The sequence below is a fragment of the Ooceraea biroi genome, chromosome 7 (assembly GCF_003672135.1).
Source record: "Ooceraea biroi isolate clonal line C1 chromosome 7, Obir_v5.4, whole genome shotgun sequence".
Classification (NCBI taxonomy): domain Eukaryota; kingdom Metazoa; phylum Arthropoda; class Insecta; order Hymenoptera; family Formicidae; genus Ooceraea; species Ooceraea biroi.
This window is the reverse complement of record NC_039512.1, coordinates 8,144,936-8,706,349: the sequence shown is the minus strand read 5'-3', so window position 1 is coordinate 8,706,349 and position 561,414 is coordinate 8,144,936. Positions and strand designations below refer to the sequence as shown.

Below are 561,414 nucleotides of genomic sequence, written 5' to 3'. Positions count from 1 at the left end.
GAATTTATGAACGGAAGTAATTATTTTATTGACAAGCGAATTGATATATAATTTTGTCAAATTTAATCTTACTATAAACGATTGAAACATACTCAGATATTACTCGCTTTAATCGGTCTTCACTCCGAAAGAGTAATCGCGCAGTTTCATCCTTATATATCGGAGTTTCGATACGATCCCGAATATCATCCATTGAAAAATCCTGGTTGCGCATCCCAATGGCTCCGACGCGAATTTTACGAAGAGCGGTTCGAAGACAAAGTTCGTCGACGTTCCTCGTATGAGGAACAAATTGATCAGGATCATCCGTGGATTGAAATCAGGGCAGTTCTGGGTCATTGTACGAAAAAACGGAAAGAAGTGTAAGCAAATGCACATACAAAGTTCGCTTTAGAATCCCTAAAATAAGAGAAATGAAATAACCTACAATCTGTAATAGATAGTAATTAATATTTAAAAATTCTTTTTGTCATTATTTCTAGTGGAAAAATATTTCATCAGCCACTAATACAAAATTGCAAAAGAAAAGTGATTATTAGCATGAAGATTAATAATGTTGGAAAGGTATATTGTTAAATAATATATATATATATATGTATATTATTTTACATAAACTATTCGTAAAAACAATAATTTACAAATCTTTTAAATATAAATATAAATTCTTAATATAAATAAGTCATAATTTCTTATTTTTCTATAATTTTTCATAAATTGTAGAACGTTATTATTATATAAGATATAAACGCAAACATTATATGATATAGACAAATACGCAAGAAGAATTCGTAGTAGTAGATCATGCACTAGATCCAGTAGGGATGCGTAAAATATGGCTACGTAATCCGTTCGTCATAAAAGTTCGCCAGGAACCTCTTTTGCATTTGTACGGACTGAGATTTCAAGGCGTAAGTATGTGTATATTAATTTTTATCAATAAATTCGCAATTATATTAATTAATTGATTAATAACAACTAACAGCGAATTTAGAAAATAGATAATAATGAAATGAGATCTTAACAACACAGCATATAATTATCTGCAAATATTATATAAATTAATTATCAATCAAATTATCAATTAAATAATTATCAATTAATAAATAAGTATCAGCAATTTATTGATCAAGGTCGACAAAATAGCTCCCATTAATGCAATCTGGATTATCTATATTTGATATAGAAAATTTTATTAACTGTTGATAAACCCACATTGTTTTAAATGTACACGCATTCTTGTAATAGAAGCGTAAAAAACGTGTTTTTTACATATATATTATTTGTTTTAAACAAGATTGTTAATGCGGAAGCAAGAGAAGAGGTCATTAATAATCATCGAACAAACTTTACTGGATGTAATGATGGTGTAGACAATCCAACTTGTGGCAAAATGTTAATCAATGGCGAGCTAATACCGTTTAGTCAAGTAAGACTTATAATAAAATAGAAAAGAAATAACTACTCAAATATACAGTTATATTGGAAATCACATATATTCGAAAGTATATATAAATTTATAATTTATAAAAGAGTAGCCATACATGCATTTTAAAAGATTCTTTTATGTATTATATGCATTAAGAAAATCTTAATTGTTACGTTAAAAAATTATTCTTCAAACATCAAATTACGATATATTTTTTTACAAAAAATATAAACATGATCTCGAAATTCCATTGTCATATGTCAGCGTGCTTGGACTTTGTCCGAACCACGACGAATCATTTAATTAAAGTTTACGCAAGTTATATCTGCAGTAAGAGCCGTTTGTAACAGGATAATGTTTCACTTTCAGGGTTTCTGTTGTTCCTGCGAGGATGTAGTGGCTCAGCGCGCCGGAAGTTTCGATTCGATCGTCACCAAGTCAAACCATTATCAACAGAACGACAGTGCAGACGGGGCTCGCAACAGGTCTGAGTCGAGCACGAATTTATTTGACAATTCGAAGGCACAGCGCCAAATCGTGGCGAACAAGGAATACAGTCGTGCTGGGCTGGAGAACGGCGGTGCGCGAGGACGAGTAACGAGCCACAATATTTCCGTCGTTACTGGCTCACTTGACGAGCGGGCGTCGCCTTTTCGGAAGCATCAAGAAAAGGAACAGCTTAGAAATAATTCAATCCGTCAACCGAATCGACTGTCTCAAGGACTCCAAAGAGTAGAGAACCGAAGCAACATGCAGACACCATCGTCTATGCTGAAGAGCGTGATCTTCGATCCGATGCCAAGTAAGGGAAAAATCGAGGCTTTTATCGATACTGTGTACGAGCAAGCTATGAAGGAAAGATCTATGAAGCAATCCGTGAAGCAACAGGATAATGAGAGGAATGAGAATTTATTGGACAATTGTGACCGCGCTGGAAATTTTAGTGATCCAAAGATTAAATCTGAAGAATCAAACTCGCGAATTAATGATCGGTATTCGATCGATGGATCAGTTTCAGATTATTCTCAACATGCAAACGTGAAGTTAATTAATGCAAAAGGCGATTATAACATCAGCAAATCGGAATCTCGAATGTCCAGTCCGCAATACGTTGGTCGTTGGAGCGACGATCGATATTTGATTCACGGGTCAGTCACGGATAATCCGCAAAATGCAACCACGAAATTAATAAAGTTAAAAAGTGAAGAGAATTTTAGAAAAGTAAGCGGTAAGCAGGATAATCGCAAGTTTCTTGAGCCAGAAAAGTGCGACAGATCGGAAAACTTTTTGGAACGTGGAAATGACGAGAAAAAACCCAAAGACCGATCTTATGGCGCAATTCGATTGGGAGGTACCTTTGATTATACATCGACGTCTCTCGCAACATACTCGTCGCGAATTCCAGAAGGGAATCTTTTTTCGAGGCGAACGCAGAAGAATGCACTTCCGAACGGTGGTAACGTGTTACTTGATAACAGCAGTTTAGCTACAACCGTTGAATTTTTCGCTTCGTTTGGAATTCCATTTAGAAGCAGTGTTAATGAAAATATTAATTATGCCGCAACGCCGGCGATAGAATTGAATGGTTTCGCGAAGGATATGTTCGCGCTGTTATCGAACATCGTGATATCCGAAACGCACTCGTCGATGGAAAGTAAGGACCGAGAATTTCGAATGCCGGAGAGCATCTCGAGTAACGTTAACGCGTCGAGAAATGCATCGAGCGAATGGAGGAACTTAAGCGCAGCAGCGATTCGAAACGATAATGCGAGAGGCGAGGAAAGAAAAGCGGAAAATGCTAATGTATTGATGCGAATCTCGACCACTCCTGCTTTTACAAGATTACGAAATCTTCCTTCTCCCGCTGGAATTTCAAAGCTGGAAGAATTATCCGTACCCACCGCCGCCGCTCGTCCCGGGGATAAATCATCGACGAGAATCCTCGAATCGAGAACTTGCAGTTCGTTACTGGCGAACGAGATACAGGGATCTTCTGACGACTTTGGCAATTTATACGAGAGACAAGAATCACGCAGAATTTATAACTCGCCTGAGCAAATGCCGAAAGACGTGAACTTGAAAAACAGTTACAAATTCTGGAAGCCCCATCAGAAGTTGCGAAAGTTGAAGGACACGACAAAGTTCTACAAAGACAAGAATATCGCAGAGAACTTTAAACGTTTCGGGAAGTCTTCATCAAACCGCGAATTGATATCGAAACGTGCATTGTCGGACTTTAAACGCGACAGATTTCAGAATGGACTATCGAAACGCGAGAAACGCTTTCAAAGACGTCTTCGAAGGCACCTTCGAACCGGAAAGAAAATTTTTAATTCTACTCAAAGAGATGAATTAAATAACGAAGATTCGCATCGCAAAACTCAAGGTTTTATAAATTACCATGTTCGATCTCAGGTGGCACATCCCAAATGCAAAATATCGGAAAATAAAAGGAACGGAAATTCGACGAAACAAGTGATATTGGAGCCTGGGCAGTCTTATAGAAAAGTCCAGTCCGAGGAGAACGATAATCCATTCATTTTTGGCAACGAGGGCGGTAAAGAGAGCAACATCGATAAGCGGATCGAGGACAGATTCGTGCAAATAAGCAATGTCTTGAAAGAAGACTCTCCTGAAACAAGAATTATTCATACTCCGGAAAGTTTCCAAGCAGTTGCGAAGAAGAAAAATGAACAGACTGACATCCCTAAAATTCGCGATGGACTAAACGACGATTCGTTTTTGCAAGGAGCAGACAAATTCAACGAATCATCGGTTACTCGAGACGATGAAGTAACACGCGAGTATTCTGCGGAGTTAATTGATACACAGCGATCGGCCATGGACGATGACTTTCTCACAGAGTCTACGATGACGAGCGACGAAGTGATCACAGTCTCGACAACAATTACATGGAGAAACAACTATGGAGAATTCGCCTTTCATGAACTGGAGGGAAGGCTATCCGACACCATTATCGGTCCTTTCCTGTCATCGCCGATCATGAGAAAGCCTGGACACCGTGACTTGAAGAAGATAAACTCTACTAAATCGATAAATCCAATTTATCAAACTGTCCACACAAAGAAGCGGACGGGATTCCTCACGCAGGAACTTCTGTCGACGACTACACGTGGCGGAAACACTAATGACTATTCCGAAATCACCGGCGGTCCACTTGGAGCATTATCCAGCAGCTGGACGAGTTCCAAGCAGGCGACAACGTCTCCCGGAGTGCTGAACAATCGAAGCGAGAGCGAGCGAGACGAAGCGGAGAACGCGAAATTCCTGGAGTTTAATAACAACTCTTTGCGGATGATTGCTGGCAATTCCGCGCAGCCTCGAGCTCCACCGATCGCGCCGGGACTCTCATTACGTGGCTCGGTTACTGAACCGAGAGCTTCGCCGAGAAACGAGGAAGGAGAACCAGCTCGTTATATCGAGGATCCACTTGCGGAAAATTTGAGAGATGTCCAGGCGAGGAAGTCTTCGATGGGGTCCCAAGAGAAGGACGAGATTGCCAAGCTGGTGGATCGGATCGTGAGGCAGTACGCGGCGTACACGCCTATCATGCCAGGCATGCCGACCTTCGATGAGATCACGGAACCGGAAACGTTGCCGCCCGAAGCGGAGACAACTGCCACCCAGCTCATGAGTATCACGACTCTGGCGACCACCACCAGAATCACGGATAAGGTCTTCCGGCCATCGATACGTCCCCTGGTAACAACGCCACTTCCGGGAGAGATACACGACGAGATACGAGATGAGACCACCTTTATCGAGGAAACAGAGAGAGAGGCGACAACGGCGAATCGAAAGACGACTACTGCTAAATGGACATTTCAAGCTGGAAGATCCGAGGCGAAATCCGCATTGTCGGGAAAAGCGCAGAGAGTTTACAACAAAACTGAAAAGAGCGGAAAACCAAAGCAAAAGATTACCTGTCGCATTACCAATTCGAGCACGAAGCTTTCGGATGCTGAAGGGGAGACCGAGGTTCATCCTTGGTATCGCACAACGGAAATGCAACAGATAATCGCAGCGAACAGATCTAAGCCTGCCCGGAAGACCAAAGAGAAAAAGAGAAAACAGCACTATGAATCAAAGATAGAATATTTCGGAGACTCTACTTCCTCGGATTGGTCTTCGTCGACAATAGCTTCTTCCAGCGTCATGAATGAAGCTGCACAGACGAGAAGCAAGAGAGCAGACTTCATCCGCGAATCGGGCGATCGTAGCTCTTCGGTCTTCTGCGATTACGAAGGAGGAGATGAAGAGGATCGGCGAAGTGGAAGAACGGCTACGAATAAAAGCGAAGAATCTCCGGATATGGTGAAGCCGAATGGATTACGTCCCGAAATTGAAAAAAGATTAGCTGGCGAATTGGATTATCCGGCGATCCGGGAATCCTCTCGACGTAGCTGCGAAAGCGAGGAACGGACACAAGAGCATAATGTTGCTCTTGAAAATATTGTAGCACGCGATGTCGGACTTCGTACCGTTAACGACGACCAGCGGGAGAACGAGCAAGACACGCAAGGAAGCCTAAAGAATTTTACCTCTTTGAACCTACATTACGCGAAAGATGACGCTATTAGTAAATTGAACGAGGACCTCTCTCCAGCAAATCGTCGTAAAGTCATCTCAGCATTTATCGATATTCCGTCTCGAGACCTAGCGTTGCGGAAGGATCTCTCCGGATCGATGTACGAAAGGATAGAAATAGATCGGAGAATGGAGGCAGATGTGAAGAAGCACGCCTTCGGCGAGCGAGTGGCGGCCGAGATCGACAAGATCGTGGCGATGCGGAAAATCGCGGTGAACTTATCGGGGAACGCAAGAACCGCAAGCGCGAATGCGGATAATTCAACATATCGTCCTGCGGAACCGCGAGAAGAGCCGGCGACGAGCAGGATATTGCTAGATTGCGTAAAAAGTCCCGTGGACCAAGACAAAGGTCGTAAAGTGGAGACTGTCATTCGCGGTGCGAAATTGATGACTGCGAACGATTTCGACGTCGCGGCTAAAAGTGTCGACGAAACGATCTCGCCGTTGTTCGTCGCCGCAAAACAGCCAGGACGCAAGGACGCAAAGAAGATTAATGAAAATCCCATGGACGTTCCAGTGCATCGTGTTTCCAGTGGAAAGAAATACTTTCGACGTCCTCGAGGCAACGTGCGCGACATCATCCGCAGAATAATCGGTAAACTCTACCGAGGGAAGTCATCATCGGCTTCGGTCGAGACGGGTATCGGTAAAAGTATCGTGAGAAGTGAGAAAGGCGTCGACCGATCGCCGCTGGATTGGCATCGATCGGGTAGGCGGTTATTGTCGAGCGGAGAATCCAGCTATGTCGAGGACGCCAATGATGAATATTACGAAGATGATGAAAGCGAGAACAACTCGGTGAGCGATAATAAAGCCATTGCCAGGAGCGAGAACTTATCGGGCTCTACGAATCAACCTGGCCTTTATGAGAATCGAGATCGGCGGAAATTGGCGGTCAAGACGCAGCGATTGGTAGGCGAAAACATCGATGCTGTAGGAACTATGATGCCGCAGGAACAAATAATCGCGGTTCGCGATACTGAGATGATCCCCAATGACGTACAGGCGGTTAGCGAAGGAACAATTTCAAGGTTACTAATATATGGAATATATTAGTAGTAATATGGATATAACTTTTATCAAAATACTTATATTATAAACTTTTTAATAATTGTTTGATATTATTTAATTCTAAAATTATTAGAAAGCAATGTATTAATTATAAATTTCTTTAATTAAAAAATTAAATTAGTTTAAATAGTACAAATTTAATAAAGACAAAATATATATTATTATACAGGGTGAGGCACCTAAAACAGGCCACCTGAATATCTCGGCTGTTATTGGTGATAGAAAAAAATGTGTCAGACCAAACTTATATGGTTTCGAGGGACACATAATTTGTTCTAAATAGTGTTTTATTAGGTGGACGCGTAGAGGTAATATGAAGGTCAACTTCGTTTTTTTAAATAATATGATGTTTTTTTACGTAAAATCTAGTAGAGCGTTTGAAGATGCGCACATTGATCTACGGGTCAAAATCATTCAAGGTCACTGAAGGCCAACTGCAAGGGAAAATAATTTACTTTAGGCAATAGCCTAGAGTTCTCTGCTATTAAAAATACTGTAAACTCAGAAATGAAAAAGTTCTAGTCCTTAGAAATTTTTTCTTTTTCCACGAAGTTCCGAGTTGTTGTTATCATTATTTCTTATATTGCCTAGAGTTAGAACTCTAGACGTTAGAAATGTTTTCTTTTCCGAGAAGTTCTGAGTTGATGATATCATTATTTTTTATATTGCTTAGAGTTCTCTGCTATTGAAAATACCGTAAACTCAGAAATGAAAAAGTTCTAGCACTTAGAAATTTTAGCCTTCAGCGACCTTAAATGATTTTGACCCGTAGATCAATGTGCGCATCTTCAAACGCTCTACTAGATGGTACGTAAAAAAACATATCATACCATTTAAAAAAACGACGTTGACCTTCATATGACCTCTACGCGTCCACCTAATAAAAAACTATTTAGAACAAATTATGTGTCCCTCGAAACCATGCAAGTTTGGTCTGACACATTTTTTTCTATCACCAATAACATCCGAGATATTCAGGTGGCCTGTTTTAGGTGCCTCACCCTGTGTTATATATATGTTATATACATTTACATATACACTTACTAATTTACATGTGTGTTATCACTTATTACAATAGTAATTATAGAAATGACGAAAAGAAAATTATGAACAAGGACTCTGAGAGAAGATTACATGATATTGATCCTGTTCTCGAGTCGATTAATACGGCAAGATTTAACAATGATAATATATTAGAAACTTCTGCCGAAGAAGAAAAATCTGCTGCCGGAAGTGCTGCCAATAATAATATCTCAGTACAGAAGAAAAGTTTTGATGGCCCCGATAATGGTTTAAGAATTTCTCAAACTTATGAAGAAGTTGACGAAGAGCCACTTTCGTTTCGCGAGGAAATAAACGAAGATAATTTAAAAGATGAATCTTTTTACGAAGCTCAATCCACCACAGCATACAATACGAGAGGGCTTACGAACTATTCTATTGATCAAGATATGTTGAGCACTGCACCAATATTTCGCAACGTTGATTCTTCTCAAACTTCCACAACGTCAAAAAACGAAGGAAGCATAAAAATTTCGCTCAGTGGAAGGATTCAAGTGAACGGTGGTTCCAATCAAACGCCAATGCTCATAAGTTTTGACGCCATTCCCGAGGAGGCTTCGGTACCTCGATCTTCAGTCTCTGCAGACTATCCAAACGTCATGGTGGTGGTCGAAACAACCGTCATCAATCTCCCTCTTAATGATTCAAATGTGGAATCCACGTTTAATCTCTCAACCATGAGCGACCGTGTACATGACGAAACGAGTGATTCATTAGGCGCGATATGGGATGAAAGCCGAGAGGTAAGCGAGGAGGTCGGCAAGGCAAATGCGAATGGGGTCGCGATAAAGTCTCGCGAAAAGTTTTTCGATTTGGCGCGAAGAAACGAGGAGATGAAACGGAAGACGGCGAAAGAAGTTTCCCCTCGAATCGAGAAGAGATTGGACAGGGATAACATGAACTCGAGAACGGCTAAGCAGATCTTTTTAACGGACTACTCGAGACCGCTGATCGCACCAAGTGGTAGGATGGACAAGGTGAGTGCTGGAAGAACGATTTCCGAGCGAACCGATGATCCCGAAATGCCAGGAAGACAAATGAAGTTTTCGCAGAATTCGCAGAAAGATGAATTAAATTTTTCTTCATCTGCGAATTCGGTGCGTTTCCCAGACATTCTGGGGTCTGTCCTGGTTAACAATGGCAGTCTAAAACATCAAGTAATTAAAGGATCTCACTGTCGAATCGGCGCTCCTTCGATCGCAGCGAATCAGTCCGACTCAAAGACCGATCGATCGAATAAAACTACTCTTCACATTATACCGCTGGTCAAAATCGAAAAGCCGAGCACTGGTCTTGTGACGGATGAGAGTAATGAGGCAAAGTGCTGTCCTGAGGACTCACGAAATGCTTTTGGTGGGTGCTACAGAATGCCGACGACCATACAGAAACTTCCTGAGACGACCAAGCTGATTTCGCACGAGTCGGGAACTACAAGCAATTATCGCACGAGCGATCCTCTTACAGCTTTTCAGCCTGGAGACCGCGATACGACTGAAAGAGACTGGAATACGAAAACTATGAAATCCTCGCCATCCACGAAATTGAAAGACACTTTCACAACGAATAAGACGCTGCCTTCCGAGGCACCATGTAAGTGCAATGATAAATCGGTCAATGCGATTCGCGTGAGAAACATGATGGCCATTGTGAGGTTTATGATGAAGCTGCTGAGGATCACGGAAGATGAAGAGCCTTCTTGCCATAGTGCTCAGGTCGGAGAGACGATGATTCGCGTAAACGATATTGTTGTTAACACCTCGAGTGGCGATAATGTTGGAAAACAGAGAAGCACTACCGATAAAATGACGATAACGTCGGAGAGGGTGAAGCAGGATCTCACGACCATTGAGCGGCGGTCGACAATCACGGAAAGAATCCATGAGGAATCGTTGCCTTTAGATGACAGTACTTTTGAGTCCTTTACTGAAGCACCGGCTCATTCAGCGACGTCCACCTTGCCGATCTCCTCCAGCGAGGTGTTCAAGGACGAGAAGTTATTCACGTTCTTTAAAACTTCTACAGAAAGAGAAGTTTACGCCTCCACTTTATCGAGCACGACTTCCTCACCAACGCCGAAGTCCTTTCTATTTTACGAGCCTGAACGAAAGTCGTTTCACGAAGACGCGTCTCGGAAAAATGTAAGCGTCGAACTAACGGGTGTGAAACAAAATTCAAATGTTTCCTTTAACGATTCAAAGAAGGATTCGGAGATACGGAAATTTCCATTGGACAGTAGCCAAAGAAATTCGTCTTCGTCGACGCAGAATCAGAATCGAAGTTCCGTCGATCGCCTTCGCGCTGGTAAACAAGAAATTGCTTTCACGACAAATTCGAAGAAGGATAACATTGAGCCAGGATCTTCCGCGGGATATTTGGCGAGGAACAAAAGCAGCGGATTTCGTTGGTCGAAATTGGCCGATGTTGCTAGCAACGATTCCATCAGACCGATGTTTTCGCGTGATACCGCTGTCTCGCGAGATGTTTTATTAGACGGAATCGGTGCCATAAGAGGAGACACATCCAACCGCGTGAAGTCGAAGGAGGCTAGGAAGGCGAAGGTATCAGATCGGCGTGTCAAGAGGACGAAATTGCTTAACAGTTCCGCGAGAAGGGGTTCTTCGGAAGATTGGATCGCGAGACGCCGGGCAGCCACGCGGCAACTGCCAGTCGATAAGAAACGCCGGGAATCTCGTGAAGTACCAGGCGGAACTGCAGCGCTGGAAAAAGTCGTATTTCGACGTGTCCGCGACAAGATTAACCGTCCTCCTGACCCAAATCTCGGCATCGGTGCGGATGATTCGTTTAAGATCGACGTACATGCCGGAAGTAATCCTGCGGCAAAACGTTTGACGGATAATACTTTATCCAACGTCAGCAGAGGATTAAGCTCGTCAGAAAGAGCAGACTCCCTCGAGGAAACAAGCGCGATTCGACATTCGCCAATTTTTTCTCTTGCTGATAATGTTCGCATTTCTAGAAGCGGCAAAGGAATCATGAACAAACCTATGAGGTATGCCATAGAACTAAATTAAATTCTAATTGTAAGAGAGTATTTAAAATATCTATTTACTTTAATTTGGTTAAATTTAATTATATTTAAAATATTTATTTTTTACTTTTTTAATCTTTTAATTCATACATTTTATGTATTATACAATAGAAGTTTTAGGGGAAGCTAGTTTTTTGAACAAATATTCAGTTGAGAAAAAGCTTTTACGTTTCACGATAGAATATTCTATGTCATTAGTTTTATTATTTTCATATAAAGAAATTTCATAATCTTACGTTATCTCTTAGCGTTGCAAACAAGAAACGAGATGTCAAGCATCGAGAAGTCGGTCATCGAGATTTCCGGAAAGGCAGTCGCGTATTTAAGAAGCGGCAAAAGGATGTGAATCCAACGCAGAAGAAGATAAAGTGGCGGAAGAGAAAGAAGAAAAAGATGAAAGGTGGTCAACGAGCGAAGGATATCTTACAGAGAGGAAACCAGCGGCACTTCAAGAGACGCTTACTAATGATGCTTCTTGAACCCGACTTGGAATATGACGTCGATGACTGGACGGGACGTTACATCGCTGAGGATGTTCGGGAGTCTGTGAAAGGAAACGCGAAAGGGCGCGAAGACGGAAGTCGAATAGTCGCCGAATCGAAAGTCGACTCCAACAGGGCACAAATCCGGGGTGGCCAGGATTGCACGGATCGCAGACACCCACCGAATGTCGATATGGTCAAATATCTGGAGTCCGCGCATTGTTTGCGCTTTAGTGATTTATGGTAGGTCATCATAAATTTAAGGAGATCTCTCGTGGTTGAACGTAAATCCGTGACATGCCGAATGTTACATTTACTCTGCCGAAAACACAGAAAACTCAACTTTGGGCGTTTACCAATCCGCTGAACTAAAGTTAATAAATTTATAATTGATAAAGCAAATTGTAATAAAAGTGGAATGTAATATACTGGAAAAAATACATGTATACATTTTTACATAGAAACTATAAAATTAATTGCATTTTTTGCAGAATTTGCATCAATTCATTGATTGAAATAACGTTCTAACGAATAATAGACAATTTTTGCATTGTTTATTATAATATGTATCAATAACATTGTTTGAATCAATCGTTTATTTAAATCAATAGCTTATTTAAAAAAGACAGGCAATTATACAATGGAGTGGCATGGAGACCACAGACAATACTTTAATAAAATAGTAAAATGGATTTAGATTCTGTAGTTTCTGTTTTACGCTCGATGTTATAAACGATAACGATTGTAGATTCTGGGCACAATGAAAGCAAATATGAGTGCTTTGTTTCTCGCCCTCAATGGTTTCTGTAGTTGATTGACATGTTGCAAAATTAATTAACAGATAAAAATAGATACATAAGGTACGCCGATTTATGTTTGACAAAATATCAAAATGTTTCAAAATTTCCTGTACTCGATCAAATGAACTTTCACAATCTTTTCATCAGTTATTTATCAATTATAAGTTCCTTATCGCTTTAAAACATTCTTTGTTAAAAATTTTTAAGAAAAAAATTCCTTAGGTATTCCGTGTATCAATTGGAAAACCCCATCGTCGAGCACACGGTGCATCTTCAGGTTTACGAAAAACGCGTTTTAGCTAATGGATCGACCTACTGGGCGAGTCTCACCGGAGACTCCGTAGTCAGGTGAGAGTCTCGCGGTTAACATGCATCCGAGTATTCGTAACGGCCTGATAAACTTCACGCTAGACAGGTCGTTTATGCCATTAGATTGGGCACGTTCAACAGGCACCACAGAGACAGCAAAGGTACGATCACTTTCGCCTACAAGGAAGTGAAAACGCCAGGACGGGAAGAGGAAGAGAGGGAAGCCCCTAATTTGGACGTCGCTCGCGATCGTCTTTTGGTACCATCGTCGGTGACATCAAAAGGTTCCGGGTATCCTGCCGAAGGTATCGATCCCCGAGTATTTCAACCGTCTCTCTTAAAATTGTGATCAGCGAGATACAAGCTTTTAATTAACAAATTAGGAAGCTGTACATGCAAAACGGAGCAAATAATTATTTATGTGATACCCAAAGAGATATTCAATGATTCAGTCTTATTTATGATAAAGAACAAATTTATGTATTTGCAGATTCCTAAGATTTAGAATATGTGAAAAAAACTGCAACACAGAAATTCAAAAATTCAAAATTGTTTCTTGTTCGAAATTTAATTGGATAAATTTAATTGGATCCGAAGAAAAATGTCAAACAAGTTACATGAAATTAAATTACGTACTGTTTTATCTTTTACTTCTCGTAAAACTTTATATAATATAAAAATTTTAAAAATATCTGATATTAAAAGACGATTCGCGATTATCTGTAATCTCAGTAATCTAATCTCGCTAATGCATTACTCGCTAATGATTTACGAATATGTTTCCAAGCCGAGAGCTTGCATAATAAATCTAATGGAAGACGATTTAATAAAATGACGTTATCTCGCGTTTCAATGTAGGCGAATCGGAGGAGTATCTCGTGGTACCGGCGAGTAGCATCAACGTGAATGGAAACGAATGCGACAAAGCGGGCGTGGGATTCGCAGCATTCGCGAGGCAACCGGACCGGTGCGGACGTGTCAGGGGAACCTGTTTGAAAAATCAGCCCCTGGCCTACCGTAAGCACGACATGGTACGTATGGCAGGTGCAATAAATGAAACAACACTGGAAATAGCCTGTCCTCGCGTGGCCACGGGCATCGCGCTGCTTCATGTATAAACGAAGTTGCCTCTTTCGAACACGATGAGCACACTACGCGAAAGAGATTACTTCTTGCGATTTTCTCTTGAATGTTTCGAGCAAGTACGAGCATCCTTTTGTTACACGCGTTGACAAGTTGACACTCATTGTCAGTGTATGTTATGTTTTACACAAAGTTTTACAAAAAGATCTGCATTATCAACACATGCACTATCGAAACGTGATCATATCCATACATTTCCCACACTGAGGAAAATATTTTGATTGTACCAACAACACGTATATGATAGAATTTGATTAAATTAAACAGAATTTTTAGTTATCACGATAGGACGGACTGAATATTTTATAATTAGAACGTTTGATAGAGTGTACTATAATCTGATAATTTCTAAAGGAATTCTGAGTCGTCCATTTTCCAACAGACAGACTGGTTGAACCTACCAGATTTCTAATTAATCCAACCAGATTTTTTTTCAGTGCGATCTTGTCTTTTTGTCCATTAACGCATTCTTCTACAGCACATTCCTTTTTCCGCGTGCGGATTTTTGTTTCTTTCAAAGAAACATGTGCGAAAAATGCATACCGCGCGAAAAAACCGCATGCGGAACGCACGCGGAAAACGCATGAGAGACGCTTTAAGTGCGCTGGCTCGCTCTGTGTCATATGATTCATCACGCACGAATTTAATACTTACACCCAGTAAAATGCTGGGAGAGGAGATTTGTTCCGGCGACGGGAACTGACAGTCGCATACAAATTGTTCGTCGGCAGAGGGACAGCGCGCGGATTTTTGCACGTCGACTCTGCGATACGCGAGACGAGGAATTCGTACCGTTTCGTTTGGCAAAATAACGTGTTTGTTTCGCGTTCATAAATGCCCGCAGCGATAGCTTGACATCGTGCCCGCTGTTACATTACGAATTATTGCACTGCGGAACCAGCGTTTCCTTTTTAAATCAAGTAAATGCGGGATGATTTTATTCTATTGCGCGTCCAACAGTTTTAACGCATAAATGCGAATCTTCAAGATTTTTCGAAATTTAAATTTTAGTCAAAGAATTTAATTCCCTTTCGAATATATTCATTTGAAGGAGAACTAATACTTCAAATCAACTAAATGGTTTAAAAAAAGCTTATAAATATAATTACTCACTAATTAAATCTGCATGCATAAAAATTGCGCTTTCAGCAGAGTTTCGATTTTATTTCGGTATTAACAATTGCGAAAGTGTTTGGCGATTTCTTTGTCGAGGAAGAGCGAGATCTAGAACAAGTGATTAGGTCTCGCTGGCGCACTATTTAGGCGTGTGCGCGAACTGCAACATGTCATCGCGAGGTTTATCAGCGAACACAAATGTATGCCGGAAACCACTTCTCTATCCCTGCGAACATTTCCGTGTGTCGGCTGTCGAAGGTCGGGTCGCTGTTCGATCTAGTGTCACGTGTTGACAGGAAGCTCGCGCGGCCGGGCGACCTGGTTGCTACTTCTTGAGCAATTTCGCATCCGTGCCGAGCGAGCCCATCAAGTACAGCGCGAACGGAAGCGGAAGCCGCGAGTTCCTTGCTCTGGAGTACCATTCGCCGCACGTGTCTGCGATCGACATCGAAGTCAGGGCGGGTTACAATGCCGCGCTTGCAGAAGGGTGAGTCTCGACAACGATACCTATCTACGTATCTGGCGGCAAAGCTGAAATTACCTCTATTAGTTGGTTCGCTTACACTTTGCGCGTTAATCGCTCAAATTACTCCAAACTACTTAAAGTTGGCTATTAGCAATTTGTCTGTAAAAGCACCCTTTTCGACATTCTGATCATTGCATAGAAAATGTACCACCATTAAGACAGTAATTTTGATTACTTAAACATGTTGAGATTAGAACGAAATATATGTAATGGTGAAATTAAGTAAATAAGTAGAGATTATAAATTTTATTCTGTTAACCTCTTTTTATCTTGTCTTTGTTTAAAAGATTAAAAATTTTAGATCCTCAGGTTGCATCAGTAAAGTGCATGTGAATAACACGATACCCGATCACACTGTAATGAGGGTCGTGCTGATCAATACAGGACTGACTTTAGCATCTTATCGATTAGAAATTGTAAACTGTCCCAATGGCCTTCCAGAATCTTGGGTGAATGCTACATTTCCTGAAAAAATAATTCAACCTCGACAGAAACAAGCAGTAAGCTTGGATCTCTACGGCGAATTATCTATAAACGAATTTTACTGTTCTGGTAAATTTAATAACTAAATCAATAAATTATATACATATACATAATATAAATAAATCAATAGAAAATTTTGATCAGTTTAGAAACTTATCTTTAAATAATGTTTAGTATTGATCTCCTTTCTTGTTGCAAAAATTTTCTTTATAATTCTGACAGATAATGAAATAATTTATTTGGTTTCGTGTGAATGATCGAATTATCAAATACTGCATGAATGTTGTCATCATAATATGCGAAATATACGCACAGGATTATGCGTGTACGAGCAAAAGTTGTGTGGATGCGTTTGCAGTGCGATTGCTGAACCACCTCGGAGAACCGGTGGCCACCAGGAAGATAAAGATACGAAAAATGGATCGTTGCTCCTGCGTTTTGCATTGCTTATGCGTATGCGTAGGCGATGTACATGGCAGGACTTGCCAACCGATGTTGCCTGAGCTTTATCACGACACTGGATGTCGCGGTTTTTTTCCAACAGCCTCTCATGACATTTTTTCACACATAACCGTAGATGTGCTGCTCTTCATCGCGTTGCTAATATTGCTCCTAATTTTTATGGGTTAGTAATCGACATAATCATCCTCATCAATGACTTAATCGTTCTAATATTTAGATTCATCACTGTTAATATTTGATGAATTAACACCTTGTACTTACGATAGTGTCATAAATATGGAAATACGTTTCTTCTAGGTTTTCTTAAATGGTTGATTGGCCTGTACATACCAGTGGTGAGCCGTTGGGGTTTAGATTTTTTGCTAGGAAACAGGAGAATGTCGGAGTACTACGAGCGAGAGTTAAAATACAAGTGCGTGGTGACGGATGAGGACGGTGCACCGGTGCATCCGGATACGCAGAAGAGGACTGTCAGGATATGTAGCAGGTGAGAACGCAGTAAGTAAATATGCACGCGTGAGACAACACGGTAGAACGACGAGTGTGTTCTTCAGGAAAGTGGAATTCTTCTTGAACGCGATATTCTTCCTGATTTTTCCGCTCGCGGTTTGCTGCTATCGTCTCAAGAAGTCCTTCCGACCAGCCCGAAAACGTTGTTGCTCGGCTGAATCTAAAGTAAAAGGACCTTTTTCCAATTTTTATATGTATTTATGGGTGGGTTTTCTGATACAAAGAATCTCCTCTTTTTTCTTATGTAATATTGCCTGTCGCCTAGATTAGTTTGACGAGCACTTGCACCGAGCGTCCGAGAACAATCTGCGTGAGCATTTATGGTCAAGATAGCCAAGGATCGAAGATGGAAGCTGAAGACACTAAGTACGTTATGGACGAGCTAAAGAAATCTGAAGAATCGTTACGCAGTCATAGTAGAAATAAAGTAAGTGGCAGTAATAAAAAAGCAGATAACAGTAATAAAGACGAGGAATAATGTAGATGATAAATCTCGGTGATAAAGTTTTTAAATAAGTTAAAGCTTTTGTATGTTAGAAATAATGTAGCAAACGTAGTTTCTAGCACAACTTTTCTTCGCAAAGAAAATACCCGAGATATCTCGCTCTGAAAAATATTTGAACGTTTGGAACAGTACAAAACAAGTATACGTATTGTACAAATATTTTATTATTCTACTCTGTTATTCGACTATTTTATTCTACTATTCTGCTTATCACTACTATAATATTTTACTATTCCACGTTTTATTAAATTGACATTGAAAAAGCATAAGATTTGCCAATGATAATTAATACTTGTTAAAACATCGGGCATTACATTGATCTATTTAATATTGCAATTAATTGTTAATCCATAATAATATTATAAATTCTTTTTCGTGTCCGAAGTATGAATTTTACGTAAAAATAATAGCATTATCTGGAATTAAGGAGAATCTATCATACATAGGAATCCAATTTATCGTCACGTTCTGAGACTAAAACGTATGTGTATACGTAGAGAGAGCGGAGAGATTAGAATGCAGAGAGATTAGAGTCTCGGATACGTGTAAAATATAGGAAGAACGTAAACGCGAAAACGCGTCCGCGCGAGCGTACGAACGGCACAGTACGTGATTCTAAAATGGCGAATGGAGAACGACGATTGGCCCGATAAAAGCGATATATCATTCGTATACGCGTAATCCACCATTCATCATGAATGCGACAATAAAATAGATGTTACTTGTCGCAAACTGTCGTTGAAATTTTGAGGAAACTAAAAGCACTTCTACTGTGCTCATTTTTAGTATTTTTTTTCATTCTTGAATGCGAGCAGGTATTTTTGGAACTACTATTCTTTGCAAGCGTTCCGCGTTATTTATCGAGATGGACGGAGACACGACACGAATGATACCGTTGTTATTCTTTCAGAGAAACCGCTGCACAAAAAGATACCGTTCGCGCAATTAACATTGCTCGGAGGCACGGAATGAGCTTGACGTAATGGCCACGAGAAGAGTTTTAAGAATCACCTTTGGAGATCCAACAACATCCAACATGTGTTTAAGATATCTTTGTAGTTGCCGCTAATAACGATGTTGTAATGTACGGAATATTATAGTTAATAAATGTAATGAAATGATTATTCATTTATTTTATAATATCAAACGTGACTTGTTTAATTAATATAAAATTTACTTTCAGAAAATGAACTGAAATTTAATATTATGGTAATATTTTTCTGATTATATACATTACCGTAATTATTATGACGTACATTGTATAGCGACTCGTCAGCTTTTAATTTCGCACGTATCAACTAACTGCTCTTTATAATGAAAAATACAATTCAGTGTAGCCGTGGGGTGGCAGAGCGAGGAGGAGAGGGTGGGTACGAGGAGAGAGTTATGCGCAATGCGGTTGTGCCGCGAGACTCGGAGAATTTGTGACCGCTTCCGGCGGATATCTACGGCGCGGGTGGGTGTATCCCGGGTCTAACCCATTTTTTCGTTGAGTACTATTTATGTACACCATCTGGATGTAAATATTCATGCGGAACCCCCTGCGCATTTACCATGCATTGCGCTCCTAGCCACGGCGAATCGAAATAAATGTCCGTCTCGCGGACTGAAATTTCAGCCGCGAGATGCGCGCTCGCCGAACGATTCTTCATTCTTCGATCGGACCAACCGATTTCTTCCAGTGTTTTATTCGCCTTTTCTATAGTTCTGTACATCGAAATTGCGTTATTGTAACTCACGTTTGCCTGCCTTTGAGATTGACTTTGTCGACTCTTAACCCATGCCTTAACACATGACCTCGTCTCGAAGACTTGCACAAACGGACGTAACAGTGCAATGATTTCACAAAGATAATAAAAATTGCTTTGAATATTAGAGAATACTATATCAAACATTAGATAACAGAAAAAGCTTTATCAAATATGAAAAATAAAAATTATACATATATTCTACGCACATTATACTTTGCCCATTCAATTTTTAATAATCAAAGAAGCAGTCCGAAAATGGATATCTGTGAAAGTGGAGATACGCCATTCGTAGGGAATAATTGCACTTTAGATTGCGGTGAGTGGTGTCTCGCACTGTAGGCTTAATTTATAGTATTCACTTAACGCGTTGACAGTCGTACGTGACGGACACCAGACATCGTCGATCCGCGGACGACAGTTGGCTCGCTTCCCGGCCAGGATTTCATATAAAATCTCGTGTGCTCTTCATACAGCACAACCACGGCACAAAGCGTATGCAAATGTACACACCTGCGCCCCTTCGGCCGACTTCCGCGTGTCTGTGTATGGCGGCGCGGAGAGAGGCTGCTCTTTCGCCATTGTAATTCGGTAGCCTTCGGGCTCTCTGGATCGGTCGTACTCCACTGACCGCACGAGAACGGTAAACGGATGGATACGGGCGAAATGGAACAATGGCGATGCTGGGCTAACGTCGACGATTCGCCGCGAGAAGAATGCACCGTCTAGCTCTAGGCTTTCGCGATCAGGTTCGCGCGTCGCACGCGCAAATCGCACGCGGAATCGCACGCTTCGAAACCGGACAACCAGCGAGCCCGAGATGAATTTTACTGAAAGATCTTATCGCGCTTGAATAATGTTGACTCCGCCACATTTGCGCTACCCAGAAAATTAATGATTGATTTCATGAAGTTTTCATTTCATGGAATTAGATTAATGCACTTGCAAGAGTAGCGAAGAATTAACGATGTACTTCCGGTGAGCGAACGTTCAAGGTTACTCACGAGATAACGCGACTTTTCCTCGTGACTACCGCTGTCACGGAAAAAGTACCAGGCACGTACCAAATATTTATACCGACGATTACGCGAGGGAAGCCCCGAGGGTGAGAGAACAACTTTGGTTCGAAGGAAGCAATGGCGGCGGCGGGTGGCGGCGGCGGGTGGCGGCTGCAACTCCGCGCTTCTCGAGCCGGAAATAAATAAACCGACTTTCTTCCCACCGAGGATATCTCGATGCTTCGTAGCTGCAAGGAAGCTGAGGATGTTGATATTTCGTAGCTCGCAAGAATCCTCCCTATACTGTGGTAGGAAACCCCTGAGGCATGGCTGCTGGGGTGCACTTAGTGCACTGTGCTATATCAATTTTTGTGTCATTTGATAAGAAGCAAAGAAGGCCAATCTTTTCAGTCGCGAATCGTTGGTAGCGAGTACGTTTTGCAATAAAAATCGCGGTATTGCGAAACACGCGGTGTGCTTTGCTTCTTCAATCATTTCATCATTCGCTTCATCATTCATCAGTCACTTTACCATTTGTTTTCGCGATACTTGGGTATGAATCAAATCTCCCTCCCCTGTCAGGACTACGTTTTGCAACATTGTGACGCGATAAGATCGTGCGTCGCCGCATCTTACGTTACGCCACGAAGATCGTAAATAATTCCGCCGCGAGCGCGAGCGGGGATTCACGCTTCGAGGATAAAATTTCTCCGATTTATTTGATATTTAACACGCGGCTTTAACGCGGCTCTCGATCGCCGGCGTCTACGCGCGATCGCCGCGTAGTCCGCGCGATAAACTGAAATTAAACAAAACCGCACAAACCGGTTCGATTCGCGATGCAGCGATGCAACAGCCGCGCGCACATCTGCCGCTGAACGAATGCGCCGCATCTGAGAGTGCACAAATGGTGATTACGAGAACAAAGGGGTGAACACTCGTGAATATATCCTTCGCAGTGCGCCACCCCGGTGCGCGCCGATCTCATTCTTTCCTCCCTCCCGCCCTCCGCCCTCTCTCACAATTCGCGGTCTTTTGTCTTCCCTTCGTTGACTCTCCGTGCTTTTTGCTCTTTGCCTCTCGTCTATAATTCCTCCCATTTTTAGCACTCTTCTCGTTTTTAGCTGGTGAATTTCGACGTCAATGGCTTATTGTGAGCCTAATGAAAGGCGTGTTCAAAATAGCCGTGCGATGACGTCGTATAATGTCCGGATAATGAATGTTCCTGCGATTGGAATGAGATTTTCAGGTCGTATGAAATAATTTCGCTCGAAAACACACGCAAATAGAGGCCAGCTGAGTTAATATCTATAAAATTTGCTCGGCGTGGTTTCAGAATTTAAATATTATATGTTTAATCATGGTATACTTCATTTATAACGGAAATGTGATGAAAAAGTGTTAATTTATTGATGAATTTTGCGAAATTACATAAAAATTGGACGGTGACGTGCAATGATATTTTTTGGAAATGGTTTTTCTCTCTGTTTCTCTTTTTTCCCTATAAAAGCAAACGGTTTTACATTTTCATAAAATTTGATTAAATTCTATTAAACTTTTTTAATTTTATCAATGTTAATATTAAAAGTCTGGGGTTGTTAATCACTACCACGGAGTTACAGAATAATTTTCCCGGTCTCCGTAGCGTGGCGTACACGATTATACCGTAAACTCAAGCGCAATTTCGCCGTTCCGCGGCGTTTCGCGTGCCGGTAAGTGCGAAACAGCCTTGAAACGGCGGCGCATTGTTAGTCGTTCGTGTACGCCGAATTTCGAAACGACCGACTGCGAAACTGCGGCGAAAGTCTGGCGATTTGGCGAGTCGGTCCACGTTGCATCCGCTCGCAATTCGGTATAGCTCGACGGCGCTGCTGCACACAAATCTCCACCGCCGAAAACGGCCGCGTTCTCGCAAGTTATTTATCGGGGCATCGTAGATTATCGCCTATCGCCGGGGCCATTGTGTCCGGCGAAGGAATTTGCCGTATTATTATTATTGACTCGGGTTTATCGTCCGACCAGTGGTCCGATCTGGTTTCCCCTCCGGCTCGTGACTCGGTAACATAATTTCGAGCACATAAAGTCGTTAGCTAATTTGCATGGACCGCTTTTACGAGAGCGGAGGAGCTCCGCGGAGCAGAGTGTCCGTGTCAAAAGATCGGACGTCAAATGTTTTTTAGGGCAAGGAAATTGTCCGTAGGTATTGCTTAATTCGATTTTGCATTTATTTGGTGGAGGACAGCTGCTGCTTACCGATTCATTAATTCTACGGAAATTTGTCGCGTTGAAGGAAGTTCCTTCTTGCTCTACTTCCTGCGATTTCTTCTCGATTTAAATTCCAGTCGGTTGCCGTGTGACGGTCACTGTCGGTAGTGGCGTTGATCTGCAATTCTATTTTTGCGAATCCGCAATCAGTCGTAGCGGAAAGCATTTTAGAGCAGAAAATATCGTCATTCACACGCTCATCAGCGGCAAAATAAAGCCGGCATTCACGAAGCGGCCGGCGATTAGCCGCGTGTTTTTACGTCGTCGATCCCCGCGACGACTGAGTTACCTATTTTCGTTATCGCGCAGTTGCTCTAATCTTCATTACTTTCTGTATAATGAATCGAGTGTACGGCCGGTTTCCCATAATCCGTTACGTAATGCTCGTGATCCCGATGACGACGGCGAGGAGAATTATTCAAGCATATCAAGGCGCTCCACCGAGGATGATGTCGCGCTACCGCGACTTCTTCTGCAGCTCGTAAAGATATGGGCCGCAATTTCCTTCATTTTGCATGGCTCAATAAATTGCGATTTGCGTTTCATCCAGCTTTCTTCGAGTGTAAAGAGCACGATGGTCTACGCGCGGCACATTTAAACCATCGTTTCGTGAGGAGATAGACGATAAGAAATAGCCGCCGCTTTCCCGTCACTCGCTTTAGATTAGCCATAAAGCGATCGTTTAGATATTCCGTAACCTGATCGTACGCGGATTATCGCGCGAAGTATTAATTTAGATTCGCTGTCCTAAATTCTACATCAACGCAAGGTTCTCTTTCGCAGTCAGCGTTTTCTATATACGACGAATATATAATTATAGAAATTATGCTTAAAAATTATTCAATTTTTTATTTATCTTGATGCGAAGGTGTTTTACAACATACAATATACGATATATATTATAGAATATTTTTCGTCTAATTACTTCTTGCTCCAATTGTAATTGTCGACTAATTTGCCGAAAATAGTACGCGTGAATTTTTCAAGCCGCTCCCATAAGATCCCATAAGTCGTCTTTTCAATGTTATCTCGTCGATGTTGATACCGAAAGACACGGGGCATGAAATACTAGCCTTCGGCGTGCAGTCGTGTAAAGGGACCCCTTTCGACCGAAAAGATTTGAGTGCGTCAAAACCGGTTTGAGTAAAATACACATCACCGGCATGATCTTCTCTATAATTTACAGCGAAATTATAAATTTATCTAGGCACGCATTACGTGTCTTCGCTGGACAATCGCTGAAATATCACTGGGAGAAACAACAAAAGAGACCGATTAGCTGTCTTCGCGGTTGTTGCGTGATTATTGCTTTGTCGCAATTATCTCAGACCTTTTCATTGTTACGAGAATATAATCACCACCTTAATCAATTTTACGAGTCATTAAAGCAATTAGCTATCGTTTTATTTTTATTTCAATCTCAGCGGCGAAGATGCGAAATTAATGTCATTAAGACGTTTTAACGGATGTTAAACCATTAATACATTCGCATTAGCAATCTGAAAGAATACATTTGGTCAATATGCAGCCTTCTATAAAATGTTTTATTAGGTAGAATTTTCAGCGTCGTGCGTTCTTTACGTGATTCAAGCGCGATGTTTCATTAATCACGCATTTGAGAGTTCTCTGTCCGACTGGTTTCGTGATTCGCACAATGCGTATGTGCGTGTGTAGGCAGGTGATACATTTACAACTATGCATACGACGTGCAATGAACCGGTTAACTCACTACGAATTACGCATACAGATACGACGTAAATAATACCGTGCGCGAATCTCGGCATTAACGCGTCTGAAACAACAAGGCCGCTATCATGAATTAAATCAAGCACAGTCCACCTGGAGAGACGGAATGGTCGCAACGACCTACCTGGTGTCCTCGAACCCACAAACTTAATTTTAAGTAACAGACGCTTCGCTGAATTTGGGTCTCGTCCTCGAGAGGTGTCATCATCTCTTTTATAAGCTTTCAGTATTTAACATTATACGTCTTCACGATAAAGATAAAAAATAAAATTATAAAATTCTAGAGAAATGAAATCAAAGTTTGCTCAATCTAAAAGAACAGCAAAATATTTTTTTATTGCGTATAAAGATCGATATCTTTAATAAGATTTTTAAATTGTCAAGATTCGTTACGCGGTGAAGCAATATTGCATCTCCAAAAATAGCAAGCAGAACTTTAAAGGGCTGCAAGATCAAATAAGCAAGCGGTACGATGGTAAGTCGTAATGTTGGCGCCCAGCGGAAACTCATGAGAGCCAAAAGTCCTCAGCAGTACGACATATCCGGCAGCAACGCAGGACGGTTTTGTAGTCAGCATCAGGGGAATGAAGGAACATCATCGAGCGGAAGTATCCCTCGCTTCGGTATCCATATAATACGGTGTCATCGTGCTCCGTGATATGGCGACCCTTAACCCTCCCTACCTGCTAAATGATATTCCATTTTTGCGTACCTGCGTAAGGTACCCCTGCTGCCACAGTTAAACTCCCGCATCCCTCGATAAGGATGCAAGACAATTACATATGAATGTACGTATACTATGAATACAAGTTTGGATGTGCGCCCTCAATAATAATAATGATATATATTTTGATTATGATATTGACTTTGATGGCATTATTCGATTATTAATCTGATTATTTTATACTATAATCTAATAATCTAATAATTCGACTAATACGTAATATCAGGTATCAATAATATTTTAATGTTGTTAATAATAAAATTATACTGATAACATATATTAATACTATTGATAATGTGATATAGATAATATTCTAAGTATTATAATTACAATTAAACAAAAAAAATAAGCCTTTGCTTTACAAATTACAAAAGTCCTTTCTATGTAATTTGTCATGCACAAAAATGAAGAATTGTATTTGATCTTAATTAAAAATTCTTAATAAAAAAATCTTCGCGTCCACTTCTGGCTTACAATTCAGTTGATGTTGCAAATGCTTCGGAACACTTTGTATCCTTTCCTTTCTTTCAAATAAAAACAAGAAATAAAGGGTGTTTCGAAGTATTTTTTCATAATTTGTCGTCTTTGCGACATGTCGATAATGTTATAGTTATAATTTTTTCAGTATCTAAATGACGCTTTCGCGTCGGAGTTCGGCAGTCACTCCTGGATCCCCTTAATGAGGGAGATCATCGTATTTATACATGTGCGTGTGCATCCCATCGCGATCCATCAGTGGTAGTGTAGGGTAACACAGGCATACCGTGCGCGAGAACAGGTACGTGCCCATGCGGGTATGCAGCCGGGGCACTCGGGAAAAACCAGCCCTGCCGCATTCCCCTGTGACTACCTGAGAACTTTGCGTTTCGTTTCACGCTCCTCGAGAGGCACCGCTTCTCTCTCGTGAATCGAGAATTCGAGCTTGGCTCTCGATCTGCGCGATACACACCTGTTGATACCCGGCGATTTCTTCATCCGCTCTCGAAAGCGATCTCGCGTATCGCCGATTTTCGGCGTCTCACGCCGGTAATTGACACAGTGAGTTAGATCGAAGCGAAGTAAACGAGGTGTAAAAAATTAAATTACACGAAAACGTTATATTAAAGAACAAATCTCCCTATTCAGTTGCAGTCAGTTGATATCCCAATCTTGTTGGGCCTTCTTTCTCGTTGAACTCTTTGCGATTTTATCTTTTGCTAACATAAATATGCTTAGTATCTTAACTTTAAATATTATTTTTTTCAGATATCTCTTTTGTGACAAAGTAACTATTTTAATATGATTTTTAAGAGTATGAAAAGCACAATCGATGATTCATTGTTTAATCAGAGATTACATTATACTTTCTTATATGTGTGGTACTCTTTCATTAAGTGCGCGCGTGTGTGCGTGGGTGAATACATGTGCATTTGCTTGTGTTCTTTGTAAAAACAATCAAGTTAGCTCAAGGTGCTCGTACATAATTTTGGTTTTCTCTTCCGTCGTCGTGCATATCTTTCATGTGTAATACAAGTCACGAACTGCAAATTTACGCAGCAGCATAGAAAAGGGGTAGAGTTCGCGTGTAATAAATCAACGCTGCGATAAACGTGGTGGATTCTTCTATTTCTCGCTGTTAGAATAGCTAATCGTGAAGATTAAATACTCTCTTACATGTAAAAGTGGACATAAATGTTTTGATAATATTTCTAGTTAAGATTTAACGATTGAGTTGCAAAACTATAGATTATATTATATTTTGTACATATTTTATTAACATTTTATAAACACATTCTATCCTTATACATAATTTTGTAAATTACCTCGAAAATAATATTTCGTAAAACATTCATTTAATACACAATGCACGCATGTTTGAATATTATTTATTTATATTTTCGCAGTTTCATTAAATTTCAATATCAGGATTAACAAAATCAGTTCAAATAGTTTTCCTTAGTTATGTATTATGTACGAATGAGACGTGCGACGAGATGAATGATGATCTCTTGGCGAACCCTTCGTTGTGCCGTCCCTGGTCGTTGTCCCTCGATCACGATCTCGATCCATGCCGGTCAGTCTTGCCGCGCCAGCGCGATCGAAAGGATCGATGCTGTACGGTTCGCGCGCGTCGATGCTCCGATTCGAAAAGTCAAACATTGTGTGTGCATGGTGATTTTCAATCGTGTTAACCAGGACCGATGGTGAAACAGACTCGCTAGTGACGCGTATCTCCATTTGTGCAATTACTTGTCGGATGTGTCGCATGGATCCGTTGTGATCTCTGTCGTAGGTTCGTAGGTTAGGTTTGCCTAAGCAAATCCACGATCACTATCACGCGGTGAAACTCGCTTTGTCTAGCCTAAAACCCACCAGACCCCCTTATAATATTTGCCCCTGAGGCAAATTATGAGTGATTCGTGAGATTTTTCCGCCTTCTTGCTCATTCAGCCGCGTGCCAAGAATCCGTCAAACGGATCGGCGCTTACGCTCTTTCTTTTCGCGCGATGAAAACTACTTGGCTGTTTTCCTCTTGGAGCAAAGTATATACAAGCTCCGTTCTCCGTGTCATTAATTCGAGATTAAATTAATGAGAGCCGATTAAGGGCTTCCTTCTTCTCACGAGATCAGGGCTCGCATTACTTGGAACGATGGCTTATTACGCTCGATTTAGATTCCAATTGACCGCGTAACTCGCGCGTACCTACACGACACCCCATTAAATGTATCGTTCGGGATTCTTCTGAATCACCATCACGAACTGAATAGACTCAAAGACGAAATTTGCTAATTACGCGAGCTGAGTCATACGAATATCTCATTAGTGACTTACTTAAGTAGCTCTTTTCGTTCGTCTCTACATAAAATTTCTTAGAAAACACTAGCGATCTTGAACTTATATCATTCTAGAATCCATCATGTATTGATTGACCTTTATAAAAAATAAAAATGCGATTTTTTGGAATGATTATTTCATAATTAATTGCAGTCACCGGGAGGAATCGAGAGAATTCTGGACATTTTACGACGCTTCTGGCTCCTCGGCTCTTTTTCTCTTTAATTCCATACGATACAGCGAGGAAGAGACGAAACGTGAGTTGAATGGCGCGCAGCGCTTTTTATTCATCGTCTGTTAATATGTTAATTCAATTTATCTCGCGGCACGCAACGCGCCTCATTTGTCTCTGTCCATTGCTTGATGCTTGCACATCCGTGTTCATTTCCCTCACGGTTCCTCGGCTCTTTCGCATTATTTTTCCACCGCGGTTTTTCGCGGAATTGCAGCTCCGCGTATACATCAGCGCGGCTGTCGTGCTTTTCCGACTTTTCCTGACGTTCTCAGGCTCCGTGTGATAATTGTTATCTCTTAGACCACGAGCTCAAAAAAATGTTGGCTTTTAAAATCTGGTAAATATTTAGAATCTCACGGGCCATCTTGTGAGTTTATACAATGGATAATACATGTTCGGATTCGAATATAATCTACCATCACGCTTCGTTAGGACGCTAGATTGGACTGTCAGAATAATTCTGTATTATCCTTCCAAACTATAATTCATGATTCGCGAATATTAAAGCGAGGAGGCTCGCGCCCTCCTGCCAGTTTCTTAAGGATATTCTCTCCTCGAGCTGTCGTAATCCTCGGGTTATTAGCGTAAGCTGAGATTCCTCGCAAATTACGTCGAAATCCTCGTCTCGAAGTTTAAACAGCTCACGTCGCTTTGCTCGTGCACGCGGCAGCCAGTTTTAAAATTAGTTACAAAATCACGGAAATTGAAAAAATTGAGAGTGAGATGATAAAAATGACCAAAAAAAAACTGAACTTTCAGAGTATTCAATATACTCCAACATTTCAGAAATCCACGTTTGACGCAACGATCGCTCTTGTGATTCGCAGTAATGATGGCGTGCCTCTTAAAATTGTGTCGAGGAGGCACGATGGATAACGCGCTCTATTGTGGTAACAGCGCGTAATCTTGCGTGATAGCGGTGGTGCGAGATAGCGCGAGGTTCTCTTTGAAGCACTACACAAGGGGCTGCAATTACCTCCTCGCGGTCCGCGACGTCGCTGCCAGTTCGCTTCGCGTGGATCACGGATGAAAGGATGCGATTAGCGTTACGGGACTGTGAAATTCGCGGTGTGCCAAACGCAACGTGATCGACGATAATTCCGCAAATGCGCGCTTCTTACGCGGCTTTGGAAGACCGCAAAAATAAAGCCCGCCGATCGGTTCGTCGCCGTGTACGAGAAATCATTAGCAGAACACGATCATCGACTGATCGCCGGGAAAACGCGATCAGTGCGCGATCTGGTTCCACGATAACGGCACTTGGCTGTCCGCGATATACGACTTTGCAAAAAAATCTCGGCGGAAACGCGTAATAACGCCTGTTCTGATTGGAAACGATGCCACTGCGGTTCGCGGAAGCTGAGGAGCAGCAAGAACGTTATTGCCGAGAAACGGGATTGAATTAGGTGGTTGAGCGCAATAGGTATTTTGAAAAACGTGTCCAAGAAGAACATCTTGGATTAATAATGGAACAAGCAGAGATATCCGCACGGACGGATACGATAGTTGTTCCGCAACTGGGAAAGGTCTATTGTATTCGCGATATATCTTGCGTGAAGAGTTTTTGCAAGTTCCCATTTTTCAATAAAAGCAGTTGCCAAGTTCGTCGCAATTACCGCGTGGACTCGCGCTGCGAATTTCTGCCGGCCAATTCGGTTCGCAGCACGATGTTGCGCGTCTCCTGCGGTGAATTTCGTGGCACTCAGAACGACAGTTTCTGTAGCTGCGGAGTAATAGTTTCGCAGCTCGCCACAGTTACGGATTGTTTCTACCTCGGAAACTTCGCGGAGCGGCGCGCCGCGTTTCGATAATTTGCCACGATAATGTCCGCTGACGGAGCTCGCTGTAAGATCGAAACCTAGTTCGATCAATTCGTTATGACCGATCGACCAATCATAGCGGTAAATCTCTTGTTTGGTGAAGGAAGCTGATCGCGCGATTATAAAAACTTGTTGCGTAATATAGTTGCAATTATATGGGATTGCCAAGATTTCCTTCAAGAAATCCTTTAAGAAATCTAGAGAAGTTGAAGATAAGGGAGAAAGTTACCGTAACGTCTGATTGGAAATACATCGATTTACGTTACTGTGTGTGTACATACACTGAAAAAAATCTGGTTGCATTAATTAGAAATCTGATAGGCTCAGTCAGTCTGTCTATTGAAAAATGGACGAATTAGAATTCTCTTAGGAATTACCAGATTATAGTACAGTCTATCAAACGTTCTATTATAGTTATAAAATATCCAGTTCTATGATAATTAGAAATTCTGCTTGCTTTAACCAAAATGCATACTATCATATAATAGAAACTTTTAATGAGTCATCGATTCTGTACACACACATACACGTCGTAGGAATTCTTTAATTAACGTAAAGTTGCAGCAAGAGAGTTATCGTTTTATAATATCGATTTAATTAGGATAGATCCTCTGAGGGCAATGATGACACTTATAGATAGTAGGTATAAGACTGATGTATTTACAAAGAGTTCCGACTTAACACAATTAACAAAAGAAAAAAAAAGAATGAAATTGAACAAACAGAAAACTCGCTTTCGGTTTCTACATCGATTCGTCCGCGATTTCGACTTATCGATCCGATCTCGCAAATCTGACACTATTACCTACTCCGGCCAAAACAATTAACTCCGCACTTGTTTGTGCTCTTGACATATTTATATCATTATTTTTTTATATAGTATTTTTCATTTCATCGTTCCTTAAGCCTTTGCAGTTTGTATTCGTCAAAAACCTCTCAATTTCCACGCGATGAGGACGACGAACCCACGAGCGTTTCGCGCAACATTGCGCGTGCACATAGCGACCGAGGGGTTGCCTTCCGCGAAAGTCCCTTTTCGTGAATTGGTCTTTTTCGCCCGCAAATCCACCGTGCAATCTCGAGGGGCAGTAATCTGCGGTGTTCGGGGAAACGGGCTGAAAACCGCGACCGCGAGAACCACCGCGCCGAAGGACGCCGGCCGAGGAGTTTATCCTTCGCGTGGCGAATCGCGTTACACTTGCTGGACCGAGCGGATGAAACGAGGATGAGGAGGGCCTTAGGGGGACCTTAGGGGGGCCTCGGCGAACATTACACATGCAACGGAGCGCACTGCGGCTCCTCAGGCGATTTCGCAAGACGCGATTCCGCCTCTCGGACTCGGCGCGGCTCGCAGCTTCGAGAGGAAACTCAAGAAGTCCACCGCGTGCGTCACGGGAATTCGTTCGTAGTGCAGCGAGCATTAATGCAGCTCGGTATGCAGTCGTCGGGCCGAGACCGTGGCACGGGGTCGACGAAAGGGAGGGGGATCGAGGTACAGCCGATGCAATCGGCCCCCGTCGGTGTCGTGCAGCATTGACTGCAGGGAGATGTTTCTCGGTTAATGCCGGCCGTCTGATACGGAATTGCACCACGTCGACTGCGCTGCGTGGCCTGGAATTGTCCGGATAACGCAGCTGCGGTCGATTATCAAGGATAACGGCGGCGGCTTCCCTCGACGCACAGAGGGACGTACGCGTGTATTTGCGACGAGTGAATGAATAAATGAAACGTGGATGTGAATTTTTTATGTGCACAACACGGACGCTGCTGGATTTCGAGTTATCTCGCACGCATTAAAAGTTTCCCTTTTAATATATGTTTTTTGTTATATTTGTTTGCCACATAAACATGTGATGGTGATTCTAGTTTTGAATAATGTATCCACATGTAATTTTTCTACTGCTGTTTCGCAGTATTCTATTTTTCACGGGAACCCTACCGAGTTAGGATCAAATCGAAGGGAAAATTCCATTTGCTCTATTTGGAGAAAACCGCATAGCTGTATTTGCTTCTCGGAATACGACGATATGTATTTGGATATTTATTCGGCGTTCTGGATGTACTGAACGACTTCGATCTTGGGGTGCAACGTATACATGACCCACACCGAGTTGCATTAACTTTAGGGATTGAATCGGTTTCGCGGTTGCGTTGAGCGTCGGAACTGCGGAGAAGATCTGAGGAGGAGGGCGTTTAATCGTTCTATCGAGGAAACTGTGATGGTGTGAGAGGTGTTTATTTCAGTGATCGAAGCTTGACGCAAGCGATGATGTAACGATGAAGTAACGGGTCTTTTTTTCTCTAATAGTGTCACTCTGTGCCTGAGATTACTTCACTGATTTGGATAGTTCTTATTTAATCCCATATGAGATTAAAAAACAAATAATGATAATTCATCTTTTTACAGCTGATATTACAAATAACGTATAAATAAATATACGATACATGTGTAATAACAAATTAAGATGTAAAAATATATAATGCAGTAGTGTAATTCCTCGTGAGTAGCATACAAGTATTCTGTATTATTTTAACACAGAAATAATTATTATTTCAAGGATAATGTCACATGTTACAATCTAATGTTAGTTTTATCAGTTAGTGATAAGTTCACATGTACCTATGTCATCACAATGTCGCGTATCATGTGCTCGTGCAAATATGAAAGTGCTAGCATGCTTTCGCTTTAACGCAATAAAGATAAAAGTGAAAATTTCGTAAATCCTTCGAAAGATAATAGGATAAACGTTACATTATGCAACGAACGTGTGCGTGCATGTACTCGCATAAACGAGAGCACGCGTACGCGGCGATAAAAAACATATCACTCGCGCTGGGCGATTCATGCTTCACTATTATTAGCTTGAATGAGTCTCACAATACGAATCTGACGCACTCGCTTATACTCTACTAGTACGTTCGTTATCTGCGTGTGAATGCACTTGCTGCCGATCGTCCGTTAGTTTTGAAAAGAGAGGAAGAAAGAGAGAAAAAGAAAGAGAGGACGGTGGAGAAGAAGAGCGACTCGTAACGAGTGTATCCGGTTCCAAACAGAGATCAAAGTCACTCGCGCATTCTTCCGATGCGAGAAGCCGAACGTCATCTCGTTCTTGCGTTTAATGCCTTGCTTTTTAGCCTTTGGCACGTCGATGTGTCTTGTCGATGCACTTACGGTTGATCGAGTCTCAACATCTTATTAGGATTTTATCGACTCTGCACGATTTTATCACAAATAAATAAACTTGCTAGAATAAATGTGAACGATTTATGCTTATTTATCAACGAATAAAGGTGATAAATAATAAATTAAATTCATAATATATATTTTAAATTTATAATATATATAATATATATTTTATTATAAATAATATAGATAGAATACTAATAGATAATAATATAATATAGATAGAATACTAATAATTTAAATGAAACCTTTCTTTTCTTTCTTTTGCTTGTCGCTTAAAAATGCGAGCAAGAAACGTGTCGATAGCATTATAAAGTCCACTTTCACACATGATAGTAATGAGCGAACGTAAATGAGTCGCATAAGAAAAGAGCAAAGCGGCACTTAGCTTTGCGGTGACAACGTGTCTCAAGCGGCTCGTGACATCTGTTTGTTCGCGTGGTTTGTTGCTTAAAAAGAGTAAGTCTCTCCCGGCAGATTTCGTGTGTCGAGAATAAAAGAAAAAATCGAGTAGACGAAAAGAGAAAGGCGGAGAGTGCGATGAGGACGAAAGAAACCGAGAAGAGGCCTGGGCTCCGCATGTGAGGTCTAGAACGAAGAGACCCACACGGCGAAAGTTACGACGAACAAAAAGGTTGCGAAGTACTTTGTGTTGCCATTCTGTGAGGAACAGCTTTATCAAAACTCAGATTGTAACAAACAATAATAATCTCACTGCCAGTTGTAATGAAAATTATTTCATGCTTTTACATATTTTTATGATATTGTTTAATCTTCAAATAAATGTCTTTAAATCAGAAACTAAAGTTTTAAAAATTGAAATGAGAATTTTTGGATTAAATTTTACAAATGCATAAACACTAAGATTCCAAGTTAAATATATATGAACGGTTGCTATTATAATATAATATAATAATAAAGATCCGTGCAAGAATCGAAATTATTAATTGAATTACAAGATTGTGCATTGTTTATATAAGCGGAAATAACAAACCCTCCGAAAGACTTTAAAACGCCTACGGTCTCCCATCTGTAGCTGCGTTCGGGTTACCCACCCTGAAGACATCTTTGTCAAAGACGTGAATAGCCCACCGGTTTAGAAGAAAGGTAGAGGCAAGGGTATTGTGAAAGAGGGCTGAATATTTTCAGAGGCCATTCGCCGAAAGGTACCGCCTATCTAGAAGAATGGGTAGTAAAGAGCAGCGTATGTGCAGCGGACAAAATCGATACATCATTTTCGAAGTTTAAAAGACGGATATATGAAAGATGGCGATCCGCTATTTTCAATCAACTTAAGATCATTTAACGTTGCGGCGACCCATTACTTTGAACTCTTCGTGATTCTCAGCAAATTCCTAATCTTATGGAAAATTAACGATACATAAGGATTGTTTCAACACAATTTCGTCTTGAAACTTCCACACTTGGATCATATATATTTTATATTTTCACACTTTTCATACTGTAATATTTTCACACTTGGACCCTATATATTTTATTATACTCCATTTCTGAAACAGAAATATCACAAGTAGACCTTCAATCAGCTTCAATAAAGTCCATTTCTGCATTCGAGCTAAAAATAGACGGTGCTCCAAGCTGGAGAACTCATTGTCTATCTTTAGACAGCATGGAAAAATCTGGGAGCGTTGTCAGCCCGCAGCACGATGATTTATTCCGTTGCCCGGAGCGGGCTCGCATTATTTAATTCGGAAATAATATCGTGCGTAATCGTGACGCGCGCGCGACGTTAAAATTGTCCGCCTCGAGCGATGTGAAACGTGCGCGTATGCATAATGCTTAATAACACGTACATGATGGACGGACCTAATGTACGGCGATCTGAATTACGAGCGATAGCGGGATATGCGATCGGAAATACCGCAAGTACGACGAAATGATAAACGAACGACGGCAAAGTCAAGTCCAAGGCGAAGGTCCCCGGCGTGCTTTAAGAGTTCCGGCCTGACCGCACCGCTATATCGACCAGATAATACGTGGCCATTAATCTTCCTAAAGGATTGGTGCTCACCTACATATCGCCAGATAATGTTACTCCTCGACGGCGCTTAATCACGTACGCACACACGCTTGCGCGATCCTCGATAAGATTACTCCCGTGTGTGGTACGAGACGTTTTATTACAGCGCTACCGCAGGAAACAACCATATCTTCCGGTCTCCGCACGAGAGGTATTCTGCCGGCTGAACAAAGTAATTGACAAAGTACCCGCGTTTACGATTGAATACTCTGAAAGCTGATTTCCGCGCGTGCAAGTGCTCCCCTTTGTGTTGAGATGATCACTGATTTTTTTTAATAATTGGAGTTTTTGCAAGTTTATTTAGATATCAAATACGTTCTCTCGCCAAATAAAGAAAATTTGGTTAGGATATTATTAAGTATTTTAACTAAATTAATAATAATGATGAAATTTTCAGTGAGCGATGTTCGAGCGCGTTGTAACTTTATTATTATATTTAAAATAAAATTTGTTACTTAGTAATTATTTAAATTTGTTTGGAAATTTATTTCCAGTGAATGCAGTATGTGCCAATACATATTTGACGTAATAAACTATGCGGTTAGACTGAAATAATTTGACACGCCTGAATAAATAATTTTTTATTCTATTTTAATTTTCATTTTGTGTTGTTCCAGAATAAATATCGTAAAAATTCCCATTTTAGCTACAACGCAGCTTTTTTATTAATGAAAAAATCTATAGTTTCGTATTTGCTTTAATTTTTTATCCTACCTTTGTCTTTAGAAAAAAAGAACAAAAATCATTAAAAGCAGGATTTTTAATTTCTTTGATAGTATTAATTGTTCATATTTTGTACAGTATTTTTTTCTGTAATATCTTTTATTATGTTTATCCTTGCTTTTCGCAATGTGTAATTTTAAGGTATTCATATTATTAGTAGTACCAAAATTAGGACAAGTTTGAATCAAGAGTGCCGACACGAATAATCCGGATGATCCAAAGTCAAGCTAACCGGCCACAGCAAGCTGGGAAGAGATCAAAGATCTCGCCACCCGATTAATTGAAAGGTTAAAAGCTTTAAACGGCGTGCAGAATTTCACGCTTGGCTAACGAGTGAGTTCCTGACGAACGTATCCACTTCTTTCCGCGATTGCCGGATGATAACCGTCTCTCGTTATTACGTAACTGTGCCATGGTCGTGCTATAAACCCACACGATCATTTTTGCATTCCACTATCATCTCTCTGAGATTCCCGCGTGCCGCGATTCGTCCGGGAATGTCGATCGATGAATTATGTATATATGCGCGGCGCCGATTTGCCGCTGACATCCTGCAATTCTCAGTTGAATGTATTGTTCTTTGCGGAGGCGTTCCGCGAGAGAGATTTTTTTGAGATTGACAGCATTTTTACATGAACGCAGTTATGCTGAACTTATATCGCAAAGCAGTTTTATTTATTAATCAGTTATTTAACACGTTCAGGCGTAATTTCAAACTGACTTTCTGTTCACGCCAACTGAATTATTGATATACATCGTAATACGTTCGTATAATTTCCATATAATTTTAATAAATAAAAATATTTAAGTTGTGTTTACATGTACTCTGTCTGTCTGTTATGCTTTTCTTATTACTAAACAGTCATGCAAATCTAAATATTTGCGTCTTATAATATTATTCACGTATTTTAACATATTTATTGGATGTCAGTCACTGTCAGTGACTGTCATAGCGGTAGATGTGTTAAATTACTTGAATAAAGAATTAAAACTTTCCAAGTGGATGCGCGAGCAAAAAGAATGATTCATTTTAAAACATGTTAGAAGAGAAGAGTGGTTGTGATCTCTCCCGCCTTGTGCATCGTAATTTTAATCACCGCACACGTTGCGGCGGCTGCATCGCACGAGAGCGAATGTCAAGAGATCGTTAATGAAACGATATCATGGGCTCAATCGTGACGAGTACCTATAGACGATAAATCGCGATAATCGCCGCAAATCGCAGTCATCTCCGTGGATAGTGTTAGTGCGTGCGTAGAGGATTCGGGTCAGTGCATCTGCGGAAACACCTGAATTTTGCAGTACCGTTAATTACGCTAACCAACACACACTTATGCCTCGCATTCCTGGAATGCATCCGGCAAACATTTCCATCGAGATTAATATTCCGCAGCGCGATAGCCCAATCTTTATCTTCATTTACATATTACACAACGGCATGATCAAAATTTTTTAATGTAAGTTTAATGTAAGTTTTTAATGTAAGCTTAACGTTGTTCGAGTCTACCCGCCGGCTGATATGTTTTTTCATTACGCTGTCTGCATTTTTATCTTTTCACTTTGGTGAATTCTGTTCGCCGCATATTCGCGAGATGAAGTTTACCGTAAATTTGCTTTTGACATGTAATTTTCTCGCGTAAATTAAATTTGATAACATTATTGAGAGATCAAATTGCGTAATTATTTTCCGCTGCACGCGAAAGATAGCATCAGTCAGATGAAAACAAATTAATTAAATTTCGTCAAATGTACGAAGACATCTCTTGCTGTTCTTAAAGTGACTTGATCGGTGTCTCCCACGTCACAATGATTCAACGTTACGTTACGAAGTACGTGGGTTACGCGTTATCTGCGATCTAAAAGTAGAATTCCAACCCGGGGGGCTCGAAAGCGTGTGCTCTCGTGGGAATCATTAGAGGACCAGAAGAGCTCGTACTGCAGCTCGAAGCCGCTCGCGACAGTTTAATTCAATTTACGCCGCTCGCGCGCTCGCTCTTATTGCCTCGCGTGGATTGCAACTACCCTCCCCACGGGGGATGACGATGCTCGCGACCCTTGTCGACGATTCTCGTTTAATATTTATTTTGCGCACTTGCCGATTCCAATGCACTGTTGAATTATATCGCAGCGCTGATAATTATCGCAGAATACGGATCGCAATTAAACAGGAGGTAAAATCCAGCTTCTATTGCATATTCGATTACCCCTTCCATTCTTCTACGTATCGTTTTATGAATATTTATCGTTGAATTGTCCTTTATTTTCATCGGGTGATACATCGTCGCCAAAAATCGATTGTTTGCCGGAAATATGTAATTTGCATTGATCCGATTGGTGTTTCCGATAAATAGTACGGTTTTTCGCATTTTCATTTAAACTCGTTCCATTAATCGCGCTTTGTTTAATTTGCATTCGAGGTTTGCGCCGCTACGCATTTAATGGCATCTCATCCGCTGATATAGATTTTCGAAACGTGTACGAGTCTTGTTAATTACTCCAATTTACATTAACGGAGCGCGCATTATCACCATTTCATTCGAGAGAGAAGCGAGTGGTGGATGGTTGATGTGAAAACACTGATATATACGCAAAGAATGTTGGATATTTGCAATCATTAATGTTCCAAGGAAAATTTATGTAAAGCAATGAAATGAAAATATGCAAAGGAATAAAATATAATGCTTTGTTTCTTTGTCAAGATGAGTTTTTTTATGTAACTTAATAATTTTATGTAAAATTATTTTGAAAAATTGTGCAATTTTCATTATTTAGGAATATTTCTCAGATCCATTAACGACATTTTCTTTAGAATCCTTGATACATTAAAAACTTGGAAGTATGCTTTATGAAAAAATAATGTTCCGCATTATCGTTTACAGGCATATTAAATTCCGTTAGTCTCTTGGGTTTCTTGGTAATTCCACGCACGATCTCCCAAGCGAGCATATTATAATATTTAATGTCTCCGAGCTCAGGAACCGAATTAATTCAAGCCGGATATCGGTTAGCTACCGGAAATTCCACGAACGACAGAACGTGCTGCGACGTCGGACAAGCGGTAGCAGCGGATCGGCACAACCGTTACGGAAACGTGCCTTCTGCCATTTATCGCCGATCGACGAGATTTCCAGAACGTGGTCGAGTTAGAAATGGCAGATTTTGCCCAAGGAATTTCAACTTTAAATTAAACACTATCTTGTATGAGGCACGTCCGTGTAGCTTCCGCAGCCTAGACGTAACAACTTCTCGTTTGTGCTAAAGCGTGCCTCAGGCTTTTACGATTTTCTATAAATTACGCACACCTTGCAATTTGCTGGCATCTCAATTACACCAATTGGATGAATTGCATCTTTAAACATTCTTCTCGAAATATTTTCATTTCAGAATCTCGTGTTACCGGCGTTCCTCCTGTGCTCGATAGGACGCGATTAAGATGCCGTTTTGCGACGGAAGATGAACGATGAAATAGTTTCAAAACCCGGCAGCGATATTCCCTTCGCCGACGAGGATGCGCCCAGCACGGATGGCGCTTCTCGTTTGGCCGCTTCATGGATCACGTCGAGAGGTTTGACGAACGTCGAGCGGGAGGACACGTGCTCGCGGAACGTGCGGAGCTTTACGACCTTCCGTGCTTCCGGCCTGCCGGCGAAACGGGAATTGCCGACGCCTGTCGACAACAAGATGCTCAATCATTGCCGGGAATCGCTTCAACAGCGTTACGCGCGACAATCGTCCGTTCAGAAGGAAGGCAAGCACGAGGAGACCGAGAGCGCCCTGCAGCGTTACGAAAACGCAGTGCTGAAGTACCAGAAACCGAAGCTGCGTCCCAAACGACAAGTCAGCCGCGAGCGTCAGCAACAGAATTACTCGAGCAGTGACGAAAGCGTCGCGAGGAATAAATCAAAGAGCACTAGCTCCATCGATACGCAGTCAGTAAACAATATTCTGGACGAGTACGAGGATCTGGACTACCGCAGATCATCGGATCTTAGTGATATCGGCAGCATCAGCGTGACCAACTTCGAGGCGACGATGATGGATCAACAAAGACGACAGCAGCAGCAGCAACAGGGGAGATTTCGAACGTCCGGCACGAAGCTTCAGGTCAAATCGATCCCAATGAAGGAGAAGATTCAGCCAGTGCTGAAGGTAAACCAGCAAACTCAGGTGAGGCAACGTTCGCGCGACAGGCAGAAGGACTCCAGTAAAGGACATCAGCATGTCGCGTCCGAGGAAACGCGTCTCACTTCGCCGATGACGACGGACGTGATCGAGAACAGTCGCTCGAAAATGCCCGAAGTGTTGTTGCGCAAAGGAGAGGTTCAGAAAAGGGTGGATGAATGGCTGAATCAGGCACACAGTCACAATTTCCCGGTGCCTCGTGAGAAGCCGCTGACGAGGTCCAACAGCAGCGCCGACCAGAAGAGCCAGCGAAGGTATCGTCAGGATTCGAGATCCAGGTCGAACGACGAGGCGAGGAACAGATTAAACGGTGGAACCTCGTCGAGCTATGACGATCTGACTCGGGTGGATAGCAGGCTGGAGCGCAACAGACCGGAGAAGGTGAACGTCGGCGTGAACACTAGCAGAGGCACTTACAAGGAATACCTCGCGGTGAAGAGCAGGGCTAAGCAGCAGGATTATGGCTTCAGCGCTCAGTCGTATGTCTCTACCTCGAGATTCGGCGACTCCGGTCCAGTTTCCAGGATCCCCCAGAGAGGACCTCTCGGTTCGAGTTTCCGATCCAGGCGTGCTGAAGCGAATCCCGAAGAGAAAAGCATGGCTGAGGACAGAGTTACGAATTTAACAAAGGCAAGAGGTGAGTCCGATTACGGTAGAGCCGCTGTTAGCAGCTTGAAGATGACCGAAGGATCCATCGCGACGGTAACGATGCTGGCGACGTCAACGACGATGACGATGACAACGATGGCGACGACTGCGACATCAATTATCCCTTGTAGAAGACCATCGCTGAAACGTTCTGGAAACAACGATCAGAATTGCTCGCCAGCGGCGCGTTTGCTCGTTAAGGAGGAGACGGATCCGCGCCCGCCGCGCGCGGCGGGCCCCTCGAAGGGCCCGTTGTCGGCCGGCAGCCTTGGTGTCCAAGGCGAGCCGATCTCACCAAATAAGGACGGAGAAAGTAGGCGGCCGGCTGCTGCGGCAAGCGGACCGATGCCGCGGCCTGCTGCCGCCGCCATCGCCGATAAAGCGGTCGAGGTGGCCTGTAAATCGACGGAAGTATCGACGAGGTGCGCCGCCAACCATCCTCGAGACAGATTGTCGAAGACCGCCTCGGCGGAGTCCGATCGAGTCGCGCTTGAGTCGCCGCGACGCCGATCTCAAGTTTCAAGCGACGTTGGGCGAAGGGAGCCCAGAGCGATCGATCAGTCGCGGCAAGAGCAATCAAACTACGGTTTGGCGGTCGGTGCACGCGTACGGGCTCTTCAAGGTCAGGTAGAGTCGCGCAGTGCAAGGTCCAAGTCTCATCAGATCGTCGGGGCACTGATGGAGACCAAGAAGCCGCCGGTTTTGCCACGCAAGGATCTCGGTGTATCTCCCTCACGGGATTCCGTTTCGCAGGATCGACCAAAGGTGCCGACCGCCACCCCTACATCCAGTTTCAAACCGCACAATCGAACTTGCACAGCGACGAGCGTCTTACAACAGCAGCTACACGAGCAGAACGCTGCAAGATCTAGGATCGCGGTCTGCGAGGTCGTTCCGTCCAGCAGGAGCACGCGTTACGCTTCGTCTGATCACGTGGAGAGGATTTACGAGCGCAGTCTGCAGCCGCAGGTGATCCACGCGGACGATCTTGAGTCGATTCTGCGAGCTCCCTTACAGGTGTCGCCTTATGGCGAAAAAATCGGCATTTCTAGATCCGATCGGGAGTCGCCCATCAAAGAACAGCCAATGACGCTCGAGGACGAGCAGGTTGATAGGATCGCTGAGTCGCGGCACGAGCATCTCGAGACTATCGAGGAGGACGATCGGAAGAGCGAGAGCTCAATCTGCAGATATCCGGAGATCGGATTGAAGCAGTGCCTGAAGGTGCAGCAGAGTTTGCCGAACGGCAGATCAAAAGAATCGGAGGATAAGAGGAAGGACAGTTCACCGATCTACGCTAAGTGGGATCAGCAGCAGCAGATCATCGTCAATGAGCCCGCGAGGACCTTCGCCACTTTCCAATCGATGTCACCTTGTCAGAGCAACGTTAAGGCAAACATTCGGTCTCGATCTCCAGAGACGAAGGTATCCACAGTTCACGAAGAGGTCACGCAAGATCCAAACAAGCCGACGATAATCCTCGAGGACTTCAACTACGAGAACGCGTCTCGAGGGGATCCGGATCAATTGATGATTCACTCGCGGGAGAATAGCAATCTGTCGACTGCCACAATTCCGTTGGATGAATTAGAAAGTCAGAGAAGCTCAAGATTCAAGACTGAGGAAGATCCTTCTCGGAGCAGACTTCAGTTCGGTGGGAAAGCTCAAGATCGTGTGGTCGAGGAAACGGTTAAGGACACCGACGAACGTGGTGCAGTGATCAATGAAGTTCTCGTCAAGAACCTGCAATTCGAGCAGGATCTGCCGGAAACCCCGAGTGAACAAACGAGATCGGATCGTGTGGTTCAACAGGTGAATTTTCGTAATATCTTGTGTGATGATTACGAGAACGAGAAGTTGAAAAGCAGGAAGATGTATACGAAGGAGGAAATGGATCATCAGAGACTGGTGGACATGTTGAAGAAGAGAGATTTTAAGACGCTGAAGATGGTGAGTGATAAAGATATTACATTTAATATTACATTGCATTTCTTATAGTTTATTATAGTAGTAGAGAAATTTTCTCTATAAAGAGCGAGAGGGTTTTTTAAGCAAAATTTCTGTAAAAAAATATTTACAGAAATGTTATTTTATGACACATAATTTGTTAAAACTAATTTTATTCAACGTATATGTTAGTGCTAATAAGCGAATATTGATTTAATATCCTCTGAAAGGATTGATGGAATTTTACAATTTTATTAAATTAATTTCAATGATATCTTTTACGATTTGTTCAAGTAGCAAAAAATTAATCGTACGATTGGCACATATTTATCAGCATTAATTTACATCAGTAATTTGATCGAAGAAAGCGATTTTCAATTCAATTCTGGCAAATCGACAATATACAGTTTCGGTCTCGTATCGATTGTTTTCCCGCCGCAACTACCTCGTTTTCATCACGATAAAATTCACCGACAAGATATGCTTGACAGTAAGCCAATAATTACACTCGCATTCTGCCACACGGTAGTCCACGCGACGAATCCGCAGCTCTTTTGGTAATTACACACCGCGGGTATAATCGAGGTTGTTCGTTTCACTCAGCTCTTTATTCCTATCAGGTAATAAATACACTAAATTGCCGTTACACAACGCCCAAATGTTGTTCACGTTTCACCGCGTTGTCAATGAAGTCAGAGTTATTTATGTGCAAATTTTAACTTTCCGAATCCTATTAATATAACAAGTGCAGTTAATCGGACTAATTATGATAATGGAATAATGAGATAGATGAGATGTAATATTAGACAATTCAAAAATAAATTATTTCATAAGTATTTAAAATAGCAACCAGTTATTTAGTAGCTATCTTATTTATTATTTTATTATATCTTTAAAAATTGATATGAGACAGAAAATGAGACATACATATGTGTATGTATACCTATATAGGTTCCACATATCATATATACATATAATATTATTTATGTATATATGTCAAGCTGTGTATGTTAAAACATATTATAGGAGATTCCATCGTTGATGGAATCGGTCTAAGCACCTTACGTATGAAATGTCACGGCGGAGTAAGCGGTAATCATATGTCTTTTAGTAGCGTTAGTTGTCATGAAAGAGGACTGTCACGTAATGTAATTATCAAGTTTCCGCGTCGCGGTCGCCATAAACATGATGTAATGGGGTTTGCGCGCGTGTCTCGGTATATATCAAATTTTACCCAGGGGAGTAATATTTCATTCCCGACGGAATGCAAGGTGCGAAAGGAAAACTCGCAGGGTCCGACTTGAAATGGGAATGTGGGAAAGGTATCTCTCTGACCTTCGTTGCTGATGGTCGATGCTTTAATATCGGTGCTGACGGTGCGTCAGTCCATTACGATATGCACATTGAATCGGACGACATTTTTACAATAACCAGAAAATTTTTTAAATAAAACAAGGTTTTAATATAAGTTTTACTATAATTAGAGATCTTTTAAGTCTATAATGTGTAATATCACAAAACATAGAATATATAATAATATAATGTAAAATAAAATTTTAGTTAAATCGCTTGCAGAAAAGAATCTTGAAATTTTAAAAAATTGCAACAACACATTTTTCTACCTCGAGTGTATCAATAGAAATTTGACACAAATGCCACCCTTGTTTGACGAGCATTGCTGCATGGCGAAAAGCTGCAAACATTCGACGACACGCACGCAGCGTGTACGCGCATCTCAAATGGAGCGGCTCGTAAACTGACGAAGGGTAAAAGCAAGCGGTAAAAGCGCTCGCGCAGCACGTAGGACAAAGATTTAAAGAACTAACGCAAGCGAGCCGAGAGCTGAGGAATCATACATATCCTGACGAAGGCTAGTCTGGACGTTGCTCGTGACTGCTCTTGAAAATGCACGAAGGTGAGGATCTCTCAACTCATCGTAAGAAGTAAGGGGTGACCGTGGTGGACGGAGGGTAAGAGCACGGAGAACCGAGAGAGCAAGGGAGAGAGATGCACGATTTATGATTCGACCCAGCTGGGAACCGAACATAAGGTATGCGGTTCATAGTACGCTTTAACGCGCAAGAAAGACGCAATAAATTGTTCCACGCGTGCAAGTACATACTCTCGAGAGCCGGGGGTAAATGCGCGAGACTCGCCCTTAACGAGATTCACTGGTGTTCTTCCTTTCCCTGCGACGTTACCTTCAAGGACTCATCTTCTCTCACCTTCGCCTGCGCTCAGCACAAATATGCGGACTCGCATAGTTTGACGCGCTTTTTTGTCACTATGACGCGAATAAACAAATTAGAAAAAAATGATAAATGCAATTATATTTATTCGCTATTGTGAACTTATCAAAAAAGTAAGAGTAAATTGAAATTTTATCAAATATTTAATTTTTCTCTCGATAATCTTCGTTTCAAGATTTTCACACACTCCTTCTGTTTTTGCTAATAAGTTAAAAATAAAATGAGATAAAAGGTTTGTGTGATTTGAAAATAATTAACTGGGACGTCAGCGTCCTTTAACGCCGCCGTTACTTTTTCTCGTTGAATATCGCGATGCACAAATTCTGAACGTGACACGCAAGATAAGTGGTGCAATTCCTGCAACCGTCGTTATGTGCGACGGAACGTATCGCCGTGGCGCATGCATCAACGATTTATCGTTCGCTCTCTCGAAAGTTCATCGTGCCCGCGAAAAGCGCGTTTTCGCGAACTGCCTGGATTGGCCGTAAAGGAGGCATTCGTTCTCAAGCTTTAATGGGACAGATTAATGCAACGGTTTTCCTCGATTTGAAGCGAATGCAGATGGACCCTTTCGCTCTCCCTCGAGCCTCGATTAAGTCCAAGCGCGCTGTCAACCGCAGTCTCTCGATATATAAAGCACTTGGAGATTCCTTCTGTCGCCGCTTCGAAAATCTATATTGGGTTTCCAGCTATAGATTTTGCAATTCTCGCGATGACTTTTCGATATTTCTCAATAGGAATTGAAAAACAATGTATTTGGAATAAACTTGTATTATTTAATCGAATAATGTTACGTGTAGATATTGCGACCATGTGTCGCACTTTTATTATTTATTTATTAATATTATTGAAAGATGTTTTGCAAGATATCTTCTTGCATTGGTTAATACTTTTTAATGGGAAAGCTTCTGATAGAATTTCACAGAGAGACTTTTCTTATTTCATTTTTCTTTCGCGACAAGGATCGAACGAACAAAGCCATAATGTCAAGGGAAAGATTTAAGGCTTTTCATAAGCAGGCCATCACAAAACCATTATAAGACTAGTAAATTCCTCCGGTGTGACATAATGGCTATCATCAAAATCATAAAGAAATAAGAGCCAATTTCAACTTTCAAGTATTCATTGTTATGGACAGAATTTTTATGCAACGAAGAATTGCAGTTTTCCATAGTTTTTGTTAATATTGAATTTTACATCTATGTAATAATAACAAAATAATATTTAACGAATATTATGTTGCTCGCAGAATTGTACAATCATTTATTACCTCGCGGCAAATGTTACTAGAAATGAATTATCACAAATAAGTTAACGTATAAATGATATAGTTTTATGAAACGCTTTATCATTTGAAATAAATAGATAAATACATCATCCACATAATAATCCAGTTATAAGAAAGTGGGTCATCACGATGCGTTGCATTATTTATCGTAATTCTTAATTACAACGCGGCAAAGAATTCCCAAGCAAAGCACAGGAGGAAATTTCATTTCAAAGAGCGTATCCTTTTTATTAAAGGAGGACCCATGATTAATGGCAATTAGTTTCTGTCGGATATTTGCTGACGATCGATGGGATTGATGTGATGCATCGCGTGAAACGCGGTAGTTCGTCGGAATTGCGCGTTTTGCGGGGGATGCAATGGCGATTCTAAGCACCGAAACGACGCACGTCATATTCGCTTCTGAATTGCAACGAGCAGCCCAGGCTCGTAAATTTCCACGATGGAGGAGGCTGGACGAGGACGCGACTGGACCAACTTTTAGATTGACGGTATTCTCGTGCATACTTACATAGCGTACCGCTCTGTGAAGCGACGCACAAACTCCGGCAAACATGCGGGGTGAGCTGACACGAATGTGTACGCTAGAGATTTCGCGAGAGACCGCGAGTCTCCCGTTGTATCGCTCGCAAATTTAAAGATGCAATTTACGTTTGTGTTACGATACGATAGAAATAAAGATATAAATATTTTTACATCTGAAATGAGGTATCGTTTACACATGGGATATTATTATTTATATCCGGATCCAGGCGCAGAAAAAGGAATGGAATAGTATAAAATGCGGGTTTAATGAGGGCAAAGTCTGAAAATTACGTGGCAGAGCACGTTTTCTTTTCTCGACTGAGTCGTTCATCTGTCTCATTTAACGTGCTGTTTGTTCCTCGCATGTATATCCATCAGCTGTATACCAAATTATAGTGCCAGCAATGCGTAGTAAATAGGAGCGGAGAATTAGAAAAACGTGCCTCTGCATATCGTGTAAATTACATTAATTTCGATCGTAGCGCAGAAGAGAGACAGAAATAAAAGATAAAATGTCGTGTCGGATGTTTCGTCTTATCAAAAGTGAAACAGCTGGTAAGCAGGACGATGATTCGCTCATTCAACACTTTCGTCGCGAATGAATGGGACGCGTACGTGAAAAACGTGTGTATGAAACGTCCATACATGTATAAATCTCATCACACTCGGTAGGGAAACATTGAGCAGACTCATTTGTTGATTCACCGCATGCATACTCATCGCAGCTTCACATATTGCGAACGCATAACCAGATCGATGCACATGCGTGCTGCCTGCATTAAGCAGGCCACTATGAATGCGAGAATGGCACACACGCGTTTGTAATATCAAGTGGACTATTGATCACTTGTGGGATTCGAGCAAAAGTGCTGCAATTCAAGTCGCACGCCACAAAATGACGCTGCTCAAATACACACGTCAAATAGGATTTCTTTTATATGTTTTAATGGATTTATGCGAAGGGAACTTTCTCATATGCAAATGAAATAATCGTGCGCGCGCGTGTATGATGAAATACGACTTCTCTATAATGTGAAATAAGATGTGTAAGCGCGATAAAAGTATTTCTGCTTTCGACTTCTTGTTTATTGTCTTATATCTTGTTCATAATCGATTTACGAGCTATTTTACATATAAAAAATTATATTTAATATTATTTTCTTGTACAGAAAAGAAAAAAAATTTAATTTAGTCTAAAATTCTTTCTTCCTTTTTACGCGAGTATTAACATTATCAAAGATATTTAGTGTTTTAGAATCGACGCATTTTCATATCCGATATTATTACGTAATTAAATACCAGCTTAATTCCATTAAATGGAAATACGTACAGTTGTCACTCGTCATTTGTAGCGATATTCGAAGGGCTAATTAAACCTCTTCAATTACAATTTCACCGTTTCTCCGAGTTTCATTGAATACAAAATCCGCCTGAATAATAAGCGGATTAATCGCGTGGGCGTACATGTGTGTGGTTGCAAATTTTCGCGGGGAGAAAGGGCCTTCGTATTCAACAACGGCTCGTTTAAGCGCGTGGTATTTCACAGGGATACGAAGAAACGCAATGTAGGCTAATGCAACGGCGAATGCAATCGAGGACACTGGAACACGAACGTGCGTGAATGCGTACGTGCATACCGACGCAACGTGCGTGCGGATGATCCTCGTGCAAATACTCGCGCGGACTGCAACTGCATGTGACTCTGTGCATGTGGCACATGTGCTAACCAGATGATGCGCCGCGGGATGCGGGATAATTGTCACGCGAGACTGCGACATATTATACGGACGTATCAGTACCATTGATACGCCCGATCAGTTACAGCATAATTGGTAACGAGATGTATTTCGTCACAAAGTACATTCAGCGGAAATGCTTAAGATAAAGTAAAGATTGCGATTTATAAAAAGTGAAGATAAGAAGATAAGAAAAAGCATACGAAAAAGGAGATAAAATATTCTAAGATATACGGATATAAGATTTTTATAAATATTCTGCTGCTGATGATAGCTGATCAAATATAATAATGTAAAATCTATATTTTCGATTTTTCTAATTTTTTATTAAGAAAAGTTATAAAACGTTTTCTTAAACTATGCTTCTTCTAAATGAATATTAAGATAAATTTTTTGTTATTTTATTTAACACATTTATAAGATTTTTCAAGTAGAACAATAATTAAATATAATTGATAGTTAAAGTTTCATTCAACGTTGAACACGAAGACAATTTTCGGTGAAACTGCTTACACTTCCGTTACTCGATTATTCTCTCAGTTCACGACAGCAACAACGACCGGATGGCAGCGATGCAGTCGGCGATAGTGCAGATATAAACGCGGCTCATTAGTATTCTAAGGTCAAGTACTGATCGCGTCGCTCAGGCATGGAAGAATTCTCGACTACGCGGAGATATTGCTGCAGCTAGAACGAACAGGTGTGTGAAGTTTACGAGCGCTACTGCAAAAGAAAGGAAGGGAAAGAGCTCGTACATTTACCGTATTATGCTCTTGCTTGACAACTCCCTGTCTTCGATGTCTCTTAATTTCTTTGAAGATTATGAGTCTTTTTTATTTCTCCAAATGATGTTGATCCTTCAATTGTAAATGTTCGACAATGAAACGTGATATCGATTTACAAAGGAAAATAATGTCATTGTGAAGATTGCTTGGAAAATGCACTAAACGTATTAGACACAGTCAGTGCTCTTCGATAATGCTCCATTATCATTTGAAATCGAATTGCACAAGTTAGTATTGATTATCATATCACCACGAGAATTGGATCCATTCTATTTTAATTTTAATTGCAACCGGAGGATTAACTGGAAATAATACAGTACACTTGAGGAATTAACAATGAGCCAGCCACAGTGCTCGGTAGACTTTAGAATTTCAAGTTTGATTGTCTCGATCGACAAAGGCGAGCGAAAGGGATCCCCACGCGCGCTTTTTAATCGTCGATAATACAACGAAGAATTCCGTTGGCGTTTCTCGCTTCAATGGCCCTGTGCAGGGTGAAGAAGAACGGGACTCGCGTCTCTCAGCTGAGGGTCCTTCAGGCAACGAGCGCCACGCTATTTAGAAATCTACTCGAACGCACAAAGGGATGTCATCTCTCCTCCGGTGGAGGTGGCGATGCTGTGCCCGAGTGCTCTCTCGTGCCACGCACAGCACACGCGTCGCGACTCATACGCGCACGACGATAGCTCGCCCGTCGATTGTCAACTTTCAATGGTGCAGGTCGAATAACACCGGCGAACTTTGCAACACGCGATACGGGATGAACCGAGGACGAAAAAGGGCGGAAAGTGGGAGACCGCGCGTATTGTTCGAAAATGTGTCACTCGCGATGCGTTCTTCTCGTTTAGCATTCATACCGAAACAATTGGTCGATCATTTGGACTATTAATTTTTAATCAAGCAGTTCAATAGCAATTTAATCAGGCGGTCCGTATTTTTATAAATTTATTTATTTATACCTGTAATATCATTTATGGCTTTTTTCTCAGAATTTGTTTAATATTAGTAAATTCATTAAAACATTTTGTTCTTGTTGTTTTAAAATGCAGAAGAAAGCCAGCGAATCACAATTTTGTGATGCATCTCTATGTGAATATCGCAGTTATTCACATAAAAAATTAAAACGTATTTTCAAGTACTTTACCGTGTTTTATATTCATTACGTACATGTATATAACTAAATTTAAATTTTATCTAAAAAAATATTTACATAATATATTACTTATACACGTACAAGGTACCTGTATTTCATTTTAATGAGACTAAGAAGAGAATTACTGTTTTATCTCATGTTAAAAGACTTCAAAAATCATGCGCTGAAACACAAGAAGTATCTCCACTTAACGAGCGTTGAGTTGGTGTACTTCACCGGTTTCTTTGACCGAAGGTTGATTTACGTTAGACGCTAGGTCAAAGAGCAGTTGAGTGCTTTAACATTAGACCGGGGATGCTGCGAACAGTGCAACCGTCTTTGTACATCATGCTGCTTCTGCTGTTGCTACTGCTGCTGAGTGCGACTGTTGGAAACGCAAAAGTTTTCGTATCGTATTGTTGCAGGTAGCGATAAGCAACGAGCGCATTTGTAGTACGTTTTCTTAAAAATACGAAGAAGTCAACTTTAGCGGATAACGACGAATGATTCTTATCGATAAATGTATCTTCAAACAAGTCTGTGCCATAATTGTCTGATAATCTAAAGAAATACCAAGTGCATCATCTTCAGGACTTTAATACATAAGTTAACTGCACTTCGTTCTGTTTTTAATAAAATTTATTAAATGTTAATATTGTCTGCATCTCTCTTAAAAACTTTTAAAAAATTTTAGATATTTATATTATTACTTTAGATTATACTTTGTTTCGTGTTCTCTATATTGCAAGTTTATCAAATTTATATAACGTTGATTATGTAAATTTACAAAGTACGCGAAGTACATATAAAAATTCAAGTTAAACAAATTACCAAACAGCTGTTCACGTTAATTCCTTAGAGAAACACATGTTACTTTAGTTATTGCAACATCAGTTTCAGCAAATAATGAATTTTAATAAAAAAAATAATTAGCTTTAATACTCAATCTTGATGAAAAGACAGCACACAGATGCCAAACTATACTTTCATGAGACACTCTCCTACGCGCTGGAAAGTTAATTCCTATTTGCGCCTAATAAAGCGCGACATCGGCAAACTTCCGATGCATGGGGCATTGCGCGCATCAATGCGCAATTATTAAGACCTCGCTCGATCCCGAAGCTGCCGCTTGTTACGCAAGCTTCTCGCGTTCCCAAGCGACGTATCGATTTCTGCCAGACGTGGAGAACCTGACCTACGAGTTTACGCATGTACGGGCCGCCCGCAACGCGGAATATCTCGGGTATAAATTGCTCGATCACCGATAGATCCAAGCAGCACGAACATGAAAGTACAAACGGCCATCGTCGGCCTGTATCAGTTCCGAATAGTTTATTATCCTCATAAACCACATGCACCAGGCTACGCCGACGTTCGCGAACAATTCGAGCGTGTATTTCGCCGCGAGCACTGATGCACTCGTTCTTGCAAGCTGCATTGAGAAAAAGAGAAAAAGAGGAGACGGATGGGGTCCGATCGTAAAAGAAAAAACCTTCATCTCCCTTCCGAAGCGATATTTTGCGCTCGCGGGATGAGAGAAATACGATAATCACAATGTTAAACATTAATGCGATTGTTTTATTTAATTAATGTTGTTGTTAGATAGAAACTCTTCTAAAATATTTGGAGCTGAACATACCTATCGTGTGTTGTTTCGTGTATTGTATGCACTTGGAATGTTGCGTGTGCATATATGTTAGAAATTAATGTTGTTCCGTTCTGGCGTTATTACAGATAACTAAGATAGAAAATAGTTATTGCTTCTGATTAGGAGCTAAATAGAAACAAATTTAATATATTAATTGAAGCTTGAGACGAATTTATGTAACAGAAAAAGCGCATATTTGTAATAATATTAATTTAACGAGGTATTGATTTTATTTTAATTCTATCTTGAGGAATTGTTGCCCTTACGTATCGCTGGAAGCGCCTAATGTGATATATCCTGCATACTTTAAAGCACACGCTCATCTGACGCACAATGTTACGCCATTTTACGATTTCATCGCGCCGCTGTCTCGGATTTTCGCGATATCGGCGCTGTGAAAGCTCCCAGCGAGGCGGATCGGCGTTTTCCGGGTAGCCGGGTCGGCGGTTGAAGGGCCAATTCAAGGGAGGATATTATGTAGCCTGAGGGGGATGCTGGGTGGTGACGTCCCGTTGACGTTCCCGGCGGCGGAGGGATGATAGGAAGGTGGCTCGCACAGAGAGAGGAGCACGAAGGTGAAGAGGTGCGAGGATATTGCATTCTGCTTGGTAACTTCTGCAGCGCGGTATCTCGCTTCCTCTATCCTCAAACATGTCTTTCTCACCCTCTCCCATTCTGTCTATCTCTTACACCGCCTGTGATCTTCTGTCAGCGTTCTCTTCGTAGAAGTTAGCAAAGGGTCTAGCGGATTTACATACACGTGCTCCCACGTGGATCCATGTGGTCGGATAGTGTTTACGCTTGAAATAAAGCCTGAGACTCGCTCTCTCTTTCTCTTGCTCTTTCTCTGTCGTACATACATAAGAGCGCTATAACACGTCTCTAAAGAGCTAATGCAACTGTCTATCGGGAGCGATTGTTGATGAATGGCAATGATAATGACGAGAAATGTCAGAGACTGCTTAATGCAGAGAGTGAAGATGAAAGACAAGTTACTGAAAGTGACCATGCTAAAGTAAGATTCATCAAGATCGCTTCCAAATTCAATTTACTAGTGTGGATTAGTATTTACATATTTGACGGCCTTTATCTACGATATAAGTGCAAATAATTTAAGAGCTAATTATATTAAATATAATTATATTAAATATAATTATTCTCACTTAAATAACTTTTTTCTTTTTTTTGTTAGTTTTTCTTTTTTCTTTTCGAATATATATATTTGATCTTTCCAAATTATTTAATGATAATTTCGTACTCACGCGCGGATTTTAAATCACACTTATATTAATTTATGAATGTTTAAATATTAATATTTTTAATATTTTATAAACCAAAGTTATAACTTTCATATTTACATATCTCTTTGCCGCAATCACAAGGTATAATAATAAAACACCCCACACATGGATTCACATGGAAAGATATTTTCGCGATGAAACATGCGACCACTGTGATATCTCATCATCAGACCTTATACGTCCTTTGATCTTCAATCCATGAGCCGCGGTTTAGCATAGATCTGCGTTACGTTCTATACGTAATAAGCCGCGGATTTGTGTGCAGCATCCGTGTTTATGAACGCCATAAGGCCAAGCCTTGATTATTTGTCGCGTGTCTGTACTAAATATGTGAATTACTACACGTCTCTGATATATGCACATAAGATATTACAGATATGCGTTGTGCATGTTGAAAATTATATAGGATCTATCGTACCTACATAGCTTTTACATGCATGCATATTCCTCGCCTTTAATGACTATTCATGCGTAAGTCCGTGTGAGTAGAATGTTAATTATCCAAATTGCTAATTAACCGAATTGCCACAGTCAGAGGAATTTGAGTTCTACTCACGCGAGTTTCTCTCTAGTTTATCTCTGTTGCATTTCTTCAAATGCCCTTTACTTATTGTCTCGATCGGTGTTGTAATCTCAGACCTCGTGAGATCACGAGCTATCTACTTGCAAATCTCGAAAAGTTCGCAAGCTTTATTATTCGCTTGATATACAGCTGCTCGTCTCCCTCTCGACATCAGCTTCCCCGTCTTCCGAGTTTCTTTACGATCGCCTTATTGTTAGCGAACCAACCGGGTTTACCTGAACTCGCGGTAATCCCGAGTTCCGTATATACGCTCTACATAATCCCAGGATTGGCCATCCTCTTTGCATCTTGAGCGGCAGAGATCACGCATATGGATATTCTTTACGGCTTTATTCACGAATTTTCAGCGCATCAATTCGGGATATAAAATTACATCACGATTGCAAGTATAATGAAATCAATCATGCAGAAATCAATCGGTGCGGTTGGACATTTGTACCAGGATCGCGAGAAAGATACAAGATAAAACTGCAAATCCGAAAAGTCGGAAAACGCTTTCGAAGGACAAGCGAGCGCTCCTTCGTCACGAGATCCTGAAACGGGAAGTGTCTCGCGAGAATCGATTCGCAATTCGACCGACAGTTTCAGGAGGACCGCAATAGTGGTCCCTTCCACGAGAGTGCCGAGGGTCCCAAGTTCCTGAATAAAGTTCCGAAGGTATCCCGAGGAACGCCTTTATCCATCTATATGTAGTCGTCTCGCGGTAGTCGATACGATACGATGGTCGAGATTCCTCGTGAGACGAAGAGAAGCAACAGCAGCAGCGGCAGCATGATAAGAAGCAGACGGAATAAAGAGGGATAAAAAGTATCGAAAGAAGATGTGGAGATCTCGTGGAATGTCGGGCTGGATGTTCGTCCCCCTCCGACTCTTTCTCTTCCTCCTCTCCTCCATTTTGTTCCTCTCTCTGCTCCTCCCTTCCTCCTCCCGAGCGATCCTGCGGTTTTCCGATCTCTTTGTAGCCTCGATCCTCTCTCGACAGAGAGGAGGAGAATAGGACGGCGAGATGGACGACGTGGAAAAGAGCGAGACAGCGGCGGAGAGTATCTCTTGAAACCAGTTCGATCTATAACATTGCCTTTGCATCGGACGTACGAAAAACGAGAACGAATGCTCTGCAGCTAGTCCATCGGCCATGAGTTATAGGCGGAGCGAAACGCGGGATTTGAAACAACTGGCCGGCTTTATTGTGGCACGTAGTGCTCCAAGTCGGAGAAAACCGAGCAAAACTCGTACGCTGGAGTAAGTTAACGAAACGGTTGAGTAAGCGTGAGCCGATTGTTTGCAGGCTCTAACAGGATCGATCATGTACTTGTACTTGTATCGAATGCATCTTGCTTCAGTAGAATTTTAAAAATTTCAAGCTTAATTATATACAAATTTGTACGCTTATTCAAAAAAGATGTGTGAAAGAAACACTCTTCATGATGTGAGTTATTCTTTGGTAATTTTGAAACTGTATATTGATCGACTTCAATCCGCCACATGCGAATGTTGCGAGCGTGGCAATAATACTTGATGCGTTTCATTTGCAGAAGCAATAGCTTTGATACTTATTGCTTGATCTTATCGCAGATTACGAAGCCACGTTATGTTACGTTCAAAGCCAGTTGCGAGCGTTCTTCATCCTCTTTCGCTATTTCATCTTTTTTTACATTCAAATTGACCAGAACTGATTTATCGAGCTCTATTTTATTTATCGAGTTCCATTTTTCCACATTGTAGGTATGAGAAATGCATATTCATGATGTAATATTTTGCAAAAGTTTAACAGAAAATATAGATGTTATCTCGCTCGGATATGAAAATTTTTCGTAAACAATGTGCATCTAGTTCAGTAATATTAAAATATGTTTATATTAACATACAAGTTACACAATAATGATTAGCACCTTCATTTATTGCAACTCACATTGTTTCTAATGTTTTTCCACCTGGACTCTCTTGCGTGATGATAAAGATAAACTAAATTAGAAAGTGGCAAATTTCGTTTGTGTCTCAGTATTGAACGGCAAATTTGAATGCTACGTGATCGATTTTCCGTGACATGCATCGGTTTCTGATGGCGGACGAAAATTTTTCGAAGTCGCTGGAGCTATTCGGTAGTTGGAGCTGAAAGCGTTCTTTCCGGACTTTCATGTATTCTTCACGAAAATTGGTTCGTGTCGCGAAAGTATTTCTTTCCTTCAAATTTCCTCTTAGAGCCTTTCAAAGAAATTTTAATGCAATATATAATTGTTAAAATCTTACATTCGGTTATTTGGTACATTCGATTCTTTATCTTGATTTATTTCGATCTATATGTAATAAGAAAATCGATAAGCAGAGAGTAGGATGAATAAAACGCAACGAGATGAGAGAACACAATACAATAAGAAGGACACGAAATTATCATTTCCTACGGAAAAAGTATATCGCAAACATAGCTTGTCATTAGGCGGCAAAAGTATCTAAGGGGTGCAAATTCGCCACTCTCATTTCGAGCGAGACACACAAGAGCGCACTTTACGGCAGGCGGTAAAAATCTTTTTACACGCGCGGCACCAGCCAATTTGGGCCCGCGAGAGTTGGGAGCAGCTTGCAAGCACCACCAGAATCCGTTTTCCGACTTTCTGTACGTAATCCGAAGAAAAGTTTCTTTCCACCGCGAAAGAACCCGGTGCCCGTTTCGCAAGTTTGAGATTACGCGCGTGTACAGGACGTCCCAGAGCCAGAAAGCGAGTCCGCTCGCGTTTGTTGACGAGTTTCTTGATCAATTCCGAGTCGATCTCTCTTGCAGAGCCCTATACCGCGTTTCCAGCGCGGAAAAACTCGTTCCGACTTTTCCGTTCTGCGTTATCGTTCTGCGTCGCGGACGATATCCGTTCGCACGTTTCACCAACTAACAACGGCGAGTGCGTGCGTGCGTGCACTCTCGTGACGTACCCGCACATACCCGCCCGTCTTTCGTATAAAATGCTAATCCAATCCGCCGAGTACTTCCACGCAATTTACCGGTTTCCGTCCCATTTCTCTTAGACGGTAATGTCCACCATCTGTCCCGATTTCAGTTCGTTTCACTCATGAAAAAATCATTTCGTCGATTTACAGTCGCAGAGGAAAGTCGAGCGACTTGAAACGTCATCGATTAATATATACATGTTGATACAAAAAGGATACCAAATGCGTACGAGAAATTTCAGCCAAGAGAGAAATTTCCAAAAGAGAAACATGTAGTAAATTAATGAACAAACTAGTTTTAATAAAAAAATAATTAATGATAATGAAAAACAATTTGGAGACGCAATCGGTCGACGTTTGACGTATCTCTCGAGAAAACATGTAACAGATAATTTTGCAATTACACGTTTCTTTCTCGCACATTCAATATTGCTCGTGACCGCTAGGTCAGTCACGAACGATGATGATGAAGGCGTTTCCATTTAATTTGCATCACGCTTTAAATGACACGGCGGGCTTTTCACGAGACTGATCCTCTTGATCAATGGATCGGAAAGGAGCTCGAGGCTGCCTTAATCACCATGTTTCTACCTGCGGAAAGAGCGAGGATTCTTTCGAGATCATCTCACGAAGAGACCTCCTCAGAGGACACGCGAGCGCGTTAATAATCTCGTTAACGCCCCGGCTGACGAACTCACCGCTTCCGAGAGCACTTGATGGTCAGGTAGCTCCTCTCTCCTTCTCGCTCTGTCTTGTGCTCGAAAGTGCGATCATTCGTCGGTAGGAGCTTGACTCGAGATTAACGCGTGATATCAATCGCTTGTCGGCCGACAGCGAAATTGATGGCGAACATGAGAAAGTTCAGTGGTCTTTGATGTTTTACGGGAATCGAGAGTAAACGCAGCAACACAACTCTAATTATTCTTATAGGAATTGTTTTATTATCCTTTTGCTACATAAAATTAACAGTGCACAAAGTAAAGAATATACGCGAAGCTGCGAATTATCCACAATTCAGAAATGAAAGAATAAAATTTTCTTTCCTTGACTTCTTTAATTAAATATCATACAATATTTGGTTTACGTAATTAAAAATGTTCCTTTTTATCGCCTTTGTCAAGACTGTATAAAGAGAGATACAATAGTATCTTGTATTTGTATGTATCTGTATTCCTAGCCAGTTCCACTGCGCTTTTCCTTACTTTTCCAATTCTTCCACATGACATCATCCTAACGTCTACGGGACTTCCGTCGTCATAGCTTTCTTGCGCGACGCGCATTTAAATATATACCGGAACTTTTCGAGACAGTTTTCGCACGTCTCTTAGAAAAAGAAAGAAGAAAGAGTACACATTTGTCGTGTAACAGAGGATGTTGCTGTAAGTAACAAACGCTTCGCGCAAAATCGCGTTAGATGCGATAAATCGCAACTGCTACAACATATCCTTTTATCTTATCCTATAAACAACCGATAAAGACATTTATGTAGAAGTTGAAAATTGCAGTGGGACTTTTTATTCGGTGTTTTAATTGTTAATGGAAAAATTAAATGTCTTTCTTCTGAATTTATTTTATTTTTATAATACTTTAAGAGAAATCTACCGTACTTATTGATCAATAAATAGATATATGAACTTTTAAGATAATATTGATACAGTTACAAGTTATACCGAAAAACGGGAGTAGTTGTGGTAGATACGTTTGTTGTGCCAATTTAGCGGGTCGGTTTCCTCGCTGCTGTGCTCAACCACTTGTCGGTGTATTACACGAGCATACAGCTGCGACGAGCGGCAAAGTACACGCTGCAGCAGTCCTGACCCACATAGCACTCGAGGCGGCCCTTTAAGGGAAAATGCAAACAACACGGGGCAGCAGTCTTCTGCCGTGCACGACTCGCGTTCAGTGGACATAAAATCATGAAAAAAAAGAAAAACCACCGTGCTCAGCATCTCGAGTATCTCACGATACTTAGCCCGTGTGCAAAGTTTTGCGAAGAACTTCTGCCGTAACTTCTTTCGAAGACTCCGCTCGCTCCGACTGGACGATACAGAGTTGTTCGAAGAAATTAAAATGGCTGATATTAGAGTCGTGTTGCATCGCGAAGAAATATATCAAAGCCCAAATGGAAATTCTCTGTATTCCATCGTGATTCAAGCAAAATATCATGAAAAGTACATGTTTTACATTAATCCCTCGAAAAAATACTTGGTGTGATATTAAAATAAATAAAAGGGCAAAACATAGAATGATTGCATTCTTTGAGATCATGCTCGATGAGCCGTGTCGTATTTTCCAATTCAAAATTTTTCATGCAAAATAACTTTCTACGAGTTCGCTCGAGTCGATGCGCAGCGTGACCGATATAACAGAAAATATTGTATCGTGTCTTGTGTCTTCGATTCTATCCTCGCTGGTACAATATTCAAAGTTTCTTCGCGGAAAATTTCATTTTCTGGTGTACGGTAAGCTTACTTTTTGCATTCAGATCGATGAATAAGAAGACCATCCTGAAATATCGATCTATTTATAAAACTTGAGGCATGACAAGTTGAATGTTTCTTGTTAAACTGTAGAATATTAAAAATAAAAAATTAAGAGATTTTTTATCTTTATACTTATGTAGATTGATAAAAGTTTAAAAATGTTTAGTTTCCATAGATACAGAGTGAAACATATGTATATTTTCACGTAACAGTAACAGTTGTGTTTAATATGTAAACCGGGGATACCATGTAACAAGATATTATGAAAGTAATAAAGAATGCATTTGTGAGAACACATAAATGTAATGCATCACACGCGCAAAATGTAATCTTAAGGTGCAAACATCTGTTGTACGCCTCGTGATTACACCACGTGCTCCGCGGAAATATCGTGTATGGAAAAATCTATATCGAGATTCGTGAAGAGCAAGACTTGGTCTAGCAGTTCCTACAAAATGGAACTTTCAAACAAAAGTTTAATCGGCTAGGTCGAAATCGGAAACGAAAGAAAATTAGTTTCGCATACATAGAATTATATTATGAAATAAATCTTAATTTAACTCAGAGATAAATGCAGAATCATTTTGTGAGTTTGATGAAGTTCAATTTTGTTCATGTAAAAGAGCCAATACAAATTATCAATTATACGGATTTTTTCTTTCGAAATACATTATATCAAAATTCTGCTTACTAAAACAGAATTTTACGAACTGCGATAAACCTGTGAAATATTTTGGTAATGAATAATGTATCGAGAACAACAGATCAGAGAAGTGATGATCACGAAGAGGCAGTTTAAAGAGTACTAGCAATCTCCCAAAGTGGTGCTCGCCTCTTGAGTATTGCACGAGTGTGCAGGTGCACGCCTGGGTGCACACTTGTTCCGCTGAGGTTTATTAGAACACGAATTTTACCCCGAAAGAGTCGCGAGACAGATAAGAGATAAGTTCGCTAAGTGCGCTTTAATACGATAAAAATCGCGGTAGCTGGAACAGTCTTCGTGCAAGTTCCAAATTATATACGTTTTATTAATTATACGAACGTTACAAATCGAAATTCACATTTTGATTAATCCTAAAAGAAGCACTTATGCGCTATTGTAAAAGGTTTCGTGTTAATGCATATTGCGTGCGTGTTGAAAACTATAATTCCAGTCCTATCTCTCAATCTTTCTGTTCTACAATATTTCTCCGTCGTAGATTGAATCTCATAAATCTTGTTATAGCTGGTTTAAATTCCACATTTTTACATTATTCCCGACGACGTTGTATGCATAGAATTTCGTCGCAAAATCCTTCCGATCTTTGGTCGTAGTTTCATAAGGGGGGGCAAAGTACGAGAACAAAGAACACCGGGGGAGTAGAGGAGACGCCTTATCTCGCTACAGCATATAACGGGTTAATTAGTATTTATCGCGAGTACGCTCGTGCGGATCGACCAACAGCAGAAGCGAATGCGAAAGAGTTAGATCTCTCCCCCGAGTGAAATCAGGGGTGAATTTTATCGTCCAAGTTTCCGGTCACGAAGCTAACTTCTACCTATAACACTCTATCCGGCATATTTTTTACGAGACCGTCCCGTTTCGAACAGAATTCGAATGGAATCGAATGGCGAATCTTCCGAAAGTTTCACACCATTAAGAAGGTAAGAAGAGCATTCGAAAAAATCTCAGGAAAGATTTTTACCATCTCTTCCACGATACTTTAGTTAACATAACGTTTAATTATGCATGTCACTTTTAAGTGACTTTGAACTTGGCAATTTAGATTCTTCTCAATATATTGACGGCCTTGAAAAACAAAACCGATGAAAAACTTGTAGCTGTTTTTGATCGGTCCTAAAAGAAGAAGCGAGCTAGAGCCTGCATAAAAGGAAAGGAATTTCGAGTTATAGGGAGCGTGAGATGAAATATGCGAAGCGCATGATGCCAACGTGGTCTCGTAAAGGGAACTGGTTTGCCTGTGGAAATTAGAAAAGTTGCTTCTCGTCGGTGAAAGTGGCGGATAGACAGATGTTCGCTACAACACGTACTTTCTGCGGATACACACAAATTCATGATATTGCCACTCGTCGCTTTCCGTTATTTACAATGCTTCTGTTTGGCACTACGATTCAATAGTCTCTTTGTGAAATTTGTTTGTATCACTGCACTACAGTTTGAAAATCTAATAATTGGTCGATGTTATACGAATTTCCGCAAGCACGCAAAGGAACATTAAAAGATCACAATCAAATACATTTATAAATTATAATCATTTAGTACATATACACACACAAATTTCTTTTGAATATTTCTTTTTAATTTGTGCAAGAATATTCTCATGTTGACACGAAGAGATATGCTATATATTATATAGAGAATTAGATATCAATTTTGATGATAGATTTTATCATGAAACATTTTATACATTTTACACATATTAATAACTATATTATGTTAATACATTAATAAAACATTTTATACATTAATAAAACATTTTTAATAAAATAAAATTAAAAAAACAAATATTAATAAAATATTATATACAGGGTGAGGCACCTAAAACAGGCCACCTGAATATCTCGGCTGTTATTGGTGATAGAAAAAAATGTGTCAGACCAAACTTCTATGGTTTCGAGGGACACATAATTTGTTCTAAATAGTGTTTTATTAGGTGGACGCGTAGAGGTCATATAAAGGTCAACTTCGTTTTCTTAAATGGTATGATATGTTGTTTTACGTACCATCTAGTAGAGGGTTTGAAGATGCGCACATTGATATACGGGTCAAAATCATTTAAGGTCACTGAAGGCCAACTGCAAGGGAAAATAATTTACTTTAGGCAATAGCCTAGAGTTCTCTGCTATTAAAAATACTGTAACCTCAGAAATGAAAAAGTTCTAGCCCTTAGAAATTTTTTCTTTTTCCGCGAAGTTCTGAGTTGTTGATATCTATATTTTTTATATTGCCTAGAGTTCTCTGCTATTGAAAATACCGTAAACTCAGAAATGAAAAAGTTCTAGCACTTAGAAATTTTAGCCTTCAGTGACCTTGAATGATTTTGACCCGTAGATTAATGTGCGCATCTTCAAACGCTCTACTAGATGGTACGTAAAAAAACATCATACCATTTAAAAAAACGAAGTTGACCTTCATATGACCTCTACGCGTTCACCTAATAAAAAACTATTTAGAACAAATTATGTGTCCCTCGAAACCATGCAAGTTTGGTCTGACACATTTTTTCTATCACCAATAACATCCGAGATATTCAGGTGGCCTATTTTAGGTGCCTCACCCTGTATATAAATAAAATGATTTAGTTAATAATTTGATAGTATTTATAAGCTACCAAGGTATCGCCAATTCAGATACTTGCTTTGATGATATCTACACTCTATTTAATTAACACAATCTTCTCTCTTCTTGTATTATATTCAGCAATTTAATCTCTGTATTCCTATGCGATTTTGCTGCGAGAAATTACATGAAACTGAAAGAGAGGACTGGACCACGATTGTTCATCTTGGAGGCTAGACGCGTCGCTTCCTTGATGAAGCTAAAGTGATTCCTGGGAACAAATGTCATTCGCTACTCTCTACCTCGAGGATCCCATCCGTATCCTTCGGATATCAGTGACGTAACTAATGTCCTGAGGAACGTCACAGAGAAAAAAGTCTCTTAAGTTTTATTCTAGATTTTATTCTAGAATTTTGATTATCTTACTTTTTATTTTCTGTCGTAATTTTGATAATACAACAGTAAAAAGTCAGGTTGGAGATTATAAATATAATAAAAAAATTAAATATTGAGAAATTGAATGACACTTTTAAGTACGAAAAAAAGTTATTAAAAACGAATGAATCTTTTTCTCTATACAAAAGTACCTTGCGTATTTTTTGTTCTAGATGAAAAATGCATTACCAAAATTACATTTATTAATTCATATTACATTTCTAGATGAAAACAAAGAAAAAACTTAAAAAAATAACATTTTATATATCAAATCAAAATATTCATCAAAAATATACATTTTATGAATATTATCATCCAACTATTATAGGAAATATAAAAATATTTTCTATCTATACATTTTCTTCTTCGTAGAATAAACAAATGTAGTACTGCAGATTTGAGATTCACTTTTCCTCTCATTCTGTTTTACAATCTGGAACACCCGACACTGAAAGGGAAAGTCTTTTTGCGACGTGAAATCTGCAGTGCTCAGTCTCATGACACTGCTCGAAAATATTTTATCAAGAAAATAAAGGTCGGCCGGCACAAAGGTAATGCCTCGAGAGCGGTTTCTTCGCGACGCAAATTCATCAACGCCATTTTGCCCGTCGCATCGTGGCGAACAGGCTGTCCATCCTGGATGGCAGCAACCCCCCCGCTTTCCTTCCCACTTTCGCCCAGGGGAGCTTCGAGAGTCCTTTAATCTTCGAGCTCGGTGAAATATCCGCGATGGTGCTTAGAAGGTCGTTCGGTGTATCCTTCACACCGCCGAGACAAGTGAGTTAGCTTAAGCTTAACAGCCCGCTACTCCCTTTACTCTCCGACTCACCCTTACGCGCTTCGTCGTGTTGCGGAAACGAGAGGGATGCGGCTACTGCAAACAATAGCCGGCCATTAATCTTCATATTGCGTCATAAAACGTGAAATAAAAGCACTGAGATGAGCGCGACTAGTAAGTGTTCTCATTTTCTCTTACTTTGCTCGAAAACGATGTGCTGAGGACCTTCTTTTCGTTAATGCTCAATTTTGAGCCTAATTTGTAAGATTTAGTGATATAAAATGTATTTAACGTGTAAAGAAAATTCATTAAGTACGAAAAAAATTATTAAAAATGAATGAATCTTTTTCTCTACACAAGAGTTTCTGTACCTTGCATATTTTTTATTCTAGATGAAAAATTCATCATCAAAAAATTTCGAGATGAAAACAAAGAAAAAACTTTAAAAAATAACATTTCATATAAAATCAAAATATAAGAAAATTCATTATTCAATTATTCAATGCATTGAGTAGCCAATAATTATAAATATAAATATGAAAATTTCCTGAGTAAGACGAAATCGCTGCATCTGATCTTTTATTAAATTTTAATTAACATATGTTGTTACACGTCTTTGTACTTTGCTTTAAAAAATGTTAATGATAAACGACAGCGTTATGATTTTAACAAGGTTGTACAGAGAAGTCGTTTACGAGAGTGTTATCTACAAAATGGATTCCGCTGTCGTGTATAGTTGAGCTTGTAATTTAACTTTGTGCATGAGTAAGCTTAGAAGAACAGGTCGCATAAAACAACAACATGACGCAGTCTTACATAAGCGGATAAATGTTCCATTAAATTGCTATGAACTGATAGTAATATTTATTTGAAAAAGGGGGGAAAAACTCTTTATTCGCTGCGAATGCCTTCGAATCGACAAAAAGTATGAGTAAAGGATCGGACATGATTTCAGATGATATCATGTATGTGGCAGATAATCGGCCGAGGTCCTCCGTAGGAACGTCAGAATGTTCGTGAACTGATAAAAGTAAGATAAACGACGACAGGACATTTTTACGATGAGGGGAAACGGCAAAATTGTGCCTATATCTCACGACGATTTGCGACGCCGTTTGCGCTTGTTATTGCGTCTATAAGGCATTCCAAAATTATCTTACGCATCAGTTTTTCTCCATCTAGTCCCCTTTTTATAACTGCTGGAAATTTTATGTGTCGGAAATATTTGAGAATTTTAAGAATATGGATATACTTTTTGATTATTCAAATATTTTTAAATGTAATTATTTAATCAACAAATATTAAGATAATTATTTATTTATATATATGTTTAATTAAAAAGTACTTTAAATATGAAGAATTTCTCATTTGTTACATCATAATTCAACAGTTCCAACAGAGCGTGTGCATTCCTTCGAGATCCGAGATGGATCCCTCGCGTGATATCTGTATTTCTCTGTATCTCTCCGCTGTGCGCAATTTGCGTTGTTCATTCATGGAGAAACCCGACACAGTTTCCGTTGTGATTCGCGGGTGTGTCACGAAACTGCAAAAGATATCAAACGGGCGAGGTAAGGATCATCCGCAATAGCTTCTCGCGGAACGACATTGCCGCATTCGCGGATGCGAGGAAGCGTAGAGTGGAAGTTCCTCGCACTAGTTGCATTTCCTGCGCGTCGCCGTTGTCCTGCCCGCGTGGCGAACCAATTCGGAAATTGGAACGTGAATTTGAACGTGCGGAGAATTTATGACCGAGCATCTGGCGTCAGCTTAATAAAGCTTCCGCGGCGATGGTTTCGCGCTGACTTAATTAGCTCCTGCGCGCGGCATCCTTCTCATCCTGGGTTCTCGTATCGCGAGGCGCAACAATGGCGCTATTTATACCTTGGTCATTCTCGAGTCACGTCCTGACTCCTTCTGTTCCTTTCTCTTTTTCTCCTCTGACTTCCTAATTAAAAGCGCGACCACGAACTTGGTCAGACATGGTCTTGGAAATGGCGGAATCAAAAAACGCGTGTAAGAGCGCAAAAAAGTATCTCTTTATAATATTGACCTGAGCTGTTCTTATGCTTTACCTGCAAATTATTTGTTAATATCTCTTTAAATATGATAAATTCTTTTAATGAAAAATTACGGTACATAAAACATTTCGGTTAATTAGCATATTTCGAATCAGCCGCGACACTTTTGTTTTTCACGTGTAATTCGAATTACCCAAGATTCTTAAATTACATTAGCTTTTAGTTGCGTCGCGTGCAATTACTGCGAGCTTGTATGCATACCGATAAATACAGGCGCAATTGCAACGTAGTCTAACGATGATTATAACGCAATAGCGGTGTTTGTCGTGCGCACAGTATCGCGCGAGAGTTCAGCTACCTGTATGTTAAGCTTCGCGTTGCATCGCAAGCACGTGCGCGTGGAAATTTGTCGAAGCTCCTTTTCACAACGTGAGTTTCCGCGTCGTAACGAGCTTACGAGCTAAACCGCGACATTCCGATGTGACACGCCCGCGGTAAATAAAAATGTGATTTCCGTCGCGAAGTGTCAGTAACTTGATTATCGTGTCGGATACATCGGCGGATATTGAAGTGATATTGAAGTGAAGCAGAGGCGAAATCAATTTTTGACGTAAAATCACACTAAAGTTACTATATATTTAAATTATTTCACATGTATTGTGATAAATTATGAGTTCTAAAATAGCAATTGGAAATTTTATAAATAATCACTATAACAAAATAGCATAAATCATAAATCTTTTGAAATAAAATAAAATAAATGCATGCTTTTCAAAAATTTTTTGCCTCTGATTTTTCTCATCCATCACAATTAATGCGTCGATTTTCGCAGTGCAGTTTGACTTGCTTTTATATTACATTTTCATGGAATTTCAGCCCATGATTAACGTTTCCCTTAGCGAAATTTAGCCTTCGGATTACGCTCGACGGGAACCACGAGCCATTTTTTCGTCAGTCGTTTTCAACTTCAAAGGTAACCTTGTAGCAATTTGATCTCGGCCTGTGCTTCTAATTAGCGTGGAGAAAAACGTGAGCAGAGTGCTGACGGAAGCTCCGTATGAATTGCGTCTGCTTGTGTGTTCGCGAGCAACTGTTGTGCAACTTTATTAATCGCCAGCACGAACATTTCGTCGATTTTCCAGACATTCCGTGAAAAAAGGCGAAACAACCGCGAGTTGCCTGAGCTTTCTGCAGAAACATGAAATTTTAAATGTTCTTTAAATTTGCGAGATAGTTCAATTATATGATTCTTCTTGATTGATAAAAAAGTATTAAAGTTTTTTTGTTACATTAATATGCAGAATTACGCGGTTGGAGTAAAATGATAAAATGTCGATTTATTTCATGAATTATTGAAGCATTTTCAAATTCTTTTCTTCAATTTCGTTCTGTACGAGACAGTACTTGATGAATATCTCAGTTTAAAAGAAGTCAGTTAATTTCTTGTACGATTACTCTGAGAGAATCTAATATAGAATGTCAATTTAATTTATACCGAGGAAAAGAGTCAAGTCTATGATTAAGAATTGAACGGTATCGTTCGGTTGCGTTTCTCCGCCTTTTCATTTGAGTCGTTCGCTTTGCGTGCCAATATTACAATAATTATATAGAGTAATTGAACTAAAGTACATTCTCGAGCGTATCGTATTGATGGAACATTAATGCAATCTGCAAAATAATATGCTGTGTCGATTGCAGAGCACACTCGTGAGCAAAACATCCTGCGATATTTGGAGTTTTCTAATAATTTTACATATCAATTATTTCATGGTTAAACACAGTGGATATGAGATACAAATATTATACAATATATAATATGATAGTAGAGATATATAATACATACGTAATAATGATCTCTGTTATTATGTATAAAATATTTTACACATAATGTACATGTATTTTATACATAATAATAGAGATGATTTATAATTCATATACTTTTTTTCAAATATCAGTTGAATGCATCAATAAATATTTAAAAAAGATTTATCAACTAGATGTAAATAGACTGTATGTCAATGTTTATTAACAGTGAGATGAATGTTTGGAAAGCTATTGGCTATAACGAGCTACCTAAAATTTTGGAATTTACGAAGGACCTGGTTCCATTTCTATGTGAAATGCAATGCAATTAAAATAATCAATATCCATAATGTATACTATTAGTGTCATTCGTGCGAATGTAATATTAACCATCGTCAGGCGTTCGCTGTTTATGCGAAACATTATTCAATAATACAGGACAAAATGACGATTACTTTATAAACGACTAACTTGAAAATTTAACCATTTGTCAAACGGTAAAAAAATATGTAATATGTATCTCGAAAATTATATTTTAAAACTACATCTTTTTTATCAAATATTTTTTATAATACTACTTTTTATGATACTAAAAGCGATTTAAATCCGTCATTTATACAGTGTTTTTATTATTATTTGTCAGAAGAATTTTTGTTTTTAAAATCAGTTTAATGTATTAAACAAAATATGGTTTATATAACCGCCATAAGACTTTAATATTACAATTTAGCTTGAGTGAAATCTGCCTGACAAGGTATATAAACACCGCGGAACTGAATACTGGGGAATGTTATCCATGCTTGTTGATGTAATACTTTTCCGTTATATTTCATACACAATATATTCAAAGTGTTTCGTCCACGAAACATGACTAACAAGTTGCGCGAAGAATCAAACGCGTACAATTACTACTAAAACAAGAACTAATAATGGTTCATCATTTGCCTGCTATTCGAGGTTTTGTTAGAGGGAAAAACGAAATTTTCTGCATCGGCATTTCGGATGACTATGTCGCGCTTCTTTGTGTACCACGAAGAGGTAATATCCGGTAGAAGTGTTGGCTTTCTTCACGTTGATATTGAAAACTCAAAAATTGTGCTTTGTCAGATCAATCCATTTTCTGTCCATTTTTCGCTGTATGTCTCATTTTAAATCCGTCATTTCAACGACACGTCACGATTTTCATGTATTGTATTGTAAGAGTTTCGAAGAAGAGAAAATAAATATAATTAAGTAATATATTAAAATGAAAAATATATATATGATATAAAAAAATAGCAGGAATAAAGTTATCTAATTGTACAATGGCAGTCGACGTGTTAAACTTTTTATCAGCTTGTGCACTCGTTCTCTTCGCGCGGTGCGCGATGCATGTCAGCGTTACAACGTCGCCATGCGTGCGAACGACAGACTATGGAAGTTGCACGCGGTTATACATCTCGCGAGATCGTAATGTGCGTCATACCAGCGACTTGTTATGCGATGCACATGATAGATACATGGGATCACGCGACTGCGTTCACCGATGCACATGCGAGGATCGTGAAACCGCGTATATGACTGAAGAGACCCAAAAGTGCGTGAATTAATCAGCAACTCGTGACAAGCGCAATTGTTTGGTTATTGTTTGGAATCGTTTAATTAAAATTGCCTCTAAATGTTTTCATTAAGTTTTATCTGAAGTTCTCTTTGCAATAAGCGGTTTCAGCGTGTCATTTAAGTTCGAGCCAAATTGAATAAAAAAAATTAAATTATATCAATATGATTGTGATTTATCATTATTATTTATTATTATTATATATAACAAGTTATTAATCTGTGACATGCAAGTGAATAATGTTGGAAATAGAGATTTTAATCAGCTTAAATCATAAATAAAAATTGCAACATTTGTTGTCATCAGAAAAAATATTGTAACTTACTTCACTTGGTTTACAATATTTTTTCGTGCAGTTTATCGTTATTACTTTTTTTATTAAGACAAAATAACAAAGAGTACAATAATCATTTTTGCTACGCTTTTCCGATATATTCCCTGTATTCCCGCTTTTTCCAGAATTTCTCCAACAATAGCATAAACGAACGAACGGATCGCTTTATGCCATGCATCCAGAACAGTTGGAATATGCGTACTGCGGTACCATTGTTACGCAAAAAGTTAATTTGTCGAGTATCGTGTGTAATCGCGCCGTGCCGAAACCGTCCGTTTTTTCGAGGAGCCGTCGTTACATCGCGTGCACGTTACGTTTTGTGTGCGCTTTATTAAACTTGGCATCCGCGAGATCTTCGTTTCCGGATTCGCGGTATCTCACGTTACGACGCCGTCCGCGTCAGATTTTTAATTCCCACGAGGAATTTTGCCTTTCTTTCGCCACCCGTTCGCAATCATCGGACGACTGCGCTTTTTCGCGGATTTTCACGAAATAACGAAACGCGCGGCCGATTGCCTTTTTGAGTTACGTCGAGGTTTCCGCTAGCAACGACGGATTGGTTTTCCAACGAAAAATGGTACGCTGTATTTAAAAAAGAGAGCTGGCATTTTCATTCCGCGGTACCCCATAGTACCCATCAATCCGCACATATATTCCAGTTGCATTTTTTTTATTCTCACGCGAATCTCACACAGCTGGAAAGCTGACAATTTTTTACTATATTATTAATTTAATTTATTAATTTAATGTATCCTGATTACATATATTCACATATAAAATATTTTTTTACTATTGTCGAACTTTTTCAAATTTATAAAATGTTATTGCATTCAGTATGCGATTGATTTGATAGTCAGCATGAGAGAAAACTTTGCTATTTTATTTTATTATTTTAATTATTCCTCGCTGTTTTTTTGCCGAACTCAGAGACTCATGTGGTTGACGAACGATTTGAGTAAATATTATGAGTAAACATATGCGATTTACATATTATTTTGTGCAGTGTGATGATTCATCATTCGATGTATCACATCTCCATACGCTTCAAATAATGCTTAGTGATCCGAACGTCATGCGGTATCTGCCATGCGACGCATTATACTTTAACATCGAATTTGATTTTTATCTTCTCCTATCCACCGACGATTCGTAGCAAAAATAATTTAATCAGTCATTATCAGCGGTGGAGATATACATAAAAAAATATATTTGTTACATACTGATTATAAATTTAACATTCTGTTTATGTGACGTGTTATAACAGCTCTGAAGACGATGGAAAAAATATCTTGATAGTGCTTACTTACAATTACTTAATTTCTAGATCCTAGATCTTAATATCTTCTATTTTCAGAAGATTAGAAGATTAGATTCAGAGGATATTAAAAGATCATATCTTAATCTTATAGTTATTAATTTGATAGATATTGCAATTAAAAGTATTATTTAATTATTATTTTTGCAATAAAATTCAACCGCAATGCTAGTAATAGGATAGTAGTTTGTCGATAAATGTCTACCGATCCGAGGATTTCCCATTCTGCTTTATTTTCCGTATGCAGTTAATAATGTGTCTGGGTGCACTTTGCTCATGCCAGTGCATTCTTGTTTTCGCGCGAGTCCATTCGTCCAGAGACGCGACGTGACGCGCTGTGCCGGTGAAAATTTCGCCAAGGGGAGAGGCGACGCGGGAATAAACCTCTTGCATTTCCCATGGGAGATTCCACGGAGTGGCTGCAACGACGACGACGATGATGCCGAAGTCTAGACACCGTCAGACACCGACGTCAAATCGCGAATATCGAAGCAACGACAACAATAATCCGCTGCCTACTTCTTCGTTCACTGTCCTCTGGGATATTCCAGAAGTGATTGCTGGTTTTCGCGGGATAGGAAGCAAAAACCAACGGCTCTCACCATGATCCCCCGTGGGCTCATTGGCTGATACCAATAAAGGCGCAGCAAATCCTAACAAAAGACAGAAATAATTGAAGGCGAAGGAATGTTTTAATCTTGACTTTCTTGAAGATGTTTCATCGCAATTTCAAAATTGTACTGCTTTTTATGATAGTGTATAATTGTCGCGATAAATGTCGATACATTAAGTATTATTTATATGATGCTTAATAGGTATTAATAAAAATGTTTAAAAGTCACGAGTGTTACAGACGCGAATTATAGAAAACTAAAATATTGAAATACTGAATATATTGAATTCCGTTCATGCCTTCAGAAAACTGCGATTCTCCTTCGAAGAATATTTTCTTCATTACAATTGTAAAATTACCTTCAATTAAAAATGACAAATAAATCCTCATTTAAGAGGTCGAGAACTTTGCACAGCAAAATGAAGATGCGCTTGAGCAGCTGAACCTAAAATTTACCACTAATTTCCCGAGCTGAACTTTCTTCCTCCTCAACAATAAGGAGATCCAACCTTTAGTTTTCGCTAGCAATTCCAGGAGGATTCATGCGAAAGAGTTAATTGCTCATTAACGCGAGTTTCTCGCTGAAGAACAAAAATTTTATATGATTCATCGCGCATGCCGTCATCCGCGCTGATGGGAGGATGAAAACTATTCCAGCGCGCGAAAAGTAAGCTCTCAACCGGGTATCGTTGGAAAAGCGCTCGTGGGTGTCATAAAAGTGGAGGGTCCCAGGATCCTTCTTGCGAGTGGATGGAGAATACGGGACACTCCATTGTTGTTGCGATGATCGCTATTTACACCGCATACAGGCGCGGTCGATTGTACTTTGGATTGATTTGCTGTCCCGTTCGATCGAATGGAAAATATTCAGCTTGTGCATGGTACATTGCGTTCATCGTCCGCTACAATAAACCGCCTGATGAAAAATTACACGTTATTTTGACATTATCGCGCTTATCCGTCTACATTGCACACACAGTTTTGCAACGATACGTTTCGCTTATCGCATGATTACTGGCTGGTCATAATGAAAAATATCGAGAGTTTTTATTAGCCCGATGATAAGTAAAGTTGTGGGAAAATGATTAATTTAACAGATACGGTGATCACTAAACGAGATTAAAAATCGGAAGAGTATTGTGTATCAAAAATATTTTCGTGAGCAAATTTACATATGCAAATGAAGTAAGTACAAAAGAACATAAAGCTTTATCAGATCATAACTTATTATTTGAGAAGAATAATGGGAGAAATATTATACTTTCTCAACTTTTACGTTGAACGAAAAAGAGTTCTCTTTTGCTCTTTTTGAAGCGAATGAAGTGCGTTTTTAATTTTTAATTACAATTAGGCGAGGAAGTGCCATCGACGCGAATTTAAAAAGAGTTATTCCGGCTTTTAATAAATTAGCTGCGTGAGAGGATGAACATCGAAGGATCACACCGGAGAAGAAGCAAATGCAATACTCGTTAGAAATCGCATAGTTAGCACGTATGCTTCGCTCTAATATTTTCGCGTAATTCGCGAGAACTTTTCTCGTTCTCCAGTAAACTTGATCATAAATCTTTACGATCTCGTTCACGTGGAAGTTTTTTATTTTACTGCCGGCGGAGATAATCCGTGTATAATGACGGTCGTACGATGGAGGAGAATGAGCGGTCTTCCAGCACTGTTCATTTTAACCCTTAGGCGTACAACACATTGCTCCCGATACGCGTATCTTTCAAGATACGGTATTCAATGATTTTTTATAAATCGTTTTACATACACGCATATATTATTAATCTCTCCCATACTCTTTGAATGTTTAAGCAAAAGATAAATATTCATATAATTTTGATGTAAAATCTGTTATATTCTCTATTAATATATATTTTATATCTGTTTCCTCAATTTTTTCATTTATTTTGTACTTTTATATTAAATGATATACTATGCGTTAAATAATATGACTGATTATTATTTAATTTTCGTTGTTAACATACAACTTTATACTACAAGAATTGAGACAAATTTACGAGCGCTAAAATGCTGTTATTTTGACGCAAATCGGAACTTCGGTTCTCAGAGAGGACTATCGATAACCAGCGAAACTGGGACACGAGAAATGTCGTCAGGGAAGGAAGTAGCCCACGCTCGAACAAGTTCGTCTTCCATTGTCGTTTTTGTCGAATTCGACGATCACGCGAATTTCATCCCCCGGGTATTACCAAGTTTGCTCGATGGTCGCGCGGAATTTCGAGGCGTCTCGAAGCAGCAGGCCGAAACTCGAAACAATAAGCGCGCAGTTGCTTCCTACCCGTCGCGTTCTTACCGAGTTCTCCATTATAGAATGCAGCGCCTGTGCGTATGCACCCGCATATGCACTCGCGCATTAAGACACGTGAGTTACCGTTTATACCGGAAAAGTTGGAGGTACATTTCCATTGCGTGCGGGAACGTGACCCACACTCATTTCCATTTGACGCTGATGCTGAAGGAAATCTTCTTACGCAACAAATGGGACGCGCGATTAGACTAAATTAGATCGCATTTTGCCCGTTAAAAAGAAAGAAGGAGTAAAATTGCAATACCCAGCGCAATCTTCCCGAGAGGACGGCAATAAGTTAGGGAAGGGTCCGTTAAATTGTTCGTAACAATTTTGCCGCGCAGGCGGGACGAGTATTAAGGCAAATAAATTTCTACATTCTACAATCAGCGAGTCTCGCGCTCGCCTCACGATGGCCTGCGGGATCCGCAAAAACATACGTTACATCCGTCCGTCCGTCACGTCCGGTGTACCGTCGTCAGCAGATTGCGAGCGGATGTCGCGGCGCCGTAAGAAATCACGTACTCGCGCGGATGAGATAAATAACAGGTGCATCCCGTATGATGTACCTGCCGGCAATATACGTTAATTATCCGGACGCGATACATTTACGCAGGTATGCGGCGTATCTGCGTAAGTAGCGTATCCTGCATCCTGCCGCCGTCTAGTACTCTCTCTGTTCTCCTGCGGACACTGGAAAACTCATCGGAAATTATTGCAAATCTTAATTACACTTAAATATATATCTAAGCTTCAGCATTTATGGCGTAAAGCACATTGCATTATCTTATTTTTAATTTACTGCTTTATTGATATCTCTATAATCTGCATAACTCCAATTGCGAAATACATCCAATCTATCCTGTGTTATAAGTTTGGTACCTAAATTATTCTGTATTATATTTGTTGAAGCTATCTTTATTATTCAGTTTAAATACAACAATTGGAAATTAATAATTTTTCTATTATGATGATTATTACGGTAAGCTATTAAACGGCAGAATTACGAAACAATTTACCTTGCGAGGGATGGAGAAAAGAAGAGGGTATTGCCAATTCGAAGGTTTGCGTTAAGTAACGAAGCATTCCGAATAGATTCAGGTGAACACCCGATGATACCCTTTTGTCTTTCTCTTTTCTTCCTCTGCGCTGTGGAGATCTCGCGAGCTGGCCGCCACGTTTCGCCCATTTATCGTGAACTATCAGATTGTACCCTTTTCTCTCGTAGACTCTCGTGCCCCGCAATAGCGGATTTGATTTGCATCGGCCGACGCTCGATAAGGCACGTTGCATCGCGCGGATTGCTGGGATCGAACGTCGTTTCGATCTTCAAATTTATTTCGAAAGAAATTAGAGAATAGTCTGTTTTCTCCCTTATAAATGATTCCCGACTCATTAATTTTGACAGTTTTGACAGTTTGAGATTAACGAGCGTGCAAATGAGTGTAGAAAAAGCAGTGTAACAATTTCTGAATATTTTGCAAATTGTTAGCGCATAATTTCTGCCCATTTCTGAGCTGCAAGTTCTCGCGCGCGATTTTGCCGAGCAGAGATATATATTTAATGAAATTCGCATTTCACTCGTAATATGTCGCCCGCGCGTACTCAGCAATTTTCTTGCGAGGGAAACGGGACGAAAGATACATTTAATTAGGGTAGATTGTAACGGAAAGAACACGGGGACCGACGAAGTTGGCGAAAGGAAAATTGGACGGGTCTTTAACGAGAAACCGTGTATTCCCCTCCCGGACGATATCGTCCTCATCACCTAACACCTCTTCGTGGTATCCAATTCAGCAACTTCCGCTTGTCCGCTTTAGAAAGATGGCATATGTTTTCGGTGAACACTTTGTTTTATTTTGCATTTGAAGTTTTAGCCAAATGCAATTACAAATTAATTAACCTACATTATTACGGCTTGAAATACTTCAATTGACATAAAATAAAAATAATGTTTGCTAAATTATAAATACATCGGAATAAATTGAAGCGATTGTATTGAATAGTTTGATTAATATTATTATAGTTATGAATAATAATTACATTGAAGTTAAATGATATTAAATTGAATTACAGATCTATCTTCTTTTTATTTTGTTCAAAAGTATTATTATTTTGTTAGAGATTGAATCATATTTGGTAATTAATTATTCGATAGTGTACATGTATATAATATTTACAGTTATGATATGCAAAATGAAGTACTTGCCGGAAGGCAAGTTGAGTGATTTAAACGTCAATGATGATTAATCAGGCACTTTGCGATAACGGGCAATCTTCGATGAACAGGTTAATGGAGCGGAAACGGTGTGGATATGGAAAAAGAAGAACAAGAAAGTAAAAAGGTGTTTGAATTCTACCAAGCATTTTGTTAGCTGAATAGAAGTGCTTCGAACGTCGATAATTATCGGACAGAATGATGAATTTAGCTGAACGATAGAACTAGATTAATAGAGTAGCTGATTTGCATTATACTGATTTGCAACTGACGTTGCATATAATATAGTATAAAGAAAAAGCGAATAATTTTTGACGAAAAAATATTCGAACGTTTCCACAGGAAGAATTTTGATGTGAAAATATTATGTTCGTGTGAAGAGTATTGCGAGTTTTAATACCTGACGAACGTAGAATTAAAAAGATATTCTAAAAATTATGAAAATGCAATGCGTGAGAATTTTGCTGTTTTGTTATTAGCAAGTTTCCATTAACGCGCCCACCAGCGAGTGTTTGGAATTTATTCCCTTTGCAGCATCAATCATCCTGTCATTTCGCATAAACCGTGTCTGCACTTAGCACACGGTATTGGTTGAACCACGAGAAACACGGCCGGGAAGAAATGCATTTGTAATACTTAATGTCGTTTCTACTCGCGAGTAGGAACGGTCGGTTCTCGTCAGTCGCGCGGTTTCCCCTCCGCTAACTTTCAAGTAAATTGGAATGAAACCGGCAAAAGAATGTTTCCGAATGATTTACACGAGAAAGAGAAGCACCAAGATATCCATACGTAATTACAGAAACAATCGCCAGAGGAATGTCAGATAATTACGCGAATCGTGCTTGACGTCCTTGGTAGATTTTCCGGCGATTTTCGTTGCTTTTTACATCCGCCGGGTTAAAACCGGCAGGGAATGTAATTGGCGATTCAATTACGCGGCGGCAAACTGATGGAAGTTACGACACGATGTCGGACGATAGTCAGCCGAGCAAGATTAATGTTTGTAGACTGTTCCACAGAATCGGTCGCATCGCACGATAACTCACTTGAGTCGATAGTCGAAATCCAGCCACGCGTAGGGACGAGACTCGATCAAAGACATCCGTCGTGTTGCGCTGCGACGGAAGTGACGACGACCGATCGAGTTGCAATTCGGTCGTTGGCTGATGCATGCACGTATGTCGCTCGAGTCTAATCCACCAGGGATCAAATGGGAGATCCAGCGAAGTCGAAAATCAATAACTGATCTGCCAGCGGCCATGTGTCTGAACTGCCAAATGACCTGTTCTATGTAATGCATTGGGGCAGGAATGCAACGATGATAAGCCCGCAATGGCTTTAATCCTTTGAACGAAAACAATTCGCATGGAATGGCAAACTAATCAAGTTTACTTTGACCTTTGAATTTTAAATAAAACATCAAGTAATCGTATTTTTGATACGTAGAATTTATTTTACATCTACATACCAAAAAGAAAGAAAATTATAAAATTAATCATATATATGTATGTTTACGGTTAAAAGTGCTTCGATTTTTCTTCTTCGACGCATTTTTCGTTAAGAAGGAGTTACGATCTGAATATTCATTTAAGTCTTCAAGCAGATATTCGTCGCACTTTATAAGTAACATAATATTCTTTTCCCTCAGTACATACTGAAGGACAAGATCTTTTGCTTACCAGCTCCTGTTATTTATTTGCACAATGCAATATTTTAATATGCGACTCAAAGGAATGTTTATATGTCCCTATATTCTATTCTTAGAATATGCTGTAAGTAGAAACGGATATGGCAGGAAATAGGCGCATTATCCGTGTATCGAGGACTCCGTGGTAAACCGATGCACTCGGAGCGCGTACAGGTTTACCGCCTTGCAATTCGTGGAACTCGATCGGTGATTCAGAATATCCCTGTCCCGCTGCGTACGGATCGTCATGAATCTCAGCTTACGTTGTCGCATCGACCTTAATACATGACGCTGCAGTAATGGCAAGTGGGTCCCTTTATTATGACGGGTGTAAAAATAAATATCTAAATGCGAGACGTGCACACGATATGCACTGAAACTGCTCCGATTTGCTCCGATATTCTGTGCAGATGATGCTGCGTGGCTACTTCGTCTCAAAGTCAGTGTTCCGATTTCGTTGATTCAACTGGACCAATCACAGTTAACATATATTCAAGGTATTAATTATAAAACGGATTTCATGCCGATTTTTGGTTTTATAAAAAAAACTGGTGGTTTTTTGGAATTGTAACGAAGTTGATAAAATCACGCGTTTATTATTCACGAAACTCGGTGTTTTATTTACGATTTATTTAAATCAAACATTACTTCGATATATAAAAATTGTAAATTAAAGTTGAAATTAAATTTTCATAATCCCGATACGACTTCATCTAAATTCATAAATAGGGATCGGTAGCAGATGGCTCAAAGGGGAGTGCAGGGTGAAATTGGATATTTTGCAGCTTCTTCTCGTATAACTCGACTATCAGATAATCGATCGGAATGATTTACGGGTTGTTGCGCGGTATCGTCCTCCCGTTCGTCCAGCACGCACCTCGTCGCGACGCGGCGCGTCGTCTGGGACTCTGGGGTGGTTGTCTGGGACGCTTGCGTCGCGCTCGCGTCGCGTTGCTCCCCGTATACGCCGGCGTTGCTCCGGGCAACCGATGGGGATGAATCTACGCGACGCCCGGCGTCGAGTCTCCTCGTAGCGAGCGGGCGGGGCTGTTATATTCTCTCAGTGCGCTCCACGACGCCGAACTGACCACGTACAACGCGACGTCGACCCCACGACCCCTCTCTCTCTTTCTCTCTTTCTCTTTCTTCCTCTTTCTTTTTCTCTCTTTCTCTCTTTCATTCTGTTTCTCCGTTTTTTCTTCGGAGATCAAACGCGCGATCGAAATCCATCGCGCGAGTTTCATCCTATTCCGTAGTACTCGCGAGGATCGTTTCAGGATCGAAAGAACTTCGCCGTGAGTTAACAAGTGCCGATAATAAGGAAAAAACTCGCGGCAGTGTCGTGTCGGGGTGAAACGGCGTCGAGGTAACGAGACCGGTTAATTGGCGAACGTGTAGCAGCGCTCGAGGGCGAAAGCATCCCTGAAAAGTGTCGCGGCAGGAGGATTAAAGGGTGGGAAAATGCGACGATCGAGTGGATAAGTCGGAGATCGAAATTGGTGGTTTTACAAGACGTGTCAGCTTGCAAATTAGTTTGAAATATTAAAACGCTTGTCGCAACTGGAATTCATAAGCATAATTATTGTGTCAATTGTTATGGATATTTCTCACAATATATTGAAAGTATTTCCGAATATTCCAGTAAATAAGTTCGTAAAATCAAATATCTAATTTTATACAGTTGATAGATAATGATTATCGTGAAGATTAAGAAAACTAGAGGATCGAAGAAATATTTCTGACGATTAAGTCGAAATATCATGCATGAATAAATAAATAACAAATGTCTTGGATTGGAAATCAGAGAATCCGGATATTCCTAATTCCTGAAGATAAATCATTAACAAATTGAAAAAAAAGTTTAATTGATTTTAATAATAGCAAACGATCATTTGATCAATGATGCGTATTAAAAGCCTCATAAATTTTGTAATAATATCAAAAGAGAGATCAACAAGTCGGAGATAAACGATTAATTATCGTTAAGTAATAATTGTCATAGATTATTCCGCAAGTGATCAAGCAGTTAAACGAGACTTTGCGGAATAATTTTCCGATGATGAGCGTTTTCCTTGTTGAGCGTTATAGAACTCTCACCGAAGACTGCGTGATTCTCCGAAGGGTAAAGTTAGTCGCGTAACGATGTGAAGAAAGTTTGTGATTGGCCGGCGATGTTTAGAGGAAATTAATTGCGAATTAAAGACTCTAGCGGCGCGTTAAGTTGGAAGCGATCAATATTTTATGAATCGCTGGCTAATTTAATAAAAAGTTAAAAAAGAAAGTTCAAAGTTCATAAGAATCGGTTTAAAACTCTCCATTTTATTAATTTTGATCAAATTATAGAATTAGACATGTTAAAAACATTTTTTTGGAAATCATGAATCGAAAGAGTTTTTTGAGAGTACTTTGATGTGAATAACATTACATTGCATTTTGAAATATCGTCGAGAAAATTAATGATACAAAAAATTAACTAATTACGTACATTTTTAATCCATATATATATATAATCGTTATACAAGACAGAATCGTGTAATGCGACTTTGTACCACTTGTCGCTTTAACAGTGATCATGGCTGAACATTGTTCACGTCCGACCTAAACTAACTAGATATCCTTCGAGAGTGGAAGTTATCCCATTAATGATGCACCACGGAGTTTGCGATTCAATTCCATTTGTGATTCATAGTATGATTGTCATATAACAGAGGCTATCAATTAAAGATTAACATACGTTGGTTTTTGTTAATTCATTGAAAAACAAGAGAAAAGTGTTTATATGTTGTGTAGTTATATTGTTAAATAAAATAAAATATAGTTAGAAGCCTTTTTCAAGAATTTCGTCACAATTTAACCAGATTTTAAACAGATTACACCCTCATTATCACATATATTGAATAACAGAAGAAAACGTTATTATCAGATTTTACAAGACTTTAAAAAGAGATTTTTGTAACACGCATTTGTGCGAGAAAAATGTAACACAATCATAATATCAAAGTAAAATTTTATTGTGTGAAGCTACCAATTTCGTAATTTGATAAAATTATTCATTGAAATATTCAATAAAAAATTAACTTGACAGTTTAATTCTCAAATTGGTGTTTAACTTAAGATTTTGGAATAATCATTATATAGCTTCATTAATCGCATCGAAAAAAATTAGAACAAAAATTATAATCGTGAGCGTTTTCGTGCTTGAAATTCCTGTGGAAAGTGATCATTGCACGTGTTTGTCTTATCGTTGTCAAGAGGAAGGAGATACTTGGATCAAATACTACAACTGCGACCGTAAGTTGGATAAATGATCATTTTGTATCACAAATTGTTGCGGACTTTTCAACGATCAAGACTCCTTCAATGAATCGCCTCATATCGTCTTTTCCTGATTTTTCTATCCTGTAAAGTATCCAATCCTTTTTGATGATTACTTTGTTAATATACTTACGAAAGATATCTTTAACATGATTAAGCCGTAGTTTTTGAAAGTTTAGTAACTCCACGGGACAAAGAAGATGGTTTGCCGTGGATAAATGAACTTTTCCCGAGTAATGAGTTTTCGTATTACTATACATTCGTTCAAAAAAAGTTGATAGGGTAAAATTATGCATTGCGAATATTACAAGCGATGTAACGATACGATTTTTAGCTGACTTTGCAACGTAGCATGTACAATATTTTGAAAGTAACAGAATTCTAAATTCATTCAGGAAGATAGAAATTGTAAAGTCATCGCATTATTTACGGGTTATGATTCTTCAATCTTGCAAATTCTGCTCTTTATCCTCGCATCCAGTGACTCTGATTTTGTGATAACAAACACGGTAGTTATCGCGACTATGTGCACAAAGGCGATATCGCTAAACGCAAATACGTATAAGGTGAAGGTACAAACGAAATTTTAATATGGGTAGGCATACGCGGTTGTTACGACTGCACAATCGAGCGTGGTGGTCGGTGGGTACGAGACGAAATTCGATTAAAAGGTCAAGTAACGAGTTAATTGCACGCGATTAACCGCGCGTTAAACTACCCCGCGGTGGCGCGGGTTCTCGGACCCGCTAAAAGCGCTATACGTACGTGCGCATTATTTGCTTATTGGGTGCAACCATTCAGTGTTGTCTGATCACTGACCGCCGAATTCACTGAAATTACTTTCTTCGCTCTTTGCTCGTATCATCGTATCAACAGTCATCTTTATCTAGACTTTCAAATGACGAATTAAACAAAAATTACTTAGATTCTTCAATAATCTTATAAAACTTACAACGTTTTTAAAGAGAAACTTTTGTTTAATATTGTATTACATGGTTGACATGTATCTTAAAATAATTTTTTAAACCAAAATTCGAAATAAAAATTAAATAAAATCTCTTGTTAATCGACACAACTGGCCAATTCTTTATTAGATACGCAACGTTTCGACCTTAGTTCAGGTCCTTATCAAGCGCAACATACAGTTATTTCCTAAAAATTAACAATTGACTTAAACATGGTGTTTAACACTCCCGAGGGATTCTTCAAGTCTGTGACTAGAGAGCATGGGCATAGGATCACTCTACTGCTGAAATCTTGGATTGTATTATTTCTTCTTAAAATGTATATTTTTAATTTCAACTGTTAATTTTTAGGAAATAACTGTATGTTGCGCTTGATAAGGACCTGAACTAAGGTCGAAACGTTGCGTATCTAATAAAGAACTGGCCAGTTGTGTCGATTAACAAGAGATTTTATTTAATACTGTTCCTGGCGGATCTAACAATTATTTAGAATAAAAATTAAAATTTATTTTAAAACAATTAGAAAATAATTTTATCTTTTTACATAGTTTTTCATCTTTGATTATTTTTAACAATTATTGATATTTTTATAATAAAAAGAGCACATATTTCTTAGTTATTTTAACGATTTTTCTTAGTTATTTTAACGTTTGAGGGGCATGTAAAGAGAAGAAAAAGAATGTATGTGTCCAGGATTTCTATTCTAGGAGGAGACAACCCATGCCCATTGGAATTTTCATTTTGACGTAAACTTCAGCGACTTCAACATCGTACTTTGAATTATTCTAGTTATTCCGATCGCGATCGCCAAGGGGGATTTCTTAGCCTATACGTGCTTGATGTGGCGTCGTGACGGCGACGTCGATCGAGAATACAGAACAGGATCAATTTTAGATAGAGGATGCTACACGGCAGAGCTAAGAGAAGGATACTCGCTTTTTTCGAAGCTTTCACAAAAAAACAGAGGTGTAACATTAAATACGTGTGATTCGTTTTTACATCTATTCTTTTACATTTAGATCATAATAGCTTATACATAACTATTAGCAAGTTAATAATTATTGTGCAAATATTACTTACTAGTATACTATATATATATATATATATATATATATATATATATAAATGTTAATATTATACAGGGTGTCCCGGGTTTTAACCGACAAACTGCGGGAGCATATTCTACTAGTGGAAATAAGAAAAAATTCTTATACCGAGTTTGCTTAGAAATGCTTTATTACAAAGTTATAAACCAATATTGAAAAGAAATATCAGATAAGTAACAACGGAACATAGTTTAGAATTTGGAAGGTCGAAGATGTTTATGTTACGTGTATTCACATGTATTCATGTTCACTATGTTGAAACGATTCAGTATGATTGTTACTTTCACAACAGTAGCTGTTAGATTTCAATCGTCGTGTCAACTAGCAATTACTATCAGAATGCCAAAAGTGTTTTCAAATGAGGAATACACCGATATTCATTTCGTGTACGGATTCTGTGACGGAAATGCACGAGCTGCCGTACGAGAGTATCAACGTAGATTTCCTAACAGGAGAGTACCAGATAGATTTAAAGCAACGAATTACTAATTCAGTTACTGAGATGCAACAAAATTTTCAGGAATGTCGTACTGTAACAAATTCTGTACTACGTCGATGTCTAGCTTGTATCGATGTGCAAGGACAACATTTTGAAATGCGTCACTAAATCATTGCGTACATAATTTTTATTTTTGTGAAAAAATCCGTTGTTACTTATCTCATATTTCTTTTCAATTTTGGTTTATAACTTTGTAATAAAGCATTTCTAAGCAAACTCGATACAAGAATTTTTTCTTATTTCCACTAGTAGAATATGCTCCCGCAGTTTGTCGGTTAAAACCCAGGACACCCTGTATATAATGCCACAATTGATGCATTTTATTCCAGCAAAACTGGCTGCAAAACAGAGTTTATCTATTCTTGTATGTATATTTATATAAATCAGAGAAGGAAAGAATGTGAAAAATAACTTGATAAATATTAACGATTCTGTAACGATCTCTACATTAAACAAATATTGTATTTCGCGCGAGATAGTGTTTCTTGTTAATGGACTTTATTTCATCAGAGCAAACTTTTTGCAAAGTTTATTGTTGACAAGTTTCATGCTTATCATGCAAGGATAAATACGTAACGCGGTGCCATCACTTACAGTTCGCCGTAAATCTCGATGTATGCTCGATGAAGCGAGCGAGTGTACTTTCTCTCGGATAAACAACGGACGATGTCGTTATTCGAGGAGTGACGAAATTGCAATTTCCGCGTTCTTCCGTCGCGCGTGTTATGTGCGTGCGCGAAGTGGCGAGGCTGTTTGAGATAGGGGTAAGAATGGGATAGTGTAGGGGATGCTCATAGGATGCAGAGACGCGATGGTCCGTAAGCTGCAGATAAGAGGCGAAGCAAAACTTTGCCTGGCTGGAGATACAGGAGAGATGCTTTTTTCACTGTCTGGGAACGATAGGGAATACACGCCGGAAGAATAGCGAAGCACAACAGCCGAAAGAATAGCAGGCCGGGATAAGTAAGAAAGCCGAAAAATGCAACGCGTTGAATGCAAAAGCGAAGGCTCTGCCGTAGAGCGAGATGAGTTTATTTATACAGCGACTCCGAAAGAAATTTACGTTGTACTAATTATCAAAGTTCTGAATATAACATTAATATACGAGTATTAGTATTTTAGAAATGATCTACTGGATGCATTTATTATTCTCATGAATACTAACAGATGCTAAATGTTAACGTTAATGTAAAATAATATTATACATATTAATATAGTTTAAATTATAATATAATATAATGTATAATAATTAAATTTTAGTGCATAATAATTAAATTTCATTACGTACATCGAAATCAATTAGGACATAATAAATTGTTTAGTATATTAATAATTAAAATAATACACAGCTGTTCAATAAATCTGAGCTTTGCTTATATGTTATTTATGAATTATTTAGGAATTATGATATTTATAATAATTCAGCAGAGTTGCTATGCTTAAGAAATTAGTGATGGATGATTTTACTGATGCATGATATTACGTATCCGTGATATAGCATTTACATTTATGTTACCTCATAAGTTTATCGCGTTACTCGAAGTAACATTTTCGCTCGATATAGCGAAGCAACAATTATTATGCAGTACCATTAATCATACTGCTCGTTAGACCAAATTAATGACTCTTACGAGATAGTAGAATCTAAATTGATGAAGACCACGATGTAGCGCAATGTGAAGCTCCGTCCGAAAAGGAAGATAGATTGTACTATTTAACATTCGTACAATCTTCAATTTCTCAACGGAGGAAACGAAAACGCAAGCGCTCATTATCTCGAATTAAAAACGCTACTTTTCTATGATAAAATAAATAAAAAATAATTCTCGCAAAAGTATAGGCCCCTCGCTAATTAATGAGCATTACCTAATGAAATTTGTTTTGAAAGTCATTTTTAATTTATACATATGAATACGCTGAACGAGCGTGGCACATGGAAAAATATAGAGACATATTCACGTATGTAGATCGGCGCACAGTCGTTGAATTAAACGTACTTTGTAGGCGAATGGCGGTACGTTTTGCTTGACGATAATAACAACTTAACGGAGTAGTCTCATAATCTTCCGGCGGGCGCTTTCGACACGGAAGATTCACCCTCGTCGTTCGTAACGATTAGCGTTGTCGTTTTGCTGGACGTTTACAATCGACGGTAAGCTCGGACGTGGATTTACCGTCGTACACGAATGCGCGCGAGAACATGCACGCAAGTACAAAGAGCTGGCTTTTGAAATTAGATCATCGAGTCGAGGTGAGTGGCGGCGGCAGGGAATCCGAATCTTCGAATCGGCTTAACGTTGAATCCTTGAATAAGCTGGTGCGCTCTCTGAAGGCTTGTTAAGCCGGTCGTTTAGTCCGTATACGGACTCTCTAGCGGCGAGTGGTACATTCGTTAAAAGCGCCATACCGTACTTTGCGGATTACAACGTACTTTTTGGACCGGAACGTTACCGGGGTAGCAGCCGCAATTTTGGGAACGAGATGCAAAGCCGGATCTGTTTTGCGTAACATTTTGCCTTTACTCGCGAGATAGTTGGAACAACTAATTGCGGACTTAAAACTCGTGTGAATTATTACTTTATTAAGTACCTCCGATGATTTAACGGTGTCCATGACTATATATAATTGTTTGTAAAAATAGTATGGGATTGTATTATACTTGTCTTGTTTATTTAACGTAAGATCCTGCGAATTCCTATGGTCAATTTAAATAGAATAAATAATTACAATTTGATTCATAATATACATTATTCAGATATTAACTAAAGAGAGAGTTGTTTCGCAAACGTTCAATTTTGTTCTCGCGACAACGCTAACAATTACTTAAAAGATCGCGATGCCATCCAATATAACTTCCTCTCTCCTTCTTAAAATTCCAACAGAATTTTAATTAAAGTCCAATCAATTATTCGGTCGACCGCTAAGTCGGACTATAAGTTCCACTTGCAGTTCGCGGTCGAGGGTACTCTAGTACTTTAATCTTTTGCGGACGTAAGGTGCAAAAAACTAACGGAACATCTGAGTCGCGAAATCAACGCGAGAACTACTTGCGTCACAGCACAAAATCGTGAATCTACCACTTCAAGTTCGTTGTGCGTTGTCGCAATTTCTCTCGTGGCTTCTCGTAACTTTTGGATTCCGCAAGTGATAACAAAAAGCACCGACCGACTTTTCCAGCGTTTCTCGCACGCTTCCTCAGGTCGCGATTGATGGGAAACGATGGCGGGTGCAGGAACGTTTCTCCGGAATTCTTATATGCACTATCTTCACCCTCATATCCGTCGTCGTTTTTTCGCTCGTCAGTCGACGATCTTCAACGGCGCTCGATGAACGGACGGAGACTCCTGATCACTTCTTGCGCCGATCCACGTCCGGTTGTTTACTTTACCCGTCAGTTTTCGATAGGATATCGGTTGAATGTCCATCACTGAACAAAAAAGGTAGATTCCATCATCCGACGCTTTACGGAATATATATACATATTTATGCGTCTCTTAAACAGTAATGGTGCGAATTTGTTAAAAAGTAGCGAGTTTTTCGAAAAAATATCTTCTTGCACTATTTATGCTAAAAGCATTCGTAAGACCTAGTCCCACAGGGAACAAGGGATATTTGAGATAATATCACCAGTAGAATGAACGTAGCTAAATAATTATAAGATTCTGAAAACAAACTAAAAGCATGACTATAGTAAAGCAAGATAATAATTGTGAAATAAAACGTGCAGAGATTAAATATGATTTTCATTGATATAAAAATTTTGAGATTTTCGGAAACTTTATTTATATCACTTTTACTTATTTAATTTTTTTGACATTCGATATATTTAGCTTCTAATGAGTTTATTTATCGTTTAAAATATTCATAAATGTTCGTTAAAAAATATTTGGTTTGTTAACGCGTTTTCCTCAGGTGCCGAATTTAGATTGTTGTCTGTCTAAATTAGGAAAACTGGAGATCGAGCAACAGACAGAAATAAACGACGGGAAGCAGACGCAAGCCAGGCACGTCGGTAAATATTGACTGAAGCTCTTCTTCGGGGGTGGCCGAATTAACAATTCCATTAGAATCACTCGGAAAAGATTCGATATATATAGATAGTATTCCCTGTTAGCAGAGATACATGTCACGCACGTGACTCTACCAAATATTCTTACTCAAACGCATACATGTATGAACATTTTTTAAATCTATTCTATTTTTTGTTTAATAATTATTTTATCTATTTGTTTTAATAATTACGAGAAATATGAATATAGCATGATGTACATAATTATGTACAATTATGTTGTAATTTAATAGTAGCAGTATTAATGCCAATAGATATCTAATTATTGAATAATTATAGTAGCGGTTTGGAGAATTTATTAAGATTCTCATGCAAATGCGATTAAAAAACGAATGTAACGCACATTGCCCTTTATGTAGCATTCGCACAATTTTATTGGATTATCCGTTGAATGCTTATGATGGCTTACGTATTTAATATTGCTTGCGGGTCACGTTTCCGATGGACGACAGTAATTTCGCGATAGCAATAGTAACATCTATTAATACTCACCGATTAATTACTCGTACCCATGTGTATCAGAGAAACCTTATCCACGCTACTGTAACCGACATCACACGATCGTAAACACTGTAAACGAGGTAATTGAATTAAGCCAACACGAAATGTACTCCTAATATTTACGGTTACCTGGTCGTATCGCATATCCGCATCTCGAATCTATGCTTGTGTACTCCAAGTAAGTGCGATTCACGTGATTACAGTATATCGTGGACTATTTGCACGTTACTGATTATTTTAGAAAAGATGTAATTTTAACGGACTTTTAAACTTTCCCCTCTTGTGCTAAAAGCTCTTGATGCTTCGCATTTGTTCAGACTTCTCATTTGTGCTACATACATTAAGATTAATTATACATGAATTCTCGACAATTGGTTGCGTTCGAAGGGATATCAAATTTATTAAAAATCATAACAATGTCAAAATCGTAATGTCGGTATATTGTGCTGACAATCGCATAAACGTCACAAGAACCGCGACAGAGATTTGTTTTTGAAGCCGGCTTGTAGTTCCGCACGATCCACGGATTCGTCACGCGGTTTTCAATAATTTCATCGTGCTACCGATCAATATCGTTGCTATGCGAGATTGCGCTTGGACGGTGACAGAGTTAATTACGTTCTTTCGGCGCAACGATCGCTGCACACTGCAGATTGTACGTTTTGGAGCAATCGAAAACACCGGAATACAGATTCGGACATTTGTTGTTCTTATTTTGCGAAATCGCGTAGATCCGCATTTGATTTAACTTGACCGGCAAACGTAAATATGGTTTCGGACACCTGGGAATGTTCAAACAATTTCTATCCGAGCAGCTTACTATACTTGAACGTTACGGATTGGAATGTTCGGATATTATTACTTGAAATACAAAAGCATTATATATGTATATATATATATTTTATTGAATATTTTGTACTCATATCTATTTTATATATATTTTATATATATGCTGGGATAAGAGAATTTAATTTTTATAATCAATTTCTTAATAAATTTAAAGTCAAATTTTATGAAGAGTTATTACCTCTTGCAGTTGCTTTTATAATACTTTCAATATCTTAATAATTAGTTTAGCATTAAATTTACAAGTGATCTGTAAGCCGAGTTAATTAAAAATACATGAATCAATGATTTTTTTATCGATAGATATTATTTTATGAATTATGCAGGGAATAATCGTGAAGGCGAGGTAAAATACGAAGCGCAACTCATATATTCCAGACTTATACTAGGGTAATAAAATTAGCTTGTGCGCACGATATTTTCATCAATTTTCATTAACGGTATTATTCAGTAAAGTACAGTTATAATCAAAAATATCCAAGAAAAATATAATGTTCTTGCCGTGTAGTATGTAATATATCTTTTTAAACTCTTTTATTTAGAATATTGGTAGAATTTGCGAAAATAAATGAATTAAACAAAAACTTTAATGACGTAAATTTGCTTGAAATTTGTAATGTTATATGATGCATATCATCAAGATAAATTTAAATTACCGTATACAAATAATACCTGAGAATTTGAATAAAAAAATACATATATTAGAAAATTGCTCTCGAAATATCTTTATTTCTAAACTTTTTCGCACATGACTATATTCCTTGCAAAATTCGAATATAAAGCGCAAATTGGAGCAAACACCTTGGATAATATTCCCTGCGATAATTTGCAATTTTCCGTGAACCGCAAACGGTATCGACGCACCCTCTCTCGCGGATAGCACGCAGCGGCTTTGAAATTGGTTAATCTCCAGCGGTCGCGCCGCGATTGGGTCCGAATCGTGTCGAGGCCCTTCCTTTGCCCCGCCTGTTAAATAATCGAGCAATCTCGGGACGCGAGATTGCTCATCTCGCGCGCGGTCACCTGCACCGCACGAATTCCGCCGCGGCACAACGGACGCTCACAAAACGCAAAATGCACTTCAATTCCGCAACATCAAACAAGGAAAATACCTGAGACAAAGGATCGCCGAAAATCCGAAAAATGACGTTCTCCGCGATCAAGCAATTTTAAATTTTAATAAATTTTCACCGGTTCGTGAAACGCTAATGCACTGAAATTGCTTCCGGCGCACATAACCGACAATTCCGTTCGTGCTTTCGATCTCTACGCCATCCTTTTACTCTTTTTTTCTGGAATAAGCGGCGTATCATTTTTATCTCCCAACGCTTTTGGGCGAACACACCACGGATCTGTCACATCCGCGCTAATTCGGATCCCGAGCACGAATCCAGGTTAATGATTTTTATCACGAGCTTACCCGACTCCATTTCCGCGGGTGCGGAATTTCGCGTATTTCTATTTTTTTTGTTCCACACACTGCACGCGTGCGGATTTTCGCGGCGACGTCGAAATGCGAGATCGAACATTTCGGCCAGGCGTGGACTGTAATTGTCGCTTGTCGGTCGTTAAACGCGCTTGAACTTTTAACGACAACCGGGCCGCCATAAAGCCACGCGTGTAGTGTGAAAAAGGAAATAGGTTTAACTCCCAGATATCGATTACGACTTATAGCGAGAATAAAAGAATAATTATCTCGTACTCTGCTTTAACGTATAGCAAAATATCTGTGTGCATCTGAATTTCAATTTTCTCACATTAAGAAGTTAAAATTATTTGTAATATTTGTATTTAAAGAAATTTCTATTCAAAGAAATTATAATCAATTTTTAGTTTTTGTCACTAAATTAAGATCGGGATACATTGTCTTGTACGACGTATTCGAAAACAATGTTTTACAAAATGTATTATTATAAATTACCGAAATTATGTTACATGGTTACAATTTTGGAAGAAAAACCAATACGGCTTTTTCAAATTCGGAGTTTTACTGGATTTTATATAATCACGAGAAAATTACAGAAACGGACGAGACCTCTCATGTAACGATGAAATCGAGTAATCTCGAAATGCAGCGCAGAAATGAATATATCGCGCGTGACTGCTCGTGAAACGTGATTATCGTTTGCCAATAGCGAAATGCTTCGACCGAACAGCTGCCAGAACATTTGACACGAGTGCCACCGAAATCGTTACTGTCAGAGCACTCAGCGTTTCGACTTTCCGGCATTTTTCAATAATATACGCTCTCGACCGCGTGTAGATTGGACACGCACACTATATACTTTCAACATGCGATATACTTTTACAACTGATAGTTCGTACAGCTTAATAGAAGCTATCCTTAGCAACTTTTATACGCCTACGTAGAGGCGGATTTAGCGATTAAGGATTTTGAGCGTACATTCTTGATAAAGGCAGTCATAATTGCGAGAGAGTAATTATATAGAAAAAGAATGTTAAAGGTCAACATCTTTCAGAATTTCATTAATTGATGTGACAATAAGACGTTAGCAAAATAAAAGCATTGTTACGCAGATATATTAAAAAAATAAGCACTCACGCAATTTAAAACTGTTCCTTTTTACGAAATCGGAGTTTGGCTAAAAGTAGACATCGAAAGGCAAGCTAATATCGGGAGGAAATTGCTGTTAAAACAGGCGAGTTGCTATTTTGATGAGATGGAATTTAAATCGTCAAAGTTCACCCCGTAGACGATGGCGAGCGGAATCTTCTCACGTCGTTTTTTTCCCTGCGCGTGTTCCTCTCATTTCCACCCTGTCTCCTGGATATCGATTTCTCTTCGCGGCGCGGACGCCGCCTTTTCTTTCGTCACGGAGATCTATAACTATCGAGACTTCTCTGCGTGTCCGCCGGACAGGAATCTCGGAGACGGAGAAATTCAATTAGGAACGAGATTAGCCCGCGTGGAAAAGTTTGCCATGGATTTCCTATTTTCCCGAAAGGCGATTTCCAGCCGACCAATCGCGGCGACCGGCCGCCCGATCTGAAGGCCTGATCGCGACCGATTTTCCGGGTCGGCGGCGTTCCTGGTTTTCAATATGATCTCACGAAGGCGATTAACGAGCGGCGGAACTTTGAGCAAAAGGATAAACTTTCTCGCCGGTCGCGCGAGAGTTTGCGAGGGTTCCTTATTCACTCTCGGCATTCTGGTACTCGATGTGCCGACAGTCTGCGAGAGAGCGCACAGTCGACGAAAAACTAGGTTTACGAGTCGCACTAGAAATACGTCCGGCAAGTATCCATCGATCTCGTGAAACATTCGGAAAAACACTCGACAAAAAAGCGACGAAAGTGGTTTTATTCGGGGGACGTTGCGAGCTGCACCATTCCTGTGTTGCTCAGAAACGCGGGACGCTTTACGTCCGAGTTAAATATCGAACCCAATTTGTTTTTAACTAAACACTAGATATCTCAGCGTCAGCGAATATTCTGTATGGGTTTTATTTTTATTAAAAATTTAGTTAATACTTCAAATCTCTTTCACATCTTTTTCCGCTGGAGGAGGAGTCTGTGTGTAAGTTAGCAAAAATATTGAGAGAGAGAGAGAGAGAGAGAGAGAGCGCTTTGACATTTCCCTCCCTGCAGTTTCACTGTGTACTTTCAAAATAAGAGCGTAATGCAGCAAAATAAGTATGAGTTAACTGGATCGAAACATAAATAAAAGATGATTTACATAGCAAAGCCGTAATTAATATAGCGGACCGGAGCTAAATATAAAGTAAACTGGGATATATATATTTCATCTCCAATCTCTATTGATGCTGATAATTAACAATCTGTAATAAGTATACAGCTTCTTGCACGCGTATGATACGATCACGCTATTGCACGCTTCGTTGCTGACGTGCGGATGTATGTCCATCTCTTCTTCGATATCGAGGTTGACGCATATAAAGAGCACGAACGGAAGCTAGAAGAAGTGGAAGTGCTGTCAGATGTCGCACATTATGCGTGTTTGCCACTCGAAGCCGAGCATCTCTCAGGCATCCTTTTCCTGAAGGCTAAACATCTCGTCAAATAATCTCCAGCCTTGACAAGATTAAACTTTCAGCTGGATCGAGATCCAGCAGTCGATTATTAATCGATCGTATTTTTACTAAATTCCGCAATTTTTAAATCAAATGTTTATTTTTATGTTATAACATTTGATTACCACAAAAAGCTTAAAAAGTCAATCATTATGTGATTGTAATTTATATGGATGCATTTAATATTGCTTGTTTGAAAAGTCACTTTGGCGAGCGATGGCAGTCGATGGAAATAAAAAGCGCGTTCCAGCTGACAGACTGGTTGCACGTCACGCCGAAACTTGCGATTCGAATTTAAAGAGACGCGGCTGGCGACGCAGCGATGGGACACGATTTCGTTGGCATAATCGACTGGGCGATCCCCAACAAATCCGATTGCCGGGTTTTACGACTGTGCTTGTAGTGCTTTAGATATCTCGCTGCCACGTTTTCGCAACAAACTGATGCAAAAAAATACATCTATATCAATCAATGCGGGAAACATGTTTTCGATTAAACTCGGATGTCATGTATTGCACATATGTGTTAAAAACAAAGATAAAAATTTTAACATTCGGTGATTTTTACATTCGGCTGTAATAGCGCCCGAATCGTCTCTTCTGCGTGACAGATATCAAAGAGAAATGATGTACGCGTTGCGTCGCCTCTCCATTTCTTCGGGGTATATTGCACGAGATTTCTTTAAGCCTCCGCGATTCACTTCGAAATTCACGAGATCGGCCAGCGCCTCAGGTGCGCCGAGGGATGGATACGCCCTTTCCCCCGTGCCTCCTTCCGCCAGCGGTCTATTTTATATCCTTCTGCGTGAACGGCGGTGAACTTTTACTCCCCTCGAAAGCAACGAAAGCAACGAAGTTCAGTGCGCTTTTTAGACATCAGTGCCGGTTTGTTAGTCCGACGAGTTATTGCAGCGCTGTGTGAGTTAAGGGAAGGTACCTATATCGCAACTCTCCCCTTGTTTAATGACGTGGTATTAAACGATTGGCGTAATTAAACATCTCGTGGCTGCATCGACATATGCGTCGAATTTTATTTCGCCACGCAAGATTGTGCCACTGACTATGACGTAAAACTGTTTCTTTCGTGGCTGGATAAATAAAAGATAATATTAAAAGGAATTAATTTGTCGCGAATTAATATGCCATGTAAATTCTGTAATTACTTGTAAATCTGCAGACTTGCTTATGAATGTAATTTCTACTTGAGAATGAAAATTCCAAGTTTTAATGAACACTTAAGAAGACCGTTGCAAACTCCTGTTGGTAATCAGAATTAGAGAGCACGTTGTGGATTTTCTCCGAACATGACTTCCGCTCGCAGGAACACCGTGACAATTGCGAAATTAATTTTCCCGGCGAAATTATCACTGGTTTTGATGCTGCGTCATCGTTGGTTTTGTCAGTAACCATATAGAAAAGGAAAAATTTCGAACTGCGCGCAAAGTGTAGTATTATTGTTGAGTTGTAAATAAAGTCCCTTCGGTCTGCGTTTGATTTAAATATTTGTTGGTTTCTATTAATCTATTTATATTAATTTCTCATTTTCCGGATGTTTGGAAAAATATTTCAGCTCGTGAGAAAATGCTTACCGAGATGTATGCGCATTTGTGAAGCATACCTTGCTTTGCTGCATTAAAGCGCAGTGTCGTCAAAAAAAGAAGAATTTTCCGGTGCTCGTATGACAATCGCAAAGAATGATGTATTATGCTGAGTTATTGTGGCGCTCGCTCGTAATCCTGTAATTCTAGTTTGCAAATATAAAACCTCACCTAATATCGCACAAAAGACACACGCGCATTTAATTAAATATTAATTTACATTTTTCATAATATTATAATTTATCGTCGCAATGTAGAATTTTCTGAGAGAAATTATTTTTAATGTAATTTGAACAATATGTGGGACGGACAATTACTGGCCAAATTAAGAATTATTGATATTTAATAAATGTCTTATATAGTGATAATCGACCGACCAGTAGATTCAAATTTCCAACGCGCTCAATGTAAAACGATGTTATATTATACTTTTTCATAAAATCAAGCAGCGCGTATAACACTTGGCGTCTTTTGTTTTAAAAAAATAAGTTTTGTATGGAAAAGTATTGAGAGAAAGCTCAGTCCAGGCAAGAAGCGTGATAGCTTCCTTCCAACAGAGTGCTAAATGCACTTTGCAATTATCGTTTCTCACGGTGTCGTGTAAGCGGACCGGTGTCGGATTAACAGAGCGGAAAAATTCGTGTTTCGCGGTTTCGCAGCATCGTTGCAAGGAAATCGCGAACGCGACAATGATCAGGAAATATTCATAGGGGAGAGGGGGCGCAGAGGCGAGACTTTGCGGTGCATCATTTTGCTAACCAGCACGTCGTCGAGCGGGAATCTCGGCGTCGCCCATTTGCATTGCAAAAATCCGTGGACGGACAGTTCGTTACATCGAACGCATTTGCAAATGATCCGAGAGTCGCGCAAGTAATCCGAGACGGAGTCTCTCCTCGGTTTTCGCTGGTTCCTGCCGAGTGGATTAACGTATCATTGTCCCGCGGCGACGAGGAAACGCCGTGAAGGGGTAATTCGCAACTACATGGGGGCGAGGGTTATACGTATGGCTACGGGCTTCTGCAGGCGATCGGGGGAGTTCGCAGCTTCTTGTCCGGCGGGAGACGGAGCGAGGAACTCGTTCATAATCGAGCGAGTTAGCGGCGCCGAAGTTTTCGATGGAATTTCAGTATCCCGTTAATGGCTCTTCTTCCTCTGAGACACCCTCGGGCCGTCCCTTGTTGACACGACGACAGTGAAGTGATTTCGCAGATCGTTATCACGACGAATTTATGGTTGCCGCCATGTCGCGCGTTCAGGCATGCGGCAGGGAGTGTCGCACGAATATTGTTTGCGGAAATTAACGGTGGTCTCGATTACAGGGGTGTGAAGCGAAATAACTTCATGATTGACCATCACTCAAAAAATTAATCGCTAAAATGTCTGTTAGGAATTTGAATGAAACTGTTATAATTATATATATATATATATATATATATATATATATATATATATTATGGTAGGCATACACATATAGACAGATATGTTTGTCTCCAACAAAAAGACTTACAAAAGTCGCGTTACCACAATAATATGAGATTGGAGACAAACACATCTTATGTGTGCTATCTATATATGTTAGAAGAGATCATTGGTCTGACAACAGATCGCCGAACCGTTACTGAGTCAATAATAGCAGTGTAAATAAATTCGCGAGAACGGTCAACTTCGATATTTCTCGATTTCTATAATATCATATGTCATTATTTCCATCCTAAATTCGACAATATATTAATGATATATATATGACGTTAAATATACCTAAAGATGTATTTTAGATTGATTCTTATTTATTGAATTTTATTTATTTAATTTATTTATTGCATTTATTAATTTATTGAATTTATTGGATCTTATTGCCTCAATACTTATTACTAAAAAACATATTAGAAATAATTAGATTTACTTTCTCAGTCAACATTGTCAAAGGAAAAGATATCTTTGCAGGGATATATTATAATATATGTCTGAAATGTGTTCACCATTTTTAAATCTAGCCACGTATTCGCAGTACAGGATTTCCTCATATAATCCCGCACAGTAGCACGATTCCGAAATAGATTTTTCCTACGGCTTTTTACGGCTCCATTATCTGTTGCTGGAAATTGGATGTCGGCATCGAACGCGAATCGAATCCCGGGGATCGGTTAAGAGCTTCGCGATCGACGAACTCCGGTAATCTCGCGCGCTGCGCTGCGATTTTTCTTCTTCATCGCGCATTCATTCTGCATCGGCTATTAATCCTAATCGACTATTCGCTTCACGTGAATATCAACTATTCGTCCTCGCGCTTCCCGATAGACAAATGCGGAAAATTACTTACGAACGAGGAAAACTCCCGGAAAAGCCGAGCCATGGGTCGGCGAGTATTTAATTTGCTTTCGATTCCGTCATTGGCCGCGATTGCACAGGTTCGCAATAAAACGTTCATTCACGACAAAGAGGATGGCGCGTATTGGATAAAGAGGAGAGCTCGAGAGAGGTGAGAAGGTGGATTTGATATCATGTCGCCGTTTAATTTGGAGGCCGCAACGTAGAGCGATCGGGATCAAAAGGAATCGAGTTACAATGAAACCGGCAACGAGAGAACAATCGAAGCTGTAAATATACGAAGGTGATTCTCTCGTAGGATCAGCCGTCGCGTCGGGAGTATCGACTTTGGAATGTAGAGGATTTGCGTCGGATATTCTTAAATCGCTTCTGAGTGCATCGGAGCGGCGGAAGACAAGTATCGCTGGCATCAGAATCGACTTTAGCAAATCGTATAAAAATTTAAAGTCCAAGGTTTCAAAGCCTCAATTTCAGTAAAAATTTATAAAATATGTACTACAATTTAACAACTCTGTGAGAGACAAAACATACTTTTCTTGACGGGGTGGTGCCACATTTTTCCCAAAGGTCAACTGAGTTGCGAATTATTCTGAATTTATTTTTATTTATTATTATTTATTTTACCATTAATATATTTTATTAGTGGAAAATGAAACGTAGGCAACCGGAGCATTAATGGAAACGTTTAATTTCCTAGTAACTATAGTTTCAGACGTCAGCATATATTTATATGTATAATACATACACACATGCATGAGTATGCCGTTGTGTCGAATAATAGAATGGTTTCTCGATGTTATCGCGGCAAGACGCGCTGCACCGAATTTACGAGATATCCCACGGTGGTGAAAATGCTAAAGCAACAGTTATCCGCCCCCGAGAGCTACCCTCCGGCGATGTTGGTATGTATATATGTATGTATCGAGCAGCGTATATAACAGAGTGTGGGAGATCTGGATTATACTAAGCTGCGATTGCCCTTGCGGCGACCCCATAAAAATACGAGTAGCTTTTCGAACGATTGCTCGGAACCGCGAAAAATGATGAGCTCCCGGGATACCCCCCGCGTCATCCACCCCTTTCTCACAGAGTCTGGGATTGCTCGCGATTTGACACGTCGCGCTCGGAATTTACAGTTTTCGCCAGGGGATGATCCGCGTGGGTATTTTCAAAAGCATCGAAGCGCACAGAGAAATATATTCGCGTTCACGTATCTATTATACATTTTTGCAAATGCGCTTCCATTCAAAAAAAGCGCGCTACATATTTATTATATATTTATCGGAAAACACTACCTTTCGCGGATTATCGGCTCTCTCTCTCTCTCCCTCACCGATTGATCGTTTTCGCTTCTTCTACGTTTGCGACAGCTCCACTCGAAAGAGATCTAAAAACAACTGAAACGGAAATAGCCGCGCGTGAAGAGCGTGGATAGCGCGAAAAAGGTGTCCGCGCAGCAGCTCGTATCCGGTATTGTGCGACACGAACGAGTGGCAATCTCTCTGGGAGCCGCCGGTCGTGTATCATGCTGTAACAGCGGCGTTTCATCGCTCGCAGTTTCGCGCCGGTCTAATTCTCGCTGCATGTCGTTTCGGGGGATGAACGCGCGCGCGGGCGCACCGGGTCGAATTGGGACACGCTCTCCGCGGAGAGCGACCGATTAAAATTAGCGGGGAAGCAGACACGGCGGGTGTTCGATGGAGTTTCCGCTCGCGACAAATGATTCACTAAGGAGATGGGGCCGTCTCACCCCGCGGTTTCCCCCCTCTGATGCTTGGGATAGTGTACTCCATCTAATCTAACTCGAGTACGTTCCCGCCATTACTCAGCGAGTTCGTCCAGGTAAACGCTCGCTTCTCTGGAGATTGGACGACGAACGGAGCATCTATCCGATGTATCCGCGTCATTATATCATCTGCCGTGCACATATGAACGTGCGCGTTTCTATACACTGCTCTGCGTTTCTATACGCGCGGTCCGTAAGTTATTTAATGGCCCATCATTGAAGCAATTGGTAACATAATTGCAAATAATTAATGACTGTTTGTATACGCGTTTGCATACCCGCTGAGAGGTATCACGCACTTCATGTGATCGATAGGCCGGAACGATATAATTCCCTCTCGTGAATGAGTGTGTATTAAGACAACGGTATAGCCTTCGTTATTTCATTTGATGCACTATTCATTTGGGACACTATTTGTGCAATATGCGATTCAACAATGACCTAGTGCGTGCTGCTTGTTTAACAAATGCATTTTTCGCAGTTCGTTATCTCGCAGGAAAAAGATCGCGTGCCATTTTCGCGGTCGCAAATTTTCATATAAAGCACGTTTACAAAACACTCAGCACGAAAAAGCTCGCCGCCACGTTAATGCTTTTCAATTTGCAGCTTTGGAATGCAACGGTATGGAATGTTGCTACATACGGATGTCAAACGAAACGGCTCTCAATTAGAGATGAAATTCGTTAACGACGCGCACGTGCGTGTTAATACACACGTTAATTGTTAACGATGGCCGGTGCATCGCTCCCTATCAGAATAGCAATACGAGCTGGCTAAATTTATCAGCTTTGATCAAATTGCTCGCGCGCGCGCGCGCGCGCGTTGGTTATTCATCCTCGCCGATATTCGTTGATCTCGATGCTCCGTTCTTGCGATAAACGGATTAATAAATATCACTATGCAATATTTGTCGATTATTTTATTTGTTCGAAAAATCGTTCTGTGATGACTAATCGTTTAATAATTCGATATCGTTGAGAGAAATAAAAATTGATTATTTCACTTCTCTCAACTATATCACTGGAAAATCTTGCGGCGTTTATTTGAATATCGCAATTCGATCGTATCATCAATTGATGATATAAATTATTAGGAATTTAGTTACTGTGTTGAACGTCGATACAAGTTAACAAGCCCCTTTGTATTCTATCTAAAAACTACATGGCACACCCATTTGATTTTATCGTAGCGAATTAAAAGTCCTCGAATGGACGCGAAACTAGAATGAAAAGAATCGCAAAAAGAACGGCGGATTTCAAGGATGAGGTAACAGAAGGAATAGAAGCGACGCTCGATTTTCTATCGACCAATACAGGATCCTCCTCGCATGAGTTCTCACCCCCCGCGAGCTATCCCCTGGGGTTCGTGTGGAAACGGGCCGGAAACGAGATTTCTACATCCTGACTTAGATAGGAAAACAGTTCGTTTTCTCATTCGAAATCCATAGAGTGAGCAAATGCGCGTGTGTGCACCAATACGGCAATCTTGTGATTTCCTCGGAACATCTGCCATTTCGCACGAGGGTGCGAAAAATTACAATTTCCTAACCGAAAGAGTTGCCGGGAGACGCTATTTCCCAAACTTTGCACGAGTCAATTAAAGGGATTATTTTGCCGATAAAATATTCAATAAAAGTTAGGTGGGATCTTTAAGTGATAATTTAAGTCGTCTGTATCAAAGTTGCTTCTGACAATTTCGACATTTTCATCCTTTACATCTTTTGCGGGAATTTAATAAGAACGTATCACAACGTTTCTAATCTTATGTTGTATAATATAGATTTTTACAAAGACATCTTGTGTAACTTAATCCCGTAAATTCACGCTATAAACGCTAAATTTATAATATAAAAGCTTTGAAAGTCCTTTTAAAAGCATGACTTTGTTACACCGATACTATTATGGACTGATCCACTTTTTTATCTAGTCACTCAACAACGTTACAATGCTCTTCTTGTTATGTTACAATTCCCATTTTCGCTTTATAGACCTATTTGTGAGTGACAAAGTGAACGCCAGAGAAAGATGCGAATCAATAAAAGCTATTTACAGATCAAACAACAGCTTTTCAGTAAAGCCATATCCTTTCAAGCGCTTTTGATGTCATTCGTAACTCCCGTATAACTTTTTTGTTGTAGATGGCTTTAAGAAAAAAGACGGCACGGAAATTGCAATATACACTTTAATGACTAAAGACTAAAGGCATATTTTTAATAACTGAAAATTAAAGACAGCGATATTTGCATCTTGTACATTTCGTAAAGAAATTAAAGTCCACAATTGATATTGATGTTTACTAACGCTATTGCAAAACAGTGACACCAATTTTTTAATTTTAATAAATTCCTCGGTATCTGTTCGTATCACTATTGAGTTATCGCTTTTCAATTTAGTGTTCGAGACTCGCGCCCTGGTGATATTTATGGCATCCTTTTCTCCGAGGGAGGAAGGGGAGGAAGGGCATGAAGAATTCACGCCCGGAACGTTACGCTACGTGCAATGCGTTTCTCCGTCAAATTAAAGTAACATTGGCGTTGCCGACGACGGCCGCAGATGCAGCAGTCGCCGCAACGCAGCTCGATTTCCTCCGTCCGAACAACAACTGTCATTATTCAATGTCGACTGTCATGGGGAACCGTTTATAATGCGCCAAGGGAGGGAAGCGGGGCCGTCTCGGACAACTCGTTAGTATCGGTTATCGACATTAACAACGGGAGTGCGCCACGACGCTCGCGGCTCCGTCGGCTTCGCTTAACGCCGTTTCGAATCTCCGTAGGGCAATAATGTCACGCATTACGGTCCCCGTTAATATCCTGAGGGAATGCCCGCGTGAAAGCGCTCGAGTGTTACGTAAAGCGATAATCTTCTCGGGGGATCTTGACCGGAGGAGAGCGCGTTGGTCTCTCTCTTGTGAATAATCAGATCGATAATTAAGTAAAGATTGATTCAGTGCACGATCCCGCCTGGTCGATCTTTATTTACTTTCGATATAAATTATCCGAGATAAACACGTGCGATGCATGAAATCTGGATGATGACATTAAACATGGGTCAATTAAAAGTAACTTGTTGTAAATTTTGAAATATTTTCAGGCGGAGCGGCACGGAATTAACATCTGGAAATTTGATGCAATCGTTGCTGAAATATGAAGTAAGCTTGATTGAGTCGCATTGAAATGGAGTATCTGGCTTACATAATATTGACTCGAGCTCGACTTTAGTTAGGAACGGGAAGTTATAATAACGCAAACGTATTTTAACATGAAGCTTTCGCGGCAAACACTAAAGATACATAAAATGTATTTTTACATCGTATCAATTTAAGCGGAAGCATATGCGCGATTGACGTACTCGAAAATGGATAATATTTATTGGCAGAGTACTCTTTCGATTTATAAATCTCTTCTCCGGAAATTTACATTATCCTCTTCGCCGATGAAACAATTAGGAGATTTAAATACAAGGTTGTTAATTATTATAAAATGCATTTTAATAATCGTCCAAGTACCGCGGGAAGCTAATTAATTTCATGAAACTATGGAGGGGGGATTAATTTACGCCCGCAATATGATAATGCGAGAAACATGTGTGAATACGAAATTCGCGATTATTCCAACGAACGAAAAATTGTAGGGATATTTCGTGTGCCGACGATAATTCGGGAGCTAGTACTCGGCAATTTATAATGCCCTCTTCCTCTCTCTCTCCCCCTCTCTTCCACGTTGGCCTGCAGTAACCGCTAACGATTACTAATTTCGTGGTCAAGTCAATTAGGATTTTAAATGAGGAAGAACCACGAGGTTATTTTTCCAGTACCTCGTTTTGGTCTGTTCGCCTAATGGTCATCTAATGCTTGCCATACATTTTCTTTATTTTAGCTTTTTTAGGAATTTTTAGCTTACCTATATCAAGAAATTTTTACTTCCGACTTTTATCTGTTTCTATGTTACGAAGAGAGATAAATGACATAAATTGTAATGCAATATTATACATATAATAAATACAAGATATGTATCTATATAAACATATAGTAACGAATAGCATAAATATGAATAAATTGATTACTTTATTATGTTACTCTTGAGCATTATTTAACACACACAGAATCACTAGTTCCTTTTATTGATTATAAAATAACTGATTTTATATAATTAAATGCACGCAATCGATTGTGTGCACATCTATAATTCGTCCATCAAATTTTAAATTTGCTAAATTATTTATAATTTATTTTTTACAAAATAGTCGAAGCGAAATCCATTGTATATTCAAGCATTCCTCATTAATTTATCGCTCTATCGATGGCTCGGAAATTCTACACTTCCCGTAGAACGAAAGGAATGCGAGAGGGAGAAGTCTCTCGCTGTATGTGTCTAAATCCTCGCCAGCATTAGTGTCCTTCGTCGTTTTCCTTTTTCTGGTATTGCCGATCTAATCCTAATGGAGCAGTAGCTTGCTCAACGTGATCACGTTCAACGGATCTTCCTGGAAGCGGGGAGGTTTATAAATTTTCCGAGTCCTCTCTTCGCAATCACACGTCTCTGCTTCCTCTCCAACCAATCTCGCTCTCAGTTTCATTCCCGTGTTGCTGCAGCCGGAATTACTACAGCATAGCAATAGTAAAACATAATGTAGGGAAACATATCTCTTTCTTTTAACATAAAAAAAGAAAGATAATAGTAGAGAGATGTGCGAATATGATGAGATATTAAATATTAAATTAGAACCTAGTAAAGAAATATTAAAATCGATATTAAATTAAAATCTAAGGGATATTATTGTTTTAATTATATCGAAGCGAATATCTAAACACTTCCGTATCGCAACTTAAGAAGAGCTCATTTACAGAGCGTCTATGAGAGACTACGTGATTTTAAAGTGAAGCGCTACAGATCCGCCTGCAGGCGATCACGTCTCTCGGATGAGAGGCAGATTAAACAAAAGAAATTTTCCAGAAGCGTGATAATGCTCTGCCGTTGGTGGAAATCAATATTATCGGAAAAAAAGTTTCCTCTCGACGTTGAGCAAACTGCAAACTACGCCGCCGCGCAAACTCTGGATCATATTTATCCAAGGTGAGTCGTGTACGAGCGGCATGATTGCATTAAAAAGTACACGCATTTGCTAGAATAACATTCCTGTACGTGAGCGATATCTCCGCGCGTTGTCTCATTACTCGATTCCACTCCCGTCTGGTCTTCATTTCCCCCTCTTTTTTTAAGGCGAATTTACATTTGCAGAGCTGCAAATGTAAATTGCGATTCTAATTAGCAATTACAATCGACGGTAATCCGGGCTATATAGCTATGCTAATTTCGTTAATTTTGTGTACACTTATAAGGAAAAAAATACGGTGGGGAATTATTTATGTAGAAGAGACAACTCGTTTTATGCGAGAATACTCGAGAATTACATACGAGGTGATTCATTCCCTTGGTTTCATGCTTACTATTATAATCGTATCTTCTTCCAGGAATGCCGCATTGTTTCCTCTAAATATAGCTAAATAATCATATTTTTGAATATATCATAGCTTTCATATACAATATGTATAATAATTTTGAAACCTTAGTCACTAGAGTGCATTATTAATTAAAGAGGATATTAGTTACTAACGTGATTCCGCGATTGTGAGACTTCCCTCGCGTTGAACGTTCCCGGCGCGTCTCGTGCTTCCCCTAGTATCGAGAGTGCTGACTATTGCAATTGATGGTAACTGCAGCTTGGGAATTGCAGCGATAACAGTTGCCGCATAGTGACTGGGACGTAACTTGTTCCTTCTGAGTTGGAATCGCGTCGGCATTATCTTTTTCATGAAACACGGGAAACGCCTTCTCTTTACTTCAATTTTATTTGTGATATTATCGCTTCTTCAAGCATTCAGTGAAATTAATCAATGAATAACAAAATTGTGAACGAATATTTCGGCTCCAATTTAAATCTGGAACTTGAATAAAATTGGAATAATCTGTGAAATACTTTTTGGATTTATTACTGAAATATTAATATCGCGGAAGATCTTGGTTATTTATTTTCCATGCAAATGTAAACTACAAAGAATCTTCATAATAGAAGATATAAAATAATTAAATAAATTTCAATAAACACATGGACAAACTGTACATTACAAAACGAATAAAATTTATATATCATCCCGATGTTTTATAGGGCTTTCAATTTTTGACATTGATTGAATTTCGAATCTTCGGTAAATAACAAAGCCCGTATAAAAATAGGACCTGATGCAACGAGCAAAAAACATACATTAATAAAACAAACAAAACGAATATGTCATCGGTGATATTGGCGGAGCGCCGTGCAGAACGAGCTCAATTCCGAGCAAGTCGCAGCTGGCCGGCGCGGATTACACGCGGCGGTTGTAACGCGGTGGCATTGCGCTCTGGGTAACGAGGAATCACGAGAGTACAATAAAACCCGCGCCACAACCAAACGGAAAGAAAGGAAGGAAACTCGCGAGCGCAAAAACTAAGCTAAATTAACCAGCTGCGGGCGATTCGTTTTCAATTACGTATACAGGTGCGTGAGTGGACGAAGGGGATGGGTGGACGATGAGGGTGGAGATCCCAGTCGGGGAGGTTTTATGGTTGTGGAAGGCGGGCAAGCAGCAGACTGAAAGTTATGGTTTTCGCCTTGCCTTTGGCGAAGCGCTCGTGCTTTTCCACATCGCGCTATCGGAACTCCTGGAGCGACTCGTAAAGCACACGCTACTCCGTTCCGGATACGCCAGGATGGCCGGAAAACTGGTAACGAGATCGCCTTGCGTGCCATTTATCGCCGCGCAGATAAGCGAACGCCAACCGATTTTCCTCTCCGCGTGATCACGTTTCTCGAGCGAGTATGATCGTTCAAATACACGTAAGTGTACGACGTGGGATCAGCTTTTGGAACACCTGATCACATAGTTATCTTTAGAGTGAAACGTTAAAGTATAATAAAAATTCATTACAAGAATTTTTCAAGTTTTCTTGAAAGAATAAACTGGTTGCAAGTGTTCCTATTATTTGATATTGTTTAACGATTTACAATTAAACAAGCCGAGCTGTTGGATTTTACGTTTGGCGTTTGGGTATTGCCGTGGCGAGTTCCGTTATTGCGGGGTGCTTCTGCAGCAACGTTTACCCGATGGTCCCAGAGTACTCACAATTATACAAATTTGCGTAATTCGGCGTAATCGTCGCGCCTTTTGCGCGGCCGGAAAATTTAACGATCGCGCACGTGCGCGATGCTCGCAATTTCGGCGCGCTGCGTATTCCCGAGGTGTCGCGCGCCGTTGTTATTTCCGGTTGCACGGTAACGACGGATACGTACAATTAAAGCGATTTAAAGGGATTCAATTGCTTCCATTTTGCACCTGCCGTGCCGCAATGCGGACGCGGGGCGTCGTAGATAGCGTATCGCCGGCGCGCCGAATAAATTGAAACAACTGTTTTCCCAGCGGCGAGCTAAACGTCGGCCAAATTAAAGAGCGTGTTACAGCAAACGCGGGCACACACGGCGGCGCACAGCCAACCGGAAAACGACGACGCCGAGTTTACACGCTTTTATCGCTGCATTTTTCCCGGCGCGTTTTCATTATTCACTGTCGACGCGGCGACCGTTTGATCGATGCGAGCCCACGAAATTCAGCAAATAACGTTAGCGAACAATATTGAACATAGTGCCAGGATAGACGCAGCTCATTGAAGCGAAAGAGATGATACAGAGTGTTTTGCATCATGTTGGAGTTACTTGTAATATTAAAACGAACTAAGTAACCGACGTAACTTGTAGTGCAAAATCACTTTACGTTACTATCTAAGGTGCCATTTATTTGACCATTAATTTGTAAACACGTGATACATGCAATTTGAAATTGTATCACGTGCGTTCTATGAATGGTGAATTCTCATTAAGCTCCCCACAGTTCCGATCTATCTTCCAACGTAAACGTTACTGATGGACACAATTTAGTTTCGCTCCCGGTTGCACCGAGCGTAAACCTTTGCTACCTAGGAATCATTCCCAGGAGTTGAAGCAGGAAAACCTCATGAATAGACAAGACCGATCGTTACTCGCGCAGTAGCGAAAGCGTCATCGTGTCAGACGTTCGTCTCGTTCTACGATGCTTGCAAAATAAGCGCATCGCAGCGTGGATGACGCGAGTGTCACACCACCGTTCCCCGGGACAGAATTTCCCGTCTTGGCGTTAAACACTATTCCCATTCATCGCGCTGTCGTGAGGAGGCATCGGGGATTTACACTTGACAAGCTATAAAAACGTGGCAACGGACGGCTCGTGGGAGACGAGAAGACGTGAGCAGGATATTCAACCGTATTTTTCACGGTGCCACGACCGCGACAACTTTCCATCGGCCCTAATGCGGAAACAAATGTCCTCTTCGTTCGCGTCGTCGCCACCAAAAAGAAACTTACGGCCCTGGCGTCGCCAGATGCCTCAAGCTAGATCTCTCTAGATAAGTTTGCAGAAAATCCCCCGACTCCTTTTTTTCTGGAAATCTACCTGAAAATGTGACTTTTGAGATGTACTTAAGTATAAGATATCTTAAAATGATATCTGAAAAATTAATATTGTGTGTGTATATATCTTCCCATATTTTACATAGAAGTACCTATATTAATTCTTTATCATTTATTAGATATTAAATTATTCTGATCTTATTAAAGAATAATTTTAATTATTTCATTAAAATTTTATTAAAAGAACGTGTTTGAAAAAAAAACTATGAAATGTTACAATAATTGTCTATGATAATTCTGATACTGATAATATTTTTAGAAATTCTTAAAAAATAATATTTAATTCCTTCATTAACAAGATTTGTATTTCTCCAGACGAATTGTTTAATTTGATCTCTTTTCATTATAAGATGTCTAATAGAACAGCTCTTGATAATTGAAAAAATAATATACCGGTTGAAGTGCAAAGGCTCGTTCGAGTCCACAGAGCGCAAGATTCCCCAAGACACGGCATTTTTCCTTCTCCTGAGATATTATGCATGGCAGAAGCATGAGCAGTGGGACTTAAATTACGCGATTCTACTCTATGTGGACCATTCCACGAAATTCTATGGAAATTACTTTTACAAACTATTGTGCCGTGCCTTTCGTTTCAATCGATTCCTCGCCGTGATTCTGTTACCAATTGTATCTCGATAAGCATTTTTCAAACAAGGATAAATTGCGTTAATTTGACTTGAAAGATTTTGCCTTCCCGAATAGAAAATTTAAATAAATTGTGCTTTAAAAAAGCATATAAACTTTTTATATCATAAATATATTCGTTTAAACATAGCTTTTACATATACCGAATTTATTTATAACTAAAGAGGTTTATATTAACATTATTATATTTATATTTTGGATTTTCATTTATAATAATGCCGTTTTAAATAAAATTAATAAAAATTAATAATTATTATTATTTTGAAAGTATTATTAGCGGTGCAACTACAAAAGAATATGTTGTATATTGCAATTTTTCACGGAATTGTTTTTAATTCATATTGTTGCGAACAAAGAAAAGCAGAAAAATAACTCGGCTTTGTGAGTGTTAATATATTATCGTTTTCACCTGTAAAGACTCTCAGGTTTATCACACCGCGTGTTTGCTAAATAATGAGATACAATTAACATGACTGGACAACTTTGCGCTCGTAATAATTTTAATGGTCCCATCGGCGTGTTGCATTACGCAATTACCTAATTATAAATTGGATTCGCATGCGACAGGGTACAATTATTTTATGTCGGAGTTACACGAGCACTGGCGCTATGTGAATGAAATGCGTGTTATTAAGCTGTCAGAGATGAACGATAAATAAAATCCTCGTGATGTTCGTTGCGAGCCCTCGCGCGTCGATCATAAACGGATCGCGCATGACGTTTTTCTTTTTTAATCATGGATGAGCCGCCTGTCCGTGGCACAAGTACATCGATCATGTTTCGCAGACAATTAATGACCGACACGGAACAAAAAGAATGGGTCAAATAAATCCACCAAAATCGAAAACGCGGTGCATCGCTGATATTGACTGCGAAGACGAAAAGCGCTGCCGATCACAAGTTACTGCATATCGTAATTTCGTTGAGAATATTTATCTCACACCTCACACTGACCGTTCTGCATATGTTTTTTATCCCGAGTTTTTTATCTTTGGCCTCATTCTATTTTTTAAGTCATTCGCTATTGTTTATAGATATATTTCGTCGTTACTACCGTTTATTAATAATTTATTAACATTTATGTCTAGTTTCACTTTCTCTTAGTTCTGTTCTTAGAGAAAAGAGTTTGCTTGCTTTCTTGAAGGACCTCTTTATTATATCAATTAATGTTAAATTATATAAATATAAATTAATAGAGATAAATATGTAAAAGATTGTGTTAGCTCTAAATACATGAATATTTACAAGGTTATTACGATCTCAAATCTCAGTCTGAAAGAACAATGGTTAGATTCTTCGTTATTTTATATTCTTATTGAAAAATTTACTTGATTGATCTTCGTTTACGTTCAATATGTAACAACTCATCGATATCTTATTTCTACAACATTCTTCTATGAAGCATGTTTGAATCACCATCAGTAATTACTGGAGTGGGCCATGGAACAATCAATGCGATGTCAAGATTACTCGCACAGAGCACTGCACGTTTACTTACCCCTTGGTTCGCAATTACGCGAAATCGCGATGCAGCTTCGGCGAACACTTCCGCTTCCGTTAAGTGCCATTTTTTCCGCCGGTCGTCCGGCTTTTACGAGCGTCGGCCATTTCGAGAGTCTAGACATCGGTTTTACGACGTCGAAATAATGCAACGTCGTGCGATCTATGGTGCGCGCGTACGTGGGCGGTGCGCTCGAGAGTACACGTGAAAGTCGGCGGATCCGCGAGTGCGCGCGGCCCTTCCTCTTCGTCTGAATGTTCGTATCCGCTTTTCCGCCGCCATCGCGCAGCGCGAGGGGCCGCCGTATTCATGGAGACATTAAATGGAAATCATGGTTTTACGCGTGAGCCAACTATGAGGTACATACACGGCGGCCGAGTCATCCGATACGCCATTTTGCTTATAACCGCGACCATTTTATAAATATTTAATGGCGGCCATACTTCACCGTATTCTTTACCGCGACGTGCCCCTCCGCCTCCCTCCCGCCAACTGTCTTTATAAATTTGACATTCTCTTTTTTACGCTCGCACACTGTCCTTCTCTTTTTCTCCCTCGCTCTTGTCACCCCCTGCATCGCTCGGAGATAATTCTTTCCGACGCTACTATATTTTATAATGTGTTTTATGGATACTATTGTAACCATATGGTATTCTACATTGAAAGATTGCAAAACCTTTAAGAGCGGCACACACTCATTTCGAATTGTTTGTATCTTTCCATAAAAACATAATAAGAATAGTATATTTTACTTATAAAAAGGGAAAATTGCTTTTACCTAAATTTGAAACAAAAAGATAGTTTCTTTATAATTGTATTATAAAGATTTTATTATAAAGAATCATTATATTCATGCGCATTTACGAAGAATGTAATTTACTTTTATTAATTACGATAAATAAGTGTTTAAACGACCAATGCTATAACGTAGTTCTCGAGACACCGTTGCAATTCGCGCGCATTAATGATAGCACTTTGATCTCTCCTTTTTTAATTTGATCGATGTATGCCAATCGCGGAGGATAATAGAATAATAGAATTCCATCACGCAAACGCGGTCATTTACGTTACGAGTGCGAGCACGCCGAAATTCCGCGGTGTTACCCTGAAATTTCATATCGGTAATATACGAAATGGCATATGCATCGCGGTTCTGCAATATTAAATTCCGTGTTTATTCTGTCGCTTTGTCGCGTTATCATGAATTGTAATGATGGATCATGTCGCGACCACTCAAAGAGATGAATACTTCTTTCTTGTCCTTTCGGCACATTCGCACGTCGTCGTATCCGTTTGCTTTGTCGAGCATTACGTTCTAACTTCCTTAGACTGCGCTCGCTTATTTATGCATCCATCTTTTTACAGGCACGTCGCGTATCGCGTCATACAGAATCATCCTAGTCGTTGGAGTATTTCATAAATATTTAGTGATTCTTATTTTCTTGTTCTCTCTCTTGGACGGTGCGACTACTTGAATACTTTTCTCTAGCTATTTCTTCTTTTATTAATTCTGGAAGTCGCGATCGCCCGCACGGAATTCGAAACCATTTTTATGAGAATATAGGAGCTTTCGTTTACTCGATCCAAGTCCCACACACACTCTTCATGTGAAGCTATAAAGATATATATATATATATCTTTATAGCTTCACATGAAGAGTGTGTGTTTTTTTTCACGTAAAGTATGTATTTCTATTTATATTTCCATATATATGGAAATATAAATAGAAATACATACTTTACGTGAAAAAATTTCAATACGAAATAGAGACTTGTCTTTACTCTAGTTAATTTTTTAATATATTTTTAAAGAATGTAGAATATATTACTGGTCTTTGACGCATGCTGGCGTGGATCATTATTCGTTGCCGCATTCTCGCGAGAGATCCCCGTTTCCCGTTACGTTCTCAAATATCAAAATCGTGAACCGAGAAGCGCAGTCGTGACAGAGACGCGAAAGAAAATTCACCGAGAGACTCCCGTTGCCGCGGCGGTCGTTCTCGTTGAGAGGAAGTTTTACGTCCGCTGAGAGTTTTCACAGGTAAACTCTTTAAAGAAGAGCACCTCACGCACAAGATAAAAAGTTACATTATAAGCGCAGTCTTTGCGCATATTCGATGCTTACGTGAATACGTCTCCAAAATTTGCATAAAACATTTCATCATGTGGCCATAGATATTGTCACGTTCTTATCACTGCTTGTGCGAGCTAAAATTATGAGAATTTTTAAATACGTATATAATAAAGATCTCCCCCATTTTTTTCAGTCAATGAATGAGTTATGAACTAATATAAACTTTCGTGATTAACGTGCATATGCAAATTTGTACTTCGATGATTATTATTTCCGCGTCTAGTGCGCTGGGAATTTCGGGAAAACGTACAGTGTTTGATTTAGAGAGCTAGATTAGCACGTTTAAAGAGTAAACAGAATACTAATTTGTTTGCGCAAATATTATGCCTCTACTACTGGAATATTCCTGAAGTAAAGTGAGAACGTTATGATTAGCTTATCGTTAATTGGTAAAATTATATTAAAGGGAAAAGATATGTAACATGAAGTAACTAATACACTTTCCACTTGGCATTCTGAGCATAATTCAGGAACGTGATATTACGTCGTGATGAGACAGCGCGATTTCTTTATAGATCAGCGTAATCTTATAATAAAATTTCAAGAATCAGACTGCGAGATACTTCTTGACTGTGTGAGCCGGACAATCGAGTACTCCACGAATTTTGTGACATTTTTCCGTGAGTTCTCGCGAGCCAGACAGGCAAACCAGACGCTTGTCAAGTGCTGCGGGGAGGAGAAGGGATGCACCAGGAACCCGGATCGCCATCGCCATATGTTTCTGCCGGCGTTTCGTCGACGTATCGCTCGTAAATCTCCGTCGGGGACAGCCGACACGAGCGGGACAGATCGGTCCCGGCGAAAAGGGTCCCGACTATCGTGATAAATCATCAGGTACCCCGGCCCAGGTCAATTACAAAGCCGCGTCGGTAAATAACGAATTACGCGGCTTTCAATTTGCCTGTACGGTATAATGGCCACCGCCGAATTCCCGCCATCGAAAGCCTCGCGGAAAACGTTCCCGCAATCGATCCGCGTCAGTATTTGCGCTCGGATCGATCGGACTTTGTTCCGGCTTTCGCGTTCTCGTTGGTCTTCATTAACGTCGCGTTGCGCAGGGCACGCCCTGACAAATAAATAAAAAAGAAGTGCGGAATGCTATGATAGGCGGAATTCACACAGCGACCGAATTTCGATCGTTCATCTCCGCTTTCTCTAATCTGCTGCGATAATTAATCGATACTCTTACATGGCTTAAATGGCTAGCTCTTTGAATAATTTATTACATAAAGTTATGTGGTAACTTGATAGAGTGGGGTATTGGTATTATACTTCTATTTCATTGCGCTTAATTAAATTAAGTATATTGCCAAAGTTTTATTTTTTTATGTTATATTAATACATAAAGTTAATTACGTCACGTTATAAAATCGAACTCGCTAACTGATCGCAAAAGTATTATGAAAAAAATATATCTTTGTGAGTTTGTTATATTTGTAAGTGTATTATATTATTACTAAATGCAGAAAAACTTGATAGAGTATTGATTTGAATAAACAACCCATTATTGTTTCAAATTTATTGAGATTAATAACAAAGATATGACTGAAGCTCAGTGAGCAGTATTACTCACAAATTGTGACTACTCAATATACATATAACTGCTTGCAAACATTATACGTTAACAATTCCTTTTTTTAATGGATGTTTGCCATTTTGTTATTGTGAATCATTATCGAACACGGTGATCAGAAATTTTATTAAAAACATGTATATAATACGTATACATACATATGCATATATCACGTGAAAAATATCGTGAACATTAAAACTGTTTTAGTATTGAGATTATATTGCAAGAGCGAGGAGAGTACTAAAACGCATGGTCGCATTTGCGTGGCACGTAGAAAGCCAAATGAAATATGCCCGTAATTGGTGCGCCGGATGCAGTTATGAGGAAACTGAGGTGATGAGTTTGCATGTTTCGCAAACTGCACGCGGCGAGCTTAGGGGAAGGAAAATATCGACATCGTGCCACGTGTTTATACGAAAATTCTACATCACCGAGATTTCGAATTGTATAATATCTCCTCTCTCGTACAAATATCTCGTTACGCGGCTTCCACGGTGCATCATCCCCGCGATCTTCCGCATCCCTTCACTGAGAATCCTGAGAAAAGTCCGCAACGATGACGTTAAATTACTTTGTCTGCCTGCTACAACAGCGAAACAAAACTTTCAGTGCACCTGAGTTTTCTCCGCAAATTGTTCGCCTTCAAGCCAAGAAGAATACACACTGGAGCGTAGCGCCGACCGTCACCACTCATCGATCATTGAACCCAGCGATTTAGCAATCAAACCAACGTTTGCAGACGCACAAAAAAGGCGGGAGGGATGAAAGGCCGGCCTTGAAGAGGTCGCTGGGCCTGCCAGGCCTGCCGGAAGAAGCAGACGGGAGAAACCGACCACCGGGAGGGTCGTCATCCCCTCCTGAAAAAAGGGGTTGAGGCCTGGCACCAGGTCAAAAGCCCGGTCACAATAGGTTGCCTGCAAAGCTTTGGTTCCAGGGGGTCGGAGGCGGAGGAGGAGGGTGGTGGCATCGGAGGTAGCAGTGGGGGAGGCGGCACGAGTATGTGCTGCGTCCTTCAGGGTGCCGAGAGAGTGTTCCCCTCCGCCGGGAACGGGGGGAAACACGGGACCGGGGCGGGGGGCGGCAAGGTCATCGGCGGCACCCCCGTGAACGCCCAGGATCTACCCCTCGAGTCGCTCTGGGCGGCCGGTCTGGACGAGGGGATGGGATTCCCGCAGAGGTGCTCCTACGCGAATCAGCACAGCACCCTCGCCGCGACCTCCGCCACCGCGAACCATGCGTCCCCCGCGAATCATGACGAGCTCTGGAGAGAGAGGAACCTTACCCATAGGTAATCATTCGTAAAATTGATGAAACGTTTCAGAAATTTCCTGACATTTTTTAACATGATGAAAGAAAGACAGAGCTTGTAGTGAAAGTAAAGCTTTGTAACTTTATATGAGAATTTTAATGAGCTCACTTTCTGTGAGCTTTCACGAGCTGATGGAATTTTTGTTTTAAGTTTTGTACGACTTTTATTGTGCGTTGTGAAAGAAAAAATTTGAATAATACTTGTAATTCTTATAATTCTTAACTACTTATAATTCTGAGATGATATGAGTCTTCCAATTTTTGAAATGTTTGAATCAATTTTGTGGCTGACCATATTTGCTGTATTAAAAATCTCTCCGAGTCGCGCGTGTTGTCAAACTTTCATCACCACGATGTTTAACTTCTCGAGTGTTGCTGACAGGAAATCCCTAGAAATTTTCAATCTCGAAGAAACTTTACGAAACTTCAGAAGCGTTCAGTGTCACAAGCATTCAGCTAATCTTCGAGATGCACAGACTTTTTATATTTCTTGATCCTTCTCATGGTTTAATTATTTTATGAGAATATCCAAAAAATTATGTTATACCTTATTACGCTTTACTGATCATTATATATTGAATTTGATAATAGCATAGATCACGATTAAATTTCTCTTCCGCTTTGTACCAATTACTTTGCACTTACTCTTTTTAACAGAATTTTAATTTCCGATTTAATTATAAACTGAGATTAAACTTTCTTTGAGAAAAAATCTCTACTTTCTTGAAAAAAACTTTGCTTCTGATGAAATTCTCTTATTTCTTCTCAAACTGCAATAAGCACAAAATCGAGCACACTATTATAATCGATCTTGAAAATGTAAACCTCCCCGTATCGGTGGTGAAAATACACGGCGACTATAAAAAGGGTTCCCTCGCGCAGAACGCCTACGACCTCCACGGGGATCGATTCCTCGATCACGGACGAGATATGGACATCGGCGAGCGAGGTGCGGCGTTTCTGCCGCACCTCGACCACCTCGACCGGCATCGGCTCGTCCTTGAACCTCCACGAGAACAATCGCTCGCTGGAGTCACGCGACGGCGACTTTTACTCCACGGACATCGAGGACTCCAAGGACACGTCCTACCGGAGATTCTATCCGACTACGCCGACCACTTCCGGCCTGGGCTCCTCCTCGGATCGGCAATCCGTGGAGACGCAGTGTGGCTCGAGGGATCTACCGGACCATCTATGGGCGGCCGCGATGGAGGACGGTTTCTCGCGCTTCAATGCCATGAAATCGCTGCAGACGATCACGCGACAACCCCGGCCAAATCACGATTGGGTGAAGACCGAGCGGATCTCCAGGTTCACCAAGCACCGTACCATCAGCCAGTCGCCGCAACACGAGCAAGAGATCTGGACGTCTAAGCTGAACGAGAGCGCCGTGGTCTCCGGTTATGCCACGCAGAGAAATCTCGGCCCGCACAAGTGCCATCATCAGGCTCGCAGGAGTTTCTCCACGTCGATCGTCGCGGATCTCGCCATCACGCCAGACGGATCCCAGCAGAGCCTCGGCAGCGCCGAATTCCTGGTGAGTCTCGATGTTGTCTCGGTGTCGTGTCTTGATCTGTGATAAAATTTCTTGATGTTGTTATTACAAGAAATATGTCATTAGATTTTTAAGTATTGGCAAGAGTCGGTTTTAAGCGTTCATGAAACCAAATACGTACGATGTCACATTTTATTACGCTTTAAGTGAGCCGAATTTTATGCCTTTTTGTTGGGCTTGAAGATATACGATGCTCTCGGAATGATCATAGCTTTTCTCGAACGAATTGAGAGAGCGTTGAAATGTGTTCTTAGTATTAACGTACGAAAGTCGACTCTCTCTCATTAAGTTTGCTTATTATAGTTATTAATGCTGCATTTGCGTTACGACACGCTGGTCCAACTATGGATTTAACAGTGCTCGGAGTTTGCGCACCGGGTACTTTTTTTCATAAGGGTGGCTTCACGTTTTGCCGTATGGGCGATCTTTCCAGGCCGCGTTTGGGTTCGTAAAAATGCGCTACCGCGAAAGGGCAAAATTACAAACTGCCGTTGCCGTTCCTTGCTGGCACGCGGTTTGTAACCGTTGATTATTGTAATAGCCACGGGCGCCAGACAAACGTCCTCGACCGAAGCAAATCGGGTGGCTCTTAACCCTTCCTCCTTGCTTCCACTTCACGGAAAGGGTCTTAACCCACTGACTTATCGCACCATGCTCTTTGGATTACCTCGCGGCGAAGTCGCGAAACCGCGTCGCGGAGCTTATTCGTCATTTATTTTTTGCCGCAACGAAGGCTTTGACGTGGAATTCTGAGACCGTAAACTGAATTTACTGCTGCATCGCGGTAGCACGCGGTATGTCTGTGTACATTTTAAGGCGGATTACCAATTTTTCTCTCGGTCTCTTCCTTCTCCAGCAATCCTTCATGATAATTGAATATACATCTCGACGTGAGGGCGAGAAACGCATATTTAAAATTGGTGAGCATGCGGAAAGAAACATGTTATTCTACTTTTCAATGAATAAAAATTAAGTAGTTTCTCACTTTTTTGAAAAATCATACAGCTGTTATAAAATAAATTTTAGTTTTTACTTTTTTCTTCGTATTACAAAATTTTCTTGAATTTTAATATAATATCTTGAAAAAAGATATTTGAAGAAAGCTGCATTTTTCGTGTAATTTAACTATAATTTAATGAACTCGAATTTTTCAATAAAATTTTTCAATTATACCATATCGATATATCGATAGTGTTAAGTTATTCATTTAAATACAAAAATAGCAGATATTAGGTTATCGGCGTTTTTCTAAATTGAATAAATAAAATCCACATGCGCGCCAAATATAAACGAAGCACGAAAACGTTATGTCCACACGTGTGGCGAGGAACAAAGTTGACAGAAACTATTAAAAGAGCGCGCATTTAGCAGAAAGCTGAACGTGTGCGTTGAATTTTCTGAGATCGGCACTGGACGATAAAAGTTTTAGGATGGGCTTTTCACGGGCACGCATATACGTCAAAAATTTTACGGACAATATCTTTTGTATACTTAATACAAGCTGACGCAAAAATAACACGACTGTAACTAAGTTAACTGTATCGCTAAATATTTTATGCATCATGAATCTTTGAGATTTTAGAGGTATGTAATTTCCTGTGTAATTTTAAAGGACGTTTTATATTTAGATGATAATTCATTGCATTGCTTAATCGATTTTATAAAGAATAATTGCAGTAAAGAAGATTGACATTTTATATAGAGTCTGTTTTATAATATTTAATTATATAAATCAGTTGTTTATTGAATTCTGAAAATAATAAACATTTGAAAATAGAAAAGGCTCGATAATATACTTTTAACATTGGTAGAGTTAAAACATTAACCATAAAATTAGATTAAACTGTTTATATTTAATAGAAAAGACTCACAATTAACATTTAACTGCAATTTTGCATTATAAACTTTAACTGTTATGTTATGAATATTTCTGTTTACATATAGTTAATTACAATGTGAACGACACTTTTGAAGCAATGACAAGGCAATTTCATTATGTATATGCATCCGTTGAAAATTAAATTTCCTCTAATCAGGCGTGTACACATTATGCACGTGCCTATTTCATTGTGCATTCACCCGACATGTTTACTTGTATGCATTATGTATACGCTGTCTAAATAATGAGAATAGACTCGCATAATTGCATCCATATAATCCGATATTGTAACGCGTGAGATTAAGCTCGCGGCTAGATAGAAGTGAAATCGAGCTCGAAATTGAAAGTTTGGAAGCCAATAAATTAATCTATATAATTTTAATCTATTTAATTTTTGCTATATTATCTGTGAAAAAAATAATCAAATTAAATTTTTGAAAACTTTTTTGTGAGTAATATGAAAGGAGATAATGGGAGATGCATGTAATATTCGTCGTTAATAACGATACAATATATGCAGTAATCTTTCCATCGTGAAAGCAGTAATTATAAGGAAATAATATCCGTCAACGTCGATACGTTACAAATAAAATAACGATACGCTGTGAATAAAGCTCAAGTATTTCGTGGCTCAGTGAGGCACACAGCGACGTAAAACGACGATATTTATGTCGCTCATTTCGTCGTGCGGAAATAACTATTGTTTCACGCGGCGCATCACATGCGACAAAGCGACGAGACGGATGTTCATCCCGCACGATGAACGAAAGAAGACCTCTCTGGATGTTTGTCCTCGCGTATCTACGTCGCTCGCAGCAACGACCTGCGCTGAAATCTGCCTGAAAAAACGATGCACGACAGCGGGGGCATAAAAGCGCCATTACATTCGGGATATTAGAGTCGGATATTGCGGTTCATCTTTTTTTGACGCAGCCCGCGATCCTTCTTAAAATGAAGCAGTTTTATCGCCCGCGATTCACGTGACCCACGGTCGTTTGCCCCTTCGCTGGATAATTCCGCACGTCGGGACGCATCATTAATTTTCTTGCTTCAGAAGGTAACGGCGCGCTAACTTGCCGCACGTAATTGATTTGCGTAACGGAATTTGTTATAGCTAACTTTGGCAGACTGAAGTTTTGCATTTCAGAAAATAACATAACACGCGCACAAGACGAGGCAAGAGGAAGAGAAAGAAATGAGCTCTTTTCAAGAAAAACATCATTTGCTTCTTCTAAATACGAAGCTGAGATAACAATAAAATAGAATAATTGTTATTGCAATTACTTATCGTCCATAAGAGATAAATTAAGTAGAGATCGGATAAACAACATGCAAATGTGCGTAAAGGAAATCTCTCGAGGAATAAGTTGAGACGCGTGCATACCGCGTTTAGAACTATATTTTGTTAACAGGCCTCTCTTTCGCGCGCAAGGAATCTCTTTCTGTCTCGGCATTCTTTGAGTCACTCTGCTTAATTAGTCGTTTCCCTTCTGTGTGTCATCTTGGAACTTTGCATCCCGCGAATAAACGCAAAGCGAAGTCGGCTCGTGTATATTTACACACAGGATGCCGCGTGCACGCTCTCCACGTGTAATTCTTGGCAAGAAAGACCAAGCAGAAGGATCCAATTAAAGTCAACGTGCATATTCCCCTTTTCCTCCTTCTCCAATACTGCAACCGCTAACTTCTTTCACTTAGACGATTTTACCTTTTTTCTCTTTTTTCCGGAAAAGCTCCGCGACGACCGTCTTCGAGCGGCACCTTTCGACGCATAATTAATATGGTCGACGATTACGGCGTTACGACGAACCGTAAAATGTTCAAAAAGTTATTCTTTATACCTATTACATGGATACTTTGATTATGGCACGCAGGTAAATTGCAAATATAAAGTATTAAAAATTTTTAAATTAATTTAAGTTCATAGTACGTTCAAGTTTGTAAATGTTCTTTCGCGATTAAGTTACTCGTTAGAAAGTTTGACCTCTTTTCTCGGAATATTTCGAAAGACACCTGTCACATTTATTACAACTTTTTAACATTTGTGGTCATAATATGTTTTATAAATATAATATTATAAAAGTGATATGAAAGAGTTAATTAAAAAAGATAGTTTTAAAAAACTTTATAGTTGATAGTTTTAGTTTGTCATTTTGCATTGTGTCGAATTCTCTCTCAGTTATGCGTCTTGCCGGCACTCAGAGATATGCGGAAGATTCAAAGCTCGCAATGTAATTTGCGATACGCGGAGCGCTCGGTTCGTCGTCGTGTAAATCGCACGCGTTTCTCCCTTGGTGCTCGAGCGCAGGCACAAGGCGATCCAATTAAACTCCACCGTGTTCGAGTCGACGGGGATGATCCCTTAATCGGCGATATACATGTGTCAAGCGCAAAGAGCACGGAGTGTCGCTTGACGAAACGGCATAAATCGATTCGTGCCAGCGACACGAAAGTCGAGAAATGTCGTGATAGCTCGCTCGTTTGCAAAGCGACTTTGATGAGGTCCGCACGTAATTATCCGTCGATTAATGGGCTACATGCTGGCAGGATCAACCATCAGCGAGGATTTACTTCCGTAGTTATGCCCGCTACTTCGATAGCTTAATGACGAGTATACATATATACGTGTGACGTGATCCGTTATCTTGGCCGCGACTTTTCATCTTTCTCGGATAAAACCGGAATTTCGGTTTGACAAAGCGGTATTATCGACACCAGTGCTTCTCCAAGAGACTCTTTTCTTCTCAGATGAGAAAGAAAATTCACAAATGAGGAATATAAATCTCGACTAGCGATTGGGTAGTAAATTAATGAAGTATATTTATTCCGCAAATCGTAAAGAGAGAAAAACGGCGCACTTTCCGTTTATTCTTCGCGTGGAATATTTTACAAAGAAAATGATTTATCGTTCTCAATATTATTGGAACGGCGAACATATAGTTCATCGATACTCATCGTGAAAGCTATCGTATTTCACATCTGCAAATCTCTGTAAAATTCTTGGAAAAATGGTCGAAGAGTAACGTTAATCTCTCTTATTTATTCCGTTTGATAAATCTGACTCATTATATTTTCAGATTTCCTGAGCTGCTCGGTAAATTGCGAAATGCAAAAACGCAAAAAGCGCACTAAGCTCCTTTTTACGAATTGCTTGTTTACGTTAAAAATTTTCTTTTTGCATTCGGAAAATTTGATTATTTTTGAAAGCTTTAAAAAATAACTAATCTATAATCTTTTCAAAAATGATTTACGTTGTGAAAATGGTTTGCGTTGTGAGTAAACTGTGCAAAGATTAACTACAATTTACAATTTACAGGAGAACGAGATCACCACACACGTTTTTTATGTCAGTAGTGCACAATATTGCGAGTATCGGTTACATGTAAATTGGGGTCGCATGGATTTATCAAACAAACCTGTAATACGTTGATTCAAAATTTATATCTACCGAAATGTATATATGTTTATGAAAACAAAAAGAGAGAAAGAGTAGTTTTTTGCGATGAGATATATGGTTCACCTGTCATTGGAAAAATTGCATCGATCGGAGCTCAGCGCGATCGGAGCGCGTCGTTTCGGAACGTATTTCTAAGCTTCGCCAAAAGCGAGAGAAGAAATCTATCGAAAAACTTGCGAAATTTCTTCGCGTCGATATCGCGGCGACGATAAATCGCTTTCGTCGCGTTTTATCGGCGGACAAGTTGGAGTGTGCACGTTTTAGCACGCGCACGCGCGCGACCCAATTCTTTGCCACACGACGGTTCGTCTCTCATTCCGACGATCCCGATAAATTTCCAAGTGGATCGATCCTCCCGAAGGAGAGATCTTGGTGACGAAACTGCTCGATCGCTCGCGCCAACGAATGACCTAATTAAGTTCATCGTTAATGCACACCGCGCGCAACCGTACGCGCGCGCCGCTATTCCTGCTGGAACGCGTTTGATTAAAATCCATTTATCACTGAAATCGCGTTCCACTTCTGGCTTTTGTAACAGCGGAAACGCGCGACCGCTCCCGCCACCACAGACGACGGTGACGGCGACCACGACAGATTTTCCTGTAGCTTCCTTCGTCCCTTCCACCCTTTATCCTTTTGCCTTTATCCGACCTAACGTCCAACCCTTCCTGTTCCTCCGTTCGTTTCTTCCCTGTTGTTTTACTACTCGCCAAGCGCAAAGCGACGATAAAGCGTGAATTAATAATCGCCCTGTCTCCTTCTTCCGATCTTCGTCTTGTTTTCTTCCGCCGCTGCATTATGCAGCATCTGCCGACATTACGTTGCATAATGGAGTGCGCGAGCTGTGGCCGTTTGTGTACAACCGTCGACGTCGTCGCCGTCGTCATTCCCGTCGTCGTTGTCGTCGTCGTTCTCTCCGCGGTTCTTTTTTAAGACCAGCGAATCTGCCGCGAATGAGAACAAATGACTCTTCTCTCGCTCTAGAAGTCCACGCTTCCTGATAGAGTCATTAAGTGCACGCGGGAACACAGTGGTTTCCACGGCACTCAGTCATTTCCAGTTTCTCGTCGCATTTTTTCTATCGAGCTAAAAGGGTGGTATTTTCTACAATTTGTCAAAGCGAAAAATAGTTGAAAATAGACCTGGTGTTTCCGCAACAGGAAAGATCCGCAATGTATTAGTCGCACGAATGTTTTAGTAGAATAACAAGGTGAATTCTTAAAAGCGCTTTTTGTTAGAGAAATATGCAATTCCGAGATGCTGTTTTACTTGAGGATGCTTTTTCCTTTGCGAGATAATTTTTAAACGTGTTCGCGCGAGCATTTTCATCAAAGCATGAAATAAGGTTTTCTGAAAGAAGTACGTTGAAAGAAGTGCATCACACTAAAAGCACATGTGCTATGTACATAGTACAAGATAGACGAGATACCACCTTTGAGCCTTGTCCGTTAATCGATGCTAATGTTGCAAGAAGGATCATTAAAGCCAAATTAATACACACTGACGCGATATGTTTGTGAAGTGATGCGAAAATACCACTTTTCCTCGGACGCTTCACGTGAGATAACCATCTACCTTTGAATAGCGATATTATATAAGCGCTTAATTTTAGAAAGACAGCTTCAAGACTTGTACATGAAATTTCCTGACAAAAAACCGCGATAAATTTATTTCGAAAATTAAACAAATTAAATTAATTTAAATAATTATTTTAAATTTAATTAGTAAACTGTCTATTAGATTTAACATAAGTTTCTTTAAATTTTCTTTCATTAAATTATATATTATATCATTTGATTGAAAAAAAGGAAAATTACTAAAAAAACCGGGAAACTTACATTACAACCGATCCAGGGAACTTAACTTACTAATTACATGTATATATTAAAAGAAAGAGACACGACTTTTCACACAGTGCAAAAATGTTCAAGCGGGATTATATAAATTGAGATTAAAATTTATGGTCGATTCTGTATAAGTCGAAGATTCGCGAATGAAATGCTTATCGTACACCGGTGGTGGTGAAAAGCGACTGGTCACGAGAATTTACTTTCGTTAGTCGCGTTTTCCCGCCGGAAGACTGCCGGCGCGATAGAATAAGGAAAACGAGCTGCAGACAGCTAGGAGGAAGTGCAGCCGGATTCTAGACTCTTGATTACTTGACGAGCGAGCGGCTCGAATCGATAATCGACCCATTGCCGCCGCAATCCCCGCTAGCTAAAATGATATTGTTCCCGTGAGAAATCCGTTTTTCCGTGGCCGCAGGGCGAGCGGCCGCGTGTGGATCGCAAACTCCTGCAGAAACTCTCTTCTCGTCGAGAAAAAGAAAAGAACGAATTGACGATACGTGACCGCACTCGTTGCAGCATTACGTGTTTATCTTTAGAATTGTATTTTTTCTTTTTTTAACTTCTTCTAACGTTTCTTTCAAATCATTCTATTTTTTCCAATATTGGAACTCGCAATAGTTTTTTTCTGCATAATCACACGTTGCCACGTTCGTCCGTACAATGCCATCGAGATGTGTAAAGGATGCTTTACGGCTCCTTAGGAAAAGATATAAAAACTACATATAGACTTTTATTGTGACAATTTTATTGCAACATCACTGCTCTGGATGTTATCGATTATGTTTAAAATGAGTGACTGAGTGTTCTTGACCTAAAATTTATAATGAAAGCGGAATAAAAGATAATAATATAAAATATTATAAAATAATATAAAATATTAATTAAGACATTTATGCGACGACGTACATCAATGTATATCGAAGCGCATGCAATTATTATTGTCATTAACTCTTTTTTGTGGTTTTTGTATTATAGTCGAGCGACCTCGCTTTAAAAATACGAAAGATATTATTCTGGTTTCAAATCCGATTAATAGAACTCCAGCATTCACATACGCACGCAAATGCCGCTTTTTATTCCCTCTCGTGTCAACCAGAATATTAAAATAGACAGAAAAAACATTATTTTATCGTCGTCCCAATCATAAAAAATTTTTTAATTTGAAATAACCGTGACATGCAATTGTTCTATTTAAAATTGCAAAGAATGTCGAGATGATTTTCTCACTTATTTTTTAAAATTATTTTTCTAACAAAAGCGTAATCGTGTGTGTAAAGTGGTGATTACCAAACACACCCATGTTCGAGATATTCATGTTCGGATACGTATGCAGCGCCGCGCGACGATGTGTCCTCTGATTTATTACTTGGAGCATGTTCGAGATAAAGCGAGTTATACGTTACATTAATTACTAGTTCCTTCGATCAGTTGTTCTCAGAACCACCTGTTGTGTAGAAGCACTGATCGTGTATGGCCGCCGACAGTGCATGCATGCTCTGCTGAGTGCATCGATAACGACGATAACGCGTTGTCTGTTACTCGAGACCGCTTCCGGTCGATTAATAGACGACTTGTTAACAGGGTTGGCGAACAAACTTTACCATATGTTAACGTTATAATTCATTATTTGCAATAATGTAACTGTGTAACACGTAAGCACTCTCCAAACTGAGTTAAGCGAAACAATTCGACGACCATAATAACGCTTTATCGAGAAATCAATGCAGAAACATGACAAAATAAATTTTAAGATTTAGTTTAATATTATTAAATAGCTTTTTCTCTTTTTACAAGCGGATAATGAATAAAGCAAAAAAAATGCTATTGCTCTGACGCATTGCGGCGGTGCCAATATATAACGGCGGCGCCTCGGGTGATTTAATCTCGCGCTCTGTTTTTCATTAATTTATCAGTCCATGGCCCCCCCTGGCATGTGCGAAGCGACGGATTTAATACGGCTTTCATTTCTCGGCGGACGAATAAATTCGCGGATTATTGGGAAGTATGATCGCACACGCTGTCAGAGAGCCTCGGGCTTCCTGTGTCCGGAATTCCGTCGGATCAAAGTACGATAGCTGACAACAGGGATGAAAACGTTGATTGACATCGGCCAGTTGAGCGAGCGCGCAGCATCCCTCGCGCCCTGTCATGGATCTGATAAAGGGTGCATGCGCGCGTGCTCGCGTTAGATCAATCGAGTGGCCGCTGCCCGGCACGAAATTGATCTCGCTTAATTGCAAGTGCGATCGAGAACGTGAATTACGTTGCGCCATTTGTTTCGTTTTTTCTTCCATTTTCTCTTTTTCCGAAAAGTCAATTCAATAATCACCGACGCTGCGCACGATAATCCTTTTATATGTCAAAAATAAATCGGGATCACTAATGTCGTTAATGCGATGATTGTATAATTATTAATAGTCATTAATTATTGTCATCTATATTAATTGCGTGTACACGATTATTTATTCAAGCTACTAATTAATTTACCGAACATGAATATATTTGACGTTGGATAAATTGGAAATTTGTTATCACTAATAAAATTTGATTAGAATAATTTAATTTGTAATACTATATATAGATACAGCTATAGGATAATAATATTATAATACTAATGGATACTACTAGTTGTTATAACAATAATAAATAATTCTATATGATAGATTATATTTTTGCAAATATTATGCATTTAAAGAACTGCCTCGAATGAGGTTTCTGTTCCAATATTTTGTATTGATCATAAGCATCTACAACTACAATAAGAACTATTTTATTTTGTTGAATATGTTATAAAATATGGCACTACATTATTGCATTGCCTACATACCAATCGGTAAAGTATGCAATGGACACTTTCTGACAATATCGCAGCTTTGTGCATTCATTGCCGTGCCGTGGCGCACAATAATAACGATTCTCATAATAATAATAATATTTCGACTTCATAATAAACATTAATGCGATTTAGTCGTCCTCATGTTTCTGCATCTCTAAAGCTTTACTATAGCGAGAAAATTGTAGGTACATATAAATAATAATTATAACGACAATAATGGCAACGAACTGAAAATTGATGGTACTTTGTAGCTAATATATAATAATAATAATAATAATAACAAATAATTAATAATGTACGCTATACGTGTATGATGAGGAGATATTCAGATTTAATGTATATATAAGCAGATTTTCGAGGGTTGCACATTTTCCAGATTTCCCACGAAACAAAATGCAAATGCCATTTCTACGAGAAGCAAGAAAGGGGACTGTTATTATTTCAATTTTCAGCTTCCGCTTTTCGAATGAGCTTCCACATTTGCGCGCATTATGCATCATGTAATTCGCAAGCGTTTCCATTTCTGTCATCTTGCTGTAAGGATGCATGCCGTCGCTACGAATTAATGATTATAAGACAACTGGGCTTGAATGTATAATATATATTATGTCCTAGAAAAAATTTTAGTAATTCTAGTAATTCTACTGACGACTTTTCATGGAAATAAAACTGAAAAGCGCGAGCGACGCATTAATATTATAATTTTATAAAATAGTTGATAGATCACGATATTTATTTGGTATATGCACGTAACGATTATCAATGTAATTTTATAATGCGCTCATATAAGAAATTACATTAACTAAATCATAATAAATAATAATACATTTTTGTCTGAAACAATGATATAAGAAGTGACAAGAATGCAATAAAGCCATCATGAAACTCTCACATTATTACAATGTAACGTAAGTTTACAGAAAGACTGATGCCGTGTGCATACGATTGCTTAGAGATTGCTGAATTAACCCTCTTTTCAAATTCCTCCGACATTCATTTCGACTCAACTTTATCTCGAATCCGCTTGGAGTCATAATGACATCGTACAAACTCGGAAGAGCGATTTCCGAATTCATGAAACTAAATTCCGAGTAATCATCATCCAAGCGATCCTTCATGCGGAACGCTCTCGTCAAGAAAACAGGAATATATATTTAAACATATAATTATAAGGAACATATAATTTAAAATATTTATATATTCTTTCTGTCACGACGATATGAAGTTTTACATGAAAGATCGCTTCGACTCTTTATTTCGATTTATTTATTCTGAATTTGATTTCACAAATTTGAACAACATTTTTATACCTTATCATACACTTTATAAAAATTAAAGAAATATAGTTTTTTGACGTATGTCCGACAAATCTTATTTAACTCAAAAAGTTACGACGTAGAAAACGAGACGTGCGATTTGGAAAAAAGAAAGAAGTTTTTCGTATGCGAAACACATTCGTTGCACACCAGGTCGTGTGAATGCTCGCGCGTCGCTAGGATATTCCTCATTTGCTTCTGCAACGAGTTCTTTTCTGTTACACCCGCTCGTAAAACCGCCCGGCGCGGGCGGGTGGTCCAGCTCGGTTACAACTCGAAAAATTGGGTCTCTCTACTGACGTCAACGACGGACGGCAAACGAGAAAAACGCAGACGGGCGATCGACAACGAAGCGCACGATCCGGCGATCGAGAAGGGATGCTGACCTGCGGACTCAGCGGGAACACGTGCACTTGCTTGTAAATTTAGGGTGCGGAATCGAATTACTTCCCTCGGAAGCGTTTCGGGACGAGCAAGCGCGCGCGTTGCAGAAAGTGACCCTCGGAATAATTGGGAGTTAATAGCAGTGGAACACGCAACACGGGAGAAAGAGAGAAGGCAATGCAGCTTTCAGCAACTCCGTTTTAATCGTATTATAAAAGTGATTTTTGTTTTGCAACTGAAACTGAAAAATAAATACTTGTGCAATTTCAATGTAACTAACGGGTCGCACACATTCAGTGGAATTAGATTGAAAATATGATTTCAAAGTTTATTTTAATAAACACAAAAATAAAAAAGAAAACAATTAAAGAATTAAAGCTATGGAATAAAAAATAATTAATTTTAATCGCTTCCTTTATTCGATTTAAACTTTAGCGACGTAAAAATATCACATGTATGAATCATATGAATGCGTTTTGCGATTAAGACATACAGATTATTATTCTGGTCTTTAATATCATTGATGATCGATAAAGATATTCGGATATTAGTTACTGCTATTGCAACTGGTTGTATTTCGACATAGTAGCTGCTTTAAACGTTTGCGAGGTATTACGCAAGCGAGCTTTCTATCTAATAGAGGATAAAGACATAACCGACACAAGCGCTGAAACCGGTTCAGCCCTTTATTGTGTCGGCCACCGTACAATTTCAGCTGCACGCAGTCAAACAACAGTGTAATGTAACGATACGCGATAGTAGTTCTGCCTCTCTCTCTCTCTCTCTCTCTCTGCCTCTTTCACAATCTCCACGCGATTCTAATTAACGTAAGAACTAAATGAAATAGGAAAATTAAATGTTATTATTGCAACATAATATGGCAAGCTTTTTTAAATAAAAAAAAGAATGTTAACTTAATCTAAATTATATGGCAGAACCTAAAACGTATTTGTCAATGCATATATTTCAATTACTCAAATTAAAAATAGTAATACAATATTTATTGTAATCATGTTTCGGATTCTCTTCAATTAAAGAATGTTACTTAAAGATATTCAGTGTACATCGGAATCTCGATACTTTGCGAAAAGGGTTTATTTTGCTCCTGATTATGTTACTAAGAACGGTAATCCTATCTTCCTCAGAGTGTATGACAATCAAGGATCTCGAATTATCGCTAGTGTTACAATGGTTGCTTGTCAAGATCGATTCTAGTTTAGTTTCCTATATATATATACGTTTCTTAGATCACGTACGACGCGATATGATGCTCTTGTAATTTGCGCTTATTGCTGCGCACGCTAAAAAAGAAAATAATTAAACCGGCCTTGCCGGTGGTCGGAAATATTAGCTGCGCTATTCGGAGCACAGTTTCCGGTGAACTCGTTTATTTATTCTGTTAATTTATTCACGATGATCTCGTTATTTGATATTACGTTAAATATCGCACGTACCACGGAATATCGAGTATCTCACTGGCCGCTATCAAACTTCCCGTTAACTGATTGTGGGATTTTATTTGTGAATTTTAATTTGCCACGCCACGCGTCTATTTTGCGCACTACGCGGAATTGTGATCGTTTAAATCTGGTATTCCATTAGCTCTCTTCCATTCGCCGGTGTATTTGGTTTATCGTGTGTCGAGATTGTGATACCTTTTCCAAGCTCGTTGAAACGTTAATTTTAAATATCACGTTTGCGTCGAAGCGGAGCGAAGCGGGATTATATTTATACCGTGATTTGCGTCAGTGGCATTAGTTCAACTGTTAGAACTACGCGAGTATGGGCACGAGTATATGCGTATATGCATCGCAATGTTTATGCTAGCCGTTGAAGTAAAGAATTCAATATCGCTGGATATTTTCCATGGAAGAGATATTCACGCAAGCGGACTAGTTGCCAGAACATGGAATGTTTCGCAAAACTGAAAAATTACGCAGATTTGCATGTGGCTTTTCGTTAATTGGCTATCGATAATCGATTATAAGCACGAAAAAGCGCAGCGATATTTACGCTGGTTTATTTGTGTCTCATGTGAAACAAAGTTTGAACGGCCGCGTTCATATTTATTTTTCATGATAATATCAACAGCTACTATTAATTCCTGTCGATTTTACGTGGGTAGCCTTTCATTTCCTTCTTCGCGGATCGGAGCAGGAAAGTTTCAGCCAGAAAAAACGCTGTTCGATGAAAAATTCGAGTTTGTGCTGCGGCTGATGCATAGGAAATGTCCGCGGATCCGGACAATGTGGAAAAAACAAGAGAGGATCGAGTCGGCGACCGTCGACCGAATGCGGCTCGAGCGAGATATTTTTTCATTTTTTAATTTCGCCGACATTCCTACCATCCCATTTTCAGAATAACAAGCCCAGCTTTTGTCGTACCGATGGCGACATAGCTCGCGGAAGTATCGCTTATCGCTTCGTGATAAAAGAATATTGCGGCACGCGACTAAAAAGAATAATGTAGCTATTTTCGAGCCAAACTTGCGTGACCGCAATAGGTGCTCCATTTTCGAAAAGACTCTACTATACGTTTCCCATTAAAACTTTGTTCCATTTCAAAGAGTTGGAAGCGCCATCACTTCTGTCTTAATGACGGTGCTCTTGTATCGCGCTTATAATTTGCAATACGTCAAGAAAGAAAATATTGCATCGTAAATCGATCTTAATCCATCAATGTAGTGTCATATGCAACTGCTATATAAATTTAGAGGTCTGTAAAATTTTGAACTTTAAATTGAACAATGTATAATCGAATATAAATTACACGCGTGAATATAAATTGATAAATATATACATTTTTGACTGCTAAAATATGTATTATTTTGTCTGTAGTTACAATTAAAATTTTCAAAATTTTAGAATTTATGTAAATTTTCTTTACATTATTCATTGTTATTTTTTATTTTAAAACTCTTTTCTAGAACATGTTAAGAGAAAATTACATTATGTAAAATAAAGTGTAAATTCTCCTTCAAGACAGCAGCTTATGTTAGATTGGAGATTCTGCTGCTTGGAGATTCTCCAAGCAAAATACGCTTAATCGTAACACTTTGCTATTCAAGGCAGCGAATCATTCTACAAACAATGTTTACAGCAACTATCGATGATATTCTGCAAGAAACTCTCAAAAAGAAAGTAATCAAGTAGTCATGATAGAATTTATACAAAACAATATTTTGTGTGGATTTCACATAGCATTAATATATAACGAAATTTTATGAATTATTGAATTAAAAAAGAATATTTCAAGTAGTATAGAATTTCATCATGAACATTTATAGCAGTTCTAATCATTTTTTTCCGTGTAATCTAGCATTCAATTTTTTCAAAATAAAGTTTTCTTTTAAAAACAGGAGAGCTGAGAGCATCAGAATCGAGGAATATCTTTTGCGGAAGAGTACGTCACCATCCAAAGATTCGCATCTGCATTTACATCATCAGCATATCAGAATATTACACAGCTGAGAACAGACACTTTATACATATTTATCCTTGAAGAAAATATCATTTTCTTCTGCAGAATGATCCCATTCATCACCGAGTGGCGCGTCTCGTGGTGAGCGAGAAACAACGTATGCTCACAATGTAGTTAGTAATTTTCTGACGGTAAGCGTTCCGCGGAGGCTCCGCATGGTGCAGCTTCAGCGTTTGCTATGGCAATAGATCTACGCCGAATTTCCGAAATAGAAGCATCCTCGACGAGTTTGGTCTACGTCGAAGAGAGGCAACTGAATACACAGGCTGCGGGTCGTTTGCTCTCCGTGCTCGGTCTCGAGTTACCGGTACCGGTTGGTCGCGAAAAAGACATCCGTCGCCTCCGCCAATCCCAGGCCTCACCCCGAGTACAAAGAGACGCTAAGGGAGGTAAATGCCTTACGTCCGTGCGTGTTAAGATAAATTTACCCGTTGCCTTCGAAGATGCTCGAAGGGGGAAACGCCGGCTCGTTGCATGCTTCTTTACGTGCCCAATACCGAAATAGCGGAGTGTCTTTCATTTCGCGCCTTGCCGGATACGCCGCGGCGTGCTAATGGAATGCGTAAGCGGCGCATTCGTATGCAAGCACCGTTATTATCCCGCCATTCGTTATTATCATTGCACACGCATGAACCATTGTACACAGTATTTTTTTCATGCCTTTCGCATTCACGCTCGATACTGCACTTTGGTGATTGTAGCGCAGTGGCGCTCTCGAAAATGCGGAACTTCGATTTGGATCAGAAGAAGAAGCACAATAATGAGAGCGCGAAACGTAATAACGCGGATATAACAATAATTAATTGACAAAAAATACGCATGTAAGTAATAGTAAAAATAGCACGTTTTTAAATAATTGTCAAAGCACGTAACGTTACTACTAAGAATTATTTGTTTGACATTTTAATTTACAGAAATAATGTACACCTAATTATCTCGTAATAATAAAATAATGTACACACGTGATTATACATAACTGTTTGAACGAAATCTTACAATTAAGCGCTTTCTCCACGTTGAAAATAGTTCACCGCATCATATATGTTCGACACTTCCGTGATCGAGGGATGCGATCTCAGTTATGCGGCTAGTTATGTGCCGTTTAAGTACATTCTAACTGTCGGTTAAATACAACGTATGTAATTTTATAGCCGAGTTATCGTGTGCAGCGCCAAGTTGCTACGCTAAACGATTGCTCGAACCGTAAACCCTTTTTCGTATGATTGCGGAAGTATGGCGTAACGATTTGTCGTAACCCCGATTCGGTGCATCGTGCGTTGAACCTCGACGCGCCTATCTTCTGCGTGAATTGGGCGTTTCCACGATGAAGATGCTGGAACGTGCGTTTGAAGATAATTACGACCATTAACTGAAGATTATAACTTACTTTATATTATAATTTGTCAAAATGCCATCTTGTTAATTAATTTTCTACACATCTTACACACGTTATCGCCTTAATAATCGACAAACATTTTCGGTGATTTCTGTATTCTGTCTACCCAAATGAAACATAGATTCTTCAATATTCTTTCATTATCAAAGCACATTGTAAAGTTGCCTTTTTCACAAATATTGAAATATTGAATATCGAAATATTTTTCTATAAATGAACATGAATATGATCTTTTCTGCTGGAAAAATTCATGCAAATATGAATTCTCGATAGAATGTGCTCCTGTCATTTATAAAACATGATCTCCCGTACATTTTTTCCGATATCAAACTGTAATATATATCGACAATATATATTACAAACCATTACGACTAATGGATGAAATCGCCAAGCGTGTCATCGGGAGAGTGAAAAATGTACAAAACATAATTGCGAGATAATATCATCACGAGTGGACAAGAGAATTCTTTTCCTTTGCTCTTGATACAACTATCGTTTTTTCGTTCTTTTAATGCAGACAAGCAAAGTGAGGCTGAGAGAGTGGAGCGGCTGTCGCCGTTCTCCGGCGGAGTGGCACGCGGTGTAGCACACTCCAACCGACGACGACGACGGCCGCGGTCACGAGGCGCAACATTGGGGAAGGTCAGTGAGAAGGAAGGCGCGCGTAGGTAGACGCCACGCCGCGCCGCGTCGCGTTCACCCAGGCGCTCGCCGAGCGAAACGCGCGCGCCGCGTGCAGTGTCCGCGCGCTCTTTAATGCGAGTGCTCCTACATGCGCAAATCATTCTGTCAGGGAGATAATCGTCCCTTGTTCCGTTTCGTTCCCTCTTCTCATCCCGTAATTTCGCCGTAATTTCGGAGGGTGTTTACACCCCCGAAAAACAGTCGGCGCGAGTGCGGTGATTCGCGAACAAGTGCGGCGTGTTAATGTGTAATTTAATAACGGTACTGAAGATGAAGAGGGAAAATTAAGAATGTACGGCCAGCGAGCAGCGGTCAGTTTGTATCCCGATGAGTTTTACGGTGATACTATGTCGTAATCGCATGTTGAATAGGTCGCGATAACTTGTTCCGTTGGCGAAACGCGCGTTCCGTAGAATTCTGAATTAATCAGTGAGCGATCGCTGCGCAGTGAGCTATTGCGCTAGCACGTTCGGTGACTTTAATGCCTACTCGCCTGCATACGGCTAATCCTTAACTGCTTATGTCGCGAGAAGTAAGTGGAAACAGCAACTCCATGTTTCTCTTTTTGATGTACAAAGTGCATCAAAATGTGTGATGCACATAAAAGCAATGTTTTGTTTTACATTTTGCCAAATGCGTCTTTTCAATGTCTGCGTTAAACATCTTTAAACATCCGATTCTGACTTTTAAGTCACAAATTGAAATAAAATCCTGAGATTAAACGCACAACGATTCCTCTGTACGTTTGCGTTTCTGAAGTTTCCCTCAAAAGTTATCGTCATCTCGATATTCATGTTAACAACGGATTAACCCTGCTCGTCGAGAGACACTCCGCGTAATATGGCTCTCGTGAAACATTCCAGTCGGATAATCCCATTATTCACCGTCATTTCCGCTCGTTTCTCGATCGACGTATCGACTCGATTTCGTCCGAGTGCTGCATTTCAGTCGGTCGTCCGTATCGCCAGAATACGTCGCGTAAATTTCGCCGGAACAATGTCGAACGCCGGCCGTTGTCGCGAATGATTCATTGATGTGTCATCGTCTTGATTCGCGACGTACGTGTGTACAATGATAGCGTGTATTGAGCGCACGAACCCGTTTCTTTCAGTGCATCGCACAACGAGAGTCTGCAACGCGGTGCACGTAGCCATGCAACACGTGCAACGAGTGCGTATTTTATCTGCAAATAGATTGCTATTGTACAACGAGAAAAATCAATTTGCTCAATCGGATTTTCGATATGAATTTCGATATGATACAAATAACAATCGAATCAAATCAAATCTAGCTGGATCTTGCTCTAGATACTGCTAGATACGATCTTATTGACATTAAGATTGAACATTCTGAAATATCCTGTATATTCATGGAAACAAGAGAAGAAATAATTCGTTGTTTTTGACTCGTATCGATAAAGATCTGAAATTACAATTTGTGGGTTTCTTAATAACAATGCACTTTCTTGTAATATTCACAAAATCATCTAGCGATTTGTTAATGTCTACTATTAATTTGACAATTAAAGAAATTATATGGATGAAGATACTCAAAGAATTAATATTTCCATAAAAAAGAAAATAGAATAATTATAAAGAAGAATTTTTCAAATGCAAGCTGTGAGGAAATTTGAAAAATATCATTGCCAGTTACATATTTTTGGGAGAGCAATGGCGATTACGTGTTCCTGATATATCGTTCGGAGTTGCACGAGTGATAAATTGCAATTACGTTAGGGGCATGTAACGATGGTGCACGCGATACGTTGAACTCGGTCGCAATTGACCCGCGGTCGTCATGCGAGCACCGGTCGCTGAAAATTCGCATGCTTTTAGTTAATATGCAATTCATAATTAAATTATCGATCAACGTTGTGCGTGCGCTTCGCTCGATCATTTACACGATACGCGGTCGCTCGGGCGCGCGTTATGCGCGCAATACGACATTCTGGGCGCCGCGCCGCAGCATTCGAGTGCAACGCAATATTCCTGTTTAATCAGGCATTTTGCTATCGCGGATTATGCGCGTAGAGCGCGCGTATTTGTGGACCAATCAACGTTTCGTTGATTGAGACTGCTGCATTCTTGCAGATCGATTTCCATAATCGTTGCGAATTCTATGTTCTAATAACGTAATTATATACGAGCCAATCTGTATGAATTACGTATCTTGAGCGACTATTAAAGTTGCAGCTACTCTTCCTGAACTGTTAATTGCTGATGGCTCGAATAAATTACTGACTATTAGAGAAAAGAGACTTCTCTTGATCGCTACTAATTTGTAACGATCAAGAAAAGTTTTTCTCAGTTTTGCGAACACAATTGTTTTAGTTCCTTTTTCCTTTGCTACGTGTCGCATATGCGTGATGTTACGCCTTGTTACACACGAACTTTACATCGCCTTTACGTTAAACCCGACGTGCTTTCGCCAGATCTCAGGCGAAACATCGTAATTTTCACGTGAAAGCTTTCGAATCCTGTTTAGATTTCGTCGTGATGACCAAGTACTCACACATATGCCTGGCTATTTAATTTGCGCCTACATGTACGGGATCCTGTTACGTGAGTGGCCCTCGACACTTGCATCGTTAGCCGAGATTTTCGTGCGTGTAAAGCTCGGCCGCAACAAACATGGAAACCCTCGGAAAGCCGGTATTGCACAAAAGAGAAAATTAGTGGCGCCGTTTAATTTTCCGCGGGGCTACACTGCGCGTAAGGTCTCTCTACAAGAGCAAAGTGAAATAATCTCGTGACTCACGGCGGTAAATCATTAGCAAAGGGTCGCTGCCTTATCATTTTACCTTACCAAGATAAAATCATTTATGTGAAATTAGATATTTTTTAACAAAATTAAATAGATAATTGAATCTTTCGACCTTTTTTGCGATTGACCAATTGAATCTTTTGGCGATATTTCCGAAGAATAAAGAACGAAAATATGCGTTTCGCTTGGTAATCGTATTCGGAGAGAAGTATTCTCGTTAAAGATATCTTCGAACTTGAAAAGTTTCTGAGCTGGGAATCTTTCTCTTCAGAAACTTCAGCGACTTTGAATTTCTACGCGTTTGGATTCATTGGATCGCCAGTGGTCCAATTCTCCCGTTTCTCGTGTAGCTCTTTTAGACTTCGGTAATTACCGTTCAGCCGAGTATCCGCGTTTTACGGATATTTGAGCAGTAACCGCTCCGTTCTCGTCGAACGAAAGGCTTCACGGTGGGATCGCGCGGAAATTGCGACCCAAGAATCGGAACGAGTCGATCGGTATCCAGACGAGAGAGTGCGTGCAGCCGAATGCGTGATCGTGCGATCTTAAATGATGCGTACGGAGTCAATTAGTCGTGTGGCTTCCTTTATTTAATCAAATCGATAACCACAACCGCACGACGGAAATCACGATCCAAAACGTCGCAAGATACCTTCATGCTTAACTTTTTAAGAATTTAATTCGTTACTGTTGATTATTTCTTGATAAGTCACAATTATCTCATGGCTGAATCTGATCTCACTTTTTGTAAATTTCTTTTAAATTTTGATACGATTAGCGCTGAAACACTAAAATTGAGAAATTGCCAAAAAGTGAAGCTGCTCAGCTTTGACTTTTGAGAGGATTATATATTAATAAATTTTTAAGTAATTTGAATTTTGACACATAAAAGAAAGAATTAATCTTTAAAAATTATTTGTGCAGATAATTTATTAATCAGTATATTTTTTAAATATGGAGTTTTGTGTAAAAGATAACTGCAAAGTTCTCATTTAAATTTTATCTCATAATACTCGCTATCTGGATTTGCCGCTTTGCGAAGAATGAATTAATGTGAATCTCAAAAGTTTGAACAAAAGTTCAGATTTTCAGGAGCATTAAATGGACACAAAGACTGAAATAAATGACGCATTCGCCTAGTTTACCCTTATCAGGCAACGAGGAGGGAGGGGGGGTTAACCGGCGAAGCGCATCCCGTTATCGGTGCGCGAATTAACCCGCTGCACCAGGTGCGAGAATGCATAATTTTCGCGTCTGGAAATTTGCCTCACCGCTACCGCTTTGTCGTCGCAATTATCGCGACGCTTATTACGCGCAGTCGTTCGTCACGGCAGTTATTATTTGGCAAGATAACGAGCTCGTTAATAACGTCATTCCATTCGGCGAGTAGCCGGGTTGCTGCAGTTAGCGGATAATAGCGGTGCGCAAACGCAGGTGTGATCTCGCCGAGAGTCACGGGAAGCTGCGAGCGAGCTTACGCGCAACGAATACGAGCGCTTTCGAGCGGAATCTTGCCGCGTCGTGGAACTCCGCGTAAGAGAGTTTCCAGGACGCTTTCAACTTGCACATAATTTTGTGTCCAACTTAGCTTCTCGTTAGCTCGCCGTTGTACGAGAACGCGCTCGCGAGCGTACGTTGATTATTCGGCGACGTTTTGCAGGACCACCAGGCTTGGTTGGCGTCGTGGTCCGCTACTCCGTTGCATCCGCTTTAATAATGGCGCGACGTCGGCTGCTCCGCTGAGTTATAATATAATGCTGCATTACGATCTGAAAATCCGCCCCGCGCTCTTCGAGGGTTCCCTGCTCCCTTTCTCACGCCGCTCGCTCTTTATGAATTCCATATAGTGGCTAGGTATTAAAAATTATCTTATACGCGGAAAGTGATTCTGGCGCCGGTATACTTGCCATTAACGTACTCGCTTAATAAATTTGACAATAGAATATTTGATGAAAGGTCCGGGTAGCGACTTTCGCAACAGCGTTCGATGAAACTCCCTTTGACGCGATTTTTGTGGAACCATTGTTCCGCTCGCGTATCAACCTTTATTAAATTCTCTCTATTATTTCGAAATAACTGAAATAATTGAAATAACAAAGGAATGGGGCATCACGAAAAACGTATCGGCGAACGCACAATTATCTCGTAGTACCTCGTAACACTGAGCTCCTGTGTTTCGCAATACTTCTGCCGGCATTCACATAAGCGAAATTCCTATGAGTGCGCGCTGCAACATCGGAACTCGCATACGTTGACCATGCATTTAATTGTGCTATTAAGCTTTATACTACGTAGAGAGTCCTGCTACTGCCCCTTTCACTCCGCTGCATATTCCAGTCAGCAAGAGGATTATTTCGTACATGTAAAATATGTAAATCATTGATCTGACACGTTTTTTATTTCATTCATGATCTCACGACGTGATACGATTGAGTTATTTGAAGAATTTTTCCGAGTAATAAAATTGTTGTTCACAGTTTCTCTAGCTCTCTTATTCATATTTTCTTCAATGGCTGCTATTAAGACATTGATTATTGTTAATTTGATTATAACCAAATTATACGTAGTAGAACAAGTCTTCAAAAATTTGAATACTCAAATAATTTGCTATTACTATTTGCAAATATTGATTTAAAGAAATACGCATTACTCGAATATAAATTAGCTTTAAAGAAACAGTTTTAATACAGTTTCGATTTTCTTTTTTGAAATCGATTATATACGTTTCAATTCTTCTTTTCTCATGAGAACTTCTTAACATTTTTTGGCAATTTTATTTGAACAGAAATGCGGAAGCAACATATATATATAATCTCGATCATAGGAAATGCCGGAAAGTTGTTACACGTGAATTCGACCAAGATTATCCGCGAAAGCCGAGATGCAGCTCTGTTTTACGACTCGCTATGAACACGCGGTGCAAGTATGTTTCATAGCACCGACTATTTCTGAAATTACTGTTCTGTCATAACGTGCGCTCCCATAAAATGTGATTGCTATTGTCAAAACTTTGTTACGTTGAAAGGGTCATTCAAAAATCTTAAAAAAATTTTGTTGACGTATTAAAGTAGACGTATTATTGTTAGAGAATTATCTTGAAAATAAACCATAAATAAAAGCAGTAATTTAATAATCGATCAATTTAAAAATCGATTTAAAGATTTTGCCTGTCTGAGAATTCTCTTCTTTCTTGAGAGAAAGTTTCTTTGAAATATCTCTTTTCAATGCAGAAATACATGGCAACTTAGTTTTATCGAGATGTTTGATGTGTGATAACAACTGCTTATCGGAGCACGGCATTCGCGACGGAATGCGTAACGAGCAGTGAATGGTCGAAACTATTTGACATGAAGTCAACATGCTTCGAGGTTTACGTCAGCGATACTTGAACACCGTCGAGTTTTCCACATTGTATCGCATGCTATTCCCAGCAATCGCAGAATAACTTGCGATCGTCTTAGCTGAGGCTTTATTGTCGCATTAATATCATGCTTAAATTAAATATTGTGCAATATCTGGGATGAATTATTCTGAATTCGACTAATTTAGTAAGTTTTATTAGAAGCACGAGATATAGAGATATAGGTCATTGTTTCCGAATAGAAATTGTGGCAAATAGATATCATAAACGTTAACAACAGTCACAGGTATGTGGACGGACGATTAATATTAATTTTAATATTTTTGTTTATTGAAATACCAGCTTCTGTCTATAATTTATTTATTTTGTGTAACATGTTGCGACTTTCTGTGAGCAATTAGTAAAATAAGAATCAAAGGACATTGCCAATCGCTGATTCTCATAACTTTTAGAAGATGTTAGAGTGGTGTTACTGGTAAAGCAGACTTCCGAGGTATCCTTCTTATTGGCGCCTTGCCTTGCCACGAGCGCGAGAAATTCCGGGTACGTCTTGGCATCGCGTGACTACGTGAAAATCATTACACTTGGCCGTACTGGCCGCAATTAACAGCCACCGTGGAGACCTGGAAAATTGGCCGGGTCGTCGTTATATATCTTCGCTTCTTCGTCATTAGGTCGACTCGACGCGAAATGATAGTTAACCGTTAGAGCGCGTTTTATCATTGCCCGTTCACCCTTTCGTGATTTCTCGATAACATTTCGCCTTGCGCGACTAGAGCAGTGATTTTTAAAGATTGTAATTTGTCGAGCAACTAAAACTGCCATTAACATAAATAACGAAAGACCGTGAAGCGAGTCGCCTTAGAGCTTCTTGTTAGTATATGATACATGTACATGCACATATAAAATATTGCAAACATTGCGACAATCGTGAAATTTATAAATACACTCATGAAATACGTGCTGCGAAATTTTTATATTCATTTCTCTTGCAATGTGTCCGCGAAATTTGTTCTGCAATATCTTCGCGCAGTTTGTTCCACCTCCAAAAATTGTTCTGCAATAATTCTTTCGCAAAGATTATTTTTGCGGATTTAATGTAACTAAACTTGTATCTTTCGCATGATTGTCAATTTTATGATGTATAATTATGCTTAGTTCTTTCGTTGAAAGTTAATCTAGCATTGTTAATAATAAAATAGCAATGCTATTTTATTTTACAAATATCGGAATTAAATATAATCAGTTTATGGTAAGATTCCTTCGAATTCATTGTAGTCTATCGATAAAATCAGTCGTTTAAAATCTCTGGAATTTCGCACAGCTTTGATTCATCGTAACATTTTTCTTATCATGAAAAGAAGGAAAGCAAATACAAGGAAGAAAAGAGGAAAAAAGAGCAGATTCGAGGATACATTTCCTGGATAATATGATCTGAATATCACAAATAAAAAATTAAAGGAGAAAGAAAAAATAAGGCAATAATTAAGGATATGAAACGGAAATGTACAGATGAAAAGATGATAAAAAATTCCTAAAAAGAAAATTTTAAATAAAGGTAAGAATATTTCAGATTGCGCTCGAGGGAAAGAAGGAAAAAGGCAGTAAAAATGAATCTGGAGAGAAAAATAGGAATTAAAAAACGAAAGAACGAAAGAAATGAAACTATTTCTTCATTTAAATCTGTATTATATAACTTTTTTAACCGTTGGAATGAGGTACTATATCTGCATATTAAAATTAATATTTACTGTAATAATAATAAAAGTGTTGTTACATAAAATAAAATATTTTATCAAAAAATAAGGACTGCATCATAATCAATATTAAAAACATTGATGAATTAGTAATAAAATATAACATAAAATAAAGAATAAAAAACCAGAAATAATCTGTGAGCTAAATTTATTAAACTTTTATTCGCTCAAAGACTTTTGAGTTTTCCATGTTTCAAGAACGGAGCACGGTATCGTCATTAATGATATCATCATTAATGATAACGTGTTCCGTAAATCGCGAAGCGTATCGCTGCGTGCGCGTTCTCCTTCCATATCCACGCACGGTGCCGCTCGATTATTAGTGTGAGATATAAGTGCGTCAGACTTTGCCGTAAACGCATCCACGCCCGTTTACCTACTCCGAGAGTAATTAAGGCAGCGTCCCGCCGAGCGATTATAGGACCAATTAATTTGTTGAGCGTCGCGCGATTCGCTACAATATGTTCCGTGCTCGTTTGAACGTGTCTGCCATTTCGCAGGCGGTTCAACGATGGCGTGCAAGCTTTTGTGCTGCACTCGTATATTTACGATCCGAGCTCACGCGACGATACGCACGCTTTCGGAAACGCGCATACTCCGCAACTTACTGCAACTTGCTGCATCCGCGGCTGATATCGGCGATGCTCCGCGCGATTAGAGAGAACGGCGGAATTTAACGATCTTATCGGCACCGTTCCGACAGCGTACACCATCGTAAATATGCCGCTTTAACGCGTGCGCACCGCTTATTCTCATACAACGGATAATTAACCACGCTATTTATCGAATGCCCGATCGGTGTTAATATCGCGGAAATATGCTTGGCGATTGCGACATAAATTATGGTAAAAAATGCATTATATAAATAGCATCTACAAATTTGAATTTTAGCTCTGTAAATCTCATTGTATTATCGAAAAGAGGACTTAGAAAGATTTGATTTTAGGTATAAACAAAATGAATGGAAATGTGAATAATTTGAAAAAATTTATAATTGGCGAAAGATGAAACAAAAATATCCGAATCTCTAAAATTCCAAAATTTGAGATCTATGTATATTTTTATCTGTATTATTGTATTCTATTGAACATTATATTTATAAAAACATGCATGCTTTATGCTCCTCAAGAAGCTCAATCAAACTGCAAGCAATCATCAGCAAAAAGAAAGAGATGAGGTACATCTGGCCAAAACGATTGCGTCAGAGATTTGTCTTAAACGATAGAGTCCTATAGGATACCGGAGGGATCCTGAAGAAAAGTTCTCGATATAACTTTTTCCTACGGCAGCTGGTAGGAAGCGCCTGGAAAGTTTTCGCGAAATGTTTGTCTTTGAGCGAAGTTGTCGTTTGTTCTGCGATATCTACGCTGTGTAGCGGAACGTAACTTCACCGTGAGAGAAATCCGCTGATTTCATTTTTCCAGGAGCGCACATACAGCCGTATTTTATCAACACCTCGTCTATCTCCGCTCACACTCGCCGGATCAATTTTCTCCCTCTTATTTCCATTATATTAAGAATTGATTACTTTCCTAATGGAATAATGTTGTTGCAGACGGAACTGTAGAACGTTAAAGTTAACGTGGGATTCGTTCAACATCGAGGCTTCGTAACGTAACGCGGGCGGGTTTGAGATAAATCGCGAGCGCGCGACAAAATAACGGCCACGGCAGCATCTTAAGTAGGAATCTCCGGAAATTTCCATGGCGGACCGGACGGAGTTAGTTCGGGCATTATTTATCCCCGCTCGCACTTCATTGTTACCTCAATTTCGCGCGAAAAAGAAAATTATTACACTCCGGGCGCGATAAACTCGCGCACGCCCGGGAAGAGAGAAATTTTCCTTTCTTATTGAGGCGCCAGTAATTTCCTTGTCTAGCGCGTCTCGCGCTACCGTCCGTTTTCAGGCACCGCGCACATTGTTTCTCATCTCTGTGTGCGATAACGTTATTAGGTCAGTGACAATGACGACCCGACGGTGGAGTCTCTTCGTCTGTTCCTCCACCGTGAAAGAAACGTCGCGCGGAAACGTTGCCCCGAAGGGCGCGAGAATCCGTCCGCAATTCCGCACGGCAGCCAGAATTTCTGGGCCGGAATAAGCGGATTGCGGAAACATTGCGTTACGTACGAGCTTGGACTTCGAAATTCTTAGCTACATCGCGTTTCGTCCCGTCGCGCTTCCTTCCACTCCGTCCGGATGTGGTCTCCGCAAATCCAGCTTGATTTTTCTATCGCGAATAAATCTTGCTTTGTATCTTGTAAATGCAGTAAAGCTATAGCTCGATCAGAATGCGAAATTATGAGAAAATGATTGCGTCACGTTGATTCAATTCAGGACTTAACAACCTGAAGTGCATACATGATCACGTCCGTTGCGATCTTGCACGCACAATCTGCGCGATGACACGAAAAAACGCACGTAGAGTTAATTAGCATCATAGGAAAGGAGTAACTGCAAAAAATGGATTAAAAAATTTGTCCATGAAAATCTCTTTATATTATGTCTTTGCATCTGTCTCTTCCGACTTCAGTAATTTGCATGTTTCAGAATTTAAAAATCACATAAACTGAGTAATTAAGCCAATTAAATAGCATAGTACGTATACAAGCACGTGATAAAATGTATAGACGTGAAATGAAGTCGTAATAATAAAGCAGCTGTAATAATATCGAAGAATCTCCGACGAATGATTAATAATTTAACTTTGTGTAATCTCAGCCGTGTAATAATCTGGGATAACGAAGCCACTCACCATGAGATTATTCCTCCTCAACGAATTATTCCGAACTGTCGAATTGTTTCTCACCGGCGATTCCGCGAAGAAATTTCACTGTTAATTAGAAAACTTTTTCATGTTATCTGGCAGAGAAGGCAAGGTAATTTGTTTTAATTCCCTATTAAGCTCCTGTTCGTGTTTCGTCGCGATGTCCTTAGGTTAAAGCGCCTGTCTTTCGCCGTACGGAAAGAAAATTCAGGTTTTCGTACTGCAACGGATCCGGCAGTTCGCGACGTCTTTACGAAGTTTACAAGAGACGCGCCGTAACGCATCCTATTACATCTTGCCGTGCGCTCACGCGGCCTTAAAGATGCGCGCGTGCGATACAAAGTAACGACACAACGGCGATGACACCGTCGGCGGAAGATTGATGCCATAAAATGCTCTAAAGTATAACGGTTTATGTATGTCAAGATGTTACGGAAAGAAGAACGCGCTTCGGGCACGCGCGAATATGCAACTCCGCCGCGAAGCAACTGCAGACTTTCTGTTCGCGAGATGAACGTTACTCGCTTCTTCATTTTCCCGATGGAATTACAGATCCTCCTCAATTTTGACTCTTCATATGTCTTCTAATAACTTCCCGCGAGTTTTCTCGGGAACTTCAAGTTCTTCAGTCTATGGTTTCTCAAGCTACTAAAGCGATCGATTGTCGATGAATCCTCGAAATGTTTCCTTTAACACTTTAATCACAATATCGTACTCTTTATCTATCTTAATTTGTTATCTGTAGCTTTCAAACGTTTGAATTTTGATTTATATAAATGACACGCGAAAGTGACATGTGAAATTGCGAAGAAGCCAGTTAACGGCAGTATTTTATATATTCAGACTAAATATACATATACATCTATCATAGCTAAAACTTGGTAGATGTACCAAGTATTGCATCAATAGATGTATCAAGAACTTGGTAGATGCAGTATTTGAGAAGGCAAGTGCCCCTTATCGGTTTTAGCAAACGATCTAAGCAGAGATATAACTTTCGCGAATCACGCTTTGACTTACGTGTTCAATTATAGTGACGCGACGTGCAACGCAGTAACGGTCTCTAATTAATAGCATCAACAATGTTCGTAATATTAATCATCCCGGTGAAATTCGTTAGCTCACTGATAATTACCAAGATCGTGATTATCGAGTTGGCACTATTCGCCAAACAAGAATTTATCTGCTCCGTGCTTCCTGATTAATATAATAATTCTGTTTCTTGTTGGGATTAGCGGTCGCTGGCTTGAATCGTTGTAATTTCCTGGATAATATTCACCGGATATTTACAATATAAGTATAATCGATAATCGTACATTGTGACGCGCGTTTATTTTGCAGAAAACATTTTGACTTTCCGATTTCAAAGTAAAATTTGTTAGTGCTTTGTTTTCTATAGGAAATGTCGCATTAAGGATCTCGGATATTTTTCAAACCTGCAAAAAGTTTGTCGATCATTTTTTCCTTTTCTTTTTTTATTGTGCAGATATTTGATATTTATCTTGGATTTATACTGTATCTCATAATACCTTTTAAAATCTCTAAAAATCAATCTTATTCAAATTGCTTCTTCTGTAGCTGCTTATATCGGCGCCGCTAGGGATAGACCGAATTTCCGGGTTGAACTAACTAGATCGTTCAAGCACGTTTTCGTAAAGCGGTGGGTACGAAGGGGATCCTTCTCGAGACACGGCAGTCTCAAGTTAATTAGGATTGTCTCAAAGGATGTAAAGGGAGTCGAACGAATTTGTAATTTTCCGGATTACCTTGTACCGATGTCTTTAATTGCGTCCGTTACGCACGCAATTCTAGTCCTTCGATATGCACTCTCACGCGATTTCTGGCGAATAGAAAAAGGTGTTGAAAGAATGAATTTAAACTTCTTGCCTTCTGCAACGTATATATGCTCTAATAATTAGCAGTTAAGTAAAGAATATTACATAAATATAATTGGAATTACATAAATATAATTAGAATCAAATTTGTTGAACCCCAATTTATCTAATGTATTAATCGAGATACCAGATAATAATAAGAAACCAAGATAAAAATAGATCTGCTGAATAATGATTCTCCTGAAACAATTATTGGATTCGTGATTTCTTCAGCAAAGGTTGTTAGACGTACTGATGTGTGTGAAGTAAATTAGGATCGTTATAAAAACGGGTAAAACTAGTCCGCGTAACGTGCATTACATCCGTAATCTTCCAGAAAATCTTCGTTCTTCCACACCTTGTTCTCCGTTGTTAGCGGAGTATTGCGCTCCCGTGGGTCCGAACTTTATGAGCTCGCCCTTGTCTTCTCCCGACAACGCTATCACGGATAGAAAGCCCCCGAAATTGGATTATCCTTTATATCGTGTGCCGTCGCTGCAGCGCCGTCGATGAGGAAAAGCCGAAGCGCACGCGTAATTCGATGCCTCATTTCTGCAGGCCGTGTCTTTGAAATAAAGACACGTATAAATTCAAATATAATAATTGGAAGCCAGAATAGAATTTGCATAAAAAGAATGATGAAAAGATAGAAAGATGCATAGAAAGATTTCGTGTTAAAATTGATATTGAAACATGTTGAATGAATTTGTAAAAGTACGAAAGTCTAAGTAATAATATAAGCATCAGTCGTAAAAGAAATTATTATAAAATAAAAATTTGGTAAAAATTAATTACTTACGATTGCATAATCAAAAATATACGCTAATCAATTTCATGAAATATAGAGATCGATGATCGCATTTTATGTTAATAATCATGCATAATGCAATTTGTTAGTACTTGGAATAGAAAAATGCAACAGAAAAATTTAAAGAAAAAATTTCACAAATAAACTATTTTGTGAAATTGAATTTAACACATTAAATACTATACTGCAACTAAAGAAAGATCCAGTTTTTATAACAATTTTATAACAAGCTTGCGATTATCTAAAAATAATTGTAATATATAAAGAGTAAAATATTATCACACTAATGTTTTTACAGAACAGCTTAACTGAATTTTTTGCCATGATAAAAATATACGTATTATGTGCATAATATAGATTATTATATAATATGCATACACATAATAAATTTTAGCTAGGAATTACTAAAATAAACAATGTTTTTAAATAAAAAACAGCTCATTAGAAAGAATATAGATAGAGTTCTTTATATCTTTATTTATAATATTATAATAATAAAACTGCGAAACAATGTTGTTATATAATTATGTATTATAAGTTATGCTACAGACAGAGAGTACAAAGTATAGAAATCAAAGTAAGAAGCATCGATAAGTGGCGACATTCGCTTTAATACCGGAGATTGCACGCCGACGAGTTAGTTGTGCTCTCGACCTCGTTTATGTAAATTCCAACCTTTCGAAGGCCTCGCCTTGTCTTCCCGAAATGACGTTCACGTTCCCGGATATTTTTAAACGTTTCTCGAACGTCGAACTACGAACTACCCACAGCTCGACGTCGCTCTCCAGTCGTTCGCGGATCATCGCGCGATTTTTCACGACGCTCCCGCGAAACAGGGTAGTAAATTATATTGTAAACCTCCAGAGAGAAAAACGGCTGCGAATTTTTCATCGGGTTTTTTTTTGCGACTTTTTTGTTCGTCGATCGATTTGGATGCTGCCAGATATAGCGCCAGAATAGAGCCAGAGCCATGTAAAGAAAAATTTGCTTCGATGGGCTTGTGCATTTTTAAAACTGTTGTAGTGTGATACACGTTTCAATATTTATAGAGGAGAATAATTATGAATCAATCCAAATTAATGAATAGTTTCAAGTTTACGTTTTGCTTTGTACATGGAGAACAAAATTAAAAAATCCATGCAGTATAAAAACATTATTTTACATACATTTAAATACGTATTGTTTAGAAATATTTAATCGTTTCATAATACATTTTTAGAAATTTGTGTCTACATGGAACACTGATATCGACCATCTCGGATCATACTACCTTGACTGCGCGTAAAGATGCTTATTAAAACGCGTTTCATGCTGGGTCTTAAAATGCCATTCACATTAGGTGTTTAAGGTAGAAAAGCGAGCGAAAGATGGCCGGTAAATACCGAGTCGTGAACGAAGCGGAAAGTGGTCCCGTCGTTCTATACACGAAATGATGTCAAACAGCACCGCAGCCTCGAGACGTCTTTTTCGATCGCCCCAATTTTGCGATCGTGTAACACTCCTCTCGATTGCATCGTTTCGCTGCGAGGGATACATTCTTGTCAGCTTTATCGAATTCCTTTCATCCGGCATTTGCTAAATCCTTTTCTGTGCTCGATATGATATTTTATTTCTCGATATTGTATTTCTTGATATTTTATTATTTGGCACAGCATGCCATTCACGTACATAATAATTCATAAAAATAACGATACGTCCGAAAATAAAAAAAAATGATTTAAATAATTTGTGAAATGTATATTATTTTAAAACTTTTTGTATACTTTATTACCAACGAAAAACTTATAAAATCAGTGTTTCCATGCTTGTTTTCCTTTTTCCACCGTTTTGAAGCATTTTATAAAATTTTTTAAATATCCTGTTAATTTTGTGAATAATGAGTCTATTAATAGTAACATGGTTCGAGGAATACAAGGTTTTATTAAAAATTTTAATATTACTACTACGAGAATACTTATTATAATAGAATTTAAGACAAATTTTTGTTACATAATGCATAAAATTAACAGAGATATTATGGATGATAAAATCATTTATTCAATTTTTTTATAGATTAAATAGCTAAATTTTATCCTACATAAATTCATGTAACTAGTTAAAATATAAACGTCCACAAAAATGTGAAAAACTTCGGGTGTGCGCGCAATAAAGATTTTCTAATTAGTCCTACGATCTCTCTCCCTATAATTGATACGACGGAATTCGCCTGTGATTGGGAAATGTCATTAGTCGCAGCGCGTTGAACTCCTCGGTCGAACCAACTGGTCCCGAGATACCGCGCTAATTTGAGAAAATGGTGAACATTAATAACAGAGCAACCGTAAGGTGAGGGAGGCTGTGCGTCCGCGTGTGCGTGTGTGTGCGTGCGCGCGATGCCGCAGCACAAATTCCACTGTGGCGCTTGCAGCAAAGATCGCTTGCCCGATCTTAGCAGTGACATGTGTCGACTACTGTCTTACCGCAGTCTGAATGGTCTCGTGAGGAACCACCGGCCAGACGGAGACGAGCACCGGAACTGGCGGTACGATGAAGAGAAGAGATCGTCGCTGACGGCGGACGAGGTCAAGGTAGGGAAGGGTCCGCGGCTGCGTCCGATGGCCACCGGGGCCATTAAGTTATCGATTCTTACGGTGATACACTTGATGCTTCGTGCGCTCGATTGCACCATCGATTAATCGTTCTACCTATCTTCCTTCGGTACACGGAAAAAAGTAATTGGACGATAAATGTCGCAGAGATATTCAATTGCTAGGTGCTGCAGTGGGATTTTATGTATCCCAAAGCATTTCGGTGTTGAAAATTGCTTTTGCGGGAAAATGAAATACGAACTACAAACGAACTAGTAATAGAAGATAGGTGTATTAATTAGAGAGATAAAACATCAATACGAAATACAAAATTCTTAATTAATGTAAGAATTACTTTTACACATAAGAAAACTTCCAAGATTTAATTATTGTTAAATTATTATTTTATTATTGTTTAATTGTTTAATAAATTCTTCGTATCTAAGTAATTTAAGACATACATTACATTTAAGAAGACACAAAGCATATCAAAGGGTCGAAATATTGGTTTTTCGAGTTAAATAATGTATTCGTACATAAATCCTCCTTTGCGCGACTTGCATGATTTATACTCGACGTAGCGCGTCTCTATCGTGCAGTAATAACAAGAAAGTTCGCCTGAGCTTAAAAATTGAGCATTATCCTAAGTGCATTGCTGTGTTTGCCCCCTTTAACCGACGCGTATCGCGTCGCGTTGAAATTTATCCTAAGAAAACAGACTTCTTGCGTCTCAAGGTAGCACGAATATTATATTTCATGCGAAAAATCTCTGACGAACTATCTGAGAGATTAGGATTTATAATAAAGAGAATAATATTAAATAATAAGGAATGAAATTTTAATTCAGTTTTCTGTGTTTCCTTCTTATTCCCAAAGAGAGTAAAAATCACTTAAAAAGTGCTTCTTAAAAGTTTGTTGAAAACTCCTCTTTCGTTATGCAATTACTGAGGAAAAATTCGATATCGATAGAATAATCAATCTTATTCAGATAGTATATAGTGTTACATAAAGTGCTATCTGAAATGAAACGACGTGTACGCCATAACGAAGCGTTTTATTCCGATTACGAGCGCGGACCGCGTAACTCGATGAAACGGTTTGTCGGAGCATGCGAGAGCGAGCCTGGGGTTGAATTCGGTCGAATCGGTTTTCCTCCCCTGATTCATCGTCCCCGGTCCTACGTCCGTTCCCTCGCCACCTTCTTTTTCGTTTGTTCGTTCGTTCGTTCGTTCGAAACGATGTTTCGCCGACATCACTCGATTTCCATCATGTTGAACATTGAAGTATTACGCATCTCTCGCGTGAAGCGCGCACGAAACCCGCGTTCCATTTGTTACCCCAAGAAACAGCGTAACAACGCTGACGGCACTGTTCACCATTTTCTTTCACACAAAATCCGCGTTTGTGTTCTTTATATCGTGGTGAATACTTGAGACATATCCGTGTTTCATGAAATTCCGGAGAATTTGCGTTACTGTGTGCCACTTGCTCGAAAATATTTACCGTTGTTATAGGCAAGTTACATTTTGCATTTTTGAAACATTGTATTTGATAGTAGAATAAAACATTATTTTTAAATCCACTCTACTTACAAGTTGTACTTACAGCGAAGCATCGTAAATCGTTCCGTTTCTGTCGTAAACTCCACATATTACTAGGAGGAAATTACGAGTGGCTGCAAACATTCCCAGTAAAACCGGGTAAAATTTCATTGTAACTGTACAATGTGAAATTAACAAGCGGAGTGCGCGAGTTAAAAAGAAACATTATTCTAGCGTTAATTAAACAAACAAGCTTTCAGATGATTTTTTGCTGAGATGAGTTAAAATTTATTAAATTTAATTTATTACATTTATTAAATGTCGACGAAGAAATCATTTCTTCTTTTAGTTTCCGGATTTCCTTCATAAATGCACAAGGTGTACATCATAAGCGTGCCGCCTATGATCTTCGAGCAGTACACGCGATATCGATTCCCCACAGGCGGCAGTTACTGAAGTGTCGTAATTATTGACACCAGTTATGTACGCTGGAAGTAGTTAAGCATCGAGAATGAACGGCACAGCTGGTAGAAGGAGTGCACTGAGGGAGAACTTGGGAACACCCTATGTAAATCATATCAGCGTTTATGGTACCGTCACACCGGTTCCGTCGGCGCTTTTAACGCCGCGGCATGTGAATTATTTTGTTAATTTTCCGTCGGCACACTAACAGGCCATCGGTTCTATCCCTCTCGCTTCTCCACTTCCGCTTGAGAGCACAGCGGAAAGTCACCCTCTGGCAGCAAACTATACGGCAAACTATACGGCAATCCTAAACGAAGTGACTTACGCCCTCGCCGCGGTTTTTTCGCGTCCTTACAACCCTTCTTCGTCCTCATCGATCCAATCATGAAATTTGAATTGCTGACGAAGGGTCGAAAACAACGGAAGCTTTTTAATGATGGAAATTCTATTCCTCTCGTTTGTATAATAGCCACTGGAAATTTGACGAAAAATTGCAATCGGATTGAAGCCCCTGCATTTTTTCGCTGGTTTTCATTGTTTGCTTCTCATTTTGAAAGAGAGCGCTGCTCATTAGTCGTTTCCTTTGTCTTGAAATATCGTGGATTTAATCATATCGTTATAATAAGTTTATTATAAAAACAATTAAATTTACATTAGCATGTTAATAGTGCGCTTGGTACATTAGAATATTTTTTCTCGTTGAAGAATTTTAATTTTATCTTTCGGAAACACTGATAATTAATTGTCTTACTTTCAGTCTCACATGAGCAAGTTGCTTTTGCGTCGTAACTTAGTTTCTAAAAGAGATAATAGCAAAGTGCATAAATTCTAATTTTATCGTTCCTTCTGCCGGCATTGCGTACCAGTTTGAAATATTAAATGATAAATCTTGCAAGTTTATGTAATTTTATGGTTTTACTACTCTAAAAATTAGATGAACAGATAAACAGATAACATTGTCGCAATATCTCTTAACTAATAGTATTTTTCGAAATATACGCTTTGATAACAGTAAGCCACAACAAGAGCATTTGCTTCATTTTATGGTAATTAGATGAATTACGAATCATCAGAATTTTACGATGTGATTTATAGCAAATAAACAATGCTCCGAGTACTTTCTGCAACACATTTCGATTTATCGGAAAGAAAACTGAGAAACTTTATCCACCTATTTCTGCAGACGTCTCATAGAGATTCCATTTTGTGTCAAGCCATTTTCTAAGTTTGTTAAATGTCGACTGATTGTGAGAAAGAATGAAAAGTTACTTATTTCAAAAATAAAATCCGCTTATGTAGGAGAGACGAGAAAAAAAAAAACATTCGAGCTGACTGACGTAAATTAAAAATTTGCCGAATATAAATTAGAACATTTTATCGAAGCGTCCAGCAAAATTTTACTTTTACAAAATTCAAAATGAATGCAAAATGAATTCCTGTGGAATAAATCTGAATTTCGTATTATTTCATGTTAGATTATCCGTAAGTTCGTAACTGTAAGTTGGTTTTAATATTTAACTAATCTGGATAATATTAGACTCTAAACATAAAAATTAGATTGTACATGACATGCAAATCATACAGGTAGATTATTTTAAATCTGTTTTGTTTGAATTTGCTGACATGTCCAGATAATACAATTATTTGAATATTATTATTAAATCAGAAAATTTTTATGACAGTCTTTATTTGCGCTATAAAAATAAAAATATATTGATTGACATTTCGTATCTTTTTATGACTCGAGAAATTGGGACTATAAAAAGTTTTTTCACAGCGAACAATTTATATTCTAGGTAAGGTACGTCATCTCTTGAATCTTGAATAATAGCGTATGCTTTTTAAGTTCATTGTTTGCAATTTTATGCGGGTCGAGATAAGTTTTATGCCAATTTTGTGACGGAAGAACGGTGATTGTCGGAGCAGGGAAAAATCGAAAAAAAACGAACCTTCACAAGCAAGAAAAGTTTTAAGAATTGAGAGAGTTATTCAGGATTACTAGAATTTACTGATCTGAAAATTCAAGAATCTGAAAATCTGCACGCTCATTAAAATCCATGATTTTTAAACTCAGAAGATTAAGAATTCTTCTACGCAATTCAAATATTCAGGAATACTACTCAGCGTAAAAACATTAAGAGCTTAAACTCTCCAATGAATTTAAAAATCTATTCTATTTCATATGCAAAGTATAACAGTTCATGCAAATTCAAAAATACGAAAAATTCAAGAGATATAAATTAAAGAGACAAGCATCAAATAAGTTGAATCTAATTTGAGAATTATTTAGTTTGATTTTGTCGCAAATGCGAACTTTGAATATTTGAATTGTCATATGCAAAATTAAGGGTACATTAAAATTGCAACTATGTGAATATCGCGATAAGTGCAAGATGAATTTTTATTTAGACGTATAAATCGTCTGTGATCCGCTTTATACGAAGTGCTGGTCGTGTTTTATAGAAGACAAACGTTTACGCTCAGCTATTACATAATTTTATAACATTTTTCCGCAGAAGAATCTGCAGCTTCAGCGAGGAATTTTTCGTTTTATTACGTTAGCACGTTCGATAAAATATCGTTGGATTCAGTTGAATAGTTACTCGCAACATGGAAAATGAAATTGCGCTGTTACGCTCATCGTTAACGTTATTACTCGATGTATTTTTTTCTCATTTGATTTATTTATTAAAAGCACGCGAAGCGGGAACGAACAAAATTAAACAAAAAGGGGAGAATGCTTTGCGCTCAATATATATGTAATATAATATTATATTATATAATATGATATGTTATAATTAAAATATATAGAAGCGAATGGAGTTATTTTCGCTTGAATTATAAAATGCACTAAATGCAAATGATTAATATCACTTAACACGTTTATTAACGTTATTAATAAGCTATTAGCCATTGCTACACTTTATCAGTAATTAGCTAATTGTATGATGAGCTTAATCGAATTTATATCTATACTTCGCAACGACTTCTCGCACAAAATTCAATAAATTTATATCAAAGAAAATGAAAACAATAAAATACAACGAAAAGTCTTCATAATGTCTATTTTCCACTTGTCAGATATACGCAAATACAAATAATAGCGAAAACTATATTTATTCTAATTGTAAGAATTACATGTAATAAGATTTCAAAATTTCCTTTCTTCCATAAATATGTGTTTTCGTGAGAAATTGCACGCTTTGTCGTGTTGTGTTTTTCGTGTCCGAAAAATCACAGCAAGAAGGGCTCGATACGTAGGTCTTGGATGCAATACCGTAAGCAGGAATAAATAAATGTGCAGAAAGGCTCATGCGACGAGAAAGCTCAGGTGGCATTGCGGTGGAATCGACATACGCGTAGCTGCCACGGTGCTTCGCGCATCGTCGTAATATTGACGTTTCCTTCAAACCCTCTTGTTTCCGGTTCGTTTAATCTTCGCCTTGGGAATTACAATCCCCTTTAAAATCCGTACTACACACATAAGATTTCCCCGTGAGGAACTGTACTGTGCTCACCGATTTTCCTGCGTGATAACTCCGTGCTGCTATATCATCTGAATATGAATGCGATATGTTCTTAAACGTCAATAATTTAATAGATGTTACAAACGCATAAATTAATATTGCCAATTTATGAAGATAAGAGAGAAGAAAGGAAATAGAAAAGCCACTAAAATAAATAAAAAGAATAGTGTAATACTAATAAATTCATCAATTTTCGAGCTATTTAAGTGTAATTAGCTCTGATTTTACCCGGTGGATAATTTATTCTCGACTTTTATCGAAACAGCTATTCACTATCCTTATATATATTTGGGCCGTAATCTCTTAATTCCGAGATTTATGGTACGCTCTACTACGCTCTAATTATCTTACACGAGTATTAGATCGCATTACATTATGTAAGATCGTGTACTTATCAGTGAACTTATCGCTGCCATGATAATTATTCCAGTGGCACGTGGTTGAGAATGGCAAGAACCGTAGCACCGAATCTTGTAAGTCGATAATAGATCTCTTTAGAGCCTGCGACGTCAAAAGGGAGAGAATCCGCTTCGATTGCGCGGACTAATTCGCAGAACCGGATTAAATCGCGGAGACAATGAATCGACGAATTGGGTACCAGAGGCACCAATCAGACGCTTCGACCCGATCGAGTGTGCCGGAAAATGTAGAGTGACAGGGGAAAAAAGGAAGATACCTCGATCTCGATTGAAGAAGCTCTCGAAAGGATATTAGGAGCGTCAAATTTAGTATTTGCTATTTTTCACACCTGCGGATTTTCTTATAATAATGATCCAATTTGCCAATATGCCGCTTTGCCTTGGTATCGTGAAATGAAGATTTAGTTATGAAGTCTAGAATGTCAAACGTAACTCTAGCGTAGCGAAGAGTTACATTATTAGGAAAACTCATTTGGCACATTGATCTATCTTCATTTACTGTTTTGAGGAACGCCTTGCGAACAACTTTCAAAATCGATGCAAAGTTCAAGATTGTAACTGACGTTAAAAGCGTTAAATTGCTCTATAAAAGTAACTTGCGCTTTTCATACAAAACACTAATCTATCGTTTTATTTGTCAATTGAGCGAATTGTCAAATGCGAGTCATTTGAGCGAAGAGTCTATTTTTTTTAAAGCTTCTGTACCTTTTTGCTTATCAATTTATCTTTATCAAGGTTTTTAAAATCATTTCTTGTTTTTTTTTCTTTACAAAATTTAAAAGTTTATATTTGTTAACTTTTTGCTATGAAATTGTGATTTCTAAAGATGTTCATCTTTTATATTCCCCTTACATATACATGCAACTAAAGCCAGTGTAATCTACATTTTCTACATTTTTAGATTTTATTCAGAGTTTTAAAATTACTTATTAATTATAGTGCTGAATGTGTGCTGCAGGACATGAAGCAAGATTTAAAAAAATCAAATTAAAAGATGTACAATATAGCGTTAACGTGATTGTTTAGAACTAAAACTTTACTAATTTACTACTTTGCGCGCGTATAATTTATAATTTCCTATGTAATAATAAATCATGACTAACTCTTTTCTGAGCGCTTATTTTGAAATACACGCGTAAGAGAAAAGTTGCTCAAATTTGTTACTAAACTTAAGAGAAAAATTACTATACAGTTTAATAAGAAAATATTCTCCTTTTTGTCCATTGAAAAATTCATAGAAAAATACAGCAACGATATTGGATATCTGTATTTGATACAACTCGGTCGAAAAGCGCACTATTAATTTGAACGATCGCGTATCCGGTATTCTCGCATCACATGATACAAACATCTATCTGGACCGTTGGTCACAAAGGCGATCGTCGTCGTCCTACAATTATCCGAGACATTGCGTCTCGCGTCAATGTCGTTGGAATCCAGGGAAAATGGTGAAAATCCGTTCACCTTTCGCTACTGAGAACTACTAAATTGCTCACAGCATGACCAAGAATGTCATAAATTCAACGAATTGCCTCGGCGAACTAACTCGTTTTCCAGACCAATATCCTTTCATTACTCATGAAAAATTGGAGCGGATTGTTGAAACTAATAGACTCTCAATGAGTTTAAAATTTGAGAAAACTCCGACGTCATATTTACGGAAAAATCTAGTTTAATAAAGGTAAATAAATCTAGTCGGTTTTTTTGTCACCGTTATCATCACGAAATACAGATTATTTTGCGTCTTTGTCGATCCAACTATAAATGGAAATTACATCATCTTCAATTTCTTCTTCAGAATATTGATGAAAGAATAAAGAAATAGATAATCATGTTTTATTATATAAAAGTAAAATTACATTTTTATTATCAAAACCTGTTTTATTACATAAAAATAACGTTTCGTTCACAATATTTTGAAAAATTAAGATGGTGAACGATTTTAAATCGCTTTTAATAAAATTTCTTGGGAGTTTTAAGAATAGATCAAGCGTGGCATTATTATAATAATGCCTTATAAGGATTCATGCAATTTTTCGCGATAAAAGTTTATAGCAGGGCTGCATAAACCTATAAAGATCCATGCTGCGAGAAATCAAGGACAGGCAGCTTTTGTTCCAAGATCTCTCTGAGAGTAGGGCGGCTATTACGAACGAATTTGCTTTGGCAGCGCATTAATAATCTGAAACAAGGAAGCCCGAAGGGTCTGCTGAAAGTACTTCGAGCAGCAGTCTGCTCGTACGGCACTCGACCTCCTCGACTGTGCATGGAATCTCTCGATGAATGGCGTATACTAATGAAGCGCATACAGAGTATAGCACCTGGATTATTTTACGGCGCAATCATTTGTGTCTCAGTAAATTATTTCGTAGCGACAGCCATGTTCTGCATACCTTGCCTTCCTACCCAACGTATTTGTGCAGGAATGAGTACGGTAATCGCAAGTATCAATAAAGACTTTATTGCACGGTCCGTTTATCCCGAGATTAGAGATTACGTCTGTTTCCTGTATATACTCCGCATTTATCACATCACCGCATTGAGTAAATCTCATTAATTGTCATGTGCATTAATCGTAACACGTCATATAATACTGCGGCTTCACGTAGTCTTTCAAGCTTTAATCGATGAGTCAAATAAATCGTAACTGAATTTTTAAAACGGTTACAATGATAAGTAATGAATGTGCTGCGATTTACTTGTCGCATGTTTTTACAATCTTAACAGCTTAATCCACCATCAAGGTGCAGCAGAAAGTCATACCGAGTCGTTGTCGTCATTCCGTCTCTTGATGGGCGGCTAAAGTACCCGCGTGACGCGCATCGCGACGCTGAAACGGCGACAAACGTTTCCTGCAAGCGCGTTTGCAGTGCATTAAGACCGTCGCACGCGTCTCGCGGACGAGCAGATTTCCGGGTCATTCATGAATATTTAACGACGGACGAGATAGAGTAACAAAAAGATCGGAAGGGCTCTGCCAAGGGCCTTAAACGCTCGGTAAACAGCCGTACGCGACGAAAGTTTGTTAACTGAATTTTACGTGCACTCCGAAGCTAGTTGCTTCCCGATTGCATGAAGACGCCACCGTGAAACGTCGAAGGCACGACACTTTTTTCAAAAGGGTACACTTGTCTCTTCTCGATGTTAAATAAAAAATTAAATAAAAAAAATAATCATGTTGCTGGTCAAGATTTCGATTACGTTTTTGTCCGGATGCTCCAATAGCGTTATCCATTAGAGATAATTAAAAGCAGGATCCTTAAAAGACTTCGAATTACCTTCCTCGAATTTCGCATGCGTGACAATTTGATACTGCCTTGAGGGAAACCTTGTTATAGGGTGCATAATTATCCCGGTGATATTCGTAAATTAGGTCGAAGAAGCACGGAAGGAGAACGGAAGCGCTCCTAATATTCACGCGGAGGGTGCCAGCCCGCGTTTATGACGATGGAAACGTTAACGGCACTGGAAGCGTGTCGTCGCTACATCGTAGGATAGAGTAGGAAGGGGATGATAGGTGACAGAACCCTCATATTTTACTGTGCCCGCGCTCGCAACGACGTGTGCTACGTACACGGCGGCTTCGTTTACTCCTAACTCTCCTCTCGCTGCGAACTCTCCCTGTCATCTTCTCCCGACTTCCTTCGACCTCGTGCATAACTTCTAAGTAGTTTCGCTGAGCTGCTATACTTCTTCGCGAATATCCGATGAGAAAGGCGAGAAGATCTACTTTCAGTGTATGTTCCGCGTATCGTAGAATTTTTTAAAAATGTGTTATCGATTCTACAAATTTCACGTATGTAAAGTTGAAGTATACGCGGGCACAGGATAGTAACTCTGATGTTTAACCTGAAAGAAACTAATTCTATTCAAACTAGTTCCATTTTAGAGATGAATAGTGAAGTATATCGAGTATATAGTGAGACTCGAGAATAATTTAAATAAAACGCACGTTGTAAACTAGTTATACGCCGCAATAAAGTTGCTTTAATTGCATTTTTATTTCCCACGATTATTTGATGAGGATAATTATTTCTTTGTTATCGTGTTTAGCGTTATATTTTTCCGAAACATTAAATTCCGCAATTAAAATCTGCTTTTTTATTCAAAAGCAATTACATTATCCATTTTACACAATATAATTGCAATTAAAATTAAAAAAAATATTTTTAATTTAGAAATATGGAAATAGTAAGCAGAATATAATAAAGTCTCATTATTTGATTAAAGTTATAATAAAATTTTATTAAAACTGCATCTATCTATTATGGGTTCGATTACATGTGAACAAATTCATGTGAAAAAGATCCGGATTCGAAATCTAAGCTTATTTATTAGATATTCTCAGAATAGTTTACGAATATGTGTAGCCATCTCGGTAATTACTACATGTAAATGAATTAACAGATGCTACTGTACGGACCAGAGAAAAGTAACGTACGAGAAAAGTAACGAGAAAGATTGTCATCACTTTTACCGGCTTTCTTACCCACTCCTATTGCAGTCGGTAGCTGTGTATACGTGAATCGAAACAACCCATGCATGCATCGTCGCGGCAATCACATCAAAGTGGAGGACATTGCCACTAGTGAAAGAAGCAAGGGTAGAGCCACATGCTACAAGAAGCATCGTAGCTCTCTCTTCCAACCCCCGAGGAAGGATAGTGCGCTAATTTCATTGCCTTTGTCGCACGTTTAATAAACATTGCCGGTTGCCATCTGCAGCCCGCGTGTAATTAATTTCGTATAATAATGATTATCCAAGGGACGGTATTAATTGTCTTCCCTAAGGTCATTGTTTTCTGTTTGATCTTTTTTTCCATGATGGCTTGGTTTTGAAACAAGCTGGATCATAAAATTTGTTTGAAATTTAATGAAATTATTAACATATACAATATATTTCGAATTTTCGTGGCCAAAAGAGTTCTAAATCTTTTCTTTTATTTGAAAATCTTTCCTTTTTTATTTTATTAATTCTATTAAAAATCTTGTTCATATTCTTTTAAGAGAAAAAACAATCTATTTTTAAACATTAAATTATAAAGAAAAGGACATATGTTTTTTCGTATTAAACAATTTATTTAAATGCCAACTAGTTTCCTTTTTACTTTTATCATCTGATGCAAAACGCTATTGTCTAGTCGAAATAAATTTTATCGGTTCGTTCCGCTAAAAAGTTGCGATTATAAGGACAAATTTTTATGAAAATTTGTACTCTCTATTACCTCGCTCTCCGTTTTCCCATCCATCTTCTCCTTTGTAACGTTTTCAATAAACAGTCGCGTGTATACAGCATCGGTTGATGCAATTAAGTCCGTGTAATTACGATTTTCTGCGAGAACGACGGCGGTTTCACCCTCTTAACGAGAACGAAGTCGCTGGGCAATTCTATAGCCAAGAACGAGAGAGAAAGAGAAAGAGAGACGAAGATGCAAAGCCAAGAGATAGCTCGTTATGACTGATTAAATATTGCACTTATAATACTTATGTCAGTTCAGTAAGTCCCGTATAATTGCAATTGTTTGTAATAGCTGGTAGAGATGCTGTTAATCAAGCGACGCGGTAGCGTCGCGACGCCAAGTACATAATCAAAAAAAGATTCCGAACAATGAGAGTCACTGTATAATATCGAGTGTTACCAATTTCATTGCATAAACGTCGCGCACTACCAAGTAGCTTATCTGCAATTCATGCCATTTGACAGGTCATATCAACTTATGATTAAAATATCTCAGGAATTAAAGCTGTAATCAAAACTCTAACGGCACTTGTATAATAAAATGTGAATGCGAGCTTTCGATCGCGACCAATTTGAATAAGATTGGTGCAGTCAATCCTGAGATATTATATTCGTACGTTAGAATCGTGACGTTCCGTTTTTCGTATTCTGGTTCAGACTCACGTACATATGTTCGCACATACACATACAAAGCGATTTTGTCCCTCAAGCTGCTGTTTACACATGCATGATTTAATTTATTATTTATTAAAAATGATTTTAATAATACATTTTAATAATGATGTTGCACGACGACGACGACGACGACGAAGACAAGATTTGGATACAAAATGTTTTCCTGATTTATATCCATATGGTGTAAATGGACAGCATGAAGATAGATGTGTCCGGATAACTGATTTCAAATATATTAAATTAAGACTTATGTCGGAACACTCGGAATTTCGGACAAATCCACAATTTCTTTCATATTCATTACATGATAACAATATGCGACAATTAAATGCTGGCATATTTCATAAACTGAATGTTACTGATCCTCGTGAAAAGTATACAGCTGCTACTTATTTGGAGTAATTATCTAACCAGCAGCTTGAATCTAACTTAAATACTATATTTTCTAAGTTACGAAATACAGAACAATATTGGAGAATACCTAGAGGCAATTTGCGTTGTATGATAAATAATTACGGACCTGCTACTTGGTTTCTTACTCTTAGTCCATGCGAATGGTTATGGACCGATTTGATAGAATATCTTCGAGAAATAAATGAACCAATTGCCAATGGAAAATCTGCAAACGAACTTATTGCATTCGATCCTGTATCAACTTCGAGATTCATAGATAATAAATTCGCTCTCTCACGAGTAACTACGTTGAATGGATTGCACCTTATAAATTTTGATCCCTCTTCTGTAAAAGCAACTGAGTTAGCTATAATAGAATATAACAGATTACGAACACAATACAGGCCAGATCTTGTACATATTAATATTTTGAAACCACGTGTTCAGAAGGTTCGTGATACAATTTGGGCAATATCAAAAAATGTCTTGGAATGTCAAGTTAATGATAACGATATTAATGATTATACTTTATGGCATATAAGAGGACTTCCAAATGTTGATAATACATCTTGCTATGCTAATGTTTCAATTCAATGTGTGCTTCATTCTTCTACTCTCAGAAAATTGTTGTTTCGTCTTGAACATACGAATATTATAAGACAATTTATTGATTGTTACGTGTCAAGCGATAACACTATTAATATAATGGCAATACGGCAATTGGCAGGACATCAATATCTTGAAAAGATTCAACAAGATGTTAGTGAGTTTATTATACATCTTATTAATAACATTGATAATATAAAGAGTGTAATCGAGCACCAATTAAACATAACTTTACGATGTAAAGTATGCAATTATACAAACACAAAAATTTATACAAATTATATATAATTGCTCCAATTACCTGACAATTTAAAAAAATCAACTTTACAAGAATTAATACAATATAGTTTTTCACGCTGGAATAATGTGGAAAAAATATATACTAATTGTGGTGCTACTTCTATACTTGCAAAGACTGATATAAGTATAACAGGAAGTGTTATCATCTTACAGTTATTGTTATTTAAAATTAGTGATACAAAAATTATTAAAATAACAGATTTAAAAATTAAAGGTGTACCTACGGAAAAGATCTCTATTGGTGCGAATATATATAAAATTATTAGTGGAATTTTTCATGAAGGTAAAAGTACAATTGATGGACATTATACAAACATAGTACGTGCTAAAGGTACCGAATGGCAATTAATAAATGATTCGAAAGTACAAAAGTGCAGTTGGCCTCGAAATGCTAAAAATGCATATATTTATGCAGAAAAAATATAAATAAAAAATTTTTGCAAAAAGCAATGAGATCCCATTAAAAAAACCTTATAAAGGTGAAAAAAGTACGCCAAGTACATAAAAAATCTCACCTTGTACGCAACAAAAAGTGTAAAATGCTATTTATAAAAATCAAAACTAAATATGAAATCAATAGTTAACTAGCCAAGTACCTCGAAGCAATTCAGTTTGAGTATTTTATCCAAATGTTTTCCATGCATACTCTCTTATCACATGACGACATTGAAGTACTTGGCGTGCCCAGGTCGCATTAAAACATATTGTCCTAACTATAATCTGTACTTTACATGTAAATTATGTGTGTCGGCTAAGTAATGAAAAAAGATATTTGTAATCACTTTCTTAGTCTGCAAAACTGTAAATGTGTTTATTTTAATATTTCCAACTAACAAGATTTGTGAGTCATTATTGAAAATCAAGATACAAAATACAGTAAAAATCAAGATGCTGTACAAATTTATAAGAATGTTATAAGATATTTAGAAGAAGACTTGACCACTGCAATCCGGGCACGCCAAGTACTTCAATGTCGTCATGTGATAAGAGAGTATGCATGGAAAACATTTGGATAAAATACTCAAACTGAATTGCTTCGAGGTACTTGGCTAGTTAACTATTGATTTCATATTTAGTTTTGATTTTTATAAATAGCATTTTACACTTTTTGTTGCGTACAAGGTGAGATTTTTTATGTACTTGGCGTACTTTTTTCACCTTTATAAGGTTTTTTTAATGGGTCCTTTTAACGCGAATCTTAAAGCGCAGTTTATAAGAAACATGTTTCGAGAACCAGGCGAGATTTTGTGTCGACATTTCGAATAATATTTACTAAAACTATTATAATAATACTAAAATTGAACTTTAACTTGTTTTCAGATCCTCTATGTGTGTCTAACATTTTACATTTCAGTAAACAATTCACGTACTTATTGTTAGTTAAAATATACACAAAATCTATTTTAACTACTTTTAATCTACTAATATTATTTATATTTAAATGTATTTAACATATGTGCATAAAATGTGCTTTCTATATACGATACTATATACGATACAAGTAAAATGTGATTTAAATAAGCAAAATGTAAGAAATATTCAATTATATTCAATATATATTCAAGTTTAGAATTAATTTCTCGCTATTTTAGACTTTAGACTAATTTCACTTTCTCTTACAATTAGTTGCGATCTTAGAGAAAAGAGTTTGCTTGCTTTCTTGAAGGACCTCTTTATTACATAAATTAATGTTAAATTATATAAGTTAATAGAGGAAAATAGCAACAATATCTATGTTACTGAATACGTGAAAGATGTGACAGGCTCAAACTGATATTTTATTGATGCGAATCGCAAACACTCAAGAGCTGAATTTCAGACGTATCGCCCGTCGGCGGTTCCAATAATGATGGCCGCAGCAGTAACAAATGTACGTTGACCCCAAACGCCACGTAAAGCAATTCCGGTAATGGGCATCTCGGACCTCGCTGGCGCGAGGGAACGAGCTGCAGCAATCGAAGTACCACTTCGAGGAGGAGGCCAGAGTGCCCCGCAAAAAGCGAAACCGGTAGCCCAGTTTCTGCGAGGCGTGCTTTTTGAGCTTGCACGACCGGTTGCCCGTTCCCGATCCGACCGACGAGACGTCGGGGACGTGGGTGGACCTGTATCGCGGACCATTTGTTTCCGCGACGTTGAAAAATGCTCTTTCTTTCGAAACCTTCGCCTAGCTCACTCGGGTCAATGTCTCGACAGCACACCCACATCTCCGCGGCGCTTTCCTTAACCGGCGTACACACGTGCACGTAAACTGTCTTGAACGAGCTTCGTGAGGTCTTGTGAATTGACATTCTGTCCATTCACAAGATAAATTAATAAGAATACTTGAACGGACGAGTGAAGCGAATCACTTATTTTTCTGCATATATCCTAAATTCTATACAGATAAATATAAACTGCTATATGTGTATATATAAAAATAAATTTTCTTTGTATAATGTTTTGTTTTATATTAATTATGTTTAAATTTAATAAAATAAAAGTGAGCGATGGAATTAATTATGCGTAATAAAAAAAGATCACCTGTGTAAATTCGTATAAATTCGCCAGAAACCTTTGCAATCTGATCGAAACCAAATTATGTTTGATTTGTTCGTTTAAAAGGAACAACCACATCGAAACACAATGCATGTAAGTTTCAATCTTCCGTTATATGATCGGCGAGCGGCATCGTGTTTCGCGTTTCCGGTCGATTGAACAAATCCTCCTTGCGTGTACGCGAGTGCGGTGGCGCATTAATTTCACGTCACCGTTCCGCGTCATTGCGACGATATAACGTGTCGCGAGCCGCTTTTCCATCCGATTTATTGGCTAATCTCATATTTATTGGATGCGAGGCCAATTTCCAATTTACGCGGTCGCGGTTAAAGCGACCGTGGTCCCGTTAACTGCACACGCCTAACTGCGCTCGTCCCACCATCAAGAGCCTCAGCGTTATATCCGGCTTAATTGGATCGAGATTAAATTAACTTCCGGTCGTGATAGAGCACTTTAACGCGCGTATCTTCGAGCCCAACGACGAATCGTTACTCCCTTATCGCTTTCGATTCTTGTCTCTCGTTAATCATTATTCATCGCGTCGAATCGAGTTCTCCACGTAGCGCGGTTCATCTGTCCTACTTGTAGAGTTTCGCTGTCTTTACGAGTTATTCATTGCGAGACATGATATAGTAATGTCAATTGAACTCTAAGTTAACGTGCAAGTTTTACTGCTGTATGAGAATTAAATTTATTTAAGCGACAAAATTGTTTTTTTAAACTGATGAAATAAGATATGAAGCATATAATATACAGATTTAGATATAGACTCATGAAATAATTATAATTTCTTTATTTGCACAATTACATTTTCTGCAATTAAATGTGATGTGAAATGTAAAACTTCTATATTATTATTATTTCACTTCAGATTTCTGTGTAAGATTTAATTTATAATATTTTACATAATGTATTTAATGTAATAATTTATAATATGATTCAATATACTAATTCATATAACATGGATCCAATAATTGAAACAATTTTGCCTTTTCTTATATACGTTTCACTAAAAACAACAAAACAAGAATCTTTTAAATAGCTTTTATTTTTGTTTGAAACTCTGTGTACATATTGTATTTCGACGATCACATCGGTGAAGTAAGCGTAACTACTGCATTGCATTGATTCTGCAATAAATGCATATTACTTTGGAAGCTTTCAAGTATGTTGTGACAACGCGATAATAACTATGCTGCGAATTGATATTGCCAACCAATTTGCACAGTTGAATAATGAGCAATCGAAACAAACTGCCCAACACAATCTAACGAGAACGTTTTTGCGCGGCACCCTATAGTTCTACCACAAATTTAATTTCGTAACAAAAGAATATTTAATTACGAGGCAAACTTTTTCCGCAGTTATTGACTGCGCTTTGTCGGAAACGGTTTGTATTGAAATTACAATTAACGTTATAACTCAATATACGCAGCGACTTTTTGCAAGCTGCGACTGTACAAACGCTCAAGATATAACGAAAAATGCTAGCTAAAAAAAGAAATTCTAAAAATATATACTTTATTTTATTTTAATAATTTTAAAATATTATTTAGCAACTATAATACATTAGTATTGAATAACATACAAGGTACATTTGAAGAAAAGTTGACGAAGAATTCAGAAAGAATTTTTTATCAAAACCGCATCAGCGATATCTTATACATAAAAGACAAATAAAAAATTCCTTAGTTAATTGTTAACGAGTTTTTCTTTAAATTATAGCAATTGTCAGCTTTAATTGCGGCGTAATACGTCTTTGAAGCACATTATGCTTCTGTTCATACGGGATATGCCGAACACGTTTCACTAATTATTCCGGGTTTGAATGAAACGCATACCTTCACATGTCGGCGTTATCTATCAGTGGGCGGTAATGCTTTTATGTATATTCTCTCATCGATTATTCGCAATACGATGTACATATTCGATACCGGAATGAGACATACTTAGCACGCGGCGGAACTTCGTCGCAACATATTGCTGATGAATGAATGCAATATGAAGCTGATTTATTAATTAAACAAATCAGCGAGCAAGTTATAACCACGTTATTCGAAATGCAAATTAATCTGAAATGCATGAATATGATCGATAAATGCTTCAATGCGCATAGCAAGAGTATCTCGAAAATAGGTGAATAGTTTTTTATAAGAAGCAAGATGCTAAATTAGATTAATTAAAGAAATCAAATTATTAAAGAAATTAAAGAATTAATTATCTCTGATTAACATCAGAGAATGAAAATCGTTATATCGTTAACATTTATAAAATACGTTGCGTCTTCGGGAAAGCAAAAAGCACTTCAAATTTCCGCTATAAATGAGAAACATATATTATTTGTAAAATAAATACTATTTCTTTGAGATATTATAATATTTCTTAATTTTCTTGCATAATTTATCCTTGAATATTCTTCCCTTTGAGATTTTACCTTTCTAGATAATATTTACATACTAACAAACTTAGTCGGGGCAATTAATATGCTAATACCATCCGAAAAGAGGAGAAAATTCTACACGTGCCGTTAAATTATCTTGAATTAAACGTGGGCTGACTCGTAAGCTCGGAGCTTTATCAAGCGGCCGGAGGATATAAAGAATTATTAGACATTGCGCTATAGCGAGTCGGGCGACTGCGTACCCGCTTTAAATAGCTCTCGTAATGCAGCCGCGCTCACCTAATTAGATAGTAATGACTTTATTAGATGCACCCAGAAAATTTAGCCATCCTCGTTACTCCCGCTAGAGCAACGGCTAATGTAACCGGCGGATAATTGCGAAGTAAATTCCAAAGCCCTACTCACAGGTAAATGCACTACGTATACTACATCCCGCTTCGTCGCGCGCGAGCTACCTTCGCTGTGTTCGCATAATTTCTACGATTACTTGTAATCTTACGCTCTAACAAGAACGAAGATGCGTAATTTCCCTCTCTCAACGGAACGTTGCACGATGAAGAGGGCGAAGAGGTGCGTGAGTGGCGGCTCTTTGTCCGCCCGCGAGAAGACGCGTGTCTGCATCGAGAATGTGAAGGGCCTCCCCTTTGTCGTCTCTACTACGGCTACAATTACCTCGGATTAATGCCGGTACTCACCCTCACCCTCCTGGAGCCTCCCTCGCCCTTCTCGCCTTTCCCGCACGACTCCGATCGTCTGAACTGCTGCCGTTCCGGTATTATAGTTTCGTGGTATTCGACGGCCATTGTGCGCGCTTCGTTTTAGACGTGCAGCCCCTTATGTTCGGAGCAGAAAATTCACCCTCCAATCTCCCGGCAAATTTAGGACTGCCTGCAGATTCTGGCGAGATACGCGAGAGAGGGTGATAACTGCGACGGTAGTCTGACATAAATTCTGGTCGTTTGCGAGATAAATTGAATTGTAAATCGGAATTATTGAAGCGATTTTTTAACGTGCTTTTAAAAGATGCAAATGTTTGCTAAAAGCTGTTTGATGTATCGTCACACTGAGCGATTCGTATGCGAGCTGAGAGCTAACGAATTTATTTCGTTTGCATTGTAGCTATAAAACTCTTTTATATATAATAAATAACGAAAATGTGCATTAGCTACTTATTTATCGTTTGTTCGCTTACAGAGTATATCCATTTTTAAAAATTAGAGCGACGTGAACCGAAAATTCCGTGAAATGATATGACGAAAATATGGGTCACATTTATAATAGATTAAAGATTTTTAGAAAGAGCAAATTAATATATAAATCTATGTTGCAGAATAAATAGCATTATAAGATACGAGAATAATATAAAGCTCTCAGCAAAGCGTGAATTCAAGAATCTGATGAAATAAATCCGCATTTAACAGAATGAATCTTATGTATTATAGCAGATATAAAGTGGGTATATAACGCAATACATAAGGTAAGATAGTAAGAAAAGGTTAATAAAGATGCGCTATTATCCTCATAATCGAATTGCAAAAGTTCTACTACCGTTTTCAAGAACTTAATGGAATTCTTGAGTAACAGAAGAGAGACAGGAAAAGATAGACAGAAATCTTCACTTTGCTCCTTATTTTATTTCATCAATTAACATCGTGGCTCAGTGAAGATCGTTACAAGTAACCTTGCCTTCGAGCGGAATTAATATCCGAGAATAATGCGATTATTAAAACTTAATGATAAAGACCTTTTTGTTCTCTTATCGTTTCTCAGCTTAAGTTAAATTTTTACGCATTATAAGCTTGTTATAATCATTCATGTTGATGATCGATAAGAAAATCCGCCTTGTTGAAATTATCGATATTTTTAGCTTATGCTTCTTTATTACGGAAAAATTGATATAACGTAAAAATGCATTTGCAAAACAAATATGCTACAATGTATATATCATTCAGTAATATTCAAACGATTAAAAAATGTTATGTATAAAAATTAAAATTTGGAAATGCAATATATAATATTCAGATTAAGATGTGAATAACTTATATAATAAAGGAATTATGAGAATACAATTATAATATAATATAATATTAATTATATTATAATATATAATTATAATATAATATATTACGGGACTTAGGAACATTATTAATTACGTTTTTGTCATGTAATATTCTTATTGGGAAAGTTGATTTTCTAGTAACTATAATTAAATAGAGGTACACGAGATAAAAGGAATTCGAATAGAATTACTGAAGGAAATAAACGTACTGTTTTCCGAATTAATCGCTTTGTCCAGGATTCTTGCGTTGAAGGCCCGAAGCACTTTTTCCGTTTAAACGGCACAAGGTGGATGCATACAGATTGTGTATATAGTGCAGCAATTAAAGGAATATCTGCCGACTACCACCAATCCGGTACTGATTAGTTGCAGGCGATCGATAGCTTTAATCGCACCCGATCGGCCGTAGGAAGACTAGTAGGTTTGAAAACTTTCCGATCCCTGTTCAAGTAAAGAGCGATTTCCCACTGCAAATTCCTAGAAATTGTCGGCAGAGTTGGCAAATGGAGAAAGAAGAAGCTTTGATTTCGTTCGTATCTGCCGTCAGAAAGTTAAACGTTGCGCGTTAATAACGAAAGTTCGGAAGCTGTAATAAACTTACGCGCGCGCGATCGAAGTTATACCGCTCGCTGAATTTTATGAAAATTCCAGTTTAATGACGCGTGTCCTCGTTAAATGGAGTCTCTTGGATGGAATATCTTATGAAATTAAACACGCGCAAAAAGAAATCTAATAAAATATAAACAATATATAAACAAGAATATACATAACATATATTTTACGTTACATGATATATCAAATTCTTACAGTTCATTATTCTAGGAAGAAAAAGAGGACAAATTCCTAATGTATTATTAAATCTTGAATTGTTTTTAATTTTAAAATATTTGGAGAGATCTCGTATTATTTTTGCATAATTAATCATAAATTATCGTGAAATTGAAAAATTTTCTAGATTCGTAAAGACAATACATTTTCCAGCAATATTGAAAAATAGGACTTCGATACATTAATTAAATTCAAAAGAGAGGTATTGGCAGCACGGCCTTCTCATAAATCTCAAGAGTCTGGTTCAGTTCCGAAGTTTAATTCCCGAGTTCCGTTAACAGCGTAAAGGCGCGCGCGTAGGGGAGATAAAGCCCAACCTCGCAAAATCGCTTGAAAATTTCTCGAAACTTAATCCTTGGGTTTAACGAGACCGCCGAAAACGGCGGGGATCAAACGCTCAGAAACCGGGAGCTTCGCTCTCGCGAACGACTCTCGTCGAAATCGTAAATTCGATTCTTCGTTCTGGTCGTACTTGCGTCTTAAACTCGCGCCTCCATTGTGAAAATCCCCGGGAAAGTCGTAGCGCACGGTCATTTGTTCGCCGAGTTTGCTCGCGCAATTCCAACTGTCCGCCATAGTCCTTAACCCTAGAATGCATGACTATTCTTAACAAAGATTTACACGAATGAAAATAGTGGGTAACAGAGTAAATTCGTGAAAGTAAAACAATATATAAACATAATACATATGGAGGGTTTAGAGAATGAGAAAAACTATATTCATTAAACAGGAATATAAGATTGAAATGTAAAACATATTAATTCTTTGCAATTTTTTAAAGCTTTTATTATTTAAAGATATCTCGAATAATTATGAATCTAATATATCTTTCGAATTTTAAGTATTCAAATTTATGATAATTTTCATTATTTGTAAATTATTAAATTACATTACAACAGACCATTCCTATTGAACGTGTGTGAGGAACTTTCCTAATTTTTTAAGATTAATAGAATTAATAGAATAATAGAATTAGTAACTATTAAAAATTTTGCAGTTTATACATGTACGACTAATGGAACCGATTTTTCACGAACACGTCTAAACCGCATTTCATAGAAGACCCGAGGTTTCGCTGTTGCATAACCGTCGCCTCATCATCTGTTTCAGGAGTTGGAGAGAAGCTACACTCTCTCGACTCCTGGGGGTAGCAGCCCTGTGTGTTGTCCGCCTTGCAGCCCACCGCCCGCACCGGCCGCATACATATCGAGCGCGCGCGCTTCCTCGCGTAGACTCGGCGCCGGAAGTGGTCCCGGCGGGCCCACATCCCCGGAAAGGGATCCCCTGGGAAGACTGTTAAGGTGAGTCACTCGTCCGCAGCTCTCTTTATCTCCTTCTCCCTTTCCTCTTCTCTCTCTTTCTTCCTCTCTCGTTCTCTCTCGCGACGAGACGGAATCCTTATTTCTTCCGTCGGCGGAATCGTCGTTCTCGGTCTGAGAAAGTCTAATTCCATTAGGCGTGTTTTTGCCCGCCAACGCTTGCAATGCTCGCGTTCGAGTTACACTAGAACGAGACGATACTCTCGGAAGTAATTTTACCCGGTGCAAATAAATACGCGATACAACGGGAAACTCTACGTCGAAAAGTTGTGCGTTTTAATTAATATTGCTTTCAATTTAGAATTTAATTTTTTTCCGATTTATTCTGCTTCCTCATTTCTGGATTTTTAATTAAATTGGGATTAACCAATCTCGAATTACGGACATTTCCAGTTGATTCATATTATTAAGTATCTTAAAGTTTTTACGGTTTATAATGCAACCTAAATTGTAAAAATTTAAATAGTAGATTTGTGCGATTAATTATGGTATGACGGGATTGATCCCCATGAATTTAACTTATAAAATCTACATTTATATACGTTCTAGTCATTTTATTCTATATCTGAAACACATTTCATATTTTTAGATGTATTTCATTTTTCTTTTAAAGTTTCAATAACAGTTTTTAACAAGAATAATTTTAGCGCTTGCGTGTTATTTTAATTATTCTAATTGATTAAATACCGATTATTGAGTTAAATAATTTTCTTTTTCTCATATAGTCTAACTCATTCTGCAATTTAATTAGATTTAATAAGATTTTAATTAAATCGACATTCAATTTAATTAAAATGTTATAAAGATGGACTCCCGAAATAATTGAGTAATAATTCTAGATGCGCAAGTATCTAGAATCAGAAATGTAAAAGAAATTGAGTATGCCAATTATAAGTAGGTAATGGTCAAGAACGGTTGTATTCAGATGAATCTTGAGAGCGAGGTTTGTGCGAAATGGGTACCTATCTAACTGACTTTCTTTTAAAATCAGAATGAGCTTTAAGGCTGATTATCCGGAAGCCGTAAAAATTTTACGAGCTTCTTTACCTCGCATATATCCAGGACGTTCTTTTTCTGATTATCTTCTTAGGCCTGCAAGCCTTGCTGCAGGTTCCATCAATCTTTATAGCAAGACACATACAATATATTATCCAATATATTTCCGGTATCGTTATTTTGTTGTCCTAAAAAGTTTATCGATTACCGACTAAATAAAGAATCGCTTGTATTAATCAGAAGTATTGACAAATGTAATCAGGAATATCAAATCATCTCATGGTACCAGAATACAAAGATAGATTAAAGAATATAAAGAATAATAGTATTTATTATTATACTGCAATAAAGTAGAGCAGATATACATAATAAAGCATAAAAGGTGCAATAATAAGCAATTTGTTAAGAATGACAGATTATTTCAATTAAAATTCTAGCTGTAGAGTTATTAAACCATTAATCACTGCTGTCATGTATTCGTCTGTATTTTCCCTCTGTATTTCCGATAATATACTACTTTGAATTTCGCAATCACCCGCTTCTATCTATCTTGCTTGGAGCGCCGAAACTATTTCATCAACCCTTCGCTTATGCTTAACCCAGGAATCCTCCGAAATCCAGTCGAACCCTCGCTCTTTGACTTTGCTCGAAGAATTTCTGTTGTATACAGCCCGCAGATTGAATATCCCCCTCTCCGGATCCTATCATTGCAGATTCCTGAAGACCTTCTACAGGGAGCTGGGCACCCGCGACCCACCCCACTTACCGCCGTGGGCGTCTCCGCTGCCGCTTGGTACCCTCTGTCCAGCGCACTTTCAACCGCATCTGCAACTGGTGCACAAAAGCGAGCAGGAGCACCGTCTCGAAAACATCAAGCCTGACCAGATCTTCGCTCCCGTGAGGGTGAGTATTGTCGAGATAGTGTTATTATTTTGCGGTGACTCGGAGCATAAATATTGCATATCCAGGAATAACAGTTTTGCATGAAATTAATACAGTTTTTTATAAGAATATTAACTAGATTCGAGGAAATTAATGAGAGAAAATATGAAAATGGAGAAAAATGTGGATATATAATATCAAGCGATGCGATAGCGTAAAGCTAAAACTTCACAGGCAAAAAGAATTGTGAAACACTGGCGTTGCATTGTAACGAATATACTGATGAAAATGATCTTGGATTCGTGCTGAAACCACTAAACAGATTTCCGATTTATATGCCACGTGGTGTGCACAAGTTTTCGCGGACGTCGCGGTTTATCAAAACGCGGCGAGATCCTTCGACGGTAGTCTACGGATTTGCATGATATCGACTACGTAATTGCGCGAGCGTGCGGCAAGTTGAGTCCCGGATACCCAGGGGAACCGCGAGGGAGTTGCTTCCGGTCTCTGTCGAAGACTCGGAAACTCGCTTTTGCCGCCGCCGTCGTCGTCGTCATCACCACTGCCGTCGCCGAACAACTTCTCCTCGGAATGTGAAAGCTAAGTTGGTGTTGTCTGAAGTCCAGGACGGGAGAGAGGGTGGAAAAAGTTCCACAAACTTCCTCCTCTATGCGATTCGCTGTCTCGGACTCACGACTGCACGAAGCCATTCAACTTCTTGCACTCCCTCTCGGTCTCTCGATGCACTGCAGTATCCCACGGGTGAAGTGCAATGATGCTTGGATCGGCACAATCGCACTTTATGATCGGAGTTTGTCGTTGTTAAACAGTTATATTGATTCCTGTCGAATTTCTGCGGATTGATATTGATAATATCAAGCTGCGTACAAGTAATTTCTTTCTATTTAATTAATTTATCGTCTGCACACTGAACAAAAAAATATCTGACAATGATAATTAAATTTATTCAATGATTGGATTCATTACTCAAACAGTTTCCTTCAAATTAATAAGACAGATCACAAAAGTGCGTATTGTATATGTATATGTATAAAAAATACGTTGACACGTATTTTCCGTGAAATTAAAGCTCAAGCTGAATCCTATCAAGAAAAACGTTTACCAAAAAATGCAAGTAGTTATTTTTTATGTTTCTCGTTTTTCCTTTTTTTTGAAGCTGCGTAAGAATAGAACCACGAAATGCAGATAGTACGCCGTGTTGCGTGAAAACGCTCTTGTCGAAAAATGAGCCTCGTAACCGTCAGGACACATAGAGCAGAAAGGAAGAAAAGCGCAAGCAGAGGCACAGACCGAGCTTGGAATCAGAGGATGCATACGCATAGGGATGAATCCGCATCACAAAACCGATATGCTTCCACAAAAATACATGACTACGCCGAATAGACAACTTTTAAAAGCTGTCCTTAGAATGGCGAACTATACTTGCGTACGTCATATATTCGTTCCCTCGTGCATGCCAAACATAATAAAATACTATAGAAACAGATTGCATAAACGCTAAAAAAATTAAGCTTCAGAGAAACTAATTTTCAAGTAATATTTTATTCCTTTCTATATAATAATCCAGAAAAACTTTTGCATATTTTTTTATAAATGCTTTCTATGTGACAATTGTAAAACATATTTTTTACATCTTTCTCTATAAAAAAAATATAGTTGATTCGCGTTATAAAATTTTCTTTCAAATTTGTTAAAGAATTTATTTGTGAAATAGATGGAGGTAGTGTATATTGCAAGTAAAACCAACACGGTTCCCCGGACATGACTCGTGAAAAAATCTCGTTACTCAGTGCCAGGTTGCCGAAACCAAAATATCGACGTCGATACTTGAAAAAACGAAGTTAAGACCATCGAATCAAGCATCGGTGGTTTCAACAAAAATATGAAAAATCAGTAGGTCGGCGCGCGACTTTGTTTTTCCACAAACGTACTGCACTCAAATAATAAAAATTATGGAATTTACTCGTCGTGGGTGAAGTTATTTTTTTGTATATATTAAAAAATCATATAATACGATCTCTATTTTCGTTATTAAATGTCATGTCAAAAATTTACTATATTTGGTGATTATAAATCTTATAACATTAAGAGATCTTAAAGTTTATATAAAATAGAAGAAAGCTAGTTACACACAATATATAGTGAAAAAGGATACGGGGAATGAATAATTGAAATTGTTAACGAGTTTGCGCGAAAGATTCAAAATAAAAAGAATTGCGAATCTTGCCGTCATAAATTCCGTATAATCCGAAAGAAAATACAAGAACTGCAATACCGAGAGCACCGGTTGTAGCTAAAAGCAGCTACGTCTATATTTTATTATTTCAGATATCGCTTTTTTCTGCGAAGGGAAACGCGAAACCGTCGTCATGTTTGTGCATTTTGTCGCATCGGTCGGTTTGTGCGGTCGGATTGATGATAGATCGGTCGAGGGAAATAACCGCTGCGATCGATCCACGTCCAATCGTCGGTGCCTGCCGTTTCCGATACGTGAGACGTATATCTGGGAATGGATACGCTGGCTGGCACGATCCCGGCGAATCTTTCTCATTGCGTTTCTTTCCGCGATATGCTCGCGAAGAGACACATCGCCGCCGTGAAACGCCGCTCCCTGTATCACTGTCTTCTTAAATTTTCCGTGGCAAGATGAAGAGCGCGGTATCTCTCACGTCACCACATGAATATCAACAACGTTCCGATTCCGGAGATTTGTCTCGCGAAATGTTATTTTCTGAAATCTTTTTAAATCTGCATAAATGTTTAGTCCTTTGTATTTTTTATTTTTATTTCACGCGATTGTAATTTTAGTTTAGAAGCGATTTTAATTTTTAAAACATTGTTTCGCACACATCAGCGCGCGCGCGCGCGTGTATATATAATTTACATAAACATTTAGAGTACGCGATTTACGAAAAATGATTCTACTTTTTTCAACTGTGTGATTGTTTCGTCAAATTGCATTTAAATAATCCGGTTTGCTCTGTGGAATTCAATAACCTGAGTGTAGTCTGCTCTCAATATCTTTTCCTCTCAATTTATCGAGGACTATTTACTGGCATGTAGATTTTCTAATTTCTCGGGAAACGAAGGAGGATTTATCTCCTTGCATCCTCGCGACGCGGTTGTTCTCGACAACGCTTTCGCGAAATGTTCTCTTCGCTTCCTCTTTACTTCCTATTTCGATCGAGATTGGTTGCAACGAGAAACGACTAGAACAAATCATACAAAAGATTAATGAATATTAGATCCCGTGTGATGTAGGAATGCACAAGCGGATTAAATCTAGTAACGAGCTTACGATTCTTTTTTTATCGACGTTGTTTCATTATTTTATAAAACAAAAAACAAATCTCTCTATGTTGAATAACGAATTATCATCAGTTAATTGCGATCAAATTTTATTTTGATAGAACTTCAATTTTTCTAATTACAAATACTAAAAGCTGAATGATACTTTCGTTATTTTTGTTTTATATTAGCATTTAGATATTGCATACTGATATCGTAAAATTAAAGGAAACAAAGAGAGAAAGAAATATTGTGCTATTGATGCAATCCTCGTTAAATAAAAGAACCAGTTTAAATGGGTCAAAGAATCTGCAAATCCGAAAGAGAAATAGCGGCTATGTTTGAACTGCACGTGTACAGAACGTGTGGATACAGGTGTATCAATATATATGTATAGGGTGTATAAATACAGGTGTATAGCTACAGGTATGCAGGTGCGTGTATGTTTTGTACGGTAAAAAACTCTATCAGATATACGTGTATATTTTGCCGCTTGAAAATTGCTTGGAAAACACGTTTTCGATAGAGCAAAGTTGTATTGCACCCTGATCTTTTTCGTCCGTAGCATCCCAACAACCGGATGTGTTACATTCGCACGGTGTATGGCCGTGCGTTGTTATCCATCGGCCGACAGACTGTATACACTACGTGCGACTGGATAGATTATTGCTGACAGAGTGAATGGCCGGCAAACGCCATGTGTTTCGCGTACTACGGATTACGGTTATCGATCATGAAATCGGGACTGTTTGCCAATATCGGCTGCCGATCGTCCACTACCAATGTCGACAATGTTTCGTCCTAACAGCCGATTAACGGTGTTGGCCCTGCTGGCATCGTAGGGTCACATAGTAAAACGCGTTGAGTTTAATCGCGCGCGTCCGATTATCCGACAGCTTGCATAATGCTGTAACCGCAGCGCCGGGTAACACTTTTACTTTCTATTTGACCGTTACATTGATATAGGAGCCATTTTACTGGATTGTCCTAGATTGACAGAAAGTGTACAGTTACTGTGTGTAACGTGCGAAATTGATCTTTGCTAACAAACATCTCGCAGTGCTAATATTTCGCGAATTACAAACGTCGAAAGCAGAGAGCTCTGTGCGAAAAAGCTTCGCAAATTTATCGCGTTAAGCTGCGATGAATAAATATTATTTTGAAAGAGTTTACCTGTAAGCGTACAGTTAAAAAAGTTTGAAAAAAGAGTTTACACAATTACAAATCTAGAAAGAGGGCGAAATAATTGAGCAAAGTAATAACTTTCGCGTCCAAATATTTCGTCATATACTGTTGCTATAACCGCTGGTCAAGGTTGCAAAGTTGCAAGACGTAATATCGAATACTGGTCAGGCACGTAACGGGCAATAAAGTGTCCGGAGTTCTAAAGTTTCGGACGACGGCTGATCGAAGGGGATTAGTGATCCGCAGGGGAGGTTTTAAGTTCTAATTGGCTGACCGGAGACCGAGATCAGGGAACCGAGAAGTATCTGAGAAGCTAGCCATGAAGTGGCTAACTTTTTTCTCTTATTTTCGCACTGGCTATTCTACCAAGGGTTTCGCTAAAAAACAGTTCGTAATTCATCGCATTAACTCTCCTTGTTCTTATTCTTACGTCGTCTAGTTAGTCTGTAAGTCTGTAGTATACGTATAATAGAGTCTAATACATTGCAAGCTGCTTTTTTCCTTGCGTTAAACCACAACGATGCTTCGTATTTTTCAATTTAATTTTTATCTGTGTATACATCTTCTTGCTTTCGCATTTTATTATAAGGAATAAATTAGGATAAGGTTAATATGCTTTAACTATTTTTTTCTGATTTTCTCATAAAATATTCCAATTAATTATTCTTATTAATAAGAATAACAAATTCTGCCAAAGATAGAAGAAATTTTTTCAAACGTTTTTAATAGAGTTATGGATGATTGAAGCATTTTATACAAGTCCAAGTGTCATTACAATGCTATGTCTCGATAATAACTCTCGAAAATTAATTTTTCATCTAACATATATTTTGTTCTATCTTTTAATCACATAAATTATAATATTATAATACCTTACAATATAAATTTTAATTTTCAGCTAAGCGATGGTACCGTGTCCGAGGCGCCAAGGCGCGTCGCCGTCGAGGGTGGTCCCGGAAGCGGACGGACTACTCTATGCTTGCGACTGTTACACCAATGGGCGACCCAAAGCGACGGTCCTGCACTAGCCTTTATTATTCCTTTGCGCGAGCTTCGCGGCAGTCCCGTCCTGAATTACTTGGCACGGGAATTGTTGCCAAGGACGGCTGCATTGGGTGATGCGGTCACTCAGGTGTGGCGCACTTTGCACCTGATGGAGGACCGCGTTCTTTTCGTCCTGGATGGCTACGACGAATGCGTGGGTGGCAGAGCATCGCTCGGCGACGCAGCTGATCTGTTAGAAGGTCGACTGTTCCCCGATGCCAGGATCCTGGTCACGTGCTCGCCCAATAACTCGTCTGCTCTCGCACCCCTAGTTCAGCGCAGGGTCCATCTGGCCGGTCTTGAGTGGCCGTACGTGGAGCGGCTCTGCGTGGCCTACTTTATTCACAACGACATCGCCGAGAAGGCCTGCGAGTTCCTGGAGGCGCTCAATGTGCAACCGCAATCCGTCAGGCAGCTCGGCCAGCATCCGCTTGGCTGGATCATGCTCTGTTGCCTGTACCAGGTAGGATTCATTATCATAGATGTTGAAATATCTATAATACTATTATTGGCAAATCAAAAATTAATTACAAATAGACAACAATACAAACTAATTATTTTTGTTAATACATCGTGTTTTATCGAATAATAATGATGGAAATAAAATTTGATCTCTTTTGTCATCAAATATGCAATATCAATTTTATTACAATAGCAAAATCGTTTTTCTTTCAAAATTCGTTGTGATCTAAATTAAAATATCCAATATAGGGTAATGATTCATTATTAAATTGCGCTGCACTAGTAGTAAATCATAAAAATCGCGAATGTATTCGATACAGATAATATATAATGATAAAAAGCCCTATAAAGCACTGCAAAGAGCACTCTGATTTACGAACACAATTTTTCTTGTCAGGATTCCGGTAGTCTGCCGACCGAAACAAGCGCTCTCGTGCAAGCGGCGGTAAAGTGCATCGTAAAGAGGAGCTTAGACCCACCGATTCCCTATAATGAGGAGATCCCAGGTCATTGCAGGAAGCGTCTCGAGGACTTTGGCAAGTTGTCCCTGGCGGCCCTGCGGGAGGGCAGGTGCTGCTACACGGAAGCCGAGTTGAGAGCGCGAGGAGGTGGCATCGAAGTCACGCGACTCGGCTTCCTCACAAGGGGACTGACCTTCGGTCAAAGACGCAAGCCGGATCTCTACACACCTATTCATATGGCAGTTGCGGAGTTTCTGGCGGCGTACTATCTCACTTCGGTCGCGCAATACGCCAACATCCTGCGCCGTGAATTGGAAGGACTGCCACCGGGAATCATCGGCCACCTGGCCGGCTTGCTAGGTCCCAAGACTCATTTGATCCTGAACCAGTTGTGTCCGCTGGAAGTACCACCCAGAGCTGTGTTCTCGTTGCTGAAGGCGGCCGGCGCGTCCGACGGAAACATCTCCGCAGTCTGTCGGCTGGTTGGAGCGGGTTCCGGTTTCGGACCCGCACCGAACGAACGACCACCGGCTCCACTGGTGCACACGTCTCCCTTGGAGCTGGAGGGATGGGCCAGGATCCTCGAGAGTCCCGCTTGCACGCTCGAGGCGCTCGAGGTGGTGTTCCAGGTGGAGCGAGGATCCGATCCCAGGTACTTGGACGACTTTTTCGATGCGCTCGCTGGCAACGAAAGCGTCAAACTTGTCAGGATTACGTCCCTACTGGGGCAGGAGTTTCCGGCAGACGAGGCGCAGCGATTGGCCGGACACCTGAAGAGCGTGCTCGGCAAAAAGAAGCTCAACGACTTCGAGCTTGTCATCACTTGTCTGGAGGAGACAGCTCACGATAGGTAAGATGTTTTGTATGTGCTAGTCTGGAATATATACTCGAACTTCAGATCGTTTTCCAACTTACTGCGATATCCCCGAGGACGGCAAGTTCCAAACAACTCGCGAGATTGCCAACTAAGCGCCTCGGGAGGATAAACTATGCATAACGCGCCGGACAGTTCGCTTTTACATAATTGAGTCGTCGAGATACATGTGGCACGTTTCTTTGGCGGAAGTGCCATGTTTCTATCAACTTTCTTGTCTCTCCTGGCTATTTACTCATTCACTTAATCTTTTATATTTTATCATTCTTTTCATTTTATAATTACTGTGAGTGTTACTCAACTCTAGTCTGAATTGCTTGTTTTTTACAATTAAATTTTTTTAATTTCTTTATTTATTGTTATTGTCTTGCCGAGTTTGTTAATCGATTATGGGGATTATAATAGTTTTTTTAATTGAAAAGTATCCAAACACTTTAGTCAAATTGCCGAGTCAATTCGCGTGCGACTCAATAGCCGAAAAGATAAGGAGTCTGGTGAACACGTTGGCATTATTGTGCCTCGGCGACGTTCGATACGGCGCCGTCGATAGCTTCAACGACGTCGAAGAGTTATTACAGAAAGCCAGCTTGTCCACTCGATCGTATATGAGGTCACCCAACGCTTCCACGAGAATATTTGCTTTTTCGTGTCGCAAAAGGAAACGCAGAAAACGAGAGAGCTTATATATTTAAATTTTTACATGAAATTCAGATAAAAGAAGAAACAAGTTATTATATAAAAAATAGAATTAATAAATAAAATTTAACTTCTATACACAGATGCAGAGATCTCAATATATATGTGTATGTGTATTTGGAGATTTATCATTATGAAGAGAGAGAGAGATTTATTTAATATTTATGTATGTGTGTGCAAATATTAAAAATAAAATTTTGATCACCATTGTACGCACCACATAAATCATCGGAATTTCTCGTTCAATCTTGGGACCATACTCTAAAATCGGATTCGCGCGTGGTTCCTATGGAGACATCAAAATTGAGAAATTTGTTTTGTCGTGCGACAAAAAGGGCGACGAAAAGGTCCACTATGCGGATATTTGTCTTTACCCGAAGGGCTGAGGAAATGACAGACATGGAAGAAAAGTGTTTACCTTGCGAGCCGGGCGAATATATATTTGCATAGTCGCGTATGGCTCGTTCTCGCAAAGGAGCTTTTACCATTGCCGAGAAAAACCATCTCGATGAATGATTTCCGATCTATGAGAAATTTAGTAGGATTTCTAGGGAAAAGTTACAAGCGCAATACTTTAAAAAATTGATATAAAACCATCGGGTTTTTCAAACTAAATCGGATACAAGAACGGACATAGTGGATCCATTAACTTTCGTCTATAATTAAAGAATAATTGGGAAACAAAATCGATATTTTGTACTATGTATGTAATATGTAATATGATATGTATAGTACAACATTCATATATTAATTTCTCTTTGTGTGAATGGTTGAATTTATATAATATATTTTGAAATGTAGCAATACATAATCAGATTATAAATTTAATTATATAAATTAATTATAAATTTATTATAAATTATAAATTATTATTTATTATAAATTTATTTATATAAATATCGATCAAGTATTGTGTGTTAATGATTTAAAATTTTGTAGATTTGCATATTTATTATCTTTTTTACTGATTGTGTAATAAAACTATTTTGTAATATAGTTTTAAAATATATGTATAAGCACACAGATATACAGGGTGTCCGGTAACTCATGACAGTCACGACTCAACGCTCGTGAGTGGATAAAGCGGACTGAACTGAGTGGAAAAGTCCTATACCATTTTGCAATTTTCACAATAGTTAACAAATTATTAATTATTAAAAATCGTGCTATTAGTCCGGCCTACCGCCGAATGCAAGCGCGCGGCGAGATGCGACCGCTTAGCGATCGAGTGCCTAGCGATCGCAGTGGCAATGGCTAGGCATGCCATTTGTAATAAACAACTTCTCGCGCCTAGCAACTTTGATCGCTAGGCGGTCGCATCTCGCCGCGCACTTACATTCGGCGGTAAGCCGGACTAATACAGCGATTTTTAATAATTAATAACTCGTTAACTATTGTGAAAATTGCAAAATAGTATAGGACTTTTCCACTCAGTTCAGTCCTCTTTATCCACTCACGAGCGTTGAGTCGTGAGTTACCGGATACCCTGTATATTTAGCCAGACATTCCTGAAAAAATTTTTCGAGACTACTTCCCTCGTCGTTGCGGTTTCATTGTTTTTGTCATGGTGGATCTTAATTTTTTGCTTGCGCTTTCTCGGCTTGACTCAATCCTCTCTCACTTCTCCATTTTATACGCGTCGCCGGGCGTCCTTTACCTCCATCTCAGGCTTTATATTTTTCGATTCCGTCGAGACGCTTTACTCTCCCTTTCCGCGTCTGTATCCCCGGGGAAACGGAGAAAGTATTTCTGCGGGCGGGTCCGTGAACTTTCCGATTCACCGATGAACTTTCCGTCGCACCGACCTCGAGTTCGAAATAAAGTGCACACGTAGAGTTTGAAAACACAGCTTTATTTGCAGGATATTATCACGATTGACATAACTCTTTTATAGATTGTTTAAAAATGTGATCGAGAGTTACGTTATGTACTTAAAGACGTTATGTATTTTTCATAAAACGGTCCATAAAAGTACCAACCTATTATATAAAGAATTTATTATCGTTCATTTAAGAATTCTTTTATTCTTATCGAAGTATTTTTTCTTTGAGCAATGCATTTTTCGCTATTATATATTCCGGACACGAAGTCCCACTTTTTTGACGAAATGGCCGTTAGAGACGCGAACTGCACATAACAATGACAATGCACTCTGCGAAGAGTGCAAGCTGAGAGAAAATCCAAAGGAGAAAGAAACAGAAAGAAAAAGAGTCACGACGGAAAATTAAGGAAAATGATGGGGACACGCTATGAGCTTTAACCCGCAACCAGTTTTCATCACCTTCCTCGACTCGTCTTCGCGGATCCTTTTATTGAATCTCTCAGCTTCAACCCGTTTAGTTTTACTCGTTTTAGCCTCGAGCTTTCCCTGGGAGAATACCCTTTCATCGTTGTGTATACCCTGATCTCATTCTTTACTCATCGCTTCCTTTCGTACATGCAAAACTCGGTCCTTTTCTTCAGACTCCGAACCGATGGACTGAACAAAACTTCGAGAACCACAGCGTTTTGGAAATGAAAGCTTGAATCATGACCGAACCACCTTCAATCTGCTTCTGTTTGGTTTCTGTTTCGTGTTTCACGGATTAAATAAACGCATCCTTCAAAAACTTCATATTTGTATGTGGAAAATGTGGAGTTTGCTCCTAGTGTTCTATCCTGCAAAACATGATTCCGCTCGTAACTGGATTTTAGTTCGCCTTGTTCTTTGTTATCGCCTTTCCTGCAATGTGAATTTTTAACCCTACTCGCGAAACCTCTTCGAGCTTCACGAGAGCGAAATCTTTTTTGTGAAACAGAGGAACGAAAGAGGATGAACATCCTAACAACTACATTTGCCTCGAAGCAGAAAGCTCTTTTTCTCTTTCTCTTAATAATACGACTGTCAGCTCATTCTATGTTTCGCATCGAGATGTTCTTCTTGTTTCAACTCCAACCAACTATTCTACGAAGCTCGGTCGCACTTTATGCTTCGGTCTGTCGCTTTCTCGTAATGTTAGCTGTCTTTATTGTTGACACTTGAATTGACAAGTGACTCTGTCTTGGGCGAGAATCGATCATCGATTGCCGATTCGAATATTCCTGAAAAGTACATTCTCGATTCTGCTGAAATCAGATGTTGCAAATAAAAGTTATAATCTAACACAACGTGGTTTAATCAGGATCAGCGTCATTGATCCTGGTTCAAGAATTCTGTGATTTATGACCTGAAACTTGCAAATTCTTGTCAGGTACTTTATATTTATTTCATAAGTTTCGTGCAATTTGTTCAAAGAATTTCGCGAAAAAATTCTTGATAAATGAAAAATGTATCTACCAAAAGATGAAGCAATAATTTACATCAAATATGAAAAACTTGATAATGGATATTGTTGAAATGATAAAACACGAAGAGACTTGTTTGCTTCTTTTCGCTTTCGCGTCTGAAATTCTTTTCTGGAAGAGGCAAGAGAGGAATTCTGAACGTTAGTTGCGCCACTGACTCCAGCCAATTTTCAAGTATCCGGTGTGCGTGATGCACCGCGAACATCCTTCCGCCCCCGCTGCCGTTGTTAGTACCCCGCGCGAGAAAATCCAGGCTCCCGCTTACTATTCTCCGGAGAAGCGTCGGGACTTTGCATAATGCGTATTTGCGTGCGCGTTCACCGAGATCCGACGAGAAATAACGCCCCGCGAATAGACAGTGCGGAATGCGCATTTACACACGCATAAATATACGCCGACAAGAGTCCGTCGAACTTCCGCGTCGCAAACTCAAATGCATTTACGTCGGTTGCGCGCGGTTACCCTCGAAACTGCATGGCGTGTGACGTAAAAGCCAAGCTCCGAAAATGCAACCCTTCCCGTTCTACCCCAGTTACGTCACATTGGATACGATGTGTGTGGATTTTTCCAACTTGTCGGAATGTCATAAAATCGGCGGAACGCAACACCGCGCCGATGGGAATTCTTGCTCGGCGTTCCATTTGGCATAATTCAAGCTCAAGCGCATGTTGTAACATCAAACGCATATCATATTTATCGGTATATCGCGTAAACCGATACGTGCATAATTTGCACAAAGCAAACTTCGTATGCTCCAAAAACTCCCGCAATTTATAGCAGCCAATTGACGCATAATACATTTTTGCGAGTATACAAAAAATTAAATTGTCGATTTTGCGAAGAGATGTAATACCATCGACGTTGTGGTATATTTCTTCGACAACTGCTGCATCAATCTCCGTTTTCAGAAACCTACTACCACTTCCGTTTGATTTCAGTGAATCGGAACTCACCTTTTTTCTATTTTACTTTAATCAGCTAGAGGACCATTCGACGTTAATTGCGCGCTCGATGATAAAACGCGGGAACGTGTCTGAATGTCTCATTAACGCCGTCATTAACGCGATTGATTTCAGGCTGGAGTGCGTGGTGAACGCTCTTTGTCGCGGCCTCAGTCACGCCGCCGGCAGCCTGTCGCGTCTGGTCCTCGACATGAATCTGTCCGGCGAGCAAGTGTCCCGGGTCTGCGAGGCACTTCGTGGCTGCATTCAAGTACAGGCGCTGCACTTGCCCCATTTAGGCTGCGGATGCGAGGGCCTGGCCTCGGTGGCCGAGCTGCTGAAAGAGCGACCGTTGCTGGCACTCAATCTGGCTGGCAGCTGGGGCGCCAAGAACGAGGATCCGTCCAGCTCTGGCATCAGTATGGGTAAAACCTTGCCATTATTGACCCCCTCCCCTCCCTCATTCGATCTATCGACGCGATTCCGTGGATATTTTATTATCGCAAAGAGCAGTGAAATGCACAGATCTCTTTTCTTTCTTTTCTCCCTTCCGCATCTAATGACGAAGCGATACAGGCACCTTGAGTCTTTCAACAAAAGGTTGATGTTGCCGAAAGTCCACCTGTTGAATAGCTTCGGCAATCAAAACGGTCTCACGTCTGTTATCTATTAATGCGTATAAACAAACGATAATTCTCGTGGCATGCCGTATCGTACAGTGCATATCACTTTCAACTTACGTAAAATGATTGTATTTTTAATAAAAAAATTCATTTTTTCGACTTGATTTGCGTTCAAAGGCATGAGTGCGTATCCCGTGTTAAATCGCGCCGACAAAGCTTTGCCAATCGAAGTGCGAGTATGCGGCCACCATCGACATTCGAATTTTCCGCGAGATACCAAACGCATTCCGCGCATTACTGCCATGATCAAACTGACTCGCAAATTTTCAGCATTCTCTTTACGATTAAATTAGCCCTTTTATAAATTGAGACACGTTTTCGCGCTGCGCACTTACAAGTGGCTCTTTAAACTGCACGATCGATTTACGAGAAGAGCGAAAAATTATTCAAAGTATAAATAATGCTTTCTTTAGGAAGATTAATAAATATTCGAAATAAATACTAATATTAATAAATATTAGAAAGATTAATAAATAATATAAAGTTCTTTAATTTTATGATTAAATTTTTATAATTTTATCATCAAATTTCTAAATTGTTTCTCACTATTTAATAAATACAGGTGAGGCAAATTTTTCATAGGACCAATAACAAATGTCCCATATTCCAAATTTGGGGTGAAGCACGCGAAATGTCTGTCCGGAACAACGTTAATGGAAAATTATTCTCTGTAGATTCGCGGAGTAATAATTTCGCGGCACCGATTATGTCCCATAATGGGTTAAATTGTTGTCAACAATCTGACTTAACCGCGAGAACTCACATGCGGTGCATGGCAGCACGGTGACACATCGTCGGGGAAAACTACGCTCGATGTCGACACTGTCACACGTCGCAATGACTATAAACCGAGACCGCGACAAAAGTACATTGTTGCGGATTGTTCTGCTCGCCATTAACTGCCAACTGCGGAATCAGGAACTCACGAAATGGCAGCAGGCAGTCGCGTGCGGCATAATCACGCCGGCGAAAGTTCGGACGACGTTAAAACGAAATGAACTTCAGCTCTTCCATAACTTTAAGCCGCCCTATTTGCTCTCGACTATGCGGACTTGAATGCGAGGATCTCGATTTATATGGTCGAGCTTCGCTAAAATCCGTGATACTTGCTCGACACAATGGCCGAATAAGTAAGTGCATTTTTAGAGTCTTTTCAAAATAAATAAAATAAATAAATAAAATAAAACGCTGGTCTATCACAAAAGTCCGATAGCATTATTATTCCATCCATCCATTTCATCATTCTTCATGATCGATTCGTATCGACTTGACAAACATTAAATATCCCGCAGTGAATATCTTTCGTGATCAAGTTAGCAAATATATTGCATATACTATATAGTATATACATGCTCATCTCCCTCACACCCGCGCAGACGGGACCTCCCTCCTTGCCATCGTTCATTCGCAGCTGTGAAGGAGAGTGCAATTACAGACATCGGCGGCGCACACTTCACCGCCCGGGGGGAGTCAATCCGTTTACAAGAGCGAGCAAGAGTCGTTTCGCTCGTCCGAACGAAGTAAGAGCGACTCCTCGCATCTTCTCTTCTCGCGAAATTGCCAATCGATCGGTCGAACGCGCGCCGACTTAAAGTGGCTGCGTCTCACCAGGGAGCTCATCGCCGGCTTTGCACCGCATTGCCCGTGAGATTACTCGCGCGGATTCGCCAAGGATTTACCTTCCACCGCGTCCACTTTTCTCGATGATGGCAAATATTTTTTCCCCAAAATCGAAGAATTCTTGTGTAATTATTAAGGACTTTCGGAAGTTTTCGTGACTAAGGATAATGAAAGATTTTACAATGCATTAGTGAAAACATGCACAATTTATAATAAATATTGTTATTACCTTCCTTGCTATTCGCATCGTGTAGAAAGTGGCCGTTTGATTCGAAAAATCTAATACATATACTTCATTAAACAAATCTCAATATAAATAATAAATATAATAGTTTGACGATTTTGGCAAGTTCTACTAAAATATTTAGAATCAAATTTTATGTTGTTTGTTTATTTTGCTTCTGCATTTGTATGTTATCTGTTTTATAATATTTCTTCTTTAATATAAACCAAAATCAAAAAAGATTTAATTTAGTAACGGAAAGTTTTAAAGTAGAATGTTCGAATGTTATTCGAGTTAGGAATAATATATCGTTGAGAATCATGACTGCACGTAGCAATGTTAATTTAAAAGTTTTTTTACTGGCACCACGTTTCGGTCACATAATGGCTCGAAACAAAACTAACCGCCATTAGAACTTTCGGGCTGCGAGATCTGCGCAATTAACGATTATTATGTTAGTCTAAAAGTAAGTCTACGTGAGTTTGCTTATCAACTACACTAAAATACGTGGATCATAGTTCACTGCATATTCATTACAAATGCTTTATTATCTCGTATCTATTTATTTTATAATTATGATCGATTATCTCTCTTAAATGTGCCCGAAATATTGTAGACTGACTAGCAAAATTAATACATAAAGAATTCTATCTCAATAAATGTAATTTTATTTAAATCTTATTAAAAAATCTTATAAGTTACATTTTTATAAGAATGTCTTATATTGATTCTATTTTGCGATTGTTTTATATCGCCGTTTGTTGCAACATCCGATTGATTGTTAAGTCCAGTTTCTCGTCGATCGGCGGCATCCAATCACGCTAAAACGCTTTAGATAACATTGAATCGTTCAAGACGAAATGGTTCGCGTAAGTAACGGCAACATAGTAAATTTACTTGATTGCTTAAAACAATTCGTTGGCCCCTCGATGCTAATAGCAGTATAAAAATTGAATGCATTCTTACGAGATCTGCGAAATGAAAAAGCTATTATGCGTAAAAATTGAGAAATTCAATCTAAAAATTAACAGCAGTATAAATGCTTATTTGAAAGAAAGCTTATACTTAGAAGTAGATATTACAAGACGACATTAAAATGTAATTTGAAGGAATGATTAGATATTTGATAAATAATAATAATAAAACTACAAATTGCGACAAAATAATCATACGTGTTGGTGAAACTCTGCAATAACAATATTTATTGCCTTTTTTCACTACTTATTATTCATCAGCGCTTTCATTTTTATGTTACACGTAACGTAACAACGTATATCTACGGAATGTTCGATATTAATATAAATAAGAAAAACGGCGAGTCTATTGAAAGGGTGATAAAGCAGTGATCGAAATTATCTTTTACTTATACTATGAAAGCATCCGCACCGTGTCGGAATATGGAATGTAAATTGGACGATGAAGCATAAGCTATCGGAGCTGCGAAATTGCTTTTCCCGGGAATCGAAAAGATTGGATGTCTCTTCCATTGTTACCGATCGCCTGAATCGCCTCGCCAGGTCATCGCTTCGCCAATCGGACTCTATTATAATTAGTTTGGTGCGATACACGAATAAGCGCGATGAAAACCGCACCGATCGATCGAAGAGCAAAAAGTTCCCAGGTCATTGTGTCATAGTCTCGGCGAGTTTAATGTGACTTAAATTTTGATCTCTCTTTGTATAAAAGAGAGAATAATTAATTATGCTCTCGCGAATCTGTCGGATAAAAGTTCATAAATACATTTGTATTGACTTATTTTTCTAATACATAAAAGTATTAAGAGATAGGGAGTATTGTGATAAACTGCTTGTTGATATGATTTACAATTAACAAGAGATTTGTATATTTTAATAGAGATAATAATTGAAACTATATTAATTATTCGTAAATAATAGGAATAATTAATTTTGTGACTACATTCTCTTTCATATTTTTTCTGAAATAATATTTACAAAATGTATATTGAGAAAATAATCCATTTGCTTGCAATGATTTGTTACGAGATTACTTACGAATTGATTTAATTAATATAGAGAGAGAAGCGGAATTTCATTCGCATGAAAAATTTAATTGTTAATTGTTAGCTTTCTATTAGTTACTAACTAATAGAATTATTAATGATATTAATTTATTTCAATGAGCTAAATAAATTCCAGTTTCCGCGTTACTTAAATAGACTTTAATAGACTTTAGCTATGAATTTTGCTATAATCTACTCTTAAAAACGATATAGATTTAAATGATATGCATTTAGGGAAGTGTTCAAACGAGAAAAGAAGTTCAAGGATCTTTTTTATCCCGCATCAAATACCAATACTGAATGAATTGATATAAAAGAATTCTATAACACTGGCGGAATAATCTGGGTCAAATTGATGCTCAAAGGCACAATATCGAACATCTTTCTCATATTAAGATTCTTTCTCTACAAAATTCTTTCACCGCAAAGAATGTCTTTTGAATTCTGTGCTTTGTCCATTATCAAAGTACCGTTAAAATATTGCGTTACTATAGTAGACAATATAATACTAGACGATGTTAATGAAATATGTATCAATGTATAAAAAATACCTACGTTATTTTCCTTGAGCAATTATCTTTTTAATAAATAATAGAGAGAAAGTTTTTATAATATGTATATATTATATGTTGTACATACACGTAATACATCGCTAAATTAACTCGTTATTTTAATTATTTGCGATTTTATATTTCTTGTTACTTTAATGTGACGTATTTCGCGCTATAATCTGATCCAATAAATACATTATCGTAATCACATTACGTGCCACGAGCATCACGAGCATCACGATTATTAATGAAATCGCGAGCCTCTGCTACATTGTCGGGTTAATCATCATCCGAATGATCATGCGGCGTAATGCGATTTCACGTTCTAATTACGACGTAACTTCCCATTATGCGAAATTCCACCAATGTCTCGGTAATATCCATCAGTTCAATTCTCAACAACGAAGACGAGAGAGAAAATGATATGTTTGCATCGCGTTTGTCTAAGCATTCGTCACATGTATACTCGTTTGAGTATGTATGTGCAAATGAAGAATAAAATTCGAGAATAAGAATTGAGAAGAATAATTAAAGTTTATTTAAAACTTCTATGCATAACAAGATTTACTCTCGTCCACCACGAGCGTAGATAGAAATACGTTGCTGACTAGCATACACGTCTTTCTTGTCACTGGGTAGACGGCGTAATTAATCTGACATGTTAGGCCAACTACGTGCCTTATTCGTATACGTACGCAAGGGTAACCGGATAGGAACGGAAGCATCTGGCTTTGAATAAGGCGGAAACGATACGGCATACTAAAATCCAACCGACTGAATTCATCTCGGTTGTCGGTTTGTCATCGAATCGAGAAAAAAGTTTGTGATTTTTCAGAACTCGATTATTTTATAATCTCTTAGTTACGATATATTATTGCTGGAGACCAGTGAATAATAACAAAAAAATAAGAAAAGAATCGGACATTTCTGATTAATTAAAATATTTAAAATCCTCGCATATTTATATTTTCATTCTACTTAAAATGTATGAAACTTTTTAAAAAATTAAGAATTTGAGTATCTAGAAATCTCAAATCTCTTTAGAATCCAAAAAAATTCGAGTTCTGGAGAAAGTAAAGATTCGAGGATTAAAAAGTGCATGAATTATGAACTAAGGGATCCAAGAATCCAGTTTCCGCAGAACATTACCGATGACAATGTAAAATCCTAAAATTAAATGAGGAAAGATCGAGGACGGATTTGATTGATGCGCCAGTCTGATCCCGAATAATTCTCAAGCGCCGGAATTAAAGCACGTCGCGCGAACGATCTCTCGGAAATTAATATTCACTCATGGATCTCGCTTTCCACGAATTCCTGCGCGACGTCTAATTTTCTCTAAACGGCGCGTATGCGCGCGGTTCACATGAGATCACGTCCAAAAAGGAGTTTGTTAACTCCATGCTTTAACTCGGCCCCAGAATACGAATTATACGTATAGCTGCCTTGGACGGTGCATCCTCCGGCGAACATTTGGAGCGAGATTAACGTTAGTGGCATTGCCGTAGTTGCGAGAGACGAGAAAAACAGAACGAGAGAGGCAAAGGGTGCTGACAGAAGAAATGAAAATTTACGTACTTTAATTACGTTCACAGAAAGAGAAGATTCTTATCATTTACATTTTATCCAATATATCACTAGGCATGTTTGTGTAATATCTATAGTACTGAATTTTAATTAATGGAATTTCAGAATTGTATTAAGCGCTTTCAAAATTTTGAAATAACACAGGTAATAATAATATCATATGATAACACGGCGCAAATATTAATGATTTAATATAATAACAAAACGTGTTATAAAATTGTCTAAAATGAAGGTGGGTTTGATGTCTCCAATGTGCTACGCCACTGCTGGCTGTATTCAGCCGCAATTCTAAACGGGTACGATAGCGGAACGTTCCCAAAATAGCGATAAACATTCCATAATTTAATTAGTAATTAAGCGAAACGCTCGTTGCAACGCGCTCGTCGTAATGGCAATGGTTATCGTATGCGGTGGTGTACTCTGCTCGGATAACTCGTCCTACGTGGCCTGATGTTGATTGATCACGTTACAACGGATCCGATTACGGAACACGTTACCGCGCGGTTACGAGTTTGACATCGATAAAATTGTCGACGTTACGACTTATATCTACTGGATCAATAAATCGATACCTGGAAATGAGAGAAATGAAAATGGAAAAGAGAAGAATTTCAGGGTAGTGGTACGGAGAGATTTTGATATATCCGAATTATATAATATATTTATCGTTAAAATATTCGCTTATCCTTCACCTTCCATTTCAGTTGCAATAATATCGTGAGCTGTCTTTTTAAAAACCATAGATATTTTCTTCTTATTTCAGTACTTATTACATAGAGTGCATTATATTATAAAATTATCCATGATATTAATTTTATTCGTATTAATTATATCGTAACCTTTAACTATACATATATTCATAGGTACTTTAGTAATAATTTAATAAACTATTTTATTTAAGACTCGATGACTTTAGTTACATATTATATTAAAGATGCAAATTTTCGTTCTACTTCGATAACATTAGTCCAACATGACATATTTTACGCAGGTTCAGGTTCCGGTTCCGGTAGCAGTGGCTGCGCCTCCAGCACCCTCGGCACATTGCCGCTGAATCGCTGCTACTCATCCTTGCCCCGTGGTGCACTCGCAGCCTATGGGAGTCTAACGCGACCTGCCACCCTACCGCGCCTTCCCTTGGGTCTGGGATTGGGCCCAGCACCTGGCACTGGTAACGGGCCTCTACCACAAAACGATCGAGATCGTGATAGTAATAGCAGCAGCAAGAGAAATAGCGACAGCGTGCTCTGCCACCGACTACCCCTGTTGCACCCCTTGCCTACCTGCGACATCGCAAGCCATCAGGGTACCGGTTTCCACGAGATATTCAATGCTATCAGGTCAGTACCAAATTTTAATAATATTTCTATTTGCTTTTAAATCGTTATGTATTTGAATTTTGAATAAATACGCGAAGTATTGATGTGGAAATGATTATATATTTTTCATATATTTGTCTTCCTACGCTTTTACATATTATACGTCAGAATAAATTTGTTTACAGCTGTTTTAGTTGTTTATTATTTATTACGATATGCGAACATATGAAATTATTATTAATTAACACATGGATACAAAGGAAGAAAGATTCACAATCCACAGTTATCGTAAAATATTAATATCGCGTGTTTACATACTCGATTTTCGCCGATCATGCACACCAATAATGCGGCGTGAAAATCCAATAAATTCGTGTAGGATGATGTTGTACGTAACATTATTAATAATTATACGCAACATTTTATTATCGATTTAATTATATTTGCTATTACCGTTATAATTAAATTGAATGTTTCACGGCCGAAATAAATCGCAATAGGTGAATCGCAAGTCCATTTCAATTCTCGTGTAAATTCGTAAAAATTTGCAGATTGATAATTCCGGTAAAAAAGTTTTCAGTTTGAAGTTTCGAAGAGAAATTTCGAAGGAGCGAAAAAGCATAAACCTCAGAGGAAGAAACCGTGGTTTTCTTGAGGAGGAAAAATTTTAAAAAGAAGAATAATCTCCTTGCTATTCAATTCATCCCTCTCGCGAGCTCTTCAAACGGTCGACAAAAAAAGCATATTACATTCACGACCTTAAAGTAAACTCAAGTAACTGAACAACTTGTTCCTCCTGATTATCTCCTCGAGAACGAGGAAATCTCTCTCGAGAGTGAGAATCCAGGCAACATTCGAGAGACGAAAGGTATCTTTCGAGTTTCCTGAGATTTCCTTCTTCTTGGACAGTCGGGTAAACGAGTTATGGAAATTAAACGGGACGAGCAGGAATATTTCGTGGGCGGAATTATGCGAACTTTGTGGCGGCAACGACGAAACTTCGGCGGCCGGAAGTCGCCGGATCTCCTCGATTACGTCAACAGCCTCCTCTGCGCAGCAAGGTCACGGGATTCGCACAAGTTACCCTATCGCTATTCGCGGTCCGGCAACGAAGAAACGAGGTACATTGAGCGAGCATTTTCGACTGAGCATTAGATACCGCCCCGAAAGTTCCTGTTAGAAGAGGAACTTGAAGAGTTGGACAAACTGTGCACCCAATCGGCTGAAAACCGGGTCGAATTTTGCATAATTATCAACGGTGCTTGTGCGCATAATCGCGTGAATAAGTCACCAAATTATTTGGAGGTATTTAGGGATGATATTATAATGTTGAAAGAAACGATGAATAATTTTTTTCTCTTTACAAGGTGGTTTTGTAACGTGATTGAGATTGCAAGACGACTACACATATAGTCAAAATTAGACGTTAATGTATTGTTATGTGCAGATCGTATTGCATATACATCCGTGGACCATTAATAATATTTAAAACAGCGTGCATCTCACGATGATTAATAGCTGCATAATCACTGAGGTATTGTGCGATACGTTGGTCCAGCTAGCAGCGAGAGAGAGAGAGAGAGAGAGAGAGAGAGAGAGAGATTTTCGCTATCTTTATTTATCTATTTTTTTATACGCACTATATATTTTTTATGGTTAATCTTTTCTAATTGACAATTATTTAAAAGAATTTGAAAAATGCTTTCAATGTTGGTGACCCAAGTGAAAATCACATCCAGTAAAATACAATATAACACCAATAGAAATAGCATGTACGGGTTAATGAAACCGCATTTTGCATATTATTGTAGATTATCAGCGCATAATATTATCTGAGAAAATTACACATTGTTTTTCATTATGTTCTGCTGCCGGTGAATAGGTTCGTTAAACAATTCCCGAGGATTTCACCCGTATTTGCTCGTCATTGACAATAAATATTGCACAGAGCGGCGACTTGTGTCGCACAAAAGCGATCGTGGTATATGCGCAAAGTTAATTATGCACGCCATAATACCTTTGTGTCATCGGGTCAACAGATATATGAACTCTGATGAAACGTCAGCTACACGATGCTGACGTGTTTTTTGGACGCGCGTTTTCGTTAAATTCTGGTATTTCGCGACATATGCCGGCTTTGTCACAACGTATGTGTAACGGGTGCAGGAAGCGCGTATATACATGCAGCGGAAGTGATGTTTTTAATTAAAAACGCCTTTGCCGAGCTGGCGCGAGTCGGGCAGATGCCGGTAAATTGGAACTCTTGGCAGAAAAATATTCCCGAGATTATTTCTGGCCCAAGCACTGTCTGCGCGCTTTCCGCACGTTTCCGTGCTTCGACGCGTATCCAACGCGTAAAACATATTCCATTAAATTCCTCGACCCCTTTACTAATACTACCCTTCGTGTTATTACCGTCGTCGACTTTCGCGTTCTGATCTAAATTTAGAGACACGTAGAAAAATAACCAGAAAAATAATCAGAATTCCAAAAGCGCATGAAACGATAGGTTCAATATTAAAGAAATATTAAAGAAATATAAATATTAATAATATTGCAAACATCTTTCAGCTTTATTTGGCGAGATTTAAGAGACATTTCATCAGAATCTTTAGCTCCACTTTGAACTGGCAGAAAGCAGCTTAGTCATATTTTCCAGCTAAAGATTGATGCATATATACATGAATACTTCTAAATGACGTTTATCGGCCGTGTTTTTCGCTTCCGTTAAAAAAGATCCAGGACAAAGGGAACTAATCGATCTTGTACCTTGTATCCTTCCTACCTACTTGCCCTGCTATCATTCATAAATATGCTGTCCAAGATTTTCCATAAGCGTCAAGATATAAGCGTCCACGTCAAGCAGTAGCTCGGCAAAAGACTTGTCCGTGATAATCGATTCCCATCGTCGAGATAACGACGGGCTATTTCGTTTCCGAAATTTCGCAAGTCATCCCGAATCGCGGTGATCTCCCTTTGAGACTTTAGTCTGTTAAACGTACGATGGAAAGGAGGAGGCCCGATAAGCCACGATTTCGGCCCTCTCTGGATTTTATTGTAAATTATCAGAAACAATTTCTTAATACATAAAACATTAATTACGCTGTTTTCAGCCTAAACGGACATGTTCAACGTGGTCGTTATCTTGTTTAAACATAGAAATTCGTATTTGTGGGTATTTTGTGCAGTACTACACAACTCGTGAAAATCGTGGATATTATATTGGAAAATCATGAACATCATAATATAATTATGTTTGTACGTAAAATTGATGCTGACAGTGAAATAGGTCAGATAGCACACACATACCTGGTTGCAAAACCGTAAAAAATGAACTCGCCTTTCATCGTACTGAATCTATGAGGTGAAAAAAGGTGACTTTGTGTAAGGAATATGTTATGCAAAAGAATATTTAGTTGGTAAGGAACGATGTTGGTGTATGGTTTTTGGTTGGTATCGTTGTCGAGAGCGAAGGCGAGGACGATCAGTTTTTGTTTTGAGGAGAGCGAAGCGTGAATCAAGCACCCCGTACGTTTCACTGTCAGCAACAATTTTACGTACAAACATAATTATATTATGATGTTCATGATTTTCCAATATAATATCCACGATTTTCACGAGTTGTGTAGTACTGCACAAAATACCCACAAATACGAATTTCTATGTTTAAACAAGATAACGACCACGTTGAACATGTCCGTTTAGGCTGAAAACAGCTTAATTAGTGTTTTATGTATTAAGAAATTGTTTCTGATAATTTACAATAAAATCCAGAGAGGGCCGAAATCGTGGCTTATTGGGCCTCCTCTTTTATTGATGATTTCGACTGGATGGATCCATGCGCGAGAACATTTGATATACGAGATATTACACAGTTCCTCTTGGTAGAATTTCATTCTAAATCACTTGAGATAACATGTTCAACGTCGAGCATTTCATTCGTTCGGGGATCAGAGGAATATTCCCGTGAGAAGTAATCTTTTAGAATGTCACGTTGTAATCAGAAACGAATGGAAGTGAGTGATGAACAGAACTTTTTGAAGGAGAGTGCGTGAGTTATATTCAAAACATGTTACAGAAATGCTACAGAACATTGCTTTATAGAGATTGCTTTAATTTTTACGTGTAATTAAATTCTTTGCATATACATTGAAGTTTTTTTATGACTGTAGGCGTTCATCTTTTTTTATAAGCGATTAATATAATTTACTTTCCACAAAAAGGCGGATGTACCGCATTTATATGCAGTCACCAAACTGACAATAAAACATCTATACTTCTTTTTTATTTTTTATGTCTCCCGATTTAAGGGGTTGCTGGCACATAAACGATGAAACAATAGCTCGTCGGTTGAAGCAGCCGGCTGCGCTCCCTCACAGTTTCATAGCTGCTTCGTCATTCACATGAATTTCCGTACATGCTGCCAGAATTGCTCTCGTAAAATGGTTGAAGGTTTTCTTTTTTTCTCGTTTCACTGGTGAGAAACAAACGACTTCGTATTAATTCTTCAGAACAAAACCTATAATTGCAGCTTGACGTGAAATGTGTACTTTACGTTCAACAAGATTTTACAATGTTAATATAACTAAAACAATATACATATACACAAAAATAAGAAAATGCTATTGGTCGCCTTCTCAAAGCTATTTATTATAATATATAAGAAAATAGCAACGTTTCCAATTATGAAAATTATACATTAGCAATTATGAGATTTATAATTTCAAGAATATTATTATACAATTATGTCATATATATTTAGAAGTATATTTTAGAAGTATTTGTACAAATGCTACTCTTTTTTCATAAAAATTACTTCTATAAGAAGTAAAAATTTCTTTAACGTTATATCAAGCTTACTGTTTATCTGGAAATATGAAATATCTTAAATTGGGGAAAAATAAATCGTTCTCGCATCTGACATAAATTCAGTCTTGTCAGGCTCGACGAAAGGTACAGTAAATCAAATTCAAGACAAATTTATCGCCGCACCAAAAATTCCGTAATAAACGACACCGCGGTTTTTCTCACCCTTGTTTTCGCGAATCTTCCTCAGCGCAAAATATCACATCGAGATATTAGCGTGGGTTATGCTACAAGTACATAGTAGGACACCCCCGCGAAGCGTTTTTGGAAAGTGAACTCGTGAACGAAGATACATCGCTTCTCGGGGAGAGAGAGAGAGAGAGACGACGGAATATTTTGCCGACTCGCCGGCAAAGTTCGGCTAACGCGAGTTCGCGAATTCTCCGGGCCACACCGACGATTTTTCATCGTTTCAAGTTTTGCCGACGTTTCTCATCGCCGCCGGACGATCTTTACCCTCCGCTCTTTCATCGAGCTCCCAACGAGCTTCCTAAATCACGTGCGCAACACACATCTCACGATAAGAGACACAGTTTCCAGGATTAGAGAGGCCAGTCAAGCATTTGCGATGAAAAAAGTTTAGCCGCGAGACTACATCCGTTGTTTCCGATAAGCACAATGGATTATATGAATCGAAACTTCGACGGATCTACTTATCTCAATTCCAATTAATCTAAGCTTCTCTGAACTTTGAAAAATAAAAGTTTTTATTTATTGAGATCATAGATTTTTAAAAAAATTATAAATTTCTGATTATAAAAATATAAAACTGAAAATAACAGATAATTATTTGTTATGAATACTCTATCCAATATATCGAAACAAATAATCAATTTGATCGAAACTAAAAATGCAGTAATAAGAATGAAATTCTTTATCTTTAATATTTACTTCGATGTATTTAATAAGAAAGTTAAGTGAAAACTGCTCACGAGAATGTGAACTTTTATCTGAATTAGCGTCGTTACTTTTGCGAGAGCGCGTGTCGAGAGAAGATTCCAATTTTCCACTTGGAAGTGAAAAGGAGGCTGGAACACTTGCGAGTCAGCCGAGCAGCTTTTATTAGCGTTTCTTGAGACGACGAAACGGATTTAGCGCTCACCCGCGTGGCGTTTTCTTCGATAATCCGATGACATCCGTGAATAAACAGCGACGAGATATAAATTGCGACGTTAGATTTTAAGGAATGTCGGGGGATTTCTCAATGTTGCAACTTATAATGGTTGATGGAATCTAACATCCGTTTCCCACGTCGTGCAAGGCAATATTATGTAGATCCCGATTATTGTATCAGTTTTAAATAAAACAGAGCATAACATGTGTTAATATTTAATATAAAATGAGTCATAAATTTTTGGCAGAATTGTTTGCAAATTAATATGGTCATCAACGTCGTGAAAGAAACAAGTCCATCGAAAGCTACAATTACACGTAGTTACACATACTGTGTTGCTAAACCCTTATTCGGTTTGCAATCCCGAGCTCTCGACGTTAAATTAAAACGTCATTCCGTCTGTAAATAAATATTTTACATTTATTGCGCGAGATGCTTGTCTATAACGGCGGACGAAGCGTATCGCTTCTTTATCATAGTGTAAAGGCGGGTAATTTGGAATACGGCGGCAGTAAAAGGCGATGCGATAAAACCACGACGGAGGTGGAGTTGACTCTGAGTAAAAATGCGCCACGTTCTATTTTCCTTTAAATTGCACGGCTTTCGCGACTTTCGACGACGCGGAGCAGAGCGGAGGGTTACGTTGCGCTGTGGCGAAATCCCCCCGTGCCAGTAAAACTGTCGAAACTTAAGCACCATCCGCGCGCAATAGCTCCGTGATCGTTTGACTTACGATTGCGACTCTATTGCGCCATGGGCTTATCTGCGCCCGATTTATCCGATCGCGGATAAACGTTCTTCCCGCGAGAAATGCGGAAATCTCGCCACGTTGCGCCTCAACACGTTTCGTAATTTCGAGGCAATTTATAGATAAGTCAGAGTGAAGATAAACAATACGAATTATTAAAATATTTATCAGATAATTTTCATAAATATTTAATGAGATTGTCACTTATGTAATGTACGGCATGTAGCATATCTATATTTTTATGAGCCGTCTTCTTTTCGACATGGCACATGGAAAGGGCCGAGTTTTTCGCCGCTAAAACCGCGCGAAATTAAGCTCGTACAAGACGCAATAATATCAGTAAACCTCGAGACCTCGTATCGCTCGAATTTTATTTCCAAGGGAACTTTCGTGCTCCACGCCACGAACGATCGAACGCTATTTGTTCTTTTCCCACAGGTCCCGAAACTCGCACGACGAAAGGTCAAAAAATTGCTGGCTCGATCGCTCGCGGTTTATAACAAATAAACCATCCGGTTACAGCAGCTCTACCATTTTTCGGCATCAAAATTACTTGATGGTGGCGTTGCTTCGCATCGCTCACAGTTTAACATTATAATGCGCGTGCATTTCTGTACATATTTATAGTTGTTCAAGTCTTCTATCAGAAGTCCGTCGAGATTTTTTATCTTTTTATCTTTTCCACTAATTTGGTTATAAAAAATCTATTTCTCTGTAGATATTATACATTTAAATTTTTTTATAAAGTCAAGTCAAGATCTTTTTTACATTAATTAATTATATATATTAAAACTTTTTATATTTATTTTTATATTTATATAAAATTTATAATAAATTATATATCTTAAAAAACCCTAAATTTGTACAATTTAATTATGTATTTGCTCTTTCTTTCATTAATTTTGTTCTTAAGTGTGTTTTAATTTTCGAAAGGAGGAAAATAGAAGACGATAAAATTTTATCGTTTCTAGCTGATGCTCACGATCTATAAAAACGTACACGCGACTACAATTCACGAAGCAATCGTCAGCGAATTGCGAGGAAACGGTCTCGGGAAACATTTCGCGACCGCAAACGATTTAAATCGGAGGCGTGCGCGGCGCCGCAAGAAATTCCGGTATCCTCGCTTCCGAAATCCAGCTTTATTACTGGAAGCCTGGCGTGGCATGGCGGTTTCAACGGCAAACACGCGGCCGTATCGCTCTCGTGACGGGAACGTTTATTTTTGTTGGGAATTCGCGGCACGGCGTGCGCGTACGTTCTCGCCGTAGGGGTATGTATTTTTGTTCTTCCACCCCCCTGTATACCTACGCGATACGTCGAGTGCTCGCCGGTTCTCGAGCGAATTTACCGTGCCGCACGCGCGCACGCGGGCGCCGTTAAAGGCAGCACCATTAGACGTACGTCGTAGCGAACGTATCGCACGTATACGTACGGAACGTATCGTGGCGGCAATAGCAGTCGAGAGTAAATACGGGCCAAAGTAGATACCATTAAATCCAGACGCGATACAACGCGCCAGGGTTGCTACTGCTGGCCGGACTGGCGAATCGTCCGTCTTAAATTGCCGCCATTAAACGCACGTACGCGCACGTAAATCCCGGCGCGGTGCCGACCGCCGACGCCGCCGCGATTCGATTATTCGTCTGTAATTCGGTTCGACTATGTCTTACGCCGCTGCCACGTATATATTCGTTCATTATGTGTTTCGCAGCCGTGACGTTGATCGATCTCTTGCCGCGAGATTGCGAGATTTGAGCAGGCTGCGTGTAACATCATTGCTGAGATTTAAGGAAACGAGATGAAAATCATATTGAGATTTTATGCCAAATGCGACTAAAGATCTAATCGTTTGATTATTCTAGGATAAAACTGAAGGAATCGGCGATATAAAGAATCCGAAATCTAAGTGTAATTAATAATTAATTTAATCAATGATTAACTGATAAAGAAACGATTAAGATATGTATTATTTGAATTTATTATAATTCTTATATGTCTCTAAATATAAAGGGTTATTGGCTTTTTTTAACAGATAAAATCCTGCACTGAATCTTCTTTTTATATCGTTAAAGAAGAAAATCCATATCGAGATAAAAACTGTTCCAAGTTATCTCGCGTACGCGCTAAAGTCTGATCTGCAAGCAAAAAGGACAAGCAAATTTTTTCCTAATCCGATATATTTGTAAGCTTCGTTATGGATCCTTTCTGTTATAAGATTGATGGACGAAAATGAAGGTTGAGACGGATATCGCCGTTAGACACTTTTACGTTTCTCTTTTAACGGCAAAATCTTGTCCGCGATCAGGCTCGAACGGACTATCATCAATCTTACATGATTACTGCCTCATCAGCTGATTCGATTGAATCTCTCTACTCTCTCATTCGATTCGCAAGCTCTCATTTTTCTTACTGAAATCAAAGCCAAATTGCTCGTTAATTATGAGATTTAATAAATCAAATTATGTAACTGCAATTTCAAAAACTAAAAGATTGTTGCATCAATCTAATATACACAAAAATATATTTAATATGTATAGAACAAGTTTCTTTTTCTTATTTGAAAATTTTACAAGAATCTTATATCTCAAGCTGTAAAATCTTCAAGAAAGTTTTCCTCGTACTTTTCTATTTTCTTGTTTGCGATACAGTCCGATTGATTAAACGCACTTTGCTTTATATTATAGGGAGCCAAACTGCAAGCTTAGATCTCTGAACGTATCCAAGTGTCTTCTGGGTGGCCTGGATGCTGGTTGTTTAGGCGAGACTATCAGAAAGGCCCGAAATCTGGACGCTTTGAGAGCCGCCGGTGCCTCGAGACCTGCCGACGTGATGCCGCTCGTGCTAGCTCTAACGGAAGCTCCGTGTCTTCAACTGCTGGACCTGTCGAGCCCCCGATTGGCTTTGGACGATCATCCCTCAAGACTATTGTGCCACGCTCTAGCTAGAAACACGACCCTTAAACTGCTTAGTCTAGAGGGATGGACTTTCCGGATAGAGGTGAGTTTGCTTCTATTTATTCATTGTCTGTCTTGTATGCTTTACAATATAAAATTAATACAAAGAGTTCTATGAAATTTAAATAGAAAGATATAAAAAGTATGAGAAACGTATCAATAAAAATTTATAAAAAAAGTCGTTTGTCCTAAAACGTGAAATTTGACGAAGACGTTCCTATTCTTAGCAGCATTTCGACTATAGAAAATCGCCGTTGGAATTAATATTGATGCGACACTAATTGATATTAAATTGATCGTTGTATTCGATCGCTGCGTTCTCATCAGTCATTCCGTTGCGCGACACATAATGTATCGCATTTGAATTAAATATTTATATATATTTAATTCAAACATATGTCGCATATTAATATCGTTTGGCGCATCATCGAGAATATATCCTCCATTATATAAAATTATAAACAATAATAAAAGTAACGATATTTGTGAATTATTATATTAGCTGTGATAATCGTCACATAACGAAAAAGATCACGCAACGTGCTGTGATGCAATTAGTGCACTGTTTCCTCCCGATAGTTCAATTCTCGCGCTCAATAAATGCCTCTTACGAGTGAAGCGCGCGTTCTGTTCCCGCAATAACGTTAATAATTAATATTTGCCAGCACTAGTGAGAGAAGTACACGCCGATTAAATAATTTCAGATTAACCTGAATGTAGAACGTCAACCTCGTGTTTCCGATGTCGCAACAATGAAGCGCTTATCGTTAACCATTTCGTCATGCATTCCCGCAGCTGCGGTTCTCGCGCAGCTCTCTCGTTTCACATACTCACTTGATATGTAATATTATAGTATTTGCATGAATCAGGTAAAGAATAATTATGCAATTTATACGAAGAATTTATTAATTTACATGTATTGCATAAGTCATAATGTAAATATTTATGTCGATTTTTAATTTATTACATTTTTCTCTATTGTTTGGTTTTGTATTAAATAACTATTTATGTATGTTTTGCTTAAAAAATGCTCCATATTGACTTAATTCTGATTAATAAAGTTAATTTGTCACCAGAAAATCATTAATTGCAAAATATTTTGTAACATGCTAATAAATGGATAAGCTAATTTATCTTTTTAATTTATAAATGATATACTACTATAAACTAATTCTTTTAATTTATCACGACCAATTGAGTACGGAATTTATACTCAAATTTTGTAAAAACCCATTTTCTTCCGCTATATGTGATCATAGCTAAATATTACTGTGTCTCGTGGAATCTATAGAAGGATGCAGGAGGAATTGCTTGCATTGGGAAGCTGCAATATCGTTTCGATACAAAGCTCTCCAGTTAGACTGGCGAGTCAATATTGTTTCCATTTCGTTAAGCTTGAGACATTGGAAAGAATAAAGAGAGAGAGAGAGAGAGAGAGAGAGAGAGAGAGAGAGAGAGAGGGAGATAGAGAGGAAGACAAAGAGGAAAAGAACATATCGGTTCTGCGGTATGCGCTCGGAAACTGCAAGCCTATACCTTCGAGGTATACCTCGGAGATTGCGAAGAAGTTATCGAACATTTCGAGAGATCGACGAAAGGAAAGATCCGAAGCGGCCTTTGGTCTGCCAATAGTAACTTCGTAAAAGGAATCGACTAGTATTCTGCGGTTTTCCGTCGAGTGTCCGATCTATCTACTCTAACACAGAAAAATTGCTGGATAAAATATTTTTGTAACCTTTAACAGTGCAAACTATCTCTTTTGATCAATATATTCATTTTTCGATCATTATTTTAATGAAACATAATGTGATCGTAAAGCTAACAATAATCTACGCGTACATACGTTATTTTTTTTAAGTATTTTATAGCTGCAAGTCTTTTCATGTTATAATTAATAATCAAATGTTATCTGGTATTCAATATATTTCTCGCAATAAATTATATTGAAAGAATTATATTAGTAAAATTAAGGTCTTGTCAAATAAATTAAATTATAAATTAAATTATAAATTAAATTATAAATTAAATTATAAATTAAAATGTTTTTCATTCCTTGTTATACTACATATTCCTTGTGTTATATTTTACATTTATTTTAACATTAAAGTATTCATATATTTTGAAAGACATAAAAATCGCAAGAGAAAGATCAAAAGTTTTATAAAACAATATTCCCACTTGGTTAGTTTATATTCTTTATGAGAGTTAGCCATCTAAATAATTCGAGAAACATAATATTTTTTTCTACCAAAAATGAAATTTGAAGGAATAACTCTTTTAATAATAACGTTTATTGTGCGCAGAACCTCGCGTATATTTGTCGCCAGTTATTTCCCTAGCAAATATTATTTACAAACTGCGAGCTTCCACCAAGCTTCCGGCCGCAATTAAAGACTTTCAAAATATGCTAACGAGCGCGGTTGCTTCCGTCCGTTCCGTCGTGCGATGCAACAATCTCGTGCGTTTAATCGCATGACGTTTAATCACATTCATAACAGCGAAATTCTGAAGCGCCGCACTCGGCACCAGTCTTATAGAGCGGCTGAGAACGTTGAAAATATGAGAGAATCCGTTTCGCTAGTTTCGATTTTAATTTAATGCCTCGTTATACATGCGAAACTGTGTAGAACGAAATAATCTGCGGAACAAGTTGCATATTTTATCAAAATATTATTGTATTACATATACGTTATTAAATATTACATAAAATTTCGAACATGGTTTTTGAATATAATAAAATATCTAATATTTTCATAAAAGATATAGTTCTATTAATACGATTTTATGAAAATATATGAATCTGTTTTCTACAATCTCACATGGGTATCATTTAACAATCGCTGATTGTTAAATATTTTGTATAAATTCAGATTATAATTTTCATTAAAACAAAAAATCATTTTTTATTAAAAAAGCTTATTGTATCGTTATCATTATACACGATATGTAAATTACATAGACGTTACTTTTGCATCTCATGTTTGACATTACTATTCATGTTTTTTTATTGCTATTCAATTTTTTCCACTTCTTCATCGTATTTCTAAAATCTCCAAAGTCATCGATGAGCTATTATTTCGCCAAAATATGTGCAGTAAAACGGATAGGGAAAAGTTTGCTCGCAAACGGTCGAAATTAGAACCGAGATAGAACGAAAGAAGGAGACGCAACCGCGAATAATCCTCGGCAGTCGCACGTCCTGCGAGTGGGTAATTAATTATCGGCGATTCCGGCTCGCACCAAGAGGAGCATGAAGAGAGGATAGCGATGGTGTGCGCGCGAGGGGTGGCTCGAGTATTGTTTAGACGCTCACTAATTACGGAACAGTCAGCCTGGGAACTCGACGCGCTGGGCGGAAGCGGGACGGCACTGAAGATGCCTCCAATTTATTTTGCTCTTACGCGGCACGGACCCCCATTGTCTTCGCTCGTTTATTAACGGTGACGCCGTTCGGTGATCCTCCCGCAGGGATGAATCCTCAGGAGGACGGTTTTAACATCGCGACGTGTAAATTGAGACTCTTGCATCGTTTTTGTATCGCAAAATTCTTGACAATCGAAATGAATGACTTGTAGAATTGAGTGACTTGTCAAAATTACGGTGTCAAATTTCATGTTTATAGCTTGACCTTAATTTAGCTTTAATCCAGTTCCAGTGTGACATTTTAATTCTAATTTGATGCCTTTTAATGATTGATTTTAGAATTATCTCGAAATAGCTATGTTAAGTCGAGAAATAACCGCAGCATATATCGATAATACATTCCCACGCATACATGGGATTTATTCTGGGGTTTTCTTTGGGAGTCGCGAGACATGAACCTTTCCTGCCCCGGGAAGAGATTATTCAAATCCGAGGATGGGAATGCAAAGACGCAATTTTCCCGTGAGATCCTTCGGAAATCGCTTTCTGATAACCAATTATTCAGTCGATGGCCGAGATTTTTATACTTTTTCAGAGTCGATAACGATGAAGTCGTCGCAAAAATGACTACTTTTCTATTAATATATGATTTTTACAAAATTGCCAGTCAGTCTTCATTTCATGCTTCTTCATAATAAAGATGCAACGTTCATAGTCATTTTTTCCCTTCTTTTACTTCGATAAGTAATTTTTTGACGACTTGAAATAAATTTTTCTATTTAATCATTTTATCAATATTTCGAATTATTAATAATTTCCGGACTAAAATTAAAAATGATATATTCAAACAGCAAAAGTTTATTATTCATAATTTATTTTCACGGCGATACATATTCATACATCTTATTTGTTACCGTTTGTATTAGATTTTAATAAGTGTCATATTTCACTTTCAAATTATGCTTATCTTTATCCCGCGAATCGTTGTTTCCAGGATTAAATGTTATTCAAGCGCGCCATTTCATTTCCTGTTATAATGCATTATTCGCATTGTTCCCAGCACTTCATTATTTTGTTATTTTGCTTGTATGACCTGAATCTTACCTTTATTTCTTTCTTTCGACCTTGTTAGATGTATAATAGCAGAAACTGTAATAAGAACTTGTCGCGCTTTTTGCACTCCCTTGCTGCTTTACTATAACTAACCGTTACGTTTAATCCATAACTTAAATCAAGTAAACGAACTCGATATTATATCACGAAACAAGAAAATAAAGATAAGATAAAATTAACAGTTTATCAATAAGATTGACGAATATATCAAACTTTTTATGATTTGATTAAATTATCTTAAGCCTTTTTTTATAAACTGCATATTTAACAATGAGTTTTGCTCTATATATACTCCGTAAATGAAAAGAAATGTATTGTCAACAATAAATAAAAAAATATTTAAAATATTTAATATTAAAAGTTGTTAATATTTAAAAATGTAATATATTCAAAAACTTAATAATATATTGTAGCTGCAAACAAACTATTACAAAGTTTGGCAGTGAAAAAGAAGCGTTCATCGCATTTTGCACCTCGTTTTGCAAGTCGTTTGCAGGTTCCTGCGATTGATAGGTCGCGCGTGCATTTTGGCGAGCGTTTTACCCTACGCGCGCGTGAAAATCACGCGGTGTGTAAAAACGAAAAGGGGAAAAACTGAGGTGCGATTATCGTAAACTGGTAAGCGGACCAGAATGGGTTCATCTTATCTTGCCCGATTTCTTCCTCCTGTTCCTAACCATCCTAACTTGTGTAGTACGTTAGTCTTTTTCTCTCGTCAAATAGGATTTCATTCTTCGATCAGAATTTTAGCGGAGCTCGGTTTACTTCCTTTTTACTGTTGCTTTGAAATGATGCTAGAATGCGAAATCGGATTTGTGATCGATGATCGAAAAAAACATTCACGCTTTCAGTATTTTAAAAATATATTATTCGTATCGAAAATATGGCACACAATAGTTTACCGTATTTGTAAGCATAAACTTTGTGCAAATATAAATCTATGGTGAGCGAGTATATATAATAACAAATATGGAAAAATTGTTGCAATAAACAACAATACTAAAAAGTATTTATACATCAAAAACTTTGAAAAAGTAAAAATAATTTTTTTAAATTTAGCCAAGAATGCAGATTCTCTCTTTTGATATTATTTTTGTTTTCAAACTTTTAATTTACAAGCCAATTTGTAGCAAGCAAATAAACTTTTAATTTAGTTCAATAAATGTAACGCAATTATATCTTTTCATTTTATCAATTATTATTTTCACTAATTCATATAAAATTTATTTTTTAAATTAAATTTACGAATATATTTATATACCATTAACGTTGCTGTACGTACGTTAATTACCATATAATTAAATAAGAGAGGTTGAAAATGGATAACAAAGGACCACGGAAAGCCATATTAAAACATTGTATTGATCAAAAATGTAGAACTTGGGTTGAGGTAAAAGGGATAGTGCAGACGTCGAAATGGAAACGGATGTGAAAACATTCGACGAGTGACATTCGTACAAGGCGGTAAAACGCGACAATGAATGGAGTGTCGAAACGGCAAATGGGATTCAGCAATATCAACACGACCAAGAACGTATCCATTTCCAAAAAGGTTCTTGTGCGCGTGAAACGTGTACATATCGTATTTTCTTATTTACTTGATATTGCAAAGGCGGTACGATGTAAATCGACTTCAGATCGATATCTGAATACGATTTTCCCGCACTTTTAAACGCTATTGCATTAAACAGGAAATACATTTACAAATAAATCGAAAATGTGAAAAATTGAAAATAAATATACGAAATATATTGATAAGATCTTTTGACTGAAATCTTTTGAAATTTCTACGTTGAGAACTACTATATATAAATAAAAAGACATTGTAGATACATATTCGAAAATTTAGGAAGTGCCTATTATTATATCAATAATTTTATCGCAATTAAAAAACAATCTTTAGAAAATTGTTTTTAGTGAAAATAACTGGAAGAGTGCAACGAGGACTAAATGGTCGAAGAAAAATACAGCATTAATAGATGGAGTCTTATTGTGAAAAATCCTTCCTGTCGATTACGCATTTTAAATTGCAGAGAGCGGCGTGTTATAAATATTATCGCTTCTCAATTTTCTTCGCTATTCTCGGACATGCATCAATTTAATTTATACCAGACAGGATTATGTCTGCGCAATAAATCAATGTCTTTCGACATCTAAAAAAAGATCAGTATTACAGAATTATCAAATGAGCGAAATTGTAGTACATCAATATATGTCGACGTTAACATCAATATTTATCATAAATATCTTAAAATATAACTAAAAATTATATATTAATTTACATACATAAACAATATTTTATACAATGTAATAAACTAAAACTTCTCTTATAGAAAACAGATAATTTCATTTAATAGCAAAGAATAAATTATTATGTAATATAATGCGATAGAACGAACAATTTGTAAAAGCGATATTAAGGATATCTCGATTTTTCTCGCATATTAACTAATAGCGAAAAATGTTCATAAATAAAAATTGTGAAATTTTTAATACGATAACAACTTGTTATTACATTATATCTTTTGAAGCACAAGGATAATCCTGCATTTACCAACTGCTATTTATAGTTCTACATGAAATATAAATCAAGCGAGGCTATTTGAATCTGCTAGCGGAATACCTCTAAGTGATTTTCCTCGTAAAAATGCGGAATAACGAAGTCGTAAAGCCCGCCAGTAAATATTACATTGTCGAATTAAACAGGCACTAACATTTTTCCATTATCCGGAATCGCTTCGATAGAATCGCGTGACCGACTTATTTAAATTTAATGCTGATTTACCGGATATTCATTGATGTCATTAATTCTGAATTGCATTATGAATATCTTACTAGAAGATCTTACTTAAAGAACATTCTCAAAGTAAATTTTCATTGCGATAAGCATAGCGAGTGATCGGCAATTATTATTAACAGAAAAATGAACATTTTAATAATTAACAGCAAATATTATTACTCTCATTGTGCACAATTTCAAGGCATAAAATATGAAAAAAAGAAGAAGACAATTTTTTCATAATAATAATTAAATAATAATAATTAAAATTTGTTTTATTACGGACCAGTAACATTACGCAGATATCAACCAATCAATCGAAAAAATCGCTCATCGATTAATTATAAATCATGTATAAACGTCGTATAAAGAAAGCAACGATCGCGAGAGACAGAAAACGGTGATTCACATTCAGAATATTTCGTACCATCTTATTTAAATCTAACGTTGGAGCCTCCGTCCAAAGAGACTAGTAAGCAGAGTTGCGAGTCCCATCCTTGGCCGCTATAAAATACATTTCTGGAACGAGAAATACAGCTTTTCCCGTCCCGCCCGTCCGACGTGTCGCCGGTAATATTGCTTGCAATAAATTACGCGGTCCTCTCCAAGCCCAGCCTCTTTCCCTTTTTCTCCCGTTCGGCTGTTGAATCCGCCGCATCGCGAATATCCTTCGGGACGATCCTGATCGAACCTCGCGGACAACGTATCGCCGAAAATTACCATGAGAATGCCAGATTAGCTGACGTTCACCGCTTATTCACTTTGTCCCCGACATTGAGGAATCGCACGACGGAAATTTAATCTCGCAGCCGCATACTCTCAGCGTCACATCTTTATTTAAACCGTTTACGCTGGAATTTGTATGCACTTGTCTGTGGAAAGTAGCTCTTCTTTTATTTATATTGTGTGTCTGTAGTTTTTCAATTATTTTGGTATTATTTTGGTATTACGGCAGTCTGGGCAATTTCACGATCTCTCGATGCTCATTACTGGCGAGCTTTACTCATCGTATGAGACCGTACGAGGGGAAAGATACCGTCCACTGGAATCACGCTAATAAAGAATAGCTATCTCTGGAAACCGTACGTTTATCTTGGGATTAAAAGTCTTTGTCTCGAATCACTAACCGCGCCAGTATGTCCACCCTATACTTACAACCGCTTACACCCTGTTTTAAGCGCCTATCCGCCCTTAACTGCCACGCGGACCATCCCTTAATGCGTATAAGCCCTGGGGAAGATGAGAATAAAACGTGCGCGACGACCCGAGCGCATAATTCGTGGAATATCGCATTAAATTGCACAACCGGAAAATCTCTCCGACCGTTCGCTGATACCGCACAAAGGGATGGATTTAATATAACGCGCAGGCATTGCGATTATAAACAATGCGGCCGTCGGTAACCACCCTCGTACCACTGACCACTTCCATCGCTATTTTGCGCATAAACGAGCTTGACTGCCCATTACCATTCGAAAAGAGCCGTATTAAAAATAAAATGAACCGTAAGGTTTCAGGTAAAATATTGCCACGAGAGTTAAAATAGTCTGCTCAAGTCTGCTCGAGAAAAATAATAGGGCATATTAAAAATTGAAATATTTAATTAACGTAATTTGATCTATATCCTTTATTTTACATCTTTATAATTACATCTCTTTATTGCATCTTTCGTTATATTTTATTTTACATTATAATTATACATATTAAGCTTGGCGTAGCTTCTTTAGCTTTATTTATCTTGACCTACATGTTGTTAATTTTATCAGAAGCTGTAGATTTAGTAAGCGATAGAAAACAAAATCCTTCGCATCCATTCCTTTTATTGAGAGCGATGGAAAGAAAGAGAGAGTTGAGAGAAAAATGCTGAGAGAACGCCCTTCGTGTATTCGTGAAATAACGCGTGAAGTTTAGCCGGGCGCGAAGGGACGAAATTTAATATTTCGTCGCCGTATATTAAATCGCGACAGCGTGGACAATGCGGGGGGGTCAGCGACCCTTGAATGCGAATATCCTGATAAAATTTAACGGGCCAGCTGCACCTGCGAATTCGAGCTTTCGCTTCTGGTCGCCTTGCCTTTTTATACGTGTTACACACATAGTTGACACATGGTGTTTGCGTCTGACGTCGGCTCTATAGAAAACGCGAACAAAGGAATTGATTACTTTAGCGCGACGCAAGACACGAAGTGCGCGGAACACACAGCCAACGGCAGTTCCTCTTGCTGTGCTTACGGCTTTCGCGATGAATTTGCGGCCCAGGCTTTTCTTAGAGGAAATATGGCGCGACATCCGGCTGCGAAGTAATTTAAGATGGAAAATTGAAGTGTTTTCAGGAAACGAGCTCCGGGAACGTAAATGGGAAACAAAATCTTATTCTCCGACCAATTTCAACTAGTTCTTAATAGGTACTACGTAAAGAATTATAACACAAATGAGTTTTTGTTGAAAGAAAGCTAATTTCGTATTAATAAAAGAATTATAATGATACGCTTAAAATTACCTTTTATTTTCTCTTCTCTTTCTTCTTTTCTCTTTCCCTTCCTTTCTTCTCTGATGACATTCTAAATTAAAATTTCTAGTGATAAATGTCTACAAACGTTTGGAAATTATTTTTCCCCCGCATCGCAATGAACGTGTCTGTACAGGAACTTTACAAGAAGCGAATAGGGGATAATTAAATATTAAATAATTGAGCGAAAGGATAATAAGAGATATGTGTATGCTCAAAGTGATTAAATAATAATTGACTGCAAAATTGGAAAGTATATAGATTCTTCATTAGTGACAACAGCAAGCTTGTCATGTGCAACGGCAAGGTATTTAATAATAATGCATCAAAATGTTATGGTAATTCACTGAAAAAAAAACCGCGTGATCCCGTGAGACTATAAAATAATTTATGACTCGCGAGAAGGGAGAATTATACGGCAGTCGTGTCACACTCCGCAATTAGCGGGAATCAATTTGCGTCGGGAACTATTAAACACCGCTTCCTTCCGTCCTAATTTTCCGGCATTATTCGCCCCCAACCCCGAAGACACGCCAGCCATTGTGTCGCATAAAATACCAGCCGCGCGAATAACATAAATTTCGAAGTCGACACGTGTCGCCGATAATCAACAAGCCAACAAGTATATATGCGCAATGCGTTGCAATTACCGAATGTAATTCTCGGTTTACACAACCTACCTCATTTTGCGCGCGAGTTGTTAACGTGACTGAAACTTACCCTCATTGAAATATAAATAAAATCGATTCCTTTCATTTACAGCTAATTTTGAAAATATAAAGCAAACATTAAATACATTAAATACCTTTGATATAAAAATGTAGGTATGTATGCTTTTTCAATTTAAATTTATTTATAAACGTAACGTTTAATTGAATATTTCCTCCACAAAAGTGTTAAATATTTATATATAATATTCTTTAAATCTTTCGTAAAATCTTTATTTGTTAGACATACAAAGCTGTAGTCAATTTGAATATGAATATCTATGTTAACATTTTCAATATCTAACTTTTACAGAAATTGTAGAATTAACAATTTAGCAACTTAGCGAGGATTTGACAAATCGATGCGTTGTTTCCGCAATTGCGTTTAGAATTATTAACGATGTTGTCCAGTTTCCTGGTGTATACGGACGCGATGTGCAAACCAAATCGCTCATTTACGTTCTGAGCCGATTCACGATAAATCCGACTTTCCGGCTCGCTCCAATCAAAGCGGCGAACTTTATTCGCGATCGGATCAAATGCTGGCGAAATGCGTAGAGTAGTAATCCCCATGCCGATCCGCTTCAAATTAAGCGCGTTATCGTAGCGTTCCACGTTATATCTGAATTTATGTCTCCTCGTTCGCTCCTGGAAAGTTCATACCATTTTAATAACTGAATACTTTGACATTTTTTTATCATTTGAATTTTTAATACTAAGAAGTACATCTTTTTTTTCTCTTTTCTGTTTTCGGATATTATTTTTTATGCAATATTATTCACCTTTACCCGCAGTCATTAGAAGCGGATGAGTATTGCTTAATATTCTTGGACACAGAATTTATTAGGACACACAAAAAATTTGTAATGACCAAATATATATGTTCACCCTTCTGAATATTTCACATCGACCGAATCTAGAATCATTTCGCAATCGAAACCGGCACAGTCGAAAATCTTATTTGAAGGATCTCACGCGAGCTTGTCAGTTAACAGTTACGGGGTTCATTAGGATTTCCAGGAATGGTGAAAGCGATGTCCGTAATTTCAGCTAATTTTCTCGGCATTATTCCGGTCAGCACGCTCGGCTAGAGTGCGCTCGTAAATCTGACGATCTGCCGGCAAAATTATTTTCCGCCAAAGAAAAAAAAGATCGCTGCTTACGGCAGGTGGACAAGGAGCGCGGATGCGGGGGCGTGAAATTGAAAGGGAGACCCTGGACATCGGTATCGCGTGTTCCACTCGTCGCAAATCCTCAAAAGTCTGTGATGAATTATACGAGAACGTGCACGGTGCATGGAGCAACGGGCGACATACGCGCCCGTTTTGCAGCCCTTCTGCCGAGGAGGAAGCTATCAGAAAAAAGGATCGGATGCTGAGGATCGTTTTTATAGCTTTCGTGCAAGAACGTAACTAGATAAGATGGCGAGGTTCAACAGATTTATCGTTAATCTACCGTAAACTCGTTAATTTAAGGCCGCATTTTTCTGTGCTAGTAAAAAAGACTTGCGCTTTTCATCCTTTAGTGCAAAGGTACGTGCATGTACGGTATATGTATATATAAAACGAAGCAGAGTAAAGATTAAAGTCATATCTATTTCGAGCATTATTCTTGTGTCACGACTTCGTTAATTTCTTTTTTATAATAACGAACTTGTTTAGTATAATATATTTTTATTAATAACGTAAACTTTTTGTTTTTTTAAATAATAAATTGTTTTTAAAAAATTTGTTATTAATAATTTATTAATATTCAAGCTTGAAGGGGAAGGAGGGATATTTTCTATCACTTTTAAATTAACCCAAGAAAATGCTTACCTATAGTTATATCACTGTTTATCCGGGAGATTTTTCGCGCCGGCGTATTTAGCTCATCCGCATCGCCATACTGGGTGCGATGAAGCTTTTTCACTCGCGTTTTCATCCGAGAAATGGAAAAGCTTCCAGGAGAAAAAGCGATGAAGGACTTTCCATGTCGTGGCGTTCCAAAAAGTGCCGCGGTTTCATACTCATTTCGTGCCCGATTTGTTTTTTTTTGTTGCCATTAGTTGCTGTAATTTGCCTTTTTCACAGAAAGCATTTTCTGCCGCAAACAGTTTTTACCGTTCGCTATTACCTTGTTACAAGCGAAAAGGTATAGAAAATATTTAATTTGAAATTATTACTCGATTTAATGTGTAAATATACATTACTCGTCTTATTCTAATAGTTTAATAGTTTTATCCTTGGAACGAAACACTAATTTTTCTGATTCATGATAATTTGAAATTTATGCAATGTACAATTGCAGTGTAAAATATATTATTTATCTTTATTATGAATTATATTTTTATGTATTTAAACTAATTATTATGATATACGCAAATATTTTCCGGTTACATATCGCACATCGTTAATATCGATGTTCGGAACTCCATAAAACTGATACAATAGAACTATTAATAGTGATAAAGAATAAAAAGATAAATATCTATGTATCATTCATTCACAGAAAGTCATATTTTTAGATTTTTGTTTCATATTTTTGATAAATTAATGCTACAGCGTTGGTAGCCAAGAGCTAAATATTAACAATTGAGAAATGTGACTTATTAATTGGAAATTGTTGAAAGTTCAGAGAGGAGTTGAGAATGGAAAGGACGCGCAAGATGTACAAGTTTATGTGCAATGTGTTTACAAACTACAGTTTAGATTATATTTTCATATGTTCCTAATGATAGTCACTTCTCTAGGAATATTATTCTGCCCGCAATTTTGCCCGGAATAGAATGCTAAATTTATGTCTACTGCATGTTATTCTGGGAACGAAGCTTCTCATTAATGAATCGCGTATTCGGATTCGCGCGACCGCGAAATAATGACAAATTCTCGGCAGCGCAGCTGTCCTCGACAATTCACACGTTTCATTTTTGGCTGTCTATATGTAGCATGAAAAAAAACAAATTTGACATACGTGTGTAGGCGTCTCGTGTCTCGTGTCTCGCTTTTGATCTGAACAACAACGACGACAATGACGACGATGAGAATAACACTGACAATGAATTCAGTACGACGCGATTTTATGCATGCCGCTTTTCAGTCGCACGCGAATTCTGCGCTGATGAAACCGGCCAGAATTTCGCGACCGAGTTGGAGAACGTGGTCCCCAGGAAGCGACGCTCGTCAACGAGCGCTTGTCAGGAAGCAATAAATATCGCTGCTCGTAAATACTACGGTTAACAACAATAAATCCTCAGGTTACCTAACGAATTTCCATGCACTAGGTAAATCTCGAAAGACAGCGGCCTCTGTCGAAATGAATTTGTGAGTGTGAACCTTATACAGCTTAGAGACTTTATTGATCGAAAGAAGAAACTGGGGATAATATAAAGTTTAATAATATTATCCTGCGGGACATGTATATATACTCGTAAAAATTCAAAGTTTCATGCATATCGCACGGCCCAGAAGAAGGCGGACACGTTACAAAAATGTATTCGAGGTGTTCTGGCTTGAGATAACTAAGTTTCCACGGAAATTGTCCTGGAGATTATCCAAGTTAAAGATTTCAGACCAATCGCACATGTTAAAGTTCTTGCACAATGTCGTTACAGTTATGCTGCATTTCTAATTATTACGCAAGCATGCTCCTTGATTTAAATAATTTTTTTGTCAAATAATTAAAAGATTGTTTTATTGAAAAAATGGAAATGTATGTTCTCTTTGCTTCGTTATATTTCTTTGAGATATTCTCAGTCTTTTCAAGATAAAATCAAGGTAAAAATATGTTCTCATTTAATTTTAACTCACATGTGTGAGCGTGCTCAATCTTTTACTCTCAGGATAATGGCGTTGAGGCTCAATTATCTGAATCTGGCATATTCTGGAATGCAGAAGTGTCACGAAATTCATATTGTATAAATATGTCATCACCAGTGCGTACTTGGACATAATGCGCGATATACACATAATGTAATGACTGTCAAAACGCCATAAACACATCATCCACGCCTGCCACGAGGGACGCCTGCCAGTTCCGAATCCTTTTTTTTTCATCCTCGATCGAGATACCCCAGCTGGGTCAAGCCAGATAAATGGACTCTCTCTCTCTCTCTTTCCTGTCGAGGACGTTCTCTCCCGAGAATGGAATCCACCCTCGACCCTGTTTGCTCAGCAGATACGGAATAATCGTCACGCACGACCGTGCTACTTGAATCGAATCGGAGAGGGGATGTCGCTATTGTTTTATGTAGAATACACGCATACAAATACGCTTTAATCACCCCTTTTTCTTGCCTCACGGATAAGCAAATTGCTTTCCAGTTATTAGAAAACATTTTGTGATATTTGTAAGAAATTCCTCAAACGCTTCTTGTACGTATTAGATCCTCGTCAAACTTGCTTGTCGAGATAATGAGAAAGCAGTGGCACGTATCCGCCTTGGAAAAACATCCGCCGTCAGAATCTCCTCGTGCGGTTCTTCCTGTCAAGTCTAGTTTACGCAGCTCTAGACTCGCATGAATCTCGTATGAAGTTCGAAAGTAAGACTAACTTATTAATGAACGCCCACCTCTCTAATGTACAACGCGTAAACTAAGCGAACAAGCAGCTTCCGCTTATACAGTTTTCCGTACAAAAGCAAGCTCCTCGCTCCGTTCGCTCGCTGGCTCCCGTGAGATATGCTCGCTGGTTCCCTTCGCGACAACATTCCCTGCATAATGGAACTGCCTCGCTCTCATCGCACAAGATCGAACGAGCTCAACACTCCACGTGCTTCCTAATCTTTTGTGTTTGGTATGTCGGGAGAAAATCGAATTTGACGACGTATTTTAATGCATTTAGACGGAAACCTCTCGAAGAGACGCGGCTTCGTGATCGAGCTCGGAAAATCTGTCTCTCGAAAAATTCGAGGAAAATTCGTCTCCGTCGAATACAGCCAATTAATTCGCGCGAAACAACTTTGGCGAATTAATCGCACCTTGTTAATTTTGTGTTACCGTGCCTGACGACACACAGTGCGCTGTATAATCTACGTTGCAGCTCTCGCCGTCTTATTGCTGGAATAACGTAATATCGTCGACATGTAGTCGACGACGAGATCGTCGCGTCGCGCACACCAAGACATTCTCTGTTCGACTTAACGACATTCTCTTGGAGGATTAGGTCGAGAGACGGCAGCTCGGGTACAACGATGAGATGTAGCGCACCGGTGCTCCGTGTCGGGATGGGATTAGTCGGAACGCTTGCAAACCTGAGCGCGGATGCTGCGTGCTTAGAGATCCCGAAGAGATCGCGGCGCTCCTCTGCAAGATTTTCATGGGCTCGTATCGTTTACGTGCGATTTGGCGGAAGCATTACCCGCTTTGCGCTTTTAGCATAATATAACATCGCCGGATATTGGTGTGTGAAGCGCGACTGAACGCACAGTCTGTAATCACGCTGCGAGCGTCGGTTGCGAAGCACAACCGAATGCATTAAGACCTTCACATTTTGCACAAGTGGCAAGAAGATAAATTTTTATCCAAACTATATAAAATAGTATAAGAGAAAGAAACTTTTATGTTCGCGAAAATTGAATATTTATATAAAAAAAAGTTTTTTAAATAACTAAAGACATCCAATTAGGATTGAAATCAATTCTGCGAACTATTGATACTGTATTAATTAGATATCATTTTTAATGCTTCTAATATCTTTATAAGAAGCAAAGGAAAATCTTGTTCTTATTTGATACGACGTATTATTTCTTATAAAATTGTTATTTCTAAGAAGTAAACAATTATTAAGAATTGAGTCATGACACATAGAAAATAAAGGTAGCGTTTAATTCGAAAGTGATTACGAACAAAGTTCACTATTCTCTTTATGATTATCATAAAAATTATTTTTATTTGTCACACTAAAAAAATGTTTAATTTTTCTGACAGGAATCTGACAGTCTGGCAGTGTTCTCCGAGTTGTTGAGATATACGAGCGTACGTGAACTGAGCCTGTGCAACGCGCGCTTGCATTTGGCGGTGCACGAGGGTCCTCTGTCGAGATTAGGACGTCGTGACGACGCTGGTGCCGAGCTTCTTAGAGCCGCACCACCTCCGGCCTGCCCCGCGATTGTCTTCCTGCGATTAGCAGGATTCCAGGTGAGTGACTGCTCTTGTCAAATAATACACCGATTGAAATAACAGTGAAAATGTACAAAAATGACAAGAAAGATATCAACGAAATACCTTGAAAATTTTAATACAAATTTTTTTAATTAATCGTTTTAATTCGTAATCTCAATTTTAATCATTTTAATCGTTCACGACAATAACCGAAAAAATAGATTATAGTACATGTTGAACGATCATGAGGCGCGCAATGATTATGAATCACAGTACATATCTAATATTACATGAAGCGATATTATAAAATAATTATCTTCGAGGAACGTCTTGAGATGACCTGATTCGCCTACGTATTATGAACTTGATCTCACGTTGTAATAGTACTATAATGACACACGGAATCCTATAATAGGCAGGACTAGCTTGACCATTCACTGATGCAGTTATACATGCTTTCAAGTACAACACATACGGATAGTCGTGCTATTACGAGAAGATAACGCGCACACACGGTATCGTGCTCTCAGTAAACGCAGATGTAACTGTCCGTTTCTCTCGAAACTCCTGAAACTGAATGTACAAGGCTATGTACCTACCGTGTTCCCGAGATCTGGCAGAATCCATTAGGTAGACACACTCGCGGTCTATCCGGAGTAGACTACCTCGTGATCCCTCTCATGAAGATGATTCGTCTCGCTTGAAAAATGGATCTCCGCTACGGTTCATGAAACACGCTGCGAAGAAAATCGGCTAGCCCACTGAAATATCGAATATCGTTTTTCTTGTCCAATATTGTTCCTCTGTAATTCTGACCCTGGTCAGAAAATTTTGAACGTGTTGGCTCACGTAACATTTGATGCAGTCTCTCTTCTAATATCGTCTCTCTGATTTCGGTCAAGAAATTCTGACTCGAGAATCTTTGACCAAAAAAAACCTTTACATCTGTGATCCAAAAATTTTCTGGGAAATATGAAACATTCGCGCAGTTAATTTAATCTATTGTTATAATTAATCTAATTTAATCTAATCTAGTTCAATTATTGTATTTAACTTTTATTCAAGAGGTATAAGGTGTATTCCAGATTAGCTATTTTTCATTTTTGTGCGAAGATTATTTTCTCCTTATTTATAAAAAGGGTACGATATTAACTATCTCATTTCAAATCTGAAATACCAATTTCGTGTCCGGAATATCTATGAAATTTCGTGCACTCTTCTTCCTTATCTAGAACTCATATATTCTCTATTACATGCGCAATTACAGTCGGTCGCAGCGCGACGACAATAAATAACAGGACAGCCTGGACCTACATTCGTCTTCGTTGTCTCTGCATTACAGCGACTCTTGATTCTATCTCTCTTCTACTTTGTATAGGATTATCCTAAACTACCCGACCAAATTTTACAGACATATATCTTACGTTTATCAATATTTAGGTAATTTTTTTCTAATATAAAATGTCGTCTATATTACGTTTTCAATTATCCACATTAAATATCTTTGTAAATTAATTCTCAGTTTGGAGAAACCGATGTTATAGGATATACTTTTCTGAAAGAGAGCTTTAGAAGATTAAGCGAAATTTGTTCGACTTTGAAATTGATCTTCTTGAGTGAGTTCTTAAAAAACTTCGGACATTGTTACGCTAAAGTTTTCAACTGCAAACTTGTTAAATTATACGCCACTTAAAATCTAGTGAAATATGAGATTTCACTATCAAATATCATTTAAAGCTTCATTCTCAAAATGATCAATTGCTTACGTATACTTGAAAAGTGAGGAAAGATCGATTTAATATTGTGCAATCTGCAGAGAAGAGAGATGGTTACAAATTGAATTTGAGACGACCTGTACACCTCTTTAGTTTTCACAGCCCAAAAGCGAGCGAAACAAACTGCACCCGATAAGGCCTGCCGAGGGTATTATTTCTGATTGCAGGTGACAGTGAACGATCGCCTAGCGCTGCGCGGGCCGTTGCTGCTGCCATTCCTAGCGGGCTTCACGTCGCTGAGCGAGCTCGATTTGTCGCTGGATAAGTCAACGATTGGCGGTAACAGCGGTTCCCTGCTCTTCATCGACGACAAAATCCTGCAGCAGTTCTTCTGCTGCCTAGCCGCGCACTTTCGTACCCTGCAGTCGCTCAGGATCAATTTCTGGCGGGTGACCCTCGAGGACAGCGATCGAACGATGCGGCAGATCGCCAAGTACCTCAAACTGTGTGGCCTGAGCTTCCTCAGGGCGAACGGCTTGATCGTCACCGACAGCGCCAAGCGAGTGCAAATGGAGCACGTATTTGTACAGACAATCCTCACGCACCTGCAGTACCTCACCTGGCTGTGCCTGGACGGCATCGAACTCACCGAGACGCAAGCCACCAGCGTGGGAAAATGCGTGCGCGATCGTTACCCCGGAACTGCTCTAGAGATCAGCGTGAAGGACGTGCACGTGAGATCGGTCAAGGCCCTGGTGACCGCGGCCGAAGAGGGCGGCAGAACGGAAGTAGTATATACCGGCGGTTCCAACTGCCGGCTGAAGATCACGAAGGTGCAGAAGAGCGGCCGAGGCAAGAAGAAATGAAGAGATCGCGAGTGAATGATCCGGAGGAAATTATCTTGGAATAGTTCGTCGTGAGGCAGAAGCTTACGGAGGAAGTAGATCAGATCAGAATTAATCTCTTCGTGATTGAGATTACGAAGCTGGAAGGGAGAAGCTAGGAGGGAGAGAGAGGAAGAGAGAGAAAAAGCAAAGCAAGATAAAAAAATGAAGCTGAAGATGACGCGAGAAAACAAAGTACGGAGAATTGAGGAAGATTTTAGATAAGATGGGAGGGCGACATAATGTAGATTGTAGAGGGGAGAATTGGAGAATGTATCGATCATTTCGTCTCGCGAAATGCGTATCATATGAAGATGATAAAAAGGATGAGAGACAGAGCGACGGGTAAACTTTGTGGTTTTCGTCTTACTGTGATTTCGTTTCCTGCGCGTCGGCGCGCTCACCTACAACTCTATAGATTATATAGCGATTATATTAAATATATAGTCCTCGAGAATATGATTGAGGCAAGGGAAAGTACACCAAACTTTCGCTCATTTAATGCCTTCGAAAAACTAACGATAATAAATTATCAAAACTGCTGAAGTAAAAAGTAGTTTATTAACGTTGCCTAAAATATCACTTTTGCTTTTTGAAAATTATCATTATTAGAAAGATATTAACAAGTCTGCCAAAATATTATTATAATTATATATTTATAAAATTATACATATTATTATAATTATAAATTATTATATAATATAGTATTTTTTTATAATATGTATATATTTTCTATAATATCTTGAGAAAAAACTTTTGTTTAAAAAAATTGCATTATCTTAATTTTCTTAAATATGTGCTTTAATATATAAGAACAAAAGTATTTAAATCATTTTGTACAATCCATCATAATTGTGCCTAGTAAATTTTATTAAATAGAACTTATTATCGTTAGAATCTTGAAGAAGTGATATAGTTAAGTGAACGAAGGTTTAGGTGGGATAGACAATGTCCCGTGCGGAGGAATCCTTTCCTCGCCAACCTTTTTTGAAAAACGAATAAAAACGAGAATACTTACTGCAAAACGAGAAGGATATTTAAGCGGAAAAAAAGAGGCTGTTGCGATTACATAAGTACCGTTCGTTGTTGTTAGATGGAGATGTAAAATACGACTCAGAGTAATATATTATTAGCGATATAGATCATACGATCGTCACGATATTATTAAATGTTACGACCGACCGTAATTTGTGATCGGACCGAGATGCGATGGCTTTACGGAACGAGTGGCGCTTTGTTGGAGACTTGAAGAAATTTTATAGAGTACATTTTAAACAGTAGAGATACACGCATATACAATACATACATACGCACATACGTATACGTGCGTATTACGTCCTACCGTGGCGTGAAAGGGAAAGAAAGTCGAGTATAATTCCCGTAAAATTCTACAATAAGTACACATAGGCGAATATCGACGCTGGCTATCGTTGTATAAAGTAATTAACTATTGTAATTAAGATTGACTGCCAAATCACGTAATCGTAATTGAAGATTCGCATTTTTGGCGTCTCGCATCTAACGCTACACCCGACTCCGAGATTTCGCTTAATCAAATAAAAATAAAATTGCGTTATCGTGGATAGTCGCCTGATCGCGTTTAGCGTTAAACGCGAACTGTGAAACTGCTTTGGTATCGTTTATTAATGTCACGCATGTTGGGAAATCGTTCCTGCAATTGCGCGACGAATTTAATAAAACGCACCTTACACGAGTTGAGGACGATGTTATGCAACGTAATCACGATCGATCGATCGTGTAATAAATTGTACCAACAATAACTGCCATTCAACTGGAACCACCAATGAAACTTAAAGAGAGCAATCAGCAAAACGCGGGAGAGTATTTGTTGATTTTTGAGTTTTACCTTGTAGAAAGCACCGGTCAACAGTCTAACATTAGCTACAATAAACGCACACACACAAATAACAAAATAAGCTGTTATAAGAATTTTGTTGTAAATCAAAATTTTAATATATAAGAATCTGATGATAAGATAAAATATTTTTAAGAAATCCTAATTTTATTAGAAACAAAATTTAATCGTAACTGTTTTTATTAAACGATTTTATTATACAAAATTCCGAAAAATGCCTTAATTTTAATTTTAATTTTAATTTGTGTCTTCTTTTTCTTAAGCGAAAAAAAGGACATTGCATTTGTGTGTGATCTCAAGACTTTTCGCCGGCATTTACGAAGAACAGCACTCATGAAATATCTGAGTTCTGTTTTTTCTTCTTCTTCCATGAGAGAGAAGTTCTCCCTTTTTCGAAAACGTATTGCACTATCTCGCATAATCCTTTATTATCCGATTAGATACGTAAGTGCTCCCGTTCGAGCGTGTGTACGACGAATTTTCTCATTTTTGATAGTTTGCTATGTACATAAATCTTTTCGATTATATCGCGTGGCGTGAGAAAAAGGGACCGCCGCGCGGTCTGTTAACTAACATTTGTGAGGCCACTTTACGAGGAAACCAACACTCCTCAAGACTGAAGCTGATGTCGTACATATGTACACCGAATACATCCACAGAGACATATACATACACTCATCAGTTACGTGGCTGAGCGATATATCCGAGCGACTTGCGAGATAAGCGCTCGATAAGAGCCACACGTGCGGAATCAACTTGAGTAATTTTATTATAAATATTTATGTATTTATATGTGTACACATATCTTCTCTAAATAAATATAATATGTGTTTGAAAACGTTGTCTCCATGATTGCATCGGCGATTTAATTTGACAAACACAGACTTACAGAAAAAATCGAAAATCGATGGTGTTGAAATGATCAATTAAGATGATTTCCTAACATTATTATTAAAATAAAAGTATAAAACACACTAATTAAACAATTATTGATGACATAAAGGAAGTACATTGTGATATTTAAATTTAAAAAATATGTTTACGTATAAAGAGATTTTAGCTATCAAGTAATTAATATAATTGACTGGTATTAAAAATATATTGGACGCATGACTTTTATGTATTATAAATCCATATTTCAAACTTTTGTAAAATATGTATAATGATTATTGATCAAACAAACATGTATGCAAGTTATAAGTTGTTATAAAAGAAAAAGCCCCAATTGAAGCATATATCTTTATTATTTACATATTTTTCTTTTTTATAATAATTATACGCATTCTCGCGCATATTTATAAATCTATAGAATGAAGACATTAAGAAAACATAATAAAGATAAGGGATTTTTCGTGCGTTTACAGCAAATATTCTCACTTTCGTCACTGTTCCCTCTCACTGTTTTTAGTTTTTCTTGCTATAGATATAAATATGACAATTTTTTATAGTTTTATACTTTTTATTATAATTGGTAGTTTGGGACAAAATATGAACTAAATAATCAAATTTATTTATTATACATTTGTGGAAATTTATCTATTTTATTTTAAATTATTTAAGAAACTTTTATGCATCATATCACTGACGAAGTGTGACAAAAATAATTTGCTTAGGATTTTATTATTTTTATTCTACTACCAGTAACGTAATAATTAATAGTTTGGCCTGCGGCATCACAATTGGAAGTAACGTTTTGATAATAATTGCACATTAACACGATACACGTGGAATGTATAAATCTTGCTACTCTTACCGATCTTCTTATCTCATAAAAATGTAATGCAATTATGTATTCTTGCATCTATTTATGTCGAGTTGCCTCTAATCTGACCGTGAAAAATAAGTTTTAGAAAGAAACAACGCTTTAATGATACCGCTTTGTAAAACTGCTCCTGACCTTCTCGAGAGTCTCAAAAAATTCACGTTTTATATTACGGTTAAGAATAAAATATTTTATATAGTAAAGAACATTTTAGAAAACATTTCTGACTTTTTTACTTATGTCAGGCTCTTTGGATCCTGGCATAAATGTCTTGAGAGGCTTTTTAATAATTCATTTACGATATTAAATTTATTTTACTAGAAACAATATTGGTCTAACAATTATGATTATATAAATTATATACAAATCATAATAAATTCGTACAACAGACATTGTACATATGTACAACCGATATGGTTACTTAATAAATATTCCACACATGCTAAGTTACATTTGCTAATTCAACATATTACTGAGGCGAAAAAGATAACACTTAGCATGGACGGAAAATATAATTAATAAAAAATATTTCCTTTTAATCTGCATATAATAATGTAACATATATTTTCATGTTTTCGTATTTTATATGTTATGTACTTTCCTCGCTTTTCACACAGATATGTGACTAGCTTTCTACAGCTGTCCTCAAATCATGGCTACACCTTGACAAAAATTGTTTCAGACTTACAATAATATAATTTTAGGAGCTACGTATAAACAATAACGTCAATCAATGTAGTACAAATTATTAAAAATTCCGCATATCCTTTCGTTTACCTTGTTTGTTGTTCGGAAGCTTTGTTAAAAATATTTCATAAATGCATCTCATACAAAAGTATCATTATGATAATAAAAAGTTGAAGCAATGTTATACCCGTATATTACGACATAAATGAATTAAATCTGAAATACTTAGGCGAATATATAAGTTGATACAAACAAAGATAAGCCTTCGTTCCAGCAAGATTTTCGTACAATAGTGAACAGAAATATCGCGATATTTATTTTATAAATACTGGCTTAGAAGGAAACCGACTGTGTGTTTTTAACGAGATAAGAAACATATAGTTTTTCTTATCACATGCACTTTAAAAATGATTAAGCAAGTAATTTGATTCAATTTGAAGTTCTTAGGAAATTCTTTAATCATCCTGTATTAGCAGTCTCTTTGTCCGTAGCCATTCAGAGACGTGCACAATTCTCAAACGATTTGTAGTCCAAAGCGATGCTGATCGCTGTTTGAGACCGGACAGTCACAGATTTTTGTCGCAGCGAAGACACTATGCGGCACCGCCGTGCTCCTCATTTCCTTGTGGCAGAACCCGCAAATAAATACACTTCCGGCGTACTTGTAAGAACATTCAACAACATTGGTTGTACATTTTATAGATCACATGGGAGCGTAATCCAGCTGGACTGTAAGTTGTCTCACACCGGCCGCCTGGAAAATCTTCTGCGTCGTCATCACAACCGTTTTCGGATCGACTTCTCTAGCCACCTCGAGTTTCAGGCATCCGACGTACACGTCCGAGCAGAGCGTCCAAAAGTGCGGCTCCTGGACGCTGTACACGCCCGGCATTTGCGTCACCTTATTGTAGCACTGCGGTAGAACGTGGTCTAGGGCTCTGGGTTGTCTCTGCATCAGCACTTCCCACGAGTCTTTTATCAACGAGATTACACTTAACACTATCAATACTGCTATGAGCATGGAGCAAATCGGATCGGCGATCATCCAACCGAACATTTGCATCAACACGGCCGACACGATCACGCCCACAGAGCCGAGGGTGTCCGCCAGTATGTGCAGGAACACGCCCTTCATGATTTGCGAGTTCGTGCCGCTGAATGATGCCTCCATCTCAATGTCGTGGTGGTCGTAATTGTGATTCAGGAGAGAGTAGCCGTGATTGTCGTGGGAATGGGAGTGAGAGTGACCATGACCACCTGTACCATGTCCATGGCTGTGACCATGACCGTGGCCATGGCCGTGTCCGTGCTTAAACGCGCATATTCCTACTAAATTCACTATAAGTCCTAACACGGAAACGACAAAGAGTCTCTCGTGCTTGATCTCCGGTGGTTCGATAGATCTCTCCACTGCCTCCGACATAATGAACAGAGCGATGAACAGGAGGAGCAGTCCGTTCACAAAACCACCCAGTACCTCGGCTCTAACATATCCGTATGAATATCTTTCGTTTGCTCGCCACCTCGTGATGACGGACGCCGCTAAGCCAAAGAGTAAACCGGTACAGTCGAAGAACATGTGAAAACTGTCGGAGATGAGGCCGAGGCTGTTGGTCCATATTCCATATAACAACTCGACGAAGGCGAAGGACAAATTGAGCAGTAGAAACAGGAACAAGTTCCGAGTGTTCTGATCGGAAAAGATGAGACGCTTCCAGCCTAGTAGCTTCTCCCTGACTTTACTGCGAAAGTTGGAACGTGAGTCACGCGGACTGTGTGAAAGTGGCAGCATTTTGTTAGGTCCCACTGATGCTGATTCTGCAGGCTAAAATCTATCCTAAAATAGAAAAAAATATATTAACATTATATAATAAGGAATACGATATTTTTTAAAATATTTAACAATTATGCATAAAATATAATATCGATATAATTCTATTTAAAAATTACAATAATAATTGTATAAATTTTTAAGCAGGATTATATTATCAAATTGTTGAAACTTGTGAATCTTCTACTTTTAAAAAATTAAGAAATATAGTATTTTTCAATCTCATCATATTTACTAAAATCATTAGTGAAACGAGTCACGAGACCTAATGTATTAACAGTTCCAGCTGTTGACACAGTGCATCAATCCGACAACTGGAGCGACACAATATACACATGCTGTGTACATATGCAACGATCGTGCACCGTAACAGATGCGGTGACACGTCTACGGGAATGTTGGGTGGCTTAACCTGCAATTAAGCTCACTCGTGACTCACCTCTCGCCGTGTGATGCGATTCAAGCGATCCAAGCTGTTGGAGGTTCGACGATGTCTCATGCGTGGTTGATAGAATGCGTTAATCTGCCGTTTGACTCATGCCGACTGTCAGAAACGTGAAAAACCGGGTGCCACACGGAATATACAGCAGAGAAGCGCCATGCTTCGCGGCCACTCCTGGATGTCAATGACCAGTCAATGACCAGACTACTAGACTCGACAATCTCCCATATTTATTAAAACAGCATTGAAATCAGCGCCGCTATAGGCATGGAGACGAATTAAATCAATCTAGTGACATTTCCCGCTAACTTTGAGTGGCGCTTGTTTCAATGTTCTTTTCAGCAACATGATTGCCGCACTTGTGTCTAAGTTCATTAGTTCTAAGAATGGCGTTCCGAATATTCAACAAGATTAAAATAATTCTTTCGCCATATAAAATCAGACATTAACAAACAAAAATTAATTCCACGCTCTGGAATTTCTGAGAAAATAAATTTCTTATATCATATTCTAAATAAAATTTCTTAATAATTTTGTATAAACGCGAACAAAAACCACGTGCTCACGAAGCGAAGTATTCATTTAATTATCCTAATAAAATCGCAATCTTTGAAGGCTACATCTTCCTTCAGCATGATAATATATTTTAGGCAGGAACGAAAAATAACGAAAAAGAAGATTTTTCTCAGTTTAGGGACTTTAATATTTAAGCAATAAATTCATATGGAATAGGTGCAAGCAGGATCGGTGCTTCGCGTCCCGACACAATATGTGCTTTGGATGGTTCGGCTGGCTGCCTCTTAAGTTGAACGCGAATGTTCTTTTCTTTTGCTTCTTTCCTCAGCTTCTCGTTTTCCTTCACGCGCTTGAGGAAGTCATCCCGGCACTTCGAGTGGCTCACGTGCTCGATGCGTACGTTGATCCTCTTGGCGATGATGCGGCCTCGCACTCTCTTATTTACTATCACTCCCAACGCATGCGCCGTCACGTTAAATACGCGGCCAGTCTTGCCGTGATAAACCTTGTATGGCATACCCTTCTGCACAGCTCCATTTCCCTTAATGTCAACAATGTCTCCAACTTTGTACGTCTTCATGTACGAAGACAGTGGAATAGTTCCATGTCTCCGAAATTTACGGGAGAACAGGTATCTTGTACCACGTCGGTAACCCTTTGAGTTCGTCATAGCGATGTGTTAATCTGTAATAATTTCAAATATCATATATTAATATAGTAATTAATAATTAGTAATAATATAGTAATAATATATTAATGCAGGAGACTGCACCACATAGAAACAAATCTGCCGACATATGAAGGACTTGAGACAAATTTCTATTAAAGTTTTACATTAGCTTTACCCCTTAATATAAAGATAAAAATTTACAAAATTTTATTTCAGTTCTTCAACAAATCTATTATTATTCATTGGGATTACATACACAACATTCGAGAATCTGTTCCTCTGAAAGTTTGTATCTCAGATGAGTTGATAATCTATCTCTCACAAGTCATATGGCAGTTGCGAATTGACTGGTCCAACGACCTAACCTAAATGTTTCCGAAACTTTTCGCCCGACGAGAACAAACACTAATCAGCATTATGTTACAAGTTCAAAATACTATCGAACTTTTAAACATAATTTCTTGCCGTTATTCTAAGAATTCCTACATATATCACGTAGTATGATAAAATATAAAAACGCACGCTGCTCGGCGCGTGCAGTCGAAAATTTAGCATCTCGCACGTTGCCATTTGGAGGTAATCATAATCAGCAGATAAGTGTACAAATTCTTTCTCAATGTAGAAATTGAAAAATTACTTTAATTTCATCTAGATTCTAAAACATTTCGAGATATTTATCAACTTGCAAAGTACTCACGCTCTTCGTTGTTAGCACGAAACAGAAAGAGATTCTAACCACTTTCGAGCAGTGATGTTCAATTTTCCATGCACGTAAAATACCTATACTAATATACCTGCTAAGCTCGAGGAGCAATATGGACGAATCATCTTGCGCACATACGGATTCACTGCAGGAAAAACGAGATGATTGGTCACGCGTTATTCCCTAGCGTCGCTGCGACCTATGGGCGTGAGCCAAATGTATAGTGATATCGATTAATGTAGTACTAGATATTTTATCTTCACAGAGAGAGCCACGATCGCTACCGTCTGCAAAACGACCGGATATCACTCAGCCTAGCATTTTGCTGATTTCCGCCTTTCTTACTCGACAGCCATCATGGTGAGTATTCACGTGCAATCTACGATATTGAAAAATATCCTTGTATAATTTTATAACGGATCTAAAAGTACATTGTAGAAGGAAAAGACTTTTGTCAAACGATAAATTGTGACATATAAAATATATTTTGTGTAAGGAACGAAGATTATAATCTAGTTGTAAACAAAGATCCATGTGGTGCACACCGCTCATCAAATTTAATTGTTTTATCTTAATTTTCAAAAAAACGATATTAAATGCAATAGTTTGCCGGTGAGAGGATAATGATCTTATAATTATATTTGAAGGAGGAGTTACAATTATGACTAAATGTAAACCAGGTTATACATAACCTACCTTTTTACGTACATGTTCGGTGCTCGAAGTAAATGTCTACTACTACTGTGATGACAAATAATTTTCTAGATAACTGTGACAGTAAATTACTGATTTAATGAGTCTGATAAATTACTCACTGAACATAATCAAATTGTATCTTGCTGTGACCACATCTCATGTGTAATTTGTCGTTACAGCCACCAAAAAAGGATACTAAGGGCTCATCGAAGCAACCTCAGAAAACCCAGAAGAAGAAGGAGGGTGGATCTGGTGGAAAAGCCAAGAAGAAGGTTTGTTTCTCCTCAGTACAGTGACTGCGATAAATAATTTTGAGTCATTAATCTCAAGTGATGAAACAATTAGCAGCTTAATCAACCATGAAAGTAAAATCTGATTTAATGAGTCTGATGAGATTTAAATGACGCTTTATTTTTTGTTTTTTTTAAAACATATTATGATCTTAGAATAGTTTTGACGTCTTTCTTTTTTTTATACTTGCAGAAGTGGTCCAAAGGAAAAGTACGTGACAAGTTGAACAATCAGGTGCTTTTTGACAAGCCTACCTATGAAAAGTTGCTGAAGGAAGTACCACAGTACAAACTGATCACTCCCTCGATCGTTAGTGAGAGGTTGAAGATTAGGGGATCCCTGGCGAGACGGGCGCTCATAGAGCTTCAACAAAAAGGCTTGATCAAGCAGGTCGTGCAGCATCATGCACAACTCATCTATACGCGTACTACTAAAGGAGACGATCCAGCAGTGTAAAATGATTAAATCAGTTTAATAAAAAATATAAAATTAACGTGGCTCTACTTTTTTAATGTTGTTCCACATTTATGCTCCCATTTTTAAATCTTGATCAATTTCTAAAATAGAGAAGGTATTTGTCAATGGAGTTTTCTGTTCTCGAGGTAACGAGTTGTGAGCCAATATAACTTAATAGGGAAATTACAAGGAACTTGAATTTTGATGTGCGATTGTTACGAAAGCTAAAAATATTGATTGATTTAGCTACTTTTAACTAAATTATTATCATAATACGCGCAGTACCAATGTGTGACCTCGTTGCAATATGACGTCAGCGAACATGTAAAAAGTTGAAAATTGTCAAAGACGATCGAGTCTTCTAAACGATAAACCAATCAAAATCCTCTATTTCCCTCCCGGGAATGAAAATGGAAAATTCTGATTGATTTATTTCCTTATGCGTCATGCAAAAGTCTGTGTCTGTGCCCTAATTCATGTATCATAATATATCATAAAACAGCAGAAATTGTACTAGCTTAGGACTTGGAATTGTACTAGCAATAGGAAATTTTGAAATAGTTTCTTCGATTATACGTATTGCGCGTATACGTATTGAAAAATTTCTGAGCACTTTATTTTGGAGATAAAAGTTGTATCTTGTTTGAAACAAAATGGATTAATTAAACAAAGATAAAAATTTACAATCTATCAGTTTTAAATCACAAGGAATTGTAACCAAAAAGACATCGTACTTGAGTAAAACCATAAATTTATTACATAAAAAATAACCTTATATTTGTCTTTATACAATAACCTTATAAATATATTTCTTTTATATAATATATATACACCCATGCATACATGTACATACATACATACATACATATATATATCAATTTCTGTACAAAAAAATGATATACTAATGTACACGTATCTGGCAATTCTATATTACAATTTAGATAGAAGGCAGCAGAAAATAACTTATGTGATATTACACACTCTCTACATAAAATATATATTTCTCTACATAAAATGCGTAATCATTCAGTACTCTATTCATATTTAACACATTTTGTAAAATTTTAAATAATGATTATTCTCTCCAACTGTATTGTTTATACTTATTGTGTAACATTTTTCAGATTATTTCTTCTCTAAGACACGTTTATCAAAATATTTGGTTTTGACATTTTGATAAATATATTTCGCGCCAAAGGTATTTCACGGGTTGAATTTCCTCAGTATTATGCAATTGCATTTATTTTATAAATAATTGATATAGTTACTATTTACATAAAAGAAAAAAATTTGTCTGGCGGAAGTAAAGTATTCTTTGTGACATTAATAGTTACAATTCATCTTGAGTGGCTTTGAATTTGATTATTATTATTATTATTACCAGAATATTCTCAATCAAGAATATCGGGAATATCTTACCTGTTGTTGAGTACGGTCACACCTCAACTACATAAGGAACTTTTACGCCAATGATTATCATTACAATCTTGATTTGTAAATAATTCTGGCCTGGTATCGAGAAGATTTTGTATTTTACACAAATCTATACTGATTTTGAAACAAGACTTGATACTACGTTTGGCATTACTCTCGCTCTTATGATTTGCAGTATTCTCGTAAAATGTCCTACATTGAATAAACCCGTCGGCATTATACGTATCAATCTGTTTATTTAAAATATTATGTTCGTTATACGTAATGTTCGCTACACGCGCGCTTCTCCGATTCTGTGCTTTCAACCTCACAACGTTCATTCTGCTCAAACATTTATCATTCGACAATACTGACGCATCATCTACGCTATCGTACCTAAGTTCTCTATCGTCATCGACGTGTTTGTTTACAAAAAAAGTGATATTATCTTGCAGTACCTTCTCAACGCTTTTATTCCTGCTAACAATATTTAAATCAGAATTAATGCTGCGTTCTACCTTGTCAATCTCTTCAGAAAATCGGTCATTACTGGTCTTTTCTTCTTTAGATTCAGATATTACGTTACTTGCCGCGACTTGCTGCTGCACGTCCTCAAAATTGATTCGTGAAAGTTGATTGCAATCGTTTCGCACAAATTCTATATTATCTGCTATATTATCTATGTTCATGTTACAAATCCTTCGCGTGAACGTGCTTACATTGGTATCACTTGACACGAATCGCATCATTTCATTGTCATTCTCGCAAATGTAGTCACTTGGAGTCACGGCGTCATCAGTGTTATTCATCAAAGTGCTATTGCTAAATACATCGTTGCGCGAGAGTGTTCTCGATTTGATCGGATCTAAATTTTCTTTCGCGTCGTCACGGCTACGCGTTATACATTTAGTCTTGTCATTAATCAAATGGGTCTCGCTCTTCAAAGTGCAATAGAACTTATCGATACGTTCGTCCGCGATGTAATCTTTGCTGGATGAAGTCTCATCTCGTCTACGAGGAATAAACGTGTACTCTTTCGGAGGAGCTAAACTTTCCAACCTCTTCCTGCTTTCCTTGGGATTTTTCATCGAGATATTTACAGAGAATGTATCATATAAAATCATCTGTGTAATATAAAATGCTACAATTAATTGTTTGAGGTATTATCGCAAGCTAATAGTATTATTGAATCATACAGAAAAAAAATCATATCAAGGGGATCCTAGAGTCGTCTATTTTACCGTGTACTTTAATGCATTGCTACGTCGGAAAGAGTTATACATACCTGAACATTATCAGATTCGCAGGCACGAAACTTGAGATTATTCAGGTCCATGTACTGTGGTATTAGTCTAGGTTGATGACAGGTATTATGGTTGCTTGTAACATGGAGGAAGACACTGCGCGTTGTGGCGAGACTTTGTGGATAACCAATGGCCCCATTTCTGCACAGAGATGGATTATATAATGTTCATGTTGGGCCTGCTTCAATATTATTGTGTAACAATATTGACCATCTAGGGCCTGCTTAAACGGGAGGAGCGATAATTAAAATCGCTCGTATGTTCAGACTGTACTATAGGAACGTCGTCAAAAGGAAACTTTATCTCGCCTCAATTCAAAGTACAAATTTTGGATCGGCTTAAAAATCAGTAACATTTTGGACCATAAAATACTACTTGAAAATTCAGGCTATATTTATAACACTTACTTCCCACTGTGGTCGCTTGGGAAATGTCGCTTCCTCTGGCCAGTTGATCTAGTCTCGGCACGACTGGTGCCTGCATCCCCGTCACACTGTTAGAATCGCAAGATATTGACTGGGGAAGAGATACGGGGAAATTTGTTCACGACAACAAGTGCTTACAATACCGTATCTTTTGTCAAAATTTTTTTTCCTGTTTTTTATCAAATGCGAATCATGTTCAGTGCAACAAAGGAGTATGGCATTGGAATCGTTTCTGCAAAACCATTCCATTGGCCATGAAACTTTGTTCGGTAATAGTATGGACCTAGATATTAAGAAACGCAGCGGCAAAACTCTCGACACGGTAGTATCCATTCGTAATAAGTGACGTCTTATAAGTCAGCGGAACAAAATGAGCAGAATCAATTGTCAACAAACGCACTGTTGGACCATAGAATTGTACGGATTACCGATTACGAGCGGTTTCTGAATACGCTACGTTCAGCGACACCGAGTTCCACGCTCCTTGGGTCAAGATGAGAAGACCGTTGCTAATCGGATTGGCATTAGCCAACATTGTTGGCCAACAATGCGTTTGTTGTGAGTGGGCAGTGGGCACTAACGCCCCATGTCCAGGCTCTTGCTGCCGCAGTTCTTAATATCTGGGCCTATTACTAGGCAAAGTTTTCATGGCCAATGGTTTTTGCACGCAAAAAACGAGATCCAATATAGATGCAAACGATTATTATGCATGCATAAAACATAGTACAATGCTAAGAAACAAACACAATTACTGTACAACCCTGCTGTTGCAAGTTCATGATCGTGAGAAAAATTATCCATACTCCTTTTCACGGAAGTACATAACGTAACAACTAGGACTGTTACTTTTTCTCGAAAGGCTCGAAAAACTTGGAAGAAACGAAGGAGTCTTCACGCACAAGTTGCTAGTAACAACATACAAGTAATCGTCCAAAATTGTAGGCGCGTGGCCCTTACAGTTATAACCAAAAACTTTATTACTAATAAATATTATTAATAAATAAAAATTAATAAATCCCTCAAAGATTCCGTTGTTTCTTCAAAGTTGTCGAATTGTGATGAAAATTAACAGGCCTAGTAACAACAAATTTCCCTTTTTGATACTTTTCAATATTTGAACATTTCAAATCTGACTGCATAAATATTTGAGATAAGAAATTTGGAGCATTTTAATGTAACATAAAAATTACTTACTTTGTTTGGAGATTCGTGGCCAGGATACTTTAGACTAGATACTTTAGCGTTTGATTTCTCTCTCGCTGAAGTAACTATTTTATGCTTATTCGACACTCCTGTTCGATTGTTATTTCCAGCACACGTAGTTGGATTGACTGCTCTTATCGTGATGTCCTGATTCTTGAACACAGTTTGATTATTGTTAATCCCAGTGATGTTATTTAGCGTCTGTAGCCTTTCCGGCAAAGTTAGACTGCTCAATGGTGCCGCGCACACGGCGTTCGCTTCATTATTGCTTGTATCTTGGTTATTTGTAGAATTCAGGTTCGACGTTGAGTCGAGTTGACTGTTGCACTCATTAAAGTGCAAATGCGTGTTCGCTGTTTCCCTCAAGGAGTTTTCTTGCTTCGATTGTACGTTACATAGTGTGCTGCCTTCTACTGAATGACGCGATTTAACTTGATCTGTACAGTTGTTGCTCATTTGGTGAAGTGACAGGGATGGATCATTTCTTTGAGCGTCATTTAACGACGAAGCGGAAATTTCACACGTTTTAGATGATGTATCTTTGTAATCTTTTTTTCGACTAACATTCAGCGATGAATTAAAACTTCCATCTGCAGACATGCATTTTGAAGGATCCTCAGCAGCTTTACTAATCTCGTCGGGCTTAATTGGAGATGTCCCCCTGTTTTGTCGCGCACTGGTGTCAGGTGCAGTAGCGTAGGGTTTCATGCAGCCATGTGTCGTGTAGTTTTCGCAGAACTTGTCTCTTTTGATCTTCTTGTGACCATTGTCCGCAACATTGCTCGCTGAAAAATGTAAAGGAAATATTATTAGTTACATATGGTGAGCATTGTAGCTTCTTTCTTTTTCCTAAAATTACCTTCGGGTACGCTGCGCTTCAGAGGCATCATCGACCTGACGTACTCCTCGAAAACTTTCCTTTTCAACGCGGAAACAGAGTTCACAGAATTCTTTAACGCATCGTCCTCGCAAATGATATCTGGTGTGCTTTCGAACACTTCGGGTAGCACGGAAGTGACGTTGGTAATTTTTATACTCATGATGGGGCTTCCATTTATATCCACCGTGTCCACGTCCGCATCTGCGTCTTCACTGTTCAATGAAAGAGAGTTTGCCGTGGATTCTCGCGGCGAAGCTGCACTAGATTGCCTCACGATGACGGACGTATTTTTGCTTGCAATTTCTGATTCCGATGCATCAGCGTTCTGTCGATCGATGCTCTCCATTTTCGGGAATGCCACGTTTGAGTCTTCAGGCAATACCGATTTATCTGTTATCAAACCTAGCGGTTTGTTCGATCGTTGTAATGGAGTTTGAGACATCGTTTGTTTCGATAAAATTATCTATAATAAAAATAAATTAAATATCGATTAATTACACTGGTCAACACTGATTTTGTCACAAAAGGAATGCCAGGTCATTTCGATAAGATTTTTTCCGTAAATTACAAATCTGAAACCCAAAATGTTCCATCACGTCACGTTTTTGAGAAAAATGAGGTCAAATAGTTAAAAAAACCTGTTTTTGGCACTTTTTGAACCTCTGTCACAAAGGAACGGGACGTGATAAAATACTCTATGTGGGCTCAAATTAAAGCTTGAACTTTAAACTTTAATGTTATGAAACAAAAAACCATGTGACAATACTATGAAGTCATGTAGCATAGGTTTTTTGACTGAGCGGTCAGGACGCGCGCAAATTGATCTCGCGTTTGACAACAAAATAATCCAATAATACCAAAAGGTGAAAATGTGAACAAAACTTTTCTTTTGGAGATTTCTGGCATCGCTAATTCTGAATTTGGTATACAAAGTCAGAATAAAAAATGGCGAATTAATACAAAATAGGGGCAAAACATTAAACATTTTGTCGAAATACTGTCATCTGTAAAGTACGGGATTGCATTATAAAACAGTTTCTCACTATTTGGAGTGCTTTATTAAGTCCCCTTGCTCCTCACTATTCCAAAGCCATCCGACGTAAGCTCGGTGGTTGAGTAAACTCAGGCTGCATATCAAACACCTGTGCTACACGACTTCACATTATTGTCACATGGTTTTTTGCTTCATAACATTAAAGTTTAAGGTTTAAGCTTTAATTTGAGCCCACATAGAGTATATTCTATCACGTCCCGTTCCTTTGTGACAGAGGTTTAAAAATTGCCAAAAACAGGTTTTTTTAACTATTTGACCTCATTTTTCTCAAAAACGTGACGTGATGGAACATTTTGGGTTTCAGATTTGTAATCTACGGGAAAAATCCTATCGAAATGACCTGTCATTCCTTTTGTGACATAAAAATGGTCGAAAATTGTTGACCAGTGTTGTTAATTATTAATTCACATATAATTTTAATAGTAATTTTCAATCTTCCTGAACGTTCATCAGTATGGTTTAATGTACCTTTACATCATCGTCGTCATCATTATTGTTGTCGTCGTCGCCGCCGTCATTGTCGTCATCACTTTCGATTATGATAATATCTGCCTTTTTCTCCATCAGTTTTTCATCATTGTTATTGCTGACTGACGATTTCCTCTCTTCTCGACAGTCAGTTTGCTTATCGTTTTTCTGCGTATCGTTTTCTTCCCTTCTTTCCTGAGAACTACTCTCCTTGCTGGTCAAAGATTTTATCTTTACGGTATCATTCTTCACTAGCGAATTATCTTTATATTTTGCATTATTTGTGTCAGTTTCATTTCTCTTTAGATCGAAATACTTCAATTCCACAATCCTAAATAAGATAATCGACCGTTTTACATTAAGGTGTCCTAATCAGTACATATAAACATAATAGAAATTTTGCAATTTATTAACGAACTGTTTGCTTATCTGTTGCGCTTTAATTTGTTGCTGCAACTTGAAAGATCGCGGTCCAGGTCGCAATTTAATGTTCGACATAATATCCGGTAAGGAACTGGATGATGAACTGGGACTAAGATCAAAATTAGGCGACGCGTATTGTAGGGGAAACTCAGTTCCCACAGAAATGTCCGTATCGCTATCCGAATCGAACTCTCTTAGACTAGAACTAAAAGTCGAAATGTCGTTTTTATAATTTCAAGACCTTTTAATTATCCATAAAATCATTTATCAAATCGGAAAGCTAGCAATTTGATACGTACCCGTTAGAACTACTTGATCTTACATTCTCCTTGTCTTTAATTGCCTTACCTTCATGAAAAAAAAAGTAAAATTATAAGATTTTTTTGGTCAGGACAAGTACACGAGATCGTTTTTATAAATTGAATACTTACCTAATATGGAAGTACATTCGACACAGTCCCATACAGGATTAGCCCATTTTAATTGCCCACAGGACATATGAATACCCTGTGAGCCACAGGTGCGACATAGTACCAATTCCCATTTCCTACGATATAAATATCTCAGTAAGCACGAAATATCTAGCTTAAGCTTTTAATAGAGATTCGACACTGAATAGCACAAGTCTCGTGTTACTGGCAACTTACGCATTGCTACTTGTGTATTTTCTTCCTTTCGGGCATAGGCACAATACAGCGTCACACTGATCGTGCCTGTACAAAAGTTCTTCGAAAGCGTTCGGTACTAATTCCCAAGAAGCATCCCTAATTACAGAAAAATGAATCTTACATGTCATGTATACTTTATTAACAGTATTTAATAAAAAAATTTCCTTGTATTTCTGGCCTTACTTAAAGATATATAAAAATCCTACAAATTAAGGAACAGTTAGTTATCTTGGTACTTACTGACTCGGGACGAAAATACCATTTTCTTGCATAACTTTTTGAAACTCCTTCTTATTATTACATAATGGGCACTTGAAAAAATATCCTGCGCTCATAGCAAGTTGCTAAAGTAAAAATTTATGTTAAATATACATATATATTTATTATACTATTTATCTATTTATACTACAAGTAGTTTAACTTCAATATCAGATTTGAACGAATTAATTTAAAAGTAATTTAAAATAACGAATAAATTAAAAAATTTATATAAAACAACAAGTTTTACATATAAAACTCTTAGTTTAGAACTAACCTGAACACATTTACGATGAAACCATGCATCTTTTTTACAACAAGGAGCCCACAAAGTCTCTACATGATCAGACGGGTTTACTTTATCATAACAAATGTAACACAATAAATTATCTATCGAACTAATTTCCTTTAAAATATGTTGATCTATATTTTGCTTTGGCTTATGATTTATGCAATATGATCTGAAACATTGTTCGTTATTTTTATTTGTAGGTTTCTACAGTTATAGCACCAATCAACTAATATACACTTCGGCATTTCCCCTTACTTAAATTCTCCAAAGAACTGATGCAAAGAACCAGCCTTTAAACCACAAGGGAAGTGGAAAATGCGCTTGCATTTGACATTGCAACAGCCTAAAGTAGCACCACTCTTTCTGCAATATGTACATACCTAAAAATGTAAAATTGCACTTGTCAGAATAAATTCACGACTTGCAGCATTTTTCACAAGTACAACAGATGTAATTATCTGAATAAAAGATAGAAGCCATATTTACAAAATTAATATCACGTCATTTTCAATACATTCATACCAATCTTTTTCCCCTGCGAAGTTCCTTCTGTATATCTTCTGTCAAAAATCCAAGTATTCCCTCGTTGTCTTGGCCCTTCTGCTCCATGTTCGAGGACAGGAGCTGAAAGAAAATATGACCCACTAAAACATCAACAACTAATTCCTGAGAAACAATCTCCAGTTTTCGTACACCTTTTAGACACATTTTGGATATTCAGAGATGCAGCTGTACGGAACAAGAGATTGAGATTGAAGGAGGTACAAGATCACTTGGTTGGCATCAAACTTACTAAACAATAATAATGTGTGACAATCCCATTGTGCTCGTAAATCTTCCCGTATTCCAATTCGTTGTCGTCCGCCAGGTTGCAGAAGCAACAGGCTTTAGGAGAAGAGGAGGTTTTCTTGGCAGACATTTTGCCTAGGTGACAAGATCGTAAACAATTAGAATTGTGTGACAACAAACTGAAGTAACAACAACACAGGTTCTCGCTCGTAACACTCGCAACAGTAATCGGTGGGCTACGGTGTGACTGTGATCGCGCGAATTGTTAGCAGCCAGATATATTAATATGTGCGCATGTGCGGTTATAAATGGCGAGAGTAGATGAATTTACTTGGTTGTGTGCACGCATTCGACGTCGCATGAAAATGAGCAGCAAGGTCATCAAGTTTGGCTACCAAAATATCACGATCCTGCTGTACACGATTTCCACTTGTCAGCGCTAACTCATACTAACCTCCCCGCATCGCACTTGTGAAAAAAAGGACCATTCAAATCGCGTTGGCACCTGAGTTCAGTCGTTAACGTCACGGAGGTGTCACGGTTTGTGGTGCTCTGTACCGAAAATTCCTGCTTCCCAAAACGCGGCAAAACATAAATTATAGACTTGAGAGATGCGACCAATCACGGTCGAGAACGTAGCAGCCATTTTAAAACGTAAAACTTGTGATCGCTTTTTTAAGTTTCTTTGTGTCACGGCTTTTACAACGATAAAAGCACCTTCAAAGCCTTTTGTGATTGCTAGAAATTGGCTCCGAGATCTCGATCCGAGAAATGTGTGGCCAATCAACTTGCAGTTTTTTTTTCCATAATTGAATTTGTTCTAAATAATTCGAGATAATTAGAGATAATTTTATCTTAAATTAATATTTATTATGAGGTCTGTTCTTTTCAGCTGCACTGCTGAACTAGTGCAATACGTTAAAGTGAGACAAGTATATTTTTTCTCACTCTAACTTATTGCACCAGTTCAGCAGTGCAGCTGAAAAGAACAAACCTATTATCACGAATTTTCGCAATTTAATATCCCTAGAATCACATACCAATTTTCTCACTGAATTGCTAGTTATTTTAAATGTGAAGTAACATTTTTTTTTATCAAATGACGTTTCACAGACGGTAACGTAGTCGTGCACCGCTAGTAACAGTGATGGCCGTCGTACGAGATGAACGGCTGATGTCACGGCGTTACCGTATGTAACGGCGGAACCATGGATCGTCAGGTTTAGGCCGATTTAGATAAGATTAATCGTGATATCAGAGTCGTACGTACTCGGAACGGTTTCGGCTGCGTATCTTCGGTGTGGGAGCGAGAACGCGAGATGTCCGGCTTCGACGAGAATCCCTTCGGGGAGCCTACGATCAACGATCCCTTCTCGGTGAGTTAGCGTTTCCCTCGTGTGACATTGACGAAACGAAACACGCAGCTCCGCGCTTCAATATTGCTCGCGTATCTGTCAAAATTCGTCAGCCCGTCACACCGGTACTTTCATTTACCATCCTCCTTACGAGAGAGCGATTGTGATCTACCGAACGATTTTGTGCCGTTAGCGACGCCTACGAAGCCTCGAATAACGATTATTGGATGTGTCATCGTAAAAATATTCCCTCGTATTGATAATCCTCTTTTTACACCGACGACACAATCGATATTACAAAGTACAGTCATATGAATATTGTCACATCTGTATCCTGTCCACAATGTCACCGTTGCATTTTTACGCGCAATTATGCGATGTTGAAATAAAGTCTACTGCTCTCATGTTACGTTTTTTTTACCATCTTGTAATCTAATTTTATAACTGATTTCCTCCTTTGCAAATTGACTCTATGATTCAAGCTTGTATTTATGCATAATAATTTATCAAATTTTCTATTTTTCAATGTGTGTATCTAAAATATATACATTATTTTATGATATTTATATGACACATTTAATAAAACCATATCTGAAAACAATAAAGAAGAGATAAGATAAGCAATTCTACTACAACAAAGAAAAATCAATAAGCATGTCCCACTAATGATATCCATTAATGATAGGATCCAGCTATACGAAGAGCAGTAAATTCTACATCTGCTAGTAGAGGTCTCGAGGATTATAATCCTTTTGCTGAGCAAGGTACTCAAGGAACTACACAAGTCAGAGGTGCGGTGAATCCACCTATTTACGGTGGAGTCGGTGCAACGCAGCAACCGGCCACACTTCAACCTACTAATCAGGAAGCACCTCCTCCCGCATACGCTCGTACTCCTCAGCAAACAGTCAATGCGGCGCTTGGGGGAACCTTATCACCGCCAACAGATGTAAACTTATATATATTTATATTTAATAAAATTGGTTACGTATGCATAAATGTAATATAAATTCTCTGAAAATATTAAATAATAAGGAATATTTTTTATTATATTTTAGCAACGGGTGGAACCAGAATGGAAAGCCAAAACGGAAGAAGAAATGAGAAACACACCTTACTATCGTCAGTATATTTTCACTTTATACTTTTTCATATAAATGGAAACTTCTCTCTTTATTTATCAAGATTTCGCGTTACAGCAAGGCGAAATAATTGGCCACCATTACCAGAGAAGTGCTGCTTCCAACCATGCTTTTATCAAGATATCGATGTGGAAATTCATACCGATTTCCAAAAGATAGTGAGGCATTTATATTACCTCTGGATGTGTAAGTTTAGTTAGAAATGACACTGCATTCACTCGTTAGAAAGGTTACACGGATGATACGCTCGACAATATTAACTGCTTGCAGTTCACGGCTGTGTCCTTTTATTGAACGTAATTGGAGGATTCATCTTGATGCTTTGTGGTCAGGGTTTCTCGGTGTTCGGCCTGGCTATCTTGTATCTCATACTCTTCACTCCATTTTCCTTCATGTGCTGGTTCAGACCAGCGTACAGGGCTTTTAAGTACGTTAATAAGTCTGCATAGCGTTATAGAAATAAAATTAGAAAAACTATAAAAATGAAGATTAAATAAATTGTCGTGATTTTTTTAGGAACGACAGCTCTTTCAATTTTATGGTCTTTTTCTTTGTCTTCTTCTTTCAATTAATCGTTACCAGTATTCAAGCTATAGGTATTCCTGGCTCAGGAACTTGGTAATATATATTTTTTGTTATATGTTATATATATATTTTAATTTTCTTGAAGTACTTACATGCTAATAAAAATTGCATTTTTTTTCTAGTGGTATAATAACTGCAATTGGTTCATTCGACTCGTCGGCCAAGGGTATTATCGTCGGTCTTATTATGCTCTTCATCGCTATTTCTTTCATTCTTGTGGCAGTGTCGGATCTTTTAATGCTAACTAAGGTACAGTATGCACGATTGAAATAGGCACCCTACGTATCCACAGCAGAACGATTAGAAAAAGAAGGACTTCGAAGGATGATTGACAATGAAATTGTTGTATATTTTCAGATCCACCGTATTTACCGCACCTCCGATGCGAGCGTGGTGAAAGCGCAGCAAGAGTTTGCCACAACGTTCTTGCGGAACGAGCACGTGCAAAATGCCGCGAGCAATGTCGCGGCGAGTGCAGTCCGCACGCAGATGGCTAACGCTAGCCAACCGCGTTACTAAATAAATAATCCTACCGTTTATTTGATCTACAGAGATACACTATGTTCTGGCTTTACATCAATCAGTAAGTGGATAGATCTCATTAGTTCCGCTGTTTACGAATTATACAAAACAATTATATAGAGATGCAATGTATTTCAAAACTTATTCTTGCAATGAAACGCTACAATATACGAAAATTCTGCTTCACCATTAAATTTATTCTCTGACACGTTGACGATGTCAATTTTAACATCTAATGTCAAGTGAAGATAATATCAAGAAAATCTTGATTTTTGATATTCTACAATTAAATCTCTCGAAACTAATGTCTTTATTTCCAAATAATACTGTTTCACGTCTAAAGCATGTCTTATCACGTGTATGTATTTCTATATAAATTCGAATTATGTTCGTTCTTTGTTTATAATATACGTTTATTTATGATATTCACTGGAAACGGATTACATGATACGAGTGAGTTATCTATGCTTATAATCTATACCTATAATTTTATATTATCGCATAATTACTTGCATCTATTATATTTCATATCTTAGTGGCACAGTCTCATGACAATGTGATCATTTCTAAGTTATAGGAGTATCGTATGATAATTAATTCTTTTCCAAGTCCGAATAACTGCAAGATTTTTGACGTATACATAATTTGATTCGTATTTCTTGAACGTTAACATAAACACTAATTTACCCACAGATTTTGCAAGTAGTCTCTTTATGTAAACTCCTGTGTAAAATCCTGTACATTCCTACTTGTATATGGTATATCATGTTTTTATTATGATTGTTGTGTTTCATATTAAACGAGCCTAGTTTCTGTTAAAATGCTAATTAGAAAATACTGTTAATGAACAAAAAAAAGTTACATTTTACTGGAAATTTTATGAATTTGTAATCAAATTATTTTATAATTTATACAAATATATTAAACAATATTTGTGATGAACCGTAAGAACTTATTTATATCATTTTTCCAATCGGAGCGTTAAAACAATGCGGTTGTTATTTGTTGGAACTAAGATATACTAAGATTTATTTGTATATTTTTCCACGCATTATGATGAGAATAAATGTTATATGAATATACAATTGATATTCTTAAAAGAATCATAAAAAAATACATAATTTTAGATATCAGACACGAATTTCCATAGCGGCATGAATTTTACAAAAAATTGTCCTGCTTAACTCAACAGCATAATTTAAAATTTAATATAAAAATAACGCACTAATTAAATAAGTTAACTTTATCACAGCTACAATACATTTTGCAGAGCAATATTTATATACATGACTCTAAATTTTGCAAATTAAGCTTCGTGAGTAAATCTTTTGCTAAAAAAAAAGACATTGAAACTATAGTATCAAACGGGCAAAAATTTCATGTTGCAAGTTTATTCAATAAATATATACCTTTGGCCTGATATGTTGCAATTGGATCTGTCGGAAATGGACATCCAGCATCGGAACTATTTAACAAAGTAGTTCCGATTAGTTCTGCCGCGGTCACAGCGTCAATAATTTCCACCTTAGTTCGATACATGAGTTTCGCGTGGCCTTCCGCTAATCTGAAAGCATTACTCGTTAAACCTGCTGTCTGCATCGATCTGTAAGTTACCGGAACGTGATATCGGAATCGATTCGGAACAAACATCATACGAGATAAAATAAAGAATCTCTCGTCGTTGTTAATGACTAATCGATTTCTCCATTATGTACCTGATAAGACTATCTAAGAGTCGCACCGTTGTTCTTTCAGGCCGCCTGTATGGATCTGATCTGTGGTAGAGATAAGTTGCACTCAGTATCTTTTGTGCACTTTCGGTTAGCACTGGTTTCAACGTGCGCACATGCGCGAAATATTCGCCGAGAGTTTCCTCTCGCCACAACCCCGCCAAGTTCGAAGGACCCATGTACGTCTCGGAATACCTGCAACGGGTTTTTTCCATGTCTGAACAACAGTGCGAGCGACGCTAACGTTACGAGAGAGAGAGAGAGAGAGAAATTTATGTGTTATTACGAATTGTTCTCCTCTTCCTCGTAAGCAGCCTTCAAGATATGCCCCGACGTCATTCTATCCCATTCGGGATTTCTAGCGTCCCTTAGCAGGAGGATCAGGTCGAAACGTGACAAGAGAGGGTTTCCCAGGCACGTTTTCCACTCTTCACCCGTGAAACACCCACCGTCTGGATTGGTGGCCGCGATGACGGAGCAACGGCTGTTCAATGTGCTCACCATGCCGGCTTTAGCTATCGAGATTGTTTGTTGCTCCATTGCTTCGTGCACGGAGGTCCTATCGTGCGAACTCATTGTCGTGAATTCGTCCACGCAACAGACACCACCATCCGCGAGCACCAACGCGCCAGCCTCTAGATGCCAGCCGTCCGAGTCCTGCAATTTGTCAATTCAAGGATTGTAATTGTAGATTAATTTAACGAAATTAAATTAAAAGAAATTAGAACGAAAAATATGTACTAATATATACTAACTTTAGCGGCAGCTGCTGTCAGACCAGCTGCAGTAGTGCCAATTCCGGTTGTAAAGATGGACCGTGTAGTTAATCGAGATGCAGCGCGAAGTAACTGCGATTTGCCAGTACCGGGATCGCCGATCAGAAGGAGGTGAGGTTCACCTCTTATGCGTGTTCCCGTTTCGCTGGTTTTGGCCACACCGCCGCACATGACAACGGCCAGTGCTAATTTTGCAGTGTACATTCCATACAGCTGCGGGCCATTGGAGAGAAATGTAGGAAGCAACACTTATTAATATTTATACTATATATATATATATATATATATATATATATATATATATATATGATTTGGCACAGTATTTCATCGTAATTGATTAAGAATATAAAATAATAATAAATAAAAAAAATAAATATAAAATTTGAATATACTTGGGGGCAAATAGAGGCGAGAATATTATTTCTTCCAGCTAATGCGTTATCTCGATGATGTTCCCAATATGCTGTGAAAGTATCCTTTATTTCTGTGGTAAAGAATGTTGCTTCTGAGATTTTCCTGCGCACGGAGACATTGTTTGCCATCAGGAACCTTGTAGTCTCCAAGCGACAGCCAACCTCTAGTTTATCCCACTTTCGTATAACTACTCCGCTACAACAATTTTTACAAATTAGCCAACATTAATTTCTAATTTCTAATAATTGTACTATTCAGCATAGCATTTTTCTCACATCTTCCGGCAGCATAAAGTAATGTAAATGACGTATGAACCTGATATCGACATGGTCTCCAGGTCTACATTTGTCAACAAGATCGTCCAGAAAAACTATTTGCAGGCCCACTTCATAGCAGCTCTTTGTATCTATTTTACATCTGCCCTGTACACAAGATATCGTTAAAATAGAAGAGATATTAAGCGTATAAAGCTAAAAGTATCAGACAAAACTCCCTGTACATGAATCTTTATTTCTTGGTAGTCTGAGCAATCGCCTTGTTCCAAAGAAGTTACAGCTGTTACTGTATTATGCGAATTGCATAACTCGCACACTTTAATGTTCCTAAAGCGCCGTCTTTCCCACTCTAACTATAAAAGGAAAATTAAATGTAGTTTTATTCTATATGCTTTCTATTTATAATAATGTTATTTTATATTGACTTTATTAAATAATACGTTGTAGATGCTTACTTTGACTATGTTGGTACCTTTGCACTTCCTGCAAGTGAAACGTTTCTTTAATTTCATAACAGTAGGCTGAGACATGCGCACCACAATTCCAGATGTTGTAACTAGTTCACCGATTTCGCCCATGTCCAGTTTTATTGGTACCGCAGTAATTCTAATATGAACCTGTGCATTTGAGATATCTTAAAATAAATGTTACATTAACATATATTTAAGTAGTTATAATAATTTGGAAAACATAGACTTAAACGATAAATTTTGTAGTTAACTGACAAGTCAGGCATGAATTCATCAAGTGTCAAAACAGAGTAATGGCTATTTTTGTGCGCCGAGCAATACATAATTTACATGCAGCAATAACTAGTACATTAAGAGCTCCTACTCTAGTTTTTACTATTTGCTCTGCCTTGCAAAGCTGTTCCTGAACCTGCACAGCTGCCTCGTCACACTGTGGTAAACAACCTGAAGGATGACGTAAGATTCTTTGTGCTTTCTCTCCATCATCTTCGAACAACGACACAAAGCTAAAAGATTGTGCAGGAATTTAATGAGAGCAGTTGGAGAATGTGTATTAAATAGTCATTATCTTGCAAAAGTAATTGTGTGTTATAATATTATTTATACACTTAACATATTTATTTCATGGCAGTCACCATCATGACTGTTAAGTTCACACACAGACACAATTTATATATATTTTAAATAATACATATAACATTTCCTGTGCATGCAAATGTCAAAAATCAACTTACTTTACATATATTGAGTAGACCGAGTGCTCGTCTGTAGCATTTAATATGTCCTCCAGCTCTTTCGTGTGGTGTTGTAACAGATAATCTTTAATCATGTTGACTGCGTTTATATTAATTAAAGAATCACTGCAAAAAATTGTCGGTAAATTAGTAATTTACACGTCACACGTGCACATTTTCGCGCCGAACGATCGTACGTAAAGTTAGGTATCGAGCGAAGATAGTCGCGATCCCCTCTATTCCATGAACTCCCCTCTACAATCTTTTATGGTACCGGATGTAGTGGACCCGTCAACCTACTATACAGTCTGCTTAAAAAGTTCTGCGAAAAGTTCTCCAACATTTCCATATAAGGTATTGTACGTTTATATTTAACATTATTAAATGATTCAACTTAAAAGATATTGAGATTTATATGTTTCAATAACGTGAAACATTACATTATTTTTGCAGTTTGCGAAATATCGTTGTTAAATATTTATTTCGTGTTTATTTCTGTTCGCTACATAACTCATTTGTAGACGAAATTTTGTTTCTCTGCACATTTTTCACCTATCTTGACAAAAATATCACGCTTAACACGTGGTGGTGGTTGCTTGCTAAAACACCATCAGTGCCGCAGATTCGTCAGCTGTCAGTTAAACGCTTGAAATTCCATTTGAGCCGGAAACCGTTCTCGCACCGCGCTCGGAGGGTTAGTCGCAGTTTCGGTTACTTTTCGTCAAACCGCATCGGCGGCTGGCCTCCATTAATCGATCTCCGTGTCTCGACGTCTATCCGTCCCATAATTTCGCGTCGTGGTTTCGTGTGGGACTCTGCGGCGAAACTTCTTCCGCAACATCGGAAACCTTTTCTGCTCCTAATTTTCGTCGATGGCGGAAACGCGAGAGTGGTACACGCGCGGGATTCATTCCAGTGAAGAAATAAATGTTGCCGAATGAGTATTTCGGGCTGCCGAATATGTGAGTTACGATAAAATCGAATTTTTTACTCGTTTAAACAATAGGGAAGCAAAGGGAAGTCGACAAGAATATATGTACTAAAAATTTATACGAGAATAGACATAATTGTGATAATATTATCTTTTATACGGTGAACCACAAAGTTTTTCTCAATTTTCTGTAATTTTTTATATGTCACAGAGTAAATGTTACCTTTTGTTTATCACTTACATAAACAATTTGTAACAATTAATTTGTAAATTATTTGTAATTCATGATTTTTCATTTTTAATTACAGTTTAGATACAAATTAGGTTATTTATACATTTATTTTTTCTTATGAACACAACGTGCTTTAGACTAAGCGGAAAAATGTGCAAACCGAAATTATCCAAAAGCAAAGGGTACGTTAATCAACGTTTTAACGTTATCCGATTTGAGAGAGCACAGTGTAACTCATCTTTTTATTTGCCGATTCTCACAACATACCATTCCTTTTTCGGGTTTGATACCCGGAGGGCTTTGATTTAAATTGGAACACACATTTCAAGCGGGAATAATACACATTAAATATATGACATCTGTATTGGTTTTACGACGTCATTAGTAACGATTCCCTTTACGACCCGTTTCTGAGTTATAAATTACTAGTTGGATATACCGTGGCCGAGAGAAACAGAGAGTGTAATTAGCGTTACTGTGCGCATACATCGGATATATATACACGCGGACGTATAATTGGCCTGCACACGATCAAAACTTGCCTCATCCGTTTTGTACTCTAATATCGCAAGCACAGTTCTTATGATCTCGTGGATCTTCAAAGCGGCTTCGTTTAAACTTGTTCTTTCTCATTTCCGCACATTTAACATTATTTGCGAATGTTATTAGTAACGTTATACAATTATAGTGTTACATTATTACCCTTATATTGCCTTTAATGATAATTATATATAAATATCAAATGATAAGCATATACAATAAATATCGTAGAGATAAAATTCAGATATATAAAGATAATACTGTAGCTTAGTCGGAATTAAATTAATCTACAAAATTGTATTTTCAATTCTATTTCTAACGCACAATACATGGCCGTTCTGTTCGATTTTCCGGCGTTAACGATACATCTGATTTATAGAAGAACGTTATCCGGACAACAATAAACGAATTCGTAACAAGACGCAAAACGTCTTCCGTTGAAATTCTTTAACTTTGCGCCAACAATAACCACATACATAGTTATACGTCATACGTTCAGTGGACGTCTATTCTTGTATTTGAAGTTCCGTAAAATGCAAATTTTCACTCCATTCGATTGAACGGTAACGAAATACACGCTAGGATTTAAGCCACACGTACGTATTTCTTGTACCCAAGCACAATTCTATATAAGTTGTCAGCCACAGGCCACAGTTGGAGTCTTCCAGGTGAAATTACAGAAAATTGAATGTCAACACGTTGTCCAGAAATATGACGCGTTTTTCCTTAAACCATTAATGCCACGTTTATTCGTCCATTGATGCATTTACTGATACTGTCGTTTATATAAAATCGTAAAGTTATAGTTTCTGAATTATTTCATACAAAAAATAAAACTTTTAAGACAAATGGAAGGCTAGCATATTTACGCTTAAAATTTGTGTCATTATCAAATTACTTCTACAAATTATCATGGAATTGTTAAATTCTTTTTCTATACTGATGTACGTATAACTCGTATTCTTGTGAAAGATTTACTTCTTCGTTTTCATGAAGATCGTGAATTTAAAAACTAGTTGTCGTCGATCAATTATCGTAAATCACGTCGAGAAGGAACACAAAGTATCTTCATCAGAGTTTGCGAAAGCGATTAGGAAAGAATATCTATCTCAAGACCACTCCTTCTTCGTATGATTTACATTCTATCGAGTTTGCTTACGTAACCACAGAGGAATCGTTCAAGAATTCTATTTAACAAGACACTACAACAGTTAGATTCAACATTAGATTTCTACCTGTTTAATGTAAAAAGGAATTATCAATTACGTTTTTATTATATCATTATTCTTCAAAGTTCTTCAAGATTGTGACATGCATTTCTGTATAAAATGTATATAAAATACTTTGAAGAAAAGAGTCGAACAATTAGATAATCGTTTTTATTCGTTTTTGATATGCGAGGCATTTTATTGTCCATTTACTATTCTGCCTTCTGCTTCTGAAGAGCAGAAGGTTACGCGATCTGAACGGAAAGAAATATCTCGTACAAGCACTGATGGTCGAAGAGGAGGAGAGGTGGTCGTCTTGTCCAGCAAGGATTCCACATCCTACCCGGTCCTATGCTTTAATAATACATCCGAGGATCGTTAATCACACCGATGAAATATAATTTAATACCTCACCGACCGAGGGACGACCACTAAAAATGACGAACGGCCGGGAAACACGCGGCAAACGTGCCACCTACAAGCGATCCCGAACGTGCAATAACGATAAAGGGTTCAGTATTCGTGAACGACCCTTCTGGTATGGGCACTTAGGAAAGGCGTGTGTGGGGTGTACATTACATTCGTCCACTCTGCCACACTCAATAGCTTCCCAATTCGCTGGATTCTTTCGTATATAGAGTGACCGAGTAGTCTCCTTCCTCCTTCGCGAATAGCAATAGGACCAATCCGAGTATTTACGCGTAATATTCAATCAATGGCATACAGGTCGTTTTGATGGTTTATATCGTAGATAAAATGAGGAAATTTATATACAATCACATGAGAACATATATAAATATGTGTGTGTGTGTGTGTGTGTAGGAGAGAGATTATAAATAAATATAAAATAGATTTTAATTTTATTTTCATTCTTTATTACACACAAAATTAATATAATAGTTCTGAAATAATTCGCCAACAATTTTTTCCTTCGAATATTAGACATAGAATATAATGCAAATTTTTAAAAATTAATAATTGTATAATAACATAGTACTAAAATTATTGTACGTATACTAATTATTTTCAAATTTTTAAGAATTAAATTTAAAGAAAAACACAGTTTTATTATTTCTTTATTTAACTAAAACAACAACACAGTTTTGCTTTTTACTATGATACCGATTTGAATCCTTGAATCTTGAGAAAAGTTTTATCCCATTTCATAGCAATGGGGATTCTCGGGAGAGGCTATGGTCACGTAGATATCGATTATATTGATCCGCAGGGGGCGATCCAGTTACTTGCCAAAGAAGTCTTCGTTATTGCCGGCATTCGTACTGATGAGGTGCGCTCAAGCATGTTCTTTTCGATTCTTGTGTGATGCTCGTGGGAGCAAGAGTTGCTGGGAAACGAATCAAGACGATGTTCGTGACAATGACGGCAATTTCAATGGACAAAGGTGTTCCCGATGATTTGATGTGGGCAATTCGACCGTGGTGTTACTCATTCGGGTCTAAAATTGAACAGGTACGCATTGTTTAATCATGATTTATCTCTAAACGGTATTGCAGTAATGATGGTGATTCGTAATACATCCATACGCAAATGTCAAAATTCTATAGAGATTTCATCAGTAATGATTACTGAATATGTGACAATATCGTATCAATCTTGTCACATGTACAAGAATAGAGGAACATTGGGGAACATCAATTCTAAATAATTTACGTTGTGAATCATGGCTCTTTCATTTCCTGTCAGCTGGCATTAACTTTCTTGGTATGCCGTAAATTATACAATCAGCATGCGAAATAGAACAGGGCGTAAATGGTCGGTAAATGGCACGGTGATGTCTATAAATAAAAGCATTTGGAAGTTAGTTAGTGATCCGTTTATTCTTGTAAACGCCACAAACCTCATTGCACTCTTTTCACATTTTTCTTCTTTCATTTATTTTCTATATAAATTTCTAGAAAAATTTGAAATATTTACATTTGAAGATACACAAATATAAAATATTAATATAAAGTTTCCTTTATAATTTTGAAAAGTAAATCTTTTACGTTATGTTCAATCTTTCTGCATATTTTATACATAAATAGTATACTAATTTATAAAATATTCATCTGATCTTTCTAAATCCAGATGATATTACTTAATAGTATAATTTAATAGCATAATATATAATAAAATAAGAGCGTAATAGCGGAGTCATAGACATAAAGAAAAATCTAAAACCTATTTATTCCTGAGGCATCGTCAAGCTTAAGAACATGTGAACGCGCATAATAAAAAAGCATTGTCTCATAGTGTGTATCACGCTGTGACGTATAACGTTGCTTTAGAGTCGCTTCTTGTCGTTGTAAGTTTGGGGAAGAGAACTTCATTTTCATCCATCTTCCTCTGCCTTCGCCGTGGTGCGCTTAGATGCTTTAGAGTTAAAAAATTGCGGTGCACCTTAAGAATGTATTGCACGTAGCTAGCGTCACGCGGAACGAATTATGAGATAGCAAACACTTAGGAAATACTGATAGCTGCGTGGCAATCAAACAATTACAAAACATGTTGTATTTACTAAGTAAGTTATTTAGCAGGTCGATGAAAAATGGTAATTATTATTTTTATCATGGAAATATTGTTGTATTCGCTATTTTACTAGCAAAATGTAAAAGGAACACGAGGTGATATTTAAAGCGTACGATGACCCTTTTATGCACGGAAAAAATGCTTCGATATAATGTTTTATCTACCTTCGGTCTATATACGGTAGGGGGAAAATATGGTCGGATATAATAAAAACGCATTGCCTCGGGTTATACTATGTTATACTGTATAACCGTTGTTTTAAAAAGATTCCTGAGGAGGATGTAGGAGTAAGAATAAAACGTCATTTTCATAGATCTTCCTTTGCCTTATGCACTCTGTGCACTCTCGTGTTTGAAATTCCGAGGAAAGCATTCGTTATAATCGATAGTATGTACACTCTGCTTATATCATGATTGAGACAGGAATCCGTCGTTGAGAATTCATTAAAGTTTGATCAAAGTTCTTAGACGAAAGAATGCAATTTGTCTTTTCTTGATTTCTAATTCTTGTTTGCCTGTTGTGTAACTGCAAGATGTATCACTTATGGATCAATATTTTCGTAGTAAGTAATTTTGCGCGACCAGACGTGGGTATAATCTCTTCGATATTACGCGTGACCACACGCCCGTCCAAAAATTGAACGACCAGTTCGACGGGGGTTGCACCTCATAAATTATCAACGGGAGTCTAGCATAGGATCCCCACAGTTCGGGCACATGACTTTGGACGATTCGAGTCGTCTAGAATTTTGAATTATGAGAGCGTGGTGACTCTGCAGTTCGGTTGGCTGTGATCAACCTTTAAACCTCTAAGCCTTGACGTTTGATGGCCGAAGAAAATGCTATGCTCAAGTGTTTCAAAGGCGACATTATGGTGCTCATTATTGGGAATTGAGGGGTCGTTTTACACACGATTCTACAATACTTGACACCAAGAATTATGAGACAATCACGACTGGTTTGAATATCTCTCACTCTCGGAATTAATAAAGTTACGTAGGGATTTTCATGGAAGATTTAATAGCGCTTTGGTGAAAATTGATGGTGTATGTGATAAATTGATTATGTACGTTAGCAAAGTTGACGCTTGATAAGTTTGTTGGTATTAATTCTGCATAAACTTGAGCACATGGTGCGTAAAACAAGAGGATTTACAAGTTTAGATATTTTTAGAATATATGAGACGTAGAGTGCTTAATATTTATGCAGATATACTGAAATTCATGGAAAACGAAATTACATGTACACGAAATGCAGGAAGTGCACGAATTTCAGGATTTAAATATTTTATAGATTTCTTTCACTGCTTTAAAAATTCATTCGATTTTTAGTTATTTCTTTTTTACATCGGACAGATGTCACGTTATCGAAGTCATTGATTATTTCTTCTCTTAAATCTCAAGAGTCGAGCCAGTGAAAGCTATTCACAACACGGATTTATCCAACGTGACCAATCAGATCTCGGTTGCTACGCTGGACTCTAGTCTGTCCCAAGATTAATATATATATAAGTCGGTGTCGAAGAGCCCGAAAATGTGGCGTTAAGCCAGCAAGGCCATCGCGATACCGTACGTAATCCATTTCTTTCGTTGGGTTACTCGGCGGCCCATCATCATCCGGCGACTAATTGTTTCTTTCATCAAGCACACAGACGGGCCACTCGATCACGTAGGATGATCTATAGCGGAGTAAATCTTGTTTAGCGAGATACAGGTGGTCATCCTGTACAGCGGGAATAGAGCTTGATGGATGGCCGGTACCGATCTTGCGGTGCCTCGTGGTTTAGACGCCAAACATACCGATACGTTAACGCGGCGGGGCGTTCGGTGTAGTTTAACAAAGCTTTGACGGACTTGGCTAGCCCCGTGCTCGTTTTATGGAGATGCATTGACGCGTAGTGTTGCGAGATCCTCCGTGCATTTGACGTTTGCTCTTGTTGCGCGATCGTGTGCGATCACATGCATACGCGCGTACAAAAGGATTAATAGATCTGTTACAACGCATATTTTTAAATCACGTGAGAAAATAATGGATTAATATTATACATATCCAGAAATTGTTGAGACATTTTTACATAAACAATGTTTCGTTCAATCTCTACAAAAAAAACTCTAAATTTGCCAAAACTTTTATAATAATATATTCGATTTTCTATATCTTCTATATGTAATTTTTTGCATTGATTTTGAAAAATAATTTTAGAGAAAAAAAATAGAGAAAATCATAAATATCTTCGTAAACTTAGTTTTACTTATAATACATTAAATAGCTACGTAGAACATTTTCCTCTGATTAATTTTGTTAACGCTTATAGAACCATTAAATCTCGAGTCAATCTTTTTCTGCTGTCACATTGTGGTTTGTGTGACGCAAGCATACTGCGTCTTTTTTCGTAGTTTTAGATGCATATGGTTTTCTTTTAGATCATTTCATTATAGCTGTCGTCCCCTTTTCTGTTTTTGTCAACCACGTTCTTTCCCACGTAAATTCTATTTTTAACTCTCAATCAGTCTTGGTGAACGTTTAGATAATGTGGATGTAATAGTAGAGTAAATAATCATCATTAAATTTTTTAAACTAGCGAGCATTATTAATATATTTATGTACGATGATGGTTTTATCATTATTTCTATCACAAAACAAATCACATCCTGCATTAATATAAAAAGATTACAAATATAAAATACACGATTTCTTATTAACAACAATGCTACTTGTGCAATCGATGCTGATTAATGGGAAGCGATAATGTAAATGGTTTGTGACATCCAATGCTGTGTGAAACTTTTTGTGCGTACTTGTACAGATGTATTTTGCGTTGTCGGTAAAGAGATGTATATCATTGGATAATGATGGGATGTTTCATCCCATTCCATTCGCTTGTAATCCCATCCTCCCTAGCACAACAGTCATCATGTCGTCGTGGCACGGATCACTTAGGGATCATTAGCTTTATGGCGCTTCCGTATGGCCAGCCGTTTGCGTGCAAGTGAATATTGCACTATAAATCTGCGCAACGCCGCGTCTGTTGGTGTGATAAAAAATGAACGTACGCCATCCAATCTTGTCAAAATTCGTCAAGATAACGCAAAAGCGTGAGACCCAATATTAACAAAAAGATTGCTCTGCTTTACGAGCAGAAGAGCGGAAGAACGACATGAAGAAACACATATGAGAAAGAACGTGACGAAAAAGAAGAAGAGAGAAAAAGAGAGAAAGACGAGAAGCGTAAAAAATGTTGCCACGCAAAAACGTCGGGAAATCGCGTGCGGAAAGAGCGGATCAACTTATTAAAACATACGGACGCGAAAATCGCGACGAGGAAAAGGGTGTCACGAAATCCAGACGCTATAACGGCATCGATTCGCTTGGGTGAAAAAGCCGCCAGCCACCGGAGCAATTTCCGTCGCGGCGGGAGCGATGATTAATTTTACCAACGATCCAGCGGAAGAAACCCGCAACAGTCGCGTCGCCGAGCCCGCAGGTTCCCGCGAAGTCGAATTAATCCAGATGCCATGCGATACCCTTGGCCGCGCGTCGCATCCGCAGGCCCGGGTACTCGTTGCGCGTGTAATGGTACACCGCGGATGTATATCGCGGATATTGTGTTACTGTATTTCATTACCGGCAAACCGGACGCGGTACGCCGGTTGCGGCGAGTATCCTAGCGCGAATTGGTGGTTCTGGTACGTGTGGCTCTCTCTCACATGTGCGGTTAGCATGTTGTGGGGGTGTGCACACCCTCTCCTTCATGCGGGATGCAACGGCTCCGACTTCCGGCCGTTCCATTCAGGAATATCACCTTACGTGCTTCCTCGTGATTCAAACTCTCCCCGGACGCGTCGTAATCAAAGGCTTACCGCGCGCGCACTACGAAGCTACGCGCACCGTAAGTCAACCTCTGCTTAGCGCGACCACCCCGATGCTATATAATCGTTGCATGGCCCCGGGATGCTGTGAGTGGGACCTATATCGGTGTACAGTTTCCAGCATTAGTAGTGATATGCATGCCATGTGACTTGTCGAAACGCGAATCGGGAAGGAAATTTATGTAAGAAGTTCTGGAATGGGGGACTGCGATAATCTACTTCAGAATAATATCTAGACAATTACTATAGATTATAGCAAAAATTATAACGTAATGAGATAAATATAATATAATTTTAAATTCATTTAAGCAAGCAATTGAATGACATAGTGATACTAAATAGTACTTGTGTATGATATGATATGATGTGATACGATATATCTTTGTTTGTACGTGTAATGCAATATCTCATACATTATAATAAACCACAGTCTCACCACTCACTCAATTTGTAACTAAATACTGATTGCTTTGTTAAACGATGATTTTTGCTGGATTATTGGACGATATTAAACTATGATTAGTGAAATGCATCTATAGCACCTATATCAATAGAAATTTGATAACTAATATGTAGTTTAATAATCAATGTGTGTTGTTACTATTCAATTACTTATCAAACTTGTTAGTAATCAATGCGAAATGTAGATTGCTAATGCATTCAAACTTATACATGTATGTGTATTTGTTAATGTATAACTGTTCATAATAGCATAGATAGATTTATTCTTTTCTTACTTTGTTCTATCTAATGCCACAATTTGATTATTGCTCGAACTAATAGGTACCATAATCATCAGTTTCAAATGACATTTAATGAATAGAGAGAGCAATAAACGTACAAAACGTGTTGCTCCGATCTATAAAGTATTGCAGATCTGACTAAATGTCTGGCAGTAGCGCAAAAGACCTAATTACGACGTGATAACGAAGATAATTCGCGTACCACCGTGACACTCTCACACTTGTGCGCTTATAAAGAGAATAGCATTATAAATAGGAATGGAGAAGACATTCTGGCTCTGGAGGTACCGACAATGTTTTACCCGCCGGCTCTCATTATTATACCAGCGATTTGCATGTTACTGGTGCTTTTTACAGAATCCAACTGCTACCCATTACGTAATTAACTTAGGAACCTCTGCACGTGATATTACCTGAGAGACGAGCACAGTTCGAGTGGTGTAAGACAGTGCTCCTTTATACCACTATATACTACTATTTTTCATTATCTCTCATTCTCGTGGAATGCGTTAATTAACGTTGAACAAAAAGCGTTCGTTACATATGACAATTACGGAGGACTTCATAAATGAAATCGAATACGGCAAATGTAATAAATCTTCTCAATCGTAAAATACATTAGCTGTAAATAGTTAAACCGTCGGATTTTATTTTCAAACGTAGGTCGTTGTACGAATACTCCGCTTTCTGCGGATTATCACGAAATAAGGTAATTAATTGATAAATTTGTGAATTATTTAACGTCCCATCAGTCCCACAGTAACAGTATATACGCCCAAACTCCTGGTCAATTATATATCCAATTATTTCGCGGTAGCAAATGAGTTAATTACCGGGCGTTGATTTTAGGCCAGCTGTGTGGCAAACTTATACGAGATTAATTGAATTTAATTTAGCGCCTGAGGCGCGATCAATCGCGCGAGAAGTTAAAATTTATCGTATGACCGCATTATTAACATTCAGTGATTAAATTTCAATCCTCCAAATACTTTTGAATTCTGTGATAACGAGGGAGTGTGATCTGTTTTATAAAAGTAAAAAGGGCAAACGTACGTGAAGCCGCCACAGCTATTATTCCACTATGGTATTCTTGGTCCAATTATATTTCCAATTATTTTGTGGGCACATCCGGCTTACATCGTACTCGGCGCGTAACGTAAGCGCAATTTAATCATATTTCATTTTCGACCAGTTATAAAAACGGGAGATGCTTCGGAAAACTCGTTTGATTATTACGGTCGGTATATTTTAAAATATCTCTTTACGTCTGTGGTTTTATAAATATTTGGGAACGCATGGCTTCATGAATATTTTATAAATCAATATAGTTTGCTTTATCCGAACTGAGTATTATATTAATAATGTCTTTTTAAAAACAATTATGAAATTTACATATATTGTTCATATAACTTTTATAAATTTCGTGTATTTCATATTAAAGTCATTTCCATAAATTTTGTATCGAAAGGAAGGAAAGATATATTACTATAAAAAATTTCAATATATGTATTTTTTATTATATTTTTTATTTTATGTAGTTACTTTCTTTTAAAATAAAATACTATAAAATACTTTTTTTAACAATAAAAATACTGATATTATATATCACTTTTCTGGTTTTTATTTCTACACTAGATCTATATTTATGCTTTGCGTTTTCATTTCGACGTATTTAACTTCTAGAAGTATCACTTAATTTTATTTCAAACGGGAAGGATTATTTCGCCATAAAATATAGAAGTTGTACTCTAATGAAAATTTCAATAGTTCCTTAATGAGTTCCGCGCTCTTGATAATTAATTCTGCAAACTTATATTTCTGTGACCAAGTTAATTTCACCCACGCAAATTAGGAATTTAATCAAATCTCGGCAGTCATTTCGGCCATGGGTCTGGCCACGCACAAAAATGGCAATTAAACCCAACATGCCGTTATTAAGTTCCACAAATCATCTGCGGGACCTTATAGTACTGCGTGAAAAAGAAGCGACCGAATTGATTATAATTCGTGAATTGTGAAGCGTTAGTATAAACATTACTTATTCAGTTGGCCTTCTTATTTATAAAATTTATTGCATAAATATAAAACGGTATTACAACTGTGCTATATGAAATCTATATTTTCTTAATCTTTAAAATGATTCAATTTCTCTTTGCGTTTTCATCATAACAAATATGACCAGCGCAATTAGCGTAGAAATTTTTGATATTTTAGGAATACTAGTTTACGAATGTTGTAATAAAAATAAAGAAAATTGCCAGATTTATTTTACTGCATCTACGATAGTTGGAGAATGATTACTGAAGTTTGCTAAGAATTAATCAGATCGTGTTTTTTCGTTTTACATAACCAGTTCTTACGTTATATTTCCGTTTATGAATTCAACTAGCTTAGAAGTTACTATTGCGGCTCGTAATACTCAAGAATAATAACGTTACATTTCAACAGACTGTAGTGTAGAAAATGAGCATCAGAAATTACTTCTTATCAGAAATACCGTGTCACACACTAATTAGAAACTTAGATAAAAACTGTTGCACTTAGATGCCTCTGTGATCGGTCATCAGTACTTCATACCATACAATGTATGGCATACATCAGTAATCCATACGGACAATTTTTGGAAATTAATCTTTACAAAAGCGTATTTTTACTTGCCTTTTTTCAAGATTAGAATTAATTTAATTAAAAAATCTCACATAAGTACCAACTATATAAGTACCGACGATTAAACATGATGGTAATGATTATCAAATACAATCATTGTATCATATAATATAATTAAACCCGTTATTAGTAATTTCTTTTACTATAGGGACACGCGATAATTATTCCGATAATTATTCCCACGTACAGGCGATGATGGTGCATCAAGTACGCCCGGCAGTCCTCCTTTGTGTCATCGTTGAAGTAGGAGGAGGGAGGAATTTGCGTCCCATGGGTCGACCACGGGTGGCACCATTTCTATTCATCGCGGAAAATAAAACCGTTCTCCCGATCGCGATTTCCGATAACCATGAATATTTTATCTGCATAATATTTCTGGCGACCATCGCGGCGCGCTTCGTCGCGCGTATTCGTCGATCCTCCTTTTCGCGCTCGATGAGACGACGGTGTTGGCTCTGTATTGCACGTCGCATCCAGACGTCGTATCGTGTTCGTCGACGGCGCCGGTGTGTCGGTGTGCCGCGTGTAAACGTATTGGGGGTTGAATCGCGCACCCCGACATGCATTCATGGTTTTCGTGCTCGCTGGAAAAGGATGCTGATTTTCTGGCGGATGCGGAAATATCGCACGCGCTCACGCGCCGGACCTTCGAGCGGATCACGAATTAACAGGCCCCATGGATCGCTGCGAAATGGCCCGAGCGTAAAGTCATGGATGCCGTTATGACGCGTGTAATGGGTAATGTTGCGTGCCGAAAGTAACGTTGTTTGTCGCGGACCGTTGTTAATAGATGCGTCACGCTGCCGCTGTCGCCGTTATACGTTGCACTGCGTATTTTATACGCGGATGTGATGGGGCGTCCTGTACGCTACATGATGGCCGATACGTTGGAATATTGATGATGACCATGTAGCAATGTTTCATGTCACATTCTGTTGAATGCTGTATAATGGCCATCGCAGCAGGCATATCAATCGGATCGAGACGCGGAAACTCCTTCATTTCAGCAATTAATAATAAAATTAATAATAATTAATAGTAAAATATACAAGCAAGTAGTGATAAATTTGAAAAAATCAAAACCCATGTCGAGAAGTTTTAGGGAGCTTCGTGGATTTAATAAAATTGTTTTGTATGTGAAAATTCCCCGCGTGCATCCTCGCGAGTGCGTCTCGAGAGCGTGAAATCTGCGCGCCGTTTAGTACGCGCGGGACGCGAGCATGCCGTTATGATTGCCCGTATTAGAAGCGGAGCACACGTTCAACGCAATGGATCGCAAGTTCTGTATGCATTTGTGGTTAGCGACGTGCAACGCCGGAACGATCGATCGCGCGAGATATGCACGCTCGGATGCTGCGCTTTTGCGCGGATCGCGTCGATGAACAGGCCGCGAATTTCCCGCTCGCGTGATGCGCGCCGCGTTGTTATACGTGTTGCCCGATAAGCGAACTTCGCTGTGTGCAGATTTTGGCCCTTTAGCCCTTTAACGCTGCTTGTCTCGGATTGACGAGCCGTCTGTTACGAGCGATTTATATGATTAAGCGAGACACAACGCCGCAGATTTACCGTTGATTGCCGTGTATTCGTCAGCGCGACACCGTTACCGGAATACTTTCCGTTCGGTTCCGTTGTTTGGCAATTTTCGTCGCATCACTATTGTGGTATCAGTAGTATCGTACACTAAGCTGATCAAATTTATACTGCAACGATGCACTTGGTGGACGTGATATAATTCAAATTTATAAATATAATAATTTTTTGTTATTACTAATTTAGACTGTACCAAGTGCATCTTGTTGCAGACGCATAAATTTGATCCTGTAATTTTAAGAACTGGTCCTGTTTCTGAAAAATAATTCTACAATTCGTATTTTAAGAAATAACTTCGTTTGGACAAATGCTCATCCTTTATACAATTATGTTATTTTTTTCTATTTATTATCTTTGTTTCATTTGCGTATTTTTCTGTCTCGTATATATTCATGATTTAAACGGTTTTCGTCTAAGAGATGATGTGAAAAAAGTTTATTGGCTTGTTTGCTCCGAAATCGCTCACATATACACGTACGCACACATACAGCTTTCTTTTCAGAGCCTATACCATCTTTCCTTTTTTTCGTGTTTGTCACGAGAATCTATTTGTCGCGATATCTATTTGTTCAACGATATCTATATCGATTGCTCAGTATTCTCAGTCTTCTCGCAATCGTTATAGAATAAAGTTGGCTAAACAGATCTCATTTTCGCAAATTTCTCATTACCGACATACATCCTTTGAATCCCGACGAATTCGACGTCACCAGTGACGTCACCAGAGCTTCCGCCGCATTTAAATAATCATCAAAACCGATACGTTCAGTAATAGTTCTTAAGAATTAACTTTTACATGATTGATAATGCGTGCGCGTAGGTGCAACACAGTAAGCATCATATGTTGGGATGTCAAATTGCACGAAAAATTATCAAAGTGAAGCTAAAAAGGCGTAGTTAGGAGAATGATTACTGAAATCTGGAGTGATGTTTCATGGATAATTGCGATGCTTGTGCACGTTGCCTAGGAATAATGTGACGCTTAACACATTCGCATCGTTTTCCTATCGTGTTTGCGATACGTAAACAGAGGCAGGCGTGCATAGCTAATTATGATCGCTCATACCGATTGCGTACACGCGCACCTCGCGTTTCCGAACGGAGACGACGAGATGTGTAACGTTCGCACGGTCCGATTGGCGTAAACTTGATTTACGATTCGTTCTCTGAATTAACACGAGGATTTCCTTTCTCGCTGAAAATGCAACAGATCAAATACAAAGTTCTGGAAGTTAATTTACTTGCAGCACGTGCAGACAGAGATTTTATCAGAAATATATTTTTTTTCGTCCTTTTCCTCACAGTTGGAAAATTTGTGTTTTCTTGTTAAAAAATATGCCGGTTAACATTTTTGTGTTAAATATTTAACACATTCATGTGTTAATTTAACATGTTGCTGTTGTGTTAATTCAACTCAAGTGTTAAATTTTTAAAACAACTAAAAAAAGTGTAAAAATCACATTGTGCACCTATTTTTAATTTTACACAATAGATATGTTCCGTATTATTAGTGACAAGTTGTATCTGTTAAAATTTACAGAAAACTATGTTGAGAGTAAAGATGTATGTAAAAATAACTTTTTTTCGAGTTAATTTTATCATTAAAAATATGTTGATTTTACACAAAATTTATTTCAAATTACTTCGCAGTTTGCATTCATTTTAAGTTAAAATATTAACATAATATTAGTGTCACCATTTAACATATCCATATTATGTTAAATTAACACAAAAATTTATGTGGACCGTTTGGGACATGTGATATCTGTTAAATTTAACACAAATTTTTCAACTGTGCTGTCATGAATCAAGCAATTCATAGAATTATAATTCTCTGCGTTGATCACGCTGAATATCTTGACACCTGAACGCTTTGAAGCTATTGAAAATGTACAACCGGACTATAAAAATTGCATTAATGTATCATTACCCTTCACTTCCTGCATATTTCCGTTATGACACGCAATGATTCGCTATATCACATTTCGGCGCCGCGGTGCTAACACAATGCGGGCTTCCCGCACACAGATTATCGAGTTCCGCGCACACTCGACGTGCGTATCTTCGTATGAGCTCTAAATTCATGAGGAACAAGCACTTGCACCACTACAATATCGTGCACTACAACGATAAAGGCAATTCTCCTCCACCCGCACCCGAGATTTCTCGCTCACACGTGCGTGTTATACACGCTCTCCTCTCATACAGACGACATTTCATGTCGGTGTCATCGTGTGGGCTACGCACACCAATGCGGTCGTCTCGAGTGGATCGTCTCTAGTACCGCGTGTGTCGCACCACGCACGGCTAGTATGCCTCACGCACCCACAGTGCGTGCGACTGTTTTGTCACGCGTGTGGCCGACACGCGTGTGTGCACGTTGTACGTGGTCGTCATCGTTGTCGTATTCGTCGGCTTACCTAAGTTTATTGTTAGAGAGATCGTCGTGGCACACTGTAGACCGAGCTTGAGGATTTAGTGCGTCTCGTATACTGCTCCGGGTATCACGTGTACCGGTTTTGATCTACATCGATCGTATCATTGTTCATGATGTGAAAGAATGAAAGAGATTTCGGTGACAACGTGTGTAAATAATTGCCAGCAGAGCGCAAATAATACCAGCAGAGTGCAAATTTCGATAACATGCGAAATGTGAACAGTTGATTTTCAGTTTACGTTGCGTTGATGAATCTTGGATAAAATCGTGAGTGAAACAATAAAAGTGTAGTTTTCAATATATTTCAATTTAATTGATAATAAGCGACGCTAATTAATCCAAAATTATTAATAATATAATTAATTGTGCCAATAAAAATATGTGAGAAGAGAGATAGAGATAAAATCTTATTTTTATAAATCATCTCTAAAAAATTGAGCGCAATTCACGTCATTAGTAGAAACATTTATGATGATGTAAGTTAAGAAATTTAATTAACAAAAGAGGCAAATAAAAGTAAAATAAGATAATGGTTAAAAATAAAGGAGATAATATTTATACGACCATTTAAATCTGAAATAACGATATGAGACAAGGTATTTTAAATATACGGGGAAGCCATAGTAGACACCAGAAGCAAATAAAAGTTTTCGCACAGTTCCGACCTGTTTACACAGATTCCACAATCTGCCCCCATTTTCCCTCCGTCACGAACCTAGAAATCAAGCGAAACGCAATGGCGAGATTCCGTGGGCATCGCACTACTGGGAAACCGCTCATTCCATCGCATGACGGGGGTGTGACGGAGCGAGAGAGTGAAAAACGAGAAATTAGGATTTCGAGGACAGCAAAGCGCTTGGAACACGAAAAACCAATTGCACGAGGACTCAAGAGGAGTTGGGGGATAGTCGAAAGCACGTTAGCTCGATGACAATCCAAGGGTGTTGAAGAGAGACACGTTATTTACTATAGAAGTGGCATTTTTATAAAAGTGTTACACAGATTGTTATATATAAATGATGTACGTGTCACTAAATGATATTTAAGAAATTTATATAAAAGTCTAAATTTAAGAGTATTAAAGTATTAAGTACTAAAAATAATTTTATCAGATTACAATTAAACAAATTGTTGTTTAGAAAAAAATGGTGAAAATATCAAAATTAATTGAAAAGTTTAAATTTATTTAAATTGATAAATCTGACAAATTATTAATAGTTTTCCTATTTCTTATTCCGCAGATTTCTCTGTAAACAAATGTATACTTGTATATTCTTCTTTTCTGTTGAATATGTGAGATTGTAAAATGAATATATAACGACAAATTAATGTATTTCTATAAACTAAAATATTCAGCAAAATTTGTTTATCCTACTGACAAAAATTTGTTTTGCTATAATATCGAATAGTTCGGAAAATCAGTTAACGAAAGTTTATCGCTGTTATATCGAATATGCAACAGCAGAGATTCTGTTATAACAGCAAATTTTTTTTTAAGAGAAACATAGTTATATATATAGTTTTATTCAAACAACACTCTGAAATACGGAGAAAGAAAATGCGCTAGCAGAAAACTCGACTTGCCGGAAATTTCTATGTTGCAAAACGAACAGACAAACCCATTACCATTGACAATATCGACCCTTTGAGCCATAAAGCCACGTCGCTCCCTGCCATCGTGAATAATAAAACGACGAACGGATGTCGAAAAAGTTTCGTCCTTTCGAAGAAGAGTCACCTGAATCGTCGCTGCTAAAATTACTCCACTAGAACTCGCTTGCAAATCGCTGTGCCTTTTTTCGTCACCACATATGTACTCAGGCACAGGCAGTGCGTGACATTTTAACATCGCTCCAACCTCCGCTTCTGAAGTTAATACATCCTTAAATGTGTCGACAATTCTATCTCCCTCTCAGCCACGAGTTTGGTTCCACCGCTCGAGCCTCTTTCGCTTTCTCTCTCGTCTCCAAAATCCTAATTAACTTCGATAATTATGTATGCGGGACGGAAGAGCTTTACACACTCCGTTACGTCGGCGATGAGGAAAGGGAAACAAGAGAAATAGGGTTGATGTCGTGCGTGTATGTATGCTCTTGGAAACGAATTCGGTGCATATAATTTGGTATGTGTGTGAAATTCACAAAGTCCTCGCTACTTTAATGTCTTTCTAAAATTTTCGCATATAAAGGTCTAAAAAAAAGATTTATTTACGTTTTTCAGAGAATAACTGAGTTTTCCACTGTGATATAAATGACATAAATCATATTTCTTTCATTTTCAGAAACTAAAAAGTTTGGAATGAAATATCAAATTTGTATAATATGTTTAAATTTAAAAGAGATATTAATTATTTAGTTTTTAAATCATATTCCTCGAAAACTCGAATCGATGGAACTAATTTGTTTTATATTTTTGATTTATTTTTGTCATAAGATATTATCTTGATTTTATGTGTTACGTATTTTTATTTTCTTTTAACTTGTAAAGTCCAATCTCGATCGTTCAGAAAATTCCTTTATGCTTGACCAGGTTGCCTTTCACAAAAACGCTAGCTTTTTTCTCGCTTTTCATTCACGCGGGTCTTCTCTCGCTTGGCAACGTCATATAAGTGTTTGAATTTTAATTCGCCTCGTCCTGAAAATTTCGTTAGTCTCAGCGTGCTCGTTCGCTGCATGTCGTACATTCGCGCCGCGCTACGTATATACGCACACGTTCATACACGTGTCGTACACAGACGCGTTTTACGTGTTTCCAGTTTTATGTCTCACCTATGTGCACCTGTGCAACACAGTCGCTCGGTATCTCCAGCCTGCATCTCGCTCCTTCGCTCGTTCCCCATCAAGCTCTGTAGCTTAACAAGGGCATTAATTAATAATACCTCCCAGGGATAATTTGCGCTTGCTGTCTTGCATCAGCATTGTCATTGTTCGCGAGGTCGCCGTCTATCCTTTGTGTCTGCATTGCGGTGCATCTTAAAATTGACCCGGCGCCATTCACTCACGAGACACAAGGTTTCAAGATATGTGGTGGTTTTCTGAATACGGTCTTGGGACTTTACAAAAATGTGTAACAAAGATAAAATACGTGCTAACTGAAGAAAAATTGTTTCTTTCAAATTAGTCTTCGTTTGTACATTTATAAAATGTCTCGATTTATTTTTGAATTCTGTGTGGTGTCAAATCTGACACGATTTGCTTCGAGAAGTGCCATGTTACTTTCGAACAGTATTCAGACAATCATACGTGGCAGAAAATTAAATTGTTGAATAAAGCAGTATAAATTATTAAAATTTTATATTTTTGAAAATATTGGGTTGACCAATAATTTCCTTCTGTTTTTTACATCGTACGGTATCGATCGATTATTTTCGATCAAAGTCTTAACTTGGTCATTATCAGTCTCAACTTGCCGTTCAGAGCCACAATAAATCGGCATAATTGAAATCATCACGTCGATAGCTTCGGAATTATTCACGAGCAATCCAATTATTCATGGCATTATTTCCGTGAACAGAGAAAATCTTTTTATGCGTCTATGCAACGTTGTTTGCATAATTGTGTGCCGAAAATACTCATTCTAGTTTTCCATATTCAAAGCAATACTAAATGCTCAAAACTCGATCAATCTGAGCAAATTTTTTTTTAAATACGTTGAAACGATTAAAACGATACTTTTCAAAAAATATTTAGATATGAATAAACATGTACAAGTGAGCCATTCAGTGTTAACGGCACTATCTCCCAAAAACGGAGAGAAATTATTAGCCAATCCAAAATAATGTTTTATTAATTTGGAAAACAATTTGTACATCTATATTTCAATTTTCAATAAATGAATAGGGAATTTATCTTCGATTCTGTTCGATCGGAATCGTATTATTCGGTGCTGCAACTTTTGCTGAAATAATAAATATGGAAACAGATGGAAATAAAGCTATAGATTATCTTGAGAAGGTATCATCACAATTATGATCACATTTTGCAGTAATTTAAGATAATTATGATTTCATAAAACTATAGATTTGCTGAATGCATATGTATGATTTACGGATTTTATCTCGGTATGAGATGCATCTCGATGTGAGATGCCAGAACAAGATTAGATCTAGCACAGTTATATTTACAACTACAAACATTATTTTTACGAAGCTTTATCAACATTGCAGCTATCGTACTAATCTGCAACGCAAACTTTTAAGTTAGATATGTATGTATAAAATCTGTAGTGGTTTATAAATTGTATTTTATATCTTGCGTTAGTTATATCTTGCGGAGACAGAATTTCAATTTAAAATAAATACATTATTTGCAGAAACAGAAATAGAAATCTTAGATAAAAATAATTAAAAAATATTATAAAATATAAACAATAATTTTCTTTTAATTATTTTCATAAAATTAGTGTTAAAATCTATTTCTCTTAAATCTATTTTTATTTATGTGTATTAATTGAAGCAATTAACGATATCGATTTTAAATCTCGCCTCACAATTTTTAACATACATTTTCTTTACTTTCCTTTATTTTCGATAAAGGAATGAATTACTGTAACAATTTATTTATATAATCCGCGTATATTATTATTTTATAAATTTATTGACTGAATTATATGAATAAAGGTAATTTTAATAATGTGGTTGGAAATGAGTAACAATGCGTTGTGACCGCTTTGACATGTCTACATTAATACTATTCTACCATGCAGATTTCTCATGCCATATTGAGTTTGCCATTTTATGCGCGTTTACCATTTCATGGTTCGACACGTCTCTCGTAAAATCACGTTTTCAAACCAGTATGCTTTTTATGCTTGCCCGTTCCCGTTTTCCATTAAAACGCTCAAAATTAAACGTTACACGTCAGGTGTTGCAACTCACAGTAGAATAACCTTCAACGTTTTTATTGGTTACCAGTTTTGATCACACGTTCTATTGAAGTTAACGTTTAAGTGATTTTCTACAAAGTTCAACCATTGTGCCGCTACTTTCAATTAAAAGTTTGATTATTTAACTTTTAAGTGAGATATAAAAATATCTTTAATAGAAATCTAATTTTATTTTATAAGATTCTGATCTTTTATAAAATTTTCTGATAGGTATCCACTTTAGTTGAAGATGTGAGAATAGTCACGTTTTATGACGATCATGCAAAACGGATTCTTAACGTATTTGCAGCGCGATCTCGATGGGCCATTCTACAGGTGCGTTTAATTTAACTTTGACTACGAAAGGAAGTATTTTTCTTCATGTTACGGCAAATAATGATTCCTTGAATCTTCCGACACGTAGAGACGCTTCAAAGATTACAAAGATGACGATACGTGTCGGTGCAAAATCTACCGAGATTAATTTATGAACAAATATTATTAATACTTAGTTGAGATGATTTAATTAAAATGAGATTATATCTTGATCTTATTTCGCGTAATTTTGTGCTGAAATTAATTATTGTGCTGAAAATCGTTAATTATAGGTCTTGAGTCTGAAACGTATTCATTGGCGAAAAATCGGCGAAAACTTTTAGATGGGAATTAACGAGATTGTTTTGAAGTATAGTTAAAGTATAGTAAAACACGCTTCCACGATTCATCTGCTCCCAATTAACCTACATGCAGATAAAATTCGGGAACGTTATTAAATACAGAGATAACTGCACATTTTAATTAAAATTGAACGAAATTTCAATGCTCATAGCAATTTATTACCACGTTAGTATTATTGTAATCGTGATTGATGACTGATCTTGCTGCGTTTGACATCATTAATTACGGAAAATTGTACATCACACGTATATCATGCATCAGACGAAAATCCCTCTGTAGATAAATAAATATTTGAGAGTACACGTATGTCGCAAATCTCTCATTGGGTTTTCTCATTTCGGTTTTCATTTAGCATTTCAATCCAAGCGATTCTAGCTTTGAACCGTGACGTATTTCGTAATCACGCATGTTATATCAATATGTATATAAATTATTAATAAAAATTTGTTATGGAATTAAAAATTACATGGTGAACAAATAGTATCACTCTCAGCATATTATAATAACATTATGTTATATAATTACATAATTTCTGAAAAAAGAAACGTTTTCAATTTGTTCAGAAAAGCTGTATGTAAAACCAGAAAAGGTATTTATTCGGGAACTAAGATACAACTCCATGCGTATGGTCCGAGTTACAATAAAACTCAACATTTTAAATAGCTAAATTAATTTATGATGGTTGAGGATTGGTTAAAGGAGTGAGAGCGATCTTTGTTTCACTGATAAGTATCTTTACGCAGTTTATATTCTTTATGGTTTATATTTAGAGAAGCAGCAAGCGCATGTTCCAATTTATCAGAGGAATTTGCTAAGTTTAACTTAAATTAAACGGTTGAATCAACCCGATGCTGGCTGCATCTGTTTCCAGTAAAAATCATGAACCTATTTTTACCGCATGATAATTATATATTATTGTTTTTATTTACATAATCATAAACAACACGATTGCGCATTTATTATAGCAGATGCTACAAGTCCACGTGAGGCATTATTAAAATTCATTTTCCATTCATAATGGCACGGTGCAGAAATTAAGTTAGTCGTTTCACCGCCATTTAACCCCGTGCCGATCCATTTTATTGCGCGGAACTAGAATAATCGCGAAAATTAACTGCCAAAATTTATGACAAACGTAATACATTCGCGTGAGCGCGCGCATATAATGCATCGTACCCGAATCTTAGTATCAAACGCTGGGGGCATGCTGAAATCGCATAAACGGATGCCATTTATCATGCTGCCAGGTCTTACTACGCTGGCTGAGTGACAGCGCGTTAAATTTAGCATTAATGATGCGGTTCGAGGTATTATAGCGAGACGGAAGTTCGTTAATTAGTTATCGTGGCGAAAAGTGTATGGAGCAACTTGTGTGCCGCGTTCCACATATCTGATCGCATCTCCATCGTGTTGCGTCAGTGAACTTTAATTTATACTTTGATAAAAGATGCGAATGTAATATTCTATCTCAATTTATATTACCTATATTTAAAATGTCTCTTATAAAATATAATATATTCTTTATTCTATATAATAGAAGACTTGATGGAGGATTTCAGTTAGGAAATTTAAATTATTTAAATTAATTTCAGTTATGTAAAACTAGAAAGGAGAAATTATGTTCTCGTTTATTTATACTTTCCGCGTATCTATATATTTGTATCAGGAACTTTATTGAGAGAAAATGAAGAATTTTCTTGGCGGTATTCCAAAGCATCTTGAAGCGTAAATGAAGCATCATACGACTCTATAATGGGGAAATTAGAGCTTAATAAGTCTATATATACTAAGCCTATATATATTGCTTATTGTTTAAAAATTATATGCTAATTAGTCTAACATTTATGTGCAAAGTAAATGAAAAAAAGAAAACAATTATCGAGATAATTATTTATTTAGAAATATATAATAAGAATAGTGTAACTTAAATACTTTTATAACTTAAACAGAAAAAAAGATTTTATACAACAAGTAAAGTTTTATTTATTTCTGCAATTACTTGTAATCTTTTGGCAGCACATACTTCATGCTGAGATGCATTATGTATTCGCAGACGACTCGCAAGGAAGAAGCTATATACTCAACTTCCGCATGTAAAGTGAAACTGTGCACAAAGATGTATAACTTTGATCGTCAAAATTTCAGTGGACTCATTTACAAGTGTAATTTTCCCACGTAACGCGGAGTAAAAGTGCGGCGAGATAACAAACCGTATTGCGCAAAAGAAAGGCCGGTTCCGCGTGTGTCACTCGCAACCTGGCTTGGTGCACAATGCAATTCGACTCGCAATCGCATCCTATTAATGAACGCAGTTCGCATCCGCGGCACGCGCGTTAAGATCGTTACGAAATCTCGCGTCACGTGTGCGAGAACCGAAAGCCAGGCGGAAGGAAGGAAGGAAGGAAGGAGCAGGGAAGGAAGGAGAGAAGGAAGGAAGGAAGGAAGCACGTGAGGCATTATTAAACTTCTCGCGCTCTAATCCGAGTGTAACGTGCGCGGTTTACGTGGTTGGAACGAAAACTATGCGGCACCATGAAGGGGCCAAGAAGAATCGGTGGTGGCCTACCGAACGGGAGAAGACTGGACTACTGCCAGAAGACGCGTCAAGCTCGAGGGGTATTGCTGGTGTACTTGAGCATTTGTGCGTTGCTGCCCGACGCTATTTTCACCGGTTAGTATCAATGATCTCTTCCGTAACCGGCGGTTTCCTCCGCTGTTTCTCAAATTCCATAATATTCCGATAATACTGATATGCAACTGATGCAAATTCTGCTATTGTGGGAAACAATTGCATAAATATATCTATATCGTGAAAGCATTTTCAAGAAACGTTTAATTTTTGCGAGCATCATACATGTTTCATGAAAAATGAGACATGTGTTACATGGATCATCAATATATTTGTCGATTTAAAATTGTCTGTTATAAAGAATTTTTTCGTAATGCAATTTTATAATTCATCATAGAAAATCGATAATAATTTGTTTAAAAAAAGCACAGATCGCGCTATCACGTATCGTCGTCAACAATGCCGCGCGTAATGGCGATATGATTTCTGCGCGCGGATGCGAAACGCGGAAGAGAAACTTTTCTGCAGTCGTTCTTTAATATAAGGTCTCGCGGTCTCACCTGAGAAATGAAGGGTATAAATCACGGCGCTCATCAAGCCTCGCGTGGTCTCAATTTTGCAAAACTTTTCCCACAAATCTTTGCCGCCTGCCTAGGGCGCCGTCGTCTCCATCTTTTAAAGATTAGTTTAATGTCGTTCGTGACGCCTGCCGTACTTCAACTTTATAATGAGAAAGTCACTGCGACGGAACGAAATAAGCAATAACACTTCATATTGCATAAAGAATTCGGAGCATCACGCCAAAGTTATTTGTGAAATGCACATGCGCGCGATGCTTAGTATATTATATTTAATTTAGCTACAATTTATTCTTATAAAACAATATCCGATATGAATAATAATAATACTATCGCAAGAGTTATTTTATTTATATATATAAAGGAAGGATATTACTTTATTTTTAATTAATTTTTTTATGGTCACTATAACTTTTTTATTGAAATTTTGATGGAACAAAAAACTTATGAATTTTATATCAATTATAATATTTTACTTATACTTGTATACTCAAACTTATGCTTGAAATATGGGTCATTTAATTTTGTACAAGATTTGCGTAATAGTTATACGCGGTTTGGCGACAAAATCTACGTATATGTAACGTATGTGAGGGGTTAAGTACCGCGAAGATACATTTAGTGCCTTGGAGACAATTCTAGCACTGGTTCCTTTAAAAATAGACATCACAAATCTGACTGGGCTATACCGGTAGAAAACACATCTCTAATTTCGCCCCTGCGGTACCATAACAAAGCTAATAACAAAACTAATTATAATATATAATTATAACTGCTTTTCCTTTAGTTATTTTAATCCATGTAAAATGATAATTTTGGGATAATCGATCTTTATATCAATTTCGTTTCTTTTTCTTATGAAAAGGCCCTGTTCTAATTTTATATTAAAATGTATGTGAATCAATGCTGTTCTATTTTAATGATGGCAGAGCGTGAGTAGAATTATAAAATGAGAGAAACAACCCTTGTAAAATGCGAGGGTGATACTAAAGGACGTTCTCAGACGCACTCGAACGCGAGCGCAACTCTATGCGTCGAGATATGCAACCCGTAACGTTTCACAAGCAAAATAGGAACTAATTAAGCATACGAGAGTTTAAACGAGGCGCGGCACCGGCCGTAGTGCAAATTGCAAGTCGTATTAACAATTATCTCGTAATTGTCTACAGCATGCTCAGGATTTGTAAAGCTAGAATTAAATTCGCAAGTAACGCTCGCTGGTACTTCGTAGCTCGACCTCGTATTCCTTTCTACGTGTACCTATTATTCTACAATATTTATCCCCAAATTTTTATCATCATGCTTCTTCGCTTTATTGGCCTCATTTTCACCGTCCATTTTAGGCCGCTACCTATATCCTATATTTGACCTAAATTGGGAAGCGACCTAATCTGGGTTGGGTGAGGTTTCTTTTTCACTTATAAAATATTATAGGTCTAAACGATGTAAACGTTTACTTGGAAGCTTACTTTAGGTCAGAGTACAGGTCAGGTGGCGAACGAAACACGGTGTAAACTCGGCCATTACGCATTTGATATTTTACTCGAATGAAAAAAAATTAAATTTCACAAAACATTGACAATGATATTAATTATTAATTATATACTTACAATTTTAATTATTAAAGTAATTGCATATATAAAATAGGAAAAGATAGTAATAAAAAAGATAAGTAATATATATGATGATAATTTTATATGCGAGATGTTTGTGTAATTATATTTTGCGTAATTATGTTTGTGTAATTATGTTTGTGTAATTATGTTTGTGTAATTATAATTTTTGAAAAACATTCTGCTGTAAAATAATCAAGTTTCTTAATTTTTAACTACATGATGAGAGAGTCAAACTGCGAACATTTTTTTAAATAATGTGATATTTTTACATTCAAAATAGTAATGCACAAAGAAGTGAAATATTAAGAGCTACGACACCAACATCTTTCTGCAACTACTGTACTATTACCGTGTATGTTTTTGTAGAGTTTTATTATAATTATTAATGTTACTACAAAAGTATGCAAAAGGAAGTTTTTAAACTACAAATTGCTTTAGCGTTTAAATCCTGAGACGTGAGGTATTGTGCTCGAACATACGAGATAGTAGTTTTGGTCAAGTACTTTCGAGCGAAGTTTACTTACCTCCAGGGGAACGCGAACGGCACATTAATTGGTTTCTTGAACCGAGTGCCACGTTTGAAGTTCCCTGCAAACTAAACATCTGGTTTTAGCGGTCTAAACATTCGATCCCCGTGTTGCTTTCCACGCAACGAAGAGAACACCAAGATAATGTTTAACTGACGTTTGCCAATTGAAGATCTACACAATAGGTGCTCTAAATACATTATTCAACGTAGATCTATAATCTGTCTTATGAAAGCTGATTTATTTGTTATGTAAAATGCAATTTCTCTCCTTTTCTGTTCAATCTATTGTTAAAACAATTTTGAACTAATTATTTCTTAATATGAATAGTGTTGATGATCATTCAGATCATGTTATGTATACTTTACAAATATTTTTTAATTGATTTTATTATTATTTACAAGTTGTCCAGTGAGTCTGGAATAAATGAGTCGCGCGAGCTTTGCTTATTTATTGTTTATTATTTATCATAAAACAAAATTAAAGTATATTAAATGTCTATGTAAATAAATATATCATTTGTGTATAAAATCCGTGTATTTAAAATGACACAATCTGATAATTATAAGAAATGTTTTATGAAGGAATTTAGGTTTATGAATAATGTTGTTTATTAGATCATTACGTGAACGTATAGAATTGCCAGAAAGAATAGAACAGATACTTTCAAGTGACAGAAGCTGTTTTACGTTTACCATAACGCATGGCAGAAAATTCGATTCACTGCTGGTCGACTTTCCTCGAGACAATGTCGGCTATGTATCGCCGAAAGGGAGAACCGAAAACAAACTGCGCTCCACATCCTGTCTGGAAACGAACCGCGTGTCTATCAATAGAGAGAGCTATAATTCAATTTGGTCTTACTCGAGCAAAAAGAGCGAATTCGCAGACAGTAGAATTGCAATATTAGTTCAAATAAAATTATTAATATTTCTCTGTTGCAATATTTAATGCTGTTCTCCCACTAACGCAGAATCAATAATCAAAATTAATTAAATTAATGTCACAATTAATTAAATTTTCTCAATTCCAAGAATCTTACTCTATTGAAATTTGCGGTGTCGTGTGGATGTGTGATCTCTTTCTCTCTCGTCTTTCCTTTCCTTTCTCTCTCTTTCTCTCTCCTTCGAAAAAGACGGGATGATCTCCCTACAGATTTGGTAAGAGACCGTTATATTCCCGGCCGAGGCTATCGAGCGTTCAGGTTGCCAAGCATCGTGAAACGCAATCCGCCACGTCCAGACAACCGAAAACAAAACTCCCTGCTCTCAGTCCCTGTGCCGGAAACGCATCGCGCGGTTACCCGTAAAGAGGATCGCGGTGGAGCCGGCACGCTAGAGGGAACGAGTGAAGAGTAGCCCGGGCGCCGGCAGTTACTTACGCTTAGGACAATTTACCTTAATTAATTAACCGGCATTGTGACGGGGCGCTAATTTATGCTCATAGAATGATTCACCGCCACTCCTAGGCGGATTGCGGTTTAGCCTCCTTCTTCCTCCGGCTCGACCGCCGACTACAAGGCCCGGGCGAAATTCGGCCCCGTCGCGTTCTGCCTGCAGCCAGACGGATGAGCCGCGCTAATTAGAAGTCACCGCGGCGCGTTTCGAATTGCATTCGAAAATTCGCACGATGTTGGCATTTTGCATGTCCAGGCCACGGTTAACATCACGATGTGTATCTTGCTAAAGCGTTTTCGTCGGCATCACATAATCTTGTTATTCCGATTCTTTTCGCGAAAGAGAGTAAAACGCGATTAAAATTTGATAATATTCCGGCGCATTTAATTGTACGGGGTTTTAATGCCGCATTGAAAATGAAACAATAAACGAATTACTGGAAACGTAATTAGAAGTAAATTCTACGGTTTTTTGGACGGCTGTCGTTTCTTGCTTTTTTGTCGGTGGGGTAGCGATCTTTTATTTCTATTACAAACAATTATAATTGCATAAGCGGTTTATAATGACGTGAAAACATTCGCCGTTCTACGAATCCTGCCTACAGAACGAATTTCACGTATTACACCGTAATACCTTCCGATAACAACGGGACGAACGGGGCAGCGCGCTTCACGACCGCAATATTATTTCCGCAGATTTACACGTTAAATTAAACAGGGCGGAGCAACATTGTTGCTCCCTCACCTCTTGTTATTTTATCTCTGGCCAATCTAGCGGAGCAAATCTTTCAGGTACATTCCTGGATATTCAGCTGCTTCAGTTTCCGCGTGTACGTGTGCGCAGGCGTGTGCCTGCGCACACGTACACGCGTGGATGTATGCGAAGAGCAGCAGGACAAGTTGGAGACTCTCTAATGCCACTGACTTTATTAACAAAGCCAGATAGAGAAGCCTGATGTATCTACACACACATACGCGTGCATATGCTGACTACTACTACCATTACTAGAGAAAGAGAGAGACAGAGATAGGAGGAGAGTTCGCTCGTCCACCTGCACGATATTAAAATCACTTGGACGAGATGCCTTCATATTAAATTTTCGTCCCCGCGTAGAGTTCTTTCTACGTGGCCTCTAGGCTCTTTGATTTCTACTTGCGAGTACTTTTTTATGTACTTAGATACAGTTAGATCATATCTTTAATATGAATCAATGCACTTATAGGTAACTAAAAGATATATGAAACGTATAGCATATAATATACAATCGTGTATAATTCGTAACTTTTATCGTTTATTTGTGAATCAGGCTATTTTTAATACTATCTTGTTTATTAACTAAACTTTCGCCCGCTATCGTTCTCGCGCATGCGCGACAATACAATCTGAACTAGAGTCCCTATAATAAGAGTCTTGCCATAAGGCGATCTGGGCAAAATCCTGCGAGAGAGAGGGATACATTGGGTGCTTTCCAATTGCTTACACATCTTAACACAAAAGCATTTTATTGGCTATATATTATTTAAAAAACCTTACAAGATAATATATAGCCAATAAAATGCTTTTATGTTAAGATGTGTAAGCAATTGGAAAGCACCCAATGTATCCCTCTCTCTCGCAGGATTTTGCCCAGATCGCCTTATGGCAAGACTCTTATTATAGGGACTCTAATCTGAACGAAAGCGATTATTCAGAGACGTTAATCGTACTATGAAATTCGTTCAAAGTGTCAATGGCTAGACTAAAAATTGTACGCTAGATTATACAACGTAGGAAAAAGCGCGGACTGAAAAAGAGCGGAGCACCGCAGTGGATTAATCGGAGATACGACTTCACCGACATAAACAGGAAAACATTCGTTTGTCGCAGCAGATCCGCATCCGTGCGCGACACGTTCACGCAGGACATCTCTAAATCACCGTAGCGCACAGTCGAGTTAACGGGTTACAATCCCTGCATCGGTCTAGTGCTTGCCAGCGAGGGCTTGGCAAAGCCCTTTCCCAGGCTCGTCGCATGTCGGCGAACTTCGCTTGGATTTTCCGCCCTGTGACGCCCTGTAACACCGCCGCTCCATGGTATTTATAGATTAATTACGGTACGTTAGATCGGTGTCTATGCGCGTGACTCGAATTCGATTGGCGTAGATGATGAAACTCGCGAATCCTCTACGCTGGCAGGGAAGTATGATGGGCATTTTAGGGACGCTTAATTGGGGAAAGCTTTAGTACCATGGTGCGAACGACAGGGGGTTGTTGCGGATAAATTGAGATGTTCTATATACATTAGCTCGCCATAATGAGATAATAGTCTGAGGAAAATTAAGCTTTTAATTGTTTCTTTATCGTTCCAAAAAAGAAATACCTACATATCTTTGATGTTTTAAGATTTTTTAGGTCTTGACTTCTAAAATTCCGATGATACGATATCTTTGAGCAAAGAGTTGAAACTACCGAGATTTTATTTGAAACAAATTCAAACATTTGTATAGTCTCAAGTATAGCTTGATATTATCGCATCTGAAAGAATAAATTACCTTCTTAATTTGCAGTATGGGTAAATCATCAGTCATAAAATAGCGTGATAAAATTTCGACATTTAATGTCAAAATTGTGTTAGATGGAATACGATATGACCTCTTGTTGACCACGCATATGCAATTCCAGGTTACCAAGCGTGTGGTCTACGTTGACATCGTGCCATAATTTTCCGAGCATTGTTCATGGAATATGCAGAGTTTCGGGTGCGTGTGCTATCGAACCGCACATATCGTTGGAATTGCGGAAATAATTAAACCTCTGATCTAATTATTTGTAAAATAACGAAACATATTCTTTTCATGCAGTTAACATAGACGACATTTAATATTAGAACAGAAAGAAATGGGTGAAACGTTTAAAGGAATTTAAAAGAAAAAAACAAGCTATTATTTTAAATAATGTATAAAATTAGAAAAATAGATTGTCTATTTGTTTACGGAGGTTGAATATAAATTCATGCGCAAAAAATATTAATTTGACAAAGCAACGTACAGTTAAAAAATTGCATTCGCAGATAACTAAAATCATTTGATCAAAATTTATTATTCAATAGCATTATTCGGCATAGTCGTCGCAATTAACGCTATTTGCTACAACTCACCCTACATTTTTTAGAATCTTAAGAAGTCCATACGGCAATAAATCCCTCCATTGACCCATCTATGCCCCGACGGCGCGCGAGTTCCGTCTTTATTTTCGTTTCTTCGACAATTTCAGCCCCGATACGCGCTCGCTGACGGGCCAATGGGTTTCCGGAAAGCATTTGCCATGGTTTCTTCTTCCATTGGCTCAGTGGGTGGAGTCGGACATGTACGTTACCACGGTGCGTTTCTTGTTGTCGTTTTATGTATTCACGTGGCGTTCGTACGAACGTGAAAAATGATCCAGTAAGAGACATTCCAGGCGCGGGCCCCGACGAGTGAGTTTTTCGATGCAAGTATTTGTTAAGATGTCCGCGCCATTATTTATGTCTAATGACGCGTAATTAAAAGTACTTGATAAAACAACAGAATTTCGACGACCAATTTTACAAAGTTTTTTAAACTTTGTTGAATTGATAAATTCTTTATGTTATTATAAAATCATTAAAAGGTATAATAATCTGAGAAAAATTAATATAGCAATAAACAAATCAGTTTTTTTTCATAAAACCAAAGATGAAATTTATTATACCTAACGGAATGAATATTTTAATGTTCAAAATGTCGATATGTAAACCTGTAAAACGTATGTTATAAAATATATTTGAGTTATTTCTGTTTGTCAAAGTGTTTGGCAAATATAAGGCGGAATAAATACAAGAGGATTGGATATAAAACCGTCGCGTATACAAAGTCGGACATAATTTATTCCGCATGTGAATTTGTCACAGAGAATTTTGCTAGTGCGCTGAACTCGACGCCACGCGAAGGTATCTTTTTTTTTCATTTTTGCGATTTCCGCTTTCTGGACTTCACATACTAATCCTACAAAGACTCACAAATAAACCGCGTCGATGCGTCTCGCTTTATGAGTAATTTGATATATTATGGCGTGTTTCTGCATCGTAACTTGCACGAGGCGACATCCCTGCGCTGATGCTGCACGTATATTTTTTCAAGACCCACTGCATAACAACGATCGACATCTACATTTCTCTCGCGTCACATTCGTTGGTATATTTATTTATTCATCTATCTATGGAAAAATCTGCTTTCTTCATATTTCCCTGAAATTGTATTTGTTTTTTATTTATTGATTCACGCAGTTTCTTCCATTTCTAATAAAATAACGTTTCTCAACGATACGTGTACTCATTTCTTATTTTCTAGTTTACTAATTTTTATTTTTTATTTTAATTTATTAAATATTACGTATATTCTGTTATTCTCATCACAGGAACATTGCAGCGTAAAAGAATATATATCTATACATATATTTAATAATTGTATAAAAAAAGACAAAAATCAATTTAGGATTAAATTAGGGGAAAGAAAATATAGAGATGTTATTTTTTTATATTTACTAATTCTACGTAATGCTACTCTACATTGAGATCGTCGCACATAATGTGAATAACAATCTTTCATGCTTTTGCTTAATATTAAAAATAGCACGGCGCTAGAGCTTTAAGATTTTCTGCGAAACGCGAGCGTTGCGGAGATGAGATTCCGCTTCCGATTTGTCGCTTCGGTTAGATGCCGCACTCCGAGAGGATTGCGAACTTCGACGCCGTACTCGCGCTCAGCGTTTTCAATAAACCGCCGAAACCGCGGATAAGGGAAAATTGAGGTCGGAGAACGACGACCGGCGGAGGTGTAATACTTTCTTCGACCATTATCCGTCGCGTCGCTTCGCGCAATTCGAAATTCCGGCGTGTTTCCGTGAAAGTTCGACGCGCGCGTAACTTCGAAAATTGATGCGTCGAAAAGTGTCGAAAAAGAGTTCCCAGATTCCGTTTTATCGTTGGAAAGAGCATTTTGGCGTTTCGGAATCACGGGGCAGGCAAAAGCTGAATTTTATCGCTTCAAAATTCGATAATGCGCTTAAGGGACTAATCGACGTTTTAATAAAACACCAACGAGAACGTTATTGCCAATGGGTTCGACGTTAAAATTCACAAAATTGAGAAAACAGAAAGCAATTACAGAAACATCGCCTATGCGATTTATAAAAAACGCAATTTTAGAAAGGATAAGTGAGTTATTCATGTAAATCACTTATTTTTAAAGATTTATCATTCACTTTACAAAGCTTTACAAAGATTTATCATTTAAAGTAAACCTCATAGTGGAAATTGAAAAAGTGCTACAATTTGTAAATAGTCGTTGAAAAATTTTTTGATTAACAGTACACGCGCAATTTCGATATGGTCAAACGATTTTCTCATTTAACTTCACTCCCAATAAAGGGAAATTTTTTTACCTCTTTTTAACTCGCTGCCGACACAATCACGATATCGTGTTACTCGATTTGATTAATAGAAATTTCGATTGCGAACTCGTGGACGCACGAGCAATTTCTCCTCTTTAGAAGCAAGACCGTGGCATGTACGCCGAGCTGAAAGAGATCCTTTACCTTTGCCGCATTTTTCAAGTTTCTCCGCGACCCGTTTCACTTTTCTGGTCGCACTCTCGGCGTCATCCTTTTTCTCACCTTTATCTCGTTTTCTTCTGTCCCGCTTACGGCGCCGTGTTCTTTCCTCCTTCGTTTTTAATGCTCAGGCAAACGTTATCGTAACTTCCCGGAGACCATGCGCGAAACGTGCTCACAGACACAGGCTTATGTACAAGGTGATACGCTTGATTTTATCGCACGATGTAACTCAGAGATTTACTGCGGAGTACGTTTTTGTGGGCGAATTACGCACTCGGAGGAACCGGCTAGTATAATCCGGGTGGTGTGTATAAGAGAGATAGTTACGTTATATATAAAATGAATACATTTTATTGTTTGCCCTTATACCGTATAAATTATCCTATTTAACTTTTCTTAAGTGATGTTTCCATCCTAAGAGAGCTTCTGCGTGCAATAATGAAATAAAATTCGCAATTTCTTTTTGTTTAAAGTTTGATATTAAGAATACTTTACATTTCTGATATTATAGATATATGATTAAATATTAAAAAGTGTGAACCTAAAATTATTTAATATTATTTAATACATAATTTAAAATTATTTGATACGCAAACTTTTCATTTATAAAAGAAGATAGATGTACATTACCTGACATGGAAAAATATGTTTTATTATAATACTTCTGGATATATAATTAATATAAATTGAACAGTACTACTGTGCATAAATCTTATAAATGTACTGCTTTGATCCAATCAAAGTGAACGCATATGCTTCGCACACGTACGTGGTATGTCATCTGCTCACGTACATACATGTATAAATGTTGCACGAGTCCCATGGAAAAAGAAAAAGCGAACTGTGCACTGGTATTTTTCCGAGGGATTTTTTCACTTTTTTTATTCTTCTTTGTCTAGAAACGCTCGTTCCTTCTTTTACTACTTCCGTTTCTTCCCTCACACGTCGTGGCTGAAAAGTTGAGGGACCGGCTTCAGTGCAGTTTTATTAGCAGGTCTAATGTCTTCTTCGTGTTTTCTTTTTTTTTCCTTTATATACCCTTCTAGGATCAGTCACAATCTTGCTGCTTAACTTCAAGGCGACACGCACATTTTATTTTCTCTTTTGCATACGTTTCTCTGTATATTTGTCCCTATTATCCTTCTGTCGGCAAATTTTAGTGCTGTGTTACACGAAAGTCTCTCCAGTACTTCCTAGAGTTTATTTCAACTTTCACGTTACTTTTTAAAATGATACAGTTGTCGCAAAAAGTTTTTCTCCCAACATACTTGCATACGCTTATGTACAAATACGTATGCTCGTAATACTTGTTGAAGAAAAGTGTACAGTAATATTAGAGGATTAAAGACTAGATTTTCCAAAAATTGCAAACAGGAATATCCTTAATCTACGGATATATAAGCTGGCTTGGCTCCTAAGAGCCAGCATGAGGTCGTTCATGTCGATGGACCAAGCAAGAACGTTTCCAAGAAATCATCATGCTTACCGGAGAATATACCACGTGTTTGGCATGTGCGGGAACGCACGCGTGCCCATGGTGCACCCGCACGATATCTCTTATTGCACTAGCTCGTGTCACGGATTATAAACACTGCGTAATTCATGCAGCCTCTGTGTTTCTACCTCTGACGAAATGATATTTCTCGCATCCGACGAAATTTACCAGTTTCGCCACATTATTTCATGTTTGCACTACAAGATTGTTCTTGGCAAGATAATCTGAACCTCGATCCTTCTGCAGAGCGTTCCTTCTGTTAATACGCGAAATCTACAAAGAAGGATGTCTTATCTTGAATATATTCTCTTTAATGATGGAATTATGTAGCGTAAATTATTGATCCGCTAATTAAGCGATATACTCACACTCATCAAACCGTGCAAACCGCGAAGGATCTCTGAATTTTGTTAGAACGACGTTGGATGACATGCACTGTTTTTGGTATTTTTAAAATAATAATAATACTTGTTATTATCTCGTTTTAAAGAAATTGATTGTTCGATTGTTTCGTATAAATTGGTTCTTTGCGTTGTTTCAATTAATTTCGTTAATCTGAATGCAATAAATTTGATTCATTATTAAAGTTTTTTTATTTAAATTATTTAAAGTATTTAAATTACTCTTTTACTCTTAATATTTTTATATGTACGAATAGATTGCAAGTTAATTTTAGCGCATCTTATAGGGTGTTATATGCGTAATATGTTCGCGTATATATACACACGTGTGAATTTATTTTAAAATCCAAGGATATCTTGCCTCAATCGCATGCGGAAGGGAACTCTGTAGTACATTTTTCAGAGAGCCAATTCAGAGGTGATGGTGCTATATGCGGAAAAAAGTGGATTCACGCATTGTGATCTCGACAAATGGGGTCACGCATATCCTTTTCCCGCGCGCCCTTCGCGTAGTCACCCATGGTTCTCGGAATATTTTATGCCATGACTTTTTACGGCATTATATCTCATATACGAAACTGCCAGTGCCAAATCCATTCACGGATACCAATCCGGGAGGAAACCTCTTTTTGGATGACACCATTGCGAAATCGTGGTCGTCACTGTTTCATTCGTCAACTTTGTTGTGTTAGCATACGAAAAGCAAATGAATAAATGTTAAAATTTTTCAAATATAATACAAATTTTTCTTTTTTATTTATTCAAAATTTTTAGATGAATTTTATTGTCATTTACTGATTTCGATGAAATCTCCATATAACTTACAGAACAATGTAACACTGAAAGTTAAAATAGTTTCATTTTTTTATAATATACACGTTCAAAAGTTGGACAAGTACCTAGAAATTCATGCGCAGTTCAACAAACGATTTACTTGATATTTCACATACAATTAGGATCTAAGCAAGTAAAATAGATAATACTTTAGTGCAGAAGCTAAATATAATTTGAAAATAAATACATATAGCTATTGTTTTATGTATCTTCAAATATGAAACACTGAGATCTTGTCGGATAACGTTTCATTCTGTTCTTATTTTACGTCGCATTATTGATCAGGATAAATCCTTTTTCTCGTGACGCGAAGCAAATTCAGGCAGAGTCGACCGGAAGTTACCGCCTGTGCGAAAGAACTCTATCTCTAACTGGAACGCCTTAAGCCCGTAAACGGTTTTCCGAAGTTGCCGACGTGCCGGCGAGGCAAGAAAGATTATATTCGTCCGCGACGTCAAATTGGAAACAGTTTTGAGCCGTCGACGCCTCCGCAAAGAAAGCAGGACGGGTTTAGGCAGTCGTGTCGAGCGACGAGGACTCGAACATTTCGAAAAATCCGACCGAGGTTATTGCGAAAGCGTCGCGAAACTTTTATATGAAAATATCGCCACCTTCTTATTGGTTGGAATTAACTTTCGTGACTTTACGACTTCCAACCATCTGGTTAGTCTCCGCTTTTGCGGATTATTTTATATCATTCGCTGCTATATGTGAAAATATCAAGATAAAAACGTTTAAATATATAATATTAATTGAATATAATATTGGACCAATCTAATTATACACAAAATTCTACGAATTGGTCTGTCCCTTTACTAAATTGAGTATTTTAATGTTATAGGAATTTCTGCTTTTCTCTTTCTCTTAATGTTCATAAAAATAAATTAATAATAACTGCCATTGACATGCAAAAATTTTATTTTAATGTTATATAACAATATGATAATTAGATACATTAACTTCAATATTAAAATTAAACTTATCTGTTTAAAAATTATATATATTATTTCTATATAAATGGCAAAATTTGAAAACAAAGTATCGTTTTTAAAAGTATTATAACTTCTCCAAATCAAAAATTGCATTTCGCTCTATATCAGGCTAAACCTCGAGCGTACTTCCGCTTTAAGCATCGTTATAGCACTTCTGCCGAAATGGTACCTGATAGCGAGTACTACGCGGAGTGCATCCATTACCTCCACGTCTGTTTGAAGTGTCTAAATACGTGTGTCTGTACATTGAACATATACGTATGTAGGTACAGGTGCGCGAATGCAGTTGGTGCAGCATCTTTTGAAGTTCCTTCGTAATATATCATGAAAGCACGTCATTGATTATTCCGCACAAATATGTTTACGCAAATTTTAGTAGCTTCCATGCGCACATTATTTTTCGTCTGGATAGTTTCAATATAACTTGTTGTAGGAATAAAATTAAAAATTCGTATGAAAAGGAATAATTTGATAAATAATATATACTTATTTCTAGTTTCTGATGCAACGAAAATGTCATATGTGAAAAATATTTCATAATTGTTTATTATTAATATAATACACACACACACACACACACACACAACATTTGATGTTTATCTTACTTTCTTGCATCTAAAGAACAAACTTGTTACTTGAGCCAATATTTGAAAAATATTGTTTTTGTTTCGATTTTATCAAACGCTATTTTGTCTTTTCTATTTTCTATCTTTTATATTTTATTCTCCTCTATCCTCTAATTTCTACAATCCGTTGACGTCATTTATCATTTTCGACTCCTTTGTCTGAGAAGGTAAACCTACACAGAATTAACAGAGTGCTCTGCCTCAGCGGTGTGTGTAATCCCTTAACCACATCAAAGTCCTATTCTTTGGCAGATTTCTCTCTCGCTGCGTCGTAAATTTCATCGAACCCGAACATCGAATTTGCAAAACGGTCGAGCATCATTTCAGCAGCGGCCTGTCCGCGGAACTATGAAATAATCTCGTCGTTAATCTCGGGCGTCGTATCGGGGCGCGTCGCGCGCCCCTTGACTGCCCCGGGCCGCTCTCACCCTTTTCTGCCTTTCCCGCTCGAAACAATGAGGACGAAAGTTTACGGTCGTGCTAGACTGCCCGGAGGATCGTATATTTTCGCCGCAATGCTCGTAAACTGCGGTCATGCTGCCAGTCGCCACATCGTAGGCGGACCTTGGGGTGGCGTTGGTGTGCGTGCAGCCGGAAGGGCTGCGTGGCAGCGCGCCACTGTGTCAACGTGTCACTGGATAATTTCGGAGTTACGCAGTCCTCTTGTTTTCCGTGTCATCCTCCTTTTTTTTCGCCGAGCTGTAACGGCAGAGATTTGTTCTCCGCCGAGTGCGCCGTTTGCGTATGTGTTTATCTAAGTGCATTTCGGGTGAAACATGAGGGTCGTCCCGCTTACTGCTCGCACTTGCGTCCGTCTGGATGTGCGCATTATGATATGGTTGGACGTGAAATATCGGTGCGGTATTCGTTAGTGGGCCGTGAATGTATTGTGTAATCCGCAAGGCAATGAAGGCGATACGCACGAATCACGCTTAAAAATGAGACAAATTGAATCTATCAATCGTAATCAACATCAATTGGGCTTTATTAATTTCATCTACCGTGCTGAAAGCAAACCCCATGATATCAGATATTTACATCAATATAAATGCTTACACGTACATATATATGCGAATGCGTGAATGTGTTTTCGGAAATGACAGGCGCTATCATTTCAAATCGAGATTTATTCTTGTTTGTGCACGTAGATCTCGCGCACCTTGTTCGTGTTAAGAAACCGACTACGAAAAACGCGCGTTGAGAAGAAATATAGCAGAGGAAAACCGAGATAATGCTCCCAAGAAATAAAAATGTCGTTCGCCCGAACACGCGAATTAGGAACTTCGTAAGGAAGCTGGGATCTGGAAGGAAGTAGTCCGAGAAGATTTAGCGCATGGCAATTTGCGGGGCGTTATGTTACTTTCCTATAGTAATTGCGACTTCACACGAGAGTTTACGAAAATGTATTATCTGTGGATACAACTATTTTTCACTTCATTTATCATCCTTTTAATAAACTGCAAAAGTAATATTATGCATAAGCAAAAAAGTATATTACTTTTTCAGCGGTAAGTATCCCAGCTTCTGTTTATTCAAGCAATATTTGGAATTTTATATCTGGTAGACGAAAACATTATCGTTAATTTATTTAATGTTACGGTTTTTGTGTATAGATAAAAAGAAAAGAGATACATAAAAAGAGAAATAGCTTTACGTCAATGCATAACGCTGGATTACAAAAGAGTTAACTGTCCGCTTCAGTATTAACCGTAAAACCGAAAGAACCTCAATATAGCGTATATTATATGCTTTCGCCTGTTAACCAGCGGAAAAATGTTCGCCGGAATGACACTATACGCTCCCGCACATGCACCCGGCCTTATCTGCGCCTGTTTGCGCATTGGGTGCCAGTCATTAAATTACAATACAGCCAAAGCGAGAACGATATTCATAAATACGGCGGCACGCGTAAAAAACGTTTAAAGCGTTTAATCATGAGTGCGACGACGCGCATCGACCGGATTTACAGCTATCGCGTGCGATATAGCTCGTCTAGCGTGACCAGACGTTTTTATTATCGATAAAAACGGGGTTGGGGCTTACCCGTAGGCACTTTCAGTCTCCCTCGATTTTTTAAAGGGTCCACCCTCCGACGGTCCAGGAAGAAAAACATTCCCGGCCACAGAAACGACGATGATGATGGAGAGAAGCAGCAATCTTAGTTTACGGCACATTTGCGCGCACGGTTTATAATATTACGGAGCCGGAACGATAAAAATCCCGGAGATAAAAAAGCGGCAAGTGTAAGGTGACTATTCGCATAAGGGTGGCAAAGATGCTTGCAGAGCTGGCGCCCGCGATGGTTCGTGACAAGTGGAAACGGACAGCTATAGTCAGACGCGCAAATAGTACACGTAACAAAAGTATATTTGCGTAAGGAGAAACGCGGTAGAGTAGTGGATGTTGTTTCACGAGTCTCGTTGCCCAATTCATACCATTCACTTCCATATTTTTCGCTCTCGAATTTTATTTATTTAAGCAAGATGCAAGATAAAAAACAAGAGGGAAAAGTTATGAGAGGTATCATTCTCATGCATGAAAATATTCTTTTATATCTCAAAACTTTTTATTCTTATATTAAAAAAATAATGTATCAGAATTTTTCTCTTTTATTTTTATATTTTTTATAAAATTTTATAAATTTTTATAAATTGATAAAATTTATCCTCATAATTTTATTTGTAAGATGCGTGCATACGAGACATTATTTATATAATTGTTTATACTTTCTATTATTAGTTTAATATCCTAAATACATTTCTAGTTTTAATAAAAATTTAAAGTCTGACTGATGCCTTTTCCTTTCCGAAAAAATCGTTGGAAATACTAACAACTATGGTAATGCAATGCAGGATAATTTTCAGGTGTACAATGCCCTTGTTTGCTACGGTGGCTTTTTGTCAATTAATCTGAAGTTATCAGGAGCACGGTGGCAGAACTTTACCCCGTGTTGCCGCGGTGAGGATGTAAAGAGGTGGAGTGTTGGTCATTTGTATAACGCCAGGTGGGGTGGGCATATATACGGGCGTTATCGTACCAGAAGAGAGGGACGCAAAGAGGTAGTGATGGAACTGAACTAATATTTACTACTCGTTTTCCAGCAATCCATGTGAAGATGTTTGTATAAATATATATATCAATATTAACTTTTGAATTGTAAATCTCATCGGTATGCTAGTACTATTTAATATTATTTATTTGTATGCATTTTATATTTAAAACAGCAATTTGTGTGACATTCAAAACGCTATCGTTACATGTTATTGATTGCAAATGATAGTTTACACAAACCTTGTTCTCTTGATCCAATAAATTAAATATATATACCAAATAAAATTTAAAGAAATATTTTTTCTATAATTGCTTTTATTTGATAGCGCTGGATAAATGTGCATATAGATATAATGTTAATTAAATAGTTTTACGACTGATAGTATTATCACAGTTCTCAATATAGAGTGGGAATACAGTACAGTAGAGTGCTTTATTGTAATACCTTTGGTAATCATTTTCAAACAGAACTTTCAAATGCGACAGCCGATGGCATGTGAAGATTGTGCACGAGAATTGTGAACGAACCATCATGTATGGTGAGATTGAAAGAGGATACCGCTGGCTTTTGGGGAGAGCGTTGTTTATGCGAAACGGTCAGCCCAGCGAGTTACGATGTCAGCGGGTTGTTCTGGGCAGATTCGTTTGATAATTCGATAGCCGACCACGTTTCAAGCCCCTCGCGATCCTCTCCCCGCGCTCACCGTAGATTTACCCTCGCAGCGCACGCAGATTCATCCAATTAAATTTATCAGATTGCACGCGCTCGAGGGTCAAAAAGAGGACGATACACGATGATTGGCAGCCGTTTGTCTTTTTTAGGTCACGCGAGGACGTATTTTTTCATTCACAATTGGGATATCGCAGCGATGCAAAATAGACAACGGTGGCAAAATACAGCGGTAAATTGAAATAAACGTTTAAGAGTCTGTCGAACTTCCTAATTTACTTTACAGCGAGATTTCGTCACTTATTGCATTGAAAATTATCAATCATCAATTTTATGAAGCATTTGATAGATTTGTAAACAATATTAAAGATTAATATACTCAAAAGATTAAAATTTCTTCGCACTGGTAGTGACCAATTCCATAAGAAAATAATGAAAATAATTTAAAGTATTAATAATAATGAGTGAAATAAATGCTAAAGTTAAGTCTCCGGAAAAAAACAGAAATTAAATATCCATTTACATGACATGCTAGATTTTCTTGTGTAATTAGTGGACTCATAGTCAACCAGCTTCTATTACGAACTTTCCTTTTGGATCAATCCCTGTCAACTGCCAATGAGTATCGTCGTTCGGTCTGATGATGATTGATGATGATGGAGAGTATACTAACCGTTCCAAAGGTATACTAACGAGAGAACGATCTGGTATAGACCAGCAGCCATTTGAATGATGTTCATTCGGAAAGTTCGAAGAGTTTGCAACATGTGTTCAGATAGCAGGGAGAGATGGAAAGATTAGAAAACCGCACAATCAGTATTGCTGATGAAACAGTAATGAGTCAGCTATTGAGATATAAAGATTATCTTTTTAACATTATAGAATCATACAGATTAAAGACATTAAATAAAAGGAATTATGTTAATGCAAAAGTTAATAGTGGATAAAAAAGCATTTTTTAAATGTCTGGATATTTAATTAAATTAAATGAGATTTAATATTTAAATCAAGATATTTAAATCTTGTTAAATCAAAGGAATACTAGAATGTGAAATATAAAATACATTAACTAAATCGATTTTTTTATGTATTATACATAATTTTATATTACATATGCATTGCCGGATTACATCGCACATCATGATTGTGAGAGATAACTCTTGGTTATATCCCAAATTGAGTAATATGCACGTTATAATTTTTCAAGATCGAAATCCTTCAAAAGTTCAGCCTTTGCGCGAACCCTGCGGTACGTGTCACTGTGCTACGTGACATGCGTATTCGAAATAAATTTGACGGGCTGCGAGAGAGGAATGTATGCGAATCGAATTTATTCCGCCGCTACTCGCATACGCGAAGCAAATGTATGCGAACGTGAATCGGGCTTAAGGAGAACTCATCCTTATTTTACAACTTGCGCACCATTGCCCTGCAAATTGCACTACAAGCAAATTGCAAATTACATTACAAGCAAGTTTAAAAGTTACAATTTTTAAATGCACAAGTATCATGTTGTTTATACATCGTTTTATACATCGTGTGAGTTTATATTTACAAACGTATAATTGCACAAAGGGACGGAATATGCAATATGGATGAAGAGAAAAGTTTGTTATAAATTAATAAAATTGTTTTAAATACAGGCAATATGTTTGCCACGATATTCTCTGAGTCATAATCAAAATATAATAGCATAATATCAAGATAATTCTAGCTTTGGAAACGTGTATACGCGCAGACATGAATATCCGTGATGAAAGCGCATAAGCCAATAATTCAATTTAATAAAACAAGTTTTTACGGATACATTCAAACAATTCTTTTTACCGTAAAGTCGAACTGATAAAAACACACGAATTAATAAAAACAAGTTATTGATTAAATATGAACTAGTTTTTCGTTCTTTTTTTTTATTATTTCCAATACCTTTTAGCGAAAATCGCATAAATGGACGAATTTTGACGAGCGCGTTCTCGATGGAGGAGAAAAAATATACGCGTCATCTGCCACACTCATACGTAATGTCTTTCGTCGTTATGAAGGCAAGAGTACATTGTCGCTAAAGTACGCTAGATTATTCTTCATAGCCCATGACGAGGGGAGGTTGGCGGACAGAATTCTATGGAGGTACAAACGAGCATATACAATGAAGTAAAGTGCATAGCGATGTTCCATAAGATATTCTACCGAAACGTCGAAGAGCGTATTACGCTTAAGAAATGAGCTGAGTTTGCTCGCTCGACTCCAGTTCGCTACTTGCCAGTTATAATGCACTTGGATTCTGGTATCTTGTAAGTAGTACATCCAGCAGTCGCTCCTAGCAGATTCGGAGTTGTGCTCTCGTGGGAGACGTCGGCGAGCACGCTGGTTTCCTGTCCAGAATTCGCATACAACTTTCACGGAAGACAGAACATGTTTCATGCCTCTCTTTGCAACTCGCAAGACAACGCAACACACGTGATTAAGCCGCGAACACGTTAAATGCCTAGACATCTCTTTTTTGCATTCAGATTTTAATAATTCTATATGTATCGATAATAAAATTATTGCAGCTCAGTTTATTGTAGTATTAACAGTTATAGTGGCATATTAAGTGTACATTTCGTTGAATTTTTTATATGTTACCAATATTGCATTTTCATGAATAAAACAAATGTTGATACAGGTTTAAAATAGCCTGTATATACATTTTTTTACTTGATAAAGGATAAGCTATTTTAACTTTAATATAATGATACAACTTAGATAAATACAAGCGATTTAGAAGATATTTTTAATAATATATTTATTATTAAATAGTTATTTAGTATTTATTTAATATTCGCAATAAAAATTTTATGATTTTATTTAATGTTATTGAGAAGTAGTTCAAACATCGTAACGTTGAAGATTACGTTCATCAGATCCTTATTCTCTTTTTAGCGTCGGCACACGTACGCGAAACATTCAAGGAAGGTGCGCAGCGGCATGCAAACGATGCTAATAATGATCCGATGGAAGATCTACCCGTTTTCGAGCCGACAGCAGCGAATGTCAGTGCATTTGTAGGGCAAACCGCATATCTGCCTTGCCGCGTGCGAAATTTGGGCGACAAAGTAGTAAGTCTTTTTCACTCTTATCATATAATGGCATATTATAAATGTAGTTATAAATTATGTCAAACAAAGTAATTCTTTTATCATTATTCGTTTAATTTGATTTACGCAAAATATGTATTGAAATATATGCGTTGAAAATGATGATTATCGTTACAAATTCATATTTTGTAATTGTACTTTCATTTATATTTTAATTAAAATTAATATTTTTATTAATGAATATATCAATTGCATATTTATTTATTTTAATCTGCATGTACATATACGTTACTGCTTTATTGCTTTTACAAGTAATACATTTAACTATTATATCAATAAAGCTGTCTACTGTATCGAAATAAAACAATACGCTCGAAAGCTGATACTTCGTTGACTTTATATCGAATAAATACTGCATCTTGTATTTCCAGTTTTTATTGCTTGTATTAAAAGTTGTGTCGTAAGGATGCCACAAAACTGCCAATAAAAATCTATCATCAGAGATGTGGTTACAATGGTGTTTACTTCAGCATAAAAATAGTGAAATTTACATAATGTTGCAAATAAAATCGTAATAGTAACTTAAAAAACTTCTTTTAGGGAATCTATATTATTATTATCATTAATATACAGGGTGAGGCACCTAAAACAGGCCACCTGAATATCTCGGCTGTTATTGGTGATAGAAAAAAATGTGTCAGACCAAACTTGCATAGTTTCGAGGAACACATAATTAGTTCTAAATAGTTTTTTATTAGGTGGACGCGTAGAGGTCATATGAAGGTCAACTTCGTTTTTTTAAATGGTATCCCGTGTAAAAAAATTTATAGGATCCTAAGTAGGACCCGATTAATTTTCCTCAATATTAATATGGCCCTAGAATGGTATGTAACAAATATTTTTTCGGGACCTTATAAGGGACAAATATTTTTTCGGGACCTTATAAGGAAATAATAAAAAATATAATATCTAATCGGGCCACGATGTGGCAATGATAGGGCATCCCTTTTCAGGACATCCCTATTTATTCCTTATAGGGGCCTTTACTTTCATATTAGGCCCTAACAATTTTCTGCACGGGATATGTTTTTTTACGTACCATCTAATAGAGCGTTTAAAGATGCGCACATTGATCTACGGGTCAAAATCATTCAAGGTCACTGAAGGCCAACTACAAGGGAAAATAATTTACTTTATATTGCCTAGAGTTCTCTGCTATTAAAAATACTGTAAACTCAGAAATGAAAAAGTTCTAGCCCTTAGAAATTTTTTCTTTTTCCGCGAAGTTCTGAGTTGTTGTTATCATTATTTCTTATATTGCCTAGAGTTCCCTGCTATTGAAAATACCGTAAAATCAGAAATGAAAAAGTTCTAGTCCTTAGAAATTTTTTCTTTTCCGAGAAGTTCTGAGTTGTTGATATCTATATTTTTTATATTGCCTAGAGTTCTCTGCTATTGAAAATACCGTAAACTCAGAAATGAAAAAGTTCTAGCATTTAGAAATTATAGCCTTCAGTGACCTTGAATGATTTTGACCCGTAGATCAATGTGCGCATCTTCAAACGCTCCACTAGATGGTACGTAAAAAACCATCATACCATTTAAAAAAACGAAGCTGACCTTCATATGACCTCTACGCGTTCATCTAATAAAAAACTATTTAGAACAAATTATGTGTTCTTCGAAACCATGCAAGTTTGGTCTGACACATTTTTTTCTATCACCAATAACAGCCGAGATATTCAGGTGGCCTGTTTTAGGTGCCTCACCCTGTATATGCGACAAAATATTACTTAAAAATTAAAGATTTTATTTCACATAATTATGTTTAGCTGTGGCAGATATAATACCTTTTTGCGATTTGTAAAGTATAATAACGCAATCAGAATCATTGATAACTATTTATCATCCTTGGGAACAATTGACGAAAATCACGCGTGGCACGTACATATATCATTATTAATCGCACATAAGCAGTGACTGGCCTAGCGGCAATTAATCTGAAAATTTACCGGAGACGGTTTCGATTCAAACAGGTTGTTTCCAGCAGCCTTATCTGTACAAGGGAGTCTGCGTAATTAATACAGCGGCATGACAAATCGTCGCTTCCGTAATAGCAGGCCGCCAATAAATATCGCAGCCACGATTAGAACGCTTCGCACACGTAAATGTGGGCGCAGGAGCGTCATATAGCGCGCAGGAAATGGCATGTCTGCGACGATCTATCATGAGAAGCCGCGGGGACACAGACATCGGTGTTTCCTTCAAAGGCGAAATCTCCCCCCATGCGTTATCTCGCAGCATTGACTAAGTGTGGCATAGATTTAACGAAGACGTATGAGCGCCTCAGCGAATCTTTTCTTTAGCGACACAGATCTCGTTCTCCCAGCGTGCCTCCTAAATTCCTATTCGATTTTAAGCATTTATTGTATCATCACGTTAACAAGGATATCACAATTCCTTTATCTTTTTATATTCCCACTTATCATGAGAAGAAAAAAGAAAAAAGAAAGCGAATTAATAAGCAAGTTGAAGTACTTAAAGCTTATTATAATAAGTCCAGCAACTGTTAAAAATTATACAGAAATAAAACGTTAAAAGCAAAGCGCGATTGTAGGGTGGAAGTAAAAGGAAAAGCGGAAACTTGCAAATTTGTAATGTGCGAAGAATGTAAAAGGAAAGTTTGGGGGAAAATTGCTAAAGAGTTTGCATCGAACTACGAACACTTTGTAACTCACCTAAATTCTTCCCCTCCGAGAGGTACAAATAAAATCTTTCGAAAATCCTTGTGCCCGATGCGGGAGCACCGAAAACAGCTTCACACAGTGAAGAAGACACGTGAAAGAGTAAAGTCGGCGGAACAATCGAAGCGTGCACATGCGAATTTGCGGACGACTCCGCTGCGGTTCACGTAAACGGTGACCATACTCATTTCACAAGGAAGAACGCGGTCCGTCGCGTCCAACCGATGGCCGCATCCGTATTTGTACTCGGTTCGGTCGTGTTTCGTTCGCAGACATTCGTTAGATTAGAGAGCACTTGGCGCCAACCAGGAATCATCCTTGGGAAGCGAACATCGTAATGTTCGCTATGCATTTTTCTCTACAAACGTAATTTTTCGACACGTCCAATTTTTGCGACCCACTTTCCCGCTCCTCTGAATTCCCGCGCGCTCCAGCTTTGAGCAGGTTTTTTACAATTCTACACGAGCTTTATTGTATCGGGAAACCGACTGTAAACGTATGCAACTGGTGGATGGGAGTGTGATTTTTATAGCGGAGTTTCCCCTCCTTTTCTTTTGCCTAGTTTGAAAAGAGAAAGAATTCGAAATTGGCAAATTGTCCTTTTGCTAATTAAAAGGAATAAATTACAACGGTTTCTCTCTTTGTCGAAAATGTGAAAAGTTATATAAAAATTTTATATATTATTAAATATTTAAAAATATATTTATCGCATATTGCAATATTTAAGAAATAATTGTTTTAGTTTTGATACTGGTTGATTAAAATATAATATTTTAATAAATGTGAATTTATTTTTAAGATTTTTTTATTTTTCTATATTTCTTATTAGTAATAATAAAAATGGCCTTCTGCTAACAGTGAGTTTCATTTGATACTGCTGTCCAATCATAAAAATTTAAACTAGTGATTGATCGTTCAATTAAACGTAGTTCAACGTGCAATATTTCCAAAGCGTACTTGTGTCTAACATAGATTTTATTGGAAACGAACGAATATAGATTTCTTTAATAGCTGAGATACAGAATTGCTCAGCGTGCATTTTCTCGAAGCAGACCGGATGCATTTTTAGTTCACGTTCACCAGCTTTTTCCAATCTTTTCCACATTTTTCTTCCTTCCACTTATCTGTTTCTTTTTTTCCAACGATCCCCCTTTAATTAAATATCGATCTACGCGCGGACGGCCAACGGCGACGCGTCGATTACGGCAAGTTTTCTCAAATTAAGTCGGAAAATCAAACGGAGTTTAAGAAGAAAATAATTGCGAAGGATTAGTCGCATTTGTTTTAGTAAAACTCGGATTGCACATTAAACCGAAATCGATGGGGTCGTAACGAAATTTGATGGTCCTCTCATTACAGTCGAATTATCAGGTAACATTCTCAAGAAATTATGAACGAAGAAACGGATTGCATGAACGAACTCATTACTTTCCAGGCCTCATTAATTTCGCAAATTGCAAGCAGGCAAAAATGAATATTCGGAAAAGAATATGAAAACACCTTGATTATACGATTTTTTCGATTAGATTTTGCATCTGACTTATTCCGAAATTAATCAGTGAGTTATATGCAATGAAATAATTACATTGCTATAACTTATTTAGAATTAAATTATTATAATGCCATTATAGGATATATACAGAATTTTTATCTGTAAAAGCATTGGAAGGTATCGATATTTGTTTTTAGGTAATCGTTTTTAGATATCGTTATTTTGTCATGTTGTAATTTTCTATAAACTTTCATAAACATTTATATTACATATTACAATATTTATAATGATACAGTCTAATTAAAAGTTATTATAATTATCGCACGCAATTTTCTCAGTGATATCGCATGAAATTCAATGATTTAAACACCAGATTTTATAATGCTTTATTTCTGACTTTCGGTACATTGATTGATATTTAATGAAAGGTAAATTGTTGAAAAAATTGCAAAATCCTGGAAGAAAAATGTAGCAATAGTGAAATTGTCTTGCGCATGCGTTTCTTTCAATCACTTTTGCTTCAAAGTCAACAAAATGTACAGTTTGATATCAATTGTATATATATAAAGGGTCAACGTGTATCTGTTCACCGCGTAAAGAAATCTTGGTAGTTTGATCCCTATCGAAATATCAGTTTACGATTCCTTTAGACAGGAATATCGAAGGAATCGAGATGCGAATGTAAATCAAGTTAGCAACGAGCGTTGTGTATATTGTATCCCTTTTCTATAACGTTTTCCGAGAATCTTATGCTTTATTTATTTATTCCAGCGAAGAGATGAATTATGAAAATTGCGATTTACGATTCTTTCGAAATTCAAGAAATGTCATGATAAGATAATGCAATGTAAAGCAGCGTTGAAACACTATAAACGTTCTCTTTGTGTGCCATGCTTGATTAAGCGTTACTCAATTTAAAGATAAATTTGTTTGCCATTAAAGTTCTATAATTTGACTTTAAACGAAAGAATATATTTTTTGACATAATTACGTAATTACGAGAAATGTATTCATTGTAATCGAAAGATTTTTTTACATATATAATAAAAAAACTGGGATAAAAATTGATGACATAGTATAACAAAGCAAATGTATATATAATATCACATAATGATAATCTCATTTTACTTTGCAATATTACACTCTTTTTGTTATTACATCTTCTATTACTATATATATTTTTTAATATATTTTATAAAAGTGTTATAAAAGCTGAACATTTCAGTTAACAAATACAATTAAAATAAAAATCAAGGAATCAAATAAATTTTGCAAAATTTGCATCTTTCTATAATATAACTGTCTCTATTATTGAAGGTACTGTCCAAAGCGCGTGTATCCACCTTGGCTTTAAGCGTTTTGAGCATTACCTGTCACCAGAAATTGTCTGAATTAATGGTTCCGATGCTAATGTCCACCATCAGCATAAAATCAGGCACGTCGTAATGCTGGCATAGAATCTCCCAAAAGTGTCCCGTAACTCGTTCACCTCCTCAACGGTCTAAAACATCCGCGACATGATAGATGACCGGAAGGGGATTCCTCGGTATTTGTGCTGCTCATAAAGTTCGACGGACTTATCATACCCACGTTTCGCGTCCTTACGTTGCTTAATGTCTGTTCAATTTACGCATTAAAAGGATATGACAATGAGAAGATTGATTAAAATTTGCTTAAAGTCGTTGCTTCAGATGATGTTCTAAAAAACATCTAAATTTGCAACATTCATACTTTTTCTTCTACGTGTGGTTTTCATAAAGAGATAAAGGTTTTCTTCAAGGTTTACAATATATAAAAGAAAATTATAATTTAATTGGTACTTGTAAAGATAGAATATATTTTTATATAACAATATGACTTTTATATTTCATAACGCGATGAAGTGCATCTGGTACTGCAAAATCGTGATTTATTGATTGCGTCAAACATCGCAAGCACGCTGGATTGAGATGACAAAAGGCGGGCGCGTACCTGCGAGCTCGATTTTCTGTGTGTAAGACTCGAATACTCGGGGCAGCATTTCCACCGCATAAATTGTATAGTCGTGAATTCCGGATGTGCATTATTCATGGATACCGAAATGAGCGTGCGCGACCTGTTCGAAAAACTAGATGTGTATGTGTGTGGGCGTAATCAGAGGAAAAGGTAAAACAACCAACATTCTGTGTGTGGTCATCCCATTTTACTCTGATTAAGCTACACTTTTGAAATAGTATTACCGTCAAAGCAGATTCTTTTCGAGGTTGGAGAGCAATACGTGTCATTTACAAGATTAACTTTGTGCTTTTTTGTTTGAAACTTTCACAGTTCCAGAATTAAAAATTAGTTTAATTTTTCCTATAACTGAATCAGTTATACAAACTTTTGTAAGATATCATATCTGAGAAATTTAATAATAAATAACATAAATAAATAATAACAATAAAATAAATAACATATCTGAGAAATTTCTAATAGATGTAACGCGTTATTCGAACCACGTGATGATTCAGCAATGTCGAACCAGACGAATCATTACTGCGATAATTGATTAACATTACAAAAGGAAGTTGCAAAAAGGGCAATTGCGGCTCTGCTGTTTCGCGAGCGGTATAAATTAAGGTAAAACAAATGAACGTCGTTACACGAAAGCGTGATAAATTTATATTTGTGCGAGGTATCGTTTATCGTTTTCCCCAGAGATTATTACGTATAAAATTGAAAATGTTTCGGCGCTTTCATAAAACATCGCGTGCTTGAATAATTGCCCATACTCCCTAGGAACCATACTGCCAACAGGGGTTACTGTGCGAGCTTGATACATGGCTATGTTCAGATTATGTGCCACGGATATGAAGACTTTTTTATAGCACAACGACGATATTAGTAATATTCGTGTATTAACATAACCCCGAGGCCACGATGAGCAAAAAATAGACAGTAAATCAAGAGTAACGCTGACGTCATAACCGCACAGAATACTGCTGCAGTGAATCGTCATTTTCGACAACGAGGTGTGAAAGTACGGTAAAAGTGATTGATAGTCAAACTGCTATCGAGCTGACGATATTTACAACGCGAATAGACGTAAGTGTTGAAATTCCAAATTTACTGCTAGGTGTACTACAATTTTTATTTTTTTGCAATTGTTTAATCAAAAATAACTGTCCAATATACGTTGCTGTTTTATATAAAACGCAGTAATTCGTATTGGAATGCAATATTGATAATTGACAATGATTTTAATTTGGTGTCATCACCTCGTTAATGATTGTAATAAACAGAGACAGCATTTTACAGTTGCAACACAACATGTCCATTATACTGTGACGTGTCTGAATGACCAATTCTTAAGTTCTCTCAAGAAATTCAGCGGGGATTTTAATTACGAGCATTCTTTCAAGTATTCCCAAGGAAAAGAGTTTTTTTTTCATTAAGATTACAGTCGACTGCCAAGGCGTTTTCTAAACAAATGCTCCTTTCTCCCATTGTGCCGTTGTGACGGCGAAAAGAAGTGACGCAAAAGGGTGGAAAACGAAAAGGAGGGAGAAAGTGCAACAACTGCACGTGAATATATAGGTGAGTGGTTGAAACAGTGTCAGATATTTCAAAGGTGAGAGACCACTTTGCGTTTAGTAGGAACATTTTACCGCGTACTGATATTAAATACACTACGGCTACGCTCGAAGAAGATAAATGGCAGATCAAAGGCATGTGGTAACTTGTCTGGAAACATGACTGTAAAGAGTTTTGTGATATTTGAAACAAGCAAAGATTTAGTACTGCATAATGGCATTTGTGGCCTCATAATGTTCAAGCTGTTTGACCGCGTAATCACGCGATTGAATTAGCAATCGATCATATAATTCGGTAATTACCGAAATTACATGGATGAACAATTCGTCCGTAGTGCGAGACAGTTGAAATTATCGTCGAAAATAGACATCGTTTGCGCATTTACAAATGGCACGGCAATCGATTGCATATATTCCGCCTTTGACGTCATCAAGCATTCTTAATGTTGATTTACTCGCGTTATATGAAAAATAAAAAAACTAATTTTGGTTTTCTTTAAAAAATAATTATATTATTTATATAAGAAAATTTAAAGTATTAATAAATATATAATAAAATAAATAATAAATATGTTGTATGCATTTTGTATTTACTACATTTTTCATGTGATAGAATGTGTAAGATATTTCTTTTTGTCGCGTTTAACGTTAAAACTACGCCATGACAAGTGTAAACTATTATTCCCGTATCTCCACTTAACATGAAGTGCAACATTGCTCCCAAGGTTGCACAACGGCGGTCGGTCCTCTCGCCGCAGTTGCAAACGATAGAGAAGACACTGCTCGCAAACTACGCTTGTAACAACTCCTCGGTACACCAAAGTCGACACCGAAACTGGTGGAAACGCAGCGTGGAGTTCCTTTCCGTTTGCTGCGACGTTGGACAGCTACGTTGTCGTCGTTTACGAAACTTTTATTGCGAATGTGAAACTGTCCGGTTAGCCGCGATGTTTCTGAAAAGAGGTTCCCGCCTTTTAGAAACGACCCATGCGTTAATTTCGTTGCACATGTGCCAAATAAGTCTCATAGATTGTTGATAGTGATTAAGTATCAGCGTATATATAGTGATTAAGTATCACTGTGCTGGATATGATGAAAATGAAATTAATATTTTTCGAGACTTTTCGGTTGCAAATGTAATTTGTGTATGTCATTCCATATGGATTGAAGCTTTGACGGTGTATCAACTGTCGTTGTGCTATATATTCCTCTAATTTTGCAGTACGATGTACTTATTATGAAAACAAGCGTCGAATTACTATCCCACTTCAAAAAGCTATATTTTGAAACGTCCGAATGATGAATGCTTTCTATCGCGAAAATAAATGTACCTCGGTATTGGATTTTAACGAACCGTCCGTTGTTGTCCGTTACGATTATTAATATTATTGGTAATATTGTATCATTTCCTGATGATTGTAGTATATTTTTATAATGTGACTATTAACATTTGCATCCTAACGATAATCGAAATAAAAGAAAATTTACGATGTTTGGATAAATTTACTGTTGAATTGCTTAGTAAGAAAAGGATATTATTAGATCATTAACAAAATAATCCGGATCGCGTGTAGATGACAAATTTTGTAATGATGTTTTGGAGAATTTTGTTTTTTGTTTTTTAAATCCTGCTATAAAATCAATACACGACAAGTTATGTTCTGCTGTCATAAGTATGTGTTTAGTTTGATTCATCATCATCTAGATCTGTTAGTTAATGATCTAATATAATCGATATCAGTGTTCCAAATATAAGTACAATAACTTAATCAAGAACTTTGGGTGCTGATTCATTAAATTTGCATCAGTGAGATAACTATCATTTTATTTAATTGATTTCAAATATAGGACAAGAGTTTATACTATGCTTCGAAAATATTATATATCAAATTACAGATAATTAACAGCGCGTTCAAAATTGACGAACAATAATTAAACAGTCAGTAGGAAAAAAAATCAATATTTAATCGAGGCGAATTCGTTGTCAAGATCTGCGATATCAGAACGGAAGGTTTAAGAACGTGACTGCGAATAAGAAATATCTTGCTGAAGAGAAAAATACAGTAAAAAGAACTGAAATTGTGAGAGCAAAATAACAACGTCGGCGTTGGGAGGAAGCGTGGCCGTGGATTTTTTTTATGAGTAGTAGTTACGCGTAACAGCGTCACCGACAGACAGTCTGCTTCCTACTGCAATTAACGTCCAAAAAACAGACGCAGTGTCGGATTGCAAATAAAAATATGACAACTGTGGTTGGTGCGCGGCATACGCTTTAAAAGTTGTTTATGAAAATAACAGTCGCGGGCAACAAACGCGTCACATTTAAAATTAAAAATATCCATTGCGAGTCAGTTGGGCGGATGAAAACGCGATCCGTCACTCCCGCAGAACGACACCACGTTACGTTACGTGTGTTAACAAGCCCTGAATTGCGGGGTAAGTTTGTATTACCATATTCAGAGATTTAGTGAATTCATTTAGCGAATTTATTATTGTAGAATTTGTGTGTGAGAGCAACTCACGTTTCAAATTTACGTTTTGTATAATTTCGATGTCGTACACAAATTATGAAATTCATTTTACCTTTATTTATAATTAAAAACCGCATCTCTCACACACGAACAATATATTATATTTGCATAATATTTCATTACTTGATTGTTATATAATACGAAGAAATTTCATGTATCTCATAAATTATTTATCAATTATTTTTATCATAATGCAGTTCCTACGTATACACTCGATGCTACAATGTAATGTTGTCTTTTATTTTTTACTCTAATATTTATACCAATAATACTTGTGTGCTAAAAATATTAATAAATTTAGTTGCTGCAATTATTTGTTTTGTTATTACAGACTTTTAATAAGATCACATGTACATTTAAATTCTGTCAACGTACATATCGAGTTTGTCTGCCAAGTGATACGCTTGAAATAATTAAAATTAAATCTCATTTAAATGTACTTGCAATGATTTCAATGGATGCGATTTTGCAATTTTCCATATTTTAACATATCGGCTACCGCGCCAAATGGATTGAAATTGGCATCGATGCTAACGTAGAAATTAATTATTTAGCACGACAGCTTCATTTTGTCATTGTTGATGTGAGACAGTATTACATAAAAGCACGTTAAGTAAGCGCAACCATATTATGATTGAACCAATTGATATGAAAAATGGGACGTAACGAATTAATTAAAATAATTGGACATTAGAACTTGTATGATTTAATTATGTAATGTATCATTTTTACCTCCAAAACACATTACAATTTTAGCACTAAGATATCTTATAACATAAATTTATCAAATAAAAAAATAATTAATTATCGTGACTGTGTGTGTGCTTATAATAAATCATATTTCTTGATAAAGGATAAGATCTATTTTATTATATATATATTGAATTTATAGCAACACACACACACACACACACACACACACACACACACACACACACACACACACACATATCTTCGAAATATCCAGCGGAAAGAAAGATGATTGGAATAATCGCGTATAACAATTGTAGTTGTATTATGTTAACGCAAACAACTTATTAAGAGTTATCGATATTTTGTACAGGTATACGGTATCCATATTTGCTGTGAAAGCCAATATCAATGGGCGTTGCCTGATTCTTCTTTTTTGACAGGTCCGAGAAAGCCTTTTTCAGAGTGGAAAATTATTGGACGAGTCTCGATGCTTTTTTCGATGGTGTTCAATGGAACGGAGACTGATTCTAATGTGGTTCAATGAGAGATAAAGAGAAAGGGACGCGCATAGAAGAAAGGGGCAGAAAATGAAGAGAAAGAGAGAGAGAGAGAGAGAGGGAGGGAGGGAGGGAGGGAGTACAGTGTAAAGAGAGAGAAAGAGAAAGCGAGTAAAATGGTGTAGAAGAATGGAGAATAATATGAGGGAGAATTGAACATGACGTACGTTTTCGAGATGGTCCGCATTTTACCTACGAATACTGCCAAAGAGACAATTTGCATAAACGCAGGGGGACAAGGATATCCTCGTTCTCACGTATTTTATTTTCTCTGTCGATTAATATTCAAGGCATTCCCTTTACTCGTGTCAATGCGATTTACTATCACAGAATATCCTCTCCTTTTACCAGAGAGGCAACGCCTACATAAAAAGTTTAACATTAATTTACCGTATAACGATATATAAATTATGCAGTTTCTCAGTTACTACTTGCAATTATTTTTGTTAGCACACGTGCGCTGTTTGTTAATCTGCGACGAGTTTTGTAAATTATTCGTATGCATAATACGCCACGCGCCAAATATAATATGCTGAGAATATACGACGGCCCCGAGCTTACTCATTAACGTAGCTCAATCTCACGTGTCCGTACCATATGCTCGCTTTGGTCTGGCTTTTCCGTAAGAGAAGATGTCGATAAAATCATTCGCCGTAGCCCGGCATCGGCGTCAAGAGGTCATCTAATTGTTTTCTTCCGGAACTTTCGCCGGAGACGTCTCTCCTCATCGTGACAAACGACGCCCTTACCCTCTTCGTTCGCACACCTCACCCCTTTCTTCCGCCGCTCGCAAAAAGCATCTGCGATCATGAGCGGAGAAAATGACGGGGTTCTCTCTCTCTCTCTCTCTCTCTCTCTCTCTCTCTCTCTTTTCCTCTTTCTTTCCTTTTCTTTCTTTCGATGGACACCGCTCAGGAGTGCGACGACGTTCTCTTGTGAACATAAGCGTTGCAACTTTCCGAATTGATTTAATCCCAGTCAACACCGTGACGTTTAATTGACGTCCCTAGGAATTTTGCTTCTACGCGTTGAAACACTAAAGTTGCGGCTTTGCAAAAGGGATACTCTAGTTTGAAGGAATTGTTCATACAGCAGCGTGTATTTATAGTTTCCAGTAACGTAAAAAGAAAATTCAAAACAAATATACAATTATATACAAATCTGATATCTGCACATGTATGTTTTATGTTTCAACTTGGTGGATGGAATTTATTTCTGTATAAATAATGAAACTTTCTTAATAAGAATTTGATCCTTAAGCAGCATAATGCTGAGAGAGCAAAGTTCATGCAACGTCATATCTTAAAAAACCAAAAAGATAATCTTAATGAAATAAGGGACAGCCCTTGTATACATTCTTCAAATCGATCTGCGGGTATTAAAAGTTTAACACAACATCCAGACTGACGAAGACTTAATTAAGAAGTCGGACACACTGGGTTAAAAAGGCCTAAAAAAAAAGAGGATACAGACGTGATAATGATGACGCGAAGTCCCACTTCAGCGACCGATAATTGATGAGCGAGTGCAGCGGCGTGTAGAAGGAGAGGTATGGACGGCAGTGACGTTACAAACGATGACGCGGTATTATTTCATTATTTATGATACGAATTTCGCTGCGACCGGCGCGCGGTGCTGGCCGACGTTTTTCCGATTCCGCGCCGCTAGAAGCGCGGATTAAGTTACCGTCGGCGGGCTGAATTAAAACGCTAATAACGAGCGGCGATATTTATTGGGCGGCTTTTGCGGGGGTTAGAACCGAAAGCCGCCCTTCGCGTTTCGCCTCAACCCTCTCGCGTCTGTTCCTCGCCGCCATCCTTCCCTCCTCGTTCCCCTTTCCACCTTCGAAGCGAACTTTTGCCAATCTATGGTAGTCTCTGGTGGTGCGCCACCATTGTTTCCCAAACAGCGGTTCTTACCACTTTTATGAGGGAGATTTCGGGCTTAGCCAGGCAGATAACTCCACCCCGCTTGTCGCTTAATCGCACCCGCCACCCTACACACACTTTTAATCCTTAGTCCTTCGCGTCCTCGCCATCAAGCGATTCCGGGACGAACAAAGGCGACTATTCGGCCATTTTTAGCCACGCGGAACTCTTTTATAAGCTACAGACGCTGAATTGTAAAACAGCTTTGGTTTACATTATAAAAGTGCACTCTGCAATAATTGGTTTTTACGCCGGATTAATTATAGAAATCAGTTCTTTGAATTTTAAGCGAGTAAGAGTTTCGAAGTTTTGGAAAAAATAGAAACATTAATAGATTGATATCCCAAAACGTGGATGATTAAAATACATACACGCGCACAATATAAAATATATATATGTACAATGCACTGTACGGATTTGCAGAAACGATTTAAATCAAGTGTAGAAAATAGCTGTGAGAATATTGCGGAATTATTTTATAAGAGCGTTCACGTGTAAACAGGGAAGCAAAGCTAGCGTTACCAGTGCTGCATTACGCGATATCGCCTACAGATATACTTTCTGCGGCTTAACACATCTCTCACAGAAACCGATAAAGCGTAGAACGCTGAACTGATGTAAGCCACATTCAAAACGAGCTTAATCCGCTTTTGAGCGGAGCGCTGCGCGATCGCGCACAGAGTAATCATAGGAATTTTTAGCCGGATCTCCCGTGGAAGTGACACTCCCGGGTTCGAAATCTGAAATGGATTTAAGTCCGTGATAATAATAGTAAAGGTCCGTTATTACTGCCGGCGTCAAGCGGGATTGCATCGAAACTTTTTAGCAGCGCGACGCGATGCGACGCGACGCGACGCAACTCAACGCGATGAAACGTCATGACGCCCGCGACGTTCGAGGATGGAATTCAAAACGGGCTTAATACTGCTGTTATAAGTAGCTTAAGGCCGATTTCACGCCTCGTTTGGCGTCTCAGCCGCATTTACTCCCGATAGTTGCCGAATTTTGCAGCCGAAAAATGTTTCTTTCACGCGACGTCGTAAAATCCAATGCGGATTTACCGATCGTATCTGGAGTAGATTAAACCGCGTGCCCGCGCTATTCCAATCTCGGTGCTCGTAGATTTTTCGGATTAAGCATAAAATCGAAAACTTTTCAGCTCTCTGCCTTTGTTTGTTTGGCTTTTATAAATAACGGGAGAAGCGAAGCTTTGCTCGATTATGACTGTCTCTATTGAAAAGCTTACTCTTCTCTCGTGTGTATTAAACTGACTCTCGTATCTTCTGTTTGTTTTTTTGTTTTTTCTTTTTCAATAAAATTTCGTACGTTAATTTGAGTTATTAATTTGCTTTCTACCTTTTATTTCCTGTTGTTTTAGAATATATCTACATATGTACGCATTATCGATTATTTGGTAAAACGGTGCTTTATACGAAATTAATTCTTTCCTGTATTTCAATTGAGCCAAAGCGAGAATGCTGCAAATTAATAAAGTCAATGCAGTTGTTTCCTAAAAATTTGCGTAACCTCAACATTTGCGCGAACCGCGCCATCGATCATCGCGGAAAAACAGCGTCAACGGTTTGGAGAAACACGCGCGTTTCCCTTATAATGATATGCAAATGTGTTTAACAACAATTCAGCGCGGCATATGCCGCGGGATGTCCAAACATACTGAATCCACTGAACTCGCAATAGGCGTGTGCACGCTCGCGTATCAATGGGCGCCGTTGCATTCGACATTTCATAATCGTCGAAAGCTATCGTTATCGTCGATAGCTCCCGAAATCTACAATAACCGCAAGCGCGCGGTTTTAATTTATTCATTGACATCCCGGATATTTTAAGTACTGGAATACTATATTGGCTTTTTCTGCGAATATTGGATCGCGCGATGCCCCGCGGCTAGCCGAACCAGAACGGGGGCAAGCGAGGGTTGATGTCGAAATAGCGCGAGATGAGTCAGTTTCATTCAACTGGTCGAACGCCGATTCCACTAGCTCGGTGTTTTGGCCAAAAACGCGCGTCCATACGCGCGACTCCGCTATTGAACTGTCTCATCCCCGATTAACTTTAACGCCGACCGTGCGCTCGCCTCAAACTGTACAAACCTCGACAAACCGCTCTCGAATGTGTAAAAATTTTATCAGACGATATCGGTGTGCAACACGGACTGCATGCGATATGAAAGCCTGTAAATAACGTCATTCTGATTGGCGAAAGTGATGTCGTATCAATTGGAATGCATAATTGAAGATACCTTGTAGATTTCTATCATTTGCGGGGTTGTTGAGTCGCAAATAAAGTTGAAAAAAATCGTGTGATTAAGCGCATTAAAGAAAATAATCTACGTGCGTGTAATATACTTCTCGCGGCATTGAAAATTAATTTTAAATTTTATTCTAAATCATATGGAATATAGACTTTAATAGCAAAAAACTGATTTAAATAGACAAATGACGCATGATTAATATAACAATATTAATTAGTTGCCTTATTGGTTAATTTAATATAAAAAATAGCGCATTATATAGAAAGAGATTTAAGCGGTAGCAATAATACGTATTGCAATTAGCTAATTAATTGGTACGGTCATTAATTAATAACGATTGAAATACAATAGTAGAGGTTTTCTGGGAGAAGGTTGAAACTCAACAACTACGTGCCGACAATTCAGCATCATTGAAAATTAACTGGACAATAACCCAAGTTCCGTTATATGCTTACGAGTTACAGGGCGTCCAACGACTGTTAATTTGCATGTTACAATATTAATTAAGGGAGAACATCCTTCCATACTACGCTCCGAAGCCTGTTGGATTTCGGAGAATTTCAGCCTAGGATCTTACCCGAAATTTCGGTAATAAAACATCCCCGAAGAGCGCCTGCCCCTTGAAACTGAGATTAGTCTACTTACTGTAGTAGGCTTATTGAAGTTGATTAAAGGAGGACGAGAAGAATAGCGGGGAAGGGCGCATCTTTTGCGCGCGATTGAGGGACGAAAGGAGAGGTGGAATTCACCTCATAATCTTCGTAACAAGAACCCTACGTCCATCCGCCTGTCGTACTTGTGAAGAGCCCACTCCAATAAATCACGCGCCTCCAACCCCGTGTAAACAGGCCAACTTAATAAATCTAATTATCTGTAGGCAGAAGACTGCCGAGAAAAATTAATTTATAGCTGGAATTTCCGACGCCGATAACATCGTTTTATATTGTGATCCGCGAAAAATGGATTGTGAAAAATATGGCCTTTTACGACCACCAAAATTAGAACATATTTTATAGTATAACGCTTGTCATATCGTCATATTGAAGCATTTTTGTTTAACGCGAATAGTGATTTGTTTTACTCAAAGTGACAAGTAACTTCACGATGTGATGAATGAATTACATGAATTTGTATCGAAATTTGTACAGATTTAAAACCTCTCTGATAGATAGGATGCTTTTTCATATAAAATACATAACAAACGTGAAAACATCACTTTTCAATCAGTGACACAATTTACGGATTCTTAAAAAACATATTTTTTAGGCAGAACTAGTTCGAAGTGCATCCTTTTCTTGGTATTTCTCAGCCTCTTCTTTCGCAAGTCTCTCGCTCGATTTTCGTCTTTTACTCTGTTTCCTCTTTTCAAACATCCTACTGTTCTCGGATCTTGCAAACTTTTTGTTCCGCGAAACTTCTTGATTAGGTATTAGATTTGATAGTATTTTTTATGGGATTTTCCCTGACGCCCAATTCAAGCAAGCCATCACGATAGACTAACTCTGAATTCATCCTTCGCCTTTCCATCGGCGATTTTTCCCGAACAGACCTCCGTCTGTCTCTCGGGATTAAAATTCTAAAAAAAGCAGGAACTTCTCTCGAAGTGTGCGCTTTTCCGATCACACGGTGAGAAACAAGGACAACGCGCGTGACGTATTATTAGGGAAGAAGGCAATCTCGATCGTTGTAAATCTCGCGAAGCGTAATTAACTCCGGCAATAATGACTCGTGAAGGAATTGGATCGCGGCAAATTCACTGTATCGCGAGGAAGGCAAGATTAGAGATTTATCGTTTCTTTAATCTGCGACGATTGTCCCGTTTCTCGCAATTAGCACTCTTGTTCACCGAAAACTATGGAAGGGACGCATCTACCTACAAGAGAAGATCAAAGCGCGAGTATATGCATTATATTATGTAATGCGAAGTATTTTCACGAATTTTGACTATACGCTGTGTCACATTCTCCCATATATTATGTCACATTCTGAGTTACTTTGACATATTTTGCCACATATGACGAAAGTGTGTCCTAGCGAACTTAGGCGTGATTTATTACTGTCTAATTATGATATTTTGACTTATTTTGACGTATTATGGTTTGCAACGTATTTAAATCTAAATCACGAGATGGAAAATTTTTGTCTTTCTTTCCTGTGCATCGCATATGAAGTTTCTATTTTTATTTTATTCTGCTTGTCGGCTTGAATACGTCGAGCACTGCGCGAGTATATCGTGGGTTAAAAGTTAGTGAATTACGACAGTTGCTTTTAGCATTCTACGTGGAGTCGAGGGCGTAGTATAGTGTCGTATATAATACATCCTCAAGGAGATTCTTCGCACGTTCCTTACAGCCACCGCGAAATGCAATTCGAGGCCCACGAAACGAGCGGAACAATACGAGAACATGTCAAAAAGGGTTATATTTCATTGTAAAAACGAGATTTAATTGGTATTAATATAAAGATATTATATAAATTGATATAAAAATATCAAATTTATAAATTATTCATAATAGATATTAAAAAGATTTCCATCATATATCTCAATTTAATTTTAATAGTTTTAGATATAAAGATTTAAAAATAATGTCGATATTAATAAATATTTGAAATAATTATTGTATTTAGTAATCATTCACAATGTTATAAATGAATATTAACTATAAATTTTCTTGATGTTTTTTTATATTTCAATCGAGAGTACATACAATATGTAATAAAAACGTGCAATATATCCTATGTAATTATTGTTAACATCCTTTACAATTAGTAATTAATGTTAAAATTATTTTCAAATTACGCTGATCTTTTACAAACGCTCTCTATCGATACGAATAAATTGCTTTATTCTTACATACGCTTGCTTCAATGCTGTTAAAGGAACGAGCGCAATAAGACATGACGCGAATTCGTTCGAGCGTTCAATTGAAACTCGAGCACAACGTAGAACAACACGTTCTAGGCGAATTCGATGACGAAGAACATGAAAAGAGAAGAAAGAGAAGAAGAAAAAGGAGAAGAAGAAGAAGAAGACTAAGGACACTCAGGACTTTCAAAGCTAACCTACCGCCTTCAATTGCAGATTCTACCTTCTTTCTTCTTATTCCCTTCCCGCAAAGTTCAACCAGCAATACGGTGATCCTTCGTCCTTCTCCACTCTCCAACTACGAGACTTGAGCTCCTTTCTGCGCAGGGCCAAGATGCTGACTGGCTGGATGCTGGGAATCCCGTTGCCTTTATGACATTATTTTCCTCGCGCTACCAACTTCTCGATTACTTTTATTAGAATGCAACTCCGGGAATTAACGTGGCCGAGATAGGAGTCTACCGGTCGACTTGTTTGCGATGTGACTTTGTGTTTCAGTTGGAGAACGCTTTTCAACGCCTTGTGCTCTTTCGCAGTCTGCGCGCTTCTATCATCTCGACGCCATCGGCACAGATGCATTTTCGCTCGTAATTTACAATAGATAATATTCGACATAGATATACTCGATATCAAGGTAATTAAAACACTTGTCATCGTGGAGTTTTGTCTTTGTATTAGTCAAAGGTAATACGGAAAATTAAAAGCTAGTCACTTTTCTCTAGCTGGAAAATCTTTTAATTTTTATTTTATCATGATAATAATAACAGAGATTAGATTTTCGCGTTTCCAGTAAGAGCTTGTTCTCAATTTTTCTTTCTCTCAATTTTCTACCAGTTTCTTTTCTTTGATGTAATTTTATAAGCTCGTTAGGATCAGACAGAGTAATTATTGATGATTAGACCTTTTTCTAACTTTCCCTTATTCTCTATCGACTTTCTGTTCTTTTCCCTTGATATATTGGTTTTCTCTTGCGAAAATGTAATTTATCTCTTTCGGAAATTTTTGATGAGTACTGAACTATGATTTTTTATACGATTGCCATTTATTCCGATGTGGATGTGAATATGTTAAAAATGAAATTTACAGTAGAAATTAATTTTAAAACGTCTTAGTTTCGAATAAGACAATTATCAGAAGACGGATTTCTTTGATTTCTCAAATGCACTGTCGTATTATTCCTCTTTGTTACAACGTCGTTCCTCTGGGATGGAAAAGAAATTTTCACTAATGCGAGACGCTTTGGCTGGTTTTATTGGAATGCAATTATAGGTATTGACGTGGCAGTCGACACGGTTGGTTTGTTGGCGAGGAGACTTCGTATTTTAGCTGCGACAGCCCTTTTCAAACTTCCGTTACCGCCATTAACAAGAAGCGCCACTTTCACCATCCATCAGCATAGCGTGACATCAAATGTTCCAGACGTCCTTAAACGCATGGTAAATCCTGTCCCTTTTAGTATCACGATGTTCCTGTTTCCTTTCCTTTCTTCGTCTTCACAAACGCGCTGTTCCGCGTCCTCACGCCTCATCGATTCTCCAACTTCGATACGCCTGTGACTTTCATGATATAAATAAATCCTATCGTGTCCCTATTACTGTCAACTTTTTTACTAAATATGCAACAGTTCTCGCAAAAAAGGTTAATGTAAGAGAAAATTACATGATATTCTTTTACAATGCATGTACTGATTACATTCATTCTAAATTAATATTAACTTCCAATGTAGAGGTTCTACAAAAATGTTATTTTTCTTCTGCTTCCTTGATTTTATATCGATTTGATCACAAAGGTCTTGTTACGTTAGGATATCATTTGCTGCAACTTTGGTCAATCTATACGTGACACGACCCTATATAATTTTTCTGGTCTATAAATAAAATTCTTTCTGGTAACATCTTATCGCGCACATGCGGAAGGTCCTTGTTGTGCGCGGCTCGTGCGTAAAATTGTATCACCTTTTATGGAGCAGCATCTTTACGAGACAAACGTTACTTTGGCTCATATGTTGGTTACTGACTTGTGAACCCGAAAACACGTACAGAAAATGATTCAGAAAGTGATTACATCACTTGTTGTGCGTTTCTAATTAAAAAATGATATTAACTTATACGCGTAAATTAAATTTAGTAATGTGCGCCTCTTTTCTCTCTCTTATAATTACATAATTAGATAAGGAAAACGACATTCAATTAACGCCTAAATGTACAATAATAAAGAAGCAAATGCGCATAGTGAGGTTGTAAGATAAATCACGGAAAATGTTAAAATGCAAAAGGGCGAACTTGCAAAGGCGCCGAACGATCGTTACACGTCGAGGGAAAATGGTGGCCGAAGAGTTAAAGCGTTCCCTAACTGAAATTTTTCTCATTCGAAGGCGAAAGCACGTTTTCAGTCTTCCTCAGGAAAGTTCCCTGCGCTATCTTTATTGCCTCTGCATCTTTCTGACTTTTGCTCCAAAGAATCGCATTACTGCGTTACTTGTCTTAGATTAGTTTTCCACTTCGTCCAGGATTTCCCCTTTTAGAAAAAAAAATTTCTAAGGTCCTTTAATCTCTTTGAGAAAGTACTAGGTCGATTTTTTCCTCACGCCTGACGGTTCCTCCTGCTTATGCAAAAGCGTTCGAAAGACGACACTCGAGGAAAATAACTGTCGAGAAGGACTCGATGCGTTAAAGAGTCTTGCGACAAAAATTTTTCTCGTTTAAAGACCAATGACTTGCCCAAGAAAGTCCTTACCATGTTGATCATTTCCTTTCGTATTTTTCTTGTCTAAAGTTCAGAAACTCATTTCTTAGTGGAACTGTATGGTAAATAGGGAGATCAGGGATAGTAAAAATTAGCGCGCTAACAGTATGTAAATAAATGTGACAGACTTTAAAAGTGGTGATATTATCTTGATATTTAAAATGTACCCAATATATTCTGTCACATTTATTTTGCTAAATAAACCTGATGTAATTATACACGGAACGTTGAAATAAATGTCACGTTTATTATATTATATCAAACACAAGTATTGTTTTTGTTTATTAATTGTAAATTTTGTGGCAATATGAAAAATAAAAATTGTAAAATTAGCGAAACGTATTACAGTATGATTTAAATGGTAAAGATAATGTACAGGAGATGCACTTTAAAGAGCAAAAAGTTTCAATTAAAGTTTCTCTTTCACAGAAATTCTATACTTATATTAAAAATATTAGAACTGTGTGAGCCAGTAAACAATTTAACAATTCAATTTCAGAAACAACAGTTAAGTCTTTCTCGTTGGATGCATCTCTCAGCAGTATGATTGTGTATGTCATGTAACAGTATTTCACTTCCGGGTTTCTCTCAAAACAGCATTCTTCAGTCTCATCTCGAAATGTTCAGCAAACTTGGTGCACGAGAATGAAGGTTTCTGCGGACAAGGAATCGACAATACCGGGGAACGCCGACAGCAGAAATTTTTCTCATTCGAAGACAACGGCGTATTTTCCGCCTTCGGTCCAGCGAAACTTTTCCGCGCTATCTTTATCGCTCCATCTTCGTTTCCCAACCTGACCTTCGTCATTCCCCTCGAAGATTCGCTTTACTGCGTTACTTATCTCAAATTAATACGTCTTCTGCTTCGCTAGTGATTTTCCTTGCCAGCTACTCCGTTCTGGATAATCTCGCGTAATGGAAGCGCGGTGGAATTGAGTGGAAAAGCGTTGTAAAAATAATGGCGTGTCATTCGGGTACACTCATTCATAAAGCAGGACACTCGGTTCTTTCTGGTTCTTCTTCGATGACCTGCAATAACTGCCGCTTCTGGAAGATCATCAGTAAATCTGCGCGGTTGTTAGCTCTAAAGATAATTATCTTCCGTCGAAAGGTAAACTCTTGGGAGGAGTTCTCAAAAGCTATATATTATACCTTTCGCTATAATAAGTTGACGAGCTTGCACCCTCTCAAACACCAAAGTAGACACTTCATGGATCTGCGGTATTCTGTGTACTTAGCATTAGATTTATTACTTAGTTTGGCGCTTCTCTCTCTCTCTCTCTCCTCTCTTTCTCTTTTAACATCGTGGACTATCCCGTAGATACTATGGAGATATTTCTTCTATCTGCTAGCACCTATCTTTTTTATTTGCTTGTTTTTTTATATCTCTCATCTTTAATCGTACTTTTAATCTGCAAGAGCTCTGGTTGTAATTTCCTGAAGTGCAACGAAGTCACGATATGTAATCTATCGCGCGCTCTCATTATGACGCTCTCTTTCGACTCGCGTGCAGTTATTTCTTTTTCCAGAGCAGAATAATAAAGTGTAATGTTATTTGTCATTATGTCTCCTTTTCTCAAAATAAATGTGGCATTACGAAAAAATCTGCTTCTGACATATAGAAGCATGATACTTTTTAATAAACTTCGATTGATTTATTTTTAGAAATTTTGAAGGTCTTGCGTAGAGAGATAATGTCTTTTGAAATATACCTGATGGCCGGATGTTACGTAAAGTGTTATATTATGCCAGAATTTCGTATCAGTGAGGGATACGCTGCTTTTATGCGGTGATTTACTAGCGCCTTGTAGCATGGAGGTACATCTGTACAGCAAATTCAATATTATGACTGGATGATGAATCGCTGATGGCTGCATTATTAAGTTTTCGTTCGCCCTGGGAAAAATTGTATCGTTCTTTTTCATGATTTTCTTTTCTCTTTACTTCATTTTGTCGCAGACGAAAATATAGATATAAATACACTAAAATAGCAAAAACGTTCACTGCAGATATGCTTCCTCCGAATGCCTTTTCCGTTTCTCTTTTATTGTCCCGTTTCACTAAGACAATTTAGTTAAAATTTCGAACTCTTACAGATTTCATCGAAATTGAATTTATTGCGCTCAAACTCGATTGGGTTATGGGCTAACTCGGTTGAAACGAGTTCGAAACATCGAACTACGAGGACGCGTGTAGCAATTTGTCGTCTCCACGGGCGGTATTTCAGCATAATTGCGATGATCGAAGAACTTCGATGGGAACCTGCTCCATCAGCCGCAGGCTGCACGACCGTTTCGAGTTTTCAGCTATTCGCGGTCGCACCAAGTGAAGCAGCCGTGGCGAACGACATTCCAACATTTACAAGAGTTCGTCGTTTAATGAGGAAATCGTTTGCGGAACAAGAACCTCGTGGTAGAGCGTCATTACGTACCAGCTTGATAATCATCGATTATAAGAACGACTTTGGGGGTGTGAATTATTTGTTGGAAAATGATAGGCAATATCGGGATTTAAAGCTAACAAACCGAGCTAATTGTACCGTTATATATGAGTAGTAATACAATATAAATAGTAACATTGTTTGTAATTCGTTTTATATTGAATTGATATTTTGTTACAAAAAAGTTCAAAAAGAACCAAAGTTATTGATACAAATAAATGGATTTTTGGTGGTCAAAATATATTACAAATTAGATGGCACTAATACGAGTATTTTGTTATTCTATACTATACTAGCATCCCCCGTCACGCGGGCTTCGCCCGCGATATTATGTGTAAAATTAAATAAAAACACATTTTACCCCTTCTCACCCGTTAGGGGTGGAATTTCGGAAAACCACCCTTAGTGAGCACCTACGTAATAGTAGGAATATACCCTTAAAATTTCAAGTCGATGGGTGCAGTGGTTCGGGCTGCACGTTGATGAGTGAGTGAGTGGTATTTGGCTTATATATATATATATATATATATATATATATAGATTTATTTTTTATATTTTTATTTTATATTTTTGATGTATGTTTTATATTTTTTTATACTTGAAAAGATGGCATGATATACTGTTCTGATCTGTAATAGAATTATCAACGTGCAAATCTAATTCGGACTGTATTTAATAAATTTGACATTTAATTTAATCAAATTCCGCATTTCTATTAACCGCCTCGTGGAGCATGTTCGGTAAAAGGGGATATTGAAAGTACAAGGACGGTGGTCCGATATCTCTCTTCTTTCTAGCCAGAGTCCCCGTGTGTACGATTCGAGTACACGAATCGAATCGCAAGCAGAGGGACTTGTTCATCGAACGGAGAAAACGGGCTTGGATCCGTTTCGTTCGCGTATTGTATCGTATTGTTCTATCGGAATATACGTTCTGGACGCGCGTTTCGCTCCATCCTCGGGCCGACAACCCCCAGGTTCGATCCTCGACGTCCACCGCGCCATTTCCGGCGAGATTGTCGAAAGGTCCAGGATAAAGTTATATCGTATTTCCGACTCTCCCTCCGGCCTCGCAATACTCGAACTTTCGGTAATTGACGGACCGTGGAGAACGTATCGGCTACTTATTCGTTCGCAAAATTACTCGGAGTTTATGTTATTGCGTGTTACGGCTTGAACGAGAGCTGCCAGTAAAATTGTTCACCACGATATTTTTGTTTGAGTGGATGTTACCTGGTAAGGTGGATTCTTTCTGTTACGAACTTGATTGTCACGACTGTCGATGCTTTCTTTGATAGACGAGTTTTCTGTGATATTTAAACATTTAAAACGAAGACGATAAGAAATTTAAAAATTAAATTATTTTATGTATCTTATCTTGAACTACATAAAGATTATTACTTATAATGGTATCAGTAATATATTACTGAAAATGATATTTTTATTGAACAGTAATATTACGTTAAAGGCAAATTGCGATAAAACCGCAACTAAGTTGTCAATGATTTTTGCAAGATTTGGACTGCTATACAGTTTATCATCAGGAGGGAGAACGTTGGATTATCCGGATTTCGGCGATATCAGGATTGATCCTCGTCGTTGTCTCGGAAAACTTGCTGCTGATCCACTTTTGAAGATCGCGAAAGTAATGGCAATATTCTTGCGAATTGTTGATTCCTTTTTACAAGTGTTCTGCAAAAAATATAACTATATTAGCTATCGAAATGTACAAATTGTTTAAAAAACATCTAACTGATTAAAACTGTTTTTTAAACAATTGAATTTAGTTTCCTTACTTATAAAGAATTAATAACACAGGTCTGCAAAATTTCAAAAACTTTATGCGTTGTGGAATTGTAAGGCTATTTCCTATGTAATTTTGTCCGCTGAATACGAATACGATCTTAGAATTTCTCTATCACGTCAAGTTTTCGAGATAATTAGGTTTAAATAGCCAAAAAATGCCGATTTTGACTATATTCAACCGATTATTGCTAACAAAGTAATTTTATTTCAAGAAATTCGCAAACGGCATCTTAATGTACAACTCTTCCCCTTTAAAATCATATAAGATTTTTTATTTTACGATTACTTTTAACAGAGATATGCAAATTTAAAAAATATAACTTTAAGTACAATTTTCTTGGACATTTTACTGTCATTTTCTTTTAACTGAGGAACATACTGAAATTCTTATTATTCGCAAATTCAACGTAAAAACATTGGAAGTTTGATTAAAAAAATTACAGTAAAATTTCCTAGAAAATTTTCACCATGTGAACAATGATGTTTAGTTGGTATATGTATATAGTATTATAAAAATAGTTTCTAAAGAATTCTATCTTTGTGCTTTCATTTTTTCTCACTGTGTACTATAAAGTACTATATTTTCTTTCATTTTATTGGTTTTAATTTTTCATAATAATATATACTACAGAAATAGACTGTCACATATAATGTCTATAAATGTGCTTTGAGTCTCATAGACTTCAATATCAATACACTTCAGTATCTCCGTCAAAAATAATCGTAAAATAAAAAATCTTATATGTTTTTAAAGGGGAAGAATTGCACATTAAGATACTTTTTGCGAATTTCTTGAAATAAAATTACTTTATTAGCAATATTCGGTTGAATATAGTCAAAATCGGCATTTTTTGGCTATTTAAACCTAATTATCTCGAAAACCTGACGTGATAGAGAAATTGTAAGGCCGGATTCGTATTTAGCGGACAAAATTACGTAAGAAATGACCTTTGTAATCCAAAACGCAAAATCATGCAGACCTGTGTAATCGATAATAATTATGTGTGTGTGACAATCTATCAATGTAAATAATGTAAGCAGGTTTCAGATACATTTTCAAATATTTCAGATACGATATTTTCAAATATTTCTATAATAACATTTTAATCATTTTCATTATTCCGTGTTTTATAGTGATATAGCATTTCTTTCAATACTAATATGCGTTTGAAGTTTCCAGAATAATTCACACGGGCATTTTTCATTTCCTTTGTATGGCCTACGTAACACCAGCTGTCTACATTTGGCGATGCACTCAATCCGCCAGAAATTGGTTCTCGATCATGACGGATCGTTTTCGGAGCTATTCTCGATTTTCAAACGATGCCCTCGTTCGTATCGTATTCCATGCATTTTCTGACACCTCTGTGGTTTCGCAAAAATAATTTCTGTGAAAGCAAAATTGGTATCAGTTAACGTAGCATAGCGTAATTTGTTACACTAATTTAGATTAATAAAAGAGATTTATAAAATATTTAACAAATTAGCACGAAATGTAATGAAACATTAATTAATAAAATGCAAATGCGAAGAAAGTATTAAAATTATGTATATATATATATATATATAATTCTCTTTATTAAAAGTGACTAAATCAAACATTTAATATATTTAATTATTTTGTCCAAGTTACATTAAAATATCTTTTAAAAATATAAGCAAAACTTTGTAATTGCTATGATATTAGCATTCAAAGAAACTAATATTTTTATCTTATACATCATAAAATTTATGAATACTATATCATACATATCGTAAATGCAACAATGAAGAATTACCGAAAATAATAGTGCTTTTGGCAGTAGTGACTGCTTGCTGCTCACGGAAGGATTTTGCAATCGCCAATGTGTCAGAACTAAATCAGAATAGCATCTAACTTATGCGTTCGTAAGTCGATGTTCATGCTGCATTCTATCCGCGCACATCGGCGACCAATTGTGTCAGATGTCTCTTTCGAAGGCACGGCTGTCTGATGGCTCGATTAAAACTTCCTTCGACCTATTTCCCTCTCCTCCTCTCGTCTACATAGAAATCTCAAAGTTCATCCGGAACGTGCTCTCGCAGCTGGAGGGAGGTCACCGAAAGAATGCGTCAATATACCTCACGGTGTGCCTACCCAACCCTTAGTTTCTACTGCCACCATATCACCATGACAATGCGAGTCGAATTGATGTTGCAGCGCCCATCGAGGCATGAGTTATTTACAATATTGTATGTGCTTCCGTGATTTGGCCATAATTGCATATTGTGTGTACTTTCAGACAAATTCAAATAAATGAAAAAGATTGCAGATCTGATTTTACTAAATGATATCATGTTAGTGATAATGTAATAGAAAATTTACACAAATTACATAAATTATCTGAATATTTTTCACACATACGCAAATGTTATTACTAATTGTTAATAATGAATTATCTTACGCACTAGCTTAAGCTTCAAGTACGAATCTAAAATATGTCAACGCGTTAAAATTTTACGTGTTTATCATTAGTGGAAATTTTTTACTTATTATTCTTATTAAATGCAAGAATTATAAGAGATAAAAAATAACCATGCATAAAATGCAGGTATGGTGAATTTTAGTCGTGCGCTTTCATGTTTCACAGAAATTCCGACCGTTAAATAAAAGAAATGCTATTACACATATTACACATAAAATTATACGACTGCAAACTGTCACTAATTATACTTGCACTGTATTGTGTACCACGCCAAACGCATCGCTTTCCGCTGGCGAAAACTGTGTTGGGAGACAAAAAAAGGTATCGATATACGTCCAATCGACTCTCTTCTTCTCCTTTATCACGATGACAATGCAGATAGCGTGGAATTCATGGCTCGGAATTACGGCGCGGATCGACGTACCAGGACCACCACATTTGAACGCGATTGTGTATGTAAAACACATATGTATATATGCGCATAAAAGTAGTGATGGGCTCGATCCAATTATCGATCCGCAATTTTCGATCGTTTCAAGCACAAATGTCCCGCATGGTATGGATGAACATCAAAATAGGTATTGTGTAGCTCGAATGAATCAGATTCCTCGTTTACAATGCTCCCATTCAAAACTCTGCCACAACATCAATCCTATTCAAATTTATATTACTGATAAACAAGTGAGGAATAATCGGGTCTGCGCAGTCTGATAACATTTTTTTCATAATTTTATTCGGTCTGTTCAGAATTCTGAGCCCGGAGCGGACAACTGAATCCGTATCTCACTCTGCACACGAGAAAGCACATTTTACTTTTACCGCTGAATACTTTTCCAGAAGAATCAGACGTGCTTTCGAGGCACGTAAAGATATATTCAGAAGCTCGATCATTCCGGTTGTAGCTAGAGATGTAACTTAATTCTATTAAGAGACACATTACATGTACAAGTGCTTTATGCTTTGTATAAAGCGCATAGCTCGTTACGAGCGTCGTTTGGTGCCATTGCTGGTACGCAGTGTCTTAGGAACAGCGTCGTTATAGCGTCTCCGGAATCGACTACACGGCTAGCTGCACTCCTAATCTCGTGAAGAGAGATATAGTTTCCCGAGCACGGCTTAGTATTCGTCGAATACCTTGACTACTCCTCGGGTTATGTCGTATACTCGAATATTCGCGGCAAGGGCGCGAGAGTGAACCGCTCGCCTTGAATTTCGCGGCTTATAAACGCGACCGGGGTAAACTTGCCAGTTGCCGATATTCGTCTCCGGAAGCCACTAACTCGATTGCAGCTCATGAATATAATCCCGATCCGAAAGATATTGGAACGTGCCGTGCGCGTTCGACATTAAAACCACAAATGCGCTCAAGTTTTCCAACAGCGTCGGAAAATTGATGAAGACTGCCCTATTAAACCACCTGCGTTTATCATTAATTATCGACTATAACTAAAAAAGGTTGATTAAAGGAATTTTTCATTACTAAAGAAGGACGTTATGTTTTGTAAACATATTTCTTAAAGCTTAAACTTGGAAATATTCAAGAAAACTTGTAAAGCTCGGCTTAAAGATATCTACTAAGCAATAGGAAGAAGTGATTCTACGATTGCAGTATACGTGAACTATACACAAGTGAATTGACAATATATTCACGAAATCTGTATCATATCTTTGGTATTCTGTTACATAAGCAGCAATGCGCGTCTAAATATTCGGGCAAGCATTTGCAAGCAAGATACCGACAATAATCTTCCGTGCTGAGAGGGATTATTGAATATAGGAACAATCCGACATCTCACTCTCGGTCTAAACAACTGTGCTTCATTAGCGAACTTGCTTGTCGATGGATATTCAGTTAGCGTATCTTAAACTGATGGAAGAAAGATGCGTTACATCCGTTAGGCAAAATACAACTGAATGGTTGAAATACGATCCAACTGATATTCTGGAAACTTTATGAGCAATTGGGGTTGTATTTCCGATATTCATCACGTGAACATTTCCATAGAGAAAAGAAAACGAAAACTCGCGGAAAATGTGAAAACCACGTCAAACGAGAAGAGAATATTTTACAAGAAGATACAATATTACAATATTTCAATAAATAGATACAATACTTAAATTAAAAACTGATTTTACCTATATTTATAAATTATATTTGTGAAAAGCTTTACTGCAGTCCATCGTAATATCTGTATTGAATGTAAGAAAGAAAAACCACTTTGTTTTGTCTTTTATGGAAAATTACGATTGCAATAATTCTTGATCCTCGATTTCTGAAAGCGACACGATAGCCACTATTCGCACATTCGAAGGCCAAAGTCGCCGCGGCGCATGCATATATGTACGAGCATCGTTACAATCCCTAGAAAATCCTGCCTGGAATCGAGAATTTCTTATGGTCTTCGAAGATCCATCGGCGGTTTACTTGATATCTTTTCGACGAATAGAGCAATGAGACCGTTCTCATTTTGTAGGTCTCATCGAGATTTATAAAATGAGTTCGCTCTTTATCTAGAAATGGATTGCGCGTGATATGTCGTAAAAATCGGCCGTATAAATCGTACAAGCTTTTTTCATCTCGCTTCGTCATTTCCCACAACGAGCTTCGTATCAAATATCTTCCATCAGTATTTTCGTACTTACCGCACGTTTAATTGCTTCCATAAAACTTCCTTCCCTCTTTCGCACATGCCCGAAGATAAGGCGTGTAAAGAAAACGATAGGAAGAAACGGAACCCGTATCTCCAGCGTATTTTGCTACAAGCGTTTCAATTATTTTGATTCAGAACTCTTGATTGCCTTTGACAAACCGCCAAATTTCTCGTGCATTTTTTCCTCCGTCCTTGTTTCTCCGACTTGCACGGACCAAGCGAGGAAAAAACCGGACAATAACACTGGAGCTTTCAGTTCCATCCATTTTATTTTACGGTCTTCCCGGGGAAAACTTATCAACGTGGATGATGGGAGTGAAGTGAAAAATTGCGGGTCAAAAAGAGAAATTGGCGGGTGTTCCTCTTAACCGCATACTGTCTTTCGGCTAACTTCTTCTGACGTGAACCGTCCGTACAAATAAGTAACAGTTGCTGATTTAATTTTTCCTGTTTCTCATTGAGAGTCAGAGAAAGGCCAAGTACAATTGAATACAATCTGAATAAATTTCTAAAAATGTAAGGGAAAAGATTTATAAGACATTAATAATGAAATAGCATATTGTGACTAAATATCATTGTGATTATCATTGATAGATACATTGTCAAACACTGCAAAAATGTAAAAAGTAGTAAATTTTTAAACATATTCCTTAAGGTTTTAAATGCCGTGTGCAGAATAATTTTTAGTAATGGTACATATTGCAGCATCTTTTCTACTGTGTTCTACGGTGAAAAGAATTTCATGTATGTAAAAATGGTTGATATTATAATAGATATTGGATATCAGGGTAAAGTGGAGGAGGAGGTAGAAACGGCGGCTACGTGGAGCTGCGCTGCTCCAGAGAGATTACATCTAAACAATTTATAAACCCTCAAGTTACTTGCAAGCGCGCAATAACTTGCAGTATAAAGGCCACTCTGTATACGTTTGCAGCCACCAAATCCGATACCTTTTCTCGGTCCCCTCAAGGTCACGCGAAATTCACGATTTCGGGCAGTAAAAGGATCTTCCCAGGATTCCAGCGATTCTCCTACATATATGTATGTCGTTATGGTAATTCCGATTCTCGACGACGCCCGCATGCGCGTCGAATTGTAGGACGACGCTCCACGTCGGCTGCCTGGAATCTCCAGGCGACCCTTTCTTGCTTGCCAAGTAACGGCGTATAACAATGAATCGCGTATAACTGCTGCGACGCCATCGCTGCTGCCGCGGGATAATGTACAGAAGCGGCAGGAAACTATGGAGTATGGTGATCCTTTTGTTGCACAAAATATGAAGTGCTTCTGCAAACGAGGAGGAAAGGATCTTCGAGTAAGTGGATTAAAACCCCAATGCATTTCTGGCTTAAATATATGGTACTTCAAACGGTAAGAAACAGTAGAATATAGAACTGAATGTACCTCAGCATTGCGGAAGTTGAGTGATAATTATAGAAATGTCTACAACGTGTTTCTGTAATGACAAATGTGGCGAATGTGAATTGTCAGTAGGCTCGAACCACTCTAGAGCCCGTGATTGTGTCCGAGAAAATAAAAAGAAGGACGATGAAACTTGCTTTACTAGCTTTCATGTAAAGACTTAAGTAAAACGCCGCAGGTACATCGCCGGATCGATAGCGTGTCGCGAGGACTGCGCGAGAGGAACGAAGTTATAAACGAACCCGGTGCGGTTCGAATAAAAATCAGCAGGGGCTGCTGGAACTTTCAAGGGTGGCGACTGGTGGCCCCCCTGCCATCGTGGCAGGAGGAAGCAGGAAGCCGGGGATGAAAACTCGATCAGCGTCGGGCTGCACGCCGAGATGGAAAAGGGGTGGCAGGGGTAAAGGGGGTGATGAGCTCGGTACTAGGCGGGGATACGCGCGCGCGGCTGTCCACTACTGAGATTTCTTTCCTCACGATATACCACGGAGGACGCGGTAGGAAAGGGCCGTGGGTTGATTTCAAATGATCCCGGATTTCTCGGGGGTGAATAAAAAAGGAAGCGAGCACCCCGGGAAAGTGAAGTGAATTTCGCCGGCGAAGCCTTCCTTTGTCTTTTTTCGCTAGTCATCCCTTTTTTTCTACATCTGCATCTTTCGGCTTGGGTTTGCCGGACAGCTTGCTCTCGCAGTGTAGAAGCGATTCTTTTAAGGACCCTTCGAAGGTCACGTGTCAGAACTTGATCGACAGAAGAGAATTATTTATGACATGATTATTACATAATATTGGAGAAGCTCTAAAGTGTTAGCGATGAAGGTTTTTAACTGAAGTATTGAAACATGAAGCACTATAGAACGAACTCTTTTACAAGTTTCATGGTCGAATTTGCCTATTATTTACATTACCAACCACGAGTTAAGCGCGCCAACTTACGTACTGCCTGCGCCAAGCAATTATGTACTATCAGTAATATCGAACATCTCCAACAAACTTTTTCGTTCATTAAATTTACTAGTAGATACATCCTCAGCTTCGCTCGGGTGGCGGAAAGGGAGTGCCATACGTGGGCATACGAAACACGCGCGAGTTGCCTTCGCGAGGGAAGCACGAGTTAGATTTCAAAGGCAACTCGTTTGGAACTTCGACGCCGAGCGAACGAGCCTTGGGAGAAGTACTTTTACATCGAATATATCTGGCGCATAGCACGTTGTACGCGAGTAAACTCTTCTGCCAACGGTGGCCAGCGATGTGAAAAGTCGCCACCCTCTTGCACTTACAGTCACGTTGGTCGAACAGATGGACGGACGGACGCACGGACGCTTCAAAAGCACGCGCTTTCGACAACTCTAAGAAAGGAGTAAGCGCATGAAGCCGCGGAAAAATGCACCTCGCAGGAATGCACTATCTCGTCCATAGGGTAGTGCATGGACAAAGAAAACCGAGGTATCCGCGCACCACTGCACTCCATGGTAAATAAAAGGTAGGACATGCCGAATTTTGTAGACGCGTATTTTGTATAAAATTTTCGTGAAACAAATATTGCATTTTAACTCGCAAACATTTCCTAGCGACCTATTGGATTGCAAAAGTATGATGCACAAATAACATCTTAAACTTGCCAAGCGCTTTCATTTTTAATTAAAATTATTCTGCTTCTTTTAATCGATGTCTCTAGGAAAAATGAAGAAAAAGAAAAATTTTCTTTCAAAGAAGAGGTTCTTGCGGGCGCTTGCCCGCTATAATAGCTTCGTATAGATGGCTGGAAGCTTGCAGATTTGCTTAAGCAGGATAAAAGCACTGACACTACCCAAAGTTATAAAATCTGTCCTGAGTCCATCATTTGTACGCGAGCATATTATAATTAAAGCGGATTAGCTTACGGTATTGTTATCGTCGAGATGAAAAATCCGATGGTTTCACAGCCGAAATATTCTTCATTCTTTATGACTTAATTTTCAACGTTCTGGACATGTTCTTAATGTGTATCAGAGTAAAATGCATTAATTAATTCTCATTCTGAAAGAATGCAAAGCCTACATTTGAAAAGAATACTTTCAATTTTCAGTCAAATTACATACAGAGTTTAATGATCGAATTTAAGTTGAGTATTCCTTTTTTATTCTTTAATTTAGAATTCTAACTTTTTTGTTTTACATTTGCATATAATTTAATATAAATATTTCATGTAAATACAAACGCAAGATTTCGACACTTGTAGCACTTTTTCAACAATAAAATTATAAAAATATTTAGAAGAAGAGAGGATCTCGTGATGTTTTCACTAAGTTTACATCAAACTAATTTAGCATTACCACACTATTACCACGAAATATTACATAATTAACAAACAATCTAGATCTAATATTCCATGAATTATGTAAACAATTACCAACACGGGTAATCCTCTTTCTTGATCGTACTTTCCAGAGTCGATAGTGTGTTAAGTATGTTAAAGTGGCTCACCTATTATCAAACAATCTCTAAACTAAGCTGAACTTGAGAGAGGCTGTACTTAAAATTTTAAACATTTAGAAAAGGTGCTCTGTTGAGTTTATGTAGTCCAGGAATTTAGATATAACATTAACGCGATTTCGCGTGGCTTAACTCATACATATGCATCGTTCAGACTTGAAGTTGAAGCATTTCTATTTTAAATTATTTGATTATATAATTTTCGAATCTGTTATTGAAACTTTAATATAAATACAGAAATAACGTGTAAACGCGTGAAATTTAAAACATTAACAGCTAATTGAGTGACTAAATTTAACAAATTTACATTATTCTAATTGAAAATGATAATTTATAAATAATTTTTGATAATATTAAAATTGTTCATTACTTTCATTAATGACACGTCGATTGTTTATTTTATTTTTAATGTATAATAATTGCTGTACTCTGTTTAATAATTGTTTAATTAATTAGCATCTCGATCATTTTATAACTAAAAATCAGTTGTATTTTATATTAATTAAAATTATATTAATTAAAATCGCTAATATTTCACAACTTTTATCAAAGAAAGTCACTTTGATCGACTATTTAATATAATGCTGCACTTACAAAATTACATCACAAAATTACAAAAAAATTGTAATTTGTTCAAAGATGCTGTAAACATAGCAAATAAAAATTTATAGGTGAGATTTTCTCACGACACTTAGTTTCAATTGCGCTAAAAGCATTAACGGCACCAAAGAGAGTGAATACTTCTTTCTCTCTTCATTCTTTCTTTTTTACAATCGTTGCTTTTCCAAACGTAATTGCTATCGCATCCTGCCAGGAGTTGCATGTCGCGTGCAATTTTTTTTAACACAGTGTCACGCATCAACGATATGAAACGCCTGGTCGTTCTTCAATTATTTGGTGCACGCGAAATTTTTCGGCCTCGCATAGTTTTGTCGATCAATCGGATATCTGACATTAAAAGCATTTAGGTCGTTGCAACCACCGAATGGCCGATATCCGCTTTTTCAACCGGAGAAAAGTTTCTCTCTGGTTTTTCCTTTTTCCTACGGCCTCTTTTTTTTGGAATTCCTGACAAATGGTAAACTTAACAGCATCACGATATTTTTAATAGAGATCCATTTTGATTCGCTGTGGCATACAGGAAAGTAATTAAAAAGGCACACGTTTTAATGAGAATCCGTTTAAAGTGCTTTCTAATTCTAAGCATCAATTTAATTAATAAATAAATATATAAAAGCATAAGCACGATATATATATATATATTGGCAAATGGTGGAATGTAAATAAGATATGTCTGTAATGAGAAAAATAAATTAATCGCGCGTTAAATACGGAAAGATATAATTTCAAAATAGATGAAATGAGACAGTTAATTCGATTTAACTGAAGTCTATGCCAACTGTGTAAATTCACCAACACTTGTTCAACTACTTTACTGGGAGCATTTCACATGATACATCCGGAACCGAGGAGAAAACTCCGACGTTAAATCGATACAAGAGGAAAACGGTTTTAATTAAAGTAGATTTGCGTGCTTTTTACAGCTCGATATAAATACTGCTTTTGTAAATACATTATGAAACATCATGAAATAAGCAAGCTTCAATCATACAATATAATATAATATAATATAATATAATCACTTTATCAAACAATAGCAAAATAATTAATAAATCAAGTGAGAATTAACAATCTTTTGAAGAAATATTTTATGAAATTATAAAATGTTTCATACATTAATTTGATAAGAGTCAATTATTACTTTCTTTATGCATTATTACGCAATATTTCAATATGCTCATCAAAAATATTAGAAAAGAGAGACACACGGATGAATATGTGGAATTTCTTGAGATTTTATAATTAATAAAACTTAATATAATTACATAATTAAAAATTTATAATTAGATTTTACTCTCTATGATGATTATTATTCTATTTAGTTTACAGTTTTTTATTTTAAAATAAGCATTGCTTTCTTGGTGGAAAAAGTTCATTTGTTCGATCTAACTATATATTCATCGAAGTCAAAAGCACCGATTCCTGAAAGCATAAGTATTTCCGGTGGACAGCAATTTATGGCGTTTTAGTCAGGACGCTTCGCGAAGCGTTGACAGGAAGGCAGAGCGCAGGAAGAATTATATCCAGAAGCAGAGGATCTTTGACCTAATGCACGCTTCATCGCTTACGAACTGGCGAGTCCTCCTGCTCCTCCTTGTGGGATAATGGCCTCTGGCAAATTTGGATTTACACGCGGCTATTCACGAGCGATTGGAAGCGTTCCAACATAGCGCGTGCAATGTTTTATATTCTCGACATTTTTACCTTTATTTTCAGCGACGATCCACCTCGATATTTTTATGGTCGCAACTTCGCGCAGAGATTACGTAAACAGAGCTTTCGACTTCTTGTGGATCTGTTTCTGCACGTGAAGAAGAAACGCACGCGCGATGTGTTAAACTCTCTTGTATATTATTGTTGGTGTTCTTTTATATCTTATTTTCTTTTTCTTTTTTTTCCCGTAATATATTTTTTATTTTATTGATTTCAAGAAAGAAAACGACTATTTCGATCTCGCGAACGTTTTAATCTCCTTTTATTACTTGTTATTGCCTATTATTTTATTATCTAGTATTGTCATATTATTAACGCGTTGCTATTACATTTCTAAGATACATTTACCGTTACCATTTCGTTAAATCGCTTATTATTCCGTTAGACGAGAGGACACTCTTCGGGAAATTGACATTACTAGCATCGCTAGTTTTCCGCAGCATGTTCCGGAAAACGACGGGGCGAGTGGTGTCAGGCGACGCTGGAGCCGAACTCAAAGCGGAACTCGGAAAATGACAAGGAGACGACCGAGAAAGGAAGCGCGTATCGTGTGCGACCGCGCAAGTGCTCTCATCAGTATGCAAAATGTAGGACTCGCTCGGGGTGCGCGCGTGGTTCCCCTTGTGTCCTTCATTTGCCCGAACCGGGAACCATACACCGACGCCCCTGTTCAGCCTCTGAAACCGCTCTGCCTGTTCCACCGGCATTCTCGCTGCAGAAGCAAACTCTTCGCCTCGCTTTACGCCTCTTTGTGCGCGAGTCGCATCGCAGATGCGAGAAACGGGCATTATCGTACACCGAGCACGCGTGTCCCGCACGTAGCGTAATTATCCGGCGCGTCACTTTGCTCATCGTGTTGCTCGTTCCCTGTTTTCTTTCGCTTCTCACGAGCGTCCTCCTCTCGTCGCGTCGTTGAGGCTGCTTTGCGCTTCGAGTACTTGCCGGGGTCTCGGGGACACGCCGCGCTAGCGATTTTATTTCTTTCCTTCGTAAATGTCCCGTCACGATCTCTGTAATTTGTTTCTTGCGAGCTGCTCGCTCCCTAAGTTCCGTCCGGAGTCCTAATTGAATTACGAACATTTCAACGCGGCGTGCCCGGGTCGGCAAATGGGTCGCACGCAGCGGGCGAAAATTTAAATCGTCCCACAATTGAATTTTTACGTGGGGCTTGACGGCTTCTCTTCCTTCCTGTTTCGTGTTTTGTCGCATTCTCTTTTCCAGATTAATTTACCGCGCTCGTCGCGCACCAAGTCGCAAATCTCTTCCCTTCTGTTTTGATCCCGAGGTCCGCGGAACCGCAACTACTATCTCTGTCCCGCTCCGGCATCTTTGATGTTCTAATGAAGTTAGTTTGCTAAGAAACAACGTCGACCACCAGAGATTCCTGTTCCCTCTCTCATGCGCGACCAAGAGACGAGGTTGCATCGTCGCGTCGCGCGTGTTATCCGTGCTACCAAAGCGGCTCTCGTATCTTCTTTCTTTTCCCCGGACAAGCTGCTCTTTCCGGTCTTGTCGCTACGCAAACTCGGCGAGCTCTGTCGTCTCGTATTTCGCTCGTATTCTCAGATTGCGAGCGTGTAGATAGCAAGTTTTGTGTTTCTTGTACAGTTCGCGAAAGAACTTTTTCCATTAGCCAGGTAAATGTGCCCTGCCAACGTTTTAAATACGAGTCGTTGTTGTTGTCTCCGAAGTTTGCAAATTTCGTTTTATATATTAATTACCTCATCCGACTGAAACCTAATTGATTGCGTTTTTCTGTTTCGCTCGTTTCCTGGCCATGTATTCTTAAAAAGACGTAGCGTACTTCGGAAGTGAGCTGTTATTACAAGATTAGCGCATTACTGATGCTTTTACGGTCGCCTGGCTGGTTTCCTTTCAGTGCGATTAATCAAATTACCACTCATCGTGCGATAAATTATACCTTTGCGCATATATTCTCAAACGAACGCAGTCTCGATGCACCGAGATCCAGTTAGTCGGCCGTTCTTTTGTATCGTACAATAGGAAACGCGACAAAGCCATCCGATGAATTTCAGCCTTCGTTCATTCCCGACTAACTCTCTTCCTGTGGTTATATAAGGAGGCACGTAAACTTCTCTCTAAGGACGTCGAACGTCCGCGAAGAGAAGTGTACAGATAATGGCGAGAAATAATTGGATCGCTCGGGTGCTAGGCACTTTCAAAAGTCCCATAGGAGGTCGCGTCGGACACAAAGGAAAAGAAAGAATTTCTTTGGCCCACATCTGAAAATTGGACACTCCTGCAGACGATCAAAAGTTCTGTTCAAAAGTCGCACGCATCTACAGATTCTGCAGATTTCCTAATGAAGACTTATCTATAATAAATTGTTTAAGTAGAAGGATATTAATGTGCACAACTTTTGTTATAACATTATATCTATATGACAGATAATTTTTTCGTTGCAACGATCCACTGTATTCATTTAAACATCAAGCGTGAGTTTAAGAATTTTCGGAAAACACGTACTTTCAATTAAGTACCATTTAAAAATGCGCAATTTATAGGAAAAAGGGTGCACGATTGTATTTATTACACTCACACGGAATCGACTTTTGATCTTTCGATCGTACAAATACACGCGGAAGTGTATAGCTCTCCAGAATAAATACAGATCCCATTAGTTTTGCAGTGGCTCTACAGCGCGAGCTTCAAATAAAAGTTAGTATCGATAAGGAAAAAGGACTGTTTCGACTGGTCGATTGGTGGTTTCACGCATTCGGCATCGATCGCACTTTCTGCAGAACGCGAAGAAGACAGAACACCGAGAGAGAGTTTTTGTTTCCCTCTGACCCAATTCTCTCCCTTAAATCCCCGAGTCGTCGCAGAGCGGGCGAAGATCGGAGCACACCGGATTTTAATTTACGCGGAGTGTCAGAAGCACACGGATAATCGAATGGCATTACTGCCACGGTTGGCGCAACGTGTAACGCAATAACGATAATCGATAAAAGCCCGGTGACCCGAAACTACTGCCCGGTTGCTGATTAGTTTAAGTTAGTCGGAGATCAAAATTGTATGCAAGATCTGTGATCGGTCGTCGCCACGATGGGATAATGTTTAGAAATCCTTTCTCACACAATAGCTTTCAGATTGTAATGCGTGTGTCACGTATGCAAATAAATTATTGTAGAAATGTACGCGATCACAATCGCGAACAGTTTCGAAATTGCCCGATAATCAACGGCGCAACTTTGTTCGCGTATTCTGGATACGAGTTAAAGCTGAATAAGGGAGGTTTGTCTTTGTGCGACAACTATTGAAATTGATATGGGCTACAGATTCATGAAACTTTATGCACCTTTCACATTTTAATGCAAAATAGCAATCTCCTTATTCCGAAGTTACTACTTTATTTGATAGTTAATGTTGTAGACCCCGGACTGAACTTTCTTCATGCTCGAAAAGCAAGCTACCAAATCTTTGTAAAGTTAAATGTATAATATGCAATCAAATTTTAGCGTTCATAGAATTTCAAATCTGTCTGTTAGGATAAAGAATGTACAATTTGAGCAGCAGACAGAAACTTAAATCGGATTCCATCGATAATTTAAAATTTAATTATGGAATTCTCCAATGTGTGTTGCGCGTGATTTGATTATTTCTTATATGATTACATCATATCCGTTTATTCAATTAGTGTTTTGAAACAAAGACATCACAGATTAAATATTTGAAACATTAGACATTATAAAATATTTGAAATACGAGTCTGAATGAAACACAGAGGTAATTTTAGGTTTTGCATTGTCAAAGATCACAAAGGAAGTGAAAAAAATCGCGTTTTAACGTAATGTGCTGCCTGCAGAGAATCGATGTTCCCAGTAGACGAAATTATTTTTCAAGAATAAGCGCCACCCTTACAAGCATAAAATTTTGCGTCACGGAGTTTCCTGGCTTAGCCAGCAAACATTATCTTTGCAGTGACATTTTTTTATCCATGTAGGGAAAATGCGCACTGTCCGTTTTTTAATCCGATTTCGTTTATCGGGAAAAGTAGAAACTGTTGGCCGGCGCCGGTATAAAAATTGTGCCGCCGAGCGGAAATGGCACATGGTCCGAGTGTCGAAGAGGATTACGCAGCGCGCAAGGCACGTGGGGGGTTCATAAATTTTTCAACTTCTCGATAGCCGAGAAAGACTGCGCATAAGTTTGCTGAAATGCTAGTAATCGCTGGACTATTAGATATTAGCGTACTTTCAACAGATTTTTAAACTGCAAAAAAGTGGATAGTAATACTTAGATAAAAATTACAGACTAAATTCTACTTTGACGCAAGAAATTTTATTTCTGTTGTACAAGCAAGTGTCATTATACGAGACGGCAAAATGCCAAGTGGTTAATCGCAATGACAGCGTTAAGAGTTGCCAGAAGGAAACCGCCACTAATCGCTCTCGCGATTCCATTCCGCGGGATCTCAACGATGAATCCAGCTGGAAAGTAGCAACGGGAGATCACAAAGATTGCGAATCTTGGTTGCGCTCGCCGAACAACTTCAGCCGGATGTAAATCCGAGAGCGCTGAGTCGACTTTATCGAACGTAGGAAGGATGAACACGCTATCGTGAGCGGCGGCGAGCCTCGACGCTCGCGATTCTTATCGTCGATGCGGAAGCAGGAGTAAATAATTTACCTGAGGAACACTGATTCGATGGCGCCATCAAGGACTTTCTTTTCGTGCGAGTGCCTTCCTTCCGATCCTATCCCCGTCGTTCTTTTCGCTCGACTACCCGCGACTTTCTCGATTCAAGCAAGCGGAGAACTCCCTTAATTCATTGTGCTTCCATCGACGAACTTTCGCCACCCCCGAATGCCGCCTGGCTAAAAGAGCAAAAGCACATCCAGGATTGTCGCGTCGTGATTCGTCGGGTAAACGAGAGAGTAAATGATGTCGGACGACCAGCTGTGAGAGCTGCTCTGGCTCGCAACGGCCGGAAGACGGAGTCCCGGCATAGTTGCAGGGCGCAGAGATCTTCGTTTAGATAGACTCCAGTATTAACCTTCCTTCCGTTGAGTTATTGACCATGAAAATTTGCGAGCGGAACTTTGTCAATCGAGTAAAGTCTTCGAGAGGGATGGAGGGCAGTATATCTCAAATCCAAATTGGCAATTTAATTCTACAACGATCCTTGCAATGGTTTGGGAAACAGCCTAACGATACATTCGTGAAAAGGAATATTTGGTAGATTACTGAGAAAAGTATTGTTATATGAATCATCTAAATGATCAAATAGAAGTTTTATGTTTTAAATGTATAAAAAATGATTTAATAAAAACGATAAGTAAAACAAGAAATGATTTAAATTTATATCTACTTAACATGTTACAGAGAAAGGAATCCATTAAATATAAAATCATAGAGCAGACAACATCTCGACACCATTTTCGCTAAATTTTGTTTAAAAACCATATTCTGTGGAGTTTTTATATCACCTAGAGTAAATTGAGATGAATAATAATATATTTATTAATATATAAAATATAAAGAATTGATTTCTTAGCATCATTCCACCTTCCACCATCAGAACTCGATCGCAGGTTATTTCGACCGTGATGACACACAATAGCTAATGTAAAGAACAAAGTTTCATGCGGCAGATTTCCTCCGCGGAAGGTAGCCGAATGTGGTGGAACGGCGTGCATAAGGTGCCATCCTGCGGAAAATTCCGGTCGAGCCGCGGTGGTGGCGGAATGCTCGTAAGGTACGGCGAAATGTTGAAACGACCAGGAGCCGTTGCATTTTTATCCCGGATGGTGCCGACGCAGCAGATGAAAGCGGTTATGTCGACTCTCTATTGCCGTCCTTTGTCTCCCCCTCCGTATCCAAGATGTTCCTTAACAGCCGCGGCGACTCCATCCCTCGACCGCTTTTTCTCTCCTCTTCCCTCCCTCTCTCTTTCCCCCTTTCCGCCATCATCTTTTCCGCGCTTCTTCCTCTTTCGCGACCTCAAAGCCAGTTCTATTTTGGACCATCCAAGGTATATTCAGACACACTGGCGTACGACCAAATGCCGTGATACACCACCCCCGCTGCAACACGCCATATAACGTGTGTTGTGCTGCACGGCGAGGCGAATCCCTCTCGCTCTAATGTTATTGCCAAACCAACCGCCATACCTTTCCTCGCGGCGCCGCATTTTGCGGCGTTACATTCCACTAAGAGTGAATTCCTCCTGAGTGTGTGTGGTTCAAAGGTATTTCTTCTTGGAGCAAATCCGATCAAGATTTAAATGAAATTATCCTGATCGGTTACGCTATATCTAACTTCTATATCGATTTGCATCAGTTTTATACATTAACATTATATATGTACTTTACGAGATACATATGTATATTATTTCATGGATTTCAGGTATGGATTTTAAGTTTCTTGTCAAAGTTTGACAAAACTTCAAAAGAAACTATATGAAAATAGGAGATTATGTTTTATTGCGTTAAATATTTCTCAGCTGTGTAATGAAAGCCGATTACTCTTACTGCTTAGCACGATATTTTATTAATGTTGTTATAAAATCATTGACATCTGAAATCATTGAATCGAATGATAATCTATTATACAACATAATGCTATATAATTAATCACGATCTATGAATATACACACGAACGTGAAATTACGCAATATCTGTATCCTCTTAAAGTCTGAAATTTATTTCTCACTAATAAGATAAACATTTACCAATATTAACATATAAATTTATCTTTTCATTTTCATTCATCCAAATTTATTATCTTTTACTGCCGATTACTCTTCATTACCAATTAATAACTGTTATTATAGCTACTATGTAATTGAAAAAAATAGAAATCGATTTTTATTCTATTTAGACACCTGAATCTATAGCAAATTTGCATGGCAAAGCAAATCTACTTTTTGTTTGAATAATTGTTTAAATTGATGCATACATAATGCATGCATGTAATCAGATTCTCAGTATTAGTTAACGCTTCCATGACAATATATGTCATAATGTAACATATTGCGCATGCCGCGCTCGTAAATCCCGTTTGGCTTGCCCGTTCTGCTTTGCCAGAATCATTACGCATTTGTGTATTCAACGTGAGAAATCTTTAAATAATTATAGGCGTGCTCGTTCCTTAGAACGTCGCTTATGTAGAACCATGTTACATCGCGAACACGTGTCGTGCAATCCGCTACATTGCTTTGTATTCAAGAACAGCTGCAATTTGGCCAAAACGTGCTCCTGCAGGAACGAAAGCAATTTACTAGAAGTAGAGCATTAGTAATATATTATCCAGAAAAAATTTGGTACTGATTGTTCTTCACAGATATTAAATGCTAACAAATTTGACTTTTCCCCGCTTCCCGCTTCTCACGTGCATCAAACAATCTTCTCTCCGTAACTTCGAATTACCGACGATTTATTCATGGCGCAACTGAGTCTCGGATTACGAATAAAAATGAGATGTTTTATCAATACCGAGCGACATCCCGTGATCAAATACATCAACGTGAGAATCGAGCCGATAAAAATCGGGAGAAGCGAATCGCGAGAGCGTGCGTATATCGGTGTACACTGCGGTATTCCGCCGTCGATTTAATTACCGATTAATCTAGACTTCTTTTGTTCCTTTTGAATAATGTCTACGTTCGCTCGAGCAGAGATCGCTCGTGTATCACCGCGCTTGTTTTAATAACGACGATAAATCTCGAGTCCCACCGCCACGCCGACGGAATATTCGAGACTTTGCCATTGTCGTTTTTTGTCGCCGAGATTATTGGACTCCTCGCAGTCTGACGTCACGTCGATGGAACGTTCTCGATTGTGTTCGATGGCAATGCGAGTGATGAATCAAAGAAATCCGCATGCTTATGATTTAATGCCTCCGATAAAAAACTCGGAGACTAGAGAACACCTTTGAAAATCAAAATTTTAAGTATTTCGTGCTGTTTTTTTAATGTAGAATATATGATTAATTTGTTATACGTTAAAAGTACGAATTATTATGAGTCATTACACTTATGCAATATAACAATGATCGCTTTTAATGTTTATGATACAACACTTTGTATCATTACAAGCATAATATATCATAATATTTTATTGCAATATGCTATTAACAATTGTTTAATCTATCAACAACTCTAAAACCCTTCGAGGCAATAAGATTAAGAAATTGATGCAACCACGAAATCCTCGTCACTACTTATGACATTATTAAACCCGCGTTCTAAGCCGACGTGACGGCGAATGTCTCACGTTTTTGCGGTCGCGAATCAATAACTTTTTCGATATGCTGGCGTGGCAACAAATCATCAGGAGTATCATTTATCCCCAAGCGTTTCTCAACGAAGCTAATACACGGTGAGGCCCCTCACGGAATAGCCAATGGGAAAATGGTAACTGGGTATAGACCGGAAATGACTACCAGCCGGATAACCGGATATCTAATATCCGACCGTTTGGTCGGCCGAGTACCGAAAAATATGAGAATCGGATAAGCCGCGGCACACTGTTCGCTAACCATATTCATCGAATTGCACCTTTTGCTCGCGACGCTGCACTTGCAAAAATTTCGGCTCATCGTTACAGAACGGAGGCTTCACGGGATGTTCAGTCAAGTTTAAGGAGACAAAAAATCAAACAATATTTATCTGTTTTTGAAATTACTAAATAAGCAATTAGATGCACAAGTTATGATAGAATATTACTACTAATCACTGTGCGAATGTATTATTTAAATGAATAAATGCGAATTATCAATTTTCCGTTAAATCGCCGTTTTAATCATAATAATTATCTTATTTTTCTGATCATTTTCCAAGATAAAGTACATGAAACTTTGGTATTAACACAAGGAAGGAAAATATTAGAAAAAGCATAAGTAAGCAGAGAGAGAATCATGCAGCGTTTAACTGGCTTAATATTCTTTGACTTCTTGCTTCTCGCGTTTATCTGTTTAAAAATTGCGTTAAAGCATAAATAATAAAAGAATTGTGTATTACATTTTTTTAAATCAAATAAATCTAAAAATGTGATATTTTTTCTATATAATTTTTTCTATCTAAGTAATAAACAAATCTCAAAATTTTTGTGATGTGCAAACATACAATTATTTTATTTAAAACAACATTCGTAAATATATGAGTTGTTGAAAGAAGTATTAGATAAAATATTCAGAAATTCATCAAAGATATAATACACAGACATATTTTTAAAACTTGGTTATTAAAGTATTTAGAATCATAGTTGGCAGAAAAAAGAAGGGTGAAGTTAAGATTAAAACAATCAACGAGCTTTTAGTTTACTTATACTTCGCTTAATTTAGTAGAAAAATTAATTATCAACTCTCTGTAATTAAAGCAAACAAATCAGTTTGCAGAGTAAACTAAGAATTAATTCCTCCTCAAAAGATTGGCGCATCTCTGGAGTTTTAAAAATCAATGAAGTAGCAACTCACAAATAAATAATTTATAAGGAGAAGGAAGTGTAGTGAGTACATGCATATGTAGCTACTACAATAATTATATGCTCACTATATATTCATATGCAGATATATCGATGCAGTTAATCGCAATAAAAAGTATACATATATTTAAAAACTTAATTTATTTATAATGCATATAACATACAACAGGAAAAATTGGAATTTTAGTCATAATAAAAGTATGAAAGAAATTGTTTGGAAAGTAGTTCTTGGTTTAATCAAGAGATTAAATCTCATAAAAAATAACAGAAATTTTATTCATTATTTTTGATACAACTTGCAACCAATAGAGAAATATTTCTAAACCGGAGAAATGATAGTAGCTAATATACTATCACTGCTATAGAGAGAGTATCGATGATAATTAATAATAATTGCGTACCGCTCGAATAATCGAGCATCCATTAGCGCCATTACGCTCATCGTCACGTTACCACCCTTCGCGCCGCATGTTCTCGCTTCCACTCCATTAACTTTATTATCATCTCGCGTCGTAATGTATTATTATATATTACGACGTGTAACACAGCCGTGAAGCCATCATGAGCAAAAGCAAGAGAAATAAGTCGCATATAGTCGCGGAAAATCAGTCTGACGGACGCTGATTTACGCGAGACGAGTGCGCGTTCCGTACGAGCTTTCTCGGATTTTAAGGCGCCCGTCGCACCGACAGACATTTGCGGTCTCACATATCGGCTAAATGACGCCACCCTGACAAATATGCCTCATCAATGGTGTCTGGCAACTTTACGCCCTCCGCGAGAGAGAGAGAGAGAGAGAGAGAGAGAGAGAGAGAGAGAGAGAGAGAGAGAGAGAGCCGCTATTATCGAGTGCTCGTCCAACCGGCACCTCTAGTTTGTACCGTTACGGCGCGAAGGATCTAAAAGGTATAGTTCCGAACCTCCACATTCTACGAACTTCTATTTACTCGAGATGTTTTCGCACTTGAGTGAAGAATATCATGTAGTAGTAGCGTTGGAAATTCTCGGATTTTCGTTTAAAGCTTCTGCAAACTCGCAAAAAGATTTTATCTTTGGATCTCGCGATTTGAGCTGTTTCCCTCCTTGTGATTTAAATTACTTTCCTCGGACAAAAGATTGAAAATACATAAACTGCCTATAATTTAGCATTAATGTACATTTATTATCAACGGCAGGATAATGTAAATGATGTAACGTTTAGTAACCGTGGAAATAAACAGTTACGCTCAATTAATGTACAATTACTTTGACTCAACGTTGCCATTACTTTATCGTTATAAAGTGCTCTTATAAGATTTTAAGTTTAAAACTAGTTGTTTCTTTAACCCTATAGAAATGAAAAATTGAATTTAAAACTGAAGTCTGGAAAATTAAAACACTTTTAAAAGCAGGATTTCAAGATTATTAAATGTTTGCCTATCCTAATAACAATTTGCAATTTCTGATTTCAGGTTTCATGGATGAGGAGCAGAGATCTTCACATTCTCACTTCGGGAAATTTTGCGTTCAGTTCGGATGCACGATTTGGACCCCAGCACACGCCAGGTAGCGACGCTTGGACTCTCAGGCTGGATAATGCCAGAAAGACGGATTCTGGCAAATACGAGTGCCAGGTCAATACGGAACCGAAGATCATGTATGCAGTGCAGCTCTCGGTGCGAGGTGATTGTCGTTCCACTTCACATTTCGTGCTTTACGTTTGCTTCTCGTTGCTTCACGACAATTTACGGTAGAAATTCGGCATTTTTGTTTTTGCGCCAAGTCGCACAACTTCTACTTGGACTTTTATAAATATATGATACAGCGAATACCTTTGTAAAACACAACATGTAGTGATATGAAATTGGAGAACATAATAAAATTATACATGTAATATATATTATACTATATTATATCATGATCAATCTTTTTCACACAGTAATGAAATGTGATCTCACGATATATTACATAAAATACGAGAGAAAATGTGCTAATAATATCGCATTTTCTCTTCTCTTCGCGATACAATTTGTAATTGTTATCTATATTTTGTTCCTCATTAGCTTTGCGATGATGCTTCATTTTATCATTAAAATGTTTTTGCATTTCCAGATACAGACAAACCGGACAGGTATGACGAACCGCATTCTCAGCAAACGCGTATAAGTAAGTGTATACCATGGACACAGCGCGTATTTTTGGCCTGCACGTTTGCGACACACATGAGCGTGACGCTCCTTTAGTTCCAGTCTATGCTGATCGAATCGGTCGTATATTTCAAGACACGAGACTGGAACGTTCCTATTAACATTAAACGGACTTGGTAATAGCGATGACTTGAAATGATTAAACTCTGTTAACTATAGAACATTATTGTACTCATTGTGCATTGCATTTCCATCTATATTAATTCTACAGTAAACGCATTGATAAAAATATTATCGACTTGATTTAAACAGTAGAAAAATATAGATTTATTTTCTTCAGGCAGGCGCATCACTTTATTAGATTATAATTGAAACTGGATTATTTCCATTGTGTGAGAAAGAAAATTATAAATATTATATATTCCTAACTATAATTATTTTTCGAAAGTTCTTCACGCATGTTTTATTAGATTTGACGAATTGTTGAATGTCACTTTAAAAAATTTATACTAAAGTTAAATCGCATGAATTATATGAAACAATTGAAATTCATTAAAAAGTTAATACGGCAGTATGGACATTTGCATTTTGTTGTGATTCTAATTTCAATTGACGCTAAACTTATTTTACTGTCTGTGATATCAGCGATAACATTTTGCGCGGACCTGCATAATTAATTCCCCGCGTAATCAGCATCAGCCGAATCGGGTGGACGCGGTGTGTATAAAATGGGACGCCTGTATCGCACAGCCTGAGAGAAATTATATCATGCAAATTTGATGAATTTCTTGATCGGCACGGAAACTCGGACAAGCGTACAATTATGCAATCAAAACTTCTCGAAAAGTTTCGCAGATCGCAGTGGTCGGATAAGGTGCGTTCTTTTTTTTCTTTCGCATTCATCCACATTTCTGCATTTTATCGGCATACGCGCCATGGATGAACATAATAAAATGCGCACAGTGAATATTATCTCGCAATAAAAATTTTCGCTAGTATAAATCTGCAAAATGCCCTCGGGAGCAAAGATTGACCTGGTTACCATGGGATTTAAAAATATAACTTTCATCGCCAGCGACTGGCAATTTCCGCTTTGTTTTACCACTCGGAAAACAGCGGAACCAAAAGCACCGGTTGAATCGTCGTTAAGATTGCATCAGTTAGAAAAAGCGCGATTAATCAGCCGCGAGGTACAGCGCTAAGCTCACTGATAATTATCAAGAAAGCGTCTTTTCTTGTAATACAATCATTATAAATGTAAGCTATTAGTGTCGCCATTAATTCTCTTTTTTTAGTGTTTCAACGGCGACATAAATAACGTGATTAATATCTTAAATTAAGCATTAGAAATTTCTAACGAAATCATATTTATTGATTATTGGATAAATTCAGCTGAACCAGATATTTTTTAAATATTACTGCAATAAATTCTTTTTTTATTATTTTTATTATCAAACATTTAACTGCAGTGTTGCGCATATATTTTATTAAATAAAAGTGTTTAATAAATAAATAACTTTTATTAACGGTCGGCACATATTATTGTCAGATTTATTGCATGGTATTGTTATAATTATTAAAGTTATTTCTTTTTATATTTCTTTTTCGTATAATATTAATTATCTTTTCTATTTCTTTTGTGAGTTATTCAATCCATTTTTATAAATTTTTGTTATGAACATAAATGCGTATCAGAGTCATATCGGAAATAAAATATTAGGAAAAAGCAAGTTAATCATATTGGAAATTGCTACACTTGATCGAACTATAATAGTAGCAATAGTTACTATAAGACTATGCTTTAATTTATTAGGAGGAAAGTCATAATGTGTACTCAAAACTAGTGCGATTTCTATTCACCACTTTAGCGAGGTTTTGGGTGGTTAAAGCGTTATTTTCGTTATTTCCTGCGATAGTTTCGAAACTCTAGTGAATGTATTACATTATATAAAAGTTCATGATTAGATACACAAACATAGTGTGCACATGTGTAAGCTGGAAAGTACTTCAACCGTTACGAATTTAATTCGCATTTTGCCAATGTGTCTCATATTAGAGGGCTGTAAGGCATAGTTTGCCGGCGAAGGGAGAACAATTTCTGGTAAACCGTCGCTTTAAAACTATTGTAATTTCGTTGTGAATACTCATCTACGAAATACGGAAGTGGTTGCAACTATTAGATAAAGCATACTGAATCAGTATGGTATTATGGTACTGATAATAAAAACAAGGATTATTTAAAATATCAAAGAAATTGTGTATTCAAGAGGTGATAATTCTGTCGTTGACAACAATAAATGTGTGTCACGCCCTTCATGAATGTATTAATAAATTCGAACATGTTCTCTCGTTACGCTACAGCGAACACCCTTTAAAAAATCATTAGAAACTACTTTTTATTTTCCTTGCGGAACCAAGCGACATCAATCACTTAAGGATAAGTGCGACATCGTCCTGGCTTTGACGCCCGTGATCCGCCGTCGTCGATTCTTCTTACGAACTTTCTTCAGCCGCTTCATAATTCTTTTTAAGTAACGTCGTTTTATTTCAGGCACGCCGTCCTCTCTCTCTTGACGCCTTCGATGTTCCAGAATTTACGGTTTTTCGTGTACGTCAAGACGACAGATTACGAGGAGCCGCGTTCTCTCATCAGAGCACGCTTCCGATATGTCGCTTAAAATCGGTAAAAACGCGCAAGTGTAGCAGGAGCACATTGTATATCGTCGACAATACGATATTTTCGATTTATCCTTAAACTTCTTATTGTCTTCAATTTTCAAATGCAGTTCTGAACGAACATAGAATCTAATTATTTCTAGATAATCGTATCTGCATGTTCTTTGAGCTATTTTATCGTTCTATCAACTTAATGGCAAAGTTGCTGTTGTGAATATATCTTTTCGTATTATGACGTGTTTCTGCACAGAACGCTCCACGCAGTTTCACTCGACTAATAAATATACTCGCGCCAAGTTTCTTCCCGCGTTTGTTCGCGATATATGCGGGACTTAAAGGTGGTCACAGATCGCTGCTAGCTATATTGTCGAAGTTTTGTAACAGATAAATAAGGGGAACGAAGCCGAGGGAAAATATGACGTGTCGCGTATGCGAATAATAGTGTGACGTAATGGCACGGTAAATTTTTTCTTCACACTGTTACATACTATATACATACTATATATTAATATTTTATATTTATTAATCCACTCTTAAACATGCCGTGTTAAATATTAAATCGAAATCATTGTTGCCTCTTTTTCGCGATGCTGATTGGTTCTCTCGCTTGGCTCGAACTTCGTATGGCTTGAACTTCGTGTTGCGAATGTCAGAATGTCATAGTGGCTGTCAGTGCGGTTATATTGATAAAATATTGATAAATAAAACATTAATATTGAAAAATAAAATAGCGCGCGCCTGTGTTGCTAGTATATTATATTTACGACACATCATTACGATAATAAAAAATCTTTGTGAATAATAGAAGTTTCTCTACCATGCTGATTCTCTGTTGTAAATCAATTTAATTTAAATTTAAGTTTATTATAACTGCATTAAATTTTATTATAACAATGCATGATATTGTCTTAAAGTTATTTATTATTGTCATAATAGTGTCTTAAAATTATGTCTTGATGCAGAGATGAGTATTTAAAATTGTATTCGAGCAGTCACACGTATCCAACGTAACGACATGTCGAATCTGCACTCAAGGTTTGCGACTCGAAGTACTAGCGCGGATCACGAGAGAATTTATCCACAAAGTTTCCGGCAACAAAAGGAGCAGAACCGCACTCAGAAAAGAAACGTCGGCGAGCGAGTTTACAGTAATAACAGCATAACATAATATTTCGCTAGAGGGAACGCAGTCGTCGCCGGATTCATTTAAGTCTAATAGGATTATCCTTAATCCCGCGGTCCCGCCGCGGCTTCTTCGTATCTTTTTCTTCGTCGACCACTGAGAGTTCAGAGTTCTAAGGGACAGGAGTGGCCCGCTAAATGAGTCTCGGTCGCGGTCCTTCGTGCTGAATAATGTATGTGTACCTCGATATTTTTATACGGGACAGAGAACCTCACTTTCGACCATTTTTCTCTTCTCCTCCGAGGATAATGATGAATTATTAATCTGTTCAAAGAGCTGCAGCGGCTAAGATCAGTCGCGTAATTTCGTACACTATTATTTTATGATACTCTCGTCCGGAGATTTATTGCATAATTATTTAGGTCCATGCAGCTCGGTATCCCAATCCTTTTTACTCACGTTACTATCTCTATAACAGATATCATATTTCTAGGATCTACGCGCGTGCATTTGATTCTGAAATGAGAAATCCGTAGAACACTTCGGAAGACGAATGCCGTGTGACCGTACGTACTGTGAAAGGAAAATGAGACATCGTTATGTCAAGCCACCGGGCTTGTAACGAGACGCTCCCTCGTAATTTATCGTATGATGTAATGAGGAACCGAAGAGTTTCCAAGGCGGGGTAATTTACGGTACACTTTGTAAAGGCCGATGCACGCGGTGCCGCGCGGTGGCTCGCACATTAAACGAGTACTTGTCCCTGCTTTCTAAATTAAAATGTACAAGCTGACAGTACATCTACGTGTGAGTGTTACTACGTGTTTTTTGCTACTTCAGCGTACTTTACTTTGTGCCGCGTCGGCGGAGCACCGGCGCAATGAAAGTGGATATAACGCTGGCATTAATTAAAATCATTGCATAACATTCGTCGAGTGCTCTTGATGGCGCGTGCTAAAGCGCCCATCCTTGCATCGGGCGTTTCTTTTCGCCGTGGAAAAGTCTAGTGCGTTAATACTGCTCGTCGAGATATTAAAACCGGCGACGGATTGCGTCAATTAGAGGCTATTCGCGATACGTCACGCTCGCTATGACGCTGTCAATTAAAAAGTTGTAAATCCCTCTGCGTGCGTCGCCGTTTGTTCGCCGTTTTAAGCTCCGCTGAAATTTATTTTAAAAATATCTTTATAAATTAATATAATACGTACGTGGGTATAAGAATACCGGAAAATATTATTTCTCATTCATATATTTACGTTGATTCTGCAAGCGCAAAGCATTTGTTTGAATGTTTAAAAAAAGATAATTATTATGGAAGAAGTAATATAAAAATCAGATATACTTAAATAAAAGATACAGATTATTTTGACAAAATTGCATTGTATTTCTGTTTTTGAGATTGTACAGACTTTATGTAAGATATACGTATAGTATCTTAATATACGTATAATGCGCTATTCATGAAACGAAGCGTACTGCTTTTAAAGCGGAAAATGACAATGGAGATTTAATCGGCTTTCATTTCCAAATCGAGGCTCTGCTCGAATCTCGAAATTTGCTCGGAAAATCCGTTGGTGATGCAACGGCGGAGCATCGCGCGCGGTTGTCCTTAGCCACAGGATGTACGCGTAATCTCGTCACGACGCGGTCATTCAATTGCTTCAGCCACCGCATGATATTTGTCCGAACATGACTTCCAGGCTATGAGAGCACAGCGCCAGTGGCGGACATAATGGGCCCCCGGGAGCAAAGGGTGCCGTCGGGCTCGACGATCACCCTGAGGTGCGTCATATTGTCGCCGTATCAGACCCGTCCCATCAGGGGTGTACAATGGCTTCGGGATAACAAACTCCTAACATTCCAGGTAATGCAGCCTCAGCTGGATACGCGGGGGTGCTCTAATGAAATTTCTGTTTGACGATCGGGAATCGGAAGGACGGGGGAAAAAGGTGCGCTCGTATATCATCGCGGCCGACGCAAAGGGATGTGGGTCACATGGTCCCTGCCGTGTCTTCCACATTTTTGTTTGCGTGGTAGCCTGCGTCGGCTGTTTCTTTCGCGCGATACGTGAGTGACGATAGCTGGAGGCTGATCGATTCGGCAGTCAACGTGGTTTTGCGACCACGCGCGATTATCTCGTTGGTTGACATACACGCTTCGCGCAGCATCTTCCGGGACGTTGACTTGACATTTGCGATTTTCTTTGGCAATATTGTCTTCTTTTTCATGACGTGTCGTTTGTTACCGAAAGAAACTATACGTCTAAAAGCGAATATTCGTGAAAATCTAGAAAAATAACATACATTTCGTAGAATCGTGCGAAGCTTTTACGTCGGCGGCTTAAAATTGTAATTTATGTATGTAGAGTACCATACGATAACAAAATTTGAAAAAAGTGTTTGATGTTTATATTAATGTGCTATTCTTTTTAGTCCATTATTTCCTTGCACATAAAATCCAATGAATCTCAATTCATCATATCGTATCAATTTAGTTATTTTATTTCTCTATTGATTATATTACATAGCATGGGTATTTCATACATGTTCCATTCTCAACCAATCAATGCGCTTGCATTCATTGAACCACATAAAAATCTGAATGAAAATATCAAAGCCGATATTCGAATTATGCATAAAATGTAATACGAGATGTATTGCAGTAAAGAATTATATTTCTCTCATTTTTGTTATAAATCCATGAAAGTAATAAAAAAACTGCTGAATAATATTACTAATTCAATTTTGAGATGATAAATTTGAGAGAGAAAGAGAACGGAACATCTGTATATGTAAAACTCTTTCAACTTCATTATACGTTTTGGAAAGAAAAAGAAACATGGATTCTACTTCAATAAGTTTTGCTCTTAAATTGTCTTAAGAATTCTCCGTTACTTCATTATCATTCAATCGTTTATTCTTCATCCAGGCAGCGCGTGGAGGAATAAATGTGGAGACTGAAAGGGGTGCAGCACGTACGGTGTCAGTGTTGACTTTGGCGGCGGTGACGCAGGATGATGTTGGAAACTACTCATGCAGGCCAACGGAGGGTCGATCAGCCACTGTCACCCTGGTCGTTGAGGAAGGTTAGTCTCAGCGTTTTACTATCCACGTGGATATATCGTTACATAAAAATATAAATTAGCTTCCTAACTAATTTATTGTTAGTTACGGTAACATCGCTGAACATCTTTACCAATAACATAATTACCAATATTGCAGTCTTTTAAGTATATTCGTTTAATGAAATTGCGGAATAATAAAAGTTGAAAGACCAGTTTGCGAGACAATAGAAATGACAACAGAAAAAAGCATGTTAGAAAGTACATTATACATTTCTCGCGACGTAATGATATAATAACAGTACCTTTTACACGCACCTCGCGATCTTCCGGGAAATCTCTCGCAGTCGCCGGATATGGTACGGGCGTAGCCGGAAACTCACCGCGAGCGCACCGATATTCCATTTCCTTCTACGCTTGCGTGTATCCTCCGCGGGGTACAACCATGATGTAAAGTCGTGCCTCAGGATTACTCGAAACACTTTAAAGTTTTAAAGAGGCGGCGGTATTTCACGCTGGAGCTATTTGTCTAGCTCAGCCCCTCGGTCGCCATGGAAGGGATGAAAGGGAGCGGAAGAGGGCGAAGGAGGATAGAAAAGACGGAAGACCGCTCGCTCGGGCGCGTGTACTCCTGCGCGAGAGACGAAAACCGAGAGAAACGTCCGGAGGACGAGGAACGAGGAATCGCGGAAGGAGAGAAATTGCGGTTCACAGGTAGAAGGACGGTGACGAAGAGGGAGTAAGTTCGAGAGAAAGGAACAAACTTGCGGAGAACGGCGTAGGTATAAGCGGAAATTCTTTGCGCTTCAGCTTCGTTGCGCGTTCTACTTTATCCTTTCAACTTGAAACACGGAAAAACTGCGAGTGTGAAACCGGCAGGAAAATGAAAGTGAAATCATTTTGAACACAAACGAGATAAATCCGAGCAAAAGAAACAACATTTGGTTTCTTGACAGCTTCTGGTTTGCTTTTTCTCTCGCTCTTGTAACGCGCAGCCTTTTTAACGTACTTTTTATCGGCGGGCGTAGACTTAAGCAGACGTTCTACGTCATTTGTTTCCTTCTCGAGGAGAGTCAAGCCTCTCGAGATTTTTCTCGCGCACAGTAGCCGCCGAAAACACGGGCTGAGAGGAAGATAACGTAACGAAGCATGGGAATTATGAAGACATCGGCGGAAACTGGAAAGTATGTGAGAACGCGCCGGCTGAAACGAAACGAATGGCACGGAAGAGGATGAGGATTCGCGGTGGAACGGAACTGTGGGAAGCAGGCACCGAAGGATCGCGAGGCGACACTTGCATACGAAATTCACGTGGATAGTCTCTATTATCGTGAATTTCCCTTCGGAGGTTATTGCGAGGAAGCGTCGCGGCGCGCAGCGTCGCATTTTTCCCGGGCGAGCCCTGTGTGCGCGAGCACGCGTGTGCATCATGCGCTATCTGTTCCCGTGTCTATCCGCACGCGAAACGCGCCCCATGTGGCTATAAATCAGAACTTAGGTGACTCGCGGCCTCGTAGATTGCGGATTTACGCGGTTTATGTCGCGCCCGAAGGAAACCGCCGCCCGCGCGTAACTAAGCGAAGTGCATCGTCCGATTTTTACGAGGGTGTATCGATGTAAATATCGCGAAAGATGGCGGTGAATATCACACAAGCCGCCATATAACGGGGGATCGGGAGGCTAGATCTGGGAGACGCTGCGGAGCGTGAAATAATAATGCTGTGTGTTCCGGTTTTTGATTCCGTATAAGCATTTTAAAAAAATAACTGCTCCATATATAAGTTAATGTGGAGTTTCATAAATTTGTCGGAATTCTAGCAAACAGTTTGTAAATAATGTCATCCATATATGTGCAACGTTATTTTTCAAAAAAAAAAAAAAAAAAAAAAAATACGAAGCTACACGGGGAAAATCTATTTACAAGGACGTTTTAAGCTTTGACGCCGATGAAAGTTTCACTAGCGTTTTACGTTTTATAATATAATGAAATAATATAAAATTATAAACGCGCAAACGCACGGTGGAAGCATAATAATGTCATACTTGACGTAGCTCAACAAAATCTCTTATTATTATTTATGCGGTCGTAAACACGGTGTAAATACTGTATACTTATGACTCCATGCAGGATCCTCATGCATGTCGGAGTAAATCTCTGAGAGAATATAGAATTAATTCGCTGCGTCGGACCGAGCAACACGTATAAATTGTACATTTGCTCGTTACACCGGTACTTAACGCGTGCAACTTACGGGACTGCAGTAACCAAAACGGCATACAATTAAAACCTATTAGTCCATTTTATTTACACGTGGATAATTGATAATTATACGTGGATAATGTATAAAGATTCTCGCAGCAATACATGTGACTTGTAAACTTGTTGAACCGCTCGGAGATTATCGCGAAGCTACATGGGAAAGCTACGTTGGATTCACTTTCATTCATCGCAAAACTGAATTTCCGGCTGATTGTGAGTCACTTTGCAATAGCACTTCACTCACGCGCGCATGCGATACATCAACCGCAGACACGATAGATACTCGCGCGGCCGCGCGAAAGTCCAACAATAAATCAGTAGTCCGGCCACTCGTTTTCTAGTTTTGTAGATTGCAAATTCGCGCAGTTTATCGGCACGGACGAGCTGAGATCGAAGGAAGCGCCGTTGCAACGGGATTAAACGGGACAACAGGCGTTTTTATGAGTGCGCACTGGTACGAAAATATCGCTGGAAACATCATGTAAAGCCGTTAAATTGGAAATGAAATCACAAAGAAAAATTCCCGTGTTAATCGAAGCTGATAAAATTATTGCTGCTAGATGAAGCGAAAATATTTAATCAAAAATCTATTTTATTTTTTAACCAGATTTGCATGTGCTTGATTATATTTAGAATTGGAAATGCAATCGCATTATTATTATATGTCTTCCATAGGATTTCTTAAGATTATCCAAGTAAGTTTGACATTATTTTAGAAACAGAACGCATAGTTTTCTTCTATAACAATATTGATCAAATGAAGAGATCGTATCAAACTTTATGTTCAATTCAATCTTATCGAAGAAGGACAGCGAAGAAAAGAGAACTTTTCTTTCCTGCCTTCCTCACGGAATACTGTGGGGATATCAAATAATTGATCATCTTACAATTAATTATTGGCATCTCTAGCGATAATCGGAATTAAGCCGATAATCATTTATATTGTTTGAGAGATTAGAGAGTTGGATTACGGCCATTAAAGACTTTTCCATCGTCGATTAAAGCTTGTAGTCCGTACAATGAATCCACGATGGGCAAAGTATTTTATTGGATTTTACTCGAACGAACGCTGATTCGATTAACAATTTGCCGGACGCGTCCCGAAATATGAAAGCGCCTCGCGAGACTCATAGGATACGGGTCAAAATGCATATCGAAATGTTTCTCGCGCGAGGTTTTGGCTCGGGTAAATCGATACGAGTTCATCCCTCGAAATAATAAACGATCCCACCGCATATTAATTAAAAGGGTGACCGTTTATCATTTCGAGGGATCCATTCAGTATCGGCTGTCTAAACGAAAAGCTCGTGTACTTCTTGCCAAATGGTACTAATCTTCCGTTGTAACGATCGTACCGCAAATTTCCGTTTCTCAACTGTTGAACATTACTATGTATATCTGTGAGGGATTGCCGCGCACACGCGGTCCTTCATCCTCGCGTGTAGATACCGTAGTAGGTACCTCAAGTATATCCATGAATGTTTCCAGCGAACATTCGCACAGTAAGAAGCGCTATTTGCGCGCGATTTGTCGAAAGGCGGCGCGAGATTTAACGACTTTTGAGGAACGCGTCGCGTGCAAAAACACCCCGAGTGCAGTACCAGTTCGCGGCTGATGCCGGCTTTTTATGTTGGTTCCTGCCTAAGAGGGACGGGCTTTGGCGACCGTCTCGGCTAATTCTTATGCGATCGTAAATAACGTCGCGCATATATCAAAACTTACAGCGACTCCCCATCCCGTAGTCGCAGTCGGCGTCGCCATCTCTTGCGGCAGTTCTGTGTCTTACTCCATCTCGTTCCACCTGCATCCCTTATTCTATCTCCGTCTCCTCCCCCGCGGATCTCAACCGCTTCTCTTGACTTCTCTTGACCATTCTCTTTTCTTTCTTTTCTGTCACTTATAGCGCATGGACAGTAGCACGTCCGCTGATGGCACTTATGGTCGTCCAGATTAAAGATATAATTCCGTGATTCTATTAATTACGAAAGTTAATTACACCGGAATTCAATTTTCCTAATTGCACATCGCCGAGTTCTCGTGTCGTTTGTGCATGCACGGACGGGATCTTGCCCCGTTCGTTCGCGGAGGTATCCTACTTCGTTCAGGATGGCGGCGAGCGAAGAGCGCAGGAGGGAGGTCGAGGGTTCCAAAGTTCCTCTCTCTCTCTTGACCCCTTTTAATTTCACTATCTCGATTCAAGCTCTTTTTCTGGTTGTCTCTGAGCTCGCGCCTCTCATCATCTTGCAACTGAATTTCGAGAGCGTCATGCATAAGAAAGACGCATTCAAGATGATTCCTGCATATTTGGATATTTCTTTTCCTGATTTATTGACGCACGTTGCATATTATTTATTCGTGCAGGAAATAACTTATATACAAAGAAACGAAGAATGAAATTTCCGTTGAGATTGGATATCGATGAGGGAAATCAATTAAAATCATTTATAAGATCGCGAGTCAAATAGAATCCTGCAAATCGAAACGTTCGCGCATCGTTCTGGCGAGTTATGATATCACTTTCCGACATCCTACAAATCCCTGGTGCCTCGGCATGTCGCCGGTTTAGTCTAGACGATTCATGGATACTTCCAGGATATTTTAAATATATATCGAGCACGACGGACTGCGGAAGTTTGCAGGGAGTTTAATACCTAACGGCTCCCTAGACTGTCGTTTATACCGGCTTCAAACTCTCCGCTCTTCCGGATCTGCCTCTCTCTCTCGTTTTCTCTCTCTCTCTTACCGTCTTATCTCGTTCTCGGTTGCTCTCACAGTGTTGCATCCTATCTTAACGTGTGTACGATATATATTATTAAATTTCGTATCCAAAATACCCGGCAGCAAAGTGAAATCTGCAAGCCTCGACTTCGTTTTGCTCATTTTTGATTGGTTGCGTCTGCATCACAGCGATAAAATTTTTTAAAATTGCGGGCACTTATTTTGTTTGCTATGACGGTATATATTTTAATAAATATTTTTTGAGTCAAAAGATCAAAGCATTCGCGTCATTACGAATATAATATGAATTACAGTGGGACAATAAATGGATTTCTAACTAGGCTCTTTCTTAATGTTGTGATTCTGTTTTATCTTTAAGGATAATTGAAATTAATCGCATTTCCAATCTATCCGAAATATTATTATTAATTAAAAATCTGAAACGATTATTTCCGAGTTCTCACACGCAAATCACAAACAAAAAAGGGTAAAGCGCGCATCTCCATTAACTAAAGATCTCCATTTTTATACAACTTCGTGCTCTTTCGCTTCACTTTAGACGTAACTCTCTTGAAACCAGCGGACAGTTTCCGAGACAATGTCTAAAGAGCTGCTAAAAGCGGTGGACGAGCTAAAGTGCAACTTACTCGTGGACTTCCAACTCGTAAATCATAATGATTTCACACGGCTATAATGCAAACGCGTTTGTACTTATATACTGACGTACTTTATGAAAAAAATCTGGCTAGTAATTAACATACATATTACATAGTACATAGACCAAAGTAATTTAACGTAATTTAAAGAAATATTACGATTACGTAATTACATAATCGTATTCGTTATATAATATTTCATTATATTGTAAATTTTTAATTCGCTACATTTTTGTATAATTGTATTTTTTTCACGTAGTTTCCAAGATAGTCAAAAAAGTTATTGACTCACGAGGGAAATTATTTGGAGTACCTTGCGACTCTTACCGAGCCGTTATCGCAGATTGAAAATTAAGTTTTAATCCTGCGCTCGCTCACACACCTCAATATAATCAATTCTATTATAATTAAGCAAATGTTGTTTTATAATATACTGAAGTCACTTTTCAGAAGAGCTTAAATACTTTGCACGTGAAAAACTGCTTCGAATAATAAAAAAACTGAAATATTTGGAAAAGCAAGGTTAATGAAAAATCGCAAAACAGAGTTTGAAAAACAATTAATAATTAAAATATTCTCTTCATTGAAGAGTAGCTATAATGCTACAATTACATTTTAGTTTAATGATCCATCTTTATGGCTCTTTAGCAAAGAGTTCCTATAATCCTGCTTCTCAGGATGACATGCTACAGTTATTTATATAGAACGCTAGTTACGCAGAGTTTCATAATTTAAAACCGGCAACGTTTTACGAAAAGACAGTAGTTGTTTGTTGTTAGCAGTTTAAAGTATACATTCTGCATAATCCTGCGTGCAAGGCCAGATTACAATAATTCTAAAACCATTCTCTTTACAAGCGCTTATAAAGTGCGCATAATGGCGCTGCAATTAACATAATGTCATTCCGCAATAAAATTGAAAACTCGGAAAATCTGAGGAGGGTGAATCTTATGGGGCACCCGAAGTTATTGTCCGCCAGGATCGATGTCCCGCAGTTTGAAACCGTAATGCGGACGAACGTGCATTTGTGCGTCGTTTGCGAATTGTCCAAATGTGGGGATGCTAAGTAGATATCGATCGCCGAGTACCGTCATAAACCGCCGCCGATAGATCGTTATATCCATGGAGAGTGGATGCATCCGCACGTGCAAAGATTTTGCTCTCGCTTTAACCGGCGCGTATGCGTTCAGTTACGACGTGTATGCGTGCCACGTGCTGCATGTTGCGTGCACGCGTGTCCGCATTCCCAGACACTAACACGGATGCACGACATTCACATGATAGTCACAACCTCGTCCCTATCGCCGGTGTGCGATTCATACGGTTAATAACGCGGCTTTCGTACGAATACCTGATCGGACGCATATCCGGCTGTACGCAGACATACCTCGGCACATTATTGTCGCCTGAATTCTGGAGATCGCTATTGATAGATTATAGCTAATTATATTATCGATCCCTATCGAATTCTGTTACACGTTATTGACAATTAGCACCTTGTCGCATAAATTATGGATTTCAATATAGTATATGCATGCAAGCAGCGTCATGGAATTTTCAATAGGTTGCTATCAGAAAATGATGCTATAGGTTTCGAATTTACATGTCGAGCTCTTTAGAAAAAAATGAATATTTAAGCAAACCGTTAAAACGATTTAAAACAATGTAACTACTTATATAATTTATAAAAATTTAAAATATTTATCGCAACGTTAAATAAGTTTAATAATAGAAAAGTTTGGTCAACAAGAATTTGTATTCAAGTAGTATTGATGCACATTCAATTCAGAACTGAATTCACATCTCGTAATACGTATGAGATATTAATTAGAAATTTCAGAATTTAGTAATTAATTAGAAGTTATTAGGCGAACGTGCGTGTACCTAGACGTTGGAGGAATATTGATGACAGAGTACTCCTGCTGTATGACTAATCATATCGATACTTTGTTCTGCTGAGTACGCGCGGAATATGTCGAGATTGAAGCATTGTGCCAGTCCGTGGCTGCCTAGTGCGATCCATTACTACTGTATCCGTATCTGACTAGCAACAAATTAGCAATCATATTATGATACGTGATTACGTAATTACTTTTTCGAAACAATTCTTTGACCTGTGCTTAATCTGAATATAATCTGAATAAACTTCATTATTTTTCTCACAAAGGATGATCTTCTATTATAACAAGAGCCATTAATAGTGCCTCTCTACGGAAAGCAGAGTAGTTTACCCAAAGGCCGTCCGCGCGTCACAAAATGGACGTATTCCTGCCGTTAAAAGATCACCGCTGCGTAATCAGAGAGGAAGTCGTTAAAAGCGTAATTTCAGGAAATAAAGTACCTGTTACCGATGCCTCTGAAAAGTTGAGCTTTCGTTCTCGTTAACAGTTGTAGAGAGCCGTAAAGATGGAGGCGCGATTGGAATCTAAGCTTCAAAGGGCTACAGCGGTCAAAGTTAAGGTTTCTTCGTCATTAAGGCTTTAACTGCTTTCTACACCCAGGTAGAGGTGCGATCGAGTATCTCGAGACATTTCGACGCGTAAATGGAGAACGCAAAATGAATTTTGTGAGATCAAAGCGCGAAATATTTTCCTTTATTCCCAGTGCTTTGCCAACACTGCGCTGGAGTAATTTATGCGCGCGATGGTAACCCCGATTGAAATATTTACGACGCTTTTAGATTCTCTGCGACGTGCGGTCATTGCTGTTGGCGCCTTGCTGGAAATATCGAGGATTCAATGCTGGCAAAACCTACTATGTCCCCATGCAAACATAACTGAATACGTTTACATGTGCTTGGTGCCATGTATGCAAAGCACACGTTCTTTAGCAACGGGAGTGTGTCATTTATATTGAACAATGTACGAGAAAAGTTTGAAAGCTAGAAATATTTTTGAGACAGCATGCAAATGCAGATATCAGGCCCTGTGTAAGTGGCTTTAAGGTAAAACTGTCATGTATAATCTATTTGGTGAAAGATTCCAAGAACGCTGTTGAATTTATTTCAATATTTATGTAGCATAGACACGTTACCTTTCTTGCGATTCAATATAGCAATTAACGTACTCTTTGTTCGACTCTATTCTAACATCATATAACTTTGCCAATTTACGAGTGCTGTTTTTCAAGCACCTCATATTGTTAGCATCTGCAATGCAAATCGCGTCACTGTCAGATCGAACCTTCGCGTTAACTTCAAACACGGAAGAATGAAGGAATAACGCAGAAACGCGCGTATCGACATCCCTCAAACAACGCAATAATTAATGGATCCCTTGTAACACGAGAAAACCTATAATCCCGTAATCTCGGAGTGACGTTGATTTACGAGTGTGGGCAGTGTCATTATTCTCAAAAAGCATCAAGATTTCCGGCGTGCGATATCCAGATTCAATATCCTAATACGGCAATTTTTCAACGTCTGCTCGTGCGAGATGTTTCTGCCGACATGACACTCATTAGATGATATCGCGTAAAACCACCGTTAATTTAATACCGCACTCGTAAATATTCATACGTTAACGATCACGAGCGCGATACAAGGACGGCTGACGAGCTCTAGTACTGACACTTGATTCTCCTTTTTTGCCATTCTGTTACAGGGGAACGCACGGAAGCCATGCAACGTGACGCCGGATACGTCTCCTCCGGAAGTGACGTCAGGCACTGGCCCGGACTTCTGCTTCCGTTTTCGTGGCTTCTAATACTCGCGCGCAACAGACAAACTTTCTTGCTCTAGCGCTCCCCCAACAATATTTCACACTTATTTCTTGCCACACGAAAATGTACCTAAAATGCGACCGAGCCAATTTTGGGTCGTATATTGACGTCTAGAGTCTAGTAGAGCATATTTATGAAACGATATGCCAAGCACGATACGAAGGTAGTTAAACTCACAATGCAGGGATTATGCAGTTTAGAAAATAATTGCGATAAAAGCTACTTGGTCCATAATAGTTACAAATATACACCGAAAATAAAGTTATCAAACCTGATCTAATATCAAAGCATCTTAAAAGCATCTTAAATGTAATTATAAAGATTGTATTGAATCGTAGTAAAAGTTTAATAAACCTCGTTCGATAGTTAGATTAGCAATAAAATAATATACTTTCTTATGCGATCAAAGGACTCTGAATGAAATAAAAATGAAAATGGTTGCGTGATGAGATTATATGTGAATGCGTGGAAAATATAAAAGTTAACGTTAATTTGCTTTCTATAGATTATAAGACAGGAAAAGATAAAATTTAAGAGCATAAATTATATAGTAAAGATTCTAAAGTATAATCGTACATGTATAAATTATGATCTTTCTGACAAAGAAGGCTAAGAGTGGCCACATATCCGAGGTTTTCATATATAATTTATACATGTATATTTTTTTACCATATATATTATTATAGCGAAAGCGGATCTATGCACAAAATAAATTCTGCATTGATAATTGTATAAACGTTTCTCTTCAATCATGCTTAAAAACTTTCTTTTGTTAATTAAACACGTAAAAGTACAAAAAATATAAAATATCCATTAGATTCACCTCAACTATGTATATACGAGGATGACAAATATTTTGTAGGAATTTAATGCAAATGGTGGTGGAAATAAAAATAGAATGTCCTGGCACAAAACTTCTCTTGTACTGCCCGGTAAATTAAGTCTCGTTCACAAATAATTCATTAAATGGCCTTACTCCATTTGATCCCAATGTTCTGGAATGTTCTTTTCGTTACGTCCTCGCAATTCATGACGTTTCTTTGAGCGCAGCTCTTAAAGTCAATGGGATTAAAGCGGCCACGTAGCGCCAAAGGATACGGAGGTAATTTGATATCGTATATCGCGCTACATCCTTTTGGTCGAAGAGACGCAAAGAATACGTCATGAATTTCATAAAATGCAACAAAGTATCTGCGTAAAAAAAAGTATGTACATTACATTAATTTTGTTAATTATCGATATCTACAAATATTCAAAACAATTTTCTCGTCACATACATATATGTAAATTGTGGAAAGATCAGGTACGTATTTGTCTTATTGTTAATGCAAAACTACCTTTAATACGAGATTTTATTTTATAAGATTTATGTAGATTATATAATTATGTAGATGTAGTATTAATGTAGATAACGTATGTAGATACAATCAATGTGTATTCAGTCTATATGTTGCCGTATGAGATAAATTCAGATGATATAATCGCTATTGAATTATGCGTCAGTCCCTCTTATAAATATCAAATAAGACCATGTTTTTTTTATTTGTTCATGTTTATTCCAATATGTAAAAAGAAAATCATATCACATAGTCGAATTTGTCAAATGCGGGAACGTGTGCTAGGAAACGGATAGCAATTTCTCTTGTCACATATCGGAAATTCTGAAGACATAATTCTCCCTAAACTCGCAATTCCACTACCGGTATTACGTCGTTAGCCCTCCCTCGCAACGGTAGCGCTTTGATGCATTATGAATTACAAATAAAGTGAGCAAAAAGTCACATGGTGACAGGTAGGATTATATATTTGATCACAAATTCACAAGGTGAATTGCACGTAGAAAAGAACGGCTGAAGAAACGAGATGCATGCATTAACGCTCATGCTTTTTTAACGCTTGATGCAACATACCGTTGCGTTGTCTCTCTATACGCAACGGACACAAGTAACAGTATTATGAAGTACTCGTGATCGAAATTCGATGTATGTCACTTTACAGTTTCTAAACGATTCAATTTAGATACGACAAAATTCATTTATTTTTGAATATTTGTTCTAGGACTTGGAAAGCAAGTTAGTTATGTTCAAACTGATATCTGACAATTTTGTGATCGAACGGTGCCTATAGATGTAAAGAGGAAATGCGCCATTTACTACTGAACTTCATGCCGTAGCTATGCTATAGCTTTACTACTGAACGCAACATATCTCAGCACGTCCTCTACTACTGAATTTTATTTTTGCTGCATTGCGAATCTAATAATTAATAAACATGTATATAGATACTATTATATAACCTGCATTTAAAAATAGTTGTAAAAACTTTATTTTAAAAATTCATAAAATAGTAAATAAAGTTGAAGTAATATAAAAATATTATACACTAAAAGCACGCATGGAATATGTATAATGTTTCGTACTCCTGTAATTTCTCGAAAATGTTTTAAAATTTAATTCCTGCTTGATGTTTTTGTTGGGTGTGTCAAATTTGCAAATTAAAACATGTTGACCGGTTGCTCGCCGTCAGACTTGATACCTGTTTTGAAATTGGGACGATCTATGCGCATTTTATATTCAGGGGACATTACTTTCTGCTGAATTATTTTTCAAGTTCGGACAAGAGCATCGGTAACAGTGGTAGTAACTCTTCCTGGACGAGACTCCTGTCGTTCTGTCTCAACCATCCCTCTCACTTGCTGAACTGGTGCCGGAACGGATACTGGTTCAGCTTTTCTCTCAGCGTAATCGTATATAACTGTCACTCCGCAGTAAGGGTGATGTGAGCTGTAAAACTCGGCCGACTGCGTCAACGTAACGTCTGACGTATATCCGGATTCAAATTACAGCACACATTTGCGTGTTTCTTGAAATTTCTGATATTTTACACACACACACACACACACACACACACACACACACACACACACACACACACACACACACACAGAACGATGCACAATTCTTTCTTCGCAAGAATCTAACTGCGGAATTTCCTGAAGAAATTGCAATGAGCAGAATGCAATGTCAGTTTCATCGGATCATGCCATATATCATCATACATGACATTCGCCACACAAGGCGCATGTCGTTGTGTCATTAAATTTAAACATCCTTACATATAGTTAAACTGATTTTGCAAGCAACAAATTCTAAATTGCATTACGTAATTAAATTAAGAAATGCATATCGAAGGAAGTTACTGATTACGAGACAGGTAATTAAAAGGCATCAACGTGTTGCAACGATCTCGTGTCTAACAAAGCACGATGCAATTTGAGCGCTTGCTGCGCGTGGGTGATCGTTAAAAATGCCGCTTAAGCGACGCTAAAGCAAGAATAAAATAACACTAAATTTACGACGAACCGTGAATCAACATGCTTTATGATTGTTCGAGTAGCGGATGATAAAGGGTGGAAGCACACGCGGGAAACTAGCTGGCCAGGTCGAACAGGGACTCGAATGCCCGCCAGGGTGGGGGGACGAAAATTGGAAAACTGCATTGTCCACCCGTTCTGCCCCTCTGGGACACATTCGTTAGCGGGCATCGTCCGCCGACCATAAATTTCACGTATCTTCCACTTTCCCGTCTTTCACCTGCGCTCAAATTAAAGATCAGCTCGATCGTGATTGCTCTCTATGCGGCACTTCACCCGATTGTTTTTATTAAATACTCTGAAAAATATTGAATTGCTATTTTCGGATATAATAATTTAATGTCTCTGATCGTGATTTATGTCGCAGCCATAATTATCCACAGCCCGCATTTACCGTAGCAGCTCTGCTCACGGATTTAACTGAAACTAGTTTTGAGACGTGATATAATTCCGTACACGGACGGGATCTTGAGAGTCAATTTGATATTCGTGACGTCATATTTGCAACCGTGATACAGTCCAAGAACACGGATGAATCTAATCTTGAGGGACGTAGCCTTGAGTCCTATTCCACGCGATTCAATACGTGACTCTTTAGGTTACACACAGTCAACTATTCCGTGCCGCTATTTCGCCCTATCACGTAAACTCAATCTCAATTGAACTATATTCGAAGTGCGATTATTGAATCGTTCGCGCATTCAAGACATGAGACTGCTTGTAAGCCTTGATACGTTGATACCTCTTGATACGTGTTCAAGGCAATATAAATATAAACAATAACGTATATAAAATATATAAAATCATTTTCTGATTTCACTAAGAAACAGTTAACTTTTCAGTGAATAATTAATAATAAATAGCAGTAATAAGCAATGTAAATATGAAACATAAAGCTTATAAAAGCAAACTTTTTGTTGATAACAATTCTGGAGAAGCAAATTTGTATTTATATACAGAAAAACACGCACAATTATTGTTTTTCTGAAAAACAATGGCTCAAACAAAAAGTACTAAAACGTCAAGATAATGAGAATATTGATTGTATTAAAATTACAGGAAGATATTGTATTCATTGCTCGTATCGCCGCGCACATATTAATTGGATCGCATGAAACACTATTGAAACCGCAAAACATATCAATACGGTGAAATCCTGCGAGCGCTGGTGCGAAATTCACAATATCATACTAAAGCGCGTAATAATACGGCATTCCAGAATGGAATACGTTAAACTGATCATGTCTCGACATGGTGAAACAATAGTGGAATTTTATATGATAGCTTTACAGGCTGCATCCTACTCCTTTTACGCTTGTTTTAATGCAACTGATTTTTTGAGCACATTTTATACATATATCCAATTTCTCTCTCTCTCTCTCCCTCTTTTCTCCCAAAATTCGCTTCGTTTTTTGTGGATGAACACACGCACGTTGTCGAGAGGTCTCGATAGCCGGATAGACAAACGGCGGCTAATTTTCGCAGATCCGCCCCCTGCGCGTGACTCAAACAAAAAAAGAGATTGTTTTTCCGTAAAAAGTGTTTGCGATCTTGCTTTGTTAACGGGCAATTCAACTTTGTTGCTTCGAATAAACAAACGGCAAAACGAATGTACCTTCCCAATAGTGCGTTCAAGCTCGCTTTTAGCGTACCTTTTCACGCAAATTGCCACGAAAAGCTGAGCCAGTTAAAATGTTTACGAACGTCAAGTTTATCGGGAGGGATACAGAAAATGCGAGCTTTCACAGGCAACAGCAATAAAATGTGATTTTTCCTACGATACGAGACTTTAGGAATCTTCAAGCTTTTATTTAATGTAGAGTATATAAATGTCATAAAGAAAGATAAATATACACTGAGATAGTTACCGAGTAATAATTTTATTTTATTAAGAATTACCGGTTTTAATGGATTTAAACTCTTACAGTCTACGTGATATTAAACTTTCTTACAATGTCATCTTATCATTATTTTAAAATATTATGTACATAATCGAGAACTTAGAGTACTGCAGCAAATTAAATTACTTAAAATTAACGGAATAATGACGGATTTTTTTAGACTATGTGGTTTTTTCATACCAACTTTACATTGTCGACCTACAGAGTACATTTATAAAATTCCAGAGGTTAAATAAACTTAAACTTTTCCATATGCCATTTTACACAAAGCAAAAATAGTAAAGACAAAAGCTTTTATAATATAATTTACATAGTGGTTATAATGCATAGTTTTCTTGTTAGATCAGCATACATATTCAATATGAATTAAATATATATCACAATAAGTTACAAAAGCAAACAGAATATAAAATACAATTTTTGTTTGGACTAATTAAAAGAAAATTAGAAAGTTTGATTAAACTACATTTTCTTTACATTTTATATCATTGCAAATACTATTTGTGACCTAAAGTTTAAAAAACTCTGTGTGTACGTTCAAAGAATCGATAAGGTGTTGCTTAATGAGCATTGCGTAAATTTGCGATTCCAAAGCAGTGTGGTGCGCAATTCTATACCACGCAATTAAACCAGATATCGATCCCATCAAATTAGGACGCGATAATATAAAGATATTGGCAGTCGAGCGCAGCAGTCAGATCCAGCTGCGCCGAAGAAATATTTTACGAGTTCATGTATTTATTTCATTATCCCGAATATCGTGATATGTTTAATCACATCTACTTTATCCTTCAAAATTTCATCACGCTTAAGACAACTAGAATATTCCTTCGCTCGCCATACAATATTTCTCATCAAGATTTTGTATTATTATTTTGATATTCATAAATATTTGTCGATATGCAGATTATTTGCATATTTCAAGTTAATTAAATGTAGCTACAAATATTTATGACACAATATTCGATGAAAAACCTTAATCAAAACTTTTACGCGTTTTATGTTTATGCATATTAAAAAAACGTGATATTCTTGACACATGTGTATTCAATTAAGACACGTGTTGCTCTTTGCGTAATAACTCAGTGTGCAGGAAACAATTCGGCGATTATAAATTGATCAATCACTCACCCTGTCGGTGCTAATTTAATTGAAATATATGCACATTTTAATGGTATACAGCTTCGACAAATTTGCATTGGAGTTTGCTTAAATTTGCATTCGGGATGTGTTTCGTTGAGACAATCTGCACTTCGATTTGTATGTCACATGGACAAACTATTCGATTTGATCGACTTTTAACAATATTTATTAGTCAATCATTGAAATTCATTCTGTACGCACAATTTAAATAATGAATGTATTTAATTATCACTTTCTACAAAATTTTGCAAAAGTAGAAATGTTTTTTACGATAAACGGGAAATAAATCAATTGTTAACGATTTTAAGTAATAATAACGGGTATTGTTATTTCATTTTATATGTGAAATATAAAATTAAAAATCGAATATCAATTTAATTTATTTGATCCAATTTTTAGACGTCAACAATGGATTGTTATGAAAGCATATCAACGTTTTCTGCTACGAATTCGAGACTGTGCGAAAAGTAACGTATTTGTGAAATCAGATAACATATTGATATCCTGTTTTACTATACAACTGATATTAATAGAATAGATTTTAATAGAATAAACACGTGTTTTTGCGAAGAGCACACTGGTTTAAAGTTTCTACCTTCACTTCTCTTTATTTTCCTAAAACAATTATACAGAATTCATCCCAAGAAAATTGATATTAATTAATCACTTTATATTTGTTCTTTTCACAGGTATTTGTTTTGAGTGCTAAATGAAAATTCTACAGATGTGTTAACAATTGAATGAGCAAAATGTGTTATATACTAGCAGCTTAATGTATTACAAGCAAAGCCAGCTGTTATACAAGGCCGGACATACAAAATTATATATAAAGAAGAAACCGTGAGTGGCATCCTCTATCCAGTGCGTAATTCGATCCGTAATTTTCAAATTACGAGGATGATAAAGTTAATTTTGCTTGTTATCAGCATTATCGCAAAACGTAAGTAAGCAAAAAATAACAAGGAACTTAAATAATATGTGTAAAAATTTATAAATGTAAAAAATAAGCAATAATAGAGATCAATCTCAATAAAATTATACTGAAGACAAAATTGATTTTTATATACATTTTTTTAGTAGACAATATTGTATTTGTTAAATATATTTTTCTACTACATTAGTAGCATAATGTGTGTATGTATGTATGTGTTGATTATATCACGAAATAAAATATTTTCGGATGAAATAATAAATAATATTGGTTTTTACAATTATAGAGGCTTATTGCGATGAGCCTGAGGCGATTGTTGGCGGTGATATAGCTACGTTCGCTCAATTTAAATATCAAGTCTCTCTTCAATCTCATGACGATCACATTTGCGGTGGAACCATTATTAGTACTAGACACATCCTCACCGCTGCTCATTGTGTAGATGACAGTTTCTATACAGATGATATGGTATGTAATAATTTTGTACTAATTTTATGCAAGAGAAAGAGAGAGAGAGAGTTTAAAGAATATCCTTATCATTAATCAAATATTACACACATTTATATTACAGTTTATTAAGAATTATTATTTCTATTTATAATCATTTGTACTGGATTTACAGGTTGTAGTGAGCGGGACCAACAATCTGAAATCGGGTGGCGAAACACACAAGATCAAATGCATTCGGAAACATCCAAATTACACTGGGGAGGAAAAAGACGGCTGGAAAAATGATATCGCAATCATCACCGTAAGTTTATCAAGTTCATTAAGCACATACAAGAAGGGAAATGTTATATGTATAAAAGAATGTTGCACGATCATTCTTATCTTCGTTCACTACATTTTGCAAATGCTCGTTTTATGTAGTTGGAGAAGCCGCTTAAAATAAACAACGTCCAAGCTCCGATTCCTTTAGCGAGCAAAGACCACGTTAACGGCGATAAGCGTGGTATTGTGAGCGGTTGGGGAAAAACCAAAGTAAGTGGATCCACGGCGGTGATGCTTAGATGGCTTAGCGTGAACGTTTTGAGTCTGGAGCGCTGTCTGCGTGGTCACAAGAATCCGCGCACCAACGAAAATCACATCTGCACACTGGAGAAGGTTGGAAAAGGTGCCTGTCAAGTGAGTACCTCCTTATTTTATCTCGTGCATATTATATATGCGTTTATTAAAAAACGGGTTAATTGAATCAATTATCAGCATGAAATATGAATTAATTAGATTATTAAGTAACAGAATATAAGTGTGTTCTTATGTGTTATTGCCAAAAACTACCAATTAAAAATACTTTCTACGTGTTTTAGGGTGACAGCGGTGGCCCACTTGTTGTCGATGGTGAAGTCGTCGGTGTCGTCTCTTGGGTCTTTCCTTGCGCTTTAGGCATATCTGACGTATTCATTAACGTTTACAAGTATCTCGACTTTATCAAAGAATCTCAGTTGATGTGCTGATAACCGCGAATAATAATCACAATAAATTACTTACTGATGAGATATTGAATGAAAAGTTTCTTTATTAGATATTTAAAAAATAAATTTGTGTTATTTATTCTTGAAGTTGCAATACTAAATTACATTTCTTTGCATAGAAATATCAGCAAGCATCGTCAACTTCTTTAATAATTAAATTATTTCTTTAATATTATTCCATTGTGTTAATTCTTTTCTATTCTTCCATTACAATTGTATTACAATCATATTACAATAAATAAAAATGTTACATATTACTTTTCTCATAAAATATACATATTTATAAAAGGAGTATATGTTTAAAGATATGCTTTATGATCAACGTTTTCCAATCTCTTATAAATATTGTAATTGCCCGGCTGAGTTAGCTCTCTTTGAGGTAAATAAACTCGCTTTTAATTATCGTATTTAAACAAATATATATACAGATATTGCAGATATTGGAATAGCAATTTCTTAATTTGATCGTAAAACCCGTAGTGTGTTGCAGCGCACGATCACGCCCAAACGAGATGCCTGAGCAGCCGATAAAATATCAGCCGTCTATTGTGAGCTGTGTTTGTCGATATTTTATCCGTTTAATTGTTTTTCGATAGCCGAGGGCTTTTTGCGCATGGTAGTGAAGGGGCATGCGAGAGAACTCAACGGGAAACGGGGAAGATCCGGGTTATTCGTTACAATGAAATTGAAATTGAATCGCGCGTTATCCAGGGCAAGATGGTAAACAGTTTTTATTGACAGAATAATTTTTTTCCGCGCAGGCTGCAGCGGAGATTAGCTGCTGCTGCGCAATCTCGTGTCAATGCCGACGTAAATACCCGCCCTGACGTAGACGGACTGCAATCGCGCGTTGCCAAAGAAGAAACGCGAATCCACCGTCACGTGTCCTTGTTCTTTTCGTGGTAATACGCCCGGTAGTTTGTCTTTGTCAGGAAAAGCCGTTTATGTTCGCGCGTGTAGGTCATGGTGATGTATGCTTCTTGCGCACCTTTATGGAACACTATAAATGCGGGAACTAAAACGCGCCGTGTGAAATACTGCTCTTGTATCGGAACGGATATGCTGAAATTTTAACCGTAAACTGACACCTGTAGTAATCCGAGGAAAAGGACATTAGACTTGTGCGTCATGCGAGATATTTATGGATCGTAAACGGATAATATCGTATATAGCACGCTGACAGTTTAACAAAATTCCATGATTTCTGAGAAAAGTAGTAAAGCACATTAAACAATTTCTCGTATAATAAATGCAATTCGATAGATGAAAAATTTATTAACTGAGAAACGATTCCAGCGATGCTACAGGAGAGATGGAGCTATCAATCAGAATTATCTCCGTGAATGCGAAATGTCGAGTGGACGGGCACGTCCGTCTAGTATATCCATCCGTATAATCGCACGTAGCGTGAAAAAAAATAACGATGACATACTCCATGACATACGTCGAATATCGAGTTTGCCTTTCGCAAGTACTTGCTTTATCAGGGTTGCTTCGCAAGCGCATTTTCCTTCTTCGCCAATCTCGGTGCCCGTCGATTTACCTGGGACTGCCTTCGGTTGCCTGGTACATTCGATTTCGGAAATTTTTCTACTGTCTCATTTTGACGCTCGCTGGCACAATGCTCGCAGCACCGATGGCGAATTCGGGCGAATTGCGCGACAGCTCGCCGGCCCGTTCGTTAATTGTCGCGGCGGCGAAGTTGGAAACAGCCGGGTACACGTAGTAGATGGCCGGGGCTTACCGCGCGCGTATCGCATTTAACTATGCTGCAGTTTTCCCTCTCTGCCCAACCCGCAGCCCCCCGGCGTGAAACATCGCACACGTGCGCCGAGAAAGAAAAATTGCGGGACAATGCACGAATTCACTGCTCTCGAATGACCGGAAGTCGCTCGATGGCAGTTCGGCGCCTGCGATCCCGCGTGTCATCCCCACCCTTCAAGTATCTTATTAAAAATAACGAATATATTATGTAGAGCATTTCTTTTTAATTAATATCAATTTAAACACATTACAAATATGTATAAGATTACAAATATATAATAACGAAGAGACATTATTTTTAATGTTTGAAGAAGTGAATTTTAAAAATAAATGATTAATTTTAAATAGTCAAAGCTCAAACTTTAATGCAGATGACCAGAGATTACAAATATAGGAATCATTTATTTAACTTTTTAATTGAAATATTTAATAATTGCTTTGTGTCATTTATATATTATAAATTATAAATTGCTATATATTACGTTTCGCGTAGCGGTAAATTAACGTTTAAGTACTTTAGTGTAGTATAATGTCTGCCATTTTATTTCAATTTCTCTTGATTTATCGCGCGATATTACATTAAAGTTGCAATTTGGTTCATGCAATTAGTCCGAAAGCCATTAAAGGAATTAAGGATGACCTGTGGCTTCATTATAAATATTTTTGCAATTTCGTTAATTTTATCACCACCAATTTGGAAACAGCCGCACACGCATACGGTAAATAAGAGGAGCTTACCATGCGCACGTAATGCGTTTTACGCTAATAGAATGTGCGTATGGATACTGTTTTTTCGAGTCCTCTATTCTCACGTACAAATGGGACACAGTGAACACGTGCAACGCATCAGGAAGATCAGTAATCAGTACTATGGACCGCGTATCAATTAAAACCAACTGTTTTCGTATCTAATTAAAAAAGGGGCGTTAAATGAAAAAATATATCTATTGTATATCGTAAAAGCACTGTACACAATATATACATAATACAATTTACAGAATATACGTTAGTTCAGAGAAAAATAACATCTAAGGTAAATACAGGATTATAGTACCGAATTCAAATTCCTCGCTTAAACAAAGAAAGAGAAAATTCTGAAAACATACCTATAGTTGACATTATTCCGAAGTATATTTTTTTCAGAATATTTGCTCTCTTCATTTAAATACGAAATTTTTAATTTAAATTGTGTTTCATAATGCTGTCCACTCTGACTCTCATTTTCGTCCGAGTCAATAAAAATTTAGAATGAACTTCGCTTTGCTAAAATATCTACTGCTAAAAAGTGGAGGCAACGTTGCGCTAAACTTGCAAAATACGCTGTTATCATAATTTCTGCTCATGTTATGTAAAGCAAGTAAGTGTACTTGAAAAAAATGCCGAATAGGAGAAACAAGAAAAAAGTCCGTTTTTTTTGTATCATCATTACATTTATTGAAACAGTGTATTCACGTCGATGGATATTTTTACAATATAATATTCTATATCGCCTTCCGCTTTAATCCTGTTTTTTTGATTTATGCTTAAGTACCCTTATAACATGATACATTATGGATTATGAATTTTATGTACAATACGATCTAATCTTAACTATGTAATGTGCAACATTCCGCAAGTATACGAATCGCGCGCAGATATTAGTTATCTAATTCACAAACAGGTATAGTACTCTCGATATTTTTCTGTTTGATCACTTTCTCTTTCACTCTCTTCCATCTTTTCCTCTATCTTTTGTTACGTATAGAAATGTATTCAAATTTTCTAATTGAGCCGTATTCGCTGTAAAAAATCACAGCAAAATTTGTCATAAAACGATAAAACAAGAAGCATCGCGAATATAAATTTTGATTGAATCGAGTTTGATTAAATATTTTGATTTTACATATACCAATCGGTGAAAATAATTTTTTATTTATAAAAAACAAACCTCACTTAATTTTTTATGTGATCATCTTAATCACTTTCCTCGCGCTATTGTATTATATTTACCATTATATTGCATTCGCAACTCCATTCAGAGTACCATCATTTGACAAACGGATTTGTCATTCATTTAGCAACGTAAGTTATACTACAAATTATATGTAAAATGATATAACACCGCGACATTTCTCCTCCGATTTGACTCCGTCTAAGATAGCCAGGAATGTTCGAAGAATCTTTACCGGCAGACAGATCTTGCGTTTTCAAGCTACAACGTTATAAAAAATCTATGATTTCTAAGATAAATCGTATCTTAACATGTTAATCATTATGATATATCTCTTTACTCATGTTATATTATACGTCGTAATAAACCTATTACCTAATGATTTATCCCTATATCCTATATTACGTGCATTGGATTATTTAATCATCAGATCTAGGGTCTTGTTTTTTCCCTCGTATTCTTTCTTCTCGTAAAAACGACTTTATTTAGAAGAAATTAATTATGTAAAAAATCATAAATATTAATTTATGAAAAATCATAAATGATAATCAAATTAAATATCAATTAAATAATTAAGATTTAATTGATTTCTTAAAATACGCAAGAAGATAAATTTGATCAAACTTTGTTAGCAATTTAATGTTATAATGTAACTCACATTATACTTGCTATTATAAACTTTCGTTGAAATACGGAATTTTATTCCGTGTTTTATTAATTACCGAATCCAGAGTTTTAACAGTATAAAATCGTGATGGTTATATACAAAGTTATTTGATTTATTTGCGAAATATAATAAATAATTTACTCCATTTTTCTCATAAATAATTTGAATATTTAGAAAATTATTAATTTCTTACATGTATGAACGAGAAACAATATAAATAAATGATATAAAGATATAAAATCTAAAATTTCATATATTTATATGGTGTCTGTAATGTATATACAATTGACCAATTTAACAATAACAATAATAATAATTTAACTATGTCAAATATCAACACCTTATGGAGAATGTAAATGAGCTACTATATGGCACAAGAGAAATGACTTTTTGTTATTTCTACAAAGGGACTTTTGTTTCTCTTATATACTTACACTTTGATCTTCCGAATTATACTTTCCGCATATCGACGTAATATCATCACGATACACAACGAACGCTTATTACTGACCTAGTTAAATATATGTATGTATTACTTTTTCATATCCACTTATCTATACACGAGCTTCATGTGTATCATATTTTAATGTAACGTCCATTATCCATAATAGTTGATGTCCGTTTCATTATATTTTGATTGATCAGAAAGTTCATTTTGCAGCGTTTTGATCTCTGAAAAAATCATTCTGATATTCTCATTCACCGTAACACGAGTTGAATAAATTTTTAGAAGTAAAATATTATATGCTTGGAGGAGAAACATTGCTTCGATATGCAAATTGCGTTTTGATTATTTGAATGACAAAACAAGATACGCATTTAAGAGTTATTCTTCAACATTAAACATTTCTATATGCAATAAACAAACAGAAACATATCGAGAATAGACCTATTTATCACCTACTATCACTAAAGTGTATTCAGTTCTCGTTATTTTTTCATTCTCTTTTATGGAATGATAATCCCGTATACTGAAACCACTCTTCTGACACCTTTTTCCTGTGTTCAACGTAATTGAAAATAATCACGCAATTAGTTAATGAAATTTAAACATTGAAACACATTTGATTGTTTCGAAATATGTTATGCCAAAAGTTTTAGTCTTGCACGTCAATATTTTCTTTCCTGTAAGATAATAATTTTCATCAAAACTATATTTGTATTTCAAATATTCTTTTAAAAAAATTTAGATTGTTCTAAATTAAATAACAGAACAAATACCTATCATACTTGTATAACGTAAATCTCGTGAAATATCATATAACTTTAAATTTATAACAATACTAAATTAAACTTTTATTTTCAGCTGCCAGCTAAATAAAAAATTTAATTATATAAATATGCACAATTTTGCAATTCTATCAAAAACTTGTTTTGATTAACGAACTTACAAACATTTCAATTTCCATTGAGAACGAAAATTATATTTTGTAGTATGAATGCAACAAATACGACAGAACAAAAATATTCTGCCGTATTATATAAAAAAAATATAATCTAATTTATATTATTTCCGTGGCAAATTATTCTTATAGTCCTTTACAGAAATAACATTAGTGCATCATTCTTGCATCAATTATTAATTTCGTACATTGCAACTGTTTCTCAACAATTACACGTTTGTTAAAGATTAAACGAATGAGCCCAGGCAAAACTAATGACACAAATAATCTGAAAAATATGAAAAAAATATCTGGCACGATCAAGATGCTGAAATATCTGAAATATGCAAAATTAAATTAGAATTTTCCTCGTACATATTATAACCGATGCTGCAAGCTATATATACAATATTGCCCAGATCAAATGATGTAAAACGATAATTAATTACGTGACAATTCTCGCACGTGCATTGTACTGTACAACAAGATCGTGGCGAACTCTACACGTTTATTCGTTCCTTGTTTTATGTACAAGAATCTTAACTATCCCATCATTATTACGCAACTAGTTGACAATCGTTAGATTATAAATTTCGATTTCATTCAATAATTATCTCGTAACCATCGAACGGAGCCAGCCATCGATGCTGGATTCGGAAACATTGGCAATCGCGGCAGATCGTGCGATCAATCCGACTCTCTGCCGAGCACAGCTTGTCGTTCTGTCGATCGTCATTACGTAAAGTATATTACGAGGCCTGTCCTTTAGTTAGTCAAAATACAAACCTTAACAGAGCTTCCTCGTAACGAAATCTCAACAACAGTTCCTTCATCACTGAGACGAGTCCACGTGAATTCGTTGAGCCACATTTAACATGTCGACATAATAATACAAAAAGCAGCAAGAAGCGCAAGAGGATCTCTCTGGCGAACGCTCATGACACGTTCGACCAATGACCTCGTCGAGGGTGTCGCGGATAGGATCATCGTCCGGCACTTCTCGCCGAGACGCATTTAACACGACGACGATTCCGTACAAAAGAAGGGTAGAGTCTGAGATAAGATTTTCGTGTTAAAAACGTACGTGCTAAAGCTCGTCCGCCATGTCACTGCGTCACTGCTTCACAGAGCTTTGGTCCACTGCACTTCGACCCGCACTGTGATTCTCTTGTCGTCGCTTCCGAGCACTCGATGGAACGGATACGCGCAGCGTGTTCCGTCCCTTTTCACTGACACGCGAATTTAAAGCGATCGGTCGCGGTCGGCCGGGCGATTTTTCCGAGCCCCGTTTCACTCATTTTCACGCGACCACCGTGTTCACACTGGACGTTGTTTCGAACGTTTGACTTTCTTTTTCTTTTTTTTCTCTTACTTTTTTTGTTCAGGATGCGCGGCTCACAATGCGGCTGCTCACCTAAATAGGTTCGCGACCACGAGCGTGATACTGGCAAGTAGAATCGTCGGAGCCACGCCACAACTACCGCCATGCTGCATCGCCGCCGGATGTTCACCTGTAACAGAAATACGCAAACCATCATTAGTTCGTCAAAATAATGCGATCGCATATTGAAAATGCCGCAAGTAATTTTAACGAATCTCAAAATCGTGTATTAGTAATAGAGTAAGTAAAATTTCTTTAATAAATTATATTAATTGTCTAGAAAATCTCTTAAAAGTCAAATGTATTTTATATATATTATATATAAACTACATTTTGACATATTTCTATTTATCTGATCTTGCTGCAATTAATAACATATCATTAACTAGTTCGTTAATTGCTTTGTGTTACGAGTGGTACAATAGAAAATAGTTACCGGAAGTTGAAGCAAATTGGATTAAGTATATTAATAGTTAATTCTAAATAAATCGCGTCACAGACTCGTTGCATTGAATATTAATCTCGGAGAAGCTACATAACGCAAGAGTTTAATTGCGCACCTCTAATTAGATTCACAATCTAGGTTAATCGCTCGTATAACGCGTTAAACGCCAAGCAGGAAGTTTCTAGCCTAACGGCAATCTCGCAACCAGGTCCTAGATGAAATAGCTGAGAAAATAAAATGTAATGAAGAGTAAGATCACATTTTCTCTCAAAATTGATCTTTAACGCAGTCATTGTTATATACGCAACATACAGTGGTAAATAACACAAATTGTAACAAACTTACGAAGACTTACGAGATTACACAATGCATTAAAGAGTACATAATAAGGTAAGAAAAAAGGAGAATAAATACAAAAGGAGAGTAAATAAAAAAAGGAAGTGCAAATTAAACTATCAATAAATTCTAGAAAATCTCTCAAGTACTAATGTCTCAAATCTCAAAATACTAAAAAAAAACTAACTTATACTTTTCCCTTTGGCGTACTGATAACAGTTGAATCTTAGCTATATGTTATTTTTCCTATTTACGTTATTAGAAAATTTCTGACTTCAAATCGTCTCTTATAAACGTTTCTTCTTAATAAATTATAAGTTTTACATTTTTAAATCTCTATTGCAGTCAAGATCGAAATGCGTTTCTCTATATTTTCCAGCAATATCGCTTATGCTCTATTTCGCACGGCCTCACAGATGTTCGCAATGGATTTTCGAAAGCTAGGTTCGACTTTTACACGCGACTGTAAAGTTTCGCGTTACGGCGGAAAGAAATAACGCGTTTAACGTACGCGGAATACGTTAGGGTGTGAAAGCGTGTGTGCGGCGGTGGCAGGGGGTCGCGAACGAAATATCGTTTCATTCAGCAATAACGGCAGCTACGGCGGGCGTTACATTCGGGCGTGAAACAACAATTTCGCGTTCTACGACGGCGACGCGCGGTATCGCTGTTGCGCGTAACATTCGGCAGCAATAAAGATAATCACGGATACGCGGCGGCGGTGGCGGCGGCGACGGTAACATAACGGAACAGTAACCGGTCGCTCGTCCAATCGGTCCCCCCGGAAAGGCCGCAATTTACGAGCAAATTGAAAATCTCATTGAGAGGAGTTACTGTTATGCCGACGCGTTTACCTGGTCCGTTATCGAAAAATGACACGGATCCCCGACGCTTGAAATGTTGACGGCGGTGGTGGCGGCGGTGGTGGCGGCGGCAGCGGCAGCGGGTGGCATCGGCGGCGGCAGGGTCGACGTGCGTAATTGCGTTAATGCGCAGATAGTACGTGCCCGGAACGGATAGCCCCGGGGTCGCGCGTATGGGTTTATCGGGAAATAATTGAAATTTGCGGTCAATTTTGCAGAGTAATCAGCTGTGTTTGAAATAACGTGGATGGCCAATGCGCCGACCGCCGCGACCGGGTGCGCCCTGTAAATTAATTATGCAGACGAACTGTGCCGCATTAATTTTCATCCGGCACCGGAAGCGGCCGCTTCGCGAGCAAGGCGCGCGTTTACCGGCGGGCATTTCCGGACGAAAGTGGGCACGATCGATGTCTCGATGGCCTGAGGGTGGTGAGCCGCGCCGCGGGCGAGCGAGGCGGACAAAGCGAGGGTTGCGCGGAAACCGTGGAAACGTTGAAGAAAGCTTGTTAAGTTCTGCAATTCGATTGCCGTGCAAATGCGCGGTGTACACGGTGGGCGGTCCGTTGCCTGGTTGCCGAAGAGATTTGTTGATTTTTGTAGTCGTCGAGCGTGGATTGCTTGAATCCGAAAACATTAATTTAATTAGGGGGTGGGCAAAAATTGATGGTATTTGTACATTTATTGTTTTGCTTTCTCGTCAGGATGCACGCGCGTCGGATGAAGCAAAACAAAAGTTGCAGAATATCGATGCAATCTTTTCTTACTGAACGTTAAGTAATTTACGAGGATACATGTGTGAATAAAATGAAAAAATTAACAATCATGCATTTAATATGAATAATGATCATTTTCACTAAGCAATTCTATTTTCACACGCATTAACGATTCCATAGGTCTAATTATAATTATTTTATTATAGCATACCAAGTTCTTGCAATGATTAATTTTAAAAACAGTTTTATATAAAAGTAAGTATTTTAAAAATTAAAATTTGAACAACTTTATTTGCAATTTACTAAGAGACACAAGATTTTTTAAAGTTATAAATAACTCCAAAGTTTCAAAATCGTTTTATTCAATTATCTCTGGTAGTTATCCAACTAACTCAATAACTACTGCTTCTATAATATTTTAGTTAAGAAAAAATCGATTCTAAATTATTCGATAAATTGTGTTAGACTTGGGCGTTAACTCGAAAGCACCTGGTATACCCTCGAGAATTACGTTATATTACATTGTTATTGGAAAAAATTGTCAATAAATAGTAAAACTTTGTTAAAGTTGAATCTGGACTTTGATTACGGTGCAAAATGCGTAAAAGTTATTGACTTCGAACAGCTGCAGCTGCAGCTGCAGCACGAGTTTCGCGAGACGCGTGCCAGGATAGTAAACTCGCAATGATTGACAGTCTGGATTGGTGAACTTGCCGAACAAGATATTACATGTGTTATCGCGAGCGCTGCCGGCTGACAATAGATCAAAAGCGAGAGTATGCGTGCGGCGCCGAGTACTTGCTGCGACTCCAATATACGAGCCTGTCAAACTTTATGACGGGGGATTTCGATACTTGATGAATGAACGCGCATCGTCCCTTTCGACTGTCATACTTCAGAAGCTTGGCTTCCTGTCGCCAAACTTGCGTCGCGAATATGTGAACGTTTATTCATGCGAAATTTGCCGGCCGCGCAAATATAATCCGAAAGCTACTACAAAATTCTGCCACCTCTGATACAAGGTATCTACTATTGAACAGATTTCTTTAAAAGGAACAATGTGACAATGACAAAATTGATGCGTAGATTTTTTAAACTAGATAGCGTAAAGAAGATTGCTAAACTCTAGTTTTTCAATTTCGTAAAAAAATACAGGATATTGAAAAAGAAAGGATATAGCAATTTAGAGATACGTAGCATACAATTGAATGTATAGTAAAGGCTAAACCAATATATATACACAAACAAACCATTGAACAATAGTAAACATTTTATAAACATTAAAGTATTTTCAGTAATTAAAACGACTGATGTTTGTTTTAAAACACAGTACAGGAAAAAGTTAATATTTTCTATATTATGATAAATGAATAAGAAAACTCTGTGAATAATAATGCATTGAATAATTATTATATAATTAAAAGAACTACAATGTACTCCATATGTCTATTTTTACAAGTCAGAAGAGATAAATGGTGATGTGAAAATGTATTATATCTACATTTGAATTATACCTAATATTTCAGAAATACGCATTACATTGCGTAAATGTATATTTAATTGGATAAACTTGTGCGGAATTAGGTATCGCATGTTTTTCAATGTATTGCATGCTAAAATGGATATCACACGTAAATCTAATTCGAACTTTTCAACTAATCGAAAACAAGCGGTTAGCCGCAAACTTGAATCGACTTGCGTGATACGAACGTGCAAACGCGACATTATAAGAATGCCGACACAGAAATGTTTATACGCTGGTGCTTGGGGATTTTCTTGCATGCGATGTTTCCTGAGTGTGCACGCGACGTTTATCGAAGGGGGTGCATATGACGCAACGGCTTGACTCAACCCGTGCGTGCTTTTCCGTCGCATAAAAGAAGCAAAAAAAAAAGAAATTACATAACTGAAAGAAAAATCGAGCCATAGCGATAGTATATCGGGTCACATGGCGCGAGAAACATTTTACACAATTTGTACAACTGAGAAAAAACCATAAACCTTATACCATTGGACACTATTGAAAATAATAGATAGTAAGAAAGATCGAAAACTACTCAATAATGCGAAAATTAAATTTGAAGATAAAACAGCAATGTTTCTATCATATCTGATTGGTTTACCTGCACGAATTAGATTGTAACGTAAAACGCGCAAACTGTCGGGAACTTGTCTCTGACTTTGTTTATTGAACGCAAGTCACGAACGGTTTGCAAACGGCACGTCGTCATGTTTGCTGAATAGAAACTAATTGATTTCTAAGGTAGAACCTATAAACTTTCAATTTAAACGTTCTGCGGTTTCGTACAAGTACCGAGGTGATTCAATTCGCGTTGTATTCCCATCTTCCTATGTAACCTCCGATGAATCTTCCTGAATAAAAAGACTATACATGCCCGATGCAGGAGGTATCTCAACACAAGTAATTATTGAATTCGTCGCACTTTTTCTGCAAGTTCGAAAACTCGTCGCGTATATGCGGCACATTTGCATCGGATGAAAACTTAGCAACTTATCGCGCGGTGCGGAACCGGCTTGGTAGATAATTCTCGTGATATATGGAGGTTCCCAGCGGCGGGTTATCTGAAAATTTCAACCACGGATATTCAGACATTTCCATTGCGATATGTCATTAAAGCAGAGCCCGAGTATCCGAATATCCGGTCGCCGCCACCGCTGCCGCCGCCGGTTACGTCGCGAGGTGAGGGATGATGGGCCGCCGGATAAGTCCGCCCCGTAGAAAAAAGAAATCGCTTACCATTCAGCACGTGGACCATTACGCTCGCTAGGTTTGCATTGCTGGGGATGCAGGTGTAATTTCCGCTGTCGGTCAATCTGGCCTGTGTCACCAGTAGTCTGCTCGTCGTGCCGGTATCCGTTTTCTCCGTCTCCAGGGAAACTCCACCCCTGCGGTGGAACACTGAATTATCACAGATACTTTGGCGCCGTTCTCGTCACACACATCGCTACTTTGTCATTAGTTCTCTCTGCAGGGAGAAGACGCGCTTTACGGAACAAAACGTCAGCAACCGACGCGCTCGCGCAATGTTCAGCAAATGTACGTACGGCGACGGGCGTTTACGTTTTACGTCACAACTGTGTACGCCGCCGAGCGTTTGTCAACGTACAATCTGACAAGCGTACGATAAATAAAAGAACCGATTCGCGAGATAATTTATCGCGATATTGAAAGCGGAGAGAAATACCAAAGGCACGATAATTGCGAACAATTTCACCGTTGAAGCAAACATTTCACGTTTTTATTTTCAGCGTTTAATTAACAGTTAACGTAATGCAACGCAAACGCGCTCAATGCAAATAACATCGACGCTGCAGAGAGAAAGAGGAGAAAAAACAGGGTGTTTTTAGTTTCCACCTAAAATGCGTAAATTATCGGGAATAATTCCGGGCAAAATGATCGTATAAAGCCGTCGTTTGCTTTTTCGACTCTTGATGATCCCTTTCCAGACTAACTGCGCGCTACCAAAGGATTAAAGGACGGCATACGACAACGTTTTCCGCTCGATCGACGGAAAACGCAAACTAGTGACCTGAAAAACCAGCCCAAGCCTCTCCTCTCGTTCGAAGCGGTGGAATATGCGAGGCATCGTCGAGATCTCGATCGTTTGTGCGATGGTAGCGGTAACATCTGCGATCGAACGGAAACGTGTATAACACACGTATGCACGCGGAAAGAACCGAGAGGATGCAGAGGTTGAAATTGTCAACTCGATTCGAAAGCGCGGCTTGTACCTGGGACTGTCGAAATCCACCACGGCACCCCCGTGATGCCACGAAACGCTGCTGGGAGGGTTACTTCGTACATTAACTTCGCACGTGAGGCTTATCGTGCTACCCTTCTTCACGTAGACGTCTTCCGGCCCCAGGATCGTCGCCTGAGCAGCTGCAACACACATTCGGAACCGTATCGTTTGAATATCCCGCAAGTTTCGCAGTGACTATTTGCGTTAATTAACGAGCTAGGACCGGCTTGGCAGAACATCAAATTATGTGCTTTATCTTAATATTGAGTGACGTTGCTGGCGGTACTGGTTTGTTTGCGTAACCTGAAATTTCACAGGATATTTTTCTACTCGTTCTGTTACGTAATTGATGATTGATTATATGTATATATGCTATAACAAAGTGGTATCTCATGCTTTATATAAATGACGCATCGAGCTTTTAATTAATAATCCCGGAAATCAATTCTCCAAATCAGAATCAACGATATTTCGCGCGCGATTTTAATCCATGAAATAATTTAAAATACAATTAAGATTTTTTGTTGCGCAGTAACCAATTAGAAATGTCAGGGATTAATATATAAATATGTATGTAGATCACATTTGCTAATTGTTAAGACAATATTCCAAGATAAAGAAATACAGGAAAGAAAAGAGTGCATCAAAATTATAAGATATGTACAATGAGATTAGTCTAGTCTAGACTAGAATTCTCTTAAAAAATATGAGTCATAAAATAAGAGTCATGCAAAATTATAATATCTACCAGGGATCGATATTAGCGAAGAGAATCACTAATCTTCTGATGCATATCTAATAGGTAGGTACGAAGTGTTTTGCATCGATAAACTATCACTAATTGATAACTATGAAATCTACAAGTCTAAATAAGTTGAGGCCGTTCGAATTTTGCCCAGAATACTTTCGTGTTACCCTCGTATCCAATTCTCATGGTTCCAAAAGCGATTCTCGTACACGTGCGGTTCGCCGAACATAAAACGCACGGAATATTTACGGCGGACGATATTACGGCGGAAAATTAGCACGCGTTAACATCAGTTATTTGCAAAAAAAATATTCGCCCACTGTTTCGAACGTTTCATGTAACGCCTAAACGAGGAGTCGGTTTCGGGCTCTCTGTCTCTGTCTCTCTCTCTCTCTCGCGTTGCGACCTCAACTCATTGGCGAACAAAACTACTCACTGAAGGTCTAGCCGTGAAGTTGTGCTGTATATGCAAAAAAATATCCATGCACCCGTGTGGCGCGTAACTAAAGAACGCAACAAAATTTCTAGGCCGCTAGACAAAATTCAACAGCTTGGAAAAGGAGTCTGCTTTTGCGTGAGTCTAACCTGAGTTGAACGTCCGGTGAATGGCGTTCGGTGTGGTGATGGCAGGGACAGGGGCACTTTCTGGAATGGGAGGACAGAAAAGATATCGAGTTAATCGATTTCGTCGAGATCTATTGTTTCTGGGGCTGAGAATTGAACTAACGTCGAAAGCGCTGCCTTTACATTGTATGTATACTGTATGTACATATATCGGCCTCGTATGCCTGTGAAGTATTGAACAGGAAATGTTATCAACGAAGTCGTTTATCGCTTTCCGTCCTTTGTCTCATTATCAATTTTTGTGTATCGTTCAAGTGATGGAAATATCAACTCCTAGTTTAGTAGCTAGAATCTTCAAGAATCTTGCCTCGGTATCACTGAAGGGTTGATTAGTCTCTTAGTTGATATGTCTCTGATAATACTGACTGAGTTCGATATGTTAAAGTGTAACTTCCACCGATTCCTATTTAAAGGTGCTTGGAATCATGCACCGGTGTTCGAACGCCAACACCGAATTTCCCAGATTAAATCAATTAATGCGCAAACAATTTAGAAACGTCGGCAAACATTTATATACCGTCCGAATATAGCAGGATATTATTTGGATGACAGATTCTGTAATCCTCATATTTATGTATTTGGTATCAGAAACCGGGCCGACATAGATTCTTTTAATGGAAAAATTTTAATTGTCGGAATATCTTCTTATTTATTAGCGATTGCATGTGCATCTAGATGCTTTACGTATTCAGAGACGAAATCGATACGTGCTCTGGCAATTAAAATAATTGTGATATTATGCAGTTATTCGATTAGAAATAGATGCAACAAAACTAATCGATATTTTAGGATACTTTTTACATGGCAGACATGCAAGCGAAAGCGTTAATTACTTTGATCATGCTGGTGCGTACTTAAATGTCCAATAGTGTCTTTCCTGATCAATCAGGTGATAGACACTCATGAAAGCGTTCAGGTATGCTGTCGTCTATCATAAGTTACGCAACATATTTACAGCAGCATGAAGTCATTATATATACGAGATCAAACTTAACTCTTTCATAGTCTCGTTTGATGTATTGAGTTTAATAGTTTAATAATTCAAAATTCAATATGAAACTTAATATGGCTTATTGTTAGTATACTGCAATAATCAATCACTTAAATATGTATTTAAAATTGGAACATAATAATAACGTAATTTAATATATAACGTAATACAACGTAATGCAATATAATGTAACATAATATATCGTTAGAATAAACATTTTAAAAAGTTTATTAGTGCAACATATATAAGTATAATTAAAATATCTTTTTAAATACAATTCTAATAGTTTTTTCTTTCTGGCTCTGCTTTGCGAAAAGAAACCTTTTAGTGAAGCGATTTATTAAAAAATTTATATATATATATTTCTTTTTAATTAAACGATCCATGAAAGAGTTATCTGGCAGATCCTTAAAAGCTTTGCAATCTTGATTTTACCTTCAACTTTTAACATGAAGGCTAAGTTCATTTTGGGCTCGGTGTTAACCTGGCATTCGTAAACCCCGGCGTCCCGCATTTGAACGTAAGCAATCTTCAGCGTCCATTCGTCGGATACCTCAGGATGCTTAACGGAAAATCTTGCGTCTCCCGTGTAAGCGTGAGTCGATGACGTCAGGATATGCAAATCCCTCTTACGTATCCAAGAGATCTGCAAGCAAAGTGAATGCCTGATTAGTTTCTATCCAGCTCGAAATCCGGCCATTGATTTGCCGATTCGAATAATTGATACGATTATCCCAATAGCACCTATACTCTCTCAGAAGCGTTTTGCATTGATATAAATCAAAAATTTAATCATTGCGAAAACTGTGGAAAACTGTAGCCTCCAAAAAAATAAAAATTATTGTTACATCAATTTCTTCAATTAAGAGATTCGATAAGAAATAAAATCGATAATACTGCTCAGTTGCCGACTTCGCCATTCGTTTTTACATAACATTATACTACTGCGCTTATTTGCATAACGCATGTTGAAATCGAAACAGAGCGACTGCAAAAGAGCGATCAAATCTGATCTCAATTCATCAACTGACGGCAATTAGTCGGTAGCGCGATTAATCGTCTCTTCGGTTAATCGGTATCTGACTATCCATTTATTTGATCAATTATCTCGTTCATCATTAACCCCTGTGTACTGCCGCCTGATTCGCTTTAAAAAGCGATGTTCGCTTCCGATTGTTTCAGCTGTCATCTCCCATTGTTGCCGGAAATATTTCAAATTCAACAGTAACTTGCGTGGTCGCGTACGCGTGTAATGCCCCGATGATCGTTTTGACTGCTCATTGTTACAACACTACTGCACAAACACGTATAATGTGCAACGTTATATCTACATAAACATTAAATATTATCACTTCGCATATAAATATTCCGTTCTATCGATGTCGTCGTCAATTGTTGGCCGATCAAGCACATGGCTGTTCCGATAAGTAAATTACCGCATCGTTACACCAAAATTTTAGCGTAATCTGAAATTAGTCACGGCCTGGTGCGTATGTACACGTCAGCATTACAAACAGGGTATTACAATTCCGTGGTTTACAACATCGCCTATTAAATCGCGATAATAAACGGATTTAACTTCCGCGGATTTTGTGGACTCGCAATTAACGCGTCGTTATCGCGGTCATGTAAAAAGATATACTCAAGCATACTACAAATTTTGCTAAGAATATCTTTTCGTTATCATCTTAACTTTATCATAAATATTTCAGCATTCTCTTTGTTTAACAGCATTCAAATTGTAAGATATCTTTTAAAGAGAGAAATGTATCCTATACTATAATATAATGTATCCTATGTATAATATATTAATTAAATTTTGTAAATTACAATTCGGAATACCACTTACTCCAAATGATACAGTACTTTTTAATTGGATAGTACTTTTGAGATGTGGCTAGATATGAAAAACTCTTTTCACAAAGAGTTTAAAATTTACCGGAGAGATAGCAGAAAATCGTAAAATTCGAGAACAAATATTTTGATAATTGAATTATATATTGTACATATCATGTAAAGCGAAAACAAGCAAAAAAATAACTAAAACTTTCATATACACTTCATAAATTCAATATAAAACAAGAATTCCGTAAATTCAAGGAAAATTTCACTAGTTGACCGCAGAGAACCATTCCCTCGAATAATTCAAATCTCTCGAATGATTCAAGTCGATGCGACATCAATCGTATCGTTTAATCGACGGTAGGGACGCACGTATAACGACGGGATTGGAAAAACGCATTAAGTCTCCGCGCGCTTACGGGGCTGGCGTTCGAGATGGCCGTTAAAGGTTGTCTCCGGGCCACCCCAACAATTATAGAAGTACGTGCCTCCGACCAGCACACCTATAAGGCATCCTCCCTTCCGACTCGCTATCGGAGTCGGTACTTCCAACCCCAACGGAGAATCGTTAAACGTATGTTATCCTCAGCAAGAGAGAACGTTCTCACTCCTCTCATTAATTATTCCCCTCTGCATCCTTTTGGAAACCATCTAGAGTGACGTGATCCTTCCGCGTGAAAGGAAGACGTTGAATATATGAAGTTTGGGATATTCAATGTTTGATAAAGCTCGATCCTTTGATCCGACGTGTAACATTATACGTTAACTAAACTCAGGCTTCCCTTCTGCCAAATTGCAGTAGCAACTTTTCTTGAGAAATATCATAGCACAACTGACTATTTTATATTCGTCTGTAGTCTCTTGTCGTGTCGATTCTTTACAAAATATTTTAATATGGAATGTACGCATGCAAAGTACAACAATAATATCAAATGATGCGTCATTTATTTTGCAAAATAAGTATATGTAATGTAAAAATGTATATGTAACAGGTTTCGATATCGTTGTAATGAAAAATGTAACTATATTTATATAAGAAGAGAGGCGTTTCCCCTTAATACATTAAGTGAAAATTACAAATGTTGCAAATATAATCTTTCGCACATATACAAAGTTTTATTTTACTGTATATTTAAGTTTGAAGTTACAGCATAAAATCAAATTCTGGTAATTCTTAATAAAAGTCGAGTTACAAATTAATGCTTTTTTGCGATATATAAACTTTTCCATGTCTCAAAGTGTTCATAGTGAAACTATAGTTGTTTAAAATTTATTTCGCGATTACGAAAGTCAAGTGCAATTTTCTGGAGAATTTAAGAGCTCAAAGAAAAGAAATGGGCATTTAAGTGTAAATTAGGAATGCGCCCGCATATCCCTTTATGTCTCTTTTATCGTCTGCGCCTGTCTTCTCTCCCCCGTCACTCGTGATTATCGTTTCACGCCTTTTATTTTACATCTACAGTGCACAGTCCTCTGTCGGGGAAAATTAAATATCCTCCAGCTCCTACGTTTTGCCCCTCGGGGTCAGAAGCCTTCGTAACTTAGCCGCGAAAATCTTATAGTTCCAAACTCGCGACTTGCAACCGAGATTACGAGAGCAAGAATGCTACGTGCTCGACGTGTTATCGTGTCATTTTACATCAGCACTAAGTATAATAAATATGTAAATTCTAAGTATAATAAATATGTTATATTCAATGTGTTGTTCTTGTTTATTATTGCAAAATTAGTTATAAAAATGATTAATTAAATGTGGACTATCCAAAATTTACACCAGACATATAAGATATTAATTATATACATATACACACACGATTTTGTGCAAGAAGCAGCATATATGAAAATTAATTAAGCATTTATATCATTAAAATATTTTTTATAAAAAATGAACAATTAGCAACAACGTTAATTAGTAAGTAACTATAAATAATTAAAAAATCTAAAGGAGCTTTACTATAATATACATACGCAAACGCAAGAATCTGCTGTACAAGTATACGGTTTCTAAACACAACTTGCTGTTCTAATCAGACCATGTCGGATTCGACTAAAGTCTTCGCGCAACACGTCTCTAAGAACAATCGACGCAATCTGCAGCGAGATAACCAAATTTGTTCCACAATTTCCGAGCCCAAGAACACTCCGCTCTTTCTGCCGCAGGCAAGAGAAATTACGAACGCAACAAAGCACGGTGCTCGCGATGTGGCCCCGGTCTTAGAAATCAACGCGTCTCTAGCGTACGAACAGTGAAAGGAGAGAAACGGGTCAGCATCCCTCTCACGCGCTCTTCTCTCAACTTTTTACTCGTCTCTTCTGTATCCCGCAGGAATAACCGATGTTGAGAGCGAGAGAGATGAAGAAAGCGATAGGGAAAGAGGGAAAGCTTACGACGAGCATGGTGGTGCATAAAACATCTCCAAGCGCAATTTGCCGCGCGGTAACCAGCGTAAGCGAGCTTTCAGTGCCTTTGGCTTCTCGCCGCTACTACGAAGATTTGCCATTTTCTGCTTAGGTCAACCCGAAAGCGGTCTGGAAACGCGCCTCTGTGTACGGTTATATGACCGCACGCGCGCGTACGCCGTTCAGCGAGATCTCTATTTCCCTTTAATTCATGACGGGCGGATGGATCGAGGGGGTTGTGCGTGAATACTATGGCAAGAAATCGGGTAAAAGTTACGTTGCGATTCAGTACGGAACGAGGGATGCTCAAAGCCGGATTTTTTGTGAGAAGCATCCCTTCGTGCGGCTTCATTTCGTAATGTTCGCTGGACGAATACCCATGATATTGTTTTATGAATGAGATAAAGCGAAGACGACGTTCAAAACACAATACATTGCAATTAATCTCATAAGCAATGTTTCATTACTGAAGAAGATCCTGTATCCCCAGTGTCTCTCACACACTCTTTCCTTTCACCCTTTTAGCATAAATACCGGGGCCCTCTCTCCGTAAACAAGTGAGAACTTCATCAATACGAGCGCGAAGTTTCTCAACTGTTCACTGTAATTTAACGATGTAAAGGGTTTCCCGTGCGAGCGACAGCTTCTAGTGCTAAAGATGCAAGTGTGTCGTACGAACGGGAGATAAATTATATTTACGGGAGTTTCGACATACGAATAGTTGCACTTTTGCAAGTTACTCGATGCGCTGTGTCACAGCTCGGGTTTCTTTTTCTTGTTTCCCCGAGTTTTCGTGGGATCTCGAGACGCAGTCAGTCACGTCGATCAATTTAGTCAAGATAACATGTATCTGGTCGGTCTTGTCTGGAACGCGAAGTAACACGTGACAATATTGTTTGAGACAAGTAAAATATAAGAGGGAAAACAAGAATTTAAGAAGGGCTGCTTGAAGGCTCTGACACGATCCATTTATACGTCAATTTTTAATGACGATACTGACATTTTCGTCAGACATCCCTTTGTACATGCTGTCTTCTTGTCTGATGTAGCCTCGACAAGAATATATAGTTCACAATTTATTTTAAATCTGATATGTTGGTATTGATTACACGTAGTTATTTTAATAAATATGTTTCATAGTATTTAGAATTCTGTATAATTTAAAATCTAATTATGTTACATCTAATATTATTATCAATATGTTATTATTTATTACATTAGATATTATACGCGCGGAATTAGATTAACATTACAAAAGAAAACGTTCACGTAAAAAATATTAAGGAATTACAAAATATTAACAAACGTGCGCGCGCGTCTTATATTTACGTCATTATACTGACATTTTCAAGTAATGTGACGTGAATATGATGCATTAGATAATCGTATTTCACATAGTACCTACTCTTTATTCCCCAGGTAGAAACTACAGGTTTCGCGTATCAGCTGCAAATGTGCAAACGAGAAACACGTCGCGCTGGGACATTAGCGAAATCTATCTGACCAAAACTGCGATGGCGTTGCCACATTGATCACCGCTGTGATGCACTCGCAAAATTGTCACACACTCCATGCAGCGCACGAATCATTTCGCGTGCGCGCAGCAACAGCAACGAGAGGCAGGCAGGCACGCCGCGATTATTTTATCGCATGGTAGTCGGTACACCGAGCGATAGAAATTGGAGGTACCAATTAGCAGGCGATATCAATTTAATGGCCGCCCGGCATCGTTCGTCATCGCCGCGCCGTTACTGCGGCGAAATGCGCCCGACATGGACGTTGGGCGTTGATTATCGCCGCCGTCGTTATCGTTGTCATTACTTGAATACCCTATCGGCCTCTGCAACCCCCGCGTCCACTGCATCCTCATTTCCCTTGATGCACCCTCTTCCTCTCGCGTGCCCGTCCGATCCCGTCGCAATAACAGTGTCCTTCTCTTTCCAGTTTCTGACGAGAAAAGCGCACGTAAAATGCTCCATCAAAATAATAAATTGAATTGCATTTTTCGTGCGAATAAATCAACGCTTTATTAGAACGAACCGTTCACATGCCCCTGTAATATTATCGGTAATCTCAGTGTTGAATTTACGAGCGAGCATCTGCATGTTTCTCCGATGAGCAAGCTGCATCAACGACGTTGATTTTAGAGAATGGGGTTTATAATTGACACTTTGTAAAAGTTTGATCGATGGACTGATGGACAATTCCAGTTTCAGCGGCTATTATCCCCTGCATGCGAATCGATATGAAATACAGTATGGCGGACATTTTTTCAGAGAGGAGGGGATTATACTAGTTCAATTTTTATCACACAGAAAATAATTGTGTGTGCTAAAATAATTGAATTTTAGAAAATTGCTGTTATCGTTAGTACGTGCAAAGATCCCAAATCGAAAAGTGCCCCTTTGGGTTATCAAGGCGAGGGGAAACTAATACGATCGGACGAGTTTCCAGAGAATCGTTGCTTCGGTGTAGGACACTTAGGCGTGGCACAAATCCAAATTCTCGGAGCGGAATCTCTCTAAAAGGGGTAGAGGATAGCCGGTGCCGAGACAAATGGCGTTTCTCTTTTAACGAAGTGGCTCCGGCCGAGTTGCTCGATGCTATCTATCGCACCGTTCGATTACCGACACCGAAATAAGAAGCGTGAGAGAGGCACGGATGAAAAAGTGAGAAAACTGAAATGAGGGGGGCTAAGTTTGGATTAGATGTGAAAAAGGAAGCAAAACAGCTCTGGAAGAAAATGTACGGGACGTTGGCAGAGGCAGGTGATTTCGATAAAGTATGAAAAAGAGGCCATGAGGAAGAATTTAACGAAGCTGTTTGAGGGAACAAGGCTGCTGGCGCAGGTTCGATTAGATGTTTGTAGTAGGGACTTGGACAACAGAACACGACAGATAAGAACAAATTGAATTAACCAAGAGAACAGAGAGCGCGATGTAGAAAGAAACGAAATTATTCATGGGTATTCAAAAGTGGATTAAAGTAGGCTGAAAGAATATTAAAGCAGATGACTTCAAACAAAGAAAGAGCTAATCAAAATAAATGAGCAGAACATTTCTCGAGAACAAATTACATTTTATTTTCTCAACATGTAATAAAATTTTATAATGCTTTAGACCAGCTAACACAAAGTATAATATTGAGATATACATTTACATTTATATCTTTTTATAATAAAAAATTACATTTTATGTAGGACTATCCGTTGAGTCACTTATAAATTTAAAGTTGACAAAATAAAAAATGTATAAAGTATATATTTGTATAAAGTATATATTTGTATAAAGTATATATTTGTATAACGTGCAAATATAAAAATAAGAAAAGAGATCAATAATCATCGTTGTTATATTTTACAACCGTTTTATCAAATGTTTTATTCCTTAAAACTGATGCATCTTCTACAATATCATTAAAACCAGCTTATAAAACCAGTTATCCGTGTAAACCTCTTGATATAACTCCAGAGATACGTTTTATAAATATATTCAAAGAGTAAACTAGGGGAATTACGTTTACGCAAGAAAGAGGACAAAGGGGGAAAAAACCAAAAGGAGTTCGCAAAGTACCTAGGAAGAGGTTGGGTTTATGTTAGATCCCGCTAGAGTTCGGGAAGGAGAAAAAAGCGAAAGAGCAGACGGGAAGATATTGGGGGGTGGAAAGAGGTAAAATAGGGTGGTACGGGAACAGTCGACTCGGAGAGACGGCGGCTAATTAGTATTGGAGCTCGGTACGCCTCTTTGCAGCGCAAAAGGACTGCCCACCTCCGATGGCACGACGGGCTCGAAGGTGTTGCTAGGGGTGTCTTGGGGGTAGTTCTCGTTAATGAGCCTCCGGTAACGACGCCTTTTTCCTTCATGGCCATATATCCTGCCGAGAGGCGCGGCTCTTACCAACCGACCTGGCGCATTCTCTCACCATTGCACTTCCGCCATCCCTTCACCGCACTCGATCATCCCTCATACTTTATGGCGCGATCTTGCCGAGAGAACCGGACGAATATTCGCACTGCCATAAGGTCGATGCGTCTGAGCATTAAGACCGATGGGCGATGTCGAGTAAAATAACCGTTTTATGTGGCAATAATGAAGAACATAAAACAAGAGGGATAAAAATAACAGAAATATTTCATGAAAGACTAAAGGGACATTTTTGATAGCATTGGAGTAACGTTAGTAAGCTTGATATGAACTATTCATCATCTAAAAATGATTGCGCAAAATAAGTCACGTCTATTTTATGTTGTAGTAACTTATTATTTCGGGATGTTTTAAACTACAGTTGTGCAGTTTTATTTTACGTGTAAATTAATAAAAAGTGCCAATATTTGTCACATAGGTGAAAAATATCGAATATAGGTCGAAAACATCGTGTTAAAAACAAAGTTCACTTGGTCACGATGCCACTAACATCTCGTGAAAATGCTGACAAGTGAAATGTCAGAAACCATCAGATTCGCGATTTTCAGCGAGCACGTCGACAATACGTGTGATTTCTCGCGAAGCAATCAACGCGCGCAGCCTACGGGAAACTTTTCCGGGTAATACCTGAAAAACGTGCACTGTGTCATACGCGAAATACGCTCGAAGGCGTGTGCGACGAAACTCCCTCGACTTCCACGGCACCTTAATATCCGCAAGCGAGATTCCACAAAATCGCGTACATACGCGCACGTGCACAGCGTACACTTCGTAAATCTAGCGGATGGCTGCGTGCATTCGACATTCAGTCAATAAACCTGCATGTCTACGTGGAAGATACGTCGAAATAGTATGTTGGTACTACAAAATTTTCTTTCGGAATGCAATAGTTTAAATAATTATCGGAAATTCCCAATTCTTCTCCGCTATTCGTCATAAAAGTGATAGCTGGTGTCACTCGTAAAGGAGTAACGAGCGAGGAACAATAAAGCGTGCGTGGTATATCCATAAACATCCACTTATGCGGAATTCATGACGCACGAGTGAGAGAGCAACTAGTTAGCTGTTTTCAAAGTTGAAGCTGGGGTGGATTCATTCAGTCCAACGATGAGACGGGCGGTTGGCCTTCCGGGCTTCCGGCGCGGCGCGACGGCGTTTCCGCGCGGGCATCGAAAACCATTTAGCAATTTACCGATAGAAATCGAATTAACGGTCGTGAATTTAATGTACGCTTTCCTCCGTCCGGGTAACCCAATTTTTCGGTTTGGCGCTGCTGCGCTAGCAGCGGCAGCGCTGGCTTTTCGATAGATTGCACCCGAGCAAGCGGGGTTGCTGCCGCGCACGTAAACACACATACGGACGCGCACACGTTACTCTATAAATCGTGCATTCCCCGCGAATTTTCCCCGAGATCGTCCCGAGTGCCATGACAAACCTGCACGCCGGTACATGCACTCTCTTTCTCTCTCTTTCTCTCTCCCTCTTTGAATATATCGCTGCGCGGTGACATAGTAATGGTGGCTGTGGAGAGACGGCAAAGTAAACACGTGATCGATATTGTTTGATTTATGTGCTGCAAGAGCACCGACGGTCACTGTACGATCACGGAGTGTTTTCGGAGCCTGCATCCACCAACGATAGTCAGAGCTGACGGGGGGCGGATTCCGTCAACGTAGTCGGCCACACGGACACACGCATCGAGAGAGCGGACCAGAACTCGCTGCCTGCTCCGAATTTCTAATTTTCGATATTGACAACCCCGAACGAGCCGGGCAAGCGGCGACTTTTTGCCTTCCTTCCTTTGATGTGCGTTCACTTGCTCTCGTGATTCTCGATGGCTGACGTTGTTTGTCGCTTGTGCGATGCGTCGGTCGGTCGACGACGGAAATATTTGTGCGACATAATTTGCGTGATTTGTTTACCCCGCATAAGATTCACTTCGCTTGTATCATGTTGACAAAGTATCCAATTGTCTGTTTGATTGCTATCGTTCGTATATTTATTGCGATCGCGTTTGTTCTGTAGCATCACTGTTCTTTCATTGGTCATGATGTATTAGATAAGAATTTATATTGAAGCTTGTGTCGAGTATTGGTGATTATGGACGATCTTAAAAGAAGAAAGGAAGAGAAAAGTCTAAATTTTTGGAAATCTTAGAAATATTGGAAAAAATTCCTTTTTTCTCTTCTTCTTTCTTGAAAACTTTAAAAAAACATTTTAAGAGCTTTGTACGGATATTCATGTACGTATTCACATATTTAAACTTTTACAACATTCACCGCTAAAAACGTTGATGCTATTTGAACATTGCATTTTCACGTTGGTCCTAGTACACATATAATACAAATTGAAAATAAAATACCAGTGCGGTTACATCAATTAAAATATAAATATTTGAACTGACTTCATACGGAGTTTAAACGCTGCGCAGGAAATTTAAAAAAATATATAAAAAAATATAAAAATGTAAAAAAAAGAATTCATATATATATATACTGCATTCCTCAGAGTATAAATGTTACAAACCGATAGTGAATTGCACATATGTACAATGAATGCAAAAAGTATTCGTACAGGGGAGATTTCTTTGAAAAAATCCTTATTTGTAGAAAATAAACTTTAATTAACGATATATTAATACTGAATACAATATATGTTATATCTCTGAATAATATTACATCAACAAAAATATAATAATTGAAAGATATCGTCCTTATAATTAACAAAAACAAAAACTTGTAGTAAATCAATGCGCAGAAAGTATTCGTACAGTTGAGAGATTTAGATTGTAGCGTTGCGACACAAGTGTTTACGTGGAGCTTTTTTGTTTACAATAGGAATGTGTGTTTTACTTCTCGGTTACGGTCCTAGAAATACTATCCATATCAATCTTACTGCGTTATTAGAGCAAAATGGGTCGCAAGAATAAGGAGACTAACGAAGAAGAGCGAAAAATCATTATTAAATTACACAATCAGTGTAAATCTCTACGGGAAATTGCTCAGCTCATCGATAGACCTCGATCAACAGTCCAATCAATAATTGACCGTTTTTGTATTAGAAAAACAGTTAAAAATAAACCAAGAAGCGGCTGACCACAAGCCTTCACTGAAACCGACAAACATTTCATTCTTCGCCAAGTAAAGCTGGATCCGAAAACAAGTGCTCCAAAGATTGCGGGCGAACTAAAAAATCGCGGTGTGGACGTTTCCGCTAACACAGTTCGAAATGTGTTGCGAGAAAACGGATATCATGGCCGTGTTGCCAGGAAAAAGTTCTGAGTAAATGCGACTAATCGCAATAAATGATTAGAATTTGCGAAACAATACTTAAATAAACCGGATGAATTCTGGAACACAGTTATTTTCTCAGATGAGAGCAAATATAATATTTTGGGCTCCGATGGCAGGCGTATGGTATGGCGTAAAAAAATACAGAATTAGACCTAAGAAATCTTATACCGACGGTTAAACACGGTGGCGGTTCTGTACTTGTTTGGGGGTGTATGAGCGCTGCTGGAATCAGCAATCTACATTTTATTGATGGTATAATGGACCACAAAATGTACATAGAGATTTAAAAAAAAAATCTTCATACTAGTGCACAAAAATTAGGAATCGCGGAAAAATATATTTTCCAACAGGACAATGATCCTAAACATACAGCATATAATACAAAACTGGCTTTTATATAATGTTCGGAAACAATTATATGCACCTCCCCAATCACCTGACCTCAATCCTATTGAATCCTATTGAACATTTATGGAAAATTCTTGGAGATGCTATTAGAAAAAGGCAAATTTCTAATCAAAATGATTTAAAAACAGCTCTTCAACAAGAATGGAATTCTATCTCATCAACTATCACGCAAAAGTTGGTACATTCGATAAATCAAAGACTACAAGCTGTAATTAATGCTAATGGAAACCCTACAAAGTATTAATTAATAAGTTTTTTTAATTAAAAAAGGAGTGTACGAATACTTTCTGCGCAAGGAATTAATACAAGTTTTTGTTTTTGTTAATTATAAGGACGATATGTTTCGATTATTATATTTTTGTTGATGTAATATTATTCAGAAGTATAACATATATTGTATTCAGTATTAATATATTGATAATTAAAGTTTATTTTCTACAAATAACGATTTTTTCAAAGAAATTTCCCCTGTACGAATACTTTTTGCATTGACTGTATATATCTTTCCCATTTAAACTTGACAATTTAATTTTTCACGTACATCTCTCACCGCGTAATATCCGGCTGGCTGGAGTATAAATGGACGAGTATATCTATAATACAGTTATTCACGAAGGTTCTCGGAGCGCTTTTCTCAGGCGAGGCAGTCGACCGCGATCTTACGTAAATCGCTCTTTCTTCCGCGCATCTTGCAGCGGAAGTCGAGACCGGGTGATTTCTCATTCCGGATGAAGAGTAACGCGCGTCGGGCTTTCCGTCGCTCGAGCGCACCGGTAAACACGGGTCGTCTACCTTTGCCAAAAGTTCTTCTTGCCTTACCAACATCACGCCGTGGGACGAAACCGATTGAAATTAATATATCACGCGGCAGATACGTATCGAGTCCATGACGTAATTGCGGGGCGGAATGCGTCGCCCTCGAGCACTGCGATGCGACCAGATTTCACCCGCGGCCCCATTACATTGAATTTCACGTCCGCCTTGTACGTGACGTCTACGTCCTTCGATGATTTATGTAATGTTACGTGATGCATTATTTATTGGACCCTTAACCGACGAAGACCGCGATCGACCATGCATGGAATTATTCGTCGCGCCATACAGAACACGCAGAGTCTTTTGATTCGATCGTAATTAATATAATAATATTATAAAAAGCAATAGAGAAATTTACAGATGATAATATAACGCGGTTTAATTTCCTGGCTTTGTACTATTTGTAGTTCGTAAAAATTTTATTGTAATAATATAAAAACTTTTTTATTTAAATACAGATATTGCGGTTCATTTTGAAACATAATTATAAAATTTTATTATTTTATTTCTAATTTAAATATATATTGGAAAAAAAACATACGCATGCATGCACATTAAACAGCACGTGAAGGATTACCATCTCATCTTCATCAACAGTTTATACACCGTCGCAAACAAGAAAATACTCTGCCAACAATTACTTTCGTAAGTGGTCAATGCATTACTAGCGAATTGCGCAATAAAGTAGACGGGCTCCCGCGTTAGTCTTCATCTGCGATAAGAAAACCTTTCGTTTACTACTACTGCAGAAAAAAAATAGCAAAGAAAGGCGACAATTTACACGAGATCAAGCGTAATCGCGTCAGGCACAAAAAAAACAGTATTCGTAAAAGTCGTAAATTTTAGCAGTGAAAAGTCATTGTGACAGACTAACGTGCTGAAATTTACGTAAACTCGGCAAAGCGAGTTTGCCCGTTTCCTTGTTTTCTCCTGTTATTTGCTTTATTTTCATCGTTAGGTACAATGTGTTACTTCATTTTTTACTCTAATTTAAACCTTTTTCTTTTTCCTTCTTCGTTTCAACAGGATTTAACTTGGAATAAAAAGCATAGCAAAATATTCAATCTCTTCAATTGTTTTAACGTAGAAGTTTACCATCGTGACGAGAGGAGAATAGGGGACCATAACCAAAAAATTTTTTGAGTTAAAAGGAATCTCGCGGATATATCACCGAGGAAATTTTCGATGAAATTTGCCCATAGAGGCCATCTTCCACTCAGCTATAAGAATGGATTTATTACTCCATTCTCAGTCTTGATGTTATAAATTTACATCGCGCGCGCATTGCAGCTAAATCGAAATCCGAGGACGATACGTCCTCGCTCGGCGGTATTGCTCGAGTTTTCTCACTGAAGGATGATCGAAATGATAGTATAGCCGGGATGCATGGAGTAGAAGGAATACGAAGATATCTGTAGCAGAAAGGAATACGTTGCGGACTGCTTCATATACCTCGAATGCAACTTTGACCTTTTTGTTGGCATAGAGAGACTTGGGTGGAAAGCGCTGATAAAAGGAACGGGAAATGATAGAGCATGCATTATTACTTGAAACAGCTCCCTTGGTTCGTAAATATTCACGTAAGAATATATGAGACAGTTGCAAGAGGACATTTCTCGATATTATACGTTTACAATAACTTAAACAAGATAAATTTTCGAAATAAAATTTTCAATTAAACGACTTTTGGATATTTCATAAATAATAATGCGAATAAATAACGACAATTGCATCCATAAATCTCATATCCTGGTTTTGATTTTGTATCCCATGGGACAGTGTTTCTCTCAACGCCAAAAATGATCACAAGTAATGAATAGTAATAGTTAAACATTATTAATTTCCATGGACATATGTATTTTGAAAACAAATATAAACGAACAATCTTAATACACTAATTAGTCTTATTTCCATTACTAAATTATGACTATAATCGTGACCACTAATTGTAACCACAATTTCTCTTCACGTAATAAATCTGATTTAATGCTTACTTGATACATAATTAATTAGTCAGACGACAGAAATTATTCGCGCATTGATAAACTGTCTGAACGTATTTGCACATACATACCTCCGAGTTAAACTGATGCTCGAATAGATTAGAGCTTTCCGTGTGCACGTATTGAATGTGAAATGTAATACCACCATGTAAAACGAAACTAACATACACCACATACACACAATGCGCTGACTTACACATTTGTTTAACGTAATTAATAAGCGTAGTGTCCGAATAGAATTAAAGGGCTCGAAAACAAGGTCGATACGCGGAGTCAGAGATCAAGTTATTTTATTACTTGTTAATTTTATGCTACATCAAAGTAAAAGTTCAATTAGCGATATACATGTATACAAAACAATAGAACAAAGTAAATTGCTCTTCGTACTATTTCTGATAATAGCGGCCGCGCATTGCATTTTAGATGTGTTCATTAAAAATTCTTTATTTATTTATTTTTTATAAAATTAAACATACTCAAAATATGAAGCATGTGTAAGTAAAAACATTAATATTACCAAGATCACAATAAAATTTGATTACACGTGTCGTCGAATAATGTTAATTTAACTTTAAGGTATCAGGTTTTATTATAAATCTTGATTCTAACTTACGTCTTTGATCTCTTCAATTATCCGGATCAAGTATCAGGAGTATCAATTGATTTACTATCAGAAGGGAAGATGTATTAGGCTAATACTTAGGGAACGATGGCCGACCGGTGGCGTGAACGCTTCAGATAGAGTTAGTGTGATCTCTGTGCGAATCGTGGATCTGGAAAGAACTGGCAGGAAGGCACAACGCTCCTTTAGGATTAAAATAAATCCTAATCTAGGGCGAGCCGTAAAGTCAAGAGGGTGAGCCACCCATAGGCCAAAGAGGAGAAAGTCGAGAGGTGCGCTTGAGAGCGAAAAAAGAAAAACAGAGAGAGAAAAAGAAAGAGAGAAGGAATATATACATATATAAAGAAATCTGCGTAGAACGTCAGAGAAGAAAATGTTACTCGAGATAAGCTAACTTTCTGCTTCGGTTCTGTCATTTCTAAAATCTCCAGATGTCTAGTTGTTGTATAGATATTAGTCCCCCGTGAGATGAACGGTTGTAAATTTTCGAGGACGCTCAGTGTATATTCGAACGTCATACGAAGGCCGAGGGCAAAATTGTGCCCTGCTATGTGTGTGTATGTGTGTATGCGAAATTCGGAAACGTATAGTAAATGCACTGGGTGGATTTGATGGCCACGAAGATAGAATGTTATAACGTAGTCCCGTCCTCGAGACACGGCATGACCGCGTTAATGGATTACGTCAACGGTAGGAACGAATAACTCTGACGTAATGAAACTGTATCTGCAAACTGAATGGACGCCAAAAAGTTTCGATAAAACTATTTTGTTTGTTAATCAGGCAGGTAAATATTATTGCAGTTAATCAATAATGAAAAAAAGTGCAAAACATGTAAAAGTGCCGAACAAATAGGAACAGGGCAACGTTATATCTTCGTATTTTGTAGTGTTGTTTGATATATCCATAATCTGGCTTTCAGAGTTTTAATTCGGAGTATAATTAAGTGTTATTATATTTATATATTTTTGCATTGACGTATAAGATGATTATAATCACAAACATCCACGTTCTAAGTTTAAATTACTGTTTGACGTTTTTTAATTCAATTAATCCAAGTTTTAATCATTATGCGCTTCATAACTAGTTTTATATGTCGTTAGGTTGGAGTTTTACGATTTATTGAAACTTATGTTTTTTTACAGAATTTGGAGAAGATTTGCGAAACACGCTGCTACATTTGCTGCTCCGAGCGGATACGAAAAGTCATGTTTGCATATGTTTCGGAAGAGAGAGGGAGAGAAAATTTATTCGTAATTAATTAGTCATACACTAATTTCCTTCTCAATCTCATTCCCTAAGACCTTCGTGTGCATTAATATTTGTTAATGTAAAGGACAAATTTCTGCTGGCAGATTAGATTTCGTATGAACATTCCTGACGCAGTGACCAGATGTTATCGTTAGATCCTACTTCGTAAGAGATAGAAAAGCAGTATTCACGTATTCGCAGGATTCTAAAAGAGAAAATATTCATATGCATAATGCACCACGAATCTTTAAATAAACGCGCCATAGGAACTCTATGAAATCGTGTCAATTGATAATAAAAAGACATCAATGTAATTACTTAGTTCATCTTTTGTTACATATTAAACAACGAATCCACTTTAAAAAAAGCCGTGTTAAATAAAATCGAAATCATTGTTGCCTGTTTTCCGCGACGCCGATTGGTTATCTCGATTCGCGTTGTGCGTTATGTTCAGTTTAGATTATCATCGCGAGGCTGTATTCGCGTGGAGGTTAACAATTTGGTAGAGTGTGATAATTGTGCATATAATAAATAATAGATGAATATTATTATTCGAAAACATTATTAGTATTGAAAAATAAAATAGCGCGCGCATGGCGCGCGCCTGTGTTGTACTAGTAGTTTTAAAATATTTTACTTTAAGATTCTATATTAAATACTCTGTGTTTTTAAAGTTATCATTAAAAAGTTCTATATAAGTGAGCTTATATCTTTTAATTAAGATTATTATTTATACTTTTACATATTAATCTAAGCGTTCTAATTTATCAGCTTTAATAAAGTATATTTATTGTATTGATATATTTTAATTTTCATAGTTTCATCAAAATGGCATTATGTGTCATGAAAAAGTAATTTCTTTCAGAATTAACTAATTAACCCTTAAAAAAAGATTTTATTTCTTCTGAATTTGTACCTGTGGTTTCCAGAAGTCATCACAAAATAATGAGATGATACTAGATCGACGTTTCACTCTTTGTTATATACCAGTTACGTACCAAACTCCGTTATGCAAAGAAATATCTAAAGAGGTGCATATTTCTCGAACGTCCCATTCGAAAACGCGTATTCGTAGCAAACAAATGTGACGTTCTTCCGCACAAATGCACTCTGGAAGCGGCCGAAACGCAGTAAGCAAATACGGTCGCACACCACGGTTTCCCTACGGAGGTGAGGTGGAAGTAGCCTTGTAGCTCATCCGTGCGCCGCTGTACATTACACGGGTTCTCGGCTGTAGCGGGGTTAGTAATGGTCGAGCACAAGGCAAACAAAGTATACCCTTGCCCGATGGCGGTTCCGGGGGGTTGGATTTGGTTCGGGGACGTTGGGTCAGGTTGGGGTGACGGAGTCGGCGTGGGGTCGAGTGTCGTATGATATGATACTCGGCCGCCACAGCCGAGTGAGCGTCTCGCAAAAGTACGTCTCGCAAAAGTATCCTCCAAAAATAAACAGCGCTTCGCAAACACGTCGTCGCTGACCGACCGGATCCCGCATTCACCTACGTTATGGTGGCTTGAAAATTTCGTCGCCTGAAGTCAGTTTCCTCTCATAGTGAAATAAAATGTAGATAATTTTAAATCGAGACGGACGTCGTTGCTCGTTTGTTCTTTCGTTGATATTCGCGCGGAAATTACTTTCTAGACTCCTTACCGTTCACCAGATCGAATGAGTTGGAAGTAATTTTACGCCGGTGGCCGCTTCACATTATTAGCGCTCGATGGACGATATTGTCACGTTTAGAAGTGATTAATCAAAAAGTTTACACCTCTTTTATATATATATATATATATATGTATCAACTATATTGATAAATGGCGGCAAAATGATTTATAATTTTCCTCGACGAAACTTTCTACATTTCGATCATTCATAATCATCTTTTCACATTATTTCACGGAAATCGTGAAACGGACGACGCAGAGACGATTTTCAACGTAGACCTTAATTTTATTTCTTCTTGCTTGTACCTTTGAATGAGAGAACTCATTACGGTAAATTCTACGATGAAAATTGGATTTCTTTCTGTAAGCGTTGTCTGAACGGTGGAAAAGAAACGTTTCAACCAGCAAACAATCGCCTATTATAAATGGTGGCTTTATAATCGCCCCACGAACCAAACAAATCAATCGCCAGTGAAATCCCTTTACTTCCCGGCCTCTGTGCAAAGCCAATCACAACTGCTGATTATATTTTTCTGCCCAATAGCGCTATTCTGTAACTCGATAATGACAACGTCAGTATTATCGTTAAGTATATTTATCGACAATATAAGCAAAAGTGATATTCTGTAATTCGATGGAAACGAAAACTGTCATTTAAAGCGTCGATAATTATATTAATATTGAATTTTGTTGTTATACAGGGTGTCCCGGGTTTTAACCGACAAACTGCGGGAGCATATTCTACTAGTGGAAATAAGAAAAAATTCTTATATCGAGTTTGCTTAAAAATGCTTTATTACAAAGTTATAAACCAATATTGAAAAGAAATATGAGATAAGTAACAACGGAACATAGTGTAGAATTTGGAAGGTCGAAGATGTTTATGTTACGTGTATTCGCATGTATTCATGTTCACTATGTTGAAACGATTTAGTATGATTGTTACTTTCACAACAGTAGCTGTTAGATTTCAATCGTCGTGTCAACTAGCAATTACTATCAGAATGCCAAAAGTGTTTTCAAATGAGAAATACACTGATATTCATTTCGTGTACGGATTCTGTGACGGAAATGCACGAGCTGCCGTACGAGAGTATAAACGTAGATTTCCTAACAGGAGAGTACCAGATAGATTTAAAGCAACGAATTACTAATTCAGTTACTGAGATGCAACAAAATTTTCAGGAATGTCGTACTGTAACAAATTCTGTACTACGTCGATGTCTAGCTTGTATCGATGTGCAAGGACAACATTTTGAAATGCGTCACTAAATCATTGCGTAGATAATTTTTATTTTTGTGAAAAAATCCGTTGTTACTTATCTCATATTTCTTTTCAATATTGGTTTATAACTTTGTAATAAAGCATTTCTAAGCAAACTCGATATAAGAATTTTTTCTTATTTCCACTAGTAGAATATGCTCCCGCAGTTTGTCGGTTAAAACCCGGGACACCCTGTATATCAAGAGTACAAGATCTGTATGATACGCTCTAACGATACAGTAATTAGTAACAGCTAATAATTTTATATTCTCTAAAGAGTAATAAGTAAAACTATCCATAGAACACATTTTTACAAAATCTTTATACTTTGGACAGGTATTTTATAGAAAATAAAATAAAAATATGTGTAAGTAAAGCATTTTTTAAAGAATATTTGTACCTCTTTTCCTATTTTAGGCTAATACTTTAGCTAATATGGCCGTAGAATATCTTGCGTGAAAGTTACTTGTCCTTCAAGATAGAATCATAAGAATTGAACAACGAGTAGAAAGAAGACTATTGCGGGATGCTCAAAATTCATTTGAAATTCTTCGCAATGAATTACTTGCGTATTTTAAAATTAATCAAGAAGTAGTTATAAACTTTGTCAATGTTTTGAGACAACATTTACAAAGAAAACGCATATTCTTTATATAAAATAAATAATATTAAACATATTGAAAAATTATTCTATATCATATTCTATTGTATATGAAATTCAAATGAAGATCACAAGGAAAGAGTATTTCACTTTTGTTTGAGTGTGCACGATTGTTTCTACTTTCATTTTGTCCTGTATTGTACCAATAGTATAATGGCCTCAAGCGGAAACTCGGAGAAAATAATAAAAGAAATATGTTACGAGAAAAATGAACGAACGACAATAGTGTCGAACCAGATACGGATCCCATAGAGGCGGTAAGGTTTCTCTCATTATATTCTTCGGTCACCCCCTGCATTACTTTTCCTCCCTGTCATTCCGACCATCGCCCTCACCAACCGTATCACGATAAAGATGCCCTTGGTCCTAGCGGAGAGACGACTCCTTTGAATGCGAACCTAAGATTGCCCATAATTATTATCGCGGCGGTTTTCTTTTAGAGACCATCGACTTGTGAGTAACAAATGAAAAATCCGGAGCGAAAGAATAGGAGTGTCTGATGTCTCCCAAGCATTGCTTCGTGCTTTCAATATATATATCGCTGCAAATTTGTATATAAATCTTATGGCTATTTTCTACTATTTTCTTCAATATCTACAGTTATTTAATTCGCAATACTGATATTTATTGTTATTTTAGAGAAATATTTTCAATATTTGGTCAACTTTGCAGACCTTTGAATTAACGCAAGCATAGAATATCACGTAACAAAATAGACTAAATGAAAATAGCTCTGACAGTGTGTTGCAACTACGAAAAGTTGATTGAAATTTGACGCAAAAGTGAACCAAATCAAGCGATTCAAGTTGTAATCCTCGCAGAGTCCTATGAATGAGAGAACAGCGTCGCCAAACATGATTATAGTAATAATACTGAGTCACGTATAATTATCCGGTCAGATAATAATAGTTCCAGGTCAGCACGTTTACCCGAACCTCACTTTGAAAAGCTTTGTGCCCGGCTGTACCATGCCCGAGCGGTCAGACGACAGGGATCCACTAATAGGCCTTCAAGAGCAGGAACGCGATCCCAGAAAGCCCTAACAGCGTACCCGATTTATCCTTCATCCTCTGTACTCCCTCACCTTTATTCCGGATTTCCAGGATCTCCGAATACGTCTTCCCTGAGCCGCGCGGCGATCAATCGACGAAATGAGGATTTCAGCGATCTAATGCCGCCTCTCTAATTATGCAGGTCTCTCTGTACGCATCGATCTTGCCTTAGGCAGATTGATGATGGTATTAATTGCGCTGTATAACATTGATAGGTTCACGTAAAGTCAATAAGCTTTTAATGATGTAAAATCTTAATACTCTCTTTCGCGAGTGATATTAACAAAATTAGCAATTGTGCGACATATTATAGTAGCCCGATAAACCTATACAAGAATAATAATAAAACTAATTATTTTTTTAATGATAAGTACTTTGGAGAAAACTGTGTTTCTTTTTAAATTTAGACAGAATTCAGAACTTTTATATAGGAAGTAATATATTAAGATATTAAGGTTATTTAGTTTAGAATGATCGTGTATCTCTCTTTCATAAAGTTATAATATCATGTACATTTCAATCGAACAAATTAAAAACAATTTGAAAAATACAAGTTTTTTAAATAACAGTATTACAGTGAGTAATATTCAGTCAAGTTTCAGCCATGCTGAGCATAACTTATCAACTTGTTATCGCAAAATTCGGGATTCATTAGTCTGCCGTGATTTGTTTGAGACTGTCGAGATAGTGACAGAAGGAAAGAGCGACGAAACGATGGTTGTTGCAAAGGATCTAATTGGCCCTTGATGGCAGCATTGATCTGGGTTAAGGATCACAGACGCGCCGTGGAATTCGAATAATTTCTACGGCGACCGCGTCGTGAAGCGGCGAGGGACGGTAGAAAATGTCGACAATGAAAGAAATTAATTTAACCCGTCACGCGCGGGAACTATAAAAAAACTGCCTGCAAAATTGGAATTAATCCGACCTTTCGTTATGACAAAGGCCTTCCTTTGTGCCCACGGTCGGATTACTCGTAAGAACGATTTTTTTTGTGAGCAAAGCGCATGACTCTCATATGTGAACCAAATGTCTCCAAGCTTTCGATATCGCGCGGACTATTCATGATTCGAGTTCCGCGATATCTCGCATTTGCCTCGGCTTGTTGCTCTCCCCCCTTACTATTCGCGACACTTCGCAGTTTCCGCGTACAGAATCGCGCGAAGCCGAAGTCAAGGTAGTTCGCAGACCCGTCTTCTCGATAATCCGCCCACGTGATTCAGAGTAGACGTTTCCCGGAGCGTGTAATTTCCGCGCGTTACTGCACACGGGGATACGCATACGGTATGACGCGCATTATTGTGCGAATGCGCCCTTTATGTAACGGGCAACCCCTGGCGCGGCTTCAACCCCTTTCAGTCAGCCGAGACGACGACCGCGACGACACCTCCACCGACAGATATACGTCCACCGAAGTCGCAGTCGACGTCTCGCATTCCGCAAAGCTTGTGGAAAGGCGGGTGGAGTTCTCGTCATGGTTTCTTCTTTTGTCTGCTTGCAATTACGGCGCTCCTATTGAAAACAACTGCCGTCGCGCTGCTGCGCTCACCATGATTGTTATGCATGAGGGTTCCTTGTGTCGAAGAGTGCGACGTAGCCGGAATAATTTTCGGCGAAATTTTGCACTCTCCTTCTTCTTACTTTACAGGTTAACATGTACGAGTTGTTTAACACAGAAATGGCGTTGGAATAGACTGAATTAATTATGGGACGTTTTAATTTTTATTTAAAGAAAATCAAAATAAAAAATAACTTGCACAATTTGCAATTCAAACATTTTTATTTTATGCTTTTCTATAACCGTAATTTTATAATTAAGTTTTTATTTATCTGTTAATCCCATTATCTTCACTATTAAATAGAATTAATATTTTTATGATATTTTACATGTTAGATCTTTTCGTCCTAAAAAAATACAACTCATATAAATACATGTAACTATTTAATTGAAATTCTTAAATAAATTAAGTGAATAAATTGTAAATATAATTGTTTACTAAGAAAATGTTATAAATGGCGAAAAAGTGACAAATATGTACAAAACTGCAAAAATTATGCAATTATATCATATTATTAAAACTACTTCTATGTTCAAGATATTATCTATTATAGTTCCTGTAACTTTTTCCTTCTTTAAAGTTCGAGAAAAAACTTGTTTTATCCATTTATAACTTCTTTGGATGAACTTTCACCTTTTCTGCGCAGTAAAGTTATAGTTTATTAACCGTCATTCTTTATTATATAATTACGTAAGCAATATCAAATTTTGCGCTATAAACGCCGAAGATTTTGCGACATCAAACTACTTGAAAATAAAGATGGTTGTATTCGCGAAAAAAACTTTTGTTCATTATTTTCAAGCTCTTAATGATGATGTATTCTTTTAATTATAATAACATTAAACGCGCACGTGCACAAATAAATATCAGAATAAATGATAACAATAAGTGCGCATATGCTACAGCATTTATTTAATATCAATCAGTAATATTCGCGTTTTAAAACATTTTGCTGTGGCTTTTATAACTTCGTCGTATTCCTTGCATTTCCTCTCGGAGCGATTGAACCAGGCATTCGGCTGTGACGGTTTTCGGAGATCAAAGCGAGAGAATGTATTGGAAAATGTTCGATGTCACGCTTTACACAGTCTGTGTATCCCTTGCCGTATGTTGTTACATCTCTTACATTCAGATTTAATTCCGATCGGCAAATCGCCGATTACCAGAATAAAAATTAAATCATGCAAGTTAATAAATTAACATGGAGTTCAGTTTAACTTGGTATCTTTCAATAAAAATTTTGCATTGATTGTGTCTATCTACATATGCAACATCGTCTAGCTTAAAAACTAAAGAAAAGTAGACATGTTAATCGCATAAGTATCATTGGTATCGCATTTTAATTTGAAGAACTATGTCATATAAAAGAGAATTCTTTAGTATAAAAAATTATTTGTTAATCTCATGTTACATACAAGTTTGATCATTTTGTTAAATATTCCTTTGATAATATTTCTGGCTATATAATAAATTTCTATAAATTCCTGTGTAATATATTAATTATGATTTTCTAACATTATCAGTATTATTAAAAGTATTTCACAATCTATACATTTTGAGACAGAGTTTTCTAACACATGTCTTCCAAACTAACTTGAAGCAGGATTTTCTTGAAATACTGGTCCTAAATCTTTTCGTATTCAGGTGAAGGAACTGTTCGTACCAGAAACAAGATCACTCAGTGCTATCATGACAACTAGATCTACGAAGGATTACAAAGTAATGTTGAGATCTGATCACTTGCACATGTGTGGTCTCTTTTTCCTTGCAGAAGATAAACTCGTTTTACGGTCGCCATGTTGAAACAATGCATGAATTTGTACAATCTTGGTTTTGATCGATTCGCGGAGTAATAACGCACGACAGCAACAGAATAAGATGAAGTAAAACTCCCTTACTCTCCATAACAAGAGGAAATTATTACAAATCGTAATTCGCATGTCTTCTTCTATTTGTATCTAATATGTTATATGTTTTAATCTTAGGTTCTTTAATTATAATGAAAAGTTTTAAATAGTCAAAATTTTATATTACCGCATACATTATAAATAAAATCTATCTAGTTAAATGGAAACATTATCAGAGAAAAGAGATTAAATGTAAATTGGAATACATTAAAAGCAAAATTTTTTATTAGAATCAGATAGTGCGCATGTGATCTTTTTAAACTATATGTATTGTATATATTATAATGTTATCGAATCAAGAAGCACGTTTCTAAGAGCTCTCTTCCCATGGTAAATTGTAACTCCTCGATTGCCGTCTTGCCTGCTCTTGTCAACCGATGGAACGACGGTGAATCAATGTTGGACTTAGCGCTTCCAGCCTCTTTGCGCCGATAAACTACCTCTACAATCGATACACAAAGCCTCGGGCAACATAACCACTGATGTATTCGCTTTAAGTATTAAAGGAGCAGCTAGTACGGAAGCAAGCAAACGTTGCGGCAGAATAATTAACGCGACTAAATCTGTCGTTTGCATAACACATTTAAAATTTACAAAAAAGTGTTACAAACACAGTTACATTCTAAACTTTAAAACTTTTATGGAAAGAATAATTATAAAAGAAAGATAAAATAGAAACACATGTATCGTTTATGCTATAAAGAATAAGTAAATAACAATAAGTAAAAGCAATAAAAAGCGTTTGAAGCGATCAGAATTGAGACGATACATTCTGCACTGGCAATATCTCGCAATCATTGCTCTGTGCCTCCACTGGAAATCATTTCCACGTCGCAGACAGCGCTGTCTAACCATCATTTCCCTTAATGACTGTCGCGCTTGTAAAAATGAGTGCGCGCAAACGGGGAACACATGTACGCATAAAACAGACTCCCTTTCGGAGGCTTCAATCAGTTTCGTATTCCTTCCTCGCAGATTTATTGTCGCATCACTCTTGTCAACTCTGATTCTCAACTCTTTACGGATCCGTTTTTTTTATGGTTCGGCCATTGTTTCGGATTAAACGGAAGGACGAGAACTGAAATGATCTACAGAACTCCGTCGAACCGCGACAGACGTTTCTTCTCGGGAGCACTTCATTATATTCCTTTTGACTGTTCGTACTCACTACTATATAATAGGACTCTACGAAATCTTTGTAGTCATGAATTGTACACAGAATACAAGAATTCATAGAAAATAAAATGCCAATACAAAAATAAATATTAATAAAATAAAGCTTTTATATCCTCAATTCAATAATTGTTTGTAATTTATTTTAAATAATGCAGTTGCATAAGCAGCAAATGAGCGACCTTTATAAATAAAAGAAAAAGATATAATAATAATATCCCATAACGACATAATTACAATTCTAACATAATATATCCAGTATATACAGACTCGTTCATCATTATCCTCCTCCCTCGCTTCTTAGCGTCTCAATCCATTTATCATTATTTTCCGGCTCGCTGGGGATGCCCCGAGGATCTCCGTTTTCTCAAATCGAAGGAGTTGCCGTCTCGATTCCACATGGTGCAACTTCGGAAGATTTAGGGGAGGTCGGGCTCTCATTTGGCAGCCAATTACAATGCCACCGGCAATGGCGACGAATCCAGCGCGGCGGAACTGCGCTCCGGCTACGGTGGTCGAATCGGTACCAATAGCGGTGGAGGCGTGCGGTTTGGGACAACCCTGTAGCTCATCCATGTTCACCCCTTCAGCTGCCGATTTCTCCTCCCGTATCCGCTCTTATTGCCATACTTGGCCTCTCCTCTTCCCCTCGCTCCTTGAAACTATGCGCAGGAGGTTACGCCCGGGATGCTCGAAGGACATAGTACGTGGGTATTAGAACGGCTGTAATATCGGCATGATTGCATGCGTAATTGAAACACCATAAAGTACTAGCCGGATTCCCGGTGAGTTTCATATCGCGGGAATTATCGCGTATATGTATATATATGGCCGGCTCTTAACGTCATCTCGCGCCGTTTACGAGCTCCTGAGAGCTCGACTTCCTTACGCACGTTTCACGTCCCGGCGACGAGAATCGCGCGATCACGTCGCATTCGTAATACTGTAGTAAAATAAATTTGGGATGTCGTAAAGTCATCCCGTGTCACGCCTGCAGAACTGAAGGTATGAGAACGAGTGTAAATGTGCTCACATTACACTTCGCGCTGTATTAACAAATCATAATGAACGATTTAACATGGAGATATTTTACGGCGAACATGATCATGAACAAGGAGCGATGAAGCAAACGTATAAAAAATTTATAACTGTACACCTCGTCAATCATAGTGATACATTCTATGAATTTATTGCCATTCTCTTTATTTATGTATCCCATTTTCTCTTTTCTAATAATTCTAATAATTTCTCTAATAATTTTTCTAATAATTCTAATAACTTTTCTAATAATTCTAATAACTTTTCTAATAATTCTTAGATCCAACTTAATTGCTCTTTAATCTCAATTATCGATCCTTATCTCTCAATTACTGCGATTGTAAACGATTAATTCGCTTGAAACAAATGCGTGTCATCTCTTTGCAAGAGATTGCAGCAGATTTGCTAGATATCTCGGTGCAGCAAGCATTGCGAGTATTATAACAAACGCAACGTCGTTTCCGCGAGCTAACGAGTAACTTTCAGAATCAAAGTTGAAGCGTTCCAATCTACGATGCTCTTCAGATTCACCCGACATCCGCCCTTCGTCCATCCCTCTCGGTGAGTTGTCCGCCGCTTCACGAGATACCAAGAAAATTGTCTTTCCCTGGAAGTCCCTCTATTAAATTCTCGTGGTTCGACGGCGGGCGCCTCTCTCGTCGTCAGATAAACGAGGTCGAGCGCGTTGCCGTTCCGACTTCCTGTCAAGCGATTTTCGAGTTCCTCCTTTCTCGGCCGGGAACGATTCACTTCCCGTTTACGATGCTGGAGATTTTGACCAATCGCTATTGGCTAGAGTGGCAGTAAGTGCTACGTGGATATTATGGAGCAACTACAGAGTTTGTGTTTGCTACTGTTTCACGTCGCTTGTGACTATGCTTTAAATGGTACAAGACCTGTCGGTTTCTGATTAAATATTGATTTCGTACAAAATATTAAACATAGTTTCATTATTCAATATTATATTACGTTAATATTTCAATAAAATACGTTCATGTATGACAATCTTTTACAGATTGAGAAAAATAGTTTACGTGTAAAAGTGTAAATATTAATGTATCTGTCTTATTTTTTATTTTACTCTATATAATTGCCTTTACATGCATCACGTATATTATAATTCATGATAGGAATAATAATTAGCCAACAATGATAAATTAAGCTTGACGTTATTCAGATATTTTCATTATGTATCAAATAAGGATGAGTGAACACATAACACATAACTTATCAAGACGCGGCCATAATTAGAGGGTTTACAGCCCTAACGCTAAATGCACGTTCAGTAGGAGCCTCGCTAATGGTCGTTATAATGCTTGTTCTAAGTTATTACTCTATAGGAAACTCGATTGGGCTTCAACATTTTCTGTTATAACGCACTGCATTATAGTGGCGCGCAAACAGACCATAATGTTATGCTACATCATAGTTACTCAATTCCGTGATTCGGGTACATCGCGATTAAATTATGAAGTAGCATGTTCCATCGCATTCTATGAACGAGCTCTTCTGCATACAACATTTGGATACGTGTTCTACGATATTAAATGCCTCTGATTTTCCGTAATATGAAATAACAATTTCAATGATTCCGACTGTTGCTGTTATTAATCTTATTATACGTACATTTCAGATGTATTATCGCGAGAGATTTTGTTACATTATTTTATTACGTGTATTCTCATAACAACCTGCTTACGTTCCAAAAGAGAATCGATACTCGCCACCGACCTAACGCTACAAAGCTTGTGTAATCGAAATACTGAGAGATCTGCGTGGGACATTTCATTCAAATGTTGCTCCGCTATATATTGCATCGCTCCCCGGAATAAATCAATATTTAATCCTCTGACCGCGGGCTACGCGCTTTGCGCGTCCGAATTATTTTATTGACTTTAACGCGCCGCGTGAAAATTGCGCGCGTGTAAAGCTTGTTATGCACGAATGCCGCTATTTTCATCATACGGTATATTTGCCGAGCAAAATGCAGCTTCGACTTTCATCGTAAAATTGTAAAGCTTCATTATGACTGGCTATATGTATTAAGGATGAATATTATTACAACGCGTAGAAAAGCAGCTATTGCAAAAACGATATATTACAGCTGCAAGAACACTGTTCTATTTCGAAACAAATATTACCAATATCGAATGCACAGGTACCTAAAAAGATTTGCAAGCTTGAAAGTTTTTATCTCAGCAGATGGTGCACAGCGAGAATACGTGTATATACGTATATGCACATTATACGGAGAATATTCTTTCACGCTTGAACAAACGATTCCACTGCCATAAGATTACGTGCGACACTCTCGGTAGCACATGATTACAGATCACACACGCGATATAGACACGTTTCATTTCTGCCGGGATAAACGGCATTTTTCCCTCAGTCGAAGGCAGGCGCGAATCACGCACTGATATGGAAGGGCGCAATTACTTCGAATGGCATCCCGGAAAGCGCGCATTATCAGCGCGGAAACGCGCGACACAAAGACTAGCTGAGACAAGGATCATCGTAAATCACCGGCGCGCGCGGTTCGAACAAAACCGGCAATGCGTATTTCGCAAAACGAGTTGCGAGATAAGACATGAGAAACGCCACGGAGTCTGGAAAAAAGAGAGTGAAAGATACCGCGTCGCGACAAAAGAGAGAGAAATGTTCGTGTCTTTCAGCGACGTCGGCGTCGCGAGTCGCGTAGATACGCGCGCAGGGAGGAAAATGGATGGGCAGGAATAAGGAATGAAAAGGAGGTGCGAATCATAACCGATTGTCTTTTGTTTTCAGCGCTTTGTTTTTACGCGTTTCCCGCACTCGGTGGCCATTTGTTTGTACCGCCACGGCCCTGTGGCCCTCGTTTAGGGTTGGGATTGGCTCCTTTTCTCACTTCCAACTCGTCATCTTCTGGAATGTTGATGAGATGAATGCTAAAACGCCGCGCCGGGGTGGCAGCGTAGAAATAACGAATGTGTGCGCTCGATGGATGTTTTTCCCGCTGACGAAAGAAGCGATAGAAAGAGATGAAAGATCTCGATAGGCTCTGAGAATTTGCGATAATAATATCACCTTACACGAATGTGTTCAGTACAAATGCTAACGAAAAATAAAATTTGCAAGAATCTTAGAGAAATTATAAATAAAACTAAGTAATTTTCTCGCATGATTCCATCAGGAAGAAAAAAGAAAATATATATTTATTTATATATTTAACTCTCGCTTAATTTTATCTATAATTATCAATAATTTGCTGATCTCCATTTGTTTCCATTTGTCGTAAATGTATTTATATTGCCCTATAACAGTCTTTAATGCATTTATGAATGCATTAAAGAACAATATTATTGTTGGAAAATTATATCATTACTAAATTTATGAAATTACTACAATGTAGATTTGGTGACACAAAACAATGCAGTTTAGTGAAAGATAAATCTGCCTTAATTATTATAATTTTATCTTGTTGAATCAAATGATTATATAATCGTTTAATTGTATTTCTATGTATTGTTAATGATATTTGCAACATCAAAAAGAGGTTTATCAATAGCGATTAATGTACTATTACATTATACACACATGTAAGCTGATTTTCATATATGTTTTATTATTATTTATTGATCTGCTTGAATGATGTATTAGCAAAACCTACTTAACCCATTATCTAGAAATATTACAATAAATAGAAATGCAAATGTTGTTTTGATTTTTATGACGTAAACAAGGAATTATCATACAGTTTTGGTTAACACAGTTTCCTCATTATTCAAAGCGATGACCATTACAACGTCATTCGAGATACATTACAACCACAAAGCGGAGACGGAACGCTAAATGTCGTGCGTGGAAGTGACGACCACTGGTGTAATCACGAACGGTAATGGAGCCATGAAAGATAGCGTGCAGTAGAATTAGCAGAACCATCATAAAATCAAGAAAATAAAATAAAATAATCAAATTTAATCAGTTAATAGTTTTTCTTATTTATATGTATAATTGTATGTAATTAGATTAAAGTGAAACAATCGAAAGATGCAAATATGGACCGAAAACATAAACTTGAACTTTCGAGCATTATTACTTTACTTGCACTATGTCGTCGCTGAAGACTTAGTAGTACATAACTGTACTACGTACCGCATTCCAGCAAAACTATGCATAAAGGAGCTATGAAGTCTGCATTATTCTTCATGGAATCTTATACCATCACGAAAATATTTCCAATATATCGTTCGAACATCTTCTCTTTTCAGAAACGTTCAATAGTAGGAGGAAGCCAAACTGCAGCTTTCGTTCAGGTTTTCCTCAAATTTCAAAAAGAAGAGAGAAATAAGTACCGTCCGCTTTCGCATGGACAACTGAAATGAAAAGAAAAAAATGAAAAGAAAAGAAAAAAAGGAGAGAAGTTTGCTATGTAGTATTGACGATCGTTAAGATTGTCTGATCGCGACAGTGAGACGAAAGTGAATCTTGGTCATTCTGAAGTGACCTAAAATAAGATTTATTGATTAAATGTGTATATATAGTAAAAAATATATATAATATATTGTAATATGTAACATTTATATACGCAATAGTTATATTTCAATTTTTCCGAATTAATTTTTTAGTTTTTAATACGTCAGAAAGGACATTACGTAATAAGATTTTCTATTGGAAAACCTCTCATTATAGTATTGGTATCTCTCGCTATTTATAAATAATAAAAATAGTAATAATAATAATAAAGAAGATGTAATTCTTTGGATATAGTTGTAATTGAAAACAGATGTTAATAAATATTTCAATCTCACTTTTTGTTGGTATAGTCCATATATCCGACTCGCACCAGAGAAATCGCAAATTGAATTGCTTTTTGGCATGTTACAAGAAATTGTTTAAATGTGCCAAAAAATAAATGTTATCGTTTTTTACAAACTATTGCATATAATGTTTTTTATTTATGTTTAAAATGTTTCGTACACGAACAGACTCGCACAAAAATCTTTTGTTCTTGCGAGCTGCAGGAACGCCTTCGGTTGCAAATACATATAACAGGCTTGCACGCGGTTGTTCGTTTCGCTTACAATTTTGCCCGTCATTTCAATCGTACCCGTTTTTTCTTTCCGGTCCGATACGCCGGGCCGAAATTTTAATTTAGCTTTTCCGCCAGCGCCGCGCGAGTCTCGTGGCCGCTGGCCGTTATAGTAAATTGTCGTAAATTTATAGACATGCCGTAGTCGCTCGGCCAGCCGCGGTACTATATAGCTCGTTTCATTATTAGTTGTCCGGATTTGCTCCCGTAACACGATCTGGCGGACGGCCAATTCTTTTTACTCTTAATTTCCGGACAACCAAAGTAACCGACCCGCGCTTCTGTCTCCCCCTCCTACGACGTCCAGTCCACTTTCTCACTTTTCTCTCTACAATTTTTCCTTTAGTAAGCGTTCCTGTGCTGCTCTCCGTGATGGGAATAAATTTAGGTTTCAAGTAACTCGTATTTAAGTTTGTCAGAAGTTAAAAAATCCCTCCTCGAAAATACGACGTAATTCGAAACTGAACCCAATTCTTTTGCTGAATGCAATTAAATGCGCGAAATTAAATTTGCACGCGATATGAATAGCTGGATAAAACATGTGTCCCAGCCGTGATGCCACTCGTGTCACCGAACAAAGGAACAATTTATTTTTCGTAATATCTATTTCTGAGTTCAAAGTATGTACTATGTGGAGGGGCACTTATTTTCCGAGCAATCTAACATATCCATCGGAAAAGTGGGTCACGTATCGCGCGTGAATGCGCGGATTATGCGGTTCGACGATTACAGCCGCGAATTCAGCCGAGTTGCCGATTACCTTCGGGGCACATTAAAACCTTGGAAGTTCGCGTACCTGAGATTAGGCGAGTTCGATCGATTCCCTCGCTCGCGCTTTGAACTCGGGCGATTGGCACAGTATTATGCCCCGCAGGCCGCAGCGTTACACCGCGAAATCCCTTTCTCTGTATCTCTGTTATTAGTCTCGTTAAACATAATTAATTACATGAAGCATGAAATCATTATACGTTCTGTGAGAAACACTCGGCTAATGGCTCAAGCGGCACTCGCACGAGTGGAGATGCACCGTTATCAATCACTAAACTTTGCGAATATATGCAAAAATGTTTGCATAAAATTAAATAAAATAGAATTAGATTATCCATTAGCGGATATCCATATGCGTATAAGTCTTCTTACAATAAGATGCAAGTATTCACAATAAATGTTCAAATCAATATTTTCTTAACCCTAACCTCCCACATAGGAGCGCCTGAAAAACTCCAAGTAAAATAAATTAATAAAGTAATTCACGATTTTTGAATGTAACCTTTTTTCACAAGCGAATATTTTACAAACTACTTTCTTTTTCAAATTTTCCTATGCATAGGCATATTCCTCGATGTGTGGCGTATCGATGGAAAAAAAGTGACTTAAAATCAGTTGATTTTTTCTTATATTTTTAACTAAATGTTCGACGTGGGGTAGCCTGTACCCCAGTGTAGCCTGTGAAAATTGAAAGTGTGGAAAGCTAGGGTTAATACGCAGGTACTTAGCTTGTTTTAATCTATGTAGAAGTGTAACAGCGAAAGCCGTTTACATTAATCTAGTTTCACGTTAAACCATTTGCGATATTCAATAACAGTTTTTAATATTTCACGCCATCACGAAGTACGACGACGATAAACAGGATAAGCGACAGCGAGATGATGGAAATAGCGGTATTCACGTGACGTAATGTTTTAAAAAATTCTCATCGTGTTGGCGCTCTCCGGAATATCGACGATATTTTACTAGCACTCGGGATGTACGTGCTGTTATATATTGAGGATGTCCTTAAGGTATCCTGATATATTCAAAACAGCTTTTATACGTGTGTGTGCGCGCGCGCGCGCGGGGAGGCTGACTATACGGGGTGTACGGTAAGCAAAGCTATCGATAATTCCCAGCCGTGCGTTAGGGGGTCAGGTAAATGTGAAACAATGTTTGTAAACAACTCCAGAGCAAACAGTCGAGGGCCACGTTTATGTGGCAAACCGGAAGCAAAGTGGTCTCCACTGTCAACTGGTACACATGGTTTATGGTGTCGCGCGAACGCCAATTCGAATTAATATTATCCCTTAAATTTTTGATCCATTCATTTTGCGCGACGAGCGGAGTAAAGCGGTACAGCAATGTGTTAAAGGCTATCTAAAAAAAATTAAATTATATCTTCTGCATCTTTAATAAACAGATTCAACACTTCAGAAGAGATCTCGCGATATCTACTCGATGATGGAAAGAAATCAAATGACAATATTGAAGTTGCGAAGTTATCTCGTTACATGTAGTAATGTAGGATTGTAAAATTGTATAGGATTTATTTCAGCTTTGGTGTAAATGATCTTCATCCATCAAATGAATATATGTATATATACAGGCTTACAACTTAATGTTCACATTAGGTGATACACAATTGTCCCTTTTTCTCGCAGTATCCTCGGATTAAACTCCACTTTTGCACTCACGGTTAAGCCCCTTTGCGTCCTACTTTGCGTCACAGTAGACTTTTAGAGGTCGGCCTATGAGCGAGGGTAAGGGAGGATAAGGGAGGAGAAAGGATCAACGCTGTTACTGAGCTGAAAGTAGTAACGGCGCTAAAGTCAGACATTGGAACTAATTCGGGGCTGGTGGTATCGTTTCACGTCACGGCATCGTATATACCGACTTAAACTGTTCTCCCTCAGCAATGACCGCGCACGTCTCAACCCGCTCGCGCGTTACAACAAATATTATCGGATAACACTAAAAAGTTTTTACCAAAGTGCGGTTTCGCTCGGTTAAACGTTACGAAACAACCCTGGCAAGTTTTCTGATCGAGTCTGCTTCGGTTTAAAGCAGATTTGAACGGCGCACACTAGCTTAAAATTTATTAGTCCATCGAGAGGGTGCGATTATCTTCGTACGAACGTAGCACTAGAATATAGCAGAACATACGAAGTTTCATGTAACTTCAATTCTACAAATAATTTGCATACTTTGTAAGAAAAATACTTTGGTGAATAAAATTTGAAAAATATTATTGACTAATCTTCCAAACAGCTTTATTTTATTAGTTTTATTTGAGAAATGTTTTTCAAATTGTTTTAGAAATTTTTCACAATACTATAAAAAATGAGTTAGACTAAGGATAATATGTCAAACTACGGTGATACAAGTACATATATCGCAGCAACAGCAGGAATTTAGCTGGTTTTAATATCGTGGGTAGAAATCGTGACGTCTTGACTATTATTGCGCGAAATTACAAATGATTTGTGTTTTATTGCCGTAACAGATCCGTAAGACCAACAGCATATGTTGCACGAGGGAGGTACAAATTATGGCATGAGGCGACAGTGCGCGTTGCGTGAATTCTCTAACTATATTCGGTAATCGCTATTCACACTCCGAGCAACCACAATTACTCTCTCAGAGTTGTATAATGCGATGCACGGTCACGTACGTGCACGCATGGATGAGTTTTCCGCAAAATTCGTAAGCTCCCCACATTGTACGCGTCGTATATACGACTGTATATCTACTGACTCGCGGTGAGGTTTCCCGCGGCTTTCTGCCCGTATTATAGAACTCGCCGCAAACATTCTACCCCGTGCTGCTTGTTTGCGCGACCGCATTGCTGAAACATGCACTTGCCGTGATATCAGCGGGAGAAAAGTCGCTTTCGTTCGACCGCAATGTTAGGACGTTGTATCGCGGCGTGACCGCTTCATTACAACTTCGTGCCGAAAATACGGACTTTAATAAGCACGGTGGAATGTGCCTTATAGAACGCATCTGGAAAAAATTTCACGTCCAATACCCTTTGCACGTGTATCTGCTGCTGCAACGTTAACACACATGCGGAATACGTAAACAGAATAATTGAAATATCTCACATACGCTTCGAAATTTATATTTCAAATTGTTTTTAAGACTTGTACTATAAATATTCTAAAACCTCATCTCAATTTGTTTAATTACTATTTTTTAAATATTTTTATTTATTACTTATTATTAGATACGTAGCAATAAATAAAACATTCGTCAAAAATATGTAAAATGTATTAGAAGGTCAGCCTTTTGCGATGCTTGCGATGCTTGACATGATATTCGCGGATAGAAGTGTAATCCTCCGGAAGCGTGCAACGCCGTGAGACATGCTCCGTTGGCCTGCTACCATTTTGCGCCAGAAATTTTGAATTAACGAACTTTGAAATAAATGTCCGTACCGCATATTCATAAGATGACAGGGGCAATCAGCGAACCCGGGAACTAATTAAATCGTTGTACATCCCAGCACGGCGTTGAGCCTGCGGTGCTCGTGCGAGATTCGTCGCCGTGGCGGGACGAATTTCCGCGTTGTTAGTATTCATATTAATCACGCTTGGGCTAGTCGACCGCGATTCATCCAACTCGAAAAAAGCAATCTCATACTACCGTATTACTAATACATTAGCTATTTGTTTAGACTGTGGGAATCGCACGAGCACGTTGTACATCTTCCACGCCGATGTTTCTCGCTGGAAAATTATTTTTCATGTAATAACGAGTTGTAAGATATTTAACACAAAAGTGCTAACTACATATCTTCAATTTTTAAATTTCTTCAAAAATTTATTTCAGCTTTAATACTATTTGGAATCAAACTAGTTACTCGCGTAATAGGAAAATCTATAGTTATCTTTAATTTTTGTCTCGTATTTTTTTTGCTCTTGCTTTGGAAATCTTACGATATTCAAGTTGAGAAAACCAAGTATCTATACGCTACTAGTATAAAGTATATATCTGGGCGAATGCTTAACGCCGAGTTTCATCTCTGTTGCAGGCTCTGTCGTGTATGTCCCCGCGTTTCAACATGAATACACACGAATGCGGTGTTTACTGACGCAATATGCCGAATCTCGTATTTGCGTTACTATGGAATATGTTGCTCCCAGGCAATACGAATCACTGATTTTACACGCGCATTTCCGGACGCCGAATTGCTTTCAGTCAGCAATGCTCGGACTGCTGTACAAAGTATAATGCATTTTATTCTGGAAGCTTTTGCGTTCGATTTAGCTTAATAATTCCGCTTACGCTCTAAAGCATCTCCCTAACAAAAAGCGCGTAAGCCATAAAAAATATAACGAAGAATTTTTATTTGGTTAAACAGTAATTTAAAGTAAAAATTTATAAATTATTATTATTATTATTTATTTATTTATATTTATTTTATTTCACATTATATTATTTGATTTATAATTATTATATTATTTCATGTTACTTCGATAAAATATATAAAGATAATACGATCTGAAGTTGGACGACAAAATGATGTCTGCTTACTAGTTAAAGTGTAAACTCGGTTTAATCGGGTAAAATCACTTCTCGAATCCGTCGTAAATACGTTACGAGGCGAGCTCTCGATGGATCGAAGAGTCAAAGTTCCGAGTGTACTCCTCGTCGTGGCATTCGCATTTTGGCGAAGCGAGTTCCCGGGATTTTCTCGCATTTTTCCCAAGTTAGAGGTAAAAGCCACCAATTGCCGCGCTTTCCACTGCTCCATCCTCGGCGAACTTGATGGAGTGACTGTAACTCAACGTGTCGAACCAACAGCTGCGGCGAAACTTCGAAGTCCAGTTACAATGAGACCATCGTGCAGGCGGGGGCCGGATGCAAGAAAAGGGGTGAGAAAAGTGGAAAGCACAGGCGGAGAGTTGCCGGTGTTTTCCACTCCATTTGGTATTTCTTTCATAATGCGTACGCAGTCGACTTTTTCGTGGCCGTCGTCACTTGTACTTGCCACCGGAGAGCATTCAGTGCCCTTTGGACGTGCTATCCCCATCGGACGTTCATCCCTTAAGAGCGGCGCATCCATCTATTGAGTTTTTTCGAGCGTGAAAATCTCCCGTCGCACTTTCTTCTCGGAGACAGGAAGCTGTTCATTGACAGACGTTTCCAAACAGAGCGATATCGAATGTTCAAAATACAAAGTTAGTACATTATATTAAAATTATTTTTCTTTTTAATTAAAAATCATATTATTTATCTATCTATTATATTTAAATATTAAATCGTAAAAAGAGGGTCTAATTACGACTAAAGTTCTGGACATAGTAAGAACGACTTGTCGAAATCAGAAATCTTGCTATTACGTTCGCTGCATCCATATACGTACATTTTCGAACTCGATTCATACAAGAGATATACGCGCATTTCCTAGTAAGACCCGTATTAACATAACTAGACGAGGTAACGGTGACCCCATATTGAATGAAGAACGATCAAATGAGGATATTAGCGTACCACACCAGCTGGAAAACGCGAGGAAAGAATTAAACGGGTCACGGAAAGCTGTCCTAGGAGAATTATTTCCATTTAACGGCCCGGCTCCAGTTTCCGCCAGTTCCCTAGCAAGCAGTCACGCGGGCACGATAACGAGACGTTCGCAATTATTCAGGTGGCGATAATTATGGCGAGTTATTTCGTCGGCGATGACGCAATTTGCCGCGTCACGTCGGGCGATTTTTCAATCCCGCGGGCTTTCTTTTTCGCGGGTTCCTCCTTGACGAAGGGTTTGGATTCCCCAGGAGGCTTAATGAGGCCGACTGAGCTTCGCCGTGGTGTCGGAGAAAAATGTCTCATGTATATTATATATATTAGCAAATAAGTTCGTTCGGTTTTTGCTTCGGTGCAACTTCTTTCCAATTCACTCTTGTTTTTCTCGACACTATCGCGCAACTTCAGAGTGCATTTGAAAGTACATGTTTCACATAACCTTTCTGTAAATTTTGGTTTGACTAACATCAATATTGTGTGTGCTGCGTAGCTGTAAAAATGGAAGTAAATAACGTGCATTATCGTCATATTTTGCTCTATTATTTCAAGAAGAGCAAACGAGCTGCAAAGGCTCATAAAAAGATATGCCGTGTTTATGGAGATGATGCCTTAACAGAACGCGTATGTCAAAAGTGGTTCGCCAAATTCCGTTCTGGAGATTTCGACGTCAATGATGCGCCTCGCTCCGGTCGCCCGATCGAGATTGATTCAAGTAATGTTAAAGCTATCATCGATAAAAATCCATCCCAATCGGTGCGAGAGATTGCTACAGTACTTAATATATCTCATACAAGCGTAGAAAACAATTTGCGCCAACTGGGATACGTTCTCGGCTCAATGTATGGGTACCGCATGAATTAACCGAGGCCAACTTGGCCACTCGCATATCCATCTGCGATTTACTGCGGAAACGTCAAGAAAACGATCCATTTTTGAAGCGGTTAGTGACAGGAGATGAAAAATGGGTCGTCTATGAGAATGTAACGCGGAAAGGATCATGAGGACACAGCAGCGAGCCACCACAAACAACCTCGAAGACAGGATTGCATCCGAAGAAGATCATGCTCTCCGTATGGTGGGATTTCAAAGGTGTCATTTACTACGAGCTGTTACCGTCAAGCAAAACGATTGATTCAACCACATACTGCTCGCAGTTAACAAAATTGGACCAAGCACTCCGCAAAAAACGTCCAGAATTGATAAATCGAAAAGGTGTTGTCTTCCACCACAATAACGCCAGACCTCACACATCATTGACAACTCGGAACAAATTACTCAGTCTTGGCTGGGATGTTTTGCCTCATCCTGCGTGTTCACCGGACCTGGCCCCTTCCGATTATCATTTATTCCGGTCGTTGCAGAACTCTTTGAACGGAAAAATCTTCAAGGATGAAGAGAACGTCAAAAGACACCTGGATTGGTTTTTCGCCGATAAGCCTCAGATGTTTTACGAACGCGGCATAATGAAGTTGGTGGAAAGATGGCAAGAAGTCATCAATAAAAATGGTCAATATATAATTGATTAAAATTTATTTTGTGTATCAAAAAAATTGTATTTTATTCCACCTTAAAAAACCGAACCAACTTATTTGCCAACCCAATAGTTGGGAAATCTCTTTTCGGCAGTTGTAGGCAGATTTCAAGAGGATTTCTTTTCCATATTTTCACGTGCTTCTTTCAAGTATTACTATGTATAAACAGAATAGAAATATAAAATCTGAAACATTTTAAAATTTCATTGCGACAAAATTTAAATAATATTTTAAATGTATCATACGTATATATTCCAGAGAAATATATTTTATTTATATATACATATACAATAATATACATTGTATATACGTATATATCATTTGACATTTGTATTACTCAACTATGATTATTATATATTAAATAAGTAAATATTTTTAAAAATGCTAGAAAAATTATGAACTTATTGCAATTGTCTCATTCTGGAAAGTATTTGAGATAGAAATATCTGCATATATATACTGTGGCGTATTTTGTCATACGAACAAAGCTTGGTCTATTTGAAGTTCACGTGCTCTCCATGCAGACAAGTTCTTTCTTTATTTGCACACAAGTGAGACCGCATGCAAATACTTTTAGTAATATAAATAAACAACTCGAGATAAAAATAAAATGGACATGTTAAAAAGATCAAAATGTTATATGTGACTCACGTGTGCGATTATCACTGACGAAAGACGGAGAATTTTACAGTTTTCTTTTTACAATCATCCTTGAAAAAGCTTTTAACCCCGGAGATGATTAATATCAGAATATTTGGCAAAAACTTAAACGCAAATCATTCGATGATTCTTTGCGCTGCCTGCTTATAATATATCAATTTGACGAGGTAATTAAAATCAAATAAAGAGACGGAAGTGAGACATAGGATCTGATACAAAACAATCGAACAGTTCTATGGCCATACGATAAAGGACGGATAGGCAGCTGAGGATTAAAATAATTCTGCGTTGCTTCGAAAATATTGGCCGAGGGAAATTGATATCAAACATAAATGCCTGAAATTGGTTAGTATCGATCGTTAGATATTCATCCGGCCGTGTCCGCGAATGCTATCGGATTTCAATAATTTATTACAATTCCAATTTCGCTCGCCCTTTCGCTCCGTGGCCATTGGAATATTCCATTTTAGATAGAATAGATTTCTTATTTCTTAATCAATTCATATTAGATCTCTAAATGTTTCATTATCATCAACAATCAAGTAAAGATTCGAAGAAGTGATTTTCCGTTAAGTAAAATTTATAGTTAGTTTCTGTAAAATAAAATAAAATCCTATCAGCAATTAAACTTTTCACTGAAAGATAGTAGACAGTAAATTAATATAACAGTACTTTTTGACTTATTGACTGAATCTTTTTAAAAAACGGAAGCACTTAATATTATTATTACAATCTCTTTCTCCCGAGCAAGAATATTTATTCGTTTCTTATCTCGTTGGAGCACCCCAAAGGATGCGCAGAGAGCCACGACATTAATTTTCACACCCTTAAACTCCAAAGACGGTCCTCTAAGCGGGCGTAACTTCAGCAAAGTGACTTCAAGCATGCAACGAGAAAGTGGACTAATGCTGGTTCCTTCTAATTGATGTTCCCTAATTGAAATAATGTCTCACCATCGCCTCTGGCTTGAGTTCTCGCCGTAATATCCACGGAATTCACAGGAGCGCAATTTATTTCTTGCATTCATTTGGAATCTTAATTTTCATTTCCCGGTTTCGAGTCGTTGTAATTACACATTGATCCGCCGAGTCGCGCGGCGGAGGTGAAATTAAGGGATCGGGGAAGTGCTCTGCACAAAATACCCGGCGTCCTTTCGCTTTTGATTCACCCGCGACTGGACTGATGATTATGCCCCGCTACAGCGAATAATAAGCGACAGAAGTTTCTACTTCCTCTGCTTACTGCGAGCTATTCATTGCGGCCGGTCGGATAAATTATTTATTCTGTACCAGGGAGCTTTAAGTGAAGCGGACCATGGAAAGAATTTCCGCGTACCTCTTGGCATTCCCACAATTTATTTCGATTCGCGCGGCATGAGGGATAAATTCACCGATTGAAATTCACGCGATAAACCTGAAGAATTCCGCAAGCATCTTTCGCGCAGATTGCACGAAACGTTATAAGCAAAATGCATGCAGTTGGAAAAATCTTGAAAATCATGGAAGATATTTTGTAAAAAACAAATAACTAAAAAAGAATTTATCTACCGTGCCAGTTTTGTAATTATTAAACATCTATTTCTATAATATTTGTACAAATGAAATAATATATGGATGAATAAGTAGCATATGTGGAGTAAAGTAACATCTTCAAATAATAATCTCAAAATGTTACAAGTAAATTTAATGTGATAAAAATATTTATAGTTACGTTAAAATTCCATCAAACGAAGAGTAAAAATCTCCCTCTGGGCAGACAATTTAAACAAATTTCAGTCTTGAATTCGAGCATTCTTTGAAAGCACTTTACGACGCTTCGTCATTCCAAACGAATCTTCCGAATGGCTCAAGATGAAGCTCTTGAATGGTAGAATCTTTCCGCGCTCGTAATTTAGTTGAAAGGAACGAGGAATGAATTTATTAGTTACAAATCGTGCGAAAAATTCTTATAAGCGCAGTTGACGTTTCGCTATTTAACTTATAGTCTGACTAGAATTACTTGTTACTTCTGCATCGTATATCATGTGCTGTACGTTAAAGAGAAATGAAATGTTAATTGATTAAGAGAAATTACCTCCAGAGATTTTGTACGTCGAAAATGAGTACAAATGAACGGAATACAAATACATGAACAATTTAAACCGGTTACAATTAACGTATGTTACAAACACCTGTACAGCTTACATAGAGTGTATGTATGTGCAATTATACGCGTATTTTCCGGTGATAAAGCCGGAAAATCTACTACGTAACTCTCGCAGGCGTCAGCGTTCATCCAGGTCGGAAAAAGATGAATCCGAAATGCAGTTTCGTAATTCACGCGGGGTAAGTCTGAAATATGTTCACACCGTGGCAAACCGGAAGACAAATTTCGGTGCGCACAGGCAAAAGAAAATTGGACACCACGGAGAACGGAAAGCACGCGGACGCGCGCAATCTACGCTATAATTCAACCCGATCTCTACAAACAACAGTTTGGCTTGTTGAGATCCAACACCGATGCGCGGCAGTTACAGCCATATTTTACGCCGGTTTCCGCCGCAGCATCGGAAGGAGCGAAAGAAAATCTGAGATTAGACGCGAGCATCGAAGGGAATCCGCGGCCGCGTTGCGACGCGACGCGCCGCGCCACGTCGGTCGGACGTGCAATTTGCAAATAGTCGGTGCACGGTGAAAATTTACGACACGCCGGAGATATTTCATTATAGGTTTTCATGTACACAGTGCGGCACACACATGCACCTCTGGCGTAATATATGTCCTCACGTACCACATAACACATCTCGCGTATGTGCAACGCGTGTCTGCGCGGCCAGCGCGACTTGAACTCGGATCACGTACTCGTGATAAATGCAATAACATATAAACTGTGGCGAGAATTAGAGCCCCATGGCGATTTATATCGGGGTTTTCGCTTTCTCCGTTCCTCTCCCTCTTTTCCTTTCTCTCTTTCTCTCTCGTTCTCTCTCTCTCTCTCGCTTCCTCTCTCAGTAAACTACTGAAGCTGCAGTGGGCAGCAGAGTGGGCGAGTTAGTAGAACCCACCGTTTCCAGCCGTATCGTGAAAGTTTCGCGAATCACCGGCAATCCACATCGATTTATGCGAGTCGTAAATAAAAAAAAAAAGAAATGGTCGAGGAGAGGAGCGAAAAAGAGTTGGAGAAGGTGGAGAACTGCCTTGAGAACCTCTGACAAATTGATTCCTGGAAATTTCAAGCCCCCTCTCTAGACTTTAGCCACTCGAGGCGTTACGGCTACTGGGTGCAGGAAATTGAGTCGTGCCGACAATCGGAACTCAGGTCTCTTTCCGGAGACGAAAGAAGAATGCGCATTCGACATGTGCGCACGTTGAATAATTTCGCGAGCATCGGGCGCGGATTCCTTGTCGTTTCTTGGGAAAAGGAACGCAGGCTTGACGCCTTCTTTCACCATAATGCACACAGTAACACGTTATTTAATTCTATCTTTTAATTGTAATACTTTATACGTTAAATACACCAATGATATAATATATATTCTCTATGTTGGTTATTCTATAATATAATAAACTCATAATAATATTAATTGTTACTGACAAAGCGGCTTATAAACTTTTCCGATGCATCTTCCATTTTTATAAATATTTTTTATGAAAATGTCCGGATACGTCAAGCCGAATTAGATTTAAAAATTAAATAGAAAACTGTAGTGCATAGAAAAACCTAATATTAAAAATGACAGGATGCAGTCATCTAATAATTAATATCTCAGATTATCATATTTTTGGAAAAATAGAGTAAGTATTCGAAATCGCGAAAGTCAATATCTGAAGCAGACAGAGTAAAAGAATCGGTTAGATCAAAGTTGAAGTGCGGAAAATTAGGTGTCAGCCTGGAAGAAGAAAAACAACGCGCGGTACTCATTGTTCCTGTGCATTCATCTTTCGCTATCTGAATACTAATATTTTTTCACGATTTGACAGCTTCGATCAGTGATTACGATTTTTCTATGTTCACTCTGCCTACATCTTCTGTCGATCTTCTTTTATGAATCCATTTGTAATCTTCGCAAGCAATTAATGTAATTTATTTATCGTACTGTAATATAGTCTAGATTTCCTCTATATTCTTTACATATAAAATATTTTCACAGAAAGATTTATTATCTGTTTAGTAACAGTTTTCTCTTTATCGCATAAAGATCGCGTTAGGATGATAACGTGCAAAGAGTAGCGGACAAAAGTCATTCAAGCGTTTAGTACGTAGGCAAGCGGATGATTAACGTTGTTTCGGTCTAAGAGAAGCCTGAGAGCTCGAAATACTGACGGAGTTCCTTCGATACGCCGAGATTGCAAAGCATAATCTCGAGAGGTGTCGATGTAATCGAAAGCTGCAATTTAACGTGCCCGGGTTATGGCTCTAGATAGGTAGATTTACGTACACGCATACATAGGCATTGGATGCAGCTTCGATTACACAGCTATAGGGACTACAAGCGCCATACTTTGATCCTTTGTGTACGTTGCATATCTCGAGAGACCCTTGTGCAAATTACGCTCGACGCCGGCTTTATAAGAATCCTCGACGACTCGATGAAAGCGAACACATCACGAGTGCTTTACCATCAAGAAGATACTCTGCAATCGATAACTTTACGCTATACGCAAAACAGAATTGATTACGGAAATTTAATGAATTGGTGAGCCCGTGTGCTACACATTACGCGAATTTATGCTAAGTTCGTTGTTACATCATTATTTCGTCTGTTTTATCGATGAATTGTTAATTTCTTTTCAAATCCTTTTATGCGTGTATTGGCTGCAGAGAAATAAAAATCCTGTTTTTACAAGATTACCGTGTGCATAGGTATGCAAGAAATATTTAGTTTTATAGATAAGAATAAGAAATATTATGCAATTAGTTACTCAATTGCTGCTTTTAGGGTAATCAACAATTGTTTTATATGAAAGATTTTGATGAACAAAAAGAAAGCGTTTCCGAATTGCGTTAAAAGATAATGTAAAAGCCTGTAATATTCTGTACTAAAACAAACGCGATTATGTATGCATGCTTATTGAATTTTTTAGTGCTGTATTAATCAAGCGCAATCGTAAAATTATAATTTCCAATAAAAATTTCACATTATAAAAGCATAAGTTGAAATATAAATTCTACACCAATATTATGCATCCTACAGATGTACTCTGGTTAAAGAAATATTTTATATCGATTTTTCCATGAGCTGGTTACTTTAATAAATATTTCGCACCAGATGCGCTTTACAAGTGCACTCTGGTTAAAAAAAAGAGACAATGAAGCAATATTTTATAAAAATAATTGGTCGCGTTCTCACGGAAATGGACGATGGAACATGTTCCATATTCTAAGCATTTCAAATATTTTATATAAAATGTAATAGAATGTAATTTATATATGTTTCATTTATACAATATATTTATATAAAATATTTGTTTTATATGCTTGTCATTCTTCACTTTCTGTTGCAACCGTAAAAACAAACGACATTGCACACATTATGATATCCCACATTATCGAAATAATTAGAATCATATAATTTAGATATGCAGGTGTGCTAAGTGTTTATAGGTTATCACACCTGCCCACCATCGCTAACGTCAATGTTAATGATAATAGTCAATGTCACTGTCAATAATAATATCGATCACAACAGTTTTTAATCCTATCTAAATGATTATTTCTTGTACTTTCGCGTTGAAGTTCGACAGTAGTCACTCCAGCATCCCTTTAATTTTCTTAATTTCTATATAGTACGTTTCGTTATTTTTCAAATAAAGTCATAACTGTATGCACGTAAATTACAGTACCACAATCACTGACCACTTAAATTATATTGTAACAGACATCGTCTAAGTAAACAGCTAATAAGACAAATGTCAGTTTAGGACCAGCGAAATACAGGATTTACATAGCCATTACAGTAATTCATAACGTAAAGCCACAAACGATTAAATATATGTGATGTTATCTACTCAGTACTGTTCAGATGACTATGCAAATATCGTTCACTTTAAGCACGAAGATATCGATATGTGCACCTCGGACCTAAAGATACGAGCTCATTCGCGCGTAGACGTACCTATGTAATTCACGTTACATTGCGCGTATAATGTAACTCGTGCCATATACACGTTCGTTGGCGTGCAACGCCGTCCCCGTTCGTGTTGAACCGCAGCTGTCGATGACAACTCTCTCGTTGTTAGTCACGAAATTACGTTCTACCGTCGCGTTTGAGATATTCCAAAAGGCGCAAGAACGTCACGGGAGAAGCGCGAGTATATCGAGTAAATTATACGGCGGGTTCTCGCCTTGTCCCTGATTATTAATTGTTAATGCATCGTGACCACGCGTCGGAATTGAAGTTTTGCGGATAGAAACGTTGTCCTGTAATTTCTTTTTTCTCCCTGCAAATAGTTTTGTTTGAATATTCCTCCAGGTTACTGATATTAATCTTCATACGCTCGTGAAATAATCTTGGTGCATGAATTATAGATAAATTATGGAAATTGTTTATCAATCGATCATAAGTAGATCATCGATCATAAGCTCAAAGAAAGATGAAGAAAATCAAGCCAAGTTACACAAGAATCTTATGTGTGACTTTTCTGCTAGACTACATGCAAGTTAATGACGATTGAAATCGGTTAGGATCGCAAGCGTCAAGTGAAGAATAATATTTGACGAGATAATATTAATTGAGGGAATGTAGTATGCATATGAACAGACGAATCTTCAGAATTACACGTGAAGAACTTGCGGAATTAAGTGAATGGAACGTGCGAATGCAACCTCATGCTAATGCATGAAATAACATATTATCACTTATCTCATAAAGCAGCTGACGACGCTGGTAATTGAGTTACATTACGCGCGTGGAGTATTGTGCGTGCACGCTTCAACGCGTCACGCCGTTCCTCGTTGCGAGGAGCGATGCCGCTAGTTTTGCTTGGAAACCTCAAAACTTGTAACCAGACACGCTGCATGTGTGTGTGTGTGTGTGCGCAAATTAAAATATAAACTCGTGAATAAATTGTAATTCAGCCCTGCGTTAAATTACTCGTATAAATTTACAACGGAAAAGTTTGAAGAAGCGCCCCGCCGCGCAAGTAGCGCGCCGGAAAGGTCCCATTTAATTAATGCTACTGAACTACGAACTTAACGATTCCGCCTTGTTCGTCGTCGAAATTACAAGACTCTGATTTTAGAGCCGCACGCACTCGCGATGCCGAGCATTATAAAATTACCCCTGCACTTTCCGATTCTCCGGATAATTCGCAGCATATATGTATATTGGGTTATTTAATAGATATAATAATCAACTGTACACTCAACTGTACACTCGCGTTAATTCAATCATAACTTGTTACAGAAAATTATTCTTACAATACTTTTTACAGTGTGCAATTGTTCACCCTTGAAAATTTCAATCTTTGAATTGCGTTTCGTACTTGCTTGCATAGGGGCGTGACTCAATGTTAGGGGCGACTTCAATTGCACCGACGGCATTACTGCTAATGCGCCTCGGTCCTTCATAAGGTAAACGACAATGCATGGCTAGGACATATAGACGTTATACATGCGCATGCACAGACCTGGGGGGGAGAGGAGCGGGCGGTAAGGGAGGAGGAGCGGGCGGTAAGGGAGGACGAGCCCCGGAGAAGGAAACCGTTCCCCGGATCTCCAAGGCCCGGTGGCACCGAGCCCTCGTCGCAGGCAAACGTGTCAAGTTGCCTTAGGCAAAGCTAACATCGGGGGTACCTCGAGATAGGTATATACGCGCCGCGCCGAGACACGTCAGGACACTAGAGAGACAATTCTAGTTAGTGCCCGGTTTCAACCCGACCCTCTCTCTCCTGCCTCGCCGTCCCTTTCTACTTCTCTTTGCTCGTTCCTATACCCTCCGTTCTCCGGTCGTCGCTGAGAATTTCTGGAGAAGGCAGCGATCGCTTTTGTACTCGTACTTCACCGTTACTGGGAATTATATTTCTTGTAACTAAGAAACGGAACAGCTCACTCCCTCACTTTGCCATCCAATCGGTTAATACTTTGATCTATTATTAAAGTATAGATCAAAATCTAGACGTTAGAGAATCTAGGTTCTACAGAATCAATATGTCTAACGACTCTCGAGCATTTGATGATTTGTACATTTTAGAGTCCGAACAATTGGAATTTTGTTCAAGAATGCTTATTAATGTATGCATTTAACACTCTAAAACTCAAAGATTCTAAGAATGAAAGATGTAATGACGTCATTAGTGTAACAAGTCCGAGTAATTATCAAAATAATAAATAAAGTTGGCAATTGTTGGATGCACGCGCGAGAGGCAAGGGGAAAACAATAACGGAGCATAATAATTTATTGCTCGTTGAGGGTGGCTGTATGCGGCGCGAAGTAGCGTACAAATTTCGAGGGGAGTCAGGTTGCCATTATGGTGGCTGCTGAGCCTCATGATACTAAGCAGATTGCACGTATAATAGGGTAGTCTTCCTACGACTAGCTTATGTCAACAGCTTTACGCTTTATATCTATGGTAAATGCGACTAGAAGGTATTTCAGCCGATCATAGTAAAGCGTTTAGTAACATCAGTTTACGCTGTATATCTACAATCAACAATATTCTATATAATAATAAGAAACATCACTGTTTTTATGTTGCAACTGAAACTTTTCCTTTAACAAGTATTCTTGAAAAAAAGGTTTCTAGTTACTAAAGCCTTGCAATCACATTAAAAAAAATTATGTTAATTAGTATTATTTTATTTCAAATATTTAAAGTGGAGTTTCAATAGTATCAAACTCTAAATCTCTTGCAAGCCTTTTCAATTATTTTACTTGTCTAGGAAGATGACGATTGCATTGTTCCTATGATATCTTCGTAATGAGCAAACCGAAATTTCGACTCCAGAGACAATAAAAATTCCTAATTCGAACGACAAAACTGTCGCGATAGCTCGCGTAGAATTGTTGCATAAATGTCGGCTTGTAACTTTGCGCGGAAGCAATTGCATTTTACCTCGCATCCGCGACAGACATCCACGCAGAATTTCCGCGCTTGCACTCGCTTCCTGCATTTTGTCACGTACATCTTCATCATGCTCGCTTCAGCGTGGTTTCCTTTCAGTGCGGGCTGCCGACCCACTTTGGAATCGCGGGTCGATTCAAAAATATTTTTCGCGGTGATAATTCTCGCGACTGCGAAAAACTGATTCTAAAACGCCGCCGCGCACGTCCGGTCGAATGCGGAATATCGGGAAAAGATTTTCCCGGTGTAACCGAGCGTTCTCCCGCGTTGCACCGGCGGCACGGCTGTATGTGCGCTTTCGAATGACACTATAACGTTATTCACGAACAATAGGCAACATACATAGTATAAGGCAATCGGTATCGCAAACAAGTTGTAGCTTCCTCTTAAATATTGTTTCAGAAGGCATATTGTTCTGATAAAACTTGCGAAATTCAATATTTTTAATTTTAAAGGAATTAAATTTAAATTTTAAGCAGATTGTAAATAGTTGGAGCAAATATAATGTGTAAAATCTTGTGAACATCTTGCGTTACCTAAACAATTAATTTTTTTACGTATTTTCAGATATTTTTAGGAAATACTGTAAATAAAGAAGTTTTGACTGAACAATAAGAAATTGCTTTATATTAAATTACGTATTTGCATTATACTTGTGTAAAAGTTATGTTCATATTTCTCTCTACAATAATAAACAATGCGATATAACGTATTTCATTAATACGCGAAACATGCATTAGCATTAATTAAATTTAGTTATTTAACTCTGATATAATGTACTAATTTTGCTGCATCGAAAAGGAGCAAAATAAACAAAATCAATATTTTTTAAAAACATATAAAATTTTACGTAAACACATTAAATTGCACTCGCAAAACAGTATCTGAAATGGTTTTGCGCCCTTTCTTACGATTATTGAAAACAGATTGCTTCGTTTAATAATTAAACAATCATCGAAAGCGGCGATAGCCATAGTCGCTGCAAATACGCAAAATGACGATGTAACAATCATCGAGCAGTTGATTGGCGCGTAAAAAATTAATAAAAATTCTGATCCCATGAGCTTCACTTGTATAGTAGAATATAATGATTACCGTAACACTATGAATTTCGTAGCAGAAAATCAAGTTTACTACCTGGCATAATTTCCACAATTGACGACTAAGTCATTACCGACCGCAATTCCTGAACAATGCAATAGAAATAGTCGAACGCGCGTGTGTGTTGTTGCGTGGATGGAGCATCGCAATCCGCGCACGATCATAGTTATGCGTAACTGCACTCGCGCAAGTTTCGACGGATCCGAGTGGAACGGCAGGAAATCGAATAATTCAATTCTCATCGGTTTAATGCCCGCTCTTTCCATTGGAAGGGCCGCAATATTAAGCGGATTATCGAAAACGTAGGAACCGACGACAGTCGGAGAATTGTCGGGGCATCGTTCCGATATTGCGTCTAATTGACATCTAATGGATCTCCGGGGGAGGGATCCGTTTCTCCTCTCCGTCGTGAATTTAATTCGATCTTCACGTCGCCTTCGTAATGGATATAAGCCAGACGCTGACGAAAATCAATGAGTCTCTACCGTACCTTCCACTTTACTTATTTGAACACGTGAATGTCGTAAATAAAAATCAAAAATTCACTTTCAAAAGAGGCGTGTCATTTTTTATTGTTGACCCGATTTTATTCCGTGATACTAATTAATTATCTCGATGTGCGTTACTATTATTCCACGAGTGTCATCATGCAGATTGTGCATTTTAACATTATGCGGTATTCGTCTGACACTGACGCATGCAACAAATTTATGTCTCTGAATGTTCTAGTAATGCTTCAATTACATAACTCACGTCGCGCTTACTGTACTCTCTATACTTTGACTTTGGTTTTATTCAAAGAACCGCGTACATAAGTCGCGTAGCATTACCTACCGCCTCTTCCCGCGGGATTTAACTTTAAATCCAGCCCGGCAATCAAGATACAGAGCTTACGCGCTTGAGCCCAAAGTTACACACATTTTACGTACCAATATCCATTTTCTTGAAACCTCTTGGATAGTATATATAGCTATATAACTGTGCCGCAACTTACGTGACTCAACTCATGAAGAAATACGCGGGAAAAACTTTCTCCGCTAGTCTCGCGTTGTTGGTCGCAAATTAATTCGAAATTAACACGATGCACAGAAAAGCCAATCAGTAAACGCGTAATTATCGGCAAAATAAGGAATACCATGGAGATTCAACCGTCGTACTTTAATCATTCTAAGAACCTTGTGAATAATTACTTGCGTTCGCTACACTGCAAAACATGTCCACTTTAAATTCCGCGAAACTATAACGGAAAAAAAGTCATTTTTTTCCGCTTTAACTTGTAAGTGTGAAATTAAAGCGGAATCATTGCGAGTTGTCGTAGTTACGTTATTTTCGTCCGCTTTAAATATGTATGACCGAAATCGTAACCGATGATCACATCCTTTATAATATCCGTTATAATGCTAGATTATTACCAGTCCTATTTATATAAAGGATTTTAATATAAAGGATTTTAATATAAAATCCTTTATATAAATAGGACTGGTAATAATCTAGCATTATAACGGATATTATAAAGGATGTGATCATCGGTTACGATTTCGGTCATACATATTTAAAGCGGACGAAAATAACGTAACTACGACAACTCGCAATGATTCCGCTTTAATTTCACACTTACAAATTAAAGCGGAAAAAAATGACTTTTTTCCGTTATAGTTAAAGTGGACATGTTTTGCAGTGTAGCGCGCTTATAATAAGTAAATGAAATTAATAATTTGTCATTGCAATAATTAACGATAAAATACTACAGATAAGATACACAAATGCTATAGAAGTGATTTGTATTTCGAATATTATTTAAAATGTTATATTGCATTCTAAAATATATCCACAAAAAAGGTCATTATAGATATTTTATCATATTTTTGATAAAGACATTTGCATGGAGCTTGCAATTCAAAATTCTAAGGCAAATAATAGTGTATTGAATTATTATCGTACTTGCAATTAACGTTAATATAATTCTGTATATTATTGTATTAATTTATAATATATCAGTGATAATGCAATACCACTGATTAATCGTAAATCTGCTATTGTTGTTTTGTCTTTTAATTATTCTTCTCTCTGAGCAATTCATTTAAACCGGAACGGAAATAAAACTCTTGATTCTTGCGAACGCGATAAAACAACGCAGTTTAATTTATGGCGTGACGATGGTGCCATGAATACTTTCGGGAAATCGCATTTTTCCGCGCACGGTATCGACTTTCCGCGCGTAACAACCGCGAGTAATCCGGACGGCGTTCGACGGTGGTGTGGAAGGGCCGTGGGTGCATACGTACGGTTGCTGGTTGCATTGATTTTCGGGTTCACCCCTACCCACGCCAACCGCCACCCACCTCTTGGCGAAGCGAGGGTGTTCGCACCCCCATCGTGCCATCCTAGAATTGTCACAGATTTCTGAATAGCGGTAGACGTGTAATTTGCGCGAGCACGAAACGCACCTGCCTATTGGAACGTGGACGTGCTAAATCACGGTTACGCCACTGCGTAGCGGAGGCGCGAGGGCTTTACGACTTAAAAAGGACCGACTCGTGTTGCGGGGCCGCGTAGCAGGTGGTTGCACGATGCTTTCTTTTTACGACAACGGAGAACGAGACCGGCATAATGTAATTGTGTCCGTGATGGAGAGAGTACCCCTGATTTTTAGCGGGCTATGTGGCCACGTTTAATAAGCCAGGAAATTACCAATGAGAGGGAATTTCTATGATAATTTGATCCATGCAGACAAGATGTTAGAAAAATTTGTAATTTAAAAATAATAAAGATAAAAGATTAAGATAAAAGAGGATTTAATAATAATTCAAAGTTTGCTATGGAAAGACGACACAGGGACGCGTTTCAACAATCAAATAGAGTGTAAATTAACACGCTACTTCTTTTCTCAAATCACGCTTAGTGATTGGAGATAACGTGAGGCTTTAGTAGTGAGGGTGTCATACTGGCAATCTGCAAGACAATCTTAGTGCTCAAGTCAGATTATCGTTGCGACGAGGAAATAATTACTACGTATGAGAGAATCTGTTATGCAGTCGGCAAACTGTTACGTACATAAGGGTTAAACTGTTATGTAGCTATTGTATTGCGCCTTAGCTATATGTGTAAGCCGAGAGGATGCATATTAACAATATTATATGGTACGTAACATGTTCGTAGTACGAGACGGTAATTGGCGAATACGAACATTGTACACGTATTCCTCATTGCGCGAACTCTTCGAAATGTGAATAGAAGCATAATACAAATCAGCTCTGTTAAACGAACAAAAGAGAAAATGATAATGAGCTATTTTTAGTGATATTAACGGCTATTCTTCAACATTAATTGGCATATGCGTAATGATGTTATTAATGCCAACAATGTATATTATAATGTCGATCTATTTCAGTGTAGATTTACATCATATTAATAATTACATTAGCGATTGTTGTGCGATTTCGATTGAGTTGTGTTCTCGTGAGATAACTGAAATTACAAGCTGACATTATTTAATTAAAAAACATATGTAGTAGTCCGACTTTGTGACAAAAGATGGATTTGTCAATTCATTAAAGTATCATATCTATTAAATAAGTAATAATTTTAGTATCCATTCAGTTTATACATATCCGTAATCGTTTTTTACAGTTTGGAGACGGATTTTCTTTAGAAAAAATTGCACATAAAACATAAGCATACTTCCATAAATGTGCTCATGCAAAAATATGTTCCGCGTTTCTACTTACTTTTGAAGATCACCTATTGTGAAATACAGATCGGAAGTTGCAGAGATCCTTTATGCGACCGACTAAATCATTCGTCGAATAAACGGGCGAACGCCTCGGCGGTATGTGAGCCGAATGAATAATAATGGTTGTAATAACCCAAACATGCCGGTGCATTTCCGAATGAGCATAAAAGCCACTGCAAAACCCACTACTGTGGAGATTGACCGCCAACAATAAGGGAGAAAATGGACACGTAGGTACGATTGGCGAAACTACGCGCGCCATCAGCTCTCGCTGCGTGCAGCTGCGCGAGTTCGAGTGTTTCTCTACTTGGTGTCTATAAAATCTTCCTCAATATTACTGAAGTTAAAGTATTCAGCATACAAATTTAATTTAGAACTGCGAAAATTATTAAAAGTGATTTTATATGAATAACACAGGTCTGCAAAATTTCAAAAACTTTATGCGCTTTGGAATTGAAAGGCTATTTCCTACGTAATTTTGTCCGCTGAATACGAATCCGACCTTAGAATTTCTCTATCACGTCAAGTTTTCGAGATAATTAGGTTTAAATGGCCAAAAAATGCCGATTTTGACTATATTCAACCGATTATTGCTAACAAAGTAATTTTATTTCAAGAAATTCACAAACGGCATCTTAATGTACAACTCTTCCTTCCCTTTCAAAATCATATAAAATTTTTTATTTTACGATTACTTTTAACAGAGATATGCAAATTTAAAAAATATAACTTTAAGTACAATTTTCTTGGACATTTTACTGTCATTTTCTTTTAACTGAGGGACATACTGAAATTCTTATTATCCGCAAATTCAACGTAAAAACATTGGAAGTTTGATTAAAAAAATTACAGTAAAATTTCCTAGAAAATTTTCACCATGTGAACAATGATGTTTAGTTGGTATATGTATATAGTATTATAAAAATAGCTTCTAAAGAATCCTATCTTTGTGCTTTCATTTTTTTCTCACTGTGTACTATAAAGTACTATATTTTCTTTCATTTTATTGGTTTTAATTTTTCATAATAATATATGCTACAGAAATAGACTGTCACATATAATGTCTATAATGTGCTTTGAGTCTCATAGACTTCAATATCAATAAACTTCAGTATCTCCGTCAAAAATAATCGTAAAATAAAAAATCTTATATGTTTTTAAAGGGGAAGAATTGTACATTAAGATACTTTTTGCGAATTTCTTGAAATAAAATTACTTTATTAGCAATAATCGGTTGAATATAGTCAAAATCGGCATTTTTTGGTTATTTAAACATAATTATCTCGAAAACCTGACGTGATAGAGAAATTGTAAGGCCGGATTCGTATTCAGCGGACAAAATTACGTAAGAAATGACCTTTGTAATCCAAAGCGCAAAATCATGCAGACCTGTGTAATTAATAGATTAATCTGATCAAGTAATTATTATTGAATTCACGCACTTATATAAAGCTTATTAGCAGCTAAAATATAAATAGTATTGCACATGGTTTAATAAAAACGCATAAAACACAATTATTGCACGGTTATTTAATAAGAATAAGCGACATCTTTGCCAGCGACATGTTCACGTTCGAAAATTAGACTCTCAGGTGCAATGTGGAGGCACGTTTCCGCATAATTTCGACGAAATAGGTATGGACTTTATGGGCACCCTCTAGACACAGGTATATGTCGGTATAAATTGTATAGCTGTGCATGTACATGTACACGCTTGCCCGGACAGGTTGAAGTGCGTTATTCTGGGTGAATTGGAGCACCCTACCGGAGGACGAAACTCGTTCCTTGTATCTTCGCAGACTGATGAATGTGTCTCGTTAGTCGTCACTTGCCTCGGTAATATCACCAAAATTCAACTATTGCCTCGTTAAACCGACGTCCTACACGACATCATGTGTAATTCCACGCGGCGTCCAACGGAAAGCTGCTTTGCATCTTGTGCGCCGCTTACAATTTTCATGCGTCGTTCATTGCAATCTTCCTAATCCAAATTAAATGATAATTGTCGTGACATGATCTATATGGTTCAGGAAATGCTGCGAGCAAATTTCGAAGAGTTTAGTTCCAATAAAACAACAAACTAAAATTTTATTTTTCAAAGTGATTTTAATGTACTGTTTTGCATACTATTTATAACTATTCTTTTTAAATTTATTCTTTTATTTCGCTTAATTAAAATGTTACATTAAATAGAGATATGCAATTTTACTTAGCAGAATCTTGTGGAACATTTGACATGCAAAATAATGAATTACATTGCGAAACATAAGAGAGTAGAAGGTTTTTGTTGAAAAAGACCTAGCTTTATCGATTATATCTGCTTGATACTTTTGCAGTCACGTACTTGGACGATTTATTTTCCGAATATTCCATCGATGCAGACCAATGATGCATCGCGCACACTGGATGCACATGGTTTGCGTATATCCATGCCGATTCGAAAACCAACCAATCATGCGTACCGAATGGGCAGAGAGTTGGGTACATCGATGTGCAGTCCAATGCGACGGTATACCGTGCAATACCTCGCAATGCTCTAAGCGATTCGCTAGAGCCACGATGTTCCGGGTTGTAGTTATCAGCGTATGCTCCGGCACTTAACCCTTTATTAGCAATACGCTCAGAAATTGCCGGTGCATGACCATCCCTAAGTACATTGGTTAATGACAACCTGGAGTTATATATGTCCCGCTGTTAACGAATATTAAAATATAAAGAATATAACGAGACGCCCCGCGGAAGTCTGTAATAGTTTGCAAATTAATTTATAATGATCAAAGTTGCAATTAACTTTAAATGCGATATGTGAGGCGTGTTATTGATCTCCTATGCGTTGCTTTGTATGATGCAATTCAGTAGAACTGAATCTACTGTAATGTTGGTTAAATCTACGCGCTTCAATCTCCACGTAATTTTAACTTAATTATCTTGTATGCAGTTACGTCTAAATATTTCTTAAGCATTCTTAGCTAATTGTAATGAAAGTGACAATTAATTAAAAACACTTGCTCGTTCTAAGAACACCTGTTCCTTCTTTTACACTATTCTTAATTCATTACAGTATCTCTTGCTCGCATATAAAAGTCGCAGAGAATCATAACATTAATAATTATTATAATAGGGAGTTATAAGTTTATATATCTTGCGCGTGTACTGGGCGTGACAATATTTATCGCTAAAGTTATGTTTTTATTCCATTATTCGCTTTAATTACATTTACCTACCCTACTCTAAGTTAATTTAATTATAAAGTGCCGCCTTAATTAATTATGAAAACACCGTCATAGGATCTGGTTTTAAAATAAATGCAGTATGCATTTCTGTAGAGAACGTGTAGAAAAAATAGTCTGAAAAAATGATGAAATTTGTCGCTAATGTATCTGCGCGTTAAAATTGTATTTATCTTTCCTCCTATGGCGCGTCCTCAAGGAAAGAAACTAAGTATTGAACGGCAAATGAGCTTAATGAGAGCTTGTCACGGGCAAAAAAGTTAGGAACAGAAAAGCTGGCCGGAGGGTGAAAATGCTCGCGAAAGAGAGGCAGATTCTTCTTTTTTCTGCTTTCGTTCTTTTTACCCGTCACTAGCGCCCACCCTTGCAAACACCCCTCGGCCACTTGGCAACCGTTCAGGAAAAAAGTTTGGCCGAAAGCTCGTTACTTAGCTTGCGGACAGAGCTTTAGACGCCGTTTAGTGAGTAGCCCGCGACACTCTCTTTACTTTTCTTTACTCTCATACACTTATTTTCAAGTGCCTTTTTTATTATTTCAACAAACGGAAGGACCGAATAACGGATGACCCTGTTCTGAGCAAGATCAATACGATATATACGATACGATCTTCCAATGGTATCATCTCACTAGACACATGACAAATACTCTGCAAGTTGCAGGTCTTCAATTCGGAATGCGCCTATAAAAATGTAAAAGGAACATAAAACCAGCATAGAAACCGAATTGGATTTTACGCAAAATGCATGAGCATAAGGAGGGACATTTCCAGGTCGTTTCTGCGAAACGAAATGGGCAGATTGCGAGCATTATGTATTCCGCGGAACGCGTCAGCGCGTGTGTAAAGTAATCACGATGCCCGTATATCTTGTTTCTTAATGAGAACGATTACGAGCGAGAAAGTTCGTAATATGGCAAATCGTAAGCGCAATTTGTAGAGAAGAAATGATTCCTTGCCTGATGATTTACTGTGCGCGGCTATTGTCACGTAAACGGAACGCGCCTCGCTCCTTGGCTTCGTGCAAAAATGTCAGTCATTAAAATATCATGAAGAAAATGAAAATAACGGCCAGTCACGCGAGACCCTTATCTTTTTTTTATTTGCAATTTCGTATCCCCTACGGTAGTCAACATGTCAATTATCGCCAATTTATCAAACCAGTTTGACATTACTTGATCGAATCAAGTTAGGATTGACGCTGTGATTCAGTTATCAGCCACCGTAATAATGTCTGCGTGATAAAGAGCTATTACTGATACAGAATATTTAAATTGTACACGCCTATCATGTCACATTAGAATAAAAAGTATTCAAATCTTGTATTATTATGACATTCATATTTTTCAGCTGCGCATCTTTTACATTTCCAAAATCTTTCATATAATATATTGTTAATCGATATATTAAAGCTTAGAAATAATTAACTTTAAAGTCTTAATAAAAAATTTATTTTCAAATTTGATTAAGCAGAAAGTAGAAAACTCCTTTAAAAGATCTATTTTCTTTAGAAAATCTCTTTAAAAAAGCTAAGACAGGTGGCATTTTAAGAAATATATCACATATGTGTAAAATTACTGTAGGTTGTATACACCATAACTATGAAAAATGCAAGACTGCTCTTTCGTCGTCAATTGCGAAATTCCATCACAGGTATGCCTCAAAAATTGCCTCGTAAAGTAGCAAAGTCATCTTGCCAGTACAGCGATACGCTCTTATCGATATACAACCACCTAACTCATCCAGCTGCAAAGATATTACACATTTGCACATGCTATCTTATATGTAGTAATGACAACCATGTGCGCTCGATGTTTCGTTTTAAACCCCACGAAATGTATGAAACGCATCTTCCGGTAGACTCAAAGAGTTCCACCACGTAGACTACAGGCGCCGTCTCTGGCAAGAGGGGTAAAGACAATTAAGAAAAAAACGTTTGCACCGTGCCAGCCCGCGCACCACTGGGCTGCCTCTTAGAGCGTATGGGAATTTTATTTATGAGCTTTTATATAACATTCCGGGGATACTAGATAGCGTCGGCGTTTATTGCCTCCCGCCGCAACCGCCTTGCCACTGCACAGGTCCCTACCCTCCTTCCCAAAGCGCCTCGTTTTCACCCTCGAAACGTGTTAAGGGAATTCCTGCTGGTGGGATTTCATGGTCGGTCTACTCACCCAGGCGAAAGACACACATAACTCCCTGAATATTTTGCGATCTGGGAAGAGCGCTTCGAAAACCGGCGCGGACGCATGGACGCGGAAAAATTCGTGAAACGGGGTATAACCCCGTGGGAGCGGAAATAGCGAGAATAGCGCCTTCGGGATAATGCGATTTTATGCGGCCCGCTTCCAGCTCCCGTTTGCAAGTCGCACGTGTGCGCTCGTCCTCGTTTATAGCGCAGCGCATCCTTCCGCAGCAGCGTCGCGACGTTGAGTTTTTACGGCGTGATGCTGTTACTCCTAATTTGCGATATTGCTTATCGTGACGCGAATAAGTAATTGTAATGAAAAAACACAGTGCGTGTACCATGCCGTTAAAAGAACCACACGAGGCGCCTTATGCTAATCCTATAGTTACAATTTACAGACAGTTACGCGTCTGACGTCGTCATTAAACGTAATATGTTTTTGCAAAAGTTTTATGATAACGATTAAGTTAGATGAAACTGTTCTGCGTGTAATAACGTTCCGCAGATTATTTTAATATTATTAAGAAGTACTTTAATAATTTGAAGATTAATTGGATGTTAGAAATACTTGTTAATGAATAAGAAAAGATTAGAAGATATTTCAACAAATGTCTTTGGTTATTTGTTATTTTATATTCATTAAATTAATGTAAATATAATGATAATAGATAAATGTGAAGTAAATAAATGAGAAACTGTTAATAAATATCCAATAAATTTTCCACAAATTTCGCAGTAAACATGAATAAATTTCACAAACTTGAAAACTGGCAATATCTGTGGAAAATAAATTATGTCAAGTGATTTGGCGGTTTCACAGAAATTGTATTAAAGAGAACCATCTATTTAAGAAGATCTGTTACAGCTATAATAATAATTCATATACAATGCGAGAGCAAGTCTAATATCCCGTGCTTCACGAATGACTGCTTTTCCATTACGAATACTTAATTAAATAATCTCGAAGTTCCTGGAAGTTTCACCTTTAATAAAGCAGGGCCTTAGTGAGGGGAACAGCTCCGTATAATTTCTCTCTTCGTGCTTTCCTAAAACTTCGCTATATCTATTCGCTATATCTATCTCTGTAATAGAAATACCTTTGAAGAGACAAAACTTTGCAATGCCTAAATATTACGCATGCAATGGATGTAAAATAGATTAAGCAAACAGATTCTCTTATTTCTCTATAATATCTCCTCCGCATATGTGAGAACATATATTTTATTAAATATATTTATATATACATTCTCTGTTTTTTATCTGTACATGTGCCCATACGTAGATTACCTGTAATGATGTATAATAAAATATAATAATATATTTTATTAAATATATTATTCATTATTATTAGAAGCATGTTTTTATGAACATTTTTTACGGAATAAAATGTAAAACTTGTAAAACAAATGTACAATTTTTAATGTACACACTCTTTAGAAGATACATAAAATCTTTTATATATTTTTTTTAAAGTAGACATTTTCTCGCAGAAGCAAACTTAAGAGATTCCTTTAACATTCTTTATTAACGGAAGAAACAGAAAATAAACAGGAAAAAAGACTGCTGCAAGTATTCATCCCCCCACAACATCTCAAGCTGCTTAATTAATAACGTGATTGTATTCTTGGGCAATTATCTGCCGTGGTATGTCTTTCTTTCATTCTCATCCTCTCACTTTTCCAGGATTCCTCTACATTACCTACTTTGAGCATGTTGATGAATTTGCTATATATTTTATATCATGGTCTCTACTTTAATTGTTTGCGGTTTTTCTGTATTACTTTTCTTTAAATTCTTGTATTCTCTACGTGAATTACAATGATACTCAGCTTAATTTCAATCATCAAATGGAAACGCGATTGCTACTCGATATTCCTTGAATTAATCCTGTTTGAAAAAGATGAAAGTTATACAGCAAGTATGTCTCTTGATAATTACTCAATTTTTAAATAATTTCCGTAAAGCATAAGTAATTATTAGATATAATGTGTGTATATTTATATTTACTGATTTATATTATATATATGCGTTTCATCTATAAAAGAGTCTAAAAGTGAATCGATAATAATGATATACATAGAATCAAAATTATGTGTGATTTTTGTATTTCGATACATGACATCCCAACAAATGAAGTGTTTGTTGCGTTTCTTCCGTGCATCAGCAATTAAATCCATTTAATCCATTTTATAATACCCAATTGTGCATGTTAAAGCTATATTGCACGGCCTGTCACATGAAAATAGTCGCAACCGTTGCGGCGTGACTCCGTGGAAACGCGAAATATGCTTACGGCTTAATTACTGTTGGCAAATACGCATAAGCGGAAGCAGAGCAGTACACGCGTATTTCGTACGACGGAAAATTAATGTTATTAACTGCACTGTCATGGTCTGTTTGAAATTCTGAACTTTGTCATCGCGGTAGTTTATTACTGATAAATTGCGCCATAACAAATTTACAAAACTCGCATAGCTATTAGATGCATTGTAATTATTTTCGAAATGCTCTTGCCTAGATCGCTTAGTACAAAACAATTATTACGTATCAAATATATTGAAAACTACATATCGGATATCATCGGTAATGTTTCATAGTTTTTTACTTAACAAATATTTTTTGATGAATACATCAGTAAAGATAACGGTTGCGCGTATATTTCTTTCTTACACGCAAAATAGTAAAATTCTAATGTCATATGAAAAGATAAGAATAAAACTCACGATAAATGTTATTTTCACGTTGGTACAAAATCATATTTCTATTCTTTTTAAATATATTAATATTAAAAACTTTGATTTCTCGAAAACACAAGAATATCATCATTATACGACCATTATTTTCCAGCGTAGATTTTTTAATTCTTTTACGGCATAACCAATGCGAATTTACATCCTCGTCGAATTTTGCAGCGAAGCCAAAGAGCAGGCAGACGAAAGGCGACGGACGGTATCTCGTTACCCCTCTCTTTTAATCCACGGCGGATCGAGGTCGCGCGATTCGAATTTTCCGATCAAGAGTGGACACGTATCCCCTTATCTGATCGACGAGTGCACTAGCAAACGACAGAACGGAATAATGAGAAGGAGAGGTAGACAGGAATTTATCGCATTCAGGAAAAAAAATGCTCGCCGTTAGCATCCGGAATCATCGATCTAATGCGGATAAAGATGCGCTACGTAAAAAAAAACATGATCTAACATTTTTCTCGCAAATGTAGATAGACGTTACGAAAATGTTACTAAATCATATTGAACGCTTCATCTTGCGCTTTAAAGTAAATCCTCAAATATGGAGGAAAACTAATAATTACCAATTACAAGCTATTTAAAAAAGTTGTAATTCTATCTTCATGGTATATAAACAGAATTAGTTCAATTCTGTTGAACGCGTTCATGTGATTCAGTGATGCCAGCAGTCGCATCGGAGTTTTCGTTTTGTTTGGCATAGTATAACAAGTTACGTTACAGACCTCTTCTTGCTTCATATAATATAACAATGGCGAGTTCACAGAGATGATCAATGGGGTAAAATGAGACAACACGATGTTCTCTTTGAAAACTCGATATCGTCGAGTACGACAATTATACTAATTCTCGTATTACGTCGGTTCTTCTAATAAAAGCATGGTCGAGCTCTCATTTCGTCATTGAAATTAAATTTACTTTGAATTTTCAGATTAGAGGGATAGATCTTTATTTAACTACGATTTAACTGAGTGAAAAAAAAAACTGAAATAAGTGACCAAATAAAATTATTTTTTTTTTAAGAAATGAATAAAAAGGACAATACCGTTTTAAACTCGGAATTACAGAATTTTCTTACGTTATACATACATGTATAGTTAAATTTATATGAGATTTGTGATAAAAAGATTACAGATATTTAATCGTGGATGAAGGAAGTCTGCGTTACGAGAAGAATAGAAAAGAACGATGTGAGATATGGCAGCGTAAAGTTTAGAGGCCATTATTACGTTCTGCTGACGATACGTAGTTATTTCGCATAAAGGGAGAGCTGCAAAAGGCAGAAGGTGGCAGTATCGTTCACGAGGCACATCGACCAGCGAGATCCGTTATTATTTATTGCTAGCACGAAGCGCCTTTTCTCTCTCGTCATTTCATGCTGCAGCATGCACAGCCGCGACAGCGGGAAAGCGCTAGAGCGAAACGCCCGAGAAAAGCGAACGAGCGCAGCTCTTCTTGCAAAAAATGTAGCGGGAGGAGGAGTCCTGCGAATGTGGCGGTTTAGTCCGACTTCGGGACAGGTAAAAAGTTAAAAGGCCAGAATGGTGCTGAATTTTAAACTTTTCATGACATTGCAGAGTTACGATTTTTACTATTTCGACTTTATTGTAAAATTTTTATCTGAAAAAGTAGGAACGATTTGTCCCCACTGGTAACATCCTGCAGACCGCACAAGTTCCTGAAATTTTTTAAATTGATAATATTGTAGAATGAAAAAAGCTGTTATATTTAAAATGAATTATTTTCACCATTTATGTTATTCTGATAGTTTATTTGAGATTAAAATGCAACATAGTCCAAATTTGAATCTCTTATCAAGAAACTTTGAATTAATTTTGACTACAATATTTGTAAATAATATTTTATTTTAAGAAACGCTTTTATGCACTATATTTTCATTTCCTTCATACTTTTCCGTACACCAAAAGAAAATTGACTACGGTTTCCGTGCACCAATAGTAAAAAATTCCGTTGCTCCTATTGCTTCTCGTATTGGAAATAAAATCTATACTTATTCACGCTCGGATAATTTACAGCAAAGCGATTGCGATATTCTTTTGAAGTCCGCGCGCACAGTTCTCGTAAAAGTCTTCGCAGTTATTCTGATTGATTGTTCGTTTTCCTTTACATTTTCTTCGATATCAATTTATTATTAAAAATTTGCAGAAAATAGATTTACATTAGATACTCTTTGCACGCCTACTAAATGGAGAGACTCGATGGAATCTGAAATATTTAGAAAATATTTAGAAAACATTTAGAAGAGATTAAAGAATGTTGCTTTTATGCAAACCTAGTCAAGATAATAAAGAGTCATGGTGACGAGTTTGTGTGATCAGATTATGATCAGCTTGCATAAGTCAAATTTAAATTCTAAACCGATTCTAAAACAGCATTTACAAGGCGCAGTTATAAACCGATACGCGGCGCGGTGCATTTGTATTATACATGAATGTATATTTACACATTATACATGTACATATATGTATTTGTTAGATATTATATTTCTATCGTGTACATTACGTTTGTTTTACATTTTACATTTGCGCCACATATATCCGCGATACTATTATAGCAACCGCGAAAGTACGAGCGGTGCATCGCGAATGCGATCATTTCCGCAAAAAAGCACTGAGGAAGATTCATGCGCGTGCGAGCGAGCACCGCGTCCATTCTCCGGCGTCCTTTGTTGCACTCAGAATAGGAGCCATGTATCATTTTCGTTCGAATAATGGCTAATTGCGCCATGGATTCGTTTAGTCTCGGGTGTAGGGCCTGCAGCCGTTGTTGCGCTCCGCTGGTTGCATGTAGCGCGGTTTCAAAGAGGAACAGACAAATGTCTATGGAAGCGAGGAAAATGGGGGCGTGCGCGAGGATATCGGACTGGTAGAGCGAGTAGATGCGTTATTATTTATTGCTGACACGATGTATTCTCTCTCTCTCTTTCTTCTGTTCTTTCTCATCTCGTGAAAACATAGAGCATATGAATGTTTTTGAGAAAAATAAGAAAATTGTTACAAATTTTTTTTTGAAACATATTAAAGTTCACTTTTCACCCAAAGAGTTCTCAGAAATATATTTAAGGTTTTTTAATAGTTGATACCTCGTTATTTCATGCGGAGAAAAATATGTATCGAAAAATGTAATCTGATATTTTACAATGTTTGGCGTAATATGAACGCGGAAGTGAAAATTTTTAAAAACTGGTTTTATATTTCTTTATTGCATATTAATATTGATAAAGCATTTCTCTCATAGATATATTAAATACCGGTTGGCCCACATGATTATCTAGTTATTGATTCTCAACATTTTATGAAAAACATAACAACATTTTATGTTGTCGAGAAGGGAAAATGGATAACCAGAAGGAAGGAATTGGGTCGCGAAGTACATCGAGCGAGTAAATTCGTTATAATTTATTACTACAGCAATTCGTTATTATTTATAACATTTTTTCGTCTAGATATCATAGAGAGAGTTTTAGATGAGCTTGGCAGAGATTTAAAAAAATCATTTCTGCAAAAACTCCTGGTTTTGTCATCAATATTCATGCATACCATGAACGTTTCGTATCTCTTTCCGCATTTACAAAAGAGAGAGTTTATTCGGACTTGTTTAAATTATCATCGGGACAGAATGCAATATAGTATATTGTATTGTAAGATATAAATATAAAAAATATATATATAATAAAAACTATAAAATATATAAAATATTATAAAAATTATACATATATGTTATTCAATACATATAAAAATATGCATAGTTATTAATCCGTTAAGGAAAAACTTATAAAATCATACAAACACACATATACACATCGCTAGATTGTAATACCGATGTACAGCAGGAAAGAATTACGGATTAATTTGCAACAGCGACTACAGGGTTGATGCTTCGTAAATTCATCTATGTTCAACATCCGTTCACTACTTTTGGCCAGAGACAAATAAGCGCGAGAGGAGGAGAGAAGAGAGCGAGAAAAATGAAAAGAGGGAAATAGAAAATATCGGTCACGAGGCACATTGACCGGGTGGACTCGTTATTATTTATTGCCAGCGTGAAATGCTTTTCCTCTTTCGTAGTTACGCGCCGCTGCAGCGCAAACGAGTCGACGACGAACACGAAGAGCTCATCCGTGATGTTTCGCAGCGCGATGGGACAGCCGGCCAAAAAAAAAGAGCGGACCTGTCACGATTTTCATGAATAGGCGGACTGCTGAGAAAGATTCATGTACACGAGCTAGTATTACTGTGATTTCTCATTGGGCATCGTTGAAGCGGGAAAAACAGTGCGGCCGAATATCGGCTCTCGAAATCGTTAGAGATACTAAAGCCGGATTCACGTTTTATCATAGCAAGCTATCGATGTATCGCATTCGTATTTGTAGTATACAATAAACGTGCACTTGACATAAATCTTTCTCAATGCTAATATAAAAAGTACAAAATTGAAATTTTTTATTTGATAGACTGCTACTAACTAGAGCAGACGCTACGAAATTGTTCGAAACAAAACAAAATGTTTCCTCTGTAGCTTAAATCAAATTTTTTTCTTTAAATTAATGTAGCCTAAATAGACGCGCAGTTAAAATGAAGTAACGATTTTATTATACTCTTTACGATATAAGAGCTTGAGGGAGTACAAAGAATTCAGGAGTGAAAGGAAGTCGTGGGTTCTTTGGCAGTAACATTAACAAGGAATACGGGAGAAACCTTTTAATCTGCTTAACGTGATTTAACAAAAACCCGTCGTCGGGAAAGTCGTTAACGAAGGAGGAAGTAAAATACTTCAAACGTCCGCCACACTCCAGTTACTTACGAATGTTATTATCCATGATAAAACGGGACGCTTTACCGTACCAACTGTGAAAAATTTACATTATCCTTGTTCATTGTCTCTCAAATCAAGATGACCTAATTAAAAAGGGTCTGACAAAACAGACATAATTTATACAGACATTATTTATACGCATGGCAGACGTAAGAACCTCGGACTGTCGCGACGTTAAACGCGACATCGAATATTCATAATGTGATTCCATATCCGATAGTCGGTTGTTTTGTGTGTTTCAAGTGATAATTTATACATTCATTATTACGTATTTTCGCGCGACGGTTTCTCATTAATTTCTCTTTAATCCGTCTGACCAAATGTAAAGTCCACATTGTTTGTATAATCCATCGGCGCGAGATATTGCGGCAACAATAACTCGCATATAAATAATACTTTAACCCTTGCAATATTCCGTTTCACGTCGATTCTGCGTTTCTAAATAGATTAGTAGATTCAAATCCACGTGCTACTATTTTCAAGCAATCATTTGATAAAATAGAATGAAAGTAGGGGCAATGAGCCAGCAGAAATATAACATCAAGATAAGGTAGACAATACAAAAATTATTTATCTAAGAAGAAACGATTGATAAGATTTTGTTATTATCTATATATTTATTACTTTTACTTTATTAGTAATTACATTTGTCCGTAAAAGTACAACTTTTCCAGAATACTCTTTGCCTACACCTACACCTACATAGCCAGTAACATAATGCGATGTAAATGGCACAGAATACAACAGCTATAGGCCGAGCAGTTATACCTAATTTCCAGTATGCCAATACAATTGAGGAACTTTGAAATTAATCATTAATTAGGATGCGCTGCACCATCAAATGGAACGCGAGATTCCGCGGCCTCTTCATCATTTCCGCCAGCTACATTTTCGTGCTGGATCTGCACGGCCGATCGCGTCAATAATCGCACGCAACGCTTCCACCCCCTGGGCACCTCTTTCGAGCGTATACTCGTATATGTACATATATATCAGTATGTAGGGGAAGAGAGGAGATGACTGCAGGGGATTGCACATTGCCGGAAACTACAGTCTGGAAACGAGATTCTTGTGCAGCCCTCTACGTACAGGAGAGCAACAGGGGCTGCGAAGGATTGAAGAGAAAGGCTCGCTACGAAACCCGAGGCAATAAAGTTGAGAGCAGTTAATCCATTCTGCATTCAAGAGACGCGATGGCAGTATCGCTTAAAGATAAAAAGAGTACAAGAAACAGGTCGGAAGTGAGTAGGAAGATGGAACGGAGGAGGGTGGCTATCACGAAGGTCTTCATCTTTGTAGTGAACCTATCGTTAGATCGCTAATGGAATTTAATTTTGAATATTGGATTAAAATATCAACTAATTACAAATAAATTTTCATTTTGCCAGTATAACATCGCACAATTTTCACAGAGATATAGACACATCTTTTAAATCATTTTGTTTGCGTAATGTGTCAAGAATCATAAACTTGTATCTTGGGACATTAAAAACAAAGACTAATCAACGATAGAAGAGAGATAAGAACAAAGTTTTACGAGTAGCAAAAAGAAAAACTCTTAAGATAAAGTCGAGCGTAGTTAACTTCTTTCTTTGAGTTCATTGTTGTTTGGAAGCAACGGAAAACCGTAAGAGATAGCTGAAAATTAGAAAAACGATAAAATGACAATGTAAGTAAAGTAACGAAAGTAAACATTAGAATGTACTGCATAGTAGAACATAGCTCTGGAACATAATCGAATGTTGAACGAGAGTGAAGAGTACCACAATGGGTTCTCAGCAAGCTTCACGACAGATTACGTATGCTCAACTTTATTTCCTTGGATTTCGTTTCTCCACCTCCGTTCCGCCTTCCTCTTCATCTTCTTCGTTCGCAGGCCACTTTTCAAGTATCCGCAAGGATCTCAATATCGGATCTTATAGCTTCGAGCAATTTTGGAACAAACAGTTATTAAATTTTCTAAGAGCATTAATAATGAGGTTCATTACAAGTAGAAAGATGACTCGCAACGTAATTTCTAAATTAAATTCTATGTACGCGATTATATAATTGATTATAATTGATAGATATTATATATAAATAATATGTATCAATTATTCTTCTATAAAAATCTCTGTTATAAACAGAAAGGATAATATCGATATATATATATATATATATTCGAGATTTAGGTATATTGAAGGATGAACAATTTCATCGCGATTTGAAACCATGTTTCGATGACTTTCACCTATCCCTTGTGACAGCACCTGCCGGTACCAGGTTCAGCAAAATAACAACGCGAGAAGGAAGGCCTTGAAGGAGCGATAAAAATGCATTATTTCAATAATCGAACCGATTCTTCCGAGCCAACGACCCCCGACGACAGGAAACAACATCCTCTGGCAGCCGGCCAGACGGTAAAGAAATGCCGAAATCTCGTCTTTCCAATAATCGGATGTTCCTGCAGTGTTCCTGGCACAATGCAGTTATTCACTTCAATGAATTCATCCTTCCGCGACGACTCATCTGCCTTGTTTTTTCACGGTAGCTTCAATTTAGATTCCTCGAACTCTGCGCTTCCTTCCGGAATCCGTTGGTCCCTTCACGGTTCTCTACCTTCGTCAGGGAAGATTCGTAAGTTTTGACTCGCCAGACGTTTCTCAAGTCTTCATGTTCAAGATTTCATATATTTTTTATGTTAGTCAGATCGGTGCACAAAGCAAATCGGCGATTGCAAATATTTTCAGATTACTAATGTTATAATTAAACAATAAGTACTGGATGTACAATAACTGATTTATCAAATTTGCAACCCATAGAAATGATCTTACAAATGTAGAAACTATTGTATTTCGTTTCATTCTCAAAGTCGTTGATTTATCCGTTGAAATTTTCTTTGCATACGTCGGCACATGCAGTTACTCCGGGAAAGAAAATTTCTGAAATATATCTTTTGTAATGTATAGAAGAGATCATTGGCTGACTCCGACTATTTCGTGCATGCACTCTGTACGTTCGCCCATTCGAAGGCTTGGGACAAGTATAAAGTGCATCTTATGCTCTAGCTGCAAGCTGAATCTGGCTTTCGGGCGTTGCCGCAGCGTTGCTGCGGCACCTATTCGCTTTATCTTCTTTTCAAAAACCGTTGCCGCCATTGGCATCCTTAAACTGTAAGTGGTTTACGGCTGACCTTACGTTTCGTGACCCGTGTGCAAAACACTTGGTGCGCTGATGTATTCCTTCTCTTGGCATTCTGCACGATACCTCCTTTTGCCTCCTTTGGCCCAGCGATTTTCTCTATGGATCCACAGTGGAAACGAAACCGGTCTGCAACGTATATCTCGCGGTAGAATCAATTTGCAAACTTCGAAACCATTCGTGTCTTGCAAGATAAAGCGTTGCCCGTGAAAGTTGTATTTCCGGCGGAAAATTCCCGGTCATGGCTACCATATGTTTATTGCTTTTCCTAGTCAGATATCGAAGAGCAGAATTATATAAATCCTTTTTACAAATTCTTTTATTTTTTTTCTTCCTAAATAACTTCTACGTTATATTGTAGTAAGACACGAATTGAATCGTAATGAGATTGACAGCATTATTCTCACTGCGCGAGTAAGAGAATACTATTATCGGAACAGAATGGTCGCCAGCAACAGAAATCAAAATGAGAATTTTACATTTAATTAGCTGTAATAAACTCTGATGCCCCTCCAAGCGTATAATAAAGCTTTAAAGTAGCTTGCTAGTAAGTGACTATGGTGAAAAACAAAAAGAACATGTAATCAGATTCCGTAGCAAGAAGTAATCTGCAGTTTTGACGGGGTAATAAAAGCAACAGCGGCGCCTCGGTCTGAAAAACAATTCCTGTTTATGAGGGAGCACTGAGCGACTAAATAACAGCAATTGCTGCGAACCCTCATTACTGCAAGCGCTATTTTAATAAGAGCGAAAATTATTTGGAAGTTTAATGGTAGGTAGGCAACTTTCCACGGACTTTCGATACTTCGCGGATAACGATTTCGCTGAAACGCGAGCAGGCCGGCACAGTCGAAGTTAAACGTTAAGGAGGCGTGAACTTATTGGATGCCAGGAGCAAACGTATGAAGCTATCAGAAAACTTCCATATCTACTGTTTCTTTTCGATCTTCCGGAAAAAAGCGATTTTTTCCAGCATTTTTTCTCATTTTTGCAAGATACTCTCATTATCGGAAGAACAAGTTTTTTTTAAAGATATTTCATTTTTTCGATCTGAAAATATTCGTCGAGACATCGATCGATGTAGTATTAATGTTTCCATTCTGGATTGCAATTTTTCTTTGACATAATAGCAAATGTGATTATAAGAGAAATATCGGCATATTATTATTTTTTAAACTGCTCTGTTGATTAAAAATCTCTGCTACATATCTAAACAAATTAATCGCAATTTGATGCTCCAACAGTTAATAGAATTCTCAGATCAATGGCAGAGAGCAAAGCTGGACGTAAATGCTGCAGTATATTTTATTAGTAGTGTACAGTGCACAAACGTTTCGGTCTACATTAGACCATCTTCAGTGTGATAAATCAATGGCAAACAGTGCATATCAAATCAATCATTACAATCTGATGTAGACCGAAACGTTTGTGCACTGTACACTACTAATAAAATATACTGCAGCACTTACATCCAGCTTTGCTCTCTGCCATTGATCTGAGGATTCAAAACAAATTAATACAATACGAATAATGAATGTAAAATATTGTTACATTTGATCACTTTATATAGAATGTTTCAGTTTATAATAAGAGATATTAAAATAAAATAACAAAATTGAGAATATGTAAACATCCACTATAGTTCCATTATTTTTGTACAGCAATTTGAACATGAAAAATGTTACATTTTACGCCATACACAAAATCGCAATTTCTCAATATTTTTCTATTTCCAACAAGTTGAGATATTGTTTACTCTCGGCTTGTCGAGAAATTCGATAGTACGAAATCTAAAAAATACGAGAAAAAACTTTTGATTAAAAAAAATTTTTAATAATTGTTAAAAGAGAATTTTCAATCCCTGTCTGCGATATTTTCACACTATGTTTTACTAGACTGGTACATACTCTTAATGAATTGACTACTTTCGCACTAACTCCAAATATCGGCAGCAAATTCTTATGTATTCAATTATTCCGTTGAACTATTTTCGTAGTCAATCATCACTTTTGTGCGTGAATCACGTGTATTCGGCAGCGATTGTTTATGCAATTATTAACGCTGACAGGAGGATCGAGAATTGAGAAGTGAGGATGATGGTCGGATTCAATCAAATGCACACGAATTTCAATGCGTAAACGAATTCCATGAGTGCCTGAAGCGCGAAGTAGAGTTTGCGTTTCGATGGTGTTGGAACGTATCCAACATTCAGACAACGTGAAATAACGTCTTCAATATTCGCCAGAATCTCGCGCGTACAAACTCATTGTCCTCAATCGAATATGTCTGTTGGCCGCCTTTTCGACTGCCATAATCGAATATCGAATTTAAGTCCGGTAATGCCATAATGTCTGACAATGTATGTTTAATCGAACTTTTTCATATGTACATAAATTCTATACTTATTTAATATTATATTATGAGTACAAGAATAAAGCGTAATAATTTGCAGATAATTTATATATAACATCACATTACGCATATATTAAACAATCTTGTAATTATTGTCAATTGTTTGTCATTTGCATAATCAAAACATGAGTATATCAGAAAACATTAACAATTATTTTTCTCTTAATTTGATAATGTGTAACAAAGCGCAATTACGTTTCGCGTAATGCACATTATACGAAAATCCATTTAAGTAAAATTACAGAATTTATTAATTCAGTCTCTTAATATGATAATCCAGTCTAAATATTTGGTGCATGATAAACTCGCCCATAATTACTGCGCTGTATATATAATGCTAATGCGACTTCACCGTAACCTGCAGCTATTATCGCTAAGGAAAGAGACAAACTCTATCTTAAGACTGTCGTTTGTTCGGCAAATTACGGCTACGGGCCATAAACAATCGATAAAACCACGATAAAACCCTGCATTCCCATCTACCCTCCGCGATCCGTCCGATCGTCCTTTCTGGCGTTTCGCCTAAGCCCCGCTCGAAATTTAATCAATCTCGATAACAAATGAACACGCTTGTCAATAACACGTCTCGGTCCGTGCGCGCGCGATAAAAGTACCGCGATAAACGTACCGCGGATATCGAATATGGCTCGCATTTTCGTGACGCCTCTCGCTCGCTGATCCGCCCCAACGATCGGCCAGGCGATCAATCGATCCCCTGGATCTTCTGCTCGCTTCCCTCCGTTAATACCGTCGGTGAAGTATCCCCCGTATCCTCGGCGTTTCGCACGTACACCTACAGAGCGGACGCGTGTGCACACAGCACACACATACACACATGCATACCCATACAGACGCACGTACGGAGCTACGACGTTCCCAGTTTTCCCCGGATCTCAAGGGAGAAGATCTCCGCGCGCAGGTGTCCCGCGGCGAAGATTCCCGGAGGAGATTTCCTGGGAAGTCTGACGCTCGAGAGAGTATCGTTTCCACAGCGTGTGAGATTGCGTTGGGTGTACTTTTTCCCTATCCACCCTGCCGCCCGCGCGATTTTCCCTCCTCCGGTTTCGCATTGGTCCCTCTTCCTTTTGCCGCCACGACGGAAGAAGCGACGTCGATGCAACGAAACGAGATACGGGCGGACAGAGAAGTAACACACGGGGATCGAGGAAGATTGAGAGAAATGGTTGGCAAGGGAGGAGAGGAGGGGATGATGGATATACACTTTATTATATTACGACGGTCCCCGGCAAGCGGCTTTCGACAGAAACCGTTTACGAGCAATTAGTACGTTTCTATAGCGGGAATTTAATGAACAAAAGAAAAAAAGAGCATCAAGTCACAAAGGGTGGTTCGTGGTTGATCGATCAACCTGCGATAATGAACGAGAAATATTTTTGATGCGGGCACGGTGTCGCGAAGAGATTCTGACGAAAGATCGCCAATCTTGGCGAGTTCAGATACCTGTGGGCGGTAAAACAATAAAAACATGTACTCGTTCCCCACACAGATGAAAAGCGCGAGGGTCAATATCGGAGTTTGCTCTCGACGTTCTCGTGGTTGAAGGTTGGCAGTGGTTTGCTCTGATACCGCCTGTTTGTCTCCTCAAGGATAGCGTGCCCGTATATAGCAATCTACCGCAGCTGGCACGCCGGCCAACAGAAGCGAGCTACGCGAGAAGTTCAAATTTTCAGTCGCATCCGCCGACCTAGGCTCTCTTTCCTCTATTTTTCTCGATACGCCGGCGAAGCGTAACGCCGATACACGGGAAGTATTGGTATCGGAACGAAAGAATGCTTCCTGCAATCGGCGGAAGAGCTTACGCACGATTCGGCGAATCGCGATAAATGTGGCGGCGATTGGGAGCGGGTCAATGAATGCCTCGGCGTGATCCGCTTTTCTTTTCTTTCACGGCAAACTGTGCTCCTGTGATAACGCGGGAGATGCTTAATCTTTCCGCTGCGATTGGCGCATACGAGAGATGTTTCTTTGATATGTGTGCGTGTGTGTGTGTGTGTGAGTTTTCGCTTTTCTCCGCCAGTAAATCCTACTCGAGTGAAGTATAAAAGTATAAAACTTCCTCTTGCATATCGCATTCTCATCTTATGGACACCATAAATTTAAAAAATTTAATCCAATATATTTTACTTATGAAATTGACACTCCATCTTAATTCAGATATTTTCAGAAAAACATTAGACAAATACAATCTATAAATAGTAATACATATAAACTGTCATAACTGTCATAATTTATATACGGTTTAATGTAATTTTAATCAAGAAGTCAAGAATAATGCAATTTTATATATTATATATTCCAAGTTTAATTATAATAATAAACATTTGTCTTTATTAGCATGAAAGTTATTTAAATAAGTTTAATTAAAATACTCAGGTGCAGAATGTAATCAAGCAACAATTTTCATAAATTGTACCTACACAGGCTCAACTAGCGGCTCTGCAATTGCACGAACATTACAGAAATTGCCGTAACGTCGCGAAAGTTTGCTATCAGGTTCTTACGTCCATGTACAAACTCGGTTCCCGACAAAATTGTCGAACGGGGGTACCCTCAGATTGGTCCAATTAACGAGTACAGTTCCGGCTGGTAGCTTTCGAACGTTGATTGGCTTGCGGACCACTCGGCTGTGCAAAAGTATGAGACCGTATGCAACCTCGATTTTCCTCTTTTGCGTTTCACCGTTGAGTTGCAAGCACTTTAAGCTCCAATCTAGATGAAGCCATAGGACAAACTAACTACTTATTAATTTATTGCTGACTAATAAACCGTCCAGTGAGCGAGAATGCTCGTCAACGATGTCGAAATTTTAAACAGAAGCGCTTCGGAAATATAGGTACGTCTCAATGAAAAAGGAGAATTGATATAAATATAAATAATCAATTTTGATTATTTTTTATTATATTTTTATACATGTATAGACACACACTTATTACTATGTTAAAAAGACAAATCCTGCTAGCACATTGATATTTCAATAAAATTTGCAGATTTCTATTGGAAGCTATGCACGTGGCTCATAATTCTATTAATTTAATGAGACCTCAAAGGTAAATTAGATTTTAATTGGTCCATTGTCTTGGTCGCATCGCGTGTGATGTACGAAATATTCGGCGTATGCGATTCGTGTTCTAGGCGCGACACGCGATTAAGAGGAAACGGCCCTTGATGACGCTAATGTCTTCCGAGTTGTAGGCCGGTGTCGTGGATGGATGTGGTACGTAGATGCATAATTTGCTGGGTCTAATGTGTGGGCCGTAGCACGTGAATAGTACCTTAACTTATCGCGGCATCCGGCCGATCGAGTCATGTACAATGATTAATGCGCCTCTTATCGAGCAGAAATTAGAATTATAAAAAAGAATCATTAAATTTCCGAGACGTACGAGACATATAGTATAGTTATGGTCCATAGTGGTTTATTATCGCGCAGACATTATTACCAGGTTGGAAAAACAGTGGTTTTTGTCAACTTTCATTACAATATATATCGATGCTAATCTCGATGCATAAAATATGAATAAATATTTCCAAAAAAGGTCGCTGAATTCTATTATTATTCCATCTTGACATAAGACACATAAAAATGTTTAAAAGTTCTATTTATGGAATTAACATTTAATGCAAAATATATTGAATTGGAAATCGATGTCTCTCTGCCTTTGCAATTATGAAATAAACCGTGGGACGCAAAAAGACGGAGATGCGCGGACGAGAATTGCTTCGCAAATTACAAACGCCTGATGTTAGTAGTTGGGGACACCGTCGCGCATTAAACTTTACACTCTTGAGACTGTGTCGCGCACAATTCACGGCAACCGTTTATAGTACCCAAGTATTTCATAAGCGAGTGCAATTAGAAATCTCGAGACAGTGAATCCGTTTTATTTTGAATGTTGCCCGCTTTCCTTCTCTAGAAATGTCCACAATGGATGATTACACAGACTCTCTGTGGTGCCTTACAACGGGAAAAGCGAAGCAGGAAAACCTGAGCTTACGGTTTTATTTATAGCCGGACGACCCACCGTTAATCTGGAAAATCTGTAGAGTACCGTGTTGCTCGTAAATTACTGAGACATAAATTATTATTTTCCGTGCAAAACAGGCCATAGACTGGAAACCAAATATTACTCTTTATTCTAAGATATATATATATATATATATAAACCATCTAGACTATCCCATCTATCCCATAAATATCATTTAACGCATCCGACAATCCGTCAAATGTAGATCCGTCAATACAAGAGTGGTAGAATGCTTTTTATAATTATGTAATGTTAAAATAATAGTAAGCGCGCGTGTATTGTTAACATGAAACCTAATAAAATGCTGCTAAAATCACGTCAAATCACGTATCTCAATATCAAATTATAATAGCAATACATTATGATAGCAATATGTTTTACAAACAAAAATTATGAAGTTATAATTAAAAAAAGTTCAATCATTACAAGATTAAAAGATAGAACGCAAAATAAAAATAGAAGTGAAATACGTTCACGTTGTTGTAAAACTAGGTTATACCAGAATGCTGTTATTAAATATTTGTCTCTACGCTTATAATCGGATTGCACGCCTATCGATACGCTTTGTTATACAGGATTTGTAGCTGTTCTATTTTGCCTTTAGTACACTTGAATCACAACGATGATTCAAATTTGTTCGCTGGATAAACGACGATAGTGGATCACGAAAGCAGAGCATAATGACTTTACGACAGTTGGGAAACAAGAGCTAACATATTAATATATTAATATATTAATATATGTGCACTCTCTTTCTTTATATCTCAGAAATCTGAGAAATTAAATTAAAACGTGATTATATTCTCATTCTTCAAAAAATCATTGGATGAAAAAAAGATTAATCAAACACGAATGCAATGCAATGCAATGCAATGCATTCCATCCGATGAATTTTTCGTAGATTTTATAAAACGTAGATGAGGGGAGGGAGAAGGTTGGATACATCGGCAAATATCCAAACCATTGCGTCCATACGAAAATTGCGCGCCGGCTTGTAAATATTACAAATCGCGTGCATTACCCGGGATTTTCTGTTTCGTTTTCATATCGAATTTCCATCAAGGGAAAATTCTTGTATCTAAATGCGCCTCAAGGATGCTAGATAATGCCGCGTCATTAGACTAAGATGAGTAATAAAGGACACGGATAGCGGATACTATTAGGCCAGGTACGTTGATGCCACCTCTTCTTACAACGTCTCAGCCAGTATCGCATAACGTTTTGCACAAGCGTGCTCGACAACAATGGCCGGCATTCTCTGCTTCCGGCTTAACGATACGTCTTTCTCTGTTTCACTGCACTGCAGTACATTAGAGATCCGCGAAACAGAAACCACATGAGTTGTACGAAGCGGTTGCGGAAAGCGGTAATGAGAAAACTCGAGCAGAGATCAAGCGTAAATCTCATTTTTCATTTTGCATTTCTGGAAACGACGAATCTCGCCGGCAGGGATTGAATATCTTGTTATGGCCCGGCAACACATTTTAAGTGGTAGTCATATCGCATATCCTTTTTTATTACTAATTTAAAAAAATAAAATGGACAGCAATAGAGATTCTTATCAAGAATGATTAAATTGATTGGATAATAATTACAGTATATATTCATGTTATTCGATCAACTTATGAACGTACGTATTAATGATTTCTGAATTGTGAGAATCATATTACTCGGTTTATGGTGTAAAAATCGTATTTTTTGAGTAAAAATACTCGTCGGGCGATCGGACAATACCAGCAATTTTTAAAACAGAAAAATCGTGTGGTATGGTAACGCAACATTTCATAAATTTCTAACTACGATTTGCACGTCAATAAAGCGCCGTTAGAGAGTTTTTTAAACATTTGATGTGCCTTCGAATACATACGATTACTAAAACGCGAAATTTTACATTTGGCACCTGACATATTCTGAGAGAAAAATGATAAAGATAAAAGATGCATAAGTAAAATGAATAATTGTATAATACAACATAATGTCTTATCATTAAGAGCAATTAATTGCTTAATTGTAATCCAATAATCGTGTCTTTAACTTAAAGAGTGTACCCAATTAATGAAGACATCGCAAGCATATTAGATTTCCACCTAAATCCCGGGCCCCTATTTTCGTTAATGGCGTTTCACTTTTAATAATCTCCCGCGGGATCTTTTTCCGCGCAACCTCACTTTTAATAATCTCCTACTTAAATTATGCCTGCGCCCGGCTGATAAAAGCGAGGAGGCATTTTTGCCATCGACCGTCATCGACGCTTTGCTCGCTTTTGCATTCTTCGTCGTTCTCCATTTTCCCCTTCGATCTCCCATTCTCAGCACAGCCTTTTTCTATCCTGCTGCAGCTCTTCTCCAATATCGGAAAGAGTGTAGCTCGTTGCACTCGACTTAATAGATTACATTGCGACGACCCAGCCTCTTGCCCGGAATAACAGCGGTGCGGCACGAAATAATTAATAAAAAAAGAAAAGGAAAGAGGCGAATCGGTTCACAAGATAAATTTCGACGAGATTTTAGTGACATGCGAGAGCGATAAAACCTAAACAAAAGATAATTTCGCGGAGACTCGTTTCAGATACTAGTACTGAGTGAAAATGAGCCCTTTCGTTTTAAAGGATGGTCCTTAAAGTACGAGGAATGTGATAGGGCTAGAAAGCTTGAGATAAGGATTATTCGATGTAATAATGTTCGCGATATAAATCAGCTTAATGTTAGACCTGACTTTCAAATTTGCGAGCTATAATTCCACACATCTATAAACGGAATTCAGCTAATAAGATAATGATTAAAGAAATGTGCAATAAGCTTTATGTAATGCTTATGTAATAAATCATAAACAGCAGAAAATATTTTATTATAAAAAATTAGTACAAAAACTAAGTTGCAGATCGATTACACAAATTACAAAATTTCGATATATTGTAAAATCTGTATTATTGTTTTCAATTATTAAGATCATCGGAAGATGCAGTACATCGATCGCGTGAGAGCTTTTGGTACTACTGAGCAAACAAAGTGATGCGGGATAGCCCTGAGGATTATTCCGGTGCTATTTCGAGTCTCACTCTGCATTGGTCGCCGTAAGCGTAAATAAGGCTAATTAAGGAGGATAATTCCCTGAGTGGCATCGTCCTCTCAGTGGAACAGGCAGGCGTTACTCCAACGCGCGTCGCCTTTCAATAATGCCGTTTACTTCGTGTGTTTCGTTCGTGTTGGACGATGGCAAGCGGCATCCGTGTCCATTGTGGTTAATGGCCGCTTTCGAAATTGGCTTTGGGAATGTTCTCTTGACTGACCCGTTTGATGTTTTGCTTGCGCGTCAAATCTGCTTCGATAGACTCGGGCGAGCCAAACGCGCTCTTCGCATCATTCTAGCATCTTTGGATCGGCTCGCATCATTAATCAATATAAGAAAATAAGAAGATTATGTGCGCCACGTTTTTCCCGTATTTTATTTCACATGTTGCTTTATTTTGGGAAAATATGATAGATCATGTGTGAATAACGTGCCAGTGAATAATGAACTTGGCGTGTCAGTAATGCTGATATGGTTGCCTCAGTATGAAAGGATGCGACAGGTGATTGATCGTCATTCATTAATATAGTTTTCAATAACATGTAAATAACGTACAATGTCGACCGTCTCAACCTACTGTTACCGTTCTTTTTCGATTATTTTAATTGTATAACAAGTCCGTTCAAATTTACGTATATTTTAATAGTCTCATGCGCTATAAATTATTTACAGTACAAATTTACACATATAAATAAACTTGAGAATAATCTCGCGCACATAATTAATTAAGTATAAAAAAGATTAATTTTTTAAATAAAATATGTGTGGAAAGGAGAAAGGAGGAAGTTTAGCTGAAATGTTTTCCTACACGTATTTTTAAATTTAAAAAGTTGTTCCTCTCTAGTATATAAATTCTCTCACGGATAGCTTTCACAACTTATTCACAAGTGCGAAAGAAAGGTAACTAGTACGGGGTAGGGGGGAATCCACAAGAGCGTCAACATCACATGCAACAAGTCTAAGTTTAGCAGTGTATATTTACTTATTTAATTGGGTTAAAGTGCGGAAGAAAATGGTAGCCGTATATTAAAACTGCGATTTCCCGCGGAAACTAATTCTCTCTCTCCCTCTCTCTCTATCTCTCTCTAACACTATATAGTATAATATATTTATAATATAGATAATATTAATACTATCTATAATATATAATACTACCTCCATGTTAGCTAATATTAATCAATATATAATATTACCTCCATGTTAGCTAATATTAATCAAGATTCTTATCAAGTCGCCCGTAACAACTTTGTCAGTTTTAAACCTGTTTCTTGATACGTTCAATCTGCAGAAACTGGGACAATGGTCACAGTAAATTCTACGGCAAACAAAGACCTAGAAATAGTTGCGGAAGCAGACTAATTCTATCCACGCGTCCACTCGAGGACAATCCTCAAAGAACGAGTGCCAATTATAGTGGGGTTGGCCTTCCCCTGGTCGCAGTAAATATAGATAAAGGTAATTGAGAGCAATAGTTTACTCCGGATTGTTGTGCGTCTATCGTCTGAATCAGAAACAGAGAATCTGGTCCACTTGTTCCCGCTAGTCATTGTTGTTCATTCAGCGCATGTTTTCTTCGTGCAAACAAGACAAGTAAATGCAATGCTTTCGGCGGAGGACTTTCTCGCAAAATCATCTTCATCTTTAATACTCATCCGCATCAATTATGACTGGAGTTGAGCAAGAAAATGATCATCAGATCGTTTCTCTTAGCTGCGAACAAATTGTATTAAACAGAAGTGTAAATACATAAATAATTCAGTTTTTTCTTTTTTTTCTAGTATGTTTCTTACATTCTGCGCAATCATTATTGTATTTTCTCTATTCTGTGTCTCGTCTTAGTGTCTATATTCCGTTTAGCTGACACTTCGTTTGAGATATTGGAAATCAGCAGCGTAGTAGTGGATGTGATTCGGTCGGGTAATGGACAGGACCTTTCCTCTACTGAGCAAACTCTAGGACAGAGGTTCGTAATCGAAAGACGCTTCTGGTGGAAATCCTGAAGAATGCTCTCATTCACAAACACTCTTTCTTGCTGAAGATTAGAAGAATCGGATGATTTCGTAACCGTGCTGACAATTGCAATTTTTTTTATTCTATTATAATTCTGAAAAATAGTTTTGCTTGATTCTTCCAGCACAAAGTTAAAACATACAAGATATAAAATCTAGTTGCCTTTGGAGGAAACAATTTCTTTTAATTTCTTTCAATTGTATAGAAATTGCGAGATTATCTTCATAAATTCTCATGATACACATTTTTATACAGTAGCAATTTTTAGTATAAATTCATCGCGTACATCTCTCTTCCCATTTCAGAAATCCATTTCGATCAAAATTTTCAGTGCGTTAAATCGTATGTGTTCTTTACGCAACGTAAATTGACAAAGAAAATGCAAGTCAGCGTTCGTTGAAGAATATGATAAGGGTCTACTCAGCTCTTTTGCCAGATAAGTATTATCGTTCCATGATTGCTTTGCTGTAATCGGGTCAGTGAGCCCTTCGATCAGAAAAATTATGGCTCTTACTATCTCGTTTGCATATTTTTCGACAGCCCATTAAATGTCTTCATTAATCAGGTACAAATAAGGGTGCACTAATTTAGAAGTCAGTGGATGTTCCTGGTATTCGTCGAATTTCGTAAGTTACGAGGTAATAACTTTAAGATTTTTCATGAAGGATAGTGCTCCTTGAAAAAGTACTTCAAGGGCCAAATCCTCTTTATTGAGGGATAAAATGGGAGAAAAAACTTTTAGAGATGAGAAGCAGGAAAGGAAGGGAGATGCTGACAAATAAGACTCAAAAATCATTATGGGATTATATTACAGATATTTGGCTCAATGTTTTGGAAACCATAAGTTGCTAATATAATATACTAATTTAATTTACAAAGTAAAACGCATAAAATTAGAGACTAGCATTTGTAATTCTGTTTCACGTAATGAGTTGCCAGTAATTGGATATGTTTCAAGGGAAACCAGCTTAATTACGTATACATTGCAACTCCTTAAATGTGTATATATGCAGTTTCAGAACTAAATTTATTTTACAGTGTAGCATTCAAAGAATATTGAGATGCAATAATACACACGGGTGCAAAACATATTATTACAATAATCTTTCTAATATTTTAACAAAATTGCACCACTAAATTGCAATTTAAATAATTAAAGATATTTTGTAGACTAAATATTTTATATTAGCAAATTAAAAAATTTAAATGTTCATAATCTGAAAAGGCATATGTCAATTGCATTGTGATACTATATTCTACACAGATGTGATCAAATGATATATCTATTTATCGTTACCTTAGTAACAAAGTTCTTCAAAGAAAAATCGAAGCTATTTCTGAAAATATTTACGCGCAGAACGAAATAAGAAATGCCCTCGTTATTTCTCAGTAACATAGACCGGAAAAATTAGCTATCAAAAATAGCCGAGCAATCATCGCGAAGTAAGCCAACAACCGCAGAAGCTGAGTGCTCCTCTCGTGTCTCGTGTCTCCTCAGTCCCAATTAACCGTGAGCTTGCCCTCGGCGGTGTACATTTCACGTTGGTCGCATCCCAAGAGCCGTCAGCGTCCTTCATTAAAGTGCGATTCATTCCGCTGAATATGCATCGCGGCTGATACTGTGACATTTTCGAGGAGGTTGATATCAGCGCCGCGCTGGGATACCGGAAACCGATTTCTTCGCGCGAATCTTCTTAGATCACACTCGCGCCATTATCCCAATTGATGCCCCGCAATATCTCTCCCGGGGCCATTTGGAAGATTTTGTCCCGTCTACGTGGTGTATACACTCACACAACGACGGAATGCCCGTAGACACGTGTAGCATTCTCCAATCTCACCCCCTCGCACGACCCACTCTGCCGCCTACCCAGCTTCGTTCTCCGCTTCGTCCCATTTTACCCCCTCATCCGGTCAGGTACACCGACGTACCCTCTTGTCGCCCGCTACTATAGCCATGTCTTCGTGTGTGCGTATCAAGCGGTGCCCAATAAATCCACGGTTTAATTAAACTAAGTTTAAACGGAACCTCCTCTCCCTCCCTCTCTCTCTCTCTCTCTCTCTCTCTATCTGTCTCTCTCTTTCTCTCCTCGCCGGCGCTGTCGCGCGAGGCAGTTATATGTATTACGTTCCTGATCCGCCGCTAAATCAATTATCGGAGTTACCAGCACGATGTGAAAGGGTGTCGCTGGGAATACCTTCGAGCGGGTCTCGCATATTGTACGACTTGCTTTTATTTTCGGACGACGCTCGAAATCGTCCGCGACGGATTGGAAAGAGGACGGTCGGGGATAATGGTGGATTATACGGTGTAAACGCGTTCCTCGAACAAAGCACGATATAAGTGACTGCACGCTTAATGAAATAATGGAGAGAGAGTTATTAATTGCTACAGCGGCCGGAATGAGTCTTGCGTTATATTTGCAGCCTGAAAATGTATAATACCAGCGCGAACCCATATTATAGTAACGTAAAGCTTGACGTTAGATATTTGCAGTCCAGCAGTAACGGTTATCGTTACTTGACCTGTTATTATTAATATATTTTAACATAGTTTCATTGTAAACCCGCGACTAAAATCGCATTTGCAGTGTAAGGAAATTTTAATGCAAAATTCAACATCATCACAACAATACCTGCTTCTTTTGTGCAACGTTTACTATGCAACATTCAATAAATTAAATATAGAAACGCAAATATAAAATTTGTACAACTTTGTTGCATTTTATAGGTAAATAAACAATAACGGACTACCACAGGCAGACATTGTTTATTCTTTTTTCATTTTGTATATGCCCGTTGTGACTCATTCCTGTTTTATTGATTTTGAGAAGCGAGATACGATATCATATATAAAACGTGCAAATTGCTAAATGGAAAACGGATCGGTTTACGCTACTCACCTCCCTACCCGCCGCTGATTTATCATTTAATACCGCCACTAACAATAAGTGAATAAAACGTTAGTCTGGCTATAGTCGTATTTTCGACAATTAAAATGTATTTAATCCCATCAGAGAATGGTATTATATATTTCGCATGCTCGTTTTCCATTGATGAGAGTATAAAATGTCGTACGAAGATAAAAGAAACGATTAGCAAGGCGCTCTTGAATACGATCAATTACTTTCGATGAAAATGCAAAGCCAATTTGTGCTATCAAATGTTAAATCCTTGTAGTGTGTATTGGGAATTCCTTCAACGTACGTATCGCTTTGGCGAAGTACAGATACACGATTAAGCCTAAGCCATTCGAACTATTTCAGATAGTACATGCGATGGGAAGGGCTCGATTAAACGGATCACTTCCGATCCATTTTACAATCAAGCCGCCTACAAGCTTTGCTGCAGTGAGAAATGCGATGTACGCTCCTGCCGACTTTTCTTTCTAGGCCAACTGTCAATTTAATATGAGATATGCAATTTATGTTACTTTATGCAATTGAATTCAAATTTAAATATATCAACGACAGAGTATCCTATTACTAAAATAATTAATATTTCATATAATATAATGATTGCATTTTAATATTATTAATTGTATTAATAATATTATTATATTATATTGTATTAATAGTATTATTGTATTGATGCATTATAATAAATTATATCTTATGCAAAATAGACTTTTTAGATGTTTACTTTAACATGAGAAATTAATCGTTTAATTATTATGGTCCATTCCCATTATCTCAATTTTATTTGTTCTCAATAATATATTTTTATTAATTTTACATCTTTAACGAAACAATGTTTCAAATTCCATTAGCACAATTTATAAAAATATAGGTATCGCTAACATCACGATATGATTTAATAACATACACGACAACGATCAAAGTTAATTGTTGATCTCACCAAAAGTTACATGCTTATTTAATTTGCCTTCCAACAAACTTAACCTTTGATCATCTACCATCAACTTCTCTCCCCCATTTTCACTAATGTTCACATATATACTCTGAAACGTTTGTGCCAGTTGTACTATGCACGTACATACATATATCGTGAACGTAGTAGCGGATGATCCTGGCTCTATAATCTTCGCAAGTACTTAGCTGGGTATGCCTGATCGGTTCATTTACCAGCACTAAGTCTGGAGTAACTATCCTCTCTAACAATCTCTAACCTACACTCGTTTTCCCTGCTATTTCCTGGTCCTTCCGTCTGCCAATTAAAGACAGCCCTTGTCCACTCAAAATGATCGTTAGATCGTTGCATGTACGTTTATACCGGGTCTTTGACGTTAACTTCCGACATTATGTATCCTTTGAAGTCTATATAGCTAGGAAGCGCCGAAAAACTTTACAAGAACAACGTTCAAAGAAAAACCCTTCATCTACGTATAAAAAAATCTATATTCTTTAATTGCTAATATTGTATAATATATGTATCTAGTTATATACTATAATTTAATTTTGTACAGCGTTCTCAAAATAACATATTTTCTCTATATATTATGAATTTCTCACTAACATATTTTAAGATGAATTTACAAATTAAGGAAAAAGCGATTATCGTGTTACAAAACTTTAAATATTAAACAATATTGGTAAGCTACTTTTTTTAAGGAAGAATAAGTTTGGGACAATCTCTATGTATAATGCTACGCGGATGAACAAACACAATATGGCGTGTGCACTCCCGGGAATTTCAGGAGCGAGTGAAGACGAGTAGTTTAACGACCGTCTCTCTTGTTACGATAGTCGAGGGTGCCCAATGACGCGTTAAAGTAAGGGGACGATTGCCCCGTTTCAAAATAATAAAACTCCTTGATAACGATGTTATGTGCTATCTTGTCGAGATTGCAGCTGTTGCGTGCATCCCAGGAAGAATCGAACAATTGATCGTGCTCGTTATGCGAAACTTGCCGAAGATTCTGTAACGATAAACTCTAAATTGAGCTGTCAGAGTTTCTTTGTTCTTTCAATAACAGCGTCATTAAATATTCTCTTGACTATCTAAAATTAACTCTCTTTATACTTGGATGCAGAAATATTTTATATATATATACCTACTATATAGATAATATATAATACTGAGATACGAATAAATCGATATTACGATGACTTAATGACATCAGTTCAGAAACAACATAAAGCATTATTATTATAATCAAAGACACATATGCAATAAATTATATTGTGAAAGATAGTTATAAATTATATATGTACTATAGAAGATAGAGTTTACTACATTAGACGATCAATTTGAGCAATTCGATTAAATCGAGTATTAACGACTTTATTACAATACTACAAAACAGTCACGGATGATCGCGTCCGATCAAAATTGAACGCATCACATTAATAATGTATAACACATATTAATAATGTATAACGTGCATCCACGTACGATGGATGTATTATACGCCCTATGATGCAATAATACGCGAATTGCACTGCAAAATAAACATCAAACCTCAAATGTTTGTTACGCAAGTTCAATGCATTTAATGCGCATATTAATATCGCTCCGATACGTATGCCAACCTGGATAAACGCTTATAATTATGCGAACATTTACGTATAAATCAAATCCGTGTAATGCCGAGCGTGTAGTATTCTAAAAATCACGCGGCCTAACACAAGTCAGATATTGTAATTAATGCAGATTAATCGAGAAATGTTGTATAAATAATGTACAACTATCTACTCTAAAGTTCATACGAGCTACTTTACAGAAATCTATAATTCATAATATAAAAGTCGATTCGTGAATGTCGAACAAGCATGAGACAATAAATTTTCGCAATCAAATGTACGAGCATCTCTACACCATTTGCACACAAAGACAATTATTCCATCAAGACATTTTATTATCGCCCGCGCTGCGCAAAGTGTTAATGAACCTAGAGACGTGCATTTCCTTTCATGAAACAGGCAACAAGGCTGAGATAATGCAAACGAATTCCCAAACGGTCTCGTCGGCGCCCAGAGCACCTAGAAACAAACAATAACCGGTTTCTAGGTGCTCGTTTGTATTTGCAAACAGTTACAGAGGAAGAAACACTTCTTCCTGAACGACGCAAACCATTCGCAATTATTGTTTCAATAAATGTTTGCTCGGATAGTTGATGCTCCAATAAATTAACGTCAAATTAAAATCTGCGTAGGAATTGTGTCTTAAAATTAAGTTAGATAGACAGGTTCCCAAAACTAGTGCTTAAAATTATGACTCAGTTTATTATTATCATAACTGAGATGCTTCATTATGACTGACCAATATGCACTGCCTTGCACAATCAATTTAAGGGATGGTCTTCCGCTACATGTGTCTCAAATTTGAATTTCCCGGATTGAACATTTGACTTTCCAGTGCACCTCCAGTACCAAAGGATCGTTAAAGTTTAACGATCTGTTAATGCTCGTCTCTAGATACTACCCAAAACAATTCGCGCGGTAAATCGATAAAATTTAACGATGCCATGAATTTTTCTCAACTATGAAGTCACCATCCCGACCACTAAGATCCTGCTGCGAGCAAAGCATAAAATCTATTGATCATGTTTGAAGACCCTTGTAAATTCAGAAGTATCAGCCGCGACGTCAGCATCCACGCGCGCTTATTTAATGTAAATATAATAATCTTACGCCTGTTAATTGGATAGCGACGTTAAAGGACACGTTGCTTCCCGCGTGCACCATAATAACAGTGAGATTTGCATTTAATCAGAGGCATAGAACTCCTCGCTGCGTTTCTTGCTGGTCATTGTAAATGCAACGCAGCAGGAATGTCCGCGCGCTTTTTATCGCTCCGCTATTCTGCGGATCCCGTGAAAATGCCGCGCCGTTGTTGCGCCGCGAGTTCCCGTAACTGTTTGCAGTTACGGACGAACAGCGTCTCGGGACAGTGTTATTGTTCACTTGTCGAGACTTTGAGAGTTCTGCTGTCCCATTTGCATCCTAACGATAAATGTTCTTCTTCCAAAAGAGATTTTCAGGCCGACACGCGCGAAGTTCCCACACCTTTCGTGCAATCGCAACGTGACTTTGCAATTACGCGGTATTAATTACAGGTAGAAACGCAAATATTTGTTCTATAATACATCGTGGGATGTAAAGTGCAAGCATGTTAAATAGAAATGTTTGTGTTTTCGATTACGCTGTCCAATGACGAATATGCTCTGCGATGGAACAATCAAATTGAATCGCATATTGATTAGAATTTAATTGCATAACATTAAATAAAAATTTATGAAATATATATCTTGTAAAATATCCATGGCAGACACAGTTGCAAAAATAGAAATTTATTTCTTTTGTTTTTGAAAGATATATCTAACGTTACACAGTTTATTAAAACATCACGCAATAATACCATTAAAGAGAAACGTTGATAATACGCTCGTTGTTTTCTGTAAAGAGCCACCCCAATTTCGATAAAAAACGTTTTCACGCGTATCTTCTTGATCGATTTTTCCATAGCGTGCGGTTCTACAATTTGCGGTGATGCATAGAGTCTCAAGTCCATGTACCATAATCTGAAATCTCTGTTTCAAGCGTTTCGGGGTAACACGACAACTTAACGTCGTGCCGCGGAAATTGTGTTCCATCGTTTTTCAAAGTAGCAATTTCGCAACATTAATCAACGTGATTAATTCTCAAGATTGACGTCAGCACGCAATAGCAGATCGATACAGCCAGGTGTGAAGTAAATACGGATTGAAATGTAGCACTGGATATTCACTTTTATTGTTTCATGCAGCATTGAATATTTTTCTAATAACCGGGGTGTATGATTAGATTTCTCTTTTATAAAATTTCTTTATTTATGCTAGAAAATTGCCATGATAATTTTTCCGCTCTTAAGAGATAAACAATAAACAGCTACTGGAAAGTCGAGGGAAAATAGGGACGCACCGACGAGAATACTCTTGAACTTTCATCCGGGTACACAGGGGAAAAACAGTGGATGCGTAGCAAATGTAGCATGAAAATATTACTCACCACACGGTCACCTGGATGCTTGACATAACAATTCAGCTCTGCTGTCTGGCCGGCGATGGCGGTGACATTTCGCGGTGCAATATCGTCGAATTGAGGTTTGTCCCAGGGTCTCGTCGGTTTGCTTCCTGCTACTACACTGGCGAGACTGGAACCACCTGAAACAAAATACCCCGCTTTTATAGTGATATAAAATATAAGCTAATTCTACAAACATGGCTTTTTATTTTACAGAATAATTTATTAAACTGTAAAAACTGAGGAATATTAACGGATGGAATTATATTGTGCATTTGCTAGGATTATGCATTATCCATTAGAAATAATATTTTTACAAAATATTAAATAAATGATAAAAGTTTGTTGGTTTTAAATGTATTATATATTTATCAATATATCTTTATTTTCTTATTCAGATGTGGTTTATCTGTTTTCAGCACCCAGCAAAAGAAAAGTGATTCATTGCCTTTTTAGCAGAAGCTATAAATTCTCGTTATAATTATTTATAATATTTTATATAAATCATTATAAAATAGAATATTGTAATTTAAAAAGATCTACAATAGTAATACATAAATATACGCACTATTACTACTACTATTACTATTACAGTTAATGATTAGTGAAAGGAACGTGCCCTGATCGGATCGAATTGGGGTATCGGAGAAGCTTAACAAAGCACGTAAATCCGCGGGTAAATCTTATCTAACGAAACATTGAGCGGGCTATATAACTCACGCTAAAGTCAAAGTCGAAGTTAGATGAATATGGAAACTCAGTGCGCCGTACATTCAAACGAGATTAGACGCGGAACCCGCTTTACAACATCAGAAGCTGAAGCCTGAGTGGACTGAAAGTTGTTGGGTTGCGCATACCGTAGGTAATTGTAATAAGTACTTGATTAAGCCCGAACTTTCGAGAATTATAAAGCGTCACGCCATTACTCACGGTCCCTATACACAATCTATCATTTACGAAACGCGATGCTATTCGCACCAAGAATACCATTATCTTCTTTGATCTTGCACTGATGCACATAATTTACAAACTAATAACGGCGAAGCGCGATAATATCTATGTATATATGCATATCTTCCTAAATTGCTTTCTACATTATCTCTCTTATATTATAGCATATTCGTAACAATGAAGAGATTGTTACTAAGTATTGTATTCAAAAAGTTTACTTCGATTTAAAGATTGTATTTCGATATGTCCATTAATTTATATTTTACGGAAAAAATTGAGATCATTTCAGATAGGATGTGCAGGTTATAATGCATTATAATAGCTAAATAAATTAATAACTAACCGTACATTAATACTCCATATGTATCTAAATTGAACAATACATGTTGACATACGTGATGTTCGATGTATTCCAAACTATGTTAATCACAGCATCCAATTTATGGAGTGCTAATTAATATCTCCCAATCATATATCTGATTGTAAACATTGACTTACATAATGTAAATGACAAATCTATCTTGCAATGTTAATTTAACGTAATATTTTTGTCCTTTATAATATTAAAAAGATAGTAAGTTTTATTGCATCACATACAAATGATAAGTTGTGTTTGTTATTTTTGAGGAAAGTATTATTTCAAATTAATGTAATTTGATGACGCTCATATAATAGCTAACTTTTATATAATGCACCCCTCTAAACGAGTTTTATTCAATTTATATGAATCGCTCGACTTGCTATTAACCGAGGTTTTGACGATCGCAAAGATCGTCATTATCATAATCCCATAGGTATAGGAGTAGCTGAATACGATGGAAGAGAACGGGCGAGTCGAGGGGTGGCATTGGAAAGCCCAATGGAACGGCCATGCACAGGCAAGAAGGGCGAGATAGAACGCGTCCGATAAAATTTTCCATTGTATGCCGGGGAAAATGGGACTTCGGCGCGGGTAGAAATTGAAATTGTTACGAGGTACATGTGGAAATTGCGGAAATCGCGTGACGATGCTCATGCTATAACGAAACATGACAGGATCAAAAAGGTTGGTATCCTTTGGCTGACGAGCCAAATATTAATTCACACGATAAACTTACAGTAAAATTAATTTACATAATAAAAATATTTTTGTTTTTACTTCTCTTTTTGTGCAAAATTGTTTAAGCAAACAAAAAGATTCATAAATTTCGTGTAATAAATTGATATACTTAAAAAAACTTAAGTTTGTAATATTTGATAGTATCATATGATATAATATCGAGATAAATAACGTATCTTGTGTAAAATTTAATCTTTTTTATCGATCATTTCTTTTCAAAAAGAGTTTCATTCTTTTATTGAATTGCTTCTAAATTTCGATTATATTGGACTTATAATTTATTATAGCATTAATAATTAAATTAATTTCATTCTTAAATTCCACATACATATATTGCATAAGATATATCATTTTTATTATCGATATTACGGTCGGATATACTAAATAAATAAACTATTACATTTTTCGAGTAAGAAGTTGTTTTGCCATTCAATAAAGCATTCTCTCTAAACTTTCGATGGAAACCGATAAATGAAAACTATCAAGCTTCACTCTCGATACGCAAAGGCTATCTTCCTCACTGCACCTCGCCCGAATTTAATAAGGTTCTGCATTCTCCGCACTCCGCGGCAACAATAACTTGTATAGTCATGGTACAGGTTAAACAAACGCTAGTCATGGGAACAATACAAGGCGCTGCCTGCCACCGGATAATTTTCCAAACTTCGTACCTTCCAGTCACGGCACGTAGCTCGAACTGTTTGATCTGTAACTTTGAACTCGGCGGAAAACACAGCTAGTGCAATTTTCTACTTTTTTAGCTGCAATATGAAAAATTGTTTACTCTGTTATTCTTCAATTTATCTTTCCGCCTGTTTATCTTGCTTATGCATGGTTCCAATCATGATTGCAAACTCGCAATAAATAAGTATAGAACAAGTGTTTTCAATAAGATGCAATCATCCATGAATAAGATAAATATTTTAAATGAAGACTAAAGTAATATGTTGATAATGCTGACAATAACGTATAATACTATAATAATATAAAAATAAATAGTAAAATAAAAGTAAATAATATAAATAGTAAATAAAATAAAATAATATAATATAACGTGGGGACATATAATAATTTCACAATACATAAAACTATTTAACATTTTGAGACACATCCATCCGCGCTTGATGTTCTGAAACAGGGGACGAGATTATAAATAACATTCTCGTCGAAAACGTAGTTTCGCATGTTACTTCCCAAGCTTTCATCCAGGATACATTACCACAAAAGAAGTGTGTTACGACGTGTTTTTTCTGCCTTCTAAAAAATTATTACGCGGAAAAACGGAAATTCCTTCTCACGTTAATATGAACTAATGGCCGCGTGCTGTGAAAAGCGAACGCGGTAATGCCGTTAATGTCAAAGCACGTTTTGCTGTACTGGCGAACTACACCGTATTTCACCGTGCTAAGCCGCGTCGAATCTTGCCCGGCGCTGAAACAATATTTATTTGCCGTTACGACAGCGAAAAGCGGAGCAAATGTCTAGTACAAAGTGTCCCGCCGTTACGATACTCCACCATAGTTTCCCGACCAGTTCCTATTCCGGTCGCACTTGGCTCGGAACTGCGCCGGCGATATTTTGAAATGGATCGTATCGTCGATTTCGGCATCGAGTGCATTGCCGAAGGCTCCGTTCTTTTCTAGCCGTTTTATTCCGTTGCACGCTTCGTCGCAATTCGTCGCGGTATACGCTCGATCGGCTCGCAGCAATATGAGCGCGAGGTTCCCTTTTATCCGCGATCGAGAAGCTGGATTTAGCCGTTCAGATAAATCGACAACTCGCCAACATCGATGGCAATCGCGTAAGGTCGAGAAACGTCTGCTCTTATCATTTATTATCTTTATCACGTAATCTGTGATATAGAAAATAAAATGGGTTGTATCGCAAAGTGTAAAAGCGATTATGTAACAATTGTTATGTAACAATTATCACGCTTCTCGATCTGGGTAAATTTAATACAATTTCTTTATTATTTTATGGAATATCCCGGAAAATTTTGGAAAACATTTTTGGAAAACATTTTATTATCGTTCTATCGGAAACTACAAAATGAAAATGATTATTATCAAAGTACGCAGGCAATCATGATTACAAATTTGGAAGATATTAATTCGCACTTGTGTTATTTTTTAAACGAGATAGTAGTAATCTCCGATGAAAGCTATTGGACGATGTCAGAATGAGCGAGAAATTCAACGAGCGTCCCATATTCGCAGATAAGCGCCACGCTCTTCCTCTTGCTCTCTCTCTTTCTCGTGGAATGTCATAAAAGATTAAGACATCACCTCACGCGCGGAAGACATCGCACGAGATCGCACGGGATTGCATTGAATTTGCAGGCGCGCGTGTTTCGCGCGTGGTTGTTAAGTTTCCGCTCGTCCGCGCGACTACATGTGGGTCGATAACGATAACGATATGGCGAGGGAGCCGGTTACGATCCCACGCCCATACGCCTCCTTTGGGATGGTGCGGGACGAGCATATTCTATTAACACGATGGTTTACACGATCGCGCATCCCCCCGTAAATAGAACTGAGCAAACAGATTCCCCGTGTGGCGGTGCGGCACCATCGACGCGCTTTCCCGCACTCCGTTCGGCAATTTCATCAGCGCGCAGCTCGCATAACTGAAAACCGTGAAAAATGAGGGCGCACACAGGAGACGAGAGGCGAGCACAAAGACCTTCCGGCATTTCCCGGAAAAATGTTCGCGCGCGCTGTGATACGCGCCGGAGCAATTTATCACTCTCAGAACGTCGCGACATTAATAAGCGTTTCGGGTCAGACAATGAGCGGTAGAGTAATTCTGACGAGCAAGCCGCGCGCGGCGCGTAGCTATTCGTCTCAGAAGGATTTGTCGCCACTGGGGTGGAGGGGCTCTCAGTAAAATGGGATATTAACGTCGTATATAGGTCTCCTTTAACTCAAGCGAAAGATGCTGAAGGCAAAAAGGGTTTTAATTAATATCCTTTAATGTGATGGTAATTAACTTATTTAATGATGTGTTTCCTTTTGACATGTAATAGTAATACTAATAGGGAATAGGATATATTATAAGTATAGATTCACTAGTTTATCTCACGCAGATTGCATTGTTATTTGTAATACGATATTAACTGAAATCGAAATCTTGCATGAAATATCGTGATATTGAAATGCAGATAAAACAATAAACTAAAAATTTCAGTGTAAATTTGACATGATAAATGTGATGAAAAATATAAAATAGCTTTCGTAGTATCCTTTGGTATAGTATCTCGAGAATTATAATATTATAATTTATAACTTACGATTTAAAAACATCATCTTTTTAAGTACGTATTATATATTACATTGTCATGTATTAAATAACATGCAAATATGCAATATCTTTTTCTATACAATTATAATTACGATTAAAATTCGTATTATTGCAAACAGAATTAGTAAGCTTGAAACTGTGCAGTTTTATTCATCTCATAAATTAAAATCACGCTTGTTATAATTGCGCGAGCTTTCGTTTCGTGAACGAGAATAATTTAAATACGTGCAACCGAAAAAACAAGCCATCGTGGTGAATAACATCGCGTGTCTCGAGGGGATAGTGGACGCACATGAAACGGCAAAGCCCGAGATGCTTGTCTGAACCACCTGTATAGCCGAACAGAAAGAAGGTACAATGGCGGAATGGCAATAATCGCGAATACAAGAACAACGTCCGCAGAAAGTTCGCAGACTGCTCGTTTACTCTTCGAAAGGAACTCGAGAGGCTGGACAGGCAAAGTTGTTGAGTTATACTACTGCATCATGCAGTGGCGAAAAGTGGCGTACGGAGGTTTCCGTATTACGGAACCTTCGAGCGAGAGTATAATGCCCTCGATACACGCATGGGTATATAAGTGTATATTCGTCAAACGTGGATTTTGCAAGCCACAATTATAGGGTTAAAATTTAATTTTTTTTTTTAATTCTTATCTCTCTCCGTGCGACGGCTAATAAATTGGATTTGGCATTTTTCGGAAATAAGAAAAATGTATGTCTGATAAACAATTTATTTATGTGCATCCTACGTTAAACATAGTCCAGAAAATATATTGTTAAAACATCAACGTTAATTTAAAGATAATATTATGTATTTTAATAAATATTTCTTCTATTACGAAGTAGAAAAACTTCTTATTGAAACTTTTTCATATTCACATACATACAATAAATGCACTATTTCTGTGATATAAAAGTGCTCCTGAGCAGAAAACATTTCAGCGATTCAGATTTCAGCAATCCATTTAATATAACATAATCTCATCTATATCATGCGCGTATCCAATAACGAGCTTAAACTTTACGAAGCCCATTAGCGAGGTAACTAGGAGATGTTCTATCGAGTGAAGTCAGCAGTTAAATTCGCGGACATTCAAACCTCACGAGGCCGTTCAACCTCAAACGTAAGTGCTGTCCTTAAGGGTGCCACTTCTAAAACGTCTGTGTATATGCGTGCGCTTTGAAGAGAGCATAGGACCACGAAGGGTCAGCGTAAGTAATCGCCGGATGGTTTTAGCGAGAGAAGGAGTCTGAACCTCATAGCAGTGACATTTGACCTATGCCTGTTGGCTACAGCAAGGTCAGAGGACCGGAGAACGCGCACATTGAAATTCGAAACCCGTACATTTAATGCGTCGGGAATTAGCTATTAAGTATGAACAATGCCATAATCTTGCTCGATACATCTGTTCTATCCAAATGCAATAATGCTTATTGCACAGCAAACGACTTGGAATATTAAGGCAACGATAGCGGCGATACCTACTTCCGCACATAAATGAAGATAAATTTAAATAAACGTCATTCTCTCTGTACTGAAAATTCACTAATCAGGATTAAATAATTTCAGATCATCGTTGCTGCAATTTGTTTCACGGAATACCTTGTATATTAGATTTCACTGATTAGACAGGATTAAAAATGTGGGAACGTCACGATTCTTCCATTTCCAGATCTCTCAAATGTCTAGATCTCTTACCTTCGTTTTGAAATGAAAAGTTATCTGCTATAAATTCATATTTCTTTCTCGCAGGAGTAATACATCCTTGATCTAATATCTTCACACACAATTATTCCCCCAAAGAAGCGACTTTGGGGATCGACGCTTCCGCTACATGTATAAACTTATGCTAACTACTTCATGGATGAGCGATGGGCAAGCCACGAGGATAAGCATGCGGCAGCGCAAAGTATAAAAAGCTTACGACCGGATGAGGGTGACGAGGTGGACTATAAGAGCTGTATGATCCGAGATGATGACGAGTCGAAATTAGGGTGTGCCGAAATTGTGTTCTCGCGGTTAAAGGAAGTATCCCCGGGTCGGAAGGTTGGCCTGGGACAGCACAAGATCGCGGATGAAACTAGGCGCGGCCTGGCACGAGGAAATTGCCACTCAGAAAGTTACGTAACTGAGGGGATTACAAAACTTATTGTATGGGGAGAAAACGAGGCGCCGAACGAAGTCGCGATACTGTATTCTTATGACCTGCAACGCGATTCTCATACGAAAAGAGCGTCCACCATTGCTCACCATCTTGGATGACCCGAATGTGATAGAGCGAAAGGAAAATGATATATAATAAGATAGCGGTAATAGAAATTTTGCTTTCCCGCAAGTTATTCAGCGATTTGTTGGATGGTAATAAATTTTACTATTTACTGATTAGAAATCTTTCTAACAGATATGTAGAAAATTGAGGAAACTTGATTTTAAAATTGACTTGATTTGAAGAAGATCAACACCGAGTCACGATGGATCAAGAATGGCAAGGAATGCTTCCGTTTGAGAAAATTGCCACTCAGGAAGTTACGTAACTGAAGAGATTACAAAACTTATTGCACGAAGGGAAAACAAGTCATCGGCCAGTGCCACAATGCAATCCTCGGTGCCAACCTCTTGAAATTCTATTCTTGCGTGCGTATTCTGAAGCGGGACATAAGTAAGATATCTTGTATCTGCAGTATCATACTTCTTCCGCAGAAATGCGATGTGCAAATTACACTGGGAGCGACTGACTGTGTACCGTCGTCTCTTTCAACTTACAGTACCCGGCGAGCGTCCCCGAACGAAGGAAGTAATTTCGCATAAATTATACTGCTGAAGAAACTCGATTGTATTGTAGATGCATTAGATCGCTCTATATTTAAAATTCTGCTCAAGAAGGAGGAAAAAAAAGAACCTCTGTTGTCATTTTTAGAATTATAACTTTAAATCGTATATTGCGAAATTACAAAATTGTACCAGGCTATTCCAATATCAAAGAACTTTTATTAGAATAATACATATTGAATACTAATATTAATACTAATGTTAGTGAAATCTTGAAAATAAAAATTTGGCTTCCTCGTGCTATCGATTCTCTCTATCGCGTAATTCTTTCGTTCCGCGAAAGAATTTTATGCGAGCGAGTAATTTTCATATGTGTAATATCCGCGCTGCTACATAGATTGTTTAATCTGAAAAAGAATTATAAAGACGACCCGGTACGAGTTCACGGAAAACGACAAAAACGCAAGTACCAGAACTTATGTAAAGAGAAAACGAATTACATCGATCGGAGTCGCTACACGTTTCTGAGGCTCGGGAGTGGAGTTCCGGGGCGGAGTTATGTGTCACAAGTTTCCGGCCGCGCACTGCTTGTATAAGAGAAGTCGACGTACACGCCTTCTCACAAAAGTTCGAGCAGCTTCGGCTATACCTTCGATGAAGGATGAGGGCATCGGACGCGGTCATTTGTTATTTACTGATCATTACACTTCGACGTGACTGAAATGCTCGACGAGCCCTGAGGCGGGCCTGTGACGATGACAACGGCGCTTCATCATTCCGCGCCCTGATTTCTTCACGCACTGATGAGATTCGCTGATGTCTCGTTTTCATATTCGGTTGTCGCACGTCACGTTCCGGGAATGAACAGTTCGCACGATGTAAAATGTGAAGGGTCAACGAATGTCTGTCACGACTTGCATATGACTGAACGGGATGTCCTTCAAGAAAACTTTTGTGCTATTAAAATGTATATCAGCAGAATATAATATATAAATTGATGCATTTAAATTATTATCTGTATATAAATATTATATAAATATTAACTATAAATATTATAGTTAATGTTACATATAATTGTTATAGATATGTACATGTAATTCTGTCATACATGTGCAATTTCTGTTACAATTGTTTGAGTACTGTAGATTGTTTTACATTGTGAGTATTAATGGCAATGAACTTAAGCTTTTGTAAGAAGTTTGTATTAGATCATGTACGACCCATATTAAATTAAGTAAATTATTTAGCTTGCTCGCATTTGCACTGCGTTTCGTTTATATGTAAAATGTACATGAATTCACAACGGATTTCTGACGACTTCCTCATGCAAAATACAGTTCATTTGTAAAAGTGATAATTAATTACATTTAGACGCCGGACACAAAGTTGTGCTTTATACATGTCTCATATAAGTTGCTAACATTGAAGTAAATAGGTCGTACGGACAATACATACTTTAATAACTATATAGCTTGATATACTCCGTATTAAATATGACATTTATGTGATAAATTATTACAATACTCGACGATTCGAATATCTATACAATATTGTCTGCAAATTCAAATATTTAGGCAATAAAGTATTTATAATAAGTATTAAAAATATTTATAATATTATTATAAAATCTTCTCCTTTAAAATGCGTCAAAACTGCTTTACTCAAAATCACTTTCGTGTTCCGCGATGCAATTTTCGCAAAAATTTCTCACTAGTTAAGGATCCGGCAATAGCGCACAGCGCCTCGTTTAGCCGATGTACGCGAATAATAAAAGTTCCCCTCGAAACATACACGCACACACAGATGCACACACATACTGCAGATCGTCGGTTAGGATGAACTTCGAACGTGAGAATATTGGCACGGAAGAGAGTGTGGGAAGTCAGCAGTATATTCAGGCCTGAAGTTACCGTGCCGCGCATTCTTCTCGTAGCGATCTTTTTTTTTCTTTCCTCGCACGATTTCATCCTGCGAGGAGAGAGAGGAGGAAGACAGAGAGAGAGAGAGAGAGAGAGAGAGAGAGAGAGAGAGAGAGAGAGAGAGAGGAAGAGAGTTGGCGCGAAGCTCCGTTAAAGCCTTCGCTTTAAAGCTTTGCAACTTGAGCAGAAAGTTCGCGTTCGAACTATCGGGAAAACCTCGCCGCAGTATAAGCCCGACCTTTCTGATATTATTATTACCCTGGGCGCGGCTTGCACCTCACGGTGTCCTCCTTTTTTTTTCTCTATTCAGCCTTTTTCGTTTTACTTTTCACTTACTTTTCGACTGTTGGACACGAAGCGTCGCGAAAAAAGTCGTGAGTTGCCTTGCCACAGTTACCTTGGAACAGCGTCTGCATTATTTCCTGAACAATGCTGTATAATTACGCCCAATCTCGATAAGAGAGCTTGTGACAAGAAATGAGAATTATTTTAAAATAATTTCCAAGTCAATACGTTAAAAACGATACATAATTAGCAGTATGTATTATTGTACAGACAATATAATTGTCCGTACGACCTTTTTATCATCTTCTTGCTTATTTTGATTGTGCACGACGATTTCTCTCTTATCTCAATTATCTCAAAGTACGTTATTTGAAAATCTGCGCGCATATTGTATTTATTGATTAGCAGAGCATTTCATTGAGAAAATGTTCCTTTAAAATAAAACTAACCTTTTCTCAGAAATAATATTCTAAGGATAAAGAAAGGCATCTTAAAAGCTACGAAGTACTTCCCTTTATTATTTAATGTACTTATCCTCCTTCAATTACTATTTTAGGTTAACTTCCAGTGGCTTTTATTGCATATTTCTTAACTAGAAATGTTATATTATAAATACCAGACATATTTTGCATTTATTAAATTATTATTGAATTATTACTGAATTTTAAACTAATCCTGTAATTTTACATTGTTAGCCAAGATAATTCATATTCCAAAAGGATTCATACCTAATATTTGCATTATATCTAGGAGCGAATGTTATTTCCCTCATCAGTAAGCGTAACAGCAGCGTCTTCCATGCATCGACACGTACGCGGAATGAAATTCCTATTGTTATACCTACTAGTATTACTGAACATACGAAGAAGTGGCCAGCAAAGTAGCGGTAACGAAGCAATTTCGTTATCAGCACCAAACGAATAAACTTCATTTTTGCAATTCACAATTCCTTTGATTTCGAGAGTTCTTAATCTCAAGGCAATTAATGCAAATTTGCGATACATTGTAATAAAAGCTAAAAGTAAAAAAATAATCAATATCTCAGAACAGATTACTTGCTTAACAATATAAGCGTTTAACCGTTAATGAATGTGGTAGCATGTAGCAGTGAGATTTCTTTTATCCATTCACATGGTGGAATTGAATTTCATTGTTACTTATCTCGACTGGGTTGTGTGTATGTAGCATATAAGTGACACATGCATATAAGCGTATACGACAATGCGCGCTGTTTATGATGTAGGTGCGTTACTTGACTCTAGCAAGGCTTTTGGCTTTTCACTAGCGCTCAGATACATTTTCCTAACAATGCGACTAGCACGTGCCCAGCCTACGAACGCCAAGAGTCGTTCTGGTACATAAACCCTGTAATTTTTCCCATATTGAACGTTATTCACACTTTATGATCTTGAATCAAAAGCCCTACTATTATGATTGTGTGGCTTGTTGTTTGTTGCAATAAATTCGAGAAGTTACTCTTTTGTACTTGTATTTAATTATAACCGCCACCGATACATTGACTTTTCTCCTTTCAAAACTATACAGAATAAATTGTACATTTCTATTATTATAAAAATGATAAAATACACAAATTAGTACATCTATTAGACAGATTGAAAGAAAAAAAGATTAGAAGAGTTACATCACGACGTGAATATTGGATTTTAAATTCAATAACTGTGGACAATATATAGAAAACAAGATAAAAATAGAATACTGCGATGGAAGGGAATGCAAAGAAGTTTAATCATAGTGTCAATCAAGTTGACTGGCATAGAGCAGTTATCTGGTCCGATAGCCATGACTGACAGTTGCGATTGAAGAGAGTTTGAGGATTATTTACGGTTTATTGGCGTTTTAGGGTTGCTGTAAGCTTCTGATTGCTCCTTTGCATTTTTCAAGCTTACAACGAGAACTCGCAGTTTTGTGAAATCAACCGTCATCTCGAAAAACGATTCGCATTCAGCATTCCCAGTCGTGGCTCGCGGTTACGCTCCGGGCCGAGATGTTTGATGCAAGCTCATCGATTCACCAAACTCCTGACATTTTTCTCGTTCGTGCGGGGCATCCAAGAGGTACCCCAAAAGATTGTGGTGAAGATTCTATGAACGATGGCAGCTCGTAAAGTCGGCCTTGCGGCACGGGTGTGACCTCCATGCGGCAACCGGAAGTAGCCCTCTCCAGTCGCCGGAACCACCGCACCGGCCGGTAACTATCGAAGTTACGGGCTACACGATGATCGTAGATCTGAGGATAAGCTGATAGAACGAAGCTGCAATCGCACGAACCCCACGTGGGAATCACATTGAATATTCATTGACTAATCGATTGGAGAACACGTTTCACAGAGCATATTGAACTTTACACGTAAATTTGTGTGAAATAGATTTTCACGTGAAGCAGATCTATGATTGACGATAAGCTGTTCCTAAAGTAAAGTTTTATCTAAGCAATTTAAAAAATTTGCTTTAGATAATAATTTTATTTACAATTTATAAAAAAATATAAAATCCATCTCAATCTCAATTATATCCTTGACAGGTATCATTTGTTGTATTTAGAACGGCAGTTGAAAATATACGAGCGAATATAAAAATATATTTCACATGCGTGAGAAAACGGTGAAATCAGATAAGATGTTTTGAGAGAGGGATTGAGAGGGCGTTACGACAGCGGTTGAAAACACCTTACGTGAAAGAGGCCATTTCTCGGCTAGATCCACCATGATATATTGAGTAGGGAGCGACAACCGCGGTTGTTGATTAGCCGCATAATTTTTTCCTCTCCCCCGATAATATCGATCGTGCCGAGGCGGAGGATCCCCGTCGGAATGAGAAATGTTCTCGGACCGCGTTACCAAACGATTCTGCGGAAATGAGCTCTTCCTGATACCTCGATCCCGCGTTCCCCATATTCGAGGCTCGTTCATCGTGAAGCGCGGCTCATGAATTCCTGCGAATGCCGGTTCTTATCGCCGGGACACGTCGTTGCGCATGAAAGGCGCGCCTTTTGGAAGAAGAATGATCGTCGTTTGCGCAAAGACCGTGTGAATTGCGCCATTACATTTTGCGGAGCTTCTTCGCTCGCCGCGCTTCTTCATATTAACTTCTTCCTCGCGATGCGGCATCTCCGCTGCTGATCATTTCTCATTTTGGATACGTTGCAAATAAGATTTGTGAAATCCAGCGACGCTATTGAGAACTATTAAGTGTACTCGCATATTTAACAAACGTCATCTTTCTAATGTGTCACGACAGAATAAACTTTTCTTATAGTCTTATGTATGCTCATTATTTCTTCACTTATTTATTGTTGAAAGCAGACATATAAATTAAATATATAAGTCTGATCTTCATCAGTGTTATATTCCCATATACGAAATAATCTTAATCATATTTCAAAATATCGTAAGTAACAGTAGTAGAAATTTATTTTAAATCTCTTAAGAAGATAAAATTTTTATTATGTTTGATTTCGACTTTTTCTAATGAAAAAGTTGGAAAGTGTAAAGTACAAAATATTTTGCTTCTGGCTCATGTCTCTTGTTGTTATAGAAAAGATGTAATGAGAATTATTGCCAAAGATTTTTGGAGAAAAACAGAAAATCCAGAACAAAATGGAACGTTGACCAAGAGGGCGACTTAAGAAATGCAACAGAGCTTGGTAAACTTCCTGCGACGTCACTACACCTTAAGAAGGGTGGAAGTCGAATGGATCTCTTCGCCTCTCGAGACGAGAAACTTCACACTTCTATGTCGTTGCCCTCTTATTGTCTTTCAGTTACGAGCGACACGCTTCTGTCCACTGGACCTAATTCTCGTCTTTTAGCTGTTTCACTCCTCTGTTCCTAAGACCGGGAATAAAATGATATTTTCCTTCTTTTCTCTTTTCCCTCGGCGGAGCGTGATATGAGAGAATTTTTAATAAATTCATTTTATGGTAATATCAGCCTGTTTATATCCATTTATGCCGTTACGCAACAATAGGGGGTCCCTAAACGAAGGTGGCATAAATGCCTCGTAGTTAAAATATTTTATACTAAGAAAATGTAATTCAGTATTTAAATCGGACGAGAAAGTTCGAGTTTTAAATTATATACTGGAATGTAACTTGAGAAGGCGCTAGAATATTTAATTTATTGTGTACTTTCTATAATAAATATTATACAATAATAATATACAAGTACTTCATCAGTCAATCTCTTTTTTCTTTCTTCCTGTCCTAATTTTTGCATACAAAGCATGCAATGCAATCGCATAGAGTTGTTTCGAGAAACTAGAAATCTTTACTCCATATTTAGCGACGTACTTCCACTCCCGTTGCAGGAGACACGAACGAGATCGTATCGCGTGTTCAAAGTGTGGCGTGTTCTTGTAACCCCAACCGTCCCAACCCTGTTTTTCCTCGACGCGGTGAAAGAAAAAAGGAGAAAAAGGAACTCACGTAAACCACCCCTCCTGTTTTACGACGGACGCAGACCACCCTCAAACCAACGCGCCTTCTCTTTCAGCCCCAGCGACGACGACGACGACGACCAGGACTATTTACAGCCATCTGATTCCGCGGCGCGACGATTACGCGAAACGGAGTTCTCTTATTTACGAGCTAAAAAATTCCGTGACGCAGCTTAGGTAATTCCTGATTTATCTTTCGGCCATCTCCGACGTCTTCCTTTTTTTGAAAACGCTTGTTTGTTCTTCGTAACGATTTCTTTTCGTTGGACACGCCCAGCATGTATCTTCTTTCGACGCGTGTATCTTTAAAGCGGAATATATTTATTTCAACTGTCGAGCTCATCGAATTGCAAGAGCACATACATACACACATATATCTAGTGCTAGCTTTTCTTGCTGCTCGAAAAAGATTGGCGAAAAGTTCTCCTATGGGATTGTCTGGAGATATAAAGGCAGACAGATTTCTCAACAAATATATGCACATTGAATTTGAAAAATAAAAACGCGAGTGGAGAACGTGATGAATCTAAAACAGAATAAAGAAAAAAGAAAATAAATATTTATTTATTCGTTGATACGTGACAGCGTGAGTTTTTACATATGCTGGAAAATAAGATGTTGTATAAATGAATCGGCAGAATTTAAACTAATTCAGGTGCAATGCATTAATTTATTTAAAAAATATTTATTTATTATTTATTTATTAAGAAATATATTATTAATAAATATTCATAAATATAGTTTACAAGTAAACATCAAATACTTCTTTTGAATACTTTGAATCTAGGAACTATTGCAAATAAATTAAGATCATTTCCTTCGATCATGTCTCTGCTGTAAGCTGCAAAGATCGTCTCTTTACATCGGGCACGAGGAAATTGCATGATTCTCAAAGGGTTACGGTGCTTGAACGAGCATCGAGGAATCGCTATTTCAGCACCCCAATCGGGTTTTCAACTGAGCAAGTGAACGACGTTAGCCACGAATTCCCCTTTTTAGCGCTGTTTTGAGGAGGAAGATGCGCCCATAAAAAGGGTGAGAGAGCGCCAGAGGCGTGGTGGAAGCACAGAGGAAGGGCCCCTGAGAAGGATGGTATTTTCTAAAGACGCTTACTCTTCAGGCAGATGCGAAACCGCGAGTAAGGAAAGCGAAGGGAGGGACTTGAACCGGCGCCTATATTTACTCATTTTCTTTCAGGCGTTTCTCAAAGGGAACGTCGTCTTGGTCGTCGTTGGGCGTAAAAATGCTCAGCTATTTCTCCTTGCCTAAAGGTTTAACCTGCCGCGCGATAATCTACGCCTCGTAGATCTGCATGTGCATCTCACAAACGAAATACACGAAGCGCGATAGAAGTAAAGACAAAGTAAAAAGGGAAGAACGGTGAAAATGCATCAGGATTTTGAGGATCGACCGGTAAGCTCGATATCCAATATCTCTTAAGGAAATTCGATTCGTAGCTAACGAACCATTCTTGCGTTCTAGACGAGAAATATCCGCACGGTGAGATTCGAGAGATTTGTAAACCCAAATATTCTCGTTCATGGATGTGATCATTTTTGCCTAGGCGGATGGAAAAATATCTCGTCCGTTTCTCTCCCGTTTTGTCATTTGCCTTGCGGATACGGAGATTAAACAAATAACTTTCATACTATCGGAGCTGCTATTTTTAATAATTTTAATGAAATTTTTACAAAGCCACACTTTTTTTACAAAGCCGTACAAAGCGATTAGCTTGCGGGCGATGAGAATGTCGAGGGTATCGTACGCTCTCACGCCAACGAGTCGCAAATATTTGCAGCGCAACCCCACGGCACAAGCCTGGCGATTGTTCCGGAGTATACCGGGACTAATAGTTTCCGAACGCGGCTGAAACGCGAACGGGCTGTTGGACAAAGTGTATCGAACCGTATCTAGTTTAATTTAGCCCGACTTCTATACTGCATACATATAGCTACTGACGATGTCTGCCGCGCGGATAGCGCACACGGATAGCGGAATGGCTTCCACGGTGCCGGTTATCGTCAAATTGCCCGTGGCCTTCTCCGCCCTTCGCGAATGCCACCGTGACACGCACCGCATCGTCGTCCGGCTCTAAACCGACTCGTGCTGTTTAGACACGTCATGACACAGCCCGCGGGGTTTATGACAAAATTCCAACTCTCTCGGTCGAGGTTTAAGACGTGCGAGCACGCACGTACGCGGTAGACTTGGAGCGCTGGAGGGCTTTTACACTTTTTCCATGTACGTTTCGTAAGCCCGCAATTGGTCCACCCGGTATATGAAACTGTTCTCCGCTCGTAAACCTTCGTTTCTTGCGATTGATGATTTTCTTCTTTCTTTTTCTCTTTTTTACGACGATCGTAACCGTGACTGAGTCGAGTCTTGATGTCGTAATAGAGAGAAGTGCGTTTTGTGATCGGTACGTGCGCGCGGTCGATGTTTCAATGCAAACAATTGCTGATTGGATGGATCTGAAGAACTGCAAAATAAGTTTTTCTAATTTGCATTGCAATGCAGGCTTCATCGAATTTGCCACGTTAAGTTTCGTGAAGAAGAATATTAGAAGCGTTTGATAATGATGTTATATATTATATCTTTTGACACCACAGTGAAGAAACAAGGTCGGAATACATTTATAAGTTTATACGATTCTCCGAAGGAACGCCAAGCCGTATAATGAAATTTGCATATCTCTCATAAGCACCATGACAGCCCGTGAGGAAAACTATTTCATAATAACATTTATTAGGCGGTTCTTCCAGCAGAAGCCAGGCAAGAATGCGAGCGGAAATCATTCGTTGCGCGAAAGGGAGTCACAAGAAGGGAGAACGCAACGGCGCCTTGGTTCCTTGGCGTTCTTTGTGGAAAGCGGATTTTGAATGGTATTTAGCTGCAGCGAAATTTAGCGGGCCTTTTATGGCGGAGTGACGACTGGCTTGCTGTGAGTGGAACAAATGGCGTTATTACACGCTCATGTGATACATATAAAAGTTGTGTGGCGCGCAACAAAAGCAAGCATCTTCCTTGGCTTTATGTAAGGCTATAATAAACAGAAGCAGCTTTCAGCGAAGTGCCGCTGGAAAGCACATACATTTCGCATGATACGCTCGTGTATATTCAAACATTTACGTATTTATTACATACATAGCAAATAACAGGTCTTCAGTTCTTATTTCTAAACTATATTCCTGTGTAGAAAATTTTTAATCGTAATGTATAATTATAGCAAAAGAAGAATTAATATCCATAAAACAGCATAATATAAAAGTAATGTTTATTATCTCTAAGGCTATTATTTAACATATCAAGAAAATATGTCTAAACAATTTTCTGCCTCAAGTTCCTTTATTCTAATACGTAGCAAAATTCTATTTTGTTAATTTTCTGAATGTAAGCATTCTTGAAATCTCGCGTGTCAGTTTGTCATAGTTCCTTTTACGTGATCAAAATAGCTATGTATATTAGATATTTGAATCTTGGTACTTGAGTAACAAACTTAATACTAATAAAAGCGACAAAAGTGTGCAGAAAAGGAAATACTGACGTAATTGAGTTTTCAAACTCGTCTCATTACAGCAATTATGCTGAAATTTATAATTAGCGCGCTGTCGTCTCTTGTTTTGTTGATTACTTGTGTTTAATCTTTTCGAATCTTCTTATTAATTGCAAGAATTTCATTAAATAAAGAATATGCCACAAGAATTGTTATATATATTTATTACGGATTTATATATACATATTCCTTCTTTCAAAAATATATGAGAGAGAAGAAATATTTTTATATACCTTCCACTTGCTCTGCCAAAGAAAATATTAATTTAAAGAGAACGTCGGTCTCTCTCGAAACTTTTATTTCTCACGTGTAAGAAAGACTGAGACGTATGCGTAAAGACTTTATTATGCTACGGCACGTTTCGACGACTTCGCTAAACAACAATAATTATTATTCCAAACACGGAGTGTCGCGCTCAAACCCTCCGTAATCGTCCCCCGTCGAAAATCCGAGAAGTTGCACGACACGGAACAGATTAAAGCGTTAAGCTGCGCTCTGGTAGTCGGAGGTGCTATCAGGAGGCGACGAAATAATAGCGCGCGATAGGATTTTCATCCTCGTCGGTACGTGTCAAGCGCTCCTTAATTACCTTGGCTTGGCAAACTTTGCATCATCGGGAGGACTCGATAGCCGAATCCATAAGCGATATGCAAAGGTTCGCCGGCATCATCAGCTGAAATCTATCGTTCAATACGTCAAGCATCATGCAGGTTTGAAGGATAGTTTTACCCATACAAGACTCGGTATTATCCATAGAACATACCGAATGTTATCTCGTTGCTCGATTTAACGCGCTATCGAGTTCCTCATCGTTTAAGCGAAATATGCAAATTACACGAAGCTTGAAGGAAAAGCTTGACCTGCAAGCTTAGCGCGCAATTTAAATTCCAGCTTTGCGGAGAGTTACAGAGAGCACATTCCTAAGATTTTCGACGTAAGTGTGTTGCTTTGTTATAGGTACTACTATAGGTTGATAGTAGTCATAAGTATTAAGCCTCATTGGCAGATTATCGTGAAATCAAAAATTACTGAAAGGATTATGATATTTTTACTAGTACCGAATAAAGTTTTTGAAGATACTGTTATGATTATTTTATATAGGATTAGTAGCATTAAATTTATTTCTCTGTAATAAAGTAAGAATTTTATTAATATTCATTGAAATAATACAATTATATAAACAATTTAAATTTACTAACTGTAACATAAATATTAAAAAATTTCCATAAAATATAAATATACTCGTAAATTATTTTTGTATAAATTTAAAAAAAAATTTGTATATTGATATATTTATAATTTAAATTAATTTTAACAATTTTATTATATACATTTATTAAATAAAATATTTTATTATTATATCTAAAATATAATTATATAGTAAATGTTATTCTACATGCCCAAATAATTATTTTTAACCATTTTGATTGACCAAAACGTAATCATTACATTCGTAATATGTAAAATTAATATCTGACTGCAATTAATAAGCAATTAATTTCTAATTAAATATCTAGAATCAATTAGCAATCTCAACGATACATGTTGCTACAAGAGAACACTATAATATTTAAATAAAATATTTAATCCAATAATATATAAAATTAAGAATCAATCCAAAAAGAATAAAAGTAAAACAAAACTCTATGCATAAATACAAAGGTTTATGAAGTTATCTTGTTTAGTAAGACAAATTTTTTTATTTTTCAAACTGATTTAAGAGACAATTGTCTGTAATAGTTTTTACAATTATACAATACAACAATGTTGTCTATTATCTGTTCTTTTGTTATCATGCTTAAGAATAAAAATTCTGTGATCATGTTTGAAAACATTTCCATGAAATAAAACTATTAAAAACGAATTATATTAACAATATACTACTGCAATGTCGTAAAGTTATTTTTTTACGTCCGTTTTCTTTTCCTTCCATTAATTGATTGAGCTCATCACAGTTACGTAAGTTCAAAATCAGATATATGTGAGCGTTCATGCAATATCAATCAGAGTACCGCAGTCGTGATGAAAATACAGTGCTTGTGGAGATCCGAAGCTTAGAGAATCCTCACTGGTTCAGTATACAATTATACGGTTCGAGAACGAGAAAGACCGTCGAAGGTCTCGGCTAACCGGCAACGTCGGATGAAACTCTGGTTTCCAGCTCGAGTTAACTGTTAGAAATGAGAGGTCACATAGGGTCAATGTGGACGGATTTCTCGTATTGTGATCTAAGCGGTTAAGCTACTTGCGTAAAAGATGATTACGTAATCCGAATTCAATATATATATATATATTTTTTTTTTATATTTTATTATTATATATCATTTAATTATTGTATATTTTGTACTATATATGTACATTAAATACATATTACATACATGTTAATTCATTGAATGTGTTAATCTTTAGAGATATTCTGATAAAATGTTTATAATCTCTTAACACATTCAATATCAACGTTTCGGTAACCTTCTCTCGAAGAATCTTTTTTCCCCAAGATGTTGAAACAAATTTATTCATGTGTGCATCTCTTCGATGACAAGCAGGTTGATCTTCTGCAGGGGATCTGCATACAATGCGACCATGCCCTGCTGGCAGAATAAAGCCAAGCAAGTGCATCACCTGTACAACCAAAATAGAATCACTAAACATTTATCAGTTTAATTCACCAACAACTTTGATTCGCCAGTAAGTTCAATAATTACTCAATTTATTAGTTGACATTTATCAGTTTATGCCATTGAGTATTTGTCACTGAAAAATGCTTCTTTCCGACGAAGATACTGCTCCTCTTCTTCTTTTACTTTTTTCGATATGCGATATCCTTCCGCAGTTGTTTTCCAAATTGAAAATGCCGCAAAGCACATCCAACTCATTTGCACGGAACGTTTTGGTGTGTGTGAAGCTGGCGTATCATTTCGCGGAAAATCATTAATTATTGAGAATTCTGGCTCCCTTTTTAATAGTTCTAGAGTTCCTGATAGGTTAAACACGTAGTTCTGGCCATTAAAGCGAAAAAAATTTTTTTGTTAAATAATTGTTAATGTTTGCATTCAGAACTCTTTGGAAAATTGTTAAATATGTTCAGAACTACACGAGAAATATTTCATAAAGCACAGAACTCTCTGAAATTAACCAGTCGTCATTCCTTTAAACATTTTTTAGCTTTAATAATTATAAAAAGATGAAAAAAAATATTTTTCGCTAGAACTCTTTCTAGAACTCATGTAGAACTGTAGATCTTTTAAAATCTAGCCGGAATTATGGCGGAAACTGTCGCAGGACAAAGTGAGACGCTGCGTGAAGTTGGCGTCTCACTTTACACTATGCGATTTTTTCGCTTTAATGGCCAGAACTACGTGTTTAACCTATCAGGAACTCTAGAACTATTAAAAAGGGAGCCAGAACTCTCAATAATTAATGATTTTCCGCGAAATGATACGCCAGCTTCACACACACAACGTTTTGCGTTCCTCTCCGGGACCAAGTTGATTACCAAGCTTCGTTTTGCCACTAAAGGGAAGCTCGCCTCTCACTCTTAAATGATATCAAATACCATCCAACTCAAAACCATTTGCTCGCGCAGATGAATTAATTGGAAACTTGAATGCTTTGTAATGATCTTTTGCAGTTTCCGCGAAACGAAAACGTAAGAAGGAATTGCTCTTAAATATCGATTTCTCGCTAAAAGGTTGTGATAAAGAATACGAGAAATTGATTTCAAATTGCTATTATGAATAATAGCACAATCAAAAATGTAAATGTAGAAAAATACAAATTGTGTATTGACAAATTTTATTCGGATTCATCTCGAGACGTTGAAGCTACCCGTTTTCGGGACAAACACCTCTGAGCTCTTAAAATATTACAACTCCTAACAAATAAGTTAATCATTGACAATTTCGAAAAGGCACTGTATGCTTCATAATCCGTATAAATAGGCAAGCGACGAAACACAGGTGCGGACATACGTAAAAATAGACAGTTATAAATATAGACAGACGGATAGACAGACGGATGTAGACATAGAAAAGGGTACAGTTAGAAAAGAAACAGAAGTGTAGAAGCTGCGCGTCGAGTGAGCGAAAAAATAGCGAACGACAGTGCGTGATTTCCCGACGCATGTATACTGAACTGAATATCATTACATATTAAAAGTGATTGTGAAAGTACTTTCGGCGTACTTATCAGTGAACCATCCTGTACGTGTATGTAAATAATGTAAGTAACAGAAAAGAATCCCTACACCAATCTCTAATAAAAACTCTAATTTCTTACATCTATATCTACTATACATAGATAATATATTGAGTGTGCGTAATGTATATTGAAAATGCACGTATTATATATTTTAATTATTAAAGCATAGATTTACACTGTAAAAACTTAATCAAAACCAACTAACCAAATAACGCCACCGGTTTTCATATTTTTTAAGTTACCAGTTGCTCTTCCGAGATTTAAATCGATACTCTGCTGGATGCGAGCTCGCGCGGGCCTTGGATTTTGGACAACAAAGGGCACTTTAATTTGCCGCAGGAAATCCATACATAACGTGAGCATGTTCTCGCGACTGCAAAATAAAACAATGACGGTATCCTTTACAAGGAACGAATCTATGAGTGCGAGTTTACACCACGAGAGTATTCAATGCGCGCGTGGCTGCACGGTTTGTGAGGGAGGAAGGGGGGTTTTTCCCCTTTTCAGGCCGCGTATCGCTTTGCTCTTTTGGTGTGCACGATGCTTTCACAATTGTTTTCCTAAATGAAAGCTCGAGAAAGTGCAACCGTACCAGTCATCGTCGTAGGTAGGGCGAGCGGAAGGGCGCTCTGGGGTAGTCGGACTTGCCGGGGAAGGGAGAGTTAAAAGGGCTTAGTTACACTGCATTTCATTGTTACCGTGGCCCGGTATCACCGACGCTTCCTACCCGCTTCCTAGAACTTTATGGCCTTCATCGTGAAAGTTTGAAACTTACCCTCGGCACGAGAGCTTTTTAACCCCGCCTACCTCACTCGAGTCGACGAATCGCGACCGTTAATGGCGCAAAATCGCGGCGGATAATACGCGACGGTGAAATTCGGATGCTCGTGCAGACTTTTGTCGCAGAAAGATTTCTTCCTGCACGAAGTTTCTTTTATATTTATATTTGAATCTACGAATGGCGATTTATTACCGACTGGCGATTTATAACTGCTGGCGGTTATTTATTACTGATGAATATTAAGGAGTAAAATTATTGTATGTTTAAGTTATTAAATATTTAAATGATACTATTTATTATATATTAGTTACATTATAATCTGTGTTATAACTTTGTACATGTGTATGAAAACATGTTTGTTCTATGGGTAATAATTACTCGTATATTTATAATTAGGACAAGTAATTATTTAATGCATTGGGATAGAGTGTTAAAAACAGATAATTTTATCGCCATTGATACTACCTAACATATGTTTATGCATCGCATCGTTAATTGTCGCAATATTTCTACTAAATTATTTACAGTCCATTCCAGTGAGCTGTTACCGATGATGGCCGGAAATATGTTATACGCAGTTAAGGGCTTTTCAATAATGTACTTCCGGAAATCATGAGAATTACGGTCGATCAAGCGATAAAAAGCTTTAATTCGAGACCGAGTTCTATTCAGGAACAATGCCATTTCCGGAATTGGGAATTGGGATTTTGTGGTCATGGGGTTGAAGCGTGATATGACTTTCTAGCTCAATGGAGAGATCGAGCTTTATTTAGGTTCCCTCTGATAAATTTGATCGTATACAAAATGAACGTGTTCATTCCCCATGAACGTGGGATTCCCCATTTACAAATAACTGCTCGTATTATTCTTTATCTTCAATCGTTACTGTAATTAAAATAGAAAATAAAATAACAGAAAATATGTAAATAAATATGAAATAAGATGGATATTAAACAAAATAAATTGCAAACAAGAAAACTGTAAATTAATAAATATAATTAGCTTAGCCTAAATAAAGAAACCAAGCTAATTTGATCAATTTTCTGATGATAATAATTTACAACGATAACGAAATGAAAAAAATTCCGGGAATTCTTAATGAAACTCTCATGAAATTCTTTCTGAAGTTTGACATAAACGAGAAATTAATCAATGGCTAACCGAGTGATTATCCAGACCCTAATGATCGTTTGCAGCAGAGTGTAAAAATCGTTCAGCTGATGTTAGGGCTCTTAGGAACGACATTCATTGATAATAATTGGATGAGCACCGCTGCATTATCGCTTCCGATAATCGAGATTAACCGAGAAAATCATCTACTGCCAGCCTGCAGATATTTCAGAGCCAACAGAATCATTACAAGCATTCGTGGAATTCTTAAGAAATGATGCTCATCGAGCCACGTTCTTCGGGTGCAATTGAAGACGTGTTGACGCGATATGCAAATGCATATAATTCGCAATGTACACAACTGCCGAGAAACATTATTTACAGAAAAGCGTGCACTCTTGCAACAAAGTCAATATGGTGACGTCAATATAATGATACGGTAATATTCGTAGTAAATGACGATGCAAAAAGTTTGAAAGAACATCATGAGGAAAATAGTAAAAAAATTAGTTTCAGAGAACTGCAACTTTTTTTATATCTCTCTTCGTCTTCCATAATTCACGCAGAATTTATTAGCAAATAAATCATAAATGCATTACATTTTTCTAACAGCGACAAATTTTTTATTTCTTTACAAGAAATGGATTAGTGAAATTGCTTCATTAATCATGCCTGCGTTATCGAACATAAAAAAGGATTTTAGGATATTATACCACTTCGCTATATCATCATCCATTTCATTTTATTCTCGATTAATTTCACTTCTAGTATCATCGCGATTATCTTGATGTAGATATGATAAATCAAGAAAATCGCATGTCAATATTATTTATCAGTCAGTATTATTTAATCGCATGTCAGTAGTATTATTTCTCCGCATCAAGGGGCATTTATTTCGAGAAGTGCGTCACACTGCAGCATCTGCATATTTTATTTGGTGGAATTACAAATGCGCGACTTGCGCAATTCGATACCATTCAACTATATCGGCAAAATATACTTTTCGATAAAAAAGATGAAAATTGCGAGAACTATCGCGAAATTGACTAGTTTCAGAAACGTCTCATTTTCGTCTCGGCCGTTTCCTCGCGCTGACTGGAAATTTCGCAGGATGACGCAGGTTGATTGGATTAGCTTTCTGGAGGAAAGGAGTACAGCAACGATAACGGACAGCAGACTGTCCCGTTGAATAAAGCTCCGTGAGAAAGGTAGCACCAGCGCACGTATCACAGACCAGTTGGAAAATTTTCAAAACCGTACAGAGTCGCGCATAAAATTCCCGTTACTGTAGTTTCGTAATTCAAAAGTGCCCTTTTTACTCATACCTTTATGCACCTTCGTTAACACATGTTACTGTATAATAATAGGGGCGTCGTTACGTTTCCATCAAATGTATGTTTTATTCAGTCCGTAATACACAACAATATTTTCCGGAGATCCTTTTGTGGAAAGCCCGTGTTGTACAATTTTTGTGGTACCATTTATGATCTAAAATTACTGTGATGAGAGGTTTACTTTATGCTTCATATTATATGAGAATTTTAAGCCGTATTCTCTAATATGAAAAATAAATATAACGTATTAAAAAAATATTTTATTCGTTAAAATGTTTTCTACGTAGATTACTGTATGCACTAAATTGTATAATTCCCTATGTGCACTAAAATATGTATAATTCTCTTTCATAGTTGTATAACTTGTAAAATATGTTGCATAAATATAATCATAATTGCAATATCTTGATATTTGATATCTTGCTAAACTGATGAAATAAAAGACAGAATATAGATTTGAAATATCCTAAAAAAGGATTGCAGAAAAAGAAATTAGTGGATGTGCAAAGCATGTCAAAAAATACGCAAATGTGTTGGAGATACTTGTGTAGTCAACAGTTATCTAGACAATGTTAAGAATACAAATGATCTGGTAAGATTAAGGTTACTCCTGGCTCGGAAAATCCGCCGCAGGGATCAATCATGTATCCCTCTCAATCGGCGTTCAGCGGAAATAAAGTTAAGAGGCAGTTGCAGTCGCTCGCGTAAACATAAATGCATTGCAGACGCAGGTTCCATTAGAAAAAGTGCCATCGCTTGTAAAACCGATACTGAAGGGGGCATTGCTCGGGATTATCCCGTGATTTGCCCGGGAGCCGGTCTGCGCCGGGGATTCAAGCAACATTGGAAATTGTCACTTTATTTGAAGGAGGATCTTACGGGAGGCTAGTGTCCAACTATCTTTCAGCTCTCCTCACCTCCTATGCTGTACAATTGTCTCGAACGAGGAGCGAATGGCAGGAGAGAGGGAGAACTCGTAGAACGAGTGCTTCGTAAAGGGCTACGAGAGAGCGCCGCTGGGGGTGGATGAAGCGAGCACGGTGGGAACGTAACGACTGCATTCAGCTCGAGTGCTCGCAACGGTCCGCATTTCGCAACGACTTAACGAAACTTATATTGATATTTGAATGTTGAAACGTGCGGGACGGCATTTCGCAAATTGAGCTTTGAGGAGCGTTACGCACGAGTGTCGTAAACAGCGCACGATGGGATGTAACGTAAAAACTTAAGTCCTGGCATTCCGTCGGAGGTGCCGCGATGCGTGCACAAAACGCACACTGCACTGAGACCAGCGTGCTTTCTCTTTACCTTCCTCGGCTATAACAATAATCAAATATTTGCGTGAGACTTGAGCTGTTGCAATTTACACTCACCTATTCTTACAGAAAGCGAGTAATTTTATTTCTTCCGTCAAGAATAACATGTTACATGTGTGAAAAGTATCATACTGAAATTATTTACACAATTTTTCATAAATATTTTTAAATATATATATTCAGCATTATTTTAAATATTATTGTATAAACACTAATATCTTAAATATGTATAATTATGTTATAGCAAAATCTATATTTGTTGTAGTCATCATGAGTACGTAACATTTCTGCAATGAGATTACTATTACTTTTGATAATAGATATTTATCATTAGTTATAAAAGACCTAGTACCATTAGATGAACATACACAGTGATGCAATAACAAGATATGATTATAAATCTGTCAGCAGACGCAAACATAAATTTTTTTATCAGATGTGAGCTCATTAAACTGTAAAGAAACTTGTTACAGTGTAAGTGAATATTCTTATTATGTGAATATCTTGTTATTGCATCACTGTGTATGTTCATCTAATGGTACTAGGTCTTTTATAACTAATGATAAATATCTATTATCAAAAGTAATAGTAATCTCATTGCAGAAATGTTACGTACTCATGATGACTACAATAAATATAGATTTTGCTATAACATAATTATATTTAAGATATTAGTGTTTATACAATAATATTTAAAGTAATGCTGAATATATATATTTAAAAATATTTATGAAAAATTGTGTAAATAATTTCAGTATAATACTTATTATGTAAATATTCTTATCATTTCCCTTGAGTGAGATATTTTTGGATTATAGATGAAAGCTTTGAAACAGTTATTAAAATCTAGCTAGATCTAATCAGTATCTGAATCATACTTCTTTCGTTGCCATATCAAATCTTGAGATACAGTACTTTTCCGATTGCGTTGATATATTATTTTTATATACGTCTTCACAGGGAGCAATAATCGATTATTTTATTAACTGTATTATATAGGTAATTATAACGAATATTTATGCTTGAAATATTCTTACTTATTCTATACTTCCTCATTGACTACTAGTCAAATACTTTTTTGACATCAATGTGCTCTTGACATCAGTACGTCATACAGTAATATCCATTTTCAGTGATGTAACGTGAATGAATGACAAGAACAAATGGTAAGTTCACATAACAAGTCTTTTTATGTTTCTTATAATGTGTGAGATGACTCGACACATGTCAACATGACACGTGAGATTTTAACATGTTTTTCATTTCCACACATTCTCATTGCCATTACGGCGACTTATTATGACTAGAAACTTTATTAATTTTGAGATCCTATTGATTTATATAAATAAAACTCGCTGTAATTAAATAAATGTAAATAAATTAGATTAAACTTGAAACTAAATTGTAATGGAAGTCTTTGATAGATATAGCTGCACGTCACAGTTTCTAATTTGCGGATCCGCCTGAAATTTCTATCATTTTCCAATGTCGCTCGTATGTATAAGTTCACATGTAATATTGCACGCAATTAGAATTTTGGACAGCCGGTCGATGTGTTTCACGCAGCGCGAGCGATCGCTGAATAATGTAATTGAAAACTACCGGGGAGCTGGCCATTCCGTTTAATCGGCTCATATAAATAAATCGCGCGGACTGTGAATGCAGCGCCCCGATACTTCAGAATTGCACACGAGTATGTAATTTTAGTCATGCGGCCATTAACGATTCAATCGAATAGCAATACTTATCGGCTTTTCCCGAGAATTAATTAAACTCTTAAAAATTCATCGACATTGATCGACTTATGAATCCGTTTGGGAATTTCGACCAGTTCTGCATTTGCCATAAATGCTTGCACAAATTAACATTCTGAAATAACTAGCTGACAAAGTATAATCGCAAAATTTAATATTGGAAGTATTGGCATTCAGAGAAATTGCATTAGCACTTAGAATTCTAGTAACTGAAAAACAGACCACACGATATGCACAGGTAAAGTTTATGAATAATGTATGCCACATGTTCCCATTACCGATGACAAATAATCTGTTTATTTATAAACACAAACAATGCTTTATTTGTAATTCAATAATACTTTTTCATTATTTATGTCACTATTAAGGTCAGTGCGATATGAATCATTATATCATCTCTCATAAAAACTCATATATATTTAAACATCAAAATTCAGTATTTAAAACTACTTAGAAATTAGAAGCAAAATAATATGTTATTTAACAAAACTAACAGCATGTTCAAATAGCAGGAAGTTGCATACACTCGTATTAAACGTAGATATCAAGTTATGCAATAATTTCCTTGCATTCCCACCAAGCGCTTAAGGCAAAAACTAAAAAAGATTCTCTATGCTCAAGTATGTAGCAAACATCTAACACTAATTATCGTTTAATGATAAAAGATTTCTTTTTCAATGCGGCATCAATAGGTATATACACTTTATCATTGAATTAAATACGATTAACGCATGATATGTGCAATAAAAATTAATTACACAGAATAACTTGTGCATGTCATATCTTGCTCTTGTCGTAACATATCTTGCTTACTATGACGATTATTGCGTGATTTCGTGATCGCGCTTATTAACTTCCTGAACAGAGAGACAACTCGTGCAAATTGGTAGCAAAGATATCATTTGTTACGTAAAACCTCTCTCAAAACGAGTTTGTACGTAACAATATTATGAAATGCAGACGACTTACTATTTATCATTCGCGTGTAGATAATTAGAGTTGATTTTGCATGCTGTCATTGTTCTTGTTTATATAATATGTCAAATCGTAAGAAGATTGAATTTTTATATATCATAATTAATTCTATTACACATAAACATTTCTTTGAAAAGAACATTATTACGGACATACTAATTGCTAATATTAGATCATTTATAAGTAATACGGCTTGTGTCTAGACGGCGATAAATCAAACTACATGAATACATATTTATGATAACATAGTTTGTTACATATTATAGTTACATATTACAGTATTTTACAGTAGGATATGTACAATAGGATAACCTTAATAACCTTTACAAACCAAAAAGTAAAGGTCTCCAAAACATCTCCTTGAGTTATATCGCAATCTAGACGCAACTCAGATTAGTTAATGACCTAATAGTATTACTTGCGTAATATACCAATTGCTAACGTCAACATTACGAAAACCGTGTCTAAGTTTTAAATTAAACACAATAAAAAAAAGATAATGATACGAAGTAACCGTCAGTTTTCTTACGTATGATGCAACATCTCACGGTAATATACAATAAAAAAAGATAATACGAATTAACCGTCAGTTTTCTTACGTATGATATGATATCTCACGTTTACATACAAAAGATTTATTGACACGTTCTCTGCTGTGTGTATCATTTTCGGTACACTCTGAAACTCATTTTCAAGCCAAGATATTTTTAGTATTGGCAGATAAAGTGCAAGAAAATAATTGTTGGCATCACTACTATATGCTCTATGATGATGTTTGTTAGTTTGTTTTTTAGTTTGTTAGTTTCATTATTTACTTTACTAAAATCTAAATTTTTAGCTCACAAAAAGCGAAAAAAATAGATAATTTGTACATATTTATCAAACTTTATAACGTATACCGGTTTTAGTACACATGACCTAAAAATGACAACTACTCAAAACCGGCTTGGCAGGGAACGCATTAATAACACGTATTTCATGAATTGAGAGGCTCCCAGGCATTTTCAGTAGAGATAACGATCTTTTTATATCGCAATTTTAATTTCCCTAAAATAGTCTTACATAAGATAAGATTGCGTTATCAAAATTTGTACAAAACCTTAATGTTCCAGGCAGTAACCATGACAATTAAATAAGAAATTCAAATTTAAAAAATAATAAAATATTATATAAAGTAATAAATAATAAAAGTGATATAATATACATACTATTATAAAAAAATATTTCATATAATGGACATAATTTTGCAATATAAATTAAATGTTTGTGGAAATATAAGAATATAACAAAATCTGACAATTATCTATATATATAGCTTTGTAATTACTCAAAGCATCGAACAATGCATCAGTATTTGAATGTACGCATTGATATTTTTTGAATCAACATTTACAAAAATTATTTAAACTCTTCACTATTTACAAAAATTTATTAAACCTCAAAGTAAGCTATTTTATGGACACTAATTGATACAATGCGTGAATTAATTTTTGGAGTTGTACATTATTGGAGTTCAATGAATTGTATTAAAATCATTCGTATGATTAACATTTTCTCTGCAGTGTTTAGTGCAATGTGCACAAGTGTTTGCTCAATCTTGGCTCGTCAGTGAAATTGTTTTGCAATCCGAACGATAAATGCACATGTAAGTTAGTACGTTGTACTAACATTGTAGTAAAAGAACAATCATCTTATCTATCACAATCATCATTAGCATCACGTTATCTATATCAAGGTCTTACGTAATAAATCGATGTTAAGTGTTCGCCAAGTTCAAATAGTTTAAAATACATCAGGAAGTTCACAATCGTATGCGAGCCGTTGGATAGTTACGAAGCAAATCATTAGATGCCGCGTTCGTGATGATCCCCACGTGCAGTATTAAATAAGACCAGACATGTGACCAACAGCTTTATGCGAGAGTATAAAAGAGTGTACCTATGTCTCTCTTCTCAGTATAAAACTTATCACTTCTACATTCAATTCGCGCCTGACTTTGCAAAGCGGTAAGTGCAGTGAGTGTCAAGGTGAAAACGATTCAATTGCAATCGAAATCACAATCAATCAACTTATACATCAGTGTGTCGATATACCCGTTTACTTCACATTTATGTGCAATTGAAAAAATCTTGTTATGACAAGTTATAACAAACGCAAATTGGCAAATTATGTAATCTTTTTTACATTTCCACTTGTTTCCAATATGTTGCGATAAATGACAAAAATATCCAAAATAATGTCAGATTAATATTCGTTAATGTTGTACACGTGATTGTACATTTGGATAAGAATCGTCATAAATGTGTTTTCTTTATGATATGTTATAAATGTTCGAACAGTGGCTCTAACATTTTGCTAAGCAGGGACACTATTTATTGTGCATTTATATTCGTTGAAAGCTTTGTTCGGTAGCTCAACGGTAGGTCAACTATAGAAATTCCACGAAAATCGGTCAACATGTGCAACACAGGTATTGACATTTATGTGTCAGTAGTTTGGTGCACCATGGCATAAAAATACGGAGAGCAAATTTTGCTTTAAAGTTGACAAAAGCTTGACAAAACTGCCATGAAAACGTTTGAAATGTTGCACCAAAGCGACGATGGCTTAGCTCGTATTGAAGTTTATTTTGTGTGATACAGACAGTTCAAGAACAGTCGAGAAGACTTTGATCGTTTAGATCAAAGCACACGACAACGTTAAAGTTCGTAAAAAAAGCCGTAAAAAAATTTAAATGGATGCGTATAAAACAAAAGTATTTTACTGACTATTTATTTTATTCGTCTATTTTGGTTCCATATGAATATTATCGTTTTCAAAAATCAAGATATTTATAGAAGGACGCCATTATACTCTATTTCAGTCATCTAAGCCATCGAACTCGCTGCGATTAAAAGCGAGCTCTAAAAATCTATTCACATCTTGATTACATACAGATAACGTATCATCTGATATATCACTGCAAGTAGTTGAACAGAATAAAACGATTTTATTAATAGGAATTTACTTTTTATACCTGGTACTCGAATTCTTTTAATCGATTGCGTATGTCTTCTTTTTAAACATTTACCTTAATTTAAAAAAATATTCTCACAAAAATGTTGCACCAACAGAGAATCTCAAACTCTCAGCCAATGCCACGCAATCTGTGTGACTTGCGTTTCTGCCAAGGAGAATTTAAGTTGCATTGCGAAAAAGTTGCATACCGCATGAATACATCCCGAGCAGAAATTTTAGAAGGGTTCTAATAGGAACCTAATAAACATGCCCTAACACCTGATTAGGGTCTCATCAGGTAGTCCTTGTTGGGCCCCGACCATAAATGTAACGTCGAGAATTAAACTTGCCTGATCAGGTTTTTCTTATTAGGACCTTATGACTGCCCCTTGCTGTGCCTTACATTTTCTAATAGGGTACTGGTAAGGGCATCAGTAGTGCGATTCTCGTTATTGATAGTTTTCAGTATCGTTAACTATAGAGTCTTTAGAACATATACTACTAGTACATGTTCTAAGTAAGAGTCCAAAAGAAGAGAAGAATAAAGTACCGGATCGGTTTTCCAGATGGTTATTTGTAAGGTGCTAACCAAATGTTACTTGTGAGAATGTCACGCCTGACCTGGCCATCTATCGGTCACTTGGTGAATCAGAGGCGGGAAACACACTGTGTTGATTTTTGTCTCTTATTGTTCCATAATCGAGTACATTGAGATGTATATGATATAAAAATAATTAATACTCGCAAATTAAGTAGGAATTACTATTCTTTCTACATTAAGTATATAATTTCGAATCAATTTATTAAAATACATTTTTCGTTTCTGTGGAAACGTAAAAAATACATCATTGAATTTTATGTGTGATGACCTTTATTTTGCAAGTACGATAAAACAGTTCTTACTCTTTAATCAATTTATTTTGGTGTTTAATACAATTATAAAATAATAATATAAAATAAAAATGGTTTTTGTTAATTGGCTGAAAAGATATCTTTAATATGTCTTTATGCTATGTCGGTAAAGATATCATAAAAAAGATTACGAAAAGATATCTTTTTTACGTTGTCTTTTTCGGTAAGATGAAAAGATATATGTCTTCCAGACATCTTTTCGCTTTGCCAAAAAGATAACTTATAAAAGACGTCTTTCTGCTAACTTTTAGTATTATGTGCTGTCTGGGTAGTGACAACCTGTGAGTGTAGTGAGCGCTTTTCTCCAAGATCGTGTCTTTTCTGTCGCTAGTTATCGATACCGAAAATCGATAACGAGTCGCACTACAGAGTAGTATACAAAATGATAATTTTCAAGATCTTACAGTTCCAAGTAAAATGATCAGACTAACATTTATCAAATCCTATAAGAGGGAAATGATAGGGATAAGGAAATCAGGCCCGTGTAAGAAATACCCTTATAGGGCAATGATAGGGATAAGAAAATCAGGTCCGTGTAAGAAATACCCTTATAGGGCAATGATAGGGATAAGGAAATCAGGCCCGTGTAAGATATACCTGAAAAATGTTTTAAAACGTAACTTCTGTTGCGCACCGGATCAGGCAAATGTCGGGAATGTCTTATTAGGACATACCTTACTGCTTCCTGATCAGGCCCTAACCATACATAGGACATACCTGATTTCATTCCTGCTCGGGATGTGAATGCGAGATATTTGTGGATTTTGCAGATAAATCTAGAGAATTTTGAAATAGTTTTTTATCTATTTTATAAAGCTGATTACATAAATTCAATATTATTTTCACAAAACAAATTAAAGATATTAATAACAACAATAACAAATGATAACAAATTTAAGATATTAATATATTTATCGCATTAATATTATAAAAAAGGGTTCCCTATACGAACTTAGCTATGAAGCGTCCATAATTATGACCAGATTTGATCTTGAGCAAACCGCGAAAAATATTTCTGAGAAAACTCAGGATAAAGTATGGCCGACGTCGTTGGACCACAAGTACGTACGCGATCGCGGCGCGCCAGACGTGTCGTAAATTTCTCGCAAATACCGCAACTCGATCACGACGGCACTTCGACGGGGATCTCGACGCGGTACGTACGTACACCGTTGGCCAAAAAAGAAAAAAAGGAAAGGGGCGTCCCATTACGCTCTTAATTGAAACAGCGATCTCAAACGCAAGGGAATGCCTGTCTTGAATATCGACGGACACAGGGAAAGGAACGATGTTAAAATGGGCGAAGGGATGACGAAGGAAAAGATGGAAAGACGGAATTGGAGGCGAGAGAGTTGGCTAGAAAGAAAGGAAGCGTGATAAATCTCGTCGCGAACAATAAGTTATCGTAAAGAATCGTTTTCGCGTTTCGTGACACGGCGGGAAGAACAATGATTTGTCGGGGAAATTCTCCAATTCCAATTCCAATTTCAGAAATGGCCCTAGGGACACCGACATGGCTGAATCTATGCTTGCTGGAGAAGATCCTGCGAAAGTCGGAAGGCGACAACTCGATCCAGGTGATGGATATAATCTCGAAACCGGCTACGTGCAAGGGTGATAACTACACCAGCGACATGACGAGGGTTATCGTTGAATACAAGCGTGATCAGGGCGATCATAAAATTATAGACAAGAAATCGCTCATAGTCAAGGTCGCGCCCACAACTGAAGGCATGCGTAAAGATCTCGTAAGTTTATTTCATTTATGTAATATATTTTCCCATTCCCCTAAAAAATAGCAAATCGTAGTGTTGATTATTCACTAATTTAAAAAATTAAAAATATACCGATACTATTAGCATAATCGATGATTGTAATCATTGCAAATACGCTTAATAAAAATATCCCTTGTGAATAATCCGGAAACAAATCATTTACAGGTTCTAAAATCGGACATCTTTACAACAGAGATAATGATGATGACAGACACCTTGGATAAAATGAACAAGTTATTAGGACCCAATTACATTTTGAACGGGAAAGGCATGTATGTACAAAAAGAAGATCCAATGTTCCTGGTGATCGAAGATCTCGCGCCTCTAGACTTCCGTATGGCCTGTCGCCTGAATGGTCTTGATATGGATCACTGCATATTGGCGCTGCACGGATTAGCCAGATTTCATGCATCTTCAATAGCCGTATGCGAGAAGGTAAACCAATAACTTTACATTATGTAAAAAAATAGAAAATATTTTCACAACATCATGCAAGAATTCGAAAACATACAGAAAATTTTAATTCTATTCTGTTTTATGTGTAACTATTTTCATAAATATAATTCTATATTTATTAATGTGCACGTTTAACGTATATTCTTTTAAATAATGACAAATAAATAAAATATAATGCCTATATTTAATAATATCAAGAAAACAATTTAAAAAGAAGAAACACAAGTTCAGCATTTATTTTAACGAAAATTTACTTAATATTTTACGCTGAAGGATATGGCAATAAATAATACTGCAACAAACTATTTTTAATTGACATAATATATGATTAAGTTTATACCAAAAAATTTACATGCTTTTATAGAATGTATTTCTGTTCATATGTTTTTCTGAATTTTATATACTTATTGCTAATAATAATTTTTACACGATGCCACTATAATCTTAATTTCAAATGCATTATTAATACATTATGATCACAGATTTTCTACATGACATTCTATCTATAACATTTTTCTGTTAACGTTTTAAATCTTTACTTCATATTAAAAGTTTTATTATTTTATTTTATGACCAAATGTGTGAGCAAACGTAAAAGTTTTCAAAATGAAATTTGATATTCAGGAACCAAACCAAAAACAGATGTATTCGAGAGGAATGTTTAACGATCAGCATCCGGCAGAAATGGGAGGATTTTTCATTATGGGTACTAAAGGCCTAGCAGCCGAAGTCGAAAAATGGCCAGAACTGGGAAAAAAGTAAGATTTGTATATAAAAAGTATTTATTGCTTGAATCTTTGATAATAATCTTTGATAATTGAAATAACTTTTTGTGATATGTATTGACGTATATTGTGATACGTTACAGTAACGTTTAAAGTGAAAAGACTGGACATAATACTTAATATAATATGTTAAGTAAAAAGTATTTAAGAAATATAACAAATGCTGGAGTTTCATATTTTTGACTTTTATTGCTAGGTACTCGGACAAAATTCTTAAACTTGCCGACCACATATATCAAATAGGAATAGAGGCATGCAAATATTGCGAGGATGATTTCAACGTCATTAATCACGGTGATTTCTGGGTGAACAATATGTTATTCAAATACGATAATGGAAAACCAACTAAGCACATTTTTGTAAGTAGAAGCACGTTATAAAAAGATTTACTTTTAAAATACAAAGTTTCATTAACGTTATAATCATTTAGCTAAAATTAAAATTACATTAATTCATAGAATTGAATATATAAATCCATATGTAAATATAGTATATATTTTATCTCAATAAAATCTCTCTTTTTTCTAATTATTTAGTATCTAGAAAAATATAACATTTTTTACATAAATAGTAGATTATCTTCCAAAGGTGCATTATTTCAATTTCAATTATTCTGCATATTATCTAATGCTTCGCGTACAAATCATATTGTTGACTTTACCAATCAAGACAAAGATCTGGCGACAATATGTGATACTCTCTTTAGAATGCAGCATGTTGTAAATAATGCAATAAATTCAGTTTGATCGAAATCAGGTATATCCTCCACCTGTCTGCCCGTGTCGCCCGCGCAAGCTCTCGATCGCTGCGACTTCCTAAACACGAGTCCCACTTCTTTCCCCGTGCACGAATTTCATTTCCAATTCAATTGCCGAGCATTCCAGAGATCGATCGATCGAGAGAATTGTTTGACATTGCAGGTGGACTTTCAACTATGCGTCTACACATCGCCGGCGGTCGATCTTCACTATTTCCTCAATACTAGTCCTTCCCCGGATATATTTGACAACAAGGATATTCTATTGAAGGAATACCATAATACTTTATCAAAGACTATGAAGCAATTGAACTGTAAAACGCAGCCACCCACCATGGAACAGCTGATGAATGTAATGAAAAAAAGAGAACGTTACGGAATGATTTCATCTTTCACGGTGTTGCCGTTGATGTTGTCTAGTAAGAACGAAGCGAAAGATATTGACGAAATTATGAGCAAAGATGGCTCTTACGAGAATCCGGGTTATAAAAGCGAAGCTTATCGAAAAATTATAACGAAGAGAATAATTATGTATGATAAAATGGGCTTATTGGATCTCTAACTCTTACTAGAGACTTTCTAGACTTTTTAGACTAGACAAACGGTGTAATATAGGACTTTATAAGTGACAAGCATAAAAAGAAGATGTACTTCTGGCATGTGCTATTTCACAAATTGAAACAAATAAAATAACAAAAATTGTAAACATTTTATATTATACATTCCTTGAGAAGGAACCTATCAACAAAAATTTATAAGAATAAGAATAACTATAAGAATAATATATTATAATTACCAAGATGACGGAGATCTTTCAGTTTAGGAAAATGCAAATTATATTTTTCTGATAAAGAATATAATACATTTTTTTTAATTATCTCTCAAAATTTGTAAAATAAAATATTGCATAAACAAATTTTATTTTTTCGTATAAATATTTTTTATGACGTGTTAACAAAAATAATGTAACATTATCTTGTAATATAATTAATGAAAAACTGTAACGTACATATTAATGATTAATTAAGATCTAAAAGAAGAAAAATCAATAATTGTATTATATATATACTTATATACATAAGAGAATTTAAAAAATTGTTGAATAAATTTATAATATAAATATAAATAAATGTATATTAGAAAATAAAATATAGCTTCTAGCTACTAATCACAAGATTATTTCTTATCAATAAATTTTATATCATATCGTCAAAGCACCCATGTATTATGTTTGTAAAGACATTAATTATTATTACACATATTACACGTGTTATTACACGTATTCTATTACATTAAAATGCATAATGTAATAAGTTCTTTCTTCCATGTATGTATATTGGTAAAATATGATATACTATTGAATACTTTCTAGTAAAACAAAAATGTAAAAAATAGATAGTTTAATTACCTCAAAGTCATATTTTCTGTAGCAAAGAAAATGTAATTAAAATAACTAGATAAGAATATCAAAGTTATCTCCTATTATTCTATCTATTATTATTATATACATTATTCCTAAAATAAAGATATATTTTGTAAATAATGATATTTAACAAAACATCTTAACATTGTAGAATTATATAAGAAACTTAATTATCTCTCCTCTTTAGTAGCTTGTAACTTTTACTCTCTGCTTCTATACCAAGTTACAAAATAATTTCTTTTATTATGTAGAGTGAGAAATTATATAATGTTTGACTTCGCTGACTTAGATTAACATGGATTGCTTCCATTATAGATCACATTAAAAAACATGGAGGATTCTACATTGTAATATCCTCAATAGACTTGTTATAACTTCTTATATGTTCATAATTTTAATTTAAAGATCGAAAATAAAACTTTTAATTTTCTGTATTCTGCTATGCTAAAAATTTTCCAAATTTTCTTGTTTATCAACTTTTCAATCATATTTTATAGTTTACATAAAATTTAAACTCTAAATAAGAGTACTAATTATATTATTTTCAAAGATTTGCGAAATTTTCTTATACTTAGTTGTTATAAGTTATTATTCAATTTTATTGATTTTATTATTTCTTTCTATACACTGTGAACATAGAAATTTAAGCTGGAATTGAACTTTCGTAACATTTTTTGCAGAATAATCCTGACATTTCGAATAAATCTGCGTGACACAGTTTTGCGTGCATCTCGGCCATTTCACGGAAACAAATAACGAGATGCAAAAAACAAAGAAATAGAATGGAATTGCTGTTGGGCACGCATTCTGTGATGCATACCTATTTTATGGATTAATTGTATTAACGTAGATAAAACATCTGTCAGAAGAAAGAGTTAGCAAAAGAAGAAATTATTAATTGTGCTTAAATTTTTTTATATGATTATCATAAAAAATAAAACAGTGAAACGGCAACGTTCTTAATGATATTTATATCTAAAATAAATTAAGTATTCTCGTAGAACATGCAATCTATGAATATTTTATTAAAACATAATTTTTAACGAGGTTAGATAAATGATTACCGTTTACATCGCCCCAAATTATTCTAATTCGTGACATTAAACGTGCTACCAGATAAATTAATCCTTGTTTTGCCTGATCAATGTTTCTAGTTATTTATGGTATTTGAAATAAATAATAGAAAATCGATTTTATGATTGGGAAACTTCCATAAGCTACATTATTGGAACGATATTATATAAACGCAGAATAGTTCTACCAATATTTAACAACCGGAAGACTTAATAAGTTTATTAGTTTGTGAAATTTTTAGTTTATTAGTTTTGAATTTTTAATAATATAACTTATGCGTGTTGTGAAAGTAGCATATGATTAACACGCAAACAGCAATATTGTTAATTAATTGATATTATATAAACCATGATGGAATAAATGTGAGTAAATATTAATTATTGTGAGATACATTACATTTATTAAACGTACTAGGAATAGAACGCTCAAAATACCAGATTTCGTTTATAAAGTACAATTTAATTTATTTGCTTTATATTGAAGTTAATAGAATAATAGATATAGCAAATCGATGATAAATCTCGTCTAAAAAAATAGAATTTCATCGTATTGATTGCAGTATATTATACTAACAGACAATTAGCGTTTGTCGACTGTATTTCTCTGCGTTTCAACGTACCAATTGAACTACGTAGGATATCAATAGATGTCGATTTTCATTTCACAAGAACAGTAATAGTAGATCATTAGATTATAACGTAGTAGTAGTAATTGCAGCAGTTCAATCGAAAGCCTGATTTAGCAAATCAAATGTAATCGCGCTACATCGTGCTCGCCGATTAGTGCTTAGATAATTATGTCAGGTTCGCAGGGAATTCTACCATTTGTCATTTCACAAATTTTGTCGTTCGTACAAATTTCCCGAATGACTTTGAACAATTATCGATTGAAACAAATTTAATCTTGTTTCTCAGAAACTCATCCAGAAAGAAGTATAATATGTACTCTGAAAACAAGAGTGTGTACTTTAAATTCACATTCGCTTCCCCTGTCACAGCTGTTTAAGCGTTTCCCGATCATATGAAATTTCACACAACGTATGTGTCAATGAACCGCACAAATTCTCGGACGCAACAATTAAATTTCAACAAGCCATCGCGTGAGCAATCGTATGCGTTCATCAAAATTGCGTGGCTGCGTGTGAAATGCGCCGATTCCTGATTCCTGGAGTGCTCGAGAGCAAGCCGATGAACCGCGAAAGCTAATTAATATCTTCGTAAAGTCGGGATATGTATTTTGCCTTTCAATTAGACTGAACGCGTTTGCCTATCTCCAAGCTTGCATACGTTGTCTAGTCTACGTTCGCACACTCGTTCAACCGCGCGAGTATGTACGTGTGCGCGCGTGTATGTATGCATTTAAGCGTGCACGTGACGTTGAACAAATGGTGATATTAATTACCGCGATTTGCCATCTCCGATACTGAAATCGACCCCTATTAATCTGAGCTTACACCTTTCGTTCACCTCCACCTTGCTTGCTTCATGAGATAAATTCGTCCTTGTTTAACCCAATCAATATCGTGGTGCCTTTATTCGTTAAGCTTTATAATTTATCATTACGCACCTTTTTTTTTCTAGGATATATTGTTTTAACATTTAGCAAAGTAAATGAGATGATTAATTTGTATATATACAGATAGTTATATATAACTAAAAGTGTTAAATACTTAAAATAATCTCATTAGCAGTCTAATTCTCTCAGATAGTTACTATTTACAGACGAATTTTATAATAAATAAGAATTTGTCAGAATAAATAATTGTCCATGCTCTATTGCAAGAGCAAATACAATTTTTCAGGTGCCTATTTTTCGCTTTACATTTCCCCAAAATTGTCAGTGGAGCCAATATATGGCTTGGCTCGCTGAATTTCTAGTATTGCCTTTTCGCATGCTGCGAATCATTCGTTACACGAGCGGCGCAAAACGATGCAATGGGTTTACATCCTAGTGCGGGAAACATGTTTTTCGTTAAATATTGCTGCTACAAACTCCGCAACAAGACCCCAGTTTTAAATTTATGGTTTACAGTACTCAGCTTGATGCCACATAAACAAAATAGTCGTCGAAAGAATCAGCAGAGCTATGCAATCAATATAACATCGTCACAAAAAGTTATATATTGATAACAAAAATTGTACGTTGAATTAAATAAATTTAATTATTGTAGTACGTCAAAGTCACTGTAATTAACTATAAAACTAAAAACAAAAACTATAAGAACGCATATTATTTTTATTGCAAATTGTCCTATATTAGAAAAATAAAACTCTAAAATGTGTTAAGGTTCTAGAAGACGCTTCTTGCAAAAGATTATATCGAAACAATCTCACGCATTCACGTAATTTCCTGTTGCCTTTTTACAGTCTTTCACATGTACATGTTGCACAATGATATATGATGCGATGAGTGGAAGGATATCTCATAATTTTTCATAATAATACTGGGAGACACTGGTCGAGGAAGGTCTTGGAGACAATGAAGTCTAACGTTCGTACATGCGATGATAGAAGAACTGGAGAGCAAAATATGACGGCGAAGTCGGATGGTGTGTGGGTCGAGGAGATGGCTCGGAATAAAACGTCTTCGTACTACCCTAACGCAATTTCCTTTCCTTTCGACCCTCTCGAACCGCGCACTCATAACTCGGTAAAGTGGAATATCTCGAAGAGTCTGTTTCGTTTCATGTTCCGAGCCGGTTGTTTTTCTTCGTCTTTTTTTTTGCTTCCTTTTCTTCCTTTCACCATTCGTCGCAGAAAAGCTTTTCGATTCTTGACCAAATGGTTTAAACGTTTACATTCTAGAAGTACAATTCGCGATTTATGTGCTGATGATGTTGTTTCATTGTTCTTCCCTTCTACATTGCAAGAGTATTGAACAATTACCGCGTTCATTCTTTTAATCGTAAAATTCTTCCATCAAGATTTACGCTTGATAAGATCAAAATAACGTGGCCCAATTCTACGTACGTATATATTCCTAGGAAACTTCAGAATTAGTGAGTTCTTATTGATGCTTTTATCGATCAACATATTTAATCTTTATTATGCAGACAAATAATGCTATCTACGATAATCGACAAGATAGTGAATAGTTTTTTTAGGACGAACATCAATAATAACGTTGTGATGATAGATATACTGTTCAATGTAGAAAATAAAAGATAATTTCTAGTCAAATGTATATATAAAGCTAATACATCAATATCATTACTCAAAGTTTCCAACAAAAGTAGGCTAGAAAGATATTAAACAAAGTAGGCTAGAATATTCCTTTCAGTTCATATCTCATTTTAATATTTATACAATAATACTTAGCCGCAATATTCTAAGACTGAAATATTCGAATGAATTCTATGCACGCCATGATGTAATTACATCATGACATAAATTATTATTAAAGCAAAAATAATTAAAATAATACTATTACATGTCACAGTCTTACTTTATACTTAAAATTTTTGTAACAACTGTTAAACATATCTCTGATTAAATAATTGCAACGTGACGTTACTTAATAACGGTAAAGTACAAATTTGCAATACCAGAATAACAAGATAATAGAAAATAGGAAAGAATAGAGTAGTTAACAGAGTTTGAATATTGAAACCGCACAGCGAATTGAAATGTAGACTTGATAAACCCGATTCGATTCGTCGCATTTAACATTGTTCACAATAGAACGTTCAGCGGAGCCAGTCGATCAGCAGATTAACAAAAAAGAGAGAAGAGCGCGAAAGGAAGGGGCAGAAAATTACTCACTAGTCCCAGCGAAATTGATGCGTGAACCTCATCGACCGACCCCACACGTCTACTCTATTCCCGCCGCCATATATTCGCAGCCTTTGTCTCCAGGAACTGATGCGGTATCACACGTGTAAAAGTAATATCTGGTATGCGAGTACCAGTCAAAGGGTTCTCGCGTTTTAGTTATAAGGCCGCGCGCTCGAACGTTAGGACGAAAAAGGGAGTGCGCACACATACACGCACACACACGTATGCTGCAGTGTGCGGAAATGGGTGTCAGAAGAAGAGCATCACGAGAATATGAAGCGAACTGCGTGCGCCAACCTCCGTCCTCTCACCCAACCATCTTCTCTGGAATCATCTCACCGTCATGGTATTCATAAACTACTCAGACAATGTCTGAAACTTTGCGCCACGAAGCGGCGATGTTGTGATATGAAATAATAGCGACTGCACCGTAATGAAGATCGTGCATGTTCATCGGTCGGACCTGACCCGTTATTATCGCACGTAAGAATTTCTGTCTTTTTCTACTAGAGGTTGATAACTCTGCGTACGAGTACACGCAAAATATCAAATCATACATTTGTTTCTTTTGAAAAAAATATATTTTACATATATTTTATGCAAGCAGATTAATTATTCATAATTAACAATATTCCATCGATTTATATCGAATATTAAAATCACGTAAATTAATTTTTGAATCTCTTTCAATTGAGTTTTCAGCCATAATCTGTGACATAAGATACAGACCAGACATAAAATTTATTTCCGTTTACTTTAATAGATAAATCCCTTTTTTCCCAGCAATTGTCCTCTTCTGACCGAATAAATCGTAATCATCACCGTTATGGAGCCAAACAGACCGATTGGGCGTTGATTTCGAAAGCGCAGATAGGATGGACGTTTGCACGTGAACAGAAGCGGAAGCTGACACAAAACAGACTAAAATAAATAAAGGTCATAATTCACATTGAACAGTTACGAACGGTTCAATTCGCGATTGGAACCGATCCAATGACAGGTGATATGGGCGGTGGGTGTACTGTACGCATTACGCGCACACGAGAGAGAGAGAGAAAGGAAAAGAGAGAAATGGCAACTCCCTGACGCATGCATGTGCGCAAGTAGCGCGTTCTCGGAAATTAATTTAAAAGACAGTACTTGCTGCCACGGGCTTCGCACCTGCATAATCTCGTGGCACACTTGCAGTTCCAGCTGCCAGTACCTCTGCATTTCTCGGAGAATCGACCCCGCTACCAGTTGAAAATAAGTAGATTACCTTAACTTGATAAAGCGGGGATCACATTTTATCGCGTTAAAGGAAAACCTTCCCCCCTCTCTCTCTCTTCCTCTCTTATTTGCAAAATCGTTCATTTCTCTCTACCCTGGTCCCAGAAAGCCCGTCTATATCCTCTTTTTCTGTGACCTAATTTCTTAACTTGCAATTTTTTGTTCATTCCACTTATCGTAGTCATTTATTATTTTTTCATTATTTTATAATTACTCGCGTGTGCGTCTTTATGACAAAAAAGCATGACAAAAAAGTAAGAAAATTTTATACCTGATATACTTATGTACTTTTTCACTTACGTACAAAGTGTGTGAATAATTTGACAACTTTGTTTGCTATGTAAAACAACTGCAGAAAGCTGTTTTTTCGTTGATTTGCTGTCGCACATACCTGTATACAGTGATTTCAATTCACATCAAGGAGTACATCAGCGATGTATGGAAATGGGGTAACAGTACAATGGGACACACTTAATTTGATTTTACACTTCGTTATCTCGTTTGCTACTTCACCGTAGCGTTTTCGTAGTAACCACAGATGTAGTCGGTGTACGTGCACTGGATGTACATGTAATGCGCACTCCATCAGTACAGTTGCGACTAAGTTGAAAGCACTACCGTCGACGAGCGACAAAAAAGTAGGAATGGAAGAGAAAAGAGAGAGAGAAACAGAAAGACAGGGAGACTAAGCGAGAAGAAAGACAGTTATATGAAACAAGTGATTATCACTTCGTAGCGCGAAAACTCGCTTACTCTCCAAATAATTCTGCTCCTACGTCGTTTACTAAACGAGCATATCCATGCCTGATAATACATGCTCGAGAAACGATCGCGAGCAACGATCTTTACGATAATTTTAATAAATTAACATTATTATATCTAAAATTAATCTCCATGGGTTTGTTAATTAAAAGAGTAATTGGAAGTGAAACTTAAAAGAATTTAGAAAAAAACATATTTTAAAATTAAGATATTATAAAGAATATACATTAAGAATTAATAGGAGGCAGTGTTTGAAAATAGGAGGGGGGAGGAGAGAGAGAGAGAGAGAGAGAGAAGTAGGCAAAATTTACATTTATCGCACATTCTTCCTGGTTCATGAAATAAATTGTCTTTTAGAGGGATTCCTGCATTCGCCATTATTCTTTGTCAACCGACAAGAGGGATAATCCGTAATCTTGTCTTAATGAATATCCAGTTAAATTCAATCCTTTAAGAGTTTATAACGTTTCAACATGCGCGTAAATTACGGGCACGCCATTTCAGTGAGATCTCTTTCAATTGAGCGTTCCCATTGCCCATTCTGCCGTCACATTCAATTATGATATTAAACTTCTCACTGACATGGATACGAAGCAATTTCATGGGATTAAAGTTCCGTATAAGTTTACACAAACAGCGTTCCAGCCCATAAGACGCGGAAAATGAGAGGCTTTTCTGGAATGCCTCGCTACGTTTATTTTCAGTGCTGAATTATTTCTTCTAAGGCGCGTCGCTAAAGTTGAGTCAAAACTGCACCGCGAGTGGAAATAACGATGCATCCAGAGGGCATCGAATAAAAGAAGGAAATAAACTAACGTGTATTTGATAGCGGTAACATTACCATTATTCCGTATTCCGCGGAATTATCTGTGACATTACTATAACTGAAAGGATGCTATGACGACCTCTTAGCGAGGAGACATGACAATGGATAAAGTATTACAGCGAGACGGATATAAATTGGGTGTGGTATATCCATCTGTCACACAAGCGAACAAAGGTAAACCGATACCGAGAGATTTCACAGTAAGCGGAGAATCTAAATAAGTCTATCTTCAACCGCTCAACATATCAATTCCTCCTAAGTCTGTCGAATATACCACAAAGAAACGCGCAAATGTGCGACGAGTTTTATTTTAATAGCCTTCTTATATCACTTTTCATATAACAGCAATTTGAAATTTTTAGTATTTCTATATTTATTATATATGCAAAATTTGTTGATATTAAAACATTGATATTTTAGAGTAACCAGGTTATTAAGCAATTTTTCATATTAAAATACAATAGTTTTTTTTCTATTTGACTTAATATTAAATATATACTCGTCTCTCATCATACATGACGTTTAAATATAATCTATATATTAAATAAATATAATAAATAAATAAAACATCAGATAATTAAAATATTGACTCTAACACAGATTCGACAACTTAAAAAATGGCTTGAAAAATAAAAACCTAACTTTTATGGAATCGAATTATTCAAAGACATTTGTCGGATCATTCGCATCATCGCACTAACTTGGTCTTAAATCTTTACGTTAAAGAATCTTAGGAAGCAATAATATTCACACTTCGCCTGGTCCACAGTGCATAGGCGGCGATTGTACTTCCTCGTCGATAATCCTCCACCCACATTCACTGTTCTCCGTAGCAGACCGGGTCTATCTATCCGCGTGTCTGTAGGGTAGTTTATTATTCATTGGGGTTGCATCCCCAACGCGGATAAACGGCGCATTGTTTATGCATTAGCCTGTACCCTGCCTGCCCAACCTCCCGATCTAGCCATTGAGTTGATTCTGCCTTTTCTCAGATTCCGGACCATCAAACTTTCTCACCTAATTGTCCGCGTGTACGCACAATCCCGGTTAAATTGCCATGATGGATCGCCCTGCGTCCTAATTTGTGTTCAAGTTATCTATTATCTAAACTTCAAGAATTCTTGGATCGCTCGGAATAAGAAGACTCACCGGAAAAGTATTGACTTCCTTACAATCCTTTAATCAAAAACTAAGAAGATTACGGAATTATGCGAATAAGTGGTTTCACGTGAAATTCATGATAACGTAAAATATGAAATATAAAAAGATAAAACTTCAAAATTTATTAAGATGACTTCATCAACTGAATTGTTATAATGCCATTACAGATTACATCTCATGTACTTCGTAAAAGCAATCCCTCGTTAAACCGGCTCAGCTTTCTCGAGAAACAGCGTGGCGATAGACAGATAGGAAATGCGATCGCGCCTCTATCGCCGATTTCGATCGAAGTTCCGATAGTTCGAACGACATGATGATTAATGGCGAACGTCTATCGTAAACAATGAAATATAAAATGCGCCATGGAGCTAAAGGAATTTCTGGCGAGGTGATATGAATAAAATAACCATTAATTTTAACGGATCCATATCTGCCATATGAGATTTGCAACACAATATCTTTATTCATTGCAATTATATTGGAGTAAGTCATTATTAACATTCTAAATAAAAATTTAAAATGCAAAATGGATATATGATATGCAACTTAATCGCATTAATAAAAAAATTTTAATTATAATTCCCAAATGGATTTTGTTGGGAGCTATAATAGCTTTTTTATTAATAAACTTTACATATGTAAAAATGTAAAAAAATTGTCGTATCAATTATCAATAATCAATTTACCTTTTCTGGAAAATGCAATTGTCTTAATACATATGTTTAATATGGATAAAAATCAAATTAGAAGAAATATTGTACTTATATTATCAGACATGCAAATTTACTATTATCTGTATATTAAATTATCAGCTTTTTAATATATTTTCTAACTTCTATTGTATATTAATGATAAAGATAGATTGAATCATCGATTAAATAATCTGTGTGACATTTTTAACAAACATTACATTCTATTTACAGCATAAATATATCAGCTTTTAATTTAATTCCACTTAAGATTTTTTTATATCGTCAACAAAAATGGAACAAAGCAGTTAGAAGAAACTTCTGTTTTGAACGTACGTCAGATTTTTGACATTCGATAAAATATACACGCACACATCTGATGAGCATACAATCGTAACGTATACGACAGAAAGTCTTGCCACGATCTCGATCTCGCTGCATCTTTTTGCACTCGCCAAGCGGCACACAATCTCGGTCACAAAGCATGCTCTTGGCAAAACAATGCTTTCGACCGGTAATCCCGGACTGTGTTTTAATCTGAAAGAACACCGAGTACGCCGCTGATTGCATTGCATAGTAATCTTAGTTTTTATCGCGTCTCGAGATTGGTGGAGGTGTCGGTCGGGAGTTGCACCCCGCCGCAGTGAATATCGGGGTCAGGCTGGCACAACCTGTATTATTCACGCCATCATGTATAATCTCGAGAAGAGTAAGAGCACACGCGCGAGCTCCAACAAGAAAAGTCCGGTGCACAATACTTTGATCCACTGTCATCGTCGATCTAACGTATCAATCTTACGAGATGCAAACAACGATCATTATTTGTCAAGATTCATTATGCACGTAGGTGCTTGCGGATATTTCGATATGTTGCGAATTGTATTTCTTGCAAGCATGAATTTTAATATTTTTTAATAATATAATAATATCCCCGTGCTGCGAGTAGAAAATGTGAGGAATCAGAAAATTAAACGTTGTTAAAACCACTATTAATAATATCCATTTATCAGATATTTTTTACCATCGCTTTAAATATGAAATAATATCAGTACCATGACTGAAGTTCATTATTTTTAAGTACATTATTAGTACATTAAGTACATTATAAGTACAAATCAAATAAGGAAACGAGAAAGACTACTAAAGAGTAAAAAATCAGTATAAGAACATTTCTAATAAAATATTGACAAGTTCCACATTTATTAAAAAAATAACAATTTATGCACGATAGCTACCGTGATGTGATGCTCGTTATTAATCGTTTCTGTTTCCTCTTACGAAACATTAGCTTTCTATATAGTTGACATATTAAAACATTCGGATACAGCTGTCGTCTAGCTCTACGTGCAAATATCATATCAATATTCTGTGGAATAAAAAATATTGGAAAAATATCGTGCGCGAGCGATAACAGAAGCTATAAAAAAATTCGATATCATCGAGTGACTACGTCAATCGACAGCAGTGATTCGTTGTTTTAATTAATAGCCTAGCAAGGATAGTATATAACCAAATGTACTGAATCGGAAAAACTTCTGTATTGCGGAACAGGACGTCAACGCACCGGCGGCGTATAACTGCGTTCCTGTCAATTCTATAATATTGCACGTCTATCTGCCGAACTTCCTTCAATCATCGAAACAATATGTAGAATCTTAAGATTCCTGTGCCTGTTGATTAGCAAACTGCCCAATGTTACATTTATCACTTTTTTTATAATATTAGAACAGTAATTAATTACTTCGAGAGTCCTTTGAAGTTGACCGCGGCGAAATCTAATTATCGCGAAAAACCTCATAACGACGCAAAATTTATGCATTGTGACAAGTTTATAGTACCATAGTGTCAATAAATAATGCGTAATGTTCGAATTCTTTTTAATTTCCTTGATAGAAACTAATGAGTTCTTCGAAAATTGTACCGAATTAATCGATGTAATATTGTCGATATTGTTATCATTTTCTTTTTATTTTACGATGAACGAGACACTTTAAATTAATAACACACACACACACACACACGTATATATTTAGGGAGCACAATTATTTTTATAGAAACAACACACATTTTTCGAAAATTTAATCTTGATCACGGATTTTCTCATAATTTTTTTATTTTTAACTGTAATTATTTTACTTCATGTGATATCATGTTTTCACACAAACGATAAATTCGTGAAACTCATTAGCAAATATAAATACCGTTCACAACTATTCGACATCGACACAAATCGGAAAATGTACTAATATATTAGCAAAATAATGTTAAGATATCTCTGTTATATGTCTCTGTCATGCTGTTACTGTACTAAACGGTTTAAATGAAAATTCAGTCAGCTACCCGAAAATTGCACTGTTGGGGGATGGCAAATGAGAATCGATCGTTTCATCAAACCCTCAGTATGAGAAAGAAACGCTGTGCTGGCGAAGTCAGTCACGTCGAAACCGATACGAATGCGTCGCTCTCGGAAATAAAGTGCGCGGATTTGTGGTAATGAAACAATCGGATTACGCACAGTTTGCAAGCGCAAATTGAAGCACGCACGAATGGAAATCAAGGAACGTAAATACTCCGCTTATCAGTCAGAACATAACTAATATGTGGTTGAAGACTACACTGAACGATGTTTTATGTAACATACAATCCTCGAGATAAAAACGCGCTTTTAAACACATACACATACGAATGAAAACGTGGCGAGTTTTCAATGCGGAATTAATGGTTTTATAAGTAATGAATGAAAATTGCGCTTAAAAGCACCGGTTCCCTCCAGGGGCTATCTGAAAAAATGCAGGAGCATCGTATCGCAGATTCAACGACCAAATTAAATTCCATAAGAATTACCTGCGAATTGATTGCTTTTGGCTTAGTTTTATGACCACATAAAATTTAACGAAAGGTTAAAATAATCATCTATATCATCTTGCGTTTCGAAATACCGATTAATTGCATACAATTACGAGCAGCATTTCGCGTAAATTAAACTGAATAATTAAAGCAATGGATTCAAAATAATTGGGACGGCTGTCTAGGTTGAAATGGGAGGAAAGCTGCTTTCTCGTTACGTATTAATTAAAACAGTATAATGATAAATTTAATCTATGAAGCAATTCTGCGATTTAAATTAAAAACATATTTCTCTCCTATGTCTCCTATTTAGCTATTCAATATGTTTTAACTTTTTGCATTAGTCACGTACACGTAATTAAAATAAATAAGCTAAACTAGATAAGTAGAATCAAAATGAGAGAAAGAGAAGCTGCAAGCTTTATATTTACAGCATTGCAAAGTATTTTAATTATTCATTCTGTTTGTGCGTTGTACTCAAGTTGGACATTGTAATTTATTTCTTTCGTGCCGTGTCAATCGAAAAAGTAATCCAACGTGTCAATAAGAAAAATCGCGACATTGAGTTGGACATTCCAACTTCTGTCTTGGAATGCATACGCAGTACATGTCTCTCTAGTGGATAGGTTCATTCACTCGCTGTCTGTTTCCATATTCGTTATCTTCGCGAATATTTCATTACTCATTATTTCACTGTTAAAAGAGACTAGGATAATCGTTAATTACATAAAGTGGCAAAATTACGCTCTGCTTTCGTTTTTATAATTATTACGTTATTATATTTTGCTAAAAAAATCAGCACTAATAAAAGCATAAATGCATGCATGTTCATTAAATCGGAATCCAACAAAAAGCTCACGGTATCTGCGATCTCGACGCCAGGAAATATCTGCCCGATTGACAGATAAACGCAACTCTCAGAGCAATAATAATCAACTATATTGTAAGGGAAAATACACTCACCAGTGCTTTTCACAGTTGGAGCCGCCGATGGTTGTGCGCATAGGGCTTGTGTGCCTCCTAAGAGCGCCAGAATGACGCGAAAAAGCTTCATACTGGTCATCTGATGAATAACTATTCCATGGAAATCCTGCAATACAATAAAATAACAGTTTTCTTTATTTTCTATAATACAGATAGTAATTAGAATAACATAAATTATAAGAATATTATTTTTAAGAAAGTTATTTGTTTCTCTGCTATAATACTGTACATAATATGCAACATGTATGTATATATATACACCCACACAGCACAAATGACTGTTTGCCGGCTGATAGTCGGCATTTTTCAGTCAACTTGAAGATGCATCTACACAATACCACAATAATTTGTCATGGAAGGCCAGATTCCCGAAAATGGCACGCAAAACGGTTATGACGTAGGCGGAAACTCAGCGGGGACGGCAATTACCGGGTATTCCTCGGAAAATTAGGAAAAATATATCAACGACCGCCGAACGTGCTATGGCGCACTTTACTCTGCTCTTCGCGCGCTACACCCCGCGCCACCTTCTTCTCCGTGGCGTCGGAGAAAACTAAACATCGATAATCGATAATTAGGCGCGTCAATCGATACAGAAGTCTTAACCTACGCTAGACGAATGATATTGCACATACATATCCAAAACATGACAATAAATACCTTACAAATGCATTGCAAAGATTTTACATTTTTCAATATTATTCTATTTCTGCAATATATATATTTTATTATTTATTTATTTTTATAACAAAATAACTCGTTAACTACACTCGCTTGTCCGTACCTTTATATCCCAACATAATCTCAGATAGATCGATTGGTCGCTATGTCTCGCACCGAAACAGCATCAAGCGTCGCTTCTTCGTTTTCCCACGCGATACCGCCGCAAGGGAAAAAAGTGAAACAAGAGTGTAACGCCGTCTCACCGCGAAATGAGATTCTGATACCGCAATCCGATCGCTCTGCGTGTTGTCGCTGCGAGGGCGTAATAAGAGTGTGAAACGGGGTAGTAAACGAAAGCGGCGCTCTCTGATTTATCGGAAATTAATATGCTACGAAGCTGATGAGAAATGTACCCCGCGTCATTTACGACCGTGCGGAACGAGGATAGGAAGAGAATTTAAAATAGATTTGCCCGGGCGAAAAAATACTCGTCGTCGTCTGTTCTCCTCCGGGGCTTATCGCAGCTGAGATAACGATGAGCTAGGGGAAGAGGGGAGGGACTTGAGCCGTGCAAGCGACTAAGGCACATTGATGGTCGCCGTTAAGAGGATGGAGGAAGAAGCTCGCGGCTGCCGGCTAGATGGATCCCCTCGTTGGCGGAGGGTGGATAGATATCGAGCATTGTATATCCCGCCAACCAGCGGCACACAACCGCGGTACCATCTACTCTTGGATCCGCGAGAGCTGATCTACAGAATGGATAGATCGCAGATAAGTAGCGATCCCTCTTGCCTCTTGCTTCTCTTGCTTCGAGGACGTCGGGCCCGATTCGGCTTAAAGCGACAGAAGTCGAATGGTGTGACTTCGAGCGTGAAACCGCTTTACGAGATGTGGATTCGTCTGGTGGTATGTGTTAGAAAACAGCCAAACGATTGCGGCGAAGATACTCTTCGATAGACTCGGTGACTAAACACTTTTAGAAGAATAGAAGAAATATGGGGAAAAGCGGAACGTCTTCATTTCGAATTTCGATTCAAGTAAGTAAGTAAGAATTGAAAATTATCAACACGTTCATTGAATACTATGTATTATTATAAATTGATTGAAATTATATATGCACCGATAACCGCGCCTTGGGTTATTGCAAATTGGGTTACTGCTTGCCCATATTATAATTCTGATTATATGCTGAAGACGTTCGATTGCATCACATGGTCTATAATATCTGTTTAATCGAGTTACATTTTAAAGTTACGAATTTCCTGCGCAACGCATTATTTCTCCATTTACGGGAGCGTCGACGGACGACGTTATGCGACGTACGCATGTGTACGCGTGATTAAATCTGTTCGGACGAAATCGAATGTTAATTCACTAAAAATGCATATTAACGACGCGCAGTTATATATCGCGGTTAATTCGCTGATCGATTATTCATACGATATCCTCCATTAGTGAAGTGATTTATCACTTGGACGAGATATTGCATTCAAATTTCATTACCTTAATAGGAACTAAACTCTTAATGGCCACATATGCCGCGATATTCTGCACGTGATAGTCAATAAATAACCACCACATCTCCACTATTCCTCTTTCTCTTTCGCCTTCCTGCTATAGATCGCAAATCGTCTAAATTTACTGACCGCTCTTTCGGCCGTATCCGGAACTCATTCCGCAGAGAGACGATTTCCACTCTTCCGGCGCGCGGACCAGGAGGAAAAAATGACGCAGACGAAGTACCGGTGAACTTCGTAAAATACGAGTGGAACCGGCACAGCGATACACTTCGCGCATCGCTATATGGGTACCTTGCATTCGTGACGGATCCATCCGACGAGTGATTCGAGCGAGCGAAATCTCACGGCACGGCCGATGGACGCGTGTCGGCGATTTATCGCGTTCGTATACGTGCTTGCTGTCATTGTGTGTGCGCGCACCCTCCTAGGAAAAGCATACACCTGCAGTAAATAGAGGGAGTGCACGGAATCACCCCGAGCGTTACCACTCTACCGGTCATTGAGTCAAATGTGACGAAACCCTCCTCCTCCCTAGTCGCCAATATCGGAGATTTCCCTCCCCTCTGTCTCTCTCTCTCTCCCCCTTTTTGGCATATTAACTCCAAACTGTGTCAATTATGTTTGACGTCATTGCCCGTCTGGAATTACTAATTGGCTTTTGCCAAAGAGATACTAGATATCGCCACATTAACATGTATCAACATCATAAATCTCAAAGCACGGACGAAAGCATCAAATGTTTGCAATGTATGAAATATGCACGAAGTTACAAAGTATCAGTTGTTTTATTTGATTATATAGAACACCATCGAATATGCCTCCAATAAATTCGTAAAACGATTAATTTAATTTAAGACTTGCAGATATAATTTGGATGTAAAAGATAAAGTTTTTATTATATTGTATATAATATTCTTCGACTTTTTTAGTTTGCTATTCTAATTATTAAATATGAATAAGATTAAAGAAAACAAGAAATCGATCGGCATGAAAGCGACCTGTGAGCGATACATAGATATAACCGGAACTCATTTACGTACCGGCTTCGAAGAAAATCATTGAGCAATAAAGTAGACCCGAGACTATAAATCAGCACGATGGGCAAAAAATTATGCGGCAAAGTACTTTCGTTTTACTAGAAGGAAGAGAGCGCCTCGGCACAGAGAAATTTGCATTTCCTCCCTGCTTATCTCGCAAAGGCGGAAACGTTCCAACGTCGTGTTTGCAGGATGAAGAGTATTTTCTTTATTAAGAAGTATTGCATTACGTTGTGAATAAATAATGATCACGTTTTTTAATCAAACTATGTACATATAACTTTGATGAGTTTTTACTTTAATATTTTGAAACCCATTTTATAAAAAGTTCACTTGTTTGAATATATGTTTCCTTTGCCTTAAAGTACATTACAATAAAAGAGATTTGCGATTTTTGGCAGAGCATTTGCAGTCGTATCGTCAAGTATAGCGAATCTAGCTTTTGGCAGTCATGCGTGGAATTCATAACGCAGTGCATAAACTGAATCTCGGGCAGCATTTAACACAATCTTTGTGTTTCAGTTTATTTAATTCGGCCGGAAGTTTTGTGCAACGTTTAGCCGTGCCAACGGCAGATAAGTCGGTCTAGCTTTTGCCAAGTACTATGTTATCGGTTTATACCAAGGAAAAGTTCCTCGGTGGAACCGAAAGTCCGGAAACTTTATCAGTGTTTTAGAGAAAAACTTCTTTTGTTTCGTATGGGTTACGGTTATCGGTCTTCATTTACAAGTTATTTGATCGATAGTGACGGTGCAAACGAAAGTATGCTCGTGGAGTAGATTCACTGTCCCCCCCATTGCAAACAATCAAACTTTATATTTAATATTTTTGGTCACATCTATTGAGAAAGAGAGAGAGAGAGAAGGAATATTTTAGATCTTTCTTCTTTCCGTTGCAACATTCAAAATGGTTGTAAACATGTAAAAATGACAAAACAAAATGCTTTACAAAGAAGGATTTTAATAATTTAGTAATCATTACAAAAATTTTATCCAAGATTCAAATCAAAAGTAAACGTTACAAAAATGACATCGCGAATAGACAGACTGTCCATTCACTGCAAAGTTCTACAATGCAATCTAGATTAAGGTCCAGATAAACCGCCCTTAACACTAACCGAGTTACGGTCAGACTGTTCAGATTAGAATCGCACCAGTTTAACGCAGTCAGAGTGTGGATTAAAGCACAGACAGAATTACAAACAATTTACCTGCAATATTGGGCATATTCCTTTCCAAAAAGAACATCAAACGTACACATATTTTTGTAGCAATTTCTAGAATAGTTAAATTAGATTAATAGATAATTCAATTAATACTCGATTAATAGCTGATTGTGAGTCCGTGTCTCCAATTCCATGCGTGCGAATCAGATTTCGGGTTTAAAGCATTAAAACGTGCGACCGATTATATCAGTGACGATCAACAATCAATTTCACGCGTCATTTTCTCGTTCTAAACACAATATTTTCACTTTCCGCTCCGTTTAATCTGCGCAGGATTTGACCACCGGTCACTTTTTCGGCCGCGTTGACATTCCGTTGCGAAACGAACCGAACATAACGCACATGGGATTACGAAACAGCACAATGGCAGAACCGCAATTGACGCGAACAATTCAGCGGACGGCGTATGCACACGCCGTGAACAAGGTTCGCGCAAGAAAAACTCGAGCTCTCGTGAATAAGAAATGCAACGAGATCTCCTTCGGGGAACGCGTGCATTTTTGTAAAATATTTCGTGCGCGCTGCCGTAACCACGACTTGGAAACCGTAACCACCCTCGTATTATGGCGTTCGCATTGCAAGCCAGAAGTCGCGAGACAGATTCCCGGTGTTCGTACACCCCTTCAAGGTAACACTTTCAAGACCGTCAAGCGAAGGAACAAAGGGGTGAGAGGGAGGTAAAATCCCCCTTCCGTCCCTCTCTCGCGTGCATCAGACGTCCTGGAACCTCACGCGTCGCCTGCGACATTAAAATGCGGCAGTAAACGACTGCGAAGCACGCCGTGTCGCGGGCGGACCGAATAAAAGAATCAGGAGCGCCAAGGAAGGGTGGGATGCTGGTGGTGCGATCGTAAAGTCGACCACGTCTTCCTCCAGTTAATGCTGCGCGCCTTTCTTTTATGCAGCGACGTGTCGCTTGGCTGAGCGACGCGCCGAGACGGCGATGTTGTACCGAAAATGCACGTACGATTTTTTCCCTCTCTTTTTCTCTAGACGTCTCAGATTGTTTGTCGGACTGCGGAAACGAGGAGCACAAATTTACGCTGCCTCCGATATGGCGTGTACCCCTCGTTATCTGAATACGGCGCGGTCATTACCGTGCGGTCGTTAAGACGATCGCGCAGACGACGGGATTATCCGCGGATACGCGATACGCTGAAAGAATCTGACACACTGCGAATCTCGATGCTCGATGTTCGAGCGTTACGTTGCAGGAACCGCGTAATTCGCAGGGATACGTAATTTTATTGATAGTCATGTGTCGCCCGGTGCAGTTAACTTTTTACGTTGCCATTTCCATTTTATTGCTGGAAATCGATTTATACCACGCACATAAATATCCAATGGGAGCTCAACTTTTCTTGCCATAATATCAATACTTCGGAACAAGAGCAACCTGTACCTTTCTTTTAATGCGAACATAAAAGAACAAATACGTGAAGCATTCCTGGTTTTCTCTCTCCTTTCTTTTCTTTTCTTTGCTCTTATTTCGGTAAAATGTTATTCGTTCTAAAATATTGATGTAGCCATTGCAAAAGATAACAACAAGAAATGCGTTGTCTTACAATTAAATTAAGTGAATTCTTGATTTATTTCATTATTTTTTGCAAGTTACGGTATTAACAGGATTGAATAAAATGACATAAAGCAGCTATTATTACATGACGTAGAACATGTATTAATTACATGTATTTTTATTTATTATTTTTATTTTTATTATTATTATTTAGTATTTTTATTTATATTAAAGTTATTAAAGTTTATTATTATTTATTAAAGAAAGTGCTCTTTATTGTGTTTCATGTCTAATCATGCTTTGCTTTTCTTCTATCTCTTAAACGATAAAGTTATATACGAATGATTGACGTTCGATTAACTATACAAACGCTTCTTTCACGTCATTAAATGCACTTTGTTTTATTCCTCGCGTGTTCTGTAGGCAGGAAAAATCGATATCTATTTACAAGAAAAGACTAAGTGACATTTAAACATTTTTAAATATTTGCCGTAATTGACTGAAAATGGAAATTTTTTTATACGTGCAATTATGTTCACATTCTCCTTTTTTAATAATTTATACAAGGAAAGATTTGGAATGCTCGAGATATTTTAATATTGTTCGCTACGTCGAGTATCAACAAATATATTCTAACGTAATTCTGTGGCTTTGTAGCATTTCAGAATCAATTTTGTGTCGGTTTCACATAGAGCATCTCGGCCGCATCTCGATTAGACGAGAACACAAGAAAAATTACATTAGAGCCGGAAGCGGGAAGTCGGAAATGAGAACGGTGCGTTCATCGCCGCCGCCGTAAAGCCAATCCGCAGCTGTGCATCCCGTAACTGCAATCAGCGTGTCATTCCGCCACGGCAAAATTATACCGTCCACTTTGTTTAGTTTCTCGCTTTATTCCCGCGAATGTAAAATGCACCCTGCGAGCAAGAGATTCTCTGCACGGGAATATTGCACGTATGCGTGCGTGCGCGCTGCGGCCGAGCAAACACATCCATTCGCGATGCACAAGCTGAAAATCAACACTAGTAGAACGTGCACCGTTGTGTCGTTTCATCCAAGCGTATCTATCCATCCATCCGTTGTCGGTTGCTTGTCCACCACCCTGTATGATTACGTGCGTGGTTGTAAAGTGTTGTCGGCCGGACGGACAGTGAGCTTGCGCTCATATGTCTCACGCGCACAAAATGATGCTTGTGATGACATCAACGCGAAGAGCAAATTACTCATATTGAGAGATCGTGCCGGTTTCCTCCGTTGCGCATACGACCGCATAAGGGATATCACGGTGATACGCCAGTCTCGCTGCGATAAAAAAGTGCTGCAAGTCCGCAAATTTCCCATGGTAATAAGAATTCGCGACTGCACGAGTTCTCTTCCACATTTGCACGTTTGTATTTTTCTAAAGAGCATTTAATTTAGATTAGACTGAAAGTCTTGCTCCTAAAAAAGTGAGGTATTTATCATTTCGAAGCACACACAGCTGCTGAAGTATTTTTAATCACGGAAGCATGCGCAACTTGTTGCCGGCGAAAGAATACTTTAAAGGGTAAATCGATCAGAGCTGACCTAGGGCAAGTCTCTTCTCGAGCAAAGGACACGCCCCATCACACCATCCCAGTCTCATCGTACAGCCAAGCATTAAAACACATTTCCAGCCCGGTTTTTCGTGCTAATACCTCCGTCGAATACATGACTTTTATTGTATCCCGCTGCACATCCCCGTATCATTCAGCGTTTGAGCGATACCCGAGCGAAAGCCACCTTTTCTGCGGAATATTGAAGGCAAAAGTTAACGGCAGTCATCATCCCGCGCTCGTTTAAAATGAATAGCGGCGGCGGGCAGGGGGAGGACACGTAAACTCGGCGTCTTTGACATTTAACCGGACGACACCAAGTATCTGTTATTTTAATGAATGCCGCGGAAATACGTGTTTGTACACCTTTAATGAGGCACGTGAATAAATCCTGGTAAAACCAACTCTCACATGATGCAAAATCCGCTTTATACGCTACATTCCGGAGAGAGGGTATTCAGAGCAACCGATATACATTCCCCATGGATATCCCCGAATAATCAACGTTCTTTCAGAGATATACACGTCGCAAGAATGCGCGAGAATACGCTTTCTATGTGAACATGTAACAGCCTCAATTTATCCGCGGGAAAATTATTTATTCAGATATTAAAAGTATATCACGGAGCTTAATTGACGTGCTGTTAAAATTGCAAAAGTGTACAACACGGTGTTATAATCTAACTCACAAATGTTTTAAAGGCTATATGTACCAGCAGACGTGAAACGGGGCATATGTTATAAATTTGTATCGTGCTTCGTTCGTTTGCTTGTTGCGAATTCGAACATATTGCTCACATGAGCCGTACATCAGTCTCATTCTTCGAAGTGACGGGACCGATGTCACGTGCAGAGTTTCGCTGGATGACGAACCGCTTCTCCCGAAGTATGGCATTCCCATTGATCAGCCAGCGCTCACTTAGTAGAATTCAGATCGCCGTCTTCGCGCATAGAGGCATTGTCTGACTTGAAGCCTGTACGTCACTAATGGGGATGCGCGACCCCAGATACCCCGACTGCATGACAAATGCACTAATCGGCCTTCAGTATAGAATCGTTATGCCCGCGCAAAGCCATGAGTGATTACTTTGACCCGACGACGGCATTGCTCCGATGAATATTGAACGGAAGAACGGATTACATATTCTGCAGACGTTGCCGTAATTTTACAGTGATGAGAGAAAGTAAGAGAAACCTGACTGAAGAGACTGGATTTTCAGATGCGTGCAACGCACTTTAATTGAAAACGCGAAACATGAATTCGCTTCCTCCTTGACAAGATAAGATCCAAGAGATCCGCAGCATCAAAAACTTTTGATCAGCCTTCCTTTTAAAATATTCCAAGCATTGTAAAGTATAACATGAAACTATAAGCAAAAATTTATTATATCTTTATTAAGATTCTATTTTATTATTCTTATATTGAATTTATTTTAAGTATTAGTGAACTGTATTATATTTTGCATACTTTCTCTTCTCTCTTTCTTTCTTTCTCTCTTTTTCTCTCTCTCTTTCTTTCTCTTCTATGCTAGTCTATCTTACGTCCATCTGAAAAATTCATCGCAATCCCGTTGCTTATAAAACGCTATTTTTCTTCGTGAACCTATTTTCGCGCAACCCCGTTTCTTTTCCGGAAGATTGGTACACACCCGTATCAGTTTGCAAGCAAAATGCAAGCGTGATTAGGTAACGTTACTGTGCCAATATGAATTCGGAATCGTACCAAGATCTGTACCACCATGATACGTATAATGAAATATGGTTATTGATACAAATTGCCGCGGATACGTTTTAGTACATATTTGTCACGCGGAGAAAATTATTGCGACACCGATATTATTGGTCTACTAAATCATTGTTGAAGCGGGAAGAGAGATGAAACGACGGGAGAACAGATAAGTTTATCCGACGCGTTTGCGATATGGGTACACTGGTCATAAAATCCGAGGTGCGAGAGTAGTAAAATCCTTCGGCTTAAATCAAACGAGAAAATATGCCGTGACGTCGTAGTAGCTTTCGAAAAAGTTTTAAGATCTAGTTTCAAGAATACATGAAAAGTTTCGAGAGCGCCTTTTTTGAAAATTCCAGCGCGACTTGGACTTATGCCATGCGTATGAGGAGAGAAAGGAAGAGCAAGACTTCGCTACCTAAATATATAAAAATATTTCTACAAAAAACATAGAAATGTAACGTCATCTGACAAGTATCTCAAAAAAGAAGTCCACATAATCTGAAAAACATTATTTGAGCACTTACTTCTCTTCTATATGTACATTACGTTAGTAAAATTTCAATTAGTTTCATTAATATTAGTAGAATATGAGAAACTGTTCAAATACATGATCACAAAAATGTTACAATATTTAATACGATTTTCTCAAAAGTAGAAAACTTTTTCATCGAGATATTTCAATCAAACTTATGTAATGAATGTGTGATACATATTTTAATATTTATCTAATACTCCAAATTGTGGTCGTGCATCACACTGCTTTGCTCGTGCATATGCAAACCAGACAAAATTAATGAAGAAAAATTACACCACGCGATAACCTCCTTAGGTTCGCACATGTACATATTTCTGTGGTAACTGGAATGTTTAATGGATGTAGAAGACCATTAGGTCAAATCTAAGGTATAAATATTGCGGTTAAACTTGAGTAATAATAATTCCTCTGTTAAGAAAAATTCTACATTGTGAAGTTATCTTAAAAAGTTTTATTTATATACTTCTTTATAAATAATTCTAAATTAATTGAAAACGATAAGCAGAAAATAATGTTTGTAAATTTATAATCAGAATGTTAGATCACGAAAAACTTATGCAGAATTCATTTTGATTGGATTTTTTGCATTTCAGATAATTAGCTTTATAAGCTTCCTTATTAAATGAATATTATTAATAATAGCTTTTTAAGAATACAGAAGGAAAAATTTACATTTTATTCTGATTAAATAATCGCCGAAATATCAAGTTTAATTCTTAATCACGTCTTACAATTGCACTTGAGATTTATCACATTTTATGATGATTAATATAAATAGAAGTATATTAAAATACGAAACAAGTTGAAATCTGAAGCTTCTGTGTAGTTTATAAGGTACTCTGCAGACATTAATTTTGCTTAACACACGCCTGACACTATTTTTCCCATTAAAAAAGCCGACACCTCCAATACTAACCGAGTCGTGCTTTTATTCGCGAAAGGGAGGCAAGCGAATAGAAATTGCTTTATCAAAGTCGAACGATGACAAATGTCAGTCCTCTGGAAAGGATTGGAAAACTCATTAACGTTGCTTGATAACTCCGTAGTATCACTATTATCGGAAGCATTCAAGTTAACTGCATTCGAGCATCCTGGGAAAAGGATGCCGACCACAAGCCGCACACAAGCATAACTATTTTCTCCCCTTCTTTTGTTCCTGGAACATTTCCGCTATCCAGCCTCCGCCCGCGCTTCCATCAATCATTTCAGTTTTGCGCAAGATTCGCCCATTATTTGAATCCCTGTCCTCCGTTTTCTTTCCCCGTTTCCATTTTCCATTCATTCAGATCCCTCTCTCGCTGTCTCGTAAATTCGAATCTGCGATACTTTTAACTCGTACAGCTTGAAACGACAGAGGAAAGTTACATTCTCGCAGTATTTATGTCTTTGTAATATTTATTACACAGGCCTGTACGTATAACTGAATAATGGAGATATGTTATGGAACATTTCTCATAGAATGAAAGTAATGTAATTATATATGAATTAAAAATGATAATACATTACTTGTCCATATGAAATGCTCTAATCAATTGACATTGATATAATTGGACAACGCCTGTGTATAAGGGCGAATGCGAGTAGAATAATTTGCCAATATTGTCTAATGTGACAAATTACTTGAACGAGCTCATCCGAGTATCAAACTGACAAAGAATGCTCTGTACGTATGTATGTATGACGAAGAAGTATGTATGCGCGATGCCCGGCGGCAATGCATTAAAGTTACAGTAATTTGACGCAGAGGGGATTATTTTTGCAGTATTACTACGAAGGGTAGACTGATGTTCTTCTTTCTGTGACCGCAATTGCCCACAGATGCATACGTACGCTCAACCGCGAAGAGTTGGAAATTTCACCACAGTTTGCCGGACCGCGGAAATGGCAAAAAAATACCACATCGATATTCTCAGACACAAAGACAGTGGGAAAGCTTTTAGTGCTTCGTAAAATCGATATCGCTAATATGTATTATTATTATCTGTAACAATGACGGATGAACAAATAGAACGCTCATTTACGTTAAATTAACAAATTATAGCCACATATTTATTACAACAAATCTATCCATTATACTCTTTTACATATTTATATTATATTTTTTAATTTACTCCGGTTATTGGTTAATTCATCGCATTTTGTCTACTAAATTATACTTTTTATTTAAAATTTCTTTGTTAATTCTGTATAAATTTGTATGTAACTACAATGCCTAAGCGAAGAGACCATTTTGTTGAAAAACGTACAACGCAAATAGGTAATACCGGACTCTCGTCTGTTTAATTTAGCCCTCACGTTTATTTCAATGAGCCTTCACTCCAGGAGTTCTAGGTAATGAGAAGGCAGTAAAAACAGATTAAGAGATCCCCAAACTCTTCCCATTCCCGGAGCCAACATTCTTTTGTGACAAATCCATTAGGGACTTCGAAGAAATTGAGTTTGCGCCCGCGATTCATTATAATCTCATTTATAAATGAGAACTAACTGCTCGCTCAGAAAACTGTGACAGCCCTTTAATTATCACGTTCTAACAATGCACGTCCAATAAATCATCTAAACTCGGGATATATATAAAGTATGTTCTTATAAAACAGAAATCAGCAATTATATTGCAATTTTCGTACGTACATAATTCGTTTTTAAATAATTCAAAGTATAAAAAGTATTCATTAAATGTCTTTATCATAGATATTTATTTAGATATAAATTTTACTTGAAGAAATTTATAAAAGAAGATATATTTTATTGTAAAAAATTATTTGTATTAATTTGAAAAAGTTGAGCCGTTTTAAGTATTAAAAAGTAAAGATACGAGCATAATGCAACTCGGAAACTTTATTAATGTACGTACTCGAGTATGCATACGTACTTAATTTTTACAAGTTTTATATTATGTTAGCACCATGCTTAACATCACAAAAATACATGTTATTTATTTAATATTATGATTTGTGATTTTTCCAAACTGTCAGTTTTAAATCACGATTTATAACATCTTTATTCTGCAAATTATGTATTATAAATCGTCGCATATTGAGAATTTAATAATGTAATTGCATACAGATGCAAATACAAGTTTTGCAAGATTATGTATAACAAGTTCAATACTTATAACGATGCTATCAAGTTTATTCAAAAGTTGCAAAGTTTTTATAAATTTAAACGTATTTTAACACTGACGAAAAACTTGTAACGAGTTTATTTCTCTAATTTTCTCTTATAAAGAAATTAAACTAAAATTTCATCTTATCCCTTTTAGAGACTAAGCATTTTTATCATCTAGTTTAGGATATTTCCCTGCAGCGTTTCACGAAGTTGATTGAGCGTTAAACTAGTAAAGGTGATTTAAAACTTACCTCCAAGCAAGTCGTTCTCGTCTTCTTTTTGAAGAACACACGATCGAGGAAATCGCCTTTTCACGTGGAACACCGAATCGAACGATCGGAAGACAATGGCACGAAATCAAGCCGGGTGGACGAGAATGTAACCAAAAAGAGAGAAATCCTTGGGGCACTCGTTGCAGAATATCCAACTTCCAGCACAGGCCTTTGACACTCTCCGATCTTACGAGGGCGATCGATCCTCGAAGCGGCGGCTTGAATCGCGGCGATTTTTAACACTCGAGAATGTTTGATAGTTTCCCATGCAAAAAACGCAGAGACGATGCACGGTACGACGTTCCGTGAGAGCGATGACAATTTATTAAAGATATTTCGTCGCACTTTCGTCGAGCGTACAGCGGACACTTTTATCCTCATGCATATTTTATTCTCCTCCGCGATATCGATGCGATGTTCTCTATCGATCTACTTCAATTTTGATCTTAATTCGCAAAAACCGCACTGCGAAGTGAGAAATTAATCGAACGCACCGTCAACACTTCTCCGACCGCAGGAGCACACAGCTTCTCGCAAAGCACTGGAAGACGCGCAATCGCCGATGGTGACGACGAAGACAGTCTCGTTCGTTGACAGTGTCAATATTGTTACAGCTGATCGCGCATATCGTATATTATGATTTTATCTTGGCGATATTCGATCGAAAGCAAATTTTATTTTCAATTATATTTGTCTCACTTGCACTTCCTCATAAGTAACTCGCGTTCCGGATTCGTTGTGATGTTTTCTTTTTCTCTCTCGTGCTTCGTAGTTTTGCACGAATTATGCGACAATGATGTAATCTCTGTTTCACATTTGTAGCTCCGTGACGTTCTTCATATATATTGCACTCAAACTATAATTTCGATGCGGCATATGCTGTAAATTTATCTTGATTTCAGGAAAAACCGAGTAATTACGTTGATAATACGCGCGATAAAAGTTCAACGGAACGTTTAAACAACGATTAATCACGATTGCACTTTATGCAGAAATTTCACGCTCCATCAAGAACATGGTAACAAGAGGAAAGCGATCCGACGATTTTTCCAACATCAAGGACTACGGTTTATATTTTCGCGTTTCACATAACACTGTAATCACCTGAAAATTGCAATTGCACTGCAAAGGGTCGATCAAACGGTCAGTCAGTTGGAGCTTTATCCTCACGAGTACTTCTCGCCGGCACTTGGAGTAATCGTTTTCGCGAACATGCGCGTGGTCTGGTCACGTAAGGGAGGGCAACACAACGTTACTGTTATTGCGGCCGTATTTTTACAGTTTACGCGGGTTCTGTTCTAAGAATCACTATACGTTTGTGACAAGTGACACCGTTAGTCTCAAGATTCTCCAACCATTCCAGACGGATACTCACGAACCGAGTACCGTGAGAATCTTATCTTGTGACAATTTCTTATTTGCCTTCTTATCGTGAAAATGTCGACGCTTCTCGCAGATTCTCATTTCAGTCACTCGCGAAAAACGTTTATGCTATTCCACATCATCTGCGGAAAATTATTTTTTTTGCGGGTCACTGGCATCCCGACAGCAACGTCGAACGATAGTACTCTCCTTGCTTGAGCGCACTTTTCTATAACTTTGCGTGGCACGAACTATGTCTGTTCCAAATAGCAGACCTTCAAGAATTTATGTGTAGAATAATGTGATGGAAAAGACTGTGTGTGTAAAGAGTCATTTTGCGTTCGTCCCGTTATTTTGCAGCTAAATTAAATTCGTTCTAAGACACAAGTTTATAACAAACACTAATCCGATTACTTTTTTACTAATAATATGATATAAATCTTGTTTGATTATGTATATTCCTTTGACACAATTTTGCGATTTTAGGAAATCCTATCATCCCTTTGTTGAAATAAATTATGCACACCTTCTTTTAAGCACTTTAAAATTATGAATTTTTCATCGGGTTTGAGATAATCCGTGTACAGTACTTAGAATTTATTCAATATATCTAGATTTGAAAGATTGCACGCATCTACAGTTAATGACAATTTCTCAGTTTTGTCATTAATCAGCCTTAGATTCTTCCTTTTCTACTTATTGTGAATTTCTAACAGAAATAAATGTTTACACATGTATGTAAGCTTCGTTGCTTTTTTTCGAAAAATCAGATTAATCTAATGCGTACATTTTTTTAGTTTATGCGTACATAAAAATAAAAATGCATTTTATGTACAAAGTTACGAGATCGCGCCACTCTTAAGGAAAGTTCACGGATGAATCTTCGCATTCAAGTACAGCTTAGAACCGGAAGATTCGTACTCATGTAGAGTTCAGCGCTATCGAAGGCAGACTGAAGTTTTAATGTGGATTTTTGCTGACACATTTACTCAGCGCCGCAGAAATATCTCCGTTGAATATCATATTGGACGTAGCTTGTCGCAGTCGATTCAAATTCAAGCTCTTTTGAATCTCAGAAGCATTCAAAGCCATACCCAAAATCGGTAAGGTTTATCACATTTGAAAAGCAGAACTGTTTCCACTCGATTACTTCAAATGCGCCGAATGTATTCTCTCACCCGAGTTCTGATCAGTTTTTTTTTTTTTAAATATCACCGACACCAGAATGCTCTTCTCGTCGCATTTGTATTACTATCTCTTTTATATTCAAACAAAATTCGCACAAAATAACGCGAGCGTTTTTTTAATCCGGATTTCAATAAACGTGTTTCATGGAACTCTCACTTCAAGTATCATATCATTGCCACAGAATCTCCCAGGATCGAATTTATTTCGAACGCTTCGAACACGTTCCATACAGTGATTTCGCAAAATAAATTCGCCCGAGAATTCTCCGCGAATCCGACAACTTCTCTTCTTTTTAGTCAAGAAATGCGATACACTTTTAGTGGTATTCTCAAGCGTCTTCTCCACGTCAACCAGATTTCTCGATCACCCACACACACACAATTTCGCCGAAAATCTCCGCATTCCCACGAGTACGTTCCGTGCACTCAGACCGACGAAACTGGCAAAGTGCGCGGAAAGGAAACAGATTGCTCGATAAGCGGTGAACAAACGTATATACTGTTGTCAAGTTAACGGAATCCGATGTAAGTCTGGAAAAGATCTATCTTCTTGATCGCATACCCGGTTTACGCGTTGAACGCGAACGATCCGTCAGCGATCGAGACACTCGCGATCGATCGGACTTTCGCGCCCCTCGATCGTTCACTCGCGCCCATCGGTCGCCCATGGTTCATCCCCCGCATGGGCAAACCTGTCTTTCTTTCTCATTAAAACACTATTCCAGCTTTCCTGGAGGACAACTTTTCGATCAACGTCCCTTTACGTCGTCCGGAATTTTTAATCGCGCCGGTCAAACGATGCCACGCGACGACGGGGGTGGAATCAGTGAATTTCGCCGGAGATAGGACGGAATCTCGATTTTTTTTCCTCGAAAAGTGGTCTCACGTTAGCGGCGGATGCGCGCGCGAAACCACCACGAGGGATGCTGAGGTCGGACTGGAGCCTCCGGCGCGGCGCTAGCGTCGCTACGAGCGAGGGGCAAACCAAAATCACCCTTCTCCGTGCTGCTGCGTCCACCCCCGAGAGAAAGGATGGTAGCAGTGGCGGAGGAAAAGCTAAGTCGCCCGGAGTTTAAGGCATGAATCGCGTGGGAAACTTGGAGATTTCTTCAAGAGGCCGGGTGTAATGCGACTGCTACTCTTCTCGAACGGCGGATAGTCTTTAATCGGCTGCACGTTTTCGAATTTCCTTCGACACGAAATGTAAAATGTGCAGTTAACGAATTAAAAAAAAACACGCAATACTCAATACAGTGAATAAAAATACAGTAGAATAAAATAAACAGTACACGTGCTACGCTATTTTTACCAAGCTTCTTTAATTATTTGACAGATATAATAAATATTTATTGGTGCTATGTATCTTATCGGAATTATGTATCTTAAAGTATGAAAGCTAAAAGGTTTACTTTTTTTCGAATTGGTAAATGTAATGTATTTAAACATTAAATTTAAATTTAATTGCATCAGAAATCAATTCTAAACTTGCAGCAACTGCAATCTTCAGAGCTGGAGTAATTTCTAGAATTTATCTCAACATCGACGAACTGCTGGAATATTCAATCAATGAAATTAGAATCATCAGCAAGGACAATGTTAAGGTTCACGCGTTGCCAAGACAATCTTTTGTCGTACTTGTTATTAAATATTTAAAAGACGAACAGCCTCGATTGTGACATTTGTATCGACATTAATGCTCCGTTCTCCCGTGCCATCTCAATTATGCGTACGTAGGATATAATGTGCAGGAACAACATTCACCGTGGATAGTACTGTACACTCCTGATTCACCTCCGTTTGTTACACATCGCGATGTAACGTGTCAGAAGTGTCTATTGATCTCAGTGATGTCGAATGCATGGAACGGTCTAATGCATTAGCCGTATCGAATGGTCGATGCACCGGCAATAGATCATCTGACGGGTGGCTGAGATTTCGGAAATTACCTATCCGATATCGCGGTACCGCGATTTGCAAAAACGACAGCCGACGTTGACTGATGCACGAATGACTGGAAAACTCGATTTTGCGAGGGAAAAAAAAAGAACGACGCGCATCCCGCAAAACTTCTGTATTTTGCGATAGACGAAATTTTCGAATTGCCTGGAACAAGTGAAGTATTCAATCGACTGACACTTTCATGCCGCGCCCGGGAAACGAATACCTGCTTGTGCACGAAAAGATAAAAGAAGCACGTCTGTTTTGCAGATCGCGACTTTTCTGTACGTCGTTCAGAACGGAAGGTAGCGACATCCGTCTCTTTCGCAAAATAGCGTGCACTTGAAACCTTTATGTTTTTTTACATTTCCGACATAATACCACAGCCACTTTTCTCACGTGTTGCACAGTTGCTATTAAAATATATATATTTGAAAATCTCAAAAGTGACGGATTTAATATAAGCGAAATATTCGCTTAGTTTGCGCAAGAATAAATTTATTCGCGTAAAATACACCCTGGCTGTTAATTATAAGCATACATTATACAAGTGTATCTCAATTCTCGTAAAGCGTATAAAGCACAGGAAGCATATTGAATCGAAATTCCTGGTAAATATAATAATATGTTTATCTCCAATAAAATCATTTCTGTAAAATGCAAAAACAAAAGATATAATAAATTGGGATAAAATTTTATACAAATAGATATAAATATAAGGTTTTCCGATATTTATATAATCACATATTGATACATACAAAATTTGTCTAATATAATATTCATTAATAATTTTAATTCAATTCTTTTCACTATTAGATTATCTCATTTCGATTGAATTAATAATATAAAATGTAAATAAGTGGAACAAATTCTGTTCTGACAAAAATCTAATAAAACATAAATGTATAATGTTATGTGCAATCAATCGCACGAATATTCAAACGCACGATAACGACACCACTGTACAAGAGTAAATGCCTGTTTTTGTTCTCGTCTCAAACATAGCATTAAAATTGTTTGTCACAAAATTAAACAGTATACAGATCACAATAAATGTGCGTAAAATTGTCACGTACCGGATATTATTACAAATATTTCGTGATTGACAGGGACAAAATGTGCGTTTAGATTGAAAGTCTGGATTGAAGTTTACCGTTTCATAATGTAAAGCGTTGAGGTTTATCGTGGAATCTTGAAGCTTCTTAAAACTCCAGGTCCTGACCGCAGAAGTATAAGTAAGGTTAAACTAAACCAACTTTAGCGCCGTCGAGTTCAAGTTAAAATTAAAGTTTAAAGACTTATAACTTCCTAACGTGCTACTCCCTGATCCCCGAGGACGAGGATAGTTAACTCAATAGGTCCCATCTCCTATCCACACACGCGCGAATATACATATACGCGCGCGTATACACACGCTTAAGCGTCAGCATTTTCAATAACTACTTATGATACTTTTAAGCTAGGTTTTGACACGATGTTCGTATAATGCGCTTCAAACTTATGTTCTTCTTTAATTCTCCGACACGCGATCTTGTTATCATTAACTTATGATTAAACAACAAACTATGTTCTTAATTCAAAGTTTAAAATTTTAATTAATCTCAAAATCTTCCTCCTGCAATGTCATATTTAAAGTAAAATTTGCAATATGTATAGTATGTGTCTCTCTATCTGGATTAGATTCTCTTGCCAAGACAACATAGCATAAAATCAAAAGAATTGATTACAGTGGTTTATGAGAATAGTAAATGTGAAAGTAGCAGTACGATGATACAGGCCGAACACGCACATACGAAGACACATACATGTATCGCAATAACAAAATATATTGTTACACAACGTACAGAAATGTAGTTTATACTGTGAAATAAAAGGTGTATTTGTGGCAAACGATTTATAATCTACAATCTACATCAAGCGCATTAAACAATTCACTGCAGGCTTTTATTTTCACAAATTTATTATGCTACATCGTGTTATACATAGTTCCATTGTGCGTGCAATTATTTCTGATGTACTTAACTGATCGTTTCTGCCTGTATTTTTATATTTTTTGAATTGTTATACATATATTCTCATACGCATGTCAATGTCTATCGAAAAGTCGACAAATCGAAAAAGCCAAAGAAATTAAAATATATCTATATGTGTAAACAGAAATATATATTTCTAGCTACTTTAATAAATTATTTAAAAAATTTGAAATAAAAGACATCTTACGGTAATGAATACGTTTGATAAAAACTTGTAATAAAATCAATGTAAATAATAAATGTTGTCGTAATAAATGGATAACAAGATCATAATGTTAGATATATCTTATACTAATTGCAATATACATATGTAACAAGAAAACTAATTTAATCAATTTATCATAGATACGAACGCCAAGTATTTGTTAGTATAAAGCCAGTGATAGAATAACAGTACCTACGTAGGGAACTGAAAGTTATAAGTTCCTTGAACAATAATTAAGTTCCTTCGGTCTGGGGTGTCTGGATAACGTTCGGTTACACTAACGCGTTACATTGTGAGATAAATCCGTTCCTTACGAAGCAGATGTGCGAGCTTCCAGTAGCAATCAAAACTATCTTATGGTCGATAGTTTATGACTTTCTGTACGTTATGGCACGCTCCCAGGAAGACTTTATGACAGTGGTAGGATCCTCCTAGGACGAACAGAAATTATCTGCGGTAGATGCGATTGAGGGGCTCTACCACTGTCCCGTCGCTCTTCTACCGAGAGGAAAAGGAACATTCTGCAAAGAAAGTGCTGAGACGTCGATTAATTCTTATTGTCAGGCTCAGGCAGTCCCGGAGAAAAATATAACATATCCGAGAGAACGTCTGGTCAGTGACCATTGGAGCGAAGTCTGGCTATCAGTGGCCCCACTTGAAGAGGACTATGGCTGACAAGACGTTGGCTTTCACCACTGCGATCTGAACATCTGTGTATAAGCGGTCATCAGAACGAGTGCGAATTTACTTTTTTGCAGAAGTAAGCGAGAAAATACTTTTAAAAAGTGACGAATATTTTTAATTGCTTGATTGTGTCTTATTTAAAAATTGAAAAAGTTACAGAATTGATTGTTTCTCGGAAAATTACAATTTTATAAACTCTTATGTAATTCAACTAAAAAATCTGAATAACGATTACCCAATATATTTCGTATAAAAGTAAAATTTGTATATGTATTTCGCGATAGCAACTCCGAAATCTTGATGTTAAAATCACGAGCTATTAAAGACATCAGTTACGTTGTATGATGCGATCGACTGGCTGTTATATCAAAGCTCTTAGAGAACGCGATTCTGCGATCGAGAGGAAATTAATTAAGATGGCAGTGTCCCAGATCAAACCACCCCTTTTCGCGCCCCAAACCACCGGGTTCCTACGGGAACATTCCATGCATAGCTTGTGGCTACATCTCAGACTGTTACATCACCAAATCCGTACTATGCACCCTTGCATCCTTTACCAAACCCTAGTCAACCGTTCCTCGTAGTAGCGGATGTTGTATACGATATATCCGTTGTGTTCCCTTCCCCGGCAGGTGTACACAGGCCTCCTACAAACGCTCATCGTCACGATCAAACGCACCAACTACACATTTCAATAATAATAACAGCGAACCATTCCGTTACCGATCGTTGAAACCCCACGATTTTCGGCGAATTCTTCACCCTTGTCGAGATTAGATCAGGAAATTGGATCAAATCTCGCCGGCGGCAATGACGCGGAAAGGTCTCCCTTTATTTTACTTGGACGTGCGTATTTCTACCACACGCCAACATCTGATGCGACGACCGGGCCAAAGGTTCCACAATGTCGGGAGAATATTACAATTGTAGGATTGATACCAGAAATATGATGAAAAGTTACTATTTGGTTCATTTAATAATGATGCCAGCTAATTTGATTATCTATTATGAAAGAATTAACATTTGTTTAATCTCAGAAATTACCTCCGCGTCCCTTACACGCACACATGTCATTATCATCATCATCATCGCTTTTAAATATTCATGGAGATAGAACTAAGTTATGTTATTTAACGAAATTTGCGAAATTATGTTACAAATCGTTATGAAAACGCGTCGATATTCGGGATTTGGGATTCGTCTCCGCACGATGGAACCGTGCGGTTTAATGAGTTCGGAAACTGATTACCGAATTTATAATGTCACATTATATACAATTAACAGGTTCCATTGGAATTAATCGAGGCAATGCAATATTTCTTATTTACTGGAGATTTGTCGACGTAATCAATCGTAATTAATTGATTCGGTGTAAACTTATTGAACATGCGTTAGTTGCGTTAATTGCAAAACTAGTTTACATATTACGATGCGATAATACAAATTGTAATTACTTTGATAAAACAGGTTCAAATCTTCTATTTGTGCGTGTACGAGTGAATATCTATTGTAGAAATGTGCCGACGTTATCCAAAAGAAAGAAAACGGCGAATAAAGAAGGTCGATAAGATGAAATTCCCGACGGAAGAGGCCGATCGTAGGAGATTTTAATTGGCATCATTAGACCCGCGCGAATAATTAGCACTTGAACTATCGAGGGCTTAATGGCGAACTGAGAATATAGTCTTTTCACAACTGGAGCCTGCATTATGGAACACTTTCACGAATAGCTGCGTCCTTGGCGAAGATGACAAACTTTTAAGCGTGTTAATTGCCGTCTAACTTGCTCATGATAAATGCGACATGGCTGGCTGCGCATAAAAATATCTCCATAAATTACATAAAATATAACATATATCTCTGTTTCCCGATCATATTATACGTTAATAATTAAATACTAAGGTAAGTATATTATTATATCTCTAAAGAGTGGAATAATTTTCGCGCGTTTATTTAACTACTTGCAGTATGTAGAATTTTCATATCACAAATAAAGATTTAATTATAAAAATACATTTTTAATACTTCTACAAACTTGTGAAATGAGCAAGTTAATTAAAGTTACTAAAATTAATTAAACAAAATACAAATTTATTATTTTAATTTACATTTCTGATAAACGTGTAGAATTCTTTCCGGAATATTTTAGACAAACGTTAATTAAAGCGGAATATTATGCGTAAACGATATAGAAAAGACTTTGCATGTATTGGTTTCCATGTGATTGTAATTTTTCCTGCGTAGAATATCCGATGTGTTTTTATATTGGAACAATGAATTGGTGCATAATAGAGCCAGGGTAATTCGCAACTTGCGCTATTGTTCTAACTTCTGCATAGATGAAGCAATAAGTACAGCGTTTCGCGGGCTAAGAAGCGTCTTACTGTAACTGCGTGCATTGCTATACTGTTGCGCGTTGAATACTCACCGAAGAGAAATATAACAGTTGTATAACTGCATAATAAACCTATTGTTTGAAGTAACGTAACTATAATTAAGTTTCACGTCAAAGGCCGTTCTTTATCCCGTACCACAGCTCTTGTGTACCACAAATGGCTCCATTTGCAACAATAGCATATGCATTAATTCATAAAGGGAAAATGTAAATTGTCTCTTAAAAATACATATACTGTGTATGTAAAAAAGATAATCAAATATGTGACGAAATTTTATTATTTATTGTGTGTGTTATGTGTTAATTCGAAAAGACTACGATATGTAATACATGTATTAACAAAATTAAAAAGCTACTAAAATACAAATTGCAATAATATATACTGAGCAAAAGTGGGTATGTGTGCTCGTCTCTTACCAAGAGGTCCCTGATCCAATTGAGGAGGCTATCAGAAGTAGTGATTAAAATGGGGAGTGAGTGCTTGGTCTGCAAAAAAGGGTTGAAGGTACTCTGAATGGCGGTCGGTGGGGGTCTCGTTTCGGGCTTGGGGAAACGTAGATAACACTTCTTACCCGAGGGACTTCCCGCGACCCCAATCTCAAGTCAGATATTGTTCCGAGCTTTGAAAGCTCAAAAGAACTTGTGAAAAGGCATTTCGTCCCGATTCGATGTATTATACCGGGCTCATACGTATTGTACTCCCCGATCTCTCGCTCGGAGACTCTGGGAAAAAGGAAAAATATCCTGCTTCTCGCGTACGCCGTTTGTAATTTATAGGAGTTTTCTTGAAAAATCAAAATAATACTCTGTCAATTTTGACACTTTTTATCCGAATCGACCAAAAATTCACATTATGAAATGACATACTCAGTAGCAACTAGAATTCCAAAAATATTACAAATATTTCATAAATTGTATGCTCAAAAAGGATTATAAATAAATGTATCGACAATAATTACAATAGATTCACTTCTTGATTAATATCTCTTTTATAATCTCATACATTTTTCGATTCCAAAAGAAAAACATTTAATTAAAATAATTTCTTGTTTTTTCTCATACTATACGTTATTTATTTCTAATTATAGTTTAGATAATGCCACGCTCATTATGTTAAAAAATATTACCGTTAACATTACTAAAAGTAATTAATGGAAACTAGATTGATGTTCCAACCATCATCATCCGGATTACTTCTTCGAAATCTAACGAAGAGGCAATTTCTTTAATCCGGCTCACCGCAAAACGAGACTGTCTCACAGCCACTTCTGGTCTTATGGTCTTGCGACCATCAAATAACGCTTCAGAGATTAATTGAAGATCAGATGTTCAGGGCAATCATTAAGATTCGTCATAGCCGTCTCAGGATTTCCACAGCTGAGAAGATCGAAGGACCTCGTGAGGCAATCCATAAGGAACAGTCGAAGAGGACACCGTGGTCTTCACCGTACGGCGCGATAAATAAATCTCGAAAGCTGCACCGCGAGGGTTAGCTGCTGGCTGTACGTATAGATACCGCGCTTTCATCCCCTTTAGCGAACGCGTTGCATCGTGGACGGGGGCAAAGTTGGTTCTGTATGTTCTTCACGGTGGCACCGCTCACTCGGAAGGATTTAGAGGCGGGAGTGTAACTGCGCGATACATCTCCCGTTTTGCGAGACGAAAGAGGAGCGAAAAGAGGACGTGGATAGGTGAAGGAGATAGGAGCGGTGAGAAAAGCGAAGCGCACGCGGTACACGAAGAGGAATCGCACCCAAGGTCCCTGACAGCATAGTTACGGAATAAGTGACAAGTTTGTGTACTGCTCGCGGATCGTTGGATCACTTATGCATGGTAGACCGGTCCAAATTGCTTTGCGGGAGCGCCAGCCTGGAACCGGAAGTTACTGTGTCTCCTAACGTGCCGGGATTTATACCGACAGGTAACTCGGTAGCCTTGAGCCTCGCAGCTCATCCCTCTGAGCGGACTTTGGATACCTTAAGTCCCGTAACGGAGGAGTAAGTTTCGCTTGAGGCGACACTTTCGATCTTCGCACCGTTGGATTTTTCAACGACGCGCGGTATTGAGTCCTGCAAAAATAAAAGAGATGCTTTTACAAGATTTGATGCCGGAAAGAAGGAAGAAGGAAGGACGATAGAAAGTAATGAAAAACATGATGGGACATATCACTCGAACGATCATTCGTATCTCTTCAAAGGATAGCTTATTTTAGCTGAGAAATAACAAATCATCCACAGAATCGACGAATTTTTTGAAACTCTCTAAATACGCAAAATATCTTTCAGATAAAAATAGAATAAATACTGTAAATTAATGAAACCAGCAGTAATTTACTTTATCTACTATTTTAACGACAGGCAAACAAAACAGATATATGCCAGTCAACATTTAAAAATTTTTAAACTGTCGTGCTTACACACAATGTGCAAGCTTATTTACTGAATAAATGGTTTTATCAGACACGTGAACACGAAAAATATAGCGCAAAAAGGGGAGGATTTTTGTTACACAGTAAAACATATATATATATACAGCACTCCGAGCGCATGTGGTTTTTTAAAGAGTGCTCTTCAAAAAATTACAGGCAAAGTGAAATATCTCAGACAAAATATAGTACCGAGAGTTTCAAAATCACTACTTTCGAACAATCAAAACTTCGCACCCTTCCCATGCCGTGCAATATTTATATCTCGCGAAAGACTCAAGGGCGTGGTTGAGCTAAGTTTTATATGACCCGAAGGAACTGAACTAAAGTTTCTTCTATACATTTTCAGCGTGAACTCGCACTTTTCTCACGGCGAACTTATCCTGCACGTTGCATCTCAATGGTATAGCGAAGCAACTTATTTAAGAAAGTATTAGACCTTCCCAAAACTCTTCCACATATGTAACACGCAACATTTTCTATCTTTATGCGTATCAATAACTTATTATCAGATTCAATAAATTTTGTCAAATTATTTTTCAATTACTTTTCATTTTATAAGACTCTTTGTTTCCTCTTTATTACGTTTTGCTTATTCTATTATCTTGACATTGATTTGATCCGTCTTTCCATATGCTAATATCTCCTGTCATTTTGCTGATTTATATGCTATAATAATAATGTAATATAGTGTAATGCAGATAGCTGTATTTACAATCGCAATGCGCAACGTGCGTTTAATAAACATGAGACATTTATTCGATTTCTCGCAATCCCTTTTTCCGGATTTCTCTCTATTTCGCGTTGAGAGGAAGATTTATGCTGGCGCAAAATATTAAATCCGTCTGTAGTCGCATGCTGGGATAGCGCTGCGCGTACAGAGTCAAGCAGAAGAAGCGATAAAGATATTCAAACACAGTAAAGGAATATTGTAAATATGTTCAAGAGGTTTGCAGAAAATCGTTTAAAACGGTTTATTTATACCGGAAGAATTATTCCTTATCTGATCTGAATCTCTCTTATTCCAGATAAATGCAACATTGATCTGATATAATAGTGCATATATCTTGATTTTCTCTAAAATCATTACATACATAACTTTGTTTATTTGTTACATCATGTAACATTTTTAATATTCACTAAAAAAGTTTCGATAAAAAGTATATTGTACAATAATTCATTCCTGTTTTATCGGCTGAAAAAAAATGCAAAACGGAAAAATGAGAGACGATTATGCGCTCGGATTATCGACAAAAGCAACATTTCGATATTAATATTTACGGGTATCGTAAAAACGACGAAGAAAAGCGAAAAGTATGAAAGTGAACGGGTCATGAAGAAGCGAGACTGTGAGAGCAACATTAGCTGGTAAGGTTCTCTATAGCAATTTAGTTCCCTCTTCTCCTCCCCTTCCGTCGCCAATTCCCGAGCAAGACATTCAAATCTCCCGTCTGGTCGACTCGCATCGATGCCATTTTGGTCGCATCTCAATGTATTGGAATTCACTTTAAGGGGTGCAGTCAGGGTGGTGGCCAGATGAGTCCGAGAGGTCTCGCGGAGGGTGCGAGATCGTCATCTCCGGCGGGAAGCGGGGCAACTCCGTGGGCGGAGTAGGGAAAGAGAATCCAAGGGTGAAATGGTGAGAAGAGAGGAGAAAGGGCGTTTTACGATGATGGTAGCTTCACCCGTAAAAGCCAATGTAGCGCTACCATCCTAGCCGCCCGCCGCAACGTGCATTCCCTGACCTTTCCCGTATAGCGCCCGCCTATCTCAAGTGAGATACTTATCCCATCTGTGCATAAAGCAGCCCAACGTGTGAAGATCTTAAGGAATGGCTTCATTATCCGATCTGGTTTCCAAATGCATTTCCGAATGCATAACATCCACGGTCGATAGTCTGTCGAATGTTTGGAAACCACGCGATATTCATCGATACTTTGTCTCGTTTACGTTCTCAAACATTATGATACTCATAATATGTGTTTTACATTTTCTTTCTTACAGACTTTTTGTGTATATTAAGTAAAATGTGGGAGTTTGTAAAGTATTTTAAAAGTATGCTTCAAGTTTCATAATGCATTTATCAGCTAACGGGTGATTAACGAACCGCGATCATGAAATCACAACTGCTTCGAAATGTGAACGATCTCTTCCTATAATGAATAGTAAATAAGTTTTTTTCTTTCTTTTTCTCCGAATGTAATAAATAAGATTTTATTAAATGTAAAATTAATGAAACCTGCTACATGATGTTTTATCTTTCTAACAAGGATAAATACAGAAGAGTTGCGGCAATAAACTGTTATTTTGTAAGCATAATATTGCAAACAGTGGCAAACAAACAGATAATATACAATATACAGTATTCTCACCAAGCTGCGGTGACGACAAACTCGGGAAAGATACGTCATTTCTCCAGTCAACTCTTAATAAATGTTACAGCGACGAAAACTAATAAAGTTGCGGCAGCAACTGGGATTACTTCTCGTTCGTTCGTACAGTAACAGGCACAGTAACCAATTAGTCAGCTCAGGCATTTAAAATCTAATTAGTCGAAACTCGGGAGACTGTACAAAACATAAACTCCGCTTGGTAGTGCTTAGAGACCGCAAATCTCAAATTAATTATGGCTGTGCATGTTAACTATAAAAAATTACAACCGCAATTTACAACACAACGTTTAATCATTCCTCGAGGACATTTAGAACACTGCACAGCACTTGCCGTCAGAAATACCTTGAAAGCATTTAAAGCGAAGACTCATTTAACATTTACTTAAAAAAATGAAGGCAATAATTCTCTTGTATTCTAAAATGCAGTAGCACGCAGGGCGGCTATCGATTGCAAAACAAAAATAAAGACAATTTTTCAGTGCTTCGATTTAATAAATAAAATTCGCAAAACGTGTCACAAACTTTGCTATCAATCATACAGACGTGAACGCTTAAATGTGGTAACAGCTGAAAAAACGTTATAAATCCTATGAAAGCCTAGATTACAGTCTCCACGTTCTGACGTAATAAATGACGACTGATAGCGAGTCTGCAGCACGTTTCACAAGTCTTTATTCTTTATCAAACGAAAACTTCATTGCTAAAAAATCATTTACGTGGAAATGCATTGCATCAGTCGTTCACATGCATTTCCTCACGTTCTGGCATAATTTCAGAAAGTGGTACATTTGCATGCAACGACGTGCCGCTTCTAATATCGAAGATGTAATGCTCTCACACGACTGTCTAGTCTAGATGCATTCGATCTATAACGCGCTACCATCCGCGTGAACAGCTGAAAGTGTTAAGACACTGTGCCGCATAAAACAGCAACAATCGCTTCGTGTCTCAATGCCGTTCATTACACGAGCTGTATGGACGGTGGTGCAGGACGGGGGTTTCCAAAGTGCTCAAACAACAATCAAGCCGCGAGGGTGCGGGGCTCAGTACATATTGTGGAACATTGCCACTCTGAATTGGAGACCATCCCTGCGCTGCCACCGCCGCCGCCTCCTTCCTGCTATCAATTTAACCCCTTTAACTCTCCGCGTGCCTATCCGGACACTTCGACCGGTGGTCACTGTCGTTTCGCAGAATCCGCGGGTATATTGCTATTTGTACAGGGGTAACTATCAATTTGCCGGAATCCATTACGGTATTAGAGACGGATTCGACGATTTAGAGGCGCCAGCTTGCAGCGCGCGCGCGCCTCTAAACACGCGGCCCGGCGCGAATTACGGGCGACTTGCGCGATGCATCTTCCAGATGCAATCCTATTTTCGTAGCGCGCAAGTGGCCAGCAAGGAGGGCAATTAACGAAATCCTCGTTAATTGCCTGACGGCAACCAGTGGATTCATTTGTTGCAACAGACTGCGGAATTCTGACCATCATGCTCCGGTTGAATTATTTCGGCTTCCAGATTTGCTATATATATAATACAAGATACCAAAAGTATACAAAAATACCTATATGAGCATTTATAGCTTTTGAGATAAATTCCATTGGAATATAATCATATAATGACATAATACTGTATTTTAAAAACTTCAACGAACAACGTATCTTACGCGACTTTTTATTTTTTATTTATTAACTTCTCTATATCTATAAAAATATCTATAAATTCTAGAATATCAAGATTCCTAAATTTACAGGGATTTATCAGTCTATAGGATATTTCCTTGATGATTCTGCGGCATATTCTTCGGATATTCAGGTAATAAATATCACAGCTTTTAAGCTATCTATAGCTTCGGGCTTGAATATCGACCTGCCACGAAAGACCTGCACAATAGACACGCGATCAACATTTAAAAAAAAAGAATATCTATTTGGTATTCTATGAGGAATACTTACTATAGGTCGCCACATATATCCCATGTATACGAGAAGGTGTCCTGCAGCACTCGATGTATGCGCCATACGTATACATACATCTACATACATCGCCGTGTTACGACAATTAGGTAGCGGAATGCAGATTGCGGTCGGCTGCTACCCGTAGTTACCATACGGAGGGGACGTTCCACAGGGGGGTTAAAGGGGCCGATCGTGACGTCGGGGCTGCTGCACCACCGTAACCATCCCCGGAGATGCAAACCAATTGAAGCAGTCATTTTGGAAGGACCGCTAAACTGCTAGCGTTTCCTAATACACGAGCGATTACGCGCTGTGTCCCTTTACCTCCCCGTTGCCCTTTTGTTCGATTTCTCTTCCGGCGCGTTCATTCTGCCATTCAGCCTTAATTGATGATCTCAGATTGAGAGTTAGTACCTAACGAGAGATGTTTCGACGATCCAACGCACTGTTTTCAGAGCAAACAGAATATAATTACATCGCTCATTTTTAAGAGTAAGTTAACTATTTTCATTACGAATAGTCACGCTCTTCAAAATTGGCTGTTTACTTAAATACATGCACATTTTATAAATACTGAATTTATGTATGTAAAACTCAAATATGGATATAATTTCGCCACTGAACCTTTTCTCGCCATTAAATTTAAAAAAAATTTTTTTAGCAATATTAGCATGTTATATTGTGCTAAAAATACAAATGCAAATCACCATACATGTTCCATCTTTAAAAAATTCCATTACCTACTAATCTGTATATCCATGGCAATAGGATGATTGCAGTTAATTATCTTCTGTATCTTTTTTTCTTCTTTATATTCAACAATTACATTTGTAATTTAAAAGTGTATATTTTACGAATATTTTAAAAATATAAAGTGCATGATATTTTGAAAGGAAATTGACTGCTCTATGTCCAAATGTCCCAATCTAGTGCACAATAATTATGCACGGTCTTGAAAGGGCAGCTAAATAGGTAACACCTCGTAATTACCAGCAATTACGTATTCTCTCTCGCTTACAGGTGGTTTCAGGGAACTGTGTGTGTGGAACGCGGCGATTATATTCCGCTTTAAACTGTCGATTATTTTATGCAATGTATTATTTTCTATTATTATTTCCTTAATCGGATTAGCTAGTCAGTCACAGGATAAAATTTACGATTAAAACAAGTTTGTCTGCAAACTTTTAAATGACAATTAAATATTTACAATAATACAGCATAATACTTTGGCATTATATGATTAAGAATTGTCACCTAATAAAATTCCAATTAAAAAACAATTGAAAAGAAAAATGATAAATAAAAAAAGGAACAGATGAATTATTTCCGGTTTAATTAGATTTTTAAGCTCGAGTACAACACAGCAATGCTCGCCAATAATTTCCATTCGTTGCGTGCCAATATCCGTAAGTAATCTTTACACGTGGATGAATATACGACGTACACGCTCGCGCACCTGCGTCGCTCGGGAATGGCATAAACCCCAGGAAATTGCGCCCTCGGGGTATCGTCTTCGCGAAGTCGATCAGTCTACAGACGATTGCGCCTTCCGGATTTTCCGGATTATGCAAACGCGAGTAAGTTCGTTTATCGATAAGCGCAAAATCAAATTCTAGAAATTAAAAATATCACCCGTGTTATTGGTAGCTTAACGTATAAATTACATTATTGTAATAAACGGCATGTTATAAAAACAAAGAGAAAGGAAAACGAAATAGATAGGCAAAGAAATTTATTTTATCGTAGAATTAATAAAACCTGTGAGCATATAACATAAAATAAAAGTTTTATATGACATTAAAAGCATGTAACATTAAAAGTTTTGTAATTCAGGACGTTAATTAATATTAATATTAATGTTTTTTTCCATCACTGCCATATTGTTTTACATGTAAAGTCAAATTACACAGTTAGTTTCACAACGTGTTACATTGTTAACGTTTGAATAGGCAGCGTTTAAACTGCAGATCGCTTTTTCAAAAGGTTCATGTACTGAGTAAGCGAGAATGTTCACATGGAAATACGAGGATTTAAAGTACGGACGATCGGAAACGTGATACGCAGACTACGGTATCACTAGAAAGAAATCAGGTGTCGAGCGATCGGGGATTTTCGAGAAAGCAGTTTACGTCACTCCGTTGCAGACCCATTTCAGACTTCTCCGTTGGTCGAAATCAGATAAGCCACTCCGGAAACAAACTTTTCGGCAGTATCGTTCTCAGCTCTTCTCCCGGTTTTTCTTTAGTGCGAGACCCTTATTATCGATACCCAGATCGCCGAGTTACCTCACAAGAGATCTGCACAGTACTGCTAATAACTTCCGGTCTCTTTAATTCAATTTAATCGAGAGGCAATTCCCCGCCTCCGCCGCCGCCGCCGCCGTCTCGTAGTTCTTCACAGTTTCTTGTAGACAAAGCGTTTCCTTCATTTTCAGGAACTAACTTATCAATTAATTTCTTCAGCAGTGCAAGAAGGCTCGCTAATTATTTACTTACTATTACGACAGCAGTTACGTCAATTTTCTCCACGATACGAATCAATATTGCCTACAAGTAAGAGTAAATGAGAATTCGCCCCGACGAAAAGTGTAAGAAACTCAAGAATTTTCGAAATTTAAAAGATTACTTTAAAAATGGAAAATAATGTATGATATAATACTTGCTAGTGGTCTTACTGCTTACAAATGGATATATGAATTAAGAATCTTATATTAAGCTTTCACGATTATTCTGGTATATAAAGATAGCTGATATATAAAGAGGTGCTGATATATAAATTAACTTTGGATAAATAATTGTGTTTTAATAATCTCCTGCTGTAGATGAGAGAAAATATCCCGAGGTGTCGTTACTACTTCGCACAACAACTGGCAGGCTAAAGGCACGGAAAACTAATAAGAACCGGGCGGTAGAGCCAGTTGATTGGTCGCCGTCGTTTGGAAAAATAATTGAACGTTTCGCGTCCAATATAGGAAAAGGGCGCGCTATCGAATTCCTATTATCCGCGTGACGCTTAATCGTTATCAGAGTTCAGCGGAGTGAAGATAAAGTTGAGACTGTCTCGTGGAAAGGCCGTATGAATGCAGGCTCAGGTTAACGATTTATCACCAACTCCTCGTCTTTTATATTCTACGCGAAAATACCCCAGAAATACGTAGAACTATTGACCTATAGTGCTTGCAGAAAATTAAGAAGTACACATATCGATCGTCTCGACGCCCTCCAATGCCGGTCGCAGAAAAATTTTCACTGGCACGTCAAGTACCGTTCCGATTTTACTCTGATGCGCGAAGGTCCAAGCGTGTCCTAGCGTGGCTGGTATTTTTGCGAATCCCATCCAGAAGGACAAAAGATCTCCAGTTGTCGCCTTCAGGATTAATGACTCGGTCGACTTCCTCATGTGTCACGGTATCACGTGACTAACGACACGACAAAAAAGAGAAACGGAAACGTAGAAAGTAAACTCATCACCTTTCGCATTTATTCTCTTTGATCCGCAAGCAAAGTATCGTCATGATATAAAAGCAACTCTTTCGCATCTATTCATTTAAAATGAAACAACATCCAGGATACGTTCCTGAAAAGCAAGTTAAATTCTATCGGATGATAGAATAGCGAGAGCAATGAATCTTCATGGATTTACATTCCCATTGGTTTTATTTTTCATGAGAAGACAGTTTCTCTGACACTTGGATGTGGAAGTAAATAGACCCTTCAAAAGATCTCCGTCGCTCGAAAATTTATTTTTATGGTTTCTCTTTGATAGTAAATCATTAAAGATCACGGTGTAAACTGAGCGGCATCGGATTTGTCGAATATAAATTGCAAACATTTTTCTTTATTAGTATGTATTTATTTTGCGCATTGTCTATCTTTACGCAATAATTTAATATTTTCCAAATATATAAAAAAGATTGCATCACGTGTAAAATACAAGCTCGTAACTGTTGCAACGTTGTTCTACGCAATAATTTCTAGAGAATATAACGTAATAAATAATTTTGCAAAACAAAAATCAACAATTAAGCTAGATATGCAACAACAAGTTTATCAAGTTTATTACAGTTTAGTTTATTACATAAAGCAGCATAATATGGCCGGGCTACAAGTACGTCACCCATGTCGAAATCGCCTTCCAGCAAGATGTTAATTACTATATCATAATGTTAAATTAGTGAGACGTTAATTATTACATCACATACATAATTATTATTATAATTACAAATATGATAATAAATTCACAACATTAAACATACAGCTCTTTGATTCTATTTATATCAATAAAAATATAACTGCGATCGTGTTACTGCTAAGTTACAATTTCTTGCATTATAATTGGTGTTCGTAAAAACAGATACTACGATAAAAATATATGAAGGCAATTATATTCGAAAATAATTTATAACATAATCAATATCAAATGCATCAGTATCCACGGAATATATTATTATTGCGATGTTTGCGCAGTGCATTATCCATTAAAAGTGCATCCGTTAAAATTGTCTCAGGTTTACATTGTCCATTAAACATTGCGTAATGTCCACCAACAACAGAGAAGACGTATAATCTCACGTAAACCCAAAACCATTACCATATACAAGTCCGCCTTTGTATCTAGCGTGTCCCCTGTAAATATCACCGTTTCCCTTTGTCAATGCTTTACGCGCTTCCAACCTACACACCCGCCGTTCTTCCCGGATCGTCCCTTATTCCCGAGTCGTCGCCCTTCAACCACCCTCTCCTCTATGTGCTTTCTCACGCGAGGATGCGGATACCTCTTTCTCTTTAACGCGGATTACAGGAAGTCTCGTTCCTCGGATCTCTCGTCAGATGATAAATTCGTCCGACTCTGTCGTGAGCGGCGCATCTCATCCGCTTGAGATACGTTTTC

The 561,414-nt window shown here is 37.7% G+C and overlaps 13 protein-coding genes and 2 long non-coding RNA genes across 32 annotated transcripts; 9 read left to right on the top strand and 6 right to left on the bottom strand.

Annotated features, from left to right (window-relative positions):
- The first annotated feature begins 8,136 nt into the window (after positions 1–8,136).
- Positions 8,137–18,702, top strand: LOC105282402. Its single transcript, XM_011344343.3, has 12 exons — positions 8,137–11,180; positions 11,468–11,944; positions 12,724–12,849; positions 12,934–13,115; positions 13,669–13,841; positions 15,366–15,556; positions 15,897–16,147; positions 16,437–16,703; positions 16,838–17,027; positions 17,095–17,215; positions 17,316–17,477; positions 18,466–18,702. The coding sequence occupies exons 1-12, from the start codon at positions 8,161–8,163 to the stop codon at positions 18,502–18,504; spliced, it is 5,199 nt and encodes a 1,732-aa protein (XP_011342645.3). The 5' UTR covers positions 8,137–8,160; the 3' UTR covers positions 18,505–18,702.
- An 8,128-nt stretch (positions 18,703–26,830) lies between these two features.
- Positions 26,831–30,611, top strand: LOC105282431. The gene is made up of 2 exons (XR_002193516.2): positions 26,831–27,308; positions 28,005–30,611. It is a non-coding gene; the product is annotated as an uncharacterized LOC105282431 (long non-coding RNA).
- Positions 30,612–39,228: 8,617 nt separating this feature from the next.
- LOC113562314 lies at positions 39,229–43,512 on the top strand. The gene has a single exon (XM_026971365.1). It carries the CDS (start codon positions 39,308–39,310, stop codon positions 42,680–42,682), a length of 3,375 nt encoding a protein of 1,124 aa, XP_026827166.1. The 5' UTR covers positions 39,229–39,307; the 3' UTR covers positions 42,683–43,512.
- A 32,381-nt stretch (positions 43,513–75,893) lies between these two features.
- LOC105282403 lies at positions 75,894–222,666 on the top strand. Of its 2 annotated transcripts, none has more exons than XM_011344347.3 (13): positions 75,894–79,143; positions 80,829–80,981; positions 113,753–114,431; positions 115,334–115,988; positions 171,281–171,471; positions 173,199–173,388; positions 178,760–179,368; positions 179,765–180,678; positions 185,799–186,088; positions 193,339–193,687; positions 203,082–203,394; positions 219,728–219,937; positions 221,844–222,666. In XM_011344347.3, the coding sequence occupies exons 3-13, from the start codon at positions 114,142–114,144 to the stop codon at positions 222,480–222,482; spliced, it is 4,650 nt and encodes a 1,549-aa protein (XP_011342649.1). In that variant the 5' UTR covers positions 75,894–79,143; positions 80,829–80,981; positions 113,753–114,141; the 3' UTR covers positions 222,483–222,666. The 2 variants fall into 2 exon arrangements, with proteins under 2 accessions (XP_011342649.1, XP_011342648.1); XM_011344346.3 differs by having other exon boundaries at positions 80,776–80,981.
- A 3,157-nt stretch (positions 222,667–225,823) lies between these two features.
- On the bottom strand, positions 225,824–229,640 carry LOC105282404 (zinc transporter 7). Its single transcript, XM_011344348.3, has 2 exons — positions 229,096–229,640; positions 225,824–228,662 (listed from the first exon to the last, which is right to left on the bottom strand). The coding sequence occupies exon 2, from the start codon at positions 228,615–228,617 to the stop codon at positions 227,529–227,531; it is 1,089 nt and encodes a 362-aa protein (XP_011342650.1). The 5' UTR covers positions 228,618–228,662; positions 229,096–229,640; the 3' UTR covers positions 225,824–227,528.
- Positions 229,641–229,777: 137 nt separating this feature from the next.
- On the bottom strand, positions 229,778–231,087 carry LOC105282405 (60S ribosomal protein L21). The gene is made up of 2 exons (XM_011344349.1): positions 230,982–231,087; positions 229,778–230,298 (listed from the first exon to the last, which is right to left on the bottom strand). Exon 2 carries the CDS (start codon positions 230,282–230,284, stop codon positions 229,805–229,807), a length of 480 nt encoding a protein of 159 aa, XP_011342651.1. The 5' UTR covers positions 230,285–230,298; positions 230,982–231,087; the 3' UTR covers positions 229,778–229,804.
- A 170-nt stretch (positions 231,088–231,257) lies between these two features.
- On the top strand, positions 231,258–232,467 carry LOC105282407 (40S ribosomal protein S25). Of its 2 annotated transcripts, XM_011344350.2 has the most exons (3): positions 231,258–231,347; positions 231,863–231,955; positions 232,167–232,467. In XM_011344350.2, the coding sequence occupies exons 1-3, from the start codon at positions 231,345–231,347 to the stop codon at positions 232,428–232,430; spliced, it is 360 nt and encodes a 119-aa protein (XP_011342652.1). In that variant the 5' UTR covers positions 231,258–231,344; the 3' UTR covers positions 232,431–232,467. The 2 variants fall into 2 exon arrangements, with proteins under 2 accessions (XP_011342652.1, XP_026827305.1); XM_026971504.1 differs by lacking the exon at positions 231,258–231,347 and having other exon boundaries at positions 231,827–231,955.
- A 696-nt stretch (positions 232,468–233,163) lies between these two features.
- On the bottom strand, positions 233,164–242,239 carry LOC105282408 (dentin sialophosphoprotein). 3 transcript variants are annotated; one of them, XM_011344351.3, is made up of 16 exons: positions 242,062–242,236; positions 241,612–241,742; positions 241,341–241,442; positions 241,074–241,198; positions 240,804–240,987; positions 240,509–240,612; positions 240,248–240,364; positions 240,032–240,147; positions 239,900–239,948; positions 239,596–239,805; positions 239,178–239,508; positions 237,635–238,118; positions 236,767–237,560; positions 235,555–235,640; positions 235,129–235,288; positions 233,164–234,967 (listed from the first exon to the last, which is right to left on the bottom strand). In XM_011344351.3, exons 1-16 carry the CDS (start codon positions 242,093–242,095, stop codon positions 233,873–233,875), a joined length of 4,122 nt encoding a protein of 1,373 aa, XP_011342653.1. In that variant the 5' UTR covers positions 242,096–242,236; the 3' UTR covers positions 233,164–233,872. The 3 variants fall into 3 exon arrangements, with proteins under 3 accessions (XP_011342653.1, XP_011342654.1, XP_011342655.1); XM_011344352.3 differs by having other exon boundaries at positions 241,939–242,071; XM_011344353.3 differs by lacking the exon at positions 239,596–239,805 and having other exon boundaries at positions 239,178–239,391; positions 242,062–242,239.
- A 521-nt stretch (positions 242,240–242,760) lies between these two features.
- LOC105282410 (secretory carrier-associated membrane protein 5B) lies at positions 242,761–246,026 on the top strand. Its single transcript, XM_011344356.3, has 8 exons — positions 242,761–242,983; positions 243,648–243,911; positions 244,021–244,084; positions 244,162–244,290; positions 244,375–244,531; positions 244,621–244,722; positions 244,812–244,938; positions 245,047–246,026. Exons 1-8 carry the CDS (start codon positions 242,927–242,929, stop codon positions 245,206–245,208), a joined length of 1,062 nt encoding a protein of 353 aa, XP_011342658.1. The 5' UTR covers positions 242,761–242,926; the 3' UTR covers positions 245,209–246,026.
- LOC105282409 (DNA helicase MCM9) lies at positions 245,744–249,850 on the bottom strand. The gene is made up of 11 exons (XM_011344355.3): positions 249,611–249,850; positions 249,241–249,382; positions 248,862–249,023; positions 248,631–248,759; positions 248,447–248,553; positions 248,110–248,326; positions 247,697–247,930; positions 247,228–247,598; positions 246,927–247,136; positions 246,621–246,775; positions 245,744–246,542 (listed from the first exon to the last, which is right to left on the bottom strand). The coding sequence occupies exons 1-11, from the start codon at positions 249,703–249,705 to the stop codon at positions 246,490–246,492; spliced, it is 1,875 nt and encodes a 624-aa protein (XP_011342657.1). The 5' UTR covers positions 249,706–249,850; the 3' UTR covers positions 245,744–246,489.
- A 4,010-nt stretch (positions 249,851–253,860) lies between these two features.
- LOC105282411 (zwei Ig domain protein zig-8) lies at positions 253,861–361,547 on the top strand. 11 transcript variants are annotated; one of them, XM_020032655.2, is made up of 9 exons: positions 253,861–253,991; positions 271,450–271,554; positions 273,950–274,567; positions 295,184–295,359; positions 343,186–343,396; positions 343,826–343,879; positions 349,351–349,523; positions 350,588–350,744; positions 359,957–361,016. In XM_020032655.2, exons 3-9 carry the CDS (start codon positions 274,429–274,431, stop codon positions 360,091–360,093), a joined length of 1,047 nt encoding a protein of 348 aa, XP_019888214.1. In that variant the 5' UTR covers positions 253,861–253,991; positions 271,450–271,554; positions 273,950–274,428; the 3' UTR covers positions 360,094–361,016. The 11 variants fall into 11 exon arrangements, with proteins under 11 accessions (XP_019888214.1, XP_026826908.1, XP_019888213.1 ...); XM_026971107.1 differs by lacking the exon at positions 271,450–271,554 and having other exon boundaries at positions 253,862–253,991; positions 349,360–349,523; XM_020032654.2 differs by lacking the exon at positions 271,450–271,554 and having other exon boundaries at positions 253,862–253,991.
- A 5,272-nt stretch (positions 361,548–366,819) lies between these two features.
- On the top strand, positions 366,820–369,067 carry LOC105282413 (chymotrypsin-1). Its single transcript, XM_011344358.3, has 5 exons — positions 366,820–367,431; positions 367,709–367,890; positions 368,045–368,173; positions 368,293–368,547; positions 368,730–369,067. The coding sequence occupies exons 1-5, from the start codon at positions 367,389–367,391 to the stop codon at positions 368,874–368,876; spliced, it is 756 nt and encodes a 251-aa protein (XP_011342660.2). The 5' UTR covers positions 366,820–367,388; the 3' UTR covers positions 368,877–369,067.
- A 2,999-nt stretch (positions 369,068–372,066) lies between these two features.
- On the bottom strand, positions 372,067–543,463 carry LOC105282418 (basement membrane-specific heparan sulfate proteoglycan core protein). Of its 2 annotated transcripts, XM_011344361.3 has the most exons (8): positions 539,922–543,463; positions 526,743–526,869; positions 474,459–474,613; positions 384,938–385,148; positions 383,473–383,532; positions 382,129–382,279; positions 381,134–381,282; positions 372,067–376,148 (listed from the first exon to the last, which is right to left on the bottom strand). In XM_011344361.3, the coding sequence occupies exons 2-8, from the start codon at positions 526,840–526,842 to the stop codon at positions 376,048–376,050; spliced, it is 927 nt and encodes a 308-aa protein (XP_011342663.1). In that variant the 5' UTR covers positions 526,843–526,869; positions 539,922–543,463; the 3' UTR covers positions 372,067–376,047. The 2 variants fall into 2 exon arrangements, with proteins under 2 accessions (XP_011342663.1, XP_011342664.1); XM_011344362.3 differs by lacking the exon at positions 383,473–383,532 and having other exon boundaries at positions 539,922–543,462.
- Positions 494,588–495,746, bottom strand: LOC105282417. Its single transcript, XR_894481.3, has 2 exons — positions 495,182–495,746; positions 494,588–494,974 (listed from the first exon to the last, which is right to left on the bottom strand). It is a non-coding gene; the product is annotated as an uncharacterized LOC105282417 (long non-coding RNA).
- On the top strand, positions 506,127–512,661 carry LOC105282416. 3 transcript variants are annotated; one of them, XM_011344360.3, is made up of 6 exons: positions 506,127–506,279; positions 509,674–509,930; positions 510,123–510,392; positions 511,038–511,171; positions 511,395–511,557; positions 512,119–512,517. In XM_011344360.3, exons 2-6 carry the CDS (start codon positions 509,676–509,678, stop codon positions 512,515–512,517), a joined length of 1,221 nt encoding a protein of 406 aa, XP_011342662.1. In that variant the 5' UTR covers positions 506,127–506,279; positions 509,674–509,675. The 3 variants fall into 3 exon arrangements, with proteins under 3 accessions (XP_011342662.1, XP_019888203.1, XP_026827104.1); XM_020032644.2 differs by having other exon boundaries at positions 506,269–506,288; XM_026971303.1 differs by lacking the exon at positions 506,127–506,279 and having other exon boundaries at positions 509,676–509,930; positions 512,119–512,661.
- Positions 543,464–561,414: the final 17,951 nt, after the last annotated feature.

Bases quoted from the DNA above. Each gene is read 5' to 3' on its own strand.
- LOC105282402 (XM_011344343.3), top strand. From the start codon at position 8,161: ATGTGTGTTATCACTTATTACAATAGTAATTATAGAAATGACGAAAAG. The intron at 12,850-12,933 runs GTGAGAGTCTCG...TTATGCCATTAG, and splicing joins ACCGGAGACTCCGTAGTCAG to ATTGGGCACGTTCAACAGGC. The intron at 16,148-16,436 runs GTAAATTTAATA...ATGCGTTTGCAG, and splicing joins AAACGAATTTTACTGTTCTG to TGCGATTGCTGAACCACCTC.
- LOC113562314 (XM_026971365.1), top strand. From the start codon at position 39,308: ATGAACGATGAAATAGTTTCAAAACCCGGCAGCGATATTCCCTTCGCC.
- LOC105282403 (XM_011344347.3), top strand. From the start codon at position 114,142: ATGTGCTGCGTCCTTCAGGGTGCCGAGAGAGTGTTCCCCTCCGCCGGG. The intron at 171,472-173,198 runs GTGAGTCACTCG...CTATCATTGCAG, and splicing joins CCCCTGGGAAGACTGTTAAG to ATTCCTGAAGACCTTCTACA. The intron at 180,679-185,798 runs GTAAGATGTTTT...GATTGATTTCAG, and splicing joins GAGGAGACAGCTCACGATAG to GCTGGAGTGCGTGGTGAACG.
- LOC105282404 (XM_011344348.3), bottom strand. From the start codon at position 228,617: ATGCTGCCACTTTCACACAGTCCGCGTGACTCACGTTCCAACTTTCGC.
- LOC105282405 (XM_011344349.1), bottom strand. From the start codon at position 230,284: ATGACGAACTCAAAGGGTTACCGACGTGGTACAAGATACCTGTTCTCC.
- LOC105282407 (XM_026971504.1), top strand. From the start codon at position 231,842: ATGTGTAATTTGTCGTTACAGCCACCAAAAAAGGATACTAAGGGCTCA. The intron at 231,956-232,166 runs GTTTGTTTCTCC...TTATACTTGCAG, and splicing joins GTGGAAAAGCCAAGAAGAAG to AAGTGGTCCAAAGGAAAAGT.
- LOC105282408 (XM_011344351.3), bottom strand. From the start codon at position 242,095: ATGGTCCTTTTTTTCACAAGTGCGATGCGGGGAG. The intron at 235,641-236,766 runs GTAAGTAATTTT...CGATTCTAACAG, and splicing joins GCCACGAATCTCCAAACAAA to TGTGACGGGGATGCAGGCAC. The intron at 234,968-235,128 runs GTATGTATAACT...TATATTACACAG, and splicing joins GCGAATCTGATAATGTTCAG to ATGATTTTATATGATACATT.
- LOC105282410 (XM_011344356.3), top strand. From the start codon at position 242,927: ATGTCCGGCTTCGACGAGAATCCCTTCGGGGAGCCTACGATCAACGAT. The intron at 244,291-244,374 runs GTAAGTTTAGTT...AACTGCTTGCAG, and splicing joins TTTATATTACCTCTGGATGT to TTCACGGCTGTGTCCTTTTA. The intron at 244,532-244,620 runs GTACGTTAATAA...TGATTTTTTTAG, and splicing joins CCAGCGTACAGGGCTTTTAA to GAACGACAGCTCTTTCAATT.
- LOC105282409 (XM_011344355.3), bottom strand. From the start codon at position 249,705: ATGATTAAAGATTATCTGTTACAACACCACACGAAAGAGCTGGAGGAC. The intron at 249,383-249,610 runs GTAAGTTGATTT...ACAATCTTTTAG, and splicing joins GTCTACTCAATATATGTAAA to CTTTGTGTCGTTGTTCGAAG. The intron at 247,137-247,227 runs GTAATAACACAT...AACCCGTTGCAG, and splicing joins GAGGAAGAGGAGAACAATTC to GTATTCCGAGACGTACATGG.
- LOC105282411 (XM_020032648.2), top strand. From the start codon at position 258,470: ATGATTAATTTTACCAACGATCCAGCGGAAGAAACCCGCAACAGTCGC. The intron at 295,360-343,185 runs GTAAGTCTTTTT...TTCTGATTTCAG, and splicing joins GAAATTTGGGCGACAAAGTA to GTTTCATGGATGAGGAGCAG. The intron at 343,397-343,825 runs GTGATTGTCGTT...TTGCATTTCCAG, and splicing joins AGTGCAGCTCTCGGTGCGAG to ATACAGACAAACCGGACAGG.
- LOC105282413 (XM_011344358.3), top strand. From the start codon at position 367,389: ATGATAAAGTTAATTTTGCTTGTTATCAGCATTATCGCAAAAC. The intron at 368,174-368,292 runs GTAAGTTTATCA...CGTTTTATGTAG, and splicing joins ATGATATCGCAATCATCACC to TTGGAGAAGCCGCTTAAAAT. The intron at 368,548-368,729 runs GTGAGTACCTCC...TACGTGTTTTAG, and splicing joins TTGGAAAAGGTGCCTGTCAA to GGTGACAGCGGTGGCCCACT.
- LOC105282416 (XM_026971303.1), top strand. From the start codon at position 509,676: ATGGCCCTAGGGACACCGACATGGCTGAATCTATGCTTGCTGGAGAAG. The intron at 509,931-510,122 runs GTAAGTTTATTT...AATCATTTACAG, and splicing joins AAGGCATGCGTAAAGATCTC to GTTCTAAAATCGGACATCTT. The intron at 511,558-512,118 runs GTAAGTAGAAGC...TTGACATTGCAG, and splicing joins AACCAACTAAGCACATTTTT to GTGGACTTTCAACTATGCGT.
- LOC105282418 (XM_011344361.3), bottom strand. From the start codon at position 526,842: ATGACCAGTATGAAGCTTTTTCGCGTCATTCTGGCGCTCTTAGGAGGC. The intron at 385,149-474,458 runs GTGAGTAATATT...CTTTGCTTGCAG, and splicing joins AGCATCCAGGTGACCGTGTG to ATCTCTTGGATACGTAAGAG. The intron at 383,533-384,937 runs GTAAAATCAAGA...CTCCCATTCCAG, and splicing joins CTTCATGTTAAAAGTTGAAG to AAAGTGCCCCTGTCCCTGCC.